Genomic DNA, 576,716 nt, shown 5'->3' with positions numbered 1-576,716 from the left:
GGCCCCGTCCGCTCCCTTCACCACTGTGTAAACGTGCCCAGTGGCCGTTCTAAGTTGAGAGATTAAGTCCCCTTGAGTCCTAAGGGTCCCTAGGGTCAAACTAGCCCACTAGGTACCTCCAGTAAGCGCCAGAGAGCTGCGCTGCATAGAGGTGTCATGGCCTTTTTTTAATTTAAATTCTTTAAGAGGGTGCTGCGTTGCCCCCCTCCTCAGGCCACTTATGGCTCCAGGGACCCCATCCCCCGGGGCCGGCCTTTGTTTTTTATTATTTAAAAAAAATATACATTTATAGAAACACCTAGGACATGCTGGACAAACCGTATGTACCTATCACCATGACGATTTGCGTGATATTCATTAAAAGGCGACTATGCATAGAATGAATCCACATGGAATGTAGTTACACCGCTAGTGAAGCTCTGACGTGTCTGACGCCCTACCGTGCCTAATCCCGGCACCCCCGCCGGTGGGTACTCTCCAAGTAGACACCCTTGTCGTTTATTTAAACAAACATGCGTAGATATTGACGGGCACATTTAATATACACGCACACCAAGCCATTCAAAGGGGATTCGACAAAAATTCGACCAAACTATGCAAGAAACCCCCCTCACGGTTAATAAAAAACACATCCACCGCTGGATGTGTAATACTTTTTATTTTACTCTCTGGAAAGGAGACGAACCTCACTTGAGAGTCACAGCGTGCTCCTGGCTGAGCCCAATGCTGTGTTACACCCACCAGTACCCGCTGATTGCCTCACACCTCTGTGTTGTATTCCACCAGCTAGTGCGTATGCTATGACACTCTCAAGCCCATGTCCACTGTAACACCACCCCGTAAATATGTCATGCCACACTTGCCTTTGCACGGGTTATATTGCCCCATCTAACGTGCCTTCCTCGATGTGTATGTTGTAACGCACAGCGCTATGCCATACATATTACAATCTGGGATCCATATCTTTGTCACAGTGCATATGCAATGTTACAGTACCCAGCACATATTTTATATTACAACTTTAGAGACTACTTAGGTTACACAACACTTTTTTTTTAATGAAATAGAAGAGGTTTCGAGAAGTCACTCAAAATTTGCCCTAATTTTTCTTTCTGCAGCACTGATCATACTTTCTATGGCAAAATGAACCCCCTCATTTTGTTCCTTTTTAAATCAAATGTTTTAAGAGTTAACACTTTATTCCAATCAAGATGGCTTCAGTTGTGCCATACGTTTGTCATAAGTAAGACTGTTAGCACTCTAGTTGTTCTTTAGAACACTCTGGGAAGCTGCAGTAGAACACAAAGGAATCAACTGACAGTCTCTGCCCTTGTTGGATGTACATGTTTTACTGAGAATGTCAGACTTCATTCTCACATGACTGAGAAAGATAATGTGAATTTACAGAAAATATGCTCTCAGTTTAGCTTATAGATCACCTTCCAAACCTCTGTGGGAAAAGCATGTGAAAATAGTTTTCTCTCAAACATGATTCATGATATCCCAGCAGAAGGCTTTTTCACATGGTGAAATCACCTTAGAACATACCATAATTCCTAAAATGAGTATGGTACCATCAACAAATGATTTATAATGTAACTAAAGTCTTAAAACCTTCTATTAACTGCAATGCTTTTTAATGAGGTGCTATCATGTATATTGTTCCCAAGATGGCTGCCAACACTTCTTGGATGAAGTGCTGACAGCCAATCAGATCTCAGGATGAGATGTGTGGTTAGGCTACGCCCACATATGTATATGGTTTTACTTTTGATTCTCTCAGGAACTACTCAACAGATTGACACCAGACCTGCAAAAGGCACTTCCCTGACCTGAGGACTACCTCTCTGCCAAATTTCAAGTAAGTCTGTTCAGCCGTTCGGGCTGTACCTTGGACTAAAGGTCCCTATGGAAAATTGCATGGGGAAAACACCCACCTTTTTTCTCAGCCCCCGCTTGACGAATCCCCCCGAGACTTTCAGGGTAGGAGCGGAGCGGAGCGCCCCACCTATTTTTAAAATTTCGCGAGGATTCGTCAACCGGCGCCAAAGTGATTCCAAATAGGATGTTGCGGATTTCCTATGGAAACACGGTCCTAACTATAACTGTCTACTGGCGACCGCCAGTAGATAATATATATATATATATATATATATATATATATATATATATATATATATATATATATATATATATATATATATATATATATATATATATATATATATATATATATGTCACAGCGTTGACTCAATTTTACGGCATCCCGGTGCTCTAGGCGGTGCGATCGGCGTGGAGACGGCGGAGTCAGCCGTTACAATATCAAACCAGTTCCTTTGACAGGAAAAATCCACACGCACTCCCTGGAGTGATTATCCATTCATTTTAATCAATTTCATAACATGGCATGGCACATCAAGCAGGTTAACCCAACGCGTTTCAGTCTTCTCAGACCTTGTTCACGGGTAACGGACATTTTTTTCTTTACCTTTTTGTATATGTCTTAGTCACATGATATTACATCATATCCTGCTTAGCATTGTGGGCCTTGTAGTGCACATAATTCTGTTACGGTTGATTAACTAAAAATCATTTTCATGAGTGTTGTTTGCAACTATGCATCACAATATGATAGTCTTTGGGGAGACTAGGTTAGCCGGTAATAATGTATTCATTAAATTTGGCATAACGCTCGATCGCCCGCTAGTGGGCATAGGTGAAGATGACAAATAGGTTAATTTGTAAATATGACCCTCCAGTGGGTATTTTTGTATTGGCCAATACTAGTTCCCCAAACTGCTATAATATGGATGTAGTGTGGTTAAAAATCATAAACTATACAGATAATTTACAATATACATTGTCCTATCTTGATATTTGAGAGGCAGCATTGTAAATAAGACTCGGTTTCATTATCATGTATCTACTAATTGTCCTGTTTCACAGATGTGAGTGCATCTCTTCATCCTTATTCAAACCATACGGGATTAATGTTCTGAAAGCAAGAATGTGTCGCGATTCTTTCTGTCTGAGAGATCTTTCCCGGTTGCCACCTCTCACATGGCAACCCACCATTTCCACCGCATAAAAGCTTAATTTTTTCCAGTCACTTTCATGGTATTTTTCCATGTGTTCCGCAACAGCATAGCTGCGGTCTTTATTAATTGTAGCTCTTACGTGTTCTAAAATGCGCTTCTTGAGTTCACAGATCGTACTTCCCACGTATTTCAGTTTGCATGGGCATTCGATAATGTAAATTACATATTGGCTTTTACAGTTGATCATTTGGTTGATTTTCCATTTTTTTCGGTTAGCCATTGTGATCTCTTTTGTATTTCGTGCAATTTGACATACTTTGCATTTGGAACATTTGAAAAATCCCCTGGGTTGTAACCAGGATCGTTGTTGTTTTTTCATCTCAAAGTGGCTGTGGACCAATTCGTCCTTCAAGTTCTTTGCTCTTCTGTATGTTATTTTGGGGTGGTTGCCCACTATTTTGGTCATCGTGGGATCTAATGTCAATATTTTCCAATGTTTCCGAAATATTTGTTCAATTTGTTTGGATTGTGTGGACAGTGTTGTAATCAGCCGAATTGTGTTTTCTTCTAGTTCGGCACTTGGATTCTTGTCTTTAATGATATCCACTCTTCTTTGTTTTTCTGTTCTTTGTAGACAATCTGTCAATATTCTTGTACTGTATTTTCGTTTTTTGAATCTCCGTATGGTTTGTTCACTGTGTTTTTTCCATTCCTCCTCTTCTGAGCAGATGCGTCGTATTCTTAACAACTCCCCATAGGGAATGGTTTTTATTAGGGATGGTTGATGGAAACTTTCAGCATGTAACGTTGCATTGCTTGCTGTACTTTTCCGGTGTAGTGTTGTATGTATTTTTTCCTCCTTGATGTAAATCTCTGTGTCCAGGAACACAACTTTGTTGTTGCTGATGTTGTACGTGAAGTGTAAGTTAGTATCCGTGTTATTGAGAATGTTGAAGTATGAATCGAAATCTTCCTCTGATCCATTCCAGATTATTAATAGATCGTCTATGTATCTTATCCAAGATACTATTTTTTCCACATAGTGATCATTCTCTGTTTTCCACGCCACTTTTTGTTCCCACCAGCCCATTGTTAAACATGCGTAACTTGGACTAAAGGAAAATCCCATAGCGGTGCCATCTTTTTGTTGATATATTTCTTCTCCAAACATGAAGACAAGATAAGTTGGACCTAGTAACAAACATGTCTAGCAGTGGATCATCTCTCACTTCAACTGATGTAAGTGAAAACGAAGGAGAAGTAGGTGGTGCACGCCCCAAATGCAATTTTTTAGGGGAAATGAGACTGGCACTCCAACAGCGAAACTGGGAGAAAAACATGGGGGTACAACCAGGAATTACCAGAGGAAGAGGTCGGGGAAGAGGTCGTCCAAAGTCAAACAAACCAGAAGAGGGAAGCGCGCCAACAGACCCCAAAAAAACAGGAACATGGACAAGAAGCATGAGACAGAAAAAGAACTAGAGACGGATCAAATACAGGAAGATTCTCAGGAACTTGAGGTAATAAATCTGTCAAAAACAACAATAACAGAAACGGAATGTCAGATTCTGAAAAGAGGTCTCTCCTTCTGTCCTACAAATGAAATAGACATACCCCAAACAAGAATCGATATATATAAATATATCAGAAAACTCAAACTGGCCAAAACCTTTGAGGAAAATCCAAAAATAATGGAAAATAAACAACAACCAGAACTACCTACCATGGAATTAAGGGCAGCAGATGCCCAGCACTTCATCACACTGATGGAACTAGACAAGGACAACAGTGAACCACCAAGCAATTTGGACTCATACTGCGCTCAACTGGGCGAAGGGAGCAGCGGAAAGAAATCTAAATCTAAATACAATCCACAATTCCCTGCTGGAAACAAAATAGATATCTTTCACGAAGCAGTAGTCAAAGATCTATACCAACCAAATATCAAGAAACACAAATATAATATAACGCTGGAAGAACGCAAGGCCCTGGAAAAACTGAAATCAAATGAGGAAATTGTGATTAAGATGGCCGACAAAGGCGGAAATATTATAATACAAGATAAAAATCTTTATGTGGAGGAAGCCCATGCACAACTTAACAACACGAAACATTATGAAAGACTAAAGGAGAACCCTACGACTCAAATCAAACATGAATTGGACAAAAAATTGAAGGAATGGAGAGAGAAAAACTTAATAGATCAAGACGAATTGAAATATCTTACAAATGAAAATCCTATAATGGCAACGATCTACTTCCTCCCCAAAATTCATAAAAATCCCACTAAACCACCAGGGAGACCAATCGTATCTGCTAAGGGATCTCTCTTAGAACCAGTTGCAAACTTTGTGGATAAATTTCTATTCCCATATGTCAAAGAACTAACATCATACTTACGCGATACAAAAGACCTCTTGAGAATACTACAGGATATCACATGGGAACCCACTTATAAATTGATAACAATGGATGTTATCTCTTTATACACCAATATCAACAATAAAATTGGATTGACAGCATGTAAATACTTCCTCAAAGAACGGAATATTCATTTTACACATCACAACAACATGATCACAGATATGATTGAGTTATGTCTCACAAAAAATGTCTTCATGTTTGGAGAAGAAATATATCAACAAAAAGATGGCACCGCTATGGGATTTTCCTTTAGTCCAAGTTACGCATGTTTAACAATGGGCTGGTGGGAACAAAAAGTGGCGTGGAAAACAGAGAATGATCACTATGTGGAAAAAATAGTATCTTGGATAAGATACATAGACGATCTATTAATAATCTGGAATGGATCAGAGGAAGATTTCGATTCATACTTCAACATTCTCAATAACACGGATACTAACTTACACTTCACGTACAACATCAGCAACAACAAAGTTGTGTTCCTGGACACAGAGATTTACATCAAGGAGGAAAAAATACATACAACACTACACCGGAAAAGTACAGCAAGCAATGCAACGTTACATGCTGAAAGTTTCCATCAACCATCCCTAATAAAAAACATTCCCTATGGGGAGTTGTTAAGAATACGACGCATCTGCTCAGAAGAGGAGGAATGGAAAAAACACAGTGAACAAACCATACGGAGATTCAAAAAACGAAAATACAGTACAAGAATATTGACAGATTGTCTACAAAGAACAGAAAAACAAAGAAGAGTGGATATCATTAAAGACAAGAATCCAAGTGCCGAACTAGAAGAAAACACAATTCGGCTGATTACAACACTGTCCACACAATCCAAACAAATTGAACAAATATTTCGGAAACATTGGAAAATATTGACATTAGATCCCACGATGACCAAAATAGTGGGCAACCACCCCAAAATAACATACAGAAGAGCAAAGAACTTGAAGGACGAATTGGTCCACAGCCACTTTGAGATGAAAAAACAACAACGATCCTGGTTACAACCCAGGGGATTTTTCAAATGTTCCAAATGCAAAGTATGTCAAATTGCACGAAATACAAAAGAGATCACAATGGCTAACCGAAAAAAATGGAAAATCAACCAAATGATCAACTGTAAAAGCCAATATGTAATTTACATTATCGAATGCCCATGCAAACTGAAATACGTGGGAAGTACGATCTGTGAACTCAAGAAGCGCATTTTAGAACACGTAAGAGCTACAATTAATAAAGACCGCAGCTATGCTGTTGCGGAACACATGGAAAAATACCATGAAAGTGACTGGAAAAAATTAAGCTTTTATGCGGTGGAAATGGTGGGTTGCCATGTGAGAGGTGGCAACCGGGAAAGATCTCTCAGACAGAAAGAATCGCGACACATTCTTGCTTTCAGAACATTAATCCCGTATGGTTTGAATAAGGATGAAGAGATGCACTCACATCTGTGAAACAGGACAATTAGTAGATACATGATAATGAACCCGAGTCTTATTTACAATGCTGCCTCTCAAATATCAAGATAGGACAATGTATATTGTAAATTATCTGTATAGTTTATGATTTTTAACCACACTACATCCATATTATAGCAGTTTGGGGAACTAGTATTGGCCAATACAAAAATACCCACTGGAGGGTCATATTTACAAATTAACCTATTTGTCATCTTCACCTATGCCCACTAGCGGGCGATCGAGCGTTATGCCAAATTTAATGAATACATTATTACCGGCTAACCTAGTCTCCCCAAAGACTATCATATTGTGATGCATAGTTGCAAACAACACTCATGAAAATGATTTTTAGTTAATCAACCGTAACAGAATTATGTGCACTACAAGGCCCACAATGCTAAGCAGGATATGATGTAATATCATGTGACTAAGACATATACAAAAAGGTAAAGAAAAAAATGTCCGTTACCCGTGAACAAGGTCTGAGAAGACTGAAACGCGTTGGGTTAACCTGCTTGATGTGCCATGCCATGTTATGAAATTGATTAAAATGAATGGATAATCACTCCAGGGAGTGCGTGTGGATTTTTCCTGTCAAAGGAACTGGTTTGATATTGTAACGGCTGACTCCGCCGTCTCCACGCCGATCGCACCGCCTAGAGCACCGGGATGCCGTAAAATTGAGTCAACGCTGTGACATTGTTAATCAACTCGGCAGAGGTGAACGCCGGCGTTACCGAACATAATAGAGAGAAACACGCGGAAACCGAAAAGAAAAAACGTCCCGAACTGAAAGCCGGAGGGCAGCAGGAAAGGCGGAATCTTCTGAGTAGGTGAGTGCGTGGTACAAATCTGTTGATGGTAAAGAAAACAAACTTTTAAGCCGGTTGAGTTTCCCATTGGTAACGCACGAATGGATTTGAAAAGGCATTAATCTTTATGCTGCAGACTTTCTGTCACAAAATCAAAGAACGTGGTTACAAACAGGGAACCTGGGGGTCCATCAGTATAACAGAAACATATAAAGGCAACAACAGAATGGCAACATCGGCAGGTTTAACGATGGAAAAGAGAGAGGCAAAACGCAATGAGATAATGGGCTCCTTCTTTGAGGAACAAACAACCACAAGCGGTGGCGACGGAGCCCAAGTGACACCAAGAAACATCGATATCAAAACAAAAATAAGATTATGGGAGAGATTATCAAAAAAAGAAATCAACAAATGGTGGGAGGTAACCTCATTAAAAAAGTACCTGGAGGTCAAAAGAGTACCAAGGGGGCTCAGGATTAATCTTATGCCAAACCACCAAGACACAAGTAATGACCTACTTCACGAATGGGGTGAACACATCCTCGGTTCATCTATGGGTTTGATGGAAATCTTAATAAAACATATAACGATAGCATTGGAACGAACAACAGCGCAATTAAAGGAATTAGAAACAGAATTAGAAAAAATTGAACTAAACACAGAACTGCTCAAATTCAAACAAGATCTAGAACGTGAAATTGAAAGGCACGAAGAAACAGTACAATTGCGCAAACAGAGTAAATTTCAAAGGGACAAGGAAGACTACGCAGAAGGACGGATCTTTACGTATGCAAGAAAATACGATGTCCTAAAACAACAAGATAAGTTGGACCTAGTAACAAACATGTCTAGCAGTGGATCATCTCTCACTTCAACTGATGTAAGTGAAAACGAAGGAGAAGTAGGTGGTGCACGCCCCAAATGCAATTTTTTAGGGGAAATGAGACTGGCACTCCAACAGCGAAACTGGGAGAAAAACATGGGGGTACAACCAGGAATTACCAGAGGAAGAGGTCGGGGAAGAGGTCGTCCAAAGTCAAACAAACCAGAAGAGGGAAGCGCGCCAACAGACCCCAAAAAAACAGGAACATGGACAAGAAGCATGAGACAGAAAAAGAACTAGAGACGGATCAAATACAGGAAGATTCTCAGGAACTTGAGGTAATAAATCTGTCAAAAACAACAATAACAGAAACGGAATGTCAGATTCTGAAAAGAGGTCTCTCCTTCTGTCCTACAAATGAAATAGACATACCCCAAACAAGAATCGATATATATAAATATATCAGAAAACTCAAACTGGCCAAAACCTTTGAGGAAAATCCAAAAATAATGGAAAATAAACAACAACCAGAACTACCTACCATGGAATTAAGGGCAGCAGATGCCCAGCACTTCATCACACTGATGGAACTAGACAAGTACAACAGTGAACCACCAAGCAATTTGGACTCATACTGCGCTCAACTGGGCGAAGGGAGCAGCGGAAAGAAATCTAAATCTAAATACAATCCACAATTCCCTGCTGGAAACAAAATAGATATCTTTCACGAAGCAGTAGTCAAAGATCTATACCAACTAAATATCAAGAAACACAAATATAATATAACGCTGGAAGAACGCAAGGCCCTGGAAAAACTGAAATCAAATGAGGAAATTGTGATTAAGATGGCCGACAAAGGCGGAAATATTATAATACAAGATAAGAATCTTTATGTGGAGGAAGCCCATGCACAACTTAACAACACGAAACATTATGAAAGACTAAAGGAGAACCCTACGACTCAAATCAAACATGAATTGGACAAAAAATTGAAGGAATGGAGAGAGAAAAACTTAATAGATCAAGACGAATTGAAATATCTTACAAATGAAAATCCTATAATGGCAACGATCTACTTCCTCCCCAAAATTCATAAAAATCCCACTAAACCACCAGGGAGACCAATCGTATCTGCTAAGGGATCTCTCTTAGAACCAGTTGCAAACTTTGTGGATAAATTTCTATTCCCATATGTCAAAGAACTAACATCATACTTACGCGATACAAAAGACCTCTTGAGAATACTACAGGATATCACATGGGAACCCACTTATAAATTGATAACAATGGATGTTATCTCTTTATACACCAATATCAACAATAAAATTGGATTGACAGCATGTAAATACTTCCTCAAAGAACGGAATATTCATTTTACACATCACAACAACATGATCACAGATATGATTGAGTTATGTCTCACAAAAAATGTCTTCATGTTTGGAGAAGAAATATATCAACAAAAAGATGGCACCGCTATGGGATTTTCCTTTAGTCCAAGTTACGCATGTTTAACAATGGGCTGGTGGGAACAAAAAGTGGCGTGGAAAACAGAGAATGATCACTATGTGGAAAAAATAGTATCTTGGATAAGATACATAGACGATCTATTAATAATCTGGAATGGATCAGAGGAAGATTTCGATTCATACTTCAACATTCTCAATAACACGGATACTAACTTACACTTCACGTACAACATCAGCAACAACAAAGTTGTGTTCCTGGACACAGAGATTTACATCAAGGAGGAAAAAATACATACAACACTACACCGGAAAAGTACAGCAAGCAATGCAACGTTACATGCTGAAAGTTTCCATCAACCATCCCTAATAAAAAACATTCCCTATGGGGAGTTGTTAAGAATACGACGCATCTGCTCAGAAGAGGAGGAATGGAAAAAACACAGTGAACAAACCATACGGAGATTCAAAAAACGAAAATACAGTACAAGAATATTGACAGATTGTCTACAAAGAACAGAAAAACAAAGAAGAGTGGATATCATTAAAGACAAGAATCCAAGTGCCGAACTAGAAGAAAACACAATTCGGCTGATTACAACACTGTCCACACAATCCAAACAAATTGAACAAATATTTCGGAAACATTGGAAAATATTGACATTAGATCCCACGATGACCAAAATAGTGGGCAACCACCCCAAAATAACATACAGAAGAGCAAAGAACTTGAAGGACGAATTGGTCCACAGCCACTTTGAGATGAAAAAACAACAACGATCCTGGTTACAACCCAGGGGATTTTTCAAATGTTCCAAATGCAAAGTATGTCAAATTGCACGAAATACAAAAGAGATCACAATGGCTAACCGAAAAAAATGGAAAATCAACCAAATGATCAACTGTAAAAGCCAATATGTAATTTACATTATCGAATGCCCATGCAAACTGAAATACGTGGGAAGTACGATCTGTGAACTCAAGAAGCGCATTTTAGAACACGTAAGAGCTACAATTAATAAAGACCGCAGCTATGCTGTTGCGGAACACATGGAAAAATACCATGAAAGTGACTGGAAAAAATTAAGCTTTTATGCGGTGGAAATGGTGGGTTGCCATGTGAGAGGTGGCAACCGGGAAAGATCTCTCAGACAGAAAGAATCGCGACACATTCTTGCTTTCAGAACATTAATCCCGTATGGTTTGAATAAGGATGAAGAGATGCACTCACATCTGTGAAACAGGACAATTAGTAGATACATGATAATGAACCCGAGTCTTATTTACAATGCTGCCTCTCAAATATCAAGATAGGACAATGTATATTGTAAATTATCTGTATAGTTTATGATTTTTAACCACACTACATCCATATTATAGCAGTTTGGGGAACTAGTATTGGCCAATACAAAAATACCCACTGGAGGGTCATATTTACAAATTAACCTATTTGTCATCTTCACCTATGCCCACTAGCGGGCGATCGAGCGTTATGCCAAATTTAATGAATACATTATTACCGGCTAACCTAGTCTCCCCAACGACTATCATATTGTGATGCATAGTTGCAAACAACACTCATGAAAATGATTTTTAGTTAATCAACCGTAACAGAATTATGTGCACTACAAGGCCCACAATGCTAAGCAGGATATGATGTAATATCATGTGACTAAGACATATACAAAAAGGTAAAGAAAAAAATGTCCGTTACCCGTGAACAAGGTCTGAGAAGACTGAAACGCGTTGGGTTAACCTGCTTGATGTGCCATGCCATGTTATGAAATTGATTAAAATGAATGGATAATCACTCCAGGGAGTGCGTGTGGATTTTTCCTGTCAAAGGAACTGGTTTGATATATATATATATATATATATATATATATATATATTAGCCACAATCCTGGAGCGATTCTTATCTAGATCCAATGCAGGTACGGAAAAGTTTATTTTTATTATTGCAGATTTAAATGTGCAAGTGCATATTTCGTTGTAAGCAAGTGCCCAGCCTGACGCGTTTCGACTGCCCAACGGCAGTCTTGATCACATAACGCGCTGGACCAATCAGTGCATATATATAGTGTCAAATCAAAAGGGCGCAAAATACCATTTAAATTAACTTAAAACGGAGTGCAAACATAGAAACAGGACTGTTTGTTCAACATACAAACATGCCTATCAAAATAGATCCTGCATATTACTGATCGCATTTTATTTGTTGTTGTTCGTGAACCCAAATATAATTATAATAGCCTGATGCTCCGTAATTCATGCTTCCCGAACACAAGTTATCAAATACGCAAAATCAGATTTTAGGGTGTCTCAAAATACAATTTTAAGCAAGTGCTAATGTTCGAGATAAACTGACTAAAATATGCATTAAATACATGCCTAATAACAACAACATTTTAGCACTCCTATTTTTCGGCCGTTAATAACGCCAAATGGTATTTCTGAACATTGTGCAAATAGTGCAATAAAGTGCTAACATTAAAGTGCTTAGTTACATTAAAAACATATATATACAATAGAATTCATAGCAGCTTCTAGTAGACGTCTCATCTATTTTCTTATATTCCAATCTCTTGGTATGTTTAATAGTTGTATATACACATGTCCCAATCTCCAGATTACTCTGTTTGTAGCATCTATTGAGACAAAAAGTATCTGTGTTTTTTTGGTATTTTGGCTAATCGTTGGTGTTACATTAGCAGCAAAACTTTATTTTAAAAAATATCAAATTATCATGATGTAAAGAAAGCTGTGGACCATTGTCCAACAGTTTATTGTATACAGAACTAGTGCTGTAGCGTTTAAAAAACGGCAAGAGCCCCGTAATACCCAGTAAAATCGAGGAAAACACCCAATAAAACCCAGTAAAACCAAAACCTCACCAGATATAAAAACGCAACCATCAGCTCATGCAAATTGTTAAGCCACAATAAAAACCAAACATTTTAGCAGCCATTAGATTAAAGTGCATATATTTTCATAAATTAGTGATGATGAAATATATAAAATCCCAGAGCTCATGAACCGGCAATGTACTCCACTAAAACCAGATAAAACCTAGGAAAAACCCAGACTAAAACCCGGCTGAAGCAGGAATAAAAACCAATTACAGCGCAAAACTGAGACTTCATCACCATTACCATCCCTTTCAACAGTATTCATAAAAAGTTGTGCAAATCATCACTGTTGTTAAGGCCATTCGGCATTTTGGTATCGAGTAACATGATAAATTCTGATTCCACCTGTCTTAATCTTTTTTCTCTGTTACCACCTCTTATGTTTTTAGGTACTGAGCTGATAACATAGTATCTGAGGTCATTAAGGTTATTGTTGTGTGCTAATTTTAGATGTCGCCCCACAGGATAGTTGGGGTCTGAATTGACCACCGCTCTCAGATGTTGTAAAATCCTGTTGAAAACTTGCAATTTAGTGCTGCCGACATATAATAACTGGCAAGTGCACTCTAGGATATATATTGCATAATCAGTTCTGCAAGTATAGTGTCCTTGTATTTTGACAGGATTTTTTTTTCCAAATTTACAAGCGCGACATGAGCTACACTTGAAAAAACCTGGTCTAGCTGATAGCCAGGTATTAGAAGTATTAACCTCAGGACTATTTCGTACAAGTGCATCCCTCATCGAGGGTGCCCTTCTAAATGTTAACGTGGGAAGTTCTGGCAAGATTCATGACATGGTGATATCTGACCGAATTATCGGCCAGTTTTTGTATAGAATGTTGCGTATCTGTCTCTCCTGTTTGCAATAGTTAGTTATCAATCTAATGTTATCAACTGATTCAACAATATTGGTATCAGTATCATCATTAATCTGCCTTACTGGTGTTTGAATCTCAGGTGTTACAAGCAGCTGAATATCACTGTTAACACTCTTTGCCTTGTCTTGAGCTATTTTAAGATCTGCGGCCGTATATCCTCTGTTCAAAAATCTTTCAAGAGCTTCAGCCTGGCACATTTCAAGATCATCTTCATTGCTACAAATACGTTTAATTCTAAGAAATTCACCAAAGGGGATACTACGAATAAGATGGTGAGGATGTGAACTTTTGCATGAAGCACAGAATTCCCAGCTGTTGACTTTCTGCGCAGTCTAGTATGTATAGTATCCTCCCTTATATAGATTTCAACATCCAAGAATTGTACCTTCACATTACTTATGTCAGATGTGAACTTAAGATTCAATGTATTCTCATTGATTGCATCTACAAAGTTATTGGCTGATTCAATAGAGCCCTTCCATATCAGACAAATATCATCAATAAATCTCCACCAGTGTAGAACATGCTGATCAAAAATAACTTTGTGAGTGACCGTTAGGACATGCTCCTCCCATCAGCCCACGTGTAAACACGTGTAGCTGGGGGAGAAGCATGCTCCCATAGCCACTCCGCGCAACTGTTGGAAAACTTCCTTGTTAAATAGGAAGTAATTGTGGGTCAAACAAATATTTATCATTTTTACAAGCATTTTGTTGTGTTCATACATATGTATACTCCTTTTGTCCAGATAGTATCGAACTGCATTTGTACCATCACTGTGATTAATACTGGTATAGAATGAACTAATGCCCATCACTATTAAATGACAGTCATTCTCCCATTTAACTTTCTTCAATATACTCAAAATGTGTTCAGTATCCCTAATGTAAGAAGGCAGACTTTCCACAAATTCATGTAGAAAGTGGTCAACATACTTTGACATAGCTTCCAATAGGCTTTTTTGTGCCGATATGATTGGTCTGCCTGGGACTGGTATTACATTTTTGTGCACCTTAGTAATAAAGTATAAGATGGGAGTCATAGGATGGTAATTTTTTTTAAACTGTATTAGTTTTTAGTTTAATAGACCCACACGTTTCCATTGTGCCAATTCAGCAAATACATTTTCTTTATTCTGTCGTAGTTCTTGGAAGCTAGCTTTTCTGTAGCAACTGATATCATTGAGATGATGCCAGGCTTCTTCCATATATAGTGTTCTTGGCCACAATACAATATTACCGCCTTTATCAGCCTTGTTAATAATAACTTCCATATGTTTTTGCAATTTCTGGATGAGCTTAGTGTATTGGATTTCTGAATAATTACGATGACTATTATGTTTCATAGCAGTACAGTTCAGCTTTTTTAGATCCTCAATCATACAATCACTAAACACATCTATAGCATCCCTTGGCATCATTGGAATAAAGGTAGAGGGAGGCTTAAATGGGCTGATGGCTGGAGTGTTTCAGATAATGCCTGCTTCATGTAGGTCTTCCTGCGTAGAGTTTCCTACTAAGTCATTGTCATTTGCCAAAGAATGTGCTGCTAACAAGGTACCTACATCTGAAGCTTGTAGATTTAAACAAAGTCCTTGAGTAGATCTAGTTTGCGAAGCAATACTCGCTGCATTTTTTAGTTGAAAATGCTTTCTTAATTTCATTTTGCGAATAAATTTAAAAACATCCACTCTCGTTTGTGTGTATTTAAATCAATTGGTGGGACAGTACGATAAACCCAGAGCCAACAATTGTTTTTCTGCAGTCGATAAAGTTATTTCAGATAGATTAATCACAGTATTATCAACAACATCCTTTGATACCTCTTTCATTTCTTGTTGTTGAAATTGTTCTTGCCTCTTCCTCTGTAGTTTGAGTTTCCGCCTCCGTTTTCTCCGTTGGTTCTTTCTGCTCCATGTTTCTGCGCTTGATTGCGCGGTCTTAGAGTTTGCCGGCGGTCCTCTACTAAAAAAGTAAGCTCTTCTCCTGGTGCAAAATTGGTGGGTATTTGAGGTGTCTTGCGTCCCATATTATCATCAGATTCAATGCTACTGTCAACACTACTTGTTTCAACAGAGGAAAGATTATCATCCGCTTGCATGGTAGATGTTGATGCACTGTTTATATTACTACCATCATTTGCTAGCGCTCGGCGCTTTATATTATCAAATTTCTTGGAAAATGTAAACACGCGTCCTGTCTCATAGTCGCGTGACATGCAGACTGAAACATGCACTTCTAATACCAGCAGCAGACTTCCGTGGTGAGCAGTAGCTTTACTACAGTGATCTAATGAGCAACTAGATTGCTAACATTCAGAATTTATGGCAAATGTGTGACATATCTGAATACCTTCTTGATGGAATCAAAGTAAAAAACTGAAAGCATTTCCTACTGAGGAGACTGTAGTAAATGAGGAAATTAGGAAACTTCATAACAAATACATCTCCCAAGATGGCCACCAGAGACAAAAGAGCCCAAATGCAGCATAAATATCACCCAGATGTAGCCCACATGTAACCCAATGACAGAAGTGTGCAAAACACTTTTTATTTTTTGTGTTTTTGCAGTTTTATATAGTGCAGACTTGTCAGGTACTGGAGTGCTTTACATGAGCATTGGTTACATCACACAAGAACAAATTCATTTTGGTTGTAGACATGGGGAGATTAAGTGATTTGACCAGAATCACAGAATGTCGAGCTGAAGCAGAAACTCCAACCTGGTTCCCCAGTTGCAAAGTCTGCAGCTCTGGAAGTAACACCACATCCTCTCCCCTAAGTGCAACATTTAATCAAGTGGTCAACTGGATTTAACCCCTTCTGTGCCCATGACGTGCTGGACTCGTCATGGAGCACAGTCACGCTGTGCCCATGACGAGTCCAGCTCGTCATGAGGCATTCCCTGGGGAATCCCTCTGGTGCGGGCACCAGAGGGATTCCCTTTTACTGAAAATAGCCTCGGGAGCTGGGGAAGAGCTTCCCCAGCTCCCGAGGCCCCACCCCCTGCTTTCAGTGTAATGACGATCGGCGCGCAAGAGGCTCATTTCAATTTCACTTTGCACGTGCTCAGGGGGCTATCTCAGCCCCCTGAGTAAGTAGAAAGACGGGAGAGGTATCGTTGGAAAGGGGAGAATCTCCCCTTTTCAATGGTCACCCTCCCCAGTGGATCCCTGCTTGGTTATTGCCACAGGAGGGCAATCCCCAAGCAGGGATCCACCCACTAGCCTTTGCTCCCCCCAAAAGATTTTGGCATAATTTAGTCTTTTTGCCCACCCTGGGGGGCGTATGGGGGCAGTAGCCCCCAATCTGCCCCCCGGGAGGGCAAAAAGCCCACTAGACACTAGGGAATATTTAAAAAAATAAAAATATGGGTGGGGGCTGCCCAAAATGGGCAGGCCCATGCCCCCACCCCACCCCCCAATTATCACAGTCTTTCTGCCCCCCCCGGGGGCACATGGGGCATCGGCCCCTAATCTGCCCCTTCGGGGGGCAGAAAGCCCACTATACACCAGGGATTTCTTTTTAGTTTTTTTTTAGGGTGGGGGCTGCCCGAAACGGGCACGCCAATGCCCCCACCCACCCACCACCATTACATTATTTCTACCCCCTGGGGGCAGATGGGGCATTGGCCCCCAATCTGCCCCTCCAGGGGGCAAAACGACCACTAGACACCAGGGAATAAAAAAAAAAAAATAGGGGTGGGGGCTGCCCAAAATGGGCAGGCCCATTCCCCCACCCACCCACCAATTATCACAGTCTTTCTGTTCCCCCGGGGGGCAGATGGGGCATTGGCCCCTAATCTGCTCCTTCCGGGGGGGCAGAAAGCCCACTATACACAAGGGATTTGTTTTCAGTTTTTGTTTAGGGTGGGGGCTGCCTGAAATGGGCACGCCAATGCCCCCACCCACCCGCCACCATTACAGCCTTTCTGCCCCCCTGGGGGCAGATGGGGCATTGGCCCCCAATCTGCCCCCCTGGGGGGGCAAAAAGACCACTAGACACCAGGGAATTAAAAAAAAAAAATAGGGGTGGGGGCTGCCCAGAACGGGCAGGCCCATGCCCCCACCCCCCAATTATTACAGTCTTTCTGCACCCCCGGGGGGCAGATGGGGCATTGGCCCCTAATCTGCCCCTTCGGTGGGGCAGAAAACCCACTAAACACCAGGGATTTTTTTGCGCAATTGTTTTTAGGGTGTGGGCTGCCCGAAACGGGCACGCTAATGCCCCCACCCTCACCCCCACAAAAATGACAGTCTTTCTGCCCCCCAGGAGGCAGATGGGAGCTGTAGCCCCCAATCTGGCCCCCCCTGGGGGCACAGAAGGCCCACTAGAAACCATGGATTTTTTTTTTTATTAGTGTAGGGGTAGGGGCTCCCCAAAATGGGCATGACAATACCCCACCCCACCCCCAGAGAAATTCCAGTCTTTCTGCCCCCCCGGGAGGGCAGATGGTGGCAGTGGCCCCTTATCTGCCCCCTGGGGGGGGCAGAAAGCCCACTAGGCGCCGACGAGTACGCAGGCTTTTTTATGCGTGGGGGCTGCCCAAAATGGTCATACCAATGCCCCTACCCCCACAAAAAATAGCCACAGTCTTTCTGCCCCTTTTAGGGCATATCAGGACGAAACCCCCTTCCCCGATTCCCCCCCAGGGCGGCAGAAAGCCCACTGGGCTCCGAATTTTTTTTAAGCAATGTGCATACCTGTGGATTTTGGGCCCTAGCGCAGCTGGCACGTAGGCAAACCTAGCAAACCTGTACATTTTTTAAAACTAGACACCGAGGGGAATCCAGGATGGGGTGACTTCACTGGCTCTCACCAGGTTCTGTTACCCAGAATCCATTACAAACCTAAAAATGTGTCCAAAATAATACATTTTCCTCACATTTCTGTGGTGGAAAAGTCTGGAATCTGCGTGGGTCCACAAAATTCCACCCACCCTGCATTCCCCAAGTCTTCAGAGAAAAATGGTACCTCACTTGCGTGGGTAGGCCTAGTGCCCGCGTCAGGCAAGGGCCCAAAACCTATTGAGGAGACATTGCCTCAGGAGGTTTGCAGGGCATTCTGGGTAAGGAAACGTTGGGGGATCCACGCAAGCCATACCTCCCTGGAATCCCCCGGGTGTCTAGTTTGCAGAAATGTGTGGGATTGGTAGGTTTCCCTAGGTGCCGTCAGAGCTAGGGTTCAAAAACTACAGCTAGGCACTTTGCCAAAAAAGGTTCATTTTTCACTGCGAAATTGAGGTGTGTCCACGATGCGTTTTGCGCCGTTTCCTATCGTGGGCACTAGGCCGACCCACACAAGTGAGGTACCATTTTTTTTGCAAGACTTTGGGGAACACAGGGTGGGTGGAAATTTGTGGATCCACGCAGATTCCAGAACTTTCCACCATAGAAATGTGTTTTTTTTGGCAATTTTTTTGGTTTGCAAGGGATTCTGGGTAGCAGAACCTGGTGGGAGGCAGTCAAGTCACCCCATCCTGGATTCCCCCGGGTGTCTAGTTTTCAAAAATGTATAGGTTTGCTAGGTTTCCCTAGGTGCCGGCAGAGCTATGGTTCAAAAACTACAGCTAGGCACTTTGCCAAAAAAGGGTCATTTTTCGCTTAAAAATTGAGGTGTGTCCACGTTACGTTTTGCGCCGTTTCCTGTCGCTGGCACTAGGCTGACCCACACAAGTGAGGTACCATTTTTCTTGGAAGACCTTGGGGAACGCGGGGTGGGTGGAAATTTGTGGATCCACGCAGATTCCAGAACTTTCCACCAGAGAAATTTGGGGAAAAAGTGTTTTTTTGGCAATTCTTAAGGTCTGCAAGGGATTCTGGGTAACAGAACCTGGTGGGAGGCAGTCAAGTCACCCCATCCTTGCTAGGTTTCCCTAGGTGCCGGCAGAGCTAGGGTTAAAAAACTACAGCTAGGCACTTTGCTAAAAAAGGGTAATTTTGCATTGTGAAAATGTGGTGTGTTCATGTTGGGTTTTGAGCCATTTCCTGTCGTGGGCACTATGCCTACCCCTACAAGTGAGGTACCATTTTTATCGGGAGACTTAGGGTAATTCAGATTTGTAAAGGAACTGTTATTACCTATTGACTTTCGATGCATTTCTGCCTTCCAAATGAAAGACATTTTGTAAAAAAGAAGTCATTCTAAAAAATGACTGATAATTCTCATGGTAGTATGAGTATTCCCAATTTCGGAAATGTGCAAATATCTACTGTTTCTAAACTCTATATTTTGTTCCCATTTCAGAAATACATAGGTGTCTTTCATACCGATTTTTCCATGTACACATTTTTACAGAATACTTACTATATACCCGGTACATAATAAAAAACCATTGCAAGTTGCTGCTCAGTTTTTGGCTCCGGGTTCATCGGGTTCTTGGTGAACCTACAAGTCCTATATATCCCCACAACCAGTAATGTCCAGAGGATGTAACGGTATATTGCTTTCAAAGAACTGTCAAAATTAGAAGAAGTTACAGGTGAAAACGTTGACACAAAAGACGCTTTTTTTCAACAATTTTTCAATTTATCCTATATTTAACTGTTAGTTTCTATAAAGAAACCTTGATGGATCTACACAAATGACCCCTTGCTGAATTCAGAATTTTGTCTACTTCTCTAAAATGTATAGCTTTCCAGGATCCATTATTGCTTTTGTACCCATTCTACCATTAACTGGAAGGAGGTTGAAAGCACAAAAATTGCAAAAATAGGCTATGTCCCAGAAAAATGCCAAAACTGTGTAAAAAATGTTGGGTTTCTGACAAAAGTCTGGTATCCCCTAAAAGCTGGGAAAATGGTGATTTCAGCCCCACAAACCCTTTTTTGATAACATTTGCAGGGAAAAACCCAGATGCTTTCATTTGCAGCCCGTTTTTCCCATTTCCCCCCCAAAAAACAACATTTTGCTGTATTTTGGCTCATTTCTGTGACCCCTCCAGGGGAATCCACAAACCCTGAGCACCTACAGAATCCCCATGATGTTGGAAGAAAAGGACACAAATTTGGCGTGGATACCTTATGTGGTCAAAAAGTTATAGGGGCCTCAGCGCGCACTACCCCAAAGAGCCAAAAAAGTGTGTGGCACAGGAGGGGGAAAAGGCCTGGCAGCGAAGGGGTTAAAAAAAAAATGATAACAAATAATTTAAAAGTGCTTTGTCGCTATTTGAAAACTCAGAAAATCTATCCTCATTTTAGTTTTTTAGAGCACTAACCATAATTTTGATGCAAATAAGACCCTCTCATATATGTAGTTCCTAAAGGAAATGCTCTAGGTATTACAGTTTTGATTACATCAAGATGACGTCAGGCGTTCGACACTTTTGTAATAAATATAGAATATTAGCATTCTAGTTGTTCATTAGGATACTGTTGATAGGCAGAGGCCAGGGGCACGGACTCTGAAAATTGCACATGGAAACGGAGGGCTGGGGGCAAATGGGCAGGGCAGGAGCAGCAAGATGACCATGGAGGTCAGGCAGGATGGGCACTAGAAGCAAGACACACCATGGAGAGCAACAGTGAGACTATGATGGCATACACACAGACCATGGAGGAAAGGTGGGAGGGGATCAGGGGCAGCTAGCTGACCACACAGGGAAGGTGGGAGGGGCCGTGGCAGCACAGAAGACCATGCATGGCAAGCGGGAGGGTTAGTGGCAGCACAATGGCTATGATGGGCAAGAAGGAGGGTGCAGGGGCATGTACAAAGGACCATGGAGGATAGAAGGGAGGGTCAGGACCTGGGCACAGACAAGATAGTTTAGGGGAAGGGGCCTCACAACAGACCACGCGGGGCAGGCAGGAGGAGCAGTTGCAGCACAGCAGACCAGTGAGGGCAGAAGGGTGTGGCAGTACAATGGACCATGGAGGACAGGAGGAAGGGGATAGGGGCATGGAATTTGGACAGGCAGGGCGGAGGTGGCAGGGACAGGTTACAGTCATCTGACAATGCTAGGCAGGTGGGAGGGGAGTGGCAGCTCAACAGAACACTCAGAGTAAATAAGAGTGGCAGGTCCATGGAACATGGTGGGCAAAAAGGATGGAGCAGGGGCATGTAAAAAGACATCGGAGGGCAGGGGGAAGGAGAATAGGGGCAGCAAGCTAAGCACAGAGGCTAAGCAGGAGGTCAATGATGGAGCATAGAATTGGGCAATGGAGGGCAGGAGGAGTGGACTGGTACATCATGCTAAATGGAGGGCAGTGGCAGCACATCAGACCATGCATGGCAGGAGGGAGGAGGCTAGTCCATGGATTCAGACAACAGAGGATAGGAAGGAGGTGGATTGGGCAGCAAGCTAACTGTTCAGAGAAGGCGGGAAGGCCAGTGGCAGAACAACGGCCACACACGGCTGTGATAAGGGAGCAGGCACATGGACTTGGTCATTGGATGGCTAGGAGGAGGGAAGGCAGGAGCAGCAAGCGTGGGTGGGGGCAGCACAATGCCAGGCCCTGCTTCCACCCCCCACCATCCATTGTGATATGCATCTTATTTATCGTTAAAAAAAACTAGAAATTTGCTGAAAAAAACAAAGATTACAGGGACGGTATAGCTAGACTCATACACAACCACCAAAAATTCAGCAGTTATAGTTACCGGAGCTAACTATAACTTACGCTCCTGCAATGGACTGCTAATGACCTCAGACATTACATCATTCATGACATGGTCAGTTACATCACTCATGACATCTCAAATGAGCTGTGAATGGAATGGAACTATAATTGCTAGAACTTTATTTAGGGATAGTGTGTGTATATTAACACCCCTTCTTTTCCTTTTCTTTCATGTAAGAACCATTATAATACGAACGTCCCAGATTAATATGGCCAATAGCCTTTTACTTTAAAGTAATGTGTAGTCCATTGTTTATGTTGATGTTTGTAATTCGAAGTATGTTTATTATGAATAAGTCACGTTGACGAACATACAGGTATGGCGGTCACGGGGCAAGATATGCTGAAATGACATTGGGCCCGATTCACAGAACTAACTTAAGACAAAATCCTAAACTTACTACCATTTTGGTATTCACAGAAGGCACTTACTCATTTCGGTATTCACAGAAGTTAGGAGTCCTAACTTTAGGACTCCTAAATGCCTTCTGTGAATACCGAAAGTCTTAAAATTAGGATTTTTCGCAGTTTAGTAGTAGTATAGTTAGGACTCCTAACTTTAGGACTCCTAAATGCCTTCTGTGAATACCGAAATTCTTAAAATTAGGATTTTTCTCAATTTAGTAGTCCTAAGTTTAGGACTCCTAACTTTAGGACTCCTAAATGCCTTCTGTGACTACCGAAAGTCTTAAAATTAGGATTTTTCGCAGTTTAGTAGTAGTATAGTTAGGACTCCTAACTTTAGGACTCCTAAATGCCTTCTGTGAATACCGAAATTCTTAAAATTAGGATTTTTCTCAATTTAGTAGTCCTAAATCTAAACTTAGGACTACTAAATTGAGAAAAATCCTCATTTTAAGACTTTCGGTATTCACAGAAGGCATTTAGGAGTCCTAAAGTTAGGAGTCCTAACTATACTACTACTAAACTGCGAAAAATCCTAATTTTAAGACTTTCGGTATTCACAGAAGGCATTTAGGAGTCCTAAACTTAGGACTACTAACTTCTGTGAATACCGAAATGAGTAAGTGCCTTCTGTGAATTCCAAAATGAGTAAGTGCCTTCTGTGAATACCAAAATGGTAGTAAGTTCAGGATTTTGTCTTAAATTAGTTCTGTGAATCGGGCCCAATGTGTGCATATTAACACTTGTTTTCTTTTCTTTATTGTACCAATTCCTGAATTTTCACATCGTGACCAGGCCAATACGGCCGCCAGCTTTTTGGATTAAAGTAATGCACTGCTGATGATGTCACATATTACATCACTCATGACATGGTCAGTGACATCACTGATGACATCTCAAATGACATCACTGAAGACATCATCTATGTGATCATCTGATGCACCTCCTCACACCCTAAAATACAGACTACCATTCTCGAAACCATAGACACACCAATACTAGTACAGCTACAATATTCTGTGCACTATGCATGCAGACCTCTAATCAGCTACATAGCTTTGATACAGTCTTTTAAATACTCAGTTAGTACCTATGCAGTCTAGGAATCCTTCTGTCTGTCCCATGCACTTCTTCATTCACCCATCCAGCACTATCTACGTATCATATCACTCCACCAATACCGAAGCACTTACACATTTAGCATTCACTTTCTTTGCAACACTGAAATTACTCCAGTTATTAGTCACATACTTAAGGAATGGCGAATACCACACTGGCTACCTCTAAACAATCTGATACGACGCGAGGGGTGGCTATTTTAGCACGACCCTCTCTAGTCTTCTCAGGGCGTTCTTTGGTAGATATCCATGGCCGGTGGGCAATTCTTGAATGTTTAGTGGGGGAGACAAGATTTACCCTATGCACTATATACGGCTCCAATTCAGACGAACCGGATATTTTTAATTATCTAAATGGGGAACTTGCTCTTTGGCCCACTCCACTAATACTCTGTGGAGATCTGAATATTCATTTATCTGGTGATTGGGCTTGCTCTTCCTCGTATGTCTATAAGGGTCGTAAACCCAAAGTTTTTCAAGCTCTTCACAACTTAATGGACGATCATGGGTTGGCGGATGTCTGGAACATGATTCATCCGCAAGATCCTGGGTATACTTTTTTTTCTCCACCTCATAGTAAACAATTTCGCTTAGACTATTTTTTTGTACCTGTTGCTTGGGCTCCTAGCACTCAAATTCAAATCTTCTCGAGATTATTGTCTGACCATGCCCCCTTAGTCATTTCCCTTCATAATGTTGCTATCTCAAGAGGTGTTAAGGCCTTCTCCTTCGACAGGAAACTGCTATATGATCCTCTTTTCTTGGGTCATATGAAAAAATGGATTCAGAACTTTTTTCTGTGCAATCGTGGCTCTGCCTCCCTCGCGGGTGTATGGGATGCTTTTAAGGCCTGTTTTCGGGGTGAGGTTCTTAGCTATGGAATATCTGTTCAAAAGTCACTTAAACAAAAAATGCTAGAGCTTTTTTCTCATCTACGGAACGCTGAATTGGACCTCGCTACCCAGCTATGGGCAGCAGTGGATCCTAAGGAAAGCCTAGCAAAGCTTGCCCAGTGCAAGGCTAATATTAATCTTGTATGGGCCCAGGAAATCGCACTTAAACATCATCTTTACCGGAGATGGCTCTATGAATTCGGTGAATCCTCGGGGAGATTCTTAGCCCAAAGAATACGTGCCAAAAGTCAGGCTTCAAAGATTAATGCTATCTATGATGCTCAAGGTGCATTAGTTTACGATCCCAAGACTATTATGAAGGTGTTTCACCACTTTTATTCTGAGTTATATAGCCAACCGAATATCGGTGACCTTCCTCTGGATCTGGGGCTACCTGCATTGACTTGGGAACAGCTGGATCCTGTAGATGTAGAGAAAATGGATATGCCGTTCACTTCTGAGGAAATTGATCAGGCATTACTGAAAATGCCTTCGGGCAAGGCTGCTGGGCCAGATACCCTCCCTATGGAGGTTTATAGGGTATTTTTCCATGAACTGCGAAGGGATATGTTGAATGCTTTTGAGGCGGCTAGACAGGGATCCCCACATCATTCTTGGGACGAAGCGCATATCGTTATATTTCCTAAAAAGGGGAAGCCTCCTGACCAGCCGGGATCCTACCGTCCCATCTCTCTGGTTAATTGCGACGGTAAATTGTATGCCAAACTCCTTGCCAATCGAATGGCCCCGCTCGTCGCTGGATTGGTTTCATCGCAGCAGCATGGGTTTGTTCCTGGTCGGCGTACAGTTGACCATGTTGGCCGGGTTGTTGCTCTTCTCGACATCGCGCAGGTCGAGTCCAGGTCTTTGGGTCTTGTCCTGCTCGACGCCGAGAAGGCTTTTGACCGGGTTGAATGGAGTTTTCTCTGGGAGATAATGGTGCGTATGGGGTTTGGGGGTGGTTTCATCCGTGCTCTTCAGGTCTTCTATCAGGCTCCTACTGCGAAGATGTGTGCAATGGGAATTAAATGCCCCTCTTTACGTCCTCTTTTTAACCAAATTGAAAGTTTTTTGTTTGACATCTTAGGCAAACCTATCTCTGTTTCCTCAAGTATGATTTTATTAGGGATCGATGGGGTTTTATCTGTGGGACAACCTCTTTGTACATTTCGATATTTTTGGTTCATTATTGCGGCTGTAACGCGACTTTCTATTTCTACTGCTGGTTACAACCCGAGGATCCGAGTTTTGATCTATGGCGGCCAAATTATTTAATCTTTATAATCTAGAAATCAGTATGTATTTGCTGAAAAAAAGCGTAAAAAGAAATTTGGTATGGCTATTTGGCAACCATTAATTGATTATCTTTCTGATTAGTTTTTTTCCCTTCTTTCTCCTTTAGTTGTTGTTGGAAAAGTCAACTGTATTCTATGTTCTTTTTGTTTTTGTATATATGTACATGTGGAACATCAAATAATTTCTGGAAAAAAAAAAAGGAATGGCTTAGTCAAAAACACAAGTGCAGGTACAATATTTTGTACACTATGCATGCACACCTCTAACCAGCTACAAACTATTGATACGCTCTTCTAAATACCCAGTTAGTACATATGCAGTGTAGCAATACTCCTGTCTGTCCCATGCATTTCTCCAATCACCCATCCAGCCCTATCTACATATTCTATTACTCCGCCAATACCTAAGCACTTATACATTCACTATACACTCTGTTTGTAATACTGTAATTATTCTAGTTAGTAGTCATTAACTTATGGAATGGCCTAGCTACTAACACAAGTACATCTATAATATTTTGTGCACTATCCAAGCAGACCTCTAACTAGCTGCATACTATTGATACACTCTTCTAAATACCCAGTTAGTACATATGCAGTGTAGGAATCTCCCAGTCTGTCCCATGCACTTCTTTAATCACTTATCTACCACTATCTACTTATCCTATCACTCCACCAATACGTAAGCACTTATAAATTAAGTGTTCACTCTGTTTGCAGCACTGTCATCAATCCAGTTACTAGTGGTATTCTTATAAAAGGACCTTGGCACCAACACAAGTACACATAAAATATTCTGTGCATAATCCCTACAAATCTCTAAGCAGATACATACTATTGGTCCACTCCATTAAATACTGAAGTAGTACCAATGCAGCGTAGGATATCTCCTGTCAGTCTCATGCAATTCTTCAATCACCCATCCAGCACTATGTTCTTATTGTATCAGTCTGCCAATACCTAAGCACTTATGGGGCAGATTTACAAGCACCCTGCTCCACCAGTACGTCACTTTTTGTAACGTAGTGATCAATCAATCAATCAATCACGACATTTGTAAAGCGCGCTACTCACCCGGAAGGGTCTCAAGGTGCTGGGGGGAGGGGTACGTTACTGCTCGAACAGCCAGGTCTTGAGCTGCTTCCTGAAGGAGAGATGGTCTTGGGTTAGCCAAAGGTGGATGGGGAGGGAGTTCCAAGTCTTGGCTGCCAGGTAGGAGAAGGATCTTCCTCCGGCGGTGGCTCTGCGGATGCGTGGTACGGTGGCGAGGGCGTGGCTGGTCGATCGTAGCTGGCGGGTGGGCGTGTAGAAGGTCATGCGGTCGTTGAGGTACTTGGGGCCCCGTCGTGGAGAACCTTGTGTGCATGGGTGAGGAGTCTGAACGTGATTCTCTTGCTGACGGGGAGCCAGTGCAGGTCTCTCAGGTGTCCGGTGATGTGGCTTTGTCGGGGGATGTCTAGGATGAGTCGTGCGGAGGCGTTCTGGATGCGTTGGAGTCTTTTTTGAAGTTTGGCTGTGGTTCCGGCGTAGAGGGTGTTCCCGTAGTCCAGTCGGCTGGTGACGAGTGCCTGGGTAACGGTCTTCCTGGTTTCTGTGGGGATCCATCTGAAGATCTTGCGGACCATGCACAGGGTGTTGAAGCATGATGAGGAGACGGCGTTGACTTGTCTGGTCATCGAGAGGGAGGAGTCCAGGATGAAGCCCAGTTTGCGCGTGTGGTCCGTTGGTTTGGGAGTGGTGCCCAGGGCAGGGGGCCACCAGGAATCATCCCAGGTGGAGGGGGATGATCCCAGGATGAGGACTTCCGTCTTGTCTGAGTTCAGTTTCAGGCGGCTGTTCTTCATCCACTCGGTGACGTCTTTCATCCCTTCGTGTAGGCTGGCTCTGGCGGTAGCGGGGTCGTTGGTGAGGGAGAGGATCAGTTGGGTGTCGTCGGCGTAGGAGATGATGTTGAGGTTGTGTTGGAGTGCGATGGCTGCGAGGGGGCTCATGTAGACGTTGAAGAGGGTTGGGCTGAGTGATGATCCTTGTGGTACGCCGCAGATGACTTCGGTGGCCTCGGATCTGAACGGGGGGAGGTGGACTCTCTGGGTTCTTTCGGCGAGGAACGAGATGATCCACTCCAGTGCCTTCTCTTGGATTCCGATGTTGCTGAGGCGCTGCACTAGGGTGCGGTGGCAGACAGTGTTGAACGCAGCAGAGAGGTCCAGGAGGATGAGGGCCGCTGTTTCCCTGTTGTCGATCAGGGATCTGATGTCGTCGGTTGCTGCGATCAGGGTGGTCTCGGTGCTGTGGTTGGCCCAAAACCCGGACTGCGAGGGGTCGAGGGATCCGTTCGTCTCGAGGAAGGCGGCGAGCTGTCTGTTGACGGTCTTCTCGATGACTTTGGCAGGAAAAGGAAAGAGCGAGATGGGACGGTAGTTCTTGAGGTCAGTGGGGTCCGCCGTTAGTTTCTTCAGGAGGGCGCTAAGCTCGGTGTGCTTACAGCTCTCCGGGAAGGTGGCGGTGTGGAAGGAGGTGTTGATGATGTCCCGGAGGTGGGGTGCGATGATGGCGTCAGCCTTGTTGAAGACGTGGTGGGGGCAGGGGTCGGTGGGGGATCCGGAGTGGATGGTGTTCATCGTGTGGGTGGTGTCTTCGGTGCTGATCCGGGTCCAGTTGCCGAGGGTGGTGGTGGCGGGCGTTGGTTCGGTGGTAGGGTGCGTGGTCTGTGCATTGAAGCTGTTGTGTATGTCGGCGATCTTGCGGTGGAAGAACGAGGCGAGTGAGTTGCAGAGGTCTTGCGAGGGAGTGATGTCGTTGTTTCCAGCGCTGGGGTTGGAGAACTCTTTGACGATGCTGAAGAGTTCCTTGCTGTCGTGGGCGTTGTTGTCCAGTCGTTCTTTGAGTGCTGACTTCTTGGTGGCGTGGATCAGCTGATGGTTTTGCGGGTGGCGTGCATGAGGGCGGTCCTGTTGTCTGTGGTCTGGTCGAGCCGCCAGGCTTTCTCGAGGGTGCGGCAGTTCTTCTTGGAGTCCTTGAGTTCGTCAGTGAACCAGGGGGTTTTCTTGCTGCCGGGTCTGCTGGGAGGGTTCGTTAGTGGTGCGAGGTCATTGGCGCAGGCGGTCAGCCACTTGGTGAGGTTGCTGGCGGCTTCGTTGGGGTCCGTTGTGCTGGTGGGAGGGTTCTGGCTGAGGGAGGCAGTGAGCTGCTCGGCGGTGATCTTGCTCCAGCTCCGGCGAGGAACCTGTTGTGGGTGGTGGTGGTTCGTGGTTCTTCTGAAGCTGAAGTGGACGCAGCTGTGGTCAGTCCAGTGGAGTCCGGTGGAGTGGCTGAAGGATATATGCTTGCTGGATGAGAAGACGGGGTCAAGCGTGTGGCCGGCGTAGTGGGTGGGGGAGTTCACCAGTTGCTTGAGTCCGAGGTTGGCAAGGTTGTCCAGAAGGGTGGTGGTGTTTCTGTCATTGTTGTTTTCCAGGTGGAAGTTGAGGTCCCCTAGGAGGATGTAGTCAACGGAGGGAAGGGCGTGCGGGCTGATGAAGTCTGCGAAGTCTTCGCTGAATTGTGTGTGTGGTCCAGGGGGTCTGTAGATGAGGGTGCCTCTGAGGGTGGTCTTGGGGTCGGTGTGTATCTGGAAGTGGAGGTGTTCGGCGGCGGTGAAGGTTTCGTCGGAGTTGGTCGAGATGCGGATGGTGTTCTTGTGTACGATGGCGATGCTTCCTCCCGTCTGGCTGACGCGGTCCCTCCGGGTGATCTTGCATCCGTCCGGGATGGCTATGGCGATGTCGGGCGCTGAGGAGGCGTTCATCCAGGTTTCAGTGAGGAAGGCGACGTCTGGTGCTGTTGCGTCGAGCAGGTTCCAGAGTTTGACGGCGTGCCTGTGGACGGAGCGGGTGTTGAGCAGGATGCACTTGAGGTGGTTGTTGCTGGTGTCTGACTTGGCGGGAGCGGTGCAGGTCCGGAGGCAGGTGAATTTGCAGTCTTGGCAGGTGAAGGGCCCGTGGGTGCGTCTCGGGGTGGCTCGGTAGCAGGCGGGGTTCCGGCCAGTGTTGAGTGCATTGAGGGTGGTGGGGTCGTAAGTCCGTCGTGTTGGCTGGCGTTCTCGGGGGCCAGGGGTCCTGGCGCTGGGCGCAGTCCAGGTGCGGACGGGCGCAGACAGGCTTGCCTTTGGCACGCCTTTGGCGCGCCGGCGGCGCGGCCGCTGCGCGGCCTCCATATAAGTGTGAGTGGGAGGGAGGGGCAGCTGGGAGGCGGGAGCGGGGTGGCGAATGGGGCAGCGGGGGGCGTGGCCGCAGGGTTCTGTGGCGGGAAAGGTGGACGCTCGGGGGGTGGGCGTGGGCTGGAGCGGGGTACAGAATGAAGAGCGGGACAGTGGGGCACAAAGTAGGGCACAACAGAGCGGGGGAGCAAAAAAAAATGGGTTACAGAACAAGCAGGTCACTGGGGCACAGAGTAGGGCACAACAGAGCGGGGGGGCAAAAAAACAGGTTACAGAGCAAAGCAGGTCACTGGGGCACAGAGTAGGGCACAACAGAGCGGGGGGAGCAAAAAAACGGGTTACAGAACAAAGCAGGTCACTGGGGCACAGAGTAGGGCACAACAGAGCGGGGGGAGCAAAAAAACGGGTTGCAGAGCAAAGCAGGTCACTGGGGCACAGAGCAGGGCACAACGAGCGGGGACTCACTTGGCAGCGGCGGCGGCGAGAACAGGCAGCAGCAGGGCACAAGGAGGACCGTGTGGCGGGTGGGGGGGCGACCTACCTGCAGGCAGGGTCAAAGGTAGCTCCCTTCAGTGCTGCGTGGCCTCCATATAAGTGTGAGTGGGAGGGAGGGGCAGCTGGGAGGTGGGAGTGGGGTGGCGAATGGGGCAGCGGGGGGCGTGGCCGCAGGGTTCTGTGGCGGGAAAGGTGGACGCTCGGGGGGGGCACGGGCTGGAGCGGGGTACAGAACGAAGAGCGGGACAGTGGGGCACAGAGTAGGGCACAACAGAGCGGGGGAGCAAAAAAAAAATGGGTTACAGAACAAGCAGGTCACTGGGGCACAGAGTAGGGCACAACAGAGCGGGGGGAGCAAAAAAAATCGGTTACAGAACAAGCGGGTCACTGGGGCACAGAGCAGGGCACAACAGAGCGGGGGGAGCAAAAAAACGGGTTACAGAGCAAAGCAGGTCACTGGGGCACAGAGTAGGGCACAACAGAGCGGGGGGGGCAAAAAAACGGTTTACAGAACAAAGCAGGTCACTGGGGCACAGAGTAGGGCACAACAGAGCGGGGGGAGCAAAAAAACGGGTTGCAGAGCAAAGCAGGTCACTGGGGCACAGAGCAGGGCACAACGAGCGGGGACTCACTTGGCAGCGGCGGTGGCGAGAACAGGCAGCAGCAGGGCACAAGGAGGACCATGTGGCGGCTGGGGAGGCGACCTACCTGCAGGCAGGGTCAAAGGTCTGATGGCGCCAGGCACTCCTTCATATTTACAAGGAGAGGAAAAGCCACCCTGCGTGGTTTTTCCTTTCCTTGTAAATACGACCCCTTCATACACAGAACTTTGTGTTGAAGGGGCATCCCATAGGTGTTGCTGTGGGTGTTACCATGCAACACCCATAGAACAAGACACATCTCCAGATTTATTAGAAATCGTAAACCTGGAGATGTGTGTGAATGCTGTGCCATCCTAGAGTTGGTGTAGCAAGGCGCATATAAGTTTCTTACACTTCACACAGTGTTGCTCAAGAAAGGCGAATTCTGGCCTAATGTCCATTGCAGGTGTTCCTGAGGACACTCCAGATGTACTTACCACAGCAGGTGAGGGGTTCAAAGCAGATTGCCTCATTTCCTCCCAAGCAAGATTGAGAGGATGTGTGGTCCGGAGATGCTTGTACATAGAAGCAGTGCCACAAGAGTATTTTTTCACTGCCTCTTGACAGGACTCGGTCACAAATTTTGCACGTCACCTTTCTCACATTTACTTTCTTCTCTCCAGGTGGAAAAGGTGTCCCTTCCTGCACAAAAACAATCTCCAAACGACACAGACATCCTTGCACCATGGTGCAAGGCTGCCTGTGTCACCCCATGGCTGCAGTTTGTGCAGCAGTGCAGAGGGAAGCACAGAGTTGCAACATATTCATGTACATATGTCACATCCTTGTGCTTCGGAAGTGCCACAGTGCAGTGCAGCTAAAGAGCTTGCAGTGTCACGCTGCAGTACTTCCTCATAAATGTTCACCTATAAATTCACCATACACTACTAATTCATTCTTTCAGTCAATCATGCTGTATACATATATTCAACCAAACTTTCACACATTACCTTGCAATTATAGTTCTTTCTTTAACCAGATAAGGTAGTTCTGATAAGAACTTTTCTTTTTTCTTCTTTTTACTTTTGTATTTTTTTTATTTTTTTGAACAATTTTGTATTTTTGGGGTTTTTTAAAAAAATGAACAAGAAAAAGAATGAATAAAACAGGAAACATTTGGAATTACTTATCATTCCTAAAACAAAAAAACAAAAAAATTAACAACGATGGTTGCGTTGCACAGCACAAACTGCATCCACTGACTGCTCACCGAAGCATATAAGTTTCTTACACTTCACGCAGTGTTGCTCGAGAAAGGCGAATTCTGGCCTAATGTCCATTGCAGGTTTTCCTGAGGACACTCCAGATGTACTTGCCACAGCAGGTGAGGCGTTCAAAGCAGCTTGCCTCATTTCCTCCCGAGCAAGATTGAGAGGATGTGTGGTCCGGAGATGCTTGTACATAGAAGCAGTGCCACAAGAGTATTTTTTCACTGCCTCTTGACAGGACTCGGTCACAAATTTTGCATGTCACCTTTCTCACATTTACTTTCTTCTCTCCAGGTGGAAAAGTGAAGAATTTCCACACGACAGATTACGGCCTCTGTGGACGTGGTGCCTCCTGCAAGAATTCTTCTTCAGATGATACTTCCTCCTGCTGCTGTCCAGATGCCATTTTGTTTGATATTTTTTGAAAAACACCAAAAAAAAAACAAGCAAAAAGGGTTCTTGTAAGGAAAAGAAATGTCTCTCTAAAGATGCTTCAACAAGAATGATTAAAATGGGTGGGGTCCTTCAATAGTTACAGTGGGAAATGTTATGAACCAATGAAATCTTTTTTTTTAGGTCACATGGGATCCCCTCACTCTGCGCTCATGAAGCACGCACCCGACGCGACTTCGAAAAAATATATTTAAAAATAATATAAGCTTAAAAATAATATAAGTTTATTATAAGTACAACTATATTATGTTTATGAATATCTTAGATAGTCTCTTGCCCTAATATGTATATTAAACACACATACATATCATTTTAGAACATAAAAGAATTTCGCGGCAGTCGCGCACCCAGCGCCCCCCAGCACATATATGACGTCACGTGGGACGCGCCACCGCGCAAGCGCCGCGTACCGTAATGCGAATGTGTCGCAAATGTGCGGGAGCAGGAGTCGCGGACTAGTCGCTTACCAATCGCGCACATCATGTAATATTAAATGTATATGATGTAACTGAAAAACACGCAGCCGTCACCCACCGTACGCGGATCCTTCATGACATTTCTAAAATGGCGGCTAGAATCCACGCACCCACCGTGATGTGTACGCTTTGGGTGCGCAACTCCGAAAAAATTTGGGAAAAGAAAAATTAAAAAATAAAATAATATAAATATATTAAAATTTAAAAGAAATAATAATTAAACAATATTTCAGTTTTACTTTTTTTTATTTTCTTGTAAGTTTCTGAAAAATATATAATGTTATTTAATGAATAAAATATTTAGAAATAAACAGTTAAAAAACTGTAGAAAATCAGTACAAAAAATAGGTATAACTACTATTACACTTAAAAATTAGCATTTAAAAAATCTTTGAAATTCACTGAAAAAACCATAGGTTTCAGAGACGTTATAGTTAGAAATTAGCATTTAAAAAAGCTTTGAAATTCACTAAATAAACCATAGGTTTCAGAAACATTATAGTAAGAAATTAGCATTTAAAAAACCTTACAAATTCACAGAAAAAAACCATAGGTTTCAGGGGTGTTACTGTTAGCTGGACATTTCACTTGTACAAAACCATAGAAATTCCTCCGTTATAGTTAGTTCTGCTAACTATAACTTGCGCGCCCGCAATGCACTGCTGATGATGTCACATATTACATCATTCATGACATGGTCAGTGACATCACTGATGACATCTCAAATGACATCACTGATGACATCACTGATTACATCCGCCACGTGACAATCTGATACACCTCATCATACACTAGTATAACCTTTCATCACTCACTGTAAAATACAGAGTACCATATTTGAAACCATTGACACACCAATACAAGTTACTACGTACCCACTCACTGATTTCTAAGTTTACACACACAACTACCCATTCAACAACAGAATCACTTATACATGCAGTCACTAATTAATAGAACACTATCAAATGTACTTATACACATATATAGACATTGACACATCAGCAGTCATCTTAGTCGGTTATGCAGTTATCCTGCTCACTCATGAAAAAAAATAATCACACTTACATTTACTCACTTACACAATTATACACACAACACCTCATTTATTCAAACACATAGTAACTCATAGTTAATATGTTAAATAATCATCATTACAATTATACACTCATTCATATAGTTACTCTCACAATCACTGACTCTTATATATACTTATTTATATACACCAACTCTCACATACAATGCCTTTTATTTTTTTACTTTGTTGAAGATGTACAACTAAAACATATATTCGCTCACCAACACACAAATAAATATACTCAGTCACCCAAACAACTGTTTCCACATGCACTCTTAAACCTATATACCTAGTCAATCAACCATTCACACATCTATGCATAGAGTTACACACACCCCATCCAACCACACAAAAACTCAGTTTCCCATACAAATACTCACCCAAATAATCAATAACTAATATACACACTCATGTATTTAGTGACCTACTGATGCAGCATGTTGTACAACAACAGAGAAAGTGATGCACACATTCACATAGTTTAGTTACTAATCCATGTATTAAGTGAGACACTTTTAATTACTCACTTAAACAGACAGTCAGACAGCTACTAAATCCTCCATCCAGACAGTTATATATCCACTCAATCCTCAATACAGATTGGTATATATATAATACATATTTAAATTTCAAACTAAACCACATTCACAGGATGATGTCATCAGTGATGTAATTTGAGATGTCATCAGTGATGTCACTGACCATGTCATGAATGATGTAATATGTAACATCAGCAGCAGTGCACTGCGGGTGCGCGAGTTATAGTTAGCAGAACTAACTATAACGGAGGAATTCCTATGGTTTTGTACGAGTGAAAAGTCCAGCTAACTATAACACCCCTGAAACCTATGGTTTTTTATGTGAATATATATATATATATATATATATATATATATATATATATATATATATGTATATATTATCTACTGGCGGTCGCCAGTAGATAGTTATAGTTAGGACCGTGTTTCCATAGGAAATCCGCAACATTCTATTTGGAATAACTTTGGCGCCGGTTGACGAATCCTCGCAAAAGTTTCAAAATAGGTGGGGCGCTCCGCTCCGCTCCTACCCTGAAAGTCTCGGGGGGATTCGTCAAGCGGGGGCTGAGAAAAAAGGGGGGTCCCAAAACGCGTTTTCCCCATGCAATTTTCCATAGGGACCTTTAGTCCAAGGTACAGCCCGAACGTCTGAACAGAATTACTTGAAATTTGGCAGAGAGGTAGTCCTCAGGTCAGGGATGTGCCTTTTACAGGTCTGGTGTCAATCTGTTCAGTAGTTCCTGAGAAAATCAGAAGTAAAATCATATATATATGTGGGCGGAGCCTAACCACACATCTCATCCTGAGATCTGATTGGGTGTCAGCACTTCATCCAAGAAGTGTTGGCAGCCATTTTGGGACCAATATACATGATAGCACCTCATTAAAAAGCATTGCAGTTAATAGAAGGTTTTAAGACTTTAGTTACATTATAAATCATTTGTTGATGGTACCATACTCATTTTAGGAATTGTGGTATGTTCTAAGGTGATTTCACCATGTGAAAAAGCCTTCTGCTGGGATATCATGATTGAGAGAAAAATATTTTCTCATGCTTTTCCCACAGAGGTTTGGAAGGTGATCTATAAGCTAAACTGAGAGCTTATTTTCTGTAAATTCACATTATCTTTCTCAGTCATGTGAGAATGAAGTCTGACATTCTCAGTAAAACATGTACATCCAACAAGGGCAGAGACTGTCAGTTGATTCCTTTGTGTTCTACTGCAGCTTCCCAGAGTGTTCCAAAGAACAACTAGAGCACTAACAGTCCTACTTACGATAAACGTATGGCACACCTGAAGCCATCTTGCTTGGATTAAAGTGGTAACTCTTAAAACATTTAATTTAAAAAGGAACAAAATGAGGGGGTTCATTTTTCCATAAAAAGTATGATTAGTGCTGCAGAAAGAAAAATTAGGGCACATTTTGAGTGCCTTCTCAAATCCTCTTCTATTTCATTAAAAAATTCTGACATGCAGACTGAAACATGCACTTTCAATACCAGCAGCAGTTTTCCCTGGTGAGCAGTAGCTTTACTACAGTGATCTAATGAGCAAAAAGAGTGCTAACATTCTGAATTTATGGCAAATGTGTGACACATCTGAATGCCTTTTAAATCAAAGTAAAAAACTGAAAGTATTTCCTACTGAGGAGACTGCAGTAAATGAGGAAATTAGGAAACTTCATAACAAATAAGTCTGCCAAGATAGCCACCAGAGACAAAAGAGCCCAAATGTAGCCCAAATATCACCCAGATGTAGCCCAAGTATAGCCCAATGACAGAATGTCCCAGAGTGTTCTTAAAAACAACTAGAGCGCTTACTGTCTTCATTATGACAAAAGTATGGCACACCTGAAGCCATCTTTATTGGAATAAACTGGTAACACTTAAAACATTTAATTTAAAAAGGAACACAATGAGGGGGTTCATTTTGCCATAGAAATTATGATTAATGCTGAAGAAAGAAAATGAGGGCACATTTTGAGTGACTTCTCAAATCCTCTTCTATTTTATTAAAAAATTCTGACATGCAGACTGAAACATGCACTTTTAATACCAGGAGCAGACTTCCATGGTGAACAGTAGTTTTACTACAGTGATCTAATGAGCAACTAGAGTGCTAACATTTAGAATTTATGGCAAATGTGTGACATATCTGAATACCTTCATGATGGAATCAAAGTAAAAAACTGAAAGCATTTCCTACTGAGGAGACTGCAGTACATGAGGAAATTAGGAAACTTCATAACAAATAAATCTCCCAAGATGGCCACCGGAGACAAAAGAGCCCAAATGTAGCCCAAAATCACCCAGATGTAGCCCAAATATAGCCCAATGACAGAAGTGTGCAAAACAGTTATTATTTTGTGTTTTTGCAGTGTTATATAGTGCAGACTTGTCAGGTATTGGAGTGCTTTACATGAGCATTGGTTACATCACACAAGAACAAATTCATTTTGGTTGTAGACATGGGGAGACTAAGTGATTTGACCAGAATCACAGAATGTCGAGCTGAAGCAGAAACTCCAACCTGGTTCCCCAGCTGCAAAGTCTGCAGTTCTGGAAGTAACACCACATTCTCTCCCCTAAGTGCAACATTTAATCAAGTGGTCAACTGGATAAAAAAACATAAAGGTAACAAATAATTTAAAAGTGCTTTCTCGCTATTTGAAAACTCAGAAAATATGTCCTTATTTTAGTCTTTTAGAGCACTAACCATAATTTCGATGCCAATAAGACCCTCTCATATATGTAATTTCTAAAGGAAATGCTCTAGGTATTACAGTTTTGATTACATCAAGATGACGTCAGGCGTTCCACACTTTTGTAGTAAATATAGAATGTTAGCAATCTAGTTGTTCATTAGGATACTGTTGAGAGGCAGAGGCCAGGGGCACGGACTCTGAAAATTGAAGGCAGGTAGGAGGGTGCAAAGGCAACAATTTAACCACACTGAGCAGGCAGGAAGGGCCGTGGCAGCACAACAGACTATGGAGGGCAGTGGAAAGGGGGGCAGGGGCAACAAACCAACAATACAGGACTTGCAAGAGAGGCTGTGTCAATGTAATAGACCATTGTGGGCAGAAGGAAGAGGCAATGGTAGTACAACCATACATGCCAACAGATCCGATTCAGCCAGGAAACGTCCAATGTTTTTAAGCTCAAATGGGCTTTATTTTATCTGTCTCCTGTCTACAATCTCCACATTTTCAATGTAACTCAAAGAGGAAGATCAATACCCCAGTTTTTTTTCAAAATCTCCCTCTTACCAAGTTCAAAATGTTCGCAAGTATGGTACATTGGATCATGGAAGGAAATGGGGTAGGGACATGGACTTGGATAACAGAGGACAGGAGGGACATGGAGAGGTGCACCAAACTGACCCTGCAGGGCAGGCATCAGGGTTTGCAGCAGCACAATACATCACACAGGGCATGCGGGACGGGAGTGCAGCACAACAATCCATAGAAAGCAAGAGGGAGGGGACAGGACCATGCACATGGACAACAGAGAACAGAGGGGCAAGAGGCAGGACCATAATGGACAGACAGGAGAGAAAGCTGCAGCATAACAGACCATAAAGGGCAGGAGGGATGGATCAGGGGCATTACAATGGAACAGACAAGCCAGGAGGGAGGGAGTAGGGGTCTGCACATGTAAACAGAGGGCTGGGGGCAAGGGGGCAGGGCAGGAGCAGCAAGATAGCCATGGAGGTCAGGCAGGATGGGCACTAGAAGCAAGACACACCATGAAGAGCAACCGTGAGACTGTGATGGCATACACACAGACCATGGAGGGAAGGTGGGAGGGGTTCAGGGGCAGCTAACTGACCACACAGGGAAGGTGGGAGGGGCCATGGCAGCACAGAAGACCATGCATGGCAAGTGGGAGGGTTAGTGGTAGCACAATGGCTATGATGGGCAAGAAGGAGGGTGCAGGGGCATGCACAAAGGACGATGGAGGATAGAAGGGAGGGTCAGGACCTGTGCACAGACAAGAAAGTTCTGGGGAAGGGGCCTCACAACAGACCGCACGGGGCAGGCAGGAGGAGCAGTTGCAGCACAACAGACCAGGGAGGGCAGAAGTGTGTGGCAGTACAATGGACCATGTAGGACAGGAGGAAGAGGATAGGGGCATGGCATGTGGACAGGCAGGGTGGAGGTGGCAGGGACAGGTTACAGTCATCTGACAATGCTAGGCAGGTGGGAGGGGAGTGGCAGCTCAACAGAACACTCAGAGTAGATAGGAGTGGCAGGTCCATGGAACATGGTGGGCAAAAAGGATGGAGCAGGGGCATACACAAAGACATCGGAGGGCAGGGGGAAGGAGAATAGGGGCAGCAAGCTAAGCACAGAGTTTAAGCAGGAGGTCAATGATGGGGCATAGAATTGGGCAATGGAGGGCAGGAGGAGTGGACTGGTACATCATACCAAATTGAGGGCAGTGGCAGCACATTAGACCATGCATGGCAGGAGGGTGGAGGCTAGTCCATGGATTCACACAACAGAGGATAGGGAGGAGGGGGATGGGGCAGCAAGCTAACTGTTCAGAGAAGGCGGGTATTAGGAACTTTATTGTTTTTAAAACGTGTGTCTGTGCGAACTACTTAAAATATGAACAAGTATGCAGCATAATCTCACTTTTATTCAGGAAGAAGAGGACGTTTGTGACTCCGGGCTCACTTGGCAGAAACACCCCCTGACCCTCCACCCCCTATCGCAAAATGTAATGCCCGTGAAAAGGGTAGGTGAACACAGTGTTATATAGAACATAGTCCTGAGAGCACGATTGAAAATGAAAACTAGATATAGTGTATGGTATAAACTATGCACCAAAAAGTGTGATATAAGATGAACCGGGCGTGAAATATAATATGCAATACATTGTGCGCAATGACAGATTTATTGGAGAGCGCGAGATAGCACAGGCACTAGCACGTGCTATGCGATATGCGCCTTGGAGTGTAATATGCACAGGGCAGTGTTGTGTAACCTAACTAATCTCTAAAGTTGTAATATAAAATATGTGCTGGGGAGTGTAACGTTGCATATGCACTGTGACAAAGATATGGATCCCAGATTGTAATATGTATGGCATAGCACTGTGCGTTATAACATAGGCATCGAGGAAGGCACGTTAGATGGGGCAATATAACCCGTGCGAAGACAAGTGTGGCATGACATATTCACGGGGTGGTGTTACAGTGCACATGGGCTAGAGAGTGTCATAGCATATGCACTAGCTCGTGGAATAGAACACAGAGGAGTGTGGCACTCAGCAGGCAATGGTGGGTGTAACACAGCATTGGGCTCTGCCAGGAGCGCGCTGTGACTCTCAAGTGATGTTCGTCCCCTTTCCAGAGAGTAAAATTAAAAGTATTACACATCCGGCAGTGGATGTGTGTTTTATTAACCGTGAGGGGGGTTTCTTGCATAGTTTTGGTCGAATTTTTGTCGAATCCCCTTTGAATGGCTTGGTGTGCATGTGTATTAAATGTGCCCGTCAATAGCTACCCATGTTTGTATAAATAAACGACAAGGGTGTCTACCGGGATTAGGCACGGTAGGGCATCAGACATGTCAGAGCTTCACTAGTGGTGGAAATACATTCCACGTGGATTCATTGTATGCATAGTCGCCTTTTAATGAATATCACGCAAATCGTCATGGTGATAGGTACGTACGGTTTGTCCAGCATGTCCTAGGTGTGTCTATAAATATTTTTTTTTTAAAAATGATAAAAAACAGTGGCCGGCCCTGGGGATTGGGGTCAAAAAAATATAATTAGGAGACAGGCCCTGGGGGATGGGGTCATCAGGGCCAATAAATTAGAATAAGAAGGGGAACCACACAGCCCCCCTTCTTAAAAAATTAAAATAAATAAAAGACTGGCATCGTGCCGGAGGCCACGCCCCCTCCTTGCAGCACTCTGCAAACGCGCCCCCTGGCGAGTTGTAAATTGGGGAATTAATTCCTCTTCAATACTGAGGGTCCCTGAGGGTCAACTAGCCCAACAGGCATCTCCAGTATGCACCAGGGAGTTGCGCTGCAGACAGGTGTTCTGAGGCCAAGCCCCTTTTTACACCTCTCTGCAACGCAGCTCTGTGGCGCTTACTGGAGGTACCTAGTGGTCTAGTTTGACCCTAGGGACCCTAAGGATTCAAGGGGACTTAATCTCTCAACTTAGAACAGCCACAGGGCGCGTTTACACAGTGGTGAAGGGAGGGGACGGGGCCTGAGGTGACGTGTGCAAACACGCACTATGGCACGTTTTAAATTGGGGATATAATTTTCCTTCAATACTGAGGGCCCCTGGGGGCTAACTAGCCCACCAAGTGCTTCCAGTAAGCGCCACTGAGCTGCATTGCAGAGAGGTGGTCCAGGCCATGCCACTTTTTACACCTCTCTGCAACGCAGCTCTGTGTCACTTACTGGAGGTACCTAGTGGGCTAGTTGGACCCTAGGGACCCTCAGGATTCAAATCAACTTAATCTCCCAACTAAAAACGGACACAGGGCGTGTTTACACAGTGGTGAAGGGAGGGGACGGGGCCTGAGTTAACGTGTGCAAAAATGCCCTGTGGCCTGTTTTAAGAGGTAGTTTTAACCCCCCTGCCCTTTTATATACTAGGGGCTTGCAGAGGAGGTCATGCTAATCACAGGGGGACCCCAACGCATAATGTTCCCTAGTGTATGTAAGTGTTTTCACTGTATTCTAAGTGTCTTTTAACATAGCACTGGCTCTAGGACTGGTTAGCCAGACTCAGTTACCACCAGTATCCGTCTGAAAAAGTTGAGGGTACAGGATGATTTTGCAACAAGGCTTCTTTCTGCTCTTCTTTTTGTTCTTTCTGCACGTTATCCTTCTTCCTGCACTTTTCTTCGTCTTTGAGGACTTCTGTTGCTTCTTTCTGCACTTCTTTTTTTTCTTTCTGTGCATTTTTTCTTCTTTCTTCACATGTCCTATCTCTGTAGGCATAGTTAGAAATTAGCATTTAAAAAACCTTTGAAATTCACAGAAAAAAACATAGGTTTCAGGCACGTTATAGTTAGGAATTAGCATTTAAAGAACCTCAGAAATTCACTGAAAAAAACATAGGTTTCAGGGGTGTTATAGTTAGCTGGACTTTTCACTTGTACAAAACCATTGAAATTCCCCCGTTATAGTTAGTTCAGCTAACTATAACTCGCGCGCCCGCAATGCACTGCTGATGACGTCACATATTACATCACTCATGACATGGTCAGTGACATCACTCATGACATCACTGATGACATCTCAAATGACATCACTGATGACATCACTGATGACATCATCCTTGTGATAGAGTGGCAGACCTCCTCTCACCCTAATATAACCTTTGATACACACATTCAATAATAGAGACTAAAATTTTCAAAACAATGGACATACCAATACCAGTTACAACAACCTCTTCAGTAATTCTAAGATCCACATACACATCCACTCATTCACCAACAGTCCTATACAGTCACTCATACATGTACTCACTCATCATATGTACTCATACACCTATACATCCTGTTACACAATGCCACTCATCCATAGAGTTACTCACACACATAGTCACTCAGACTAATAAAGAATCAAACATACATTTACTTGCATATACAGTTATACACACACCACCACACTTACTTCTACGGAAACTTACACATACTTAGTCTTTTAAACAATCACTTATAGAAACACATACTTATTCATACAGGAACTCTTTCAATCTCTCTCTCTCACATATACTCACTTATATACACCAATAGTCACATATACTAGTTTAAAACATATGTAGTTACTCATAAAGACACTATTGAGACTGTCATTCACTCACTAACACACCCATACACACACTCATCCACCCATACAGTCCTGCACACATGCTGTCTTCAACACATACAAACAGTGAGTCACTCATTCATGCACCTATGCACTACGTAATACCCCCCACCGAACCATGCAGACACTCAGACTGATACTCAAAAAACCAACTAATAACCTATATAGACACCCATGTAGCTACTCACCAACCCATGCAGCCACTTATACACAAAGTGAGAGACTGATACAGATATTTACATATTTAAACATTACTCACTAAGCCATGTATTCACTATGATACACTTAATCAGTCAGTTACACAATCAATTTTTCAAAAACAAATCATCCATTTAGACACTTATATACCCATTTATTCTTCCATCGACCTTGAGATATACATATATAAAACATATTTAATTTTCAGAAAAACACACATTCACTGGATGATGTCATCAGTGATGTCATCAGTGATGTCATTTGAGATGTCATCAGTGATGTCATGAGTGATGTCACTGACCATGTCATGAGTGATGTAATATGTGACGTCATCAGAAGTGCATTGCGGGCGTGCGAGTTATAGTTAGCTGAACTAACTATAACGGGGGAATTTCAATGGTTTTGTACAAGTGAAAAGTCCAGCTAACTATAACACCCCTGAAACCTATGGTTTTTTCAGTGAATATATATATATATATATATATATATATATATATATATATATATATATATATATATATATATATATATATATATATATATATATATTGTCTGCTAACCTAGGTATGACATACTGCTACTCCTTTCCTTCATTTTGAAGTAAGCACCTGCACGCTTCCAAGGTTGCTTAGTGTTGTTCATTGCAAGTATGGCCTAAGTTTCAACGTGTTTTCCTATAATATAGCCTTGCTCTTGAATAAACGCGATTTTAGATCTCCCTTATATAACACACCATGTGAGTCACCACATGACAAAAGTAGGAGCAATATTGTTTTAGCCTTAACATCTTCATAACAGCTCTTCAGCAATACCACATTATCATTCTAATTGCATTGTTACCTTGTCGCAAATGGAAAAGAATCAACACAGACACCCATGTGATTGTTGTTGATTTTAACGTCCTAGTAGGCTTAAATCATCATACTGAAATATGATTATTTTTATAGGGTTTACTGCATGGGTGGATTGGCTGCAAGTCCTGGCCGCAGGTCCTGTGGGTAACCCATGCAGCATTAAAGAAACCATGGAAATTAACTGCAAAAAACAAAGGTTACAAGGAAGTTATAGTTAGGGAGTAGAATTTTAAAAACCTTAAAAATTCACACAAAAAAGCAAAGGTTACTAGGACATTATAGTTGGGTTCCGAATTTGCAGAACCAAAACTATAGAAATTCATCACTTATAGTTAAAATTATCTCAAGTAACTATAATACATATATATTGTTAGAAATTAAATTCTTGTTTGACTGAGGTATGTACCCAGGCAGGAACCACCACTCTAGTCAGGGTAAGCTAGATACACAGTAAGATAACCTGTGCTCACCCTTGGCCCAGAGCAAACTGGCGTATCTACAAAGGCAATGTCTATTTGTGCAACACACACACAGTAAGACAATGAAGACACCACAAAAAGACTCGACGCATGTTTAATAATATAGATTATATTTTTATGAATACAACAAGACCAAAATGACAAAAATCCAATTAGTAGAACCAGAGTTTTACATTTTGTAAGAATAAACCAAAACCAGTGCTTAGAAGTCAATAGCACTAAAAAGTTACTTTAGGTCGCACTGGACCGGGGTAAATCCAAAGTTCAGGCCAACTGTGATAAAGCGTGGGTCAGATACAGTTCCAAGCAGGTCCTGCTGAAGTTTTACCTTCTCACGCTGAGACAAGAGTCCCGTTCACGGGGGAGATGGTAGCCGGTAGAAAAAAGAGAATTGCCACTGATGATTCTGTGGATGCAAAGAGTCGGCTGGGTGTCACGGATGGTAGATGGGGCCTCACGGTCGTGGGCATCAATGCTTGCTGTGCAAGGAGAGAATGCTACTATGGCTCATGCTTATTCTTTGACATGCAGCGCAATCCCAGTGCGAGCGGATCCATTCACAGTTGCGAAGAGCCCAAAAGCTTCATTTCAGGGGCCCAGGAGCTATAGGTAATAAAAACAGCTGCAGAACCTATGTCTGAGGCCCCATGCTTGGAAGGGAGGCCTGAGGCAAGGGTAGGACTCACAGAAAGCAGAATCCAGCAGCACCAGCAAAATTGTAGGAAGTCTTTTGTGTTCCTGAGACTTCAGAAAACAGGAGGCAATCTGGCAAGCCCTTGGATATTGCTTGGAGGGAAGGCAGAATCCAGCTCTCATTTCAGCAGAGTCAGGGAGCAGCAGGCAGCAGGACAACAAGCAGAAAAGCAGTCCTTCCAGAAAAGCACTCCAGTTGAGTCCTTTAAGCAGCTCAGCAGTCCTTCTGAAAGAGGTTCAGTTCAAGATCCAGAAGTGTCTGATTTTAAGGGGTCAGAGACGCAGCGCTTATACCCAAAAGTGCCATTGATATAGGGTGTGGCTTCAAAGGAACTCTCTGAAGTGCACAAGGATCCCTTTCAACTGAATCCTGTCTGCCAGGCTAACCCTGGGGTGTGAATCAGTGCTGTGTGTGAGGACAGGACACATCCCATTTAGTTGTAAGTGTGAGCCACCTGTCCCGCTTCCTGCCCAGGAAGGCTATCAGAATGCAGATGAATCCTCTGTCACACCCAGCCCTTCCTGTGTTTGTGGCTGACTAGAGGGAATGCACAAAGTGCAGCTGTCACCCAGCCCAGACATGTTTGGAGACAGGCTGTCAGGCACAAAGAGCAGTAAGTACAGAGCATCGTCCACTGTCTAAAAGTGACATTTCTAAAACAGTAATGTTGAATACAACTTCATCAGTTAGGAGATTTATCTTTACTATTCTAAACATATCAAACATGAAAAAGCTATTCTCTGATCAGGAATTACAGCTTAAAAGTATATTAAGAAATTCTCAATGCTGGCCTATGAGAGGCGTAGGCCTCACAGTAGTGAAAAACAAAATAGGCTGTTTGTCACTACCAGGGCATTTAAAACATAAAGGTATATGTCCTACATTTTACTTACTTAGCACCCTGCCCTGAGGGTTACTTAGGGCCTACCTTTGGGGTGACTTATATTTAATAAACAGGGAGTTTAAGTAAACTCTACACACAGCACTGTCGTGGCAGGTCTGAGACAAGCTGGAAAGCTACTTCTGTGGGTAGCACAATGAGTGCTACAGGTCCACTAGTAGCATTTGGAGTACATCCCCTGGGTACAAATGCTATACCACTTTATAAGGGACTTACCAATACAACAAATATATACCAGTCCCACTCGGTATGACAAATCCAAAAAGAACATTCACCCCCAGTAAAGAGGTCTGGGCCTAAATCCATTGGTTTATTTGCTCACCATGCTATTCCAATCTTGACCCTGCTCCCCATGGGAACAGTCTCTCCCAAGATGCCAGGCCAGGTCCTCCCTGGACCGGAAACAGTCATCCTGGGCCCAGTTTCGAGGTATCACCCCTCATCAGCCAGGCTAGCTTGACTTCAGTGGCATGACGAGCATTGTAACCATGTCCGGGCATACCCATCCCACTTGGGATGACAAATCTAAAGAGAGCAATTGATGGACAGAATACTGAACAATGTCAAACATTCATCTCCAGTACAGAGTTATGGGCCTACATCCATTGTATTTTTTCCAGCTCCTGGGTGGGGCAGGTCCTGGGGCATAGTTTTTAAATTTATTAATTGGGTGGGTGCATGCCCCCCTGGAGGGGGAGCTTTTCCCCCGTTGACCACCACCTCTCTGGGGTAAATTTATAATAGGATGGGGGTGCGCTGCCTTCCTCCTCAGGTTTGTAAAGGCCCCAGGAACCATCACCTCCTGTGGGCTTTTGACTTAAAAAGAGGAGAGTCGCATGGACCCCCTCTTACTCTGTTATTGTCCCGGGGACTACCACCTCCCTGGGAGACAAAAGAACAGAAAACAAGAAAGGGAGGGAGGCTGCGCAGCCTCCCCTCCCTGGTCATATGCGGCCCGGTGACTACCACCTCCCCGTGGACAGCCCAGGCAGTGCGGCCTCCCTACTGGAGCCATTAATGACTCTGGGGGACTGTTACCCCCCCATGGACAGCCCTCTATGACCTGTGGTGCCCACCGCAAGGCATAGCTGTTTTCTCTCGATTGGCAGGAGATTTAACAGCTTCCCCCAAGTCAGAGCAAACAGTAATACCACTTCCACCTTTGTTGCTTCTTTCTGCATTTCTCTTGTTTATTGCTGCACCTCTCTTGCTTCTTTCTGCACTCCTCTTGAATCTTTCGGCACCCCTCTTCCCTCTTTCTGCACATCTCTTGCCTACTTATGCACCTTTCTTCCCTCTTTCTACAGTTCTCTTGCCTTTTTCTGTACCTCTGTTGTCTCTTTCAGCACCCCTCTTGCCTCTTTCTGCACCTCTGTTAGTTCTTTCTGCAGTTCTATTGCCTCTTTCTGCACCTGTCTTGCCTTTTTCTGCATATCTCTTGCCTCTTTCTGCACTTCTCATGCCTCTTTTTTGTACTTCTCTTGCCTCTTTCTGTGCTTTTCTTGCTTCTTTCTGCACTTCTCTTGCCTCTTTCTGGACTTCTCTTGCCTCTTTCTGCAACCATCTTAACTCTTTCTGCACCTCTGTTGCTTCTTTCTGTACTTCTCTTGCTTCTTTCTGCTCCTCTCTTGCTTCTTTCTGCACCCTGTTGCCTCTTTCTGTACTCGTCTTCCCTCTTTCTGCACCTCTCTTGTCTCTTTGTACACCTCTGTTGTCTCTTTCTGCACCTATTTGCCTCTTTCTGTACTTCTCTTGCCTCTTTCTGCACCTCTGTTGCTTCTTTCTTCACTTCTCTTCCCTCTTTCTGCATTTCTGTTCCTTCTTTCAGCACTTCTCTTGCCTCTTTCAGCTCCTCTGTTACTTATTTCCGCACTTCTCTTGCATGTTTATGCAACTCTCTTGCCTCTTTTTGCAGTTCTCTTTCCTGTTTCTGCACCTCTCCTGCCTCTTTCTGCTACTCTCACTTCTCTTCACTCTTTCTGTACCTCTGTTACTTATTTCTGCGCTTCTCTTCCCTCTTACTGCATTTCTGTTCCTTCTTTCAGCACTTCTCCTGCCTCTTTCCTCACCCCTGTTCCTTCTTTCTGCATCTCTCTTGCCTGTTTCTGTAACTCTCTTGCCTCTTTCTGTACTTCTCTTTCCTGTTTCTGTACCTCTCTAGTCTCTTATTACTCCTCTCACTTCTCTTGCCTCTTTCTGCACCTCTGTTACTTCTTTCTGCACTTCTCTTCCCTCTTTCTGTACCTCTGTTACTCCTTTCAGCGCTTCTTTTGCCTCTTTCTGCACCCCTGTTCCCTCTTTTGGTACCTCTCTTGCCTGTTTCTGTACCTTTTGCCTCTTTCTGCACCCCTGTTCCCTCTTTCTGCACCTTTCTTGCCTGTTTCTGCAACTCTCTTGCCTCTTTCTGCAGTTTTCTTTCCTGTTTCTGCACCTCTCTTGCCTCTTTCTGCTCCTCTCTTGTCTCTTTCTGCACTTCTCTTGCCTGTTTCTGCACATTTCTTACTCTTTCTGCATCTCTCTTGTTTTTTCTACACTTCACTTGCTGCTTCCTGTACTTCTCTTGCCTGTTTCTATATTGAAATGGGAAGTGCAAGCTGTTAAGTTTAAAGGTCTGCATGCTCTCTTGACTGAGGTATATGTCTACTTGTACATGTATTCTCACATGTGTTATGGATCTGATGATGGTAGGTTAAAAAGTCGGTATCTTCTCTTATAGGTGGTCAAATCTTGTTTTCTGCTTTGTCATTCGGTTGCACACGCAGACATGTGTTATGTATATAGGTGTTATAGCGCCCCTAAAATGTACAATTGAATATGCATGTGCCCTGTATTAGGAGCAGAAAGAAATACATGCACCTTCTTGTACACAAATTTACAGAGTATGTTGTTTGAAACACGAATATTCAAGTTTTTGTATGTTTATTTTTATGTAACATTTCACCAGGTAAAAGCAGAGACACACATGCATACCTTCACAAACTTGTTCAGACTTACAACAGTGATATTGTTAGGATTGCTGTTTTACATTTGGTAGGCCAACAAATTCTGAAGAGTCGATGAATAGTGGACCTTCAAGAGAAAAGTGAGGTTTAAGACATCTTGGGAGAAGAATTAGTGATTATGCTACTTTGTATGAGTCTGTGGAAAGGTACGGTCGAAGTAGGCCTCTTTCTGTACCACTGTTACTTCTTTCTGCACTTCTCTTGCTTCTTTTTGCAACTTTCTTCCTCTTTCTGGACTTCTGTTGCCTCTTTCTACGCTTCTCTTGCTTCTTTCTGCACATTTCTTCCTCTTTCTGCACATGTCCTACTTATGTAGGCATATTTAGAAATTAGCATTTGAAAAACCATTGAAATTCACTGAAAAAAACAGAGGTTTCAAGGACGTTATAGTTAGGAATTAACAGTTAAAAAACCTTTCAAATTCACTGAATAAAACATAGGTTTCAGGGATGTTATAGTTAGAAATTAGCATTTAAAAAAACTTCAAAATTCACTAAAAACCACAGGTTTCAGAGATGTTATAGCTAGTTGGAGATTTCACTCGTAAAAAAATAGAGAAATTCTGCCATTATAGTTAGTTGAGCTAACTATAACTCGCGCCCCTGCAATGCACTGCTGATGACGTCATATATTACATAACTCATGACATGGTCAGTGACATCACTGATGACATCACTGATGACATCTCAAATTACATCCCCTTTATCTTGGGCCAATGAGAATAATATTATCTCTGACTACCAAGCAGGCTTTAGGGTCGGAACAGGCACCATAGAGCAGGCCTTTAGGCTGTTTCTTCTTTACTGGAAGGTCGTACTTCTTGGAAAGGGCAGTCTCTATCTTGCCTTTATCGACCTGAAAACAGCTTTCGACCTTGTCCCTCGCAATACTTTGTGGCGTGTTTTGGCCAACATGAATATTCCTTCTTACTTGTTGGCTTTACTAATGAAATTACACGAGGGAAATTATGCCCAAGTGCGATGGGGGCCCCAGGGTCAGAAAACGGAGAGAATCCCAGTGAACAGGGGCGTCCGCCAGGGATGTGTCCTCGCCCCTACCCTATTCTCACTATATGTGAATGGTGTAGTGGAGCATCTGAAAAAAGTTCCTTCTGATGCCCCATCCCTGGCGGGCGATCGTATCCCAACTCTCCTGTTCGCGGATGACACTCTCCTGTTATCCAAATCCCCAAAGGGTTTACAAATCCTGCTTGATAGTTTCCAGGCCTTCTGTAGTGCTAGAGGCCTCATTATAAATACCTCTAAAACTAAGTACCTAATCTTAAATCCACCCAGAAAGTTAGGGCAGCCACCAGTCTTGAATTCGGTCACTCTTGAGCGGGTGAAAGAATTCGATTACTTGGGTATTCGCATTTCAGATACGATGTCCTGGTCATCCCATTTACAAAAAATGCTACTAACCCACAAGAGGGTTACTGGCGCCCTCCTCAGGGAGCACCGATCCTCCATGTCCCGGCCGATAGCTCCAGCTTTGGATATATATAAAGCAAAAGGTGTGAGTTCGGCACTTTATGGTGCTGAACTATGGGGCTTAACTAATATTGATGAGCTTGCCAAGTCTGAATCTAGCTTCCTTAAAGAATTACTGGCACTTCCACAGAGCACCCCTTTAGTTCCGTTATTAATGGACCTAGGGTGCCACACAATCAAAGACTTGGCAAAAGTACGCCCCTTACTCCTATGGGCCCGGATTTGGCGGACCCCCGAGTTAGCCAAATACGCAGAGGGTCAATCCGATATATTATCCATCCCTTCTTGGCATAAAATTAAATGGTTGAAAGAAGTCAAAGCTTTACTTACGGATCTTGGCCTTAAAGAAGCATGGGACAATAAAACTTCTCCCCCAAAAGCAGAACTCAAGAAGCTTTATTGGAGATGGGTGATTGCAAAAAGAAATTCTAATTCTTTTGGCGGCAGTAGAATTACTGAATTCCTCACGTTTAAAGATGTAGTGTGTTACGAGCCCTATTTTGACATAATCCAAAAGCCGTATGACCGATCCCTTTATTTTAAGTTTAGGATTGGCACTCTCCCGGTTCGTGAGTTGACTGCACGTTGGAAACCGCCCTCCCAGACATCTCCATATTGCCCTTTTTGCGAGTCCTTAATTGAGTCGATCGCGCATGTCTTATTTGCATGCCCGAAATACAGAACCCCAAGATCCTATTGGCTTACTCCCTTATGTAAAACTTTGGGAACATGCGACCACCGCATAGCCTTGCGTATCCTGAAATCAGATGCTCGACCTCTTTATGCCTGCGCTTTGGCAAAATTCTTGAGGTGGTCCTGGCTGTTGAGAACTAAAGCCCTTGCAGCCTCTAGCTAAGCTGCATGACTGATCCCCCTCTCTGTATATATTCCCTTTTTTAAATTGTCTTATTTATTGTGTCTATATGTATTTTTTTAAACTCTTGCTGCATAACTTGGGATGTATGGATGTTATTGTATTTTTCCGGTCTGTGCTTATTTTGTATGTTACATTTGTATGTGCTTTTTAAGATATGTTTTATCGAAATAAAGCTTATTTCAGACTTCTACATCCCTAATGACATGACTGATGACATTATCCACATGATCATCTGATGCACCTCCTCACACACTAATATAACCTGTGATACACCCACTCTTAAATACAGACTACCATTCTCAAAACCCTAGACAAACCAATACCAGTTAGTACATACCCACTCATTGATTTCTAGGTCTATACACACATCCACTCACTCACCCAAACAGTCACTTATACATGCAGTCACTCATCAATACAACTACTATAATATTCACTCCTACACCCATACAGACACTCACACACCACCACTTGCCCATAGAGTTACTCACACACCTAATCAGTGATGCAAAGAATCAATCACACTCCCATTTACTGACCTATACCGTTATACACACATCACCTCACTTATTCATATAGATACTAACACATACTTATTCTCTCATACAATCACTGACAAAGGCCCACCCTCATCCATACAGCCACTCCCACAATCACTCACTCTCACATACAGTCACTTATATACTCCGAAACTCACATATGCTGCCTTTCACATATGTAGTTGCTCACACATGTACCACTGAGACATTCATTCACTCACTAACACAGCCATACACATACTCACCCACCCATAACATCCCTCACAGTTACGCTCTTGAACCTATACACCCAGTGAATCACCCACTCACACATTCATTCAGGGAGTCACACACCCCCCTACCCACCCACACAGACACTCAAGGACCCATACAAGTACTCAGACAACCAATCAATAACCTGTATAGACACTCATGTAGCTACTTGCCAACCCATGCAGCCGCTTACACACCAACTGACAGACTGATACAGACCTTCACACAGATTAGTCACTAACCCATACATTCAGTAAAACACATTTAATCGCTCACTTATACAGTCCGTCACGCACCTACTAAATCATCCATTTAGACACTCATACACTCATTCTTTATTACACCTTAGTGTGTGTGTGTGTGTGTGTGTGTGTGTGTGTGTGTGTGTGTGTGTATATATATATATATATATATATATATATATATATATATATATATATTCAGCTCCAGAAAACTCCACTCTATGAATGAAGGGGACCGCACACAGCAAGATTTCTCGATGCATATAATTTATTCCATAATTCGAGAAAAAAACAGCAGTAACAGCAGGACGCGTTTCGGCGTTCGCGCCTTTTTCGACTGAGTTACAAAGTGCAGCTTGTTCGAGCAGTACTATATCCGGTTCATGAATACTAGTTCCGGTTCACTAAATCATAAACAGAGTAAAGAGACTTCACATTAATTCTCGATCTATACTTACATTGAAACATATGTTTTTTACTCTGTTTTATAAAGTTCATCAATAGAAATGAAAACATAATAATTGATAATAAATGAATTTATCGACAGGCCGGCATAATCAGAGAAATTCTTACTCTATATGAGCCAAGTCACCCAACAATGATTTTTAATTAAATTAAAGCAGAATTGAGCCCTGTATGGGCAGGCAACATTCATTTGATTAGAGATTATCTCTAGTAAATATTAGAAACTATGTTCAATTAGAGCCCTATATGAGCAGTTTCAAACATTAGCATCATAATAGCAATATATAATAATATTAGCAGCAATAAAAGTTAACCTATTCATCACAGTATGGCGAAACTCATGGTTGTACCTAAGTCCCCAGATACCTAGAGGGTCTCAACGCTGTCCTAGATGACATGACAATTCCTCTTCTGTATTTAGACCAAAAGGTGTAGTGGTTTGCAGGTCAATGATAAAACGAGATTCTAATCTTCTCAGTCTAAGTTCCCTGTTTCCCATACGGTCACTAATTGGGACATGGTCCAAACAAAAGAATGACAATAAGTTTCTGTCACAATTGTGATATTCGGCGAAATGTCTCGCCACCGGATATGAAGGATCTTGTTTTTCGATAGCTCTTGCATGCTCTAGGATACGTTTTTTTGTGGGGTGGATCGTGCTACCAAAATATTGCTTGGGGCAGGGACATGTAAGGCAATAGACGCAAAATGGCGTATTACAAGTTAACAGTTTGTTAATAAGTGATTGATTGATTGAGATTGTACTTGTAGAGCGCTACTATCACTCCGCGAGGAGTATCTTGGCGCTAGCGTCATACAGTGAAGAGAATAACAGAGAGTGAGTTTCCTGAGAATAACTAAATTAGTGCAAGACAACAATCCTCCGGTGTACTATAAATCCAGGTTTTAAGGTCTTTCCTGAATGAAAGTTCGGTGTTGCACAGTTTGATCTGAGCTGGGAGTTTGTTCCAAGCTTTGGCACCCAAGAAAGCTAGGGTTCTTGCGCCTTTTAGTTTATATCTAAAGTTGGGAAGTTTAAGAAGATTAGCCGAGGAGGATCTGAGCACTCTGGTGGTGGTATATGGAGTGAAGCGTGCTGACAGAAATTTGGGGCCGACCCTCATCTTTGCCCTAAACGTAATAAGAAGAATCTTGAAGAGGATTCTTTTAGGGACCGAGAGCCAATGCAGTTTGTTCAGAGCTGCGGAGGCTGAGGACTTTCTGGGAAGTTTAAGAACCAGGCGGGCTGCGGCATGCTGTACCACCTGAAGCTTCTTAAGGACTGACTTATTGGCTCCAGCCAAGAGTGCATTACAATAGTCAATACGAGAAAGTATCAGGGCCACAGCAACAGACTTTCTTGCAGACAAAGGAAGAAACCGGAAGAATTTTTTTAGAGTTTTGATTAAACTAAAACACATCCCTGCAACAGCTTTGGTGTGGGGGAGAAAAGAGAGGGAGTTATCAAATTGGACCCCCAGATTCCTAACAACTTTCACAACCTCTGGTGGAGGGGTTGCTCCGTCGGGCCACCAATTGGACGGTTGGAAGAGAGTATCCGCCCCAATAGGGAGGATCTCTGTTTTGTCTGTATTACACTTTAAATGGTTGATCGACATCCATTGAAGAACCGCAGTCAAACAGAATTTAAAGTTCATCTCGGCTTGCGTAGAATCATTCTCCAAAGAAATAATCATTTGAGTGTCATCCGCGTATGACATAATCTCAATCCCAAAAGAATTAATCAGGGTAATAAGGGGAGCCATATAGACATTAAAGAGTAATGGGCTCAAGGAAGATCCCTGAGGGACTCCTGCAGAAATGGATCGTTCAGAGGAGAGAAAGGGGCCTAAAGTGACCGCCTGTCTCCGGGAGGTCAGGAAGGATTTGATCCATCTCAGCACCATACCAGAGATACCGCTGCATTCGAGACGTCTCAGAAGAATGTCATGAGAGATCGTGTCGAATGCAGCTGATAAATCCAAGAGAATCAAAACGGCCCTCCTGCCCCTATCCGCAATCATTTTCAAGGATTCGGAGACCTCAATAAGGGCTGACTCTGTGGAGTGTTTGGGCCGAAAACCAGCTTGACATGGATGGAGGGTATGTTGCTCCTCAAAAAATTTAGTTAACTCCTTTAAGACAAAGGTTTCCGTAATTTTGCCCAGAATTGGAAGCAGTGAAATAGGGCGCAAGTTTGAGAGTACTGCCGAGTCAATATGTTGTTTCTTTTTTAAGGGTTTAACCAGAGCCAACTTCCAATCAGTTGGTACAATGCCCGTCCTAAGAGACGAGTTGACAATCTGGTTTATTATCGGATTAACTACCTCCAATAATTGATGTAGAATTGACGGGGGCATGCATCCAATGGAGACCCTGATTTACATTTTTCGATGGCTATGAGAGTCATATCCAACGAGACCGGTTCAAAAGTAGAGATGGAGGCAGAGGTATCCATCAGCGGAGTTTCAGAGATGGAATTACAATCTGGGAAATCTTTCTGAATTTTGAGGATTTTTTCCTCAAAGAACAGGGAGATCTGATCACAGAGTGACTGAGACGCTAAAAGATCCCTTTGTTCCGCCCTAGGCTTAGTGAAAGACTCCACGATTTTGAAAATCAATTTTTGGTTATCTTTGGTAGTCTAGGTTTCTTTGTTCCAGGAACGTTGTACGATAATACCTTTTTACTATGCCTGCACGCCTTACATTTCAGACAAGGAAAGAAGCCAGTAACTTCACTGATACGTTGTACAAAGGGAATGGGTTCATAGTGACTTTGTACCAATTTATCTTTTAAGGATCTAGACCTCCTGAAAGTTATTTGTGGGTAAGATGGTAACAAGTCACCAATTACTGCATCTGTTTTCAAAATATGCCAATTCCGACATAAAATCTTTCTCAAGCTGTTCGTCTCATTAGAAAAGGTTGTGATGAATCTACAGGTATCGAGTTCTGTTTTAGCACTTGCACGATTAGTAGCCAGTAGAGATTGCCCGGTGATTTTATTAACCTTGCTTAAAGTTTTGATGAGTAGGTTAGGGCAATACCCACGTGCTCTGAATCTTTCAATAGCAGTAGACGCTTCATATTGAAAGTCAATCTCACGGGAACAATTTCTTTTTAAGCGTAGTAGTTCGCCGTAGGGAATGCTATTTTTTAAAGATTTTTGGTGGCTACTATGCGCTTCCAGTACTGAATTCCCTGCGGTCTCTTTTCTAAAGAGGGTTGTGCAAATTCTCCCATCTTGGACAAACACTTTGAGATCCAAGAAAGGGACTTGTTGTGTACTGAATTGTCCAGTTAAGTGAAGATTTAAGGTGTTGGTGTTTAGTGCTGCAATGTATTTTTCAGCTTCACTCTCAGGTCCCTTCCACAAGATAAACAGGTCGTCTATGTACCTATACCATAAGATGACATTTTTGGTCCAGTGTTCATGTATATCAGCCCAGGCCACCTGCGTCTCCCACCAGCCCACGAATAAATTTGCGTAGCTGGGGGCGAAGCAGGTGCCCATGGCTGTTCATTGGATCTGTCGGTAATGTTGTTTATCAAACAGGAAAATATTGTTGTTGAGACAAAACATGATGAATTCAATCAGCATAGCATTGTGCTCAGCAAACTGTAGGGACCTCTCCTTCAAAAAGTAATCTACTGCCTGGACACCATGCTCATGTTTGATAATTGTGTAAAGACTTGTGATGTCAAGGACAATCATGAGCATGTCAGATTCCCAATATATATATATATATATATATATATATATATATATATATATATATATATATATATACAGTAAAAGAAAGAGCTAGCGGTATCCCTCTAGGACAGCACTGGATTTTTAGTTAACCCATCATGTTAGTTGGTGATATTTTAAGTTCACCCCACGTGTGCACTCTTGAATAGCACCCGCCAGCACAATGCTTCCCCGGGTTCTGGAGCATATGTAAACAAACAGCAAAAGGTGCACCACTTCAACAGATGTAATATGTATTAAATCAGTCCATGTACTTGATGTCTTTTCTTTTCAAAAATTCTTCTTTATTTTTCATTTGTTATATAAGTATTAAAAACAGCCAAAGCAGCCGACGCATTACGTCCGACTTGGGACTTCTTCAGGGCTGCAAAAGTGCATATGAAAAAAATATATATAAATAACACATATAACGACATTTAACAAACAATTTCTAAAATACAAGATAACAAAGTCAAGGTACACGTAACAAAAATGGTTATAAATTGATTCAATTCCTATGGATATTATAAAAAGACATCACTTGACAGTTCTGGGAAGGCATAAAAAGGTTGAAATAGCCATCATACCAGCGATTATTGTAAGCTATTTGTAAAAAGGTTTGTATACATCATTTACACATAGGCTAGTTGGAATTGTGAGTCAACTAGGCATACAAGCATGGCTCAATCGCATATCAACTGACAGAATAAATGTGTATAATCTCATTCTAAAGTTTCAGCGATAGACTCGTTCCTATGTTATATCCACATTAATTATAGTGGTGTTTGCCAGAGATGCCAACAAAGCACGACAGAAAAGAAGCACATTGTTTAGAGGTGTGATCATCATCTTAATGTATCAAAAAGGGCTAAGTTTAATTAAAGGGAAGGGGACTGAAAATGTACCCACCGTAGACAGTAATGTATCGGTGTATATTTACAATCGTAGCAATTTCAAGAACACCATTCAATGACACTAGAGAGATCCAAAAATAGAGAGATGTGTGAAACAATATACATTCTCAGGGGAATTGTTTTTAAAACAGAAATTTAATAATAAAATAATGTGATTAAGTCATCTATTATGGTGACCTTAAGGTATAAAAAACATTTATCCAAAGAAGACGACGGCAACACTATTGTCATTCCTCCTATTGTTAGTCATTAGAGTCAACATATAATATATGAAACTCCAGTGATATACTATAATGCAAAAAGGCACTCTTCAAGGGAATGTCTATACTTACATTCACAAAATAAGACTGCCGGTTGAAGGGTAAAGAGATATCTACTAAGTAACGCCAGTAAGGTCACATCCTTTCAGTACTATTCAAATTCAGACTTCGTCCAGTAATACGGACAAGAATCAAAGTCTTCAAAATGCCTAAAAATAAATCATATCAGTCTAATCAAACAAAATGAATCACAAAGCAAGATAATGCGTAATTGTAAAAGAACCAAAAAATAAAAAAATAAGATAGGAGTGACTGCATAACAATATATAGAAATAAATGCTCCTTCACTTTGTGGGAGTGAATCAATAACACCGACCAATCCCATTTTCTTCAAATGAACATTACAATTCGATTGGATAAAAAAACAGCCTAATCGGCCGTGTGATTTGAAAGGTTAAGGTGGGGGCAGAGTCAAAGTTTTAAACATAGAGTGAAACTCTATTCACACAAACCCTTTAGAATCATCCTAGGAAGGGGAGTGAGAACTTTTTTGAGAATCCTGATACAGCAACAAGCGAAAGAATAAGGGAAGAGTGGCAGTATCATGATAAGTAAATCAATAAGTAAAACCAAGCTTTCCATCACATTATATGAGTGAATCAATAACACCGGCCAATCCCGATTACTTCCAATGAAATATTGAGCTCAGTTAAACCCAATACAGGCTGGACAGCCGTGTGGTTTAAGAGGTTAAGATGGGAACAGGATGAAGCTTATTGTAAAATAAAACTCTATTCACACGGTCCCCTTAGTGTCAACCTAGGACAGGGGGGTTTAAGTTTACAGGGAATCCCGACTGTACTACACCTAATTATACGAAGGGAAAACTCAATATATAACCTACCCGATTCCGCATATTCCGTGTACGAGACAGGACCAGATCCGTCGGAAATCTGTACAAATTGGCGGTTTTACTCGCATGTTTAAATAGTATTGGTCAAGGCTTGAAATTCAAAACAGCTGAATTTCCCATTTTCGAAACTACGGAAGTGGCGTCAAAACGCTGTCACTGTGGATCGGAAAGAAAACACAGTCGCCATATTGGAAAGGTAATGTTCACAACGCAAAGTCAGGGACATCTAATAATGCATCTTAATGTCACAGGATTAACATAGGTAAAAGACCAGTAAATCGGAAGTAATATTCACAACGAAAGAAAGTACATATAGTGGCTCATCTTAGTGCCGCGAAACCGACATGGGTGAGGAAACGGTAATAGCCAACGTCAACCCATCAAAGTAGTGTCGCGAACAGTCGCCATCTTGGAAAGGTAATGTACTCAGCAGTAAGTCCAGTGCATAAACTAAGTCGTCTTAATATCTCAGAACTGGCATAAATGAAGGGCCGATAATAGAGAATACACCATAATTAAATGTCCTCTTAAAAAGCAATGTTAGCCATAAGGTCACAGTGGCAACAAATGTGGTTGTCTGTGTAGCAATCCAAAATATACTCAGTAAAGAAATGTTTAATGTTATAATTGAGATAGCGAGTCTATACCCTACAATGGGGCATACATTACTCAAAAGTTGAGCTACTAGATCCACGTCAATGGAATAGGGTTCGTTAGTTGAGATATGTCAATTGCATGTTAAAGATGTTTAAAAAGGTGTGAATTCAATTACAAAGCGTTTTTCATTTCAAATGAATCATCCGAATATTACAAGGGTTAGAGAGAATGACAGTTAATGACAGACCTTCATCAGAGTATATGAGAAGGGGAGTTGGTAACTTTAACAAATAGTCAAAAAGAGGGGGGGGGGGAAAGTTTTAGTTCCAATCTGTCATTTGAGTACTATAGAGTCTTGCAGGGTAACAATTCGTAACAAATAGATATCAGTTCAAGAATGACAATCGGGGGGTAACGAAGTTAACAAGATGACAGTTAGATATAGGAGATTCACAGGGTAGTATATAGTATACCTGAATCAATATTCATAGGGCATCAGTATATTTTAGAGAAAATAGTGCATTTCAGATTCAGTGGTATGCTCCATTTCCACGCATCGAAGTCTGCATATCCAGCCAGCCTCATTTCTTCTTAATTCCAGCTCTCTATTTCCTCCCCTGGGGGATGTTGGTATATGATCTATCCCAAAGAACCACAATTCATTAGGCTTATGTTGTTTGGTCTGGATATGCGTTGTAAGGGGGTATTTGGAGTCCCCATTCTCTGCTGCTCTCAAATGTTCCTGTATTCTAACCTTAAGTTCCCTTTTAGTACTGCCCACATATATGATATTACACGGGCAGCCTAATATATATGTTACAAACTTGGTTTTGCATGTAATGGTATGTTTGATCTTATATGTTTTACCGGTGTTATATTGGAACGTGCATGTCCTATTTCTTCCCATTTTGCACACACTGCATTTCATGCACGTAAAGAAACCACCCTGTCCCGCATCAACCAATTGGGTGTTTTAGGAGATGTTACAAAACTGGGACATAACAAATTTCTCAAGTTCTGGCCACGTCTATAGGTGACCCTGGGTGTCCTGGTTATTTCATCCTTTAAACCCGGTATTTCACAGAGTAATCTCCAATGTTTTCTAAGGATATTGAAGATCTTACCACTATCCTTGTTGAAAGTAGTCACAAAGGCAGTGGCTGGACACTCCTTGCTCCTTATTCGTGGCGTTTTCTCCTCAAGTGTGCTATCTCTCTTCACTTTTAAGGCCCTTCTCTCAATTTTATCCATAAGGGGCACGGGATAACCCCTAGCAATGAATCTCTTTTTGGTTTCCGTCACATTTTGAATGAATCCATCCTGAGTGCTACAGATCCCTCTCATTCTTACCATCTCCCCGAAGGGGATATTGTTAACTACATGTCGAGGATGGGCACTATCATAGCGCAATACACTGTTACAGGCGGTACTTTTCCGATGGACTATACTCTGTACTGAGTTGTTATGTACGAAAAACTGGATATCCAGGAAGTCAATCTTCTCCCTGCTCCAGTTTATCGTAAATCTTGTGTTGTACGGGTTGTCATTAAGAAAATGGTAGTAACTCATTAGTTCAGGGACAGGTCCATTCCAGATGATGATGACATCATCGATGTACCTGCTCCAAAAAAGTATATGCTCCATCCACGCAGAGGCATGTCGGCCCCAGGCATGCACCCGCTCAAACCAGCCCATGAAAAGGCCGGCGTAAGCGGGCGCAAACCTGGAGCCCATAGCCGTGCCCTGCGTTTGTTGGAACCATTCATTATCATGGAGGAAATAATTTTTGGACAAAATGATGTCCGTCATCTCCATTAGCATCTCATTGTGGGACAAATGGTCAGCCGACCTTTGTCCCAAAAAAAATTCCATTGCTCTAACACCAAACTCCTTTTTGATGCTAGTGTAAAGACTGGACACATCGAGGGTAGTAAACACCAACGTTTCCGACCATTCTAAGCCTTCAAGTTTGGATAAGATATCCTTACTATCCCTCACATACGCAGGCAAATTCTGTACCAATGGTTGCAGAAAACCATCCACGTATTCAGATAATCTTTCTGTGGGGGAGTTAATGCCAGAGATGATAGGTCGGCCAGGAGGAAAAGGGGCTCCCTTATGGACTTTAGGTAAAATGTAAATACACGGGAAAGTGGGTTCTCCGACAAACAGATATCCATATTCCTTATTATCCAGAAGCCCAATTTCCCGCCATTCAATCAGTTTACCATTGATATATTTGCAAAGTGGTTTAATGGGGTTGTGAGTCAGCTTCATATAGCAGGTGGTATCAGCTAATTGTCTTTCAATCTCCCCCATATAGTCCACTTTGTCCATAACAACAACATTACCTCCTTTATCCGCTTCACGGATAACCAGTGTAGGATTAGATCTTAACTCCCTCAGGGCCTGGTTTTCGGCTATGGAGAGGTTAAATGTCGCATTGTGGATTCTAGTATGTGAAGCCTGTAGTCTATATAGCTCTCGACTGACCTTCTCCCAAAAGCTGTCAATATTTGGGTGCGTACCTGTTGGTATGAACTTAGATTTTTCCTTTAGACCACTATTTATGTTCAGATCCTCTTTAATATCCAATTCCATACGTAGAGAGCCTGTATCCATTTCAGTCTCTAATTGTATAGATAGCATGGATTTCAGGGCATTAAATTCTGCAACAGTTTGTTGTGAATGGGCATGGTCAGATTGTCTATCAATACATATAGGCAAGACACTTGAGAAATGATCCTTCAATTTTATTTGCCGCACAAACCTAAACAGATCAACAAAGATATCAACATCATTGCTCGATTGAGTTGGGCAGAAACCTAAGCCCTTACTTAGGACAGATATTTCACAGTCTGACAGATCCTTCTGGGATAAGTTAACAATTCTCAATTCTTCCATCGTATTCTCCTCATTTATATTTAACTCCTGTTCCCTCCCTTCCTGGATCTTGTTGTTCTGTCTGAGGTCACGTTCGTCGTATTTATGTTTTTCTCGCTGTTTCTGCCATCTCCTACCGCCCCTTCTTGTCTTTGGACCTTTGGTACCGTTATTCCACCCACTTTTACCTTCTCCATTTCCAATAAAAAAGACGAGGGTTGAGTATTATTAACCTGTATGGGAATTATATCTTCCGGGGGTGCAGAGCTGACTGAGGAGGAAATCGAGGACACACTACCCGCAAGTGATGAACCCAGTGTGTCTTCGCGTTGTCTCTTTGACTCACCCGTAACTTTGATGTTATCATATTTGCGGGCAAAAGTATATACCCTGCCATCCCTGTAATCTTTATCATCCCTACGTATTTTCTTTACCTTTTTTTCTTTAAGATAGATTTGGTAGTGGTCAAGAATTTTATCAAGAATCTCATAATTTTTTCTAATTGCCTCCTTTAAATCCATTGATGCTATGTCAGCCTCTAAGTCACTAATCTCTTGTTGTAACTTTTTCCCTTTTCCTTCAGCATTTTTAATAAGAATTTGCATCATCACAAAAGATGCATCATGTAGGTTCTTCTCCCAATCCTTAAGATCATCAGTCTCCAGATTTTCAAAGATGGGGAAAATGAGGATTCTCAGTCCTCTGGGAATCTTATCATTCTCCATATATTTCTCGAGAGTGGTTCCATCCCACCATCGTGCCATTTCAGCTTTTTTGAGTCTCTCCAACTTTTGGAACTTGCTTTTAAGACCCTCAGAACTGGAGGTTGCTGTTACCAAACCTCCTGTCCTTGAGCTAGTCACGAAAAGATCCTGAGCCAACTCATGTCTTCTGTCTTTGAATTGAGCCATCTTGGTCCAGAAAATCAATTGGGATCAAATATGTTCCAATCTTGATCTAGTATTAATTCAATATATTTCAGGGGTAAATCCGTGCTAACTGGGGTGAGAACATAAACAGTAAAGGAAAGAGCTATATGATACTTAAACTTTTCCGAAACACACAGTCACTGGATGATGTCATCAGTGATGTCACTGACCATGTCATGAGTGATGTAATATGTGACGTCATCAGCAGTGCATTGCAGGGGCTGGTTTTGAATGAGTGAAATCTTCAACTAACTAACTACCTATAACGTCCCTGAAACTTGTGGCTTTTTCAGTGATTTATATATATATATATATTCACTGAAAAAAACATAGGTTTCAGGCACCTTATAGTTAGGAATTAGCATTTAAAAAACCTTAGAAATTCACTGAAAAAACCATAGGTTTCAGGGTCGTTATAGTTAGCTTGACTTTTCACTCGTACAAAACCATTGAAATTCCCCCGTTATAGTTAGTTCTGCTAACTATAACTCGCGTGCCCGCAATGCACTGCTGATGACGTCACATATTACATCACTCATGACATGGTCAGTGACATCACTCATGACATCACTGATGACATCTCAAATGACATCACTGATGACATCACTGATGACATCATCCAGTAAATGTGTGTTTTTCTGAAAATTACATATGTTTTATATATGTATATCTCAAGGTCGATGGAAGAATAAATGGGTATATAAGTGTCTAAATGGATGATTTGTTTTTGAAAAATTGATTGTATAACTGACTGATTAAGTGTATCTTAGTGAATACATGGCTTAGTGAGTAATGTTTAAATATGTAAATATCTGTATCAGTCTCTCACTTTGTGTATAAGTGGCTGCATGGGTTGGTGAGTAGCTACATGAGTGTCTATATAGGTTATTAGTTGATTTTTTGAGTATCAGTATGAGTGTCTGAGTGTCTGTATGGTTCGGTGGGGGGTATTACGTAGTGCATAGGTGCATGAATGAGGGACTCACTGTATGTATGTGTTGAAGACAGCATGTGTGCGGCACTGTATTGGTGGATGAGTGTGTGCATGGGTGTGTTAGTGAGTGAATGACTATCTCAGTAGTGTCTTTATGAGTAACTACATATGTTTTAAACTAGTATATGTGACTATTGGTGTATATAAGTGAGTATATGTGAGAGTAAGAGATTGGAAGAGTTCCTGTATCAATAAGTATGTGTATCTATAAGTGATTGTTTAAAAGACTAAGTATGTGTAGGTTTCTGTAGAAGTAAGTGTGGTTGTGTGTGTATAACTGTATATGCAAGTAAATGGATGTTTGATTCTTTATTAGCATGAGTGACTATGTGTGTGAGTAACTCTTTGGATGAGTGGCGTTGTGTAACAGGATGTATAGGTGTATGAGTACATATGATGAGTGAGTACATGTATGAGTGACTGTATAGGATTGTTGGTGAATTAGTGGATGTGTATGTGGATCTTATAATTACTGAATAGGTTGTTGTAACTGGTATTGGTATGTCCATTGTTTTGAAAATTTTAGTTTCTATTTTTGAATGTGTGTCTCAAAGGTTATATTAGGGGGAGAGCAGGTCTGCCACCCTATCACAAGGATGATGACATCAGTGATGTCATCAGTGATGCCATTTGAGATGTCATCAGTGATGTCATGAGTGATGTCACTGACCATACATGAGTGATGTAATATGTGACGTCATTAGTAGTGCATTGCGGACGCGCGAGTTATAGTTAGCTGAACTAACTATAACGGGGGAATTTCAATGGTTTTGTACGAGTGAAAAGTCCAGCTAACTATAACGCCCCTGAAACCTATGGTTTTTTCAGTGAATTTCTAAGGTTTTTTAAATGCTAATTCCTAACTATAACGTGCCGGAAACCTATGGTTTTTCAGTGAATTTCAAAGTTTTTTTAAATGCTAATTTCTAACTATGCCTACAGAGATAGGACATGTGAAGAAAGAAGAAAAAACGCACAGAAAGAAAAAAAAGAAATGCAGAAAGAAGCAACAGAAGTCCTCAAAGACGAAGAAAAGTGCAGGAAGAAGGATAACATGCAGAAATAACAAACAGAAGAGCAGAAAGAAGCCTTGTTGCAAAATCATCTTGTATTCTCAATTTTTTGAGACGGATACTGGTGGTAACTGAGTCTGACTAACCAGTCCTAGAGCCAGTGCTATGTTAAATGACACTCAGAATACAGTGAAAGCACCTACATACACTATGGAACACTATGCGTTGGGGTCCCCCTGTGATTAGCATGACCTCCTCTGTAAGCCCCTAGTATGTAATAGAGCAGGGGATTAAAACTACCTCTTAAAATGTGCCACAGGGCGTGTTTGCACACGTCACCTCAGGCCCCGTCCCCTCCCTTAACCACTGTGTAAACATGCCCTGTGGCCGTTTTAAGTTGGGAGATTAAGTCCCCTTGAATCCTGAGGGTCCCTAGGGTCCAACTAGACCACTAGGTACCTCCAGTAAGTGCCACAGAGCTGCGCTGCAGAGAGATGTAAAAAGGGACACGGCCTAGACCACCTATCTGCAACACAGCGCAGTGGCGTTTACCGGAAGCACCTGGTGGGCTAGTTGGCACCCAGGGTCCCTCAGGATTGAAGGGGAATTATTTCCCCAACTTAAAACGCGCCACAGGGCTTGTTTGCACACGTTAACTCAGGCCCCCTCCCCTCCCTTCACCACTGTGTAAACACGCCCTGTGGCCGTTTTTAGTTGGGAGATTAAGTCCATTTGAATCCTGAGGGTCCCTAGGGTCCAACTAGCTCACTAGGTACCTCCAGTAAGCGCCACAGAGCTGCGTTGCAGAAAGGTGTAAAAAGTGGCACGGCCTGAACCACCTCTCTGCAACGCAGCTCAGTGGCGCTTACTGGAAGCATCTGGTGAGTTAGTTAGCCCCCAGGGGCCCTCAGGATTGAAGGGGAATTATTTCCCCAACTTAAAACGTGCCATAGGGCGTGTTTGCACACGTCACCTCAGGCCCCGTCCCCTCCTTTCCGTACTGTGTAAACACGCCCTATGGCCGTTTTTTAAGTTGGGAGATTAAGTCCCCTTGAATCCTGAGGGTCCCTAGGGGCAAAATAGCTCACTAGGTACGTCCAGTAAGGGCCATTGCAGAGAGGTGTAAAAAGGGGCAGGGCCTGCACCACCTCTCTGCAACGCAGAGCGGTGGCGCTTACTGGAAGCACCTGGTGGGCTAGTTGGCCCCCAGGGTCCCTCAGGATTGAAAGGGAATTATTTCCCCAACTTAAAACGCGCCACAGGGCGTGTTTGCACATGTCACCTCAGGCCCCGTCCCCTCCCTTCACCACTGTGTAAACGCGCCCTGTGGCCGCTCTAAGTTGAGAGATTAAGTCCCCTTGAATCCTAAGGGTCCCTCGGGTCAAACTAGCCCACTAGGTACCTTCAGTAAGCGCAACAGAGCTGCGTTGCATAGAGGTGTAAAAAGGGACGTGGCCTCAGAACACCTGTCTGCAACGCAGCTCCCTGGCGCATATTGGAGATGCCTGTTGGGCTAGTTGGCCCTCAGGGACCCTCAGTATTGAAGGGGAATTAATTCCCCGACTTACAACTGTCCAGGGGGCGCATTTGCAGAGTGCTGCAAGGAGGGGGCGTGGCCTCCGGCACGATGCCGGTCTTTTACTTATTTTATTTTTTTAAGAAGGGCTGTGTGGCCCCCCCTTCTTTTTCTAATTTATTGGCCCTGGGGACCCCATCCCCCAGGGCCTGCACCCTAATTTTTTTGTTGAAAAAAATAATTTTGGCCCTCCCAAGGCCTTAATTGGCCTTGGGGACCCCAACCCCCGGGTCATGGACTTTTTTAATAAAAAATCTTTAGGAGGGGGGCTGCGTTGCCCCCCTCCTCAGGCCACTTATGGGCCCGGGGACCCCATCCCCGGGGCCGGACTTTGTTTTTTAATATTTGTTTTAAAAATATATTTATAGAAACACCTAGGACATGCTGGACAAACCGTATGTACCTATCACCATGACGATTTGCGTGATATTAATTAAACGGCGACTATGCATACAATGAATCCACGTGGAATGTATTTACACCGCTAGTGAAGCTCTGACGTGTCTGACGCCCTACCGTGCCTAATCCCGGCACCCCGCCGGTGGGTACTCTCCAAGTAGACACCCTTGTCGTTTATTTATACAAACATGGGTAGCTATTGACGGGCACATTTAATACACACGCACACCAAGCCATTCAAAGGGAATTCGACAAAAATTTGACCAAACTATGCAAGAAACCCCCCTCACGGTTATTAAAACACACATCCACCGCCGGATGTGTAATACTTTTTATTTTACTCTCTGGAAAGGAGACGAACCTCACTTGAGAGTCACAGCGTGCTCCTGGCTCAGCCCAATGCTGTGGTACACCCACCAGTGCCCACCGAGTGCCACACACCTCTGTGTTGTATTTCACCAGCTAGTGCGTATGCTATGACACTCTCTAGCCCATGTCCACTGTAACACCACCCCGTGAATATGTCATGCCACACTTGCCTTCGCACGGGTTATATTGCCCCATCTAACGTGCCTTCCTCGATGCCTATGTTATAACGCACAGCGCTATGCCATACATATTACAATCTGGGATCCATATCGTTGTCACAGTGCATATGCAACGTTACATCCCCAGCACATATTTTATATTACAACTTTAGAGACTAGTTAGGTTACACAACACTGCCCTGTGCATATTACACTCCAAGGCGCATATCGCATAGCACGCGCTAGTGCCTGTGCTATCTCGCGCTCTCCAATGAATCTGTCATTGTGCTACAATGTATTGCAAAAATATATTTCACGCCCGGTTAATCTTAAATCACACTTTTGGTGCATAGTTTATACCATATACTATATCTAGTTTTCATTTTCAATCGTGCTCTCAGGACTATGTTCTATATAACACTGCGTCCACCTACCCTTTTCACGGGCATTACATTTTGCGATGGGGGGTGGAGGGTCAGGGGGTGTTTCTGCCAAGTGAGCCCGGAGTCACAGTCACAAACGTCCTCTTCTTCCTGAATAAAAGTGAGATTATGCTGCATACTTGTTCATATTTTAAGAAGTTCGCACAGACACACATTTTAAAAACAATAAAGTTCCTAATACCCACCTTCTCAGTACAGATAGCTTGCTGCCCCAGCCACCTCCTCCCTATCCTCTGTTGTCTGAATCCATGGACTAGCCTCCTCCCTCCTGCCATGCATGGTCTGATGTGCTGCCCCTGCCATCCATTCAGCATGATGTACCAGTCCACTCTTCCTGCCCTCCATTGCCCAATTCTATAGCCCATCATTGACCTCCTGCTTAGCCTCTGTGCTTAGCTTGCTGCCCCTATTCTCCTTCCCCCTGCCCTCCGATGTCTTTGTGCATGCCCCTGCTCCATCCTTTTTGCCCACCATGTTCCATGGATCTGCCACTCCTATCTACTCTGAGTGTTCTGTTGAGCTGCCACTCCCCTCCCACCTGCCTAGCATTGTCAGATGACTGTAACCTGTCCCTGCCACCTCCACCCTGCCTGTCCACATGCCATGCCCCTATCCCCTTCCTCCTGTTCTCCATGGTCCATTTTACTGCCACACTCTTCTGCCCTCCCTGGTCTGTTGTGCTGCAACTGCTCCTCCTGCCTGCCCCGCACGGTCTGTTGTGAGGCCCCTTCCCCTGAACTTTCTTGTCTTTGCCCAGATCCTGACCCTCCCTTCTATCCTCCATGGTCCTTTGTGCATGCCCCTGCACCCTCCTTCTTGCCCATCATAGCCATTGTGCTGCCACTAACCCTCCTGGTTGCCATGCATGGTCTTCTGTGCTGCCATGGCCCCTCCCACCTTCCCTGTGTGGTCAGCTAGCTGCCCCTGACCCCCTTCCACCTACCCTCCATGGTCTGTGTGTATGCCATCATAGTCTCATTGTTGCTCTCCATGGTGTGTCTTGTTTCTAGTGCCCATCCTGCCTGACCTCCATGGTCATCTTGCTGCTCCTGCCCTGCCCCCTTGCCCCCAGCCCTCTGTTTCCATATGCAGACCCCTATTCCCTCCCTCCTGGCTTGTCTGTTCCATTGTAATGCCCCTGATCCGTCCCTCCTGCCCTTTATGGTCTGTTATGCTGCAGCTTTCTCTCCTGTCTGTCCATTATGGTCAGCTAGCTACCATTGCCTCTTTCCCCTCTGTTCTCTGTTGTCCATGTGCATGGTCCTGTCCCCTCCCTATTGCTTTCTATGGATTGTTGTGCTGCACTCCTGTCCCGCATGCCCTGAGTGGTGTATTGTGCTGCTGCAAACCCTGATGCCTGCCCTGTAGGGTCAGTTTGGTGCACCTCTACATGTCCCTCCTGTCCTCTGTTATCCGAGTCCATGTCCCTACCCCAATTCCTCCTGCCTACCATGATCCAATGTACCATACTTGCGAACATTTTGACCTTGGTAAGAGGGAGATTCTGAAAAAAAACTGGGGTATTGATGTTCCCCTTTGAGTTACATTGAAAAAGAGGAGATTGTAGACAGGAGACAGATCAAATAAAGCCCATTTGAGCTTAAAAACATTGGACGTTTCCTGGCTGAAACTGGTCTGTTGGCATATATGGTTGTACTACCACTGCCTCTTCCTTCTGCCCACAATGGTCTATTATATTGCCACAGCCTCTCTTGCCAGTCCTGTATTGTTGGTTTGTTGCCCCTGCCCCCCTTTCCACTGCCCTCCATAGTCTGTTGTGCTGCCACTGCCTGCCCAGTGTGGTCAAATTGTTGCCTCTGCACTCTCCTACCTGCCTTCAATTTTCAGAGTCTGTGCCCCTGGCCTCTGCCTCTGAACAGTATCCCAATGAACAACTAGATTGCTAACATTCTATATTTATTACAAAAGTGTGGAACGCCTGACATCATCTTGATGTAATCAAAACTGTAATACCTAGAGCATTTCCTTTAGAAATTACATATATGAGAGGGTGTTATTTGCATCAAAATTATGGTTAGTGCTCTAAAAAACTAAAATGAGGACATATTTTCTGAGTTTTCATATAGCGACAAAGAACTTTTAAATTATTTGTAATCTTTATGTTTTTTTATCCAGTTGACCACTTGATTAAATGTTGCACCTAGGGGAGAGGATGTGGTGTTACTTACAGAGCTGCAGACTTTGCAACTGGGGAACCAGGTTGGAGTTTCTGCTTCAGCTCAACATTCTGTGATTCTGGTCAAATCACTTAATCTCCCCATGTCTGCAACCAAAATGAATTTGATCTTGTGTGATGTAACCAATGCTCATGTAAAGCACTCCAATACCTTTCAAGTCTGCACTATATAAAACTGCAAATAACACAAAATATAAGTGTTTTGCACACTTCTGTCATTGGGCTACATGTGGGCTACATCTGGGTGATATTTGTGCTGCATTTGGGCTCTTTTGTCTCTGGTGGCCATCTTGGGAGATTTATGTGTTATGAAGTTTCCTATTTTCCTCATTTACTGCAGTCTCCTCAGTAGGAAATACTTTCAGTTTTTTATTTTGGTTCCATCAAGAAGGCATTCAGATGTGTCTCACATTTGCCATAAATTCTGAATGTTAGCACTCTAGTTGCTCATTAGATCACTGTAGTAAAGCTACTGCTCACCAGGGAAGTCTGCTGCTGGTATTCAAAGTGCATGTCTCAGTCTGCATGTCAGAATTTTTTTATGAAATAGAAGAGGATTTGAGAAGTCAAAATGTGCCCTAATTTTTCTTTCTGCAGCACTAATCATAATTTCTATGGCAAAATGAACCCCCTCATTTTGTTCCTTTGTAAATTAAATGTTTTAAGTGTTACCACTTTATTCCAATCAAGATGGCTTCAGGTGTGCCATACTTTTGTTATAAGTAAGACTGTTAGCGCTCTAGTTGTTCGTTAGAACACTCTGGGACATTCTGTCATTGGGCTATACTTGGGCTACATCTGGGTGATATTTGGGCTACATTTGGGCTCTTTTGTCTCTGGGGGCCATCTTGGGAGATTTATTTGTTATGAAGTTTCCTAATTTCCTCATTTACTGCAGTCTTCTCAGTAGGAAATACTTTCAGTTTTTTACTTTGATTCCATCAAGAAGGCATTCAGATGTGTCACACATTTGCCATAAATTCAGAATGTTAGCACTCTAGTTGCTTATTAGATCACTGTAGTAAAGCTACTGCTCACCAGGGAAGTCTGCTGCTGGTATTGAAAGTGCATGTTTCAGTATGCATGTCAGAATTTGTTAAGGAACTAGAAGAGGATTTGAGAAGTCACTTAAAATGTGCCCTAATTTTTTTTCTGCAGCACTAATCATACTTTCTATGGCAAAATGAACCCCCTCATTTTGTTCCTATTTAAATTAAATGTTTTAAGAGTTACCACTTTAATCCAAGCAAGATGGCTTCAGGTGTGCCATACGTTTATCATAAGTAGGACTGTTAGCGCTCTAGTTGTTCTTTAGAACACTCTGGGAAGCTGCAGTAGAACACAAAGGAATCAACTGACAGTCTCTCCCCTTGTTGGATGTACATGTTTTACTGACAATGTCAGACTATATTCTCACATGACTGAGAAAGATAATGTGAATTTACAGAAAATATGCTCGCAGTTTAGCTTATAGATCACCTTCCAAACTTATGTGGGAAAAGCATGAGAAAATAATTTTCTCTCAAACATGATTCATGATATCACAGCAGAAGGCTTTTTCACATGGTAAAATCACCTTAGAACACACCACAATTCCGAAAATGAGTATGGTACCATCAACAAATGATTTATAATGTAACTAAAGTCTTAAAACCTTCTATTAACTGCAATGCTTTTTAATGAGGTGCTATCATGTATATTGGTCCCAAGATGGCTGCCAACACTTCTTGGATGAAGTACTGACAGCCAATCAGATCTCACGATGAGATGTGTGGTTAGACTCCGCCCAGATATATCTATCTTTTTAACTCTAATTTTCTTAGGAACTACTGAACGGATTTACACCATTTACGCAAAAGGCACGAGTCTGAACTGACGACTACCTCTTTGCCAAATGTGGTGTAATTCCGTTCAGCAGTTCGGGCTGTAGCTGCGTCAACAGGTCCTATGGGAAAATGCATAGGGAAAATGCGTTTTGGGACCCCCCTTTTTTCTCGGCCCCCGCTTGATGAATCACCGTGAAATTTTCAGTATAGGAGCGGACCGGAGCTGGCCTAAAGTTTGGAAAATTTCGCAAAGATTCGTCAATTGGCACCAGCGTTATTCAAAACAGAATGTTGTGGATTTCCTATGGAAAATAGGTCCTAACTATAACTACCTACTGGCGACTGCCAGTAGGTAATATATATATGTATTCATAAAGTATTACAGTGATTCTAGTTGTGTATGGAAAGTTTCGGCGAGATCCATGGGGTGGGCAAGAAAAAAGGGGGGTTCCAAAAAAATTGTGTGTTTACCATGTTAATTCCCATAGGGTCTTTAGACACACCTACAGCCCAAACCGCAGGGCGTAATTCCACCAGATTTAGCAAACAGGTAGCTTTTGGTTCAGAAAGCACACTTTTTGTTATTTGTTGTAAATCCGTTCAACAGAAATGTCAAGAACTGGCATAAGGGGTTAGGTTGGATGCACCCTGGCCCCATGGGTGGGATATAGGGGTGTTTTTGGGACACAGTAGTGGTAGAAAATATTGAAGAAAAGGGTTTTCTGCCCCACATGCGATATTTGCAGTGATGCTCTGCGCACCCCCATGGAACATCACAATGAATTCACTGAAAAAAATGTGTACACTCTAAGACACTAATGCACTCACTCACAGACTCACAGACCCACTCAGACATTCTCAAAGGCCATTCACTGATATACTCAGACACTCATGCACCCAGTCACAGACTCACTCAGAAAGCCAGGCACCCACTCATACACCCACTCACAGACCCACTCAGACACTCATGTACCTAGTCACAGACCCACTCAGATCACTGATGCACCCACTTAGATACCCACTCAGACACTCATGCACCCACACAGAGGCCCACTCAGACACTCATGCATGTGCTTACAGATGCACTCAGAAACTGATGCACAGACTGACAGACCTACTCAGAGAGACATGCACCCACTCACTGACCCACACAGAGAGTCATGCATCCACTCACAGACCCTCTCAGAGACTCATACACTCAGTCACTGACCCACTCAGAGACTCATGCACCCACTCACAGACCTACTCAGAGACACACACACCCACTCACAGATCCACTCAGACACTCATACACCCACTCCCAGACCCACTCATAGACTCACATACCCACTCATAGACCCATTCAGAAACTGTCACAGCCACTCATAGACCTACCCAGAAACTAACGCACCCACTCATAGACCCACACAGACTAATGCACCCAGTCACAGACTCTCTTAGCGATTCATGCACCCATTCACAGACCCACTCTGACACTCATGTACTAACTCACAGACCCACTCAGGCATTCACCAACCCACTCACAGACTCACTCAGACTTGTGCACCCAGTAAAAGACTCACTCAGCAATACTTGTATTCACTCAGACACTCACACACCCACTCAGACACTTATGCACTCACTCACAGAACCACTGAGGTATTCATGCACCCACTTTCAAAGCTACTCAGATACTCATACAGCCAGTCACACACCCATACAGACACTCTTTCACCCACTTTTAGACATACTCAAAGACTCATGCATCCACTCACAGGCCCTCTCAGACACTCATGCACTTACTAACAGACCCACTAAGACACTGATGCAGCCACTTATAGTTCTAGTCAGACTATCATGCACCCACTCACAGACCAACACAGCACTTACGCAGCCATGCACAGGTCTACTTAGATAGTGACACACCCACTCATAGAGCCACTCGAATACTCATGCAGCCACTGACAGACTCACTCAGACACTTGCATACCCATTCATAGACCCATGCAGACACACATACACACCCACTGACAGACCCACTCAGAGACTCATACAAGTACTCACAGCCCCACTTAGAGACTCATAAATGTATTTATGTTTTTATTTAGATAGTGATGTACCCAGTTTGATGCACAGAATCAGTTATATAGTTATACATTTTTATTATGGTGATGGCTATTGACTGTCTGCTTTTGTTTTGAGTATTCATGAATTTTGAAAAAAAAGATATTTTAAAAGAAAATGGAGAACATTTTGGGAAATAGAGTGGCTCTGAGAAGAGCCTTTGTGTTGAATGTGTGTATATGACAACTACACATAAGATAGGTTGCAGAGTTTGAAGTTGCTGAAATACACCCTGTTGCGTTCGTCATTGAAGTAAACTCCATCACTTCTATAGATTACATGCATGCCAAAACACAAGTTATTGTTGTAGATAGAGTCCATATTATGGTCTCTGAGAAATGCAGAAAAAGAGGGCCCGATTCACAGAACTAACTTAAGACAAAATGTTAATGTTAATGTTAAAAAATATTTGTAACGCGCACTTTCACCATCGGTTTCTTGGCGCTCAATGACAAATGACGATGAGCCAGGATGAGAGAGTTAGTCATATGCGGAGTGAAAGAGCAGGGTTTTTAGAAGTCTGCGGAAACAGTCGTACTTTGGGCACAGACGAAGTGCAGGTGGCAGAGAGTTCCAGGTAGAAGGAGCCAGGACAGAAAAGGACAGGCCACCGTGTTTTTTCCTTTTAAACTTAGGGGTCTCAAGGAGATTAAGAGATGCTGATCGAAGAACTCTAGAAGGGATGTGACGGGACAGGCTCGAAGAAATAAAGGCGGGGGCTGCATCCGAGAGGGCCTTAAAGGTAGAGCATGCCAGCTTGAAGATGCAGCGTTTGGAAATAGGGAGCCAATGCAGACTGTGGAGGAGGGGAGTGACGTGCCGATATTTGAAATGGTGGAAGATCAGGCGGGCAGCTTGATTCTGCACCAGCTGTAATCGATGAAGGTGGCAGGCAGGAATGCCCGCGTACAGCATGTTAGCGTAGTCGAGCCTGGAGGTGATGAGTGCAATGACAACTAGGGTCAGGGCTTCTTTAGTGAGAAACCTACTGATCTTGCGAATCCGCCTGAGATGGAAAAAACAGGCTGAGGTGACCGAGTTGATTTGCGGTTTCATCGAAAGGTCATCAGAAATGATCACCCCCAGGCTTTTGACTGAGCGCACAGGAGTGGGTGCAGTCCCCAGAGCTGGAGGCCAGAAGGTGGAGTTCCATGGGTGATTGGGGCCACCTACCAAGACAAGCTCATTTTTTGTAGGGTTCAACTTTGGGTGGCTGTGATACATCCATTCCGCAATGGACATCATAGTGGACTGAAAATTAAAACGGGAGGAAGGGAAGGAATCTATGGAAAAGATTAACTGAAGGTCGTCCGCATAATTAAAGATTGTGACCGGGGAGTTGCGGAGGGAGACTAGGAGGGGTTGGAGATACAAATTGAAAAGAAGAGGGGATAATGCAGAGCCCTGTGGGACGCCGCAGGGAAGGGATGTGTAGGGTGCGGACAAGGTGGAGAGATGGACGGACTGTGACCGCTGGTGAAGGAAGGATCTAAGCCAGTCAAGGGCCACTCCCTGGATGCCGGCGTTGTGGACTCGGTCGATCAAGGTGGTGTGATCGACCGTGTCGAAAGCCGCCGAGAGATCCAGAAGGACAAGGGCCTGAGAGATGTTATTATCGGCGCCCTTCCTGAGGGTGACCATGACTGCTACTATGACCGCCTCGGTGGAGTGGAGGGGTCTGAAACCCGCTTGTTGAGAGTCCAAAAAGGACGATTCCTCTATGAAAGAGCTCAGGCAGCGGGTGACGTGGGTCTCCAGAATTTTTCCTAGGTAAGGGAGGAGGGAAATGGGTCTGTAGTTACTCAGTGTAGTGGGATCGGTGTTGGGTTTCTTTAAAATAGGTACAATGGCTGCTTGCTTGAAAGAGAGAGGGACCTCCCCCGTAGCAAGAGAGTTGTTAAGTAATGCAAGGGGGGGGCCTGGACATGCGAGGAAGGCTTCTCTCAGGATCTGCGGGGGGCAGCAGTCATTTGGGGAACCCGACCTGACTTTGTGAAGGAGTGAGGTGAATTCTTGTAGAGAGATGGGAGGAAACACCGACAAGGTGCTGGTGTTTTTAGGGGGAAGAGGAGGGGGGATAGGAGAAGCCGGGGTCGGGATGTTGTTTTTTATTGTAGTAATTTTCTCAATGAAGTAAGAGTTGAGTGAATCACAGAGGGGTTGAGTCGGCTGGGGCTGGGGGGTAACCCTATCCGGCAGGGAGAGCTCATTAACAATAGAAAAGATGTCTTTTGATTTGTTATTTGAGTCCAAAATTATTTTGGAGAAATAAGCCGTTTTAGCTGCCAGGATCGATTGTTTGTAGGATTTCAGAGCCTCACTGTAAACTAGTTTGAGTTGAGGGTCATAGTGGCAACGCCAGCGGCGTTCAGTTTGCCGCAGGGCAAGTTTATCCGCTTTAAGTTGGTCTGTAAACCAGCGTTGTGCGTCGTGGGGGCGCTTAGCTTTAATCTTTTTAAAAGGGGCTACTTTGTCACTAGCCTGACGTAACCATTTATCAAGATTGTCAGCCTGAACCTCAAGTGAGGTCAGAGTGGTGGGTACGGTAGAAGCTAGTGAAGCATGAAATTCAGACAGATTGGCTCTTTTCCAATTGCGAGCCATAAGATTCTTAAGACGGGGAGGAGGACACAGAGTGTGCAAGTGAAGGTAAAAAGAGATGAAATAATGGTCAGACCAGGAACAGGGGCAAACTGAAGGAGGTGAGATGTCGAGGTCGGACGTCCAGACTTGGTCGAGAATGTGACCTTTCTGGTGGGTGGGGATGTGAATGTGTTGGGAGAGATTCATGCCTTTTAAAAGGTCTGTGAATTCCAGCGACAGTTGGCTTTCGTGGATATTAGAAGGCCAATAGTTAAAATCGCCAATTACCATGATGTTAGCATGGTTAATTGCTAATTGGGCGATAGTGTCGCTGAAAAGTTTAGGAAAGAGAGGCATATAGTCGGGGGGTCTATAGACAAGAATGCAAATGAAAGACGACTTAGGGGAGGTAAATTTTAGAACTAGGTAGTCAGTTTTGGGGATCGAGGTCGCCGTAACCTCGGAGAAGATGTGAACCAAGCGGATAATAGCCGCCACTCCGCCGCCGGTCTTCCCCGCGGGCCGGTTGGCGTGTATAATGTAGTATCCCGTAGGGATTGCTGCAAGAATGTCAGGGGCCGAGTCTTCCGAAATCCAGGTTTCTGCTAGGAGAAGGATATCAATAGAACTCTGATGCAGTAACTGGAAGATCTCGAGCTGATTGCGGATAAGAGACCGGGTGTAAAGGTAATAAATCAGTAAGGAGGCGGTGATCTGCTGTATTGGGGGTGAAGGGTCGTGGGGGGAATCATGTGCCGAGCAACCGGATGGAACAAATATATCACACGCCTGAGCCGCTCTTGCAGCACGTGCGGGAATAGGTCCTGAGGATTTAAGTCTCAGGAGATCAGAGGAGGAATAAGTATATTGGGCATTACGACAGGGCCCTGGGCCTGGTCGGCCGCGGACGGGCGCAGACGGGCTTGACTTGTGCGCGACTTCGGCGCGAAGTCGGCGCTCCCGCTGCGCTCGTCCGCTGCGCTTCCTCCATACTGCCATTTTATACTAGGGGGTGAGGGAGCACTAGACCGCTTACCTGCGAAGGTTTCGTGCAGGGCGGAAGTGGTGTCACGAGCAGGAAGTGACGCTCCTCGAGCTGACCCTCCGCACAAATGGCACAAAATCCTAAACTTACTACCATTTTGGTATTTACAGAAGGAACTTACCCATTTTGCTATTCACAGCAGGCACTTACTCATTTTGGTATTCACAGAAGGCTCTTACTCATTGATGAGTAATGAGTAAGTGCCTTCTGTGAATACCAAAATTGTGGCGGGCAGTGCAGTGAGCACCGCCTGCCACAATGCTGGGAATAGAGGCTGAGAATTTTCAGGTATGTGAATTAGAATGAACTTTAAAAAAAATATGTTGATTGAAAAGGTAGATGTGTATATGAGGTTGGTAAAAATGAGTATGATAAACAGAAAAGTATTCTAACTGTATGAGGTGATCTATGAGTGGTTGTGTGAATGTATATATTTATTAATTGGTGGGTAAGTCTCTTTCTAGGCGTGTAAGTATGATACCATTTGTCTAAGGTTCAGACCAGCTGCTAAGCTTTAAACAAATACTTAACAATGTACTAGAAGCTCTGCAAAGTGTTACAAGTCCATACATGATGTGCTGCTCAAAAATAATCGAGTCATAAAGGTCCATAGTCAATTTACACAACCAGTCACACACCCAGAGAGGGACTGAGACACTTATTTAGATATGTGTTCAGTACTGACACTCCTAAACACCCATGCAGACAAATAGCCCTTTAAACATGGTTTGGGCCTGCTACTGCAGAGCCTGGGTGTGCAGGCTAACTGGTAGCTCGAGTTGTATATATAACTCATTTCCAAGCCTTAAACTTTATTTCTTCTACATATAAGTCACCCCTAAGGTAGGGTGTATGTCGGCCATAGTTTGAATGCTAGCACCTGGAGACATCTCTATTCCATTATAAATCAACACTACAAGTCCTGGAATTCATAGTAAAACACTATAGTAGAACTGTATATCACGCATTAACATGTGAAACCTGCTAGCTATGTACTAGATACTCTTTAGGTAGGGTGTAGGTATGTCATATGGAGGGTTGAAAGTGCTTACATGGTAAGACATGGCGTTATAAGTCATACTGAGTCACATGTGTGCTTAGATAACCGTACATATAGGTAAATATGCACTGTTTCTCCTATATTACAAGTTATAAACAGAAGTAGAAAACCTTTGTTTTTCACCTAGTCTGTGAGAAACAGATAAAGCTATGTAGATATTCAGTGTCATGACTATACAACACTTAAGTATGCAGCAGTAAGATGTATATGCACCAGGTGGACTCCTACACTCACTCAGATGTGTAGAGAAGTACTATCACAATATAGTCACACATCTAGACAAGTAGTCCTTTAAACATGGGCCAGGCCTACTACTGCAGAGCCTGTCTGTGCACTTTTATGGCCAACTCAACTTGGCATGAAAAAGCCTTTTGCCATGTCTTAAACCCACTTTTTAGTACACGTAACTCACATCTGAGATAGGTTGTAGGTAAGTTATAAAGCACGGTGCTTTGTGCTTAAAAGGTAAGAGATGCCCTTTCAAGTTTCACTAGGTTACTTGTGTACTTGCAGACTCCTATGCCAAGTACTACATATAGTATACCCCCCTAATGTAAGTGAATACATGTTTTGAAAAGCATGGAGCCTCTCTCTCACCCAGTCACACAGTGACAGTGGCACTTGTACAGTCTCTCACATACTCAGAAACTAGTTATGTATCCAGCAATATCAAAGGCACTTGCCGACACACTTACATATCCCTGTATTTACCAACACAGGCACTGAGCTATTCATTCAGCCACTTACATACATATTTAGAGAGCCATAGAGTTACTAAAAGAGACAGCCATAAACTGACATACTTACCTAAACATCTGATGGCACTCCTACATGTGGACTCCTACACTCGCTCAGATATGTAGTCAAGTGCTGACAGAACATAGTCACCCATCCACACAAGTAGTGCTTTAAACATGGGTAGATACACAGGAGCACAGTAATTGAGATGGTATTATACCCAGGGAGAGACTAATGCATTCACTGAGACACACAGAGACACAGAAACATGAACATGAAAATTAATAAAGTGAGGTTAGCTATAATATAATAACACAACTGTTTATGTAGTTAAATTCTTAAAATATCGAAAATCGAATGTACTTATTTTTTTTTCTTTTCAGGTATCTTATTGGTGATACAATTGATCTCTTTCAGATAAAACAAGCACAAGGAGCTCCCTTGAGTGTGTGGGAGAATTGTTTAAAAGCTCAGTTTTCCACATCTGTTTCCTACTGGAGCAGGTGGTAGGTATGATGACCGGCCTGTACAAACACAAGTAGCCAAGTACAGATCAACTAGACTGTATTCAGAGGAACCTAGATTTGGCCAGTATATTCCCTATATATTCCACCTATTATTTAAGAGTGACTTGTCTGTTACTTTCCTCATGCAAACATCCACATTCTAAAGACGGGAGAGAATCTGCAAAATCTATCAGCAAGGGAATTTGTTGAGAAAGTTCAAGGAAAATAAGAAAACCTGAAATGCAAGTTGATTAATTTGATGGCATGCCAATGTGGCACCAACGAGCATTTGTATAATTTTCATGGTGAGCTGAAATGCATGTTTAGAAACCTAGGTGAAGCTACTTGGTTTCTAACGCTCAGTTGTGCTGGGTATTCGTGAGATGACCTGCTTGAATTTTTGCGAGAAGAAAACTCAAACATAAAGGACATCAAAGTGAAGACTGCTGGAGAACTTGCTCCTTGGATCATGCACATGTTTGCAGATATTGTAACCACAGGTTTCAAGCATGATGTCTTTTATCTTTAACAAAACAAATCTTCCTCTTGGTGAAGTAACTCATTTCTTTTGGCATACAGAGTCATACGCAAGAGGTGCTCCACATATTCACATGGTGTTATTTCTTTTCTTTTTTAAAACATTTATTTATAAAGTTTTGTTTAGAGCGAACATGTCCCAGATGGGTATCAGAGCGTTTCACACTTGGAGGGTAGGAAATAATAAAGGGAAAAACAGGCGTCAACTAAGTATGCAAGCAAGAACAATGACAAAGATGGTATCAAAGAACATCACATTTAACTAGTACAATAGCGAACTGAGAGAGGAACAAACAATTATGATAGGATTATAGCAGCCGACTCGGGGCTTCAAAGGTGTAAGTCCAATACAGTAAAACAGACGATCCATGGCTATTTAAGGCAAGAACTTGTTCATTAGGATTATTTTTACTTCCATTTTGAAAGCAATTGTGGAGGACATTTTGCAGACTACCAGTGGGAGAGAGTTCCAGATCTTCAGGGCAGAGCCTGAGAAAGCTCTGTGACTCGTTCTCTTTTTGCGAAAAAATCTTCTGTGGTTTCAAGAGGAAAGAGTTTGCACTTCTTCATGGTCTACCACCTCCAGATAATTCTAGCTTTTGAGCCAGGTAACAGGGGGTTTTGAAATGGAGGCCTTTGTGAGTCATGCAAGCAATATTTAGCTGTATTCTTGCTTCATAGGGCAACCAATTTAGGGATTTTAGGGCTGAAGATATGTAAGCATTTCTTTTTGTGCTTGTAATCAGTCTGGCAGCGGCATACAAGGAAGCCCTTAGTGGGGCCAAGGTATATTTGGGGAGGCCAGAGAGCGTAGCACTGCCGTAGTCTAGCCTTGGCAAAACAAACGCTTGGACTACCTGCTTGAAGTCAACCTGTGAAAGGAATGGTTTAAGATTCCTAAGTATCTTCATCTGGTGATTAGCACCCGTGCACACCTTTAGAATATGATTCTTCATGTTGAAGTGCATGTCCAGGGTGATTCTGAGAGATTTGGCTGAATCAATAATGTGAGGAGAGCAGTTGAAGGCTGTGAGGTGTTCCATCCAGAGGTCTATCTTGGGGGTGTTATTAAGAGGAAATATGAGAAGGAATTCCGTTTTGGAAGTGTTGAGCAGGAGGATGTTCTCAGTTAGCCAGTTTTGAGTATTCGTCAGGGTAGTGTTGAGTGATGTAAAGTTTTCATGAGACGTGAGTTTCAGGTAAAGTTGCATGTCATTCACAAACATATGAAAAAGAATGTTTGTGGAGGTTAGTGCATAAGCTAACGGTTCCGAGAACATGTTGAAGAGTATGGGACATAAGGCAGGCCCTTGTGGGACCCCTATGGAGACTGTCGAGAGCTGGGATAGAGATTGATTCACCAGACCAGAAAGGCCCACCCTGTGCTCAAGAATGGATAAGAAGTTGTCATGGTTAACAGTGTCACACACAGAAGAAAGGTCAAGGAGGATTAGGAGGCAAGATTTGTTTTGGTCTAGCATTTTTAAAATATCATCAATGACATGAGAGAGTGCCGATTCTGTGCTGTGACCACTCCGAAAGCCAGATTGATGTTGATCTAGAAGTTGGAAATTCTCAATGTGAGCATAGAGTTGCAATTGGAGGCATTATTCCACCAGGAGTTTAGCCAGAGTGGGGATGTTGGAGATAGGGCGGAAGTTGTTAGGATCAGCTCTATCTGCATTGGGTGAAACCTGAGCTGCTTTTAGGCAATCAGGGATCGTGCCTTGTGACAATGAAGCATGGATAATCTTTGTCCAAAGGGGGATGAAGGCATCCTTGATTTCTTTGAAGACAGGTGGTGGCAGTGGGTCACTGAAGTGATTAGAAGGGTTGATACTAAGAAGAATCTTGTGAATGTCTCTTTCGCTAAGAGGAGTAAAGGTACACCATGGTGCATTGTTCTTGGTGTTAAGACTAAGTTGCTCAAGCCTATCCCAGTGGGCTGGAGGAGGCGCAGTCCTGTAGGATGGAAGAAGAGCATTCTTGGATTCCAGATCAATACTGATGAGTCTTGTTTTCTCTATAAAGAAAGCAGCCAGTTTGTCGCATGAGGGTGGGCCGTCTCCTGGGTCGAGGTGGTTGGGTGCATCCACCGATTGTTGTTTAACAATTTCAAAAAGTTTCTTGGGGCGATTTGAGGCTTGATTAAGTTGGGATCTGAAGTAGTCGGCCTTAGCACTCTTGATTTTCTTGTTATAGGTGCTCATTTCTGATCAAAGATCTTTTAGATGATCCAAAGATGGTTTGGACCTCCAGGATCGTTCAACTGCCCTTAAGGTGCGGCGTTCCGAATTTAGGTTGTCGTTGAACCAAGGTTTGGAGATATGGAGTCCACAATACTAGAGATAGTAGAGTTATAGAAGTCAGTGATACATGAACCTCCATCATGTCAACTTGTGAAGACTAGGCATATTTACAGTGGGTAGCTAGATCGAACGCATTGATATTTGCGAGGTCCTTTTTCCATAGCTTCATTTTCTTCAGTTAATCCCTCCTCAGGGACACCTCCCTGTTAATAAAGAAGATGATGCTGTAATGGTCTGACCAATCGCAAGGGGTAATGGCATCCAGTGTGATGAAGTTTCCTTTTGAGATGATGAGGTCCAGAATTTATCTTTTGTAATGAGTTGGCCAGTCACAGAATTGGGTCAGCTCATGATCCAATAAGAATGATTTAAGGCAGATCACAGCTTGGTCATTAGGGTTAGACCAGTGAAGGTTGAAATCACTTGAGGAAGATTTGGGGCACTGACGAGTCGTCATTGCGAGAGATGATTTCCATTATTCGTTTGATGAAGGAGAGATTGTCCCCCGATGGGTGATAGAATGTATGTAGTTTGCAAACCGGGAGGTGCTTACATGAAATGTTGAGGAAAAGGTATTCACTGGAGGATGGCGTGGTGGTCTCTGTGGGAAATTAAGAGTGTATTCCGGTGTATACAAGCTAGACCACCGCCCTGCTTCTAAGATTTGTCTAGACGATTTATGTCATGGCTAGGAGAAACTAGGAGGTCTAGGATAGGGGTGGAAGACGGATTAAGCCAGGTTTCCATGAGGATGATGATATCTAGCTAATTTTTTGGGATAAGGTCGAAGATATCGGAGGTGTGTTTACGGGCTGATCTGCCATTGAGTAGAATGCATTTTAGCCGTACTAGCATGTGGGAGGTATGAATCTGAATGATGTACACTTGCTTGAGGTTGTCACTATTTACGACTCTGAGGTTGTGTGACGGTTTCCTGTGTGGGTTGACGTGAATGGCTTGAATGTGACCCAGAGGAGTCTTGTTGGTGTCTAGGGTGAGTAAGTAAGAGATGAGTAGATAATCAATATCATTGGCTGCAAGATCGACCTTTGTTCTTCTCGGACGGGAGGGGGCATTTGGGAGGGGTAAGGTTTTAGAGATAGGGTGAGGGGAGTGCTGTTCAAAGCCAGAGATTGCAAGATCAGCTATGGAGGGAGTATAGTTATTAGAAAATGGAGTACTCCAGGAAGTGGTTGGAGGTGATCTGGTTAAATCATGTGTACTAGTAGGGTATGGATAGGGATCAGTGGATTTAGCGGTCACCAACTTTTTTGAGTGTAGGGAAACTATTGTCCATTTTAGCTAGATTGACATTAGAGGCTTGGATTAGGATGATACCATTGCTGTAAAGGGGGATGGTGGCCGTTATTTGAAGCATTGATTAGAGAACATTCTGCCAACATGCCGGTTTTCAGGTATAGGAGATGAGCTTATTAACTAGAATACTCTTGCTAGCGCAGAGGTAGACGTCTGAGATTAATGTTTCAGGTCTGGATTTGAGTAGCCGATGTTTGTGCTTTTTGGCCGCATCTTTGGAGAGGTTAGGCGGGTAATTGATAATGAAGGCATTGGATCCTGTGGGGTCAGGACTTATATCCATTCTGAGAGTGGCCAGAGCAAGTCCTAGTGAGGAAGGGGGCCCAATTAGATGTTCATGGAGGAGAAATTAACTTTATCTCTAAAATAAAGGCATATATAAATAGACAATAGTCCTAATGGGCAAACAGAACAAACTAACAGCAGATAATTATGATGAACTTATTTTAAATTTCCGAGTAGATCAATTGGCAGTGAGCCTGAGCATAGAAAAACAACATGTGGAAAATGAGGGGACGGGAAAAACAAAAAAATACACATAAAAAACAGACAGTCCAACAGATGGCGAAGAAAGAAGAACCTTAAAGTATGGCCAATCCTTGGTTTGATCCAAGTAACGCAGACAACATATAAAATCAGGATGGAGATAGTGGATTATTATATAAATGTAACATATATAAATTAGCAATGTATCTAATGACCGAGCACAGCAGCAAGGAGACTGTGGGTAATGACGACGTTAAATTAATAGTGGATGAGTTGGCTGTGTGCCTGAGATACGAGAAACTTCATGTGGCCTATAGAGAGACTGGGAAAACATATATTCATGTTGAATGCACTGAGAGTAGACCCATTAAAAGATGTCCGAATTATTAGAATGATCCAAAATGGAAGTCCTACCCTTGTCTTTACTACGTTGTTTGAAAGTACCAAGAGTAGTCCTACTATATTTTTCAAGCTATTGAAAGCTCAATGCAGTGATCGAGTTGTAGAGATGCTAGCCCTACCTCCCTTTTGAAAGATGCCTACACTCTGGTAGATTCACTGTAGGACTTGGCCTGTGTTTCTGTGCCTGGAAACAGGTGCCATCCTGCAGAGGGGATTCCTGGCAAAGAAGAGTTGATGCACCGTTTCCATTTACCCGGATCGGACGCAGGAACCTTTCGACGTTCAGAAACTGGCGCCATCTTGAAGCGGTGATTCCTTGTAGAAAAATGCACAGTTTCCAGTTGCTAGAAAATTAAACAGTAGCTCCTGGAATCACGGCCATACTATGATTGCCTACTTGCGGATCAGTGGGCGGAGCGTCATCAGTACTGTTGGTGAGGAGTGGAAGTATCGGGCAATTCCAACCAGAAGAACATTTCATTGAATGCCCGTGATACCTCCTGGTAATCCCATTTCCGATGGATAAATGATGCACCGAATTTTGGAACAGACATTGATGACTCTGTCCTGTGTTTCATAGAACAGGGTGAAAAATGTGTCATCCAACAAGACAGTGTTGAGAAAGCCCTGAGACAACACATTTTGTGGTTTCAAACTCATAGATTTGGCAAGTACTGTAGTCGAAAATATAGATGCAAAGAAATGTTTTACACATTGTGCCATTTTGAATTCCCTTAACCCCACATTTCAGAAGGAAGAGTAAACAGCTTATAATCTGCAGTCAGACATACGCTCACACAAAAATCACCCAAAACGCATACAACCTCAGAAGAACAGAGGCCTCAAAGTTTATTAATGACAGGTCATTCTAAAAATGTAGAATGCGAACATGGATATACAGTTTGTTGCAGACAACTCCATCACTGTTGCTCGCTACGTGACTTCATGTAGAACAAAATCAGAGAAGACAAAGATGAAAGTGATGTGTGAGGAGATTTCTGCAGAAAAGAGTCTTACGAAGAAATTGTGCAGCTTTAGCTTGAAAATGCTTTCCCACAGAGAGATAGGGTCCTCCGAGTCCTCGGATCAGTTGAGTCTGGCTAGTTTGTTCTTGAAGTCAAGGCAAATTGTTTGGGTAAGTCTAGGACTTCCAAGCATGTGATTTAGAGTGTTGAAGTCTTTTACGGAAATTTAGTATCTAGCAGAGTTTGATCCGGAAAGCACAGATATTGTGTTATCAAATGTTTTGGATATGTATTATCCAAGAAGGAGTCCACACCTAGAAAACCTGTGCCTTTATGAAGCACTTTAACATTACAGATACAAAAGCAATGTAACTGAAAACATAGAAGAAGGGGAATATGCAGTAGTTGGATGTGACGCAAAAATAAATTTTATTATAGAAAACTGAGTTGCCAAACTGTAGACAAAAGAGAGGTTTTCTATTTGGCACTTCTGCAACTGTTCCAGCCTTGGTGTGCTGAATCAGAACTTCTTGCAGACCATGACTTCTATGAAGACTCTTTCAATGCTGTAAAAGACAGCATTCAGTCTCCAGTTTTTTCAAACTACTTGCAAATGTTAAAAGATGAGATTGAACAGGAAGAAACATTGGTGCTGAGGTAGCTAAGGAGACTTAATAAAACACCTAAAGGTCTGGATCACTGAGTCAAGGCAACCAGTTATTCAAAATGAAGCAACTATAGCCATGAATGAGGTGGAGACTACAATGCAACAAGCAAAACAGCAAAGGGTTGATTTCGAAAACTTAAACTTAAAGAAATTTATGTTGAAGTAAAAGATAAAATAGAGCATGGATTTCTGCATGAGAAGAAAGAATGTGAATGTTGTTCATTTATATCAATAATACTATACATCAGTGGTCAAGTTGGCAATGGGAAATGCTTTTTATTTAAAGTTCTCAATGCTTATCTACACTACTGAATCAAATTTATTATGCGTAGTAACAATACTAACTGGATTAGCTGAACACAACATTAAAGGAATTACTTTGCAATGACTACTTATGCTACCTATTGAACGTGACAATAAACTGGAATACTAGAAGTTATCTGGTGAAGCTTGTCATGGGGTGTCAAGAGTATTGAAGAAACAGAAGCTTTCAATCATCGATGAGGTGAGCATGGTTTCAAACTTAATGCTTACATTTGTACACTTAAGAAAGCAGCAGATTTCAAAAACAAAGTATCAAGTGCTGTTTGGAGGAAAGCATTTAATTGTCTTTGGTAACCTACTGCAACATACCCCGTGAAAGGACAGCCTGTTTTCAAGACACTTCTCCATAATGAAACAAGAGATTATTTGCAAAGTGTTGGCAATGTACATATTTGGTTAAACTTTGAATACAAAGAACTAGTGAAGAATTGTCAAGCATATGATTTGGAATATGGATATATTCTGAAAGACATTGGAGTAGGAGTTCTGACAAAAGTGGGGAGACGTGCTCTGGAAAGTTGAGTTCTTAAGAAACTATGTTCATCTGAGAGTACAGCAGCACAACTAATGTACAATGTTATTGAAAAAGAAAAGCGTAAAGTGATACACACATTTAATCTTTGTGTTTAGTTTGGCAATTGCATTCACCTGAGTAACCTATTGGTTACATTATTGACTATGCAAACACAAGAAGATGATGGACGGAGATGATGGACAGAGATGATAGACGGAGCGCTGAAACTTTTCAGACACTCACCCCCAGTCACAGATCTGGGTTGAATCCATCATCGTTCTTTAACTCAATTTGCCACCTCAGTTCAGACCCTACTATATGCAAATCAGTCTTGACCCTGTGCCTCATGGGAACAGTCCAGCACGAACTGCCAAGCCAGGTCTTCCCTGAACTGGAAACAAGCATCCTGGGACCGGTTGTCGGGTAACACCCCATATCAGTCAGGCTAGCTTGAATCCAGTGGCAAAGTGAGCATGGGACCCACGTCTGGGCAAACCCTGCCAACTTAGGGCAAACAAAGCAAACACAAGGAGATGATGGACAGAGCGCGATGACTATATCAAGCCATGAATTGGTGGGAGACTTAGTTATGTTTTTTTAACTTGCTTTGGTATGAATGTAATAGAGTGTATGTAGTAATGCAGACAACAGTACGAGTGTGATATTTTAACCGGAGTGGAGTGATGGGGTCACTGTCATAAACTGTCTGTAATTGAAACACTGTGAGTAACTATATCTCCCTTTGGCAGATTTAATTTGGGAGAGATTATGGCATCTCTGTGATAATATATTTTGTTATACTAGGAATCTTTGTTAAATAGTATATGAAAAAATGGAGAGATTATCACAATAAAATGACTTTTTGAGAATGTCTGACTCATGGAACTATATTCTTTAAATAAATAAGTGGAATTTTCCCTAACATAATAGTTAGAGGTATACCCAAGTACATTTCTGTGGAGTAGGCACTTTTGTTTGTGTTGATGCATCTATTAATGCCTGCACCTTCAGTCAAGTCCATTGCCATCTCTTGGATTTACTTAACCCCTTTGTGAGATTGCATTGAATCAGCGCTTTTCTAGTCTGAGGGAGAAAGACACGACCCTGCTGGGAGTTAATTTGGGCCCTGATAAACAGTTTGCCCAGTCTTCAATGCAACTGGGAGTTTTGGAAGTTCAAGATGAATCTCTGCTCCTGCAGCACCTTCATCACCATTTCCACATTTTTTAGTGCCCTCAAAAGATGGGAAGCTGACAAAAACCAATCATCAAGGTATAGAAAAATTGTAACACCTTTCAACTGAAGATATAAAATGACACATGCCAATAGATTCTTAAAAAGCTCTGGGTTTACGTTTCCAATCCAAAGGGCAGGCTTGAGACTGGAAATTTCTTTCGCCTCTGGCAAAATGCAGAACACGTTGGTTGTCTGCATGGATGGGAGCATGGAAGCAGGTATCCTGTGAATCGACTGTTGCTAGGAAATCACCTTCCAAGATGAACTGAATGATGATCTGAAGTGAAATTATCCTGAATGGGCCCACCAAGATTAATTTGTAGAGTGCTTTTAGGTTCAAGACAGAGCAGAATCTTCTGTCTGACTTCAGCATAAGAAAGAGGATGAAGTACAACTGCTTCCTTTTCTCTAACGGAAATGGCTTCCCTCTTTTCTATAAGGGCTTGGACACCCATCTTTACTCTTCTCTTGGCAATGGAGTAGGAATGAATTGACTGTGTAAAGTGCTCTGCCTGAAAGGAATGATAAAATAGTGTTGACTTTTGGTATCTGCGGGATATTATCTTCAAAGCCCTTAATCTACATAGTGTTTGTTTAGGAATTGTTGAATCCTTGCCATATCTGGATCTTTCCTTTAATGTCATCATGCATTGGTAAATCATCCACCTCTATACCACTGTACTGGAAGTAAAACCCATCTTCCTCCTAGGCTTCCTTCTCAAACCCCAAGACTTCCCTAGCATCTTTCAAGATGTCATACAGCTGGGAGCCCTAGACAGATTTCTGTCTGCTTTATGTCTTGCTTGTCGTCCTGCTCCCCTCCCTGCTTCTTTGCATGGGGCTCAGCCAAGGCAGAGTTTACGGCCTCTTTAATTAAGGTTTATAAATCAGACCTCAATATCTGGAGGAGCTCCTCCTACTCTTGCTCCTGGGGGTCAATGGTATGCTGCTTAGCTGCAGCCTTCTTGCCTTCCATTGTGACCACCATCACAGAAATGTGCTAGAGCAGCATTTTCCCTCTTTAAATTGTGTTGCCTAATGACAAAATCTCATAGTTATGAGATTCTGGCCACTAGACATATACCGCTGCCTCTCCTTTGACGGACATGTGTTGAATATCGCACCGACAAAGGCCCAGGACACTGCCCTTGTGGCTCCCGAAATAGTTCGACCACGGGTATGATGTTTGCCCCCTTGCTTCAGCCAAATACATGAGAGGGGAGCGCGACCGAGATAGGTGCACCAATAACCCATGCGCCCAATGGCACGGGTGATTAACCTCTGCAATTTAATGTGTGAGTCCCATACAAAATACAAATAAATGCATGTGTGGCTTTCTTCTCTTTTCAGAGACGGAGAGGATACTGGGGGAAGGGTGCGGGGAGGGACACATTGTAGCATGTCTTTTGAAGAGGCAGTATACATAAGATGAATTAAGAGTAGTTTATTCAGATATCAGGAACGACCCCTGGAAACACCAGCCACTCTCCACAGCAACTGCTATCTCTCTGCTGTCTACATTCCAGAACAGCATCAGAGAGGACAGGTTGCTAGGGAGCAGAAAGCATTCCAAGGCAATACATAGAAATATTAAAACACACTAGCCCTAGTTGCTGACTAGGGATGGGAACTAGAAGCACAGGGCCTAGGGACTAGCCAGCCGCCGACATGGAATGTAAACACAAATGGGGCTGTCTAGAGATATGTATCCAATGAGGGCATCTCACAAAAAATGAGGGACTGGCCTCACAAACCACCTGGTGTGATGCTTCATCATAGGCCATCCTCGCGCTCTAAAATCTTTGTTTGATAGAGGGCGGGCATACACCTGGAGACAGGGATGCACTTCTAAACTAAGTGGTGGACCATGAGTAGTGAAAAGGTGATCTAAAAACCTTTGCAGTTGTCGGGAAACTAATTTAATTAAAGAGGCAACTGCATGGTATTAAAAGAAGTGAGCGGTGATTCGGGAAATAATTATCCCCTCACCATGCTAGATGTGGTCAACATGTTTCTGCTTCAAGGTCCCCAAAGGGTACATAGCATTCGTATAGAGCGTTTCGATATCCATGGTAATGAATAAGTCCTCTTCGATGTTGACTTCCAGGTCATTGACCTGTTTTATCACCACCAGGCTATGATTCTATGACTTTCTTTCCAGAATGTCACAGTAGGCCCTTCCACCCTCGACCTTCCATGGAGTAAGTAGGAAAGTGACCTAGGGTAAGTGGCGAGAGACATGTTTTCTCTCCTCAAATTAAGTATTGATACGTATAAATGACACGTGTCTCACTTAGTGACCACCACGAGTGCTTTTAAGTGTGGTGTTGTTTGTAATGTAAATACTACAAACAGGAAACTTTCATATTTGATATGCATTTGTTTCCCTTTCTTCCTTCTTTTTCTGCAGGTATTTCTTGTGAGTACTAGACTAGTGGGAATATTGAAACTCACATAAACTGCCACTCTTATAGTAGTTGATCTATCATACATCTTGTGCAAAAAGACTGAGTCCTTTGCACACATTGGTCCTGACGAATGCTATGTACCCTTCGGGGACCTTGAAGGTTGACCACATCTAGCACGGTGAGGGGATAAATATTTCCCGAATCACCGCTCACTTCTTTTTAATACCATGCAGTTGCCTATTTAATTAAATTAGTTTCCTGACAATTGCAATGGATTTTAGATCACCTTTTCACTACTCACGGGCCACCACTTAGTTTAGAAGTGCATCCCTGTCTCCAGGTGTATGCCTGCCCTCTATCAAACGAAGTTTTTAGAGGGCGAGGACGGCCTATGACACCAGGTAAGGTGTGAGGCCAGTCCCTCATTTTTTGTGAGATGCCCTCATTGGATACGCATCTCTAGAAATCCTGTAGAAATCCCAACTAGGGACAGCCCCATTTATGTTTACAATATATAGAAATACACAGAAAACATGTTAATGCATGAGAAGAATATAACACATCTCCCCTCTTAAGAAATTCCCAAAAAGATAAGGTTAACTTTATGAGCATATGAAATCATCATATTTTTTTGGCATTACCCTGATACGTCCAGAATCAATTCTGATTCCAGATGAGGACACATCCCCTGAACCAGAAACAGGAACATGTGCATCAGCATCCAGGTGGACTTTTGATGACACCGCCACTTCAGTACCAGAGCATGGCGCTACTTTTCTGGTGTTCCACCATTTTCCATCTGATACCTTCACACAATTAACCTTCTTATGGCACTACCATTTCGAACAACCCTTTCTTATTTTGTCACCCCAAAACACTCTCACAAACATGCCCTCAGTGAACAAACGCTTGGGTTTCACAATCTTTTTATTGTGCCTTTGACAATAAACTGTCTGGTACTTGTCCACTCTACATTGTACACCCTTTAAATCAACATCGCATTTCCCTGCTCTGTTCATCCAAGCTGGTACCGCTACAGGGCATGGTATTCTGCCCTTGAGTAAAGAAAAAGGTGTCTCCTTGGTCACCGAATGAGGAGTAGTGCGATATGACCATAACATATCCTTGACCTGTCGCTTCCAGCACTCACTGATGCCCCATAGATGATAAACAGGCATTCTAGTATGTTTGATAACCCATCTGACTAAAAATCTTTCAAATTCCTCTGAAATAAATTGAGGACCATTATCCGTGACAATCTCAGCAGGACAACTCTCTCTCCTGAAAATGTCCTCACAAAACGAAATGACTCCACTGGATTTAACTTCTCTAACAAAAGCTACCTCCGGCCACTTACAAAAATAATCGACCATGACTATGGCAAATTATTCACTCACATTCAAGGTATCAAATGGTCCACAAATATCAATAGCAAGTTTATCCCAAGGACCCTTAGGTATGGGCGATGAAACAATGGTAGTTTCCTGGGAAGAATGAGTCTTGTCACTACATGCATGCGCTATGCGGTCACGAACATATCTCTCGATTTGGATATCCATCCCAGGCCACCAAAAATCGTCCCTAATCCTCCTTTTCATAGCAGATGTACCATTCCCCTCACGCATGACGATTCCCTCAATGTCTCAGGCACGACTAACCTACACCCTCTCCTCAGCAAACCATCTACAACATTCAAATCAGACCAAATTAATTTAAATGACCCCAATTCATTGTGCAGTCTCCACCCATGTTCACATCCTAAAACACCCTTGATTTTGGTGAACACAACATCATCAGTAACTGCTTTTCTCCAATCCTCTTCACTGATGGCACTACATACATCTTTCACCTCCGCCACCATCCAGTCGTCCTCATCTTCATCTTGTATATCATCCAATGGTAATTTGGATACACAATTTACATTTTTGGCACCTGGAATATATTTTACCTCAAAGATATACTCCTGAAGACGGTACAACCACTTAGCAATCCTAGGTGTTTCTTTGCCCACTCCTATAGTGGAGAAAAGATCTACTAAGGGCTTGTGGTCGATATGCAACTGGAATCTTGTTCCCCATACAAAAGTACGAAAATGTTGCACACCCCACCAGCATGCCAAAGCCTCCTTCTCAATAGTGGAATAGGTATGCTCTACACCCTTTAATGTGCGGGAAGAGAAGGCTACTACTCGCTCATTCCCTTTGTGTACCTGAATGAGCACCGCACCAAGGCCATGATTGCTTGCATCAGTGGAAATGATGGTTTCATCTTTGGGATCAAATGGCTTCAAAGTGACTGCACTGACAATGTTTTTCTTTTTCGCCTCAAAAGTTGATCCATATCACATGGAGCAGGTGCTTTTTCTATGGCTTCAACCAAGCTCCGTTTGGGTTTAACCCCATCACATGTTAAAGTGTGACCTAAATATTCGACTTCACCCAAACCAAACTTACATTTTTCCAAAGCTATGGTGAGACCTGCATCCAAAAGCTTCTTTAATACCTCTTCCAACATTTCATCATGCTTGATCTTATTGCACCACCACACCAGAACATCATCTTGGAACACTAAAACATTTTTCAAACCTTATAAAATAGCTTGCTTAACTCTTTTATATACAGCCAAAGCCGATGCCAGACCAAATGGCATTCGAACAAATTGAAAAGCACCCTCAGGAGTGATGAAAGATGTAACATGTCTCGAATCCTCATGCAACAACACTTGGTGATAAGCGTTGGATAAATCCAACATGGTGAAATGTGTACCCCCTTTTACACTTGCTAGCATTTCACTAATGCGAGGAAGGGGATGTCAGTCAATCCAGATGTTGTTATTTAAGTCTCTCAAGTCGATGCACATTCTAATGTTACCATTAGGTTTTCTGGCTAAAACTATTGGACTTAACCCTTCTGATGCCTCAATGGGCTCGATCACTCCCTCATTGCAAAGTCTCTGCAACTCATCTTTGAGTTTGTCCCTTAACATAAATGGAACATTTCTAACTTTGTGTACCTTGGGTACCGCATCCTTCTTCAAAATAATGCTGTGTTTGAACTTCTTTAACCATTCTTGTTTTTTTCTAAACAAACCAGGAAACTTGGTAACCCAATCTACAGTGTTCCCAGATGATGTCAACAGAACTTGTTGTGGACGATTTGGGTTTAACACAATATCAAGGGCCCTTTGTTCTTTCCAACCCAAGAGAGATCTACCTTTGCGCACAATATATAATTTGGCTGTAGTTTTTCTATTAAAAAAACACATTTCTGTTTCCACATATCCCAGAACAGGTAATTTCTGACCGCAATATCCTTCAGGAATGACATCAGTAGGTTGCAAATCATCTAACTTGCCACCTAAACCTTCCCAAATGGATTTATTGATGATGGTGAATGGGGAACAAGAATCCACCCAGACTTGTACATCCTTGCCCTTGATTTTAATTACACATTTGGGAGGGCGATAACTATCATGCTTCCCTCTTCACATTTAAAGACTTCATTAGTCTCTATCACCATCACCTCCACATTGTCATTGGCATCATCACTATCACATGAAACCTCTTCATTTTCTGACGGTTCAATCTGCTTTACCAGATTAATTGATTTAGGAGAAACAAAAGATTCAGAACTTTTACACAATCTCGCAAAATGCCCAAACTTTCTACATTTATAACATCTACTTTTAAGGGGAGGACAGTGATTGGCATCCGCAGTGTGTCTTGAACTACCACACCTAAACAAGATTTAGGCCTGAATTTTACACCTGCTGGTTTCTTTTCAGATGTTACTTTTTCATCAACTGTTTGAACACCTTTCTTGATGTTGTGAACTGTTTCATCTTGACCCACTTTCTTAGAAACTATGCTTAACTCCTTCACATATCTGGAGGCATTCTCCATTCTTTGAGCCACTGATAGAGTTTTTTCTAAAGAAGGATGGCAAGTAATTTTTCTTGAATTTTAAGATTGGACATTCTATTGATTAGTTGATCTCTAATTATTTCATCTCTCATGTCACTAAACTTACAATTGACAGCCAATATCCTTAAATTGGCCACATACTGCTCAATGGTTTCCCCTGGTGAATGTGTGCGTGAAAAGAATTTATGTCTTTCTACCACCACACTGACTTTTTTTCCAAAGTTTTCTTCCAAGACCTTCAGAGCAATTTCATACACAGCGATATTACTGTCACCTGGACCCTCAGCCTCACCTTCAGTATTTTGCACAATACTGATAGCTTTCACCATGGGTAAGGTTTTTGGACATTCCTGCCTTCTGATCCTAAAAATTGTTTAACAATTGCTAATTTTCTTTTTGAAACATATACCACATATGGCTTCTAAATACATTTTGAATGCCTCCTTCCAGTTTTCCCACGCCATACGAGGTTGACCTGGACTTTGTAAAAAAATAGGGTGGCGCAGTAATGACTTTAGTTGTCATAATTGAAATGAGAAATACCTTTACTTGCAATTGAGATTTCTCTTTAAAATTACTACAAATTCCCAAATAGATTATGACTTAGTCCACAGTACTGTAAAAAGATAATGCTATTAAAATATCAATATCTGGTGTTTTATATATGTATATCTAGATACAGTACCCTTGAGAACATGCAGGACAGACTGTTCAACATGATGGATAATGTCTTGGGGACTATGCAAGATAACGAAAGGAGTGCGTGTCACCGACAACCTTAAAACAAAACTGGATTGTCTTTAATATGCAGGATCCTCAATATGGTGGAAGTAATGTGAAATACCAAAGGTGTGCGTTTTTTACCTATGCAAAAACGTTTTGATCTGAGTATTTTTACTCCCAATGTGGCAGCACGCAAGATTTAATGAAATTGATGCGAAACTCCGGAAGTATTAACTGAACACGCAGGATCATGGTGTGCGTGTCACGAAGTTTCCTTTTTCACATCTAAGATGGTGGAACGTTTTCTACGCACGTAACGTGCGTGATGTGTGCACATTGGGACGTCCGCCTGACTCCAAAATGGCGGAACGTCAGCAGGATTACGTCGGCAAAGGAATTCTCCGGTCTGCAGGAGAAGGAGATGAAGGCGCGCAGGCCACTCTCCACAGCAACTGCTATCTTTCTGCTATCTACATTCCAGAACAGCATCAGAGAGGACAGGTTGCTAGGGAGCAGAAAGCATTCCAAGGCAATACATAGAAATACACAGAAAACATGTTAATGCATGAGAAGAATATAACAGTGTACTACACTAGAATTAGAAACAGACAATGGGGAGGGATCTCAGATCCCTGGGCGTGGTGAACTGTCTGTATGAGGCGGGGACAATCCTAAGACAAGACTGGGAAAGAGGAGGAGAAGATGAGGGTGAAATGCACGAACTTTGGGCAACACAAGTTGGGAATCGAGAGAGGCAATCTCTTTTCACAGTTTCCAAATTGTGCTGTCTGTATTTCATGCATCAATTCTGAGAAAACCCAAGTTAGACACCTCAGATTAAAAAACAACAGGTACTTGGCTCTGCGTTGAGTCCCGGGTCAAAATTATCAATAGGAAAAACCACCCAGGGCAGTGGGAGCAGTGCAACAGAAAAGCATAGGAACTGTGATGCTGCGTGCAAATAGGGGCGGGTGAGTGAGTGTGGGGGCTGGTTCAAAGGCTTGGCTAAAAAAACAAAAAATTCTGTAATTTGTTTCAGTTTTTCACCTTTAGGTAACTACATATAATATAACGCACAGCTTAAATGAATAAAATAAAGCAAGTTAGGTTGATTAGTGGGAAATGCAATATCATACGTTATGAAACTTCTATCATTCCAGATGTCTGTATCTGCAACCAGAAAGGCATAGACTTGAACCCTGGTTGGTGCAGTGGAGAATAGTGACTCGTGTAAGTTAAATGCTACGAGATCCACGACTGTGATATAAAGCAGCATAAGATAGGCTGCTATAAAAATGTGCAAAAAGGTTTAGATAAAAAAATGGCTTCCAAAATACAGATTTTAGTAATACTGCAATTATTTTTATAACTGTTGTTTAAAACATGAAAAATTGTTCAGAATTGATAAGCTTACTAACGCTCATTGTGAAGCACTACTCTTCTTGATATCCCTATCGAAGAAGTTCACCTTGTCTGGAGCCTTAATCCATCGCACACCTGGTCCTCCTTGCAATTGTGCCAGTATCACTGAAAGTCTTTCCCCGGCAATTCTTAAGCATGCCAATGTTATAATTCTGGGAGATCTCAATATTCACTTTGATGACAAAACATGTAAAACCACTACCTCTTTTATAGAGGACTTCATAGCTTTGGATATCCAGCTTATCAAGAACTCTCCCACTTATGAAGCTGAACTCCTACTGGATCCTATATTTACTAACTTGAGGAACCTGCAATCAGGCCCATCCTTATCTCTGCCATGGGCGATCACTTGGCAGTCCCTTTTACACTCTCAAAAGACATAAGGCCCCAGACTCGAGAGAATCATCCAGTCTCCTCTAGTAGAAGTTGGTCAAAATTGAGCATCCCCACCTGGAATGCCATTTTAGAAGCCACTCCCCCTCTGCTATGCAACTCAGTTGTATCAGGTACATTAACAATAGACTCCTGGCTCATGTCCTCATTAGATATTCCCCTGGCCCCATGGTAAAATGACTCCCTGTACGAAAACAACTAGCAAGAATGTGGCATAAAACCTACAGCAACGAGGATACACAAATCAGTGCTTAAACCTAACAAACAAAATGGGGCTTGAGCTGCGTTCTATGAGAACAAAATAGCCTCTGCTCGAAACTGCATTACTACACTCTTTCAGGTAGTTTAAAACTCTTGCTGAACCGACTAACATCACACCAGTTACCCCCCTATCACAACTTCAGTTTAATGAAGTAGCTGACTTTTTCCTAAACAAAAGTGGCAGACATCCAGTCTGCTCTTCCAACCACTGGTGAGACTAGTAGTCAAGTAATCCTCCCTAACGCACGGCTTGTGAAATTTAAGGCTTAGTTATATGCACAAATGCCTATCAAATACCGGGCTGCTATATCTTAGATCCTTGATGTCACTGTCCTTACCTACACGTTCACTGCACTCAAGTCATCTTATGTTGGCCGTGATCCCCAGAATCAGAAAATCCTGGCAAGGGGGCTGAGCATTCTCTTTTCTTGGACCAAAGCTCTGGAATGCTCTGCCACAAACATTGAGAGTGTCATTCACTCTCTTCATTCTGCAAATTGTTTAGAACCTGGCTGTTCCAGTCCCCGGATATTTCTTACTATTCCTTCTCCTTAGACAGTGCTCTGGATGGACCCACTATTTGCAATGAGCCTAGTGCTGGGAAACATTTTTTAGGGAGCCATGCGCTTTATAAAACATGCATGATAATAATAATAATTATAATAATAATAATAATAATAGCACACACTTCACAGAGCAGCTGTCAACTCCCATGCTATCACACTCAAAAATAATAAATCTGTGCTATCAGGAAGCTTCATGTGATTCCATCAATGAAAGCCAAAACCGGCTTTTTTTCAATTTCAGATTAACAAGTTGCAAACATTTACCTTTCTTTCAGGCAAGCGGGCACCCTGGTAAGACGGCTTGTTTAGCTATCTGCTCCTCCTTCGTTTTTACAGCAAAGGTGATTCCCTGCCTTACACTTCAGTTGAAGCATTTCAACTCTTGAAATTAACCTCCCTGGATGGTTGCCTTTATAAAAAGGTAGGTGGACTGTTTTTCTTAAATTAATAAAGTACGGGCACTTCGTGCCCCTCAGATCCCACCAACTTCAACCACTGGCCCAGGAGCACTGCTGTTTCTGCACCCTGCGGTTTTGCCAGTGGGCATTTTTTTAATATCTTTTTATTAAACATAAACATTGATAGTCGGCAAAGCAGCGTGCACTTACATGGTATGGATTCATATGGCGAGTACATTTAGGCATGTTAGCTAGCTGGGATACATATCTAGCGCCGGGATGGGCTTCAAGGAGACAGATGTTCATCCTCTGAGGGGACCACAGGGGCCGCACATCCCCGTCACACGTAGCCCGTTTGGCAGGTTTTATTTGGCTCCCGAATCCTAGTTTATTATGTTAGAAAGAGGGTTAACTTCAGGGATTGGTTTTACAGTCCAATAAAACAGCATGATTTGACACCTTCTGCTTTGTTTTCGGAGACACTCCTTGCACAGGAAAAAAGACCCAGGTCTCGGCTAAATATCCATTCGCCCCGCAATGTCAAATTAAGAGCAAACATAATGGGGCCAAGTCAGAAAGCCATTTTGGAGTACATAAAGTGGTACTCTGCATACTCATACATACCTTAGTGAATTGTCCTTAAAATATCTTAAAAAGGAACAAAATGGGAATATTTAAAGACTACATATGCATTTAGGGCCTTATTTATGAGGCCTTGCAATAGTTTTACACTGCGTTGCATCACTTTTTGTGACGCTTCAGCGGTGTAAAAATTGCGCCATATTGCGACCTATTTACAAAGTGACGCATCTAGGCAGATACGTCACTTTGTGAACCCCGGCGCCACATTATACCTGTGCCATGTATAATGTATGCAGGGTGGGCATTACCCCGCAAAAATCCTATAAGATTTCAGTGTACCATTTCTTGAACGCTACTGTATCAATATATTACCCCTGCCTCACAACAGGCGTAAGACTGACACAGACTCTTTCACACGGGGCTTGCCCCATGTGAATGGACACATTGCTGCAGATGCGTCTGTTTTCAGACACCCCTGGCAATGCGCCACTTTTGCACCTCCAGATACATCAGAAATACTGACGCATCTGTAACTCCTTGCGACATAGAGCGCCGTTCATTAAATACGGCACATCCATCCTGCCGCAAGGAGGGCACAGTGAAAACTGTTGCATCACTGTTTTCACACAGCGATTCAACAGTTTTCATAAATGAGGTCCTTAGTATGAATAGAAAGGATTGTGACCTCTGTGCGCTTTCATTAAAAGGGAGTTGAAGGTATCTGGGCCCTATTCAGAAGGGCATATAAGATGGTCCTCTTGTAGTACGACTTTGTGTACTCATAAATACTTCAGTTATTTGGCCTTATTGACACTTAACAAGGCAGTGAAAACGAGGCGTACTTTGCCACTCAAAGCCATGAAATACTCAGAAACTTTGTAAAGATCACAGTGGAGAAGAATTTGTTTTTTGCAAAACTTAGCAGATGCAGAAAAAGCCACACCCTTAAAATTTACTTAAGCAGATCCACAGCTAATAAAGATTGCTTTCTTTCACAGTGTAATCTTTACTCTAAAGATATACAGTGCAAAACATTTTATGAATTACTGTTTGTCTTTGACCTTGGATGCAGTTTATGCTTGTTCTTTGCTGGAGATGAGCGAGAGAATTAGCAAGAACAGGCTGGGACTATGTACTCCCCAAATGTCTTTGTCAGCACTCCAGGAACGTCTGGGCTTTAGGATTAGCACAGAAGACAAGCAGCAAAACTGATACCGCTTAGGCAGAAAATACCAAAATAGAACTTCATTTGGTTCCCTTTTTCAATTTTAATAATTAACACGTTTGTACAAGCAGATATCTCTGTTGGACAGCTGCTGAAGCCAGGAAAAATATGTTGCACTATGGAAAAGGAAACCGCCTATCCTGCAGAGCGGATTCAAATATTTCACCATCAAAAGCCGCTGATGAAACGTTCTGTAAAAAAGAAAGAGGAAACAGTATTCTAAAACGTTATTTTTTCTACAGTTAATCCATACATTGTTTTTATTATTTAAATGCCTTAAGGAAAGGAGATCAAAGATTTTAGATGAGGTCTATAATTAGGGCCTTATTTAGATTTTGGCTGATGAGATACCCCACCAAAATGTGGCGGATATCACGTCTGCCATATTACAATTGCCGGAAGTTGTATTGCACTAGTAAAACAGGGACATCAGATGCATTTGTGATGTAGTATCCTGCCTGCTAAACTCGAAATATAGTAGCAATTACACCCTGTGATACAGTTTGATCATGGGTTCTCAATCACAAGCTTGATGGGTATCGCCTCCACCTAATTAGAAGTGTAGTGGAATGTAATAAACTTGTAGGACAGGACATCCGCCTCGTTTGTGATGGAGAATCCTATCTGCCAAACCCTCAATAAGCCCCTCAGGGCCTAATTTATGAGCACTTTTGTGCCGCTGGAACATTACTTTTTTGACGTTCCGGTAGCGCAATGCTCCCCGGCATATTTACATAGCCACTTAAAGCCACTTTACGTGGCTTTTCATGGCCTTCTAAATATGTACCTCTTTCATGCAGAACACTGCGTGAAAGTGGCGTTCCATGGGTGTTGCTGTGGGTGTTCTCAAGCAATACCCCTGGAATCTGAAGCATTCCCAGATTTACGAGAAATCATAAACCTGGGAATGCATCAGAATCTAACGCCACCCCATGGGGTGGTGTTATGGAGGCGCAACGAGGAAAAATGTTTTCATTGCTCCTCGTTTTTTCCTTTTCCTGAAGCACACTTAGAAAGAGGAAATCACCTGAATCGACTGATTTTTGTGCAGGAAGGTGATCCTTCCTGCACAAAATTAAATTAGACCCGCAACGCAGGCACCCTTGCACCAAGAATGCCTGCGTTGGCGCACGGCAGCCTAATGTGCACCAGCGCAGGGTAAAAAGACGGGAATGCACCCTGTCTCATAGATTCGGCTCATTCCTGCCCTTTTGTTTTGAAGTAGGGCAGCGCAGCAAGATTCCTTGTGGTGTTGCCCTACGTCAAAATCTTATAAATGAGGCCCTTAATTTCTTACTAGTACACTGGACTTTGGTAAAGGGGATATCAAGCCTTCTATAGCACAACATAGTGAAGTCATATCAGTAAATAAATAATCAGATATACTAGAACATTAAGCATGTAAAGTATAGAAATACAGAAATTTGCATTAACAAATGCACATTGTTAGAAATGGGGGTCTCTAGTTGGCAAGGGCTTTCACCTTTGTCCAAATAGGGACCCTTCTTCCTAGTCAGGGTAAGGGAGTTACAATCCTAAAATAACCCCTGCTCACCCCCTTGGTAGCTTGGCACGAGCAGTCAGGCTTATCTTAGAGGCAATGTGTAAAGCATTTGCACATAACCAACAGTAATACAGTGTAAGCACTACAACAGGACACCACACCAGTTGCACGCGTTGCAGATCGAACTCCTCTTTGTTAAAGTCAGGAGTGTTGGTGTCGGCCGGCGTCGGGTGCTGCGGGGCAAAGTGCAGCGGTGCGGCGTGAGGTGCCCTCAGGTCACGGTGTGAGCAGCAGCTCTGTGGCAGCGTCAAATGGCGTCGTCAGGGAGACCAGGGTCGTGGTGTGAGATGAAGGCGGTGCTCATCACGGTGCTGGCACGTCACGGTGCAAGCAGCGGCGTCATCGTCGCTGAAGCGCTGTCGTCAGCTGACGAACGGGAGTCGATGGCACCGGCGTTGGTAGGCCAAGGCTGGAGTGCGGGATGAGGGCGGTGCATCGTGTAACTTTACGAGCGGTGCCCTCAAACCATGGTGCCAGCAGCAGCATTGATTCCGGTGTGGAGAGGTGTCGACGGGGCTACCACGGCGTCGTCATGAAGCGAGGTGGTGCGGAGTGCGGTGCCTACAGGTCGCGTGCGAGCAGCGACTCGGTGGAGGCATCTGCAGGCGTCGTCGGTGAGACCAGGGTCACGGTGCCGCGTTACGGCGGTGTCCTCTGCGGTGCTTCCAGGACACGGAGTCGGCAGCGGCGTCGTAGACGGCATCGAGCTTCAAGTCTTTGCTGTTCCTGAGACTTCTTGAACAACGGGCAAACTCTACCTTAAGCCCTTGGAGAAACTCACAAAAGTAGATTGCAGAAAGTTCAGCCCAGTCCATTCACTGCCCAAGACAGAATCAGCCACTGCAGGCCAACACAGCAAAACACACAGCAAAGTGGTAGTTCTTCCTCACAGCTTCTCCAGCTCTTCTTCTTGGCAGTCTTCTTGATCCAAAAGAGTTCTAAAGTCTTGGGGTTTGGGTCCCAATATTTATACTAGCAAATTATTTGTCCTCTGCAGGCAGAGGGGCCTTTACCTGGGCAACCCAGTTCTGAGTGCATTCTGCCAGTGTGCACCTTCTTTCTTTGTCAATGTGTGCCAGGGTCATCAGACACACCACAGGAGGTGGAGCCAGCATTGTGGAAGGCAGGCACAGACCCATATTCAGACCCAGGTGCTACTCCTCCCACCCATCTATGTGCAGATAGGTCTATTAAGCCCTGTGCTGACTCACCCTGTCTCCTGGAATCTCCCCCAGCCCCTGTCACCCACAAACCAGACAGACAATACACAAGCTAGCAGAGGCAGGCTGGATGGTTAGGTCAGAAAATACCTACTTTCTAAAAGTGGTATTTTCAAACACAGAATGTTAAAACCATCTTCACTAAAAGATGTATTTTATCATTCTGAGTTCAGGCATACTAAACTTGACTTCCTACCATGTTCCCTGGGTCAGTTAGGATTATAAGGTGTTATAATCAAACTGCCCACTCTGGCCTATGGGGAACAGGTAGCCTTGCAATAGTGACAAACGAAGTAGGCTGTAATTCACTATCAGGACATGCCACACATACCAGGGCATGTCCTACCTTTCACATATAGTGCACCCTGCCCAGGGGGGTACCTTGGTCCTACCTTAGGGGCGACTCAAATGTAGAAAAGGGAAGGTTTAGGGACTGGCAAGTGTGTGCACTTGCCAAGTCAACCTGGCAGCCCCAGGATGCGCCCAGGCTCTGCAATGGCAGGCCATAGTTACACTTTACGGGCTGTTTGCGTGGGTGGCACAATCCAGTGCATATAAGTCAAATAGGCCAATCATGGAAACACTAATCCATACCACATTTTACAACAGGAGCTCTTGCACTTTACCACTGGACAGCAGTGAGAAAGGTGCGCAGAATCATTACACCAGCAAAAACAGAGTCAAAACCGGGAGGTCAGAAAGCAAAAACTCAGGGGAAACATGTCAAAAGATGCCAAGTCTAACACACACAATAAATATGAAACAGTGCATGTATTATTTTTCGAAAAATACAATGTGGTCCCTACAGTTTCTGGATGGTAGCATCAGGATATAAAGGAAAATTGGAGAGTTCCCAAAGTCTTGCCGTTTGGTGTACTTTAATAGAGGTAGCCTCATTGATATACATGAACAAGCGCCAAGAGACCAAAGCTGCTGGACTGGGCGGTAGGGGCAACCCTTCAAGGGGCTCCCATCCCTTTAGGGGGCTCACAAGCAGGCTAAAGCTAAGCCAAATGAATAGCTGTGCTATATGAGAGACTCGGAGGCCCCTCATCATATTCTGCAAGGGGACCTATCATTCTAAAGTACGCCTCCGTACAAGTGTCATGGCTCCCACATCTTGTTGCATGCTGGTGGATGTTGGCTAATGAAACAAGAAAGATCATTGCATGCAACTTTTTGTATAATGTAGGAATAGTGACTTATATAGACATCTTCTACTGCTGCTCCTTCTGTCCTGTGCAAGGTAAGCACCAACATAATGTGTGCTTCCTCACTGTTATTTGTCCCACAAAAAGGTACTATTACTTGGAGCACTAAAACTTTACGTAGCATGCAAGGTTTTATAATTGTACACAATGACACAGAGGTAGTGAAAAATTACCTCTGGACACAAAATACACAAGGGACCAGATGTGTGACACCACAAGAAGAAGAAATCCAAATGGTAGGAAGGTGAAAGGAGAAGGAGGCCCTTTTACCATGAGGACAGTAAGAAAGGATGCTTCATGCTCATAGAAATAGAGGTCTCAAATGGCATGAGACAGAAGAAGACAGACAAGAAACAGTGCAAATGTGGAAGCAGAGAAAACAAATAAGGGAAAAATCACAGATAACAAAATGGTATATATATCTACACACATATATGTATTACCTACTGGTAGTCACCAATGGGTAGTTATAGTTAGAACCATGTTATTTAGGACCAGTAATATATATAGAATACCGTTCAGCAGTTCATTTTGTAGTCTTGTTCGAAATCCCTATGGGAAATTGCATAGGGTAAAATCGTTTTGGGCCCCCCACTTGAATAATCCCTCCAAAATGTTCACCACAGCAACTGAACTTAGCGACATACTAATTTTGAAAATTTTGTGAAGATTTGTCAAATGGCACCAAAGTTATTGGCAAAACAAAAAATTGTGCGGGCCCAGGGGAATGACAGTAGGGAATATATAAGTATAGTTATAGTTTCAATAGGAAACAAGTTTTTTGATTTGCCAAAATATTTGGCACCGTTTGACGTATCTTCGAAAAAATTTCAAAACTAATGGGGCACTCTGATCAGCTCCTGTCTTGAAAGTTTGGGGGTGATTCGTCAAGTGGGGTCGAGAAGAAAGGGGGTCCCAAAACGCATTTTCCCATGTTCATTTCCATAGGAACTTTAGACACGGCTACCACCCGAACTGCTGAACGGAATTACAACAAATTTGGCAAAAAGGTAGCTCTTGGTTCAGAAAGCAACCTTTTTCTAAAATGGTGTAAATACATTCAGTAGTTCCTGTGAAATTCAAAAAATAAAACTTTATATATCTGAGCACCGAAGAGGAGTCTCGACTCCCGAGCACGAGCTGACTTCTGATTGGTGGCCAACACTCCAAACCAGGAAGTGTTGGTAGCCATCTTGTGTCTCGGTAACCAAGTCACAAGAAAAAGGTTAAAAAAAGGTAAAAATCAATAAAAGGTGGCATGGTAGAAACACCCTGACCCCCTAGGCCTGCCCAGGGGGTCCCACAAAGACCCCAGGCCCCAAAAAAGCATTTTTTTAAAAATAGTTTCGGCCGAATTCGCGCTGGGTGCGGGAATCCAGCCGAGATTATAAAAAGAAATGAAGCGCGGTCTCCCAGGTGGGCCAGGTCCCAGGGGCAATTCTAAATTAAGGGGGGGCCCCCACAGCCCCAGGGACTGCCACCTCCCAGGGCTTTATAATTTATGCGTGGGGCAAGTGCCCCCCCTGCAGCCCAGGGGACTGCCACTTCCCCGGGGCTTTAATTAAATAAGGGCGGGGGGCCTTGCGGGCCTTCCAAGTCCTGGGGACCTCCACCTCCCCAGGGCTTTGTCAAAATTGGGTGGGGGGGCCTCACGGGCACCCCCAAGCCCCAGGGACCGCCCCCTCCCCAGAGCTATAAGTAATAATTAGTGTGGGGGGCTCGAGCCCCCCCACTGCCCTGGGGACCACCACCTACACGTGGCCCCCCTCCAGGAGCCCTTGATAGTCCTGGGGACCGCCACCCCCCAGGACCGGCTCCTGCAATGTCCCAGGGTGCCGGCCACCCGGGACATTGCCGTTTGCTATGGCAGGGCGGGAGCATGGCTCTCGCCCTGTCATGCCAAACTCTGCTTTGGTGTTTGGACTCGTGAGCAGGAAACCTGCTCTCGCTTATAAAAACCAAAGCAGATTGCTTTTGCACAATGGGAGCTGCATGTCAGCAGATCCATCTTTGCAAAAGCAATGCTGGCTCCCGCAGGAGGTGGGGAGTCAGCTGGGACTGTGGGGGCATTGGTGCTCCTCCCACAGTCCCCAACAGTGAGGCCAGGCACAGAGGGATGTGGTCCCCGGGGCCAGAAGAAGCCCAGGAGGGGGTCCACGCAAGCCCCCTTCCAAAAAAATCCATTAAAAAAGAAGGCTGGCCAGGCCCCGGGGGATGGGGTCGCCGGGGCTATAATTGGCCTCTGGGAGAAGCCACGCAGCCCCCTCCCCCATTTTTTTTTAAAGCCGCCAGGTCCCTGGGGATGGGGTCCCCTGGCCCAAAGTGGCACATTGAAGCCACGCGGCTCATCTCCCATAAAATAAGAAATTTAAGAAAAAGAAAAAAGAAACCGGCAAGTCGCTGAAGGCCCCGCCCCCTCCCCCTCCCTGCATGACTCTGCAAACGTGCCCCCTGGTGCGTTCTAAGTTGGGGAATTAAGTCCCCTTGAATACTGAGGGTCCCTGGGGGCCAAGTAGCCCACCAGGTACCTCCAGTAAGCGCCGCACAGCTGGATTGCAGAGAGGTGGTCTGAGGCCACACCCCTTTTTAACACCACTCTGCAAACGCGCCTCTGGGTGCACTGCTGGTGGAGTGATGAGGTCCTCTTGTGTCCTGAGGACAAATGGACTTCATCCCTCGAGGTCACCTGTTACTTATTGCTAAATGTGGGTGTTAAATTGGTACTAATGGTGTGCACACCACTCTTGCTTCCTTCTGCACCTCACTTGCTTCTTTCTGCACCTCTCTTGCCTCTGTCGGTACCTCTGTTAATTCTTTCTGCACCCCTCCTGCCTCATTCTGCACCCCTCTTCCCTATTTGTACAACTCTCTTGCCTCTTTCTGCACCTCTCTTCCCTCTTTCTGCACCGTTCGTGCCTCTTTCAGCACCTCTCTTGCTTCTTTCTGCACTCCTCTTCCTTCTTTCTGCATCTCTCATGCTTCCTTCTGCACCTCTGTTGCCTCTTTCAGCACCTCTGTTGTTTCTTTCTGCATTGCTCTTGCTTCTTCCTACATATCATTTGCCTTTTTCTGCACTTCTCTTGCTTCTTTCTAAATCTCTGTTGCTTCTTTCACCAATTCTCTTTCCTCTTTCTGCACTTCTCTTGCTTGTTTCTGCACCTCTCATGTGTCTTTCTGCACCTCTGTTGCCTTTTTTGCACTTCACTTGCTTCTTTCTGCACCACTCTTGACTCTTTCGGCATCTCTGTTGCTTTTTTCTGCACCTCTCCTGCCTTTTTCTGCACCCCTCTTCCCTATTTGTGCAACTCTCTTGCCTTTTTTATACATCTCATCCCTCTTTCTGCAGCACTTGTGCCTCCTTTTGCACCTCTGTTGCTTCTTTCAGCACCTCTGTGCTTCTTTCTGCACTTCTCTTCCTTCTTTCTGCAACCCTCGTGTCTCATTTTGCACCTCTGTTGCTTCTTTCTGCACTTTTCTTGGTTCTTTCTGCACTTCTCTTGCCTCTTTCTGTATCCCTCTTGCCTCTTTGAGCACTTCTCTTGCTTCTTTCTGCACCTCACGTGCCTCTTTCAGCACATTTGTTGCTTTTTTCTGCATGTGTCTTGCTTCTTTCTGCAGCTCACTTGCCTCTTTCAGCACCTCTGTTGCTTTTTTCTGCAGACCTCTTGCCTCTTTCTTTACCCCTCTTTTCTCTTTCTGCAACTCTATTGCCTCTTTCTGCACCTCTGTTCCCTGTTTCTGCACCATTCCTGCCTGTTTCTGTAACTCTCATGCCTCTTTCTGTACCTCTGTTGCCTCTTTCTGTACTTCTATTGCTCTTTCTGCACCCTTCACATCTGTTTCAGCACCTCTGTTGGTTCTTTCTGCACTACTCTTGCTTTTTGCTGCACCTCACTTGCCTCCTTCTGCAATTCTCTTGCTTCTTTCTACACCTCTGTTGCTTCTTTCAGCAATTCTATTGCCTCTTTCTGCACTTCTCTTCCTTCTTTCAGCACCCCTCCTGACTCTTTCTGTAACACTCTTGCCTCTTTCTGCACCCCTCCTACCTTTTTCTGTACCCCTCTTGCCTCTTTTTGCACCTCTGTTGGTTCTTTCTGTATTGCTCTTACTTCTTTCTGCACCTCACGTGGCTCTTTCTGCACCCTTGTTCCCTGTTCCTGCTCTTACTTCTTTCTGCACCTCACTTACCTCTTTCTGCACCTCTCAGTTAGAGGTACTTTTAATCCCCCTGCCCTATTATGTACTATGACCTTACAGGGGAGGTCATGCCAATCACAGGGATTCCCCAACCCATAGTGTACCCTAGTGTATGTAGGTGCTTTCACTGTATTCTAAGTGTTTTCAGCATAGCATTGGCTCCGGGTCTGGTTAGTCAGAGTCAGTTACCACCTGTACCAGTCAGCAAAAAGTTGGGGGCACAGGATGACTTTGAATCAAGGCCTCTGTCTGCACCTCTTTAGGTTCTTTCTGCATATCTCTTGCTTGTTGCTGCACTTTTTTTGTCTATCTGGACTTCTGTTGCCTCTTTCTGCATTTCGCTTGCTTCTTTCTGCGCCTTTCTTCCTCTTTCTGCACATGCCCTACCTCTGTAGGCATAGTTAGAATTTAGCATTTGAAAAACCTTTGAAATTCACTGAAAAAACCATAGGTTTCAGGGAAGTTATAGTTAGAAGTTAGCATTTAAAAAACCTTTGAAATTCACTGAAAAAAACATAGGTTTCAGGGACGTTAAAGTTAGAAATTAGCAATCAAAAAACCATAGAAATTCACTGTAAAAACCATAGGTTTCAAGGACGCTATAGTTAGTTGGGCATTTTAATCATACAAAACCTGAGAAATTTGGCTGTTATAGTTAGTTGAGGTAACTATAACTCGTGCCTCCGCAATGCACTGCTGATGCGGTCACATATTACATCATTCATGGCATGGTCAGTGACATCACTGATGACATCACTGATGACATATCAAATGACATCACTGATGACATCACTGATTACATCATCCACGTGATAATCTTATGCACCTACTCACACCCTAATATACCCTTTGATACACCCACTCTAAAATGCAGACTACCATTTTCAAAACCATAGACACACCAATACCAGTTACTACATACCCACTCACTGATTCATAGGTCTACACACATGTCCACTCATTCACCCATACAGTTACTCATACATGCAGTCACTCATCAATACAGCACTATCATATGCACTCATACACATATACAGACACTCACACACCACCACTCACCCATAGAGTTACTTGCACACCTAGTCAGTCATGCAAATAATTGATTACACTCCCATTTACTCACTATACAGTTATACAGGACCCACTTGACTTATTCATACAGATACTAACACATACTTACTCTCTTCTACAATCACTGACACAAGCACACACTCATCCATACAACCACTCTCACAATCACTCACTCTCACATATAGTCATTTATATACTCCAACACTCACATATACTGCCTTTCACATATATAGTTACTCACACATGTACCACTGAGACATCAATTTACTCACCAACACAGCCATACAAACACTCACCCACCCATACAGCCCTTCACAGATATATGCACTCTTGAACCCATACACCCAGTGAATCACCTACTCACACATCTATGCACAGATTCACCCCCCCACCCACCCACAGAGACACTCAGACACCCATACAGATACTCGGACAACCAATCAATAACCCCTATAGACACTTCATGTAGCTACTCACTAACCCATGCAGCCGCTTACACACCTACTGAAAGACTAATACAGACATTCACACAGTTTAGTCACTAACCCAGGCATTCAGTAAGACATGATTAATCACTCACTTATACAGTCAGTCACGCACCTACTAAATCATCCATTCAGACACGTATACACCCACTCATTCTTCAATACACATTGGCATATATATATATATATATATATATATATTCACTGAAAAAAACATAGGTTTCACACATGTTATAGTTAGCGGAAATTTTACTGATAAAAAACCAGTGAAATTCCCCCGTTATAGTTAGTGCAGGCAACTATAACTCACGCGACCGCAATCTTCTGCTGATGCTAATACTGTATTTAGACACTTATTTGCCCATGTCTTCTTCCATACATTTTTAGCTATACATATATTACAAATATTTTTTTTTCATAAAGACACATATGTCATCAGCAGAAGATTGCGGTCGCGTGAGTTATAGTTGCCTGCACTAACTATAACGGGGGAATTTCACTGGTTTTTTATCAGTAAAATTTCCGCTAACTATAACATGTGTGAAACCTATGGTTTTTTCAGTGAATTTGCAAGGTTTTTTAAATGCTAATTCCTAACTATAACGTGTGTGAAACCTATGGTTTTTTCTGTGAATTTGTACGGTTTTTTAAATGCTAAGTTACTTTACGCCATTCGTGGCGTGCGCGCCCACTTAACGCAGTTCGTTCCGTGCGCGCACGGTGCGCTTCGCGCACCGTGCGTGCTCAGTAAGCACGCGGTGCTTACTGTGCTTACGGTGCTTATAAGCCATGCACAAATGGTGCGCTTCGGGCACCATTTGCACACGGGGTGGAGAGAGTGTGGATAATTTTTTCTTTGATTATTTTTGTTGAAAATATTGTGGTTTTTTACACCTCTGATAAGCACTGCACATTTGGTGGCCTGCGGCCACCAAAAGCACAGGGGGTGGGGAGAGTGTGGATAGTGTTTTTTTTTTTAGATTTTTTACCGTACGCGTACGGTAAGCGTAATCGGCGAAATTAGCGAAAAAAAAAAAATGGCTTTTTTGGCCTTGGGGGGTCTTGGGGGACTCCCTCATCATGGGTATGTGTGTGTGAGCTGTCAAAACAGCTCCTTTACATGTGTATTGGTTTTAATTAAACAACCTAACTCTCAGTGCGAGAGAGAAAATGGCGTCCGCCGCTTCCTGGTTTCGGCCGATTCGAATGTTTACTAAGATCTAAGAGCCAATCAGAATCGCGCTCGCGCACGCCACCGTACGCGTACGGTAAGCTTACGGTAAGCGTACCGTAAGCTGGCTCAGATATATATATTGATTTAAAGGCTATTTTCTCAGAATCTACTGAACAGATTTACACCAAACCTACAAAAAGGCTCTTCCTTGACCTAGGGACTACCTCTCTGCCAAATTTCTAGTAATTCTGTTCAGCCGTTCGGGCTGTAGCCCTGTCTAAAGGTCCTATGGAAAAATGCATGGGAAAAACGTGTTTTGGGACCCCCCTTTTATCTCAGCCCCCGCTTGACGAATCCCCCCGAGACTTTCAGGGTAGGAGCGGAGCGTAGCGCCCCACCTATTTTGAGAAATTCGCAAGGATTCGTCGACCGGCGCCAAAGTTATTCAAAATAGAATGTTGCGGATTTCCTATGGAAAAGGGGTCCTAACTATAACTACCTACTGGCGACCGCCAGTAGGTAATATAGATATATGACAACCCGTTTAAAGGAAGAAGAATATGTGATAAAGGAGAGAAAGGAGTACAAGTTCCATAGAGATAGAATGGACTACGAACAAGGTCAGATCTTCACATTTGCCAAGAAGTATGAGGCTATACGCCCGTCCAAGAACAAACAGGCAGTCCAGCCCAGGGGAGTTGCTCTACGTGGGGGTGCCACAGGATCTGACTCAACACTTTCAGACCTAAGCTCTGCAGTGGATAGTGGATCCGAAAAGGATATCAGTGGCCCCGAGGAATCAGTACAGGCGAAGACGAATACATTGGTTCAAGAATTATCTTTTTTATATTACGACCGACGCCAGACACTGCGCCCCAGAAAACCGAGGCACAACGAAGAAAGTACAACAACTTCAGGAGGCGACAGAGGAGAAAAGCAAACAGAAGAAAGAACAAGAATAAAGAAACAAAGAGGGGCACAATGGCAGAACAAGAGAACAACACTACCATTGATGAAATCAATAAAACCATTATAGATCTGGCTAATGTCAACTTGAATCCAGATGAAAAACGTATTTTGAGCCTGGGACTATCATTCTGCCCTAAAGCAGATTTTAATTATTCAAATACCAGATTGGACATTTATAGGGCGGTGAGAAAATTGAAACTACAAAAATTTCACAAACTAACAAAGAAGACCAAGGAGCCAACGGAGCTTGCCATCACATCAGAGACGATGGGTGTTTTGACACAAACAGATTAGCCATTGATAGATACATTGCAAGAACTATGGATGCAGCCACAAGATACAATGGAAACCATGATTGATGGTCAGACAGAGGACAAAACAGTGAGCACAGTGACCTCTCACAACAGTAACAGTAAACACAAAACCAACTTTAAACCTAAGTCCACATTTAATCCAGTGACCTTAAGAGATTCCATCGATATCTTCCATGAAACTGTGACGGAGCAAATCAAAAAATTGAACTTTGCAACGCAAGGGAAAAACCACAAATATTGATGGCAGGATCGTAAATATCACTAACTTATCAGCAAACTGAAAAACAATAAGGCTATTGTTATACGAAATTCAGATAAAGGTGGCAACATTGTGATCTGGAGTAAGACCGATTACAACAAGGAGGCATACACACAATTAAATGACAGGACCTGCTACGTGAGAATGAGCAGTACAAATCGTTTGGCAGAGGAATGATTTGATCACCTCAAAAGGAATTGAAGTTTTTGAAAAATGAACATCCTATTATTCCAACTATCTACTTTATTCCTAAAACACATAAAGACGAAGACTAACTAGCCCACCAGGTGCTTCCAGTAAGTGCTACTGCGCTGCGTTGCAGAGAGGTGGTCCAGGCTGTGCCACTTTTTACACCTCTCTGCAACGCAGCTCTGTGGCGCTTACTGGAGGTACCTAGTGGGCTAGTTGGACCCTAGGGACCCTCAGAATTCAAATGAACTTAATCTCCCAACTTAAAAAGGCCACAGGGCGTGTTTACACAGTGGTAAAGGGAGGGGATCGGGCCTGAGGTGACGTGTGCAAACACACCCTGTGGCGTGTTTTAAGTTGGGGAAATAATTCCCCTTCAATCCTGAGGGCTCCGGGGGGCCAACTAGCCCACCAGGTGCTTCCAGTAAGCACCACTGCACTGCGTTGTAGAGAGGTGTCTAGGCCATGCCCCTTTTTACACCTCTCTGCAACGCAGCTATGTGGCGCTTACTGGAGGTACCTAGTGGGCTAGTTGGATTCTAGGGACCCTCAGGATTCAAGGGGACTTAATCTCCCAACTTAAAACGGCCACAGGGCGCGATTACACAGTGGTGAAGGGAGGGGACGGGGCCTGAGGTGACGTGTGCAAACACGCCCTGTGGCGCGTTTCAAGTTGGGGAAATAATTCCTCTTCAATACTGAGGGACCCTGGGGGCCAAATAGCCCACCAGGTGCTTCCAGTAAGCGCCACTGCACTGCGTTGCAGAGAGGTGGTCCAGGCTGTACCCCTTTTTACACCTCTCTGCAACGGCGCTTACTGGAGGTACCTAGTGGGCTAATTTGACCCTAGGGACCTTCAGGACTCAAGGGGACTTAATTTCCCAACTTAAAACGGCCACAGGGCGTGTTTACACAGTGGTAAAGGGAGGGGATCGGGCCTGAGGTGACGTGTGCAAACACACCCTGTGGCGTGTTTTAAGTTGGGGAAATAATTCCCCTTCAATCCTGAGGGCCCCTGAGGGCTAACTAACTCACCAGGTGCTTCCAGTAAGCGCCACTGAGCTGCGTTGCAGAGAGGTTGTTCAGGCCGTGCCACTTTTTACACCTTTCTGCAACGCAGCTCTGTGGCGCTTACGGGAGGTACCTAGTGGGTTAGTTGGACCCTAGGGACCCTCAGGATTCAAATGGACTTAATCTCCCAACTAAAAACGGCCACAGGGCGTGTTTACACAGTAGTGAAGGGAGGGGACGGGGCCTGAGTTAACATGTGCAAACAAGCCCTGTGGCGCGTTTTAAGTTGGGGAAATAATTCCCCTTCAATCCTGAGAGACCCTGGGTGCCAACTAGCCCACCAGGTGCTTCCGGTAAACGCCACTGCACTGCGTTGCAGATAGGGGGTCTAGGCCGTGTCCCTTTTTACATATCTCTGCAGCGCAGCTCTGTGGCACTTACTGGAGGTACCTAGTGGTCTAGTTGGACCCTAGGGACCCTCAGGAGTCAAGGGGACTTAATCTCCCAACTTAAAACGGCCACAGGGCGTGTTTACACAGTGGGGAAGGGAGGGGACGGGGCCTGAGGTGACGTGTGCAAACACGCCCTGTGGCACGTTTTAAGAGGTAGTTTTAATCCCCTGCCCTATTACATTCTAGGGGCTTACAGAGGAGGTCATGCTAATCACAGGGGGACCCCAACGCATAGTGTTCCATAGTGTATGTAGGTGTTTTCACTGTATTCTGAGTGTCTTTTAACATAGCACTGGCTCTAGGACTGGTTAGTCAGACTCAGTTACCACCAGTATCCGTCTCAAAAAATTGAGAGTACAAGATGATTTTGCAACAAGGCTTCTTTCTGCTCTTCTGTTTGTTATTTCTGCACATTATCCTTCTTCCTGCACTTTTCTTCGTCTTTGAGGACTTCTGTTGCTTCTTTCTGCGTTTCTTTTTTTTCTTTCTGTGCGTTTTTTCTTCGCGTTTCAAGTTGGGGAAATAATTCCTCTTCAATACTGAGGGACCCTGGGGGCCAACTAGCCCACCAGGTGCTTCCAGTAAGCGCCACTGCACTGCGTTGCAGAGAGGTGGTCCAGGCTGTACCCCTTTTTACACCTCTCTGCAACGGCGCTTACTGGAGGTACCTAGTGGGCTAGTTTGACCCTAGGGACCTTCAGGACTCAAGGGGACTTAATTTCCCAACTTAAAACGGCCACAGGGCGTGTTTACACAGTGGTAAAGGGAGGGGATCGGGCCTGAGGTGACGTGTGCAAACACACCCGGTGGCGTGTTTTAAGTTGGGGAAATAATTCCCCTTCAATCCTGAGGGCTCCGGGGGGCCAACTAGCCCACCAGGTGCTTCCAGTAAGCACCACTGCACTGCGTTGTGGAGAGGTGGTCCAGGCCATACCTTTTTTTACACCTCTCTGCAACGCAGCTCTGTGGTGCTTACTGGAGGTACCTAGTGGGCTAGTTCGACCCTAGGAACCCTCAGGATTCATGGGGACTTAATCTTCCAAATTAAAATGGCCACTGGGCGCGTTTACACAGTGGTGAAGGGAGGGGAGGGGGCCTGAGGTGACATGTGCAAACACGCCCTGGGGTGCGTTTTAAGTTGGGAAAATAATTCCCCTTCAATCCAGAGGGCCCCTGGGGGCCAATTATCCCACCAGGTGCTTCCAGTGAGCGCCACTGCGCTGTGTTGCAGAGAGGTGGTCCAAGGGCGTGACCCTTTCTACACTCTCTGCAACGCAGCTCATAGTGGACATACCTGGTGGGTTAGTTGGCCCCCAGGGACCCTCAGGATTCAAGGGGACTTTATCCACCAACTTAAAATGCCCACAGGGCGTGTTTGCACACATATCACCTGAGGCTCCCCCCTCCCTTCATCAGTGTGCAAACACACCCTGTGGTGCGTTTTAAGAGGTGGTTTTAATCCCCCTGCCCTATTATATACTAGGGGCTTAAAGAGGAGGTCATGCTAATCACAACGATACCCCAACGCATAGTGTTCCCTAGTCTATGTAGGTGTTTTCACTGTATTCTAAGTGTCTGTCTTTTAGCATAGCACTGGCTCTAGGACTGGTTAGTCAGAGTCAGTTACCACCAGTACCCGTCTGAAAAGGTTGAGGGTACAGGACGATTTTGCAACAAGGCTTCTTTCTGCTCCTCTGTTTGTTCTTTCTGCACGTCTTCCTTCTTCCTGCACATTTCTTCGTCTTTAAGGACTTCTGTTGCTTCTTTCTGCATTTCTTTTCTCCTAGAAACTAGCATTTAAAACACCTTAGAAATTAACTGAAAAAACCATAGGTTTCAGGCACGCTAAAGTTAGAAATTCGCATTTAAAAGACCATTGAAATTCACTGAAAAAACCATAGGTTTCAGGCACATTATAGTTAGGAACTAGCATTTAAAAAACCTTAGAAATTCCCTGAAAAAACCATAGGTTTCAGGGGCGTTATAGTTAGCCGGAAATTTCGCTCGTACAAAACCATTGAAATTCCCCAGTTATAGTTAGTTCAGCTAATTATAACTCACGAGCCTGCAATGCACTGCTTATGACGTCACATATTACATCACGCATGACATCACTCATGACATCTCAAATGACATCACTCATGACATCACTGATGACATCATCCAGTGAATGTGTGTTTTTCTGAAAATTAAATAAGTTTTATATATGTATACGACCGCCAGTAGGTAATGTCTATATATATATTCACTGAAAAAAACATAGGTTTCAGGGGCGTTATAGTTAGCTGGACTTTTCACTCGTACAAAACCATTGAAATTCCCCCGTTATAGTTTGTTCAGCTAACTATAACTCGTGCGCCCGCAATGCACTGCTGATGACGTCACATATTACATCACTCATGACATGGTCAGTGACATCACTCATGACATCACTGATGACATCTCAAATGACATCACTGATGACATCATCCAGTGAATGTGTGTTTTTCTGAAAATTACATATGTTTTATATATGTATATCTCAAGGTCGATGGAAGAATAAATGGGTATATAAGTGTCTAAATGGATGACTTGTTTTTGAAAAATTGATTGTATAACTGACTGATTAAGTGTATCTTAGTGAATACATGGCTTAGTGAGTAATGTTTAAATGTGTAAATATCTGTATCAGTCTCTCACTTTGTGTATAAGTGGCTGCATGGGTTGGTGAGTAGCTACATGAGTGTCTATATAGGTTATTAGTTTGTTTTTTGAGTATCAGTATGAGTGTCTGAGTGTCTGTATGGTTCGGTGGGGGGTATTACGTAGTGCATAGGTGCATGAAAGAGTGACTCACTGTTTGTATGTGTTGAAGACAGCATGTGTGCAGGACTGTATGGGTGGATGAGTGTGTGCATGGGTGTGTTAGTGAGTGAATGGCTGTCTCAATAGTGTCTTTATGAGTAACTACATATGTTTTAAACTAGTATATGTGACTATTGGTGTATATAAGTGAGTATATGTGAGAGTGAGAGATTGAAAGAGTTCCTGTATGAATAAGTATGTGTTTCTATAAGTGATTGTTTAAAAGACTAAGTATGTGTAAGTTTCTGTAGAAGTAAGTGTGGTGGTGTGTGTATAACTGTATATGCAAGTAAATGGATGTTTGATTCTTTATTAGCATGAGTGACTATGTGTGTGAGTAACTCTATGGATGAATGGCGTTGTGTAACAGGATGTATAGGTGTATGAGTACATATGATGAGTGAGTACATGTATGAGTGACTGTATAGGACTGTTGGTGAATGAGTGGATGTGTATGTGGATCTTAGAATTACTGAATAGGTTGTTGTAACTGATATTGGTATGTCCATTGTTTTGAAAATTTTAGTTTCTATTTTTGAATGTGTGTATCAAAGGTTATATTAGGGGGAGAGGAGGTCTGCCACTCTATCACAAGGATGATGTCATCAGTGATGTCATTTGAGATGTCATCAGTGATGTCATGAGTGATGTCACTGACCATGTCATGAGTGATGTAATATGTGACGTCATCAGCAGTGCATTGCGGGCGTGCGAGTTATAGTTAGCTGAACTAACTATAACGGGGGAATTTCAATGGTTTTGTACGAGTGAAAAGTCCAGCTAACTATAACGCCCCTGAAATGTATGGTTTTTTCAGTGAATTTCTAAGGTTTTTTAAATGCTAATTCCTAACTATAACGTGCCTGGAACCTATGGTTTTTTCAGTGAATATATATATATATATATATATATTATCTACTGGCGGTCGCCAGTAGATAGTTATAGTTAGGACCACGTTTCCATAGGAAATCCGCAACATTCTATTTTGAATAACTTTGGCGCCGGTCGATGAATCCTCGCGAATTTCTCAAAATAGGTGGGGCGCTACGCTCCGCTCCTACCCTGAAAGTCTCGGGGGGATTCGTCAAGCGGGGGCTGAGATAAAAGGGGGGTCCCAAAATGCGTTTTTCCCATGCATTTTTCCATAGGACCTTTAGACAGAGCTACAGCCCGAACGGCTGAACAGAATTACTAGAAATTTGGCAGAGAGGTAGTCCCTAGGTCAAGGAAGTGCCTTTTGTAGGTTTGGTGTAAATCTGTTCAGTAGATCCTGAGAAAATAGCATTTAAAAGCATATATATATGTGGGCGGAGCCTAACCACACATCTCATCCTGAGATCTGATTGGCTGTCAGCACTTCATCCAAGAAGTGTTGGCAGCCATCTTGGGACCAATATACATGATAGCACCTCATTAAAAAGCATTGCAGTTAATAGAAGGTTTTAAGACTTTAGTTACATTATAAATCATTTGTTGATGGTACCATACTCATTTTAGGAATTGTGGTATGTTCTAAGGTGATTTCACCATGTGAAAAAGCCTTCTGCTGGGATATCATGATTGAGAGAAAAATATTTTCTCATGCTTTTACCACAGAGGTTTGGAAGGTGATCTATAGGCTAAACTGAGAGCTTATTTTCTGTAAATTCACATTATCTTTCTCAGTCATGTGAGAATGAAGTCTGACATTCTCAGTAAAACATGTACATCCAACAAGGGCAGAGACTGTCAGTTGATTCCTTTGTGTTCTACTGCAGCTTCCCAGAGTGTTCCAAAGAACTACTAGAGCGCTAACAGTCCTACTTATGATAAACGTATGGCACACCTGAAGCCATCTTGCTTGGATTAAAGTGGTAACTCTTAAAACATTTAATTTAAAAAGGAACAAAATGAGGGGGTTCATTTTTCAATAAAAAGTATGATTAGTGCTGCAGAAAGAAAAATTAGGGCACATTTTGAGTGACTTCTCAAATCCTCTTCTATTTCATTAAAAAATTCTGACATGCAGACTGAAACATGCACTTTCAATACCAGCAGCAGTTTTCCCTGGTGAGCAGTAGCTTTACTACAGTGATCTAATGAGCAAAAAGAGTGCTAACATTCTGAATTTATGGCAAATGTGTGACACATCTGAATGCCTTCTTGATGGAATCAAAGTAAAAAACTGAAAGTATTTCCTACTGAGGAGACTGCAGTAAATGAGGAAATTAGGAAACTTCATAACAAATAAGTCTCCCAAGATGGCCACCAGAGACAAAAGAGCCCAAATGTAGCCCAAATATCACCCAGATGTAGCCCAAGTATAGCCCAATGACAGAATGTCCCAGAATGTTCTTAAAAACAACTAGAGCGCTTACTGTCTTCATTATGACAAAAGTATGGCACACCTGAAGCCATCTTGATTGGAATAAACTGGTAACACTTAAAACATTTAATTTAAAAAGGAACACAATGAGGAGGTTCATTTTGCCATAGAAATTATGATTAATGCTGAAGAAAGAAAATGAGGGCACATTTTGAGTGACTTCTCAAATCCTCTTCTATTTCATTAAAGAAATTCTGACATGCAGACTGAAACATGCACTTTTAATACCAGGAGCAGACTTCCATGGTGCAGTAGTTTTACTACAATGATCTAATGAGCAACTAGAGTGCTAACATTCAGAATTTATGGCAAATGTGTGACATATCTGAATACCTTCATGATGGAATCAAAGTAAAAAACTGAAAGCATTTCCTACTGAGGAGACTGCAGTACATGAGGAAATTAGGAAACTTCATAACAAATAAATCTCCCAAGATGGCCACCGGAGACAAAAGAGCCCAAATGTAGCCCAAAATCACCCAGATGTAGCCCAAATATAGCCCAATGACAGAAGTGTGCAAAACACTTATTATTTTGTGTTTTTGCAGTGTTATATAGTGCAGACTTGTCAGGTATTGGAGTGCTTTACATGAGCATTGGTTACATCACACAAGAACACATTCATTTTGGTTGTAGACATGGGGAAACTAAGTGATTTGACCAGAATCACAGAATGTCGAGCTGAAGCAGAAACTTCAACCTGGTTCCCCAGTTGCAAAGTCTGCAGTTCTGGAAGTAACACCACATCATCTCCCCTAAGTGCAACATTTAATCAAGTGGTCAACTGGATAAAAAAACATAAAGATAACAAATAATTTAAAAGTGCTTTGTCGCTATTTGAAAACTCAGAAAATATGTCCTTATTTTAGCCTTTTAGAGCACTAACCATAATTTTGATGCCAATAAGACCCTCTCATATATGTAATTTCTAAAGGAAATGCTCTAGGTATTACAGTTTTGATTACATCAAGATGATGTCAGGCGTTCCACACTTTTGTGATAAATATAGAATGTTAGCAATCTAGTTGTTCATTAGGATACTGTTGAGAGGCAGAGGCCAGGGGCACGGACTCTGAAAATTGAAGGCAGGTAGGAGGGTGCAAAGGCAACAATTTAACCACACTGAGCAGGCAGGAAGGGCCGTGGAAGCACAACAGACTATGGAGGGCAGTGGAAAGGGGGGCAGGGGCAACAAACCAACAATACAGGACTTGCAAGAGAGGCTGTTGGAGGCAAGATCTATTACGGGTCAAGGAAGCTAGGGGCGGTCCCCAGATCCCCGGGAGCCACCACAGAACTGAGCAGGAGAGTGAGTCAGGGACAAAAGGGGCACCTTAATTTGAGCCGGGGTGCCTAGGAACGCTTGCTCCAAAAATGAAGAAAACAGACATATGAGACATGGAATTGGAGGCAGAATACAATGGCAGTTTAATGAGAAGATGCAACTTCAAAGAAACCGCAGAATAGAGACATAAAGTACAAAATACAGAATCCAGATAATCATACAGCTGTCATGATATTCTCTGTATCTCAATTAATGTACTGACAGAGAGAGAGAGAAAACACATCTATAAATGCATCATGAGAAACAAGTTACACCAAGGAAAATGTTACCTAGGAACACTCATGTTTACTCTTAGAGCAAGCATTCCTGCAATTACAATACAAAATCTTTTAAATGCAAAAGTAAAGAGAACAATGGTTAAACATAACATGACATTTCATATAGGTAAAATAGAATAAGATACTTCAAGCAAAGCAGAGCAAGACATTTTAAGCAAAGGAAGACAAGAGCTCCCAGCTCTTGGGGAAAACCTGCACTGCCTGTTAACCTACATACAGACGGCGAGGTAGTCCGTCGATATCTGTGGGTGCTCCCTTTTTATATCATTTTGTGGGCTCCTTTGCACGCTACATCTACCTACGTATGCTACCCAAAAGCTTCGTCTGCAGATTTTACCAGACATTTCGTCATTTACCCACTTAATGCTGACAATGGACTGGGTGAAAAGGTCAGTCTCTCAGGCCAATCGCTTATCGTAAGTTCCATAGAGCAAGCAGAAAATAATGGGTATTGTACGGGAATTCAATATATTCATGTATAAAATCTCCTCAGTTCTTGACGCTCTGCGGTTGCCACTTCCTTAAAAGCGGGAAACCTGCCCAGGAAGCAAGTACCAGTCCAGGATGCAGCCTACTGTATGTCGACAGCTTCAGGGGGATGTTGAACTTTGATACCGAGCACGGAGCACTCGGGTAGGGTGGGGGCTACTGATTTGGAGCAGAAGGCCTCGCAGACCTGCCTTCAGACTGCTATACACTAAAATTGCAGAGCTATGGTCAATTTAACAAAGAGGCCTACATATTGAACAGAAGGGCCTACACAGGGGTTTTATACTGGCTGAGTGGTAAGGATGTCTCAGGATAATTATATAGCAACACAGGACCCGCTGGTCAATTTAATACGGCCTACAAATGCAGCTGGCAGGGCAAGGACAAGGGTCTCATACTTCAGGCGTGGACAGAACGGGCCAGGGGCCCCCTGTGATACAAAATCTACCCTCCTTCAAGCCTGTGGCAATGTAATAGACCATTGTGGGCAGAAGGAAGAGGCAATGGTAGTACAACCATACATGCCAACAGACCCGATTCAGCCAGGAAACGTCCAATGTTTTTAAGCTCAAATGGGCTTTATTTGATCTGTCTCCTGTCTACAATATCCTCTTTTTCAATGTAACTCAAAGGGGAAAATCAATACCCCAGTTTTTTTTCAAAATCTCCCTCTTACCAAGTTCAAAATGTTCGCAAGTATGGTACATTGGATCATGGAAGGAAATGGGATAGGGACATGGACTTGGATAACAGAGGACAGGAGGGACATGGAGAGGTGCACCAAACTGACCCTGCAGGGCAGGCATCAGGGTTTGCAGCAGCACAATACACCACACGGGAGTGCAGCACAACAATCCATAGAAAGCAAGAGGGAGGGGACAGGACTATGCACATGGACAACAGAGAACAGAGGGGCAAGAGGCAATGGTAGCTAGCTGACCATAATGGACAGACAGGAGAGAAAGCTGCAGCATAACAGACCATAAAGGGCAGGAGGGACGGATCAGGGGCATTACAATGGAACAGACAAGCCAGGAGGGAGGGAGTAGGGCTGGGGGCAAGGGGGCAGGGCAGGAGCAGCAAGATAGCCATGGAGGTCAGGCAGGATGGGCACTAGAAGCAAGACACACCATGAAGAGCAACAGTGAGACTGTGATGGCATACACACAGACCATGGAGGGAAGGTGGGAGGGGGTCAGGGGCAGCTAACTGACCACACAGGGAAGGTGGGAGGGGCCATGGCAGCACAGAAGACCATGCATGGCAAGTGGGAGGGTTAGTGGCAGCACAATGGCTATGATGGGCAAGAAGGAGGGTGGAGGGGCATGCACAAAGGACGATGGAGGATAGAAGGGAGGGTCAGGACCTGTGCACAGACAAGAAAGTTCAGGGGAAGGGACCTCACAACAGACCACACGGGGCAGGCAGGAGGAGCAGCTGCAGCACAACAGACCAGGGAGGGCAGAAGGATGTGGCAGTACAATGGACCATGTAGGACAGGAGGAAGAGGATAGGGGCATGGCATGTGGACAGGCAGGGTGGAGGTGACAGGGACAGGTTACAGTCATCTGACAATGCTAGGCAGGTGGGAGGGGAGTGGCAGCTCAACAGAACACTCAGAGTAGATAGGAGTGGCAGGTCCATGGGACATGGTGGGCAAAAAGGATGGAGCAGGGGCATGCACAAAGACATCGGAGGGCAGGGGGAAGGAGAATAGGGGCAGCAAGCTAAGCACAGAGTTTAAGCAGGAGGTCAATGATGGGGCATAGAATTGGGCAATGGAGGGCAGGAGGAGTGGACTGGTGCATCATACTGAGGGCAGTGGCAGCACATCAGACCATGCATGGCAGGAGGGAGGAGGCTAGTCCATGGATTCACACAACAGAGGATAGGGAGGAAGGGGATGGGGCAGCAAGCTAACTGTTCAGAGAAGGCGGGTATTAGGAACTTTATTGTTTTTAAAACATTGTGTCTGTGCGAACTACTTAAAATATGAACAAGTATGCAGCATAATCTCACTTTTATTCAGGAAGAAGAGGACGTTTGTGACTGTGACTCCGGGCTCACTTGGCAGAAACACCCCCTGACCCTCCACCCCCTATCGCAAAATGTAATGCCCGTGAAAAGGGTAGGTGAACACAGTGTTATATAGAACATAGTCCTGAGAGCACGATTGAAAATGAAAACTAGATATAGTGTATGGTATAAACTATGCACCAAAAAGTGTGATATAAGATGAACCGGGCGTGAAATATAATATGCAATACATTGTGCGCAATGACAGATTCATTGGAGAGCGCGAGATAGCACAGGCACTAGCGCGTGCTATGCGATATGCGCCTTGGAGTGTAATATGCACAGGGCAGTGTTGTGTAACCTAACTAGTCTCTAAAGTTGTAATATAAAATATGTGCTGGGGAGTGTAAGGTTGCATATGCACTGTGACAAAGATATGGATCCCAGATTGTAATATGTATGGCATAGCACTGTGCGTTATAACATAGGCATCGAGAAAGGCACGTTAGATGGGGCAATATAACCCGTGCGAAGACAAGTGTGGCATGACATATTCACGGGGTGGTGTTACAGTGCACATGGGCTAGAGAGTGTCATAGCATATGCACTAGCTAGTGGAATACAACACAGAGGTGTGTGGCACACGGCAGGCAATGGTGGGTGTAACACAGCATTGGGCTCTGTCAGGAGCGCGCTGTGACTCTCAAGTGATGTTCGTCCCCTTTCCAGAGAGTAAAATAAAAAGTATTACACATCCGGCAGTGGATGTGTGTTTTATTAACCGTGAGGGGGGTTTCTTGCATAGTTTTGGTCGAATTTTTGTCGAATCCCCTTTGAATGGCTTGGTGTGCATGTGTATTAAATGTGCCCGTCAATAGCTACCCAAGTTTGTATAAATAAACGACAAGGGTGTCTACCGGGATTAGGCACGGTAGGGCATCAGACATGTCAGAGCTTCACTAGTGGTGTAAATACATTCCACGTGGATTCATTGCATGCATAGTCGCCTTTTAATGAATATCACGCAAATCGTCATGGTGATAGGTACGTACGGTTTGTCCAGCATGTCCTAGGTGTGTCTATAAATATATATTTTTTAAAAATAATAAAAAACAGTGGCCGGCCCTGGGGATTGGGGTCAAAAAAATATAATTAGGAGACTGGCCCTGGGGGATGGGGTCATCAGGGCCAATAAATTAGAATAAGAAGGGGAACCAAACAGCCCCCCTTCTTAAAAAACTAAAATAAATAAAAGACTGGCATCGTGCAGGAGGCCATGCCCCCTCCGTGCAGCACTCTGCAAACGCGCCCCCAACAGGTATCTCCAGTATGCGCCAGGGAGCTGCGCTGCAGCCAGGTGTTCTAAGGCCAAGCCCCTTTTTACACCTCTCTGCAACGCAGCTCTGTGGCGCTTACTGGAGGTACCTAGTGGTCTAGTTTGACCCTAGGGACCCTTAGGATTCAAGGGGACTTAATCTCTCAACTTAGAACAGCCACAGGGCGCGTTTACACAGTGGTGAAGGGAGGGGACGGGGCCTGAGGTGACGTGTGCAAACACGCACTATGGCACGTTTTAAATTGGGGATATAATTTCCCTTCAATACTGAGGGCCCCTGGGGGCTAACTAGCCCACCAAGTGCTTCCAGTAAGCGCCACTGAGCTGCATTGCAGAGAGCTGGTCCAGGCCGTGCCACTTTTTACACCTCTCTGCAACGCAGCTCTGTGGCACTTACTGGAGGTACCTAGTGGGCTAGTTGGACCCCAGGGACCCTCAGGATTCAAATGAACTTAATCTCCCAACTAAAAATGGACACAGGGCGTGTTTAGACAGTGGTGAAGGGAGGGGACGGGGCCTGAGTTAACGTGTGCAAAAACGCCCTGTGGCCTGTTTTAAGAGGTAGTTTTAATCCCCATGCCCTCTTATATACTAGGGGCTTACAGAGGAGGTCATGCTAATCACAGGGGGACCCCAACGCATAATGTTCCCTAGTGTATGTAGGTGTTTTCACTGTATTCTAAGTGTCTTTTAACATAGCACTGGCTCTAGGACTGGTTAGTCAGGCTCAGTTACCACCAGTATCCGTCTGAAAAAGTTGAGGGTACAGGATGATTTTGCAACAAGGCTTCTCTCTGCTCTTCTTTTTGTTCTTTCTGCACGTTATCCTTCTTCCTGCACTTATCTTCGTATTTGAGGACTTCTGTTGCTTCTTTCTGCACTTCTTTTGTTTCTTTCTGTGCATTTTTTCTTCTTTCTTCACATGTCCTATCTCTGAAGGCATAGTTAGAAATTAGCATTTAAAAAACCTTTGAAATTCACAGAAAAAACCATAGGTTTCAGGCACGTTATAGTTAGGAATTAGCATTTAAAAAACCTCAGAAATTCACTGAAAAAACCATAGGTTTCAGGGGTGTTATAGTTAGCTGGACTTTTCACTTGTACAAAACCATTGAAATTCCCCCGTTATAGTTAGTTCAGCTAACTATAACTCGGGCGCCCGCAATGCACTGCTGATGACGTCACATATTACATCACTCATGACATGGTCAGTGACATCACTCATGACATCACTGATGACATCTCAAATGACATCACTGATGACATCACTGATGACATCATCCTTGTGATAGAGTGGCAGACCTCCTCTCACCCTAATATAACCTTTGATACACACATTCAAAAATAGAGACTAAAATTTTCAAAACAATGGACATACCAATACCAGTTACAACAACCTCTTCAGTAATTCTAAGATCCACATACACATCCACTCATTCACCAACAGTCCTATACAGTCACTCATACATGTACTCACTCATCATATGTACTCATACACCTATACATCCTGTTACAGAATGCCACTCATCCATAGAGTTACTCACACACATAGTCACTCATGCTAATAAAGAATCAAACATACATTTACTTGCATATACAGTTATACACACACCACCATACTTACTTCTACGGAAACTTACACATACTTAGTCTTTTAAACAATCACTTATAGAAACACATACTTATTCATACAGGAACTCTTTCAATCTCTCACTCTCACATATACTCACATATATACACCAATAGTCACATATACTAGTTTAAAACATATGTAGTTACTCATAAAGACACTACTGAGACAGTCATTCACTCACTAACACACCCATACACACACTCATCCACCCATACAGTCCTGCACACATGCTGTGTTCAACACATACAAACAGTGAGTCACTCATTCATGCACCTATGCACTACGTAATACCCCCCACCGAACCATGCAGACACTCAGACTGATACTCAAAAAACCAACTAATAACCTATATAGACACCCATGTAGCTACTCACCAACCCATGCAGCCACTTATACACAAAGTGAGAGACTGATACAGATATTTACATATTTAAACATTACTCACTAAGCCATGTATTCACTATGATACACTTAATCAGTCAGTTACACAATCAATTTTTCAAAAACAAATCATCCATTTAGACACTTATATACCCATTTATTCTTCCATCGACCTTGAGATATACATATATAAAACATATTTAATTTTCAGAAAAACACACATTCACTGGATGGGCTTGTTTTAAAAGATTACCTTGTGGATGGCACAATAGGTGCTGCAGTTCCCACATGGCATTTGATTTCCAACCCCGGGTGCATTTTCTACTGTGTGGAAATTTAGCTTGCAAACTGAACATTATCTGCGCCATCTTGTCTCTCCCCAGCGTGACACACAGGAAAGCGCACGGCAGCCATTTTAGGCACCCTGGTCTCTCCCTGCTTAATGCCGATCGCCAGCGCGTCCCCCTGGCGCTGCAAGCATCCCCCGCGCGCCGGCCACCCCCGCTCTCTCATACACGGGCCATAAACCCTCTCCTTCTGCGCGACCCTGCCATGGAACCACATCCCACGCCTGACCGACATCCCATACATGGTCATGCATCTCTTTGATAACCCCCTTCCTCTGCGCCCCATTGTCCGAACCGATCCCAGGCCATCACCTAGCCCTGCGGATGCAGTTTATTGCCCCTACTGTAAGGGAAACACCCCACATCAAAGGGATTACAGTAGATCAAAGCCCCTACCCCCTGAGACCAGGCCGGTCGCACACACCCCCGGGAATTGGCGGAATGTCCAGCTGTGTGATAGCCATCTCCTACTGTGGATGGGGTGGGGACTTCCACTGTAGATATGTGTGGGAACGAGCTTGAAGTGGGGATTCCGAGGATGTTCTTTCATGTTCCAAGACAATCTCAAGAATGTGCCATGTATGATAACTCTGCAATAAAGTCATAAACCTGTGTATAAGAGGCCAGGCCTCAGAGATGCAGTTAGAGCACCTCGTGAAGATACCTTGCTGTCTGATCTGATGTGTTCTGCTCCGACGGAATAAAACTTTTGTTTCCTGCCTTCCAGTCTCCGGCGCCTGCCTCTTTATTGGTTTAACATCGAATGGTATAAGAGGCGATTACCGCCGGGCAATACTTGAAGGGTTATTGACTGAAATTGCCGCTACCGTTTAACAACTGCATATGTAAGGGATTTATGAGCAAGTCAAATATGTGAATCTGGTGTAAGCCAATTTAGCCATGTTCAAAGGGACAGAGCACACACCCTGGTGTCTGGACAGAAGTGCCCTAGCGGCAGAGTTCGTAAACCTGCAAAAATAGGATCCAGAAAAAGGCAAAAAATGTGGCGAGGTACATCAAACACACAAAAGATGATGGGAGGATGGATTGCAATTTTTTTAACCACTGGCACAGCCTGGGGTAGCAGTCTAACCCACCATGCCACCTCATTTTGGACACAACCAGTGGTTAATTTGTAAAAGAAAGAAGTGCTGGGGCTCTCGTCAGGAGGCAGCTTCGACCAGCCCATTTCTCCTGTTAGCGCTGCCTAACACAGAGCCAACAAACCCTACAAGTGGGGAGGAGATGTGGTGTAATGGCCAGGGCTGATGACTTTGAGGCTGAAGAACCAAGTTAGAGTCTCTGCGTAAGCTCAACATCCTGTGATTCGGGGCAAATCCCTTAATGTCCTTGTGCCTCCCAAAAATGAATGTGTCCTTAATTGGTGCTCAAGTGCCGGTGTTGATCATTAAGTGCTGGTGCTGAGCACCGGAAACCACAGTCTCAAATTAAGCACTGGACCCGGCCATATGCAAGTGAGGCTTGACTCTTCTCCAATAGGAACACTACAGTCCGAACTGTCACGCCAGGTCCTCCCTGAACTGGAACACAAGCAACCCAAGACCGGCGACACCCTCTTATGTCTGATTCTATTTCCTCCTGACTCACTGTTACTCCTTGGTCCCAGTCTCATACCTCCTTCTTGTGCATTTACCTAGCTGAGCGCTATCATGCTACCTCCCTCTTGACTACCTCTTCCTGCTTTTACTTCGAATGTTGCTTTTATCCCTTCAGTTTCTCTCAATTACTTTCTTTCCTAAATCTCCTCTGCGCCTCTACCTCTTCCATCCCAAATTGACTCCCTCGTGAGTTTTCAATGGACTGTTGCCTTATATGTGTTTTCTGAAATTTTTATTTATCTTATACCTCTCTTTTAGATACTTAACCACATTTTGTTTATGTTGAACTTTTTTGTGTGGTCGTTTTACTTTATTTTGTACCTTTCACCTCGTGCCTTTGTAAAATGCTCTCATCCCTTGGGTCCATCGTTGTGCCACATAAAATTACACAAATATATAAACAGCTCTATAGACGGCGTTCAATGAAAGTATAAAACAGAGGCAATGCATTCTATTTATGCAGCGGTGTAAACTACTTTTCGTAATCTGATTCCAAAATTGGGCACTTTGGTGCCTGGCTCTATTGGTTGTTTTTTGAAGTTAACTGTGCCCACGGCTTATCAGTGGTTAGTTAATACATTTAAAAAGAGTGGCCCTCAAATGAACCTCGGTTGATCGAAATTATGGATTTTCATTATTACTAGCATTACGATATTTTTTTGCTTGAACTCCCTTTTTTGACGCCTCTGGACATTTGTAATCTCTCCTAGGCAAGCTTGTTTCCAGCACAGTGCAAAAACCGCCATTTCCTGGTTGAATCGCGGTGGCCGGTATGAGAAGCCATAGGCAGACGGTGAGTGGGCTGAGTAAAATGAGTGACAGAACGAGAACTCGAACATCTGCTCGAACAGAAAGTAGCTCTTCGTATAGGCAGGAAACAGGCCTCTAAACAAGTGCGACACATTTGTGCCTTGCCAACAAAGAGCTGCCCGACTCCTTCAAAGATGGATTCCCTGGCTATTCTTTTTACAGTCTTCCACCTGTACAACGGTAAGCTTTTGTTTATGAATTTCTTCTGAGTGCCTCGTCTTTTCTTGCAACAGATGTCGTACCTCTGTGTACCTATTTGCCTTCTATTGAAAGACTTTACAATTACTTCAGAAACAAATGGCATATGGGGTTTTAGAGCTACGATGAAACTTTATTTGTTGTTTGCCTTTTTGCTGACGCCGTTTCAACGGTTCAGCTTGTGACACACAATACTTTTGATTTGCAGAAAAAAATACAGGTGGCATGGGTTGGAAGAGAAGAAACAGACAGATTAATATTTGATAAAAAATGTTTTTCAGAGCCTTCTTATAAGTATTTGTGTATCTTTCAGGCGCAGTTGAAGGGGCTGTCGTGGATGAAACCGTAAAACGCACCGAGAGGATGACTCTGAACTGCACCTTCCGGGGGACCTCAACAATAACGCACGTAATCTGGGCTAAAAATAATGGCTCGGCCAAAGAGTCCATCGCTGTTTTCAACACAGACCATGGCACACACGTGCCTGAAACTTACAAAGACAGAATTGGCTTCGCAAAAACAGGCAAAGGCTCCAAGGACATGTCCCTACTGTTCAGTGAGACTTTGTCGTCGGATTTAGGAATTTACACTTGCTCAGTCCACGTTTTTCCGGAAGGAATTTGGAAAAAAACGATACAGGTTATACAAGCAGGTACTGTACATACTCTGATATTTGTGTTTACTAGTTGTAGGTGGAGTTTTCCCCTAAGAAATTCAATTCCATTCAATCCAAATATGTTGAAACAACGTAGTTATGAAACAGGATGCTTGTTTCCGGTCCAGGGAGAATATGGCTTGGCAGTTCGGGCTGGACTGTTCCCATGAGGCACAGGGTCAAGACTGATTTGCATATGTCTGGGTCTGAACTGGGGTGGCGAGGTGAGCTAAAGAACTATGGGGCATAGCATCAAGGTGCGGCGATGATATTATCGCCGCTTTAGCGCCCGTTTTCGGACGAAAAGCAGCAATAATATTATTGCATTATTTACAAGGACACGCTGGCGCGTGTTTCCTTGATTCTGCTCCCGTTTTGTGAACGCCTCGCTTTGCATCTCTAATGAGATGCAAAGTAGGCATTCCCTGGGAAAACAGATGGGAAATTATCGCTAACTGTCCTTCGACCGTATTTACAATACGGCCCAGGACATCCTTAGCGATATTTAAAGACGCTCTAACAACGGTTATCGCCGTTATTGTACGTCTGCTTTTTTCCTGACTAAAATATATTTTAGATGGGAGGTGGATTGAGTGGCTAAATCCACTTCTCCCTATTATCAAGTATTCCTCTATCGCTGCAGGATTATCGCTGGATTCCCAGCGATAATCCTGCATTTAGTGGCCATCGCCGGATTTCACATCGCCATGGAGATAAGCATTGTAAATTACACAATATCTTGGCGATCTGATCCGGCGATAGCCGGTGTTAGGCAAATCCTCGCTAAGCCCGCCCAGCGCTATTTAACGCTGTTCTTTGATAATATGCCCCAAGGTGGATTCAACTCAGATCTGTCACTGGGGGTGAGTTTTTGAAAAGTTTCAGAGCTCCATCCATCATCTCCTTGTGTTTGCTTTACAATGTAATTATGTGTCAGAAAGTCCTACCACCCTGGAAGAGAGATTGCCTGGTCATCCTTGCTTATTTTATGTCATTTTTATGGGACTTTATTGCATTTAATGAAAGAGGGCCATGTTCTCGTGTTGCAACATTATTATCACATTAGTAGGTACAGGGGCACAATTACACTAAAGCTTCGGGGAGATGGGGGTCTAATGCTTCGAACAATGGGACGGAGCCAATGTTCAGAACCTGGGTCAGAATATATTTTTTGAGGCTCCATTCACTGTTGTATGCCGCATAATATGGGGAACATTTTTCTGGAGAATATGTAGCCATTGATACATTTTAAAGCATGCTGTGTAAAAATAAATAAATAAGCCCCAATTTAATATCTTTAGTGAGTTTTTTGAGGGTTCTAAATCAAGGAATTTTAGCAGAATGAATGGTGAATGCAACATTTATTACACATTGGGTCAGTAGACCGAGTAGGACGTGGGATTTCAGGAACAATAAGCGGCAAAATAGCGCATTCCAAAATGCCCCGGTTAATTTGAATAGATCTCAACCTTTTGGGACTTAAAAAATACAAAATATTTAGGCATACTTCCACAAAGGAACATTTTCAAAATTAGCAGCAACTGGAGCAGTTTAAACACATTTGTATTGTCATTGTTCTGTTTATAGTGAATTTCTCAGCACACACTAGATTTTTGTAAGGATACAAGCTTATTAGAAGCGACAACTCTTGCTGTCCATTGGAAGGACGCCACAAGCCCAGGGATGTTACACACAAGTTGTTGAAGCTATATTCAGCAGTACTGCATGGTAACCCTGAGTTCCAGCTCCCATCATATATTCATCGTTTTGAAACACTTGACTAATGCCACAGCCTGAAATGGAAGTCTCATTTTGAAAGATTTTTCTGTTACCAACACATGAAGCAGAGAATCTGAGCATAAAGTGTGATTATCTATGGTGCCTCTAACTACACAATTTAGAGTTAACCAGGGTATCAATGGGTAAAATGTGTTAGGCCATTTGCAAACACTATATACTGCTAATTTTAGGTGTTAATCAGTACATCGGTAGGATCAGAAATTAAACTTAGTTCAAAAGTCCTTTGCTTCACACTTCTATGCTCGAGCTGGACTGCGAGCAGTCAATAGGAGGCTGGTTAACCGAGGGTTGGTTGAGGGGTGAACCCTGAATTGCCATTTGTGGTGAAAAGGTGGTTGATGCCACTTCCACTTTAGTATTCTCATGTAAAGTTCATGGCAGCACAGAACTAATTCCCAAGTTATTATCATCAGAAGAGTATTGAATAATAATTTGTTTTTGAAATTTGCTGCAACAGAAAAAATGCTACAGCTTAAAAACGTAAGGGCCTGATTCACAGAACTAACTTAAGACAAAATCCTAAACTTACTACCATTTTGGTATTCAAAGAAGGCACTTACTCATTTCGGTATTCACAGAAGTTAGGAGTCCTAACTTTAGGACTCATAAATGCCTTCTGTGAATACCGAAAGTCTTAAAGTTAGGATTTTTCTCAGTTTAGGAGTAGTAAAGTTAGGAGTCCTAACTTTAGGACTCCTAAACTGAGAAAAATCCTAACTTTAAGACTTTCGGTATTCACAGAAGGCATTTAGGAGTCCTAAAGTTAGGACTCCTAACTTTAGGACTCCTAAACTGAGACTGTAGGCCCATAGGAGATTTGGATAGCAGAAAAGTGTCATTTGCAAACAGCTGGTCTGGGACCTTCACCCTGGTAAGAGATGGAGCATGATCCTCACACTTCTCCAGATGCGAGACTAAGCTATTAATGTAAAGGAGGAAGAGGGTTGGGGCTAGCACGCACCCCTCCCTCATCCCCCAATCTACAGGTATAGAATCAGTCAGCTCACCCTTGGGTCCACATCAGACCTGTGCAAAAGTATTGGTATGTAGCTTGAAGCCAACTTCTAAAAGATAGGCAGGCACCCCCATCTACGCCATAGTTCTCCATAGTGACTTTCTTGGGACTAGATCAAAGGCAGATCGGAGATCTACAAAAATTATGTACAGTCGACCTCCCCTCAAAGACACATCTTTCAATATAATAGCTGTAGTTGAAACACCTGGTCTATGGTGCTAATACCTTCTCTGAATCCAGCCTGCAGTGGAGTCAAGACCTCTGTGTCCACCATTCACTCACTTAGTCTATCCAGGATGAAACGGGAGAACAATTTTTGGACACTATCGATAAGGCTTATAGTTCTGTAATTGGCAGGGTATGATCTGCAACCTTTTTTGAAAATTGTGGATGATCTCTGCCTCAGCCTACGTTGAGGGTATGGGAGCTCCGGACAGCAGGGCTTTAAAATGGGCACCATATAGCTTTAAACATTTTAAACAGGTCACCAGGCACTTTGTCCAAGCCTGGTGCCTTGTTGGGTGTAATCAAGTCCAGGTCATTAGAAACTTCTACCTCTGTTATGCTGGGGATATCTAAGTGTAGTAGATCAATAACAAGGCTAGTGGCCACAGCACCAACAAGATTGACACTGTTCCTCATAACCTTTAAATTGTCAGCTGTAGCCTCGGATTCTACTACTCCTGCAGCTGAGTTATGGAGGCTACCTGACAGATTTTGAGTGGAGGCACCCTGAATTTTGACTCGAACATACAAATTGGAAAAATACTCGAGCCAAGCACTCACCGTAATTTTGTTGTCAAGTGGAGCCTGTATGCCAGGGTCACCCCCTGCAACTAAAGGCAAAAAGATACAGAAATCTTTCCTTTAAATGGCATCTAACATCATAGACCATTTGTCACACTCTCACTCTCTTTTAGCTTTTAGTATGGTGGTTTTATAATGTAACCTGACTGCCCATATGACATCTCTATATCCTACTCTTATGGACCTTGGCAAGGCACGCATGGCTTCCCGGCAAGGCTTAGTATACCATGAGGCATCCTTTTTTTCTTTTCTTTGCCCCCTTGTGTCCTTTGTAAGTAGTGTCCCAAGCAAGGTGAATATAGAATTATGCATTGCATGTAAATTCTGCAACGGGTCTAGGTTATTACAGTCCGCAATCATACTTGTCGCAGACTCCAGCCCTACAGTTTCAACCTCTAGCACCTTCTTGAGAGTTTCTTCGGACTCAGCCACCAAACACCGCTTGAGCCTCCACCGGTTATTGGTGGGCACTAATCTTCTATCTAGGGTCCTGTTTGGTGCTGCAGGGAGGGAATCACCCAGGGCTACCAGTGATAGGTTCAGAGCATTATGATCGTTATCCTGCCTTTGAATTACCCCCATATTTACCAAGGCTGGCCACAGTCTTATGTCCGGGAGAATATAATTGATATGGTTGGAGTGGTGCAGATGATTATACGTAACTCTCCCAATCCTATCTGATTCGGATCTTCCATTGCATGCCCGAAGGCCATTTCTGAGAGTAAATTCATTCAGTTGCAATACTGCAGGAGACCACCACTATGCAAGGAGGGAGTGTAATTTCCAGAATACCTTAAACTTGGTCTTCTTCATTACAGAGGTCTTCTTGCGGGACTGCCAAAGGTTTTTATCTACAAATAAGATCCCCCACAACTATTATAATATAATTTGTCTGCTGGTCAATTAAATGGCAAGCCAGCAGATCAATTAACTGGGATTCATCTCCACTACTGCCGGTCCTACAATAAACATATAAATAGTACACTTGACCAGAAGGGAATGATAAAACATCAAAGGAACAACCTGAGACTTACAATATAGTCCTGACTCATACTGAAAGACCCCCTGATGGTCTACTCTTCCCTGAGGTGGTAGCAGGCACAGAAAAATTCACATACTCTGCACAGAATTGCAGGCTCAGTGCCAATGTTTCCCAGAAAGCACAAATATCAAATGTGTCTAATACAAACACCCCATATGGGACAAGAGAGCTTTGTCCAGGAAACTAAGAGCGTAATGCTGCGATATGGGAGAGAAGAAACACTTGGTTCAACATGGTCCGATGCATTCAGCTAGGTTATGGTTATGCCTAGATGGCAATGGATACAAGCCAGAAGACGCATGCACCGAGCCGGGAAGAGTTGTCAGCAAAGAATTAGCACCAACTAATGGCCAGCAACTATCAACCTTAACCTCCCTCCCCACCCTGTCAGGCTCAATAACTAAAAGAGTGCTGTAACTATTGGCTGAGACTAAGAGTCAATCTGGTTCATCCACATTGGTAAAGAGAGCAGATCTGTTGGAAGTCGGGACCATGAGTGTTTTTCCACTGTTGACCCTTAGAGATGGGGCACCTGAATTTCGCTACTCCTCCAACTGGGAAGGCTGATAAACAAAATACAAAGGGAGACCAATTTAATACTATCTTTCTTCAAGGGAGTATCTCTCGTATCAACTTAAAACTTCTCTTGGTCTTTGTCACTTTCTCTAGGTCTCTATTTTTATGATTCCTGCAGTCTCTCTGTTTCTCTCTCTCTCCCAATCTCTCTTTCTGTGCCTCTTTCTCCAGATTTCTCTGTTATGTAACCCACGTTGGCCTATGCAATGCGACGGTAAGGAAAACAAGAGTCATTTAGGAGACTTTGACCATGTACATGAATTTCTACTGCCCTTTTATCTATCACCCCCCAAGCAGTCCTGTATTCTATGCCACAAAGTGCATCACCCCCTTATCATTAAGCAGCAAGCCCATCCTCATCTTTCTGAGTCCCTTCTCTGCTCACCAGCCTCCAACCACGTAGCACTTCTCTCCCCTGATGCATCTCCCCTTAGTGTTTAGCCTTTTCCATAATTCCTTCTTCAGATCTACCACATAGAGTATCCCCCTTCTTCTCTGCTTAACCTTGCTCATCCTTTTGCTGTCCACATCCTTTACCCTGACATCACATTAATATCTACCACCACAGTCCCTTATACTAGTGTCTCTTCTGACCATCCTCCACACTTATTCTCCTCTGTAAAGTGTTTTGCTGTCTTTGTCAATCTCCCATCTGCCTTCTCCCCAGTACTCAACCGCACTGCCGTGCCAGGTCTGCTACAAAAACCTTGTAAAGGGGATCTCTCAGGTGAGCTAGTAGGTCACCATGTTCCCTGCCGCCAGTCTATTTACAGCTTTATGGGATTTTGGCTGGTGGAACCCATGAGCCAAACACGGTCAATGCCTAGCTACCTCTTTGGTAATAATGGTCCAAAAGCATGTGATTTAGAATGTTTTTAAAGTGGCCCAGGGCAGGCATTTTGATGCATTGGTTTTCAAATGTTTTTATGTCAAACCACCATTGAGATAAAATAAAAATAAAAATGGTACTCCTATCTCCCTCATGATGTAAGCTGCTAAATGTTTAACAGTGAACAGTGAATAATGAAGAGGTTTCACATTAGAAGTTTAGGGCACTTAACTGGACTAAAATAAACATAGGAGAACAAACATTATATTGTCTGGTACATTACCCTACTCTGTTCTTCAAACATGTTATGTTACTTCAAAGGCAACAACAGAAACACAACCTTGACACACACACACACACATACATGTCTTACCATCCTTCACGCACACACACACTCTCTCTCTCTCTCTTGCTCTCTCTCTCTCTCTCTCTCTCTTTCTCTCTCTCTCTCTCTCTCTCTCTCTCTCTCTAAACTCCCAGAGCATAGGTAGCAAATGTGCCTGCTTTCTTCCCATAGAAAGCAAGTACATAATTGGAGACAGCATTACACACTTACCTCACAGACAGAAATTGTTTAGCCTATGCAGCCGGGAGCCAAGCCTGGGTGTCACCCTGTCCCCAACAGTGCATGCAGGCTGGTGTGAGGTGAATGGTTAACTAGGGGGTGCGCTTCCTGGCACTGAAGTGTGTGAGTCTGGATGTAGAGTAAGTACAGAAGTATGCTTCGAAGTCCCCGCATTATATGCACAAAGGAGGGCCAGGTAGAAGCCACCCCAGATTTTTGAGTCAGTGACCTACTCACACCTCTGTCATCCGTAAGAACTCACCGGTCTATCCTCACCGGTCTTCCATCACTGCTGATCTGCAAGCCATCCAGTCCATTAAACCTTCTCTCCCTTAGGAGACCTTCAGGCAGCTGTTAACTGAGCTCCAAGTCTATCATCACAAATTGCTTGCTGGCTTTCAAGCACCATGAGTTGCCTCTTGCATTACTTTGTCACCCAACTCTCACATACCATAGTTCACAACCACGGTCAGAGACCCACTGCTGGTCATGAGACACCCTGAGCCAGACCATGGACCAACAAATTAACAACCAAAACCTTCAGCTGGCATTCAAACTTCACAGGCCCTATATCACCTTCATGTCACATTCAGGCTGACTCTATCAGTGCGCAGACACCCTTTTTGGAGTTCAATGTATCATAGTTCCCTGTACTCAGTTTCCACCATTCTACTGACACCCTCAATCTGCTACATGCACACTATTTATCAGCCTTGCCCTCAAAAGACTCTTACCTAGCTTCTTCCTCCATTTCCTTCTGTTCTTTTTTCCTATTGGTGTCTTGTTTTTCTACTTATCTTTCTCTCCTCGGCCCTGGCATTTTCACCACTCTCCTCTTTCCTTCTATCTTTTACACACATTCTGATTTCTTCTTTTAATGTATTTACAATATCACTTTATCCAAGCAGGCAGTACATTAGTAATTAATGCCAAAATGATGGATAAAAAGTATGCATAAAGCCATAGGGAAACATACAATGACTACAATAAACCAGTTTACTATAAATAGAAATGAATCAGTTGGAAATAATCAATTTACAAGGAGTGTGTCTCTATCTCTACTCCTCAAAGGGCAGGGTAGGAGGCAAATCCCAGCAGAAGAAAACAAAGAAAGACTGTCTGATGGTACTTAGACAATGTGGTAAATACAGTCAGGGCGTGAAGGTTGTAAAACTCAAGGAAATCAGCACAGTGAGAGTTAAAACACCCAGGCAATAGATGAAATCAGCACAAGTTTCTCACTGTTTGTGAGGAGTGGAATGGATGCTAAACATGTAAAAGTTGGGATGTCACCGCATTTCCAAAAGCACCAGCCTGGCCAGGATTCAAACTACAGTGAGATTCATAGAACCTTTTCTTCATTTAACAAATATGTATGGTTGTGTTCTACATATTGCTTGCTAAAGCAGATTTTTCAGAAAACAAAAAAGTGATGGGTGGAATGCTTTAATTGTATCAATCGCTCGTAATTACCTGGGACCATATTTCAGCCATTGTTATTTCCTACCATCCCTTCTCCGACAGGAATGAGAAATATGCAATTCCGCTTTGGTCCTGCTGAAATAGGAATAGTCTAGCCCAAACTACCTGACCAGGAACCCTATGAATGGTAACACAAGTAACTCTATTCCAATTTTTGGCCTATTTAGGCATAGTCAGGAGGGAGTAGCTTGAGTGTTAAAGCACAGTGACCACAGGACCTAGGAATTGGCACAACTGTCAATCGTTGGGCATCGCACTGGAGAAAGGAAAAAATGGAATTGGGATAGAATGCTTCAGTTAATCTCAGCCATGTGTAATTATTCAAAGCCACATTCTAGCCTTCGGCTCGGGCCTTTAATGCTGGAGCTGGACTTTAATAGCTGGTAGAGCCTGCCACAGCGGGCTCTAAGGCTATATTATAGCCTTTTAGCCTCCTGCAGAGAGCCATACCAGTTGTTAAAGGCCCTGAACACAGGTTATAGGCCTGAGCGGCAGAGGGCCTTCAACATCAGGTATAGCTTGAGGCTTAAGGGATATAAGGCAATTCGAAAATTCCACCCACTAAGGGTAGAATGTTCTCAATTAAAAATGGAGAAACATGAAGACAAACATTGGAATGTTGGAACTCTAGGCTTATACCAGATGTTATAAACCAAGAGCTACTCCATTATCTTCAATGGAGCTCTCAACATTCCAATGTTCTAAAAAGCCTTATAGCCCACCAGAGCAGGCTGTACCGGCCATTAAAGGCCTGCTCCAGCATTAAAGGCCCAAGCCGAAGGCGAGGGCTTTAACAAGGTAGCGGGCCTTTAATGGCTGGTGGAGCCCAGCTATGGAGGGCTATAATACTATTAGATCATTCCACCACTAGAGGTCAGAATGTTCTAACAAAGAAAACAAAGGCCTCAGTGAGTACGAAATCCCCTTGGGCTCCATGAGGCCTTTGTTCACAGCAACGCCTGTCAACGACAAACATTGAAAGGTTGTAGCTCCGGGCTTTTTCCAGCCATTAGAAGCGAAGAGCACTCCATTGTCTTCAATGGAGCTCCCAACCTTCTAATGTTCTAATACAGCCTTAGAGTCCGCAGTAGCGGCTCTACGGACCATTAAAGGCCAAATCCACCGTTAAAGGCCTGACCCGAAGGCGATGGCCTTTAACAAGCGAGCGGGCCCTTAACGGTTGGTAGAGCCTACTCCAGAGGGCTCTAAGGCTATTAGGACATTCAGCCCCAGAGGGCAGAATGTTCTAATTTGTAAAACAAAGGCCTTGCGGAGCCCGAGGGAATTGAAATCCTTTGGAATGTTGGAGCTTCGAGCTTCTTCTGGACATTAGAAGCCCGGAGCACGCCATTGTTTTCAATAGACCTCCCAACATTCTAATGTTCTAACATACTTTAATACAATAGGATCATTTTATAGATTTTTTTCGAAGGCACAATCCTTTTGGCAAAACATTGTCTATCTTTTAACTGCCATTTGATGGATACTTATTCTAGCTCTTTGGTTGGGGTAAAGGTGTTTGTGGGCATCCCTGCTGTTTTTTTGTAGGTCTGTGTGGGATGCGATAATTGCATCATTGACTCATTTCACCTGTTCACATTAAATAGCAGAGTCACAAATCTTTATTATGAATATGAAACAATTGTGTTAAATAATGAGAACTTGGATTAGTGTTTGCTGAGAAAGGAAGGCAGAGGTGGTTGTGGAAAGTAATAAAGACTCTCAGAGGACTGCCTGGGCTGCAACTGTCCTTGCAAGAATGCTGTTGTTGTGTCTGAAGGTCAAGCCAGCAGCCTCATCCCAGCCCAAGGAACCTGAGTGGTTTGAGGGTGAGGGGGTAAAGCCCTCTGAGCTCAACGGTAGTTGTGCACCTGAATATGTAACAATATACGGGACGTAGGCCAGGCCACCGTGAATCACTCAAAGTTTATGGAAAAATGTGGGTATGTATGGCCTGCTGGACTTTTAACACTGCCATGAAGAGTCCAGTCTACCATGTATCACACACAATGTAAAACAATCCTATGTCTGTGAAAAGGCACATAAATTCCAACACAATGTTTTGTGTTCCTGGGACTTCATATTTTACCTGGAAAACCTGTTAACGGTTGCGGGCCTCATGGCGAGGATTTTACCACAGCCTAAAGGAAAATTGCTATTAAAGACTGAGATATAGAATTGGAAGCCAGATATGAGCACTCATGGCCCGTGCAGGTAAGAGCGGTCAGGTGGTGGGGCTGGGTGGAAGGGGATTTTGACAGACGATGAAGAGGGAAAATTCATTATTTATTTCATTTTCCTTCGTGGTCATCAGTAGAATCCCCCCCAACCCGGCCCCACCTTCCCACTGCTCTTACCTGCGCAGGATGTGGATCAATACAAGATCAGGTTTACAAAAAAGGGTTCTCACCAGATTGCTTTTTTACCCTACCAATATACTCTTGATTTTGTTATCACTAGATGTGGAAATCCAAAGTCTACTATCATTGTACACTGTGGGTTGTGAGTCCTAAGCATTTTTAAAAGTAGGTATTAGGCGTGTTGTGGTTGCATACTATATTCTACGGTGTCCTGAAAGTGTCATCAGGAGTCCACAGGAGTAAGGGCCAGATGTACGACCCACCAATTTGCGAATCGCAAATTGTGTCGCATTTGCGACTCGCAATTTGCGACTCCCAATTTGGGATGTATAACAGTGTCTCAGAAACTGTTTGCGATTCCTAATGGGGTCGCAAAATGCATGCCTCATGAATATTAATGAGGCAGGCACAATTTGTGACCCCATTAGGAATGGACAGCATTCCCAGGGATGGTTGCCTGCTGGGGTCAGCAGACCACCATGTCTGGGACTGCTTTTAAATAAAGCAGTCTTTCATTTAAAATGCAGCCCGTTTTCCGTAAAGGAAAACAGGATGAATTGAAAAAAGAAAAATGAAACTTTTCCCAGTTTCATTTTTTAAAGGGCAGGCAGTGGTCCCTGGGACCACTGCCTGCTCTTAAAAATACATTCACACAAAATACATTCACACAAGGGGGAGGGGGTCCCCTGGGGACCCCTCACCTTTTGTGAGTGGTTTACCACCTACTTGAAGTAGCTGGTAAACTGGGTGTGTTTTGCGGCCACAAATGTGGTCGCAAAACAATTGTACATGGCATGGTGACTCCCTATTAGGAAGGGATGCCCCTTTCAAATAGCGGGAGTCGCAAATGCTATTTTGCGAGTCAGTGACTCACAAAATAGTATTTGAGCATGCCATTGCCCTTCTTTGCGGTTGCAAACAGGAGGATCTCCCGTTTGCGGCCACAAAAAACAGTCGTACATCTGGCACAAAATGTCATACCGGGTGGCTGCTTTTGTGCTTTCTCAACTTTAAAGGGATTGAAGGTCAAAACCGTGTACCGCAGCACTTGTAGAACATGTGCTTAACTCAGGTCTCTGCAGCCCTTTGACACTGCGAAATCTTCACTCCTATAGAACCTCCATATGAGCTGAGACATTTGCATAATTGAAGGTAGCTTGCCTATATGAAGATTTAGAGTTTCTCACTATAGGTTGTGGGGGGAGGTCATCAGTTTGTATTATACCACTGCAGGTCTGCAGTAAAACTGCGACACAGAGGTATTTGATTGCAGGGCATCAGTGTATAGTGAACCCCTCCCTCCCCCCTCAACTTCTCAGCTACAGAGGGTATTGCCACTGGACTCCATGGCTCAACAGGCTGGGCAACAATAAAAGTCTGATTAGTGATTTATGGTCCACTTCTATCTGAAGGTCAACGAACAAGGCAGGGGAGGACTTGCAAAATAGTTAAGTAGAGCAATGGTGAAAGTGAACCAGAAATTATGAACATTTGCAAGAAAGGACTGAGATCTAGAGAAAGACAGAAAAACAGGTAGGGATAGAACTGAAAGAAAAAAGTGTGGAAGAAAGAACGCAGAAAGCATAGAATGGAAAAAGGGGAGCTGGGAAGAGTGAAGAAAAAGAAAGAAAGACAAAGAAGGAATGAATGCTGAAAAGAAAGAACAAAGGGAAAGGAACAAAAAATGTGTAACAAAAGAGAAATAGAAAAAAGAAACATTGCGGCAAGGAAAAATGTATGAAATGGCGTTGAGGAAATGAACCCCAGCACCCCAGGGAAGATCAGCCTGAGCCCCCAATTTCAGAAACGCCTGGGGCAATATTACACCAAGTGGTCCAGGGGCACTATGGGCATTTGCACCTGCTTCTTTTGGCCATGAGGTACTTTGATAGTATAGGAAGGGTCGCCATTGCTTGTGTGGTTCCTTCTATAATGAATTTTGCTCTGGAACATATTTTGCACTGGACTTCCTTTATTTGCATGGGGGCATGGCCCCATGCAAATAAGGCAACACTATGCCTTTGTGCATGCACAGTATTACATGGCAACCAGTAAGTAGCACCTCATTGATTGTAAATAGCAGAGAATTGCTTAGGAATATTGGAAACACAGTTTGCTCTAGGCCTGCAATGGGCATAGTTGTATATTTTGCTATAGATTTCAAAGACATATCTCTTATACATATTTAGCACCAACACTGTAGTATAGAATTGAATTGACTAAATATTTGGAATTGTGAACAAACATGTAGAGGTACATCACACTCCATCACCAATATTTCCACGTGTAAATAGTATTGGAAATTAAGGCATTAAATGAAATCCATTTAGTTCAAGATGGGACTCAGTCATCCATGTAAAGTTACAAAGCCTAGTGGGAAGACAATCATTTACATTTCAGGGCTTATGTCGCTGTTACAGTCAAAAATTCAGTTAATCTGTGGGAGCAACTAGGGACTAGATGTTTGAAGCATGTTACCACTCGCAAACCGGTAAAATGCTTTTTGGCAAGTACCAACCCTATTTTGCGAGTCAGTAACCTATTACCTACTCGCAAAATAGGGTTTTCGAGTCACTATTAGGAAGGGGCATGTTAAGGGCGTCCCTTCCTAATAGCGAGTTGCACTGGTATGTAGGAATGTTTTGCGACCGGGAATGGAGTCGCAAAACATTCACAGTTACTACCAGCTTCAAGTTGGTTGTAACCCACTCGCAAATGTTTTATTTTTTTATATAAAGGGTTTTATATAGCGCTAGCCAGACCCGAAGGTATTGGAGCTCTTCACAGCCTCAAGTCATGTAGCAGTCAAGTACAGAGTAAAATACTATGGAACAATAGTAAACATATTGATTCGTGACAAATCCTATTCAGGGAGGGGGGACAAAGGTAGCAATCTAATACAGAGAAAAGCAGTAGAAAACACATTGGTACATGACGAATAATGATCAGGAAGAGGGGACAGAGGGGCGAGTCAAGAGGACTGTGATGTAAGAATCTTCATTAGCGACGTGATTATATACTCCAATGGGTAGGCTTGTGCGGCAGCTATCCTTTCGGAGGAGTTCCGTTGAGGTAGAGGTCTTTGAGCTGGCTTTTGAATTTTATGAAGGAGGGGTTTGTCCTGATGTGGACTGGGATGGCATTCCAGATTTTCTGTGCATTTCCAGAGAAGGAGCGTGATAATATTTTTTGTTTGCTAGTTTTTGGCTGGATGAGAGGTAGAGTGTCCGTACTTCTGAGATTCCTTTTCTGACCAGCCTTGTTGAGTTTGGATGCCATGTAGGCAGGTTTGCCGGTGTGCTGATCTTTGTGTGTGAGAGAGGCAGTTCTGAAGCATTTCTATTGCGAGCCATTTTAACTCCTTGAGAGCGGGAGAGATGTGTTCGTATTTCTTTACTCCCGTGACCATCCTGGCTGCTGCATTTATAGTTGATCGGAGGGGAGCTAAGTGGGCTTTTGCCGTGCCTGTGAGGGTTGCATTTCCGTGGTCCAATATGGACAGAACTAGGGATTGTGTGTCCTGTTCGAGGTCATTGGGAGGGATGAAGGACTTTATTTTGTTGAGAAGTTTTAGGTTGAGGAAAGCGCTCTTTGTGGTGTTCTTGATATGTTTGATCATGTCCAAGTTAGGGTCCAGAGTGATTCCCAGTGATTTTACTGAGTCGGCCGGGATGAGATTGCAGTTTAGGGCATCAATGGTTTTAATCCAATCTGTTATTAGGGGGGTCTGCTCTTTGTTGGAAATGAGAAGGATTTCCATCTTGTCTTGGTTGAGTTTCAGGTGGTTGTTGTGAGAAAGTGCCATCTTTCTTGCATGGTATGCCCCCACTTTTTGCTAAATTGCTGAATGTACTTCGATTGAGTGTACCCTGGGTTCCTGCCAATCAGGTGCCCAGGGCCTATGTTCCTTCCTTAAACCACACAAACTCCAAATTGGCAAACCCTAGCCACATGTCAGCCCCTAGTAAATGGTACCCTAGGTACCCAGGGCCTTGTGACCAGGGAAGGCCTCTAAGGGCTGCAGCACTCATTGTGCCACCCTCAGAGACCCTGTACCCTTACACACACACACTGCCCTTGCAGGCTGAGTGTCTGGGTGCAGGACAAAACAAAGAGTCGACATGGCACACATCACTGTGTACCATGCCCATCACCTACACTGCCAAGGCATATGTCAGCCACCCCTCTAGCTGGGTGCATTACGCCTATGGTGTGGGCACAGGAGCAGGAGCCCTGTGCCCCTACAGTACCCGGGTCCATTCCTGGGCACTGTAAGTGCAGTGCTGTCATTTAAGAATACATGGTGCTGAGAGCTTGTCAAACACGAGCTCCACAGCACCATATTGGCAACACTGAAGTCTGGGAAGTTTGGTATCAAACTTCTCAGCACATTGAACCCACACTGATGCCAGTGTAGGATTTAATGTACTAAGCACCCCAGAGGGCATCTTAGAAGATGCCCCCTTCTGCTCTGAGGCTGCCCAGGCTGCCACGTCTGCTCTGAGGCTGCCCAGGCTGCCACACAGCAGACACGTTGCTGGACCCCTGGGTGGGAGAGCCCCTGCTCTCCCGGGCCTGCAACAATGCACATCCTGGGTGAGGTGAGAAATCTCCTCCCCCAGGATGAGCAAAGGGAAGCTTCAAAGGCATGCCGCCAGTTGGAGTTTCCCCAGGCCACTGCAACCCCCCACTCTGGCGGGAAGCTTGGCCGGAAACCCCATACAAGGACAGGGGATGTGCCAGCCTGCCCACCCCACCCCTCAGGTGGGGGAGGCGAGGTGAAGCACATCTCCGGGCTCTCGCCATCTTGGAGATGGGAGGCCCTACCCTATCAGGATTAGGCTACTGCCCCCCTCCCACAGGAGAGAGGCAGGATAGGGGGTGTACCCACCCCAGGACAAGGACCCATTGGTCCCTGGCCTTCACCTACCTGTAACGCCCCTAAATCTAGTATTTAGGGGCCCCCTGAACCTTCCTTCCTGAGATTCCAGATAGAAAAACGACAAGAAGAGCAAGAAGAACAAAGACCTGCCCTGCAGCTGCTAAAAAGAGAAGAAGACACCAACTGCTTTGGCCCCAGCCCTACCGGCCTGTCGACTCTCGAACCTGCACCAGCGCGGCATCCCACGTGGCCAGCAACCTCACCAACCCCGGAGGACCTGGCTACCTTTTAGCTCTAAGCCCCTGGGACTCCCACGAGTAGAGGCTCTACTCAAGAAACCTACTTGCTATCCCTGGCACCAGCCCGGGACCGCGGACCCAACACACTCTGCACCAGCCAAGCCTGGCCAGTGCCGGAGTGGACAAAGACCCAGAGGGCGACCCCACGGCGACTGTGACCCAGAGTCCGGCACCCCAGGACCCCCCTCGACATCCCGGAAGAAGCCTGCAGCCTCAGAACCAAGTGCCACCCCAGCCGCGATCAACTAGAGGGTAAGATTCCCGACGTCAAAAGGCACCCCTGCACCCGGCGCCCTGCGACCCCCTGTGCCCAATCCCGGGGTACCCACCTAACCTACAACTACCCAACTTACCTCTCGAAGTGGTGGGGGCACCTGAAACATCCTCGTCCCCGAGCCTGCAGCCTCTTTCCAAACCGGAACATTCCCATTGATTTCCATTGAGCGCCCTAAGGCTCAAAAGCACCCTGCACCCAGCCGCCCGAGTGGCCCTGGCAGTGCCCTCTCTACACTAACCTACTTCCCCACTTGCCCTGAGTGAGTGACCAGGAGCCCAGCTCCCACAGCCGCGTGGCTTGCCAGACAGCAGCCACCAACCAAGGCCCCCCTATCCCTCATAGGATAACATTGGGCCCAACTCTCTCTGCACCCGGCCGTCCTGAAACCGCTGAGGGTGAACCAACTGTACCTACCTGACACTGGGGGACCCCTGAGTCCATGCCCGGAATTTCAACACTACCAGTCGAGTACTTACCCTTAAACCGCTAACTTCATTTTCCTCATAGGGTAACATTGACTGGCTTTTTCTTCAAAAATCTTCTAAGTGTGAACTTTTCAAAACTGCAAAAATTCACCAAAAATCAGCCAAGTGACAAAAACGAATTTACTCACCTGCTCCTAGGTGAGCTCCCAGTGCTGGATCTTGGTGCCCAGCCCTGACTCTGAAAAGTGTTCACAACTATACTTACTTCTAACTCATTTTCCTCCCATAGGAAACCATTGTCTGCTTTTCTGTGAAATTTCTTCTAAGTGTCTACTTTTGCAAATTTGAAATATTCTTTTAAAATCGTACCATTTCTGCAAACGAAATTACTTACCTGCTTTTGATAAGGACCCCAGTCCTGGGTCTAGGCACCCAGTCCTGGATTACTAAAGTAACGATAAAGTACTCTACCTGCAATTTGAATTTCTTGCCATAGAGATCCATTGAATGTTTTCTGTGAAAAATTTTCTAAGTGCTAACTTTTGAAATAGCTAAATATTATTTAAAAATCATTACAGTTATTAAGTCGACTTTCATCACTTGATTCTGAATACTGACCCCAGGCTGGTTCTAGGATCCAGACCTGGAATTCCAAAAGTAATCTGAAAAGTAATTTATTACAAATATCCTGAATTTACCATTGAGCTCAATGCATTGTTATGTTTAGGAAATAGGATTGTTTATTGCAACCAACTGACTGTTTACACAAATTTATTGCTTGAAACAAAAGTATTTATATTCAACCTCTCATTCTGAGAAAGTATATTTTTATCCCCTTTGTGGTTCTAAAAATAAAACAAGCATATATTTTATATATACAAATCATTGGCCTAGAGTTCAGTTATTGAGTGTGTGAAACCATTTGCTGACTGAGTGTGTACAATAAATGCTTTACACTGTCCTCTGGTACTGCCTTACTGCTCGACCAAGCTACCACTTTTGAGAGTAAGGTCATACCTAACTTTGACCTCTATCAGCCTCTGGGGGACTGTGGACTCTGTACACCCTGTACCTATTAGGGAACAGTATATATACAGAGCCACTTTCTCACATTGGTGGATCAGCGGTGGGATACAAACTTGCATTTGTTGGACTACTTGGTTACCATCTGATCACACGACAGAACTCTTAAAAATTGCCTTTAGAATTCTGATTGGTTTTTCCAAAATTACTAAAAGTCTTGCTAGGGCCTTGCTTAAGTCCCATTAGAATTTTAGAAAAATAAAAGTCACTATAGTCAGGGTAGAGGGTTAGAACTGTCAGGTTAGAATGTCTCAAACAAACCCAGCTATTAGTGATAATAATAACATGGACCTGGTGGAGGAGCTCGACCTCACACCTTACTTACACTTGTCTTTCAAGGAATTGAGGTCCTTATGTAAACTCAAAAATTTACAAATGGTTCAGCATTCAACCAAACAAGGGCTCCAGGAGCTCCTGGCTGAGTATGCTAAAGACCACCCATCTGAACATGGTGATGGCCAGTCAGATGGGGAAAGGGAATCAGGGGAGGAGGACAGCAACCTCCCCATACTATTCCCTAGGGAGGAGATGGCACCCATACCCTCCAACTCAAGACATAGCATCTGGGCACCTAGAGACCACACAGGTGGCTCTGATCCCAGAGACAACACTGGGGGACCCCCCCGTGAAGAGGACAGCCTTGTGAGGCTGGCCAAAAGAATAGATCTAGAGTCCAGGCTCCTGGCTCTAGAAAAGGAAAGGAGAGAGATGGGTTTAGCACCCATCAATGGTGGCAGCAATAATAAAAACAAGGATAGGGAGGAAACTTCTGACCTTAAAATCCCCAAAGGGATTGTCCCTAAATTTGAGGAAGGTGATGATATCACCAAATGGTTCACAGCCTTTGAGAGGGCTTGTGATATCAGGAAAGTAAAGAAACCTCTCTGGGGGGCACTCCTGTGGGAACTGTTCTCTGGTAACTGCAGGGACAGGCTTCTGACTCTCTCTGGGCCAGAAGCAGGATCCTATGACCTCATGAAGAAAGCTCTGATTGAGGGATTTGGATTCACCACTGAGGAGTATAGAATTAGATTCAGGGGGGCTCACAAAACCCAGACCCAGTCCTGGATTGATTTTGTAGATTTCTCAGTGAAGACACTGGATGGTTGGTTAGCTGGACATGGTGTGCAGGATTTTACTGGATTGTACAATTTATTCATGAAGGAACATATTTTGAGTAACTGCACAAATGAAAAGTTGCATCAGCATTTGGTAGACCTAGGTCTAATTTCTCCCCAAGAATTGGGAAAGAAGGCAGACCACTGGGTCAAGACTAGGGTGACCAAGACAACCACTGGGGGTGACCAAAAGAAGGTGGTCACAAAACCTCCCCAGGGGAAAGGTGGTGAGAATCCCCAAGATAAAAAGTCTGAGTCTTCCAAAGGGCCCCAAAAACCTGTTCAGGTGGGTGGGACCCAAACTACTCCCTATGTGCCCCAACCATATAGGGGGAAGAACTTTGATCCCTTAAAGGCCTGGTGTAATACCTGTAAGAAGCAGGGACACCTAACTGTATCTTGCCCCCAAAACAAAGCCCCTAAGGCACCCAGTACAGCCACTCCTGGGGCAGCAAGTATACAAATGGGATCAGAGGTGTACCCTGAGCAAATCTGGGAACACACTGAAGCAAGTTTAGTCTCCTTGGGAGAAGTGGAGTTTGCCACTGTGGCTGTGTGGCCCCCCAACTTAAAGAAATACTTACAGTACCCCTGGGTAAATGGAACTAGGGTAGAAGCTCTGAGGGATACAGGTGCCAGTGTCACTATGGTGAAAGACACACTGGTTTCCCCTGAGCAATACTTGATTGGGAAGTCTTACCCAGTCACCAACGCTGACAGTGTCACCACTAGTCATCCCATGGCCATGGTAACATTAGGCTGGGGGGGGGGGGTTACTGGCCTGAAACAGGTAGTGGTCTCTCCAAAGTTGCCAGCTGCATGCCTGCTTGGAAATGATCTGGAAACCTCAGCCTGGGCTGAAGTTGAGTTAAAGGCCCATGCAGCCATGCTGGGCATCCCTGAATTGGTGTGTGTGCAAACCAGAGCACAGAGGAAGGGTGAAAAAGTAGGTTTGGAGCCTGGAATAATGGCCCAACCAACCAAGAGGAAGGGCAAGGAGACTGGGGGACCAGCTTCTGTACAGCCAAACACTCAGAACCCCTCTCCCCCTGGAGAGGATGTAGATACCCCTGAGGGAACTGAGTCCATGGAGCTTGACCCTTACCAGGTTGAACTCTTGGGCCCAGGGGGACCCTCTAGGGAAGAGCTGTGCCAGGGCCAGCGAGACTGTCCCACTCTTGAAAGCCTGAGACAACAAGCTGCTTCAGAAGCCAGGGGAGATGTCAGTGGTACCCACAGAGCTTATTGGGAAGAGGGATTACTGTATGCTGAGGCAAGAGACCCCACTCCTGGAGCCACCAGGAGGGTGGTAGTGCCACAGAAGTACAGGGAGTTCCTCCTAACTTTGGCTCATGACATCCCCCTAGCTGGCCATCTGGGGCAATCCAAAACTTGGGAAAGGTTAGTGAGTCACTTTTACTGGCCCCAGATGCACCAAAAGGTGAAGGAGTTTGTCAGCTCCTGTGTTACCTGTCAGGCCAGTGGCAAGACAGGTGGCCACCCAAAGGCCCCCCTCATTCCACTACCAGTGGTGGGGGTCCCCTTTGAAAGGGTAGGTGTGGACATTGTGGGTCCACTTGAACCTCCCACAGCCTCAGGGAACAAATTCATTCTAGTAGTAGTGGATCATGCTACTAGGTACCCTGAAGCAATTCCACTTAGGACTACTACAGCTCCTGCAGTAGCCAAGGCCCTCCTGGGTGTCTTCACCAGGGTGGGTTTTCCTAAGGAGGTGGTTTCAGACAGAGGTTCCAACTTCATGTCTGCTTACCTAACACACATGTGGAAAGAGTGTGGAGTGCAGTACAAGTTTACTACACCCTACCACCCACAAACCAATGGCCTTGTTGAGAGGTTCAACAAGACATTGAAAGGTATGATCATGGGACTCCCTGAGAAACTCAAAAGGAGGTGGGATGTCCTGTTACCATGCTTGCTTTTCGCTTACAGGGAAGTGCCACAGAAGGGAGTAGGTTTCTCACCCTTTGAACTTCTGTTTGGTCATCCTGTAAGGGGACCACTATGTCTTGTAAAAGAGGGCTGGGAGAGGCCTCTTCAGGAACCCAAACAAGACATAGTGGACTATGTGCTTGGCCTAAGGTCCAGAATGGCTGAGTATATGGAAAAGGCATCCAAGAACCTTGAGGCCAGCCAGGAGCTCCAGAAGCACTGGTATGACCAAAAAGCTGCACTGGTTGAATTTCAACCAGGGCAGCAGGTGTGGGTTTTGGAGCCAGTGGCACCAAGGGCTCTCCAAGACAAATGGAGTGGCCCTTACCCTATCCTAGAGAGAAAGAGTGAGGTCACCTATCTAGTTGACCTGGGCACTAGCAGGACACCCAAAAGGGTCATCCATGTGAACCGCCTTAAACTCTACAATGATAGGGCTGACATCACCATGCTGATGGTGACTGATGAAGAGCAGGAAGCAGAGAGTGAGCCACTCCCTGACCTCCTATCCTACAGCCCAAAAGATGGGTCAGTAGATGGTGTGATTTTCTCAGACACCCTCTCTGCCCAACAGCAGACTGACTGCAAGCAAGTCTTGCAACAATATGCTAGCCTCTTTTCCCTGACCCCTGGTCTGACAAGCTGGTGTACCCATGATGTGGACACTGGGGACAGTGCACCTGTCAAGAACAAAATCTATCGACAGTCAGATCAAGTCAAGGAAAGCATCAAAGCTGAGGTCAGCAAGATGCTGGAGTTAGGGGTCATTGAGCCTTCAGAGAGCCCCTGGGCTAGCCCAGTGGTTCTGGTCCCCAAACCTCATCAACAGGGTGAAAAGAGAGAGATGAGGTTCTGTGTGGACTATAGAGGGCTCAACTCTGTCACCAAGACAGATGCTCACCCTATCCCAAGAGCAGATGAACTGATAGACAAATTGGGGGCTGCCAAATTTCTCAGTACCTTTGACTTAACTGCAGGGTACTGGCAGATTGGCATGGCCCCAGGAGCAAAAGAAAAGACAGCATTCTCCACCCCTGATGGGCATTATCAGTTTACTGTGATGCCCTTTGGGTTAAAGAATGCCCCTGCCACCTTCCAGAGGTTGGTGAACCATGTCCTGGCTGGGTTGGAGTCCTTTAGTGCAGCTTATCTTGATGATATTGCTGTCTTTAGCTCCACCTGGCAGGATCACCTGATCCACCTTGGGAAGGTTTTAGAGGCTCTGCAGAGTGCAGGTCTCACTATCAAGGCATCCAAATGCCAGATAGGGCAGGGCACTGTGGTGTACTTGGGCCACCTTGTAGGTGGAGGCCAGGTACAGCCCTTACAACCCAAAATCCAGGCCATCATGGACTGGATAGCTCCAACAACCCAGACCCAAGTCAGGGCATTCCTTGGCTTGACTGGGTACTACAGGAGGTTTGTGAAGGGGTATGGGTCCATTGTGACCCCCCTCACAGAACTCACCTCCAAGAAAATGCCCAAGAAAGTTAACTGGACAGTTAGTTGTCAAAAGGCTTTTGACACCCTAAAAGAAGCAATGTGCTCAGCACCAATTCTAAAAGCTCCAGATTATGCCAAGCAGTTCATAGTGCAGACTGATGCCTCTGAGCTAGGGATAGGAGCGGTCCTATCCCAGACCAATGATGAAGGCCAAGACCAACCTGTTGCTTTTATAAGCAGAAGACTACTCCCTAGAGAGCAGCGTTGGAGTGCCATTGAGAGGGAGGCCTTTGCTGTGGTTTGGTCCCTGAAGAAGCTGAGGCCATACTTGTTTGGCACTCACTTCCTAGTTCAAATTGACCACAGACCTCTCAGATGGCTAATGCAGATGAAAGGGGAAAATCCAAAACTACTGAGGTGGTCCATCTCCCTACAGGGAATGGACTTTGAAGTGGAACACAGACCAGGGACTGCCCATGCCAATGCAGATGGACTTTCCAGGTTCTTCCACTTAGACAATGAAGACTCCATAGGACAAGGTTAGTCTCATCACCTTTCGTTTGGGGGGGGGTTGTGTGAGAAAGTGCCATCTTTCTTGCATGGTATGCCCCCACTTTTTGCTAAATTGCTGAATGTACTTCGATTGAGTGTACCCTGGGTTCCTGCCAATCAGGTGCCCAGGGCCTATGTTCCTTCCTTAAACCACACAAACTCCAAATTGGCAAACCCTAGCCACATGTCAGCCCCTAGTAAATGGTACCCTAGGTACCCAGGGCCTTGTGACCAGGGAAGGCCTCTAAGGGCTGCAGCACTCATTGTGCCACCCTCAGAGACCCTGTACCCTTACACACACACACTGCCCTTGCAGGCTGAGTGTCTGGGTGCAGGACAAAACAAAGAGTCGACATGGCACACATCACTGTGTACCATGCCCATCACCTACACTGCCAAGGCATATGTCAGCCACCCCTCTAGCTGGGTGCATTACGCCTATGGTGTGGGCACAGGAGCAGGAGCCCTGTGCCCCTACAGTACCCGGGTCCATTCCTGGGCACTGTAAGTGCAGTGCTGTCATTTAAGAATACATGGTGCTGAGAGCTTGTCAAACACGGGCTCCACAGCACCATATTGGCAACACTGAAGTCTGGGAAGTTTGGTATCAAACTTCTCAGCACATTGAACCCACACTGATGCCAGTGTAGGATTTAATGTACTAAGCACCCCAGAGGGCATCTTAGAAGATGCCCCCTTACAGCTAACTTGCAATCCACGTCTGCTCTGAGGCTGCCCAGGCTGCCACACAGCAGACACGTTGCTGGACCCCTGGGTGGGAGAGCCCCTGCTCTCCCGGGCCTGCAACAATGCACATCCTGGGTGAGGTGAGAAATCTCCTCCCCCAGGATGAGCAAAGGGAAGCTTCAAAGGCATGCCGCCAGTTGGAGTTTCCCCAGGCCACTGCAACCCCCCACTCTGGCGGGAAGCTTGGCCGGAAACCCCATACAAGGACAGGGGATGTGCCAGCCTGCCCACCCCACCCCTCAGGTGGGGGAGGCGAGGTGAAGCACATCTCCGGGCTCTCGCCATCTTGGAGATGGGAGGCCCTACCCTATCAGGATTAGGCTACTGCCCCCCTCCCACAGGAGAGAGGCAGGATAGGGGGTGTACCCACCCCAGGACAAGGACCCATTGGTCCCTGGCCTTCACCTACCTGTAACGCCCCTAAATCTAGTATTTAGGGGCCCCCTGAACCTTCCTTCCTGAGATTCCAGATAGAAAAACGACAAGAAGAGCAAGAAGAACAAAGACCTGCCCTGCAGCTGCTAAAAAGAGAAGAAGACACCAACTGCTTTGGCCCCAGCCCTACCGGCCTGTCGACTCTCGAACCTGCACCAGCGCGGCATCCAACGTGGCCAGCAACCTCACCAACCCCGGAGGACCTGGCTACCTTTTAGCTCTAAGCCCCTGGGACTCCCACGAGTAGAGGCTCTACTCAAGAAACCTACTTGCTATCCCTGGCACCAGCCCGGGACCGCGGACCCAACACACTCTGCACCAGCCAAGCCTGGCCAGTGCCGGAGTGGACAAAGACCCAGAGGGCGACCCCACGGCGACTGTGACCCAGAGTCCGGCACCCCAGGACCCCCCTCGACATCCCGGAAGAAGCCTGCAGCCTCAGAACCAAGTGCCACCCCAGCCGCGATCAACTAGAGGGTAAGATTCCCGACGTCAAAAGGCACCCCTGCACCCGGCGCCCTGCGACCCCCTGTGCCCAATCCCGGGGTACCCACCTAACCTACAACTACCCAACTTACCTCTCGAAGTGGTGGGGGCACCTGAAACATACTCGTCCCCGAGCCTGCAGCCTCTTTCCAAACCGGAACATTCCCATTGATTTCCATTGAGCGCCCTAAGGCTCAAAAGCACCCTGCACCCAGCCGCCCGAGTGGCCCTGGCAGTGCCCTCTCTACACTAACCTACTTCCCCACTTGCCCTGAGTGAGTGACCAGGAGCCCAGCTCCCACAGCCGCGTGGCTTGCCAGACAGCAGCCACCAACCAAGGCCCCCCTATCCCTCATAGGATAACATTGGGCCCAACTCTCTCTGCACCCGGCCGTCCTGAAACCGCTGAGGGTGAACCAACTGTACCTACCTGACACTGGGGGGCCCCTGAGTCCATGCCCGGAATTTCAACACTACCAGTCGAGTACTTACCCTTAAACCGCTAACTTCATTTTCCTCATAGGGTAACATTGACTGGCTTTTTCTTCAAAAATCTTCTAAGTGTGAACTTTTCAAAACTGCAAAAATTCACCAAAAATCAGCCAAGTGACAAAAACGAATTTACTCACCTGCTCCTAGGTGAGCTCCCAGTGCTGGATCTTGGTGCCCAGCCCTGACTCTGAAAAGTGTTCACAACTATACTTACTTCTAACTCATTTTCCTCCCATAGGAAACCATTGTCTGCTTTTCTGTGAAATTTCTTCTAAGTGTCTACTTTTGCAAATTTGAAATATTCTTTTAAAATCGTACCATTTCTGCAAACGAAATTACTTACCTGCTTTTGATAAGGACCCCAGTCCTGGGTCTAGGCACCCAGTCCTGGATTACTAAAGTAACGATAAAGTACTCTACCTGCAATTTGAATTTCTTGCCATAGAGATCCATTGAATGTTTTCTGTGAAATATTTTCTAAGTGCTAACTTTTGAAATAGCTAAATATTATTTAAAAATCATTACAGTTATTAAGTTGACTTTCATCACTTGATTCTGAATACTGACCCCAGGCTGGTTCTAGGATCCAGACCTGGAATTCCAAAAGTAATCTGAAAAGTAATTTATTACAAATATCCTGAATTTACCATTGAGCTCAATGCATTGTTATGTTTAGGAAATAGGATTGTTTATTGCAACCAACTGACTGTTTACACAAATTTATTGCTTGAAACAAAAGTATTTATATTCAACCTCTCATTCTGAGAAAGTATATTTTTATCCCCTTTGTGGTTCTAAAAATAAAACAAGCATATATTTTATATATACAAATCATTGGCCTAGAGTTCAGTTATTGAGTGTGTGAAACCATTTGCTGACTGAGTGTGTACAATAAATGCTTTACACTGTCCTCTGGTACTGCCTTACTGCTCGACCAAGCTACCACTTTTGAGAGTAAGGTCATACCTAACTTTGACCTCTATCAGCCTCTGGGGGACTGTGGACTCTGTACACCCTGTACCTATTAGGGAACAGTATATACAGAGCCACTTTCTCACAGTTGTGTGATAGCCATTGTTGGACTTCTCTTAGCGTATTGTTTAGTCTTTGAATGTCACCAATTGAGGAAGTTTCTAGGTAGATCTGTGTATCGTCTGCATATAGGTGGAAGGGGATGCTGTCTTTTTTGAGTATGGTGGTGAGTGGCTCCATATAGATGTTGAACAGTGATGGGGAGAGAAATGAGCCTTGGGGGACACCTCTGCTTATGTGGAGAAGGTCAGACGTGAAGTTTTTAATTTTTATTCTTTGGAAGCGGTTCTGTAGAAAGGAGGTAAACCACTGTAAGACCACTTCTTCCGCTCCAACCCTATCTCGGAGTACATTAATGAGCAATTTGTGGTCTACCGAGTCGACAGCATCGATCTGTATCGAGTGATTTGTGGACATCTTCTATAACATTCAGGATCATTGTCTCTGTGCTGCAACCTTTTCTGAAGCCTGATTGGTGGGAGTCTAGAAGGGTGTTGCTTTCCAAGTGTTGGGTAAGTTGGAGGAGAACACATCTTTCTAGGATTTTGGCTAGGAATGGGCGATTGGATATGGGTAGGAAGTTGTTGAGAACAATTGGGTCAGAGCCAGGTTTTTTTTAGAAGTGGCGTGACTTGGCCAATTTTGAGACACTCTGGTATAGTTCCGGTTGTCAAGGAGCTATTTATGATCTTGGTCCAGATAGGGGCTAGGGTCTGTTTGAGCTTTTTAGCCAGTTGGGCCGGGATGGGGTCCTCGAAGTGTGACAAAGGGTTAGATCTGGTAATAATTTCGATGATTTCTGTTTCAGAGATGGGTTTGAACGATTTCCAGTTGGTAGGGGGGTGCCTGGCTGGGTAGTTTCCTTCTTTGCCGTGGACGGGCTTTCGATGGGTGGACGGAGATGGTCATCCAGAGAGTGCTTAATCTTGGTGATTTTATTGTTAAAGAAGTTGGCAAAGTTATCACATAGGTCTTTGGAAGCCTGCACTGATGTTGAGGGGGCTTGGTAGTTGTTGCCTAATGAGATTAAAGAGCTCTTTGGGGCGGTTATTGGCATTGTCTAGTGCCCCCTGGAAGAAGGAAGTTTTTTCATTTTTGATGTGTTTTCTGTAATTCCTGCATTCCGTTTTGAGTTGGTCGAGGTGGGTTGTGAACGGGTTGTTTCTCCAGAGTCTTTCTGCAGCTCTTAGTCTTCTTCTTTCTGAGTTTAGGTCTGAGTTGAACCAGGATCTTGATGGAATGCTCCTGATTCTTTTTTGTTCTAAGGGGGCTATTTGGTCAAGTATGTGGGTCATAGTTGCATTGTAGTGTGAAGTAAGTTCCGTTATAGATAGGACGCATGTGGTGGTGGAAAGGATTGAACTTATCTTTTCTTCCAGGTCGATAAGGGGAATCTGTCTAAGATTTCTCGCCCAGTGGAGGGGTTCCTGTTTGCGGGGTAGGCAATGGATCTTTTCGTTGATGTGAAATAGAATGATGTGGTGGTCTGACCAGTCAACAGGAAGGATGTGGTCAATTGTAACTGTGTCTTCGTGAGCTATGATGGCTTCTAGTATTGAGCCTTTGTTGTGTGTTTGCTCTGTGCAGTGTTGGCTAAGATTGTTGTTGCGTAAAAGTTCCTTCATGGATTGGATCAGGGAGCTATTATCATCATTCCAATGAAGGTTGAGGTCGCCTAGTATTTTGTTGTTAGAGTCCGATAGTGAGCAGTGTGTTATCAGGTCAGAGAGGTGTTCTCCAAATGCAGGGGTGTTTCCTGGCGGATGGTAAAGAAGATGGCAGTATAACATTTTGTGGTCGGTCGTTTTAATGGTGGATGTTAGATATTCAAATGAGTTATATTTGAAGGAGTCTGTTTCCGTTACGGAGATGTTGTTCTCGTGAATGATTGCAATCCCCTCGCCTCACTGCCTCTTTCTGTTTTTATTGATGACTGAGAACCCCCGGGGCATAAGCATGTCCATGATAGGTAATGAGGATTCATTCAGCCAGGTTTCTGTGATGAACGTGATGTCTATGTCGTGGGTGAGGATGGTTTCTGCCAGCTCTGTTGCATGTTTGGTAGCAGATCTACAGTTTATGAGCATGAAGTAGGTCGACCCCTTATTGTTGCTTTTCTTCGTTAGGGGAGCCAAGGGGATATTAGTGAGGAGGGCTGGAGGCCTCAACGTTCTCAGTGCAATGCAGTCTCTTCCAAATCCAGTGATAACCTGGATCTCGGAGCTGCGGTTGACCGCTGAAGTTGGGTCATAGGATTTGGCAAGATCAAGCGCCTCTCTCATGGACATTCCAGTGCTTGCTCTTTTGGGTCTCTGTGGCTGGTTTAAGCTGTGCCGTTGGACCTTGGGAGGACTTTTTAGATTATTGTTGGTAGCTCTGGGTGAGGGGTGTGGGCGATGGGCAGACACTGGAAGTATGTTTAGGTTCGCTAAGATTTTTTGGAATCCCTCTATTACGATCTCTAGCTGTTTTTCCACCAGATCTAGTCTCTGAGTCACATTCATAGGGGAGGGGGTAGGGGAGTTTCAGTTTGTGATGTCCTGTGTGGGGCAGTCAGGGGAAGGGGAGAGCTTGTCAGTGTTGCTCACAGTGGTAATATTGCCTATGTTATGCCTGACGATAGCCGTGGGCCAGTGGTCTGGAGAGTCTGGAGAAGGAGAGAGCTTGTCAGTGGTAGTGTTGCTCACAGTGTCCATGTTGCCTATGTTATCCTTGATGATAGCCGTGGACCAGAGGTGTGAAAAGTCACGTCGTAAATCAGGCGGTAGCTTCTGGTGTGCCTGTGGAAAGAGAGGGATTGGAGCTGTTGGTTGCAGGTCTGTTTTGCTCATTGTTTGAGGGTAATAGTTTTGTGTCGAGGGGGGAGCGGTGGAGGTCAATGAGGGATTGTAGAGCTGTGTTTATTGTGCGTGTCTGGGTACGTGGAGGAGGCGGAGAGGGTGTGGTCGGAGGTGGCTAAGTTGTAGGAGTGTGCCTTTGGGTTGATATGCGGATTCTCCAGGGGGGTCGGACGGTTGGGGAAAATGGGGTTGTTGGAATGGGAGTGGTATAAATGAATGAAGGCATTGCGTAGTGTGGGGAACAGGGAGTCAAATGAGTCAAGGTTGTCATTGTTGGCTTGGATCAGGACTGTACCATTGCTGTAGATGGTCGCAAAGGTATTGCCATTGCCCATAGGGCAGTTTGGGATTGAGCATGTCAGTTTGCAGCTAAGGGGGGGTGCTAATTGTTTTAGTTATGTGAAGGTGGGTTCTCAGAATGGTAAGGCAATTCTTCGGGCTCAGGGAGTGGAAGATAAGATCCATTTTCTGCTATCCTTTGGAGGAGCAGTGGTATGTGTCGGCGATTAGTGTTTCAGGGTGTGGTCTTATCAGCCTGTGTTTGAAATTTCTTTTTGCTTTGAGTGAGAGATTAGGGGGGAAGATGATGGAGAAAGAGTTAGGTCCATGGGGTTTCAGGCAAATGGGAAGGGGTCCTTTGTGAATGTGGGCGCCAACATTTTTTAAGAGCAGGCAGTGGTCCCAAGGACCACTGCCTGCTCTTAAAAATGAAAAGGAAACTTTTCATTGTTCTTTTTGAAATGCATCCCATTTTCCTTTAAGGAAAACGTGCTTCATTTCAAAATAAAAAATTGCTTTCTGTAAAAAGCAGTCACAGACATGGTGGTCTGCTGACCCCAGCAGGCCGCCATCCCTCCCTGTGAGTGCTTGCGATTCCCAATGGGTTGCAAATTGCGACCTGCCTCATGAATATTAATGGGGCAGGTCTATTGTGACCCATTGGGAATCCATAAAACAGTGTGTTTTATGTTGTGCATAGCTGTTTCCAATTTCTCAATAGCAAATCGCAAAAATGTGCTAATAGGTAATCGCAAACGGAAGACTATGTACATTTGGCCCTGACTACAGAATATTACAAGAAACTGAAAATATCAGGGGTTTTACAGACAAGGGCACAAAGGCAAAAATGCTGTCGGAAGGTGCAATGACTGTGGACCACATGGGGGGTAGCACTATTAGTGAGCCCCACCAAAAGTGCCTCCTGGTAGGGGGTCATAGGAGTCCCAGGGACACACCAGGCATCACCCTGCAGGTAAGTGAAGTCACTCACTGCATCAACCTGCAGGGGGGGTTCTCTAACGCATTTTAGGGCTCACCTAGGCAGCGCTTGCGCTGTCTCTTTGAGACATGCAGTATTCAGTACATGGGCATTAAGCTCCTCCCTTGTTCCGACCATCTTTACAAGTGGCTCCTCTTCCTGTGCTTTGTAAATTGTAGGTTTTGATTCATCAGTAGGCTTAATAGTCCCTTGTTAGTACCTCCCTCTCTCCTGTTGGTACCTCCTATCAGGACAACCCCTGTTACATGTGTTGTTACTCGGTATTTTTTATTTACACTCTGTGAGCACGATTTTCTTACCTGGCTTTCTCCTAGCTGCTGTTGCAGGCAGGACACCCTCTCCGCTTCCCAACCCGACTCAGTGCTTTTCTTTGAAATACCTCTCTCATTCCGTCCCACTTCATGGCCGGCCACTGCGCTTTATGCTTGGCAACATTTTCAATTTTTTTGCTTTATCTTTGAGCTACTGCGCACTGACTTGCGGCACTCATGCAAGCGCGGCACACCATGCATTATGTTTTATCTTCATCCTTGTTTTCATTTTCATTTAGTACATTTTAGCATGATCAGGAGAAACATTATGTGATTTGCCCCCATTCACAGGATGTTCAGCCGACGCCGAGGCTCGAACACGGATCCCCAGCTCCCAGTTTGCAGCTCTAATTGCTGCACCACATCTTGTCACTCTGAGGATCCGTGTTGGAGGCTCCCTTTGTTCATATGAGGGTGCTGCTTATGTTAGGGATATAGAGCGTTAGCAACACGTGGCTCAAGCAAAGCAACTGCAGGTGCCAAACTGACAACACACAAGTGTGCTCCGCCAGTGGAACTTAGAACACAGCAGGCGCGCAGCGCCGATGGGCTCAAAGGGCTTCAGCCCCCCCTCCATTGTGTGTGGCAGCCCGGGCTGAGACAGCTTTCCGGGCACACACACAGCCGCACCTGAGTATTTCACAGGTATTTAAAATACCATTTGCTTGTTAATGAGGCTTTGTTGTTTTTCACCCCTTCTTAGAGGCCCTGCATCTCAACTCTGACTATTGGTGGAAGAATTAGCCCCCCAAACTTTTTCTTAGCCCTCCCCGAAATTTGGCTATAGTTGCGCCTCTGGAACACTGCACACACTCAAAGCCAAAATTATTACCACTGTTGTGGATAACGGTTGTTGTCACCATGCTTGCTTTCCAGGACAAAAGTGTTGCACGTGTACCAAATGGCAAATAACACTTTTTTTTCAAAGGAGGTACCTTTCCAATGCATATTGTCGAAGCTGAGAAAATACACAAGATGGCAACATAAATGAACAGTTTAAACACGTGAGCCTGCTAGCTCGTCTCTGGTGCATAAAACAGACTTCAGCCAACCGGACTGTACTTTAGCTTTAAATACATCACTGCTCTGATGCCATCAAGGAAGTGACGCCTCAGCTTCAGAGGACTATTGTTTTCTTTTCAACTGGTGCATGTATGCTTTCATCTATAGCACAGTAGTGACCAACTATTTGGAAATATAACCATATTTTATTTAGCGGACAGTTTTGTTTATTACAGAGCATGTGCATGTCTTTTTTAGGTCTTTTATGAAAACTCCTGTTGTTAAGGAGTTGCTGATGAGTGTTCTGACAGGGCTGGCTTCGGAATGTGATAGTAGAATGTTTTTGAAGATTTGAGGTGGACAAGGGGGAGCGGGGCAGCTTTCAGGCTTTGACAAGATGCAGAGAATCAGTTGATGATAGTTCTTTGGGGGAGCGTAGAGTCCATATTCCATTTCACTGGCAGGTTTTGAAGGAAATAGGTTGTGCCTGTTGTTATTTTTCTCATTTAAATAAGAATCCAACATGTTTGCTTTAGCTGTGTAATGATTTGCCCATTTGTTACAAAATTCTTAAGAAATGGGGAATGTGTAGTTTACATGTTGTAATTTGGCAGTTTATTAATAAGACAGTTCCAAATCTTGCACCATGCAAACAAACAAAAACCTTAGGACAAAAGAAGAATATATTGCCTTGGGCTCGAGAACTCAGAATGGAGCTATTCTCTCTTACAGTGTCTGACCCTGAAATTGTAAACCCCTTGACTGGTGGTTGAGTAGAATGAGGTGAAGAAGTCTCTACAATTTGTTGATGATGGGCAGGTAGGTAGTGTGCAGAACTGCACTGCCTGAGGTGAAAACAGACTATTGCAGCTGATGATTCCATAGCAGTACACGAGACATTAATCTAAAATTCAAACATTAGTCTTTAACAAATACTAAAAGTACTGTGGCATGCCTACTGGTATGCAGACCCACTGCACCAATAAAAAAAAACTAAAGAAAGAAAAAGAAACCCATGAAAGTTCCAATTCTTAGCTCTAAAGTTGCTTCAAACAAACCAGAATCTTCAAAGTTGGTCAGCCAATATACATTTTTTATGAATAATAAACTGAGATATATATGTACACTTGTGTGTACACCCAACAAAATGATGATTGGGGTGTATCCAAGGTGAATCAACCTTCATAATACATCCAACCTTTTTTAATAGAATGTCTGCATGGTGTTTGATAGAATTCCATACTCTAATGTATACCCCAATGCATTCTGGAAAACATTTGCTTTTCGTCAGGGAGAAGGACTATAAAAGAAATATAAACATATTTCCAGAACAGTAAGTGAAAACTGGTGGTGGAACCTGAGATTATAAAGTTTCAAGAACAGATCAGGTCCACATCATAATGCATTGCAATATTCTTATTGCAACCTGGGTATTGGATAAATACAAAACACGCCACCAATGCAGTGCAATTAGAACACTGTAAGAGGACAGAAAACAAAAATCCAACCACCAGTGACAAATGCCAGTGCGTAAACACAATACTTAATTCTGGATACTCAGGAGTGTAACTGAAAAAGAAATAAAAGTAGGTGCAAACCCAGTTAAATCATCACCTACAGCAGAGTCACAAGACCGTTCTGAAGAAAAAAATAAAACAACTCCAAGACAAATATAACCTCCACCTCCAATGGAGTTCCGACATGCCAGTACAATTCTTCTACCACAGTCTGCACAGCACTCGCCAGGCCCATGCTGCTGTTAACGCAGCTCCTCTATGGTGGTCGCGATCATTCACATTGTCTCCCTCATAGTCAGGTGGTGTCCAGTGGCGGCTGTTGAAATTTGAAAGTGTTGTGGCGTAAAGCAATCTGGCTACATATTTATCTAAAAAATCTTAGCTGATACTGGCCCCTGATCGATCTAATATGAAAAACAGATCTGTTCCAAAAGAGTTGTTTTGGAACTAAGGGGCAGATTTATGATAACTGGCGCATCCCTGCATATCAGCAGGGATGCGCCAGTTATTATGCGCCACAGCTGCGCCACCATGGATGCGCCGCATTTATAATGCGGCGCACCATGGGGCAAAAACGGCACAGATGCGTGACGCATCTGTGCTGTAAAAGTGGCGCATTGCTGGAGTTGCGTCGCAAGCGCGACGCAGCTCCAGCAATGTTCTGGGGGGCCCTATCTGTACAATGCTGCGTCAATCCTTACGCCTGCTTCAAGCAGGCGCAGGGTTTTGACGCAGCATGGGCCTAAAAGTGACTGAGTGAAATCTTGTAGATTTCACTCAGCCACTTTTAGGAGGCGTTCCTGCGCCGGAACGCCCCCACCTGCCCTGGAACGCCTACATGTGGCGCAGGGCTTTACAACGTGACGCATCTCCCAGATGCGTCACGTTGTAAATACCCCGCACCATGGCGCAGGATTTGCGCCGCTGCTGCGTCACAAAAGTGACGCAACGGCGGCGCAAAAGTGGCGCAAGTGCAACATAAATCTGCCCCAAAATTATTAAAAACGTGTTTGTTGAAAAGGCAATTCCTCTCTTAACTCCTTGCATGCTTATGACGAGCCCAGCTCATCGTGAGGCACACTGGAGCTGTGCTCATGACGAGCTGGGCTCGTCATAACGGCTGCGCTCCGCTCACGCGCGACTGATTCCCCGCCTGTGCGGGAGAATCAATCAGTGGGCGGGGTTGTGACGAGCTCAGCTCGTCATGAGCACAGCTCCACTGTGCCTCATGACGAGCTGGGCTCACCACGAGCACCGCGGCACTCCGTGCCCCCCCCGCGCCGTGGGGGAATTACCCCCGCAGCGAAGGGGTTAAGAGGCATTTAAATACGCTTCCTGCTTGGAAGACAGGCCAAAGCCTAGTGCTTATTTCATTTTGTGTGGCTTGCTCATTCAACATAAGCCATCCACGACAGCAGCAGCACCATACAAGCAGTTATTTGCTGCTTGGATGTTGTTCCATTCACATACTTTAAAAGGAAAAAATTTACATCTTTACATTATTCTGTGCTTGTTACTTCCATCTGAGCTGAGATTTCCCATTAATGACAAAAAACGCATGCAGCTGCACTTTCGGTTTCACGTTTCCATAACCATTCAATATGGTTATCAAAACAGTTTCACATTATTTTTCAATAAATAATGTGGGCCTCATTAACGAGGTTTTGGCGCAGGGCAGCTCCTCAAGAAATCTTGCTGCTCTGCCCTGCAGCAAAAGAAAAAGGGCAGGATTGCACTGTATCTGAGATACAGTGCATTCCTGTCCTTTTCCCCTGTGCTGGTGCACAATGAATGGGCTGCTATGTGCCAAAGCAGGCACCCTTGTGCCATGGTGCTAGGGTGATTGTTTTTGTGCAGGAATCGACATCTTCCTGCACACAAAAAAACACGAGAGGTGTTTTCCTCTTTCTATGTATGCTGCAGAATGCAGCACATATAGAAAGAGGGAAAAGCGAGGAGGAATAAGGATATTTCTCCTTGTTGCGCCTCCCTATTGCCACCGCTGGGGTTGCGTTAGCATCTGACACACTCCAAGGTTTACAATCCCTCATAAATCTGGGAATGCTTGAGATTCCCTGGGTGCTGTGTGGGAACACTCAGAGCAACACCCATGGGACGCCCCTTTCACGCAGATTTCTGTGTGATAGGGCCACATATTTACAATGTCATGAAAGGCAATGCAAAGTGGTTCTGCGTGTCTTTGTAAATATGCTGCAACACGTTGTGCTAGTGGAGCTTCAAAAACGTGACTCTCCTGTGGTGCAAAAGTGCTGCTAGGGGCCTTGTAAATGATGCCCTGTGTGTTCTCAAAATGACGGAATGCAGAACAAATCAAAACATTCAACCCCAGTCAAGAGATCTGGGTTAAATCCATCATTCTTTTGCTCACCATGCCACCCCAGTTTAGACCTGGCCATATGCAAATCAGTCTTGACCCTGTGCTTCATGGGAACAGTCCAGCCCGAACTGCCAAGCCAGGTCTTCCATGGACCGGATACAAGCATCCTAGGACAGGTTTTGGGGTTCCACCCCTCATCAGCCAGGATAGCTTGAATCCAGTGGCACAGTGAGCCCGGGACTCACGTCTGGGCATACCCGGCTCACTTAGGGCGAGGAAGCTAATGACACACAATTGATAGACGGAATACAGAACAAATCAAAATATTCACTCCCAGTCAAGAGATCTGGGTTAAATCCATCATTCTTTTGCTCAGCATGCCACCCCAGTTTAGACCTGGCCATATGCAAATCAGTCTTGATCCTGTGCCTCATGGGAACAGTCCAGCCCGAACTCCAAGCCAGGTCTTCCCTGGACCGGAAACAAGCATCCTAGGACAGGTTTCAGGGTTCCACTCCTCATCAGCCAGGATAGCTTGAATCCAGTGGTACAGTGAGCCCGGGACCCACGTCTGGGCATACCCGGCGCACTTAGGGCGAGGAAGCTAACGACACACAATTGATGGACGGAATGCAGAATAAATCAAAATATTCACTCCCAGTCAAGAGATCTGGGTTAAATCCATCATTCTTTTGCTCACCATGCCACCCCAGTTTAGACGTGGCCATATGCAAATCAGTCTTGACCCTGTGCCTCATGGGAACAGTCCAGCCCGAACTGCCAAGCCAGGTCATCCCTGGACCGGAAACGAGCATCCTAGGACCAGTTTCGGCTTCTCAACACAGATGGAAAGGAAAACTGAAAGAAATTGTAATGAAAAGTCAAACAGCACGTTTCCACCCTCTCTCATCAATTCAGTTCTCATACTGGGACAGAGAGGGAAAGACCTATTTCTTTCTCTCCAAACATATCTGGATGTTTATCTCTGCTTGTCCTCCCTCCAAGGAGAAAAACGTTTGCCTCAAAGAACGTAACAACTTGCAGCATGAGAGTCAATGGGAAAACCTCATTTTATGATACCATGAACGCATTGGAGTATAAAAAAACACTGGGTGAAAATACGAGCTTTTTCCATTTTTCATGGAAAGTTAGGATAAATAGAAACACTCAACAATGATTCGACTGAGCTGATTAAGACAAAGAGTACTTCTGCGCAACTACATTCTAACACTCCTCTAACTAACAAAAATTGAAAGCTAGGCTCAAGCGATTCTGGACTCGTCATCCAGCCTCCTCATTAGCTTTGAAAAGTAAGCCAGCAGTGAGTGACAGTGGAGGAGGGGGAGTGCACGGTTAGCTGGTTACCACCCACTCCTTCCTTGTCCTCATCTGCTTGCTCAACCCCAACCTATTACTTGAATGGAGTTCTTCTGACTCTACCTTGGACCAGAGCTATGAACGCCCAAATGCAAACAGATTTAGCTCTGTTCAACCTTCCGACGCCCACCTAAGATGTAACTGCCCTGATTTGTGCCTGCTGAATAGGTTTTCCTCACTCCACATCTACTCACGGGCTCTCTGGTTTTTGCACCAATCCCTCACCAAAGAAAACAAAATCGAAACTGTTTTATTTAACACAAGCTTCTTGAATTTCCTTCTCCTGCTTCCCATTGATGATAGGGCAAAGCCCCTTTTACCTTTGAACACCGGTCGTCCTTGGTGGTGTCAAGGCACTAAAAATGCATGACTAATGCATGTTAGTGCAGTGATGCAGACCACCACACTAAAAAGCGTTAGTCTAATGCCTGAAGTGTGGTACTTGGCAGGACTGAAATTCTTGCCTCGGCTGAAGCTTACATCCTCTGTAAACCAACTTGTGGGGCCGTCATCACAGCCAATACCACAGTCACCAGTAAATAAATAATCGGGTCATGTGACCAAAGACCTGGTGAACTCAACTTGAGGCAGAAAAACCACATAAATGTCAGCACCATCTTGGAACATGTTATGTGATGCTCTCCAATAACATCCAGTTCTAACCATGGTGCTAACAGTGCACTGAAAATATTGTGGAAAATAAAAAACCCAAGCCTTGTGTGCATGTGTGTAAATGGATGTGAAACAAACCTCCGTGCTCATACAAACAAAAAAATACTGGCAACATTTGTATACAAAATAGCACTAAGCTCCAAATACATCCCACAACATCGAGGTTGAAATTGTGGTATACCTAAGGCGCAATTCGCAGCAACCACTTAATACAGAGGTAAAGTGATTATTTTTACCATTATTGGTTGTTGTTCCTTATGTTAGCGAAAAGTCTCTTGGGCCTCCTAGATGTATGCATCTATTGGTCTGTGTGCTAACTAGTCATAGGGACTTAAGTGTGATAGGGAGTGTATCCTAAACACTGAAAGTGTACAAAAAGAGGGACACTTCCAACAACACACATACTGTGCATAGACTAAAGATAAAACATTACCCATGACCTTGTGCATTCTTCTATTTCTATGTGAATATAATGAAACTTCAAAATGTGAACCAACCCTAGTTTGAACATAAACGATTGGAACAATGTGTGTCGTAAAACAAAAATAACACACTTAAATGTGTGACAGGATGGCACTACTGTCTACATAGGGTAAACAACAAACAAAATATGTAATGTACTGACACTAATGTCTGCATAGCGGCAAAAGCAAGCAAATGTTAAAGCATGTAAATATCGCACCCATTACCAATGATGAAGCACAACCTGATACACATTTCTAAGAAAGCATATTAAGCCAAACAAGAAGCAATGCACAGAGATCATGCAAATGAAGAACCTCTTAACAGGTGTAACCCATTAAACAAAACAGGGCATTTCTAATCTGTCATTCATCTCAATTGGTTACATAGTGCTCAACAATGTTATCCAGTAGGTTTCCCTTTCTAAATGTTTTAGTTGTTGTTTGTCTCAAGATTAAGTGTTACAATTTCCAAAACTTGAAAGCATAACTGTCTGATGCTGTGATTTGAAACATGCCAATGGTGGTAATACTGGATGTTGTGAGCTCATTCCGAATGTCGATTTTATGCTAGGTGATTCCGACTTTGATTTTTCATTCAGTTTTGCATATGCTTAATAATCCACATGGAGCTTTAAAGCATATATGCAGTTCTTGCTATCACAGTTTGCTGTGTGTCTCAATGTAATTTTGTGGCCATGATGAGGATGGGTTCCATGGTTGATCAGAATCATGTTATTACAGTGAAAGCAAATCTCACGCGTTAGTGTGCCTTTCCAGTTCTTTTTCGAGTAGTACTACTTTACTTAGACAAAATCTCTTTAAGTTTCTGGAATGTTGAAATGCAAATAATGGTCCCTTCTAAATGTTAACGAAATTTGTTTCAATTTGCAAAAGTTTCCAACGCTTCAAAGTAATCCCTTTTATTTTATCTGAAAAAGTAGAAAATTTAGGTACAAACATAAATATTGTCTGTTTGTGTTTCTTTTGTTGTTAAAGAAATGTCTCTTATTTTAAGTTTCAACTGGTTGACTGAATCTTGTGATTCCGGGATCTGATAAAGGAGACGGACCCCTGCACAAAAGTTTGGACCTAGGCTTAATCTGAGCAATACCGCATTAAGATAGGGCTATTCAGTGCTATCAAAGGCCATTCGGGCATCCAGTGACATAAGAGCTGCAGGTACATACGGATTCACCGCTGTGGCGTGCATTACACCGTATAAGCATCTAAGATTCAGTCTGGTGCTTCTGTAGGGTATGAATCCTGACTGATCTGAGGGTATTATGGTAGAGATTATGGGGATGAGCCAATTTGCTAATGACTTCGTCAGAAACTTGTTTTCAAAGTTAAGTAGGGAGATAGGCCAATAGGAGCTGCACAGCTTGGTGGGCTTGCCTTTCTTTGGGATGACTATGATTGTGGTTAATTTCAGATCCTCGGGAGGCACACCTCCTGCTGTGCGGTTTGTAACATATCAAGCAACAGTTGTGCCACCCCTGTTGCTATGTATATAAAGAGTTCTGTGGGTAGCCCTTCACAGACTGTAGGTCACGGATGGTCCCCTCCACTTCCTCCTTCACTAGGTCCCAATCTGGGGTGTCTCTGTCTTGGCAGGGAAATGTCTCTGAGCAGCTCCTCACTCTTGCCTTCTGATCTAGCTGTTGCTGACTGATAGAGTGACTCGCAGTAGGACGCAAAGGCCTCTGCTATGTCTGCTCCAGACCTTCGCATTGTGCCATCTTCCATACGGATTTCTGCAACCCAGTTGCGCTCTCTATCTTTCTTTGCTAGCCATGCGATGAGCTTAATGGCCTTGTCCCCTAGGTCGTACAGCTGCCTCTGTATGGCTATTGCATGGTGGTGGGCTGCCTCTTCCTCCAAATCCCTAAACTTCCTTTTTTTAAGGTCTACTGTGTGTCTCAGCCTGCAGGCATCTGATTCATTGCCCTTTATCATTCGTTCTAGAATATCAGTCTTGTGTTTTGGATTTTCACACCTGGAGCGCCTCTCCTTCTTGAGTGCCCCTATCGGTGGTTGTATGTATCCCCTGGCCACAAGTTTATGTGCCTCCCATAGGGTGCAATGCGAGTTGACCGACCCAGGGTTTTCATCAAAATATTGCTGCATTTGCTTTCTGAACTTGGCTTGAAACTCTCTATTCTGGAAGTGCCAGGGTGCTATAAGTGGCGGCATGGTGTGGTCCTCAGTTGGCCCTGGAGCATAGCCTCCACCGATGAGTGATCGGATATGCCTCTAGCTCTGTGCTGTGCCTCGTGGAAGTGTCCCACATGTGTGCATTTGATGAAAAGGTAATCCAAACGTGACCCGCTGCCGTGTGCAGCAGACATATGTGTGTACTGTCTACTGGTCGGGTTGTGCAATCTTCATAGGTCTGACGAGCCCATCGGGAATGCTCACAGGGGATCTGTCCCCCCCTACACGGGCAGGCACTGTCATCCTGTCCAAATCGTGCTACCTTACCGCGATCATGTCCCCTCCTAGTACGAGCACTCCGGGAGGCATGCCTAGCAGTGTTTTGCTTAACTCAGGGAAGATTTCTGCGTTTACCTGTGGTGGGATGTATGTTGAACATAAATTTAGATTTCGCCCTTACCATGTCCCAGTCAGAGCCACGAATCGGCCTAGTGGCTCCTGCCAGATGCAGCCCCATAGCAGGGGTACTGAGTTTTTTACCAAGATCGCCACTCCCCGGGTACCTGACGTGAAGCCCGCGTGAGACACAAGAGTTTAACCTTATCTATTTAGTGCTAGGTATTGGTTGTCTCACAGATGTATCTCCTGGAGAAGGACCCGGTCGGGGGAGGCCTACATAAGTATTGCAGGACCATAGTCCGCATAATTTTGTACCCCAGGCCATTCACGTCCCATGTGAGGACTTTCAGTGTGGTTGTGTTGCGGGGAGTCTGCTCATGCACAGAACTATGCACAGGAAACCAGGACCTCAGTGAACTGTGGTGTACCAAAAAACTCACCTCAGTACCCAGAACCCCTGTCTGACTTGCATCAGTGTCTCATTCGTTCTCCGTATCATCTCGCACCTACCAATGATTAGACAACCCAGAACAAGCGACTTAGAGTACTCTCAGGAATGGTGGGAATCAGAAACACCTGTCCGTTATTATTCTCATATCAGTCCACAACAAGAGTAATCAGAGACACAGAAAAGTTAAAAATGTTTATTTTTAACTACGTGCTCTAAGGTGCAGTACTTTGGCTAACATAAGCAGACAAATGATTAAAAATAAAACCATCAGCATTGTTACAATACCATAGAAAATTAAGGGAGAAATCATATTAAAAATGATAGTGGAAAACAAGTCCTATAATACTTTGTGAACCACCCTCCCTTGGCTAGTAAACTGTTTTTATAAACTAATAGAAGGTCTCTAGGTTTGAATGGGGAACCCCATACCTCAAAGATCAGCTTAGGTGAATCACATCACAGGATCAGCTCTGCTCTCTGTGTCTGGAAAGGTGTTCTCCAAGTGTCTGAATCATGCATGCAAATGCAATATTAAAGGCACCCGAGTTTCAGATATTTGCAGCTGTGTGCTTGTTGTGTGGCATGGGCCGATCAACCTGAATTCAACAGCATACATTGTTATTTGATCTTGACGGCTTCTGCACACAGTGTTCAGACTAAGGTCGCGGTGCACGTCTAGGGATGTGAACAACAGACCGTTCTCATGTGAATAAAAAGCAAGCAAGCAGTTTTTCTTGTAATAACAGCTGCCTATAGTGTTGTGTGCAAAAGCAGCAAAGTGGCAAAATGGCATTTAACTTCTAAAGCTCTTATGCTAACATAGCAATGGGTGCACATAAAACCCTGTCTCCACTACAGCTGTAGACTGTGGTGCCTTAGCTGTGGTCAGGTGTTTGGTATCTGGATTCCCGTTCCCTTTGCCCTCCCCAACCCTCTGCCCCCTGGCTGCCACCCAGTGCATCTTGCCTGTGAGATGGGTCAGTATGTAAACCATAATCAACATATAACAAACATAACCTGCAATTTGCGAACTAGTCCCCCTTGTAGTTATCACCCTCCCTGCTACCCTGCACCGTAGGTTTAGAACTACCCACTTCCCCAATTTGCAGAGCGCCTGTTGTCCAAATAGAACCATGTTTACAACTTGGGGTTGGCTGGCTCTGCCACTTGTGTATATGCAGCAGCCCTCCCGCCCTCATTGCATCAGTTAGTTAAACAGGCATATTGAGTGTTGTCTAAGTTGTGGACCCTACTTTAATGTCTTGCTCTGGACATCAGAGCAGTCCCCGTTACGTGTTGAGTCCCTGGGCGCCCCACTCACCTCTCAAGTCGGATGAGGTTAGCATTTTTCCCATCACTGTATGGGACTCCTCCGTGCCCCCTCCTCATTTGCTCGATACCCGGGTGCAAGTTCCTGGGAGAGTGGTCTTTTCTGTCGCTTCATTTTGCATTCTCCAAGTGGAGGTATATTTCCGGTCCTCACGCTGCTGATTAGGTTCCTGCCGCTGTTGCTGCTTGGTCTTTTGCCCTTCTTCGAACCTTTCCCATACCTCATCAGGTGATGTAAAGTACCAGGATTTGCCATTGACCAGGACTCTGAGCTTGGCTGGGAACAGCATCATGTATTTGAGGTTTTCAGTTCGCAAAGTTCTCTTAACCTCATCAAAGGTGCGTAGTTGCCGCTGGACCATGAGGATGTAGTCTGGGATGAACTGAATTGATGCATTTTCATTGGGTAGATCACCCCTCATTTGGGCCATTTGCAGGATTACGTCACGGTCCCAGAAGTTAAGGATCCACGCGATAATGGTCCACGGTGGGGCTCCCGGTTTCGGCTATGGTATCGGTGCTCTGTGCGCACTTTCCTCAGAATGACTGGAGTTTCCCGAGTCCACCTACCATGTCCAGAGCACCCCTCCCTTCGGGTCACCCGAGCTTCTGCCACCGCCATGGGGTTGGTCAGGAATAACCCCCGTGCGACTTACCAGGCTCTGTGCATCGTGGGTTCTGGCCTCTGAGATCGTGTGTTGCACTCGCTTGGAGGTCTGCAGGTACAGGAGCTGCCACTGTCACACACCTCAGGGATGTTCCGCCTGGTCTTTTTTGCTCCACCAGGTGTCCTCATTTGTCACATCAGAGGGGGGCAGCGCGAAGAGCAGGTGTCTATTTTGGGTGCACCCCCAGTGGACCTCACAGAGCCGAGAGAGCTTCCTGCGGCCTTCGCCGCTGCGCCTGGTCCTCTGTCGCAGCCCAGCCCCAATCTCTGCTGCAGGCCTCGTCGTTCGGCCCAGCGATTTCTGGCTCCTGAGGGTCCGATGGTGTGTTTTCTTCCACTGTGGGGACAGCTGCCACCGCAGTCCTCAGCTGGCCGCCAGGATGCTCTGCCTGCTGGCACTTTCCCCGATGCAGCCGGTCTGGAGCCTCCGGACAATCACAGCGGGGCTCCTCTCCCTGTGCATGCTTACGGCCGCACCTTGATCTTTCATGCCCACTGTGGGTAGCCCTCCTGGGTCACTGATCGCGGCCCCCACTTCAGTCCGGGGTGATGCCCCCTGTCAGCATGGGTACCCTGATGATCTCTCCCGTGTAGGGTCGAGTAGACGGTGGCAGATTTTGTCAAGGATAAGAGGGCCGCTGCGTAGCTCTCTCACCATGCTGCCATATTGGCTGGCACCAAGCCATGCCCCTGCAAATAGACCTTCTTAATAAGGATGTTCCCTCTTTCAAAATGGGTGTGGCAACCACCGTAATGCTGCAAAAGCTTCTAAACATGTTTATTTCTTCCATGTTTGTGTTTGTTATGTTCAAAATAAGCAGTTTGTTCTGCCCTCATATCCCAGCATTCTGACAGACAACCCAGTTGTTGCAGCCTCAACAGACTGATCCTTCTTCCCTTACCAACCCACTGTTTCAATTTGCTCTCCCAACTGCAGCAGCCCGCACATGACTAGCTGCCTCAGCCATAGGAGCCAGATTCACAGAGTTTTTGGGATAGCCCGGACCACATGGCCTAATTTTGACTATAAATCAGGAAGTAATACAGGTAGGAGAAGAGAGCGACAAACTTAGCCACTTTTGGATGTAAGCAAATATATCCATTTTACAATTAGACATTGCTTTTATTTCATTGCAAATCCCTGCTGCTGTCCTTTTGGCAGACACGGTGTGCACTCTACTCTTAAACTGCCCCATCTGCACCCTACCAATTCTGCTCACTAGTGTTTGCTAAATATCTTTGTATGTGGTAGGGGTTGATACTTCCCACGAATTCCAGCGAGCAAAACGAGTAAAGAGACTTCTTGTAGGTGGTTTCAGAGAGAGTGAGCTTCTCCTAAGAGAATAAAAAAAAATGGGGTCAAAATTGCTAAAAAATCATAGAGCCTGAAAGGGCATTCATTAGATATTCCAGTACTTTCAAAATATTTGAGAGAAGCCTGGTCTTTCCTAGGAGTAGATCCCATTTCTTCAAATGTCATAAGTCAGAAATTACTTCCACTGTGCCATGGTCTGCCTTTTTTCGTAGGTGGGCCCCTTATGCCTGGTATATAGGGTGCAGTATTTCTCTCACGGACACTCATTCATTCACACACTCAGTTTCACAGACTCACACTCATTCTCATTATATCTCTTGCACTCTTTCATATATTTGTACTCTGTCATACTTACACACAGACACACATACATGCTGCTGCTCACAGTCCCGTTAGTCAAATCTGCTTGTATTGCATTAGAAAGGCTTGCACTGTTGCTGCCCTTGCTATACCTATCTTGCGTTTTAGTGAAGCTTACTAAAAACATTTTCTCCATACACTATTAAGAAATCACAACATATGACCTTGTCAATGCTTGTTACAATTATGATGTGAATGAAAAAGTGCACTTCTTTGTAAAGGGCTTATATTCAGTGTCACATGTGAATCAAGCAGCAACATTATTAACAAATCCACTTTAAACAAAAAAAAATCACAGCATTCAACCGATCTTATGAAATGCTTGACTCCTTTGGCAAACATGTTTTTTTTATCCAGTAACACTTTGAATGTTGGGATTTTCAGTTGCAACTTACAATGTAAAAGAAGAGTGACTAGTGTGCCTGTGTGAGTGCAGGGTGAGCAGCGAAAGTAAAGGGTGACAGGTGAGCACTTGTTGAGAGGAGTTAGTGCACAGTGAGTGGTGTGTCCCAGTGAGTCCTGGCAGACTATTATGCCTGTGTGCAAGCAGGGTGAGCTGCATGAGTGAGGAGTGAATGAAGTGCCTGTGTGAGTATAGGCTGAGTAGTGTACCCGTGTGAGTCGTGGGTGAAAGGAGGGATTGTAGTTTGACTGATGTGAGTCCAGGGTAAGTGTTGTGCCTGCTTGAGTGGTGTGAGTACAGGGTGAGTAATGTGGGCATGTGAGTGAAGGGTGAGCTGTCTGATTGACCAGAATGCCTATGTGAGTGCAGGATAAGCGAAGTGCCAGTGTGAGAGTAGAGTTAGAGGGGTGAGTGCAGGGTGAGTGATGCGCCCATTTGAGTTTGGGTGCGGGTGAAAGTGCAAAGTGTGAAGAATGAATGTATGGTGAGTGATGTGGTTGTTTAAGATTGAGTGCAGGGTGAGCAGTGAGACTGCAGGGTGAGTAGTTAGAATGAGGTGAGTGGAGTGTCATGTGAATGCAGGGTGAGTGGTGTGCTCGTATGAGTGTGTGAATGACATGAGTGCAGGGCGAACAGCGTGAGTACATGGTGAGCGGTGTAAGAATAGTGTGATCGCTGGGGGTGCAGGTTAATCAATGAGATTGCAGGATGAGCGGTGAGAGTGACAGATGAGTAGAGGGTCATGTTTGTGCAGAGTGAGTGGCGTGCTTATGTGAGTGCAGGGTAAAAGGAGGGTGAACGTCATGAGTGCAGAGTGAACTGCTTAAGTGCATGGTGAGAGGTGTAAGTACAGTATGATCCCTGTTAGTGCAGGGTGAGTGATGGGACTGCTGGGCGAGCGGTGAGAGTGACAACTGAGCGGAGTGCTGTGTGAGTGCAAGGTGAGCATTGTAATCATGTGAGTGAAGCAAAAGGGGAGGGTGAATGGTGTGAGTGCATGTTGAGTAGTGTCAGTGCTGTGTGAATACTGTGAGTGCAGCTTGAGCTTGAAAGCAAAGGGTAAGTGGTGAGAATAATGGTTGAGTTGTCTAATTGCAGGATTCATTCCCAGATAGTAACTCAACATGTTATCCACGGTTGTCAAGAAAGGTTTCAGATAGAATTTAAACTTGCTATTATGGCATCAAGTAGGAATAGAGGGTTTAGGAAATAAATGATTTGCAGATCCTGTAACAAACTTTCAGCTTCTTGATGGCCATTTGTTGTTGTTTTAAGAATCTACAAGGCCCTCAACTAAATGTAAATTGGAACAAAATCGTATGTATTAATTTGTAAGATGACTTTCCTGACCATGTTTAATTATTAGTCAAAGATCATCAACATAGCTCTAGAACACATTCAAAAGTGCTTTCGTTTTATACTTGCTGCTTGAAGTATGTACATATAAGGGCTAAAAATAGAGTGTTCCCCGCTCTTGCCCTGTTCTGGGACGGGGTGGAGTGCGAACCTACGCAAGCTCTTGGGTGGGAGGTCCCTCATGACCCGCTGCGCCTGATCCTGCGAGTGTCTGATGGCCTTGATGGATCACAAGCCGATAAGCGTCTTTTAGGCACGGCAGTGGCGGTGGCAAAGCGTGATATCATTGCGCTTTGATCCCAGGTCAGGCCGCCCACCGTGAGCGCCTGAAGGCAGGGGGTGGACTGGTCTGGTACCCAAGAGGAGCCCCTCTTTGAGGCCCGAGGCTGCCCAGAACTCTTTGGTAAAATATGGGGCAAATGATTTAATTTATCGCCAGTGTGAAAGGTCCAAATGGTAGTGTATGTGCTGAGCAACGGGCGCGGGCAGGGTTTCGCCCACAAGTGTCGTTTGAGTCAAATTGTATCCCACTTAATACAATGTGCCTGTATAATGTGTATGTGTGCTACCAAGGTGTTTTTTATTCTGAAAAATTCAATAAACTTGATTATCAAAAATACAATGTTAGGGGATTTCGCTTTGTTTTGTACCAACTGGGATAGCAGAATACCGGGTTGCTGGTAGAAAAACAGCCAGATGACAACCGTATATGCCTAATGTTACCCTTTAGGAAATTCATTCTCCCTCTGTGGCAGCATATGTATTGAACAAATTAAAGAAATAGGCAGGGTGGAGACGCAGGGGTACTGGGACCAGTGAAACAAACTGAAAGCCTTGTTAGCATGTAAATAGTTTTTACGTCCTGTGAAATAATCAGGAAGTTAAGTAAGGCACCAGCCACTGCCCATGAAGCCCACAGCAGGTCAGGTTCTGTGTGTGTGTGTCCTGAAGCTGCATTATCAGCCCAGGCTAAAACATGCAATGGGGGTGGGGTGCAAGAGTGGTGCTAAAGCCCTTTTAGCACTATAGGTGTCGCGCACCTAGTTGATACTCACAGAGCAGCACAGACCAGCACCGTCCTGTGGCTCCAAAACTGCCATGCCCGTTCGGTGCACCATGCTGTTTTCAAAAGAAGTGATTGCCTGCAGCACCAACAAGATGATAAGTACATTAGTTTACAAAGAAAAGGTCTGCCAACATTTCAACAGGAAAGTGGGGCGGGAATATATGAAGCAACATGGACACCAGCATGGACCAGAGCAGCTATACAGAGAGCGACAGGGATAAAGCAAACATGGGCTAGAGAGTGCAATACAGGCACTTGGAGGCAAAACCATTCAAAAGGCCTTCCTTCTCCTCGTTATTAATTTATTTTTGGAATCAAAAATTGCACTAATCCCAAAAACATGTTGGCATGTGCGCCAGAGGTGCAACTAGAGACAAATTTCTTGGTCTAATGAAAATTTCGGGGTGGGGGGGGCTAATTCTTCCAGCAATAGGCAGAGTGGAGATGCAGGGGCTCTAAGAAGGGGTGAAAAACAACAAAGCCTCGTTAACATGTAAATGGTCTTTTAATGACTTGTGAATTACTCGGGTGCCGCTACAATAAAATGGACGCCACACCAGTCATCCGACAGCATCTCAGAAACGGTCTGTGTGTGTCTCCGGGAAGCTGTCTCAGCCCAGGCTGACACAAACTACGTCTGGTTGGGGGGGGCTACATCCCTTTGAGTCCTATGGGCATTGCACGCCTGATGTGCGCCATGTAAGGTAAAGCTTTTTGCAGCCAGTGCAAGAATGCTATGAAAAGCAACTGCAATACAAGAAAAGAGTGGGTCAGTAAATTAAAACACACATACAGTTGTGCGCTATCTGGCAAGCAGTCACGTCCATGGTGGCATCGGATCTTGGGAAGCAGTGATGTATACCATGACAGAGTACAGGCTGGGTGGCTCAATTCAGTTCAATGCAACCAACGCTATAAAACGCATCAGCCTACATCCTGTGGTTCTGAGCAAATCACCTAATCGTCTTGTGCTTAAACAAAAAATAAAAAAACACGAATGTAACGTTGTTTAAAGTGCCTAAATACCAAATTTAAAAAAACATTAATGTAACATAACTGGAGCTCATGTAAAGTGCTCCAATACCTTTAGGTCAAGTTTCCGCTAGAGGGGAAAGAAGCACCAAGTACAAGGGGGAGTGATAGTGGGTAAAAAAAATAGTTTCTTAATCATTGCGCAAACAGCGGACGGCCACTAACTTAAGTGGAATCAATCTGTGCTTGGTCTGTGCTCCAAGAAGGGAACGGAAGTGATAGCTTAGCCTGCACTGGCCAATAAAGAGGCACCAAAGAAGAGTGACAAAGGAGACCAAGAATGTTAAGCAATGGGAGTGCTGAAAGCCCTTGTTATACACAGCCGCGGCTGGTGACATTTCAAAGTGGTGAGGCAAAAACATTGGGGTGAGCTATCACGATCTGTACTTCTGCTAGGCGAATTCCTTAGCAGATTCCTGACTGGACAGCAGCGCTTCCGACTGCTCTACAAGTTTCCCTTTGCAGGCTTCTTACCGCTTAATCTTTCACTATAAAATTACTAATTGTAATTCACCATGTCTGCCTGGCGAGCTTTCTTCACCCGCTACACTAGACCATTGCAAGGACTAAAATCATCAAGATGGCTGATGGCTTCACTTGCCCTCGCTACTCTCCGGGGCCGCAGCCTAAAGCAATAAACACTGTTATAGGAGATCGGTTATCATCACCCATCTGTCGCGCCCATTGCCGCATTCTGTACGTTTGCCAGTTACAAAGCGCGTGCCTATAACTTGTAACACTTCAGCAACCGTGCAGATGTTCTCCTAAAACGGTCTGAAAGGGAGCACAAGAGGGCGTTTCCCTTACTGCACAACTTTTGGCTCTTTCTCTTTTTCCAAGCATGCCAGCTATCATGACCACATGCTACGCTCCCGAATCAATAAGTCTCCCCTAGTACACGCAGTATGCGGTTAGCATTCTGCTTAAGTCTCTCCTCAACCTGTTCACAGTGCGAGTTCTGCGGCAATTATCTCGGTGGCCTAATATCACGGCCAACCGGCTTCTATTTTTTAGAGCCTCAATTGTTCTTAGGCTTCGGCTTCAATGGTCGTGGTAGTAGTCCTCTTGAGACCTGGAAGAGATCACTTCTGTCCTTCGTGGGTGCACAACACCAGTCGCGGCTCGCATGCATCGCAATACTCACGGGAGGGTTGTTGCGTGGGGGCCGGGGTATTCAATATAAAACTTACCTCACAGCCGGTCCGCGCCACCTCTGCTCCCCTTGGCGCCTTCATGAACGGCACTGGAGTGGACTGGCGACCCCTCTCAGCCAATACTGGTGCTGCTCCAGCAGCGCCAGGATTGGCTTAGGGCACGGTTACTAGTCGCTGGCCTGCCCATTAGAAGACCGAGGTTTGAGCCTTTGCTCAACCCTCGCTCTCCTAATGGGCATGCGCCAGCCAGAGCAGACACTAGTGCGCATGACTGGGCACGGCGGAAAAATTTGCCGACCTTCCCCACTCATGCGCACTTGTGCTGCTGCCTGTTGCCCCTGGACTGACAATCATGTCAGTCAACATGACGCCGAACCGCCCACCCCCTTCAGACTCTGAAGGGGGTGGGCGGTCCGACGTCATGCTGACTGACATGATTGTCAGTTCTCCCTCGGCGTCTTTGAAATTAAGTAAACTGATTCAGTTTACTTAAGTTCAGAGACGCCGAGGGAGCTGCGGGCGGGGGGAGTGCAAAGCCCCAACGCCCTAATGGACGCACCGCCCCTGGGTATACACAATGTTCTCATAGGTAGGAGCACATGCACAAACAGCACATGCGCCGTCGCAGGTTCAACCTAAAAAAGATGCAGCCAATGGGGATGGACCTGCCCTCCATTGTTCTGAATATGACAGGTGAAGATAGGTCAGCCCTTGCCCTGGGCTTTGCCAAGGCACAGTCCCCGTGCATCACACTCAGTGTGGCAGGTGTTGGCCCTTCATAGAGCTCAGCAAGGGACCAGCCTCCTACTCATCTCCCTCCTGTCCTCAGCGTCCCACGCCACGGGTGGCAGGTGTTTTCCACTTTATATATTGGGCAAGGGGCCGCCTTCCTCTTCCTATCTCTCCTTTCTTGCAGCTGGTTATCCTAGAACTTAGAGTCCCTTTGTAAACAATGGCTTGCTTATTATTTTAGCTTCTCAATATTCTGTTTTGTTTTCAGATGGTGGCCAGCGACATGATGCCCTCGAGTGGATGTGCACTCCATAAATAATACATTAAAGAATTATTCATTGGAATATCAGGAATATCAAAAAAATTGCAAGAACTCCTTATGTTGTCCATTATTTCAAAAACATTTGTTCCTATTCCAGTCATTTAAACAGTTCTAAATGAAGGTATACTTTCTTTTTCCTTAGATCACTTTGAAGGGTTTACTCCATCCTCGTTTACCTATGAAACAATGTTGGGTCAAAATGCCACTTTCTCGTGCGCAGATACTTCGGGAGACAGAGTCAAGGAAATCACCTGGGAAAAACTAAGAGAAGAAGGGAAAACCACAGTAGGTCTGTGCAACTTGTCCAATGGCCAGGTCTTGCAGCACTATGGGGCAGATCACAAGCGCCGCAGCCTCATCGTTTGCAATGGCCTTCAGAACAGTACCCTCACCATTTGGAACGTCATCGCATCTGACGAAGGAATTTACCGCTGCCACTTTGCGACAACCAAAGGAAACCAAAGTATCCTGATAAGCCTGAATATAGCTAGTGGTGAGTAATAGATACTTTTAGTGAGCTGGGAATGACATGCTTGTGGTATCGTAACATATTTGACTGCATAAAAAACGAACAGCATACATAATTCATTATTTTTAAACCCAGGACACTGCTTGAGGAGGAAGGGATGGGTACCCTTAAGTTTCTACTTGCAAACTAATGATATGCTAAAAGTATGGATGGCTTTAACATTTAAAGTTTTAGTAGACGGTTTTTGTCACTGTTTATTATCGCGATGCAGCCTTCAGTTTTCGTTAAGGGTGTTGTCTTGCTCGTGGCAGTGCATGTAACTTCCTGTGATATCATAGGCAGATGATGTAATTTCCCCAACCACTTGCTATAGGATTTTGGTGAAACTGAATGTTTGCGTAGATACATGCAGTTACAAATATGTCAGTAAAATGTTCAAGGTTCAAGTTGTTGATATTCTTTCCCTCTGTAGACACATTTATTTCAACTAATTTCCATTTGAGCTAGGTATTTTTTTTTTTTTTTAGAAAGAACAAGTGTAAACAGTATCAGATCAGAAAACAAAATGTGGGGAATCATACAGGCGTAGGATTGTGGGGAATCAAAAAAGAACAGGAATACTCCAGTGAGCTCAACCTGACTCCAAGGGGTCTATTAGGATGGCGGTCGGAAAATCTCCCCGACCGCTATGGTAGCAGGAAAAGACCGCCTGCCAGGACCGCGGCATAACTGCTGGTCCAATTAGTATGCTCCGCAGTCGAAATCCGACCACGGCAGTATGATCGGGCCTTTAACATTGCGGCGGTTGCTGCTGCCAGCAGCACCACCGCGATGTCAAAAGCAGCATGTCCTGCATATCCCTCCACTGCGTGGCAGGCACTGCACAGTGCCTGACACCTGGTACAGGGATATGATAGGGGGTACCATGGGTACCCCCCAGTGCACCAACACCACCCAACACATTGGGAGCCCGCAATGGGCCCCCGGAGACATTCTCCACATGCTTTTCCATCGCTGTTCCACCGCAGCGGAAAGGCTGGCTACCGCTGGCATCATAATCATGCAGGCGGAGCCTGACCCTGCACCGGCTCAATTTTAGCGGTTCAGCTCCGCCCGCCAGGCATGCGTGCGTGCGGACTGCTACCGGCGGAAAAGTGGCGGGCTGAATTTCTCACCGCCGCGGTCATCACCGTCATGCTAATGTGACCAGCGGTTATCCGGGTTCCAATTGTGGACAGATGTCCGCCGCCGACCCGGCGGTTGACATTGCCGGCCCGGCGGTGGCATTCTATCCACCATCCTAATAGACCCCCAGGTGTTCATTCTCTTAACTTACGTGGGGGGTCTTATGCTGTTTATCTCCCCTCGTCTTGGGTTTACATAGGGGTAGGGTGCCATTGTGGCTTTGGAACATCATGAGGATTTTGGGCCACTGGGCCAAACGTATTTTGGGGGGCCCTTTTCAGAACAGCTTTGAATGTATCCAATTTCAGTTCTTTCATGCCGTCTTTAGCCAGGTCATCGACAGTGCACAGGCACGCTCCACATTCTTAAGGTGTTTACATCCAAAATTCAGGGATTTTGATGTGTTTTTAAATATTGTAACACAGCAGCAGCTCACTAATATTACTGCAAATAATCTATGTGACACCCTCCCAGGCATAAACTCAGTGGCAGTGAAACTGACACTGCAATGAAACAAAATGTTACCACCATTCCTGAACTTGGGGCCCTTTTATGAGCAGCCTTTGCTGCCGGTTGTGAAGGGGCATCCTTAAACTGAAAATAGCATTTGCAACATAATTGCGGCAAGAAAGGACTCTAAATAGCTCTTACTCTTGCGTTGTCAGATGAGAGGGAGGGAAAAGGAAGAGTTAATAGGTGACGTAGTAGAGAGACTAGAAGAGAGGAAGAGAAGACACCACACAGACAGGTGAGAAATAACAGCAAAAGGCAAAAACAGAGACTACAGAAGGCAGAGAGGAAAACACAAGTGAAAGATGTAACAAGCGGAAAAATGTGAAAGGTGCAGCTAAGAGAGAGAGAATTAGAGGAAGAGACAGGTGTGACAAAGAGAAAGTCTACAAAGTGATCAGAGAGGGAGGACACATGCAAAAGAGACATCTGAGAGAAGGGGGTGATAGGTGAGAGAGAGGTGGGACATAAAGTTCAAAGAAAGTGAAAGATAAGGAGACGTTAGTAAGAGAAGTAATAAAGAGAGAGTGTTGTGAGAGAAGTCAAAAAGAGACATAGCGGGAGCGAGAGGGAAACATTCTAGAAAGAGAGTGCAATCAGTAATTTTCCTCATGGGTAACAGGCTCCACCTCCTTGATTTCTGCCCATTTTTCGTATACTAATAGTTAATAGCCTTTTATTTTCTGTTAGTATAATAAAAGAAAATGTAGTGCAAAGAGCTGGAACAAGATACTCAATGATAGCTGAGGTAAGGTAAATGCCTTTAAATGTATGTTGTGTCCATGTGTGCCTGTGAGTGTGCATTTGTGTGAGATAGAGTATATGTGAGCATGTGTGTGTTGAAGTGAGAGAGAGAGAATGACTGCTAATGAGTGAGGCCGAGTCTTTAACTGAGTTAGTGAGTGAGCATTAGTGAATGAGAAAAGTAGTGGAAGTGAGTGTGAGTTGGTGAGAATGAATAAGAATGAGTGTGCAGATGTTAGAGAGTGTGAGGCAGTGTCAATGGCCATTAATATGTGAGTGAGTTACAGTGAGTGAATGTAAGTGAGAATTAATTCTTCATAGTGAGTGGGAATAAGTTTGAATAAATGAATGAGAGTAAGATTGCGTGCACATGAGTTTGAGGGGGTGAGAAAGAATGATTAAGACTAAATGTGAGTGAGAATGAGTGCAAAAGAATGAGAATAAGAGAGTCAATGTGAAAAAACATTGGACTGAGTGAGAAAGAATGAGCGAGTCCAAGTGAGTGTGTGATAATTTATGAATGTATCTGAGTGAATAATTGAGTTTATGTAAATGAGTACGAGAGAGAATGTGGTGTTATGCTTGCAAGTCTGCAGTTAGCTCTGGCATTCTGAAGGTAATTCTTGGTTTATGTAACCCCTCTTTCACAATGTTTGTGCTAGCATGTTAGAGACAATTCTTAGCACAATACTGAGACTAATATATGCTAGAATTATACCTGGTATATTGGGATAACCATGGAAAAAAGCTGTCGCTTGAGTACTGGAGGACATTCTTGGCATGGGGTACACATTGCAAAATGCTAGCACTGGCTAATGGTAATTCCTTACCTTGGCATTCTGTGGGTTGAAGAGCCATGCCCAAATGTTAATCCTAACATAAAAGAGGTAATACTTGACAAAGGATCACCCATGGTATATGGACAGCACCAATGGAAAATGGTGGCACTTGCCTATTGTATGGTGTTTTTTGCCTAAGAGTGCACTCATGGCAAATGGGGAGCATGGGGCATCTTAACGAGCCCTGTTTACTTTCTGCAGCTTTCTCTGGGACCAGGGCTTTACATGTAGGTTTTGTAAAATAAATAATTTCAGCAGTGTAATGCATATACTTCTAATTAAGCAAAAATTAACTACAAAGCAAACACATTTCTGTACAAGTTACTGCTTTGTTTCATTATTGTTAATGCATGAAAAATTGTGTGTGTGAAAAAACCCTAACCTCTGTGAGTTGCACAAGTGAAAAAGCCATGAAAATGACCAGCAGTCAAATTGTATTGGCAATCTGGAATACTATATTAATATTCACTATAAGGTGTATATCAATGTATACATGTAAACTTAAATACTTCCTACAATCTATTTATCGATATCCCATTGTGCTTTACACTGGGGGGAACCATTAAGCTATGGCTGTTTGTGGTGTGAATAAGTTAGGCTACCAGTAGTGTCAGTGTTCTGTAGCACTATATTCTCTTCAGACAAACACATCATTTTTTATATAATAAAAAGAGAAAGGAGTAGCGTTCCCAAGGATGACCAAATAAGTACCCTAAAGGTTGTAGACTCAATTCCTTAATGATATAAGGATGGTGGCACTTCCTGTGATGTTATTAAGGTCAAAGGTGTGTGATGTCACTTCCGCTACCCCAGGTGTTTTGGTGAATCAATGTCTATGCTCTGGATCCTATAAGAACAAGTAGCCACGAGGAAGTGAGACTTGAAAACCCCGAGTGCGAGTCAGGTGGACCGGTATCTCCATGACAGATATGGCCACCCCAGATTCAGTGTTCATCGAGGGAGGTGCACGTTTTTATACCCGCTTTGTTTCCACGTACACATTCTTCCTGCTAAAGGCAGGAAACATTTGTGTTTTGGAAACCGGGCGAGGACTGGCTAAAAATGCAGAAAGGGTCCGGTAGTTCTGAAACTTGCATTTGTGATTGTATGATGCCATGGTGGAATTACCACTCAGGTCCATAGTTCCTTCTCAGGTAATTTCGGGGCCCCTGCCCAGGTAACTTCGGGACCCCTGCACTATGCACACTGCAACCTGTAATCAGGGCCCATGAATGGCTGAGCATCCAGGGATAGGTCAGCCCTTACATTCAGAGTCTTTCACAATTTTCTTCAGTGTGAGTTTGGGAAAAGGACGTATAGCGCTTTTATCCGAATTGGGCACAAACATATTGTATCTGGTGGCCAGACTTGAATCTCAGGCAGCAAACCACTATGATTCTTAATGAAATGGTGGAGAAAGGATTCCTTTTGCCATTCCAGTTTGGACCCAGCCATATGCAAATCAGTCTTGATCCAGCGCCCAATGCGAACAGTCCAGCCTGAACTGCCCAGCCAGGTCCTCCCTGGACTGGAAACAAGCATCCTAGGACCGGGAAGGGTATGCCCAGACGTGGGTCCTGTGCTCACTACACCACTGGATTCAAACTAGCCAGGCTGATGAAGGGTGTTACCCTAAAACCGGTCCCAGGATGCTTGTTTCCGGTCCAGGGAGGATCTGGCTTGGCAGTTCGGGCTGGACAGTTCCCACAAGGAACAGAGTCAAGACTGATTTGCATATGGCTGGGTCCAAACTGGGGTGGTGTGGTGAGCAAAAGAATGATGGATTTAACCCAGATCCTTGTGTGACTGGGGGTGAGTGTTTGCATTGTCCAGCATTCCGTCCATCAATCGTTTTTTTTGCATCTGTATTAGCCCTACATATTTCCAGACCTCCATAACTGCAGCACTTTGGTCAGATCGATAGCAGGTTGAGAGCACATTACAGTTGCCTCCATAGTAAAAAGAGGCTGTTTGGGTGCTCTATGGAGGCAAGTCCAAACAGCGGTTGAGAGTCATTGGCTAGAACCTCCAGATTACAGAGGTTGTGCCAGAGAGTATCAATCAGGACCGCCGCAATGGTGCTTCACTTTCGAAAACAGATGAAGCTTTACCTCTTTAAAGAACACTGCATCACAAAGCATTAACCATCCACAAGTCAACTTTTTCTTCTATTACTCGCTGACTTTAAGCTTGTCTTTGACCATGTACAGCGCTTTGCTGCATTTTTGCTAGGTTTGACAATAGAAATACCATATTCGGATATACATAACTTCGTTATCCAGCCCTGCCCTAGCATTCTCCTCCAGCAGGACGATGAGCTTCTTGCCTGCATGAAAAAAAGCCAGTATGAACCAAACAACTGTTTAGTGCTACACAGATGTCATCAGTTCCAGTGGCAATCCAACTTTGGCTTCTAAGGTGGGGCGTTCATGATACTACTGAGGCAGCAAGAGTAGAGCTTTGGGGACATCAGTGTCTATGCCCAAATGGCAGCCTCAGTACAGCTGGTGAGATTTGTTGAAAAAGGAAATAGAATTATCTTAAGGAGGTTTTCAGTAGAAGATAACTTTATCTCAGCAAAGAGGGAAACTGGCCTAGTTATTCCAGCAAAGCACACCACCATCCATTGTCCCAACTAAAGTCATGCTCTCTTTCATTTCTGTTTCTGCTTGGTTAGGATCACCAAGTCCGGCTTTGTCGCAAGGGCAAAAACTGAGAGCGCTATAGATCAACAAACCATAGGTTTCAGGCACGCTAAAGTTAGAAATTCGCATTTAAAAGACCATTGAAATTCACTGAAAAAACCATAGGTTTCAGGCACATTATAGTTAGGAACTAGCATTTAAAAAACCTTAGAAATTCCCTGAAAAAACCATAGGTTTCAGGGGCGTTATAGTTAGCCGGAAATTTCGCTCGTACAAAACCATTGAAATTCCCCAGTTATAGTTAGTTCAGCTAATTATAACTCACGAGCCTGCAATGCACTGCTTATGACGTCACATATTACATCACGCATGACATCACTCATGACATCTCAAATGACATCACTCATGACATCACTGATGACATCATCCAGTGAATGTGTGTTTTTCTGAAAATTAAATAAGTTTTATATATGTATACGACCGCCAGTAGGTAATGTCTATATATATATTCACTGAAAAAAACATAGGTTTCAGGGGCGTTATAGTTAGCTGGACTTTTCACTCGTACAAAACCATTGAAATTCCCCCGTTATAGTTTGTTCAGCTAACTATAACTCGTGCGCCCGCAATGCACTGCTGATGACGTCACATATTACATCACTCATGACATGGTCAGTGACATCACTCATGACATCACTGATGACATCTCAAATGACATCACTGATGACATCATCCAGTGAATGTGTGTTTTTCTGAAAATTACATATGTTTTATATATGTATATCTCAAGGTCGATGGAAGAATAAATGGGTATATAAGTGTCTAAATGGATGACTTGTTTTTGAAAAATTGATTGTATAACTGACTGATTAAGTGTATCTTAGTGAATACATGGCTTAGTGAGTAATGTTTAAATGTGTAAATATCTGTATCAGTCTCTCACTTTGTGTATAAGTGGCTGCATGGGTTGGTGAGTAGCTACATGAGTGTCTATATAGGTTATTAGTTTGTTTTTTGAGTATCAGTATGAGTGTCTGAGTGTCTGTATGGTTCGGTGGGGGGTATTACGTAGTGCATAGGTGCATGAAAGAGTGACTCACTGTTTGTATGTGTTGAAGACAGCATGTGTGCAGGACTGTATGGGTGGATGAGTGTGTGCATGGGTGTGTTAGTGAGTGAATGGCTGTCTCAATAGTGTCTTTATGAGTAACTACATATGTTTTAAACTAGTATATGTGACTATTGGTGTATATAAGTGAGTATATGTGAGAGTGAGAGATTGAAAGAGTTCCTGTATGAATAAGTATGTGTTTCTATAAGTGATTGTTTAAAAGACTAAGTATGTGTAAGTTTCTGTAGAAGTAAGTGTGGTGGTGTGTGTATAACTGTATATGCAAGTAAATGGATGTTTGATTCTTTATTAGCATGAGTGACTATGTGTGTGAGTAACTCTATGGATGAATGGCGTTGTGTAACAGGATGTATAGGTGTATGAGTACATATGATGAGTGAGTACATGTATGAGTGACTGTATAGGACTGTTGGTGAATGAGTGGATGTGTATGTGGATCTTAGAATTACTGAATAGGTTGTTGTAACTGATATTGGTATGTCCATTGTTTTGAAAATTTTAGTTTCTATTTTTGAATGTGTGTATCAAAGGTTATATTAGGGGGAGAGGAGGTCTGCCACTCTATCACAAGGATGATGTCATCAGTGATGTCATTTGAGATGTCATCAGTGATGTCATGAGTGATGTCACTGACCATGTCATGAGTGATGTAATATGTGACGTCATCAGCAGTGCATTGCGGGCGTGCGAGTTATAGTTAGCTGAACTAACTATAACGGGGGAATTTCAATGGTTTTGTACGAGTGAAAAGTCCAGCTAACTATAACGCCCCTGAAATGTATGGTTTTTTCAGTGAATTTCTAAGGTTTTTTAAATGCTAATTCCTAACTATAACGTGCCTGGAACCTATGGTTTTTTCAGTGAATATATATATATATATATATATATTATCTACTGGCGGTCGCCAGTAGATAGTTATAGTTAGGACCACGTTTCCATAGGAAATCCGCAACATTCTATTTTGAATAACTTTGGCGCCGGTCGATGAATCCTCGCGAATTTCTCAAAATAGGTGGGGCGCTACGCTCCGCTCCTACCCTGAAAGTCTCGGGGGGATTCGTCAAGCGGGGGCTGAGATAAAAGGGGGGTCCCAAAATGCGTTTTTCCCATGCATTTTTCCATAGGACCTTTAGACAGAGCTACAGCCCGAACGGCTGAACAGAATTACTAGAAATTTGGCAGAGAGGTAGTCCCTAGGTCAAGGAAGTGCCTTTTGTAGGTTTGGTGTAAATCTGTTCAGTAGATCCTGAGAAAATAGCATTTAAAAGCATATATATATGTGGGCGGAGCCTAACCACACATCTCATCCTGAGATCTGATTGGCTGTCAGCACTTCATCCAAGAAGTGTTGGCAGCCATCTTGGGACCAATATACATGATAGCACCTCATTAAAAAGCATTGCAGTTAATAGAAGGTTTTAAGACTTTAGTTACATTATAAATCATTTGTTGATGGTACCATACTCATTTTAGGAATTGTGGTATGTTCTAAGGTGATTTCACCATGTGAAAAAGCCTTCTGCTGGGATATCATGATTGAGAGAAAAATATTTTCTCATGCTTTTACCACAGAGGTTTGGAAGGTGATCTATAGGCTAAACTGAGAGCTTATTTTCTGTAAATTCACATTATCTTTCTCAGTCATGTGAGAATGAAGTCTGACATTCTCAGTAAAACATGTACATCCAACAAGGGCAGAGACTGTCAGTTGATTCCTTTGTGTTCTACTGCAGCTTCCCAGAGTGTTCCAAAGAACTACTAGAGCGCTAACAGTCCTACTTATGATAAACGTATGGCACACCTGAAGCCATCTTGCTTGGATTAAAGTGGTAACTCTTAAAACATTTAATTTAAAAAGGAACAAAATGAGGGGGTTCATTTTTCAATAAAAAGTATGATTAGTGCTGCAGAAAGAAAAATTAGGGCACATTTTGAGTGACTTCTCAAATCCTCTTCTATTTCATTAAAAAATTCTGACATGCAGACTGAAACATGCACTTTCAATACCAGCAGCAGTTTTCCCTGGTGAGCAGTAGCTTTACTACAGTGATCTAATGAGCAAAAAGAGTGCTAACATTCTGAATTTATGGCAAATGTGTGACACATCTGAATGCCTTCTTGATGGAATCAAAGTAAAAAACTGAAAGTATTTCCTACTGAGGAGACTGCAGTAAATGAGGAAATTAGGAAACTTCATAACAAATAAGTCTCCCAAGATGGCCACCAGAGACAAAAGAGCCCAAATGTAGCCCAAATATCACCCAGATGTAGCCCAAGTATAGCCCAATGACAGAATGTCCCAGAATGTTCTTAAAAACAACTAGAGCGCTTACTGTCTTCATTATGACAAAAGTATGGCACACCTGAAGCCATCTTGATTGGAATAAACTGGTAACACTTAAAACATTTAATTTAAAAAGGAACACAATGAGGAGGTTCATTTTGCCATAGAAATTATGATTAATGCTGAAGAAAGAAAATGAGGGCACATTTTGAGTGACTTCTCAAATCCTCTTCTATTTCATTAAAGAAATTCTGACATGCAGACTGAAACATGCACTTTTAATACCAGGAGCAGACTTCCATGGTGCAGTAGTTTTACTACAATGATCTAATGAGCAACTAGAGTGCTAACATTCAGAATTTATGGCAAATGTGTGACATATCTGAATACCTTCATGATGGAATCAAAGTAAAAAACTGAAAGCATTTCCTACTGAGGAGACTGCAGTACATGAGGAAATTAGGAAACTTCATAACAAATAAATCTCCCAAGATGGCCACCGGAGACAAAAGAGCCCAAATGTAGCCCAAAATCACCCAGATGTAGCCCAAATATAGCCCAATGACAGAAGTGTGCAAAACACTTATTATTTTGTGTTTTTGCAGTGTTATATAGTGCAGACTTGTCAGGTATTGGAGTGCTTTACATGAGCATTGGTTACATCACACAAGAACACATTCATTTTGGTTGTAGACATGGGGAAACTAAGTGATTTGACCAGAATCACAGAATGTCGAGCTGAAGCAGAAACTTCAACCTGGTTCCCCAGTTGCAAAGTCTGCAGTTCTGGAAGTAACACCACATCATCTCCCCTAAGTGCAACATTTAATCAAGTGGTCAACTGGATAAAAAAACATAAAGATAACAAATAATTTAAAAGTGCTTTGTCGCTATTTGAAAACTCAGAAAATATGTCCTTATTTTAGCCTTTTAGAGCACTAACCATAATTTTGATGCCAATAAGACCCTCTCATATATGTAATTTCTAAAGGAAATGCTCTAGGTATTACAGTTTTGATTACATCAAGATGATGTCAGGCGTTCCACACTTTTGTGATAAATATAGAATGTTAGCAATCTAGTTGTTCATTAGGATACTGTTGAGAGGCAGAGGCCAGGGGCACGGACTCTGAAAATTGAAGGCAGGTAGGAGGGTGCAAAGGCAACAATTTAACCACACTGAGCAGGCAGGAAGGGCCGTGGAAGCACAACAGACTATGGAGGGCAGTGGAAAGGGGGGCAGGGGCAACAAACCAACAATACAGGACTTGCAAGAGAGGCTGTTGGAGGCAAGATCTATTACGGGTCAAGGAAGCTAGGGGCGGTCCCCAGATCCCCGGGAGCCACCACAGAACTGAGCAGGAGAGTGAGTCAGGGACAAAAGGGGCACCTTAATTTGAGCCGGGGTGCCTAGGAACGCTTGCTCCAAAAATGAAGAAAACAGACATATGAGACATGGAATTGGAGGCAGAATACAATGGCAGTTTAATGAGAAGATGCAACTTCAAAGAAACCGCAGAATAGAGACATAAAGTACAAAATACAGAATCCAGATAATCATACAGCTGTCATGATATTCTCTGTATCTCAATTAATGTACTGACAGAGAGAGAGAGAAAACACATCTATAAATGCATCATGAGAAACAAGTTACACCAAGGAAAATGTTACCTAGGAACACTCATGTTTACTCTTAGAGCAAGCATTCCTGCAATTACAATACAAAATCTTTTAAATGCAAAAGTAAAGAGAACAATGGTTAAACATAACATGACATTTCATATAGGTAAAATAGAATAAGATACTTCAAGCAAAGCAGAGCAAGACATTTTAAGCAAAGGAAGACAAGAGCTCCCAGCTCTTGGGGAAAACCTGCACTGCCTGTTAACCTACATACAGACGGCGAGGTAGTCCGTCGATATCTGTGGGTGCTCCCTTTTTATATCATTTTGTGGGCTCCTTTGCACGCTACATCTACCTACGTATGCTACCCAAAAGCTTCGTCTGCAGATTTTACCAGACATTTCGTCATTTACCCACTTAATGCTGACAATGGACTGGGTGAAAAGGTCAGTCTCTCAGGCCAATCGCTTATCGTAAGTTCCATAGAGCAAGCAGAAAATAATGGGTATTGTACGGGAATTCAATATATTCATGTATAAAATCTCCTCAGTTCTTGACGCTCTGCGGTTGCCACTTCCTTAAAAGCGGGAAACCTGCCCAGGAAGCAAGTACCAGTCCAGGATGCAGCCTACTGTATGTCGACAGCTTCAGGGGGATGTTGAACTTTGATACCGAGCACGGAGCACTCGGGTAGGGTGGGGGCTACTGATTTGGAGCAGAAGGCCTCGCAGACCTGCCTTCAGACTGCTATACACTAAAATTGCAGAGCTATGGTCAATTTAACAAAGAGGCCTACATATTGAACAGAAGGGCCTACACAGGGGTTTTATACTGGCTGAGTGGTAAGGATGTCTCAGGATAATTATATAGCAACACAGGACCCGCTGGTCAATTTAATACGGCCTACAAATGCAGCTGGCAGGGCAAGGACAAGGGTCTCATACTTCAGGCGTGGACAGAACGGGCCAGGGGCCCCCTGTGATACAAAATCTACCCTCCTTCAAGCCTGTGGCAATGTAATAGACCATTGTGGGCAGAAGGAAGAGGCAATGGTAGTACAACCATACATGCCAACAGACCCGATTCAGCCAGGAAACGTCCAATGTTTTTAAGCTCAAATGGGCTTTATTTGATCTGTCTCCTGTCTACAATATCCTCTTTTTCAATGTAACTCAAAGGGGAAAATCAATACCCCAGTTTTTTTTCAAAATCTCCCTCTTACCAAGTTCAAAATGTTCGCAAGTATGGTACATTGGATCATGGAAGGAAATGGGATAGGGACATGGACTTGGATAACAGAGGACAGGAGGGACATGGAGAGGTGCACCAAACTGACCCTGCAGGGCAGGCATCAGGGTTTGCAGCAGCACAATACACCACACGGGAGTGCAGCACAACAATCCATAGAAAGCAAGAGGGAGGGGACAGGACTATGCACATGGACAACAGAGAACAGAGGGGCAAGAGGCAATGGTAGCTAGCTGACCATAATGGACAGACAGGAGAGAAAGCTGCAGCATAACAGACCATAAAGGGCAGGAGGGACGGATCAGGGGCATTACAATGGAACAGACAAGCCAGGAGGGAGGGAGTAGGGCTGGGGGCAAGGGGGCAGGGCAGGAGCAGCAAGATAGCCATGGAGGTCAGGCAGGATGGGCACTAGAAGCAAGACACACCATGAAGAGCAACAGTGAGACTGTGATGGCATACACACAGACCATGGAGGGAAGGTGGGAGGGGGTCAGGGGCAGCTAACTGACCACACAGGGAAGGTGGGAGGGGCCATGGCAGCACAGAAGACCATGCATGGCAAGTGGGAGGGTTAGTGGCAGCACAATGGCTATGATGGGCAAGAAGGAGGGTGGAGGGGCATGCACAAAGGACGATGGAGGATAGAAGGGAGGGTCAGGACCTGTGCACAGACAAGAAAGTTCAGGGGAAGGGACCTCACAACAGACCACACGGGGCAGGCAGGAGGAGCAGCTGCAGCACAACAGACCAGGGAGGGCAGAAGGATGTGGCAGTACAATGGACCATGTAGGACAGGAGGAAGAGGATAGGGGCATGGCATGTGGACAGGCAGGGTGGAGGTGACAGGGACAGGTTACAGTCATCTGACAATGCTAGGCAGGTGGGAGGGGAGTGGCAGCTCAACAGAACACTCAGAGTAGATAGGAGTGGCAGGTCCATGGGACATGGTGGGCAAAAAGGATGGAGCAGGGGCATGCACAAAGACATCGGAGGGCAGGGGGAAGGAGAATAGGGGCAGCAAGCTAAGCACAGAGTTTAAGCAGGAGGTCAATGATGGGGCATAGAATTGGGCAATGGAGGGCAGGAGGAGTGGACTGGTGCATCATACTGAGGGCAGTGGCAGCACATCAGACCATGCATGGCAGGAGGGAGGAGGCTAGTCCATGGATTCACACAACAGAGGATAGGGAGGAAGGGGATGGGGCAGCAAGCTAACTGTTCAGAGAAGGCGGGTATTAGGAACTTTATTGTTTTTAAAACATTGTGTCTGTGCGAACTACTTAAAATATGAACAAGTATGCAGCATAATCTCACTTTTATTCAGGAAGAAGAGGACGTTTGTGACTGTGACTCCGGGCTCACTTGGCAGAAACACCCCCTGACCCTCCACCCCCTATCGCAAAATGTAATGCCCGTGAAAAGGGTAGGTGAACACAGTGTTATATAGAACATAGTCCTGAGAGCACGATTGAAAATGAAAACTAGATATAGTGTATGGTATAAACTATGCACCAAAAAGTGTGATATAAGATGAACCGGGCGTGAAATATAATATGCAATACATTGTGCGCAATGACAGATTCATTGGAGAGCGCGAGATAGCACAGGCACTAGCGCGTGCTATGCGATATGCGCCTTGGAGTGTAATATGCACAGGGCAGTGTTGTGTAACCTAACTAGTCTCTAAAGTTGTAATATAAAATATGTGCTGGGGAGTGTAAGGTTGCATATGCACTGTGACAAAGATATGGATCCCAGATTGTAATATGTATGGCATAGCACTGTGCGTTATAACATAGGCATCGAGAAAGGCACGTTAGATGGGGCAATATAACCCGTGCGAAGACAAGTGTGGCATGACATATTCACGGGGTGGTGTTACAGTGCACATGGGCTAGAGAGTGTCATAGCATATGCACTAGCTAGTGGAATACAACACAGAGGTGTGTGGCACACGGCAGGCAATGGTGGGTGTAACACAGCATTGGGCTCTGTCAGGAGCGCGCTGTGACTCTCAAGTGATGTTCGTCCCCTTTCCAGAGAGTAAAATAAAAAGTATTACACATCCGGCAGTGGATGTGTGTTTTATTAACCGTGAGGGGGGTTTCTTGCATAGTTTTGGTCGAATTTTTGTCGAATCCCCTTTGAATGGCTTGGTGTGCATGTGTATTAAATGTGCCCGTCAATAGCTACCCAAGTTTGTATAAATAAACGACAAGGGTGTCTACCGGGATTAGGCACGGTAGGGCATCAGACATGTCAGAGCTTCACTAGTGGTGTAAATACATTCCACGTGGATTCATTGCATGCATAGTCGCCTTTTAATGAATATCACGCAAATCGTCATGGTGATAGGTACGTACGGTTTGTCCAGCATGTCCTAGGTGTGTCTATAAATATATATTTTTTAAAAATAATAAAAAACAGTGGCCGGCCCTGGGGATTGGGGTCAAAAAAATATAATTAGGAGACTGGCCCTGGGGGATGGGGTCATCAGGGCCAATAAATTAGAATAAGAAGGGGAACCAAACAGCCCCCCTTCTTAAAAAACTAAAATAAATAAAAGACTGGCATCGTGCAGGAGGCCATGCCCCCTCCGTGCAGCACTCTGCAAACGCGCCCCCAACAGGTATCTCCAGTATGCGCCAGGGAGCTGCGCTGCAGCCAGGTGTTCTGAGGCCAAGCCCCTTTTTACACCTCTCTGCAACGCAGCTCTGTGGCGCTTACTGGAGGTACCTAGTGGTCTAGTTTGACCCTAGGGACCCTTAGGATTCAAGGGGACTTAATCTCTCAACTTAGAACAGCCACAGGGCGCGTTTACACAGTGGTGAAGGGAGGGGACGGGGCCTGAGGTGACGTGTGCAAACACGCACTATGGCACGTTTTAAATTGGGGATATAATTTCCCTTCAATACTGAGGGCCCCTGGGGGCTAACTAGCCCACCAAGTGCTTCCAGTAAGCGCCACTGAGCTGCATTGCAGAGAGCTGGTCCAGGCCGTGCCACTTTTTACACCTCTCTGCAACGCAGCTCTGTGGCACTTACTGGAGGTACCTAGTGGGCTAGTTGGACCCCAGGGACCCTCAGGATTCAAATGAACTTAATCTCCCAACTAAAAATGGACACAGGGCGTGTTTAGACAGTGGTGAAGGGAGGGGACGGGGCCTGAGTTAACGTGTGCAAAAACGCCCTGTGGCCTGTTTTAAGAGGTAGTTTTAATCCCCATGCCCTCTTATATACTAGGGGCTTACAGAGGAGGTCATGCTAATCACAGGGGGACCCCAACGCATAATGTTCCCTAGTGTATGTAGGTGTTTTCACTGTATTCTAAGTGTCTTTTAACATAGCACTGGCTCTAGGACTGGTTAGTCAGGCTCAGTTACCACCAGTATCCGTCTGAAAAAGTTGAGGGTACAGGATGATTTTGCAACAAGGCTTCTCTCTGCTCTTCTTTTTGTTCTTTCTGCACGTTATCCTTCTTCCTGCACTTATCTTCGTATTTGAGGACTTCTGTTGCTTCTTTCTGCACTTCTTTTGTTTCTTTCTGTGCATTTTTTCTTCTTTCTTCACATGTCCTATCTCTGAAGGCATAGTTAGAAATTAGCATTTAAAAAACCTTTGAAATTCACAGAAAAAACCATAGGTTTCAGGCACGTTATAGTTAGGAATTAGCATTTAAAAAACCTCAGAAATTCACTGAAAAAACCATAGGTTTCAGGGGTGTTATAGTTAGCTGGACTTTTCACTTGTACAAAACCATTGAAATTCCCCCGTTATAGTTAGTTCAGCTAACTATAACTCGGGCGCCCGCAATGCACTGCTGATGACGTCACATATTACATCACTCATGACATGGTCAGTGACATCACTCATGACATCACTGATGACATCTCAAATGACATCACTGATGACATCACTGATGACATCATCCTTGTGATAGAGTGGCAGACCTCCTCTCACCCTAATATAACCTTTGATACACACATTCAAAAATAGAGACTAAAATTTTCAAAACAATGGACATACCAATACCAGTTACAACAACCTCTTCAGTAATTCTAAGATCCACATACACATCCACTCATTCACCAACAGTCCTATACAGTCACTCATACATGTACTCACTCATCATATGTACTCATACACCTATACATCCTGTTACAGAATGCCACTCATCCATAGAGTTACTCACACACATAGTCACTCATGCTAATAAAGAATCAAACATACATTTACTTGCATATACAGTTATACACACACCACCATACTTACTTCTACGGAAACTTACACATACTTAGTCTTTTAAACAATCACTTATAGAAACACATACTTATTCATACAGGAACTCTTTCAATCTCTCACTCTCACATATACTCACATATATACACCAATAGTCACATATACTAGTTTAAAACATATGTAGTTACTCATAAAGACACTACTGAGACAGTCATTCACTCACTAACACACCCATACACACACTCATCCACCCATACAGTCCTGCACACATGCTGTGTTCAACACATACAAACAGTGAGTCACTCATTCATGCACCTATGCACTACGTAATACCCCCCACCGAACCATGCAGACACTCAGACTGATACTCAAAAAACCAACTAATAACCTATATAGACACCCATGTAGCTACTCACCAACCCATGCAGCCACTTATACACAAAGTGAGAGACTGATACAGATATTTACATATTTAAACATTACTCACTAAGCCATGTATTCACTATGATACACTTAATCAGTCAGTTACACAATCAATTTTTCAAAAACAAATCATCCATTTAGACACTTATATACCCATTTATTCTTCCATCGACCTTGAGATATACATATATAAAACATATTTAATTTTCAGAAAAACACACATTCACTGGATGATGTCATCAGTGATGTCATCAGTGATGTCATTTGAGATGTCATCAGTGATGTCATGAGTGATGTCACTGACCATGTCATGAGTGATGTAATATGTGACGTCATCAGCAGTGCATTGCGGGCGCCCGAGTTATAGTTAGCTGAACGAACTATAACGGGGGAATTTCAATGGTTTTGTACAAGTGAAAAGTCCAGCTAACTATAACACCCCTGAAACCTATGGTTTTTTCAGTGAATATATATATATATATATATATATATATATATATATATATATATATATAAGCGGTTCTGATTCTGCTAATGTGACTTTTGCCAGGATATGGAACTTGTCCGGGAACATGCGATTATGTCACAGAGTGGAAAATAATGCTATATTTAAATTGGGAACTAACTATGACTGACTATGTACGAACAGCAGAAATGGAGCATCATGGTAGTTGTGGTCTAGATGACCACCAAACAAAGATATCGGAGGCATTTATTGATGGCAGATTGAAAATACTAAATGTATACAAGATCATTTACTAACCAAATTGAAAAGAATACCTTACATCATAGCCCAAGTTAATTTATCTAAGATCTGAGAAATGCTTTTTACTGCTGTAAATCGTAATATGTGAGTAACCAGTCCGTTCTCAGTGTTGATGGCTTTGAATGGTTGAAAAGAACCAATGAGCCTGCCCGACGATTGTAAGCATTTGACAAAGACTCGTTAGAGTTGAAACGCGTTATGCATTCTGTTTGCCTTGAGATTAAAAACTTTGCGAAGCACTGATGGTGTGGCCTGTATTGCGTTACTAAACAGTACGCGTTTTTCGTTTGGAATATTGAAGGTGTCTGGCGCACCTTGTAGGGCCCCGACCCGAGAGGCTGTGGCGCTCCTCACGTCAGAATTTCGTTTGGAGTTTATGTTAAAGGAGCGCCCGCCGGCTGTAGAATTGGACATTAACAGAGTATTGATGGCAGGGCCATCGTTGAGAGGCCCGCTTTTTATTCTGTGAAATGGACTTCGAATCAGCCAGGGTTTGCAGTTGGATTTTTGGGCATATCTGCTTCCTTAAATGTAAATACATCGCTGGCTGGAGATTGGACATTAATGGAATATTGATGGCAGGGCCACTGTGAGGAGGCCCGCTTCTATTTTTGAAAATGGACTTTTAAATCAGCCAGTGTTGGAAGTTTGCAATTCATCTGCACGCAGTGCCTCCATGAACGTTATCTCGGAGGCAAGTATGAATTTATTAAGAACAGAGTTGGAGCGGTTCTGATTCTGCTAATGTGACTTTTGCCAGGATATGGAACTTGTCCGGGAACATGCGATTATGTCACAGAGTGGAAAATATTGCTATATTTAAATTGGGAACTAACTATGACTGACTATGTATGAACAGCAGAAATGGAGCATCATGGTAGTTGTGGTCTAGATGACCACCAAACAAAGATATCGGAGGCATTTATTGATGGCAGATTGAAAATACTAAATGTATACAAGATCATTTACTAACCAAATTAAAAAGAATACCTTACATCATAGCCCAAGTTAATTTATCTAAAATCTGATAAATGCTTTTTACTGCTGTAAATCGTAATATGTGAGTAACCAGTCCGTTCTCAGTGTTGATGGCTTTGAATGTTTGAAAAGAACCAATGAGCCTGCCCGACGATTGTAAGCATTTGCCAAGACTCGTTAGAGTTGCAACGCGTTATGCATTCTGTTTGCCTTGAGATTAAAAACTTTGCGAAGCACTGATGGTGTGGCCTGTATTGAGTTACTAAACAGTACGCGTTTTTCGTTTAGAATATATATATATGTATATATATATATATAGAGAGAGAGAGAGAGAGAGAGAGGACGAGAGAGAGATAGACAGAGATATAGATAGAGAGATAGAGAGAGATATAGATAGAGAGACAGAGATAGAGAGAGGGAGAGAGAGATAGAGATAGATAGAAAGAGAGATAGATAGAGAGATATATATTCACTTTATATATATACATATATATATATGTAAAAAAGAAGCAGAGAACTCTGGGTAGTTCTCAAGTTTAGGTGAAAAGCAGCTCCTGTATAGAGCACTCTCAACACCAGCAACACTCTAGATCTGCTCACCTCAAATGTCTACTTTTCTATCAAAGTCTTTAACCATAGGACTCGCACAGTGCGATCCACGCCGAGATAGAAAAGGATAAAGTCTTTTGCCATTTCTACAGCAAAGTCTTTATGCATAGGACTAGCACAGTGCTGTCCTTGCCGAGCTGTAAAATGACAAAAGCCATTTACCACTCCCGGCACAATATTACAGCTTTGAATTGGTAAAATGCCAACCAAGCCAACCTGAAATGAGTAAAAGCAACCCCTGACACAGTGTTTCACTCTAATTAGAGCGCTTCAGAGGTATAGCTTTGTCCAGACACAAGGGAGCACTCAGTATAAGTCAAACAAATACCTTTTCAGGCATAGAGTGACGAATAAATTATGCAAAAAAGAAGCAGAGAAGTCTGGGTAGTTCTCATGTTTAGGTGGAAAGCAGCTCCTGTATAGAGCACTCTCAACACCAGAGACACTCTAGACCTGCTCACCTCAAATGACAGCTTTTTATCAAAGTCTTTAAGTATAGGACTAGCACAGTGCCATCCATGACGAGATAGAAAAGGACAAAGTCTTTTGCCATTTGAATTGGTAAAATACCAACCAAGCCAACCTGAAATGAAGAGCTCTAATTAGACAAGACGTTTGAGGAACAATAACATTGCTGAAATTACAGACACACAAGGTCACTGGAGACATTTCCTCATGGTCCATTATGCAGCTGTAGTGTAGAATATGCACTAGGTATTACCCAACGAGGTAGCACTTACTAATTAACCAGCAGAAAGTACTCTAGTTGGGTACACTTTTACTGCAAAACTGTGGCCTCTTGTTGGATAAAGGGGCAAGTGAAGCTCTATTCTGGCCCAGTCACTCACACAGCTACTGTCACACCCACACAGACACTCAGACACCCCCTCACACACCCATTCAGCCACTCTCACATATACGCACAGACCCACACTGCCACTCACACACCCACTCACACACCCAAAGAGCCACTCACACACCCACAAAATCACTAACACGCCCACTTACAGACTCATATAGCCACTCACTTACACACCCACTTACACACTCAAACAACTACACACACCCACTCACAGAGCAGTTTCTAGAGTACTGTGTACAAAAGAAGAATGATGATGCCATCAGTGATGTCATCAATTATGTCAGTTGAGTTGTCATCAGTGATGTCATGAGTGATGTCATAGAACATGTCATGAGTGTTGTCATATTTGAGATCATTAGCAGTGCATGGCGAGGGCGTAAGTTATAGTTGTTTTTAAAAACCTTTATTTTTCAGTTCTTTAGAAAACATAGCACAGCAGTTAGTGAAGCGGCCGGTAGGAGGAGGGATTGGTCTTATTGCCGCCCAGTTTAAGGAACATACAAATCTCTCCCTCTCTCATGATAGGCGGTAACACCACTCTGTCACGTGCTCCTAGGAAGACTTTAAAAAAAAACTAAATAGTGCATATTGAGCCGAGATTATGCCGTGGTCTGCAATTTATACGCACTGAAAGTGCTGCTGAAATACGCCTACTATTCCAGCCCTAGTGTCAATCCTTGTTCGGTCAGTCGACGTCGGCGCCATGAAACCTTTGGGTGTACGCGCGCTATAGAAATAAATTTAACATAACAACATAACATAACAGATGTGTTGTAAGTGGTGGAAGGTATTTGCTAGCAGGATCCATGTGAGGTGCCTAACTGATTTGTCTCCTTCCCTGTGCAGTCTCTGAGCGTGTATTCATCCAGTCTGTCCCATATATCTGCTATGCATCTAAGCGCTGTCAGCTCCCTACAACGTGTGTCAGGGTGGGACTGCTCCCCAGCTTGTAACAAAGCGAGCGCTGCTTCCTCCCTGCCGAGTTCCACCTGAAACTGTTGACGCACTCTGCTGGTCAAACCCATGCATGTGCCCCTCAGTACCACTTTGAGGGCCTCCCACTCCATAGGTCTGCTGGTTGTGGGACCCCAGTTGGCCTCCATGTAATCTGACAATGCTTGTGATAATGCTTTCCTCCATAATGGATCCATCAGAATGTCAACTAACATCCTCCAGATTCTTTCCATCTGCGTGGGGTCGCCCCACTTTATGGTGCAACTAAACGGGTAATAATCAGACAGGAAACATGCTATGTGTGTGACCTCAATGTCTTCCGCATGTGGGAATCCTGCCACCAGAATTCTATTCAGTCTGCTGTATGTGTTGTGTGTGGCTTAGTAATAAGTATATACCTGCTGCATAGCAGGACCTAGTCACCAGACATCTTCTATACCCATGTTTTGAATAATCCCATTAAGCGATGCTGTCATTAGTGGCTTGGTTTCCATCCTGAGAGGTGTCCTATCCAGGCTGGGGTCTAATATGCAGTTGAAGTCGCCCAGCCATATCAGAGGCAAATCGACCTCTCGTTAACAAATCCTGAATTTTGTAAAAAAGGAGGGGTCATCAATGTTTGGCACGTATGTGTTCAGTATGCTCAAGTCACATCCGTCCAGGGTCCCCTGTATCAGAACAAACTGTCATTTTAGGAAGTTGAGTACCCTGTGCCTCTTAGTTTACATCACCAATCCCCTGACATTCCACGTCAGGATTCTGAGATCAGCGCCATCATGGTTCATGGTTATGGGTGATAGCCTCCTTTCTCCCTGCCATGTCTGAGCCCCTGCCACCTGCTATAAACACTGCCATACTATGCATAACAAACCCTCTCACCCACGGCCAAACATAGTTCAACCACTTGGCTATTTATGCCCACCCCATGAGTGTGCCAAGACTTGCACAACATCCCCACCGATCCAACAGGGATCAACAAACGTACACGTCCAGCTAGCTTCCCTGCCAGTCATTTTCATTTAGTGGATTTATAACAATTTCCTTGCGTCTGATCACACACTCATCTATTGTTCTTTCATGACCCAGATTTACTCTAGTCTGCACATTCCCAGGTCCCAGTGTTCAGCACAATGGAGCTGAATATCATACCTATACATGGCACGGTCATCCCTAGCAACATACAAGCCACTCAGGCACTCACCAAGCAAACCATTGTTGTGCTACCTAAGAAGTACCAACATCTGCTCTCCGAATCAGTCATCTCCAATCCCTGCCTCTGGTGGACCATGGTGTCAGGCACAAAGTCCATTGTGGAGTTCGAGGCCCCAGTCTCAGTTCCATCGGCCGAAGGTTGCAGGTCAGCGTTCTGCTTTGTGCCTTGTGCTTCCATGGTGCTGAGCTGCTTGTTACTGTCCTTTTAACTGTGACCCTCCAGATGTCCAGTGGTGTAGCTTGGGGTCATCCCCAGCTGAGTTGCGTCGATGTGACCTCCCTTTGGAGCGGGTACCCCAGTTTTGCTTTTGGATGTGTCCCAAGTGGGGTGGTATTACCTCACCCCTGGGTTCCAACCATTTCCACACCTCATCGGGCTGGTCTAAGAAATGTGCCTTCCCCTCTTAGAGAATTTTCAATTTTTTTTTATTTTTTTTTAAACCGTTTATTACAAAATTAAAAAAATATACAAAGATGGGCCTACAACCTTCAGGCCGGCCGCTAGCAAGCAAGAGGAGCATGTGATACGAACAATAGCGCGCATGCCGCGGCAAAGGGAGATGCACAGGAGTTAGGAGCGGTGGTAGCCACACCATCCGGACCCCACATTACGGTTTCATTTTTATATAAATAACAACAAAAAAAACAAATCCACAAGGCAACCCACAATCGGAAACAGCAGGACGGGGACTAGGTGGACTCAGTGCCCGGAACCGGGGAGATAAACTGGCTAAGGGGGCGGGGCCGGTGACGGATCGGGCAATAACGGCGGGGTACAGATTCCCCCGCGGTAGGCGTTCCAGGGGCCCCATACTTTCACCCATGTCCCAGGCTTACTTCTCGCAACATACACTACCTTTTCCCGAAACATGCACCAATCCATGTTATCCTTCCATGCCGAGACAGTCGGCGACCTCTGGGAACCCCACAGTTGAGCAATGTCGCGTTTGGCCACCATATACCCCAGAGTCACCCACCACGTCTGCGGCACCGAGTAGTCGGTTGGCTCCCATACATTCAGAAGGCATCTCCTCGCTTCGGGCAGCAGCGACACACGCGTAACCACCCGCAGGACATCATGCACACCACGCCAGAATCGCTCCACCTCCGGGCATTCCCACAAAATATGGAGAAAGGTCCCTAAAGAACCACACCCACGCTTACACAACCCGTCCACAGCATAGCCCATACGCAGTAGCCTTGGCCCCGTAACATAGACCCTATGGAGTATCTTGAGCTGGACGAAGCGAAGGCGGGCCGGTATGGCCACCTCTTTCGGGGAGGCCACCGCAGATACAGGGGCGTAGCTAGAGTCCGTGGCGCCCGGGGCCATCCCACAGACTGCCGCCCATGGCATCCGCAGCCCCGTGATCGTGCGAGGCCAAATCTCGACTCTAATTTCGAATCTCACCCCACTGTCAAACCTCGGGCACAAATATTTCTCACATGTATCACCGGAATGCCAGCTCCACACCGGTCCACCAACCAGTGCAAGCAAATGCCAACCATCTAAACTCGCAGCCGCAGAGGGCCACGCGCAGCACCCCGGGGCCACTCGCCCAACCATACCGGTGTGATTCTTCCAAATACCTCCAACCATATCCGTCAGTCTGCCTGACTGTGATCTGCACGAGCGTCCCACTGGCTCTCCCAAGGTCCGCCCATCCACCATGCCATCACCCACATGCTCACCGCGGCAGCCGGAGTCCGCCAGTCAGCTCACTCCAATGAATCCACGTTATAGGCCCAAGTCAATCGAGATCCGTGCCAGGGACTCCCACACCCCGCCACAGTCTGGGCCCATCTCTCACCGCCCGACCCATGTGCCGAACGGCCTGTGTCCCACTCCACCACCAGCACAGAACAATTCCACAGGTCGGCGCAGCCACCCTCAAATCCTGCTCACCACAGCATTCAACACACCCAATGCAATGTGTCCCCTTCCCACACATCGGTCCGAGTCTCAACTGCTCCCCTAGCCCAGCAATTGTGCCACTGCGTGGCAGCCACATCCATCCACTGGCTCCAATTCACCCAGTCACACAAATCCAAACATGTACATCATGGAACTGTTGTGAAGCATGGGCTATTATGCAGCTGTGACATAGGGTTGTTTCTGAAAGGTCTTTAGCAGGAGGTACAATCCTCTCAAATGTTTCTTGGCCTTGAAGTTCAGTAATACATATTATATAGGGCATAGCTGCCAAGGTTTGAGATTGCTTATGTGTGGCGTTTTCATAGTTTCAGTGTGACTATGAGTGACATTCAATGGCCAAATGTGTGACACTTAGGAGTGGAACTGTCTTGCGAGTAAAATAAAGTAATGCAGTCCACAGAGAAAGATAAATATCAGAAGTTACACCCATATGAGCAACGAGAAACTAAGGTCTTGAAACTACTGCAAAGCGTCTGAAATAGAAGGGTACTAACCTCTCTCTTTCATGTGTTCCATTGTTTTTAATGAGCTCCTCATACCAGTGTAGGGTGTCAGAGCACTTTACATCATACATACATTATGCAGAGACAACGAATTGTATGTGTGTAAATCAGTCTACGGAAAATGATCCATATGACAGTGAGGATTACAAGTTGTAGGAATCTCATGCCATCCATACAAGTAGGCAGTATATTTTTAAAGTGTTTGATCCGGGGAAGTACAGGCTCAGGATTTAAAAAATACCTTAGTGGTTGGCTGTACTATAAAAAGAATGTATTTCCACCCCAAAAAAAACCTTTAACAACATTAGGATAATTAAAGACTGGAGGTAAAAATAACGTTTTAACATGCTATGCAGTTTGAATGCAGCTCCTTGATGGGAGTTCATATGTAATTGTGCTATTATGATTGTAACTTATGAACTGCAAGTAACCCAAGGAGCTCTGTGACTAAATGCAGGAACTCACTCAGATAGACACATAAAATGCAGTTTAGTGAACTGCATGGTACACGTTCTTTGCAGCAGGCACATTAACCCTATGCGCTACTTCATGATCAGTGAGATTCATGAACAGTGATATCTGCAAGTAGACAATATGCTGATCTTCCTTCAGCAGGAACAATTTTTACTTGTGTTATGACATTTTTACCATTTCCTGAAAACATCTGGACACACAAGGAAACTTAACTTCAGTGTGGCTGGTGAAACAAAACTGCCAGTAGATAAAACTTGGCCCTGTCAGCAGGAGCATCAATAGCAGCAAGTTATTTGGCTTACCTGCGCACCTCAGAATCTTACAACTCTGTGCTGCAGCAGCCTGCTGCCTTAAGTGCCCATGAGCCACACTGACTACAGACAGTTGCTGTGGTCCTGGACATCACGATTAAGTCTATGGCGAGATGCTCTGAGTGGTGGCACCACTGTCTTAATTTTAGAGATCTGCAGTGTATGCACTTTTTAAAGACACTCAGCAGCTCTGCTCTCAGCATCACCAGACACCTCCATTCAAACGTTAGGGCAGCAGGAAGCAGCATGTATGTTGAGGTCACGGAGAACAGCCAAACTACGGTGGGCGGCAGCAATTCCAGGGGGCCCCCATATCCACTATAGCATTCGCTTAATTTCCACTTCCAGTCTTGCACAGTTGAATCGATCCTCCCGCGCGTGGCAAGAAGTGAAAGTCCCTCGAGGCCCTGCCCAGACCACAGCCGGGCTAATCAAAAAAGCAAAAATTTACTACCGAGCCTGCCCCTTGTGACCACATTGGACCAGTAGTCACTCCGGGGGCGGGACAGCAGGATGAAGCAGGGCCGTCACACTACCAATGATTGACGGCCCTGTCAAACTTACTGCATAAGCTATGCAGCGTGCTTTCACCTCATTCAGCCAGCCAATCCCCGCTGCCAGTGTGCCACTTAGTAATGATTGTCTGCGCCGGCCCAACCTTAAATTTGCACACAATGGGACAAATATCTGCCCAAAATAAAGCCACCCGCCAAGTATGGGTTTTTCCCGCACAAATGGGAAAAATGTCACCCATTTGTGCAGGAAATAGCCCAAACTGGGAACACTGGCTGCCGCCCCCAAAATAGAGCCGACAGGGACGGACTGCCCCCACTGCCCCCCCTAGCTACGCCACTGGAACAGGATAAGCAACGTATACCCCGCTTTTGGTGTTCTGCTAATTTCTACAAGTTTGGTCTGAAATCGTGGAGTCATGTGTGACAGATTTCTCCTTCACCACACAGGTCAACAATATGACCTAGAGTGGGTTCTTTCACCTCTCTTGCCTGCATGGAAACTGTTTAGTCATCAGTATTGTCCTCATGATGGCCTTTTAAAGCATTCATTAAATTAATGATTTATGAATGAACGGGCATTTGTAAAGCGCACTGTTACTTCATGAGTGTCCTGGAGCTCTGCACCATTTGGCGGTCTGTCTTGACATACGGCGAGAAAATCTCAAAGACCTGAAAACTTTGCTGTCTGGCTGCTTTTGAAAGCATGTCTCGCTTGTAGGATCAAAGTGTTGCCTGCATTGATACCACTTCACTGGTTGCCAATCGAATGAAGGACTGGATTAAAAACTCTCTGTCTGGTTCATAGGAAATAACATAAGAATTAGCCTGACAACCTTTCTACACTATGCCTCCCATACAATCCAACCAGAGGCCTAACATTGTCTTGCCAACGACCTTTGTCACTGATGCAAACAGCTGTTAGAAAGTCCCCCATTTTGTATAACCACCTTGAGAACCTATTGTCCAAGCTCCTACGTGTGGGGTTAGCTTCGGGATATTGTGCAAACATCGGACAACCCACCTATTCCAAAAAACCCTGACACTTCAATTAGCCAAAGTTCTCTTTCTAATGTTTCTCCTATTTTAACTCCGCAGTCTCGACGAGCACTTTGAAGCATGTTGTGGGTGCATCTGCACTTTACAAAACGTATGCATAAATGAATTAATTATATTCTACCAAATCAACAAAAACGAGTTAAATAATGCATTGATTCTACCTCTCTCAATGTTGTCTACGTTTCATTATTTGGCCAAGTACTCTTGTCAATTTAGTGATTAGGTAGAAATCCTGTTCACGAGTTTACCTTGCTTCTTTCCCCATCACACATCCTCTGCGATGATGCATGGTGTACAGCGCGACATGCAGTGCTCGATTAAACACCTGCACTGTCCGTGGGCTGCGCTGCCGCCTCTGATGCAGGATCCAGGGTTCAAGGCAAGCCTCGAGGTCGCGTCCACATCCTGTGATTCTGGGCAAATCACTTAATCTCCCCGTGCGTGCCTGAATGTGTAATGTAAATAGGGTGCTATGTAAAGCGCTCCAATACCTTCGAGTCGAGTTCACGCTATATAAATATGCGGGGAAAAAAAATTAAAGCTGAGAGGCAAATGGCACTATGGCGGGAACCAGCGTTAGAAGAAAACAAAGTGAGTCTCTCACATTAACGTACTGTTAGAGCAGGTGATAGCGGGTGTAAGGTCTCATTCCCAGAACAAATGCATGATTACATGCGATGAATAGCAGAACGGATTTACATCGCCACCCGGCATGCTGAGGGCAGTATTTCTTCGACTGAATATCATCCTTTCCTCCACAGGGCGATGCAGCCCCGCTGCGCAGCGTCAAACACGCACGCTTCTCCAGGCAGACGTAGAGCGGAGGGAGGGAACGACGCAATTTGTCATGCACCGTTAGGTGAGAAATGGGTTTACCGCAGCCTCGTCTCTATAAATCTCTGCCACATGAGCAGATTTCGGAACTCGTGCAAAAGTACAATTTTTTTTTTAAGGAAATAGCCAAAACTGGCCGCCGCCCACAAAATAGTGCCGCCTGGGGCGGACCGCCCCCACCGCCCCCCCCTAGCTACGCCACTGCGCAGATACCCAGTCCTCGTCATCCAGCTCCAATCCATCGGCAACCCATGCCTCACGAAGGTTAGTCAGCAGTCCCGAGCGGTCATTAATACGTTTTTTATAGATTAATGAAATCGTGCTGTCCGGTACATGTCCATCTAGCACTCTATCCTCCAGAGGGGAAGACTCCGGGATGGAGGCAATGTCCGGGAATACGGAGCATAGCGCGTGACGGATCTGCATATACCGAAAGTACTCCCTGTCCTGCAACTGGAATTCTGTCTGCAGCATCTCGAACGTTTTGAATCCCCCCCTCGTCCAGAGATCACCCACCCTGCTGATGCCTATTATGTCCCACTTCTCAAAGCCCTTCGAGGTCCACAGGGAGCCCAACTGCTCAGATGCGTATAGTGGCGACGCCCGGGTCAAACGATCTTTCCACCCCATCGCCACGTTAGCCGCGTGCCACACTCGTACCATGACACGCGTGGGGCCCGTCAGACGTGCGTCAAGCGAGCTGGAGTAAAGCGCTCGGTTATAATCACCACCCGGCAGTAACATCTTATCCATTTCAAAGGCCGGGTTTAGAGCGGGCCCGTACAGGCCGTGATTAATCGCAGCCAGCTGGGAGGCCCAATAATACCGTTTGATATCCGGGAGGGCAATCCCCCGGTCATACCACGGGAGCGTCAGCTTCGCCAGGGTGATACGCGGTCTACCTTCCCAGAACAGTCGGCGCTGCAAACTCTCCACCTCGCGAAAGTAGCGCGCCGGGACGACGTCCATTGTGTTCTGCAGAGCGTACAGGAAACGCGGCAGCGACATCATCTTAAACAATGCCGCCCGGCCGAGCGGCGAGAGCGGCAAGCGCCTCCAACGCGCGACATCCTCCTTCAGGCGCTGGAGGGGGGGAAGCAAGTTCTGACTATATCGGGCCTCCGGGTCCAGGGTAATGAAGACACCCAGGTACCTGAATCCCCGCGGGGCAATCTGGATAGGACAGCCCCGCGGAAGGATAGGATCCTCCCCAGAGAGAACATACACGCACGATTTAGCCCAGTTGATGACAAGGCCGGAGTTAAGGCCAAATGAATGCAATACATCGACCAGTACTATCAGTGATTTACGTGGGGAAGCCAGGTACAGAAGAATATCATCAGCGTATAGAGATACGCGGTCCTCATACTCGGGGGACCAGCGGAGACCACGAATAGAAGGTTCCCACTGCAGCCACTCCGCGAGGGGCTCCAGGGCAAGCGCGAAGAGGAGCGGTGATAATGGGCAGCCCTGTCGCGTGCCCCTGCCCAGCTCAAACGGAGCCGACACTCTACCGTTCACAACCACCTGCGCCAGCGGGCCAGAGTACAACAATTTTACCCAACCGATGAATCCTGGGCCAAACCCAAACTTTGCGAGCGTCGCCCAAATATATGGCCATTCAAGTGTGTCAAACGCCATAGTGGCGTCCAAGGACGCCAAAATGGCCGGCTCCCGTATGAACGGGACACGTGCGAGCACCCCATGCAAGCACCGCAGGTTAAGCGCTGTGTTGCGATGAGGGATAAAGCCGGACTGATCCTGGTGAATCAAGTCACACACTACGCCGACCAGCCGATTGGCCAACACCTTGGCGAGAATTTTGGGCTCCGCATTCAATAGCGAAATAGGCCGATAGGATGTGACCCGGTCCCGTGGCCTCCCCTCCTTATGGATAACCACGATAGTAGCTAGACGCTGGTCTAGCGGGAGGGAACCCGCCGAGTGGGCCGCGAGGAACATAGCACGGAGATGCGGCACCAGCGTATCCGGTCGCAGTTTATACAACTCGATGGGAAGACCATTAGGACCCATGGCCTTGCCGGAAGCGACCGAGCGTATGGCGAGGGCAATTTCATTGGAAGTTGGAGCGGCGTCCAACGACACTCTGTCCTCCTCCGAAAGGGAAGGCAGCGCGATATCCCTGAGCAGGGCATGGGAATCCTCTTCAGAGCGGGAGGACGCCGGGGAATACACCCCACGGAAATAATCTGCAAAGCAGGAGACAATTTCTTCTGGTTCAGTGACACACACACCATTCTGTTTCTCAATCAACGGGACAACTCGACTCGCTCTCTCCTTTTTGTCCAGCCACGCAATCAATTTACCAGCCTTATCACCCACATCATACAGTCTCCCCTGTTGCTCTCTACTGAGGCCCCTGGCCGCCTCCGTGACGAGGGCCTTATAGGCCGCTTGCTTGAGTCGGAGAACATGTAATTTGTCATCCGTCACCCTACATTCTAGATCACCCTCCAACTCGGTTATCTCAGCTTCAACACGGGTCACCTCCTCCCGCTCGCGCCTCCGGGAATGGGAAATAAGGGACAAGGCCTCTCCCCGGAGTACCGTCTTGAACGCCTCCCACAGTGAGACCGCTGATGACACAGACCCCACATTCTCGTCAAAGTAGCGCTTAAGGGATTTAACCAGCTCTGCGCGAATGGTGGGGTCACGCAGGTACCAGGGATTAATCGGGACCACCCTACCCTCTCCCCTCGGAAGAATATCAAAGTGCAACAAGAGCGGGGAGTGGTCCGAAATACCCCGTGCCAAATAGCGCAACTCCCCTATCCTCCCCACATGCGCCGCCGGAACCAGGACATAATCTAGCCGTGAGAGACTACCATGAGCCCCTGAATGGAAGGTGTACTGTAGCTGCGTGGGATGTTTCAGACGCCAACAATCCACCAGCCCCAAGGTGTCCAAGAGGCCAGACAACCACGCCTGGGCACGGGGGAGGTCCCTAGGGGGGTGACGATCCACAGTTCCGGAAACCACAGCATTAAAATCCCCCCCCACCACTAGAATCCCCTCCGGAAGGCCAAGGAGGAGGCGCCCCAGATCCGCAAAGGTGGTCGTCTGCAGCCCCGGCGGGACATAGACAGACACGAAAACGACCACTCTGCCCTCCATTCTACCCACCAAAACCGTGTAACGTCCCCTGTCGTCATGGAGCACCTCATCAATCTCCAACGGGAGCGAGTTCTTAACCATAATGCCCACACCCCTTGAACCAGACGTGAAGCCCGAATGGGCCACAAGGCGGTAGCCCCGTCGATTCATAGCACAAAAGGAGTTGCCAATGAGGTGTGTCTCCTGCAGAAAAACTATATCGGGCGAAATTCGCTTCAAGAACTGCAGGACCACACCTCGTTTTATCCTGTCCCCCAATCCATTAACATTCCAGGACAACAGACTCAGTCCCCTACCCCCCATCATAAACAGAAGCCATCACTCGTCCCCCAGAGAGCACTTTAGAAATAACACAACGATACTTTTGCCTTGTGGTGTAAACGAACAACACCCCACCCCAACCCACCCGCCCCAACAAAACTCCCCCCTCCCTGCACCCCTGCATGAGCCCAGACAGCCCCCCCAACTTGCAGTGTGCCTGTCGCCCCTATATAATGAAACTAGCTAGACCCCCTAGAGGAGGAAAGAGTACCCCTTCTAGACCCCACACAACCTCCAAGGGAGGGGAAAGAACAAAGACAGAAGCTTGGTCGAACGTGGCATCATAGTCGTACAGAGTGAGGCCCAATATCAACCCCTCAGTCCCGAGCCAGTGGGCCGTCTCCTCCCGCCGCCCCCCTCCCACCATCTCGATCACTACCCCCAGACAGAGTGTCCAGCCAGTCCCCGGCCGCTTCGGGACGATCAAAAAAGTGCGTGCGACCATCCACCTCTACCCGCAGCTTGGCCGGGAAGAGCATGGCGTATTTTAAGTTCATGTCCCGGAGCCGGCGCTTGACGCCCAGGAAACTCAGTCTCTGCTTCTGGACCGCTTGGGTAAAATCAGGATAAAAGTTCACCTCCATATTTTCCAGCTTAATCGGCCCTTGCAGTCTGGAGGCTTACAAGATCGCGTCCCTGTCCCGAAAGTTAAAAATCCGGGCAATGAGAGGCCGCGGAGGGGCTCCAACCTTCGGCCTTCCCCCGGGAACTCTGTGGGCCCTCTCCACGGCAAAGAATTTACTCAGTCCCCGAGGCTGGAGATGGGTAGCGATCAGGTCCTCTACAAAAAGATCCGCCGCCACCTCCTCCCGTCCCTCGGGTACTCCGATGATGCGGATGTTATTCCTCCAGGCCCGACTCTCGGAATCCTCCAGGCGCCGATCCATAAGCGCACTCGCCTGACGAAGTCGGTGCACCTCCGTTTGGAGGGCCGCCACCTCAGTCGTGAGGCCCGATGCGGTTTGGGCCAAAGAATCAACCGGGTCATTAGTCTTGGAGAGATCAGCCCTCACCAGGCCGACATCCACGAGGACCGCGTCGATCTTATGCGCCAAGGTGTCGAACCGCTGGCCCACCGAGGCCTTCATCTCAGCAATGGCGCCCATGACGTCTTGCAGAGTCAGATCCGTGGGCAAATCCGGGGCATCAGGGGGGCCCTCAGAGGACTTGTGCGGTCCGCCGGGAGATCCCTTCTGGAGGGTATAGCGGTCCATGATGTTGGCCTGATGTACGGCGCCACGCCGGGTCGACTTGGTCTTCGACCGATCTCCATCTTGTTTCGTGGCCATCGCCACGGGTCTCACACCCACACCAGCTACGCCGTAGAGGACAAGCAGTCAAGGCCACGAGCTTCGGGGGGCCACCCCAGGTCGGCGGGGTGGGTCACAGCCGGCAGGCAGGCAGGGTCTCCCAGCGAGGCCACACCAACACAAAGAGTTCCGCGATCTCACTTGCAGAGACGGCAAGGGGGTGCGAAAGTGAAAGCGAAAGTGCGGGGTACGCGACTCGCCAGGCCCAGCCCGCCGTTGTTGTTCACTTTGCCACTGGGTCACCCCCCAGCGCAAATCCGGGGTCCGGCGAGAAGTAGGCCACAAACTTCAATCGGTGCTCACTCCGGTACCCGAAGTCCGATTCGAGAACGGGTACCACCTCGGCTCAGGCTCACCGACACAGTCCCCTCAACCGAGGCAGGATGAAGACAGGATAAACGTAGGAGGTTGCGGAGGTCCTCGGGAGCCTCGCACCTACGCGGCCATCTTAGTTGCGCGCTAGGCTCCTCCTCCAGAATTTTCAATTTTGAAGGATACAAGAGCATATATATTGGATCTATAGCGCTCTCAGTTTTTGCTTAATGCATAGAATGGATTTGCGCTTGTCCTGCATCTTCTTGGTTTAATGTCGCAACATGGCTATTCTGCTGCTGCCAAGGAGGGGGGTTGACTGTTCTCTGACTGCTCTGAGGTTGCTGTCACTGTCGCAATAATTCATCTTTTTTGCTACAATGACCCTAAGGCTGTGCTGGTGGCATGAGGGCTCTGTGTTCTCCTTCCATTACGAAAAATTCAGATAAGCCTAGCGGCTTGATCTCAGTCCACACTCAGTCCTCCAGGAACTTTTCAGTGCAGCCCCCCTCGGCTCCCTTTGGGAACCCTAGGATACGAATAATGCTGTGCTGAGAGCAGCCGTCAGCATCCTCCCCTCGTTGTTTCAGCTCCTTCATGGTGGTGGCCATCTGGGCCATTTGACATTTGAGGGCAACCACTTCCACCTGCAGTTCAAAGATGTTGCTTTCAATGGTTGTGACTTTGTCCTCAACTTTCCTCAGGACTGCCCACAAGAGAATAACATAAGTTGCCACTGTCTCTATCTTGTGTTCGAGCGTGGTCCGAGAGCCTTAAATCGCTGCCAACAGTTCAGCCCTGGAGGGCTCAGCTTCACCCTCTGTGTCCCCTGCATCATTCGTCCCAGATTGCCTTGTAATTCTTTGTGTAGGGAGGCGTCACGTGGTGTATAGGGTTATGCTATTCACAGGGTTCTAGTGGGCAGGCTTATCCTTACCTATGTTGTGCTGTGGGAGACGGTTTCATGCTCTTTCGGGGCACAGATGATTGGGACCCCTCTTGCCACCGGGATCTCCAAGGGTGCCGGACGATTATCACCACACCGTCGGTGTCACCAAACCAGTGACATATACAGGCCTCACCGATCAGGCCCATTAAGGATTGGGGATCTAGCACCAATAATGGAAGGGCCCCCCGGCGCAGTTCACGCCTATACCACTCCTAGTGTACGTCCGTTGGGGGAACGGCACGGCAGCTTTGCTGTTTCAGTCATTGTAGTGACTCCACTCCGATCAGGGTGTGGATTAATGAGCAAGTATAGACCAGAGCACGCCCTTGAATGTTCCAGATGTGCACCCTGGTTTTACTGTTCCTTGCCCAGGAAGATCAGGTTGTTGCAGCTCCTAAAAAAGATTTCATCCTGTTGTATTGTCTCTGGAGGGAGCTGGTCCCTGGAGTACCACCTAGTCCCCCAGGTGGGCCTCCTAAGAACACAGGCAGGGCATGGGGTGAGCCAGTTCCCAGCAGTCTGCAGCAATGGCCAGGTGGGCCCCCTATCCCTCAGGCTTTCAGGTCAATCACTGATGTCAAGGGCCCCCGCTAGGAGTTGGCAGACCAGTGTGGCAGAAACTCATGCTACAGCCTGGGGACCCATTTACCACCAATTCCCTGGGTACCTCTGGTGCCATATACTAGCGAATTATAAGGGGGTAAACCTTATTCAAATTTGAGATTAGCAAGTCTAGCATAACATTTTTAGGAGAGAGCATAGGGACTGGCATATGGGCAGCAGACTCCAGTGCACTATAAGAGTCATAACCATCAGCATTTAGAACAAAAAGGGGGGTGACAATACAAAAAAGGTGCACTTTCCTACACCAGGGCCATTTTCCCTCCTGCTGAGCATCATTAAGCCCTGGGGACCCCATCCTCCATGACCCTCGTTCGGCCCTGAGCAGCCCATTCTGCGGGGCACGGTGTCAGGCTAATATCAGCCCCAGGGACCCCTGGGCCCGGCATTCTTCTTTGAAGAGGAGCACATGCAGCCCTTCCCTGGGCCGCTTTTGGCCCTGGGGACCCCATATACTGGGTCCTGGTGCATTTTTAAGGGGGAGGGGGCTTGCAGCCCCCATCCCTTTGCTACTTTTGGGCCTGGGGACCCCCTCCCCTGGGATCTACCACTATAAATGGGCGGTACCCTGGTGCCCACCCAAGGCACCTGCGGCCCCAACTGGTTCTCCGCATTCAGCGAAGTAGAGCAGCTGCAATGCAAATTGCCATACAGGAGCTTCAGGGAGGGAAAAAAATAACTTTTAAAAAGTTACTTTTCCTAAATATTTTATAAAAATCTAACATATCTAATAAATTAGGGGCCAGATTTATCATGGTATTGCGTTGCCCTTGTGTAATGCATAGTGTCGCAAGGGCAAAGCAATACGTAAGTCATATTTAACAAACACCGCAAGGCCACCTTTCATGTCCCTGCATTGATTGGTAAATCTGCAGTAACAAAAGACAATGCAAGTCTCTGCCTTGCATTACTCTGCCGTGGGAAGGCGTTCCTTGAGAAGAGTGTTGGTGTTCCCATGCATCCACCCTAGTATCTTGAGGCAGTCCCAGATTTACCAAGACTGGTAAGCTTTGGAATGCATCAAAATGATAGAACTTCCCAGGGAGGCGCAATGAGTAGAAATATCTTTATTTCTCCTCGTTGTTTCCTCTTTCAGTGTGTAATGCATTCTGCAGCACACTTAGAAAGAGGAAAAATCATCTAAAGATTGTTTCTGTGCAGGTAAGTGTTCCTTTCCGCAAAAAAGAATATTGTCTGCAATGCAGGCACCCTTACACCATGGTGCAAGAGTGCTTGCGGTGCGGCATAGGCAGAGAGCAAGAATGCACCTTATTTTGGTATTTATAGTGCGTTCTTGCCCTATCCCTATCATTATCTAAAAGCAGAGTTTCTCACGTGTCAAAACTGGTTATTTTAACAGGTTTGACAGCAGGGTTTTAGCCTGCTGCAGTCAGACTACTCGTAGTAGGCCTGAAGGCTTGTTTTAAAAGATTACCTTGTGGATGGCACAATAGGTGCTGCAGTTCCCACATGGCATTTGATTTCCAACCCCGGGTGCATTTTCTACTGTGTGGAAATTTAGCTTGCAAACTGAACATTATCTGCGCCATCTTGTCTCTCCCCAGCGTGACACACAGGAAAGCGCACGGCAGCCATTTTAGGCACCCTGGTCTCTCCCTGCTTAATGCCGATCGCCAGCGCGTCCCCCTGGCGCTGCAAGCATCCCCCGCGCGCCGGCCACCCCCGCTCTCTCATACACGGGCCATAAACCCTCTCCTTCTGCGCGACCCTGCCATGGAACCACATCCCACGCCTGACCGACATCCCATACATGGTCATGCATCTCTTTGATAACCCCCTTCCTCTGCGCCCCATTGTCCGAACCGATCCCAGGCCATCACCTAGCCCTGCGGATGCAGTTTATTGCCCCTACTGTAAGGGAAACACCCCACATCAAAGGGATTACAGTAGATCAAAGCCCCTACCCCCTGAGACCAGGCCGGTCGCACACACCCCCGGGAATTGGCGGAATGTCCAGCTGTGTGATAGCCATCTCCTACTGTGGATGGGGTGGGGACTTCCACTGTAGATATGTGTGGGAACGAGCTTGAAGTGGGGATTCCGAGGATGTTCTTTCATGTTCCAAGACAATCTCAAGAATGTGCCATGTATGATAACTCTGCAATAAAGTCATAAACCTGTGTATAAGAGGCCAGGCCTCAGAGATGCAGTTAGAGCACCTCGTGAAGATACCTTGCTGTCTGATCTGATGTGTTCTGCTCCGACGGAATAAAACTTTTGTTTCCTGCCTTCCAGTCTCCGGCGCCTGCCTCTTTATTGGTTTAACATCGAATGGTATAAGAGGCGATTACCGCCGGGCAATACTTGAAGGGTTATTGACTGAAATTGCCGCTACCGTTTAACAACTGCATATGTAAGGGATTTATGAGCAAGTCAAATATGTGAATCTGGTGTAAGCCAATTTAGCCATGTTCAAAGGGACAGAGCACACACCCTGGTGTCTGGACAGAAGTGCCCTAGCGGCAGAGTTCGTAAACCTGCAAAAATAGGATCCAGAAAAAGGCAAAAAATGTGGCGAGGTACATCAAACACACAAAAGATGATGGGAGGATGGATTGCAATTTTTTTAACCACTGGCACAGCCTGGGGTAGCAGTCTAACCCACCATGCCACCTCATTTTGGACACAACCAGTGGTTAATTTGTAAAAGAAAGAAGTGCTGGGGCTCTCGTCAGGAGGCAGCTTCGACCAGCCCATTTCTCCTGTTAGCGCTGCCTAACACAGAGCCAACAAACCCTACAAGTGGGGAGGAGATGTGGTGTAATGGCCAGGGCTGATGACTTTGAGGCTGAAGAACCAAGTTAGAGTCTCTGCGTAAGCTCAACATCCTGTGATTCGGGGCAAATCCCTTAATGTCCTTGTGCCTCCCAAAAATGAATGTGTCCTTAATTGGTGCTCAAGTGCCGGTGTTGATCATTAAGTGCTGGTGCTGAGCACCGGAAACCACAGTCTCAAATTAAGCACTGGACCCGGCCATATGCAAGTGAGGCTTGACTCTTCTCCAATAGGAACACTACAGTCCGAACTGTCACGCCAGGTCCTCCCTGAACTGGAACACAAGCAACCCAAGACCGGCGACACCCTCTTATGTCTGATTCTATTTCCTCCTGACTCACTGTTACTCCTTGGTCCCAGTCTCATACCTCCTTCTTGTGCATTTACCTAGCTGAGCGCTATCATGCTACCTCCCTCTTGACTACCTCTTCCTGCTTTTACTTCGAATGTTGCTTTTATCCCTTCAGTTTCTCTCAATTACTTTCTTTCCTAAATCTCCTCTGCGCCTCTACCTCTTCCATCCCAAATTGACTCCCTCGTGAGTTTTCAATGGACTGTTGCCTTATATGTGTTTTCTGAAATTTTTATTTATCTTATACCTCTCTTTTAGATACTTAACCACATTTTGTTTATGTTGAACTTTTTTGTGTGGTCGTTTTACTTTATTTTGTACCTTTCACCTCGTGCCTTTGTAAAATGCTCTCATCCCTTGGGTCCATCGTTGTGCCACATAAAATTACACAAATATATAAACAGCTCTATAGACGGCGTTCAATGAAAGTATAAAACAGAGGCAATGCATTCTATTTATGCAGCGGTGTAAACTACTTTTCGTAATCTGATTCCAAAATTGGGCACTTTGGTGCCTGGCTCTATTGGTTGTTTTTTGAAGTTAACTGTGCCCACGGCTTATCAGTGGTTAGTTAATACATTTAAAAAGAGTGGCCCTCAAATGAACCTCGGTTGATCGAAATTATGGATTTTCATTATTACTAGCATTACGATATTTTTTTGCTTGAACTCCCTTTTTTGACGCCTCTGGACATTTGTAATCTCTCCTAGGCAAGCTTGTTTCCAGCACAGTGCAAAAACCGCCATTTCCTGGTTGAATCGCGGTGGCCGGTATGAGAAGCCATAGGCAGACGGTGAGTGGGCTGAGTAAAATGAGTGACAGAACGAGAACTCGAACATCTGCTCGAACAGAAAGTAGCTCTTCGTATAGGCAGGAAACAGGCCTCTAAACAAGTGCGACACATTTGTGCCTTGCCAACAAAGAGCTGCCCGACTCCTTCAAAGATGGATTCCCTGGCTATTCTTTTTACAGTCTTCCACCTGTACAACGGTAAGCTTTTGTTTATGAATTTCTTCTGAGTGCCTCGTCTTTTCTTGCAACAGATGTCGTACCTCTGTGTACCTATTTGCCTTCTATTGAAAGACTTTACAATTACTTCAGAAACAAATGGCATATGGGGTTTTAGAGCTACGATGAAACTTTATTTGTTGTTTGCCTTTTTGCTGACGCCGTTTCAACGGTTCAGCTTGTGACACACAATACTTTTGATTTGCAGAAAAAAATACAGGTGGCATGGGTTGGAAGAGAAGAAACAGACAGATTAATATTTGATAAAAAATGTTTTTCAGAGCCTTCTTATAAGTATTTGTGTATCTTTCAGGCGCAGTTGAAGGGGCTGTCGTGGATGAAACCGTAAAACGCACCGAGAGGATGACTCTGAACTGCACCTTCCGGGGGACCTCAACAATAACGCACGTAATCTGGGCTAAAAATAATGGCTCGGCCAAAGAGTCCATCGCTGTTTTCAACACAGACCATGGCACACACGTGCCTGAAACTTACAAAGACAGAATTGGCTTCGCAAAAACAGGCAAAGGCTCCAAGGACATGTCCCTACTGTTCAGTGAGACTTTGTCGTCGGATTTAGGAATTTACACTTGCTCAGTCCACGTTTTTCCGGAAGGAATTTGGAAAAAAACGATACAGGTTATACAAGCAGGTACTGTACATACTCTGATATTTGTGTTTACTAGTTGTAGGTGGAGTTTTCCCCTAAGAAATTCAATTCCATTCAATCCAAATATGTTGAAACAACGTAGTTATGAAACAGGATGCTTGTTTCCGGTCCAGGGAGAATATGGCTTGGCAGTTCGGGCTGGACTGTTCCCATGAGGCACAGGGTCAAGACTGATTTGCATATGTCTGGGTCTGAACTGGGGTGGCGAGGTGAGCTAAAGAACTATGGGGCATAGCATCAAGGTGCGGCGATGATATTATCGCCGCTTTAGCGCCCGTTTTCGGACGAAAAGCAGCAATAATATTATTGCATTATTTACAAGGACACGCTGGCGCGTGTTTCCTTGATTCTGCTCCCGTTTTGTGAACGCCTCGCTTTGCATCTCTAATGAGATGCAAAGTAGGCATTCCCTGGGAAAACAGATGGGAAATTATCGCTAACTGTCCTTCGACCGTATTTACAATACGGCCCAGGACATCCTTAGCGATATTTAAAGACGCTCTAACAACGGTTATCGCCGTTATTGTACGTCTGCTTTTTTCCTGACTAAAATATATTTTAGATGGGAGGTGGATTGAGTGGCTAAATCCACTTCTCCCTATTATCAAGTATTCCTCTATCGCTGCAGGATTATCGCTGGATTCCCAGCGATAATCCTGCATTTAGTGGCCATCGCCGGATTTCACATCGCCATGGAGATAAGCATTGTAAATTACACAATATCTTGGCGATCTGATCCGGCGATAGCCGGTGTTAGGCAAATCCTCGCTAAGCCCGCCCAGCGCTATTTAACGCTGTTCTTTGATAATATGCCCCAAGGTGGATTCAACTCAGATCTGTCACTGGGGGTGAGTTTTTGAAAAGTTTCAGAGCTCCATCCATCATCTCCTTGTGTTTGCTTTACAATGTAATTATGTGTCAGAAAGTCCTACCACCCTGGAAGAGAGATTGCCTGGTCATCCTTGCTTATTTTATGTCATTTTTATGGGACTTTATTGCATTTAATGAAAGAGGGCCATGTTCTCGTGTTGCAACATTATTATCACATTAGTAGGTACAGGGGCACAATTACACTAAAGCTTCGGGGAGATGGGGGTCTAATGCTTCGAACAATGGGACGGAGCCAATGTTCAGAACCTGGGTCAGAATATATTTTTTGAGGCTCCATTCACTGTTGTATGCCGCATAATATGGGGAACATTTTTCTGGAGAATATGTAGCCATTGATACATTTTAAAGCATGCTGTGTAAAAATAAATAAATAAGCCCCAATTTAATATCTTTAGTGAGTTTTTTGAGGGTTCTAAATCAAGGAATTTTAGCAGAATGAATGGTGAATGCAACATTTATTACACATTGGGTCAGTAGACCGAGTAGGACGTGGGATTTCAGGAACAATAAGCGGCAAAATAGCGCATTCCAAAATGCCCCGGTTAATTTGAATAGATCTCAACCTTTTGGGACTTAAAAAATACAAAATATTTAGGCATACTTCCACAAAGGAACATTTTCAAAATTAGCAGCAACTGGAGCAGTTTAAACACATTTGTATTGTCATTGTTCTGTTTATAGTGAATTTCTCAGCACACACTAGATTTTTGTAAGGATACAAGCTTATTAGAAGCGACAACTCTTGCTGTCCATTGGAAGGACGCCACAAGCCCAGGGATGTTACACACAAGTTGTTGAAGCTATATTCAGCAGTACTGCATGGTAACCCTGAGTTCCAGCTCCCATCATATATTCATCGTTTTGAAACACTTGACTAATGCCACAGCCTGAAATGGAAGTCTCATTTTGAAAGATTTTTCTGTTACCAACACATGAAGCAGAGAATCTGAGCATAAAGTGTGATTATCTATGGTGCCTCTAACTACACAATTTAGAGTTAACCAGGGTATCAATGGGTAAAATGTGTTAGGCCATTTGCAAACACTATATACTGCTAATTTTAGGTGTTAATCAGTACATCGGTAGGATCAGAAATTAAACTTAGTTCAAAAGTCCTTTGCTTCACACTTCTATGCTCGAGCTGGACTGCGAGCAGTCAATAGGAGGCTGGTTAACCGAGGGTTGGTTGAGGGGTGAACCCTGAATTGCCATTTGTGGTGAAAAGGTGGTTGATGCCACTTCCACTTTAGTATTCTCATGTAAAGTTCATGGCAGCACAGAACTAATTCCCAAGTTATTATCATCAGAAGAGTATTGAATAATAATTTGTTTTTGAAATTTGCTGCAACAGAAAAAATGCTACAGCTTAAAAACGTAAGGGCCTGATTCACAGAACTAACTTAAGACAAAATCCTAAACTTACTACCATTTTGGTATTCAAAGAAGGCACTTACTCATTTCGGTATTCACAGAAGTTAGGAGTCCTAACTTTAGGACTCATAAATGCCTTCTGTGAATACCGAAAGTCTTAAAGTTAGGATTTTTCTCAGTTTAGGAGTAGTAAAGTTAGGAGTCCTAACTTTAGGACTCCTAAACTGAGAAAAATCCTAACTTTAAGACTTTCGGTATTCACAGAAGGCATTTAGGAGTCCTAAAGTTAGGACTCCTAACTTTAGGACTCCTAAACTGAGACTGTAGGCCCATAGGAGATTTGGATAGCAGAAAAGTGTCATTTGCAAACAGCTGGTCTGGGACCTTCACCCTGGTAAGAGATGGAGCATGATCCTCACACTTCTCCAGATGCGAGACTAAGCTATTAATGTAAAGGAGGAAGAGGGTTGGGGCTAGCACGCACCCCTCCCTCATCCCCCAATCTACAGGTATAGAATCAGTCAGCTCACCCTTGGGTCCACATCAGACCTGTGCAAAAGTATTGGTATGTAGCTTGAAGCCAACTTCTAAAAGATAGGCAGGCACCCCCATCTACGCCATAGTTCTCCATAGTGACTTTCTTGGGACTAGATCAAAGGCAGATCGGAGATCTACAAAAATTATGTACAGTCGACCTCCCCTCAAAGACACATCTTTCAATATAATAGCTGTAGTTGAAACACCTGGTCTATGGTGCTAATACCTTCTCTGAATCCAGCCTGCAGTGGAGTCAAGACCTCTGTGTCCACCATTCACTCACTTAGTCTATCCAGGATGAAACGGGAGAACAATTTTTGGACACTATCGATAAGGCTTATAGTTCTGTAATTGGCAGGGTATGATCTGCAACCTTTTTTGAAAATTGTGGATGATCTCTGCCTCAGCCTACGTTGAGGGTATGGGAGCTCCGGACAGCAGGGCTTTAAAATGGGCACCATATAGCTTTAAACATTTTAAACAGGTCACCAGGCACTTTGTCCAAGCCTGGTGCCTTGTTGGGTGTAATCAAGTCCAGGTCATTAGAAACTTCTACCTCTGTTATGCTGGGGATATCTAAGTGTAGTAGATCAATAACAAGGCTAGTGGCCACAGCACCAACAAGATTGACACTGTTCCTCATAACCTTTAAATTGTCAGCTGTAGCCTCGGATTCTACTACTCCTGCAGCTGAGTTATGGAGGCTACCTGACAGATTTTGAGTGGAGGCACCCTGAATTTTGACTCGAACATACAAATTGGAAAAATACTCGAGCCAAGCACTCACCGTAATTTTGTTGTCAAGTGGAGCCTGTATGCCAGGGTCACCCCCTGCAACTAAAGGCAAAAAGATACAGAAATCTTTCCTTTAAATGGCATCTAACATCATAGACCATTTGTCACACTCTCACTCTCTTTTAGCTTTTAGTATGGTGGTTTTATAATGTAACCTGACTGCCCATATGACATCTCTATATCCTACTCTTATGGACCTTGGCAAGGCACGCATGGCTTCCCGGCAAGGCTTAGTATACCATGAGGCATCCTTTTTTTCTTTTCTTTGCCCCCTTGTGTCCTTTGTAAGTAGTGTCCCAAGCAAGGTGAATATAGAATTATGCATTGCATGTAAATTCTGCAACGGGTCTAGGTTATTACAGTCCGCAATCATACTTGTCGCAGACTCCAGCCCTACAGTTTCAACCTCTAGCACCTTCTTGAGAGTTTCTTCGGACTCAGCCACCAAACACCGCTTGAGCCTCCACCGGTTATTGGTGGGCACTAATCTTCTATCTAGGGTCCTGTTTGGTGCTGCAGGGAGGGAATCACCCAGGGCTACCAGTGATAGGTTCAGAGCATTATGATCGTTATCCTGCCTTTGAATTACCCCCATATTTACCAAGGCTGGCCACAGTCTTATGTCCGGGAGAATATAATTGATATGGTTGGAGTGGTGCAGATGATTATACGTAACTCTCCCAATCCTATCTGATTCGGATCTTCCATTGCATGCCCGAAGGCCATTTCTGAGAGTAAATTCATTCAGTTGCAATACTGCAGGAGACCACCACTATGCAAGGAGGGAGTGTAATTTCCAGAATACCTTAAACTTGGTCTTCTTCATTACAGAGGTCTTCTTGCGGGACTGCCAAAGGTTTTTATCTACAAATAAGATCCCCCACAACTATTATAATATAATTTGTCTGCTGGTCAATTAAATGGCAAGCCAGCAGATCAATTAACTGGGATTCATCTCCACTACTGCCGGTCCTACAATAAACATATAAATAGTACACTTGACCAGAAGGGAATGATAAAACATCAAAGGAACAACCTGAGACTTACAATATAGTCCTGACTCATACTGAAAGACCCCCTGATGGTCTACTCTTCCCTGAGGTGGTAGCAGGCACAGAAAAATTCACATACTCTGCACAGAATTGCAGGCTCAGTGCCAATGTTTCCCAGAAAGCACAAATATCAAATGTGTCTAATACAAACACACCATATGGGACAAGAGAGCTTTGTCCAGGAAACTAAGAGCGTAATGCTGCGATATGGGAGAGAAGAAACACTTGGTTCAACATGGTCCGATGCATTCAGCTAGGTTATGGTTATGCCTAGATGGCAATGGATACAAGCCAGAAGACGCATGCACCGAGCCGGGAAGAGTTGTCAGCAAAGAATTAGCACCAACTAATGGCCAGCAACTATCAACCTTAACCTCCCTCCCCACCCTGTCAGGCTCAATAACTAAAAGAGTGCTGTAACTATTGGCTGAGACTAAGAGTCAATCTGGTTCATCCACATTGGTAAAGAGAGCAGATCTGTTGGAAGTCGGGACCATGAGTGTTTTTCCACTGTTGACCCTTAGAGATGGGGCACCTGAATTTCGCTACTCCTCCAACTGGGAAGGCTGATAAACAAAATACAAAGGGAGACCAATTTAATACTATCTTTCTTCAAGGGAGTATCTCTCGTATCAACTTAAAACTTCTCTTGGTCTTTGTCACTTTCTCTAGGTCTCTATTTTTATGATTCCTGCAGTCTCTCTGTTTCTCTCTCTCTCCCAATCTCTCTTTCTGTGCCTCTTTCTCCAGATTTCTCTGTTATGTAACCCACGTTGGCCTATGCAATGCGACGGTAAGGAAAACAAGAGTCATTTAGGAGACTTTGACCATGTACATGAATTTCTACTGCCCTTTTATCTATCACCCCCCAAGCAGTCCTGTATTCTATGCCACAAAGTGCATCACCCCCTTATCATTAAGCAGCAAGCCCATCCTCATCTTTCTGAGTCCCTTCTCTGCTCACCAGCCTCCAACCACGTAGCACTTCTCTCCCCTGATGCATCTCCCCTTAGTGTTTAGCCTTTTCCATAATTCCTTCTTCAGATCTACCACATAGAGTATCCCCCTTCTTCTCTGCTTAACCTTGCTCATCCTTTTGCTGTCCACATCCTTTACCCTGACATCACATTAATATCTACCACCACAGTCCCTTATACTAGTGTCTCTTCTGACCATCCTCCACACTTATTCTCCTCTGTAAAGTGTTTTGCTGTCTTTGTCAATCTCCCATCTGCCTTCTCCCCAGTACTCAACCGCACTGCCGTGCCAGGTCTGCTACAAAAACCTTGTAAAGGGGATCTCTCAGGTGAGCTAGTAGGTCACCATGTTCCCTGCCGCCAGTCTATTTACAGCTTTATGGGATTTTGGCTGGTGGAACCCATGAGCCAAACACGGTCAATGCCTAGCTACCTCTTTGGTAATAATGGTCCAAAAGCATGTGATTTAGAATGTTTTTAAAGTGGCCCAGGGCAGGCATTTTGATGCATTGGTTTTCAAATGTTTTTATGTCAAACCACCATTGAGATAAAATAAAAATAAAAATGGTACTCCTATCTCCCTCATGATGTAAGCTGCTAAATGTTTAACAGTGAACAGTGAATAATGAAGAGGTTTCACATTAGAAGTTTAGGGCACTTAACTGGACTAAAATAAACATAGGAGAACAAACATTATATTGTCTGGTACATTACCCTACTCTGTTCTTCAAACATGTTATGTTACTTCAAAGGCAACAACAGAAACACAACCTTGACACACACACACACACATACATGTCTTACCATCCTTCACGCACACACACACTCTCTCTCTCTCTCTTGCTCTCTCTCTCTCTCTCTCTCTCTTTCTCTCTCTCTCTCTCTCTCTCTCTCTCTCTCTCTCTAAACTCCCAGAGCATAGGTAGCAAATGTGCCTGCTTTCTTCCCATAGAAAGCAAGTACATAATTGGAGACAGCATTACACACTTACCTCACAGACAGAAATTGTTTAGCCTATGCAGCCGGGAGCCAAGCCTGGGTGTCACCCTGTCCCCAACAGTGCATGCAGGCTGGTGTGAGGTGAATGGTTAACTAGGGGGTGCGCTTCCTGGCACTGAAGTGTGTGAGTCTGGATGTAGAGTAAGTACAGAAGTATGCTTCGAAGTCCCCGCATTATATGCACAAAGGAGGGCCAGGTAGAAGCCACCCCAGATTTTTGAGTCAGTGACCTACTCACACCTCTGTCATCCGTAAGAACTCACCGGTCTATCCTCACCGGTCTTCCATCACTGCTGATCTGCAAGCCATCCAGTCCATTAAACCTTCTCTCCCTTAGGAGACCTTCAGGCAGCTGTTAACTGAGCTCCAAGTCTATCATCACAAATTGCTTGCTGGCTTTCAAGCACCATGAGTTGCCTCTTGCATTACTTTGTCACCCAACTCTCACATACCATAGTTCACAACCACGGTCAGAGACCCACTGCTGGTCATGAGACACCCTGAGCCAGACCATGGACCAACAAATTAACAACCAAAACCTTCAGCTGGCATTCAAACTTCACAGGCCCTATATCACCTTCATGTCACATTCAGGCTGACTCTATCAGTGCGCAGACACCCTTTTTGGAGTTCAATGTATCATAGTTCCCTGTACTCAGTTTCCACCATTCTACTGACACCCTCAATCTGCTACATGCACACTATTTATCAGCCTTGCCCTCAAAAGACTCTTACCTAGCTTCTTCCTCCATTTCCTTCTGTTCTTTTTTCCTATTGGTGTCTTGTTTTTCTACTTATCTTTCTCTCCTCGGCCCTGGCATTTTCACCACTCTCCTCTTTCCTTCTATCTTTTACACACATTCTGATTTCTTCTTTTAATGTATTTACAATATCACTTTATCCAAGCAGGCAGTACATTAGTAATTAATGCCAAAATGATGGATAAAAAGTATGCATAAAGCCATAGGGAAACATACAATGACTACAATAAACCAGTTTACTATAAATAGAAATGAATCAGTTGGAAATAATCAATTTACAAGGAGTGTGTCTCTATCTCTACTCCTCAAAGGGCAGGGTAGGAGGCAAATCCCAGCAGAAGAAAACAAAGAAAGACTGTCTGATGGTACTTAGACAATGTGGTAAATACAGTCAGGGCGTGAAGGTTGTAAAACTCAAGGAAATCAGCACAGTGAGAGTTAAAACACCCAGGCAATAGATGAAATCAGCACAAGTTTCTCACTGTTTGTGAGGAGTGGAATGGATGCTAAACATGTAAAAGTTGGGATGTCACCGCATTTCCAAAAGCACCAGCCTGGCCAGGATTCAAACTACAGTGAGATTCATAGAACCTTTTCTTCATTTAACAAATATGTATGGTTGTGTTCTACATATTGCTTGCTAAAGCAGATTTTTCAGAAAACAAAAAAGTGATGGGTGGAATGCTTTAATTGTATCAATCGCTCGTAATTACCTGGGACCATATTTCAGCCATTGTTATTTCCTACCATCCCTTCTCCGACAGGAATGAGAAATATGCAATTCCGCTTTGGTCCTGCTGAAATAGGAATAGTCTAGCCCAAACTACCTGACCAGGAACCCTATGAATGGTAACACAAGTAACTCTATTCCAATTTTTGGCCTATTTAGGCATAGTCAGGAGGGAGTAGCTTGAGTGTTAAAGCACAGTGACCACAGGACCTAGGAATTGGCACAACTGTCAATCGTTGGGCATCGCACTGGAGAAAGGAAAAAATGGAATTGGGATAGAATGCTTCAGTTAATCTCAGCCATGTGTAATTATTCAAAGCCACATTCTAGCCTTCGGCTCGGGCCTTTAATGCTGGAGCTGGACTTTAATAGCTGGTAGAGCCTGCCACAGCGGGCTCTAAGGCTATATTATAGCCTTTTAGCCTCCTGCAGAGAGCCATACCAGTTGTTAAAGGCCCTGAACACAGGTTATAGGCCTGAGCGGCAGAGGGCCTTCAACATCAGGTATAGCTTGAGGCTTAAGGGATATAAGGCAATTCGAAAATTCCACCCACTAAGGGTAGAATGTTCTCAATTAAAAATGGAGAAACATGAAGACAAACATTGGAATGTTGGAACTCTAGGCTTATACCAGATGTTATAAACCAAGAGCTACTCCATTATCTTCAATGGAGCTCTCAACATTCCAATGTTCTAAAAAGCCTTATAGCCCACCAGAGCAGGCTGTACCGGCCATTAAAGGCCTGCTCCAGCATTAAAGGCCCAAGCCGAAGGCGAGGGCTTTAACAAGGTAGCGGGCCTTTAATGGCTGGTGGAGCCCAGCTATGGAGGGCTATAATACTATTAGATCATTCCACCACTAGAGGTCAGAATGTTCTAACAAAGAAAACAAAGGCCTCAGTGAGTACGAAATCCCCTTGGGCTCCATGAGGCCTTTGTTCACAGCAACGCCTGTCAACGACAAACATTGAAAGGTTGTAGCTCCGGGCTTTTTCCAGCCATTAGAAGCGAAGAGCACTCCATTGTCTTCAATGGAGCTCCCAACCTTCTAATGTTCTAATACAGCCTTAGAGTCCGCAGTAGCGGCTCTACGGACCATTAAAGGCCAAATCCACCGTTAAAGGCCTGACCCGAAGGCGATGGCCTTTAACAAGCGAGCGGGCCCTTAACGGTTGGTAGAGCCTACTCCAGAGGGCTCTAAGGCTATTAGGACATTCAGCCCCAGAGGGCAGAATGTTCTAATTTGTAAAACAAAGGCCTTGCGGAGCCCGAGGGAATTGAAATCCTTTGGAATGTTGGAGCTTCGAGCTTCTTCTGGACATTAGAAGCCCGGAGCACGCCATTGTTTTCAATAGACCTCCCAACATTCTAATGTTCTAACATACTTTAATACAATAGGATCATTTTATAGATTTTTTTCGAAGGCACAATCCTTTTGGCAAAACATTGTCTATCTTTTAACTGCCATTTGATGGATACTTATTCTAGCTCTTTGGTTGGGGTAAAGGTGTTTGTGGGCATCCCTGCTGTTTTTTTGTAGGTCTGTGTGGGATGCGATAATTGCATCATTGACTCATTTCACCTGTTCACATTAAATAGCAGAGTCACAAATCTTTATTATGAATATGAAACAATTGTGTTAAATAATGAGAACTTGGATTAGTGTTTGCTGAGAAAGGAAGGCAGAGGTGGTTGTGGAAAGTAATAAAGACTCTCAGAGGACTGCCTGGGCTGCAACTGTCCTTGCAAGAATGCTGTTGTTGTGTCTGAAGGTCAAGCCAGCAGCCTCATCCCAGCCCAAGGAACCTGAGTGGTTTGAGGGTGAGGGGGTAAAGCCCTCTGAGCTCAACGGTAGTTGTGCACCTGAATATGTAACAATATACGGGACGTAGGCCAGGCCACCGTGAATCACTCAAAGTTTATGGAAAAATGTGGGTATGTATGGCCTGCTGGACTTTTAACACTGCCATGAAGAGTCCAGTCTACCATGTATCACACACAATGTAAAACAATCCTATGTCTGTGAAAAGGCACATAAATTCCAACACAATGTTTTGTGTTCCTGGGACTTCATATTTTACCTGGAAAACCTGTTAACGGTTGCGGGCCTCATGGCGAGGATTTTACCACAGCCTAAAGGAAAATTGCTATTAAAGACTGAGATATAGAATTGGAAGCCAGATATGAGCACTCATGGCCCGTGCAGGTAAGAGCGGTCAGGTGGTGGGGCTGGGTGGAAGGGGATTTTGACAGACGATGAAGAGGGAAAATTCATTATTTATTTCATTTTCCTTCGTGGTCATCAGTAGAATCCCCCCCAACCCGGCCCCACCTTCCCACTGCTCTTACCTGCGCAGGATGTGGATCAATACAAGATCAGGTTTACAAAAAAGGGTTCTCACCAGATTGCTTTTTTACCCTACCAATATACTCTTGATTTTGTTATCACTAGATGTGGAAATCCAAAGTCTACTATCATTGTACACTGTGGGTTGTGAGTCCTAAGCATTTTTAAAAGTAGGTATTAGGCGTGTTGTGGTTGCATACTATATTCTACGGTGTCCTGAAAGTGTCATCAGGAGTCCACAGGAGTAAGGGCCAGATGTACGACCCACCAATTTGCGAATCGCAAATTGTGTCGCATTTGCGACTCGCAATTTGCGACTCCCAATTTGGGATGTATAACAGTGTCTCAGAAACTGTTTGCGATTCCTAATGGGGTCGCAAAATGCATGCCTCATGAATATTAATGAGGCAGGCACAATTTGTGACCCCATTAGGAATGGACAGCATTCCCAGGGATGGTTGCCTGCTGGGGTCAGCAGACCACCATGTCTGGGACTGCTTTTAAATAAAGCAGTCTTTCATTTAAAATGCAGCCCGTTTTCCGTAAAGGAAAACAGGATGAATTGAAAAAAGAAAAATGAAACTTTTCCCAGTTTCATTTTTTAAAGGGCAGGCAGTGGTCCCTGGGACCACTGCCTGCTCTTAAAAATACATTCACACAAAATACATTCACACAAGGGGGAGGGGGTCCCCTGGGGACCCCTCACCTTTTGTGAGTGGTTTACCACCTACTTGAAGTAGCTGGTAAACTGGGTGTGTTTTGCGGCCACAAATGTGGTCGCAAAACAATTGTACATGGCATGGTGACTCCCTATTAGGAAGGGATGCCCCTTTCAAATAGCGGGAGTCGCAAATGCTATTTTGCGAGTCAGTGACTCACAAAATAGTATTTGAGCATGCCATTGCCCTTCTTTGCGGTTGCAAACAGGAGGATCTCCCGTTTGCGGCCACAAAAAACAGTCGTACATCTGGCACAAAATGTCATACCGGGTGGCTGCTTTTGTGCTTTCTCAACTTTAAAGGGATTGAAGGTCAAAACCGTGTACCGCAGCACTTGTAGAACATGTGCTTAACTCAGGTCTCTGCAGCCCTTTGACACTGCGAAATCTTCACTCCTATAGAACCTCCATATGAGCTGAGACATTTGCATAATTGAAGGTAGCTTGCCTATATGAAGATTTAGAGTTTCTCACTATAGGTAGTGGGGGGAGGTCATCAGTTTGTATTATACCACTGCAGGTCTGCAGTAAAACTGCGACACAGAGGTATTTGATTGCAGGGCATCAGTGTATAGTGAACCCCTCCCTCCCCCCTCAACTTCTCAGCTACAGAGGGTATTGCCACTGGACTCCATGGCTCAACAGGCTGGGCAACAATAAAAGTCTGATTAGTGATTTATGGTCCACTTCTATCTGAAGGTCAACGAACAAGGCAGGGGAGGACTTGCAAAATAGTTAAGTAGAGCAATGGTGAAAGTGAACCAGAAATTATGAACATTTGCAAGAAAGGACTGAGATCTAGAGAAAGACAGAAAAACAGGTAGGGATAGAACTGAAAGAAAAAAGTGTGGAAGAAAGAACGCAGAAAGCATAGAATGGAAAAAGGGGAGCTGGGAAGAGTGAAGAAAAAGAAAGAAAGACAAAGAAGGAATGAATGCTGAAAAGAAAGAACAAAGGGAAAGGAACAAAAAATGTGTAACAAAAGAGAAATAGAAAAAAGAAACATTGCGGCAAGGAAAAATGTATGAAATGGCGTTGAGGAAATGAACCCCAGCACCCCAGGGAAGATCAGCCTGAGCCCCCAATTTCAGAAACGCCTGGGGCAATATTACACCAAGTGGTCCAGGGGCACTATGGGCATTTGCACCTGCTTCTTTTGGCCATGAGGTACTTTGATAGTATAGGAAGGGTCGCCATTGCTTGTGTGGTTCCTTCTATAATGAATTTTGCTCTGGAACATATTTTGCACTGGACTTCCTTTATTTGCATGGGGGCATGGCCCCATGCAAATAAGGCAACACTATGCCTTTGTGCATGCACAGTATTACATGGCAACCAGTAAGTAGCACCTCATTGATTGTAAATAGCAGAGAATTGCTTAGGAATATTGGAAACACAGTTTGCTCTAGGCCTGCAATGGGCATAGTTGTATATTTTGCTATAGATTTCAAAGACATATCTCTTATACATATTTAGCACCAACACTGTAGTATAGAATTGAATTGACTAAATATTTGGAATTGTGAACAAACATGTAGAGGTACATCACACTCCATCACCAATATTTCCACGTGTAAATAGTATTGGAAATTAAGGCATTAAATGAAATCCATTTAGTTCAAGATGGGACTCAGTCATCCATGTAAAGTTACAAAGCCTAGTGGGAAGACAATCATTTACATTTCAGGGCTTATGTCGCTGTTACAGTCAAAAATTCAGTTAATCTGTGGGAGCAACTAGGGACTAGATGTTTGAAGCATGTTACCACTCGCAAACCGGTAAAATGCTTTTTGGCAAGTACCAACCCTATTTTGCGAGTCAGTAACCTATTACCTACTCGCAAAATAGGGTTTTCGAGTCACTATTAGGAAGGGGCATGTTAAGGGCGTCCCTTCCTAATAGCGAGTTGCACTGGTATGTAGGAATGTTTTGCGACCGGGAATGGAGTCGCAAAACATTCACAGTTACTACCAGCTTCAAGTTGGTTGTAACCCACTCGCAAATGTTTTATTTTTTTATATAAAGGGTTTTATATAGCGCTAGCCAGACCCGAAGGTATTGGAGCTCTTCACAGCCTCAAGTCATGTAGCAGTCAAGTACAGAGTAAAATACTATGGAACAATAGTAAACATATTGATTCGTGACAAATCCTATTCAGGGAGGGGGGACAAAGGTAGCAATCTAATACAGAGAAAAGCAGTAGAAAACACATTGGTACATGACGAATAATGATCAGGAAGAGGGGACAGAGGGGCGAGTCAAGAGGACTGTGATGTAAGAATCTTCATTAGCGACGTGATTATATACTCCAATGGGTAGGCTTGTGCGGCAGCTATCCTTTCGGAGGAGTTCCGTTGAGGTAGAGGTCTTTGAGCTGGCTTTTGAATTTTATGAAGGAGGGGTTTGTCCTGATGTGGACTGGGATGGCATTCCAGATTTTCTGTGCATTTCCAGAGAAGGAGCGTGATAATATTTTTTGTTTGCTAGTTTTTGGCTGGATGAGAGGTAGAGTGTCCGTACTTCTGAGATTCCTTTTCTGACCAGCCTTGTTGAGTTTGGATGCCATGTAGGCAGGTTTGCCGGTGTGCTGATCTTTGTGTGTGAGAGAGGCAGTTCTGAAGCATTTCTATTGCGAGCCATTTTAACTCCTTGAGAGCGGGAGAGATGTGTTCGTATTTCTTTACTCCCGTGACCATCCTGGCTGCTGCATTTATAGTTGATCGGAGGGGAGCTAAGTGGGCTTTTGCCGTGCCTGTGAGGGTTGCATTTCCGTGGTCCAATATGGACAGAACTAGGGATTGTGTGTCCTGTTCGAGGTCATTGGGAGGGATGAAGGACTTTATTTTGTTGAGAAGTTTTAGGTTGAGGAAAGCGCTCTTTGTGGTGTTCTTGATATGTTTGATCATGTCCAAGTTAGGGTCCAGAGTGATTCCCAGTGATTTTACTGAGTCGGCCGGGATGAGATTGCAGTTTAGGGCATCAATGGTTTTAATCCAATCTGTTATTAGGGGGGTCTGCTCTTTGTTGGAAATGAGAAGGATTTCCATCTTGTCTTGGTTGAGTTTCAGGTGGTTGTTGTGAGAAAGTGCCATCTTTCTTGCATGGTATGCCCCCACTTTTTGCTAAATTGCTGAATGTACTTCGATTGAGTGTACCCTGGGTTCCTGCCAATCAGGTGCCCAGGGCCTATGTTCCTTCCTTAAACCACACAAACTCCAAATTGGCAAACCCTAGCCACATGTCAGCCCCTAGTAAATGGTACCCTAGGTACCCAGGGCCTTGTGACCAGGGAAGGCCTCTAAGGGCTGCAGCACTCATTGTGCCACCCTCAGAGACCCTGTACCCTTACACACACACACTGCCCTTGCAGGCTGAGTGTCTGGGTGCAGGACAAAACAAAGAGTCGACATGGCACACATCACTGTGTACCATGCCCATCACCTACACTGCCAAGGCATATGTCAGCCACCCCTCTAGCTGGGTGCATTACGCCTATGGTGTGGGCACAGGAGCAGGAGCCCTGTGCCCCTACAGTACCCGGGTCCATTCCTGGGCACTGTAAGTGCAGTGCTGTCATTTAAGAATACATGGTGCTGAGAGCTTGTCAAACACGAGCTCCACAGCACCATATTGGCAACACTGAAGTCTGGGAAGTTTGGTATCAAACTTCTCAGCACATTGAACCCACACTGATGCCAGTGTAGGATTTAATGTACTAAGCACCCCAGAGGGCATCTTAGAAGATGCCCCCTTCTGCTCTGAGGCTGCCCAGGCTGCCACGTCTGCTCTGAGGCTGCCCAGGCTGCCACACAGCAGACACGTTGCTGGACCCCTGGGTGGGAGAGCCCCTGCTCTCCCGGGCCTGCAACAATGCACATCCTGGGTGAGGTGAGAAATCTCCTCCCCCAGGATGAGCAAAGGGAAGCTTCAAAGGCATGCCGCCAGTTGGAGTTTCCCCAGGCCACTGCAACCCCCCACTCTGGCGGGAAGCTTGGCCGGAAACCCCATACAAGGACAGGGGATGTGCCAGCCTGCCCACCCCACCCCTCAGGTGGGGGAGGCGAGGTGAAGCACATCTCCGGGCTCTCGCCATCTTGGAGATGGGAGGCCCTACCCTATCAGGATTAGGCTACTGCCCCCCTCCCACAGGAGAGAGGCAGGATAGGGGGTGTACCCACCCCAGGACAAGGACCCATTGGTCCCTGGCCTTCACCTACCTGTAACGCCCCTAAATCTAGTATTTAGGGGCCCCCTGAACCTTCCTTCCTGAGATTCCAGATAGAAAAACGACAAGAAGAGCAAGAAGAACAAAGACCTGCCCTGCAGCTGCTAAAAAGAGAAGAAGACACCAACTGCTTTGGCCCCAGCCCTACCGGCCTGTCGACTCTCGAACCTGCACCAGCGCGGCATCCCACGTGGCCAGCAACCTCACCAACCCCGGAGGACCTGGCTACCTTTTAGCTCTAAGCCCCTGGGACTCCCACGAGTAGAGGCTCTACTCAAGAAACCTACTTGCTATCCCTGGCACCAGCCCGGGACCGCGGACCCAACACACTCTGCACCAGCCAAGCCTGGCCAGTGCCGGAGTGGACAAAGACCCAGAGGGCGACCCCACGGCGACTGTGACCCAGAGTCCGGCACCCCAGGACCCCCCTCGACATCCCGGAAGAAGCCTGCAGCCTCAGAACCAAGTGCCACCCCAGCCGCGATCAACTAGAGGGTAAGATTCCCGACGTCAAAAGGCACCCCTGCACCCGGCGCCCTGCGACCCCCTGTGCCCAATCCCGGGGTACCCACCTAACCTACAACTACCCAACTTACCTCTCGAAGTGGTGGGGGCACCTGAAACATCCTCGTCCCCGAGCCTGCAGCCTCTTTCCAAACCGGAACATTCCCATTGATTTCCATTGAGCGCCCTAAGGCTCAAAAGCACCCTGCACCCAGCCGCCCGAGTGGCCCTGGCAGTGCCCTCTCTACACTAACCTACTTCCCCACTTGCCCTGAGTGAGTGACCAGGAGCCCAGCTCCCACAGCCGCGTGGCTTGCCAGACAGCAGCCACCAACCAAGGCCCCCCTATCCCTCATAGGATAACATTGGGCCCAACTCTCTCTGCACCCGGCCGTCCTGAAACCGCTGAGGGTGAACCAACTGTACCTACCTGACACTGGGGGACCCCTGAGTCCATGCCCGGAATTTCAACACTACCAGTCGAGTACTTACCCTTAAACCGCTAACTTCATTTTCCTCATAGGGTAACATTGACTGGCTTTTTCTTCAAAAATCTTCTAAGTGTGAACTTTTCAAAACTGCAAAAATTCACCAAAAATCAGCCAAGTGACAAAAACGAATTTACTCACCTGCTCCTAGGTGAGCTCCCAGTGCTGGATCTTGGTGCCCAGCCCTGACTCTGAAAAGTGTTCACAACTATACTTACTTCTAACTCATTTTCCTCCCATAGGAAACCATTGTCTGCTTTTCTGTGAAATTTCTTCTAAGTGTCTACTTTTGCAAATTTGAAATATTCTTTTAAAATCGTACCATTTCTGCAAACGAAATTACTTACCTGCTTTTGATAAGGACCCCAGTCCTGGGTCTAGGCACCCAGTCCTGGATTACTAAAGTAACGATAAAGTACTCTACCTGCAATTTGAATTTCTTGCCATAGAGATCCATTGAATGTTTTCTGTGAAAAATTTTCTAAGTGCTAACTTTTGAAATAGCTAAATATTATTTAAAAATCATTACAGTTATTAAGTCGACTTTCATCACTTGATTCTGAATACTGACCCCAGGCTGGTTCTAGGATCCAGACCTGGAATTCCAAAAGTAATCTGAAAAGTAATTTATTACAAAGATCCTGAATTTACCATTGAGCTCAATGCATTGTTATGTTTAGGAAATAGGATTGTTTATTGCAACCAACTGACTGTTTACACAAATTTATTGCTTGAAACAAAAGTATTTATATTCAACCTCTCATTCTGAGAAAGTATATTTTTATCCCCTTTGTGGTTCTAAAAATAAAACAAGCATATATTTTATATATACAAATCATTGGCCTAGAGTTCAGTTATTGAGTGTGTGAAACCATTTGCTGACTGAGTGTGTACAATAAATGCTTTACACTGTCCTCTGGTACTGCCTTACTGCTCGACCAAGCTACCACTTTTGAGAGTAAGGTCATACCTAACTTTGACCTCTATCAGCCTCTGGGGGACTGTGGACTCTGTACACCCTGTACCTATTAGGGAACAGTATATATACAGAGCCACTTTCTCACATTGGTGGATCAGCGGTGGGATACAAACTTGCATTTGTTGGACTACTTGGTTACCATCTGATCACACGACAGAACTCTTAAAAATTGCCTTTAGAATTCTGATTGGTTTTTCCAAAATTACTAAAAGTCTTGCTAGGGCCTTGCTTAAGTCCCATTAGAATTTTAGAAAAATAAAAGTCACTATAGTCAGGGTAGAGGGTTAGAACTGTCAGGTTAGAATGTCTCAAACAAACCCAGCTATTAGTGATAATAATAACATGGACCTGGTGGAGGAGCTCGACCTCACACCTTACTTACACTTGTCTTTCAAGGAATTGAGGTCCTTATGTAAACTCAAAAATTTACAAATGGTTCAGCATCCAACCAAACAAGGGCTCCAGGAGCTCCTGGCTGAGTATGCTAAAGACCACCCATCTGAACATGGTGATGGCCAGTCAGATGGGGAAAGGGAATCAGGGGAGGAGGACAGCAACCTCCCCATACTATTCCCTAGGGAGGAGATGGCACCCATACCCTCCAACTCAAGACATAGCATCTGGGCACCTAGAGACCACACAGGTGGCTCTGATCCCAGAGACAACACTGGGGGACCCCCCCGTGAAGAGGACAGCCTTGTGAGGCTGGCCAAAAGAATAGATCTAGAGTCCAGGCTCCTGGCTCTAGAAAAGGAAAGGAGAGAGATGGGTTTAGCACCCATCAATGGTGGCAGCAATAATAAAAACAAGGATAGGGAGGAAACTTCTGACCTTAAAATCCCCAAAGGGATTGTCCCTAAATTTGAGGAAGGTGATGATATCACCAAATGGTTCACAGCCTTTGAGAGGGCTTGTGATATCAGGAAAGTAAAGAAACCTCTCTGGGGGGCACTCCTGTGGGAACTGTTCTCTGGTAACTGCAGGGACAGGCTTCTGACTCTCTCTGGGCCAGAAGCAGGATCCTATGACCTCATGAAGAAAGCTCTGATTGAGGGATTTGGATTCACCACTGAGGAGTATAGAATTAGATTCAGGGGGGCTCACAAAACCCAGACCCAGTCCTGGATTGATTTTGTAGATTTCTCAGTGAAGACACTGGATGGTTGGTTAGCTGGACATGGTGTGCAGGATTTTACTGGATTGTACAATTTATTCATGAAGGAACATATTTTGAGTAACTGCACAAATGAAAAGTTGCATCAGCATTTGGTAGACCTAGGTCTAATTTCTCCCCAAGAATTGGGAAAGAAGGCAGACCACTGGGTCAAGACTAGGGTGACCAAGACAACCACTGGGGGTGACCAAAAGAAGGTGGTCACAAAACCTCCCCAGGGGAAAGGTGGTGAGAATCCCCAAGATAAAAAGTCTGAGTCTTCCAAAGGGCCCCAAAAACCTGTTCAGGTGGGTGGGACCCAAACTACTCCCTATGTGCCCCAACCATATAGGGGGAAGAACTTTGATCCCTTAAAGGCCTGGTGTAATACCTGTAAGAAGCAGGGACACCTAACTGTATCTTGCCCCCAAAACAAAGCCCCTAAGGCACCCAGTACAGCCACTCCTGGGGCAGCAAGTATACAAATGGGATCAGAGGTGTACCCTGAGCAAATCTGGGAACACACTGAAGCAAGTTTAGTCTCCTTGGGAGAAGTGGAGTTTGCCACTGTGGCTGTGTGGCCCCCCAACTTAAAGAAATACTTACAGTACCCCTGGGTAAATGGAACTAGGGTAGAAGCTCTGAGGGATACAGGTGCCAGTGTCACTATGGTGAAAGACACACTGGTTTCCCCTGAGCAATACTTGATTGGGAAGTCTTACCCAGCCACCAACGCTGACAGTGTCACCACTAGTCATCCCATGGCCATGGTAACATTAGGCTGGGGGGGGGGGTTACTGGCCTGAAACAGGTAGTGGTCTCTCCAAAGTTGCCAGCTGCATGCCTGCTTGGAAATGATCTGGAAACCTCAGCCTGGGCTGAAGTTGAGTTAAAGGCCCATGCAGCCATGCTGGGCATCCCTGAATTGGTGTGTGTGCAAACCAGAGCACAGAGGAAGGGTGAAAAAGTAGGTTTGGAGCCTGGAATAATGGCCCAACCAACCAAGAGGAAGGGCAAGGAGACTGGGGGACCAGCTTCTGTACAGCCAAACACTCAGAACCCCTCTCCCCCTGGAGAGGATGTAGATACCCCTGAGGGAACTGAGTCCATGGAGCTTGACCCTTACCAGGTTGAACTCTTGGGCCCAGGGGGACCCTCTAGGGAAGAGCTGTGCCAGGGCCAGCGAGACTGTCCCACTCTTGAAAGCCTGAGACAACAAGCTGCTTCAGAAGCCAGGGGAGATGTCAGTGGTACCCACAGAGCTTATTGGGAAGAGGGATTACTGTATGCTGAGGCAAGAGACCCCACTCCTGGAGCCACCAGGAGGGTGGTAGTGCCACAGAAGTACAGGGAGTTCCTCCTAACTTTGGCTCATGACATCCCCCTAGCTGGCCATCTGGGGCAATCCAAAACTTGGGAAAGGTTAGTGAGTCACTTTTACTGGCCCCAGATGCACCAAAAGGTGAAGGAGTTTGTCAGCTCCTGTGTTACCTGTCAGGCCAGTGGCAAGACAGGTGGCCACCCAAAGGCCCCCCTCATTCCACTACCAGTGGTGGGGGTCCCCTTTGAAAGGGTAGGTGTGGACATTGTGGGTCCACTTGAACCTCCCACAGCCTCAGGGAACAAATTCATTCTAGTAGTAGTGGATCATGCTACTAGGTACCCTGAAGCAATTCCACTTAGGACTACTACAGCTCCTGCAGTAGCCAAGGCCCTCCTGGGTGTCTTCACCAGGGTGGGTTTTCCTAAGGAGGTGGTTTCAGACAGAGGTTCCAACTTCATGTCTGCTTACCTAACACACATGTGGAAAGAGTGTGGAGTGCAGTACAAGTTTACTACACCCTACCACCCACAAACCAATGGCCTTGTTGAGAGGTTCAACAAGACATTGAAAGGTATGATCATGGGACTCCCTGAGAAACTCAAAAGGAGGTGGGATGTCCTGTTACCATGCTTGCTTTTCGCTTACAGGGAAGTGCCACAGAAGGGAGTAGGTTTCTCACCCTTTGAACTTCTGTTTGGTCATCCTGTAAGGGGACCACTATGTCTTGTAAAAGAGGGCTGGGAGAGGCCTCTTCAGGAACCCAAACAAGACATAGTGGACTATGTGCTTGGCCTAAGGTCCAGAATGGCTGAGTATATGGAAAAGGCATCCAAGAACCTTGAGGCCAGCCAGGAGCTCCAGAAGCACTGGTATGACCAAAAAGCTGCACTGGTTGAATTTCAACCAGGGCAGCAGGTGTGGGTTTTGGAGCCAGTGGCACCAAGGGCTCTCCAAGACAAATGGAGTGGCCCTTACCCTATCCTAGAGAGAAAGAGTGAGGTCACCTATCTAGTTGACCTGGGCACTAGCAGGACACCCAAAAGGGTCATCCATGTGAACCGCCTTAAACTCTACAATGATAGGGCTGACATCACCATGCTGATGGTGACTGATGAAGAGCAGGAAGCAGAGAGTGAGCCACTCCCTGACCTCCTATCCTACAGCCCAAAAGATGGGTCAGTAGATGGTGTGATTTTCTCAGACACCCTCTCTGCCCAACAGCAGACTGACTGCAAGCAAGTCTTGCAACAATATGCTAGCCTCTTTTCCCTGACCCCTGGTCTGACAAGCTGGTGTACCCATGATGTGGACACTGGGGACAGTGCACCTGTCAAGAACAAAATCTATCGACAGTCAGATCAAGTCAAGGAAAGCATCAAAGCTGAGGTCAGCAAGATGCTGGAGTTAGGGGTCATTGAGCCTTCAGAGAGCCCCTGGGCTAGCCCAGTGGTTCTGGTCCCCAAACCTCATCAACAGGGTGAAAAGAGAGAGATGAGGTTCTGTGTGGACTATAGAGGGCTCAACTCTGTCACCAAGACAGATGCTCACCCTATCCCAAGAGCAGATGAACTGATAGACAAATTGGGGGCTGCCAAATTTCTCAGTACCTTTGACTTAACTGCAGGGTACTGGCAGATTGGCATGGCCCCAGGAGCAAAAGAAAAGACAGCATTCTCCACCCCTGATGGGCATTATCAGTTTACTGTGATGCCCTTTGGGTTAAAGAATGCCCCTGCCACCTTCCAGAGGTTGGTGAACCATGTCCTGGCTGGGTTGGAGTCCTTTAGTGCAGCTTATCTTGATGATATTGCTGTCTTTAGCTCCACCTGGCAGGATCACCTGATCCACCTTGGGAAGGTTTTAGAGGCTCTGCAGAGTGCAGGTCTCACTATCAAGGCATCCAGATGCCAGATAGGGCAGGGCACTGTGGTGTACTTGGGCCACCTTGTAGGTGGAGGCCAGGTACAGCCCTTACAACCCAAAATCCAGGCCATCATGGACTGGATAGCTCCAACAACCCAGACCCAAGTCAGGGCATTCCTTGGCTTGACTGGGTACTACAGGAGGTTTGTGAAGGGGTATGGGTCCATTGTGACCCCCCTCACAGAACTCACCTCCAAGAAAATGCCCAAGAAAGTTAACTGGACAGTTAGTTGTCAAAAGGCTTTTGACACCCTAAAAGAAGCAATGTGCTCAGCACCAATTCTAAAAGCTCCAGATTATGCCAAGCAGTTCATAGTGCAGACTGATGCCTCTGAGCTAGGGATAGGAGCGGTCCTATCCCAGACCAATGATGAAGGCCAAGACCAACCTGTTGCTTTTATAAGCAGAAGACTACTCCCTAGAGAGCAGCGTTGGAGTGCCATTGAGAGGGAGGCCTTTGCTGTGGTTTGGTCCCTGAAGAAGCTGAGGCCATACTTGTTTGGCACTCACTTCCTAGTTCAAATTGACCACAGACCTCTCAGATGGCTAATGCAGATGAAAGGGGAAAATCCAAAACTACTGAGGTGGTCCATCTCCCTACAGGGAATGGACTTTGAAGTGGAACACAGACCAGGGACTGCCCATGCCAATGCAGATGGACTTTCCAGGTTCTTCCACTTAGACAATGAAGACTCCATAGGACAAGGTTAGTCTCATCACCTTTCGTTTGGGGGGGGGTTGTGTGAGAAAGTGCCATCTTTCTTGCATGGTATGCCCCCACTTTTTGCTAAATTGCTGAATGTACTTCGATTGAGTGTACCCTGGGTTCCTGCCAATCAGGTGCCCAGGGCCTATGTTCCTTCCTTAAACCACACAAACTCCAAATTGGCAAACCCTAGCCACATGTCAGCCCCTAGTAAATGGTACCCTAGGTACCCAGGGCCTTGTGACCAGGGAAGGCCTCTAAGGGCTGCAGCACTCATTGTGCCACCCTCAGAGACCCTGTACCCTTACACACACACACTGCCCTTGCAGGCTGAGTGTCTGGGTGCAGGACAAAACAAAGAGTCGACATGGCACACATCACTGTGTACCATGCCCATCACCTACACTGCCAAGGCATATGTCAGCCACCCCTCTAGCTGGGTGCATTACGCCTATGGTGTGGGCACAGGAGCAGGAGCCCTGTGCCCCTACAGTACCCGGGTCCATTCCTGGGCACTGTAAGTGCAGTGCTGTCATTTAAGAATACATGGTGCTGAGAGCTTGTCAAACACGGGCTCCACAGCACCATATTGGCAACACTGAAGTCTGGGAAGTTTGGTATCAAACTTCTCAGCACATTGAACCCACACTGATGCCAGTGTAGGATTTAATGTACTAAGCACCCCAGAGGGCATCTTAGAAGATGCCCCCTTACAGCTAACTTGCAATCCACGTCTGCTCTGAGGCTGCCCAGGCTGCCACACAGCAGACACGTTGCTGGACCCCTGGGTGGGAGAGCCCCTGCTCTCCCGGGCCTGCAACAATGCACATCCTGGGTGAGGTGAGAAATCTCCTCCCCCAGGATGAGCAAAGGGAAGCTTCAAAGGCATGCCGCCAGTTGGAGTTTCCCCAGGCCACTGCAACCCCCCACTCTGGCGGGAAGCTTGGCCGGAAACCCCATACAAGGACAGGGGATGTGCCAGCCTGCCCACCCCACCCCTCAGGTGGGGGAGGCGAGGTGAAGCACATCTCCGGGCTCTCGCCATCTTGGAGATGGGAGGCCCTACCCTATCAGGATTAGGCTACTGCCCCCCTCCCACAGGAGAGAGGCAGGATAGGGGGTGTACCCACCCCAGGACAAGGACCCATTGGTCCCTGGCCTTCACCTACCTGTAACGCCCCTAAATCTAGTATTTAGGGGCCCCCTGAACCTTCCTTCCTGAGATTCCAGATAGAAAAACGACAAGAAGAGCAAGAAGAACAAAGACCTGCCCTGCAGCTGCTAAAAAGAGAAGAAGACACCAACTGCTTTGGCCCCAGCCCTACCGGCCTGTCGACTCTCGAACCTGCACCAGCGCGGCATCCCACGTGGCCAGCAACCTCACCAACCCCGGAGGACCTGGCTACCTTTTAGCTCTAAGCCCCTGGGACTCCCACGAGTAGAGGCTCTACTCAAGAAACCTACTTGCTATCCCTGGCACCAGCCCGGGACCGCGGACCCAACACACTCTGCACCAGCCAAGCCTGGCCAGTGCCGGAGTGGACAAAGACCCAGAGGGCGACCCCACGGCGACTGTGACCCAGAGTCCGGCACCCCAGGACCCCCCTCGACATCCCGGAAGAAGCCTGCAGCCTCAGAACCAAGTGCCACCCCAGCCGCGATCAACTAGAGGGTAAGATTCCCGACGTCAAAAGGCACCCCTGCACCCGGCGCCCTGCGACCCCCTGTGCCCAATCCCGGGGTACCCACCTAACCTACAACTACCCAACTTACCTCTCGAAGTGGTGGGGGCACCTGAAACATACTCGTCCCCGAGCCTGCAGCCTCTTTCCAAACCGGAACATTCCCATTGATTTCCATTGAGCGCCCTAAGGCTCAAAAGCACCCTGCACCCAGCCGCCCGAGTGGCCCTGGCAGTGCCCTCTCTACACTAACCTACTTCCCCACTTGCCCTGAGTGAGTGACCAGGAGCCCAGCTCCCACAGCCGCGTGGCTTGCCAGACAGCAGCCACCAACCAAGGCCCCCCTATCCCTCATAGGATAACATTGGGCCCAACTCTCTCTGCACCCGGCCGTCCTGAAACCGCTGAGGGTGAACCAACTGTACCTACCTGACACTGGGGGGCCCCTGAGTCCATGCCCGGAATTTCAACACTACCAGTCGAGTACTTACCCTTAAACCGCTAACTTCATTTTCCTCATAGGGTAACATTGACTGGCTTTTTCTTCAAAAATCTTCTAAGTGTGAACTTTTCAAAACTGCAAAAATTCACCAAAAATCAGCCAAGTGACAAAAACGAATTTACTCACCTGCTCCTAGGTGAGCTCCCAGTGCTGGATCTTGGTGCCCAGCCCTGACTCTGAAAAGTGTTCACAACTATACTTACTTCTAACTCATTTTCCTCCCATAGGAAACCATTGTCTGCTTTTCTGTGAAATTTCTTCTAAGTGTCTACTTTTGCAAATTTGAAATATTCTTTTAAAATCGTACCATTTCTGCAAACGAAATTACTTACCTGCTTTTGATAAGGACCCCAGTCCTGGGTCTAGGCACCCAGTCCTGGATTACTAAAGTAACGATAAAGTACTCTACCTGCAATTTGAATTTCTTGCCATAGAGATCCATTGAATGTTTTCTGTGAAATATTTTCTAAGTGCTAACTTTTGAAATAGCTAAATATTATTTAAAAATCATTACAGTTATTAAGTTGACTTTCATCACTTGATTCTGAATACTGACCCCAGGCTGGTTCTAGGATCCAGACCTGGAATTCCAAAAGTAATCTGAAAAGTAATTTATTACAAATATCCTGAATTTACCATTGAGCTCAATGCATTGTTATGTTTAGGAAATAGGATTGTTTATTGCAACCAACTGACTGTTTACACAAATTTATTGCTTGAAACAAAAGTATTTATATTCAACCTCTCATTCTGAGAAAGTATATTTTTATCCCCTTTGTGGTTCTAAAAATAAAACAAGCATATATTTTATATATACAAATCATTGGCCTAGAGTTCAGTTATTGAGTGTGTGAAACCATTTGCTGACTGAGTGTGTACAATAAATGCTTTACACTGTCCTCTGGTACTGCCTTACTGCTCGACCAAGCTACCACTTTTGAGAGTAAGGTCATACCTAACTTTGACCTCTATCAGCCTCTGGGGGACTGTGGACTCTGTACACCCTGTACCTATTAGGGAACAGTATATACAGAGCCACTTTCTCACAGTTGTGTGATAGCCATTGTTGGACTTCTCTTAGCGTATTGTTTAGTCTTTGAATGTCACCAATTGAGGAAGTTTCTAGGTAGATCTGTGTATCGTCTGCATATAGGTGGAAGGGGATGCTGTCTTTTTTGAGTATGGTGGTGAGTGGCTCCATATAGATGTTGAACAGTGATGGGGAGAGAAATGAGCCTTGGGGGACACCTCTGCTTATGTGGAGAAGGTCAGACGTGAAGTTTTTAATTTTTATTCTTTGGAAGCGGTTCTGTAGAAAGGAGGTAAACCACTGTAAGACCACTTCTTCCGCTCCAACCCTATCTCGGAGTACATTAATGAGCAATTTGTGGTCTACCGAGTCGACAGCATCGATCTGTATCGAGTGATTTGTGGACATCTTCTATAACATTCAGGATCATTGTCTCTGTGCTGCAACCTTTTCTGAAGCCTGATTGGTGGGAGTCTAGAAGGGTGTTGCTTTCCAAGTGTTGGGTAAGTTGGAGGAGAACACATCTTTCTAGGATTTTGGCTAGGAATGGGCGATTGGATATGGGTAGGAAGTTGTTGAGAACAATTGGGTCAGAGCCAGGTTTTTTTTAGAAGTGGCGTGACTTGGCCAATTTTGAGACACTCTGGTATAGTTCCGGTTGTCAAGGAGCTATTTATGATCTTGGTCCAGATAGGGGCTAGGGTCTGTTTGAGCTTTTTAGCCAGTTGGGCCGGGATGGGGTCCTCGAAGTGTGACAAAGGGTTAGATCTGGTAATAATTTCGATGATTTCTGTTTCAGAGATGGGTTTGAACGATTTCCAGTTGGTAGGGGGGTGCCTGGCTGGGTAGTTTCCTTCTTTGCCGTGGACGGGCTTTCGATGGGTGGACGGAGATGGTCATCCAGAGAGTGCTTAATCTTGGTGATTTTATTGTTAAAGAAGTTGGCAAAGTTATCACATAGGTCTTTGGAAGCCTGCACTGATGTTGAGGGGGCTTGGTAGTTGTTGCCTAATGAGATTAAAGAGCTCTTTGGGGCGGTTATTGGCATTGTCTAGTGCCCCCTGGAAGAAGGAAGTTTTTTCATTTTTGATGTGTTTTCTGTAATTCCTGCATTCCGTTTTGAGTTGGTCGAGGTGGGTTGTGAACGGGTTGTTTCTCCAGAGTCTTTCTGCAGCTCTTAGTCTTCTTCTTTCTGAGTTTAGGTCTGAGTTGAACCAGGATCTTGATGGAATGCTCCTGATTCTTTTTTGTTCTAAGGGGGCTATTTGGTCAAGTATGTGGGTCATAGTTGCATTGTAGTGTGAAGTAAGTTCCGTTATAGATAGGACGCATGTGGTGGTGGAAAGGATTGAACTTATCTTTTCTTCCAGGTCGATAAGGGGAATCTGTCTAAGATTTCTCGCCCAGTGGAGGGGTTCCTGTTTGCGGGGTAGGCAATGGATCTTTTCGTTGATGTGAAATAGAATGATGTGGTGGTCTGACCAGTCAACAGGAAGGATGTGGTCAATTGTAACTGTGTCTTCGTGAGCTATGATGGCTTCTAGTATTGAGCCTTTGTTGTGTGTTTGCTCTGTGCAGTGTTGGCTAAGATTGTTGTTGCGTAAAAGTTCCTTCATGGATTGGATCAGGGAGCTATTATCATCATTCCAATGAAGGTTGAGGTCGCCTAGTATTTTGTTGTTAGAGTCCGATAGTGAGCAGTGTGTTATCAGGTCAGAGAGGTGTTCTCCAAATGCAGGGGTGTTTCCTGGCGGATGGTAAAGAAGATGGCAGTATAACATTTTGTGGTCGGTCGTTTTAATGGTGGATGTTAGATATTCAAATGAGTTATATTTGAAGGAGTCTGTTTCCGTTACGGAGATGTTGTTCTCGTGAATGATTGCAATCCCCTCGCCTCACTGCCTCTTTCTGTTTTTATTGATGACTGAGAACCCCCGGGGCATAAGCATGTCCATGATAGGTAATGAGGATTCATTCAGCCAGGTTTCTGTGATGAACGTGATGTCTATGTCGTGGGTGAGGATGGTTTCTGCCAGCTCTGTTGCATGTTTGGTAGCAGATCTACAGTTTATGAGCATGAAGTAGGTCGACCCCTTATTGTTGCTTTTCTTCGTTAGGGGAGCCAAGGGGATATTAGTGAGGAGGGCTGGAGGCCTCAACGTTCTCAGTGCAATGCAGTCTCTTCCAAATCCAGTGATAACCTGGATCTCGGAGCTGCGGTTGACCGCTGAAGTTGGGTCATAGGATTTGGCAAGATCAAGCGCCTCTCTCATGGACATTCCAGTGCTTGCTCTTTTGGGTCTCTGTGGCTGGTTTAAGCTGTGCCGTTGGACCTTGGGAGGACTTTTTAGATTATTGTTGGTAGCTCTGGGTGAGGGGTGTGGGCGATGGGCAGACACTGGAAGTATGTTTAGGTTCGCTAAGATTTTTTGGAATCCCTCTATTACGATCTCTAGCTGTTTTTCCACCAGATCTAGTCTCTGAGTCACATTCATAGGGGAGGGGGTAGGGGAGTTTCAGTTTGTGATGTCCTGTGTGGGGCAGTCAGGGGAAGGGGAGAGCTTGTCAGTGTTGCTCACAGTGGTAATATTGCCTATGTTATGCCTGACGATAGCCGTGGGCCAGTGGTCTGGAGAGTCTGGAGAAGGAGAGAGCTTGTCAGTGGTAGTGTTGCTCACAGTGTCCATGTTGCCTATGTTATCCTTGATGATAGCCGTGGACCAGAGGTGTGAAAAGTCACGTCGTAAATCAGGCGGTAGCTTCTGGTGTGCCTGTGGAAAGAGAGGGATTGGAGCTGTTGGTTGCAGGTCTGTTTTGCTCATTGTTTGAGGGTAATAGTTTTGTGTCGAGGGGGGAGCGGTGGAGGTCAATGAGGGATTGTAGAGCTGTGTTTATTGTGCGTGTCTGGGTACGTGGAGGAGGCGGAGAGGGTGTGGTCGGAGGTGGCTAAGTTGTAGGAGTGTGCCTTTGGGTTGATATGCGGATTCTCCAGGGGGGTCGGACGGTTGGGGAAAATGGGGTTGTTGGAATGGGAGTGGTATAAATGAATGAAGGCATTGCGTAGTGTGGGGAACAGGGAGTCAAATGAGTCAAGGTTGTCATTGTTGGCTTGGATCAGGACTGTACCATTGCTGTAGATGGTCGCAAAGGTATTGCCATTGCCCATAGGGCAGTTTGGGATTGAGCATGTCAGTTTGCAGCTAAGGGGGGGTGCTAATTGTTTTAGTTATGTGAAGGTGGGTTCTCAGAATGGTAAGGCAATTCTTCGGGCTCAGGGAGTGGAAGATAAGATCCATTTTCTGCTATCCTTTGGAGGAGCAGTGGTATGTGTCGGCGATTAGTGTTTCAGGGTGTGGTCTTATCAGCCTGTGTTTGAAATTTCTTTTTGCTTTGAGTGAGAGATTAGGGGGGAAGATGATGGAGAAAGAGTTAGGTCCATGGGGTTTCAGGCAAATGGGAAGGGGTCCTTTGTGAATGTGGGCGCCAACATTTTTTAAGAGCAGGCAGTGGTCCCAAGGACCACTGCCTGCTCTTAAAAATGAAAAGGAAACTTTTCATTGTTCTTTTTGAAATGCATCCCATTTTCCTTTAAGGAAAACGTGCTTCATTTCAAAATAAAAAATTGCTTTCTGTAAAAAGCAGTCACAGACATGGTGGTCTGCTGACCCCAGCAGGCCGCCATCCCTCCCTGTGAGTGCTTGCGATTCCCAATGGGTTGCAAATTGCGACCTGCCTCATGAATATTAATGGGGCAGGTCTATTGTGACCCATTGGGAATCCATAAAACAGTGTGTTTTATGTTGTGCATAGCTGTTTCCAATTTCTCAATAGCAAATCACAAAAATGTGCTAATAGGTAATCGCAAACGGAAGACTATGTACATTTGGCCCTGACTACAGAATATTACAAGAAACTGAAAATATCAGGGGTTTTACAGACAAGGGCACAAAGGCAAAAATGCTGTCGGAAGGTGCAATGACTGTGGACCACATGGGGGGTAGCACTATTAGTGAGCCCCACCAAAAGTGCCTCCTGGTAGGGGGTCATAGGAGTCCCAGGGACACACCAGGCATCACCCTGCAGGTAAGTGAAGTCACTCACTGCATCAACCTGCAGGGGGGGTTCTCTAACGCATTTTAGGGCTCACCTAGGCAGCGCTTGCGCTGTCTCTTTGAGACATGCAGTATTCAGTACATGGGCATTAAGCTCCTCCCTTGTTCCGACCATCTTTACAAGTGGCTCCTCTTCCTGTGCTTTGTAAATTGTAGGTTTTGATTCATCAGTAGGCTTAATAGTCCCTTGTTAGTACCTCCCTCTCTCCTGTTGGTACCTCCTATCAGGACAACCCCTGTTACATGTGTTGTTACTCTGTATTTTTTATTTACACTCTGTGAGCACGATTTTCTTACCTGGCTTTCTCCTAGCTGCTGTTGCAGGCAGGACACCCTCTCCGCTTCCCAACCCGACTCAGTGCTTTTCTTTGAAATACCTCTCTCATTCCGTCCCACTTCATGGCCGGCCACTGCGCTTTATGCTTGGCAACATTTTCAATTTTTTTGCTTTATCTTTGAGCTACTGCGCACTGACTTGCGGCACTCATGCAAGCGCGGCACACCATGCATTATGTTTTATCTTCATCCTTGTTTTCATTTTCATTTAGTACATTTTAGCATGATCAGGAGAAACATTATGTGATTTGCCCCCATTCACAGGATGTTCAGCCGACGCCGAGGCTCGAACACGGATCCCCAGCTCCCAGTTTGCAGCTCTAATTGCTGCACCACATCTTGTCACTCTGAGGATCCGTGTTGGAGGCTCCCTTTGTTCATATGAGGGTGCTGCTTATGTTAGGGATATAGAGCGTTAGCAACACGTGGCTCAAGCAAAGCAACTGCAGGTGCCAAACTGACAACACACAAGTGTGCTCCGCCAGTGGAACTTAGAACACAGCAGGCGCGCAGCGCCGATGGGCTCAAAGGGCTTCAGCCCCCCCTCCATTGTGTGTGGCAGCCCGGGCTGAGACAGCTTTCCGGGCACACACACAGCCGCACCTGAGTATTTCACAGGTATTTAAAATACCATTTGCTTGTTAATGAGGCTTTGTTGTTTTTCACCCCTTCTTAGAGGCCCTGCATCTCAACTCTGACTATTGGTGGAAGAATTAGCCCCCCAAACTTTTTCTTAGCCCTCCCCGAAATTTGGCTATAGTTGCGCCTCTGGAACACTGCACACACTCAAAGCCAAAATTATTACCACTGTTGTGGATAACGGTTGTTGTCACCATGCTTGCTTTCCAGGACAAAAGTGTTGCACGTGTACCAAATGGCAAATAACACTTTTTTTTCAAAGGAGGTACCTTTCCAATGCATATTGTCGAAGCTGAGAAAATACACAAGATGGCAACATAAATGAACAGTTTAAACACGTGAGCCTGCTAGCTCGTCTCTGGTGCATAAAACAGACTTCAGCCAACCGGACTGTACTTTAGCTTTAAATACATCACTGCTCTGATGCCATCAAGGAAGTGACGCCTCAGCTTCAGAGGACTATTGTTTTCTTTTCAACTGGTGCATGTATGCTTTCATCTATAGCACAGTAGTGACCAACTATTTGGAAATATAACCATATTTTATTTAGCGGACAGTTTTGTTTATTACAGAGCATGTGCATGTCTTTTTTAGGTCTTTTATGAAAACTCCTGTTGTTAAGGAGTTGCTGATGAGTGTTCTGACAGGGCTGGCTTCGGAATGTGATAGTAGAATGTTTTTGAAGATTTGAGGTGGACAAGGGGGAGCGGGGCAGCTTTCAGGCTTTGACAAGATGCAGAGAATCAGTTGATGATAGTTCTTTGGGGGAGCGTAGAGTCCATATTCCATTTCACTGGCAGGTTTTGAAGGAAATAGGTTGTGCCTGTTGTTATTTTTCTCATTTAAATAAGAATCCAACATGTTTGCTTTAGCTGTGTAATGATTTGCCCATTTGTTACAAAATTCTTAAGAAATGGGGAATGTGTAGTTTACATGTTGTAATTTGGCAGTTTATTAATAAGACAGTTCCAAATCTTGCACCATGCAAACAAACAAAAACCTTAGGACAAAAGAAGAATATATTGCCTTGGGCTCGAGAACTCAGAATGGAGCTATTCTCTCTTACAGTGTCTGACCCTGAAATTGTAAACCCCTTGACTGGTGGTTGAGTAGAATGAGGTGAAGAAGTCTCTACAATTTGTTGATGATGGGCAGGTAGGTAGTGTGCAGAACTGCACTGCCTGAGGTGAAAACAGACTATTGCAGCTGATGATTCCATAGCAGTACACGAGACATTAATCTAAAATTCAAACATTAGTCTTTAACAAATACTAAAAGTACTGTGGCATGCCTACTGGTATGCAGACCCACTGCACCAATAAAAAAAAACTAAAGAAAGAAAAAGAAACCCATGAAAGTTCCAATTCTTAGCTCTAAAGTTGCTTCAAACAAACCAGAATCTTCAAAGTTGGTCAGCCAATATACATTTTTTATGAATAATAAACTGAGATATATATGTACACTTGTGTGTACACCCAACAAAATGATGATTGGGGTGTATCCAAGGTGAATCAACCTTCATAATACATCCAACCTTTTTTAATAGAATGTCTGCATGGTGTTTGATAGAATTCCATACTCTAATGTATACCCCAATGCATTCTGGAAAACATTTGCTTTTCGTCAGGGAGAAGGACTATAAAAGAAATATAAACATATTTCCAGAACAGTAAGTGAAAACTGGTGGTGGAACCTGAGATTATAAAGTTTCAAGAACAGATCAGGTCCACATCATAATGCATTGCAATATTCTTATTGCAACCTGGGTATTGGATAAATACAAAACACGCCACCAATGCAGTGCAATTAGAACACTGTAAGAGGACAGAAAACAAAAATCCAACCACCAGTGACAAATGCCAGTGCGTAAACACAATACTTAATTCTGGATACTCAGGAGTGTAACTGAAAAAGAAATAAAAGTAGGTGCAAACCCAGTTAAATCATCACCTACAGCAGAGTCACAAGACCGTTCTGAAGAAAAAAATAAAACAACTCCAAGACAAATATAACCTCCACCTCCAATGGAGTTCCGACATGCCAGTACAATTCTTCTACCACAGTCTGCACAGCACTCGCCAGGCCCATGCTGCTGTTAACGCAGCTCCTCTATGGTGGTCGCGATCATTCACATTGTCTCCCTCATAGTCAGGTGGTGTCCAGTGGCGGCTGTTGAAATTTGAAAGTGTTGTGGCGTAAAGCAATCTGGCTACATATTTATCTAAAAAATCTTAGCTGATACTGGCCCCTGATCGATCTAATATGAAAAACAGATCTGTTCCAAAAGAGTTGTTTTGGAACTAAGGGGCAGATTTATGATAACTGGCGCATCCCTGCATATCAGCAGGGATGCGCCAGTTATTATGCGCCACAGCTGCGCCACCATGGATGCGCCGCATTTATAATGCGGCGCACCATGGGGCAAAAACGGCACAGATGCGTGACGCATCTGTGCTGTAAAAGTGGCGCATTGCTGGAGTTGCGTCGCAAGCGCGACGCAGCTCCAGCAATGTTCTGGGGGGCCCTATCTGTACAATGCTGCGTCAATCCTTACGCCTGCTTCAAGCAGGCGCAGGGTTTTGACGCAGCATGGGCCTAAAAGTGACTGAGTGAAATCTTGTAGATTTCACTCAGCCACTTTTAGGAGGCGTTCCTGCGCCGGAACGCCCCCACCTGCCCTGGAACGCCTACATGTGGCGCAGGGCTTTACAACGTGACGCATCTCCCAGATGCGTCACGTTGTAAATACCCCGCACCATGGCGCAGGATTTGCGCCGCTGCTGCGTCACAAAAGTGACGCAACGGCGGCGCAAAAGTGGCGCAAGTGCAACATAAATCTGCCCCAAAATTATTAAAAACGTGTTTGTTGAAAAGGCAATTCCTCTCTTAACTCCTTGCATGCTTATGACGAGCCCAGCTCATCGTGAGGCACACTGGAGCTGTGCTCATGACGAGCTGGGCTCGTCATAACGGCTGCGCTCCGCTCACGCGCGACTGATTCCCCGCCTGTGCGGGAGAATCAATCAGTGGGCGGGGTTGTGACGAGCTCAGCTCGTCATGAGCACAGCTCCACTGTGCCTCATGACGAGCTGGGCTCACCACGAGCACCGCGGCACTCCGTGCCCCCCCCGCGCCGTGGGGGAATTACCCCCGCAGCGAAGGGGTTAAGAGGCATTTAAATACGCTTCCTGCTTGGAAGACAGGCCAAAGCCTAGTGCTTATTTCATTTTGTGTGGCTTGCTCATTCAACATAAGCCATCCACGACAGCAGCAGCACCATACAAGCAGTTATTTGCTGCTTGGATGTTGTTCCATTCACATACTTTAAAAGGAAAAAATTTACATCTTTACATTATTCTGTGCTTGTTACTTCCATCTGAGCTGAGATTTCCCATTAATGACAAAAAACGCATGCAGCTGCACTTTCGGTTTCACGTTTCCATAACCATTCAATATGGTTATCAAAACAGTTTCACATTATTTTTCAATAAATAATGTGGGCCTCATTAACGAGGTTTTGGCGCAGGGCAGCTCCTCAAGAAATCTTGCTGCTCTGCCCTGCAGCAAAAGAAAAAGGGCAGGATTGCACTGTATCTGAGATACAGTGCATTCCTGTCCTTTTCCCCTGTGCTGGTGCACAATGAATGGGCTGCTATTTGCCAAAGCAGGCACCCTTGTGCCATGGTGCTAGGGTGATTGTTTTTGTGCAGGAATCGACATCTTCCTGCACACAAAAAAACACGAGAGGTGTTTTCCTCTTTCTATGTATGCTGCAGAATGCAGCACATATAGAAAGAGGGAAAAGCGAGGAGAAATAAGGATATTTCTCCTTGTTGCGCCTCCCTATTGCCACCGCTGGGGTTGCGTTAGCATCTGACACACTCCAAGGTTTACAATCCCTCATAAATCTGGGAATGCTTGAGATTCCCTGGGTGCTGTGTGGGAACACTCAGAGCAACACCCATGGGACGCCCCTTTCACGCAGATTTCTGTGTGATAGGGCCACATATTTACAATGTCATGAAAGGCAATGCAAAGTGGTTCTGCGTGTCTTTGTAAATATGCTGCAACACGTTGTGCTAGTGGAGCTTCAAAAACGTGACTCTCCTGTGGTGCAAAAGTGCTGCTAGGGGCCTTGTAAATGATGCCCTGTGTGTTCTCAAAATGACGGAATGCAGAACAAATCAAAACATTCAACCCCAGTCAAGAGATCTGGGTTAAATCCATCATTCTTTTGCTCACCATGCCACCCCAGTTTAGACCTGGCCATATGCAAATCAGTCTTGACCCTGTGCTTCATGGGAACAGTCCAGCCCGAACTGCCAAGCCAGGTCTTCCATGGACCGGATACAAGCATCCTAGGACAGGTTTTGGGGTTCCACCCCTCATCAGCCAGGATAGCTTGAATCCAGTGGCACAGTGAGCCCGGGACTCACGTCTGGGCATACCCGGCTCACTTAGGGCGAGGAAGCTAATGACACACAATTGATAGACGGAATACAGAACAAATCAAAATATTCACTCCCAGTCAAGAGATCTGGGTTAAATCCATCATTCTTTTGCTCAGCATGCCACCCCAGTTTAGACCTGGCCATATGCAAATCAGTCTTGATCCTGTGCCTCATGGGAACAGTCCAGCCCGAACTCCAAGCCAGGTCTTCCCTGGACCGGAAACAAGCATCCTAGGACAGGTTTCAGGGTTCCACTCCTCATCAGCCAGGATAGCTTGAATCCAGTGGTACAGTGAGCCCGGGACCCACGTCTGGGCATACCCGGCGCACTTAGGGCGAGGAAGCTAACGACACACAATTGATGGACGGAATGCAGAATAAATCAAAATATTCACTCCCAGTCAAGAGATCTGGGTTAAATCCATCATTCTTTTGCTCACCATGCCACCCCAGTTTAGACGTGGCCATATGCAAATCAGTCTTGACCCTGTGCCTCATGGGAACAGTCCAGCCCGAACTGCCAAGCCAGGTCATCCCTGGACCGGAAACGAGCATCCTAGGACCAGTTTCGGCTTCTCAACACAGATGGAAAGGAAAACTGAAAGAAATTGTAATGAAAAGTCAAACAGCACGTTTCCACCCTCTCTCATCAATTCAGTTCTCATACTGGGACAGAGAGGGAAAGACCTATTTCTTTCTCTCCAAACATATCTGGATGTTTATCTCTGCTTGTCCTCCCTCCAAGGAGAAAAACGTTTGCCTCAAAGAACGTAACAACTTGCAGCATGAGAGTCAATGGGAAAACCTCATTTTATGATACCATGAACGCATTGGAGTATAAAAAAACACTGGGTGAAAATACGAGCTTTTTCCATTTTTCATGGAAAGTTAGGATAAATAGAAACACTCAACAATGATTCGACTGAGCTGATTAAGACAAAGAGTACTTCTGCGCAACTACATTCTAACACTCCTCTAACTAACAAAAATTGAAAGCTAGGCTCAAGCGATTCTGGACTCGTCATCCAGCCTCCTCATTAGCTTTGAAAAGTAAGCCAGCAGTGAGTGACAGTGGAGGAGGGGGAGTGCACGGTTAGCTGGTTACCACCCACTCCTTCCTTGTCCTCATCTGCTTGCTCAACCCCAACCTATTACTTGAATGGAGTTCTTCTGACTCTACCTTGGACCAGAGCTATGAACGCCCAAATGCAAACAGATTTAGCTCTGTTCAACCTTCCGACGCCCACCTAAGATGTAACTGCCCTGATTTGTGCCTGCTGAATAGGTTTTCCTCACTCCACATCTACTCACGGGCTCTCTGGTTTTTGCACCAATCCCTCACCAAAGAAAACAAAATCGAAACTGTTTTATTTAACACAAGCTTCTTGAATTTCCTTCTCCTGCTTCCCATTGATGATAGGGCAAAGCCCCTTTTACCTTTGAACACCGGTCGTCCTTGGTGGTGTCAAGGCACTAAAAATGCATGACTAATGCATGTTAGTGCAGTGATGCAGACCACCACACTAAAAAGCGTTAGTCTAATGCCTGAAGTGTGGTACTTGGCAGGACTGAAATTCTTGCCTCGGCTGAAGCTTACATCCTCTGTAAACCAACTTGTGGGGCCGTCATCACAGCCAATACCACAGTCACCAGTAAATAAATAATCGGGTCATGTGACCAAAGACCTGGTGAACTCAACTTGAGGCAGAAAAACCACATAAATGTCAGCACCATCTTGGAACATGTTATGTGATGCTCTCCAATAACATCCAGTTCTAACCATGGTGCTAACAGTGCACTGAAAATATTGTGGAAAATAAAAAACCCAAGCCTTGTGTGCATGTGTGTAAATGGATGTGAAACAAACCTCCGTGCTCATACAAACAAAAAAATACTGGCAACATTTGTATACAAAATAGCACTAAGCTCCAAATACATCCCACAACATCGAGGTTGAAATTGTGGTATACCTAAGGCGCAATTCGCAGCAACCACTTAATACAGAGGTAAAGTGATTATTTTTACCATTATTGGTTGTTGTTCCTTATGTTAGCGAAAAGTCTCTTGGGCCTCCTAGATGTATGCATCTATTGGTCTGTGTGCTAACTAGTCATAGGGACTTAAGTGTGATAGGGAGTGTATCCTAAACACTGAAAGTGTACAAAAAGAGGGACACTTCCAACAACACACATACTGTGCATAGACTAAAGATAAAACATTACCCATGACCTTGTGCATTCTTCTATTTCTATGTGAATATAATGAAACTTCAAAATGTGAACCAACCCTAGTTTGAACATAAACGATTGGAACAATGTGTGTCGTAAAACAAAAATAACACACTTAAATGTGTGACAGGATGGCACTACTGTCTACATAGGGTAAACAACAAACAAAATATGTAATGTACTGACACTAATGTCTGCATAGCGGCAAAAGCAAGCAAATGTTAAAGCATGTAAATATCGCACCCATTACCAATGATGAAGCACAACCTGATACACATTTCTAAGAAAGCATATTAAGCCAAACAAGAAGCAATGCACAGAGATCATGCAAATGAAGAACCTCTTAACAGGTGTAACCCATTAAACAAAACAGGGCATTTCTAATCTGTCATTCATCTCAATTGGTTACATAGTGCTCAACAATGTTATCCAGTAGGTTTCCCTTTCTAAATGTTTTAGTTGTTGTTTGTCTCAAGATTAAGTGTTACAATTTCCAAAACTTGAAAGCATAACTGTCTGATGCTGTGATTTGAAACATGCCAATGGTGGTAATACTGGATGTTGTGAGCTCATTCCGAATGTCGATTTTATGCTAGGTGATTCCGACTTTGATTTTTCATTCAGTTTTGCATATGCTTAATAATCCACATGGAGCTTTAAAGCATATATGCAGTTCTTGCTATCACAGTTTGCTGTGTGTCTCAATGTAATTTTGTGGCCATGATGAGGATGGGTTCCATGGTTGATCAGAATCATGTTATTACAGTGAAAGCAAATCTCACGCGTTAGTGTGCCTTTCCAGTTCTTTTTCGAGTAGTACTACTTTACTTAGACAAAATCTCTTTAAGTTTCTGGAATGTTGAAATGCAAATAATGGTCCCTTCTAAATGTTAACGAAATTTGTTTCAATTTGCAAAAGTTTCCAACGCTTCAAAGTAATCCCTTTTATTTTATCTGAAAAAGTAGAAAATTTAGGTACAAACATAAATATTGTCTGTTTGTGTTTCTTTTGTTGTTAAAGAAATGTCTCTTATTTTAAGTTTCAACTGGTTGACTGAATCTTGTGATTCCGGGATCTGATAAAGGAGACGGACCCCTGCACAAAAGTTTGGACCTAGGCTTAATCTGAGCAATACCGCATTAAGATAGGGCTATTCAGTGCTATCAAAGGCCATTCGGGCATCCAGTGAGATAAGAGCTGCAGGTACATACGGATTCACCGCTGTGGCGTGCATTACACCGTATAAGCATCTAAGATTCAGTCTGGTGCTTCTGTAGGGTATGAATCCTGACTGATCTGAGGGTATTATGGTAGAGATTATGGGGATGAGCCAATTTGCTAATGACTTCGTCAGAAACTTGTTTTCAAAGTTAAGTAGGGAGATAGGCCAATAGGAGCTGCACAGCTTGGTGGGCTTGCCTTTCTTTGGGATGACTATGATTGTGGTTAATTTCAGATCCTCGGGAGGCACACCTCCTGCTGTGCGGTTTGTAACATATCAAGCAACAGTTGTGCCACCCCTGTTGCTATGTATATAAAGAGTTCTGTGGGTAGCCCTTCACAGACTGTAGGTCACGGATGGTCCCCTCCACTTCCTCCTTCACTAGGTCCCAATCTGGGGTGTCTCTGTCTTGGCAGGGAAATGTCTCTGAGCAGCTCCTCACTCTTGCCTTCTGATCTAGCTGTTGCTGACTGATAGAGTGACTCGCAGTAGGACGCAAAGGCCTCTGCTATGTCTGCTCCAGACCTTCGCATTGTGCCATCTTCCATACGGATTTCTGCAACCCAGTTGCGCTCTCTATCTTTCTTTGCTAGCCATGCGATGAGCTTAATGGCCTTGTCCCCTAGGTCGTACAGCTGCCTCTGTATGGCTATTGCATGGTGGTGGGCTGCCTCTTCCTCCAAATCCCTAAACTTCCTTTTTTTAAGGTCTACTGTGTGTCTCAGCCTGCAGGCATCTGATTCATTGCCCTTTATCATTCGTTCTAGAATATCAGTCTTGTGTTTTGGATTTTCACACCTGGAGCGCCTCTCCTTCTTGAGTGCCCCTATCGGTGGTTGTATGTATCCCCTGGCCACAAGTTTATGTGCCTCCCATAGGGTGCAATGCGAGTTGACCGACCCAGGGTTTTCATCAAAATATTGCTGCATTTGCTTTCTGAACTTGGCTTGAAACTCTCTATTCTGGAAGTGCCAGGGTGCTATAAGTGGCGGCATGGTGTGGTCCTCAGTTGGCCCTGGAGCATAGCCTCCACCGATGAGTGATCGGATATGCCTCTAGCTCTGTGCTGTGCCTCGTGGAAGTGTCCCACATGTGTGCATTTGATGAAAAGGTAATCCAAACGTGACCCGCTGCCGTGTGCAGCAGACATATGTGTGTACTGTCTACTGGTCGGGTTGTGCAATCTTCATAGGTCTGACGAGCCCATCGGGAATGCTCACAGGGGATCTGTCCCCCCCTACACGGGCAGGCACTGTCATCCTGTCCAAATCGTGCTACCTTACCGCGATCATGTCCCCTCCTAGTACGAGCACTCCGGGAGGCATGCCTAGCAGTGTTTTGCTTAACTCAGGGAAGATTTCTGCGTTTACCTGTGGTGGGATGTATGTTGAACATAAATTTAGATTTCGCCCTTACCATGTCCCAGTCAGAGCCACGAATCGGCCTAGTGGCTCCTGCCAGATGCAGCCCCATAGCAGGGGTACTGAGTTTTTTACCAAGATCGCCACTCCCCGGGTACCTGACGTGAAGCCCGCGTGAGACACAAGAGTTTAACCTTATCTATTTAGTGCTAGGTATTGGTTGTCTCACAGATGTATCTCCTGGAGAAGGACCCGGTCGGGGGAGGCCTACATAAGTATTGCAGGACCATAGTCCGCATAATTTTGTACCCCAGGCCATTCACGTCCCATGTGAGGACTTTCAGTGTGGTTGTGTTGCGGGGAGTCTGCTCATGCACAGAACTATGCACAGGAAACCAGGACCTCAGTGAACTGTGGTGTACCAAAAAACTCACCTCAGTACCCAGAACCCCTGTCTGACTTGCATCAGTGTCTCATTCGTTCTCCGTATCATCTCGCACCTACCAATGATTAGACAACCCAGAACAAGCGACTTAGAGTACTCTCAGGAATGGTGGGAATCAGAAACACCTGTCCGTTATTATTCTCATATCAGTCCACAACAAGAGTAATCAGAGACACAGAAAAGTTAAAAATGTTTATTTTTAACTACGTGCTCTAAGGTGCAGTACTTTGGCTAACATAAGCAGACAAATGATTAAAAATAAAACCATCAGCATTGTTACAATACCATAGAAAATTAAGGGAGAAATCATATTAAAAATGATAGTGGAAAACAAGTCCTATAATACTTTGTGAACCACCCTCCCTTGGCTAGTAAACTGTTTTTATAAACTAATAGAAGGTCTCTAGGTTTGAATGGGGAACCCCATACCTCAAAGATCAGCTTAGGTGAATCACATCACAGGATCAGCTCTGCTCTCTGTGTCTGGAAAGGTGTTCTCCAAGTGTCTGAATCATGCATGCAAATGCAATATTAAAGGCACCCGAGTTTCAGATATTTGCAGCTGTGTGCTTGTTGTGTGGCATGGGCCGATCAACCTGAATTCAACAGCATACATTGTTATTTGATCTTGACGGCTTCTGCACACAGTGTTCAGACTAAGGTCGCGGTGCACGTCTAGGGATGTGAACAACAGACCGTTCTCATGTGAATAAAAAGCAAGCAAGCAGTTTTTCTTGTAATAACAGCTGCCTATAGTGTTGTGTGCAAAAGCAGCAAAGTGGCAAAATGGCATTTAACTTCTAAAGCTCTTATGCTAACATAGCAATGGGTGCACATAAAACCCTGTCTCCACTACAGCTGTAGACTGTGGTGCCTTAGCTGTGGTCAGGTGTTTGGTATCTGGATTCCCGTTCCCTTTGCCCTCCCCAACCCTCTGCCCCCTGGCTGCCACCCAGTGCATCTTGCCTGTGAGATGGGTCAGTATGTAAACCATAATCAACATATAACAAACATAACCTGCAATTTGCGAACTAGTCCCCCTTGTAGTTATCACCCTCCCTGCTACCCTGCACCGTAGGTTTAGAACTACCCACTTCCCCAATTTGCAGAGCGCCTGTTGTCCAAATAGAACCATGTTTACAACTTGGGGTTGGCTGGCTCTGCCACTTGTGTATATGCAGCAGCCCTCCCGCCCTCATTGCATCAGTTAGTTAAACAGGCATATTGAGTGTTGTCTAAGTTGTGGACCCTACTTTAATGTCTTGCTCTGGACATCAGAGCAGTCCCCGTTACGTGTTGAGTCCCTGGGCGCCCCACTCACCTCTCAAGTCGGATGAGGTTAGCATTTTTCCCATCACTGTATGGGACTCCTCCGTGCCCCCTCCTCATTTGCTCGATACCCGGGTGCAAGTTCCTGGGAGAGTGGTCTTTTCTGTCGCTTCATTTTGCATTCTCCAAGTGGAGGTATATTTCCGGTCCTCACGCTGCTGATTAGGTTCCTGCCGCTGTTGCTGCTTGGTCTTTTGCCCTTCTTCGAACCTTTCCCATACCTCATCAGGTGATGTAAAGTACCAGGATTTGCCATTGACCAGGACTCTGAGCTTGGCTGGGAACAGCATCATGTATTTGAGGTTTTCAGTTCGCAAAGTTCTCTTAACCTCATCAAAGGTGCGTAGTTGCCGCTGGACCATGAGGATGTAGTCTGGGATGAACTGAATTGATGCATTTTCATTGGGTAGATCACCCCTCATTTGGGCCATTTGCAGGATTACGTCACGGTCCCAGAAGTTAAGGATCCACGCGATAATGGTCCACGGTGGGGCTCCCGGTTTCGGCTATGGTATCGGTGCTCTGTGCGCACTTTCCTCAGAATGACTGGAGTTTCCCGAGTCCACCTACCATGTCCAGAGCACCCCTCCCTTCGGGTCACCCGAGCTTCTGCCACCGCCATGGGGTTGGTCAGGAATAACCCCCGTGCGACTTACCAGGCTCTGTGCATCGTGGGTTCTGGCCTCTGAGATCGTGTGTTGCACTCGCTTGGAGGTCTGCAGGTACAGGAGCTGCCACTGTCACACACCTCAGGGATGTTCCGCCTGGTCTTTTTTGCTCCACCAGGTGTCCTCATTTGTCACATCAGAGGGGGGCAGCGCGAAGAGCAGGTGTCTATTTTGGGTGCACCCCCAGTGGACCTCACAGAGCCGAGAGAGCTTCCTGCGGCCTTCGCCGCTGCGCCTGGTCCTCTGTCGCAGCCCAGCCCCAATCTCTGCTGCAGGCCTCGTCGTTCGGCCCAGCGATTTCTGGCTCCTGAGGGTCCGATGGTGTGTTTTCTTCCACTGTGGGGACAGCTGCCACCGCAGTCCTCAGCTGGCCGCCAGGATGCTCTGCCTGCTGGCACTTTCCCCGATGCAGCCGGTCTGGAGCCTCCGGACAATCACAGCGGGGCTCCTCTCCCTGTGCATGCTTACGGCCGCACCTTGATCTTTCATGCCCACTGTGGGTAGCCCTCCTGGGTCACTGATCGCGGCCCCCACTTCAGTCCGGGGTGATGCCCCCTGTCAGCATGGGTACCCTGATGATCTCTCCCGTGTAGGGTCGAGTAGACGGTGGCAGATTTTGTCAAGGATAAGAGGGCCGCTGCGTAGCTCTCTCACCATGCTGCCATATTGGCTGGCACCAAGCCATGCCCCTGCAAATAGACCTTCTTAATAAGGATGTTCCCTCTTTCAAAATGGGTGTGGCAACCACCGTAATGCTGCAAAAGCTTCTAAACATGTTTATTTCTTCCATGTTTGTGTTTGTTATGTTCAAAATAAGCAGTTTGTTCTGCCCTCATATCCCAGCATTCTGACAGACAACCCAGTTGTTGCAGCCTCAACAGACTGATCCTTCTTCCCTTACCAACCCACTGTTTCAATTTGCTCTCCCAACTGCAGCAGCCCGCACATGACTAGCTGCCTCAGCCATAGGAGCCAGATTCACAGAGTTTTTGGGATAGCCCGGACCACATGGCCTAATTTTGACTATAAATCAGGAAGTAATACAGGTAGGAGAAGAGAGCGACAAACTTAGCCACTTTTGGATGTAAGCAAATATATCCATTTTACAATTAGACATTGCTTTTATTTCATTGCAAATCCCTGCTGCTGTCCTTTTGGCAGACACGGTGTGCACTCTACTCTTAAACTGCCCCATCTGCACCCTACCAATTCTGCTCACTAGTGTTTGCTAAATATCTTTGTATGTGGTAGGGGTTGATACTTCCCACGAATTCCAGCGAGCAAAACGAGTAAAGAGACTTCTTGTAGGTGGTTTCAGAGAGAGTGAGCTTCTCCTAAGAGAATAAAAAAAAATGGGGTCAAAATTGCTAAAAAATCATAGAGCCTGAAAGGGCATTCATTAGATATTCCAGTACTTTCAAAATATTTGAGAGAAGCCTGGTCTTTCCTAGGAGTAGATCCCATTTCTTCAAATGTCATAAGTCAGAAATTACTTCCACTGTGCCATGGTCTGCCTTTTTTCGTAGGTGGGCCCCTTATGCCTGGTATATAGGGTGCAGTATTTCTCTCACGGACACTCATTCATTCACACACTCAGTTTCACAGACTCACACTCATTCTCATTATATCTCTTGCACTCTTTCATATATTTGTACTCTGTCATACTTACACACAGACACACATACATGCTGCTGCTCACAGTCCCGTTAGTCAAATCTGCTTGTATTGCATTAGAAAGGCTTGCACTGTTGCTGCCCTTGCTATACCTATCTTGCGTTTTAGTGAAGCTTACTAAAAACATTTTCTCCATACACTATTAAGAAATCACAACATATGACCTTGTCAATGCTTGTTACAATTATGATGTGAATGAAAAAGTGCACTTCTTTGTAAAGGGCTTATATTCAGTGTCACATGTGAATCAAGCAGCAACATTATTAACAAATCCACTTTAAACAAAAAAAAATCACAGCATTCAACCGATCTTATGAAATGCTTGACTCCTTTGGCAAACATGTTTTTTTTATCCAGTAACACTTTGAATGTTGGGATTTTCAGTTGCAACTTACAATGTAAAAGAAGAGTGACTAGTGTGCCTGTGTGAGTGCAGGGTGAGCAGCGAAAGTAAAGGGTGACAGGTGAGCACTTGTTGAGAGGAGTTAGTGCACAGTGAGTGGTGTGTCCCAGTGAGTCCTGGCAGACTATTATGCCTGTGTGCAAGCAGGGTGAGCTGCATGAGTGAGGAGTGAATGAAGTGCCTGTGTGAGTATAGGCTGAGTAGTGTACCCGTGTGAGTCGTGGGTGAAAGGAGGGATTGTAGTTTGACTGATGTGAGTCCAGGGTAAGTGTTGTGCCTGCTTGAGTGGTGTGAGTACAGGGTGAGTAATGTGGGCATGTGAGTGAAGGGTGAGCTGTCTGATTGACCAGAATGCCTATGTGAGTGCAGGATAAGCGAAGTGCCAGTGTGAGAGTAGAGTTAGAGGGGTGAGTGCAGGGTGAGTGATGCGCCCATTTGAGTTTGGGTGCGGGTGAAAGTGCAAAGTGTGAAGAATGAATGTATGGTGAGTGATGTGGTTGTTTAAGATTGAGTGCAGGGTGAGCAGTGAGACTGCAGGGTGAGTAGTTAGAATGAGGTGAGTGGAGTGTCATGTGAATGCAGGGTGAGTGGTGTGCTCGTATGAGTGTGTGAATGACATGAGTGCAGGGCGAACAGCGTGAGTACATGGTGAGCGGTGTAAGAATAGTGTGATCGCTGGGGGTGCAGGTTAATCAATGAGATTGCAGGATGAGCGGTGAGAGTGACAGATGAGTAGAGGGTCATGTTTGTGCAGAGTGAGTGGCGTGCTTATGTGAGTGCAGGGTAAAAGGAGGGTGAACGTCATGAGTGCAGAGTGAACTGCTTAAGTGCATGGTGAGAGGTGTAAGTACAGTATGATCCCTGTTAGTGCAGGGTGAGTGATGGGACTGCTGGGCGAGCGGTGAGAGTGACAACTGAGCGGAGTGCTGTGTGAGTGCAAGGTGAGCATTGTAATCATGTGAGTGAAGCAAAAGGGGAGGGTGAATGGTGTGAGTGCATGTTGAGTAGTGTCAGTGCTGTGTGAATACTGTGAGTGCAGCTTGAGCTTGAAAGCAAAGGGTAAGTGGTGAGAATAATGGTTGAGTTGTCTAATTGCAGGATTCATTCCCAGATAGTAACTCAACATGTTATCCACGGTTGTCAAGAAAGGTTTCAGATAGAATTTAAACTTGCTATTATGGCATCAAGTAGGAATAGAGGGTTTAGGAAATAAATGATTTGCAGATCCTGTAACAAACTTTCAGCTTCTTGATGGCCATTTGTTGTTGTTTTAAGAATCTACAAGGCCCTCAACTAAATGTAAATTGGAACAAAATCGTATGTATTAATTTGTAAGATGACTTTCCTGACCATGTTTAATTATTAGTCAAAGATCATCAACATAGCTCTAGAACACATTCAAAAGTGCTTTCGTTTTATACTTGCTGCTTGAAGTATGTACATATAAGGGCTAAAAATAGAGTGTTCCCCGCTCTTGCCCTGTTCTGGGACGGGGTGGAGTGCGAACCTACGCAAGCTCTTGGGTGGGAGGTCCCTCATGACCCGCTGCGCCTGATCCTGCGAGTGTCTGATGGCCTTGATGGATCACAAGCCGATAAGCGTCTTTTAGGCACGGCAGTGGCGGTGGCAAAGCGTGATATCATTGCGCTTTGATCCCAGGTCAGGCCGCCCACCGTGAGCGCCTGAAGGCAGGGGGTGGACTGGTCTGGTACCCAAGAGGAGCCCCTCTTTGAGGCCCGAGGCTGCCCAGAACTCTTTGGTAAAATATGGGGCAAATGATTTAATTTATCGCCAGTGTGAAAGGTCCAAATGGTAGTGTATGTGCTGAGCAACGGGCGCGGGCAGGGTTTCGCCCACAAGTGTCGTTTGAGTCAAATTGTATCCCACTTAATACAATGTGCCTGTATAATGTGTATGTGTGCTACCAAGGTGTTTTTTATTCTGAAAAATTCAATAAACTTGATTATCAAAAATACAATGTTAGGGGATTTCGCTTTGTTTTGTACCAACTGGGATAGCAGAATACCGGGTTGCTGGTAGAAAAACAGCCAGATGACAACCGTATATGCCTAATGTTACCCTTTAGGAAATTCATTCTCCCTCTGTGGCAGCATATGTATTGAACAAATTAAAGAAATAGGCAGGGTGGAGACGCAGGGGTACTGGGACCAGTGAAACAAACTGAAAGCCTTGTTAGCATGTAAATAGTTTTTACGTCCTGTGAAATAATCAGGAAGTTAAGTAAGGCACCAGCCACTGCCCATGAAGCCCACAGCAGGTCAGGTTCTGTGTGTGTGTGTCCTGAAGCTGCATTATCAGCCCAGGCTAAAACATGCAATGGGGGTGGGGTGCAAGAGTGGTGCTAAAGCCCTTTTAGCACTATAGGTGTCGCGCACCTAGTTGATACTCACAGAGCAGCACAGACCAGCACCGTCCTGTGGCTCCAAAACTGCCATGCCCGTTCGGTGCACCATGCTGTTTTCAAAAGAAGTGATTGCCTGCAGCACCAACAAGATGATAAGTACATTAGTTTACAAAGAAAAGGTCTGCCAACATTTCAACAGGAAAGTGGGGCGGGAATATATGAAGCAACATGGACACCAGCATGGACCAGAGCAGCTATACAGAGAGCGACAGGGATAAAGCAAACATGGGCTAGAGAGTGCAATACAGGCACTTGGAGGCAAAACCATTCAAAAGGCCTTCCTTCTCCTCGTTATTAATTTATTTTTGGAATCAAAAATTGCACTAATCCCAAAAACATGTTGGCATGTGCGCCAGAGGTGCAACTAGAGACAAATTTCTTGGTCTAATGAAAATTTCGGGGTGGGGGGGGCTAATTCTTCCAGCAATAGGCAGAGTGGAGATGCAGGGGCTCTAAGAAGGGGTGAAAAACAACAAAGCCTCGTTAACATGTAAATGGTCTTTTAATGACTTGTGAATTACTCGGGTGCCGCTACAATAAAATGGACGCCACACCAGTCATCCGACAGCATCTCAGAAACGGTCTGTGTGTGTCTCCGGGAAGCTGTCTCAGCCCAGGCTGACACAAACTACGTCTGGTTGGGGGGGGCTACATCCCTTTGAGTCCTATGGGCATTGCACGCCTGATGTGCGCCATGTAAGGTAAAGCTTTTTGCAGCCAGTGCAAGAATGCTATGAAAAGCAACTGCAATACAAGAAAAGAGTGGGTCAGTAAATTAAAACACACATACAGTTGTGCGCTATCTGGCAAGCAGTCACGTCCATGGTGGCATCGGATCTTGGGAAGCAGTGATGTATACCATGACAGAGTACAGGCTGGGTGGCTCAATTCAGTTCAATGCAACCAACGCTATAAAACGCATCAGCCTACATCCTGTGGTTCTGAGCAAATCACCTAATCGTCTTGTGCTTAAACAAAAAATAAAAAAACACGAATGTAACGTTGTTTAAAGTGCCTAAATACCAAATTTAAAAAAACATTAATGTAACATAACTGGAGCTCATGTAAAGTGCTCCAATACCTTTAGGTCAAGTTTCCGCTAGAGGGGAAAGAAGCACCAAGTACAAGGGGGAGTGATAGTGGGTAAAAAAAATAGTTTCTTAATCATTGCGCAAACAGCGGACGGCCACTAACTTAAGTGGAATCAATCTGTGCTTGGTCTGTGCTCCAAGAAGGGAACGGAAGTGATAGCTTAGCCTGCACTGGCCAATAAAGAGGCACCAAAGAAGAGTGACAAAGGAGACCAAGAATGTTAAGCAATGGGAGTGCTGAAAGCCCTTGTTATACACAGCCGCGGCTGGTGACATTTCAAAGTGGTGAGGCAAAAACATTGGGGTGAGCTATCACGATCTGTACTTCTGCTAGGCGAATTCCTTAGCAGATTCCTGACTGGACAGCAGCGCTTCCGACTGCTCTACAAGTTTCCCTTTGCAGGCTTCTTACCGCTTAATCTTTCACTATAAAATTACTAATTGTAATTCACCATGTCTGCCTGGCGAGCTTTCTTCACCCGCTACACTAGACCATTGCAAGGACTAAAATCATCAAGATGGCTGATGGCTTCACTTGCCCTCGCTACTCTCCGGGGCCGCAGCCTAAAGCAATAAACACTGTTATAGGAGATCGGTTATCATCACCCATCTGTCGCGCCCATTGCCGCATTCTGTACGTTTGCCAGTTACAAAGCGCGTGCCTATAACTTGTAACACTTCAGCAACCGTGCAGATGTTCTCCTAAAACGGTCTGAAAGGGAGCACAAGAGGGCGTTTCCCTTACTGCACAACTTTTGGCTCTTTCTCTTTTTCCAAGCATGCCAGCTATCATGACCACATGCTACGCTCCCGAATCAATAAGTCTCCCCTAGTACACGCAGTATGCGGTTAGCATTCTGCTTAAGTCTCTCCTCAACCTGTTCACAGTGCGAGTTCTGCGGCAATTATCTCGGTGGCCTAATATCACGGCCAACCGGCTTCTATTTTTTAGAGCCTCAATTGTTCTTAGGCTTCGGCTTCAATGGTCGTGGTAGTAGTCCTCTTGAGACCTGGAAGAGATCACTTCTGTCCTTCGTGGGTGCACAACACCAGTCGCGGCTCGCATGCATCGCAATACTCACGGGAGGGTTGTTGCGTGGGGGCCGGGGTATTCAATATAAAACTTACCTCACAGCCGGTCCGCGCCACCTCTGCTCCCCTTGGCGCCTTCATGAACGGCACTGGAGTGGACTGGCGACCCCTCTCAGCCAATACTGGTGCTGCTCCAGCAGCGCCAGGATTGGCTTAGGGCACGGTTACTAGTCGCTGGCCTGCCCATTAGAAGACCGAGGTTTGAGCCTTTGCTCAACCCTCGCTCTCCTAATGGGCATGCGCCAGCCAGAGCAGACACTAGTGCGCATGACTGGGCACGGCGGAAAAATTTGCCGACCTTCCCCACTCATGCGCACTTGTGCTGCTGCCTGTTGCCCCTGGACTGACAATCATGTCAGTCAACATGACGCCGAACCGCCCACCCCCTTCAGACTCTGAAGGGGGTGGGCGGTCCGACGTCATGCTGACTGACATGATTGTCAGTTCTCCCTCGGCGTCTTTGAAATTAAGTAAACTGATTCAGTTTACTTAAGTTCAGAGACGCCGAGGGAGCTGCGGGCGGGGGGAGTGCAAAGCCCCAACGCCCTAATGGACGCACCGCCCCTGGGTATACACAATGTTCTCATAGGTAGGAGCACATGCACAAACAGCACATGCGCCGTCGCAGGTTCAACCTAAAAAAGATGCAGCCAAGGGGGATGGACCTGCCCTCCATTGTTCTGAATATGACAGGTGAAGATAGGTCAGCCCTTGCCCTGGGCTTTGCCAAGGCACAGTCCCCGTGCATCACACTCAGTGTGGCAGGTGTTGGCCCTTCATAGAGCTCAGCAAGGGACCAGCCTCCTACTCATCTCCCTCCTGTCCTCAGCGTCCCACGCCACGGGTGGCAGGTGTTTTCCACTTTATATATTGGGCAAGGGGCCGCCTTCCTCTTCCTATCTCTCCTTTCTTGCAGCTGGTTATCCTAGAACTTAGAGTCCCTTTGTAAACAATGGCTTGCTTATTATTTTAGCTTCTCAATATTCTGTTTTGTTTTCAGATGGTGGCCAGCGACATGATGCCCTCGAGTGGATGTGCACTCCATAAATAATACATTAAAGAATTATTCATTGGAATATCAGGAATATCAAAAAAATTGCAAGAACTCCTTATGTTGTCCATTATTTCAAAAACATTTGTTCCTATTCCAGTCATTTAAACAGTTCTAAATGAAGGTATACTTTCTTTTTCCTTAGATCACTTTGAAGGGTTTACTCCATCCTCGTTTACCTATGAAACAATGTTGGGTCAAAATGCCACTTTCTCGTGCGCAGATACTTCGGGAGACAGAGTCAAGGAAATCACCTGGGAAAAACTAAGAGAAGAAGGGAAAACCACAGTAGGTCTGTGCAACTTGTCCAATGGCCAGGTCTTGCAGCACTATGGGGCAGATCACAAGCGCCGCAGCCTCATCGTTTGCAATGGCCTTCAGAACAGTACCCTCACCATTTGGAACGTCATCGCATCTGACGAAGGAATTTACCGCTGCCACTTTGCGACAACCAAAGGAAACCAAAGTATCCTGATAAGCCTGAATATAGCTAGTGGTGAGTAATAGATACTTTTAGTGAGCTGGGAATGACATGCTTGTGGTATCGTAACATATTTGACTGCATAAAAAACGAACAGCATACATAATTCATTATTTTTAAACCCAGGACACTGCTTGAGGAGGAAGGGATGGGTACCCTTAAGTTTCTACTTGCAAACTAATGATATGCTAAAAGTATGGATGGCTTTAACATTTAAAGTTTTAGTAGACGGTTTTTGTCACTGTTTATTATCGCGATGCAGCCTTCAGTTTTCGTTAAGGGTGTTGTCTTGCTCGTGGCAGTGCATGTAACTTCCTGTGATATCATAGGCAGATGATGTAATTTCCCCAACCACTTGCTATAGGATTTTGGTGAAACTGAATGTTTGCGTAGATACATGCAGTTACAAATATGTCAGTAAAATGTTCAAGGTTCAAGTTGTTGATATTCTTTCCCTCTGTAGACACATTTATTTCAACTAATTTCCATTTGAGCTAGGTATTTTTTTTTTTTTTTAGAAAGAACAAGTGTAAACAGTATCAGATCAGAAAACAAAATGTGGGGAATCATACAGGCGTAGGATTGTGGGGAATCAAAAAAGAACAGAAATACTCCAGTGAGCTCAACCTGACTCCAAGGGGTCTATTAGGATGGCGGTCGGAAAATCTCCCCGACCGCTATGGTAGCAGGAAAAGACCGCCTGCCAGGACCGCGGCATAACTGCTGGTCCAATTAGTATGCTCCGCAGTCGAAATCCGACCACGGCAGTATGATCGGGCCTTTAACATTGCGGCGGTTGCTGCTGCCAGCAGCACCACCGCGATGTCAAAAGCAGCATGTCCTGCATATCCCTCCACTGCGTGGCAGGCACTGCACAGTGCCTGACACCTGGTACAGGGATATGATAGGGGGTACCATGGGTACCCCCCAGTGCACCAACACCACCCAACACATTGGGAGCCCGCAATGGGCCCCCGGAGACATTCTCCACATGCTTTTCCATCGCTGTTCCACCGCAGCGGAAAGGCTGGCTACCGCTGGCATCATAATCATGCAGGCGGAGCCTGACCCTGCACCGGCTCAATTTTAGCGGTTCAGCTCCGCCCGCCAGGCATGCGTGCGTGCGGACTGCTACCGGCGGAAAAGTGGCGGGCTGAATTTCTCACCGCCGCGGTCATCACCGTCATGCTAATGTGACCAGCGGTTATCCGGGTTCCAATTGTGGACAGATGTCCGCCGCCGACCCGGCGGTTGACATTGCCGGCCCGGCGGTGGCATTCTATCCACCATCCTAATAGACCCCCAGGTGTTCATTCTCTTAACTTACGTGGGGGGTCTTATGCTGTTTATCTCCCCTCGTCTTGGGTTTACATAGGGGTAGGGTGCCATTGTGGCTTTGGAACATCATGAGGATTTTGGGCCACTGGGCCAAACGTATTTTGGGGGGCCCTTTTCAGAACAGCTTTGAATGTATCCAATTTCAGTTCTTTCATGCCGTCTTTAGCCAGGTCATCGACAGTGCACAGGCACGCTCCACATTCTTAAGGTGTTTACATCCAAAATTCAGGGATTTTGATGTGTTTTTAAATATTGTAACACAGCAGCAGCTCACTAATATTACTGCAAATAATCTATGTGACACCCTCCCAGGCATAAACTCAGTGGCAGTGAAACTGACACTGCAATGAAACAAAATGTTACCACCATTCCTGAACTTGGGGCCCTTTTATGAGCAGCCTTTGCTGCCGGTTGTGAAGGGGCATCCTTAAACTGAAAATAGCATTTGCAACATAATTGCGGCAAGAAAGGACTCTAAATAGCTCTTACTCTTGCGTTGTCAGATGAGAGGGAGGGAAAAGGAAGAGTTAATAGGTGACGTAGTAGAGAGACTAGAAGAGAGGAAGAGAAGACACCACACAGACAGGTGAGAAATAACAGCAAAAGGCAAAAACAGAGACTACAGAAGGCAGAGAGGAAAACACAAGTGAAAGATGTAACAAGCGGAAAAATGTGAAAGGTGCAGCTAAGAGAGAGAGAATTAGAGGAAGAGACAGGTGTGACAAAGAGAAAGTCTACAAAGTGATCAGAGAGGGAGGACACATGCAAAAGAGACATCTGAGAGAAGGGGGTGATAGGTGAGAGAGAGGTGGGACATAAAGTTCAAAGAAAGTGAAAGATAAGGAGACGTTAGTAAGAGAAGTAATAAAGAGAGAGTGTTGTGAGAGAAGTCAAAAAGAGACATAGCGGGAGCGAGAGGGAAACATTCTAGAAAGAGAGTGCAATCAGTAATTTTCCTCATGGGTAACAGGCTCCACCTCCTTGATTTCTGCCCATTTTTCGTATACTAATAGTTAATAGCCTTTTATTTTCTGTTAGTATAATAAAAGAAAATGTAGTGCAAAGAGCTGGAACAAGATACTCAATGATAGCTGAGGTAAGGTAAATGCCTTTAAATGTATGTTGTGTCCATGTGTGCCTGTGAGTGTGCATTTGTGTGAGATAGAGTATATGTGAGCATGTGTGTGTTGAAGTGAGAGAGAGAGAATGACTGCTAATGAGTGAGGCCGAGTCTTTAACTGAGTTAGTGAGTGAGCATTAGTGAATGAGAAAAGTAGTGGAAGTGAGTGTGAGTTGGTGAGAATGAATAAGAATGAGTGTGCAGATGTTAGAGAGTGTGAGGCAGTGTCAATGGCCATTAATATGTGAGTGAGTTACAGTGAGTGAATGTAAGTGAGAATTAATTCTTCATAGTGAGTGGGAATAAGTTTGAATAAATGAATGAGAGTAAGATTGCGTGCACATGAGTTTGAGGGGGTGAGAAAGAATGATTAAGACTAAATGTGAGTGAGAATGAGTGCAAAAGAATGAGAATAAGAGAGTCAATGTGAAAAAACATTGGACTGAGTGAGAAAGAATGAGCGAGTCCAAGTGAGTGTGTGATAATTTATGAATGTATCTGAGTGAATAATTGAGTTTATGTAAATGAGTACGAGAGAGAATGTGGTGTTATGCTTGCAAGTCTGCAGTTAGCTCTGGCATTCTGAAGGTAATTCTTGGTTTATGTAACCCCTCTTTCACAATGTTTGTGCTAGCATGTTAGAGACAATTCTTAGCACAATACTGAGACTAATATATGCTAGAATTATACCTGGTATATTGGGATAACCATGGAAAAAAGCTGTCGCTTGAGTACTGGAGGACATTCTTGGCATGGGGTACACATTGCAAAATGCTAGCACTGGCTAATGGTAATTCCTTACCTTGGCATTCTGTGGGTTGAAGAGCCATGCCCAAATGTTAATCCTAACATAAAAGAGGTAATACTTGACAAAGGATCACCCATGGTATATGGACAGCACCAATGGAAAATGGTGGCACTTGCCTATTGTATGGTGTTTTTTGCCTAAGAGTGCACTCATGGCAAATGGGGAGCATGGGGCATCTTAACGAGCCCTGTTTACTTTCTGCAGCTTTCTCTGGGATCAGGGCTTTACATGTAGGTTTTGTAAAATAAATAATTTCAGCAGTGTAATGCATATACTTCTAATTAAGCAAAAATTAACTACAAAGCAAACACATTTCTGTACAAGTTACTGCTTTGTTTCATTATTGTTAATGCATGAAAAATTGTGTGTGTGAAAAAACCCTAACCTCTGTGAGTTGCACAAGTGAAAAAGCCATGAAAATGACCAGCAGTCAAATTGTATTGGCAATCTGGAATACTATATTAATATTCACTATAAGGTGTATATCAATGTATACATGTAAACTTAAATACTTCCTACAATCTATTTATCGATATCCCATTGTGCTTTACACTGGGGGGAACCATTAAGCTATGGCTGTTTGTGGTGTGAATAAGTTAGGCTACCAGTAGTGTCAGTGTTCTGTAGCACTATATTCTCTTCAGACAAACACATCATTTTTTATATAATAAAAAGAGAAAGGAGTAGCGTTCCCAAGGATGACCAAATAAGTACCCTAAAGGTTGTAGACTCAATTCCTTAATGATATAAGGATGGTGGCACTTCCTGTGATGTTATTAAGGTCAAAGGTGTGTGATGTCACTTCCGCTACCCCAGGTGTTTTGGTGAATCAATGTCTATGCTCTGGATCCTATAAGAACAAGTAGCCACGAGGAAGTGAGACTTGAAAACCCCGAGTGCGAGTCAGGTGGACCGGTATCTCCATGACAGATATGGCCACCCCAGATTCAGTGTTCATCGAGGGAGGTGCACGTTTTTATACCCGCTTTGTTTCCACGTACACATTCTTCCTGCTAAAGGCAGGAAACATTTGTGTTTTGGAAACCGGGCGAGGACTGGCTAAAAATGCAGAAAGGGTCCGGTAGTTCTGAAACTTGCATTTGTGATTGTATGATGCCATGGTGGAATTACCACTCAGGTCCATAGTTCCTTCTCAGGTAATTTCGGGGCCCCTGCCCAGGTAACTTCGGGACCCCTGCACTATGCACACTGCAACCTGTAATCAGGGCCCATGAATGGCTGAGCATCCAGGGATAGGTCAGCCCTTACATTCAGAGTCTTTCACAATTTTCTTCAGTGTGAGTTTGGGAAAAGGACGTATAGCGCTTTTATCCGAATTGGGCACAAACATATTGTATCTGGTGGCCAGACTTGAATCTCAGGCAGCAAACCACTATGATTCTTAATGAAATGGTGGAGAAAGGATTCCTTTTGCCATTCCAGTTTGGACCCAGCCATATGCAAATCAGTCTTGATCCAGCGCCCAATGCGAACAGTCCAGCCTGAACTGCCCAGCCAGGTCCTCCCTGGACTGGAAACAAGCATCCTAGGACCGGGAAGGGTATGCCCAGACGTGGGTCCTGTGCTCACTACACCACTGGATTCAAACTAGCCAGGCTGATGAAGGGTGTTACCCTAAAACCGGTCCCAGGATGCTTGTTTCCGGTCCAGGGAGGATCTGGCTTGGCAGTTCGGGCTGGACAGTTCCCACAAGGAACAGAGTCAAGACTGATTTGCATATGGCTGGGTCCAAACTGGGGTGGTGTGGTGAGCAAAAGAATGATGGATTTAACCCAGATCCTTGTGTGACTGGGGGTGAGTGTTTGCATTGTCCAGCATTCCGTCCATCAATCGTTTTTTTTGCATCTGTATTAGCCCTACATATTTCCAGACCTCCATAACTGCAGCACTTTGGTCAGATCGATAGCAGGTTGAGAGCACATTACAGTTGCCTCCATAGTAAAAAGAGGCTGTTTGGGTGCTCTATGGAGGCAAGTCCAAACAGCGGTTGAGAGTCATTGGCTAGAACCTCCAGATTACAGAGGTTGTGCCAGAGAGTATCAATCAGGACCGCCGCAATGGTGCTTCACTTTCGAAAACAGATGAAGCTTTACCTCTTTAAAGAACACTGCATCACAAAGCATTAACCATCCACAAGTCAACTTTTTCTTCTATTACTCGCTGACTTTAAGCTTGTCTTTGACCATGTACAGCGCTTTGCTGCATTTTTGCTAGGTTTGACAATAGAAATACCATATTCGGATATACATAACTTCGTTATCCAGCCCTGCCCTAGCATTCTCCTCCAGCAGGACGATGAGCTTCTTGCCTGCATGAAAAAAAGCCAGTATGAACCAAACAACTGTTTAGTGCTACACAGATGTCATCAGTTCCAGTGGCAATCCAACTTTGGCTTCTAAGGTGGGGCGTTCATGATACTACTGAGGCAGCAAGAGTAGAGCTTTGGGGACATCAGTGTCTATGCCCAAATGGCAGCCTCAGTACAGCTGGTGAGATTTGTTGAAAAAGGAAATAGAATTATCTTAAGGAGGTTTTCAGTAGAAGATAACTTTATCTCAGCAAAGAGGGAAACTGGCCTAGTTATTCCAGCAAAGCACACCACCATCCATTGTCCCAACTAAAGTCATGCTCTCTTTCATTTCTGTTTCTGCTTGGTTAGGATCACCATTGACTGGCGTTTCTGTATCCACCCTTGTTGTTGCCTCCCCCTAACTTATTATACTCTCATTCAGCCATTCATTCTCTATTCAATGTGCTCACTCTGTATGCTTTTATCTATCCACTGACTTATTCTCATTCATCCACTTGCCCAGCCACACAACCACACACATATTTTCACCAAACTGCCAATCAATGATGCACACTGTTATACAAAAGGCCAAACTTATTGACTTTGTCAACATGAATTTTAATTTGTGTTTTATATGGCATTTTAAATGACCATGGTGTGATTGGGCTGGGCACAGTGGTAACTCATTTCATACAGTGTAGTAGTTCATTGGAAAATTCAAAGGTCTTCGTTCAGCGGCGGTTTGTGCAGTTAACAGCGGTGTGGCTGTGTGGGGGCATTTCGAGAGACGATGCAGACGGAAAATTAAATAAATAATTAATTTTCCCTCTGCATCGACCCTCGAAATACACCCCACGCAGCCCCACCACCCCACCACTGTTAACTGCACGGACCGCGGCTGGCTTCGTTAATGTAAGCTAGTATCATGAAATGGGGCACTAACTCTGCATGTCAACAGCAATAAATCCTCTTATAGAACTACTACTGCTACTGCTGCACTATTATTATCTTTTTGCAGTTTTATATGGCACAAAGTAGGAGCGCTTTACATGAACACCAGTTAAATTACACATGGTTACACTTTTTTTTTGGCAGGGAGAGATTAAGAGGGCCTGATTTACAATCATGCGTTCAGTAAAAGGGAGGCATAAAAAATATTTTTATGTATTTTTTTTTTATGTATATCTTTATTTTTTATAAAGATAAGTCGCATTTCTGCTGCCACCTTACGCTGGCACGCTGTGTGCTGCCTAGCACGATTGCAGGTACCTACCGTGCAAGGGTGTCTGCATTACAGGCAGGATTGTTTTGTGCAGGAAGGGACACCTTCCTGCACAGAAACAATCCTTTTAGGCATTTTCCATTTTCAATGTGTGATGTGGAATGCATCACACATAGATAAGCAAGGAGAAATAAAGATATTTCTCCTCGTTATTCCTGGGTCTGAGAAGCATACCATTTAGATGCATACCCAGGTTTGCAACTCTTCGTAAATCTGGAAATGCACCAAAATCCATGGGTGGATGCAAGGGAACCCCCATACTCCACCCACAAACGCCTCCCTACCGCAAGGTAACGCATGGCAGCAATATATGCTGATTATCGTTACGTTCTACTTACTAAACCGTGCAAAGTCAGGCAAGGTGGCTTAGTAAATCCCACTAAAGTACTTGCATTGCCTTGCGACATGTAAGGGCAATGCAGGCCCTTAGTAAATCTGTCCCTAAGTGATTCGCCCAGATGCTGAGCCAATGCCTAAACTCAAACCCAGTTCCCTGATTCCAAAGTCCGCAGCTGTTGCAGTAATACCACAAACTCTCCCTTTTGTTTTTTCCCTGTTTTTGTACGCTAGTGGTAATAAATCAATAGGCCTTGTATTTTGATAGATGTAGGTACTCGTGAATGAGTAAAAGAATGTACCAGCACATTACGTTTTTGCAAAGTTATCAAGGTCAGAATATCGTTTACATAAATGTTGTATCCTAAATGTCAAGTTTTGTTTAGATTCTATTAGCCCAAAGGAGTTTATTTTGTAGCTGATGTTTAACCCCTTCTGTGCCCATGACGAGCTGGACTCGTCATGGAGCACAGTCGCGCTGTGCCCATGACGAGTCCAGCTCGTCATGGCACCCACCCACGGGGGAAGCGCTGGCGCTCCCCCCGTGAGTAATCGATCTTTTTTTTTTTACTGGGAAGGCAGTGGAAGGCCTCCCCCCGCGTCATCAATGACGTCAGCGTGCGAGCCACGCTGACGTCATTGGAGGTTTCCCGTTTGCTCTCCGTGGCGCAGGAAGCTATTTGCTTCCTGCGCGTCGGAGAGTAAAGGTGAGTTTTGGGGCTGGGGAGGGGGGATTTTTGCATTGGTGGGTTTGGGTTAGGGTGGGGGCACTTTGGAAGGCCCAGGCATGCCAGAGGCTCGGCTTCGTTCGTGTGTGCCTGTTGTTGCTTCCCTGTGAAATGGATTCAAATTTGAAAAACGCTTGTCTTTCTAGTTGCTTCCCTGTGAAATGGATCCAAAAATGGCGAGAAATGCCCTTCTTTGTAATTTTTCAAATCCAAAGTGCAGCAGCATGAAGTGGGTTTGGGTTAGGGTGGGGGCACTTTGGTATGCCCAGGCATGTCACGAGGCTCGGCTTCGTTCGTGTGTGCCTGTTGTTGCTTCCCTGTGAAATGGATCCAAATTTGAAAAACGCTCGTCTTTCTAGTTGCTTCCCTGTGAAATGGATCCAAAAATGCCGAGAAATGCCCTTCTTTTTAATTTTTCAAATCCAAAGTGCAGCAGCATGTAGAGAAATAGAATTTCTTATATGAGAATAATAGCAAGACAGAGGGGTTGCAAAGTGGCCACATTGTTTTTTTTTACATCCAAATACACCAGCATCACTTTACAGAGTTTGCCAGTGAAGTGCTACTTTAATTTTCTCGTCTTTCTTTGAAGAGCATTGTTGTTTCCAGGTTGAGAGAGTGTACCATTCCTGGAGGTACTGCAATACCTGGTTGGGAGGCCCAAGTACCCGCGACAGGCAAGGGCCCAAACATTTTTTTGGATAGGCAATGTTGATGTCGCATCACTATGTTTTGGGCCCTTGCCTGTCGCGGGTACTTGGGCCTCCCACACAAGTGAGGCACCATTTTTACCGGGAGACCCAGGGGAACGCTGGGAGGTGGGAAATTTGAGTGAGCCCGGTGATGCCACAACTTTCCCACACAAAAATGTGTGAAAAAAGTGATTTTTTCAGCTAAAATTGAGGTTTGCAGGGGATTCTGGGTAAGGAAACGTTGGGGTTCCATGCAAGCCTTACCTCCCTGGAAGCCCCCGGGTGTCTAGTTTTCAGAAATGTATGGGTTTGGTAGATTGCCCTAGATGGCCGCCGAGCACCGGGCCAAAAACCCAGGTGACCCCCCTTGCAAAACCAGGTGGTTTTGAGATAGGCAATTTTGATGTCACCTCACTACGTTTTGGGCCCTTGCCTGTTGCGGGTACTTGGGCCTCCCACACAAGTGAGGCACCATTTTTACCGGGAGACCCAGGGGAACGCTGAGAGGTGGGAAATTTGAGTGAGCCCGGTGATGCCACAACTTTCCCATACAAAAATGTGTGAAAAAAGTGATTTTTTCAGCTAAAATTGAGGTTTGCGGAAACGTTGGGGGATCCACGAAAGCCATACCTCCCTGGAAGCCCCCGGGTGTCTAGTTTTCAGAAATGTATGGGTTTGGTAGGTTTCCCTAGATGGCCGCCGAGCACCGGGCCAAAAACCCAAGTGACCCCCCTTGCAAAACCAGGTGGTTTTGAGATAGGCAATTTTGATGTTACCTCACTATGTTTTGCGCCGTTTCCTGTCGCGGGCACTAGGCCAACCCACACAAGTGAGGTACAGTTTTTCTCGTAAGACTTTGGGGAACGCGGGGTGGGTGGAAATTTGTGGATCCACCTAGATTCCGGAACTTTCCACTACAGAAATGTGGGGAAAATGTGTTTTTCTGGACAATTTTTTAAGTTTGCAAGGGATTCTGGGTAACAGACCCTGGTGGGAGGCAGTCAAGTCACCCCATCCTGGATTCCCCTGGGTGTCTAGTTTTCAAACATGTATAGGTTTGCTAGGATTCCCAAGGTGCCCGCAGAGCTAGGTTTAAAAAACTACAGCTAGTCATTTTGCCAAAAAAGGGTCATTTTTCACTGCGAAATTGAGATGTTGCCACGTTGCGTTTTGTGCAGTTTCCTGTTGCGGGCACTAGGCTGACCCACACAAGTGAGGTACCGTTTTTCTCGTAAGACTTTGGGGAACGCGGGGTGGGTGGAAATTTGTGGATCCACGCAGATTCCGGAACTTTCCAACACAGAAATGTGGTGAAAATGTGTTTTTTTGGACAATTTTTTAGGTTTGCAAGGGATTCTGGGTAACAGACCCTGGTGGGAGGCAGTCAAGTCACCCCATCCTGGATTCCCCTGGGTGTCTACTTTTCAAAAATGTATAGGTTTGCTAGGTTTTCTAAGGTGCCCGCAGAGCTAGGGTTCAAAATCTACAGCTAGACATTTTGCCAAAAAAGGGTAATTTTTCACTGCGAAATTGAGGTGTGACCACGTTGCGTTTTACGCCGTTTCCTGTCGCGGGCACCAGGCCGACCCACACAAGTGAGGTACCGTTTTTCTCATAAGACTTTGGGGAATGTGGGGTGGGTGGAAATTTGTGGATCCACGCAGATTCCGGAACTTTCCACGACAGAAATGTAGGGAAAATGTGTTTTTTTGGACAATTTTTTAGGTTTGCAAGGGATTCTGGTTAACAGACCCTGGTGGGAGGCAGTCAAGTCACCCCATCCTGGATTCCCCTGGGTGTCTACTTTTTCAAAAATGTATAGGTTTGCTAGGTTTACTAAGGTGCCCGCAGAGCTAGGGTTCAAAAACTACAGCTAGTCATTTTGCCAAAAAAGGGTCATTTTTCACTGCGAAATTGAGATGTGACCACGTTGTGTTTTGCGCCGTTTCCTGTCGCGGGCACTAGGCCGACCCCCACAAGTGAGGTACCGTTTTTCTCGTAAGACTTTGGGGAACGCGGGGTGGGTGGAAATTAGTGGATCCACGCAGATTCCGGAACTTTCCACCACAGAAATGTGGGGAAAATTTGTTTTTTTGGACAATTTTTTAGGTTTGCAAGGGATTCTGGGTAACAGACCCTGGTGGGAGGCAGTCAAGTCACCCAATCCTGGATTCCCCTGGGTGTCTAGTTTTCAAAAATTGATAGGTTTGCTAGGTTTCCCAAGGTGCCTGCAGAGCTAGGGTTAAAAAACTAGAGCTAGGCACTTTGCCAAAAAAGGGTAAATTTTCACTGCGATATTGAGGTGTGACCACGTTGCGTTTTGCGCCGTTTCCTGTCGCGGGCACTAGGCCGACCCACACAAGTGAGGTACCATTTTTATCGGGAGACTTAGGGTAATTCAGGTTTGTAAAGGAACTGTTATTATCTATTGACTTTCGATGCATTTCTGCCTTCCAAATGAAAGACAGTGTGTAAAAAATAAGTCATTCTAAAAAATGACTGATAATTCTCATGCTAGTATGAGTATTCCCAATTTCAGAAATGTGCAAATATCTACTGTTTCTAAACTCTATATTATGTTCCCATTTCAGAAATACATAGGTGTCTTTCATACCGATTTTTCCATGTACACATTTTTACAGAATAATTACTATATACCCGGTACATAATAAAAAACCATTGCAAGTTGCTGCTCAGTTTTTGGCTCTGGGCTCGTCGTGTTCTTGGTGAACCTACAAGTCCTATATATCCCCACAACCAGTAATGTCCAGCGGATGCAACGGTATATTGCTTTCAAAGAGCAGTCATAATTAGAAGAAGTTGCAGGTGAAAACGTTGACACAAAAGGCTGTTTTTTTCAACTAATTTTCAATTTATCCTATATTTAACTGTTTGTTTCTATAAAAAAGCCTTGATGGATCTACACAAATGACCCCTTGCTGAATTCAGAATTTTGTCTTCTTCTCGAAAATGTATAGCTTTCCAGGATCCATTATTGCTTTTGTACCCATTTCTGCCATTAACTGGAAGGAGGTCAAAAGCACAAAAAATAGCAAAAATAGGCTATGTCCCAGAAAAATGCCAAAACTGTGTAAAAAATGTTGGGTTTCTGACAAAAGTCTGGTATCCCCGAAAAGCTGGGAAAATGGTGATTTCAACCCTACAAACCCTTTTTTGATAACATTTGCAGGGGGTTACCCAGATGCTTTCATTTGCAGCCCGTTTTTCCAATTTTTCCAAAAAAAAACAACATTTTGCTGTATTTTGGCTCATTTCTGTGACCCCTCCAGGGGAATCCACAAACCCTGAGTACCTTTAGAATCCCCATGATGTTGGAAGAAAAGGATGCAAATTTGGCGTGGATACCTAATGTGGTCAAAAAGTTACAGGGGCCTAAGCACGCACTACCCCAAATAGCCAAAAAAAGGCTTGGCACAGGAGGAGGAAAAGGCCTGGCAGCGAAGGGGTTAAGATACAACACTTAGGGCCATATGTAGGTAGCATCACATTTACCGACTCATAAATACCGAATTTCACCGATTCGGTATTTATGAATCGGTAAATGTGATGTAGGTAATAATTCGGTAAAATGTACCGAATCGGAAAAATTCGGTAATTTAGAATCGGTATTTACCGATTCGGTAATGAGGCATACCTTCCCATTGATTCCTATGGGCCTGGAGGCCCATAGGAATCAATGGGAAGCCAGTTACCATTACCGATTTGGTAAATACCGAATCGGTAATGGGGGAGGCATTATCATGGGCGGCAGGGTGTCACATTGACACCCTGTTGCACCCCTGATTCGTCCATGTGTGCACATGTGGCGCACATACATGCCCTAAGGGCATGTATGTCTGCCACATGGCACAATTACATCTGCAAAATATCACGTTTTGCAAGGTATTCGGTAGTTATCACCAACCTATATTTGGTGGTAAATACCGAATTCTAATTCCTACTCATCACTCATTAGAGTGTTTCCTACATATCATTTCAGGATTCGGTATTTACCGAATCGGTAATTTTACCGAATCGGTAATTTTACCGATTCGGTAAATTACCGAATCCTGAAATATGCCTCCTACATCTCAAATAGCTAAATACCGGTCGGTAACGGGATATTTACCGAATTTCGGCCGTTACCGACCGGTATTTAGCTACCTACATGAGGCCCTTAATGTCAGAAGGTATTCTGACAACAATATTGTAGTATTGCACCAATTGTCAACCCTTTTCTTTTAAAAAGAATTTTCTAGAAAAATCGCCAACATATCCATTTTCATAACTGGAGTGACAGAAATTCTCACAAGTATTCTACTTCACTACTCCAAACATGGTCTTCAGTGGCACAAGTGACACCCTTGCACTCTTTTTTACAGCCAACCTTGAACTTTCCATCTGGCAGTTAGGGTGACCACCTCACTCCATGTCATCATGGGCAGTGGTTCAAGCCCTGAACTTCTCAACTACAAATGATTTGCTCCCAGATGTCCATCATGTTAGTTAAGTGGAAGAAACAACACCCATAATGAATTAGGCTGACACACAAAAACGCAGGACTGAAAATTGCCCCCAAACTGACTTGGAGTTAGGTGGTCCCCCAACTGGTCAACCAACTGGCCGTATGACAATGCCAGAAGGGCAGGACCTGAAGACCACTGTGGCCTCTTTTGTTTGTGCCAAGTTGGTTTGTTAATGACCAGCAAAGGCTGGTTTTGTTATCAATTGTCTTCACTACTATAAGAGCTGCAGCAGATATGTCTGATTTCGAGAGCTTACATGTGTGCCTGAAATGCATTTGTTTCTCTAATTTTACCTTACATTTCTTTGGCAGATATTAATCCTGATATCATCTGAACAACCTATCCATATGTACAATGTTTTGTGCCAGAGTATTTTTCAGAATGAACAACTTTCTACAATTTAAAATGGAAGTATGTCCCCCAGGAATTGCAAAACAGGGTACCTACTTGCCGACCCTACTGGTGTAGTTGGTAGGATACCGCTTTAGTGGAAAGTCTACTGTCAACAGATTTAGAGCTGTCAGCCTACTTTATTTTTACAGCTCCTGACTGGTCTGACAATATTATTTTCCTTTTGGACTAGATTTACTGATGCCTTGTGCAAGCGCAAAACAACGCACAGTGGTGCATGATATTTAATTTCCAGCGCAAAAGGTGTTTTTCATAAGGGTGTGGTTAATTGTCCCACTCATTCAGTGCACGCCTTCCACTAGGTCTATGTGGAGAATGACCTGTGACTTTTACTGGGAGGAGCAAGTGCATTCATCCCATCATGATTCGAAGACATCCTGTCATGGGGCTCAGCCAGACAAGAGTTTGGAGTTAGTGATTTATTAGAAAGTGTGGTGATGGTGAGTTTCACACTCACTGACATCATTGGTGGACCTGTTGCAACTTTGTTGGTATATTTTGGAATGAACATGTGCGATGCTCTCTCTGCAGGGGAGAGAGGTCAAAGGTGTAGGGAGGAACCCCTGTTGGATTAGTCACAAGTTCACAGATAATGGGGATTTAAAGCAGACTACTAAAACTCCCTAGCCCTGGTTTGCTTTGTAAAGAGAGCAGAGGTGTTGCTAGAACTATCTCTTCCCTTTGCCCATGCCTCTAAATCTGTAATTAGGTACTAGTGGATGGTGGCACTTTTCAACTGCAGGAGGGTTGAGAACCTAGAGGACTGCAAGCTGAATCCTGCTCTCAGTAAGAGAAAGGAGTACTGAGTAGCAAAATATCATCATTAGGAGGCTGAGAAAGTAATGAATGGGGTCAATCAGCTAAGTAGAGTGTGAAGAATTTATTATCAAATAAAAGGAGCACACGACCAGCTGGCATCTTTCCTCCTTAGTGCCCAAGGTCAACTGCCATAACAGTCAACAAGGATTCCATGAGAAAAATTCCGCTGAAGCATGGTATGCAAGTCATCACAAAGCCTACAGAGTCGCCAAACAAGTCTTGCGCGTAGCATGATGATGGTGAGATAAAGTGTAAAGTGCATGGTACATCACTTCCCTCCTTATAACAAAACAATCAAAAGCAAGTAGGGCGAGAGAAGGAAAAAAAATATAACAGTTACTCAACTTAAATTAAAATCCCTAAATCGGCTAGGCATAGACACTTTACATGGATTCCTAACAGGGTGTGAGCGTGTAGCAGGTGGAATATTATTCCCAAGAGGAGACGCAGACCCAGCAGAACTGGCTCCTAATTCAACACTATTAGGTGATGCATTGATGGCAACACCCATTGATTATTTAGGAAGGAAGAAGAGAGGCTAACTTAGGGGGGTGATCTGGAGGTGTATGATAAGGTACTAGAACTTGATGGTATAGGATCCTGTTACTGTAGCCACCACGAGCTGTCAAAAGTAGTGTCATCAGCAACAAAATAACAAACATTACCTTTCTTGCTGCAAAAGGTTTCTTTGCTTACACTGGGTGAGTTCGGCCAAGCATTTCCGGCTCCACCAACCCTTCCCAGAAATTAATGTAGACCATTTGGATAATTTCACCACCTGTACTGGGCCTGTACATTTGTTTTCTCCCGTTCTTACCCTTTTGGATTTTTTGATAGGAACCCACTCCCCCACACAAAGATTGACTTCTTTGACATGATGCTTCTCACCAAATCGGACCTTTGCATGAGATTGTTGCACAGTCCCTGTGCTGGTAGTGGCATCTAATGAACACTGTAAGGTGTTGGTGGATTTTCTATTTAACTCTAAGATCCAATCGGGGCACACCCTGGATATTGGGTTGTGTAGCAGCTTAAATGGGAACAAAGCAGTGATAGTGTGTGGTGACAGTAGATAAGACCACATTTTTTGCCCCAAAAATAATTCAACATCCTGACCAGTTGCTAGGGCAGTTTGAACATCCTCTTTGAAGAATCTATTCATCCTCTCAGCTAGGCCATTAGTGGTGGGAGAATATAGTGCAACTTGTGGGTGTTTGATGCGATGTGAGTTGAGGAAACTCTTCATCTGCATTGAGGTGAAAGGGGTGCCGTTCTTTAGGTGCACCCTCAACTTCAGAAATCCGCTGCAAGAATTTGTTGACAGCTTCAGAGCTGCATACTGATGTCAAATCAAAATACAATTATTTTGATAAATAATCCAATAACGTCAGCATGGATTTCTTGCACATGGGAAGTGTTAGATTTGGGGGTCTCTAGTTGGCATAGGTAGGTACCTGTAACAAATAGGGACCCTTGCGTCTAGTTATAGTAAAGGGGTACACTCCTAAAATAACCCCTGCTCCCCCCCTTGGTACCATGGCACGAGCAGACAGACTTATCTCAGAGGCAGTGTGTGAAGCATTTGTGAACACATACAGTAATCAAGTGACAACACTACAGATGGACACCACACAAGTTTTATATCAGAAATAAGTATTCTTTATATAGATTTATCACAAGACCATAAATGACAAAAATCCACAATACTGTTACTTTAAATGGGTAGAATTTAGCTTAGTTATCTTAAGATGGTAAATGCGGCACTCAGAGTTCAATGTACCTTAGATGCGACACGCAGGGCACAAAAGTGTTGCAAAGACAGTGATGCGTTGAAGATCCGGTGCAAATGGATGGCGCTTTCTTCTTGATGCGACACGCTTCCTGGTGATGCGGCGGCGTCTGCTTCGACGTCGATCCTCTTCTCCGGTGATGTGAGATGCTTTACACGATGCGAGCCGCGACAGGCCCTGCGTACACTTCCCAGTGATGTGGCGGTGTCTGCTGCGACGTCGATCCTCTCCCGTAGCGATGCGAGTTGCTTCTACAACGATGCGAGCTGCGACAGGCCCTGCGACACTCTTCCAGGTGATGCGGCGGCATCTGCTGCGCCGTCGATCCTTTTCTCCGGTGATGAGCCGTGACAGGCCCTGCGACACGCTTCTCGGAGATGTGGTGGCGTCTGATGCGACGTCGATCCTCGTCTCCTGCGATGAGCCGCGACAGGCCCTGTGACACGCTTCCCAGTGATGCGGCGGCGTCTGCTGCAACGTCGATCCTCTTCTGGCGATGCGAGGCACTTCGGTGGACCTGCGTTGACTCAACGATTCTTCTGCGACGCGCTTCCCGGTGGTGCGGCGGCGTCTCTAGCGACGTCGCCTTTTCCCCGGCGATGCGAGGCGCTTCGTATTATGAAGCGGCAGCGGCAGTTCTGCGACACGCTTCTTGTTCTTGAGTCGCGCTTCCAGCTCCTTGCGACACGCAAGTCCTCAAAAAGTCCAGCACAACTGCAGGCACTTCAAGAGAGCTTTTAGGGAGCTAGTGGGTGAAGTCTGTTGTCCCTGAGACTTCAGCAAGAGGCAAGCTCTTTTCCAAGCCCTTGGAGATCCTTCACAAGTTGAATGAAAATGCACACAAAGTCCTTTCTCCTTTCTTTGGCAGTCAGGCAACCACTGCAGGCCAATCCCCCAAGCAGCACTTCAGCTTAGGGATAGTCTCTCCTCAGTTTCTTCTGGTTCCACTCCTCAGCAAAGGTTTCTTCTTGTTCCCAAAGTGATCTAAAATTCTTGGGTTTGGGTCCCAATATTTATACTAAGATTCTCTTTGTTCTCTGAAGGCAGAGAGGCCTTTGCCTAGTCCAAACCAGTTCTGGTCAGTCCTGGAGCACTTTGTTTACATGACTCCTTCTTTCCTTTCAGAGTGCAGGGCAGAGACATCAGACGCACCACAGGAGGTGGAGCCAGCATTGTGGAGGGAAGGCACAGCCCTATTCAGGTCCTAGGTGCAACTCCTTCCTCCCATCTAGATGCAGATCTCTCTATTCACCACTGGGCTGCCTCACCCTGTCTCCTGGAATTCCCCAGCCCTGTCACTCAAACTCCAGACAAGGAATACACAGCCTAGCATAGGCAGGTTTGAATGGTTAGACAAGAAAATACCTACTTTCTAAAAGTGGTATTTTCAAACACAGAATGTTAAAACCAACTTCACTAAAAGATGTATTTTATCATTCTGAGTTCAGGCATACTAAATTCATATTTCTACCATGTTCCCTGAGTCAGTTTAGGATTATAAAATGTAATAATCAAACTGCCAATTCTGGCCTATGGAGAACAGATAGCCTTGCAATAGTGAAAAACGAAAATGGCTGTAATTCACTATTAGAACATGCCACACACACCAGGGCATGTTCTACCTTACACTTACAAACAATGCACACTGCCCTTGGGCCTACCATAGCGGTGTCTGATATGAAGAAAAGGGAAGGTTTAGGGACTGGCAAGTGGGTGCACTTACCCAGTCAGCATGACAGTACCAGACAGCACATAGGCTCTGCAATGGCAGGCCTTAGAAAGACTTTTATAGGCTGCGTCTGTGGGTGGCACAACCAGTGCTGCAAGCCCACCAGCAGTATTTGGATTGCCAGCCCTGGGCACTCCTGGTGCACTGTACTAGGGTCTGACAGGTAAACCAAACCAACCAATCATGGAATCACTAATTCACACATTAATTTACAATAGGGAGCACTTGCACTGTGGCACTGGACAGCAGTGGCACAGTGCCCAAAGCATCTAACACCAGCAAAAACACGAGGCAACAGCAAAAAAGGAAGGGAGACCCACGCCAAGGTGCCAGATCTAACAGGAAGACACTCAAAAAGGCATACACAATCCAGTGCAAGCTTTGTCCAAACATCAGAAGGCAAAGGAAGCATGTGAACGGGTGTCTCCTTAATTTTCCAATGCTTGTCCGATAATAAACAGGTGGTATGTCAATATATCTGGAAACTTGGGATTCTTCAGGAGGCCAGCAATAAAACAGTTTTAACATTTTACAAGTGGCTTTAACACCTGAATGTTTACAATGAACATTTTGAATTCATGCCTCTCTAATGGAAGCAGGAGGTACACAAACATCATGCTGTAATAAAAAAAAAAACTTTTGAACTCATAACTTTCAGGCTACTTGAATGAAAGACCTTAATGAAGGTTCCACACTTCTTTCTGTAGGCCAGCCCCGGTTCATACATTTATAAAGTGGATGATGGTGTTTCAAGCCACTGGAGTTATCGAACAATACCTTTGTCTTGAAAAATATCACTCACAGAAGCCACAACACATTCTATGTCATCAGCATGGGGGTTAGAACATTCATCAACAGGCATTCTAGGCAGCAGTCAGCCCTGAGATTCTTGCCACCAGGTGTGTTTTTCACTGTGAAGTAGAATTCTTGTAGCCATGAAAGCAATCTTACCAATCTTACAGAAGCTTTACTAGTGCAATTGCCATTAAATAGATGTAATAGTGGTTTATGATCAGTATAGAGGTATGAACCCCACAGGAAAGTTTTACATTGGTCTACCACCAAACAGCATGCAAGGGCTTCGCGCTTAATGGTGCTGTAGGTAGATTTGGGTTGTTTAAGAGAGCGTGGAGCTAAAGAGATGGTGCAGTCTTTAATGTCTACATATTTGGACAAAAGAGCTTGAGTGGTATCTGGAGTCAGAGAGCACTTGCTGCCGGTAGTAAAAGGCATAAGGGCAGGGGCATAAATAATGAGCTGCTTGTTGGAAATGGCCTTTTCTGCAGGTTCCACCCAAACATTTTGCCTTCCTCCTCCCCTTATTGCTGAATTCATTTTTGTTGGCCTTATAACTCTGGGCACTTTACAACTGCTAACCAGTGCTAAAAGGCATCTGCTCTCTCCCTAAAACACGGTAACATTGGTGTATCCACAATTGCCATATTTAGTTTACTTATAAGTCCATAGTAAAGTGCACTATATGTGCCCAGGGCCTATAAAGTAAATGCTACTAGTGGGCCTGCAGCACTGATTGTGCCACCCACTTAAGGAATCCTTTAAACATGTCTCAGGCCTGCCACTGCAGAGCCTGTGTCTGCACATTTAACCTAGAGAGCAAATGGAGGGACAAGAGAGGCCGTTTTCCACTCACAAAGGAATGGGAGGTCCAGTAGGAACAGGGGCCCCTGTTACAATAATAGCAAAAGATGTTCCTACAGTTCCTCAGAGAAAAAAGAGAAGGAGTAGTGTCAACGCTAAGGCTTTAGGCGGATAGAAAACACTGTAGAGTCAATGTGGAAAATCCTTGTGTCGGATTTAAATGCTCTCACACACCCTTGCAGGTGTCATGCTTCATCATTTGGGCTGCTCCTCGTCGGGCCGGCGGTGCAATGCCCGACGGGCTCCCTAAAAAGGGGCTCTTTGGCGGAGATCTTCAATCCAACTGCCGTATAGATGAGGTGCGGGTGTGGGGCCTAGTAAATGTAGATAAAGATCAGTGATATTAAAATAGGGTGAGGAGTGCCTTGTGGAAGTAAATTTTATTCAGATGGCCTCCTACCTTAGTTTAAAAACGTGTATACATAGCACTTATGTGAGTGTAATGTCTCCTATTAAAGTGGTATGTATATTGCAGTAGTGGGTCAACATGTTTCTCGCTATGAGTAATTTATACTCGCGATTCTTCAGGACCTATGGGGGGGTTTTAACTATCTACATTACACAACCTGGTCGGTTGGGATTGTTGATCAATCTATGTATTGAATACCTGTTGGTACCGGGAGCTACCTGAAAAGAAAAGAAAGTATCATCAAACAGGTTTGATCAGACAATTTTGCAGGTGCTGATGGTAAAAGCAATTCGTGAAGCCTAGAAGGTGACACACTCTCTATAACTTAGATGGTGCAGTGTCGCAACACTCGTCAACATTAGTGAATTAACGTCGACCATATTTAAAAAGCCGAGGTGGTAAGTCCCTAGGTGAGCTAGAGTGACTAATCACCGGTGTGTAACATCTATAAAAACTATAAAAACACATATCTGCGTATACACAACTCACCCTAGTCAGTCAATATCCTGGTATCAACAGTACTCGGTGGGTTGTACACGAATATGACTTCCTCAAAATATTGGGACTGTAAGGAACGAAATAACAGGGAAAGCACGCATTCACAAGATTTTCCTGGAATTCAACTAGGGAACGTGATTTAAAGATGGAACTTATATCATAAATAAAAGCATCCATTAGAGCAGTGTAAGCTGTTGATGTCACCTCATTGTGTGTTCGTTGGTATTGCGCTGTCTCTTGAGAGAATAGGTCATTGCTTATGCAACAAAGTGAGCTCATAGTGTCATGAAATGAGGAGCTCAAGAGCATGGTTGTGGAGTATATGCAAAGTAGAACAGTAACATGGTTTTAGTTAACCACCAAACACCCTCGTGAAATCAAAGTCCAATCGTTTTAGTGTATACACGGAGTCAAGTGCACTAAATTATGCGTGTAGGGGAGAGAGAAGACTGGTCTAGCCAGTCCCTACGTTGCCCACTGTGTAGTTAGCCATATTGTTCGTGGGGGTGAATGAAACCTATCCTCGACGGGGCTCGGGACTCGCCATGCTTCGTCGAAAGTGGCCATTGGAAATAAATAAACCAGGGCTAGGCAGGACTCCGATATATGTGGACCGCGGTTAAGGCATTTAAAATCAACGCGTTAATCACATGGGTGGGTGTACAGCGAGCATGAAACTGGCAGCATACGGAGTGGTACTTTATTATTAGTTTAGCAAAACATTCAAACAAGCGGTTGTCGATGCTAAGTTATTTTACTAAATTAAGCAAAGTTTGGGTAAAAACAAGGAATAGTCGGGGTCGATTTACTCACATGTCTTCTTTTCGAGTACCGTGTTACGACCTACCCTCTCCACCGAGTCCGGAAGGTAATGTTGTGGAGAGGGAGGTAGGACTTAAAGTGTTCCGAAAGGTCATGTGACTAGTGGCTCGGTCATGTGATAACAAGATAGGGCTAACAAGAGGTTTAGCTTTGGTGGCCATGTTGGATTGGGGCTTAAATTAGTTTTGGAAAACACGATATGGAGAAAAGTAAACCAAGTAGTGCGTGCGCTTGTATTAAAATATTTGCATATTGGTAAAACCGGGATTCGGGACACTAGCGCGTGGCTCGTTCACGTAGTATATTTTAGCACTGGGAGTTGACTCTGGGTGCCATGTTGGAAAAGAGTATCAGAGAACACATACAGTAGGATGTGGGCTTAAAAACAGTATTCGGGAGCGCGAAATGGAAGGATGTCAACCAAAGATGCGTGCACTTATATTAGATCAACTGCATATAGGAAAAGCAGGGACACGGGCCACTAACGCGTGGCTTGGTCACGTGGTATATGGTAATGCTAGAAGTTGGATCTGGTGGCCATGTTGGATGGGGATTCAAACCATATAATGTGATATGGAAGAGTGTTATATCAAATCATTCTTTTTGATCGGAGTGCAGAGACTAGGTCAAATGAAGGCTATTGGTGAAAGGTATTGTAGAAACCAAAATGTATGTTGATGTCAAGCGTGACCATGCGTGATGAACCTGTGGTTAAAAACCAGGAGCACACTGGGAAAGATGTGTGTTGGGCTCATAAAGCAGGTCTCATTCCCTGACAGGAAAGTGGAGGATATGCTAGTCAGGTCTCAAAGGATTATGTCAGGTAGGTGTGGAAGCATGTTTGGAAATTATTTGGAAAATATTCACAGAATAACAGAAGAATATCTCTCAACCTTAAAGGGTTCTGCTATACAAGGAGTCAAGTGATGTTCATGAAATTATTAGATCTTAATTGTCCCCCAGGGTAGATCATCATTGAGTCCATTGGTGCTGGTAGATAAGCAGTGTATCCATCGCTGTTCCTTTGCATAAAGGTTCTGTTTGGTGATATTGGTGAAAGCTTCCAAAATCAGCCACCTCACGGAGTCTGGTGAGTGATTATTTTCAAGAAAATTAGTGCTTATTTTGGTATTGCTCTTCAAACAGCGAAAATTGCTGCGGTGTTCCGTGATGCGTAGTTTGATAGGACGGGTTGTCATCCCTATGTAGTTGAGATCACAAGGGCACGTGAGAAGATAAATACAATTAGCGGTATTGCAATTGCTATGTGTTCTCATTTCCCAAATAAAGGTATTATTAAGGGTTACTGTCTTATGTGTAGTTGTGAAAGCACAAGCACTGCATCCGCCACATGGATAGTGTCCTGTGACCCTTGGAAGGTGCCACAGTGTCTGTTGTGAGTTATTAGTTGTTTTTGCTTTGGGTCTGGTTCTAATGAGCATATCCTTGATGTTTCTTGATCGTCTAAAAGCAAATCTGGGCGGAGCGATGTTCATGGAGCCTGTGTTAAGTATACCCCAATGTTTTTTCAACACCTTAGTCACCTGATTAGATATCGGTGTAAAGGTGGTGACGCACGTCAGAACCTCAGGTTTGTCTTTGATTTTGTGTTCCAGTAAGGCCTCGCGATGGTTGTTACGTGCACGTTTTTTTGACAATGTAATACTCCTGTGTGGGTATGATCTTTCAGTCAAGTTATCTTCTAGAATCTTTGCCTCACTCTTGTAGTCATCAAGTGTACTACAATTCCTCCTAATTCTCAGGAATTGACCAAAGGGTAGGTTTTCCTTGAGAGATTTGGGGTGGTGGCTACTGTAATGGAGAAGACTGTTACGGTCAGTGGGTTTTCTGAACATGGAGGTGCTAAGAATACCCTGTGTAATCTGGATGGTGAGGTCTAGAAATGCTATCCGTGACGAGGATGCTGTGATGGTGAAGGAAAGGTAGGGGTTGAGATTGTTGATCCAACCAAAGAAGTCACCATAACTGTCCTGATCTCCTGTCCAGAAGATCAGGATATCGTCAATGAAACGCTTCCAAAGGAGAATGTGATTGCGGTAGGGATTAGTTTAATTGTGGATGTGGGTGGCTTCAAACGCTGCCATATAGAGACAAGCCACACTAGGAGCAAAGGTACTCCCCATAGAGGTACCTTGTGTCTGATGGTACAGCTGGCCCTTGAATTCAAAATAATTCTCAGTTAATGCCAGGGTGGCACACTCCATAATGAATGATGGTGGTGTGGTTAGTCCCTCAGATGTTGAATTCAGAATGTCCTCAATCACTTCTAGGGTGGCCCTCTGGGGAATGTTGGTATAGAGGGCCACGACATCTAGAGTGATGAGGAAATTGATGTCTTTGGTGTCCTGAAATTGATCCAGTAAACGTAATACATCCGTGGTATCCTGGATGTAGGATGGTGTTAGTTTCACTACGGGTTGAAGAAAATGATCACAGAATTGTGACAACGGTTCAAGAACCGAGTCTATCCCCGATACTATCGGGGATAGTGTCCTTGTGAATCTTGGGCAAGATATAGAAATATGGAGTCTTGGGTTCTCTCTTGATCAGGAAACTTGCCTCTTTTTTACTTATCCACCCCTGGCTTTCTGCTGAATCTACTAAGCCCATGATGGTTTTCTTCAGACGTTCAACAGGGTTTTGGGACAAAGGCGTATAGTATTTAATATCACCAAGTTGTCTTAGGCACTCTGTGTCATAATCTATTGTTGACATTATGACAGTAGCACCACCCTTGTCTGCCTGTTTGATGGTAATAGTCGTGTCATTGGCGAGTGTTTCAACCGCCCGTATCTCTTCTGTGGAGATGTTTTTGAATTTCTTGTTGCTAGTCAGAGCCCTGACATCTTTCAAAACAGCTTGTTCGTATGTCAATACCTCATTCGTTATCATCCCACTCTGGGGAGTAAAGGAGGAAGGGTTATGTAGACCTGAGTCTTCGTCAGAGATGTATTCCTTCCCCTCAAAGAAAAATTTAAGGCGGATCTTACGGAAAAACTGGTGTAATTCGCAAGTCTGTGAAAATAGATCCACCCGAGGTGTTGGAACAAAGCCAAGTCCTTTTTGCAGGACATCGTCTTCTGACTTAGTTAGTAGTCTCCTTGACAAGTTTACTACTAAGTTTGTTTTCGGTTGCTCTGGCTCCTGGTTTCTACTCCTGGTTGAACAGGGTCCTCCCATTGTACTCTTTTTTCTTGTTGAGTACCTCTTTTGCGCCCTCGCCCTCTGCCCCAACCTCTGCCTAAAAAAGGCTGGCGTATACCTTGGGGTACGAATTGTGGCGGATATTGTGGGCCAAATTGGGGAGGGCCCGGGGGAAACATTGGATATTGCCAGAAAGGTTGAAGATTGTGGTGTGGGCCCTGAAAAGTCGGCAGTGGGTAGGTGTTGTAACCCCGCCTGCCTCTCCTGCCTCTGTATTGGTTAGGTCCTGAATTTTCTGTGCTAGAATCACTGCCAATTGATGAACTTCTATTGGAGGAGTTGGAACTAGCATCAGAGGTGTAATTGGTATTAACCGGGACATAGTCAGCTTTGAGGTAGGGGTAGGCCTTTTCTTTATCAAATCTTTTGATATCCTCTTGTAACTTGGTCACTTTTTGTTTCAAGAGATACTCCTTATGTTCTGCGATCTCATTATTAAGTTCCATCAGTTTAACTTTAAAAGTAGGGCCCGTGTTGTTTTGTTTTAGAGCACTTTCGGCAGCTTGTATGCGGATTAGCAGTTCGTCAGCCATAATTTTGGCCGTGTTCACAATAAGGATAAGGAGATCTCTGGTGCACTTCCAGGAAATTTGTGACCATTCGATTTTAAATTGGCCATCTTCCCAGAAAATCCTGGGGAAGTTCTTTACTAGAAGGCCATTGGGTGAAATATTTGCCCTGAAATATTCCGTCATGAGTGCTCCGTGTAGGGTAATTCACTAATGTTGACGAGTGTTGCGACACTGCACCATCTAAGTTATAGAGAGTGTGTCACCTTCTAGGCTTCACGAATTGCTTTTACCATCAGCACCTGCAAAAATGTCTGATCAAACCTGTTTGATGATACTTTCTTTTCTTTTCAGGTAGCTCCCGGTACCAACAGGTATTCAATACATAGATTGATCAACAATCCCAACCGACCAGGTTGTGTAATGTAGATAGGTAAAACCCCCCCATAGGTCCTGAAGAATCGCGAGTATAAATTACTCATAGCGAGAAACATGTTGACCCACTACTGCAATATACATGCCACTTTAATAGGAGACATTACACTCACATAAGTGCTATGTATACATGTTTTTAAACTAAGGTAGGAGGCCATCTGAATAAAATTTACTTCCACAAGGCACTCCTCACCCTATTTTAATATCACTGATCTTTATCTACATTTACTAGGCCCCACACCCGCACCTCATCTATACGGCAGTCGGATTGAAGATCTCCGCCAAAGAGCCCCTTTTTAGGGAGCCCGTCGGGCACTGCACCGCCGGCCCGACGAGGAGCAGCCCAAATGATGAAGCATGACACCTGCAAGGGTGTGTGAGGGCATTTAAATCCGACACAAGGATTTTCCACATTGACTCTACGGTGTTTTTTATCCGCCTAAAGCCTTAGCGTTGACACTACTCCTTCTCTTTTTTCTCTGAGGAACTGTAGGAACATCTTTTGCTATTATTGCACATTTAACCTGCCATGTTAACCTGGTAAGTTAACCCTCTTGCCAGGACCAAACCTTCCTTTTTGTTGCATATAAGTAACCCCTAAGGTGGGCCCTGGACAGCTCCAAGGGCAGGCTGCAGTGTATTTAAAAAGTTTGACATATACTTTTAAGTTTTACATGTCCTGGTAGCAAAAAACTCTTAAATTAGTTTTTTACTACTGCAAGGCATATCTCTTCCATAGATTAACATTGGGACCACCTTATTACACTTTATAAGTGTAATTTCCAATTGGGAAAAGATAGAAATTTCGAGTTTGGTGTCTCAGAACTCACAATTTTAAATCTCTACTAATAGGAAAGTTGAATTTTAAGTTGTAAGTCTGAAAAAGCCACTTTTAGAAAGTCAGCATTTTCTTACTTTAACCATTCTGTGCCTCTGCCTGTCTCTGAATACATGTCTAGGGTGGGTGACAGCTGGGCTTTGTGCATTCCTCTATACAGTTACACACAAAGGGAGCATAGGTGTGCCTTTAACATGCTGATGGATCATCCTGGGCAGGATGGGAGGAAGGAGCAGACACTTGCACCTGAATGGGCTGTGCCTTTTCCAACACAGAGAGCTGCATACCCCCTTGTAGTGAGTCTGGAGCCAAGGCAGTAAGGGCAGGGACTGTGTGCACTTCCAAGGCCTCTCTTTGAATTCTCCCCCACTTCAAAGGCACAACTGTATATAAGTACTGCACCTCTGACAACCCTACTCACTACACTTCTGCACCTGAGGACATTATGCCAGGAAGAAGGATTGTTGCGCTGCTGAAAGACCTGCATTTGAACATTCCCTGAGCCAAAGTGACTTCATGGACACCAAAGATGTTTGCTACAGCCTCTGAACTCTGCCAACTGTGAGTTCTGCCCTGCCAAGTGGTGCCAAGCCAGTCCTGAGCCCTTGAAAGTAGGTTTTCTTGCTGTCTTCTGCTAAAATTAATGCAACGCCATTGTTGTGCCAGTGGGGCAGACTCATCTCACCTTGTCTCTGATGTATCACTGCTGCCGCCGAGGACAAGGACATCGTATTGCCGGCTGCGCGGCTTGACGGTGATGCATCACCTTTATTGAGAAGTGTTCAATGATGACACATCTTCGACTGCACGACAAACGCAATGCCTGCATCTGAAGGGATCAACGTTGATGCATTGCTTCCTCTGCTCCTTGCACCGGGTGTTTGACATCATCGCATTTCTCCATTCAAGGTACTTTTTCAGCGGGACAAGGTTGGTCCCTGTATCTAACCTGAACTCCATCGTGGTCAGCCTAAACTTTCAGATTTGACCTGGTTAAGATAGCCCCAGTTGGCACTTTATGTTTTTAGGCACTATATTGTAAGATTTGCTTTAAAAATACATAACTCTGGTCCTACTTGTTGGAGTTGTGTCATTTTGGTCTTGTTCTGTTGTTGCAGGGATTCTGCTCATGCACGGAACTATGCGCAGGAAACCAGGACCTCGCTGTATTGTTGTGTACCAAAAAAGCCACATCAGTGCCCAGAACCCCAATCCGACTAGCATTTGTGTCTCATTTGTTCTCCGTACTACAGTGAAGCTACCAATGATTAGACAACCTAGAACAAGCAACTTAGTAAACTCTCAGGAATAGTGGGAAACAAGAACACTCTTTCGTTTTCACTCATACTTGTCCACTTCGTGAGTAATCAGAGACACTGTATAGTTTAAAATGTTTATTTTTAACTAACGTGCTCTAAGATGCAGTACTCTAGCCAATACGAGCAGCATAATGCATAAAAACAATATAATTAGCATTGTTACAATTCTATAAATCACAAAAGAGGAAATCATATTATAATGACAGTGGAAACAGCACTATAGCTCCTTTTACCACTCTCCCCGGGATCATGAGCTAGTTTACAATAATTATAGAAGCCCTCTGGCCTTTGTCAGCGAGACCCCATACCTACGAGATCAGATGCAGTGAATTACATCTCAGGATCAGCACAGCTCTTCTATGTTGGAAAGGTTTTCTCCAAGTGCCTTCTCATGCATGTAATGCCATATTAAAAGCACCCGAGGTGGGCCATTGTGCTTCATGTTATGTCTATGTGCGTGAGACCGGCCAAAGTGAATCAACAGCATACATTGTTATTCGACCTTGAACAGGCTGTACAGACAGAGATCGCGGTGCCCCACTGGATATTTGAAAGGTAGACGGTTATCATGTGAGGCAGCTTCAGCAAAGTATTTCACGAGAACAGAGCCCTGTAGTGTCATGTGCAAAAACAGCAGAATGGCAACCAAGCTTATACTACTAATGCTAGCTTAACAATGTCTGCTGTTAACCCCATTTCCTCACTACACCCTCCCCTTGGTCGGACCAACGGATAGTGGACTTAATAGAAGCACAGAGTTCAAGTCAGAGTGAGCAAGAATTAAGAGCAGCAGTCAAATTTGGACAAAGAGTCAAATGGTGTACTAATTTGTGTATAAAAAACTCAATTTGAGAGAAAAAAGTCAACAAGAAAAACCATTACAGAAATATCCGGTAGAAGTCATCCAGGTTAATCCTTTAAAGTGTATGAGCAGTAAGTTGCAACAGCCACCAAGAGGAAGTCATTGATTTCGTCAGAAAAGAGAGTAGCCATCCATTCCAGAAAAGCGAATGAACATACATGTCCATCAACAATGGGAGCTTCTAGCACCATCAGTGGATAACTTGCGTGTTCCTCAAGAAATCTTAGTTGTAGGAAATCATGTGCAGCTGCAAAGACATCCCATTCCGCTAAAACTGCAAGCGCAGCTGCGCATGCCATAATCCCAACACCAGAACATTCCAGCTCATGCGCCACTAGAGGACTCATTAGCAGGTCATAATCCGGGGCAGGAGATACCATATTGGAGAGGCAAAGATCCAATGCCCATTCAAACGAACATTCCAGGCAGTGGAAGACTGGTTGCACGCAAGTGAAATAACCAAAACGGAAGGACAATCCATAAACCACGCTCAGAGTGGCCAGTGGCAAAGTACCGTAGCATTCAAGCATTCGACTACGAAGCAGCAGAAGCCGGTCCCGGCTGTTTGGTGCCACAGGAAGAGCATCCATTCCGGAGCAAGCAAACTAACAGTAGGACTACAGCGGCTAGTGCAAGTAACAGCGGCAAGCCACCGAAGATGCTGGAAAAAATGGAATGAATAAATGATGGTATTACACCAAATATAGTTTGAAAAGAGGTCACAAGGCCAGAGCACACAGCTTTAAAAAACATGGGCAATGCCTGTTGTGTTAGAAGTATTGAAGATAGTGTGAATCAACGCCCCAAAATGTAGAGGGAGATCGGTATTAAGAAGCGCATGTACTTCTGTACGGGTGTTAGCCACGTGAAGGACGAAGGTCTCATTGGCAGATGTGAGAGCAACTTCTTTTTGGGACAACGATGCTCTTATTCTGCTCATTTTGTTGAACTCTGCCTTAAAGGTCGGAATGGTAGGCCAAATTGAGATGTCAAGCCTCCCATGCGGGGGTGGAAAAAGCACATTTTTACAACAAACCACACGCTGTGAGACTTACAATGTAAGGGATGCCAGCAAGCATGCCGCAGCAATCTTCATTATTTAAAAGCAAATAGCTATTGTTTGCTAGCAGGGTAAACGTAGATGTGATAGCTGGTACTAGAGGACCCTTCAAAATACACGTCAGATTAGGCGCCGATAAATTACATGCACCGTGCAATTGTATATTCTTACACACAAGAGAATGATCAGGCGAGGAATCACATGATTCCCCAGTGAGATACACCTCTTTGTCATCCCGCAAGCATCTGTATGTGAATGGTAAAGACCGCACCTCGTGAAAAAATGCAGTACCTAAACGTTCATAGCGGCCCAAGGGATAATGTTTCATACATGAACTAAATTTAAACAAGGAAAATGGCAGAGTTATTACCCCATGGATGAGACACACTGCAGAATTAGTCTCAGCAACTGAAAAAGGCAAAGGTTCTAATTTTTTAATATGTAATATAGTGTGTTTGGAATCCTCACTACACTGTTCATTAAATTAGGATCTATTATTCTAACCTGGTGTGGATTATTTTTGTGTGGTGTTTTCACAGTTTTAATGTTTTAAGTACCAGGCTACCAGAGTGTGAGCGCAGGTTAATTTATGGAGTATATATGACTTACTCCGACTAGCATTGTGGCTCCTACTTGGACAGGGTGAATATCTCTGACAACTAGAGACCCCATTTCTAACACTGCTTATTTGTTTTGAAGGCTTTATCAGCATGGTCGGGCCAGATACATGCAGAGGCTGTACTATAATGGCATACCCTTGCACAAAATGCAAATAGTATTAGCTGGGGCCATAAAATGAACAAAAAGTATTCTTGTTCCTGAGTGCATCTGCATCCTTGATGGCTTTAATTAAAGAATATTTAGGGCTTATACTTTTTGCACCCTAGTGCAAGGGGGCCTGCATTGTGGGGAATGATAGTTTATGTGCAGGAAGGTGTACCTCACTGCACATAAACAATCTTAAATGGCGATTTGTAACTTCTATGTGTACTGCTTTGTGTAGCACACATAGAAGTTGCAACTCATCATTTTTAAAATGATTGTTTATGTGCAGGAAAGGACACCTTCCTGCACATAAACAATCATGCATGAAGGTTTGCTGTTTTTATGTGTGCTGCACAATGCAGCACATATGAAAACAGCACAAACGAGGAAAAATAAAGCATTTCTCCTCAATGAGCCCTGTTAAGACCAGTTTTTCCCTGGTCTTAATTTTAGAACTACCCCATATTTATGCCACTCTTGTAAATATGAGGCTGCGGCAAAATCGATGGGTGTTGTAACGGAACGCCCAACGCAACACCCATTGACCACCCATTTCACGCTAAGTGTAGCATGAAAGCGTGCCTTATTTACAAAGCAGTGTTAAGCCTTGTAAATAAGGCAACGCCCGTATTGCCACCACAACGTAAAAAGTGTGATGGTCTGGTGGCGATAGGGGCTTGTAAATATGCCCCTAAATATCTTGTTAAGGATTGTATTGTGCTTGTGCATGCTGGTGGTGAAAATCATGACATTATCCTGAAAGGCCTGTAATCCTGTTATGTCCCTTACAATAGTGTCCATCAGTTTCTGAAAGACACTAGTGGCCGAAGCTAAACCAAAAGGTAGGCTCCAGGACTTGTAGGCACCAAACAGTGTGATGAATGTGGTCAATTCTTGAGAATCCAGAGCATAGGGAATTTGTTGGTATGCAGACCTAAGATTGAGTAGGTAGAAACATTTGGCTTGCCTAGGTTGGCTAGAAGTTTGTTTATTTTTAGTTACAGGTGATAATCAATGAGAATATTTTTGTTAAGTGTGTGAAGGTTTACAAAGAGGTGAATCTTACCTCATTTCTAGTGCACAATACCAACTAGGCTGACCCATTCAGCGGAGTCAATTTGTTGGAGGATTCCATCAACTACCTGGCTATCTAGAAATTTCTTAAGTTCCTCCATGACAGTTAGTGGAACTGGTCTAATTTTATGTACTATTGATATGGGACTTTTCTTGAAACTGATTGGTGCAAACATTTGCTGATAGAACAAATGTTCTAATTGAAAATATCGGGAACTTGTCAATTATGAAATAGAATTGGGAGTGATGTTGTCAGCAATTGATATAGAAACATCACGCATAGCATGGGACTCAACTTGAAGAGAACTTGCCAGCCAGCTATATGTCTACCCTTTATGTCTATGTATATTCTGGTGGTGGTAGTATGACCAAGGAACATTGGGGTGTCAATACAATAGCAGAGCATGTCAATATCATGTTTCCGGGTGCCTTGGAATGAACATCAGGAGCCTGAAGTGAGTGATTTGGACCCTACTGTTGAAAGAACAAAGTTTTAAATAAAATAGTTGAGGGCAGAACCAAGGGTGACCTGACATAAAGTTTTTTTTAAACTTTACTGGCATCGGAAACAATGTCCAAGGTAAGAACCAAATCAGGCAAACAATATTCTAAAAAAGCATCCAAACTACTGACCTTTAAAGATGTTTTGGCACTTCTGCAGACTGTGTGAAAGTGACCAACCTTTTGCACTTCACACAGCGCCTGCCCTGAGCAGGGTAATTAGGACTGTTTCTGAAGTGATATTTGAACTGTATCTATAACACACAGTATCAGATTTGCATAATGCATTTTTATCACCTCTGTTTTTCACAAAAGTAGCTTCAATGGTATCAACAGAATTAGCAACTGGTGCAGAAGACATTGTTCTTAAATGATGAGCCGACTAGAGATAATGGAGTGTTTAATGCCCATAGCAATGCCTATAACTTGTGCAAGATTGAGATCTGCACAAGATGAAAGCCTTTATTGATTTTTTTGTGAAAACAACTATAAACAAACTGATCTCTAATGTACACATGAAAAGAAACTCCAAAATGGCATAGAGACTAAATGCCACAGTGCTGAGACATATCTACAGTTTCCTCTGGGCTCTGCTTCCTTTGTAAAAAGTGAAATGTTCTAAAAGAACAATGGGTTCTTTAGAGAATTTCTTTTAACATCTGGCAATAGACATCAGCATACTTGTGCCAATTACCTGATATACCTCAAGCAGCATTCACAATAGGAAGTTTGTCAAAATGTGTTGCCTTTCTTGACCAAGGTAATACTGTGAAACAAGAGCCGCTCTTAAACCAATGCAGCCAAGGTCTATTCAGCTCAGCTCAGAGTCATCCAGGAAGAACCAGGCACACCTCAACCCCCCCCGTGACTGTCTACAGTGAATATACATCCCCAGCCCCTGTCACTCCAATACCAGACAGTCAATCAACAAACAGGCAGAGGCACACAGAATGGTTAGACAAGAAAAGGCTTTCTTTCTAAAAGTGGCATTTTCAAATACACAATTTAAAAACCATCTTTACTAAAAGATATGTTAATAAATTCTGAATTCGGAAAGCCTAAACTTTATTTCTCTATCTTGTGCCAGTGGGAAGTTATACTTGTAAGATGTTACAAAGTATCTCACATGTTATCCTATGGGGCAGATAGCCTTACAATAGTGAAAAACAAAATCGGCAGTATTTCACTATTAGGACATGTCACACACACCAGTACATGTCCTACCTTTCACATACAGTGCACCCTGCCCATAGGGGTACCTTGTGCCTACCTGAGGGGTGTTTTATATGTAGAAAAGGGAAGGTTAGGGCCTGGCAAGTGGGTGCACTTGCCAGGTCGACATGGCAGTTTATAACTGCGTACAGACACTGCAGTGGCAGGTATAAGATACCTTTTCAGGGCTTGCCATGGGGGGGAGGCACAATCAGTGCTGCAGGCCAACTAGTAGCATTTGATTTACAGGCCCTGGCACACTCAGTGTCCTTTAGTAGGGACTTACCAGTAAATCAAATCTGCCCATCAGGGAGAACCAATCGTAATAACAATTTACACAGGGAACACTTGCCCTTTGACACTGATCAGCAGTGGCAAAGTGCCCAAAGCATCTAAGTCACCAAAAACGAAATCCAGCATAGCATCAAAAATACAGGAGGTAGAGGCAAAAAGTCAGGGAAAACCACACCAAAGATGCTAAGTCTAACATGTCCCTTCCAGCAGAAAAGTGGGGAGAACTACCCACGCTCTTGCAAGTTCTCATCAATAAGGTGGAAAAATCTGGACAGACCATCAGAATTGGCGTGTTCCATACCAGGGCAGTGTAACACCGTAAAGTCTATTCCCTGTAGAAAGATGGACCACTTCAACAGTTTTGGGTTCTCACCCCTCATTTGCATCAGCCATCAGAGGGGACTGTGGGCTGTCTGGCCCCATAATTGAGTCCCAAACAAGTAGGGTCTTAGCTTCTTCAGTGCCCAGACCACAGCAAAAGCTTCTCTTTCAATTGCACTCCATCTCTGTTCCCTGCGAAGTAGTCTCCTACTAATGAAAGCTGCGGGTTGGTCAACGCCCTCGTTGTTCAACTGTTCAAGTACTGCTCCCACACCATGCTCTGAAGCATATGTCGAACAAAGCAGTACAAAAGGGGGTGGTGATGGACGGAGCATCAGAACCAATCAAACACTCACACCCAGTCAACAGATCTGGGTTTTATCCATCACCGTTCTTTAGCCCACTCTGCCACCCCAGTTCAGACATGGCCATATGCAAATCAGTCTGACCCTGTGCCTCATGGGAACAGTCCAGCCCGAACTGCCAAGCGATGCCTTCCCTGGACCGGAAACAAGCTTCTTAGGACCGGTTTCTGGCATTTCAGCCGTCTTCAGCCAGGCTTGCTTGAATCCAGTGGCAAAGTGAGCAAGGGACTCACGTCTGAGCATACCCTGCCAACTTATGGCGAACAAAGCAGTACAAAAGGGGGTGGTGATGGACGGAGCATCAGAACCAATCAAACACTCACACCCAGTCAACAGATCTGGGTTTGATCCATCACCGTTCTTTAGCCCACTCTGCCACCCCAGTGCAGACATGGCCATATGCAAATCAGTCTGACCCTGTGCCTCATGGGAACAGTCCAGCCCGAACTGCCAAGCGATGCCTTCCCTGGACCGGAAACAAGCTTCTAAGGACTGGTTTCTGGCATTTCAGCCGTCTTCAGCCAGGCTTGCTTGAATCCAGTGGCAAAGTGAGCAAGGGACTCACGTCTGAGCATACCCTGCCAACTTATGGCGAACAAAGCAGTACAAAAGGGGGTGGTGATGGACGGAGCATCAGAACCAATCAAACACTCACACCCAGTCAACAGATCTGGGTTTGATCCATCACCGTTCTTTAGCCCACTCTGCCACCCCAGTTCAGACATGGCCATATGCAAATCAGTCTGACCCTGTGCCTCATGGGAACAGTCCAGCCCGAACTGCCAAGCGATGCCTTCCCTGGACCGGGCAAAAAAACGATGGATTTAACCGAGATCTCTTGACTGGGGGAGAATGACTGCATTGTCAGCATTCCATCCATCATTTGTTTGTTGTAACGCTTTTCGCCCTAAGTGGGATGGGTATTCCCAGACGTGGGACCCGTGCTCACTACGCCACTGGAGTCAAGCTATCCTGGCTGATGACGGCTGATAGCCAGAAACCGGTCCTAGGATGCTTGATTCCGGTCCAGGGAAGACATGGCTTGGCAGTTCGGGCTGGACTGTTCCCATGAGGCACAGGGTCAAGGCTGATTTGCATATGGCCATGTCTAAACTGGGGTGGCGTAGTGGGCAAAAAAACGATGGATTTAACCCAGATCTCTTGACTGGGGGAGAATGACTGCATTGTCAGCATTCCATCCATCATTTGTTTGTTGTAACGCTTTTCGCCCTAAGTGGGATGGGTATTCCCAGACGTGGGACCCGTGCTCACTACGCCACTGGAGTCAAGCTATCCTGGCTGATGACGGCTGATAGCCAGAAACCGGTCCTAGGATGCTTGATTCCGGTCCAGGGAAGACATGGCTTGGCAGTTCGGGCTGGACTGTTCCCATGAGGCACAGGGTCAAGACTGATTTGCATATGGCCATGTCTAAACTGGGGTGGCGTAGTGGGCAAAAAAACGATGGATTTAACCCAGATCTCTTGACTGGGGGAGAATGACTGCATTGTCAGCATTCCATCCATCATTTGTTTGTTGTAACGCTGAAGCATATGTCTGCACAACAAATTCTTGGGAGGAGTTGGGTGGCTTGAGCATGGGTGCTAAGCACATTGCAAATTTGAGGACATCAAAAGCGGTCTGAGAGGCATCAGTCCAGATCACTTTCCTTGGCTGCTTCCTTGAAGTCAGCTCCCTCAAGGGGGCAGCAATAGTGCCATATGCCTTGACAAACCGTCTGTAGTACCCAGTGAGACCCAAAAAGGCTCTCATTTCTGTCTGGGACTTGGGGGGCTCCCAAGCCAGAATGGTGTTGATCTTAGGTTTTAAGGGCGCCACCTGGCTGCTTCCTACCTGGTGCCCTAAGTACACCACCTATTCCTGCCCTATCTGGCACTCACTGGCCTTGATTTTGAGGCCTGCCTTCTGGAGAGCCATCAACACTTAGCAGCGGTGTTGCAAGTGTACCTCCCATCTTGAGGTGAACACAGCAATGTCATCCAGTTAGGCGGCGCTGAATTCCTCCAGCCAGGACAGTACCTGGTTGAACAGTCTCTGGAATGTAGCAGGAGCGTTCTTCAACCCAAAAGGCATGACACGGAACTGGTAGTGCCCCTCTGGCGTTGAGAACGCAAACCTCCCTTTTGCCCCATCAGTTAAGGCAATCTGCCAGTATCTAGACGTTCAATCAAAAGTACTAAGGTACATGGCAGTTCCCAACCGATCAATGAGCTCATCAGCTCTGGGGATGCGGTGCGCGTCAGTCCTGGCGACGGCACTGAGCCCACGGTAGTCCACACAATATACTGCTACTCTGGCTCACCTAAGCATCCTTCTGCTAGGTTAAGTTGTCACGGTTCACTGATCTGATTGTCTAGCTTCTGGTTGGTTTTCTTTGGATTCTTGGTTGCATGGTACACTTATGCGAAGTGGTTAGGCTTGCAGAATGCGGTGCAGATCTTCCCCCATGCTGGGCATTCTGTAGGGTGATGGGCGACTCCTCCGCAGTACCCACAAGGGTTCTTGGGGTGTGCCAGGATTTTCCCTTTGCTCTCCTGGCGTCTTGGCCGTACAATGTTGATGGGTTCTACTTTGACGGACTTGTGCAGCACTCCTCAATGTGGAACACTCATGCCTTGGACAGCTCCTCTGACTGCCTAAGTGCCAGTATATTATTTAAAGGCAGGCGCTGTACTTGGAGAATGTGTTCTCATAGTTTGGGCTTGTAGTTCCTTCCCTTCATCAGCAAACATGCACATGCATGCAAGATCTTTGAGACGGGTGTAGAATGTGTTGATTAACTCATCTGGTTCTTGCCTTGCTTGTTGGAACCAGTGGCGTAGCAAGGGGGTGGCGGGGGTGGTCCGCCCTAGGCAGCGTGGGTTTTGGAGGCGGTGGCCTCCCCCCCAGCTTTTACATGCATTTGCCTTAGGGCGGAAAACGCAGAAAGCACCAGCACCCCCCACCCCGCTCTTCCATGTGGCTGCAGCAAAGACCACCATAGGCGGCAAAGTGTCTAGCTACGCCACTGGTTAGAACACAAACCTCTCGTAGTCGGGGTTCATAGTGGGTTCACAATACTCTGTGACTGCAGCTACTAGGGTGCTGTAGGTGTGGGATATGTCTGCTTCTCTGACCGTGCGAGATAGCTTGTATATGTCTGTCCCAGCCAGGTGCAGGAACATGGCTCTTTGTTGTGCTCTTCCACCACTGGTGTGGTGGTGAAATACAGATTGAGTCATCCAACCTACGTTTTCCATTTTGATGCTTGTGGTGCTGTGGTACATGTTATCAGGAAGGGTTCCTGTTGCCCATCCCTCTTGCGTTGCCTTGTCTTGCCTGGGTTGCTGTATGGCAGGGTGTGGTGTTTAGAGCCCCCTTCTGGGCTCAATTAATGGCTAGATCTGCTAGCCGTCTGTGCTCTGCAGCTCTTCACCTGCCCAGTTTATGCGTATCGCCTTTATGGCTTTCTTCTACTTTTGCATCTGCACCGTCTGGTGTGGGGGCCTCTTTTGGCAGTGAGCGAGCTCTCCTCGGTGTCTTTAGCTGGTGGTGGCCGGAGGTGTCTGACTGCCTTGTGGTAGCAAGGTCTGGGTGTCAGTGCTCCCTCTCACCTCCAAAGGGTGGACATCCTCCAGAGACTTCTGGGTCCCATCCATGATAAGTCTCTCATGTCGTTCTGGCCAAGCCGCTAGTCGTTGCACCCTGTGCATTGAGCAAGAGGTGAATGCAGGACTGTGGCTAACCCCTCTGGTGGGGGGGTGGGATCGGCTACAGCCTCTGCAAACATGGTGAGGGCTGCCCCAGGAGTGCAGTCTCTCGTGTGGGTGGAGGGTCCGACGATGACAGCCGTAAGCAGATGTGAGCGGCGCAGGGAGTGGATTACAGGAGCACTGCCGAGTGCAGCGGCCCCCTCAGTGGCAGGCAGGTCCTGGAGAGGTGCAGTTTGGTAGAGGCAGATTGGCAGCCCGCCTCGCCACCAATGTTGTGCTGGGGCAGGTGCTACAATGACCACAACCACAGTCACTGGGTAACTGCTCAAAGGCTGGGCCCCAGGCTGATTATTGTGGTCTCAACATCATATCCGGGACCAACCAACATAACCACGTGCGGTAGGGGTTCACCAAAATCACCCCTGCCTCGTGGATCTTTCCCTTCACTCCAGGAGTAGGAGTCAATGAAGGCAAGGCAGTTATACAAATCGGAAGAGGGCTGCCACGTAGTTTCCAAAAGCCATGTCAGATAGAGGGATATTCTGGAAAGATGTTATGTTAATAGAATGTCAATGAGATGACGAACTAGCCGCTCTTAAAAACACCCATACATTAAGATAACATCAGCTTCTACCTTTGATGAAAAACAAAGACGGCATTAGGCAATCTCTTCCTGCACAGCTAGGTATGCTATTTCCGCTTGAAACATTGCATCTTATTTTAGGGCATTTTGATTTTTTTATGGAAATATATACACAAACATCAGATGAATTATTCTCTGAGACAAGGGAAAATTACAAGTTGGCGTTTTTGCCACATCCGAAGAAACTGTGTATGCAGTTTTTTAAATTGTGTGAGCCGGCAGGGATTCATAACGAGGAAGACTCAAAAAAGAAAATGTAATGCTTATGAATAATCTCCACATGTGCTTTCCTGTTATTGTGACTTGCGATTTGTATCACTGTATATGTCAAGGCAGTTACGGAATAACAATGAAATAGCAGCTTTAAACATCGAGTAGTTATTTAAATGAACTATTGGAAAATGTTATTTTATGTTATAGAGATTTGTTTAGTGCACGTTTTGTCATTAGTATGACCTTGTGCTGCACTTATAGTTTAGATAATTACCCTAATTTTTTCGATAAGTTCACAGATCGGAGCCTGATTTTTGGTTGGTTGTTTGAGTTGGGTCATGAGAAATGTGGGTGTGGTCAACTTTTTGATTTTGTGTAAATGTTTGGTTGTATGGCAATTAAAGTCCACAAGAGCATATTTACAAGAGCTTATCAACACCAGAACATCACTTTTTGTTTCATTCTGGTGCCGATAACCCCTTCGCCTCATAAATAATGCCCCTTTCACACAGCACTTAGAGTGAAACGAGCAGACAATGGGTGTTGCAGTGGGCATTTTGCAGCTACACCCATTGCTTTTGATGCTGCCCCCTATTTACAAGGGTGGCATAAATATGAGGCAGGGGCAAATATATGACCAGGGAAAACCTGGTCTTACCCTGGCGAAATGAGGAGAAATTATTATTTCTTCTTGTTTTTGCTGTTTCTATGTGAGAGAAAATCGCCACTAGTGATTGTTCATGTGCAGAAATGTGTCCCTTCCTGCACATACAATCATTAGAAAATTACGAATTGCAACTTCTATATGTGCTTCATTCTTCACTAAACATAGAAGTTACACATCTCAATTATTCATTGTAAATGTGCAGGAAGGAACACCTTTCTGCACATGAACAATCATTCCATGCAATGCAGGCAGCCTTGCACTATGGTGCAAGGGAGCCTATGTTGGCGCTAGGCAGTATATTTTAACACCAGTGCTACGGGTAATGCAGGGGTGTGCCGTATTATTGTAAATACAGCGCATCCCTGTGCTACCAGAATGTCAGAGCGCAGCATTACCAATTGTGGTGTAACACCGCGATCCACCATTCTTTTACATATGCCCTTAGTATGAATAAATTGTGGTAGTCCCAGCCCACATACGGTTTTTGTGTAGCTTACACCTTCTAGCTTTCAGAAGCTACCAATCCACAGTAACAGTTGGAATGGATATCACAGAGACCGATATTATCAAAACTGTCACACAGCACAGCATCCAAAGTTGCTGTGCTGCGTTGTGTGACAAGGAGATAGCAGGAAAGCACTATATCTAAAGAGATATGGCAATGTGGCATTATCCTGCTCTGTCCCTAGAGCTGGTGCTCCATTATGTTGCCTAGCACCACACACACACTTTTCTCACTTCGTATGTGTGCTGTAAAGTGCATAAGACATGTAAAGTGGGAAAAGTTTGGGAAAAAATAAAAGCATTTTTCCTTTTTAACGCCTCCATTCAAGTGCCATTATATTTTGGTGCAAACCCCTGTCTACTATTGTTAGTAGATAGAATTTTGCACCAAAAACCATGGGTGGTTGCTTTGGAATGCCCATGTACCACCCACGTAATACTCTCTTGACGAAGAGTAACGCAAAGCAGTGTTGCACTGCTTTGTTTTACTTTCAGAAAACTTTCCATCACAAAACAGATTTTGCGCTGGAAAGTAAATGAAAAAACATTTTGTGCAGATTTGTGTCACTTTTGTGATGCAAACCCAGCGCAAAATGTTTGATAATCTTTGCCAGAGTATCTTATCAAGAGTTTTGAAGAATTTCCTTGATCCCATGGTGGGAGACTTTCATACACTTATCACCTTCCCAAGTGCCCCTCTTAAGTTAACAGGCTACAAAGGTTCAATTCTATACTATAACTCAATTCCCACAAGTAACTTGATGTGTGGATAGAATCAATGACCCCATATGCCCATCTTCAGCGAGTGAGTACATATATCAAAATAAGAAGAGCCAACACTTCCTCAGGTTTTGTGCAATGCCTTACTCTTAATTACTGACCTCCTTGAGCAAATATGACTCCTATATATTTCATCACTGCACTAAAAGACCTGCTGTGGAGAGAGGAGATCTGGGTGATGGTTGGTTGCTAGGTGATGTAATACTGCCAACTCTAGATCAGTGGTCTTCAAACTTTGTTCTGTCAAGCCCCCCCTGAGCAAAATGTTTGGGCATCGGCCCCCACCCTCAAACATACGAAAGTGCAGATTGAAACAAGTGTAAGAAGGCAAAATAAATCAGCCGTATATTGGGAATTCCACAGGGCAAACGCCTCATCCAAGTCCTCTTACCAAAGCCACATGCAGATGTTCTCTGCAAAGCACCATCCTGACCTATGCTTACAACGTCCTATCCTGAAAGCCCTGCAAATTTGCACCCAGACTATAGTTGCCAAGTTTTCAGAATGCTTATGTCACATTCCAATGGTTTCAGTGTTCTTAGGAGTGACATTTAAAGACCAAATGCACAATAGCTAGAGTAAGACTTTCCCATGACCAAAAACAAGCAATGAAGTTCATGGAAATAGCTAGATATCAGAAATTGCACTATTCTAAGCAATGAAAAGCATTAAAAGTTCTTGAAACATGTAAAAAACAATATGCAATGGAGGGTCACTAACCTACTACCCCTTAATGACCCGGCCAATACAAAAATTAGCAGAACTGCCAGACACCAGTACTTTTTCCTCTTATGTGTACATACTGTAAACAGTAATTTAAAGAGGAAGGCTTATGTTCTGGCGCTATCTTAATAATACCTGACTGTTAATAAAAGTAAACAAAGACAAAAAAGCCATGGTAAAAATGTATACGGATGAGTATATGTAAAGTTCTATTTAAGTATCCTGTTCAGGCCTTTGCAGAATTTTGAAACCTGAAAATATCACCAGTATTTCTCCCTGGGAAAGGTGGCAACCCTATTGTCTGCTTAAAAGTACAACGCACCAGATAGTAATGAAGCCCACTGTAGGACCCACGAGTGGCCGCTTTTTAAAGACAGATGCCTGGGGCCTGAAAGACCCTCCAAAACATGGTCCTCAGAGTCATTTAGAGTGCCCTCCTCCGATGGTTGCATATGGTCGAATGTGGCATATCAAAAAAATGCCACCTACCACATGCTGGCTAATGAAACTGAAATACTAAACATGTATGTATTACTAAAATACAACAGAAACCCCTGCTGGAATTGTAAAACATCGACATGCCATGTGCCACCTCCAAATCAAAGTGAGGGGCAGTTGCACTGTGACCTTCGGTAGGTCTTCACTGCCTTATGAATTTTGGAGGCTGTTCCTGCTCTTCCTTGCACGAGTCCAAGCCATTCTCAAGAAAAGCGCACCTGCTTTTACAAATAAGGCCAAAAATGCCCAATGACAGAAACAGGTTACAAAATGCACTAATCAAAACCACTAGTGAGTGTGTTCTGGGGCTTTTTATTGCCACTGGAGTGACGTGGACTGGCGTCCCCCTTGAGATGAAGCCGCGCTCCCAGGAGGCGCGCCCCACAGTTTGAAGACCACTACTCTAGATATATTTGTGCATATATAACTATTACAAATAATAAACTTCCCATTTCAGGTGACAGTGCATACGGCCTTCATCTAAGGATAATCACACCTAAATTCAATCCACTGAGTCCTAGATAAAGACGGGACATTGCTGCTCAGAAGTGATCTAAAAAATCAAAAAAGATAAGAGAAACTCCTCGTACCAAGGGGGCAGGGTGACTATATGGCTGGAGTATCTGCCACCAGGCACTAGACTGAATTTTCCAACAACTCTATGTTGGTCAAGGGCTCAATGTATTAAATCCTTCTAAACAAAGGGCCACCACAATTATGTAGTGCCCCAAATCTTAAAACCATAGTCCACACTTCATAGCATTCAAAAAGATTCTGCACTCCAATTGCCCACTCGTGTCAGATGCTACACCTTCAAACCACTTTTGTGAAATAGCAAAGGCGGCCACCAATCAGTCCTTTTTTTCATCCAAGGTGCATGCATAAGTCCTTAAGAAGGTGGTTTTTATAAGTTGGTGCCACCAAAGCGCATCTACTAGATTTTGAAAGCACAATCTACAATGCACTGGCCATTTCAAAATATGTTAAATGTATTCATGGATACCCAGTGACACAACAAGTAGGAGTGTATCTGTTAAAAAGACTAAAGGCCTCATTTATGAGGTCTTGACGTAGGCCAGCGCTGCAAGGAATCCTGGTATGTGGCAAGGGATCACACCAAAATTGCTCATACCCTTCACTCTTTCACTGAAGTGTCCTGTGTCAGTGTCAATTGGCAGAAATTATGCCTTTTCCCTCAATGGCCTGGAACCAGAGAGTTCAAACTTGATACCGGCGTGGGCGCATTTTCGTGGCTGGCTGCACGTTTTGATACCCACGGGTCAGGATTTACTATAACTATGGTGACCTACTTCAGGGCAATATTACTAGAACAGTGATGGCACTCCGCAGTCAGGTTACTTTCTTGAGGACCCTCCAGCTTTCTGTAATGGACAGAATACCCCTTTCTAAAATAGTTGTTACTTTTGCTGTACCACTTTACCAATTTCCCCCTACGGCAGCTGATCACATTCTGTCAATCACTGGATTCCCTGGTATATAAGCTAATATAGCAGAACAGATGCTGCGGAGTTGCAGTGGCCAAGCTGCACGTGGCCAGGGATTGGGGAGTGTTAAGCGCTCCAAATTATGAACACTAATTTTTGGTAGCACAGCTATGGTGGGTAAGTCAAAGGTTCACTGAATGCCATCTGGATGACACTGCCTCAACTCAGCACACCTGACACAAAAGGAGATCCTATGGCTCTTTCACCCCAGCAAGACTACAACTTCCTCCTTCCCATGCCTAGTTCGAACAGCACATTATAGAATCCAAAGAAGCAGGCGCATACCAGCTTCAACCCTTTCCTACACCAATGTCAAACCTTGATGGGCTCCCCACAAACTAGAAGCTCACTAAAATGCATTGCATTGCAGCGCTAGCATGATGCAGGCATAACAACTTTGGGTGATCTGTTTTACGGTGGCACTCTACTGACTTTCAATGAGATAGTTGATCACTACAACATACAGAGGGGTCGAATTCTAACATATCACTTGCTCATTTGTATTCTGCATGCTACCTGGCATGTGGTGGCGATAGAGCCACCAACTCATGCTGTTGTAAAAAAAAACTGTGGGTAATAGGCAGAGACTAATCAGTTGACTAGCCAAAGCTTTCAGAATGCATATTCAGGTCTCCGTCATCCGTCTTCATGACAAATGAGTGACAGAGCTCGAGATGGCCTTTACCGATAAAGGGGCATATTAATTAGAGGTTTGCATCACATTTGCACCATGCAAAGAGGTACATGAGTGACGCAAGCGTTTAAATTAGATTTATGAAGCCCCGCAAAGCCCCATTACCTGACTTTGAATGGCTTCATATATCTTGAGTAAGATGATACAGCACAAAGATCTGCGTTGCCTTACTCTGCATTCCATGGGAATTGCGGTGGGTGTTCCCACGCAGTTCATATGGTTTTTGATGCATTCCCAGGTTTACCAAACCTACTTAACCTGAGAATACACCAAAAAGAAACGTCTCTCCAGGTGAGGCGTAGCGAGGAGAAATATCTTTATTTCGCTTTGTTTTTCCCTCTTTCTATGTGTGCTACATTTTGCAGCACACATAAAAAGAGGAAAACAACTCTATGGATTGTTTTTGTGCAGGAAGGTGCCCCTTCCTACACAAAAACAATAATGCCTACACCACAGGCACCTTTGCACCATGGTGCAAGGGATCCTGCATCATTGCTAGGCTACCAAAAGGGCGCCAGTTCAGGGGAAAAGGACAGCAATGCAATTTATTGGATAAATACCGTTCTTTCCAGCCCTTTCCGTCTGGCGCGGCGTGGCAAGGTGACTTGCTGCACAGCATTGTCCTAGAATCTTGTAAATATGCCCCAAGAGTGGAGCAGAGCACTGGCTTATCTGGCTATCATCTCCAGGAATGCAAGGTTTAAACGTATTCAGTTCTTTGTGCTGCATAGGGCGTATTTATCCCCTGCCAAGATTAATTTGTTTTTCCCAAGGGCAAACACCTGCTAATCTCATTGTTACCTCCCTGATACTGATCTCCGCAACATGTTATGGTCATTCCCTCCTTTTCACAGAAGTGGACAGTGATCAATGCGAAGCTTGCACAGACAACAGAACTGATTTCCCAACAATGGTGGGAGGCCTCTGTCCTGGGTTCCTTCCAGTGCACGAAGAGCAAAAAAAGTTAGTCTGTTTTGTAGATTTGGCTCTGCTTTTGGCCAAGGACATTTTCACATGCCGCTGGAAGGCTCTCCTTCCCCCTACTCTGGCAGCATGGCAGCATTCTCTGGTGGCTTGGGCTACTGTAGAGGGTACCACCCTGAGAAGGAAAGAGACCAGAAGTCTCCAGCAACATTCTATCTCTACGCAATGGGATGATCTATTGCTCCGCTTTTAAGTGGCCTCCAAAGATGACTCCCTCTGTAAGTAGGATCCTACCTGCCTTGAGCCATGGGTCAGCTAATCGTTGTGCTATGGCACTTTTGCACCACTTAGACCTCCCTTAGCAAGATACTAAGGGGCATATTTACAATTAATTAATGCCACCAGAATGTCACTTTTTCCAAAGTTCTAGTGGTGTTAACTCATTCGCCTTATTTTCAAGGTGGAGCTAAGCCACTTAAAGTAGTTTAACGCTGCCTTGTAAGTAATGCCCCTATTCATGCAGCACTTAGCGTGAAAAAATTGCCCCTGCAGCGCAGACACCCTATTAAAATGGCGCTAGGTGCCGGTGCTGGTGCTAGGCAGCTTTTTTAGCTCCGGTGCTAGGGGTTACGCAGGGCTGCACCACATTCTTGTAAATACGGCGCATCCCTGCATTTTGAAACTGTTGGAGCGCGGCGTTACCAATTTTGGCATACCACAGCGCTTCGCCAGTTTCCTGTAAATATGACCCCAAGTGCCCATATCCTTTCTTACATAGATCTGATGCTCTTCCCCTTTGACCAGCATTCAGCGGCCTCCCTTTTCCCCCTATCGATGTTATGTGCAATATAATAGGTGCACTTATTGTGTATTATTAATTTTCCTAATACAGCCAATGCTTTTGTCCAGAATGCATTAGTCCTGAACAGCCTACTGTTGTTTTTACTACAGTTATTCCCCTGTTCTTTCCCTCCCTAACTGCTGCTCTTGAAGAATGTCCAGAGAGCAACTAATGAATGCTTCTCTCATATTCTCTCGGATTAGCGAGCACTCGGGCAGTGTGTTACCTTACTGCTCAATCATTGTGCTAGAGGACAATTGAAAGCCGATTTTAATCGAACAAAAACGTTTTGTGTTAATTTGTAATACTTGTGTTTTTAAACTTAGTAATTTGCAGTCAGCACACTTGTTACTTACCCGCATTTTCTCCAGCACACACGCGCTCGATACCTGCCGATTCAGGGCAAGGCACCGAGCACCAGGGATTTAGTGGCGGCCATCTTAGGGCGGGACAGAGCGGTGAGAGCGCTCTAGGCTCAGTGATAAAAAGAAACAGTCTTCTCCGCGATAGCGGACGCGTTTTAGCGGACGCGCCTCGTCTTCGCCGGAGTCCAGCCAGAGTCAGCCCGTCTGTGCCCGTCCGAGCCAAGCCGGGACATAGGGCACAATACTCTGCCCCTTCACTATCCGGTATGTTAACAGGTGCCAAACTTAGGGCGTTACGCCCCAATAACCATGATAACTGCATAACCCTGAACCCGTTATTAGCTGGCTTACAAACATGCCCTGAATGTACCCTTTCTTTGACTAACTATCAGCCCTATTCTGAAACCCCCCAGGGTACTGTTACCAAACCTTACCAGCAGGGAGAGAGTCCTAACAATTTCATATTCTACTTGGTAAACTGTCGTTCACTACCACAACACAATTTAGATATTTTTCATCTTTTAGTGGAAAAAAAGCCCATCGCCATATTCTTAACCGAGACTTGGCTTCATGACGGATCAGTTCCAGACGTTGCAAATGCCCTCCCCCCGAGCTATGCTATTGTAAGGAGGGATCGGGTAGGCCAAACAGGAGGGGGTATTGCCATTATTCACAGTAGAGATTTTGTGTGCAACTTTGAACCTGCAGACATTCCTAACTGCGAAGCGGCATCATTTAAAATTACCCTCAGTCCCAATTTTACCTTCACTGGCGTACTGATCTATCGACCGCCAGTAATTAATCCCTCTTGGTCAGATAATTTGGTAAACTTTATCCTACCCCAACATCTAAATGCTCAAAACTTTACTGTACTTGGAGATTTGAATCTTCATTTAGAAGATGACAACAACAAGACCTGCAAAAACTTAATAGACGACTTTATGGTTTTAGATATGACTTTACGTAATAGGGGTCCAACTCACAAAGCTAGACACTTGTTAGACCCTATTATATCAAATATGAAAGAACTCTCATGGCTTAACACTACTCCTGTTCTCTGGTCAGATCATTTCCTATTACGTTTCGCTATCTCACTTAAACCTACCAAATGTCCTGTTACAACTCCTTCAGAATCTTTTAGGAGAAATTGGAAATCTCTAAATTTGGAGGATCTCAACAATGCTTTGAGGAAAGATCACCCATGCTTAGATGGAGATATGGAAAGCATAGCAGAGGCTACACAAACATGGTTAAATGGTGCAGCGGATACCTGCCTGCCCCTATCCCGTTGCAAAGGAAAAACACATCGCCCTCCCGCCCCCTGGTACACAGAAGCTCTTAAGAAAGAAAAATCCACATGTAAGACCCTGGAGAGGCAGTGGCGTAAAAACTATGAACTCCATCAAAAAGAAGTTTACCGAAAGGCCAGAAATAGCTATCATTCAGCATGCGTGAAAGCTAAAGCATGCTATGTTACTACTAGCATTAACATGGCCGTAAATAAATCCCAGACTCTCTTCAATACTGTAAAAGAGCTGGCTGGTGAGAATTCAAGAGCGGAACCTACCCCTCTCAATACCCAGCAGTGCCAGGACTTGGCTTCGTTTTTCACCGATAAGATTGAGAACATTGTCTCTAATATCAAAAGGGACAGCACGATCACACATAAACAATATAACATCCCCCATGTCCCCAGAGGAAATTGTCATCTTGAAGCCTGGCCTCCCATTAATCTGGATACACTGAAGGAATTATTAAAATCGATCAAATCGGGTTCCCCACTTGACCCTATTCCTATCAGTATCTTAAGTAAATTAGAGGACTCTGCCATGATCTCCATAGCTGAGATACTGAACGCCTCCATTGAGCAGGCCACAGTTCCTGCTCTATGGAAACATGCTATGGTCAGTCCTCTACTTAAAAAGCCGGCCGCAGACCCTATGATATTGGCCAATTATCGTCCAATTTCATTACTGCCTGCCTTTTCAAAAATTTTGGAGAGGCACATCCATAAGGCACTTTCAACCTATGTGGAAAATAACGAGCTTCTTCATTCGTCCCAATCTGGGTTTAGGAGTGGTTATTCCACCGAGACGGCCCTGCTCGGGGTCACAGAAAAGATCAGGGAGCTCATGGATGACGGCCAAACGGTAGCATTGGTCTTGTTGGATCTAAGTGCGGCCTTCGACACCATTTCTCACCCCATACTGCTTGACAGGTTGGGGGAGAATGGTGTCGAAGGCAAAGCACTGGAGTGGATTAGATCATACTTATCCCTCCGCACTTTCCAGATCTCCTCTTCGGAGGCATGCTCTGAGGTATTCCACTCTCCTCATGGTGTGCCACAGGGATCGATCCTGAGCCCTTTGTTTTTTAATTTGTACCTACGACCATTGGCCAATCTTGCAGAAAATTTTGGTCTTATTTTAATGACTTATGCCGATGATTCTCAAATCCTGTTTTCACTTTCCAAATCTGACTCATCTGCTCCATCTGCATTAAAAATAGGCCTTCAGGAAATATTTAGTTGGATGTCAGCTAATCAACTTAAATTAAATGGGGAGAAAACAGAGGTCCTCCTCTTAGGGAATAGTAAAGATCTCTGGAGTGATCCCCATTGGCCATCGTCATTAGGTAAACTTCCACCTCCAGCCTCTCAGGTCAGAAACCTTGGGGTCATCATAGATGACAGTTTATCTATGACTCAGCAAGCCAACAAAGTGGCAGGCATATGTTTTACCATTCTTAAATGGCTTCGCAAAATTGTCTGGATGTTACCACCTACTACCCAGAAGACCGTAGTCAATGCCTTAGTGACATCTCGGCTTGATTACGGTAACATCTTGTACCTGGGCTCAAACAAAGCAGTAATAAGACGTCTGCAACTGGTGCAAAACGCTGCTGCCAGACTGCTTTGCAGAATCCCTAGATCCGCTAGGATCACCAAACATCTTAGGGACCTGCATTGGCTCAGGGTTGAAAACCAGATTCGTTTCAAAACCCTGACCTACCTATTTAAAATCAAAGCTGGCACTGCCCCCAAATACCTACAGGACCTTGCTAAGCCCTACCTCCCCAATCGCAGTCTTCGTTCTTGCACTGCTGCGAACTTTGCGGTACCGAGGTTCAAACGGGCTAGAATAGGCGGGAGATCATTTTCCTATTTGGGCCCAACTCTGTGGAACACATTACCCATTCATATACGCAAGGAGGAAAGTTATATGAATTTTAGAAAAAGTGTAAAAACCTGGTTGTTTCGACAAATAAGTGCTTTAAATGCTCTCTATCCAGTTGTGTTTTGTGTTTTGCTGGTCCGGCGCCGGGAAACCCTTTGTGGGTAGCTGTGCGCCTTACAAGTGTTATAAAATAAATAAATAAAAAATATGCTATAGAGCATAATGTTTTAGCTGCACAAATCTTTTAACCAAACTAGTTGATGATGTGCTGCTCTCTACTGAGCATATATTATAAAGCCAAATACAAATAAAGAATAAAAAAGACATTTAAGGCCTGATTTAGATCTCGGCGGACAGGTTACTCCTTCACAACAGTGACGGATATCCCGTTGGCTGAAATATAAATCCCATAAGATATAATGGAATTTAGATTTCGGCAGTCAGGATATCCGTCACCATTGTGATGGAGTAGCTCGTCCGCGGATATCTAAATCAGGCCCTTGGATTTCTGAAAGGCAGATGTATGTAGAAGAGTGGGGGGTCCTTGAATATATTCCTGGTATGTATTGCAAAATCATAGCCACATGCACTATGTTGCACAATGTTGCTATCAGAAAGGGCCAGCCAATGGATATTTTTAGGTGATGGCTCTGATGATAGAGGTGATCCCTGTTAGACCTGTTACCATTACCGTGAGTCTCCCTTCCATTTTTTGATTGCCTCCTCTGTTTTTGATATGTTTTGCTGGTTTAGATGCTTTAGGCACTGTGCCACTGCCATTCAGTGCCACAGTGCAAGTGCTCCCTATGTTAAATTTATGTATTGATTAGTGACTCCATGATTGGGTTATTTGATTTACTTGTCAGACCCTAGTACAGTGCACCATGTGTGCCTAGGGCTTGTAAATCAAATGCTGCTGGTGGGCTTGTAGCACTGGTTGTGCCACCCACAGAAGCAGCGTGTAAAGTGTGTCTCAGGTCTGCCAATGCAGAGGCTATGTGCAGTTTGGTACTGCCATGCTGACTGACCAACTGCACCCACTTGCCAATCCCTAAACCTTCCCTTATCTTCGTATCAGACACCCCTATGGTAGGCCCAAGGGCAGGGTGCATTGTAAATTACAGCCATTTTTGTTGTTCACTATTGCAAGGCTACCTGTTCCCTATAGGCCAGAATGAGCAGTTTGATTATTACATCTTATAATCCTAACTGACTCAGGGAACATGGTAGAAATTCAAATTTAGTATGCCTGAACTCAGAATAATAAAATACATCTTTTAGTAAAGAGGGTTTTAACATTCTGTGTTTGAAAATACCACTTTTAGAAAGTAGCTATTTTCTTGCTTAACTGTCCAAGCTTGCCTCTGCTAGGTTGTGTATTGTGTGTCTGGTTCTGTGAGTGACAGGGGCTGGGGATTCCAGGGGAGAGGGTGAGTCAGCACAGGGCTGAATAGGAAGATCTGCCTGTAGATGGGTGGGAGGAATTGCACCTGGGACCTGAATAGGGCTGTGCCTTCCCTCCACAATGCTGGCTCCACCTCCTGTGGTGTGTCTGATGTATCTGCCCTGCACTCTGAAAGGAAAGGAGGAGTCAGGTAAACAAAGTGCTCCAGGACTGACCAGAACTGGTTTGGACTAGGCAAAGGCCTCTCTGCCTCTCTGCCTTCAGAGAACAAAGAGAAAAGTAGTATAAATATGGGGACCCAAACCCCAAGACTTTAGATCACTTCTGGAACAACAAGAAGAAACCTCTGCCAAGGAGAAGAACCAAAGGAAGCTATAGGAGTTGGACTGCCCCCCTGCCAGTGTGCTGTGTTGCTGGGTTGGCCTGCAGTGGTGTCTTCATTGCCAAGGAGAGGAGAAGGAACTTTGTGTGTACTTCATCATCTTGCAGAATATTTCTCCAAGGGCTTGAACGTGTGCTTGCCTCCTGCTGAAGTCTCAGGGACAACAGACTTCACCACCAGCTCCCCTCAGAATTTCCTTGCTGGAAATTCTATCTGCAGAAGCCTGCGTGTCCCTGGGAGCTGGAAGCGCGACGCAACGAAAAGAAGCGGGTCGCCACCGCAGCTGTAGTTATCGCATCGCCAGAGAAGCATGCCGCCTCCGCATCTCCCAGAAGTATGCCTTCGTTGCAGCTGTCTGCTGTTTCATTACCGGAGAAGCGCGTCGCAACCGTGAGGGTCGCCATCGCATTAACGAAGAAGCGTTTCCCAGGGCCTGTCGCGGCTCCAAAGTACACAGTCGCCGCAAGGCTGCCAGGGCGTGTTGCATTGTCTCAACGTCGTCGCATCAAGGGCGCATCTTATCACATCGCACCGGATTGCTGCATCGCGGCGCCATCTTGCCGCATCGCAACCGGGCTGCAGCACGAGAATCTACGCATCACCTCCTCCCCGGTGAGGATCAAGACGCATCCCCTAGTCTGCGCAAGTATTGAGGCGCGACGCATCGTCTCCCCCGAAGCAAGTAACGGACGCATCTCCAACGCTGCGATCCTTTTGTTTATTTTGCGTTACATATCCAGGTACTTTTGTGAGAACTGTGTCGCATTTGCCAACAACTTGAACTAAGCTAATTCTACCATCTTGAAACCAATTTAAAGTACAGTATTTTGGATTTTTGCCGTTTGTGGTCTTGTGTTAAGTCTATATAAAGAATACTTATTTTTATAAAACCTGTGTGGTGTCCATCTGTAGTGTTTTCACTGTATTACTGTATGTGTTCACAAATGCTTAACACACTGCCTCTGAGATAAGCATGTCTGCTCGTGCCAAGCTACCAAGGGGGTGAGCAGGGGTTATCCAGTAGTGTGATCCCCTTTCCCTGACTTAGAAACAAGGGTCCCTATTTGGTCAAAGGTATCTACCTCTGTCAACTAGAGACCCCCAGTTCTAACAATCCCCCTCTATGTCCAGGACAACACGTCACAGGAGCTGCAGAGGGATATGCACACAGGGATGATGTCACCAGCAACTACACCTGAGGTAAATGTTATTTACAAAATGTCTAAGAATTAGCAATGACAACATGTGCACTTCCAAAATAAATTTCATGTTTATTCACAGTATAAAATGATGAAGATTACTGGACATTATCAAAAATATGCCTACTGACTGTGATATGAACTCACACATTACTGTACATCAGGCTTTTTTAATTAAATTAAAATGAATAGAGCAATGAGTGTCTACCTCAGATGAAGGCCGCCATAGGCAGGAGAAGACAAAGCTGAGGGCTAAAGGCAGGGCTGGCAGATCGAGGCGGGGGCAGGGCAGTGGACTGGGAGCAGACACGCTGACTCGCAAGCCGCACTGGCCTAACACAGGCCACCTCCACGAGGTCAGGCGGAGCTGCGACTCTGGCCTCAGATGCTGCAGTCCGAAACTTTTATATCTACCCTCCCTTGCTGCCTTCCAGAGATGGAGAGATGCGAGGATGGCAGGATGACCCCGCACCTTGAGGCAGCGAGTGGGAGGGAGGATGGAGGCTACGTGTTTACCAGCTACACCTGCAGCACCCACAGCTGCTTCCACACTCAGTCGACAGCTTCCTCTTAGAGAAAATCAGCAACGCACCTTTTTGGGAAAACAGCGCTAAAGTTATAGGCAAGCAAAAAAAGCATTTCCTATAGAAACTAGGACCTGACTATAACCACCTACTGGCAGCTGCCAGTAGGTTTTATATATATATATTCACTGAAAAAACCATAGGTTTCAGGCATGTTATAGTTAGAAATTAGCATTTAAAAAACCTTAGAAATTCACAGAAAAAAACATAGGTTTCAGGGGCGTTATAGTTACTTGGACATTTCACTCTTACAAAACCATAGAAATTCCCCTGTTATAGTTAGTTCAGCTAACTATAACTCGTGCCCCCGCAACGCACTGCTGATGACATCACATATTACATCACTCATGACATGGTCAGTGACATCACTGATGACATCACTGATGACATATCAAATGACATCACTGATGACATCACTGATGACATCATCCAGTGAATGTGTGTTTCTGTGAAATTTAAATATGTTTTATATATGTATATGTCGAGGTCGATGGAAGAATAAGTGGGTATATAAGTGTGTAAATGGATGATTTTGTTTGTGTGAAACTGATTGTATAACTGACTGATTAAGTGTATCTTAGTGAATACATGGGTTAGTGAATAATCTTTAAATGTGTAAACATCTGTATCAGTCTTTCACTTTGTAAAAAGGGGCATGGCCTCTGAACACCTCTCTGCAATGCAGCTCCCTGGTGCATAATGGAGGTACCTGGTGGGATAGTTGGCCCCCAGGGACCCTCAGTATTCAAGGGGAATTAATCCCCCAACTTAAAACGTGCCACGGGGCGCGTTTGCACAGTGGTGAAGTGAGGGGGCGGGGCCTGAGGTGAAATGTGTGGAAACACGCCCTGTGGCGCGTTTTAAGTTGGGGAATGAATTCCTCTTCAATCCTGAGGGTCCCTGGGGGCCATCTAGCCCACCAGGTACCTCCAGTAAGCGCCATAGAGCTGCATCGGAGAGAGGTGGCCCAGGCCACGCCCCTTTTTACACCTCTCTGCAATGCAGCTCTGTGGCGCTTACTGGAGGTACCTGGTGGGATAGTTGGACCCCACGGACAATGAAGATTCAAGGGGACTTAATCCCCCAACTTAAAATGCGCCACAGGGCGTGTTTGCACAGTGGTGAAGGAAGGGTGCGGGGCCTGAAGTGATGTATGTGCAAACACGCCCTCTGGCGCATTTTAAGTTGGGGAATTCATTCCCCTTCAATCCTGGGGGCCCTGGGGCCAACTAGCCCACCAGGTACCTCTAGTGAGTGTCAGAGGCCTGCATTGCAGAGATGTGGTCCAGAGCACGCCCCTTTTTACACCTCTCTGCAAAACAGCTCTGTGGCGCTTACTGGAGGTACATGGTTGGCTAGTTGGACACCAGGTACCGTCACAATTCAAGGGGACTTAATCTCCTAACTTAAAATGGCCACAGGGCGTGTTTGCACACATGTGACCTCAGGCCCCCACTCCCTTCACCACTGAGCAAACGCGCCCCGTTGCGCGTTTTAAGAGGTAGTTTTAATCCCCCTGCCCTATTATGTACTAGGGCCTTACAGAGGAGGTCATGCTAATCACAGGGGTACCCCAACGCATAGTGTTCCCTAGTGTATGTAGGTATTTTCACTGTATGCTACATGTCTTTTAGCATAGCACTGGCTCTAGGCCTGGTTAGTCAACGTCAGTTACCACCAGTACCCGTCTGAAAAAGATGTGGACACAGGATGATTTTGCAACAAGGTCCCTTTCTGCTCCTCTGGTGGTTCTTTCTGCACATGTCTTGCTTCTTCCTGCACTTTTCTTAGTCTTTGTGAACTTCTGTTGGTTCTCTCTGCATTTCTTTTGCTTCTTTCTGTGAGTTTTTTCTTCTTTCTTCACGTCCTACTTCTGTAGGCATAGTTAGAAACTAGCATTTGAAAAACCTTTGAAATTCACTGAAAAAACCATAGGTTTCAGGCACGTTATAGTTAGAAATTAGCATTTAAAAAACCTTTGAAATTCACTGAAAAAACCATAGGTTTCAGGCACGTTATAGTTAGAAATTAGCATTTAAAAAACCTTTGAAATTCACTGGACAAACCATAGGTTTTAGGGAAAGTTATAGTTAGTTGGACATTGCACTGATACAAAACCCGTGAAATTCCCCCGTTATAGTTAGTTCAGCTAAGTATAACTCGCGCACCCGCAATGCACTGCTGATGACGTCACATATTACATCACTCATGACATGGTCAGTGACATCACTGATGACATCTCAAATGACATCACTGATGACATCACTGATGACATTATTCATTTGATAATTTCATGCATCTTCTCACACCCTAATATAACTCTGGATACACCCACTCTAAATTACAGACTGCCATTCTCAAAACCATAGACACTCCTACACCAATAACTACATACCCAGTCACTGATCCTTAGGTCTACACACACATCCACTCACTCACCCATACAGTCACTCATACGTATGGTCACTCAGTACAGGACTATCATATGCACTCATACACCTATATAGGCACTTACACACTGCCTCTTATCCATACACAATCACACACTCTTACTTATAGCCAGTTATATATTCCAACACACATATATACTGCCTTTCACATATGAAGATACTCACACATGTACCACTGAGATATACATTCACCCACCAACACACCTATACACACACTCATCCACCCATACAGTCCATCACAGATGCACTCTTGAAACCATGCACCCAGTGAATCACCCACTCACACATCTATGCACAGAGTCACACACACCCCACCCACACAAACATTCAGGTACCCATGCAGATACTCAGATAACCAATCAATAACCCATATAGACACTCATGTGGCTATTCGCAAACCCATGCAGCTGCTTACACACCAACAGACATACGGATATAGACATTCATACATTTTAGTCACTAACCCATGAATTCAGTAAGATACATTTAATCACTCACTTATAGAGTCAGTCGCGCACCTAGTAAATCATCCATTCAGACACGTATACACCCACTCATTCTTCAATTTGCCTTTCCCTATATATATTAAACATTATTTAAGCTTTACAGAAACACCCAGTCACTGGATGATGTCATCAGTAATGTCATCAGAGATGTCATTTGAGATGTCATCAGTGATGTCATCATTGATGTCACTGACCATGTCATGAGTGATGTAATATGTGACATCATCAGCAGTGCATTGCGGGGGCACGAGTTATAGTTAGCTGAGCTAACTATAAAGGGTTTTGTACGAGTGCAATGTCCAACTAACTATAACTTTCCCTAAAACCTATGGTTTTTTCAGTGAATTTCTAAGGTTTTTTAAATGCTAATTTCTAACTATAACGTGCCTGAAACCTACAGTTTTTTCAGTGAAAATATATATATATATATACATTTTACCTACTGGTAGTTATAGTTAGGACCTAGTTTCCACAGGAAAAACGTTTTTTGTTTTCCCAATAACTTTGGCGCCGGATGACCAATCATCACGAAATTCTCAAAACTAGTGGGGCGCTCTGGTCAGCTCTTAAAAGTTTCAGGGTGATTCGGGAAGCGGGGGCATAGAATAAAAACATGTTTTCTTCATGTTAATTCCCATAAGAAACTTTAGACACAGCTACAGCCCGAACTGCTGAACGGAATTACACCAAATTTGGCAAAAAGGCAGTGCTTGGTTCAGAAAGTGCCTTTATTTTAAATGGTGTAAATCCGTTCAGTAGTTGCGGAGAAAATAAAAAAATAGAGGTAAAAAAATCCATTTCCCATAGGAAACTTTAGACACGGTTACAGCCAAAACTGATGAATGGAATTACACCAAATTTAGCGAAAATGTAGTGCTTGGTTCAGAAAGCGCCCTTTTTTAAAATGGTATAAATCCGTTCAGTAGTTGCTGAGAAAATCAAAAAATAAAACTTTCAATATCTATGGCTGCGGTGGATCCGCGCACCCTGCCGATTACGAGCTGCATTCTAACTGGCTGTCAACACTTCAAACCAGGAAGTGTTGGCAGCCATCTTGAGAACCGAGGCATAGGAAAACAGTAAAACAAATGCGCAAAACAAGAAAAGGGGGCAGGGTAGAAATACCCTGACCCCCTAGGCCTGCTCAGAGGGTTCCACAAGGACCCAAAGGGCCAAAAAAAGCATTTTATTTTAAAAAAAATCGGCGAGATGCACGGAGGGTCTGCGGATCTAGCCGTGAAAAAAAAAAAAAATTAAGCACAGGCTCCCGTGCCTCGTTATTATTTAGCCCCCGGGTGGGCCAAGTCCCGGGGGCAGTGAAAAATCAAAATTGCGGGGGCGCAGGTAGGCCACCACAGCCCTGGGGACCGCCAAACCCTGGGGATTTTATTAAATATTTGCGGGGGGGCTCATGGACCCCCCCCGCAGCCCAGGTGCCGCAACCCCCCGGGGCTTTGCTTTTTTAATCTGTGGCACTGGCACCTCAGGACCCGCCCCCTCCCTTCACCACTGTGAAAACTCGCCCAGTGGCGCATTTTAAGTTGGGGGATTAAGTCCCCTTGAATCCTGAGGGTCCCTGGGGTCCAACTAGCCCACCAGGTACCTCCAGTAAGTGCCACAGAGCTGCGTTGCAGAGAGGTGTAAAAAGGGGCATGACCTAGACCACCTCTCTGCAACGCAGCGCAGTGGCGCTTACTGGAAGCACCTGGTGGGCTAATTGGCCCCCAGGGGCCCTCTGGATTGAAAGGGAATTAATTCCCCAACATTAAACGTGCCACAGGGTGTGTTTGCACACATGGCACCTCAGGCCCCGTCCCCTTCCTTCACCATTGTGCAAACGCGCCCTGTGGTGCGTTTTAAGTTGAGGAATTAATTCCTCTTCAATCTTGAGGGTCCCTGGGGGCCAACTAGCCCATCAGGTACCTCCAGTATGCGCCAGGGAGCTGTGTTGCAGAGAGGTGTTCAAAGGCTAAGCCCCTTTTACAACTCTCTGCAACGCAGCTCTGTGGCGCTTACTGGAGGTACCTCATGGGCTAGTTGGACCCCAGGGACCCTCAGGATTCAAGGGGACTTAATCTCCCAACTTAAAACGCGCCTCGGGGTGCTTTATCACAGTGGTGAAGGGAGGGTGCGGAGCCTGAAGTGACATGTGTGCAAACATGCCCTGTGGCGCGTTTAACGTTGGGGAATTAATTCCCTTTCAATCCTGAGGGCCCCTGGGGAAACTAGCCCACCAGGTGCTTCCAATAAGTGCCACTGTGCTGCGTTGCAGAGAGGTGGTCCAGGCCATGCCCCTTTTTACACCTCTCTGCAACGCAGCTCTGTGGCTCTTATTGGAGGCTAGTTGGCCCCCAGGGGCCCTCAGGATTGAAGGGGACTTTATCCCTCAACTTAAAATGTGCCATGGGGGTGTTTGCACACATGTCACCTCAGGCCCCCCTCCCTTCACCACTGTGCACGCCCCGTAGCACGTTTTAAGAGGTGGTTTTAATCCCTCTGCCCTATTATGTACTAGGGCCTTACAGAGGAGGTCATGCTAATCAAAGGGATACCCCAACACATAGTGTTCCCTAGTGTATGTAGGTGTTTTCACTGTATTCTACGTGTCTTTTAGCATAGCACTGGCTCTAGGCCTGGTTAGTCAGAGTCAGTTACCACCAGTACCCGTCTGAAAAAGTTGTGGGCACAGGATGATTTTGCAACAAGGCCTCTTTCTGCTCCTCTGTTGGTTCTTTCTGCACATGTCTTGCTTCTTCCTGCACTTTTCTTCGTCTTTGTGGACTTCTGTTGCTTCTTTCTGCATCTCTTTTGCTTCTTTCTGTGTGTTTTTTCTTCTTACTTCACATGTCCTACCTCTGTAGGCATAGTTAGAAACTAGCATTTAGAAAACCTTTGAAATTCACTGAAAAAAACCATAGGTTTCAGGCATGTTATAGTTAGAAATTAGCGTTTAAAAAACCTTAGAAATTCACTGAAAAACCATAGGTTTTAGGGAAAGTTGTAGTTAGTTGGACATTTCACTGGTACAAAACCATAGAAATTCCCTTGTTATAGTTAGTACAGCTAACTATAACTCGCGCCCCCTCAATGCACTGCTGATGATGTCACATATTACATCACTCATTACATGGTCAGTGACATCACTGATGACATCACTCATGACATCATCCTGTGACTGTGTGTTTCTGTAAAGTTTAAATATGTTTAATATATAGGGAAAGGCGTATTGAAGAATGAGTGGGTTATAAGTGTCTGAATGGATGATTTAGTAGGTGTGTGAATGACTCTATAAGTGAGTGGTTAAACGTATCTTACTGAATGCATGGGTTAGTGACTAAACTGTGTGAATGTCTGTATCCGTCTGTCTGTTGGTGTGTAAGCAGCTGCATGGGTTTGCAAATAGCTACATGAGTGTCTATATGGGTTATTGATTGGTTGTCTGAGTATCTGTATGGGTGCCTGAGTGTTTGTGTGGGTGGGTGTGTGTGTCTCTGTGCATAGATGTGTGAGTGGGTGATTCACTGGGTGCATGGTTTCAAGAGTGCATCTGTGATGGACTGTATGTGTGGATGAGTGTGTGTATAGGTGGGTTGGTGAGTGAATGTATATCTCAGTGGTACATGTGTGAGTAACTACATATGTGAAAGGCAGTATATATGTGTGTTTTAGTATACAAATGGCTATAAGTGAGATTGTGGGATTGTGAGAGTGGCTGTATGGATGAGTGTGTGCTTGTATCAGTGATTGTATAAGAGTGTAAGAGTGTGCTAATATTTGTATGAGTAATTGAGCTGGTTTGTGTATAACTGTGTAGGTGAGTAAATGACAGTGTGATTAATTATTTTCATGACTGACTAGGTGTGTGAGTACCTCTATGGATGAGTGGCGGTGTGTGAGTGTCTATATAGGTGTATGAGTGCATATGATAGTCCTGTACTGAGTGACCAAAAGTATGAGTGACTGTATGGGTGAGTGAGTCGATGTGTGTGTAAACCTAAGAATCAGTGAGTGGGTATGCAGTTATTGGTGATGGAGTGTCTATGGTTTTGAGAATGGCAGTCTGGAATTTAGAGTGTGTGTATGAAAGGTTATATTAGGGTTTGAGAAGATGCATCTAATTATCACAAGGATGATGTAATCAGTGATGTCATTTGAGATGTCATCAGTGATGTGATCAGTGATGTCATCTGAGATGTCATCAGTGATGTCATGAGTGATGTCACTGAACATGTCATGAGTGATGTAATATGTGACGTCATCAGCAGTGCATTGCCGGGGCGCAAGTTATAGTTAGCTGTACTAACTATAACAGGGTCATTTCTACGGTTTTGTACGAGTGAAATGTCCAACTAACTATATTTTTCCTTAAAACCTATGGTTTTTTCAGTGAATTTCTTAGGTTTTTTTAAATGCTAATTTCTAACTATAACGTGCCTGAAACCTATGGTTATTTCAGTGAATTTCAAAGGTTTTTTAAATGCTAATTTCTAACTATAACGTGCCTTAAATGTATGTTTTTTTAAGCGAATATATATATATATATTCACTGAAAAAACCATGGGTTTCAGACATGTTATAGTTAGGAATTAGCATTTAAAAAAACCTTAGAAATTCACTGAAAAAAAACATAGGTTTCAGGGCTGTTATAGTTAGCTGAACAGTTCACTCGTGCAAAACCATTGAAATTCCTCCGTCATAGTGAGTTCTGCTAACTACAACTCGCACGCCCACAATCCACTGATGATGATGTCACATATTACATCATTCATGACATGGTCAGTGACATCACTGGTGACATCACTGATGATATCTCAAATGACATCACTGATGACATCACTGATGACATCATCCAGTGAATGTGGTTTGGTTCGTTATTTAAATATGTATTATATATATAGCAATCTGCATTGTCAGTTGATGTGTAAACTGCTGCACCAGTTTGGTTACTAGCTACGTGAAAGTCTGTATTAGTTATTGATTAGTTAACTGAGTATTTGTATGGGAGAGTGAATGTGTGTGTGGTTCTGTGGGGGGTGTTTGACTGCCCAAAGATGTTTGAATAGTTGATTCAGTAGGTATATGAGGTTAAGACTGCATGTTATAACAGTTGTTTGGGTGAGTGAATATCTTTATGGGTGTGGTGATGAGCAAATATATCTCTCAATGGTACATGTCCAATAAACTAGAAAACTAAAAGGCAGTGTATGTGACAGTTGTATATAAATACGTATACATAAGACTCAGAGATTGTATGAGTGACTGTATGGATAACTATATACTTGTAATAGTGATTTTATAACACACTAAGTATGAGTTACTATCTATATGAATAAATGAAGTGGTGTTTGTATAAGTGTGTAGCTGACTAAATGTAAGTATGATCCCTTGTTTGCATAAGTGAGTAGGATGACTGCATAAGTGAATAGGATGTGTGCTGGTGCGTAATGTCCATATAGGTGTATATGTATATCTGATAGTGTTCTATTGATCATTGACAGGATGTATGAGTGAATCTAAAGGTATGTGATTAGATGTGTGTGTAGATCTAGGAATCACTGAGAGGGTTTTTAGAAACTTGTATTGGTGGGTCAATGGATTCAAATATGGTACTCTGTATTTTACAGTGAGTGATGAAAGGTTATACTAGTGTATGATGAGGTGTATCTGATTGTCACGTGGATGATGTCATCAGTGATGTCATTTGAGATGTCATCAGTGATGTCATCAGTGATGTCACTGACCATGTCATGAATGATGTAATATGTGACATCATCAGCAGTGGATTGCGGGCGCGCGAGTTATAGTTAGCAGAACTAACTATAACGGAGGAATTTCAATGGTTTTGTACTAGTGAAATGTCCAGCTAACTATAACAGCCCTGAAACCTATGGTTCTTTCAGTGAATTTCTAAGGTTTTGTGAATGCTAATTCCTAACTATAACATGTCTGAAACCTATGTTTTTTTCAGTGAATTTCAAAGTTTTTTTTCAATGATAATTTTTAAATGTAATAATAGTTATATGTATTTTTTTATACTGATTTTCTACAGTTTTTTAACTGTTTGTTTTTACATATTTTATTTTTTAAATTACAATATATATTTTTAATATAAATGGAAATAAAAATGTTTTTTAAAATATTGAAACTGAAATTTGATTTTTTGTCAGGGTCACTGGATAAGTACTTGGGTACTGACTGAATGATTAGAGTACTGCAAGGAGAGTGCCTGGGTGAATTTATAATTGTTTGGGTTTTGGCGCAGTGAATGGATTAGTACATGGTGCTGAATTGGTCACTAGAGGAGTGTAAGGGGAGTGACAAGGTGTTTGCTAGAGTGTATGGGTACTGACTGGGGAATTGAAGGTGTGAAAGACAAGTGTGTAGGTGGTTAGAGGACTGCATGCATGGTGGATAGGTGTTTGAAGCAGTCCATGTGCTAAGGCCTAGCTTGCTGCATGAGCACTTGGGTACTGACAGAATGATTAGAGTACTGCAAGGAGAGTGCCTGGGTGAATTTATAAGTGGTTGAGTTTTGGCACAGTGAATGGATTAGTACATGGTGCTGAATGGGTCACTGGAGGAGTGCAAGGGGAGTGACAGGGTGTTTGCTGGAGTGTATGGATACTGACTGGGGAATTGAAGGTGTGAAAGACAAGTGTGTAGGTGGTTAGAGAACTGCATGCATAGTGGATAGGCATTTGAAGCAGTCCATGTGCTAAGGCCTGGCTCAGTGCATGAGTACTTGGGTACTGGCTGAATGATTAGAGTACTGCAAGGAGAGTGCCTGGGTGAATGTATAAGTGGTTGGGTTTTGGTGCAGTTTTTACTATTTTTTCAGATGGGTACTGGTGGTAACTGACTCTGACTAACCAGTCCTAGAGCAAGTGCTATGCTAAAAGACACTTAGAATACAGTTAAAACACCTAATACACTAGGGAACACTATGCGTTGGGGTACCCCTGTGATTAGAATGACCTCCTCAGTAAGCCCCTAGTACATAATAGGGCAGGGGAATTAAAACTACCTCTTAAAATGCACCACAGGGCACGTTTGCACACTGGTGAAGGGAGGGGGGATAAGCTGACGTGTGCAAACATGCCCTGTGGCCGTTTTAATTTGGGGGATAAAGTCCCCTTGAATCCTGAGTGTCCCTTGGGTCCAACTAGCCCACCAGGTATCTCCAGTTAGCGCCACAGAGCTGCGTTGCAGAGAGGTGTAAAAAGTGGCACGGCCTGGACCAGCTCTCTGCAACGCAGCGCAGTGGCTCTTACTGGAAGCACCTGGTGGACTAGTTGGACCCCAGGGGCCCTCAGGATTGAAGGAGAATAATTTCCCCATCTTAAAACACAACACAGGGCATGTTTGCACACGTCACCTCAGGCCCCATCCCCTCCCTTCACCTCTTTGCAAACGCGCTCTGTGGCCATTTTAAGTTGGGAGATTAAGTCCCCTAGAATCCTGAGGGTCCCTAGGGTCCAACTAGCCCACTAGGTACCTCCAGTAAGCGCCACAGAGCTGCGTTGCAGAGAGGTGTAAAAAGGGTCACGGACTAGTCCACCTCTCTGCAAGGCAGTGCAGTGGTGCTTACAGAAAGCACCTGGTGGGCTAGTTAGCCAGTGCGCTGCAGAGAGGTGGTGCAGGCCGTGCCCCTTTTTACACCTCTCTGCAATGGCGCTTACTGGACGTACCTAGTGGGCTAATTTGCCCCTAGGGACCCAGTCTGGTACAGTGTGGAGGGTCCGTGCTCTCTGGGGGCTCTGCAGTCTGTTACAGGGTGCAGGAATCATGCTCTCTCGGGGCTCTGTGCAGTGCTCACTGGTGCAGTCTGTTACAGGGTTGAGGGACTGTGCTCTCACGGGGCTCTGGGCTATGCTCCCCTCTGCAGTCTGGTACATTTCAAAAATGCGATATGGTTTGCAATTACCAGTGAGCATTTATAATATGCTTAAAAAATAAGAAAAGACGCGATTATTACTGGCATCGGATACAATGAAAGTGGGAAGAAGATATTTTACACGAAAACTCCAAAGTTTCAGCATGTTTTCCGCTCAATCTAAGTCAAATCGCATGCAGCTTTCAGTCAGGTGCCCTTGTTGAATTACTGGTCCAGCCTGCCAAAAGGTCTCTGGTGAGGAATTCTTTAGCCAAAGAAGAGTCCGATATTTCCACGCAAACTTCAGATGCCAACATTGCATGTTGGGACATCTGTCTGTCAAACCTCTCCTTACAGTTTTTAATCTCTACTCCGAGCATACTTCTGGGAAAAATACTTTGCATTTTCCCATATTCATAGAGTTGTGGGTGTTCTTTTTTACACTTTAGCATTATAGCGTGAACTCGAAGGTGTTGGAGCGCCTTGGAGTTACTTTACCAAAGCCCCCTTCATTTTTATTTTTTTAGGCAGGGGTTATTAAGTGGTTTGCCCAGAATTACAAGCTGTTGAGTAGACGCCGAGACTCGAACCTGATTCCCCAGTCCGGAAGTCGGAGGCTCTGGCCCTGACTTCACATCGTCACTCCCGGAAGCTGTTGTGAATACACTGCCTGCTTGTCACAGGCACACAGAAAGCACTATACTGGTTGAACTGGGTATATGAATGCAGTCAGGTTGTTAAAAACTCGTGTTTTGCTATGAAACGTTAATTGTTTGCACATGCTTCCATACACATAATGAGCATATACACAAACATATGATATGAATGTACATGTGTGTCTAGGCAAATGCTTCACGTCTGAAACCTCCAAACCACGGGCTTGCCTCGCTGCTCCCCCTCGCAGGCCACCCTTTGACATGGCGCCATTGAAGTTAGGCTAGACATTTCGGGAGGTCCCCGCCTGTGACAGTACTTAGAATAGCGGCTAGATGGCACAATTTTCTTATATTTAGAAAGAGGGCCTCACGCTGCGAGCAATGAGCCCGTTTAAAAAGCGCTTTCTCTGGGGTGAACAAAGATAACTGACAGGCGAGCCACAGAGATATCTCAATGAGGATCTGTGCAAAAGATTACACACTCGGGCTGCACGAAAATACAAAACTAGGGTTTCCTTCGGCATCACACAAAACACTGCGTGTGACGTGCTCCAGATGGGCGAGTGAGAAGGTCTGAGCACCACCACAGGGCTCATGTGAAGCAGCAAAATTATGCACAGTGCTGTGTTTGCGTGCGTTTTTAGAGGGGGGGAGTGGAGGGTTGGAGAGAGGGGGCGGTGTCTTCCCTTGTTATATTTTGTAATTTTATTTAAAGTGCACTCTCTATCTATCTATATATATATATATATATATACAAAAAGAATGCACAAAATGTTTTTAATCGATAACTGTGTCAAATAAATATATGAGGGGGTCTACGTTCAGAGCTGCGAATACACTATATTGCAACTTGACTGCCTGGCACGTCCTTCGCGCCTGACCCTTTATTTGTACATTCGCTCCCGTGTCAGCAAACTGAGAACACGTCAGAGGAGGAAAAGCGGGCTTAAAAGAGTAGTGGAAGAGATAAAGTGCGCTGTGCCCGCCTGACCCGGTCCTTCTCTGCAGGCCTGGCCCCCGAAATAACCAATGTGAAAAACACAACTATTGCTAATAATAAAGGGTTTTGGGGGTGATGATGCAGCGACCTTTACTTCTCTCGCACCCCGAGACCCGCCAGCTTCACACAGCGCCACACAACCATGTAACAGACACATGGAAGTGCCCGAAGACGGTTTGCGAATAATGAGAGTGTTTTGTCACTCTATGAAACAGCTAACAGTATTGCCCCTGGGATTTGGCCCCCCTGGGGCTAATTTGCAACGAAGCACAGGAGGCCACGCATAGTTTTTTTTTCGGCAGCAGGATGCGCGGATCCTAAGCGCATCCCGTGATTTAAAAAAACAAATAAAAAAATGTGGGCCTTGGGGTCCTTGTGGGACCCCTTGAGCAGGCCTAGGGGGTCAGGGTGTTTCTACCCTGTCCCCTTTTTGCATTTTTCAATTTTTCTTCTTAGGTTTCTTGTGCCTGGGTTCTACCGAGGCACAAGATGGCTGCCAACACTTCCTGGTTTGGAGTGTTGACAGCCAAGTAGCATACAGCTAGTGATCGGGAGGGTACACGGACCCTCCGAGGCCATAGATATATATGATATTTTACTTTTCATTGCTCAGGAACTACTGAATGGATTTACACCAAAAGGCATGAGTGTGAACCAAGGGCTACCTCTTTGCCAAATTTGGTGTAATTCCGTTCAGCCGTTCGGGCTGTAACTGCGATTAAAGGTTCCTATGGAAAATTGCATGGGGAAAACACGTTTTGGGACCCCCCTTTTTTCTGGGCCCCCACTTGACGAATCACCCCGAGACTTTCAGGATAGGAGCGGACCGGAGTGCCCCACCAGTTTTGAACATTTCGAGAAGATTCGTCAACCGGCGCCAAAGTTATTCCAAATAGAATGTTGCGAATTTCCTATGGATAATAGGTCCTAACTATAACTACCTACTGGCGACCGCCAGTAGGTAATATTTATTTATATATATCTATATATCTATATATATATATATATATATATGACATTTCACTCTTACAAAACCAGAGAAATTCAGCAGTTATAGTTAGCTGAGCTAACTATAACTTGCTCCCCCACAGTGCACTGGTTATTACCTCACATATTACGTCACTCATGACATGGTCAATGACATCACTGATGACATCACTAATGGCATCTCAAATGCCATCACTGATGACAATATCCAGTGAATGTTTTCAAAACGTTCATGAGTGTTAAATATACATACCAAGGTGTATTGGTAAATCAGTGAGCGTTGGAGTATATGAGTGACTGTGCGAGTGAGGGATTGTGATAGTGGCTGTATGGGTGAGTGTGTGCTTGTGTCAGTGACTGTATAGGTGAGTGAGTATGTGTTAGTATCTGCATGAATGTATGTATAACTGGAGTGAGTGAGTATGTATAACTGTAAAGGTCAGTAAATAGCTGTGTGAGTGACTCTCTAGGAGAGTGAGTAGGTGAGGGAGTACCTCTGAGAGATACTGACAGTGTGTGAGTGGCTATATGGGTGTATGAGTGGATATATCAGTAGCTGTATTAGTGAGCGAGTTGGTGTATGAGTGGATGTGTGTGTAGATGTAAGAATCACAGAGTGGGTGTGTAAGTAGTGGCATAGATGTGTCAATGTTTTTGAGAATGGTAGTGTGGAAGTTGGAGTGAGTGTATGAAAGGTTATATGGGGTTGTGAGTGAGTAGATCAGAGATTGAGTGGATGATGCCATCAGGTGTCCCTTCCTACACAAAAACAATCCTGCCTGCAATGCAGGCACCATTGCACTATGGTGCAAGGGTTCCTGCATTGACACTATGCTGCCAAAACAGCACAAGTGCAGGGGTAGAGGCAGGAATGTGCTGTATGCCTTTATTAGGGTGCATTCCTGCCCTTTCCCAGTAACACAGTGCAGCACAACAAGGTGACTTACTGCGCTGCACTGCACCACTATTTCATAAGTATGCCCCATGGTACCCACCATACATGGAGAAACTCAGCTCGAAATGCACATTTTTTTCATATTCCTGATTTCAAAGTAAATGCATCTTGATATTTTACAAGATGTGCCACTGCTCAAAAATACTCCACACTTGAGTTCCTTTACTGTGCTAAACATACCAGCTCATGTCATCCTGTTTTAGTAGTCCTTGTTTTACGTGAGGTAATGTGTTTTCCCTTTACACCACCTCATAAGTTATTCTGAATGCTTCTGCCATGCCCAGTTACTGGCTTGTTTCTTTTAATTTTTGGCAGTTGTTGTCATGGAATCAATCACTTTAGCAAAGCTCTAATTTGAAAACATGTTATCAGCCACCTACACACACTAGCTTAAGAAAATCTGAAGGAAAGTGCTTTCTGTACTAAAACACTATTTTTCTACAAAAATGAAAATCTCACACAATGAATTAACATGTACATTTTTTCAAAGCCATTCCAGAGCCATAACATTTGCATACCTCGCAAAGCAAATTTACAAATGAGCTCCTGGTTTTTCTTTGCATTTTGCACACAACAGCTTGCCGTGAATGGCATAAGCGCCATCATGTCAAACCTAAAGACAGATGCAAAGAAATGGTTACAAATTGCATATAATAGTTTAAACTGCAGTGCTAGCAAATGGAGTCATAACATTATGTCCAGGGCATAGAACAACAGAAGGCCCAGACCACTTTCATAAAACTCCTGTTGGCATACTTTAAAAGGTTTCTGCATTTGTGATGAAATATGCATGCTTTGCAAATTTCCAAAATGTGTCTATTATGCACACCTTAGAAATGCCCATTAGTATAGTTATATTTTTTCTATAAAGCTCAATTTAGCATGCACTAAAAGTTTCCATCAAATGTTTCCAATCTGTGCAGCATTGTCCCTCACCATGCAACTCTCTTCTGATGCATGAGAATGCTGCATTTCCAGTGAGCGCATCCTCTGGATTCTCATACTGGATATTCAGAGGCATGGTGTGGTCACATTTTCACAGCAAGTCAGAGAGTAAGGATTCGCAAGAAGAGGCTCCAACTACACCTGCACAACAGCCTGATGCTTGCAGCCAAATCCCATATTCTGCTGTTTGTTTTTATGCTTTATTGACATGCAATCAGGGCAGCTCCTCCACTAAGGGGGAGGAGCGTCCCCCACTGCTTTCAGAGCAGTGAAAAAAGGACAAACAAAATGATAATAACGTTATTATCACTTTATTTTTCATAGCTAACAGGCTATGTTACGGCGGGCGGGGATGGGCTCACAGGGAGAGAAGTGGTAGAGACACTCTTAGTGTGCATGGAGGTTTAGTTTGGCCGTCTTGGGCCGGCCAAACTGTCATGCACACTTTGCATGTTCCCCTGAGCGCTGAACCACTCCACTCAGATCAATCACTGTAGTGTATTGCAGCATTGTGATTGGCTTAGTGGAGCCTGTGTGCTTCCTGCTTCTGGTATTCGCCAGGAAGAGAATCAACAACAGAGGTGAGATAACTGGCATGAAAAAGTAAGTGTTTTTTAAATAGTTTTTGTCACTCTCCTCCCCTGCCTCACCACCCCTGTTCCCTGCCAGCTGCCACTGCATGCAATACATATGTTTGCATGCTACCCAGAGCGATTGCTGGAGGTTCAGATCATTTGCATACGTTCCTCCCGTCACCATTTGTGTGTTTCAAGTAACGCCCATGAGTGCCATGTGACTCCCAGATGCTGATCCATTGCTCGCTGTGCTACAGGACCCAGCTGTAACTCACCGAAAAGGCCTAACAAAGCTAAAACTTGTCTGGGTTTTATCATGTTCCTTTCCGGAGGGAGGCCTCACCTGGCTGTTCAGATGTACTGTTCTGAGGAGCAGCAGCTTCAGTACTGATTTGTGTAATGCGGGCCTTTGTCTAGAAATTGCACAGTGGGCAAAAAACGTGGAGTTGGAAAGCTATAATGCGTTATGAAGAAGGCTCACTTACTAGCTCTAATTAAGTAATATCATTAACGCTACCCATTAGAACCCCACATTGGCTTCATTGCCAGTCTCATCCAAACTCAGTGCTGGAGAAACTGCAACAGTTACAGTGGTGGAAGGGAGCTGAAAGGTTTTGGGGCAGATAGAGGGCAAGCTGGCTTGTCTTCTATGCATGTGTGTATGTATATGGGTATTTATACAGTGCAAACCAAGTCTCAGAGCAATGTAGTGCTACACAGGGCCATTGGCTAAGAATACCATGAAGCTGGTTTACAACGAGGTTGGTAAATCTACTTTGGGCATGAGGAACAGAACTTCCTATGGTGTTCGGGCACAGTATTCTTTGAACACATGACATCTTCAGCTCTCTAAAGAATTTGAGAAAGGTCGGAGGAGTTTGGATGGATGCTGATTGTTGTTCTAGGTCCTGGGTGGGTACTTGGAGAAAGTATGTTTGCTGTTACCAGAACCCCTTTCAGAGGGCCACGGGGCAAGCAGGCGCTTCTGGGCCCAGCCTTAGTGGTTGTGGCCATTTCCTCCTGATGTCAGGGGATCTCACCTACTTTGGACTCTGATTAACGCGGCCAATCACTACCCCTTTAGCACTTGACTCTTCATGGTAGAAAATTCACAAATTCACAACTTAAAGCATGCTAATCAACCACAGTAAATGAATGTCCAGCAAGGTACTTGCGTTGTTGGAAAAAAGTAGTATTTATATACAAACACAAAGTGATATACGATACAGATAAATAATACACACAGCCTCTGTAAGGTTGGCACACTAGCATTGTCCAGGTAAGTCGCTGAGTCCAACTCCACTGTCTTTGACAGTGGTTATACCCCATTCATGTGGGCAACATTCAGGTAGGCACTTCCAGTAAGGTCATGTGCTAAAAGTTCCACATAATAACTTCTTAAATGTCAAAATGCCCTAGTGTCGTAGTCCTTTTAGTCAGAGCAAGTTCCCCCAGAGGCTCAGTGGCCCAGCAATCTGACTTACCCATTCTTGATGAAGGTGCAGCTCAGCATGACTCAGGCGTGTCATAAGTCTGGCAGTGAACAGAAGTCTGGATGCTGTGGAGGCATCCTTTATGCTCTTCTGATTGTGTGATAATTCTTTCCAAGTCTGGCAGCCGGTTTTGGGTGTGTCTGGGTTCAGGTGGATGACTTGATGCTCTGCATCCATGGGTCTCATCCCACAATGCTTCACTGTCACACATTGTTCCAAGACAACAGCCCTCTCTGTTCTTCACGGCCCACACTTGGCATATGGGGGTCACAGACGGCTCACACAGTGCAATGGCTCCTCTGGGTCACAACACTGCATGGGGCGACGGCCCACTTGTTGTTCCAGTGATACATTAGGGCAATGGCACATAATCTTCATCAGAGCCTCCACCTGGTATACAGGGAGTGTGAGCAGCAGCACTTGGGCAGAAGGCCTGATCAGGCAGCAGTCCTCAACGTAGACCCAATCACACGTTCTGCTTCAGGGATCTCCTCTATAGTATCTCTATTGGATGTCACTCTCTCCAGGAACTATTCTCCTCCTAACAAGGTCCCCTGCTCTCAGCAGCATGCAGACGCTGGTGCTCCAGGTAGAGTGGTCTTGATTCTCCTGGGTGATGTTGATCTTATAACAGATCAAGATCTTTGTTTTGGAGATGTTTATTTTCAGTGGACTTCTGCATACTTCGTCAAGGAGAAGAGGTAATGTTGCAATCCAATTGGGGTTAAGTCCATTTTAGCCACATCATCCGCATACAGTGGGGAACAAAGAGAGATTGGTCGGACCGTCAGAGGATCCCCCTGGGCCTGAATTCGATAATAAGCCTTAACAAGTCGTGCGGGACATCCAAATGTAAAAGTTTTCTCCACAGCGTTTTGACGGTCGACTTTATCAAACACTGTGGAGAAATCAATGAAAGCCATATACACTGGCCTGCCCCGGGAAAGGGAATATTTCTCAATTATTGCTTGGAACACTGCAGTACTGTCAATGGTACTATGATTTCTTTTAAGTCTGCTTGTTCTCTGGGCACAATGTTTTTTTCTTCCACCCATTGTAAATGGGAGAGCACTCTCTTGGAAAACGTTTGCTGGTTGCATCCAATAGTGCTCTCTGTCTTAAGTGTGTGGGAGAATATTTAGGACCCTTTTTGTGCAACTGAGCAATGACACTACTCTTCCAAGATGAAGGGATGTTACCATAGCAAAAACACTGGATGTTCTAGATTTTTTTCTAAAGCCAACAATCTCAACTACAGAGGGGGCAACATACGCTGCAATCATCTCATCATTCACATGTAGCACCACTGGGTCAACTGCCTCGAAGTTGCTAGAATACTACTTTGAGATGTAACTCACCCAAATGTTTTCGGGAATAGGAATAGCATGAACAGTCACCCTAGCATCACATTATTCAGCAACGAAGCGCCAGAATTTCCGAGAATCCCTAGAATTTGCAATCTCCTTACATTAATCCACTTAGCCTCCCATCCCTTCCTGTGCTCTTGACCTTTAAATCTACATCTTCGGCGCTTAAGGCAACTTATTTCCTGATTGAACGCCTTCAACCTAGGTTTCCATTATTTTGGTGGCCGAGGTCCTTTATGAGATAAGCCAAGTTTACGAAACCCCTCCATGTGGGATTAATAAATTGATATAAGTTCATCCCCTTCAGACTCATTCAAAATAGCGCACACATTTTTCATCTTCAGGCTTAAGGACGCAACATTTTTAGCTGTCCAAAAGGTACAACCATTCAATTTGTTCAAGCAAATCCTACACAAGGAGTGATTCCCGGGGTTAAAAGCTATAGTTGGGCTTCTTAGACAGTGATCACTCATAGCAGAATCACAAACAATAAAATCCCCAAACATCTGAAAGGAACCTTTAACATGACGAAGTAAACTCTGCAAAGAATTAGAATGAAAAGTAAAGGCAGCAGGAACACCTGTGGAAGTTCTTCCATTTAAGATACCCAGATTTTACTTCTCCAAAGCTTCAAGTAACAAAAAACAACACTTGTCAGTTCTTGACTTTTCTTGTAAGGAGATCTCCAGTATAGACCACACTTCCTCTTTCTTGAAGTTTGCAAAGGTTGCAGAGGCTGCGTTATAGACCTTTGGATTTAAATCACCCAGAATTACTACCAGGGGACAATCTTCGGTCGTACTAATATGAGGAAAGGCAAAAAGTGAGTTCACCAAATTGTCAAAAGAGTTTCCTGGAGAAATTTATTATATTTGCTAATATGAAAACAGAAGGTCCAACCCCCTGAGGAATAGGCCCAACCCCCTGAGGAATAATTTTGAACATAGTCTACAATTGAAGGGACAGATGCAGTTGTTTAAATTATGGGAAAATCCAGAGAATAAACATATGGAAGTTCCAGTCACTACTGACAATGAGACAATAACTACGACGGAACCACAGTTAGAAGCAGCCTTCGACACTAACTCTAGGTCAGCTACGGAAAAAGTTTCTCCCACCTTACTCCTGACTAAAGATGTAGACATCCTAGCATGTCCTCCTAAAGGAGATAATTCAGTCTTACTGAAGACAGATTTGAAAGGTTTTCAGTATAATACTCCTAAGGTCACAGAAGAGAAGGTGGAGGATATAAAAGAAATCTCTATTCCGTTTAGTATTGATCTAGAATTGTGTGGTCGCTATATGGGTGAGAGGGTTGTGAAACAGCCTGATCCTTGTATTTCCTTAAACGGAGCAACGCCTTCAGGATTACGGCTATATAGTAGCACCCCCTCTATGACATCTAATGATATTTTTTCACTGCAGAGCGATTTGAAATCTCCTCAACTTAACCTATCAGGTATCTGCTCTCTTACTGCACCTGAATATATAAAAAATGAAAAACCAATTTCTGATTCTCTGATAGCACTTGAGCATCTGCTGACCTCCATATTAGGTTTATTGAATAAATTTGTTGGGAGCACTGACTGTATTATGGATTCAGTTACTGAAATATTGAAAGTATTAACTGCCAAAAATGCTGTGAACAGGTCTATTTTTCCTATCGAACCTGTTGTCCAGAACGTTATTGATAGTAACATTGCATTAAGAAAAATTTTTCCTGCGGGGTTGGTATTAAAAGTAGATATTCATGAGCCCTCAACCTCTTCTCTACCAATCTCTGCATCTTTGAGGAAAGAATTAGAACCGATTTTGAAGGAAGAACAATCGGCAGTGGTTAACCCAACCGCTGGAAGCGCATTTTTTCCTATTTTTATCCAGGATAAAAAAGAACCTGAAGGTACTGTGGTGACTACTGGGACAGTAATAGAAAAAAGCAGAAAGATTAAAGGGAAAAATAGGAAACCAGTTCGCAAACATAAGAAGAAAAGACAGAGGAAAATTATTTTTCAAAAGCATGTAAATACAGAAGTAACTGATGTTATAGAAACTTCAGATAGTTTAATACAGGAGACTTCATCTATAGAGGTTGCTGGTGGCCTCACCGTTCCTTTAGCTGAAGGCCCCCCTGGTGTCAGCACTTTGGATGGAGGACCACTTTGTTCTGAGGCTGGTGGGATAGAACCTCTTGAACCAAGGGATGAAGTTACAAGTAATATGCCTATTGAAAAAATAGCACTTAACCCATCGGCATCTACTTTTTGGCCTTTAGCGCATGTGACCACTAATTCATCTACTGTAACACTAAAAACTTCCAACCCATGTGTGGATACTTTGTTACTGGATTTTCTCCCCTTATTCGATTTAGACCTTAATATGAACAGATCATGGTTGCTGAATTCCTTCAAGGACATTGAATGTTTAAAACTTATTTTGTCAAGTGACATTGATTTGGTTTCAATAATGGGGTTTGATAATGGTCCGCGCGTAAAGGTAAAATTTTGTTCAAAAATAATTGCGAATCTTGTCCTCCAACAAGCGGAATCATTTCAACGTAGAGGGATTGATGTGCTGCCCTTTATTAATAATGGAAATCATATGCTCTTTAGAAAAGGAGCTTCTGAGCTGGGATTTGGGCAAGAAGACCCAACCATTCAAAATAAAGATCTAAAGATACGGGTTTCTAGAGGAAAGCGTATGGTCTCTCAGGTACCTTCTCCCCCTGAAAATCTACTTATTTCCATGACAGAAGATAATCAACACTGGAATTGGCTTCCTGGAGTTTTATCCAGTAACACATCGAACAACTTAAGACCGCTTTTACATCTTTAACAGTCAATTAAAAATTATATCCTGGAATGCTGCAGGATTACATAATTGTCCCCAGAAGTTTGATTATCTGTTCTCTGTGAATGCAGATGTGCTATGTATTCAGGAAACATGGTGCAAAGATTCTCTTTATGGGGGGAATAATTATTTTGTATTTGAGGCCCCTGCCACACCCTCAAAAAAAGGGCACGCGAAAGGAGGAATAGCCTGTTTTTTATCAAACACATTACAATGGCAATTTTCCCATTATAAGGACACTAGTAATCTTTTTCAATCAATTACTATTAATAATCTAGTGTTCACAGGTAGACGGTCCTCTCTTGTAATTCTTAATGCATATATACCACCTGAAGAGATTTTTAATACCGTTCTGAAGCGAATGTTTTCTTATGTCAAACAACTACTAGAGCTCGATCACCCCCCATATATTTTACTTATGGGTGACCTAAATAGTAAAGTGTCCACTTCGAGTATAGACATGTTTAGAAGTAAATTTAAGGAAGAAGCATACAATATACCCCAAGCAATCTTTCCTAGTAAAATGAAAACTAACAAAAGAGGAAAGATATTACTTGAAGAACTTACCTATGTAGAGGGGTTAATTGTAAATGGTAGGATGCCCTCTGACACTCCGGCTAAGTTTACACATAATTCCTTTAGGGGTGAATCTATCTTGGACTATGTAATTACGGATTATGATTCATTTTCTTATGTTCAGGACATGGTGGTCTCTCAATCTTGTTTGAGCGATCATAATGTGATTAATATAATAGTTTCAATACAAATCCCAGATACTGAATCATGGTCTATAATTAATAAAGGTGTTTCTATTCATTGCAAGTCTGGAAGGTGTTTCTGGGACCCTTCCACTATGAAAGATGTACAAAATATTCTCGCCCAAACCTTACTTGAACTAGATGATTGGCAGGGTAGGGAATTTTCATGTTTTGAAACTCTTAAGGAAGCCCTTACCATGAGAGCTAGGAAATTAAGTAAACCTAAAAAGCCATATCTCCCTCCTAGTTTATTATTACCCCTAAATAAGGAAATAAATAAACTCGTAAGGCAACAGTTCATTAGTAGAACTAAGGAAAATGAGTATAAGATAGCCTTATTAAGAAGAAGGAGAGCTAAACTTAGAATCAAATTAAAATGAGAAAAAGAAGATTCTCTCTGGATCAGGTTAAGAGAGGCATCGGCCTTTAATAAATCTAGAGAATTCTGGACCCTAATAGGGAAAGGATGCGGGGTAAGAACTTCCCCTATCCCTATCTCTATTGCTGAAAATGTCTGGATATCATTTATATCCAGTTTGTATGCTTCTAATAATGTAGAGGGGGACAGCTGGGATTCAGCCCTAAATAGTTAGCCTAATATAGAGCTCCCATCTGAGAAAACGATCGCTTCGGTGATAAAGAGTATGAGTGCGTCCGGAGCTATGGGCCCGGATGAGCTGCCCATGTCTATAATAAAGCAAGACGTTATATCCTGGAGTAGGATTCTCCTTCCAGTATTCCGTGCATGCTTTTTACAGAGATCAGTCCCTAATTCTTGGAGGGGAAGTATATTAATCCCGATATTCAAAAAAGGAGAGAGGGATAGCCCTGGGAACTATCGTTTAATTGCTCTTTTAGATTCGATAGGGAAAATTTTTGCAAAATGTCTTTTGATTTTAATCTCTGAATGGATGGAAGCGAATGACATCCTACCTTTGGAACAAACTGGATTTCGTAAAGAGCATGGTACACTTGATAACGTAACAGCATTACAGGTGATTGTCGATAAATATGTACGTGTTCGCGGTGGTGGAATATATGCGGCATTCATTGATTTCTCCACAGCGTTTGATAAGGTCGACCGACCAACCCTGTGGAGAAAACTCGCTATTCTAGGGATGCCGTTATATTTACTCGAACTTGTAAAAGCCCTTCACTCGAACACGTGGTGTAAGGTATTACAAGGTGGAGAAAGAGGTTTGTCTCAATCTATTCCCTCACCTAATGGGCTGAAACAAGGGTGCATATTGGCCCCTATATTGTTTTCTCTCTATACGGCAGACCTTCCTTCTTCCATTTCAGTGTGCGGTGGGATAGCCCCGATAATTGGAGGATCTCCTGTATCAATTTTAATGTATGCAGATGATATCCTCATATTAGATTTAACTCCGAAGGGCTTGTCTAACCGCTTATGTGCATTAAATCAATTTGCAGAAGCAAATTTCATGAAGATTAATGCTTCGAAAAGTAAAATCATGTGTATTTTTGGAAAGAAAAAATGTAGGTCTGTAAATTATGGATGGGCCATAGGTGGACATAAGTTAGAGGTGGTAAAAACCTACACCTTTTTGGGTAAAATAATCTTGGCAAACTTAAGTGAGAAACTCCATACAGATCATAACTCGCGTAAAGCATTAGCCCATGGTATGGGATTATGCTCCTTGTACAAGGCTACAGGGAAGAGACACCTTACACAATTTATGGAGGTATTTAGGGCAAAGATCCCTGCAACTTTATTGTGTGGGTTAGAATTAGTAGAGTTAAAACAGTGGGGATTTTTACATAGAATGGAAGGAAAGATATTAAGAAGAATTACTTCCATTAATACAGCTTGTTCTGTATCCTCATGTAGATTGGAGTTCGGACTCCGAAGTTGTTGGGTACAGGGGCTGATAGCTCTGGTAAGGTGGGTAGCTTGCATAGCTAGAGGTAAAAAGGATTCCTTACGGGAAGCCATAAAAAATGAGCTTCTGGGCAATTTCAATGAGTTTTCCCTGTTAGTAAAAAACTTTAGAGAAGCAGTAATTCTGTTAGAGTTGGATGTAAGAACTCTGTCCCTACTTACTCCCTCTGAACTAAAGTCTAAATTAAAAAATGCATCTTGGGAGCTCAGTTATAAATTGGATATGATTGCCCAACAAGGAAAATCGAAAAGGCAACTTCTTTTAAACACATATACATTAAAGCTGCCACAACAATACCTCACATGGAATATCCCCCACAGAGTCCGTAGGTTATGGTACCTGTTAAGACAAGATTTGCTTCCACTAAATCAACTTTTAGCTAAATGGTTTGGTGTATCTCCTATATGTAATCTTTGTCATAATGCTGTACAGGATCGTAATCACGTTCTGTTTATCTGTCCTGCTTTACGCCCATTGCGTTATAAATGGTTGAAACCTATTTGTTTACAATTAGGAATTTTAAATGTAAACACTTTTTTTCATGCACTTTACTGTCCTCCAAATGAAATGTTCTGTTTTAAAGTTTTTAACTTTCTTAAAGGTTTTTTAAATATTTATTGAATGAAATATTGAGAAATATCTGTCAACTGTCTGACCAGTGTATATGATGTATCTTCTTCTCAACTGTTTGTCTGTGATTTTATTGTAAGTATTGTTGTATAATTGTGTCTTTATTTTATGTGGCCCTCTTTGAGAGCCAAAACATAATAAACTTAAATTTGAAAATTTGAAAACAGAAGGACAACCCCTCTTCTCACAAATATCCAACTTCAAACAAAGGCACAAATTCGAGAGATGAAGAAAAATCATTTGTTCACCATATTCAAAAGACTGCCACCCTCCCCATTAGCATCGCCCCTATCAGAACGCCTTGCATTGCATGAAAATACCAAATAATCTGCAAATGAAAACTCAGAACATGACCAGGTTTCTTGCAAACATATGATTAGGGGATTAGGAGACTTCAGAGAATTTAGGGGCATATCTACAAGGACGGCGATAAATAAACGCAAAGCGCGCTTAGCGCTTTGTTATTTATCGCCATCTATCTCTGGAATTTCTCGCCTGGGTAACGCGTTATTAACAACGCGTTACTCCAGGGCGATAAAAATTCCAGAGATAGCGAGGTTATCGCCCTTTTGCAGGGAACATCGCTGGTTTTCCAGCGATGTTCCCTGCAAAACGGCGATAACCTTGCTGACACGACCCACAGGGTCGTATCAGCACAATCCACCCCCTATGTTAGGGGTGGCTAAGTCAGGATTTTAGCAGACGTTAGATTTTGGCGAAAACGGCTGTTTTCGCCAAAATCTAACGTGTGCTAAAATCATGTGGACTGCCTTGTAAATATTGTGATGTAAACATCAGCGATATTTGCAAGGTAGTCCATCAGGGTTACGCCCAGTACGCCCACTTTGCATCTCATTGGAGATGCAAAGGGAGGCATTGTGGAAAAGGGTGCTAACATGCGATTATGCATGTTAGCACCCTCTTGTAAATAGGGCGCTGGTTTTATCTCCGCTTTTTTGGCTTTGTAAGCCAAAAAAGTGGAGATAAAGCCCTTGTAAATATGCCCCTTAGTACCTCGTCATGACCCAGCCCGACTGTGGAGCATATTAACAAGGGCTTTATCTCCCTATTTACAAGAAGGTGCTAACATGCATAATCGCATGTTAGCACCCTTTTTCCCGACGCCTCCTTTTGCATCTCTAATGAGATGCAAAGTGGGTGTCAGTGGGCAGTACAGCCTTGCAAATATGGCTGATGTGCACATCGCGATATTTACAAGGCTGCCCCAGCATTTTAGCAGACGTTCGTTTTTGGAGAAATCCATTGTTTTCTCCAAAAACTAACGTCTGCTAAAATCCTGATTTACCCATCCCTAACATAGGGGGTGGATTATGCTGCTACGACCAAAGGGTCGTATCAGCAAGGTTATCGCCCTTTTGCAGGGAACATCGCTGGAAAACCAGCGATGTTCCCTGCAAAACGGCGATTTCCCCGCTATCTCTGGAATTTTTATCGCCCTGGAGCAACGCGTTGTTGATAACGCGCTACCAGGGCGATAAATACCAGAGATAGACGGCGATAACTAACAAAGCGCTAAGCGCGCTTTGCGTTATTCATCACCGTTCCTTGCTGACATGCCCCTAAATTCCTGGACAAAAGCAGCCTAGCCGAGCTACCTCAGAAGGTCACCCTGTTTTGCAGAGGTGGGGGGCATTGTTCAGCACTCCCGCCACCTAGCTCCACTTAAGGAGCTCATTATAGGAATCAATAACTTGTTGATTAGCCACATGATCCTCCAAGATTTTAACCATTCGTCCACTTTGCCCAAGTCAAATAACTAAGTCCCTAGGCGACCCCTTTCAGAGAACTTTAGAAGGCCCAGTTGTAGCAACCATCATAGCCTATTTTCTTTTTCTATATTCAAGTGATGAGATGAGGTTTCAAGATGCTTCGCCACACGCACAACATCAATCCCCCTTTTTTTAAAATAAGCACAGGTTTGCACAACCATGTTTGTGATAACAAGTGAGCGAAAAGTGATTCTAACAAGGGTCAGCGCACAGAAGTAAATGACCAACTTTTGATGTCACTGCTTTATATCAGCCTTAATGCATCCATTTCTAAAATTTTATTTAGGATAGAGCTTCTGTTCACCAGGAGAGACTCTTTGTCAAATAACAATATAAGGTCCAGGGTACTTAACACATTGTTCTGCTCTAAACCTTTCTCAGTGAAAGAACCAGACCCATGTGCTGCTACAAGCTCTTTAAAACTTGGAACAAAAACTGTAGCCCTATGAATTAGCACAGGGCAAGATTTAATGTCAGGAGCTATTTGAGGAGCAGGTTCATCAACACTTCAGGGATTCAAAGAGCGAATTACTTGGTTACCCATGTTACCCTTTCCCGAGGAAGTACTGTCAACTTTATGACAGCCAACAGTGTTTCAAAGGGCCATAGTGCACTTCTCCCCTCTACTGCGTGCAGCAGTTGGGAAGCCACACCTTTGAGCCCCTCAATGAAACCAAAGCGGAAGTTAAGGCCAAATGGCAACTCCTGAATGGCTGAGGGGAGCCACAATAGGAGTAAGGGGATCAGCTAAGATTACCCCTTCTCTCTTCCCCCATGGAAATCAGGACATTCGGACATGACTTGATTGGCAAAAGGGGTGGGACACTGCCTCCCAATAACGTTGGCATCACCACACCAGGACAAGTAGGAAACAAGATTTTTTCTGTTTTACGTTTCATGATTCCTTTGATTATTTTATATTTACGTTTCTCTGTAACCACCACCTGACTTGTCAATGAGGGCCCTGCCTTGGATTCCAGCACTGAGCAACTAGGTACAGGGACAGGATTTTGCAATTCCAAAGGAGTAGAATCAACCTTGCACCCAACACCAACCTCTGCTCCTGCCTGAGACTAAATCTGAACTCCTTCCTAGATTTATTAACTTCTTTTTTTAGAACCTTTTTGGAACATCAGGAAAATCCCAACCTTGTCAGCTACTGAGGGGGTGTCCCAACTATGGTCCCCAAACAACCAGCTTAAGCTAAGGTCCTCAATGCCATGTGAACAGATCTTTTTAGGGGACACCACATTTTGCATTGGTTCACTCACTTGGTCGAAGGCATCCTTTATCCTTCTGAGCAGCCGCAAGGACTTTACATTATCATTAGCATTATTTGCAATACTATTTACATTCAAGCAGCCTAAGTTGTTTGCACTCTGAATTTCCAGTAGAATTACTGACAACATATCTAATGCAAAAAGAGTAGATGATGGACTGAATGCTGAACAAATCAAACATTCACCCCCAGTCACAGATCTGGGTTAAATCCATTGTTTTTTTCATGTAATTCCAGTTTAGACCCAGCTAAGTGCAAATCAGTCTTGACACTGCTCTCCATGGGAACAGTCCAGCTTGAACTGCCATGCCAGGTCCTCCTTGGACCAGAAACAAGCATCCTGGGACCGGTTTCGGGGTATCACCCCTCATCAGCCAGGCTAGCTTGAATCTAGTGAAATAGTGAGCTATGTTCGGGCTGTACTGTTCCCATGGGGAGCAGGGTCAAGACTTATTTGCATATGGCTGGGTCTAAACTGGTGTGGCATAGTGAGCAAAAGAATGATGGATTCAACCCAGATCTCTTGACTGAGAGTGAGTGGTTGAAAGGTTCCAGCACTCCATCAATCACCTTGTTGTGTTTGCTATGTTTGCCCCAAGTGGCCAAGGGAATGCCTAGATGTGGGTCCCGTGCTTGCTCTGCACTTCTGCTGCACCCTCTACGTTCATGAAATGTGACCAATAGTGGCTAGGACTGGACTGGAGAACCAAAAGCCATTCTAGCTTCCTTCATGCAATCTCTTTTTCTCCTTTGATCCATTCTCTCTCTCTCTCTTCTCTACTCTCACTGTTTTCCCTCTATGATTGCTTTGGCTCTGCCTTCCTCACCTCTCACTCTATTTCTCTCTCTCTTTTTTGAAGCCTCCCTATGCCTACTGCAATTAACCTCAAGGAGCTGCGGAAAGTGACAGAGGAACCAGTACCCTTGAAACCGGCCTCCAGGGGGCTACGGTCCACGGGGAAATGTCTGGAGAAATAAAAGCATATGAGGCCCTGATAAGGATGATTCCAAAAGGACGTCCACACTGTTCTGTAGATGCTCAATTAATTGTCTTACTAGTCCAATTACATCCTATAACCAATAGGAATACTGTGTTCTCTCTAACTCTTGCTTAACATCTTGGCTGTTACCAATACCACCTGTAATTTATTATACTTCTGTACACTGATCCAACTCTCTCATACCCATATACATGTCTGAAAAATGTAAATATTATTGCACAAACTAATTATGTTATCTTCTTTTTTAGGAACCAATCATTTTAGCAACATTCTTTTCGTTATTGGAGGTGCAACTGTACTCACTGTAGTTGTGATAATAGCTCTCATCAGCATCATCGTCACTTGTCTGCAAAAGTAAGTGATGTACTTGTTCATTTGAAGTGTTACTTAAACACTTATTCCAAATATTCAGTGTTCTTAATTCTTTTGTTCCTATTGTTTTTGCTGAGCATTATTTGCCATGATCTGATGGAGAATGTTATGGAACCGCAGTATTGTTGTTAGCTTATCTTTGACATAAACATTGAGTTTTAAACACCGTTGCCCCAATAGAGTTAATAATTTAACTTCTGTACCAAATAGAACAATACTTTTATATACTATAACAGACAATCCTTATGTATAAAATATTGTAACAAAAACCTGTATGATATCAGAAACCAAATTTAAGTATTCAAGAAAGATATTGATAAGGGTCTATGCACCCCTTCCTTTCAAGTATAAACCTCTGCTTAATATAAGCAGTATCTTTTTACGTACGGGTCGGTAAAACGTGGTGTTAAGGAAAAAGCAGGATTTTTTTTATTTTTTCCTATATTTGGAGTACATTTCCTAATGTGAGGGATTCAAAAAGAATTACATGTGTACTTCTGAAAACATTTGTTAGCGGTAGTTTTTCAGGAATATTCTCATGGTAAAATCGATTTATGCAGATTTTCAACCAGGTGGAGAGTTCCTCATTGAGAAATCTATCACTGATTTATTTACAGAACTGCACAAACATTGCTGTATTGTAAAGGATAAACTGACTTTTTTAGAAGAATGCAGGGGTCTTAAAGGAACACTATTATTTACAATAGGCGAGAACGCCTCAGCCACACTTTTGTGGCATGCTGCAATAGTCTGACTGTCCCATTCTGATAAAGTAATACTAACAGGGTTGCATCAACCTCAATGTGAAGGAGTTGAAGATAAATGCTACTGGATAAGCAAGGGAGCCACGATGCTGCTAAAACTGCCTCTGTGTACACCGAAAGGAAGTGTGGGTGAGGCTTGCTTGTTCATTTTAAATAATAGTGTTCCTCTAGGGCCCCTGCCATAGGTGAGATAGTGATAATAAAACTCTGTGCTCCCTTATTGTGGTACACTAATTTGAATATACCCATTCATTGTTTTCCTTCTCTACAGGTAAAATATTTTTCCCTGCATTAAAACTGGTTCCTGGCTCACACCTTTCCTTGACTGGAGTAAATTTGTGAGGGTTTCCAGGGTAAAAGGCAACCTGTAAAAGTTAACTTGATTCTCTCAATCCTACATGGTCATGGGTGTTCACACATTTCTGAAGCCAAGTTCTCCCTGGAATGGCACAGAAGTCCGACACTAACATTAGATTTGTGATTTTGAGATTTCAGCAATTCTAGTGAATTTCCCTATTTTCGGATCCTATTTGCAAGGATCAGATTTGCCAAACATAATCCAATCGTGATTGGGATTTTGTCCTCACAGATGGATTTACTTGCAGACCTAAGATGAACTTAGACGTTCAAATACCATTGTGAATAGAACCCTAAGTCTCTGGTTCACATGCAAATTACGTAGAGTGATAGTAATTAAAAAAACCCTTTCATTGGTACTTTCTGGTAGCTGGTGGACATTGTGGGGCCCATTAGGATGACGGGCGGTTTCCCCCCGCCGGGCCGGCGGTAGTCACCGCTGACCTGGCGGGGGCGATCCGCCCGCCATCCACACCTCAAAGACCCCCCGCCATATTAGGATGGCTGGGGGGTCCGCGGCGGTTTTCCGCCGGTCGAATTGTCTGGGTGGAAAGCATGGTTCATATGGTGGCGGTGTCTGCAAGACACCGCCATCCATATTATGATCAGGGCAGAGATCAGCCTGTCCATGGCATTGTTGCCACCATGGACAGACATGTGGTATTTGCTAGTAGGAGCCTGTAGCGGGCCCCCAGGAGGTTGGGGGGTGCACATGGCCTGTCACCTTGTGCATGCCAATGCACAACGTGCATTCCCAGCATTGTGGCTCACAGCACCGCCTGCCACAATGCTGGGAATAGGGGATGCCACCGCCACGGTGGCAGTGGCATCCTAATTGCAGGTGCAGGACCGCCGCACCCCTGGCGGACGGTCCCGCATTCCATTACGGTGGCTGTGTCTGGATTGAATCCAGGTCACACTGGATAGCTGTTCACTAAACAAGAAACATTTTCACCATGGAAATGATGCAACATTTTTCTAGTTTTGGTAAGCAAAACAAATATATAAATAAGAACCCATGATGGAATATTTATACATTGCAAATTGCACTCACCATGCTTTTGGGGCAGGACCAGGGCCAGACACACCTTTTATTCGATCCGGTGGGCTGGAGCCTTTGAAGGCATTTTTTTAGGCAGGGGCCACTGATGGCGCCACCGTCAATTTCCCCAGCTCCCTATTGTTAATTGCAGCGGGCAAAGGGAGGGAGGGAAAGGCAGAGAGAGAGTGACCAGAGAGGGAGAAGAGAGAGAGAGGAGAGAAGGAGAGAGAGAATGGATGGATGGAAAAAGACAGATTGCACGAGAAGCCAAAGGGAGTGGGGCTGATTTGAGCATTTTTGGCAGACCTGCTTTTGGTTCACTAGTCGGCCCTGGCAGTGACAGTGATGGGACAAGAACATTGCTGGTTCAGTTTCCAGGGTTTGTAACTCTTCGACTTTCAGGAGGATAGCAATCATGTGGTAATCTGTCTGAGTTTTCTCACTAAGAGACACTCATTGTTCTACGTAATTTACTTTTCATGCTAGAGCAGTCTTCAGCGTTCCTTGCTTTCCTTTTCTCGTCCAGCACAGATGTTTCAGTTTGTCTGTCTACAATAACATTCTGTGTAAATATGAAATACCTTCCCTACCATCCCCACAAGGAAGGTGGGCTTTTTAAAAAACCTGAGATTCAAAACAAATGTGTATAGGAGCAAACATATTGAGGGAGAATACATACAAGATCCCAAAACATCTCTAGATTGTACAGGACACAGCTTTTACATCAATGCTTTTACTAGGCATGCCTGTGCCATGTATTATAATAATTGGAATATATATAATATATATATATATATATATCCATATATATATATATATATATATATATATATATATATATATATATATATATATATATTCACTGAAAAAACCATAGGTTTCAGGGGCGTTATAGTTAGGAATTGGCATTTAAAAAACCTTAGAAATTCACTGAAAAAACCAAAGGTTTCAGGGGCGTTATAGTTAGCTGGACATTTCCCTCATACAAAACCCTAGAAATTCCCCTGTTATAGTTAGCTCAGCTAACTATAACTCGCGCCCCCGCAATGCACTGCTGATGACGTCACATATTACATCACTCATGACATGGTCAGTGACATCACTGATGACATCACTGATGACATCTCAAATGACATCACTGATGACATCACTGATGACATCATCCAGTAGGTATGTGTTTCTGTACAGTTTTAATATGTTTAATATATATTGGGAAAGGTCTGTTGAAGAATGAGTGGGTGTACAAGTGTGTGAATGGATGATTTTGTAGGTGCGTAACTGACTCTTTAAGTGAGTCATTAAATGTATCTTACTGCAGACTAGTGACTAAACTGTGTGAATGTGTGTATGTGTCTGTGTGTAGGTGTATAAGTGGCTGCATGGTTTTGTGAATAGTTATATGAGTGTCTATATGGGTTATTGATTGGTTGTCTGAGTATCTGTATGGGTGCCTGAGTGTTTGTGTGGGTAGGGTGTGTGTTACTCTATGCATAGATGTGTGAGTGGGTGATTCTATGGGTGCATGGTTTTAAGAGTGCATCTGTGATGGACTGTATGGTTGGGTGAGTGTATGTATGGGTGTGTTAGGGATTGAATGTATATCTCAGTGGTACATGTGTGACTAACTACATATGTGAAAGGCAGCATATATGTGTGTAAGAGTATATAAGTGGGTATATGTGAGAGTGTGTGATTGTGAGAGTGGCTGTATGGATGAGTGTGTGCTTGTATCAATGATTCTATTAGAGCGTAAGAATGTGGTACTATTTTTATGAGTAAGTGAACTTGAGTGTGTTTAACGGCATAGGTGAGTAAATTGGACTGTGTTTAATTACTTGCACGACTCACCAGGTGTGTCAGTACCTCAATGGATGATTGGCGGTGTGTGGGTGTCTATCTAGGTGTATAAATGCATATGATAGTCTTGTGCGGAGTGACTGTAAGTATGAGTGACTGTACAGGTGAGTGAGTGGAGGTGTATGTAGACCTAAGAGTTAATGAGTGGGTATGTAGTTAGTGGTATTGGAGTATCTATGATTTTCAAAATGGCCGTCTGAAATTTTGAGTCGGTGTATCAAAGGTTATATTAGGGTGTGAGAAGATGCACTAATTTATCACATGGATGATGTCATCAGTGATGTCATGAGTGATGTCATTTGAGATGTCATCAGTGATGTCATCAGTGATGTCACTGACCATGTCATGAGTGATGTAATATGTGACGTCATCAGCAGTGCATTGCGGGGGCGCGAGTTATAGTTAGCTGAACTAACTATAACAGGGGATTTTCTAGGGCTTTGTACGAGGGAAATGTCCAGCTAACTATAACGCCCCTGAAACCTTTGGTTTTTTCAGTGAATTTCTAAGATTTTTTAAATGCCAATTCCTAACTATAACGCCCCTGAAACCTATGTTTTTTTCAGTGAATTTCAAAGGTTTTTTAAATGCTAATTCCTATCTATAACTTATCTCTGAAGATATCATGAAAAGCATTCTTTTTTAGAAGTAGGGTGCACATTAGTTTTGTGGAAAAGCATCTTTGTGATTGGTTAAGAAAAAACAGTTTCAACGTGGAGTACATATCAAAGGATAACATTTGCTCAGATCAACCACACCTGCTACTTGCATTTGAAAGGCATTGTTCGAACTTAAAACAATCGTCAACTTTTAACCTGCACGTGTCGTTAAATATTCAAGAAAATGTTACAAAAAAATATCGTTAAGTTTTAAAAAATTGATGAACTTTTAACCTGCACGTGTTGTAGAATGTTCTAGAAAGTGTGTTGATAGAATACGTTGCACTTCTGAATTCTATGTGTTGTTCAATATTTAAAAAACAGTTCATATGGAAAATTAAAAAGAAACCAATAGAGAAGTTTTGAAGCCTAAAAGAATCAAGGAACTATTCTAATTTATTCTTTACATGTATTTATGTGTGCAGCAACAAAATTATAGACACAACAGCAGTAGGAAGAGGAAGAAGCAGGGAGTGGGGGAGGGGGGAGATGGGCAGAATGGCACACATGCACAATTAAGTACAACATACATATAGACTAACAATGGCCAAAATGAAACACACCAACAAGCAGCACAAGTCACACAACCCGCCAACATCACACCACTGAACGAGCATAGAAGTGAAAACCATGCTGCATTCATACAGGATGTGTACAAAGGCCAGTCGTTGGTGTTGTGGGATGTCTGCGACCGTGGTCATCATGGATGAGATGCCCAGCAAGTGGCACATGGTCGAGTTCACTGTGTGTTTTGTTGCCAAATGGCTGCACCTCCCTCCCACGAGCCCCCACACTTTTGTACGGTACGCTGTTGTATCTCGTGCACTCGTACAGCACACCATTGTAATGCCTATTTGCGCATGTCCTGCTACATTCCAACAACAACATCACAGTGCCGTTTGGAGGTGGTGCATGCCAGTGTACAACATCAACTGCTGCGGCTCTTGTAGCAGGCCACACCAGAACACAGAGACACACTTAACGCACTTCCTGTACACGGACATGTCCGAGACACCCCGTTCCCCTTGCCGGATAGGCACACCCCTGCACTGACCTGTGAACCCCAGACCATCATACGCCAGTTGTGCATGCAGGAGGATGCGTGCGTAGCTACACATCCAGGCTCACTGCCAACGCTGAGGTGACAGCACACTGTGATGTTGCAGGGCTCGTGCCTATCATGCTAAGACAATGACCACAGGGACACACTTACTAAGATGTGGGTTTGGGGGGCATTGGCGGTCCTGGAGTTGTTGAGATGAGTCTCTGTCCCTCATGGGTATCCCTGTATCATGCTCATTGACTCTATGGTACCTGTGGGTGTTCTGGTGTGGCTCTTGACTGTGTTCCCTTTCATGGTGCAGGTAGTTGTCCTGCTTAACACCAGCAGAAAGCAGGTGTAAAATCCCTGGTGCTAACGTGTCTTATCGCCGAAATTTGTTTCGCATTGCAATTGGTGTGAAAGTTGTGATGGGATTTTTTTCGTGTGCAGAACAAGATACGAACTGAGCAGTGTATCTCATCAAGATCCAGCACCTGACGCGCTATTCCCAATCAATATAAATACAATGAGATTTCTTAATAGATTTTGTGTGTACACTGTAACTACAGCCAATACCTCAGTGCAATTCAATACAGGATTTTAGTATTTAGAATAAATCGGAAAGGTGCACCTCGTGTCTTTTTGCACGGGAACGGCTACTCTCCATTTCATTATCAGCACTTTAACGGAAGTAAAGTTGAGATAAATCTAACACACTATTCAGAAGTTAGTGCAAACTGCAGATATCACCAGTATTCCAGCAATAAGTCCCCCAAAATTTAACACCATGGTGGACTCCATCAAATAACAGTAATAATAACAAGAAATAGTCACACACCAGTTAAGAGAACAACCAAAAACGTTATTAATTTTTTTTTCAAACTTTATTTTTTATAATAATAAATATATAAACGAAAAACTATTTTAAAACTTTCTTTTTTTATTAACATATATATGAACAATAAACTAATAAACAAAATGTAACAACAACAATAATAAAAAACAACAAGGCGGAACACTACTGTGGGGACAATGGATGTCGACGACAGACCTGGAAAATAAGAAAGATTGTTAAAAAAACAACAACATGGTATTCTCAACAAAATACCACAAGAAACAAATCACAGATATATAAAATGCATACAGCTAACAAAATTTTATAAGTTTAACTTACAAAAACTGTAAATGTTGCCGCTTTAAAATATTTACCGAAAATGTTTTGCAGAAGGCACCACACAAACAACGTTTTTCTTCAGTGGTGAGGACATTTTTTACTTTTTCCAAGGAGCAAACGAAGACCAATGCCACCTTCATCACTCGCAAGATTTGCGAAAGAGTTCTGTTACGAGGAGATCCTAACAAAAAATACTCGTGCTGCACAGCAAGTATGATGAAACACCTAAGGACCCTTCATCCAAACAATCTTGCACGAGAAGAGTGCAAACAGATGAGAAACACTCCTGTTCTGTATCTGTAAAAAAGAATCACAAATAAATGTAATTAATAACTTTCAAATTTATACTATTCCATTACTGTACAAACACATTTTATATAAAAACTGACTATGAAACTATAGCCCTGAACCACAAGTGTGACGATCATTAAAACACTACATGCATGGTGCATACTACTTTGAAGCAGTTCATGCCCTAAAGCCTACCTCACTAAAACACTACATGCTAACTGACTAAATGATTACAGTAGTATAAGGAGACACACTTGGTGACTCACAGGGTGTTTGCTAGAAGAGTATGAATACTAACTAGGGAATAGAAGTGTGAAACACAACTGTGTAGGTGATTAGAGGACTGCATCCATACTGCATAGGCATTTAAAGCAGTCCATGTGCTAAGGCCTGGCTCACTGCATGACTACTTGGGTACTGACTGAATGATGATCGTACAGCAAGGAGAGTGCCTAGGTGAATTTATAAGTGCTAGGCTTTTCGCACAGAGAATAGATTAGTACTTGGTACTGAATGGGTCACTAGAGGAGTGCAAAGGCAGTGACAAGTGCTGGACTGTATGGATACTGACTAGGAAATTGAAAGTGTGAAAGACAAGTGTCTAGGTGGTTAGAAGACTGCATGCATAGTGCATAGGGGTTTGAAGCAGTCCATGTGCTAAGGCCTGGCTCAGTGTATGAATACTTAGGCACTGACTGAATGATTAGAGTACTGCAAAGATACTATCTTGGTGAATTTATAAGTGTTTGGGTTTTAGCACAGTGAATGGATTAGTACATGGTGCTGAATGGGTCACTAGAGGACTGCAAAGAGAGTCACAGGGTATTTCCTGGAAGTGTATGGATACTGACTAGGGAATTGAAGGTGTGAAAGACAATTGTGTAGGTGGTTAGAGGACTGCATACATAGAGGATAAGGGTTTGAAGCAGTCCATATACTAAGGCCTGGGTCACTGGATGAGTACTTGGGTACTGACTGAATGATTAGAGTACTGCAAGGAGACTGCCTGGGTGAATTTATTAGGATTTGGCGCTGTGAATGGATTGGTACATGATGCTGAATGGGTCACTAGAGGAGTGCAACGGCAGTGACAGGGTGTTTGCTGCAAGTGAACGGATACTGACTGGTGAATTGAAGGTGTGAAAGACAAGTGTGTAGGTGGTTAGAGGACTGCGTGCATAGTGGATATGGGTTTGACGTAGTCCATGTGCTAAGAACTGGCTCAGTGCATGAATACTTAGGCAGTGACTGAATCATTAGAGTACTGGAAAGAGAGTGTCTAGGTGAATTTATAAGTGTTTGAGTTTTGGCACAGTCAATGGATTAGTACATGCTGTTCAATGGGTCTCTAGAGGACTGCAAAGGAAGTGACAGGATGTTTCCTGGAAGTGTATGGATACTGACTAGGGAATTGAAGGTGTAAAAGACAAGTGTATAGTATGTCAGAACTCTTTTATTTGAAGCAATCTATTTGGTACTTAGAAACTGACTAAATAATCAGACTACTTCTAGAACAGTGCTTAGGTAGAACTTTTAAATTTTCAGTTCTGCCACAGTGAACAGAATAGTACATGGTACTGCACCTTAGTGTCAAATTTTATCAATGCATAAGCAAAGACTTGCTTCTAATGCTACTAAAACTTGACAACATGAGAGGTTTTAAATTAGTTATCTGTCAGCAAATACACGATGTTACCAAATGCTTCTCTCACAGTGGTTCTCAAATGCACACAGACTCACAGTGTAATTCTAGACAACAACCACTATACCTAGGAGTTTAACAAAAATCATTCACTACTGTGGAAATAGTAAGCGAACTGCACACAATCTTCATATTTCATGACTGCACGTTTGTGTCAATGCCTTACTCATTTAATCAACACTTAAGCAAAGACTGGCTTCTAACGCTACTAAAACTTGACAACCTGACTGGTTTTAAAACACTTATCTGTCAGCAAATACACAATATTACCAAAAGCTTCTCTCACAATCCTTACCCAAATGCACACAGACTCACAGTGTAATTTTAGACAAGCAACACTATCCTAGGAGTTTACCAAAACTCATTCACTAGTCTGGAAGAGTTAATGGTACTGCACACAATCTACATATTTAAGTACAGCACATCAGTGTCAAAGCATGACTCATTTAATCAACATATAATTAAAGACTGGATTCTAATGCTACTAAAACTTCTCAACATGACAGATTTTAAAACAGTTATCTGTCAGCAAATACATGATGTTACCAAATGATTCTCTCACAGTGATCCCAAATACACACTAACTCACAGTATGATTCTAGACAAGCACCACTATCCCTATGAGCTTACCAAAACTCATTCACTACAGTGCAAGTGATAAGGGAACTGCACACAATCTATATATTTCACAACTGCAATTTACTGTCAATGCCTGACTCATATAATGAAAGCATAAGCCATAACTGTCTTCTAATGCTACTAAAACTTGACAACATGACATGTTTTACAACACTTATCTGTCAGCAAATACACGATGTTACCAAACACTTCTCTCACAGTGGTTCCCAAATACACACAGACTCACAGTGTGATTCTAGACAAACAACACTATCCCTAGCAGCTTACCAAAACTCATTCACTACAGTGGAAGTGGTAAGGGAACTGCACACAATCTACATATTTCACGACTGCACTTTAGTGTCAATGCCTGACTCATTTAATCAACGCATAAGCAATGACTGGCTTCTAATGCTACTAAAATTTGACAACATGACAAGTTTTAAAACAGTTTTCTGTCACCAAATACACAATGTTACCAAACGCTTCTTTCACAGTGGTTCCTAAATGCACACAAACTCACAGTGTGATTCTAGACAGGCACCAGTATCCCTAGGAGTTTACCAAAACTCATTCACAACAGTGGAAGTGATAAGGGAACTGCACACAATCTACATATTTCACGACTGCTCTTTAGTGTCAATGCCTGACTCATTTAATCAACACATAAGCAAAGACTGGCTTCTGATGCTACTAAAACTTGACAACATGACAGGTTTTAAAACAGTTTTCTCTCAGCAAATACACAATGTTACCAAACGCTTCTCTCACAGTGGTTCCCAAATGCACAAAGACTCACAGTGTGATTCTAGAGAAGCACCAGTATTCCTAGGAGTTTACCAAAACTCATTCACTACACTGGAAGTGATAAGGGAACTGCACACAATCTACATATTTCACGACTGCACTTTAGTGTCAATACCGGACTCATTTAATCAACACATAATCAACGCATAAGCAATGACTGGCTTCTAATGCTACTAAAACTTGACAACATGACAGGTTTTAAAACAGTTTTCTCTCAGCAAATACACGATGTTACCAAACGCTTCTCTCACAGTGGTTCCCAAATGCACAAAGACTCACAGTGTGATTCTAGACAAACACCAGTATCCCTAGGAGTTTACCAAATACATATTTCGCGACTGCTCTTTAGTGTCAATGCCTGACTCATTTAATCAACACATAAGCAAAGACTGGCTTCTAATGCTACTAAAACTTGACAACCTGACTGGTTTTAAAACAATTATCTGTCAGCAAATACACAATATTACCAAATGCTTCTCTCACAGTGGTTCCCAAATGCACACAGACTCACTGTGTGATTCTAGACAAACAACACTATCCCTTGCACTATATGAAAACACATTTCTTTTTCTAGAAGTAGTACTACATTTTAGTATAGAAACATAACATAACTCATTTCACAAATTCATAAACAATGACTGGTTTCTAATTCTACCAAAATATAAAAACTGCACAGTTATCTCTCTACAAACACATGAAAAACACAAATGCCAATCACAGAATGGTTTCTACATGCACACACATTGTAGAGAAAAAAAATACTCCCTAAACTTTAGCAGGAAAAATACATTAGTCTGATTAAAATCAAAATAGTCCACATACATCCCCTCACAATTAATTAACTCATCTTTCAAGTTCTTTTGTAGATTAAGGAGTATATCAATCACTCACCATATTTTCTTTTACATAATCTCTGCACTGTGCACCTCTCAGCAAAAGCAAAGAATGGAAAAGTTTCCCTTTCATTTTCCACACATATACATGTAAACATCAAATCACAATCCTTCGCACATAAACTCAAAAGCAAACACACATTTCTATTGGTTAAACATTTCAACCCTTCCCCCAATCTGCCTTCTGCCTGTTACCATAGAAACAGGTCATGGAACACTGCACTGAGCTCACAGGTCACAAGTTCAGCACACAATGATCCTACACAAGACAGGAAGTGTGCTTGACTTTTCAACATATCAGCTTATCATATATAATGTTCCTTACAATCTGTTTTTGTTAACCAATAACAATCATACCTTTAAAAAACAGAAATATACACCCTACCTTTCAGTGTAGAAAGTTGTTATACAACCAATGATTTCTTGTCGTTTTTCAAAAAACGTTGCCGTGGATCCGCGCACCCACCGCGAGAGAATCCATGCATCCAACGCGATAGGATGCGCGCACCGTGCGCACATTTCGCCGCTTTTTTTTTTATAAAAAGGGGGGCCCCAGGGGGTCCTTCTGGGATACCCTAAGCACCTCTAGAGGGTCAGAGTATTCCCACTCTGCCCCCTTTAGATGTTTTACGCACTTATTCCCCTTGCTTCTTCAGCCTAGCTTCTATCGAGGCAGAAAATGGCCGCCAACAGTTCCTGGTTTCGAATGTAGAGAGATGCTCGACAGCCAATTAGCATTCAGCGCGCGATCGGGAGGGTGCGCGCTCGGTTCGGGGAGGGTTCGCGTACGGTGCTGAATGCTAATTGGCTGTCGAGCGTCTCTCTACATTCGAAACCAGGAACTGTTGGCGGCCATTTTCTGCCTCGGTAGAAGCGAGGCTGAAGAAGCAAGGGGAATAAGTGCGTCTTCTCACACACTAAAATAACCTTTGATACACCGACTCAAAATTTCAGACGGCCATTTTGACAACCATAGATACTCCAATACCAATAACTACTCACCCACTCATTGACTTTTAGGTCTACATACATCTCCACTCACTCACCTGTACAGTCACTCATACTTACAGTCACTCTGTGCATTTATACACCTATAGAGACACTCACACACCGCCAATCATCCATTGAGGTACTGATACATCTAGTCAGTCATGTAAATAATTAATCACAGTAAAGTTTACTCACCTATACAGTTAAAAACACTCAAGTTCACTTACTCATAAAAATTCTAACAAATTCTGTGTCTTCCTGCAGAAAAACAAACAGCACATGACACAGATATCCTTGCACTATGGCGCATACAGCCACTCCCAAAATCACACACTCTCACATATAGATAGTTATATACTCTTACACACATATACACTGTGTTTCACATATGTAGTTACTGACACATGTACAACTGAGATATACATTCAATCACTAACACACCCATACATACACTCACCCAACCATACAGTCCATCACAGATGCACTCTTAAAAACATGCACCCACTGAATCACCCACTCACACATCTAGTCACAGAGTCACACACACCCTACCCACACGAACACTTAGGCAATCATACAGATACTCAGACAACCAATCAATAGCCCATATAGACACTCATATAGCTATTCACAAAACCATGCAGCCACTTATACACCAATACACAGACACATACAGACATTCACACAGTTTAGTCACTAGTCTGCACTAAGATACATTTAATGACTCACTTATAGACTCAGTTACGCACCTAGAAAATCATCCATTCACACACTTGTACACCCACTTATTTTTCAACAGGCCTTTCCCTATATATATTAAACATAATAAAACTGTTCAGAAACACATACTCAATGGATGACGTCATCAGTGATGTCATTTGAGATGTCATCAGTGATGTCATCAGTGATGTCACTGACCATGTCATGAGTGATGTAATATGTGACGTCATCAGCAGTGCATTGTGGGGGCGCGAGTTATAGTTAGCTGAACTAACTATAACAGGGGAATTTCTAGGGTTTTGTACGAGGGAAATGTCCAGCTAACTATAACACCCCTGAAACCAATGTTTTTTCAGTGAATATATATATATATATATATAATATATATATATAGGGTTTAGGGGTGGGTAGTACTGGTATGTATGTATATGTATAGGGTTTAGGGGTGGGTAGTGGTAAATGGTGGTAAGGATAGTTTTAGGGTTTGGGGTGGGTAGTGGTAAAGAGTTGTAAGGAGAATCTTAGGGCTTATGGGTGGGTAGTTGTAAAGAAAGATTAAGAGTAAATGGAAAAAGGCTGGGGACTTGTCCTCCCAAAAAATAAAATAAAAGAATCCAATATTAAGGGCCTGATTCACAAAGGTAAATTTACACTTATGAGCAAGTTTACAATTTTTGGAGTATTCACAAACTATAAATTTCATTTTGCTAATAGTAATTTTGCGCAGTTGGGGCAAAGAACTCCGCACATAAAAATATGAGACAGGCCTATCTTTTTATGTGTGGAGTCTCCACCATGAGTGCGGAGTCTCCGCAACCATAAAATTACTATTAGTAGAATTAAACTTGAAGTTTGTGAACACCCAAAAAATAATAAACTTACAAAAAAGTGTATGTTTTCCTTTGTGAATCAAGTCCTCTTTGTATGGTTTAGGGCTAAGTATTGGTAAAGGGAGATAGGGGTTATTTTAGCATTTAGGGGTGGGGAATGTTAAAGCAGGGCACAACTAAAATATAAAAAAGGTAGGGGTTTGGGGTTTCACCTTCAAAAAAGAAAAAAGATAAATGTCATATTAATGCATATTATACTTACCATGAATGGTAAACGCATGTGTGATAAAAGTATCTGTGTGGTAAAGGCATGCATTGTATTTTCATACAACCGATTGTACGATGCTCTTGGCTTGATAATCTAAGCAAGATCACCGAATACGATGGCGGATACTTTTCTAACATTAAACTTTGCCAGATATTGTCTAGTAGGCCACAGATTCTGCTCATTATCTACCAATACAATAATGATGCCACTATTCAATCATTGATATTGCTACCTCTTGCCCAAGATTCCGTTGTCCCCCACTTTATTATAATTTAGTTGCTTTGATTATTCCCCTTTTAGCTTCAAACTGTGGGCACTTTATTAACAAGGGCCCAATTATGAGTTTTGGTGGTGCAGGGGTGGGTAGTACATCACCGCCGCACCCGCACCGCCAGGACTCTCCGCTGCCTGCCTGCCAGATTACGATTTTAAAGTAGTTTGGCTGGCAGGCTGCGTGGCGGTCCAATGACAGTGCCTCCTTCAAAGGTGGCGGTGCTTTTGAAAAAGCCATCACAATAGGAACGTCTCACAAGGTTCCTGCACGGTATGGATTCGAAAGTCCATGCTGTGCAGGAACTGTTGTGTATGCACACAGGGTGACACATGGTATACCCCCCTGTGTGCATCCACAAGCGTAGGAGGGACAGGGGGCACATTAGGGCTCCCTCTATTTCCTCTCCTACAGTGTACACAGCTGGCAGAGAGGAAACTTGCAATATGCTTGGCGAGGCTGACACGGTTCCGCCAAACATAGTACAGCATCCTGACTGCCACGCCACTTCCCGGGAATGAGGGTTCCCTGGTGGCGGTACCAGGGTGGTCCAACCTCCCAACTTGTAAGGGTGCAGTTGGACCACCGGTGCCTCGGTGGCTGGACTGCCACCGCTGCACCACTGCCAGTCTGGCAGTCCTCAGACCGCCAGACTCGTAATTAGGGCCTAAGTATTTTTCACTCGTGTATCATGTTAGAGAAATTCGATCATTTTTAAAATTCGGAATGTCTCCAAATTATGGGAGTATAATTTTAATTGAAGGTATCACTTTTTTAGACACCTAAATGTACTACATGGATTTATTTTGTACCTGATTGGAAAACATGAAATTGTGGAATGCCCCATACAAGTATCTGATTTAAAAATATATTTTACTTTCAGTCAGATGTATGTTTTGGTGATTTGTGTATTGTATGGTAAGGTAAACACATTCTGAAAGATGCTCAATAAACTGTTTGCTGCTACTACCAATACCCAATACTGTTATAGTGTTCTGCATGTTACCTAAAAGTTAATAAAAACATTTATTTAATAGAAAAATTGAGATTCCTGGAACCATGAATAAATAAGCAGTAAATAAGTGTTTGCTTATTCCAGCGCGTTTCTGATGAAAATCTCGATTAGAAACAATTGAACGCTTTGATGACGAAGTCTGTTCATAATGGTTGCATACTTTGAAGTTATTTTGAAATGCCGGAAAATATGAACAAGTGATAATTAGCGGAGAAAATCAATTCCATAAAAAAAAAACTACCTGAATAATTGAGATTTCTGAAAACTCAATGGCATTTCTAGACAAGCATTTGACATTTTAGGTACTTTGGTACTCAGTGACAATTCAGTGTGAAATATTGGTTATTGAGTTGCACTAATGACCCAACATCACAGAACTCCTTGAATCATGCATACTCTTCCAGGGGAAACAAAGCACTAGCTCACCTATGTTACCCAATTAATGGCTTATTTACAACCTCTAATTCACCATATATTGTTCCTCCCATTTATTTCGCAAAATTAATAAAGTTTATAATATTCATTTTTTTTTATCCACACACACCTGCCCTCCTACTGGGGCAATATCACTAACTCATTTGCTACGCTTAGGTACCAAGCGTTCTGTTACAAAAATAATACAATTCTTGCTATCCACAGGCAGTGCATGAGTTACATAGTTTTTTAAGCATTCCTCTTTCTGTAAGAAATCATTTCATGAATTTAGGCCCAGGTTTACTAATCTTTCCCGCAACGCAATGCAGCTCAAATCAATGTTTGAAAGTTTCTGCACTGTGTTGCGTATTGGGTAGGGAGCTGATTTGAGCCATATTTACCAAGATATTATGTTGTTCAGCTTTTTTTCTGTGCTGGTGCGCCTGTGGCTGCCTATCACTAAAGCAGGCACACTTTTGCATATGCACTTTAGCACTGATCAGCAGTGGTAAAGTGCCCAGAATCCTATAGCCAACAAAAACAGGGTAAAAAAACATAGGAGGCAAAAGGCATAACGTTTGGGGAGACTCCTGCATAAAGGGCCAATTCGAACACTGGCCACGTATACTGCAACGTCTTTTGTAGCAAAGAGAGATTTGTCGAACTGGGAAGTTTCTATTTGTGGAATTCTCCAATGTCTCTTTTTGATAGTTTTCAATTTGTTAGACAACGTGGAGAACGTTGTTACACTAGTCATTTTCTTGTCTTGTTTCTTTGCTTTGGTTGTGTCTCAATAGAGCCTCACAGCTGTTGATTTTGCTCTTTCTCTTGTTTCTTAATTAAGGGCACAAGATACTGTCTTTGTTTCACTTTGGATTCAAGTATGTATGTTTTTTCTGCAAAGATGCTAACCACCAAAATTCTACACACTCCTCACAACAAAAAGTCAGTTTCTTCTTCTGAAATGCAGTCCACCTCAAAGGCTTCTTCTGCAATGTATATGAAGGTATCGTGAATTTAAATATTAGGATCACCAGAAACTTTCTGGTAACTTTCCGCATTCGACAGGAGCCATTGGCACGTAGTTCTATAATCTATTGTGTCTTGTATCACCAGTACATCTCTGTCGGTTTTATTGTGATATCTTTAACAAGTTCATTTAGGACTAGGCATTCTGTTCATGGAAGATTGTAAAAAGGAGTCTGCGATTTCTTTCTGCCTCCCGAGCGTGGGTGTTCCCCTGTCCACCCATGGATTTTGGTGCATTCCCAGAGTTATCAGTACTGGTAGACCTGGGAATGCGTCAACATGCTATGCCTTCTCAAGTGAAGCATAGTGAGCAGAAATATCCTTATTTCTCCTCGTTCTATGTGTGCTGCATCCTACAGCTCACTTATAAAGAGGAAAATACCTCAGAGGATTGTTTTTGTGCAGGAAGGTTCCCCTTCCGGCTCAAAAACAATTCTGCTTACAATGCAGGCACCCTTGCCCCATGTTGCTAGGGTGCCTGCGTTGGTGCTGGGCAGCACATTGTGCACCAGCGCAGGGAAAAGACAGGAATGTGCAGTTTAATGTTAAATATGGCTCATTCTTGCCTTTTCCCTATCATGCAGCGCAGCAAGGTAGCTTGCTGCACTGCATGTTTTTTTGATAAATATTCTCCTAAAAGTCCAAATATTTGAATTAGATAAATAGGCACAGTTTTGAACTGGTAAGGACATGACCTATAGGTATTTTGCATGGTATCGCTCACTGCGATGCCTTTGTGCTTACTGCAGTCAATGTTTGCAGAAATATCAGGGAAATCAGCAGTAAAGACATGACTACCAGACCATAAAACAGGCCCACAAGCAACCCGAAAAAACCGGCCCACATACTGATCGGTAAAATCAGCCCTTCTGGCTCTGCCAGATTGCCCTGTAGGCCAGTCCAGCCATGGGTTTAAGTAATAGTCATCCTTCTTACACGACTTCACGGATATCACTGTGAGGGGGGCATGGATAAAGTTATGTGTCTTCTTATATTGTTATGGATACAAAGAAGGAAATGGAAATAGTGTTTTTCAACAAAACAAGGTACGTTCTATATACTTTATAAGAAAAAATATATATTTTCTGTGTTCCCAATCATTCAATCATTGAAGCGAGGTACCATACCTCCTTATTGAAACGTGAAATTGTTTGAAAACTGAAGATTTTAAATTTGGAAATATCTATGAAAATTACAAGTAGGAAATTCTCTGAATAACTTGTTCTCTTGGTTACCACTAAACCATGGACTGGTGTGAATCGTATGTTAAAAAAATAAAAATAAAATGTCTCTGCTTCCAAGAATTGACCTGTTCCGAATTTAGCGAATGTGCGCAAGATATAAGCAATGAAATAAGACAGGACATTTCAAGAGTGCTCATATATTTATATATGGATTTATGAACAACAGTTTTTTTTTTGTCAGTGTTATGTGTTACAAAAGCTGGAATGTAGGCATGTTGAGAAAAACAAAAACAATGCCATGTCTGAGGAAAAACGATCTGACTGTGAGCAAAAATTACATAAAAGCATCTCAAACAATTCCAAGAATATGCAGCAAAAAATAGGTGCTATTTTAAAGTCATTGAATAATCCAGTTTAGCTGTATTTTGAAGGCGCAAGAAAATGAAGGCAAGTCGGCACTTATGGTTTAACAGAAAAATGAGTGGTAAGAGGGAGAGAGAATGATTGATGTCGAAACAAGCCTTGGTACACCACACTGATCGATGGCTTCCTGCCTGGTTTATAATAATATGGCGTTAGCTCTGAACCTTCAGTGTCAAACGAGTATTCGCATCCAGACAAGAGATAGTTCCTTACCTGTAAAAACTTGAAGAAAAAGTGCTCGTAAGTATCTTGTATTCAGGGCCGGGCTGGGAACGCAAACTGGTCCTGGCAATTGAGTTGGAATGGCCTGCGGTGGTGGGGGGGCAGCTGGGGGGGTGCACGTGGAAAACAGTGCAGCTGCTTTTGTTACAGGGGGCCGATAAAACTGGCCCCAGTAACAAAAACAGCCACCAGGAGTCCAATAAACTGCCCCCCCAACTTGGCGGCTCAACGGGGAAATGCCCAGTGCCCGCTACAGCCAATCCGACCCTGCTTGTAACCCTGAAAAGGAACAGAGGCCATTCAGATCATATAGCTGACCCAGCGTCCGAACCCCATTCGAAAGGCATGCGGAGTTCAGTTTGGGTCCCGTTGTGGGCCCCCAGGGGGTTGGTGGGCTGCACTTGGGGGGTACCCATGGTACCCTAAACATTGGCATACACAAGGTGGCAGGCACCGCGCGGTGCATGTCACGTTGTGCATGCCAATGCACAACATACATATATTGCATTGTAGCGGGTGCTGCTTACAGCACCGCCCGCCGCAATGCAATATATGTGGGATGCCACCGGCACTGTGGCGGTGGTGGTGGCATCCTAATTGCCATGGCGGGACTGCCGCACCTCTGGTGGTCGGTCCCTTGTACCGTTACAGTGGCGGGCGGACAAAGTCCACCCACCATCGTAATGGACCCCTTAGTCTACTTATTTCCAACCCTATAACTCCACACAACTCACAACCTACATTGAAAATTAAAAACAAGTCTTTGCATAATTAACATCATTAATTTCCAATTAAACAAATATTAATTAAAAAAACTAATAAAAATACATAAAATGTAATTAATTTCCCAGCCTTTACACCTATAATACCCACAACCCACACCTAAAATTAAACTGTAAAAAAATTTAATTACACAATAAAAAAGAAATTAAATTTAATAACCTATAGTATTTAACAACTAATTATAAAGTAACTTAAATTAGTTTACTCCCCACCCTTCACCCCTATAAACCTAAAGCCCACACACAAAACAAATTAAACAATTACCCTAATTAATTATCAACTAATTATTTAATATTAATTATCACTAATTATTAATTAATAAAAAAATAAATTACTTCCAATCCTTTACCCCTAAAAACCCCCAAACCTGCAACTAAAATAATTGCACAATTTTCATATTTTATTGCCAGTTAGTTACTATTAATTAACAGTTAATTAATAATTAATGAAAAATAAATTACTTCCCACCCTTTACCCCTATAAACCCCACAACCCGCACCTAAAATTAATTACGCAATTACCATAATTAATTGTCAATTGATTAATTATTGTTAATTAACAGCTAACTATTAATTAATTAAAAATAAATTACTTCCCACCCTTCATCTGTATAAACCTCACAACCCGCACCTAAAATAATTAAAAACCCAATTAACATTATAACATCGCAATTAAATAAATATTAATAAATACAAAATATTAATTTATTTATTATAACTAAATTACTTCCCACCCTATTCCCTTATAAACCCACCACCCACTATGGAACTAAAAAATGCAAAACTTAACTAAAATAAAATTAATAACTGCTAAAAATGTAACACATATATTAAAAAAATAATAAACAATATTTATACAACAAAATACATCATATACATTTAAAATATATACTAAAATACAAAACACCAAATAAAAAATCGATATTTTAAACAACTATATTTTTGCAAATGATATTAATAACTTTTATATTTTTAAAATCGATATTACCTACCTTCAAATCGATATTCTTGACAACGATATTCTTGCACTCGATATTTCCATTGCACAATATTTTAAACTCGATATTATGGTAGTTTGTAGTTTTTTACCCTCAATATTCTGTCTCATTACCGGTTTAGTTAGCCTCCATTCTAGAATGTAGAAAAACAACCTATTGCAACTGGATATTTCTTAGCAAGTACAATATTGTTATTCACACCTACTACAATGATAGAATGAAGTTAGTATAAAATGTTTTTGTGATTACTAAAACAATTTCCTCTATGAAGTTATTGGAAATAAGCAAGTGAAGTCAAATCATTGTAGATAATAAAGAATAAATGGGTGTTATATGAAATTATATAAAATGAAATCGCAATTTGTAGAGCGCTCTACTTCCCGAAGGTGTCTAAGCGCTAAGAATTTCTGGCATGTGGGAAGGAGAGACCTAATGGAAAGACCTAGGAAGAAAATCACATGCAAATGGATGTAGAATATCCATCTGGCAATACCTATTTATTAAAGAGACATGTCTTTAGGGCCTCGCAGAATGCCAATAGTTTTTTTTTTTTTCAATTCCAGGGGCATAGAGTTCTATAGTTTGCCTGTTCCCACAGCAAAGCTTCTACCAGTCCAGGTGGTTTTCTTATTTTTGGGAATGATCACATTGGCCAGGGAAGCAGACCTTAGAGATCTTAATGCACATACCACTGAGAGTATTGCCTCAAGGAATCAGGGCTGTCGTGGTGCAGGGCATTGAAGGCAATGCAAAGATATTTGAATTCCACCTGCTTTTTCACTGGTAGCCAGTGGAGTGCCAGGGGAGTGTGGGAGACTGATTGATATTTAGAAACCCAAGAAGTAACATAACTACCACATTTTAAACCATCTGTAACTTGTGTAGGGATTATTTATGCACATTGAGGAGTAGTCCACTACAGTAATCAATTTAAAAAAACAAGTGCAGCAATCACTTTCTATTATGTTTACTTAAATAACATAATAGAAAAAAGAGTTAATTTCTGTTGGGGTTTCAATATAATTCTTCTTTATCCTCTCTGAGACGTTTACAAAGATTTTACTTTCCCCCCGCACTTTTACACTTACTGGTAAGACTAGAGTTACATAGACCCTATACTGCTTGAACAGAATCACTTATCTTCCCAATTTTCAACATCTTATCCTTTTCTTTGATTTCCTATTATATCCTTCAGAGTCTTCTCAACTATCATTATGGATGCATGATTGTAGCCATGAACAATTTCTTTTTGTAACAAATCACATATCAGGTGATCTTAAAATATCTATGTACCTCCAGATGGCAACAAGGATTTTGCATCTGTGCTCATTTTTCTGACCTAAAAGTAATTGATTCGATGCCCTAGACACAATTGCCTCACCGTTGCAAAATAGCACACTGCTTAAATTCCTGCTTTAATAGGTTTTTATTTGTGGAAATGCACCGCTGCAGATTTCATGCCCTGGTGTGATGTGTGGGAATGTTAGTAATCTAGGCCATATGTATATATCTATAGTTACAAGTACACTGATAGACTACCGAGCATATATACTATATACGTCTTTAAGGTTTGTGGGTATGGAGATAACAATAGTAAATCCATACTTACCTTTATGTACTTACCGTGACAATATTTTGGTTGTTAATATTTAGACCACAATATTTTTGAGAGACGATATGTCTGCTCTCGACTTTCTGATATACAACTGCTGCCATTCTAGAAAATGTCATACAGCTGGGACGATTCAGTTCAGTATGAACATTATAAACATAAAATGTGCTTGAGTGGTCCTTGTTGCCTTTGTTGTAACCTGTCATGCTCTATGAATGTAGGAAATGTCTTGAATCCCTAGGTGCTTTTGTACCTTTGAAGCCAACAGGTTAGAAGAAGTATCTATGATGCTATCAGTAGCATTTTAAATGCTCTTTAATTTGGATACAAGTGTATGAAGGACTGTACTCGAATATGCCCTTTTCTAGTATAGTGTAGCCATAGGGATTGTTCACATGGATACCCAAACAAATAATCCCTTGTTCTGTTTTGTTCATTGAAAACAATCATTATGTGTTAGACCTTCAGTCAAGTGTACATAAACAAAATGAGTCATATTAAATATTTGCTTCCAGAAAGAAGAAAGAGAGAGAAACAAGAAGGAGAATGGCAAAATCGAAGCCCCGGCCCCCTAATCAGTCTCGGGTAAGAAGACTTTTTTAAGCTATTGCAAGAGCTAATGGAGGCAGGGTATGGTTTATGGAACGTAATGGGCACTGATCCACTCGTATATAAGCCAAATTACATTACGCAAAGTTTTATTGCTTTTCTTTAGAAGGTTTAATCAGTTATCTAATGGAGACGATATTTAATTAGTGCAGATTGAAGCAGTTGACTTGATAGGCACGGGAGCAAACTGTACACATTGGGGCTTCACTCTCAAAATTTTTTTAAACCTTAGTTTCAAAATAAATACAAATGAATAAAGTTTATTGTACTTTCCACAGTTTCAAATACCTCAATACTGATTTGCATGATAATTTTTACTTCTCCTTGGTTTTTATGCCTTGAATAGATTCCATAAAAAGTTTTTGTTAAGGGAAGAAGTTCATTCTGTTCCATTGGGGAAAAAATGGAGCACCTCTATATTTTTCAGTGGTGATGAGGAAAGGGTTTTTCTACAGGAAGAAGCTGTTCCCACAGGGATAAAACAGATCCAAAGTAAAGTTCTGGAAACCAATTTGAGTCATAGGGGCCGATTAGGATGGCGGGCGGTACCCCCCCATGTGCACCCCCAATACTTTGGGGGCCCACAATGGGACCCCGTAAGCACAATCCGCACGGAAAGGCTGCTTCCTGCTGCCTTCCTAATATGGATGGCGGTGTCTAGCAGACACCGCCACCATATCAGGCCCTTTTTCCGCCCATTCACCTTTGTGACCAGCGGAAAACCGGCGGACGGTCTTTCCATCCGCCGGGGTCCCCCCGCCATACTAATAATGGCAGGGGGGAAATGGGTGGCGGGCGGGGTACGTTGTAGGGCGGATCGCCACGTCCATGCGGGCGGTGGCGATCCGCCCTACATTCTAATCGACCCCTTAATTATTAGTGTTGGGTGTTAGGGGCTTATACCTGGAAATGAATGTGATTGATTTCTATGTGTATCTCTCAGGGATTCTGTAAATTCCAGCAAAATTAGGAAATCTAGGATAAACAGAGATTGCGTTAAATCCACTAGTTTTTTGACACTTCAAAGATTAGTTACTTTAATGAGCAAAACGATTCATGTACATTTTCTTCACCAAAGGAATTAAATAGAAACCTGTATTGAAAGAACCGAGGGACATATTTACAAGCCCCTATAGCCACAGGAACTGCACTTTTTACGTCGTTCCTGGGGAGATAGGGGCCTCACCTTTTTTAAAAGGTGACATTAAATAAGGCACCCTTTCACGCTACACTTAGCGTGAAAGGGGTGCACAATGGGTGCTGCGGTGGGCGTTCCGCCGCAACACCCATTGATTTTGACGCTGCCTCACATTTTCACGAGTGGCATAAATATGGGGCAGACCAGGGGAAACCTGGTGTTAACATGGCAAAACGAGGAGAAATGCTTTATTTCTCGTTGTTTATGCTGTTACACACATAGAAACAGCAAAACACCATGAATGTCCCTTCTTGCACATAAACAATAATTAAAAGAAGGAATATTTGAAACTTGGATTTGTGCTGCACAATGCAGCACACATAGGAGTTACAAATCACATTTGTGATTGTTTATGTGCAGGAAGGGACACCTTCTTGCACAGAAACAATCATTTGCCCCAGGGGTCATCCAGGCACCCTTGGATTATGGTGCAAGGGTGCCTGCAGTGGTGCTAGGCAGCTTAATTTACCATCAGCGCTAGGGAAAACGCAGAGGTGCTCAGTATCTTTGTAAATATGGTGCATTCCTGCGATTTCAGAATGGCGGGGCATGGCGTTAGCAAGTTTTGCTTAACGTCACGCTCTGTCATTCTGTTGTACATATTCCCCCAAATTCCTTGACTCATAGAACATATATGCAATTTGAGTACTACTTAATTCTCACAAAAACCTAACATGGTGTATACCAGCCTGACAACAATTTGTTCATGACTACAAATTTGCATCCTCAAATCTAAAAATTAAATTACCGTACAGCCAGTTGTTGAGACTGTAACAAATTAGTTCTGAAGAAGAGGTATTCAAAACACAAAATGATGTATTGAACTTAAAATTCCATATGAGCGGCTTTAAGGAGGAGTCCTTAAGATAGTAGAACAATAGATGGAACATTCATCAAGAGGAGAAATTACAGAAAAAAGGGACTGGTTGCTGTAAGTGGAAGTAATTGAAGGAGGAATGTAAGTGGAGGCATGCCCCAAAAGGAGGACACAATATGCATATGCACAACACCACACAACAGGTGTGTTTTTTAGAGGGAAAATGGAATTTAAATGCACTTTCCAGATTTGAAGGAGAAACCGAACATATAATACTATGATTAATGGTGCATATAATCTTGTAAAGAAATGTACTGTGGACATATATTATTTTATTTCAGAAAATGAATAGCGATCATATCTGAGGAAGGAGGATTGTTCTCAAAACGTATAGGAGAAGAAAAACATTAAATACTACCAAAACATGAAAAAGTGTTAAATGAATGAATAACGAGATGAAGTGAGAAATAAATACAATAACGTGAACAGAGAAAGATGAAGTGAAATTATGATACATAAAGAGTGTGCAAGTCTATTGAGAGAGTGAGGAAGCCAAGACCTCTTGAAGAATAGTTTGTGAGACGGGTGGTTGTGATCCTCACACCACTGCACCAAGAACATTTTGTAAGAAAAACATACTGTATGAAAGACAGAGTGAAATGAAGGTATGCATACTTAAATACCGAGTTAACATCTGGGTTTAATTCATCATCATTCTTTAGCTCATTCTGCCACCCAGTTTAGTTCAGATATGCAAATCAGTCTGACCCTGTGCCTCATGGGAACAGTCCAGCCCGAACTTTCAAGCCATGTCTTCCCTGGACCGGAAACCAGCATCCTGGGACTGGTTTTGGGTTCATAACCCTCATCAGCCAGGCTATCTTGAATCCAGTGGTAAAGTGAGCAGGGGACCCACGTCTGGGCATTCCCAGCCAACTTAGGGCGAACAAAGCAAAACCAAAGGGGATGATGGACGGAGTGTTGAACATTGCAAGCACTCACCCCCAGTCAACTGATCTGAGTTTAATCCATCATCATTCTTTAGCCCACTCCGCCACCCGAGTTCAGACATGGCCAAATGCAAATCAGTATGACCCTGTGCCTCATGGGAACAGTCCAGCCCAAACTGCCAAGCCATATCTTCCCTGGACCGAAACAAGCATCCTGGGACCGGTTTCGGGTTCATAACCCTCATCAGCCAGGCTATCATGAATCCAGTGGCTAAGTGAGAAAGGGACCCACGTCTGGGCATACCCTGCCAACTGTGGGCCAACAAAGCAAAACCAAAGGGGATGATGGACGGATTGTTGAACATTGCATGCACTCACCCCCAGTCAACTGATCTGGGTTTAATCCATCATCATTCTTTTGCTCACTCCGCCACCCCAGTTCAGACATGGCCATATGCAAATCAGTCTGACCCTGTGCCTCATGGGAACAGTCCAGCCCGAACTGCCAAGCCATGTCTTCCCTGGACCGGAAACAAGCATCCCGGGACCGGTTTCGGGTTCATAACCCTCCTCAGCCAGGCTATCTTCAATACAGTGGCATAGTGAACAAGGGTCCCACGTCTGGGCATACCGTGCCAACTTAGGTCGAACAAAGCAAATCCAAAGGGGATGATGGACGGAGTGTTGAACATTGCAAGCACTCACCCCCTGTCAACTGATCTGGGTTTAATCCATCATCATTCTTTATCCCACTCGACCACCCGAGTTCAGACATGGCCATATGCAAATCAGTATGATCCTGTGCCTCATGGGAACAGTCCAGCCCAAACTGCCAAGCCATGTCTTCCCTGGACCGGAAACAAGCATCCTGGGACTGGTTTCGGGTTCATAACCCTCATCAGCCAGGCTATCATGAATCCAGTAGCAAAGTGAGCAAGGGACCCACGTCTGGGCATACCCTGCCAACTGTGGGCGAACACAGCAAAAGCAAAGGGGATGATGGATGGATTGTTGAACATTGAAAGCACTCACCCCCAGTCAACTGATCTGGGTTTAATCCATCATCATTCTTTAGCTCGCTCCGCCACCCCAGTTCAGACACGGCCATATGCAAATCAGTATGACCCTGTGCCTCATGGGAACAGTCCAGCCCAAACTGCCAAGCCATGTCTTCCCTGGACCGGAAACAAGCATCCTGGGACCGGTTTCGGGTTCATAACCCTCATCAGCCAGGCTATCATGAATCCAGTGGCATAGTGAACAAGGGTCCCACGTCTGGGCATACCGTGCCAACTTAGGTCAAACAAAGCAAATCCAAAGGGGATGATGGACGGAGTGTTGAACATTGCAAGCACTCACCCCCAGTCAACTGATCTGGGTTTAATCCATCATCATTCTTTATCCCACTCGACCACCCGAGTTCAGACATGGCCATATGCAAATCAGTATGATCCTGTGCCTCATGGGAACAGTCCAGCCCAAACTGCCAAGCCATGTCTTCCCTGGACCGGAAACAAGCATCCTGGGACTGGTTTCGGGTTCATAACCCTCATCAGCCAGGCTATCATGAATCCAGTAGCAAAGTGAGCAAGGGACCCACATCTGGGCATACCCTGCCAACTGTGGGCGAACACAGCAAAAGCAAAGGGGATGATGGATGGATTGTTGAACATTGAAAGCACTCACCCCCAGTCAACTGATCTGGGTTTAATCCATCATCATTCTTTAGCTCGCTCCGCCACCCCAGTTCAGACACGGCCATATGCAAATCAGTATGACCCTGTGCCTCATGGGAACAGTCCAGCCCAAACTGCCAAGCCATGTCTTCCCTGGACCGGAAACAAGCATCCTGGGACCGGTTTCGGGTTCATAACCCTCATCAGCCAGGCTATCATGAATCCAGTGGCTAAGTGAAAAAGGGACCCACGTCTGCGCATACCCTGCCAACTGTGGGCGAACACAGCAAAAGCAAAGGGGATGATGGATGGATTGTTGAACATTGAAAGCACTCACCCCCAATCAACTGATCTGGGTTTAATCCATCATTATTCTTTAGCTCGCTCCACCACCCCAGTTCAGACATGGCCATATGCAAATCAGTATAACCCTGTGCCTCATGGGAACAGTCCAGCCCAAACTGCCAAGCCATGTCTTCCCTGGACCGGAAACAAGCATCCTGGGACCGGTTTCGGGTTCATAACCCTCATCAGCCAGGCTATCATGAATCCAGTGGCTAAGTGAGAAAGGGACCCACGTCTGGGCATACCCTGCCAACTGTGGGCGGACACAGCAAAAGCAAAGGGGATGATGGATGGATTGTTGAACATTGAAAGCACTCACCCCCAGTCAACTGATCTGGGTTTAATCCATCCTCATTCTTTAGCTCGCTCCGCCACCCCAGTTCAGACACGGCCATATGCAAATCAGTCTGACCCTGTGCCTCATGGGAACAGTCCAGCCCGAACTGCCAAGCCATGTCTTCCCTGGACTGGAAACAAGCATCCTGGAACCGGTTTCGGTTTCATAACCCTCATCAGCCAGGCTATCTTGAATCCAGTGGCAAAGTGAGCAAGGGTCCCACGTCTGGGCATACCCTGCCAACTTAGTTCGAACAAAGCAAAACCAAAGGGGATGATGGACGGAGTGTTGAACATTGCAAGCACACACCCCCAGTCAACTGATCTGGGTTTAATCCATCATCATTCTTTAGCTCACTCCGCCACCCCAGTTCAGATGATGGATTCAACCCAGATATGTGACTGGGGGTGAGTGTCTGAAAAGTTTCAGCGCTCCGTCCATCATCTCCTTGCGTTTGCTTCTTTGCCCTAAGTTGGCAGGGTATGACCAGACTTGGGTCCCTTGCTCACTTTGGCACTGGATTCAAGCTAGCCTGGCTGATGAAGGGTGTTACCCAGAAACCGGTACCAGGATGCTTGTTTCCGGTTCAGGGAAGACCTGGCTGGGCAGTTCGGGCTGGACAGTTCCCATGAGGTACAGGGTCAAGACTGATTTGCATATAGCTGGGTCTGAACTGAGGTGGCGAAGTGAGCTAAAGAATGATGATGGATTCAACCCAAATCTGTGACTGGGGGTGAGTGTCTGAAAACTTTCAGAGCTCCATCCATCATCTGCTTGTGTTTGCATGTAGTACAAAACCTTCTCTTGTGTTCGGATTTTTAAAATAAATACTACTGAATGAACTGCTGTAATGTGATTTCTACAGTGAAATGGCTCTGCAGGTTAATGAAATGCACTTTATGCATGTTAAAGAGACTATCACATTTTTACACATTTGCTGTGTTGCAATGAAGGCGTTCCTAAAGTTAGAGGTTGCAGTGCATCCTAGTTACTTCCTTTCTTTAACTGCAATTAACCTTTAAATAAATAATTGCTGTTTATTTAACACTTTTTAAATGTTAGTGCTGAGTCAAGTAAACAGTAGCCCAGTGCTGCTGTTACCCAGGGGGCCACATGTAAAGGTCAGGAGGGCTGCATGCGAGCCCCCGGGCTGTACTTTGAGTGTCACTGATAATGCATGTCAAGATTTAAATTGGATGGGTTCCCAAAGTATTGGGAAATTGCGCTATGCACTGTTTTGCATTAGTTTGTGCTAAAGGGGGAGTTGAATGGATGGTATATGGGGATTCCTATGCAACCATTTATGGATTTTGCTGCAATTCCAATCAACAAACATTCATAGAGCAAACAAATGATGGACGGAATGCTGATAATTCAAACATTCTCCCCCAGTCAAAAGATCTGGGTTAAATCCATCATTATTTTGCCCACTACGCCACCCCAGTTTGGACCCAGCCATATGCAAATCAGTCTTGACCCTGTGCCCCAAGGGAACAGTCCAGACCGAACTGCCAGGCCAGGTCCTCCCTGGATCGGAAACAAGCATCCTAGGACCTGTTTCAGGGTATGTCACCCTTCTTCAGCCAGGCTAGCTTGAATCCAGTGGCGCAGTGAGCAAGGGACCCACGTCTGGGCATACCCACCCCACCCAGGGCGAAAAGTGTTACAGCAAACAAATGATGGATGGGGTCTAAACTGGGGTGGCATGATGAGCAAAAGAATGATGGATTTAACTCAGATCTCTTGTCTGGGGGTGAATGTTTTGATTTGTTCTGCATTCCGTCCATCAATTGTGTGTCTTTTGCTTTCTCGCTCTAAGTGTGCCAGGTATGCCAAGATGTGGGTCCTGGGCTCACTATGACACTGGAGTCAAGCTATCCTGGCTGAAGAGGAGTGAAACCCTGAAACCGGTCCTAGGATGCTTGTTTTCAGTCCAGGAAGGACCTGGCTTGGCAGTTCGGGCTGGACAGTTCCCATGAGGCACAGGGTCAAGACTGATTTGCATATGGCCAGGTCTAAACTGGGGTGGCATGGTGAGCAAAAGAATGATGGGTTTAACCCAGATCTCTTGACTGGGGGTGAATGCTTTGATTTATTCTGCATTCTCTCCATCAATTGTGTGTCTTTTGCTTTCTCGCCCTAAATGCACCAGGTATGCCCAGACATGGGTTCTGGGCTTACTGTGCCACTGGAATCAAGCTACCCTGGCTCAAGAGGGGTGAAAGCCCGAAACCGGTCCTAGGATGCTTGTTTCCGGTCCAGGGAGGACCTGGCTTGGCAGTTTGGGCTGGACTGTTCCTTTGAGGCACAGGGTCAAGACTGATTTGCACATGGCCAGGTCTAAACTGGGATGCCATAGTGAGAAAAAGATTTATGGATTTAACCCAGATCTCTTGACTGGGGGTGACAGTTTCGATTTGTTCTGCATTCAATCCATCAATTGTGTGTCTTTTGCTTTCTCGCCCTAAGTGCACCAGGTATGCCCAGACGTGGGTCCTGGGCTCACGATGCCACTGAAGCTATCCTGGCTGAAGAGGGGTGAGACCCCGAAACCGGTCCTAGGATGCTTGTTTCTGGTCCAGAGAGGACCTGGCTTGGTAGTTCGGGCTGGACTGTTCCTATGAGGCACAGGGTCAACACTGATTTGCATATGGCCAGGTCTAAACTGGGGTGGCATGGTGAGCAAAAGAATGATGGATTTAACCCAGATCTCTTGACTGGGGCGGAATGTTTTGATTTGTTCTGCATTCCATCCACCAATTGTGTGTCATTTACAAACATTCATAGGCATGGATTTGCACTAAAATATTATGCCGCTTCGAGGCTGGCATCAAGGATAAATGTTTTAATTTCTTCCTGTTTTTCCTACTTTGCTTGCATGCTGTAATGTATAGCACACATACAAAGCACGAAACGTGTTAAAGGATTTTATTTGTAACGAAGGGCCCCCTTCCAGTACAAAAACTATTCCTCACAGAATGCAAACCTGTGCACAATGGCACAGAGATGTGTGTTGGGCACCTGTCAGTCTAAAGTGCGCCAGGACAGGAAGAGAGGGAAACAGTACTTTATCTTAGTAGATATGGCACTGTTCCGCTTTCTCCCTTTCACTCAACACAGCAGAACAATTTTAGATGCTGCCTTGCGTTGCTTAACTGTTTTCTAAATCTGGGCCCCAATATTTATCGAAGAGCCTGAAATCCAGAAAATGTCCCACAGGATTGACACTACATTGTGAACCTACTACTTAGTCTAGGAGGAGTTGTTAAGTGATGTTTGCTTTACTGATTGCACTGATAGACACAACAAAGAAATAGTGTAAAATAGAAAATGTGCCTTTGTACCATACTTTGATGATTACAGTGCAGGTTTAGTGCTAAAATGGTATAGGATAATGCACGATGTCAGCAGCCTAACAGGGAGACAAGGACTGAAGGATCTCTGATTGTCTGTATTGACATGTGTTCCCCTGGGTCATTATAACAACAAGCAGGGGCATATTCACAAGAAAATGTCGGAGTGCGGATCTGTGCCAAATTTGGCTGTGCAGCGCTCCGACATTTTCAAAATGCAGGGATGCGCTGTATTCACAAGAATACAGTGCAACCCTATGGTTCTCTAGCGCTAGCACAAAAAAAGCTGCTTAACGCCTGTGCAGGCACCCTGCCGCCATGTTACAAGGGTGCCTGTGCTGCAAGGACGATTGTTTATGTGCAGGAAGGGACACCTTCCTGCACATAAACAATCAAATATGGCGATTTGCACCTTCTATGTGTGCTGTGCAGCACACATGGAAAAAGCAAAAAATGTGGAGAAATTTATAATTTTTCCTCGATCAACGCCCTCCTCAAAAAACCATGGCGGACCCAAAAGACCTCAAGAACTTCTGGTCCATCTCCCTGCTTCCGTTCCAAGTAAAGGTAATCAAGAAGATCGTCAACAGACAACTCACCCGATACCTCGAAGAAAACCCTGGAATGGACCACCTCCTTCCTCTCTGGCAGAACCCAGAGCGTCCGCTTCCACCCATTCCGATCCAAAGCCACCGAGATCATCTGCGGCATACCCCAGGGATCATCCCTCCGCCCAACACTGTTCAACATATACATGGCCCCACTCGCACGCATAGCCCGACAGCACGACCTCAACATAATCTCCTACGCCGACGACACGCAACTGATCCTCTCCCTCACCAAGGACCCCCTCACTGCCAAATCCAACCTCCATGAAGGAATGAAGGCCGTCGCCGACTGGATGAAGTGCAGCCGACTGAAGCTGAACACGGACAAGGCGGAGATTCACATCCTCGGCTCCAACCCATCAGCCTGGGATCACTCCTGGTGGCCCTCGACCCTGGGGGCACCCCCGACACCTACTGACCATGCACGCAACCTGGGAGTCATCCTCAACTCAACGCTCTCCATGACCAAGCAAGTCAACGGAGTCTCCTCCTCCTGCTTCAACACCCTCCGCATGCTCCGCAAGATCTACAGGTGGATCCCCACAGACACGCGAAGAACAGTCACCCAGGCCCTAGTTAGCAGCAGACTCGACTACAGAAATGCCCTCTACGCTGGAGCCCCGGCCAAGCTCATCAAACGACTACAAAGACCCAAGACCTGCTGACCTTCAGGAGGCAACTCAAGACCTGGCTGTTCGACCAGTAGCAGCAAACCCCCCTCTTCCTCCACTGTGCCTTGAGACTCTCGCGGGTGAGTGGTGCGCTTTACATATTCTGTGATTGATTGATTGATTGGTTGTGCCATTCTAACGCCTAGTATTCCATGGCATTGGTATTTTGCACTGCCTCAGCTTTGTAAATCTGGGACAGCATAAAAAAGCAAAGGGTGTTGCGGTGGAATGCCCACAACAACACCCATTGCACTCCCTTTTGCCACAGAATAATGCGGCGGAAAAGGGCATACTTAGAAGGTGGTGTTAAGCCACACAAAGTGGCTTAGTGACACCTTGTAAATATGCTCCACTGAAGCTCCGGTAGCGCTGAGGGCTTGTAAATAAGCCCTGCCGTTCATACGAACAATCACTAATTGAACAATACGACAATGAGAAATCCCTCCTTGATTTTTATTCTGATGATCAACTCTTCCTATTACAGTAGACTGACATTTTCTCATGGGTTACTGGGGCTGGGAGGTGGAGCAGGAAAGTGGCAGTGCTTATAGCTTCAGAAAAGCCTAAAAGGACTGGATTGCTTACTAACTGGGACAGAGTTAGTAGCTGAGAAGGTTGGTGAATTGGAAATCCGGGTGGTGGCGGCAACAGTAGAGAGAATTTGGCACATCAGAAGTAATTGAAAATGTTTTACTAAGTAAGCTACGGAAATACTGAGTGGAGTAAGGCAAAGTAAGCAAAGCAAGTATTGAAAAGTGCTCTGGGAGGGGTGCAGGAGAAAGGTGTAGTACCTCAGTGAGGATGGCACCTGGTACAACCAAAATTTGAAAAGGGCACGCTACAACGAATAATGATCTCCCAGATAAGAGTGAAGCAGTTTTGAGAGAAAAAGTTAACATGCCAGCCCAATTGCAGGAAACTCCACGAAAGCCACCTGGAAGATGAAAAGGGAGGAGCGTCGGTCACTAAATCCATTAAGGGGTTCATGGCAAACATTTTAAAAGGAAAGATCTACTGCTGAACCCTGGCGCAAGTGATGAAGGGCAACAAATAAATACCCAAATTGATGTGGGTCCGACAGTCCGAATCCATTGGACCTAAACATACACATCCTAAGCAATCAAATATTACCAAATCAAAGTATATTTCCTTTCGACCCAAAGTTGTCTTCTTCATCACCACTGTTTACCCCCCAGACGAGTGCAAATTTACATCAACAGAGAGAGAAGGCTGAAATTATAGAACATTGCAACACAGAGCGGGGAGGTAATGAGATCAAGCAAGGGGGGCAGGTTAAGAGCATGGGGCTATACCCGAAAGCAGCAAATGCGGAAACCTGAAGCTCAGTTAATAACTCAACCCCCAACTTAGAGATTTCAGCATCCCCTTCATCAATCATGCTAGATATAATGGTGATTTTACCAAAGACACTGCAAGAACTGCTGGAAGTATCCATGATGAACAATTATATATTGAAATCTCAAAAAGATCAGTTACAGATTATTGTGGGTGAGCTTAAACAAATTTGAGAGCATATGCCATCTATAGTCAGACCGGTGGGGAGTGAAAATGTAATTGTAAACAGGAAGTCTGAATAGTCAGCTGTACACATAGCAGGGGGACAGAGCGTATAAATCTCTAGGTGTCCTATGCTCATATTGAAGACCAAAGAGCTAACCGGATATAGACAACATATACAAGGAGGGTGGTGAAGAGAATAAAGGGGATAGTGAGGGTGAAATTATTGGAAAAAAAGAAAATTGCCAGTGTCAGTGTCCGTAGAAAGAAGAAACTTGAAAAAAGACATTTAAAATACAATCCTTGAAAATCCATAAAGAGCTTGAAAGTAGGATGAGGGATGAAGATGAAGGAAAGGAACTTTGTTTAAGATCAAAAAAGTATGGAAGCAGTAAAAAATTGAGTGGTGGCTCAAGTAGATTAAGAAGGAAGGATAATCAGATGAAACAAAGAGAGATTAGAAGTAATCCTATAATATGAGGGGTGGAAGATATGAGTAAGAACAGAGAAAGAACCCCAAATGAGGAAAAATAGGAGAGAAGAGGTTTGTGGCTGTACCTCAAAACATCACATCATAGGGATCGGGGTAAAAGATTAAGAAAGCTATACCCCTTAAATCAATCCCAGCTATTGTTAACCTTCTCTGAATGTTCCAGCCTAAAAGAAATAGGGACAAGTAGCATTAGACAAGTAGGGTTCATACAAAATAAAAAGGGGAAAAAAGTCACCAAAGTTCTTATGTATTCTGGTTTAGTAAAATCTACATTAATAAAAACTGAAAATGAGTTGCAGAAGGAAGGAATAAGGTTAGTCCCAGACTCAGAACTATCTATATCGGGTAACCATGGATTAGTATTCCTGAGTCAACATGCGGGTCTAGATCAAAGAGAAATGAGACTAATTTATCAGGACCTGAAAGGAAAGAATGGCATAGAAATCACAGTATCAGGGGTGAAGACTGCAAAGGGTTGGAGTGATGTAAACGGTGCGGATAGCTACATGAACCATACTATACCAGCCCAGATAGAAGAGGGGTGCTTCAGTGAAATAGATTAGGATATTAGGCCATCGCACAGCCTTGAGATTCTTTCATGGAATATAAATGGCTTCGGCAAGATATCAAAATCAGAAACCTTTAAAAAGCTAATAGATACTTATAGAATTGTGTGTCTGCAAGAAACATGGCTGTGCGATGAAACCCCCACTATAGGATATGTGGTGGTTAATAGGTTTGCACCAAAAAGCCAGCAAGGATGTCTTGCAGGGGGATATCCACCCTGATATCCACCAGAAGAGCTAGGAAGCTGACAACACTATCAGTAAGTTGCAAATTGCTGGTAGCATGCAAAGTGGAGCTCCTGGACCCATACCCCATGAAAGAAAAGTTGATAATAGTTAACTTATATTTACAGTGGGGCTGCTCTGACGAGTACAGGTGTGAAATGGGTAAGAGGAAGGAGGATGTTGACTGGTTGTGTGAAAATTTTCAGAAAGATAACTTTATACTGAGGAGGGATCTGAACCATAAATTAAACCCAAATAACATGCATATATGCTCTAAAGAAATCTTGAAATCATACAATATAAAGGTGGCATGTTTTCCTAAAATGAAATGGGTGTAAGTGGGAAATGGGTCTGGGAAAATATCTGGCATCAACATTCCTACTTTGTTTAAATGGTAGTGTGTGGGAGGTTTGCCCAGCACAACAGACCTTTAAGGTTGGGCAGCAATTATGTCCAATTGATTTTATATATATATTCACTGAAAAAACCATAGGTTTCAGGGGCGTTATAGTTAGCTGGACATTTCCCTCGTACAAAACCCTAGAAATTCCCCTGTTATAGTTAGTTCAACTAACTATAACTCGCGCCCCCGCAATGCACTGCTGATGACGTTACATCTTACATCACTCATGACATGGTCAGTGACATCACTCATGACATCACTGATGACATCTCAAATGACATCACTGATGACATCACTGATGACGTCATCCAGTGACTGTGTGTTTCTGTAAAGTTGAAATATATTTTATATATTTATAGTGAAAGGCCGGTGGAAGAATGAGTGGGTGTACAAGTGTGTGAATGGATGATTTTCTAGGTGCGTAACTGACTCTATAAGTGAGTCATTAAATGTATCTTACTGCGGACTAGTGACTAAACTGTGTGAATGTCTGTATGTGTCTGTGTGTAGGTGTATAAGTGGCTGCATGGTTTTGTGAATAGCTATATGAGTGTCTATAAGGGTTATTGATTGGTTGTCTGACTATCTGTATGGGTGCCTGAGTGTTTGTGTGGGTAGGGTGTGTGTGACTCTATGCATAGATGTGTAAGTGGGTGATTCTATGGGTGCATGGTTTTAAGAGTGCATCTGTGATCAACTGTATGGTTGGGTGAGTATATGTATGGGTGTGTTAGGGATTGAATGTATATCTCAGTGGTACATGTGTGCCTAACTACATATGTGAAAGGCAGTATATATGTGTGTAAGAGTATATAAGTGGGTATATGTGAGAGTGTGTGATTGTGAGAGTGGCTGTATGGATGAGTGTGTGCTTGTATCAATGATTCTATTAGAGCGTAAGAATGTGGTACTATTTTTATGAGTAAAGTGAACTTGAGTGTGTTTAACTGCATAGGTGAGTAAATTGGACTGTGTTTAATTACTTGCATGACTGACTAGGTGTGTCAGTACCTCAATGGATGATTGGCGGTCTGTGAGTGTCTATATAGGTGTATAAATGCATATGATAGTCTTGTACGGAGTGACTGTATGAGTGAATGTACAGGTGAGTGAGTGGAGGTGTATGTAGACCTAAGAGTTAATGAGTGGGTATATAGCTATTGGTATTGGAGTATCTATGGTTTTGAGAATGGACGTCTGAAATTTTGAGTTGGTGTATCAAAGGTTAAATTAGGGTGTGAGAAGATGCAGTAATTTATCACATGGATGATGTCATCAGTGATGTCATCAGTGATGTTATTTGAGATGTCATCAGTGATGTCATGAGTGATGTCACTGACCATGTCATGAGTGATGTAATATGTGACGTCATCAGCAGTGCATTGCGGGGGCGCAAGTTATAGTTAGCTGAACTAACTATAACAGGGGAATTTCTAGGGTTTTGTACGAGGGAAATGTCCAGCTAACTATCACGCCCCTGAAACCTATGTTTTTTTCAGTGAATGTCTAAGGTTTTTTAAATGCCAATTCCTAACTATAACATGCATGAAACCTATGGTTTTTTCAGTGAATTGCAAAGGTTTTTTAAATGGCAATTCCTAACTATAACGCCCCTGAAACCTTTGGTTTTTTTCAGTGAATTTCAAAGGTTTTTTAAATGCCAATTCCTAACTATAACGTGCATGAAACCTATGGTTTTTTCAGTGAATTTCAAAGGTTTTTTAAATGCTAATTCCTGTCTATAACTTATCTCTAAAGATATCATGTTCAATGATTTTGATTGGATTTCTACATTTTTCAAATTCAGTGTGTCAATTTCATTAATTATTTAAATACTTTTTTATCACCATTTTTTAAACGTATTTCTTCAATTAATTCTTTTAAAAATTAAAAAATATTATTTGAACTTAATGGGTTTTTCAAACATATTTTTTTATATTTTTCAAAATATTTTTTTAACTATAAGTGCAAAACTTTATTTTAGATATATATTTTTTCAATGTTTTTGGATCCGCGCACCCTAAGCGCACTGTTCACGATCCGTACGCGATAGCATCCACGCATGATATGCGTTGGGTATGTGTTTAGTGCGCGATCGCTATGCGACCGGTACGCGACTCCCAGCCTATACGCGATATGTTCAATGTACGTAACGCGACGTCTACGCGCTTCTGCGATGCGTCATATGCATCCGTGAGGCGGTAGGTCCGCGGATCCCGCGAAGTATTTAACATTTAAAAAAACATATTTATGTATTGCATGTGAATATTAATTGAAGACAAACTCTAAACTAGTCTTAAAACTAATTTATTTTGACATTTAATCCTATATTTCTTTTTAATTCAATTTCGCGGATGCATGCTGGGTGCGTGCTGCATAAGCGCACGGTGCGCGGATCCCATGTGACCTGCAAAAAAAGAGATTTGATTGGTTCATTACACTTCCTCTTCTAACTATTGAAAGACCCCACCCATTTTAATCATTCTTCTTTGAGCTTCTTTGGAGAACCATCTCTTTGGAGAGAAGAAGATTTTTTTAGACTAAGTATACACTTAGTTCTAACTTTTTGCAACCAAAAATGGCTTCAGGGCAGCAGGCATCACCTGCATCACCTCAAACCTCTGAGGATGAGTTTTTGCCGGAGTAACCACAGAAAAAACGCTTTGCTTCAGTGGTGTGGAAATTTTTTACTTTTCCCGAAGGACAGAATAAGACCAATGCCACCTTAGTCACATGTAAGATTTGCAAAAGAGTCTTATCGAGAGGGGATCCTACCAAGAAATACTCTTGCGGCACGGCAAGTATGATGAAGCACATGAGGAGCCTTCATCCAAACAATCTTGCATGTGAAGAGTGCCGACGGATGAGAGACACTTCTGCTCCTGTGCCATGCACGTCATCGCAGCCGAGCACGTCAAGAGTGCATCCCTCAGACCAAACCTTGGACATCCGTCCTCAATTTCAATTTTTAAAAGTGCTCTGCACTAAGTGCAATAAGACTTTGTGCTATGGCGAGCAGTCAATCGACCTGTCAATCGACCTCATCTGCCGCCGGCAGGAAAGTCATATTTGCTAGGTTTTTTTTTTTTTTACTGTTCCCTGAAGTTCATTGTTTGGTTTCTCCTATTTTGTTTTTTTTCAGAAAAACCAAAAAAATCACAAAATTGTTCAGAAAACCCCAAAAAAAACATAAGAAGAAAGAAGAAAAAAAAAAAGTTCTTGTAAGAACTAACTTTTCTGGTTTAAAAAAGGAGCTAAATTTCTTTGTTAGTGTGTGAAAGTTTAGATGAATGTATGTGTAGTACGTAATTGACTGAATGAATGCATTAGTAGCGAATGGTGAATGTATAAGTGCAGAACTATAAGGAAGTGCTGCAGCATCACACAGTAACCTCTTTAATTGTAGTGTGCTGTAGTACTTCCGAAGCACAGGGATGCAACATATGTACATAAATATGTTGCAAATCTATGCTTCTCTCTGCATGGCTGCTTAAACTGCAGCCAAGTGGTGACACAGCCACCCTTGCACAATAGTGCAAGGATATCTGTGTCATGTGCTGTTTGTTTTTCTACAGGAAGACACACCTTCCTGTACAAAAACCATGAGAAAATGCATTTTTCTCCTTCAATGTATGCTGAACATTTCAGCATGCATTGAAGGTATAAAAATGTGGAGAAATTAAAACAACTCTCTTTGTTGTGCTTTCCTACACCAATTGTAGAATGGTGCACCATCCACACACATATCGAGATTTACAATTTCTAATACATCTAGACATGTGTCTTGTTCTATGAGTATTAAGTGCAATCATGCACAACAACACTTATAGAACACCCTTTCAACCGAAAGTGGTCTGCCTGATGAGGTTATATTTTCATGGAGTATAAAAAGTGCACAGAGTGCCTTTTCCTCTCTTTGAAAATATGAAAGAGTATCTTACACAATAACTAGGTTACAAAAAGTGACATATTTCCATTTTTAAATTTCCTTGCGAATGATAGAAGGTAAGCACAGAATTGTGACCGCAAAGATGTTCAAAGAAGAATGATTGAAATGATTGCGGTCCTTCAACAGCTAAAAAGATGAAATATTATAAACCCCTCAAATCTCTTTTTTTGCAGGTCACTTGATATCTGATTATGGTCAGATTTCAAAACTACCTAAACAAAGTGTTTTAAGAAACGTGTTTCAACTTTGTAGATTCTTGCAGGCCTCTTCATTCTGCATATTGAGACTTAGTTAAACTTACCTTCACAGTAATAGGAATAAAAAATGTTATTCATTTTTGCCTATTTTTCATTAAAATATAAATTCTTAAAAATTGCTCATTTCAAAATTTAGATCTGTGAAAGAAAATAAAATAAAAATTATAGCATATAATAATATATTTGTTACAACCCAACATAATTTCCACAAAGTAATTTTTTTGCCTTTTTTGCTGTTCTCAGAATATATTGAATTTCACTCGAAATAGTGATTTCAATGGTACTCATCACTTAACAGCGGGCAAAATAAAACAATCAGAAAGATTGTTAAAAAAAAAACAACATACTATTCTCAGTAAAATACCAGAAAATACAAATCATGCATATATGGAATGCTTACAGATTACAAAATGTTATAACTTTAACTTATAAAAACTGTAAATGTTGCCACATTAAAATAATCACCGAATAAATGACCACCAAAAAGTCCATAATTCAAAAATATACCATTCCTTGAGGCCAAATGGTACTTTTGCACTTCTTCTTTATGTAAACTGTCCAATGGTAGTTCTGTTAAATTATAATAATACATTCCTCAGAGAGTGAATTAGCTTCCTAAAACTTTGGCTTCAAAAATATTAGGTTGGAATTTTGTAATTCCCTAGGCAAACATTGTTTGAAAACCAACTGGGCATCATTACAAAGTGTCCAGCCTTTGTCACATTTTAGATAGGCAGTGTAATGTCCAGATGTGGTGGAAGGACCATTATGGACAATTATTGCAATTGCTACAAAAGTCCTTCCTGATATTGATATTTGTGCTGCTACAAATTGTTTTATTAAAGTATCCAATTTTCTTCCATCAGCTGTACAACGTTGCATCATTAAAATTATGTATTTTCCATATTTTGTTAACAATAATGTGGATAACATTTCTGATTTACATTGGCTACACTCCATGTTTTGAATTGCACCTTTCACTAATTTATTGATAGCCACTGATTTACAGTATGGTAATGTTAAATACAGAAATCTCTCAGTGTCTACATTGGTGCTACATCTATACGTGCAATTTTCACAATGATGTTCCCATTTGTAAGAAAGGCCAAAAATATTTTCTATTTCTACACCTTCATTTTCAAAAATGGTAAGCATATACATTAAAAATTCCTGAGCATCTTGTTGGATATTTTGTGTAAATTGTGTAGAACCAGAACACACATCCAAAAGACTACGAACATCTGAAACAGATTGTATTTTACTTCTATCTGTTGTCAATTTTTCATAAACAGAGTGCAACAGAGAACAAAATCTTTTTTGACGATTCTCCATAATTTGCTCTTGCAAATCTTCAAGATAAAAAACAGCATTGACCACTACATTAGCATAGCAGTTGACACCAGAACTATTTTCAAACTGATAACCAACAATCTCTTCAACAGTGTCCAATTTCTTTTTACCTGCAATCACAACATTATCTTGTTCTTTTCTTTTCTTGATACCTTCAGAACAGATATTCTCTAACCTTCTTTTTCAACCAACCACACGCTTTTCAAATACAGGATATTGACCTAAATTTGGAGCATACACCCTTCTTAACCTATTATACTCTTTTACACAGTTTGCATCTGCAGTAACCATTGTCTCATCAAAATCAATCAAAAACAAACCAGATAATGTTCTGACTTGCGACATAGCAACATATGCCATACCCTCTTTAAATACAGTAGATCCAATGTTCACCAACGCACTGTCTACACTTAATCCTTGAGATTTATGAATAGTCACTGCATATGCCAGAGAAAATGGAAATTGTTTCCTACGGACATATAAATCTTTAACAAGCAAAAAACTAACTGAACAACGACCAATTTCTTTAACTTCATCAATCTGATCAAATTTAATTTTTAAAAATTCGATTCCTTCTTTTTTCTGATAATTCACAAAATCCACCACTTTGCCCATTGCACCATTAACTAAACTTTTCTCTACATCCAAATTACGCCTTAAAATTACCCAACAGTTTACACACACATACAGTGTCTTTTCCAAACCAGCAGTATTAGATATTTTTTTTCTAAACAATCTAGTTTTGATCTCAACTTACCCGTTAAAATAATAGTGATTCCTTCATGTAGTATTTTATCGATGGCTTCCATTTTGACAATTTCTTCATTTTCCAATTTTAATAATTCTTCGTTGAATATTGAACACTCACGCAGTGTTGGCATTAAGCAAATCACTGACTTATTTTTAGCAATTTCCACGTACACTTTTGCAGCAACTGCATTTTCATTTGGAAAGACATTGCAAAGTAATCGACTCTCCAAAGCTTCTTTCCCTTTTTTTGAAAGAATTCCAATTCTTATATCTTGAAGAATACTTCCATATTCAGCATCATTTGCCTGTCGCATATTTGTTGTCAGTTCTTTGTATTCAAAATTACTCCAAATGTTCACATTACCAACACTGCCAAGAGACTTTCTAGTATCTTCATGGGCAAGTGTTTTAAATACCGGTTGTCCTTTTACCGGTGTCAGTTGCAGTAGATCTCCAAAAACTATGACGTGTTTTCTTCCAAATAACACGTCATACTCTGTTTTAAGAATTTGCTGCATTCTTAAATGCACAAAGGCAAGTATCAAGTTTGAAACCATGCTCACCTCATCAATAATGAGAAGTTTCATTTTCTTCAGCACTCTTGAAACTTCACAACAAGCTTCTCCAGATAGCTTGTGGTATTCCAATTTGTTCTCATGCTCTACTGGCAGCATTAGTAAACGATGTAAAGTAATTCCTTTAATGTTATGTGCTGCCAACCCAGTTGGAGCAGTGACAACACAAGACAAATGCGACTCAGTTGTTGTCTGCAGATAGCTTGTAATTACTTTAATTAAGAAACTCTTTCCTGTTCCAGCTTGACCACTCACATACATTCAGATAGGTTGAAATGATGTACATGAGCAGTCTTTCTTTTCATGAAGTAATCCATGGTCAATCTGCTCTTTCACTTGCTGATATATTTGTTTCTGTTCAACATTTAGTTGCTCTTCCAAGTTTCCTAACTGTAGTGCATCTTCTTGTGCTTGATACATTGCTGTTTCCACCTCATTCATGGCAATCGCTGCTTCATTTTCATTTGACTCAGTGCAGCAGAACTTTGACTGTCTTGAGGACTGTCTCTAGCAATCTCAGCTAAAATTGTAGCTTCTTTTTTGGAAAACTTTATTGTGCAAAACAACATCATTACAAATATGGGCCTACAACCACAAGGGCCGGCCGCTAGTATATGCAAATCAATTGCTTAAGGTCCCAAAGTAGCGACTGATCCCCAGAGGTCCAGCAGAATTACAGGATATATATTCGGCAACTCAGAAGATAGGCAGAATACCAATATTTTAAAGTTTAAGAGAAGGAACAAACAAAAAAAACCAACAAAACAACACTCAAGGCGAGAAACATTCTAAACGGTGTCGAACTTCGATGGGGGGGACCTATCATACCAGGTAGAGAATCAGGAGGACAATAGAGATGACCAGGGGGGGGAGGCAGTGGGGAAGGCAGGACAATCAGCAAAAGAAGTACAGTATTCTAGGAACCTCAAGATTAGGGGGACAGAGAAATGTCCGGAGTGTCCTCAAAGGGGGGCGTACAGATGTTACCTCGGTAGGTGTTCCACTGGCCCCAAATTTTATTCCACGCCCTAGGCTTGCCCCTAGCCAGATAGACCGTCTTCTCTCTAAACATGCACCAGTCCATGTTCTCCTTCCATACTGACACGGTGGGAGGCCGTCGGGAACCCCAAAGCTGCGCAATATCCCTTTTTGCAATCATGTTCCCAAGTGCTGCCCACCGGGCCCGGGCAACATCGTAATCATTCGGCTCCCACACATTCAACATACACCTACGAGCCTCAGGCAACAGAGCGACCCCAGTGACACACTCCATTACAGCATGCACACGGTGCCAATATGCCGCAACCTCACGGTACTCCCAAAGGATATGAAGGAAGGTGGCGCTCATTCCACATCCGCGCCTACACAACCCATCCGAAGAAAAACCCATAGCAACCAAACGAGGACCCGTCACATAAACTCGGTGAAGAATTTTGAGCTGGACGAGACGGAGACGGGCGGGAATGGCGACCTCTTTCGGGGAGGACAGTGCGGACTGCCAGTCTTCGTCATCCAACTCCAACCCGTCTCCGGTCCAGGCCTCCCTAAGACGCACAAGGAGATCCGCCCGATTGTTGATTAATTTCTTATAAATCAAGGAAATCGTACTATCGGGCAGATGACCATCAAGTATACGGTCCTCGAGTGGGGAAGACACAGGGACAGTGGTACCGGCCGTGAAGACCGACAGCAAAGCGTGGCGAACCTGTGCATATCTGAAGAACTCCCTCTCACTCAACTCATACTCGCTCTGAAGCACCGCAAAGGACTTGACCGCACCTTTCACCCAAAGATCACCCACTCTGCTAATGCCAATCGTATCCCAGTTCTCAAAACCTTTCGTTGTCCAGAGGCATCCCAATCGTTCAGAAGCAAACAAAGGGGTCGCTCGTGTCAATCGATAATTCCATCCCATGGCCACATTGGCATCCTTCCACACATGTACCGCAATCTTAGTGGGTCCCGGTAGATTCCTCACCACTGTCCGGGAGTAGAGCGCTCTGTTGAAGTTGCCACCAGGCAACTGATATTTGTCCATCTCGAAAGCCGGATTTGGACCGGGTGCATACGTAGCATGGTTGATGGCGGACAACTGGGAGGCCCAATAATACCTCCTGATGTCCGGGAGCGCAATGCCCCCATCATACCAGGGGAGAGTCCGTTTTGCGAGAGCGATGCGTGCGCGACCGTCCCAAACAAGTCTCCTCTGTAAACCCTCCACCTCCCGGAAGTAGGCCGCTGGAATAATATCAAAGGAGTTCTGGAGTGCGTAGAGAAATCGGGGCAGGGACATCATTTTAAAAAGGGCCGCTCGACCGAGTGGCGACAACGGCAATCTACGCCACCGAGCCACGTCCAACTTCAATCGCCGGAGAGGAGGAAGGAGATTATGCTCGTGGCGGACCGCCGGGTCCAACGATACGTAGACCCCCAAGTACTTGAAACCGGATTTCGAAATGTGAATGGGAAACCTATTCGGTAAGGGGGGAAGGCCATCAGAGATAACATACACACACGATTTAGACCAATTAATGATCAAACCGGAGTTTTTACCGAAAGAAGTGAGGACGTCGAACAGGACGTTAAGGGATTCACGCGGGGAGGTGAGGTACAAGAGAATATCGTCGGCGTACAATGAAACCCGATCCTCAAAGTCAGGGGCCCACTGAATGCCCTTTATCGATGGTTCCCATCGGAGCCAGGCTGCAAGCGGTTCTAAAGCAAGAGCAAAGAGCAAGGGGGACAACGGACATCCCTGCCTAGTACCCCTCCCGAGAGCGAAGGGCTGGGACACCCTACCATTGACAACAACCTGAGCCAGCGGATCCATATATAGAAGTCTCACCCAACTAATAAATCCCGCACCGAATCCAAACTTCGCCAGAGTGGCCCAAAGATATGGCCATTCTATCGTTTCAAAGGCCATCGTGGCGTCCAAGGAAGCCAAGATGGCCGGCTCGGAGAGAAACTCCGCCCTGGTGAGAACGCCATGTAAGCGCCACAAGTTAAGAGCAGTGTTCCGGTGCGGAATGAAACCCGACTGATCCGGATGGATCAGGTCACAGATGACAGCAAGTAAGCGATTAGCAAGGACCTTGGCAAGAATCTTAGGTTCAGCATTCAATAGGGAAATAGGCCTGTAAGAGGCACAACGATCACGAGGCTTGCCCTCCTTAGGAATCACAACTATAGTGGCCAGACGCTGATCACAAGGGAGGGAACCAAGCTCACGCGACTCCAGAAACATATCACGGAGAAACGGTGCGACTTTATCCGGGCGCAACTTGTACAATTCAATAGGCAATCCATTGGGGCCCATAGCTTTGCCAGAACGAAGGGAACGAATCGCGGCAGCACTCTCGTCGGCCGACAACGATGCCTCCATGCACCCTCGATCCTCTTCGGACAGGCAGGGCAGCGCAATGTCCCTCAACAGGAGACGAGTGTCATCCTCATCTCTATCAGACACCGGGGAGTAGACCACACGAAAATAGTCAGCGAAACACTCCACAATCTCGCCAGGGTCAGTCACATGCACACCATCAGAATTCTGAAGCACGGGGACCACACGGTTCGCTCTCTCCTTCTTATCAAGCCATGCAATCAATTTATCCGCCTTATCCCCGACATCATACAGTCTACCTTGCTGTTCCCTGTACATTGTCTTGGCAGCATCCGTAACAAGGGATTTATATTCAAACTGTTTCAAGCTAAGGGCATGGAGCCTATCCTGGGTAACACCTAAGTCTAGATCAGCCTCCAACTCCAGTATTTCGGCCTCCAGCTTCACGACCTCCCCATTCCTAGCTTTCTTGGTCTCGACTATTAATGATAGGGCCTGTCCACGAATAACAGTTTGGAAGGCTTCCCAAAGGGACACTGAGGACAAAACAGACCCCTCGTTCTCCAGGAAGTAGTGGTCGAGCGACTTAATGAGGCTGTTGTGAGTCTTGGGGTTGCGCAGATGCCAGGGGCTAATAGGGGCGATCCGTCCCGCGGCTTGCGTCCCAGTGTCGAAAAGAAGCCACACAGGGGAGTGATCTGAGATGCCCCGGGCCAGGTGTCTCACCTCCTCAACGTGGGGGGACTGGGCCGCGGGCATGAGGAAGTAATCAAGCCTGGAGAGACTCCCATGAGCCCCGGAGTGGAAGGTGTATTGACATTGCGTCGGATGCATTAACCTCCAGCAATCCACCAAACCAAAGGTGGCCAAAAACCCACCAAGCCATGATTGGGAAACGGGAAGTGCCCTGGGGGGGTGGCGATCCAGATCGCCGGATAGCATGGAGTTGAAGTCCCCACCCACGAGGAGAAGACTATCGGGGAGTTCCAGCAACATCCGACCAACATCAGAGAAAGTGGAGGTCTGGAGGCCTGGTGGAACATATATCGTGACTAAGGAGAGAGTCTTACCCTCCCACCTACCAGTTAGGGCGGCATAACGCCCTCTGTCGTCAAGGATGACATTATCAATCTCGAGTGGGAGGGAAGACCGGACCAGAATACCAACCCCTCTGGAACTAGTGGTGAACCCAGAGTGTTCCACAAATCGGTACCCCCACCTATTCATAGCATGACATACGTTGCCAACCAAGTGCGTCTCCTGCTGGAGTACCACATCCGGCGTCAAACGACGCAAATATTGCAGTACAACACCCCGTTTAATACGATCCCCCAATCCATTGACGTTCCAAGATATCAACCTCAACCCACTACCCCCATCCCCACAAGAGTTGCATGAGTCCCCCCACAGAGAGCAGGACACCTAAAACAGAGAAAGAACCAATATGCCACCTTGAGAAAAGAAAACACAAACACAAACACCCCCTCCCACCCCCCAACCAAAACCCGTTACAACTCCCCCCTCCCTGCACCCCTGCAGACTAAAAAGCCACCCCAAAATGCAGTGTGCCTGTCGCCCTAACAATCCCATTCTACAAAAAGACCCCGGAGGAGGAGAGAGGCCCGTCTCCACCCGCCACCCGGACACGAACTACTATAAGGCAAAATATACAGGAGAAGTAGAACCCAACTGAGCAATGTCCGATTGTCAAGGTTAGGGACCAAAGGGTCACTTCTGTGTAGGCTCACCACCCTCGGCACCGCCAGGGTGCCCCGTGCGATCGCCCCGACCAGGTAGAGAATCCAACCAGTCACTCACACTGTCCGGTCGCTCGAAAAAGAAGGTCCGTTCCTCGTGTTCCACTCGAAGCCTGGTAGGAAAAAGCATAGCATACTTCAATCCCAGGTCCCGGAGACGTCGCTTAACTCCCTGAAAGCCCATCCTCTGTCTCTGGACAAGTTGAGTGAAGTCCGGGAAAAAGTTGACAGAGGAGTTTTCAAATTTCACCGGGCCGTGCACTCTCGAAGCTTGCAAAATCGCATCACGGTCTCTGAAATGAAAAAGTTTTGCGATGATAGGCCTCAGAGGAGCGCCAGGCTTGGGCTTACCGCCCGGGACACGATGTGCACGCTCCACCGTGAAAAACTTGCTCAGTCCAGAAGGGGCAAGATGGGTGAGGATTAGATCTTCGACCAGGAGGTCAACCGAACGAGTCTCGGGATTCTCTGGAACACCTATGACGCGAATGTTGTTGCATCTTGCCCTGTTCTCAAATTCCTCCAGACGATGGGACATCAAGTCGTTGGCCGATTTCAGATTGCCATGGTCTTTTTGAAGTTCCGACACATCGGCCGTGAGGCTGGAAGTCTTCAAGTCCAATGACTTCACCTTCTCGTTAGTCTTAGACAGGTCGGCCCTGATTAGAGTGACATCAATGGCGACCGTGTCAATTTTACGAGCCAGAGCCTCATACTGCTGGCCGATGGTCTCCTTCATGCCGGTGATGGCGCCCATAATGTCCTGCAGGGACAAGTCAACAGGGGCAGAAGGGTCGTCTCTGGCGTCCTCCGGGGTACTGCTGGAGAGCCCGGGGGATCCTTTGGCTTGAGTGTAACGGTCCATAACATTTATCTGGAACGGTCCCCCACGAAGAGGCGTCTTGGTCTTCCGCTTCTCGGGTTCAGCCCTGCCCGTCATGTTGGAAGATGCACCCCGGAGGGGCCCGCGAGACCTGGTGAAAATGGCCGCCGGCAGGTCGGGCACCAACAGGTCAAGAAGCTGGCTCGTACGATCTGAAGAAAGTCACGACTTGACCCAAGAGGCTATAATAAGGAGGCAGCGATGACACTGAGTGGAGGCTGGATTGGTCCCCGGCCGAGCAAAACGGTCTCTCAATCAGACCATGTCAGGATCCGGAAACGAAACCGAAAGTGGGGGTAGGGCCACAGATGAGGCCCCACTGCTGTTGTTGTTCAACTACGTCCCGGCTCCACAAATCACCAAGTCCCCGGCACGGCCTCCAGGTGGGCCCCAAAAGTTCAAAGTGCTGTAATTCTGGTCGCCCAGGTCCGATTCAAATTCTGGAAAGAGTTATGGACTCAGTTGAGGTTCACCTTCGAGGGTCCGTCCAAGAAATCAGGATATCATCAGGATAAATTGCGAGGAGTGGCGAGGGTCCAGGGAGCCCTGTGCTCACGCGACCATCTTGGATGCGCGCTAAGCTCCTCCTAGCAATTGTAGCTTCTTAATCAATTTCATCATTCAACATTTTCACATAATTTGCGAAAGCACTGCATTGTATGCTATCTTTACAAGCATTAAATGAATCTTCATAGCTGGGATAATCTCCAAGTAATTCCAGTTCAGAACGCCATGGTTTGAACATTTGCAAAAGGGCTAATTAGTACAATTCCCTTTTGTCAGCAGTGTCGCAACTTAGTTTTCTCTGATTAATTAAATTTCCTTTCCTTTGTTTCACGAGACATCCTTCAGAACCAATCACTCCATATTTTCCATTGTTGATGTTCTCTGTAATATTCCGTTTAAAAGTGTAGTTTTGCAACACTTCATAGAGACACATATTCTCAAGATGATGACTTCTCTTTGGATAGTATGTGTCCAACATATTGGTTCTCAAAATATCTGTACTTTCAGGCTCATTTTCTGCTAAATATTCAATTTCTTGAACAGATTTCAGTACCCGATTTCGCATTCCTGCAAGATCTAGACTCACCCAAATGATTCTTCTACTTTTGGAATATAGACTTGCAGATGATAACCGATCTGAACATTCATATGCTCCAATTTCACGATGCAATAACATTTTCAAACTGAAACTGTATAATTTCTTACTTAGACTCTTCTCGTGAGAAATCTCTTCCCACATTTCTTTCAATTCAGTCTTTTCTGATTTAGTAATGTAAGACGTTACATATCGAGCAACAGCAATAGAATTGTCCGCAACATATTGAATATCCATATTAGCGTTCCACATGGATAAAATAACTGGGTTGTAGTCATTTATGTATTTTGATTCTTCACTTCTTCTTAAGTTGTAGGTGTTTTTCGGAGACTTTCTTGTGACGGTATGTCGTACAGCTGACATGAAACTGTTCACTCTTCCTTTGGCTAATACAGGACGTGGAAATCCAAAACGACATTTGATATAGAACTTATCCTTTGACTTGTACTTTTGTCGACAGTATTTTCCACACCTATGGCTTTGAAATCGTAAGACTTGTTCTTTTAAGTTTTTGTCTTCTCTGCTATTTGGTACAGCACATGTAGCATAATCTTCAATGAAAAACAAAACACTTTCATCTGAATATGTTCCAAATTTAGGGGCATCCTTGACCCATAACAACATATGTATGTGAGGAGCACCTCTTGCTTGATACTCCTTTCTCCAAAAGAAATCCACAACTTCTCCAAGAGGAGGATTCTTTTTATTGCAGATGAAAGACATCATAGCTTCAAATCTATGATTGAAATATCTGCATACATTGACAGGATCCAAAGAGCACAATTCTCCAGGTGTCTTGTATTCAATATTATTTATATTGGAATTTGCCTCTCGAAGAAATTCAAGTAAATCATCCCAAGCATACTCAGCACAGCTTAGTGTAACAAACCATGTAGGAGTTCCCAAGTTCCGTAGCATGCATTTCAGTTCTCCATGTCGACGGTACCAATATTCATTAGTCCCACGCTGACATGCCATCAGATTAATCAACTGAGATTCTAAATGATCATCTCTCTGATGCACTTTATCCATAAAATCCTTTGCAGTTACATTTTGCAGATGCATTCCAGTTTTTAAAATGTGATTTACTGCATATGAAAGTCCAGACAAGTCACTTTCAAACAGAAGATGAAACATATAAGGGATACATTGTCGAAATCTTGGATCTTCTGCATATAATCTTGTTGTCCGATATTCAGATGCAGGAATCTGCACAGGACGTTCATCATATCGTCCACCTTTTCCTGTTGGAAACAACTGCGGGAAACAACGAGCTTCCAAACTCTCTTCCCATACACTCATGGGACTTCCTGTTGCTTTTTTCATTGGAAACAACTCAATTGTATTCCCCATCACCTCTTTGGAATGAAGTGGATGTACACTGTAATGTTCATAGATCTCTTCACATCTGGACATGTCCACTTTTTCAATTTGTCCACTTAATGTTTCACTATCTTCTGCTAAATCTATTTCTTCTTCTCCAACAAACACATTTCTATAGTACTCATTATTTTTTATCAGATACAATGATGCCTTTTGCACTTTTCTAACATCCACTAACTCTTGCCAGATTTTCTTATTCTTAGTAGGAACACCATTAACTAGAATGACTAGTGGCTCATTTTCTGCATGATCTACACCAATAGTTTCAACATTTTTCATTAAATCTAATGGTAAATACACAACTCTTCCTTTCAATCCTCTTTGCAACTCTGATGGAGGTAATTTACTTGTTTTGGGCTCCATACGAACAATAGCCTGAAATGGGTGAACACATTGTATCAGAATAGACTCATACGTATTTAAATCTATCAGCTCTGGAGAAATAGCAACCAACTCTAGATTATTATGAACAGCTCTAGCAGGCATTTTATTCTCATCTCATTTATTATAACAATATTTGCAAATACGCTGCTCACATCCCAAATCAAAACAATCCTCTACCAACAAATAAGTCGCAAATTCCATCCACTTATCATTATCTTCTATTTCACTTTTTAAATACAGATTGACACCACTAGTCTGATTTTTATAGTGACTTTGCCGACAACAAATACAAGAAACATTTGGTCTTTCACCTGAAATTACCTTAAACTTTGTCATTTCATCCTAAAATTTTTCTGTAATTACAGGTTCTACATTGTCTTCAACATTTTGTTCTACTAATGTGTCAGTTTCTTCACTCTCTTGCTGAGTAACAAAACTCTATATCCTCACAGAACTGCTTCACATCTGAAACTGACCCACGCAAAAGAGCACTGTTCAACTCACTTAACTTTAGTGCTGGACTTTTTGCATAATACAACCTTCTCACTAACTTCCGCATTTGAGTATGATGTACTGCCAGCATTCTGAAATGGTGAAAAACACTTTCACAAACTTTCCTAGAAAGACAAGCCAGAGAGTTACCTTGCAAACCAGTATGTTTTCTCACTCTGCAAGGGTCTAGTCCTTGCAACAGCTTAATCTTTTGTTTTACACTTTTTTTAGTATAGACTCGTAAAAAACTACATAATTTTTCAATAGATTCCTTTCGTACACTACAAACACTACTGCAATCCCAAGTGTACACAGGGTTTTTAGCACGTCTCCCTAAAACTTCATCAGCTATCACTTCTTCTGCATTTCTTTCAACCATTTTCTCTTTCTCCATTGGACAACCATCCCTAACCTCATAACCTCTACCACTGGTGTCAACTGCATACAATAATTTATCACTTAGTGAATAACTCTCTTCATTAAAAAAAGGCTCTGAACTAGAACTGTGTTTCCATTCTCCCAAAAAAAAATCACATTTTTTTTTTTATTAATAACTCTTTTCCTCCTACTTTTGGCCTTCATTACATATATTGATTTATCTAGTGATCGCATTCTGTTTAACACTAAAATAAACAGTTTCCTTTTTACTTCAAAAGCCTTTTCCACAATGCTTTCAATACGCTTCTTCTTTTTATAAAATAAAGCTCTCTTTTTATATTTCTTTACATCTTTCAGCAAATTATGCACTACTCTCTTGTAAAATATTTTGTTGCGTAATTCCTTATACAGATTTTGTCTTCTTTTACCATACTTTATCTCCTTTGACTGAACATTTGCTTTTTTACTTTTCCTCTTATTTTGATTTTTTCTTACTTAAAAAATTATTTGAAGTTGCAGCATTCTCTACATTCTGTTTGCTCCTACAAACATTTTTAATAAATTGCTTCGTGATCTTACCAGAATATTTTTTCCTATTAGCCACATTATCTTTCTCATTCAATACTTGTGGTTGATGTTTCTTCAAATAATCCTCCCGTCTCTGTTCTTTTCTTTTTCTTTTTTTTCTGGCATACTTTCTCGATTTTAACGTTGAAAAACAGTATCTGCAAAAAAGAGTCACAAATAAATGTATATTAATAAGTTTCAAATTTACAATATTCCATTACTGTACAAACACATTTTATATAAAAACAGACTAAAAAACTATAGCCCTGAACCACAAGTGTGACGATGATTAAAACACTACATACATAATGCATACTACTTTGAAGCAGTTCATGCCCTAAAGCCTACCTCACTAAAAGACATCATGCTAACTAACTGAATGATAACAGTACTAAAAAGAGACACACTGGCTGAGTAACAGGGTGTTTGCTAGAAGTGTATGAATACTAACTGGGGAATTGAAGCTGCGAAAGACAACTGTGTAGCTCATTAGAGAACTGAATGCATACTGAATAGGCATTTAAAGCAGTCCATGTGCTAAGGCCCGGCTCACTGCATGAGTACTTGGGTACTGACTAAATGATTAGACTACAGCAAGGAGACTGCCTGGATGAATTTATAACTGGCAGACTTTTCGCACGGGGAATGAATTAGTACTTGGTACTAAAAAGGTCACTAAAAGACTGCAAAGGGAGTGACAAGATGTTTGCTGGACTATATGGATATTGACTAGGGAATTGAAAGTATAAAAGACAAATCTCTAGGTGGTTAAAAGACTGCATGCATAATGCATAGGTGTTTGAAGCAGTCCATGTGCTAAGTCCTGGCTCAGTGCATGAATACTTAGACAGTAACTGAATCATTAGAGTACTGGAAAGAGAGTGTCTTGGTGAATTTATAAATGTTTGGGTTTTGGCACAGTGAATGAATTACTACATGGTGCTGAATGGATCACTAGAAGACTACAAAGAGAGTGATAGGGTGTTTCCTGGAAGTGTATGGAAACTGTCTAGAGAATTGAAGGTGTGAAAAACAACTGTGTAGGTGGTCAGAGAACTACATGCATACTGCATGGACTTTTGAAGCAGTCTATTTGGTAATGAATGGTTCACAACATAAGTACTTAGACCTGACTAAATCATCAGACTACTTCTAGGACAGTGCCTGGGTAAAAATATTAAATTTTCAGTTCTGGGGCAGTAAAGACAATACTACATGGTACTGTACTTTAGTGTCAAAGCATGACTCATTTAATCAACGCATAAGCAAAGACTGACTTCTAATGGTACTAAAACTTGACAACATGACAGGTTTTAAAACAGTTATCTGTCAGCAAATACACGATGTTACCAAATGCTTCTCTCACAGTGGTTCCCAAATGCACACAGACTCACAGAGTGATTCTAGACAACAACCACTATCCCTAGGAGTTTACCAAAACTCATTCACTACTGTGGAAGTGGTAAGGGAACTGCACACAAGCTACATATTTCAGGACTGCACTTTTGTGTCAAAGCCTAACTCATTTAATCAACGCATAAGCAAAGACTGGCTTCTAATGCTACTAAAACTTGACAACATGACAAGTTTTAAAACAGTTTTCTGTCAGCAAATACACGATGTTACCAAAAGCTTCTTTCACAGTGGTTCCCAAATGCACAAAGACTCACAGTGTGATTCTAGACAAGCACCACTATCCCTAGGAGTTTACCAAAACTTATTCACTACAGTGGAAGAGGTAAGAGAACTGCACACAATCTACATATTTCACGACTGCACTTTAATGTCAACGCCTGACTAATTTAATCAACACATAAGCAAACACTGGATTCTAATGGTACTAAAACTTGGCAACATGACAGATTTTAAAACAGTTTTCTCTCAGCAAATACACAATGTTACCAAACGCTTCTCTCACAGTGGTTCCCAAATGCACACAGACTCACAGTGTGATTCTAGACAAGCACCAGTATTCCTAGGAGTTTACCAAAACTCATTCACTACATTGGAAGTGATAAGGGAACTGCACACAATCTACATATTTCACGACTGCACTTTAGTGTCAATGCCTGACTCATTTAATCAACACATAAGCAAAGACTGGCTTCTAATGCTACTAAAACTTGACAACATGACATGTTTTAAAACAGTTATCTGCCAGAAAATGCACGATGTTACCAAACGCTTCTCTCACAGTGGTTCCCAAATGTACACAGACTCACAGTGTGATTCTAGACAAGCACCAGTATTCCTAGGAGTTTACCAAAACTCATTCACTACACTGGAAGTGATAAGGGAACTGCACACAATCTACATATTTCACGACTGCTCTTTAGTGTCAATGCCTGACTCCTTTAATCAACACATAAGCAAAGACTGGCTTCTAATGCTACTAAAACTTGACAACATGACAAGTTTCAAAACAGTTATCTGTCAGCAAATGCACGATGTTACTAAATGCTTCTCCACAGTGGTTCCCAAATGCACACAGGCTCTCTGTGTGATTCTAGACAAACAACACTATCCCTTGCACTATACCAAAACACATTTCTTCATCTACAAGGAGTACTACATTTTACTGCAGAAGCATAACTCATTTCACAAATTCATAACAATAAGTGGTTTCTAAATCTACCAAAATATAAGAACTGCATAGTTATCTGTGTACAAACACATGAAAAAACACAAATCCTTATCACAAAATGGTTTCCACATGCACACACACTGTCAATAAGATTGTAGAGAAAAAAAAATACTCCCTACACTTTAGCAGAAAAAATACATTAGTCTGATTAAAATAAAAATAGTCTACATACATCCCCTCACAATTAAATAACTCACCTTTCAAGATGTTTTTTAGATTAAGAAGTATATCAGTCACACACCAGATATCAGTCACACACCAGATTTTCTTATACAGAATCTGTGCACTGTGCACCTGTCAGCAGAACCAAAAAATGGCAAAGTTTCCCTCTCATTTTCCACACATATACATGTAAACATCTAATCACATTCCTTCCCACATAAATTCAAAAGCAAACTCACATTTCTATTGGTTAAACATTTCAACCCTTTTCAAATGACATAAACTTCAACCCTTCCCCCAATCTGCCTTCTGCCCGTTACCATAGAAACAGGTCATGGAACACTGTACCGAGCACACAGGTCACAAGTTCACCACACACAATGTTGCTAATCAAAACAGCAAGTGTGCTTGACTTCTCAACATATCAGCGTATCATATGTAATGTTCCTTTCACGCACTTTTTGTTAACCAATAAGAATCATGCGTTTAAAAAACAGAAACATGCACCCTATCTTTCAGTGTAGAAGGTTGTTAAACAACCAATGATTTCTTGTCTTTTTTCAAAATTGCATCTTAGCCACCATTTTAGAAACATCTTACTTTCCAAACTGCCATTTCATTTACAGAGACCATCTGAGTGCATCCAGACCTCCTTACAAGATGCTTACCGTGTGGATTGTGAGACACAGCTACATTTTCTGGAGCCAAAGGTATGCAGAAAACAAAGGCATTCACAAAGACCTAGGTTTGCCAAATGTAGACATTAAATGGATTGGACAGAGAGGGTTAAAGTGGCACCAATTGATGCCATTGGTGAAATCCTTCATGCAAATCCAACACCCTGACCTCATAATAGTGCACTGTGGTGGCAATGACCTAGGCACTTTGACTGGGGTAGGTCTGGAAATGCTTATGAAGGACACCTTTGCACAACTGATTTCACTTTTCTCTAAAACTGCCTTTGTGTATTCTAACATATGCCAAAGGCAGAAATGGAACTGGTCCGATCATTTTTGTCCACAGATTGAGAAAGATAGGAAACATGTGAATAAATCTGTTTCTGCTTTTCTCCGAGACTACAGAATGGGGTCCATTTATAATAACAATCTGCGCTTTCATATGCAAGAGATGTATAGGAGAGATGGAGTACACTTTACTGATGAAGGAAACAGAGTCTTCCTCAACAACTGTATAGGTACTTACTTATAAGTACCAAAAACTCTCAATGAACACAACAGCTCTTTTTAGAGCCACTCAAGAACAAAACACTTAAGCTTAATCTTTATCTCCCAACAATTTCATTTTTTTTTCCTTGGATCCGTGAACCCACCGCGAGAGAATCCATGCATCCAACGTGATAGAATGCGCGCACCGTGCGCGCATTTCGCCGCTTTTTTTTTTAAAAAGGGGGGCCACAGGGGCCTCTTCTGGGACCCCCGAAGCAGATCTAGAGGGTCAGAGTATTTCCACTCTGCCCCCTTTATATCTTTTACACACTTATTCCCCTTCCATCTTCAGCCTCGCTTCTACCGAGGCAGAAAATGGCCGCCAACAGTTCCTGGTTTCGAATGTAGAGAGACACTCGACAGCCAATTAGCATTCAGCGTGCGATCGGGAGGGTGCGCGCTCCGTTCGGGGAGGGTGGGCGTACGGTGCGGGTATGGTCCGCGGATCCTCCGCGGCCATAGATATCACTAACTTTTTTACCCTAATTTTCTCAGGAACTACTGAACAGATTCACACCAAATATGCAAAAGGCACGAGTCTGAACTGAGGACTACCTCTTTGCCAAATTTGGTGTCCTTCCGTTCAGCGCTTCGGGCTGTAGCTGCGACAACAGCTCCTATGGGAAATTACGTGGGGAAAAAGCGTTTTGGGACCCCCCTTTTTTCTCGGCCCCCGCTTCACGGATCACCGCAAAACGTTCAGGGTAGGAGCGGAGCAGAGCTGGCCAAAAGTTTGGAAAATTCGCGAAGATTCATCAATCGGCGCCAAAGATATTCCCAATAGAATGTTGCGGATTTCCTATGGAAAATAGGTCCTAACTATAACTATCTACTGGCGACAGCAAAACTTTCAGGGTAGGAGCGGAGCGGAGCTGGCCAAAAGTTTGGAGAATTTCGCGAAGATTTGTCAATCTATTAGAGAGTGAGTAGTAGAGTGAGTAGTAGAGTGAGTAGTAGAGAGTGAGTAGTAGAGAGTAGTAGAGAGTAGTAGAGAGAGAGTAGTAGAGAGTGAGTAGTAGAGAGTAGTAGAGAGTGAGTAGTAGAGAGAGAGTAGTAGAGAGTGAGTAGTAGGGGGTAGTGGAGAGTGAGTCGTAGGGAGAGAGTAGTAGAGAGTGAGTAGTAGAGAGTGAGTAGTAGAGAGTAGTGGAGTAGTAGAGAGTGAGTAGTAGAGAGTAGTAAAGAGTGAGTAGTAGAGTGAGTAGTAGAGAGTAGTAGAGAGCGAATAGTAAAGAGCAAATAGTAGAGAGTGTGTAGTAGAGAGTGTGTAGTAGAGAGTGAGTAGTAGAGAGTAGTAGAGAGTGAGTAGTAGAGAGTAGTTGAGAGCGAGTAGTAGAGAGTGAGTAGTGGAGAGTGAGCAGTAGAGAGTGAGTAGTGGAGAGTGAGCAGTAGAGAGTAGTAGAGAGTGAGTAGTAGAGAGTGAGTAGTAGAGATATGTAGTATAGAGTAGTAGAGAGTGAGTAATAGAAAGAGAGTAGTAGAGAGTAGTAGAGTGAGTAGTAGAGAGTGAGTAGTAGAGAGAGAGTAGTAGAGAGTGAGTAGTAGAGTAGTAGAGAGTGAGTAGTAGAGAGAGTATTATAGAGTAGTAGAGTAGTAGAGAGTGAGTAGTAGAGAGTGAGTAGTAGAGAGAGTAGTAGAGAGAGTAGTAGAATAGTAGAGAGTGAGTAGTAGAGAGTAGTAGAGAGCGAGTAGTAGAGAGTGAGTAGTGGAGAGCGAGTAGTAGAGAGTAAGTAGTAGAGAGTGAGTAGTAGAGAGTGAGTAGTAGAGAGTAGTAGAGTGAGTAGTAAAGTAGTAGAGAGTGAGTGGTAGAGAGTAGTAGAGAGTAGTAGAGTGAGTAGTAGATAGTAGTAGAGAGTGAGTAGTGGAGAGTGAGTAGTAGAGAGTAGTAGTAGAGAGTAGTAGAGAGTGAGTAGTAGAGAGAGTATTAGAGAGTAGTAGAGTAGTAGAGAGTGAGTAGTAGAGAGTGAGTAGTAGAGAGAGTAGTAGAGAGAGTAGTAGAATAGTAGAGAGTGAGTAGTAGAGAGTAGTAGAGAGCGAGTAGTAGAGAGTGAGTATTGGAGAGCGAGTAGTAGAGAGTAAGTAGTAGAGAGTGAGTAGTAGAGAGTGAGTAGTAGAGAGTAGTAGAGTGAGTAGTAAAGTAGTAGAGAGTGAGTGGTAGAGAGTAGTAGAGAGTGGTAGAGTGAGTAGTAGATAGTAGTAGAGAGTGAGTAGTGGAGAGTGAGTAGTAGAGAGTAGTAGTAGAGAGTAGTAGAGAGTAGTAGAGAGTGAGTAGTAGAGAGTAGTAGAGAGAGAGTAGTAGAGATTAGTAGAGTAGTAGAGAGTGAGTAGTAGAGGAGTAGAGAGTAGCAGTCAGTGTCAGTCAGTGTCAGTCAGTCAGTGTCAGTCAGTCAGTATCAGTTTCAGTCAGTCAGTGTCAGTCAGTCAGTCACTGTCAGTCAATCAGTGTCAGTCAATCAGTGTCAGGCAGTGTCAGTCAGTCAGTGTCAATCAGTGTCAGTCAGTGTAAGTCAGTCAGTCAGTGTCAGTCATTGTAAGTCAGTTAGTGTCAGTCAATCAGTGTCAGTCATTGTCAGTGTGTGTCAATCAGTGTGTGTCAGTCAGTGTTAATCAGTCAGTGTCAGTCGGTCAGTGTCAGTCAGTCAGTGTCAGTTAGAGCAGCTCTGCTGGCCTGGTTCTCTGGCTCTAGAGCAGCTCTGCTGACCTGGTTCTCTCCCTCTAAATCAGCTCTGCTGACCTGGTTCTCTGCCTCTAGAGCAGCTCTGCTGACCTGGTTCTATGGCTCTAAAGCAGCTCTGCTGACCTGGTTCTCTGGCTCTAGAGCAGCTCTGCTAACCTGGGGGGATATTATCAAGAGAATTATCGCCGCTTTAGCGGCCGTTTTCTGACGAAAAGCGGCGATAATTCTATCACAGTATCAACAAGGGCACGCTAACGCGTGTTTCCTTGTTTATGCTGCCCTTTAAACGCCTCTTTGCATGTGAGCGATGAATATCGCTAATGACAGGCAAAGTAGGCGTTTCTTTCCATTGCTCAATGGAAATCCGCACTGACACTGCAGCGCAAGATTATCAAGCCTCGTGCATACCCGCGATGCAATAAAATAAACTGCGCTAACCGCGGTTATCGCAGGTTTGTAATGCCTGGTCCGAAACTGATCTAGCCATACTTTTAATGGCAGGTGGATTGTACGGCTGAGGCAACGGGGCATATTATCAAGGAAATGCGATAAATATCGCATTTCCCGCTTTGCGCAATTCTGTTTCAAGCCGTTATCGCTGGATTTAATCGCCGTGGAGATATGCATTGATAATAATGCGATATCTCTGCGATTAAATCTGGCGATATGCGGCGTTAAACAGAATTGCGCAAAGCGGGAAATGCAATATTTATCGCGTTTCCTTGATAATATGCCCCCTGGTTCTCTGGCTCTAAAGCAGCTCTGCTGACCTGGTTCTCTCCCTCTAAAGCAGCTCTGCTGACCTGGTTTATCTGGCTCTAAAACAGCTCTGCTGACCTGGTTCTCTGGCTCTAAAGCAGCACTGCTGACCTGGTAAAGAGGTAGAGGTAGAGACGTAGAGAGTAGTAGAGAGAGAGGTAGAGAGGTAGAGAGTAGAGAATGAGTAATAGAGAATAGAGAGTGAGTACTAGAGAGTAGTAGAGAGAGTAGCAGAGAATGAGTAGAAGAGAGTAGTAGAGTGAGTAATAGAGAGTGAGTAGTAGAGAGTGAGCAGTAGAGAGTAGTAGAGAGTGAGTAGTAGAAAGTAGTAGAGAGTGAGTAGTAGACAGTGAGTAGTAGAGAGTAGTAGAGAGTGAGTAGCAGAGAGAGAATAGTAGAGAGTAGTCCAGAGTGAGTAGTAGAGAGTAGTAGAGAGAGAGTAGTAGAGAGTGAGTAGTAGAGAGTAGTAGAGAGTGAGTAGTAGAGAGTGAGTAGTAGAGTACTAGAGAGTGAGTTGTAGCGAGTAGTAGTAGAGAGTAGTAGAGAGTGGGTAGTAGAGAGAGTATTAGACAATAGTAGAGTAGTAGAGAGTGAGTAGTAGAGAGTGAGTAGTAGAGAGAGTAGTAGAATAGTAGAGAGTGAGTAGTAGAGAGTAGTAGAGAGCCAGTAGTAGAGAGTGAGTAGTAGACAGCGAGTAGTAGAGAGTAAGTAGTAAAGAGTGAGTAGTAGAGAGCGAGTAGTGGAGAGTGAGCATTAGAGAGTAGTAGAGAGCGAGTAGTAGAGAATGAGTAGTAGAGAGTGAGTAGTAGAGATGAGTAGTATAGAGTAGTAGAGAGTGAGTAATAGAGAGAGAGTAGTAGAGAATGAGTAGTAGAGAATAGTAGAGTGAGTAGTAGAGAGTGAGTAGTAGAGAGAGAGTAGTAGAGAGTGAGTAGTAGAGTAGTAGAGAGTGAGTAGTAGAGAGTAGTATTAGAGAGTAGTAGAGAGTGAGTAGTAGAGAGAGTATTAGAGAGTAGTAGAGTAGTGGAGAGTGAGCACTTGAGAGTGAGTAGTGGAGAGTGAGCAGTAAACAGTAGTAGAGAGCAAGTAGTAGAGAGTGAGTAGTAGAGAGTGAGTAGTAGAGATGAGTAGTAGAGAGTGAGTAATAGAGAGAGAGTAGTAGAGAATGAGTAGTAGAGAGTAGTAGAGTAGTAGAAAGAGAGTAGTAGAGAGTGAGTAGTAGAGTAGTAGAGAGTGAGTAGTAGAGAGTAGTAGTAGAGAGTAGTAGAGAGTGAGTAGTAGAGAGAGTAGTAGAATAGTAGAGAGTGAGTAGTAGAGAGTAGTAGAGAGCGAGTAGTAGAGTAGTGGAGAGCGAGTAGTAAAGAGTAAGTAGTAGAGAGTGAGTAGTAGAGAGTGAGTAGTAGAGAGTAGTAGAGTGAGTAGTAGAGTAGTAGAGAGTGAGTGGTAGAGAGTTGTAGAGAGTAGTAGAGTGAGTAGTAGAGAGTGAGTAGTGGAGAGTGAGTGGTAGAGAGTAGTAGTAGAGAGTAGTAGAGAGTGAGTAGTAGAGAGTAGTAGTGAGTGAGTAGTAGAGCGTGAGTAGTACATAGTGAGTAGTAGAGAGAGAGTAGTAGAGAGTGAGAAGCAGAGAGTGAATAGTAGAGTAGTAGAGAGTGAGTAGGTGAGAGAGAGTAGTAGAGAGTAGTAGAGAGTGAGTAGTAGAGAGTAGTAGAGAGTGTGTAGTAGAGAGTGAGTAGTAGAGAGTAGTAGCGAGTGAGTAGGAGTGAGTAGTAGAGAGTGAGTAGTAGAGAGAGAGTAGTAGAGAGTGAGTAGTAGAGGAGTAGAGAGTAGCAGTCAGTGTCAGTCAGTGTCAGTCAGTCAGTGTCAGTCAGTGTCAGTCAGTCAGTCACTGTCAGTCAATCAGTGTCAGTCAGTGTCAGTCAATCAGTGTCATTCAGTGGCAGTCAGTGTCAGTCAGTCAGTGTCAATCAGTGTCAGTCAGTGTAAGTCAGTCAGTCAGTGTCAGTCATTGTCAGTCAGTCAGTGTCAGTGTCAGTCAGTGTCAGTGTCAAGTCAGTCAGTGTCAGCTAGAGCAGCTCTGCTGACCTGGTTCTCTCGGTCTAAAGCAGCTCTGCTGACCTGATTTCTCTGGCTCTACAGCAGGTCTGCTGACCTGGTTCTCTGGCTCTAGAGCAGCTCTGCTGACCTGGTTCTTAGGCTCTAGAGCAACTCTGCTGACCTGGTTCTCTGGCTCTAAAGCAGCTCTGCTGACCTGGTGCTATGGCTCTAAAGCAGCTCTGCTGACCTGGTTCTCTCCCTCTAAAGCAGCTCTGCTGACCTGATTTCTCTGGCTCTACATCAGCTCTGCTGACCTGGTACTTAGGCTCTAGAGCAATTCTGCTGACCTGGTTCTCTGGCTCTAAAGCAGCTCTGCTGACCTGGTGCTATGGCTCTAAAGCAGCTCTGCTGACCTGGTTCTCTGGCTCTAGAGCAGCTCTGCTAACCTGGTTCTCTAGCTCTAAAGCAGCTCTGCTGACCTGATTCTCTCCCTCTAAAGAAGCTCTGCTGACCTGGTTTCTCTGGCTCTAAAGCAGCTCTGCTGACCTGGTTCTCTGGCTCTAAAGCAGCTCTGCTGACCTGGTTCTCTCCCTCTAAAGCAGCTCTGCTGACCTGGTTCTCTGCCTCTAGAGCAGCTCTGCTGACCTGGTTTTCTGGCTCTAAAGCAGCTCTGCTGACCTGGTTCTCTGGCTCTAAAGCAGCTCTGCTGTCCTGGTTCTCTGGCTCTAGAGCAGCTCTACTGACCTGGTTCTCTGGCTCTAAAGCAGCTCTGCTGACCTGGTTCTCTCCCTCTAAAGAGCTCCGCTGACCTGGTTCTCTGGCTCTAAAGCAGTTCTGCTGACCTGGTTCTCTGCCTCTAGAGCAGCTCTGCTGACCTGGTTCTATGGCTCTAAAGCAGCTCTGCTGACCTGGTTCTCTGGCACTAGAGCAGCTCTGCTTACCTGGTTCTCTGGCTCTAGAGGAGCTCTGCTGACCTGGTTCTTAGGCTTTACAGCAGCTCTGCTGACCTGGTTCTCTGGCTCTAAAGCAGCTCTGCTGAACTGGTTCTCTCCCTCTAAAGCAGCTCTGCTGACCTAGTTTGTCTGGCTCTAGAGCAGCTCTGCTGACCTGGTTCTCTGGCTCTAAAGCAGCTCTGCTGACCTGGTTCCCGCCCTCTAAAGCTCCTCTGCTGACCTGGTTCTCTGCCTCTAGAGGAGCTCTGCTGACCTAGTTCTCTGGCTCTAAAGCAGCTCTGCAGACCTGTTTCTATGGCTCTAAAGCAGCTCTGCTGACCTGGTTCTCTGGCTCTAGAGCAGCTCTGCTGACCTGGTTCTCTGGCTCTAAAGCAGCTCTGCTGACCTGGTTCTCTCCCTCTAAAGAGCTCTGCTGACCTGGTTCTCTGGCTCTAAAGCAGTTCTGCTGACCTGCTTCTCTCCCTATAAAGCAGCTCTACTGACCTGGTTTCTCTGGCTCTACAGCATCTCTGCTGACCTGGTGCTCTGGCTCTAGAGCAGCTCTGCTGACCTAGTTCTTAGGGTCTAGAGCAGCTCTGCTGACCTGGTTCTCTGGCTCTAAAGCAGCTCTGCTGACCTGGTTCTATGGCTCTAAAGCAGCTCTGCTGGCCTGGTTCTATGGCTCTAGAGCAGCTCTGCTGACCTGGTTCTCTGGCTCTAAAGCAGCTCTGCTGACCTGGTTTTCTCCCTCTATATCAGCTCTGCTGACCTGTTTCTCTGCCTCTAGAGCAGCTCTGCTGACCTGGTTCTATGGCTCTAAAGCAGCTCTGCTGACCTGGTTCTCACCCTCTAAATCAGTTCTGCTGACCTGGTTCTCTGCCTCTAGAGCAGCTCTTCTGACCTGGTTCTATGGCTCTAAATCAGCTCTGCTAACCTGGGGGCATATCATCAAGAGAATTATCGCCGCTTTAGCGGCCGTTTTCTGCCGAAAAGCGGTGATAATTCTATCGCAGTATCAACAAGGGCACGCTAACGTGTGTTTCTTTGTTTAAGCAGCCTTTTAAACGCCACTTTGAATGTCAGCGATGAATAGCGCGAATGACAAGTAAAGTAGGCGTTCCTTTCCATTGTTCAATGGAAATCCGCACTGACACTGCAGCGCAAGATTATCAAGCCTCGTGCATACCCGCGATGCAATAAAATAAACCGCGCTAACCACAGTTATCGCAGGTTTGTAACGCCTGGTCAGAAACTGACCTTGCCATACTTTTAATGGCAGGTGGATTGTACGGATGAGGCAACGGGGCATATTATCAAGGAAATGCGATAAATATCGCATTTCCCGCTTTGCACAATTCTGTTTCAAGCCGCTATCCCTGGATTTAATCGCCGTGGAGATATGCATTGATAATAATGCGATATCTCGGCGATTAAATCCGGCGATACGCGCCGTTAAACAGAATCGCGCAAAGCGGGAAATGTGATATTTATCGCGTTTCCTTGATAATTTGCCCCCTGGTTCTCTGGCTCTAAAGCAGCTCTGCTGACCTGGTTCTCGCCCTCTAAATCAGCTCTCCTGACCTGGTTTCTCTGTCTCTAAAGGAGCTCTGCTGACCTGGTCTCTGGCTCTAAAGCAGCTCTGCTGACCTGGTAGAGAGGTAGAGGTAGAGAGGTAGAGAGTAGTAGAGAGAGAGGTAGAGAGAGGTAGAGAGGTAGAGAGTAGAGAGTGAGTAATAGAGAATAGAGAGTGAGTACTAGAGAGTAGTAGAGAGAGTAGAAGAGAATGAGTAGAAGAGAGTAGTAGAGTGAGTAATAGGGAGTGAGTAGTAGAGAGTGAGTAGTAGAGAGTGAGTAGTAGAGAGAGTATTAGAGAATAGTAGAGTAGTAGAGAGTGAGTAGTAGAGAGGGAGTAGTAGAGAGAGTAGTAGAGAGAGTAGTAGAATAGTAGAGAGTGAGTAGTAGAGAGTAGTAGAGAGCCAGTAGTAGAGAGTGAGTAGTAGAGATCGAGTAGAAGAGAGTAAGTAGTAAAGAGTGAGTAGTAGAGAGTGAGTAGTGGAGAGTGAGCATTAGAGAGTAGTAGAGAGCGAGTAGTAGAGAATGGGTAGTAGAGAGTGAGTAGTAGAGATGAGTAGTATAGAGTAGTAGAGAGTGAGTAATAGAGAGAGAGTAGTAGAGAATGAGTAGTAGAGAATAGTAAAATGAGTAGTAGAGAGTGAGTAGTAGAGAGAGAGTAGTAGAGAGTGAGTAGTAGTGTAGTAGAGAGTGAGTAGTAGAGAGTAGTATTAGAGAGTAGTAGAGAGTGAGTAGTAGAGAGAGTATTAGAGAGTAGTAGAGTAGTGGAGAGTGAGCACTTGAGAGTGAGTAGTGGAGAGTGAGCAGTAGAGAGTAGTAGAGAGCAAGTAGTAGAGAGTGAGTAGTAGAGAGTGAGTAGTAGAGAGTAGTAGAGAGTGAGTAATAGAGAGAGAGTAGTAGAGAATGAGTAGTAGAGAGTAGTAGAGTAGTAGAGAGAGTAGTAGAGAGTGAGTAGTAGAGGAGTAGAGAGTGAGTAGTAGAGAGTAGTAGTAGAGAGTAGTAGAGAGTGAGTAGTAGAGAGAGTAGTAGAATAGTAGAGAGTGAGTAGTAGAGAGTAGTAGAGAGCGAGTAGTAGAGTAGTGGAGAGCGAGTAGTAGAGAGTAAGTAGTAGAGAGTAGTAGAGTAGTAGAGAGAGAGTAGTAGAGAGTGAGTAGTAGAGAGTAGTAGTAGAGAGAAGTAGAGAGTGAGTAGTAGAGAGAGTAGTAGAATAGTAGAGAGTGAGTAGTAGAGAGTAGTAGCGAGCGAGTAGTAGAGTAGTGGAGAGCGAGTAGTAGAGAGTAAGTAGTAAAGAGTGAGTAGTAGAGAGTGAGTAGTAGAGAGTAGTAGAGTGAGTAGTAGAGTAGTAGAGAGTGAGTGGTAGAGAGTTGTAGAGAGTAGTAGAGTGAGTAGTAGAGAGTGAGTAGTGGAGAGTGAGTGGTGGAGAGTAGTAGTTGAGAGTAGTAGAGAGTGAGTAGTAGAGAGTAGTAGTGAGTGAGTAGTAGAGCGTGAGTAGTACATAGTGAGTAGTAGAGAGAGAGTAGTAGAGAGTGAGAAGCAGAGAGTGAATAGTAGAGTAATAGAGAGTGAGTAGGTGAGAGAGAGTAGTAGAGAGTAGTAGAGAGTGAGTAGTAGAGAGTGAGTAGTAAAGAGTAGTAGAGTAGTAGAGAGTGAGTAGGAGTGATTAGTAGAGAGTGAGTAGTAGAGAGAGAGTAGTAGAGAGTGAGTAGTAGAGGAGTAGAGAGTAGCAGTCAGTGTCAGTCAGTGTCAGTCAATCAGTGTCATTCAGTGTCAGTCAGTGTCAGTCAGTCAGTGTCAATCAGTGTCAGTCAGTGTAAGTCAGTCAGTCAGTGTCAGTCATTGTCAGTCAGTCAGTGTCAGTGTCAGTCAGTGTCAGTGTCAGTCAGTCAGTGTCAGCTAGAGCAGCTCTGCTGACCTGGTTCTCTCGGTCTAAAGCAGCTCTGCTGACCTAATTTCTCTGGCTCTAAAGCAGCTCTGCTGACCTGGTTCTCTCCCTCTAAAGCAGCTCTGCTGACCTGATTTCTCTGGCTCTACAGCAGGTCTGCTGACCTGGTTCTCTGGCTCTAGAGCAGCTCTGCTGACCTGGTTCTTAGGCTCTAGAGCAACTCTGCTGTTCTGGTTCTCTGGCTCTAAATCAGCTCTGCTGACCTGGTGCTATGGCTCTAAAGCAGCTCTGCTGACCTGGTTCTCTGCCTCTAGAGCAGCTCTGCTGACCTGGTTCTATGGCTCTAAAGCAGCTCTGCTGACCTGGTTCTCTGGCTTTAGAGCAGCTTTGCTGACCTGGTTCTCTGGCTCTAGAGGGGCTCTGCTGACCTGGTTCTTAGGCTCTAAAGCAGCTCTGCTGACCTGGTTCTCTGGCTTTAGAGCAGCTCTGCTGACCTGGTTCTCTGGCTCTAGAGGGGCTCTGCTGACCTGGTTCTCTGGCTCTAAAGCAGCTCTGCTGAACTGGTTCTCTCCCTCTAAAGCAGCTCTGCTGACCTAGTTTGTCTGGCTCTAGAGCAGCTTTGCTGACCTGGTTCTCTGGCTCTAAAGCAGCTCTGCTGACCTGGTTCCCGCCCTCTAAAGCTGCTCTGCTGACCTGGTTCTCTGCCTCTAGAGGAGCTCTGCTGACCTAGTTCTCTGGCTCTAAAGCAGCTCTGCTGACCTGGTTCTATGGCTCTAAAGCAGCTCTGCTGACCTGGTTCTCTGGCTCTAGAGCAGCTCTGCTGACCTGGTTCTCTGGCTCTAAAGCAGTTCTGCTGACCTGCTTCTCTCCCTATAAAGCAGCTCTACTGACCTGGTTTCTCTGGCTCTACAGCAGCTCTGCTGACCTGGTGCTCTGGCTCTAGAGCAGCTCTGCTGACCTAGTTCTTAGGGTCTACAGCAGCTCTGCTGACCTGGTTCTCTGGCTCTAAAGCAGCTCTGCTGACCTGGTTCTATGGCTCTAAAGCAGCTCTGCTGGCCTGGTTCTATGGCTCTAGAGCAGCTCTGCTGACCTGGTTCTCTGGCTCTAAAGCAGCTCTGCTGACCTGGTTTTCTCCCTCTATATCAGCTCTGCTGACCTGTTTCTCTGCCTCTAGAGCAGCTCTGCTGACCTGGTTCTATGGCTCTAAAGCAGCTCTGCTGACCTGGTTCTCTCTCTCTAAATCAGTTCTGCTGACCTGGTTCTCTGCCTCTAGAGCAGCTCTTCTGACCTGGTTCTATGGCTCTAAATCAGCTCTGCTAACCTGGGGGCATATCATCAAGAGAATTATCGCCGCTTTAGCGGCCGTTTTCTGCCGAAAAGCGGTGATAATTCTATCGCAGTATCAACAAGTGCACGCTAACGCATGTTTCTTTGTTTAAGCAGCCTTTTAAACGCCACTTTGAATGTCAGCGATGAATATCGCTAATGACAAGTAAAGTAGGGGTTCCTTTCCATTGTTCAATGGAAATCCGCACTGACACTGCAGCGCAAGATTATCAAGCCTCGTGCATACCCGCGATGCAATAAAATAAACCGCGCTAACCACAGTTATCGCAGGTTTGTAACGCCTGGTCAGAAACTGACCTTGCCATACTTTTAATGGCAGGTGGATTGTACGGATGAGGCAACGGGGCATATTATCAAGGAAATGCGATAAATATCGCATTTCCCGCTTTGCACAATTCTGTTTCAAGCCGCTATCGCTGGATTTAATCGCCGTGGAGATATGCATTGATAATAATGCGATATCTCGGCGATTAAATCCGGCGATACGCGGCGTTAAACAGAATCGCGCAAAGCAGGAAATGTGATATTTATCGCGTTTCCTTGATAATTTGCCCCCTGGTTCGCTGGCTCTAAAGCAGCTCTGCTGACCTGGTTCTCGCCCTCTAAATCAGCTCTGCTGACCTGGTTTCTCTGTCTCTAAAGGAGCTCTGCTGACCTGGTTCTCTGGCTCTAAAGCAGCTCTGCTGACCTGGTAGAGAGGTAGAGGTAGAGAGGTAGAGAGTAGTAGAGAGAGAGGTAGAGAGAGGTAGAGAGGTAGAGAGTGAGTAATAGAGAATAGAGAGTGAGTACTAGAGAGTAGTAGAGAGAGTAGCAGAGAATGAGTAGAAGAGAGTAGTAGAGTGAGTAATAGAGAGTGAGTAGTAGAGAGTGAGTAGTAGAGAGTGAGTAGTAGAGAGAGTATTAGAGAATAGTAGAGTAGTAGAGAGTGAGTAGTAGAGAGTGAGTAGTAGAGAGAGTAGTAGAGAGAGTAGTAGAATAGTAGAGAGTGAGTAGTAGAGAGTAGTAGAGAGCCAGTAGTAGAGAGTGAGTAGTAGAGAGCGAGTAGTAGAAAGTAAGTAGTAAAGAGTGAGTAGTAGAGAGTGAGTAGTGGAGAGTGAGCGTTAGAGAGTAGTAGAGAGCGAGTAGTAGAGAATGAGTAGTAGAGAGTGAGTAGTAGAGATGAGTAGTATAGAGTAGTAGAGTGAGTAATAGAGAGAGAGTAGTAGAGAATGAGTAGTAGAGAATAGTAGAGTGAGTAGTAGAGAGTGAGTAGTAGAGAGAGAGTAGTAGAGAGTGAGTAGTAGAGTAGTAGAGAGTGAGTAGTAGAGAGTAGTATTAGAGAGTAGTAGAGAGTGAGTAGTAGAGAGAGTATTAGAGAGTAGTAGAGTAGTGGAGAGGGAGCACTTGAGAGTGAGTAGTGGAGAGTGAGCAGTAGAGAGTAATAGAGAGCAAGTAGTAGAGAGTGAGTAGTAGAGAGTGAGTAGTAGAGATGAGTAGTATAGAGTAGTAGAGAGTGAGTAATAAAGAGAGAGTAGTAGAGAATGAGTAGTAGAAAGTAGTAGAGTAGTAGAGAGAGAGTAGTAGAGAGTGAGTAGTAGAGTAGTAGAGAGTGAGTAGTAGAGAGTAGTAGTAGAGAGTAGTAGAGAGTGAGTAGTAGAGAGAGTAGTAGAATAGTAGAGAGTGAGTAGTAGAGAGTAGTAGAGAGTAGTAGAGAGAGAGTAGTAGAGAGTGAGTAGTAGAGAGTAGTAGAGAGTGAGTAGTAGAGAGAGAGTAGTAGAGAGTGAGTAGTAGGGGGTAGTAGAGAGTGAGTAGTAGGGAGAGAGTAGTAGAGAGTGAGTAGTAGAGAGTGAGTAGTAGAGAGTAGTGGAGTAGTAGAGAGTGAGTAGTAGAGAGTAGTAAAGAGTGAGTAGTAGAGTGAGTAGTAGAGAGTAGTAGAGAGCGAATAGTAGAGAGCAAATAGTAGAGAGTGTGTAGTAGAGAGTGTGTAGTAGAGAGTGAGTAGTAGAGAGTAGTAGAGAGTGAGTAGTAGAGAGTAGTTGAGAGCGAGTAGTAGAGAGTGAGTAGTGGAGAGTGAGCAGTAGAGAGTGAGTAGTGGAGAGTGAGCAGTAGAGAGTAGTAGAGAGTGAGTAGTAGAGAGTGAGTAGTAGAGATATGTAGTATAGAGTAGTAGAGAGTGAGTAATAGAAAGAGAGTAGTAGAGAGTAGTAGAGTGAGTAGTAGAGAGTGAGTAGTAGAGAGAGAGTAGTAGAGAGTGAGTAGTAGAGTAGTAGAGAGTGAGTAGTAGAGAGAGTATTATAGAGTAGTAGAGTAGTAGAGAGTGAGTAGTAGAGAGTGAGTAGTAGAGAGAGTAGTAGAGAGAGTAGTAGAATAGTAGAGAGTGAGTAGTAGAGAGTAGTAGAGAGCGAGTAGTAGTGAGTGAGTAGTGGAGAGCGAGTAGTAGAGAGTAAGTAGTAGAGAGTGAGTAGTAGAGAGTGAGTAGTAGAGAGTAGTAGAGTGAGTAGTAAAGTAGTAGAGAGTGAGTGGTAGAGAGTAGTAGAGAGTAGTAGAGTGAGTAGTAGATAGTAGTAGAGAGTGAGTAGTGGAGAGTGAGTAGTAGAGAGTAGTAGTAGAGAGTAGTAGAGAGTGAGTAGTAGAGAGAGTATTAGAGAGTAGTAGAGTAGTAGAGAGTGAGTAGTAGAGAGTGAGTAGTAGAGAGAGTAGTAGAGAGAGTAGTAGAATAGTAGAGAGTGAGTAGTAGAGAGTAGTAGAGAGCGAGTAGTAGAGAGTGAGTATTGGAGAGCGAGTAGTAGAGAGTAAGTAGTAGAGAGTGAGTAGTAGAGAGTGAGTAGTAGAGAGTAGTAGAGTGAGTAGTAAAGTAGTAGAGAGTGAGTGGTAGAGAGTAGTAGAGAGTGGTAGAGTGAGTAGTAGATAGTAGTAGAGAGTGAGTAGTGGAGAGTGAGTAGTAGAGAGTAGTAGTAGAGAGTAGTAGAGAGTAGTAGAGAGTGAGTAGTAGAGAGTAGTAGAGAGAGAGTAGTAGAGATTAGTAGAGTAGTAGAGAGTGAGTAGTAGAGGAGTAGAGAGTAGCAGTCAGTGTCAGTCAGTGTCAGTCAGTCAGTGTCAGTCAGTCAGTATCAGTTTCAGTCAGTCAGTGTCAGTCAGTCAGTCACTGTCAGTCAATCAGTGTCAGTCAATCAGTGTCAGGCAGTGTCAGTCAGTCAGTGTCAATCAGTGTCAGTCAGTGTAAGTCAGTCAGTCAGTGTCAGTCATTGTAAGTCAGTTAGTGTCAGTCAATCAGTGTCAGTCAGTGTCAGTGTGTGTCAATCAGTGTGTGTCAGTCAGTGTTAATCAGTCAGTGTCAGTCGGTCAGTGTCAGTCAGTCAGTGTCAGTTAGAGCAGCTCTGCTGGCCTGGTTCTCTGGCTCTAGAGCAGCTCTGCTGACCTGGTTCTCTCCATCTAAATCAGCTCTGCTGACCTGGTTCTCTGCCTCTAGAGCAGCTCTGCTGACCTGGTTCTATGGCTCTAAAGCAGCTCTGCTGACCTGGTTCTCTGCCTCTAGAGCAGCTCTGCTGACCTGGTTCTATGGCTCTAAAGCAGCTCTGCTGACCTGGTTCTCTGGCTCTAGAGCAGCTCTGCTAACCTGGGGGGATATTATCAAGAGAATTATCGCCGCTTTAGCGGCCGTTTTCTGACGAAAAGCGGCGATAATTCTATCACAGTATCAACAAGGGCACGCTAACGCGTGTTTCCTTGTTTATGCTGCCCTTTAAACGCCTCTTTGCATGTGAGCGATGAATATCGCTAATGACAGGCAAAGTAGGCGTTTCTTTCCATTGCTCAATGGAAATCCGCACTGACACTGCAGCGCAAGATTATCAAGCCTCGTGCATACCCGCGATGCAATAAAATAAACTGCGCTAACCGCGGTTATCGCAGGTTTGTAATGCCTGGTCCGAAACTGATCTAGCCATACTTTTAATGGCAGGTGGATTGTACGGCTGAGGCAACGGGGCATATTATCAAGGAAATGCGATAAATATCGCATTTCCCGCTTTGCACAATTCTGTTTCAAGCCGTTATCGCTGGATTTAATCGCCGTGGAGATATGCATTGATAATAATGCGATATCTCTGCGATTAAATCTGGCGATATGCGGCGTTAAACAGAATTGCGCAAAGCGGGAAATGCAATATTTATCGCGTTTCCTTGATAATATGCCCCCTGGTTCTCTGGCTCTAAAGCAGCTCTGCTGACCTGGTTCTCTCCCTCTAAAGCAGCTCTGCTGACCTGGTTTATCTGGCTCTAAAACAGCTCTGCTGACCTGGTTCTCTGGCTGTAAAGCAGCACTGCTGACCTGGTAAAGAGGTAGAGGAAGAGACGTAGAGAGTAGTAGAGAGAGAGGTAGAGAGGTAGAGAGTAGAGAATGAGTAATAGAGAATAGAGAGTGAGTACTAGAGAGTAGTAGAGAGAGTAGCAGAGAATGAGTAGAAGAGAGTAGTAGAGTGAGTAATAGAGAGTGAGTAGTAGAGAGTGAGCAGTAGAGAGTAGTAGAGAGTGAGTAGTAGAAAGTAGTAGAGAGTGAGTAGTAGACAGTGAGTAGTAGAGAGTAGTAGAGAGTGAGTAGCAGAGAGAGAATAGTAGAGAGTAGTCCAGAGTGAGTAGTAGAGAGTAGTAGAGAGAGAGTAGTAGAGAGTGAGTAGTAGAGAGTAGTAGAGAGTGAGTAGTAGAGAGTGAGTAGTAGAGTACTAGAGAGTGAGTTGTAGCTAGTAGTAGTAGAGAGTAGTAGAGAGTGGGTAGTAGAGAGAGTATTAGACAATAGTAGAGTAGTAGAGAGTGAGTAGTAGAGAGTGAGTAGTAGAGAGAGTAGTAGAGAGAGTAGTAGAATAGTAGAGAGTGAGTAGTAGAGAGTAGTAGAGAGCCAGTAGTAGAGAGTGAGTAGTAGACAGCGAGTAGTAGAGAGTAAGTAGTAAAGAGTGAGTAGTAGAGAGTGAGTAGTGGAGAGTGAGCATTAGAGAGTAGTAGAGAGCGAGTAGTAGAGAATGAGTAGTAGAGAGTGAGTAGTAGAGATGAGTAGTATAGAGTAGTAGAGAGTGAGTAATAGAGAGAGAGTAGTAGAGAATGAGTAGTAGAGAATAGTAGAGTGAGTAGTAGAGAGTGAGTAGTAGAGAGAGAGTAGTAGAGAGTGAGTAGTAGAGTAGTAGAGAGTGAGTAGTAGAGAGTAGTATTAGAGAGTAGTAGAGAGTGAGTAGTAGAGAGAGTATTAGAGAGTAGTAGAGTAGTGGAGAGTGAGCACTTGAGAGTGAGTAGTGGAGAGTGAGCAGTAAACAGTAGTAGAGAGCAAGTAGTAGAGAGTGAGTAGTAGAGAGTGAGTAGTAGAGATGAGTAGTAGAGAGTGAGTAATAGAGAGAGAGTAGTAGAGAATGAGTAGTAGAGAGTAGTAGAGTAGTAGAAAGAGAGTAGTAGAGAGTGAGTAGTAGAGTAGTAGAGAGTGAGTAGTAGAGAGTAGTAGTAGAGAGTAGTAGAGAGTGAGTAGTAGAGAGAGTAGTAGAATAGTAGAGAGTGAGTAGTAGAGAGTAGTAGAGAGCGAGTAGTAGAGTAGTGGAGAGCGAGTAGTAAAGAGTAAGTAGTAGAGAGTGAGTAGTAGAGAGTGAGTAGTAGAGAGTAGTAGAGTGAGTAGTAGAGTAGTAGAGAGTGAGTGGTATAGAGTTGTAGAGAGTAGTAGAGTGAGTAGTAGAGAGTGAGTAGTGGAGAGTGAGTGGTAGAGAGTAGTAGTAGAGAGTAGTAGAGAGTGAGTAGTAGAGAGTAGTAGTGAGTGAGTAGTAGAGCGTGAGTAGTACATAGTGAGTAGTAGAGAGAGAGTAGTAGAGAGTGAGAAGCAGAGAGTGAATAGTAGAGTAGTAGAGAGTGAGTAGGTGAGAGAGAGTAGTAGAGAGTAGTAGAGAGTGAGTAGTAGAGAGTAGTAGAGAGTGTGTAGTAGAGAGTGAGTAGTAGAGAGTAGTAGCGAGTGAGTAGGAGTGAGTAGTAGAGAGTGAGTAGTAGAGAGAGAGTAGTAGAGAGTGAGTAGTAGAGGAGTAGAGAGTAGCAGTCAGTGTCAGTCAGTGTCAGTCAGTCAGTGTCAGTCAGTGTCAGTCAGTCAGTCACTGTCAGTCAATCAGTGTCAGTCAGTGTCAGTCAATCAGTGTCATTCAGTGTCAGTCAGTGTCAGTCAGTCAGTGTCAATCAGTGTCAGTCAGTGTAAGTCAGTCAGTCAGTGTCAGTCATTGTCAGTCAGTCAGTGTCAGTGTCAGTCAGTGTCAGTGTCAAGTCAGTCAGTGTCAGCTAGAGCAGCTCTGCTGACCTGGTTCTCTCGGTCTAAAGCAGCTCTGCTGACCTGATTTCTCTGGCTCTACAGCAGGTCTGCTGACCTGGTTCTCTGGCTCTAGAGCAGCTCTGCTGACCTGGTTCTTAGGCTCTAGAGCAACTCTGCTGACCTGGTTCTCTGGCTCTAAAGCAGCTCTGCTGACCTGGTGCTATGGCTCTAAAGCAGCTCTGCTGACCTGGTTCTCTCCCTCTAAAGCAGCTCTGCTGACCTGATTTCTCTGGCTCTACATCAGCTCTGCTGACCTGGTACTTAGGCTCTAGAGCAATTCTGCTGACCTGGTTCTCTGGCTCTAAAGCAGCTCTGCTGACCTGGTGCTATGGCTCTAAAGCAGCTCTGCTGACCTGGTTCTCTGGCTCTAGAGCAGCTCTGCTAACCTGGTTCTCTAGCTCTAAAGCAGCTCTGCTGACCTGATTCTCTCCCTCTAAAGAAGCTCTGCTGACCTGGTTTCTCTGGCTCTAAAGCAGCTCTGCTGACCTGGTTCTCTGGCTCTAAAGCAGCTCTGCTGACCTGGTTCTCTCCCTCTAAAGCAGCTCTGCTGACCTGGTTCTCTGCCTCTAGAGCAGCTCTGCTGACCTGGTTTTCTGGCTCTAAAGCAGCTCTGCTGACCTGGTTCTCTGGCTCTAAAGCAGCTCTGCTGTCCTGGTTCTCTGGCTCTAGAGCAGCTCTACTGACCTGGTTCTCTGGCTCTAAAGCAGCTCTGCTGACCTGGTTCTCTCCCTCTAAAGAGCTCCGCTGACCTGGTTCTCTGGCTCTAAAGCAGTTCTGCTGACCTGGTTCTCTGCCTCTAGAGCAGCTCTGCTGACCTGGTTCTATGGCTCTAAAGCAGCTCTGCTGACCTGGTTCTCTGGCACTAGAGCAGCTCTGCTTACCTGGTTCTCTGGCTCTAGAGGAGCTCTGCTGACCTGGTTCTTAGGCTTTACAGCAGCTCTGCTGACCTGGTTCTCTGGCTCTAAAGCAGCTCTGCTGAACTGGTTCTCTCCCTCTAAAGCAGCTCTGCTGACCTAGTTTGTCTGGCTCTAGAGCAGCTCTGCTGACCTGGTTCTCTGGCTCTAAAGCAGCTCTGCTGGCCTGGTTCTATGGCTCTAGAGCAGCTCTGCTGACCTGGTTTTCTCCCTCTATATCAGCTCTGCTGACCTGTTTCTCTGCCTCTAGAGCAGCTCTGCTGACCTGGTTCTATGGCTCTAAAGCAGCTCTGCTGACCTGGTTCTCACCCTCTAAATCAGTTCTGCTGACCTGGTTCTCTGCCTCTAGAGCAGCTCTTCTGACCTGGTTCTATGGCTCTAAATCAGCTCTGCTAACCTGGGGGCATATCATCAAGAGAATTATCGCCGCTTTAGCGGCCGTTTTCTGCCGAAAAGCGGTGATAATTCTATCGCAGTATCAACAAGGGCACGCTAACGTGTGTTTCTTTGTTTAAGCAGCCTTTTAAACGCCACTTTGAATGTCAGCGATGAATAGCGCGAATGACAAGTAAAGTAGGCGTTCCTTTCCATTGTTCAATGGAAATCCGCACTGACACTGCAGCGCAAGATTATCAAGCCTCGTGCATACCCGCGATGCAATAAAATAAACCGCGCTAACCACAGTTATCGCAGGTTTGTAACGCCTGGTCAGAAACTGACCTTGCCATACTTTTAATGGCAGGTGGATTGTACGGATGAGGCAACGGGGCATATTATCAAGGAAATGCGATAAATATCGCATTTCCCACTTTGCACAATTCTGTTTCAAGCCGCTATCCCTGGATTTAATCGCCGTGGAGATATGCATTGATAATAATGCGATATCTCGGCGATTAAATCCGGCGATACGCGCCGTTAAACAGAATCGCGCAAAGCGGGAAATGTGATATTTATCGCGTTTCCTTGATAATTTGCCCCCTGGTTCTCTGGCTCTAAAGCAGCTCTGCTGACCTGGTTCTCGCCCTCTAAATCAGCTCTGCTGACCTGGTTTCTCTGTCTCTAAAGGAGCTCTGCTGACCTGGTCTCTGGCTCTAAAGCAGCTCTGCTGACCTGGTAGAGAGGTAGAGGTAGAGAGGTAGAGAGTAGTAGAGAGAGAGGTAGAGAGAGGTAGAGAGGTAGAGAGTAGAGAGTGAGTAATAGAGAATAGAGAGTGAGTACTAGAGAGTAGTAGAGAGAGTAGAAGAGAATGAGTAGAAGAGAGTAGTAGAGTGAGTAATAGGGAGTGAGTAGTAGAGAGTGAGTAGTAGAGAGTGAGTAGTAGAGAGAGTATTAGAGAATAGTAGAGTAGTAGAGAGTGAGTAGTAGAGAGGGAGTAGTAGAGAGAGTAGTAGAGAGAGTAGTAGAATAGTAGAGAGTGAGTAGTAGAGAGTAGTAGAGAGCCAGTAGTAGAGAGTGAGTAGTAGAGATCGAGTAGAAGAGAGTAAGTAGTAAAGAGTGAGTAGTAGAGAGTGAGTAGTGGAGAGTGAGCATTAGAGAGTAGTAGAGAGCGAGTAGTAGAGAATGGGTAGTAGAGAGTGAGTAGTAGAGATGAGTAGTATAGAGTAGTAGAGAGTGAGTAATAGAGAGAGAGTAGTAGAGAATGAGTAGTAGAGAATAGTAAAATGAGTAGTAGAGAGTGAGTAGTAGAGAGAGAGTAGTAGAGAGTGAGTAGTAGTGTAGTAGAGAGTGAGTAGTAGAGAGTAGTATTAGAGAGTAGTAGAGAGTGAGTAGTAGAGAGAGTATTAGAGAGTAGTAGAGTAGTGGAGAGTGAGCACTTGAGAGTGAGTAGTGGAGAGTGAGCAGTAGAGAGTAGTAGAGAGCAAGTAGTAGAGAGTGAGTAGTAGAGAGTGAGTAGTAGAGAGTAGTAGAGAGTGAGTAATAGAGAGAGAGTAGTAGAGAATGAGTAGTAGAGAGTAGTAGAGTAGTAGAGAGAGTAGTAGAGAGTGAGTAGTAGAGGAGTAGAGAGTGAGTAGTAGAGAGTAGTAGTAGAGAGTAGTAGAGAGTGAGTAGTAGAGAGAGTAGTAGAATAGTAGAGAGTGAGTAGTAGAGAGTAGTAGAGAGCGAGTAGTAGAGTAGTGGAGAGCGAGTAGTAGAGAGTAAGTAGTAGAGAGTAGTAGAGTAGTAGAGAGAGAGTAGTAGAGAGTGAGTAGTAGAGAGTAGTAGTAGAGAGAAGTAGAGAGTGAGTAGTAGAGAGAGTAATAGAATAGTAGAGAGTGAGTAGTAGAGAGTAGTAGCGAGCGAGTAGTAGAGTAGTGGAGAGCGAGTAGTAGAGAGTAAGTAGTAAAGAGTGAGTAGTAGAGAGTGAGTAGTAGAGAGTAGTAGAGTGAGTAGTAGAGTAGTAGAGAGTGAGTGGTAGAGAGTTGTAGAGAGTAGTAGAGTGAGTAGTAGAGAGTGAGTAGTGGAGAGTGAGTGGTAGAGAGTAGTAGTTGAGAGTAGTAGAGAGTGAGTAGTAGAGAGTAGTAGTGAGTGAGTAGTAGAGCGTGAGTAGTACATAGTGAGTAGTAGAGAGAGAGTAGTAGAGAGTGAGAAGCAGAGAGTGAATAGTAGAGTAGTAGAGAGTGAGTAGGTGAGAGAGAGTAGTAGAGAGTAGTAGAGAGTGAGTAGTAGAGAGTAGTAGAGAGTGTGTAGTAGAGAGTGAGTAGTAAAGAGTAGTAGAGTAGTAGAGAGTGAGTAGGAGTGATTAGTAGAGAGTGAGTAGTAGAGAGAGAGTAGTAGAGAGTGAGTAGTAGAGGAGTAGAGAGTAGCAGTCGGTGTCAGTCAGTGTCAGTCAATCAGTGTCATTCAGTGTCAGTCAGTGTCAGTCAGTCAGTGTCAATCAGTGTCAGTCAGTGTAAGTCAGTCAGTCAGTGTCAGTCATTGTCAGTCAGTCAGTGTCAGTGTCAGTCAGTGTCAGTGTCAGTCAGTCAGTGTCAGCTAGAGCAGCTCTGGTGACCTGGTTCTCTCGGTCTAAAGCAGCTCTGCTGACCTAATTTCTCTGGCTCTAAAGCAGCTCTGCTGACCTGGTTCTCTCCCTCTAAAGCAGCTCTGCTGACCTGATTTCTCTGGCTCTACAGCAGGTCTGCTGACCTGGTTCTCTGGCTCTAGAGCAGCTCTGCTGACCTGGTTCTTAGGCTCTAGAGCAACTCTGCTGATCTGGTTCTCTGGCTCTAAAGCAGCTCTGCTGACCTGGTGCTATGGCTCTAAAGCAGCTCTGCTGACCTGGTTCTCTGCCTCTAGAGCAGCTCTGCTGACCTGGTTCTATGGCTCTAAAGCAGCTCTGCTGACCTGGTTCTCTGGCTTTAGAGCAGCTTTGCTGACCTGGTTCTCTGGCTCTAGAGGGGCTCTGCTGACCTGGTTCTTAGGCTCTAAAGCAGCTCTGCTGACCTGGTTCTCTGGCTTTAGAGCAGCTCTGCTGACCTGGTTCTCTGGCTCTAGAGGGGCTCTGCTGACCTGGTTCTCTGGCTCTAAAGCAGCTCTGCTGAACTGGTTCTCTCCCTCTAAAGCAGCTCTGCTGACCTAGATTGTCTGGCTCTAGAGCAGCTTTGCTGACCTGGTTCTCTGGCTCTAAAGCAGCTCTGCTGACCTGGTTCCCGCCCTCTAAAGCTGCTCTGCTGACCTGGTTCTCTGCCTCTAGAGGAGCTCTGCTGACCTAGTTCTCTGGCTCTAAAGCAGCTCTGCTGACCTGGTTCTATGGCTCTAAAGCAGCTCTGCTGACCTGGTTCTCTGGCTCTAGAGCAGCTCTGCTGACCTGGTTCTCTGGCTCTAAAGCAGCTCTGCTGACCTGGTTCTCTCCCTCTAAAGAGCTCTGCTGACCTGGTTCTCTGGCTCTAAAGCAGTTCTGCTGACCTGCTTCTCTCCCTATAAAGCAGCTCTACTGACCTGGTTTCTCTGGCTCTACAGCAGCTCTGCTGACCTGGTGCTCTGGCTCTAGAGCAGCTCTGCTGACCTAGTTCCTAGGGTCTACAGCAGCTCTGCTGACCTGGTTCTCTGGCTCTAAAGCAGCTCTGCTGACCTGGTTCTATGGCTCTAAAGCAGCTCTGCTGGCCTGGTTCTATGGCTCTAGAGCAGCTCTGCTGACCTGGTTCTCTGGCTCTAAAGCAGCTCTGCTGACCTGGTTTTCTCCCTCTATATCAGCTCTGCTGACCTGTTTCTCTGCCTCTAGAGCAGCTCTGCTGACCTGGTTCTATGGCTCTAAAGCAGCTCTGCTGACCTGGTTCTCTCTCTCTAAATCAGTTCCGCTGACCTGGTTCTCTGCCTCTAGAGCAGCTCTTCTGACCTGGTTCTATGGCTCTAAATCAGCTCTGCTAACCTGGGGGCATATCATCAAGAGAATTATCGCCGCTTTAGCGGCCGTTTTCTGCCGAAAAGCGGTGATAATTCTATCGCAGTATCAACAAGTGCACGCTAACGCGTGTTTCTTTGTTTAAGCAGCCTTTTAAATGCCACTTTGAATGTCAGCGATGAATATCGCTAATGACAAGTAAAGTAGGCGTTCCTTTCCATTGTTCAATGGAAATCCGCACTGACACTGCAGCGCAAGATTATCAAGCCTCGTGCATACCCGCGATGCAATAAAATAAACCGCGCTAACCACAGTTATCGCAGGTTTGTAACGCCTGGTCAGAAACTGACCTTGCCATACTTTTAATGGCAGGTGGATTGTACGGATGAGGCAACGGGGCATATTATCAAGGAAATGCGATAAATATCGCATTTCCCGCTTTGCACAATTCTGTTTCAAGCCGCTATCGCTGGATTTAATCGCCGTGGAGATATGCATTGATAATAATGCGATATCTCGGCGATTAAATCCGGCGATACGCGGCGTTAAACAGAATCGCGCAAAGCGGGAAATGTGATATTTATCGCGTTTCCTTGATAATTTGCCCCCTGGTTCGCTGGCTCTAAAGCAGCTCTGCTGACCTGGTTCTCGCCCTCTAAATCAGCTCTGCTGACCTGGTTTCTCTGTCTCTAAAGGAGCTCTGCTGACCTGGTTCTCTGGCTCTAAAGCAGCTCTGTTGACCTGGTAGAGAGGTAGAGGTAGAGAGGTAGAGAGTAGTAGAGAGAGAGGTAGAGAGAGGTAGAAAGGTAGAGAGTGAGTAATAGAGAATAGAGAGTGAGTACTAGAGAGTAGTAGAGAGAGTAGCAGAGAATGAGTAGAAGAGAGTAGTAGAGTGAGTAATAGAGAGTGAGTAGTAGAGAGTGAGTAGTAGAGAGTGAGTAGTAGAGAGAGTATTAGAGAATAGTAGAGTAGTAGAGAGTGAGTAGTAGAGAGTGAGTAGTAGAGAGAGTAGTAGAGAGAGTAGTAGAATAGTAGAGAGTGAGTAGTAGAGAGTAGTAGAGAGCCAGTAGTAGAGAGTGAGTAGTAGAGAGCGAGTAGTAGAAAGTAAGTAGTAAAGAGTGAGTAGTAGAGAGTGAGTAGTGGAGAGTGAGCATTAGAGAGTAGTAGAGAGCGAGTAGTAGAGAATGAGTAGTAGAGAGTGAGTAGTAGAGATGAGTAGTATAGAGTAGTAGAGTGAGTAATAGAGAGAGAGTAGTAGAGAATGAGTAGTAGAGAATAGTAGAGTGAGTAGTAGAGAGTGAGTAGTAGAGAGAGAGTAGTAGAGAGTGAGTAGTAGAGTAGTAGAGAGTGAGTAGTAGAGAGTAGTATTAGAGAGTAGTAGAGAGTGAGTAGTAGAGAGAGTATTAGAGAGTAGTAGAGTAGTGGAGAGTGAGCACTTGAGAGTGAGTAGTGGAGAGTGAGCAGTAGAGAGTAGTAGAGAGCAAGTAGTAGAGAGTGAGTAGTAGAGAGTGAGTAGTAGAGATGAGTAGTATAGAGTAGTAGAGAGTGAGTAATAGAGAGAGAGTAGTAGAGAATGAGTAGTAGAAAGTAGTAGAGTAGTAGAGAGAGAGTAGTAGAGAGTGAGTAGTAGAGTAGTAGAGAGTGAGTAGTAGAGAGTAGTAGTAGAGAGTAGTAGAGAGTGAGTAGTATAGAGAGTAGTAGAATAGTAGAGAGTGAGTAGTAGAGAGTAGTAGAGAGCGAGTAGTAGAGTAGTGGAGAGCGAGTAGTAGAGAGTAAGTAGTAGAGAGTGAGTAGTAGAGAGTGAGTAGTAGAGAGTAGTAGAGTGAGTAGTAGAGTAGTAGAGAGTGAGTGGTAGAGAGTTGTAGAGAGTAGTAGAGTGAGTAGTAGAGAGTGAGTAGTGGAGAGTGAGTGGTAGAGAGTAGTAGTAGAGAGTAGTAGAGAGTGAGTAGTAGAGAGTAGTAGTGAGTGAGTAGTAGAGCGTGAGTAGTACATAGTGAGTAGTAGAGAGAGAGTAGTAGAGAGTGAGAAGCAGAGAGTGAATAGTAGAGTAGTAGAGAGTGAGTAGGTGAGAGAGAGTAGTAGAGAGTAGTAGAGAGTGAGTAGTAGAGAGTAGTAGAGAGTGTGTAGTAGAGAGTGAGTAGTAGAGAGTAGTAGAGTAGTAGAGAGTGAGTAGGAGTGAGTAGTAGAGAGTGAGTAGTAGAGAGAGAGTAGTAGAGAGTGAGTAGTAGAGGAGTAGAGAGTAGCAGTCAGTGTCAGTCAGTGTCATTCAGTCAGTGTCAGTCAGTGTCAGTCAGTCAGTGTCAGTTTCAGTCAGTCAGTGCCAGTTTCAGTCAGTCAGTGTCAGTCAGTCAGTCACTGTCAGTCAATCAGTGTCAGTCAGTGTCAGTCAATCAGTGTCATTCAGTGTCAGTCAGTGTCAGTCAGTCAGTGTCAATCAGTGTCAATCAGTGTAAGTCAGTCAGTCAGTGTCAGTCATTGTCAGTCAGTCAGTGTCAGTGTCAGTCAGTGTCAGTGTCAGTCAGTCAGTGTCAGCTAGAGCAGCTCTGCTGACCTGGTTCTCTCGGTCTAAAGCAGCTCTGCTGACCTGATTTCTCTGGCTCTAAAGCAGCTCTGCTGACCTGGTTCTCTCCCTCTAAAGCAGCTCTGCTGACCTGATTTCTCTGGCTCTACAGCAGGTCTGCTGACCTGGTTCTCTGGCTCTAGAGCAGCTCTGCTGACCTGGTTCTTAGGCTCTAGAGCAACTCTGCTGACCTGGTTCTCTGGCTCTAAAGCAGCTCTGCTGACCTGGTGCTATGGCTCTAAAGCAGCTCTGCTGACCTGGTTCTCTGGCTCTAGAGCAGCTCTGCTAACCTGGTTCTCTAGCTCTAAAGCAGCTCTGCTGACCTGATTCTCTCCCTCTAAAGAAGCTCTGCTGACCTTGTTTCTCTGGCTCTAAAGCAGCTCTGCTGACCTGGTTCTCTGGCTCTAAAGCAGCTCTGCTAACCTGGTTCTCTCCCTCTAAAGCAGCTCTGCTGACCTGGTTCTCTGCCTCTAGAGCAGCTCTGCTGACCTGGTTCTCTGGCTCTAACGCAGCTCTGCTGACCTGGTTCTCTGGCTCTAAAGCAGCTCTGCTGTCCTGGTTCTCTGGCTCTAGAGCAGCTCTGCTGACCTGGTTCTCTGGCTCTAAAGCAGCTCTGTTGACCTGGTTCTCTCCCTCTAAAGAGCTCTGCTGACCTGGTTCTCTGGCTCTAAAGCAGTTCTGCTGACCTGGTTCTCTGCCTCTAGAGCAGCTCTGCTGACCTGGTTCTATGGCTCTAAAGCAGCTCTGCTAACCTGGTTCTCTGGCTCTAGAGCAGCTCTGCTGACCTGGTTCTCTGGCTCTAGAGGAGCTCTGCTGACCTGGTTCTTAGGCTTTAGAGCAGCTCTGCTGACCTGGTTCTCTGGCTCTAAAGCAGCTCTGCTGAACTGGTTCTCTCCCTCTAAAGCAGCTCTGCTGACCTAGTTTGTCTGGCTCTAGAGCAGCTCTGCTGACCTGGTTCTCTGGCTCTAAAGCAGATCTGCTGACCTGGTTCCCACCCTCTAAAGCTGCTCTGCTGACCTGGTTCTCTGCCTCTAGAGGAGCTCTGCTGACCTAGTTCTCTGGCTCTAAAGCAGCTCTGCTGACCTGGTTCTATGGCTCTAAAGCAGCTCTGCTGACCTGGTTCTCTGGCTCTAGAGCAGCTCTGCTGACCTGGTTCTCTGGCTCTAAAGCAGGTCTGCTGACCTGGTTCTCTCCCTCTAAAGAGCTCTGCTGACCTGGTTCTCTGGCTCTAAAGCAGTTCTGCTGACCTGCTTCTCTCCCTATAAAGCAGCTCTACTGACCTGGTTTCTCTGGCTCTACAGCAGTTCTGCTGACCTGGTGCTCTGGCTCTAGAGCAGCTCTGCTGACCTAGTTCTTTGGGTCTATAGCAGCTCTGCTGACCTGGTTCTCTGGCTCTAAAGCAGCTCTGCTGACCTGGTTCTATGGCTCTAAAGCAGCTCTGCTGGCCTGGTTCTATGGCTCTAGAGCAGCTCTGCTGACCTGGTTCTCTGGCTCTAAAGCAGCTCTGCTGACCTGGTTTTCTCCCTCTATATCAGCTCTGCTGACCTGTTTCTCTGCCTCTAGAGCAGCTCTGCTGACCTGGTTCTATGGCTCTAAAGCAGCTCTGCTGACCCGGTTCTCTCCCTCTAAATCAGTTCTGCTGACCTGGTTCTCTGCCTCTAGAGCAGCTCTTCTGACCTGGTTCTATGGCTCTAAATCAGCTCTGCTAACCTGGGGGCATATCATCAAGAGAATTATCGCCGCTTTAGCGGCCGTTTTCTGCCGAAAAGCGGTGATAATTCTATCGCAGTATCAACAAGGGCACGCTAACGCGTGTTTCTTTGTTTAAGCAGCCTTTTAAACGCCACTTTGAATGTCAGCGATGAATATCGCTAATGACAAGTAAAGTAGGCGTTCCTTTCCATTGTTCAATGGAAATCCGCACTGACACTGCAGCGCAAGATTATCAAGCCTCGTGCATACCTGCGATGCAATAAAATAAACCGCGCTAACCACAGTTATCGCAGGTTTTTAACGCCTGGTCAGAAACTGACCTTGCCATACTTTTAATGGCAGGTGGATTGTACGGATGAGGCAACGGGCATATTATCAAGGAAATGCGATAAATATCGCATTTCCCGCTTTGCACAATTCTGTTTCAAGCCGCTATCACTGAATTTAATCTACTATCACACTTAAAAATTAGCATTTAGGTTATACCACCACTTTTGAGGGCAAAGATGGCGGCTGAGTGAGGAGTGAGGAGCGACAGCCGTTTGTACTCTCCCGAAGCGATGTAGCCGTACTTTGAGAAATGTTGATACCCTTAACCCAAGGATGTGGAATCCCTCTGAACTCTATCGGATAAATAACGGTTGTGCGGTAGCAGAATTCAGCAGCGATACATGTAACTTACTCAATTGGGCTTCAGCGTTAGCCCGATATACGGAACAGTTGTTTTTCCGTGTTGAGCGTGTCGAGAGGCTCTGTTCTTTCCTCTTGCCGGCCGCAGCTTCAACCTCTGCCTGTGCCATGGGGCCAAAATCCACCGCAAAAAAACAGAAGCACATCGGAACGTCTTGTCCCCCCAGTACCACCCCCGGAGACTGAGATCGCCCCCCCGGCTCGCAGGCGCAGGCTGAAGCCCAGCGCTCACACAGAGATCTCAGCTGACAGGAAGGGGAGGGGTGGGGGCGCTCAGCCCCAGCCACACCGGACCTCTGTTTCGGTTATCGAGTTACTCATAGGTCAGGCTGCTGGCGCTCCCGGTGCCCTGGAGGGGCCTCCTAACGGAAAGAGCAACGGTGAAGACGGAGGTGGTGGTGCCCTAGAATTGCCGGGTAAGGAGCGGAGCAGGGGAAAAGAGGGGCGGAATGTGCCGGCGTCCAATATGTTGCTGCATACGGCTTTAGGTACGGATGGTCATGTTAATGAAGTACCTTTGCTCTCTGTTGGAGGGAACAGCCTACTGGAAGAAATTTCACCCTTAGACTCTCGGAGCAGGGTAATCCCCCCTGGGGATAGTCCAGAACATGAACATGTTTCAGTGGCTGGCAAGCAGAATTTTTTTCCCGACCAGGCTCAGGAATTCAGTCGGAGGTATCTGGTTGATTCATCAGAAGCTGGGGAAAATCTTAATTTTAAACCCCCTGATCGGAAAACAGGGCTCCAGGGGGGCCCAGACCGAATTAATTTTGGATAAGGCTCAGAGTACTCCCCCTCAGTTGTCTGACGTTGGGTTAAAATATAAAGGGAGCTCTAGGGGTCGTCGGACCCCACGTCGGGATTGGGATAAAGATTTAGACTCAGAGGCTAATGACTTTTTTTCATTATCAGACACAACTTGGTCAGGACTTGGCTCAGACTCAGGCGGGGAAACCATGTCCAGTGACGAGCAGGCATCACAACATAAGGATAAGCCAGCCTCCGCCTCAGGCTCTGCGGCAACGGTTCGATCTCTGGATCTCTGTTCTAAGAGACTCGAGGGCCAAAAACAGGCGACCCTGAAATGGGATTATGCACTCTGGGACCAACTGATGGGTGCTACTAAACCTAATTCCAATAATGGATCTGAAGCTGGGCTTATTCCGGCTCCTCCAAATTTAGAGTCAATTATGCAGTGCGTGGTTGCACACCGTGAGGAATCCCGGATGGAAAGTAAGAGGTCACAGAATGCCTATCGTAAACTTCAAGGGGCAATCAGGAAAGTCGCAAGGACTTGTAAGGACATAAGTGATCGAATGACTGATATTGAGTCTCGGACAGAAGTCCTGGAATTAGAGATCGCCGGCTCTAAAGGTCAAGTGGACGCTCATGAGGCACGAATTGTGGACATTCAGGGGAAGCTGGACGAGGGGGAGAATTACCAGCGAAGGAATAACCTGAGATTTTTGGGTATTCCGGAGGGAAGGGAAGGGTCCGATCCACGTACCTATATGGCTCAGTTATTACAGGCCTCCCTGCCGGATTTGGTCGGATGGGACTGGCATAAGGAGGTACAAAGGGCACACCGGGTCCCTTTCACCATTCGTCAACCCGCTCGACCTGATGCCAAGCCTAGTGCGTTGCTGGCCTATTTCGGAAATTTTCTGCTGAGACAGAATGTTTTCGAAAGAGTAAGACCAGATGCCCAATTAAAAGCTGAGGGGTTTTCTTTTTTTACTAGACCTGACTTCTGTCATGTCACTGTAGAGCGCCGGTGGCATCTACGTCAGATGATCAAGCTCTTTCAAGAAAAGGGGGCTCAGGCCTTCCTCTTAAACCCCGCTCGATTAAAAGTAATTTGGAAGGATACTACAAGTTTTTTCACATCTGAGATAAAGGCAAAGGAGTTTTTGGAAGCAGGAGGGAAAGTTAAATCTTAGGTGTAATTAAACTATTGTTATATTTAGTTTTTTCCCTCCTCCTTCCTTCTTCTTTCCTCTCTTGAGGGTGGTTAGAATGGAGATAGGTAGGGCTATCTGGCCATGGGAGGCGTTATTTTGGATAAATAGGGGGTGTTAGTTAAGTTAAGCTTATGTTTCACTTTCGGGAGAGCACATTATTCATCCACTACAGACCAGCCAGGTCTGTTGTTTTCATTTACAGGGTGGGGGGAATGGGGGGGTGTCTGGGGAGGGGAGGGGTAGGGAGTGGGGTGGGTAGGGAAGGGCGGGGACTAAAAATTTCAGGGAAACCAGAAGTGAGGCAAAATCTGTTTGACATTGAGATGTTGGAATGCTTTAAGTCACTGCATTGGAATAAAAATTATTGGGATGGGTAGGTTGAGAATTTGTTCGTTGAATATAGGGGGGGTTGAACGATGCTGGCAAACGATATAGATCGGCAGAAGCTATTCGATCATGGGGGGCTGATGTTATCTGCCAACAAGAGACCCATATACCTTTCCAGTAGAGAGGGATAAATATTATTCCCGGGTATATGCAGGCGATCTGTTCATGGCAGACTACCACTACAAGAGGTGTAGCTATTCACACTTCCAATCGGATGCCTGTGGCTGAGCGAATCTTAGCGGATAAATGGGGGAGATGGGCAATAGCCTTATTACCTTGTAGGATAACTCTATGCGCAATTTATGGCTCCAATCTGGATGACTCTGATCTATGGGCCAATTTAGAGCTTGAGTTAGCAGCCTGGCCTTCTCCACTTAAAAATTGTGGAGATTTCAATATCCACCTAGGTACATCGGATATCTCTGTGGGAAAGTATGAGGGGAGGAAGCCACGAGTATTTAAGGCCCTTAAAGCTTTAGTAGGGAGTCATGGATTAATCGATGTGTGGACTCGAAAAGAAGTTCGAGATGCTGGGTATACTTACTTTTCCTGTCCCCATCGGAAATATGTTAGGCTTGATTATTTTTTCATATCTGCTTCCCTTATAGAGCGAGATAACATACGGAAACTGCCCAAGTTGTTATCAGATCATAACTCATTGATACTGGAGATAGAGCTTCAGGAACATCTGAATCGTCCCTAAAAATGGTCCTTCGATAGGAAACTTTTGGTAACCGATGGATTTATGGACCATCTCCGGAGTTGGACCAAGCAATTTTTTGAGGCAAACCGGTATAGTGCATCAAGGGAAATTGTTTGGGATACATTAAAAGCTTGCCTAAGGGGGGAGATTATTAGTTGTGCTGGGCATCTTAGGAAAGAGCAGAGGGTGGCTTTGCAACAACTTATGGCCGAACTCTCTAAGAACGAGGAATTACATTTGCGAACTATTGAAAATAAACAGACGGATGCATCAAGTCTAATTGAATTAAAAGTGATAAGTGTTAAAGCTGAAATAAACGGAATATACAACAACAGGAATGCTAAATTATATCAAACACGGGCTAGGGATAATTACAAATATGGGGAGATGACCGGGAGACACCTCGCATTAAAATTGAAACAGAGGACGGCAGCAAACAATATCTTGAAGGTTAAGCGGCGGGATGGGAGTATGGTAACTAATCCTCAGGACATCCTTCAAGTTTTTGCTGAATTTTATGGTGATGTTTACAAATCTGAGACTGATCCTCAAACAGTAGTTGGGTTGGGTTTAATTATCCCCCCTTCAATTATACAGGAATTGGAAAAAGATATATCACTAGTTGAAGTTATTGAGGCACTACAAATCATGGCATCCGGCAAGGCTGCTGGCCCAGATGGAATTCCGATGGAAGTCTATAAAGCCTTGCAGCCTGAGCTAGCTCATATGTTACTGGATTTGTTTTTAGCAGTACAGTATCATGGCAGCCCACCTCAGTCTTGGAAGGACACCAATATAATTATTTTTTTGAAAAAAGGCAAATCACCTGAAGACCCCGCTTCGTATAGACCAATCTCCCCGATAAATGCATATGAGAAACTATATTCTAAAATTATAGCCCCTAGACTTGCTAAAATAATAGCCTCCCTGGTTAGTCCATGGCAGCATGGATTTATTCCTGTTCGGGGAACAACTGATCATGTTCGCCGGGTGATCTCTTTATTTGATATCATCGAACAGACTGGGGGTCAAATGTCCCTGATCTTATTGGATGCTCAGAAAGCTTTTGATCAGGTTGAGTGGGCTTTTTTATGGCAGATCTTAAGAACTAATGGTTTTGGTCCCCGTATTCAGACAGCTATAAAGGCCATGTACATACAACCCTACGCAAAAATACAACTGATGGGGATGGAATCCGGGAGAATTAAGATTTCACGTGGTACTAGACAGGGATGCCCATGCTCCCCGATTCTTTTTGCTCTGTATATAGACCCATTAATTAGAGCGATGCTCAACGATCAGGCTATTAAACCCATAGTGGTTAGGGGATATAACACCAAAGTTTTAGCTTATGCGGATGACATCGCTATAGTTACCCCTGACCCTCAGGCAGCTTTGGACCGAATTGAGGTTTTGGCATTAGAATTCGGTAGTCAATCTGGCTATAGGCTGAATACAGGAAAAACCAAGATTGTCTGCTCCAATAATACCCAGTTCTATGATGTTCGGAGGTCCTCTGAGGCTATATACTTAGGGACAAATATAAATGCGGCGGTAGGAACTATTTGGGACATTAACTTGGCACAGTTGATAAATAAGATTAGTATTGACTTAAAGCGAATGGACAATTTATATATTTCCATTATAGGATGAGCTAATGTCATAAAAATGACTATGTTCCCTAAAATGTTTAGCTTATTTAGATGTATCCCGATCGAACCCTCCAAAGAGTTTTTTATAAAAATTGAAGGAATATTTTCACAGTTTATTTGGGGCTATAAAAAGACCAGAAGATTAATAAAGTTGATGACTTTGCCACAAAATCGGGGGGGGGGGGTTTGGCAATCCCCCATATGCAATATTATTTTTGGGCTGTAACTTTGCAGCAAATGATTAGTCTTTTTCGGCCTAAAACTGGTACAGGTACAATATCGGCGGTCCATAGTAGGGAGTTTCCTCCCTCTATTTATGAGCTGGCTCTAGGGGATCTCGCTTCAGGTGTCTTATTAAGGCAACTTGAGGGGAGTTATTATAAATGAAACGCGGTTCAAAATTGTTAGAACTGCTTGGAATGTATGGAATAAAACAAGTAAACTTCTGAGAATCCCTAAGGTGCATAGGTATCATTTTATATGGCGCTCGTCTATGTTCCCATCTTTATTTTACGATAAACTAGGGAAAACTTGGGAGCAGGCAGGAATTAATGTAGTAGGGGATTTATTTGAGCAATCTGAGTTAAAATCTTTTGAAGAGCTTCAAACCCAATTTGGTGTAGAAACCAAGACCTTTCTTAAATATTTACAACTCAGGGAGATAATTAAATTAGCAATGGCCCAAATAACTGAACAGGATAATATTCCAATACTTGACTGGCTGTGGCATAGGCAGCCACGGGTAAAAGATCTATATTTAATTATGTTGAATGCCAACCAAGATGATATTGCCAGCTCAGAAAGTGTTTGGGCAGGGATGCTGGGGGATCCAGACGTGGACATTTGTAGGTCCCTTTATTTGTCCCCAAAAATTTTCATGGCAGCTAATCTTAAAGCTCAACACTTTAAAACTCTGTTTAGGCTTTATTACACCCCTGCCAAATTGTTTAGATGGGGGAAAAGGGACTCCGATCGGTGTCCTAGATGTGATCAGGGCCCTGCAGATATGATTCACATGTTTAGTGGTTGTAATCAGCTTGATACTTTGAAACTAAAAATAGAGAATTTTCTCAATCAAGTCACAGGTGGTTTAGCACGATTAACTCCTACTATGATTTTAATTGGGATTGATGATAGCTTACAGATGCACTCATCATGTTTTTAACTTAGAGAAGGCACTCTATAAATGTAAAGGGAAAAGAGCTAAAAAAAGAGGTCTTCGTGTTTGGGGTCCGATATGGGAAACTAATGAGATTTAAAGTAGAAGCTGTAATTCTCCTTGTTTTCTACCCTTTCCTATGGGATATATAGTTGTCATTAGTAATTTGCGGAATTTGTAGTGATTATTTGACGTTATAGATTCGGTCTTTTTTTTCTCTTTTTCTCTTTTTCTTTGCAACAATGTATGTGTTGGTTTTCCTGATTGAAATAATAAAAAATATAATTAAAAAAAAAAAAAAACATTTGCATTTAAAAAACTTTGAAATTCACTGAAAAAAGACGTTATAGTTAGAAATTAGAATTTAAAAAAGCTTTGAAATTTACAGAAAAAACATAGGTTTTAGAGACGTTATAGTTAGAAATTAGCATTTAAAAAAGCTTTGAAATTCACAGAAAAAACCATAGGTTTTGAGGGTGTTATAGTTAGCTGACCATTTCACTCGTACAAAACCATAGAAATTCCTCTGTTATAGTTAGTTCTGCTAACTATAACTCGCGGGCCCGCAATGCACTGCTGATGATGTCACATATTGCATCATTCATGACATGCTCAGTGACATCACTGATGACATCACTGATGACATCTCAAATGACATCACTGATGACATCATCCACGTGACAATCTGATACACCTCATCATACACTAGTATAACCTTTCATCACTCACTGTAAAATACAGAGTACCATATTTGAAACCATTGACACACCAATACCAGTTACTACATACCCACTCACTACATACCCACTCACTGATTCCTAAGTCTACACACACAACTACCCATTCAACAACAGAATCATTTATGCATGCAGTCACTTATTAATAGAACACTATCAAATGTACTCACTCATGAAAAAAATTAATCACAGTTACATTTACTCACTTACACAATTATCCAACAACACCTCATTTATTCAAACACATAGTAACTCATAGTTAATATGTTAAAAAATCACCATTACAATTATACACTCATTCATATAGTTACTCTCACAATCACTGACTCTTACACATACTTATGTATATACACCAACTCTCACATACAATGCCTTTTATTTTTTTACTTTGTTGAAGATGTACAACTAAAACATATATTCGCTCACCAACACACAAATAAATACACTCAGTCACCCAAACAACTGTTTCCACATGCACTCTTAAACCTATACACCTAGTCAATCAACCATTCACACATCTATGCATAGAGTTACACACACCCCATTCAACCACCCACAAACTCAGTGTCCCACACAAATACTCACCCAAATAATCAATAACTAATATACACACTCATGTAGTTAGTGACCAACTGATGCAGCATGTTATATAACAACAGAGACAGTGATGCACACATTCACATAGTTTAGTTACTAATCCATGTATTAAGTGAGACACTTTTAATTACTCACTTAAACAGACAGTCAGACAGCTACTAAATCCTCCATCCAGACAGTTATGTATCCACTCAATCTTCAATACAGATTGGTATATATATATATAATATATATTTAAATTTCAAACTAAACCACATTCATTGGATGATGTCATCATTGATGTCATCAGTGATGTCATTTGAGATGTCATCAGTGATGTCACTGACCATATCATGAATGATGCAATATGTGACATCAGCAGTGCATTGCGAGCGCGCGAGTTATAGTTAGCAGAACTAACTATAACGGAGGAATTTCTATGGTTTTGAGCGAGTGAAATGGCCAGCTAACTATATCACCCCTGAAACCTATGTTTTTTTCTGTGAATTTCTAAGGTTTTTTAAATGCTAATGTCTAATTATAACGTCTCTGAAACCTATTTTTTTTTCAGTGAATATATATATATATATATATTTAGTATACAATGTATACATGTGAAAATGTGTCAGTCCACCTTTTTACCATGGTGGCACGGAAAAAATGGGTAGAACTGACGTCAGCATGCCAACGAGGTCCTCTTATGGCTCCTTTGTCGTCATACAGTGTCGCGAGCAGAGCCGTGCTATTCTGACATCGTCGTCAACGTGGGAGAGCTAGGAAAGAATTTCTGCAGAATGCTGGTGCAGGGGATATTCACCGAAATATTCATGCTAGTCCTTTGGGAGCAACTGTTTATGTTGCCACTCCAGAAACCGAAACCAGTGATCCGAGTGCAGAGGCCTGCAGATGGCACACGAGGTGGGGAGCCCAGTCATGTGCACCTGCAGGGTAGTGCAGTTACAAGCGCCACTACCCACAGAAAAGGTAACGAAGGCACTGAATAACACAGGATCTTCTCTTTGTATCCAGCAGGAACAACAAGGTTAAAATGCCCTAGTTCTAAAATGTAGAATTAGTGCTACAATGGTCTTCAAGAGGACCTGCGATGGATGCCGCTTCTGCCTTCCGTACACTTGGGGCGGCACATGGGTCATGCGGTACGGTCATACTGCGGTGGAACGCACACTCGTTGACCTCTCATTGCACTGCTCCACACTTCAGGGACAACCCTTTCCATTAGCTGTGTTTTCTGATGACGTGTCGCGCTGGCCCCGTCCAACAGCGGAACCCCTTTAGATCCAAACAGACTCTTCCACTCTCTCACCGGAAGTGAAACCAGGCCATGCGGACACTTTCACAATACAACAGCCGGGAATGCACTTTTTGGAGAAAACACATTCCTTCCTCCTAATTTATCAAATAAACGACTCACTGAAGAACAGGGGCCAGCTTTGATCGATAAACAGCTGTTACAACGACTTTTTTACTTCACGATACCATTACAACGCATGCATTACCACTCATGCGTTGTACATCGCGAAGTCATTACTACGCATTTTTTTAGAACGCATAGTCATTTACCATGCATGCCCTTACAACGATTTTTGTTTTAAAGGTATGTATGGTAAATGACCATGAGTTCTAAAAAAATGAAGATGATCAACGTCGTTGTAAGGAAACAGAGGCTGTTCCGTTTCCTCACAACGACGTGCACCGCCCCTCAGAGACGACATGAAGCAGGAACCACGAGGAGAGAGGAACCACGAGGAGTGAGAGGTAAGGGGGATTGGGCATGGGTTGGTGATTTTTTATCTATGGTTTAGGGTAGTGCAATGGTGTTTGGGTAGTGTACGGGGTTGTGCTGAGGGTAGTGTTTTAGGGTTTAGGGTAGTGCAGTGGTGTTTGGGTAGTGTAGGGGGTCATGCTGGGGGTAGTGTTTTAGGGTTTAGGGTAGTGCAGTTGTGTTTGGGTAGTGTAGGGGGTTGTGCTGGGGTAGTGTTTTAGGGTTTAGGGTAGTGCATTGGTGTTTGGGTAGTGTAGGGGGTCGTGCTGGGGGTAGTTCTTTAGGGTTTAGGGCAGTGCATTTGTTTGTGGGTAGTGTAGGGGGTCGTGCTGGGGGTAGTGTTTCAGGGTTTAAGGCAGTGCAGTGGTGTTCAGGCAGTGTAGGATGTCTTGCTGGGGGTGGTGTTTCAGGGTTTAGGGCAGTGCAGTAGTGTTCAAGCAGTGTAGGGGATCGTACTGGGGGTGGTGTTTCAGGGCTTAGGGCAGTGCAGTGGTGTACGGGCACTGTAGGGGGTCATGCTGGGGGGTGGTGATTCAGGGTTTAGGGCAGTGCAGTGGTGTTCGGGCAGTGTAGGAGGTTGTGCGGAGGGTGGTGTTTCAGGGTTTAGGGCATTTCAGTGGTGTTTGGGCAGTGTAGGGGGTCATGCAGGGGGGTGGTGTTTCGGGGTTTAGGGCAGTGCAGTGGTGTTCGGGCAGTGTAGGGGGTCATGCAGGGGGGTGGTGTTTCAGGGTTTAGGGCAGGGGGTCATGCAGGGGGGTGGTGTTTCAGGGTTTAGGGCAGTGCAGTGGTGTTCGGGCAGTGTTGGGGGTCGTGCGGGGGGTGGTGTTTCAGGGTTTAGGGCAGTGCAGTGGTGTTCGGGCAGTGTAGGGGGTAGTGCAGGGGGTGGTGTTTCAGGGTATAGGGCAGTGCATTGGTGTTCGGGTAGTTTAGGGGGTCGTGCTGGAGGTGGTGTTTCAGGGTATAGGGCAGCGCATTGGTGTTCGGGTAGTTTAGGGGGTCGTGCTGGGGGTGGTGTTTCAGGGTTTAGGGCAGTGCAGTGGTGTTCGGGCAGTATAGTGGGTCGTGCTGGGGCTGGTATTTCAGGGTTTAGTGCAGTGGTGTTCGGGCAGGTTAGGGGATCTTGCTGGGGGTTCTATTTAAGGGTTTAGGGCACTGCAGTGGTGTTCGGGCAGTGTATGGGGTAGTGCTGGGGGTGGTGTTTTAGGGTTTAGGGTAGTGCAGTGGTGTTTGGGTAGTGTAGGGGGTCATGCTAGGGGTAGTGTTTTAGGTTTTAGGGTAGTGCAGTGGTGTTTGGGTAGTGTAGGGTGTCGTGCTGGGGTAGTGTTTTAGGGTTTAGGGTAGGGCATTGGTGTTTGGGTAGTGTAGGGGTCGTGCTGGGGGTAGTGCTTTAGGGTTTAGGGCAGTGCATTGGTGTGTGGGTAGTGTAGGGGGTCATGCTGGGGATAGTGTTTCAGGGTTTAGGGCAGTGCAGTGGTGTTCAGGCAGTGTAGGGGGTCTTGCTGGTGGTGGTGTTTCAGGGTTTAGGGCAGTGCAGTGGTGTTCAAGCAGTGTAGGGGGTTGTACTGAGGGTGGTGTTTCAGGGTTCGGGCAGTGCAGTGGTTTTCGGGCAGTGTAGGGGGTCGTGCAGGGGGTGGTGATTCAGGGTTTAGGGTAGGGCAGTGGTGTTTGGGCAGTGTAGGCGGTCGTGCAGGGGGTGGTGTTTCAGGGTTTAGGGCAGTGCAGTAGTGTTTGGGCAGTGTAGGGTGTCATGCAGGGGGTGGTATTTCAGGGTTTAGGGCAGTGCAGTGGTGTTCAGGCAGTGTAGGGGTCATACAGGGGGGTGGGGTTTCAGGTTTTAGGGCAGTGCAGTGGTGTTCGGGCAGTGTAGGGGGTTGTGCGGGGGGGTGTTTCAGCGTTTAGGGCAGTGCAGTGATGTTCGGGCAGTGTAGGGGTCGTGCAGGGAGTGGTGTTTCAGGGTTTAGGGCAGTGTATTGGTGTTTGGGCAGTGTAGGGAGACGTGCAGTGGGTGGTGTTTCAGGGTACAGGGCAGTGCATTGGTGTTCGGGCAGTTTAGGGGGTCGTGCTTGGGGTGGTGTTTCAGGGTTTAGGGCAGTGCAGTGGTGTTCGGGCAGTGTAGGGGATCGTGCTGGGGTTGGTGTTTCAGGGTTTAGTGCAGTGGTGTACGGACAGTGTAGGGGGTCTTGCTGGGGGTTGTATTCAGGGTTTAAGGCACTGCAGTGGTGTTCGGCCAGTGTAGGGGGTAGTGCTGGGGGTGGTGTTTCAGGCTTTAGGGCAGTGCAGTGGTGTTCGGGCAGTGTTGGGGGTCGTGCTGGGGTTGGTGTTTCAGGGTTTAGGGCAGTGCAGTGGTGTTCAGGCAGTGTAGGGGGTCGTGCTGAGGTTGGTGTTTCAGGGATTAGGGCAGTGGTGTTTGGGCAGTGTAGGGGGTCATGGTGGGGCTGGTGTTTCAGGGTTTAGGCAGTGCAGTGTTGTTCGTGCAGTGTAGGGAGTCGGGCTCGGGTGGTGTTTCAGGGTTTAGGGAAGTGCAGTGGTGTTCGGGCAGTGTAGGGGGCTGTGCTGGGGGTGGTGTTTCAGGGTTAGGGCAGTGCAGTGGTGTTCGGGCAGTGTAGGGGGTACTGCTCGGGGTAGTGTTTTAGGATTTAGGGTAGTGCAGTGGTGTTTGGGTAGTGTAGGTGGTACTGTTGGGTGTAGTGTTTTAGGATTTAGGGTAGTGCAGTGGTGTTTGGGTATTTTAGGGGGTACTGCTGGGGGTAGTGTTCTAGGGTTTAGGGTAGTGCAGAGGTGTTTGTGTAGTATAGTGGGTAGTGTTATAGGGTTTAGGGTAGTGCAGTGGTGTTTGTGTATTGTGGGGGTTGTGCTGGGGGTAGTGTTTTAGGGTTTAGGGTAGTGGAGCAGTGTTTGTGTAGTGTAGGGGGTCGTGTTTTAGGGTTTAGGGTAGTGCAGTGGTCTTTGGGTAGTGTAGGGGCTCGTGTGAGGGGTAGTGTTTTAGGGTTTCGGGTAGTGCAGTGGTGTTGGTTTAGTGTAGGGGTTGTGCTGGGGGTAGTGTTTTAGGGTTTAGGGTAGTGCAGTGGTGTTTGGGCAGTGTAGGGGGTCATGCTGGGGGTAGTGTTTTAGGGTTTAGGGTAGTGCAGTGGTTGGGTAGTGTAGGGGGTTGTGCTGGGGTAGTGTTTTAGGATTTAGGGTGGTGCATTGGTGTTTGGGTAGTGTAGGGGTCGTGCTGGGGGTTGTGCTTTAGGGTTTAGGGCAGTGCATTGGTGTGTGGGTAATGCAGGGGTCATGCTGGGGGTAGTGTTTCAGGGTTTAGGGCAGTGCAGTGGTGTTCAGGCAGTGTAGGGGGTCTTGCTGGGGGTGGTGTTTCAGGGTTTAGGGCAGTGCAGTGGTGTTCGAGCAGTGTAGGGGGTCATACTGGGGGTGGTGTTTCAGGGTTTAGGGCAGTGCAGTGGTGTTCGGGCAGTGTAGGGGGTTGTGCTGGGGGTGGTGATTCAGGGTTTAGGGCAGTGCAGTGGTGTCCGGTCAGTGTAAGGGGGTTGTGCTGGGGTGCTGTTTCAGTGTTTAGGGCAGTGCAGTGGTGTGCGGGCAGTGTAGGGTGTTGTGCTCGGGGTGGTGTTTCCTGGTTTAGGGCAGTGCAGTGTTGTTCGGGCAGTTTAGGGGGTCGTGCTGGGGGTAGTGTTTTAGGGTTTAGGGCAGTGCAGTGGTGTTCGGGCAGTGTAGGGGGTCGTGCTGGGGTTGGTGTTTCAGGGTTTAGTGCAGTGGTGTACGGACAGTGTAGAGGTCTTGCTGGGGGTTGTATTTCAGGGTTTAGGGCACTGCAGTGGTGTTCGGCCAGTGTAGGGGGTAGTGCTGGGGGTGGTGTTTCAGGGTTTAGGGCAGTGCAGTGGTGTTCGGGCAGTGTAGGGGGTCGTGCTGGGGCTGGTGTTTCAGGGTTTAGGGCAGTGCAGTGGTGTTCAGGCAGTGTAGGGGGTCGGGCTGGGGTTGGTGTTTCAGGGTTTAGGGCAGTGGTGTTCGGGCAGTGTAGGGGGTCATGGTGGGGCTGGTGTTTCAGGGTTTAGGCAGTGCAGTGTTGTTCGTGCAGTGTAGGGGGTCGGGCTGGAGTGGTGTTTCAGGGTTTAGGGAAGTGCAGTGGTGTTCGGGCAGTATAGGGGGCCATGCTGGGGGTGGTGTTTCAGGGTTGGGGCAGTGCAGTGGTGTTCTGGCAGTGTAGGGGGTACTGCTCGGGGTAGTGTTTTAGGATTTAGGGTAGTGCAGTGGTGTTTGGGTAGTGTAGGGGTACTGCTGGGGGTAGTGTTCTAGGGTTTAGGGTAGTGCAATGGTGTTTGGGTAGTGCAGGGGGTACTGTTGGGGTAGTGTTTTATGATTTAGGGTAGTGCAATGGTGTTTGGGGAGTGTAGGGGGAACTGTTGGGGGTAGTGTTCTAGGGTTTAGGGTAGTGCAGAGGTGTTTGTGTAGTATAGTGGGTAGTGTTTTAGGGTAGTGCAGTGGTGTTTGTGTAGTGTGGGGGGTTGTGCTGGGGGTAGTGTTTTAGGGTTTAGGGTAGTGCAGCAGTGTTTGTGTAGTGTAGGGGGTCGTGTTTTAGGGTTTAGGGTAGTGCAGTGGTCTTTGGGTAGTGTAGGGGCTTGTGTGGGGGGTAGTGTTTTAGGGTTTCGGGTAGTGCAGTGGTGTTGGTTTAGTGTAGGGGGTTGTGCTAGGGGTAGTGTTTTAGGGTTTAGGGTAGTGCAGTGGTGTTTGGGCAGTGTAGGGGGTCATGCTGGGGGTAGTGTTTTAGGGTTTAGGGTAGTGCAGTGGTTGGGTAGTGTAGGGGGTTGTGCTGGGGTAGTGTTTTAGGGTTTAGGGTGGTGCATTGGTGTTTGGGTAGTGTAGGGGTCGTGCTGGGGGTTGTGCTTTAGGGTTTAGGGCAGTGCATTGGTGTGTGGGTAGTGCAGGGGTCGTGCTGGGGGTAGTGTTTCAGGGTTTAGGGCAGTGCAGTGGTGCTCAGGCAGTGTAGGGGGTCTTGCTGGGGGTGGTGGTTCAGGGTTTAGGGCAGTGCAGTGGTGTTCGAGCAGTGTAGGGGGTCATACTGGGGGTGGTGTTTCAGGGTTTAGGGCAGTGCAGTGGTGTTCGGGCAGTGTAGGGGGTCGTGCTGGGGGTGGTGATTCAGGGTTTAGGGCAGTTCAGTGGTGTCTGGGCAGTGTAGGGGGTTGTGCTGGGATGCTGTTTCAGTGTTTAGGGCAGTGCAGTGGTGTGCGGGCAGTGTAGGGTGTCGTGCTCGGGGTGGTGTTTCCTGGTTTAGGGCAGTGCAGTGGTGTTCGGGCAGTTTAGGGGGTCGGGCTGGGGGTAGTGTTTTAGGGTTTAGGGCAGTGCAGTGGTGTTCGGGCAGTTTAGGTGGTCGTGCTGGGGTTAGTGTTTCAGGGTTTAGGGCAGTGCAGTGGTGTTAGGGCAGTGTAGGGGTCGTGCTGGGGCTGGTGTTTCAGGGTTTAGTGCAGTGGTGTTCGGGCAGTGTAGGGGGTCTTGCTGGGGGTTTTATTTCAGGGTTTTGGGCACTGCAGTGGTGTTCGGGCAGTGTAGGGGATAGTGCTGGGGGTGGTGTTTTAGGGTTTAGGGTAGTGCAGTGGTGTTTGGGTAGTATAGGGGGTCATGCTGGGGGTAGTGTTTTAGGGTTTAGGGTAGTGCAGTGGTGTTTGGGTAGTGTAGGGGGTCATGCTGGGGTAGTGTTTTAGGGTTTAGGGTAGTGCATTGGTGTTTGGGTAGTGTAGGGGGTTGTGTTGGGGGTAGTGTTTCAGGGTTTAGGGCAATGCAGTGGTGTTCAGGCAGTGTAGGGGGTCTTGCTAGGGGTGGTGTTTCAGGGTCTAGGGCAGTGCAGTGGTGTTCGAGCAGTGTAGGGGGTCGTACTGGGGGTGGTGTTTCAGGGTTTAGGGCAGTGCAGTAGTGTTTGGGCAGTGTGCGGGTCGTGCTTGGGGTGGTGATTCAGGGTTTAGGGCAGTGCAGTGCAGTGGTGTTTGGGCAATGTAGGGGGCTGTGCAGGGGGGTGGTGTTTCAGGGTTCAGGGCAGTGCAGTGGTGTTCGGGCAGTGTAGGGGGTCATGCAGGGGGTGGTGTTTCAGGGTTTAGTGCAGTGATGTACGGGCAGTGTAGGGGGTCTTGCTGGGGTTGGTGTTTCAGGATTTAGGGCAGTGTATTGATGTTTGGGCAGTTTAGGGGGTTGTGCTGGGGTTGGTGTTTCAGGATTTAGGGCAGTGCAGTGGTGTTCGGGCAGTGTAGGGGGTTGTGCTGGGGTTGGTGTTTCAGGGTTTAGTGCAGTGATGTACGGGCAGTGTAGGGGGTCTTGCTGGGGATTGTATTTCAGGGTTTAGGGCACTGCAGTGGTGTTCGGGCAGTGTAGGTGTAGTGCTGGGGGTAGTGTTTCAGGGTTTAGGGCAGTGCAGTGGTGTTCGGGCAGTGTAGGGGGTCGTGCTGGGGCTGGTGTTTCAGGGTTTAGGGCAGTGCAGTGGTGTTTGGGCAGTGTAGGGGGTCGTGCTGGGGTTGGTGTTTCAGGGTTTAGGGCAGTGGTGTTCGGGCAGTGTAGGGGGTCGTGGTGGGGCTGGTGCTTCAGGGTTTAGGCAGTGCAGTGGTGTTTGTGCAGTGTAGGGGGTCGGGCTGGGGTGGTGTTTCAGGGTTTAGGGCAGTGCAGTGATGTTCGGGCAGTGTAGGGGGTCGTGCTGGGGGGTGGTGATTCAGGGTTTAGGGCAGTGCAGTGGTGTTCGGGCAGTGTAGGAGGACGTGCGGGGGTGGTGTTTCAGGTTTTAGGGCATTGCAGGGTTGTTTGGGCAGTGTAGGGGTCATGCAGGGGGGTGGTGTTTCAGGGTTTACGGCAGTGCAGTGGTGTTCGGGCAGTGTAGAGGGTCGTGCATGGGGTGGTGTTTCAGGGTTTAGGGCAGTGCATTGGTGTTCGGGCAGTTTAGGGGGTCGTGCTGGGGGTGGTGTTTTAGGGTTTAGGGCAGTGCAGTGGTGTTCGGGCAGTGTAGGAGGTCATGCAGGGGGTGGTGTTTTAGGGTTTAGGGCAGTGCAGTGGTGTTTGGGCAGTGTAGGGGGTCTTGCTGGGGGTAGTGTTTCAGGGTTTAGGGCAGTGGTGTTCGGGCAGTGTAGGGGGTCGTGGTGGGGCTGGTGTTTCAGGGTTTAGGCAGTACAGTGGTGTTCGGGCAGTGTGGGGGGTCATGCAGGGGGGTAATGTTTCAGGGTTTAGGGTAGTGCAGTGGTGTTCGGGCAGTGTAGGGGGTCGTGCTGGGGCTGGTGTTTCAGGGTTTAGGGCAGTGGTGTTCGGGCTGTGTAGGGGGTCGTGGTGGGGCTGGTGTTTCAGTTTTTAGGCAGGACAGTGGTGTTCGGGCAGTGTAGGGGGCTGTGCTGGGGGTGGTGTGTCAGGGTTAGGGAAGTGCAGTGGTGTTCGGGCAGTGTAGGGGGTCATACTGGGGGGTGGTGATTCAGGGTTTTATTGTAGTGCAGTAGTGTTCAGGCAGTGTAGGAGGTCGTGCGAGGGGTGGTGTTGCAGGGTTTAGAACAGTGCAGTGGTGTTCGGGCAGTGTAGTGGGTCATGCAGGGGGTGGTGTTTCAGGGTTTAGGGCAGTGAAGTGGTGTTCAGTCAGTGTAGGGGGTCGTGCTGGGGTTGGTGTTTCAGGGTTTAGTGCAGTGATGTACGGGCAGTGTAGGGGGTGTTGCTGGGGGTTGTTTTTCAGGGTTTAGGGCACTGCAGTGGTGTTCGGGCAGTGTAGGGGTAGTGCTGGGGTTGGTGTTTCAGGGTTTAGGGCAGTGCAGTGGTGTTTGGGCAGTGTAAGGGGTCGTGCAGGGGGGTGGTGTTTCAGGGTTCAGGGCAGTGCAGTGGTGTTCGGGCAGTGTAGGGGGTCGTGCAGGGGGGTGGTGTTTCAGGGTTTAGGGCAGTGTATTGATGTTGGGCAGTGTAGGGGGTCGTGCAGGGGGTGGTGTTTCAGGGTATAGGACAGTGCATTGGTGTTCAGGCAGTTTAGGGGGTTGTGCTGGGGTTGGTGTTTCAGGACTTAGGGCAGTGCAGTGGTGTTCGGGCAGTGTAGGGGGTCGTGATGGGGTTGGTGTTTCAGGGTTTAGTGCAGTGATCTACGGGCAGTGTAGGGGGTCTTGCTGGGGGTTGTATTTCAGGGTTTAGGGCATTGCAGTGGTGTTCGGGCAGTGTAGGGGTAGTGCTGGTGGTGGTGTTTCAAGGTTTAGGGCAGTGCAGTGGTGTTCGGGCAGTGTAGGGGGTTGTGCTGGGGCTGGTGTTTCAGGGTTTAGGGCAGTGCAGTGGTGTTTGGGCAGTGTAGGGGGTCGTGGTGGGGCTGGTGTTTCAGGGTTTAGGGCAGTGGTGTTCGGGCAGTGTAGTGGGTCGTGGTGGGGCTGGTGCTTCAGGGTTTAGGCAGTGCAGTGGTGTTTGTGCAGTGTAGGGGGTCGTGCTGGGGTGGTGTTTCAGGGTTTAGGGCAGTGCAGTGATGTTCGGGCAGTGTAGGGGGTCGTGCTGGGGGGTGGTGATTCAGGGTTTAGGGCAGTGCAGTGGAGTTCGGGCAGTGTAGGGGGTCGTGGTGGGGCTGGTGTTTCAGGGTTTAGGCAGTACAGTGGTGTTCGGGCAGTGTGGGGGGTCATGCAGGGGTTAGTGTTTCAGGGTTTAGGGTAGTGCAGTGGTGTTCGGGCAGTGTAGGGGGTCGTGCTGGGGCTGGTGTTTCAGGGTTTTGGGCAGTGGTATTCGGGCTGTGTAGGGGGTCGTGGTGGGGCTGGTGTTTGCGTTTTTAGGCAGGACAGTGGTGTTCGGGCAGTGTAGGGGGCTGTGCTGGGGGTGGTGTGTCAGGGTTAGGGCAGTGCAGTGGTGTTCGGGCAGTGTACGGGGTCATACTGGGGGGTGGTGATTCAGGGTTTTATTGTAGTGCAGTAGTGTTCAGGCAGTGTAGGAGGTCGTGCGAGGGGTGGTGTTGCAGGGTTTAGGGCAGTGCAGTGGTGTTCGGGCAGTGTAGTGGGTCATGCAGGGGGTGGTGTTTCAGGGTTTAGGGAAGTGAAGTGGTGTTCAGTCAGTGTAGGGGGTCGTGCTGGGGTTGGTGTTTCAGGGTTTAGTGCAGTGATGTACGGGCAGTGTAGGGGGTGTTGCTGGGGGTTGTTTTTCAGGGTTTAGGGCACTGCAGTGGTGTTCGGGCAGTGTAGGGGTAGTGCTGGGGGTGGTGTTTCAGGGTTTAGGGCAGTGCAGTGGTGTTTGGGCAGTGTAGGGGGTCGTGCAGGGGGGTGGTGTTTCAGGGTTCAGGGCAGTGCAGTGGTGTTCGGGCAGTGTAGGGGGTCGTGCAGGGGGGTGGTGTTTCAGGGTTTAGGGCAGTGTATTGATGTTGGGCAGTGTAGGGGGTCGTGCAGGGGGTGGTGTTTCAGGGTATAGGACAGTGCATTGGTGTTCAGGCAGTTTAGGGGGTTGTGCTGGGGTTGGTGTTTCAGGATTTAGGGCAGTGCAGTGGTGTTCGGGCAGTGTAGGGGGTCGTGCTGGGGTTGGTGTTTCAGGGTTTAGTGCAGTGATCTACGGGCAGTGTAGGGGGTCTTGCTGGGGGTTGTATTTCAGGGTTTAGGGCACTGCAGTGGTGTTCGGGCAGTGTAGGGGTAGTGCTGGTGGTGGTGTTTCAAGGTTTAGGGCAGTGCAGTGGTGTTCGGGCAGTGTAGGGGGTTGTGCTGGGGCTGGTGTTTCAGGGTTTAGGGCAGTGCAGTGGTGTTTGGGCAGTGTAGGGGGTCGTGGTGGGGCTGGTGTTTCAGGGTTTAGGGCAGTGGTGTTCGGGCAGTGTAGGGGGTCGTGGTGGGGCTGGTGCTTCAGGGTTTAGGCAGTGCAGTGGTGTTTGTGCAGTGTAGGTGGTCGTGCTGGGGTGGTGTTTCAGGGTTTAGTGCAGTGATCTACGGGCAGTGTAGGGGGTCTTGCTGGGGGTTGTATTTCAGGGTTTAGGGCACTGCAGTGGTGTTCGGGCAGTGTAGGGGTAGTGCTGGTGGTGGTGTTTCAAGGTTTAGGGCAGTGCAGTGGTGTTCGGGCAGTGTAGTGGGTCATGCAGGGGGTGGTGTTTCAGGGTTTAGGGAAGTGAAGTGGTGTTCAGTCAGTGTAGGGGGTCGTGCTGGGGTTGGTGTTTCAGGGTTTAGTGCAGTGATGTACGGGCAGTGTAGGGGGTGTTGCTGGGGGTTGTTTTTCAGGGTTTAGGGCACTGCAGTGGTGTTCGGGCAGTGTAGGGGTAGTGCTGGGGGTGGTGTTTCAGTGTTTAGGGCAGTGCAGTGGTGTTTGGGCAGTGTAGGGGGTCGTGCAGGGGGGTGGTGTTTCAGGGTTCAGGGCAGTGCAGTGGTGTTCGGGCAGTGTAGGGGGTCGTGCAGGGGGGTGGTGTTTCAGGGTTTAGGGCAGTGTATTGATGTTGGGCAGTGTAGGGGGTCGTGCAGGGGGTGGTGTTTCAGGGTATAGGACAGTGCATTGGTGTTCAGGCAGTTTAGGGGGTTGTGCTGGGGTTGGTGTTTCAGGATTTAGGGCAGTGCAGTGGTGTTCGGGCAGTGTAGGGGGTCGTGCTGGGGTTGGTGTTTCAGGGTTTAGTGCAGTGATCTACGGGCAGTGTAGGGGGTCTTGCTGGGGGTTGTATTTCAGGGTTTAGGGCACTGCAGTGGTGTTCGGGCAGTGTAGGGGTAGTGCTGGTGGTGGTGTTTCAAGGTTTAGGGCAGTGCAGTGGTGTTCGGGCAGTGTAGGGGGTTGTGCTGGGGCTGGTGTTTCAGGGTTTAGGGCAGTGCAGTGGTGTTTGGGCAGTGTAGGGGGTCGTGGTGGGGCTGGTGTTTCAGGGTTTAGGGCAGTGGTGTTCGGGCAGTGTAGGGGGTCGTGGTGGGGCTGGTGCTTCAGGGTTTAGGCAGTGCAGTGGTGTTTGTGCAGTGTAGGGGGTCGTGCTGGGGTGGTGTTTCAGGGTTTAGGGCAGTGCAGTGATGTTCGTGCAGTGTAGGGGGTCGTGCTGGGGGGTGGTGTTTCAGGGTATAGGGCATTGCAGTGTTGTTTGGGCAGTGTAGGGGTCATGCAGGGGGGTGGTGTTTCAGGGTTTACGGCAGTGCAGTGGTGTTCGGGCAGTGTAGAGGGTCGTGCATGGGGTGGTGTTTCAGGGTTTAGGGCAGTGCATTGGTGTTCGGGCAGTTTAGGGGGTCATGCTGGGGGTGGTGTTTCAGGGTTTAGGGCAGTGCAGTGGTGTTCGGGCAGTGTAGGAGGTCGTGCTGGGGTGGTGTTTCAGGGTTTAGGGCAGTGCAGTGATGTTCGGGCAGTGTAGGGGGTTGTGCTGGGGGGTGGTGATTCAGGGTTTAGGGCAGTGCAGTGGTGTTCGGGCAGTGTAGGAGGACGTGCGGGGGTGGTGTTTCAGGGTTTAGGGCATTGCAGTGTTGTTTGGGCAGTGTAGGGGTCATGCAGGGGGGTGGTGTTTCAGGGTTTACGGCAGTGCAGTGGTGTTCGGGCAGTGTAGAGGGTCGTGCATGGGGTGGTGTTTCAGGGTTTAGGGCAGTGCATTGGTGTTCGGGCAGTGTAGGGGGTCTTGCTGGGGGTGGTGTTTCAGGGTTTAGGGCAGTGGTATTCGGGCAGTGTAGGGGGTCGTGGTGGGGCTGGTGTTTCAGTGTTTAGGCAGTACAGTGGTGTTCGGGCAGTCTGGGGGGTCATGCAGGGGGGTAGTGTTTCAGGGTTTAGGGTAGTGCAGTGGTGTTCGGGCAGTGTAGGGGGTCGTGGTGGGGCTGGTGTTTCAGTTTTTAGGCAGTACAGTGGTGTTCGGGCAGTGTAGGGGGCTGTGCTGGGGGTGGTGTGTCAGGGTTAGGGCAGTGCAGTGCTGTTCGGGCAGTGTAGGGGGTCATACTGGGGGGTGGTGATTCAGGGTTTTATTGCAGTGCAGTAGTGTTCAGGCAGTGTAGGAGGTCGTGCGAGGGGTGGTGTTGCAGGGTTTAGGGCAGTGCAGTGGTGTTCGGGCAGTGTAGTGGGTCATGCAGGGGGTGGTGTTTCAGGGTTTAGGGCAGTGAAGTGGTGTTCGGTCAGTGTAGGGGGTCGTGCTGGGGTTGGTGTTTCAGGGTTTAGTGCAGTGATGTACGGGCAGTGTAGGGGGTGTTGCTGGGGGTTGTATTTCAGGGTTTAGGGCACTGCAGTGGTGTTTGGGCAGTTTAGGGGTAGTGCTGGGGGTGGTGTTTCAGGGTTTAGGGCAGTGCAGTGGTGTTCGGGCAGTGTAGGGGGTCGTGCTGGGGCTGGTGTTTCAGGGTTTAGGGCAGTGCAGTGGTGTTTGGGCAGTGTAGGGGGTCGTGCTGGGGTTGGTGTTTCAGGGTTTAGGGCAGTGGTGTTCGGGCAGTGTAGGGGGTCGTGGTGGGGCTGGTGCTTCAGGGTTTAGGCAGTGCAGTGGTGTTCGTGCAGTGTAGGGGGTCGGGCTGGGGTGGTGTTTCAGGGTTTAGGGCAGTGCAGTGATGTTCGGGCAGTGTAGGGGGCCGTGCTGGGGGTGGTGTTTCAGGGTTAGGGCAGTGCAGTGGTGTTTGGGCAGTGTAGGGGGTACTGCTGGGGGTAGTGTTTAAGGATTTAGGGTAGTGCAGTGGTGTTTGGGTAGTGTAGGGGATACTGCTGGAGGTAGTTTTCTAGGGTTTAGGGTAGTGCAATGATGTTTATGCCGTGTAGGGGATCGGGCTGGGGTGGTGTTTCAGGGTTTAGGGCAGTGCAGTGATGTTCGGGCAGTGTAGGGGGTCGTGCTGGGGGGTGGTGATTCAGGGTTTAGGGCAGTGCAGTGGTGTTCGGGCAGTGTAGGAGGACGTGCGGGGTGGTGTTTCAGGGTTTAGGGCATTGCAGTGTTGTTTGGGCAGTGTAGGGGTCATGCAAGGGGGGGTGTTTCAGGGTTTACGGCAGTGCAGTGGTGTTCGGGCCGTGTAGAGGGTCGTGCATGGGGTGGTGTTTCAGGGTTTAGGGCAGTGCATTGGTGTTCGGGCAGTTTAGGGGGTCGTGATGGGGGTGGTGTTCCAGGGTTTAGGGCAGTGCAGTGGTGTTCGGGCAGTGTAGGAGGTCATGCAGGGGGTGGTGTTTCAGGGTTTAGGGCAGTGCAGTGGTGTTCGGGCAGTGTAGGGGGTCTTGCTGGGGGTGGTGTTTCAGGGTTTAGGGCAGTGGTGTTCGGGCAGTGTAGGGGGTCGTGGTGGGGCTGGTGTTTCAGGGTTTAGGCAGTACAGTGGTGTTCGGGCAGTGTGGGGGGTCATGCAGGGGGGTAGTGTTTCAGGGTTTAGGGTAGTGCAGTGGTGTTCGGGCAGTGTAGAGGGTCGTGCATGGGGTGGTGTTTCAGGGTTTAGGGCAGTGCATTGGTGTTCGGGCAGTTTAGGGGGTCGTGATGGGGGTGGTGTTTCAGGGTTTAGGGCAGTGCAGTGGTGTTCGGGCAGTGTAGGAGGTCATGCAGGGGGTGGTGTTTCAGGGTTTAGGGCAGTGCAGTGGTGTTCGGGCAGTGTAGGGGGTCTTGCTGGGGGTGGTGTTTCAGGGTTTAGGGCAGTGGTGTTCGGGCAGTGTAGGGGGTCGTGGTGGGGCTGGTGTTTCAGGGTTTAGGCAGTACAGTGGTGTTCGGGCAGTGTGGGGGGTCATGCAGGGGGGTAGTGTTTCAGGGTTTAGGGTAGTGCAGTGGTGTTCGGGCAGTGTAGGGGTCGTGCTGGGGCTGGTGTTTCAGGGTTTAGGGCAGTGGTGTTCGGGCTGTGTAGGGGGTCGTGGTGGGGCTGGTGTTTCAGTTTTTAGGCAGTACAGTGGTGTTCGAGCAGTGTAGGGGGCTGTGCTGGGGGTGGTGTGTCAGGGTTAGGGCAGTGCAGTGCAGTTCGGGCAGTGTAGGGGGTCATACTGGGGGGTGGTGAATCAGGGTTTTATTGCAGTGCAGTAGTGTTCAGGCAGTGTAGGAGGTCGTGTGAGGGGTGGTGTTGCAGGGTTTAGGGCAGTGCAGTGGTGTTTGGGCAGTGTAGTGGGTCATGCAGGGGGTGGTGTTTCAGGGTTTAGGGCAGTGAAGTGGTGTTCGGTCAGTGTAGGGGGTCGTGCTGGGGTTGGTGTTTCAGGGTTTAGTGCAGTGATGTACGGGCAGTGTAGGTGGTGTTGCTGGGGGTTGTATTTCAGGGTTTAGGGCACTGCAGTGGTGTTTGGGCAGTTTAGGGGTATTGCTGGGGGTGGTGTTTCAGGGTTTTGGGCAGTGCAGTGGTGTTCGGGCAGTGTAGGGGGTCGTGCTGGGGCTGGTGTTTCAGGGTTTAGGGCAGTGCAGTGGTGTTTGGGCAGTGTAGGGGGTCGTGCTGGGGTTGGTGTTTCAGGGTTTAGGGCAGTGGTGTTCGGGCAGTGTAGGGGGTCGTGGTGGGGCTGGTGCTTCAGGGTTTAGGCAGTGCAGTGGTGTTCGTGCAGTGTAGGGGGTCGGGCTGGGGTGGTGTTTCAGGGTTTAGGGCAGTGCAGTGATGTTCGGGCAGTGTAGGGGGCCGTGCTGGGGGTGGTGTTTCAGGGTTAGGGCAGTGCAGTGGTGATGGGCAGTGTAGGGGGTACTGCTGGGGGTAGTGTTTAAGGATTTAGGGTAGTGCAGTGGTGTTTGTGCAGTGTAGGGGATCGGGCTGGGGTGGTGTTTCAGGGTTTAGGGCAGTGCAGTGATGTTCGGGCAGTGTAGGGGGTCGTGCTGGGGGGTGGTGATTCAGGGTTTAGGGCAGTGCAGTGGTGTTCGGGCAGTGTAGGAGGACGTGCGGGGGTGGTGTTTCAGGGTTTAGGGCATTGCAGTGTTGTTTGGGCAGTGTAGGGGTCATGCAGGGGGGTGGTGTTTCAGGGTTTACGGCAGTGCAGTGGTGTTCGGGCAGTGTAGAGGGCCGTGCATGGGGTGGTGTTTCAGGGTTTAGGGCAGTGCATTGGTGTTCGGGCAGTTTAGGGGGTCGTGCTGGGGGTGGTGTTTCAGGGTTTAGGGCAGTGCAGTGGTGTTCGGGCAGTGTAGGAGGTCATGCAGGGGGTGGTGTTTCAGGGTTTAGGGCAGTGCAGTGGTGTTCGGGCAGTGTAGGGGGTCTTGCTGGGGGTGGTGTTTCAGGGTTTAGGGCAGTGGTGTTCGGGCAGTGTAGGGGGTCGTGGTGGGGCTGGTGTTTCAGGGTTTCGGCAGTACAGTGGTGTTCGGGCAGTGTGGGGGGTCATTCAGGGGGGTAGTGTTTCAGGGTTTAGGGTAGTGCAGTGGTGTTCGGGCAGTGTAGGGGGTCATGCTGGGGCTGGTGTTTCAGGGTTTAGGGCAGTGGTGTTCGGGCTGTATAGGGGGTAGTGGTAGGGCTGGTGTTTCAGTTTTTAGGCAGTACAGTGGTGTTCGGGCAGTGTAGGGGGCTGTGCTGGGGGTGGTGTGTCAGGGTTAGGGCAGTGCAGTGGTGTTCGGGCAGTGTAGAGGGTCATACTGGGGGGTGGTGATTCAGGGTTTTATTGCAGTGCAGTAGTGTTCAGGCAGTGTAGGAGGTCGTGCGAGGGGTGGTGTTGCAGGGTTTAGGGCAGTGCAGTGGTGTTCGGACAGTGTAGTGGGTCATGCAGGGGGTGGTGTTTCAGGGTTTAGGGCAGTGAAGTGGTGTTCGGTCAGTGTAGGGGGTCGTGCTGGGGTTGGTGTTTCAGGGTTTAGTGCAGTGATGTACGGGCAGTTTAGGGGGTGTTGCTGGGGGTTGTATTTCAGGGTTTAGGGCACTGCAGTGGTGTTCGGGCAGTGTAGGGGTATTGCTGGGGGTGGTGTTTCAGGGTTTAGGGCAGTGCAGTGGTGTTCGGGCAGTGTAGGGGGTCGTGCTGGGGCTGGTGTTTCAGGGTTTAGGGCAGTGCAGTGGTGTTTGGGCAGTGTAGGGGGTCGTGCTGGGGTTGGTGCTTCAGGGTTTAGGCAGTGCAGTGGTGTTCGGGCAGTGTAGGGGGTCGTGGTGGGGCTGGTGCTTCAGGGTTTAGGCAGTGCAGTGGTGTTCGTGCAGTGTAGGGGGTCGGGCTGGGGTGGTGTTTCAGGGTTTAGGGCAGTGCAGTGATGTTCGGGCAGTGTAGGGGCCGTGCTGGGGGTGGTGTTTCAGGGTTAGGGCAGTGCAGTGGTGTTTGGGCATTGTAGGGGGTACTGCTGGGGGTAGTGTTTAAGGAATTAGGGTAGTGCAGTGGTGTTTGGGTAGTGTAGGGGATACTGCTGGGGCTAGTGTTCTAGGGTTTAGGGTAGTGCAATGGTGTTTGGGTAGTGTATGGGGTTCTGTTGGGGGTAGTGTTTTAGGATTTAGGGTAGTACAATTGTGTTTTGGTAGTGTTGGGGGTACTGTTTTAGGATTTAGGGTAGTGCAGTGGTGTTTGGGTAGTGTAGGGGGTACTGCTGGGGGTAGTGTTCTAGGGTTTAGGGTGGTGCAGAGGTGTTTGTGTAGTGTAGTGGGTAGTGTTTTAGGGTTTAGGGTAGTGTAGTGGTGTTTGTGTAGTGTAGGGGGTTGTGCTGGGGGTAGTGTTTTAGGGTTTAGGGGAGTGCAGCAGTTTATGTGTAGTGTAGGGGGTCATGTTTTAGGGTTTAGGGTAGTGCAGTGGTCTTTGGGTAGTGTAGGGGCTTGTGCAGGAGGTAGTGTTTTAGGGTTTAGGGTAGTGTAGTGGTGTTGGTGTAGTGTAGGGGGTCGTGCTGGGTTAGTGTTTTAGGGTTTAGGATAGTGCAGTGGTGTTTGGGTATTGTAGGGGTCATGCTGGGGGTATTGTTTTAGGCTATAGGGTAGTGCAGTGGTGTTTGGGTAGTATAGGGGGTCGTGCTGGGGGTGGTGTTTCTGAGTTTAGGGTAGTGCATTGGTATTTGGGTAGTGTAGGGGGTCGTGCTGGGGGTTGTGCTTTAGGGTTTAGGGCAGTGCATTGGTGTGTGGGTAGTGTAGGGGTCGTGCTGGGGGTAGTGATTCTGGGTTTAGGGCAGAGCAGTGGTGTTCAGGCAGTGTAGGGGTCTTGCTGGGGTGGTGTTTCAGGGTTTAGGGCAGTGCACTGTAGGGGGTCGTACTGGGGGTGGTGTTTCAGGGCTTAGGGCAGTGCAGTAGTGTTCGGGCAGTGTAGGGGGTCATGCTGGGGGGTGGTGATTCAGGGTTTAGGGCAGTGCAGTGGTGTTTGGGCAGTGTAGGAGGACGTGCGGGGGTGGTGTTTCAAGGTTTAGGGAATTGCAGTGTTGTTTGGGCAGTGTAGGGGTCATTCAGGGGGGTGGTGTTTCAGTGTTTACGGCAGTGCAGTGGTGTTCGGGCAGTGTAGAAGGTCGTGCATGGGGTGGTGTTTCAGGGTTTAGGGCAGTGCATTGGTGTTTGGGCAGTTTAGGGGGTCGTGCTGGGGGTGGTGTTTCAGGGTTTAGGGCAGTGCAGTGGTGTTTGGGCAGTGTAGGAGGTCATGCAGGGGGTGGTGTTTCAGGGTTTAGGGCAGTGCAGTGGTGTTCGGGCAGTGTAGGGGGTCTTGCTGGGGGTGGTGTTTCAGGGCTTAGGGCACTGGTGTTCGGGCAGTGTAGGGGGTCGTGGTGGGGCTGGTGTTTCAGGGTTTAGGCAGTACAGTGGTGTTCGGGCAGTGTGGGGGGGTCATGCAAGGGGTAGTGTTTCAGGGTTTAGGGTAGTGCAGTGGTGTTCGGGCAGTGTAGGGGGTCGTGCTGGGGTTGGTGTTTCAGGGTTTAGGGCAGTGGTGTTCGGGCTGTGTAGGGGGTCGTGGTGGGGCTGGTGTTTCAGGGTTAGGGCAGTGCAGTGGTGTTCGGGCAGTGTAGGGGGTCATACTGGGGGGTGGTGATTCAGGGTTTTATTGCAGTGCAGTAGTGTTCAGGCAGTGTAGGAGGTCGTGCGAGGGGTGGTGTTGCAGGGTTTAGGGCAGTGCAGTGGTGTTCGGGCAGTGTAGGGGCCATGCTTCGGTTGGTGCTTCAGGGGTTAGGGCAGTGCAGTGGTGTTCGGGCAGTGTAGGGGGTTGTGCTGGGGCTGGTGTTTCAGGGTTTAGGGCAGTGCAGTGGTGTTCGAGCAGTGTAGGGGTCGTGCTGGGGTGGTGTTTCAGGGTTTTGGGCAGAGCAATGGTGTTCGGGCAGTGTAGGGGGTCGTGCTGGGGGTGGTGTTTCAGGGTTTAGGGCAGTGCAGTGGTGTTCAAGCAGTGTAGGGGGTTGTGCAGGGGGTTGTGTTTCAGGGTTTAGGGCAGTGCAGTGGTGTTAGGTGTTTCTATAAATATATATTTTTTTAAATAATAAAAAACAAAGGCCGGCCCTGAGGGATGGGGTCCCCGGGGCCATAAGTGGCCTGAGGAGGGGGGCAACGCAGCCCCCTCCTAAATAATTTTTTTTTAAAAAGGCCATGACCTGGGGGTTGGGGTCCCCGGGCCGATTAAGGCCTTGTGAGGGCCAAATTTATTTTTTTTCAACAAAAAAAATTAGGGTGCAGGCCCTGGGGCATGGGGTCTCTAGGGCCAGTAAATTAGAAAAAGAAGGGGGGCCATACAGCCCTCCTGCTTAAAAAAATAAAATAAATAAAAGACCGGCATCGCGCCGGAGGCCACGCCCCCTCCTTGCAGCACTCTGCAAACGCGCCCCCTGGCCAGTTGTAAGTTGGGGAATTAATTCCCCTTCAATACTAAGGGTCTCTGAGGGCCAACTAGCCCAACAGGTATCTCCAGTATGTGCCAGGGAGCTGCGTTGCAGACAGGTGTTCTGAGGCCACGCCCATTTTTACACCTCTATGCAACACAGCTCTGTGGTGCTTACTGGAGGTACCTAGTGGGCTAGTTTGACCCTAGGGACCCTTAGGATTCAAGGGGACTTAATCTCTCAACTTAGAGTGGCCACAGGGCGCGTTTACACAGTGGTGAAGGGAGGGGACGGGGCCTGAAGTGACGTGTGCAAACACGCCCTGTGGCACGTTTTAAGTTGGGGAAATAATTCCCTTTAAATTCTGAGGGACCCTGGGGGCCAACTAGCCCACCAGGTGCTTCCAGTAAGCGCCATTGCTCTGCGTTGCAGAGAGGTGGTGCAGGCCGTGCCCCTTTTTACACCTCTCTGCAATGGCGCTTACTGGACGAACCTAGTGGGCTATTTTGCCCCTAGGGATCCTCAGGATTTTAAGGGGACTTAATCGCCCAACTTAATAAAACGGCCACAGGGCGTGTTTACACAGTGGGGAATTGAGGGGACGGGGCCTGAGGTGACGTGTGCAAACACACCCTATGGCGCGTTTTAAGTTGGGGAAATAATTCCCCTTCAATCCTGAGGGCCCCTGGGGGCCAATTAGCCCACCAGGTGCTTGCAATAAGCGCCACTGAGCTGCGTTGCAGAGAGGTGGTCTAGGCTGTGCCCCTTTTTACATCTCTCTGCAACGCAGCTCTGTGGCACTTACTGGAGGTACCTAGTGGGCTAGTTGGACCCTAGGGACCCTCAGGATTCAAATAAACTTAATCTCACAACTAAAAATGGCCACAGGGTGTGTTTACACGGTGGTGAAGGGAGGGGACGGGCCTGAGTTAACGTGTGCAAACAAGCCCTCTGGCGCGCTTTAAGTTGGGGAAATAATTCCCCTTCAATCCTGAGGGACCCTGTGGGCCAACTAGCCCTCCAGGTGCTTCCAGTAAGCGCCACTCCGCTGCGTTGCAGAGAGGTGGTCTAGGCCGTGCCCCTTTTTACATCTCTCTGCAACGCAGCTCTGTGGCACTTACTGGAGGTACCTAGTGGTCTAGTTGGACCCTAGGGACCCTCAGGATTCAAGGGGACTTAATCTCCCAACTTAAAACGGCCACAGGGCGTGTTTACACAGTGGAGAAGTGAGGGGACGGGGCCTGAGGTGACGTGTGCAAACACGCCCTGTGGCGCTTTTTAAGAGGTAGTTTTAATCCCCTGCCCTATTATATACTAGGGGTTTACAGAGGAGGTCATGCTGATCACAGGGGGACCCCAACGCATAGTGTTCCCTAGTGCATGTAGGTGTTTTCACTGTATCCTGAGTGTCTTTTAACATAGCACTGGCTCTAGGACTGGTTAGTCAGACTCAGTTAACACCAGTATCCGTCTGAAAAAGTTGAGAGTACAGGATGATTTTGCAACAAGGCTTCTTTCTGCTCTTCTGTTTGTTCTTTCTGCACGTTATCCTTCTTCCTGCACTTTTCTTCATCTTTGAGGACTTCTGTTGCTTCTTTCTGCATTTCTTTTTTTTCTTCATGAGATGTCATCAGTGATGTCATGAGTGATGTCACTGACCATGTCATGAGTGATGTAATATGTGATGTCATCAGCAGTGCATTGCGGGCGCGTGAGTTATAGTTAGCTGAACTAACTATAACGGGGGAATTTCAATGGTTTTGTACGAGTGAAAAGTCCAGCTAACTATAACGCCCCTGAAACCTATGTTTTTTTCAGTCATTCTAAGGTTTTTTAAATGCTAATTCCTAACTATAACGTGCCTGAAACCTATGGTTTTTTCAGTGAATATATATATATATATATTCCCCCGTTATAGTTAGTGCAGGCAACTATAACTCACGCGACCGCAATCCTCTGCTGATGACGTCAGATATTACATCACTGTATTTAGACACTTATTTACCCATGTCTTCTTCCATTAATCTTTAGCTATACATATATTACAAATATTTATTTTTCATAAAGACACATATGTCATCAGTGATGTAATATCTGACGTCATCAGCAGAGGATTGCGGTCGCGTGAGTTATAGTTGCCTGCACTAACTATAACGGGGAAATTTCATTGGTTTTTTACGAGTGAAATGTCCAGCTAACTATAACATGTGTGAAACCTATGGTTTTTTAAGTGAATTTGCAAGGTTTTTTAAATGCTAATTCATAACTATAACGTGTGTGAAACCTATGGTTTTTTCAGTGAATTTGTACAGTTTTTTAAATGCTAAGTTATGTATTTATAAAAAACAATTTTTTTCAGGTTTTTCACCATGCGCGCACCGTGAATTATTATTATTTTTTTTTAAATCACGAGGTGCGCGCACCGTGCGCGCCTTGTGGGCACTCGGTGCGCATTGCGCACCGAGCACCCACGGTTCGCAGTGCGTGCCGTGCGCGCGCGGTGCCCGCACCTCGCGATTTTTCAAATAAATTATTATTTTTTTTCTCCCTTGGGGGTCCATCTGTGACCCCCTGACCAAGGCTAGGGGGTCAGGAACTGTCCACTCTGCCCCCTTTTCACATTCTCCCCCTTTTATTTTAACCCCCTCAGACTGCGAGAGACAAAATGGCGGCCGACACTTCCTGGTTTCGACCGATTCGAATGTTTACCGACATCTAACAACCAATCAGAATTGCGCTCGCGCACGGCAGGTTGCGCGCACAGTGCGCGCACAGCAGGTTGCGCGCACTGTGCGCGCACGGTGCGCGCGTATAGATATTGATATGCTTTTAAATGCTATTTTCTCAGGAAATACAGAACAGATTTACACCAGACCTGCAAAAGGCACTTCCTTGACCTTATGGCTACCTCTCTGCCAAATTGCACGTAATTCTGTTTAGCCGTTCGGGCTGTAGCTGCGACTAAAGGTCCTATGGAAAAATGCATGGGGAAAACGCGTTTTGGGACCCCCCTTTTTCTCGGCCCCCGCTTGACGAATCACCCCGAGACTTTCAGGGTAGGAGCTGAGCGGAGCGCCCCATTAGTTTTGAAAATTTCGCGAGGATTCGTCAACCGGCGCCAAAGTTATTCAAAATAGAATTTTTAGATTTCCTATGGAAACTAGGTTGTAACTATAACTATCTAATGGCGACCGCCAGTAGATAATATATATATATATTACCTACTGGCGGTCGCCAGTAGGTAGTTATAGTTAGGACCCCTTTTCCATAGGAAAACCTCAACATTCTATTTTGAATAACTTTGGCGCCGGTCGATGAATCCTCGCGAATTTCTCAAAATAGGTGGGGCGCTACGCTCCGCTCCTACCCTGAAAGTCTCGGGGGGATTCGTCAAGCGGGGGCTGAGATAAAAGGGGGGTCCCAAAACGCGTTTTTCCCATGCATTTTTCCATAGGACCTTTAGAACGAGCTACAGCCCGAACGGCTGAACAGAATTACTAGAAATTTGGCAGAGAGGTAGTCCCTAGGTCAAGGAAGTGCCTTTTGTAGGTTTGGTGTAAATCTGTTCAGTAGATTCTGAGAAAATAGCCTTTAAATCAATATATATATCTGAGCCCGCTTACGGTACGCTTACCGTACGCTTACCGTAAGCGTACGGTGGCGTGCGCGAGCGCGATTCTGATTGGCTCTTAGATCTTAGTAAACATTCGAATCGGCCGAAACCAGGAAGCGGCGTCCGCCATTTTGTCTCTCGCACTGAGTGTTGTTTATCAAACATGTTGCCCAAAAACATGTTACGGGGCTGTTTTGACAACTCCCTCCCACATAGTCATGTTGAGGGAGTCCCCAAACATCCCCCAAGAGCAAAAACGGTTTTATTTTTTTTTCGGCAATTTCGCCGAGTACGCTTACCGTATGCTTACCGTAAGCGTACGTTAAAAAAAAAAAAAAAAAAAAACACTATCCACACTTACCACACCCCCTGTGCTTTTGGTGGCCGTAGGCCACCAAATGTACAGGGCTTATTAATAGGTAAAAAAAACTAAATTTTGGCAACATGAAATTATAAAATCGAAATAAAAAAAACACTATCCACATTGACCCCACCCCCTGTGCTTTTGGTGGCCGAAGGCCACCAAATGTACAGGGCTTATTAAAGTTGATAAAAACCGTGCACGGAACGAACTGCGTTAAGTGGGCGCGCACGCCTCGAATGGCGTAAAGTAACTTAGCATTTAAAAAACCGTACAAATTCACTGAAAAAGCCATAGGTCTCACACACGTTATAGTTAAGAATTAGCATTTAAAAAACCTTGCAAATTCACTGAAAAAACCATAGGTTTCACACATGTTATAGTTAGCGGAAATTTTACTGATAAAAAACCAGTGAAATTGCCCCGTTATAGTTAGTGCTGGCAACTATAACTCACGCGACCGCAATCTTCTGCTGATGACATATGTGTCTTTATGAAAAAAAAATATTTGTAATATATGTATAGCTAAAAATGTATGGAAGAAGACATGGGCAAATAAGTGTCTAAATACAGTATTAGCATCAGCAGAGGATTGCGGTCGCGTGAGTTATAGTTGCCAGCACTAACTATAACGGGGCAATTTCACTGGTTTTTTATCAGTAAAATTTCCGCTAACTATAACATGTGTGAAACCTATGGTTTTTTCAGTGAATATATATATATATCGCTGCTCCGTTGGTCTTGCCTGTTACCGCACTCGTGAGCGGGTGCCCGGTCCAGCGGTGGCAGACCGCTATATCTCCAGCTCCTTACTTGCACAGTAAATTAGGGCCAGCACTCACGTTAGGTATAATCCGTTATAGATTTATTCACGAGAATCAATAGTAACAACAAACGCGTTTCGGCGTAAGCCTTCGTCGGTGTCGACGAGCGCCGTTGTCGTGGCAACTTAAATTCCAAAACAAATGCATGCAACAAACAAAGGACTTATGCTCGACTTTGAGCGCCATCTTAGAGTATGTTATTATTCGCATATCATGCCTTACAAAGTAATTCAACTTATAATACATTCATCTGGTCACGTTATCCAGAAATTAAATCATAGCCACAATTAATTAGCGGGCTGTTTTGCAGAACTAATCGTATTAGCGCCTGAATGAAATTGTATAATTCAATTACATTCTTTAAATAACATGATGTTTTTTGAGCCAAATTCAAGGAATCAATTGGGAATCGGACTTTATGATGATAACCTTGGACATATCCTATATACAAGTATTAGACATACGGATGGAGTAACAGCGGTGGAATACTTTTTGAAAGGACGATCACTCAAATTCTTGGACCATAATGAAATGATCATTGAGTTTATACTGTTCTGCCTGAACAATAATATTTTTTTGTTTCAGGAACAGAGATACAGGCAGATACAGGGGACGGCGATGGGCACCTGCTTCGCCCCCAGTTACGCGAATTTATTCATGGGCTGGTGGGAGAAGCAGGTGGCCTGGGCCGAAACCAACGAAGGTGTTGTCGACAACATAATCTGTTGGAGAAGGTACATTGATGACCTCTTCATTATATGGAGAGGGTCCAGGGAATCAGCGGAGAAGTATGTCTCCTCACTGAATACCAATGAATTAAATCTTCAATTCACTGGAGAGATGAGCACCACGGAAGTGTCATTTTTAGACTTGCGAATATTTGTAGAGAACGACATGTTACACACTGCACTCTATAGAAAGAAAACAGCAGGGAATTCCATATTACACAGAAAGAGCAGTCACCCCGCCAGTTTGATCCGGAGTATCCCCTATGGGGAATTACTTCGAATTAAACGGAATAGCTCTAGGGATGAGGACTACAAGATGGCAGCGTCAGAGAGCCTTCAACATTTTAGAGCAAGAGGATATCCCAATGATATTCTGAGAATAGCAGAAACCAAGGTAGCACAGATAGACAGGTCCGAACTCTTGGGTCAGGAAAGTGTACGTACGAGAAGAACAGATGTTGAGAGTAAATTTCGCATGATCACCAGTTACTCAAATGCTGCATTTGATATTAAACGTATCTTACAGAGCAATTGGAAAATTCTTAGATCTGACACTATCATTGGCAGAGATCTGCCTATGAAACCGAATATCAGCTTCAGGAGAGCTAGATCTCTAAAAGACGAGTTGGTGGAGAGCCATTTGGAAACCAATAAACCTGAAGCAGGTCTACAGAGATTACGTGGTTCTTTTCCCTGTGGCAAGTGCAGAGCATGTGCCACGAGCAAACGAGTCACGACATACAAAATTTGGAATGAATTGAGACAGCGACATATTAACAAATTTATGACATGTAGTACCCCATATGTGGTTTACTGCTTGGAATGTCCGTGCAGTTTAAGATATATCGGGAGCACCATAAATCCTGTGAAGATGAGAATGTTGGAACACCAAAGGGCAATAACTAGTAGAGACACGAATTATCCGGTTGCACGCCACTTTGCGAGTAAGCACAACAGCAACAGATCTCTGTTACAATTTTTCTGCTTAGATCATGTCCCGAAGAGCATCAGGGGAGGTGACAGAGAGAGGAGCCTGAGGAGATTGGAATCTCGCTATATTATTGACCTACAAACAAAATATCCAGGTGGTCTGAACAGTGGAGAGGAACTTGCAGTTCATTTATGATGAGTATAGGAATAGAAATTGGTAACCCTCATTTGGTATAATCTTGCATGCGATCATCAAACTGGAAATGATCTGGTCATACCGTATAGTAATTTTAAAGACATCTAATAGGACTTGGACATATCCGAAAACACTAATATAGAAAGCCCATACAGGGCGATATGTAGACATTAGTTGACTAGGAAATATGAGTGATACCATATGCTGTGTGCTATATTTATCACATATTGAAATATGTATGTAAACATGTTCAAAGATGGCGCTTTAGTTCATGTCCATATAGCGCAAACCCATCCAGGGCGACATCATGTTATTTAAAGAATGTAATTGAATTATACAATTTCATTCAGGCGCTAATACGATTAGTTCTGCAAAACAGCCCGCTAATTAATTATGGCTATGATTTAATTTCTGGATAACGTGACCAGATGAATGTATTATAAGTTGAATTACTTTGTAAGGCACGATATGCGAATAACAACATACTCTAAGATGGCGCTCAAAGTCGAGCATAAGTCCTTTGTTTGTTGCATGCATTTGTTTTGGAATTTAAGTTGCCACGACAACGGCGCTCGTCGACACCGACGAAGGCTTACGCCGAAACGCGTTTGTTGTTACTATTGATTCTCGGGAATAAATCTATAACAGATTATACCTAACGTGAGTGCTGGCCCTAATTTACTGTGCAAGTAAGGAGCTGGATATATATATATATATATATATATATATATATATATATATATATATATATATATATATATATATATATATATATATTACCTACTGGCGGTCGCCAGTAGGTAGTTATAGTTAGGACCACGTTTCCATAGGAAATCCGCAACATTCTATTTTGAATAACTTTGGCGCCGGTCGACAAATCCTCGCGAATTTTTCAAAATAGGTGGGGCGCTACGCTCCGCTCCTACCCTGAAAGTCTCGGGGGGATTCGTGAAGCGGGGGCTGAGATAAAAGGGGGGTCCCAAAACGCGTTTTTCCCATGCATTTTTCAATAGGACCTTTAGACACAGCTACAGCCCGAACGGCTGAACAGAATTACTTGAAATTTGGCAGAGAGGTAGTCCTCAGGTCAAGGAAGTGCCTTTTGTAGGTTTGGTGTAAATCTGTTCAGTAGATTCTGAGAAAATATCCTTTAAATCAATATATATATCTGAGCCAGCTTACGGTGCGCTTACGGTACGCTTACCGTACGCGTACGGTGGCGTGCGCGAGTGCGATTCTGATTGGCTCTTAGATCTTAGTAAACATTCGAATCGGTCGAAACCAGGAAGCGGCGGCCGCCATTTCGTGTGTTTCACTCAGAAAAAAAAAGAGTGATATCTTGAAAAGGGGGCAAGGAGGAGAGTTACAGACCCCCTAACATTTGTAAGGGGGTCAAAGAAGGACAGAAAAGTACAAAGACAACATTTATTGATTTTAAAAAAAATCGCGGGGTACGCGTACGGTAAGCTTACCGTAAGCGTACGGTAGAAAAAAAAAATAAAAAAAGAAATGAAATTCAGATTTAAGTGTTTAGATATTAGGGGGCTCTAAAAAGAGCCGTTGTGTTTATGAAATGATTTTTTAGTGGTACCTACAAGTAAGTACCGATGCAGAGTCTAAGGTTCAAGAGGAAGACTCTGTTCCCTTCATCATTGAAGTGCACACCATCTCCTCTATAAATGTCTTGCATGTCGTAACGCAAGTTGTTGTGGTAAATGGAACCCATACCATAGTCACGGAGGAAAGCAGAAACAGATTTGTTGACGTGCTTTCTTGCTTTGTCAATCTGCGGACAGAAATGATTGGACCAGTTCCATTTTTGCCTTTGGCATATGTTAGAAAACACAAAGGCAGTTTTAGGGAAAAGTGAAAACAGTTGTGCAAAGGTGTCCTTCATAAGCATTTCCAGACCTACCCCAGTCAAAGTGCCTAGGTCATTGCCACCACAGTGCACTATTATGAGGTCAGGGTGTTGGATGTGCATGAAGGATTTCACCAATGGCATCAATTGGTGCCACTTTAACCCTCTCTGACCAATCCATTTAATGTCTACATTTGGCAAAGCAAGGTCTCTCACCATATCTGTTTTCTCTGCATACTTTTCACTCCAGAAGACATAGCTGTGCCCTACAATCCACACTGTGAACATCTTCAAAGGAGAACTGGATGCACTCAGCAGGTGTCTTTCAGTAGAATGGCAATATGAAAAGAAAGACAGTTTGGAAATGGAGGCATACATATTTTTTTCATAAAAAAAAGGACTGATTGGCTGTTTCATACCATTCTAGAATAAAAACTAGGCTGTATGTGTAAAATAATAGAAGCATGTTTTGTATTGGTACAGAAAAATGTATTACCAAAGAACAGTACTATGGATTTGCTGTTAGGTTTGAAAAGTCAAGCACTCTTGCTCTGTGGAATTGAAACATTGTTTGGTGAACTTCTGACCTAACTCCACACAGCAGTGTTCCATGAGCTGTTGCTATGGTAGCAGGCAGAAGTCAAGTTGGGGGAAGGGTACTAGGCAGAAGTCAAGTTGGGGGAAGGGTACTTTTGGAAAAGGGTTGGTTTTCAACCAATAGAAATGTGTGATTACATTTGAAAAAAAGGGGGAAGCACTGAGATTTGAAACTAACATGTATATGTGTGGAAAAAGAGAGGGAAAGTTTGCCATTATCTGGTTCTGCTGAGAGGAGAGAGGTGTAAAGAACAGAGATTCTGGCTCTGATAATCTGCTGTTTGAGTGCCACATTTCTTTCACAACTAACTAATTTTAAAGGTGAGTTTAGAGTTTGAGAGGGGATGTATATGGTAAATTAAGAAATGAATAATAGAAATGGGATTCCTTTTGTTGAAGTTGTGTTTATTATTTTCTGTTTTGGGAGAAATTTAAATGTGAAGAACATGTAAAATAATATGGACTATGTTTTCACCATAAATTAAGGTGTACTGGTAAAAATAAAGAATACTTTAAGGGTTTGAGGTTTCAGTCAGTAATGCAAATACATTCAGCATCACTAAGGCTGGTTGCCCTTGCTGGAGTGTAGGCAGACAACCAGGTTACACATGGTGCTGGTCTGAAAAAGCAGTTTGGACATGTGCTTTTTTAAGAATCTGAAAAGTGGATTCATAATGTGTCAGTCTGTAAAAGTGTTTATCACTTGCCAAAAAAAAGAGTAGTAAGTGTGCTTTCAAATTGGCAAAGAAATTTCGTTTTGTGACTAATGTGAAAACATGACTCTGTGTGCATATAGGAATTACAGGCAGAGATTTATTGCGTATTGCTCTGGTGATTTCACAGTTGCATTAGATGGAAAGGGGGAGCCATTTTTTGGTGCAGAAGCAGACTCTTAGCACACACCCAGCTGCTTACCCTGTGGAATCATGCACAGTATTCACAAGCGAGTGGGGTTTGAGGTTTCAGTCAGTAATGCAAATACATTCAGCATCACTAAGGCTGGTTGCCCTTGCTGGAGTGTAGGCAGTCAACCAGGTTACACATGGTGCTGGTCTGAAAAAGCAGTTTGGACATGTGCTTTTTTAAGAATCTGAAAAGTGGATTCATAATGTGTCAGTCTGTAAAAGTGTTTATCACTTGCCAAAAAAAAGAGTAGTAAGTGTGCTTTCAAATTGGCAAAGAAATTTCATTTTGTGACTAATGTGAAAACATGACTCTGTGTGCATATAGGAATTACAGGCAGAGATTTATTGCGTATTGCTCTGGTGATTTCACAGTTGCATTAGATGGAAAGGGGGAGCCATTTTTTGGTGCAGAAGCAGACTCTTAGCCCACACCCAGCTGCTTACCCTGTGGAATCATGCACAGTATTCACAAGCGAGTGGGGTTTGAGGTTTCAGTCAGTAATGCAAATACATTCAGCATCACTAAGGCTGGTTGCCCTTGCTGGAGTGTAGGCAGTCACCCAGGTTACACATGGTGCTGGTCTGAAAAAGCAGTTTGGACATGTGCTTTTTTAAGAATCTGAAAAGTGGATTCATAATGTGTCAGACTGTAAAAGTGTTTATCACTTGCCAAAAAAAAGAGTAGTAAGTGTGCTTTCAAATTGGTAAAGAAATTTCGTTTTGTGACTAATGTGAAAACATGACTCTGTGTGCAAATAGGAATTACAGGCAGAGATTTATTGCGTATTGCTCTGGTGATTTCACAGTTGCATTAGATGGAAAGGGGGAGCCATTTTTTGGTGCAGAAGCAGACTCTTAGCACACACCCAGCTGCTTACCCTGTGGAATCATGCACAGTATTCACAAGCGAGTGGGATTTGAGGTTTCAGTCAGTAATGCAAATACATTCAGCATCACTAAGGCTGGTTGCCCTTGCTGGAGTGTAGGCAGTTAACCAGGTTACACATGGTGCTGGTCTGAAAAAGCAGTTTGGACATGTGCTTTTTTAAGAATCTGAAAAGTGGATTCATAATGTGTCAGTCTGTAAAAGTACTTATCACTTGCCAAAAAAAAGAGTAGTAAGTGTGCTTTCAAAATGGCAAAGAAATTTTGTTTTGTGACTAATGTGAAAACATGACTCTGTGTGCATATAGGAATTACAGGCAGAGATTTATTGCGTATTGCTCTGGTGATTTCACAGTTGCATTAGATGGAAAGGGGGAGCCATTTTTTGGTGGAGAAGCAGACTCTTAGCACACACCTAGCTGCTTACCCTGTGGAATCATGCACAGTATTCACAAGCGAGTGGGGTTTGAGGTTTCAGTCAGTAATGCAAATACATTCAGCATCACTAAGGCTGGTTGCCCTTGCTGGAGTGTAGGCAGTCAACCAGGTTACACATGGTGCTGGTCTGAAAAAGCAGTTAGGACATGTGCTTTTTTAACCCCTTCGGTGCTCATGACGGAACTGTTCCGTCATGAGCCACGGTTGAGCTGTGCTCATGACGGAACCGTTCCGTCATGACCACGCCCGCGCAAGATTCCGTCAGCACAGCGGCGGAATTTGCGCAGCATGGAAGGGGTTAAGAATCTGAAAAGTGGATTCATAATGTGTCAGTCTGTAAAAGTGTTTATCACTTGCCAAAAAAAGGAGTAGTAAGTGTGCTTTCAAATTGGCAAAGAAATTTCGTTTTGTGACTAATGTGAAAACATGACTCTGTGTGCAAATAGGAATTACAGGCAGAGATTTATTGCGTATTGCTCTGGTGATTTCACAGTTGCATTGGATGGAAAGGGGGAGCCATTTTTTGGTGCAGAAGCAGACTCTTAGCACACACCCAGCTGCTTACCCTGTGGAATCATGCACAGTATTCACAAGCGAGTGGGGTTTGAGGTTTCAGTCAGTAATGCAAATACATTCAGCATCACTAAGGCTGGTTGCCCTTGCTGGAGTGTAGGCAGTCAACCAGGTTACACATGGTGCTGGTCTGAAAAAGCAGTTTGGACATGTGCTTTTTTAAGAATCTGAAAAGTGGATTCATAATGTGTCAGTCTGTAAAAGTGTTTATCACTTGCCAAAAAAAAGAGTAGTAAGTGTGCTTTCAAAATGGCAAAGAAATTTCGTTTTGTGACTAATGTGAAAACATGACTCTGTGTGCATATAGGAATTACAGGCAGAGATTTATTGCGTATTGCTCTGGTGATTTCACAGTTGCATTAGATGGAAAGGGGGAGCCATTTTTTGGTGCAGAAGCAGACTCTTAGCACACACCCAGCTGCTTACCCTGTGGAATCATGCACAGTATTCACAAGCGAGTGGGGTTTGAGGTTTCAGTCAGTAATGCAAATACATTCAGCATCACTAAGGCTGGTTGCCCTTGCTGGAGTGTAGGCAGTCAACCAGGTTACACATGGTGCTGGTCTGAAAAAGCAGTTTGGACATGTGCTTTTTTAAGAATCTGAAAAGTGGATTCATAATGTGTCAGTCTGTAAAAGTGTTTATCACTTGCCAAAAAAAAGAGTAGTAAGTGTGCTTTCAAATTGGCAAAGAAATTTCGTTTTGTGACTAATGTGAAAACATGACTCTGTGTGCATATAGGAATTACAGGCAGAGATTTATTGCGTATTGCTCTGGTGATTTCACAGTTGCATTAGATGGAAAGGGGGAGCCATTTTTTGGTGCAGAAGCAGACTCTTAGCACACACCCAGCTGCTTACCCTGTGGAATCATGCACAGTATTCACAAGCAAGTGGGGTTTGAGGTTTTAGTCAGTGATGCAAATACATTCAGCATCACTAAGGCTGGTTGCCCTTGCTGGAGTGTAGGCAGTCAACCAGGTTACACATGGTGCTGGTCTGAAAAAGCAGTTTTCTGCCTAATTTCAAAGCATGACTTTGTGTGCACACAGGAATTATTTTTAGAAATTTAATTTGTGAAGGTGTTATTGTGATTTTCATTTATAGGAAAGGGGTTTATAGTATTTTAAGATTTCTAAAGAACATAAAAAATGTAGTAATATATTTAAATAAAATAAAGGAATTTTTTTTTAGTTTTTTTCAGGTATTGCTGAAGAGCAGTGAACAAAATTTAAGATGCCTACAAAATCCAGAGTAAAGAAAGACCACAAAAAAAACCTATATTTGAAGACAACTGGAGGACCTAAGTTAGTTGGAGATGCTCATGTTGGGAAAAAGAAAAAATCTTCTGGTAAGCAAACAAAAGATTTTTTAAAGAACATATTCAAAAAAAGGAAAAATGTACAAAATGTCTGTACTGGAAAAAATGTTTTCAATAGAAAAGGAGAGGAAAAAATTGAGCATTTAGTTAATGCAAATATACCTTCTGCAACTAAAAAGATAAACTTAAACAGAAAAACAGCGTTTAAAGAGATACGTAGAAAAATGTTTCAGTGAAGAGTTATGTCCAATTTGATAAAGGATGTGAAGAAATATAAGCAAAAGGCTAAGTTTTATAAGAGAAAAAAAGAAATTGAAGCCATTGCAGCAAAGGCATTAGAATTAAAAAGGAAACTATTCATTTTAATTTTGAATAGGATGCGTACATTAGATAAAATGGTTAATGTACTGAAATCACAAAGCAAAAGGAAAAGAGTAGTGAACAGAACAAACATTTGTAAAGTGTTTTTAGGAAAATGGATGCATAGTTCAAGTAGTGAACCTTTTTTTAATGAAGAGAGCTATTTTCAAAGTAATAGTTTGCTGCATGCAGTTGACACCAGAGGTCGTGCTTACGAAGTGAAAAATGGTTGCATAATGGAGAAGGAGATAATGGTTCCAAGAGATGAGGTACAAGTGATGGCAGATGAGGCTATGGGGAGACGTCCTAAAGCCCCAGTGTACACTTGGAATTGTAGTAGTATTTGCACTGTGCGTCAGGAATCTATTGATAAATTTCGTGAGTTTCTAAGAGAATATAGTAAAAAAAGTGTAAAACAGAAGATTAAGGTGCTTCAAAGTCTGGATCCATGCAGAGTGAGAGAGAATACTGGTTTGCAGGGTCATTCTCTGGCTTGTCTATCTAGAAAAGTGTGTAATCGTGTTTTCCATCATTTTAGGATGCTGGCTGTTCATCATACTGAAATGAGAAAGTTTGTGAGACGGTTGTATTTTGCTAAAAGTCCAGCAATAAAGTTAGATGAATTGAATAGGGCTCTGTTCCGTGGATCGGTATCAGATGTAGAGAAGGTTGTTGATGAAATTCAGTTTTGTTACTTTGGTCCTGAACAAAACAGTGCAGAAAAGGACACAGTAAATGAGGAAGAAGTGGAAGAGAATGTAGAACCCTCTGTAAGTAAGACATTTAATGATCACATAACAAAATTTGCAATAATCTCTAATGAAAGACCAAATATTACTTGTATTTGTTGCCGCAGAACTCATTATAGAAAACAAACCAGGTATGTTGATCTCTATAGAAAAAGTGAAAATGAAGATAATTATAAGTGGAAGGATTTTGCCACATATATATTTCTTGAAAATTGTTTTGAATTGGGTGAAGTTCAGCGTATTTGTAAATACTGTTATAATAAGTTAGAAGAAAATAGAATGCCGACCAGAGCTGTACATAATAATTTAGAATTGGATGCAATTCCTGCTGAACTTTCTGAATTAAATACATATGAGTCTATACTCATTCAATGTGTTCATCCGTTCCAGACCATAGTACGTATGGAGCCCAAAACTGGTAAATTACCTCCTTCAGATTTACTGAGAGGTTTAAAAGGTAGAGTGGTGTATTTGCCCTTGGATTTGAAAAAAAATATGGAAACTATTGATGCGGATACTTTGGAAACTGAACCATTAATTATTCTGGTTAATGGTGTACCTACAAAGAATAAGAAGATTTGGCAGGAGCTGGTAGATGTACGGAAAGTACAAAGAGCAAATTTGTATTTGAAAAGGAATAACAAATGGTATGAATCAATTTATATAGAAGAAGAAGAAGAAGAAGATTTACAAGAAGACACAGAAACACCAACTGGACAAATTGAAAAAGTGGACAAGTCAAAGGAAGAAGAAATTTATGAACATTTTAGCATACATCCTCTTCATTCAAAAGAAGTTATGGGAGACAATATTGATCTGTTTCAGATGAAGAAAGCAAAAGGAACTCCCGTGAGTGTATGGGAGGAGAGCTTGGAAGCTCGATGTTTTCCCCAGCTGTTTCCTACAGGAAAAGGAGGACGATACGATGAACGTCCGGAACAGATTCCAGCTTCTGAGTATCGGACTACAAGACTATATGCCGAAGATCCCAGATTTCGACAAAGTATTCCTTATTTGTTCCATCTTTTATTTGAAAGCGACTTGTCTGCACTGTCTTATGCAGTAAATCACATTTTAAAAAGTGGAGTACATTTACAAAATGTGTCTGCTAAGGATTTTATGGAGAAAGTGCAGCACCGAGATGATCATTTGGAAACACAACTGATCAATCTGATGGCTTGTCAGCGTGGGACAAATGAATATTGGTACCGACGTCATGGTGAATTAAAATGCATGTTACGGAATTTAGGAACACCAACATGGTTCGTTACTCTAAGCTGTGCTGAGTACGCTTGGGATGATTTACTGGATTTTCTACGAGAGGCAAATTCAAACATTAAAAACATCGAATACAAGACAGCAGGAGAACTGTGCTCATTGGATCCGGTTAATGTTTGCAGATATTTCAATCATAGATTTGAGGCTATGATGTCGTTCATCTGCAATAAAAAAAATCCACCTCTAGGAGAAGTAGTGGATTTCTTTTGGAGAAAAGAGTACCAGGCAAGAGGTGCTCCTCATATTCATATGCTGTTGTGGATCAAGGATGCCCCAAAGTTTGGAACAGATGCTGATGAAGCAGTGTTATCTTACATTGAAGAATATGCAACATGTGCTATACCAAAAAGCACAGAAGATAAAAAGTTAAAGGAGCAAGTTTTACGTTTCCAAAGTCATCGGTGTGGAAAATACTGTCGACGGAAATACAAGAGCAAAGATAAATACTACACTAAATGTCGATTTGGATTTCCTAGACCTGTTCTTTAAAATGGAAGAGTAAACAGTTTTATGTCATCTGTGAGACATACTATCACAAGAAAATCACCTAAGAATACCTACAACCTTAAAAGAAAAGAAGAATCAAAAAATATAAATGACTACAACCCAGTCATTTTATCCATGTGGAATGCTAACATGGATATACAGTATGTAGCTGACAATTCCATTGCTGTTGCTCGATATGTAACGTCTTACATTACGAAATCAGAAAAAACAGAATTGAAGGAAATGTGGGAAGAGATTTCTCACGAGAAGATTGTCAGTAAGAAGCTGTACAGTTTCAGTTTGAAGATGTTATCGCATCGAGAAATTGGATCCTACGAATGTTCAGATAGGTTATCTTCTGCAAGTCTCTACTCGAAATCAAGAAGAATAATTTGGGCAAGTTTAGGCCTTGCAGCAATGAGAAATCGGGTACTGAAATCTGTTGGAGAAATTGAATATTTGGCCGAGAATGACCCAGAAAGTACAGATATTTTGAAATCAAACATGTTGGACACATATTATCCCAAGAGAAGTCATCATCTGGAGAACATGTGTCTCTATGAAGTGCTGCAGAACTACATTTATTCACGGAAAGCCGCAGAAGACATCAACAATGGAAAATATAAAGTCATTGGTGAGGAAGGATGTTTGGTGAAGCAAACAAAAGGAAGTTTGATAAATCACAGGAAGCTGAGTTGCGACACTACTGACAAAAAGGAATTTTACTACTTGGCTCTTTTACAGCTGTTTAAACCATGGCGTACAGAGGATGAACTACTGGGAGAATTTCAAAGCTATGAAGATTCTTTTAATGCTTGCAAAGACAGCATACAATGCAGTACATTCTCAACTTATCTGCAAATGTTAAATGAAGAAATTGAACAGGAAACTACAATTGCAGCAGAAATAGCTAGAGACAGTTCTCAGGACAGCCAAAGTTCAGGAACACTCAGTCAAGATCCCCTAGGACAACCAATCGTTGAAAATGAAGCATCAATAGCCATGAATGAAGTGGAAACAGCTATGAATCAAGCTCAAGAAGAATTTATAGACTTACAAAATTTGGAAAGACAACTGAACGAAGAGCAGCAACAAATTTATGAAGAGATCAGAAACAAAATTGATCACGGATTTCTACATGAAAAAAAAGAGTGCTCATGCACATCATTTCATCCAATCAGGATGTATGTAAGCGGACAAGCTGGAACTGGAAAAAGTTTCCTTATAAAAGTCATCAGAAGCTACCTACAGCAAAAAACGGATTCTACTTTGTCTTGTGTGGTTACTGCTCCAACTGGGTTAGCAGCATATAACATAAAAGGAATCACTTTACATCGTTTGCTAATGTTACCAGTGGAGCATGAGAACAAAATACAATACAACAAGCTAACTGGAGAAGCATGCTTGGAAGTTTCAAGAGTATTGAAGAAGATGCAAGTTCTCATTATTGATGAGGTGAGCATGGTATCAAACTTAATGCTTGCCTTTGTGCATTTAAGAATGCAGCAAATTCTGAAGACAGACTATGACGTGTTATTTGGAGGAAAACACGTCATAGTTTTTGGAGATCTTTTGCAACTTACTCCAGTTAAAGGACAACCAGTGTTTAATACTGTGACACATGAAGACACAAAGAAGTCATTGGGAAGCATCGGTAATGCAAATATTTGGTCCTTCTTTGAGTACAAGGAACTAACTACTAATATGAGGCAAGCAAACGATGAAGAATATGGAAGTATTCTGAAAGATATCAGAATTGGACTACTCACTGAAGCTGGCAAAAAAGCATTACAGAGTCGGCTGCTACATAATTTATTTCCAAAGGAAGAAATAGCTGCAGAGAAGATATACAAGAACATTGCAGAAAAGAAAAGTGTCATCTGCTTAATGCCAACTCTACGTGAATGCTCAATATTCAATGAGGAGCTTTTGAAATTGGAAAAGGAAGATATCAGGAAATTGGAAGCAGTGGACAAAATTGAGGATGGAAGAATTACTGTCACATTAACAGGCACACTGAAAAATAAATTGGATTCACTAGAGAAGAACATTTCCAAAACAGCTGGATTAGAAAAAAATCTATATGTTTGCATGAACTGTAGAGTATTTTTAAGGAGAAATTTGGATGTTGAAAAAGGTTTAGTTAATGGAGCTATGGGAAGAGTTGTGGGTTTTATTAATTATCAGAAAAAAGATGGAATTGAATGTTTAAAAATAAAATTTGATCAGATAGAAGAAGTTAAAGACATTTGTCGTTGTTCAGTTCGTTTCATGCTTGTGAAAGATTTATATGTACGTAGGAAGCAGTTTCCGTTTTCTCTAGCATATGCTGTAACTATTCACAAGTCTCAAGGATTGACTGTAGATTGTGCATTTGTGAACATTGGTTCAACTGTGTTCAAAGAAGGTATGGCATATGTTGCTTTGTCACGAGTGAAAACATTATCAGGTTTATTCATGATAGACTTTGATGACTCAAAAGTTAGTGCTGATGCAAATTGTGTAAAGGAGTATAATAGATTAAGAAGAAGCTATGCTCCTCATTTAGGTCAGTATCCTGTGTTGGAGAAACGTGTAGTTTCTCGTAAAAGGAGAAATGAGAATATCTGTAATGAAGATGTAGAGAGGAGGAAAAAAAAGAGGAGTGATGTAATTGCAAGCAAAAAGAAAAAGGAAAATGAAGAACAGGTTGTAGGATGTCATTTTGAAAATAGCTCTGGTGTCAACTGCTACGCTAATGTAGTGCTGAATGTTGCATTTTATCTGGAAAGTTTGCAAGAGCAGATAATAGTAAATCAGGGAAAAAGATTCTGTTCTGAGTTGAGTCTCCTTTTTCAAAAGCTGAGTAATGATAAAACTCAAATAGAAAGTGCCACTGAAATTAGAAAACTTTTAGATGTATGTTCAGGACGAACACAGTTTTCTCAAAATGTACAGCAAGACGCACAGGAATTCTTGATGTTTTTTCTTCAGGTACTGGAAGAAGAAGGGGTTCCCATTAAAAATTTATTTGGTCTCTCTTATAAATGGGAACATAGTTGTGAAAACTGTTATAATATATGTGGCTCTAATGTTGATTCTGAAAGGTTTATTTATTTAACATTGCCAGAAAGTAAAACAGTCACTTTTGCTAAATTAGTTAAAGATGCTAATCATAGCATGGAATGCAGTGAGTGTCAATCTGACATGTTTTCAACGTTAATTTTAAAGGAATACGGACAGTATGTAATTTTAATGATGCAACCCTGTAAAGCTGATGGTTCAAAATTAGATACTTTAATAAAGAAGTTTACAGGACAGCAATTATCAATTTCAGGAAAAACTTTTGTAACAGTTGCAATAATTTTCCATGATGGACCTACTGTAACTTCTGGACATTACACAGTTTATCTTAAATGTGAAAAAGGCTGGACACTGTGTAATGATTCCCAATTGATTTTTAAGCAACGTTTGCCTTTTGATTTAGCAAATTCCTATCTAATCTTCCTGAAACCTAAGTTTTAGAGAGATTTGGCAACATCTGGACAAAACAATTTTACAATTTTATTGGATTACCAGTGGAATTTTCAAAAAAAATGATTTTACAAATTACCATTTGGCCTAATGGAAAGGTAACCAATTGTAATGTGGACTTTTTTAATTTTTAATGAAACTTTGGAAAAACAAAAATTTAGAGAAAATCGGTAACATCTGCACAATTTAAATTTTGGAATGTTATTGGATTGCCATTGGAAATTTATTCAAAAAAGATTTTTAAAATTACTATTTGGCCATGCGGAAAGGTAAACAATTCTATTGTGGACTTATTTAATTATTAATAAATCTTTCGGAAACCAAAATGTTACAGAGAATCGGTGAGATCTGTACAATTTAAACTTTAGTTTTTTATTGGATTAACATTGGAAATGTAATCAAAAAAGAATTTTAAAATTACTATTTGGCCTAAAGGAAATGGAACCAGATGTATTGTGGAGTTATTTGAGATATATTTTTGGGATTATACTTCTGAAACAAAAATATCAGACGGTATTTTAAAGAAATAAGTATTGATATTAGTTGATATTTTTTTAGAATATTATGCATTTCTATAATGTTATGTTTAAGTTAAAAGAGATTCTGGGCTTTTTTTATACAATCTTTGAGATTGTTATTTTTTTTTTGCCCGCTGTTAAATGATGAATGCAATTGCTTTCTCAATTTATAGTGAAATGCAATATATTCTGAAAACAGCAAAAAAAAGGCAAATTTTTTTTGAAAAATATGTAAATATGTGTACTGTATTATAAAATGTTTTATTAAATATTAATACTTTTTTCTTTTTTTTCAGATTGAGATAGATAATTTTCGAAAACTAGAACCATTTTTAAAGCAATTAAAAAAAATTTCAATGAATAAATATTTTTTTGAGTGGGTATGGTAAGTCAAAAATATCATGGTCCCTTTTTTCCACTTCTCCACAATCATATTTTCAGTTTTTCATTGTAGTCTCTCAAGGACCTTGTAATGTGATAATTGATTTTTAGTGTTTTTTTAAAAAAAAAAATAATAATTACGCGTACCGTACGCGTACGGTAAAAAAAAAAAAAAAAAAGTTTTAAAAACATATATAAAAAATAGATGAAAGGTAAGGTTGGCGCTTAAAAGAGCCGTTGTATTCATGCAGGGACAGAGGAAAGAAAGAATGGGAATATTAGACGGTACGACAAGTGTGCTGATCTATTTTATTGTTCACTAGGGAAATACTGGTCTCCCCATAACAAATTAGATCATGACAAGTGGCGCACCGTATTTCAACCCTCAGAAACCGAGGGTTAATTTCCTGAGGAGAAGAAAAAGGAGATGCTCCCCCCACAGATGAAGGGCTCACCTGACCTGCAGAAGAAGGACTCGGCACTGCAGATGATGGTCCAGGCTGAGCTGCTGTGGATGTGCTTGGTTGATTTACTGAAGGGTTACCTTCAGTAAGTCGAGCATGTGTCCTTCTGTGTACATCCTTAAGGTGTCTCAACATGGTGTGATTCCCGAAGGAATACTTCCTGTCGGGATTCCCTCTTGAAAGTACACGGCCACACAGCTTACAAGTCACTAAGGGTGCATTTACCTTTTGCTGGCCCTCTGGAAAAGAAAAATACTCCCATATGAAAGAGGTCTTTTGTTTCCTCGCTCTCTGCCTCAAGGTAGTGCTGCTAGCCTCACTCTCAGAAGGGCTCTGCTGTTCTGCCATCGTATCACAAAGACAACCCAGCTCCTTCTCCTAAGGGATCACAAGCAGAAATGAGGGGAATGGGTGTGGTGTAGGAGAGTTCTAGAACTGAAAGTAGTTTCAACCAATCAAAAGTTGTGTTTCATGATCACATGACCAACCGTACGCTTACGGTGCGCTTACGGTGCGCTTACGGCAAAAGTACGCATGCGCGTAAAAAAGACACGCGCTCGCGCGCATGCGCATAACAGTCACTCCCCAACACTTCCGCGTAACGTGCGCGTGTAGCGTACACGCGTACACGTCCCACGCGCAGTACGCGCGGCTACGCAAATTGCGTAACTATACGCAAACAGCGTAGATAAATTACAGACATTGCGTAAACCGTACGCTTACCGTAAGCTTACCGTACGCGCACTAAAAAAAAAAAAAAAAAAAAAAAAATATTTTCAAAGTTATACTAATATATCTTACCTGTTTGGTAAAAAACAAAAAAAAAATCTTGAAATATTGCAGATTTTAAAGAAAAAAAACATAGTGTTTTAAGAGAATAAAAAGTTTTAAAAAAAACTTGTTTTTTTAAAAAAAAAACACGTTTAATATAAGAATTTATAAAAAAAAAAATCAATAAAAAAAAATATGGGAATCACATATGTTATAGCTAAGAATTAGCATTTAAAAAACCATACAAATTCACTGAAAAAACCATGGGTTTCACACACGTTATAGTTAGAAATTAGCATTTAAAAAACCTTGCAAATTCACTGAAAAAACCATGGGTTTCACACACGTTATAGTTAGGAATTAGCATTTAAAAAACCTTGCAAATTCAATGAAAAAACCAAAGGTTTCACACATGTTATAGTTAGCTGGACATTTCACTCGTAAAAAACCATTGAAATTCCCCCGTTATAGTTAGTTCAGCTAACTATAACTCGCGCGCCCGCAATGCACTGCTGATGACGTCACATATTACATCACTCATGACATGGTCACTGACATCACTCATGACATCACTGATGACATCTCAAATGACATCACTGATGATATCATCCAGTGAATGTGTGTTTTTCTGAAAATTAAATATGTTTTATATATGTATATCTCAAGGTCAATGGAAGAATAAATGGGTATATAAGTGTCTAAATGGATGCTTTGTTTTTGAAAAATTTATTGTGTAACTGACTGATTAAGTGTATCTTAGTGAATACATGGGTTAGTGAGTAATGTTTAAATATGTAAATATCTGTATCAGTCTCTCACTTTGTGTATAAGTGGCTGCGTGGGTTGGTGAGTAGCTACATGAGTGTTTATATGGGTTATTAGTTGTTTTTTTGAGTATCAGTCTGAGTGTCTGTATGGTTCGGTGGGGGGTATTACGTAGTGCATAGATGCATGAATGAGTGACTCACTGTTTGTATGTGTTGAAGACAGCATGTGTGCAGGACTGTATGGGTAGATGAGTGTGTGCATGGGTGTGTTAGTGAGTGAATGACTGTCTCAATAGTGTCTTCATAAGTAACTACATATGTTTTAAACTAGTATATGTGACTATTGGTGTTTATAAGTGAGTATATGTGAGAGTGAGAGATTGGAAGAGTTCCTGTATGAATAAGTATGTGTTTCTATAAGTGATTGTTTAAAAGACTAAGTATGTGTAAGTTTCTGTAAAAGTAAGTGTGGTGGTGTGTGTTTAACTGTATATGCAAGTAAATGGATGTTTGATTCTTTATTAGCATGAGTGACTATGTGTGAGTAACTCTATGGATGAGTGGCATTGTGTTACAGGATGTTTAGGTGCATGAGTACATATGATGTGTGAGTACATGTATGAGTGACTGTATAGGACTGTTGGTGGATGAGTGGATGTGTATGTGGATCTTAGAATTACTGAATAGGTTGTTGTAACTGGTATTGGTATGTCCATTTTTTTGAAAATTTCAGTCTCTTTTTTTGAATGTTTGTATCAAAGGTTATATTAGGGTGAGAGGAGGTCTACCACTCTGTCACAAGGATGATGTCATCAGTGATGTCATTTGAGATGTCATCAGTGATGTCATGAGTGATGTCAGTGACCATGTCATGAGTGATGTAATATGTGACATCATCAGCAGTGCATTGCGGGCGCGCGAGTTATAGTTAGCTGAACTAACTATAACGGGAGAATTTCAATGGTTTTTTACGAGTGAAATGTCCAGCTAACTATAACATGTGTGAAACCTTTGGTTTTTTCATTGAATATATATATATATATATATATATATATATATATATATATATATATATATACATATATATACATATACATATACATATATATATATATTCACTGAAAAAAACATAGGTTTCAAGCACGTTATAGTTAGAAATTAACATTTAAAAAACCTTAGAAATTCACTGAAAAAACAACAGGTTTCAGGGATGTTATAGTTAGTTGGATATTTCACTCATACAAAACCAGTAAAATTCAGCCATTATAGTTAGTTCAGCTAACTATAACTCGCGCTCCCGCAATGCAATGCTGATGACGTTACATATTACATTATTCATGACATGTCATCAGTGATGTCACTGACCATGTCATGAATGATGTAATATGTGATGTCATCAGCAGTGCATTGCGGAGGCGTGAGTTATAGTTAGCCAAACTAACTATAACGCCCCTGAAACCTGTGATTTTTTCAGTGAATATATATATATATATATATATATATATAGATAAATGCATGCTTGGAAGGTTGACAAATTAAGCGACTTTCAAGTGGGTTCTAAAGAGGGAAGTAATCACCATCCTCTGAAATTAAATTTGCTAAGAGGAAAAATGATGCAGAGGGAAAAGGTGATCCCTCCTCAGATTGATTATTAAAAAAGACTGACCACTAGACTAACAGAAAAATATATGGAAGAGTTATCAAATCTTCAGCAAAACATATCACTAAAGGATGTCTTGATGAGTACATCCTGAGTGGAATGAGAATATAATTGGACAGGTGGTACAGTGCCTTAGAGTAGTTCTAAACGGAAAGGGAATAAGAAATGTGAAAGCTTTGAATAACCAAAGAAAGAAAAACAAATGGTTTACTGAGGAATGTAGGAATCTAAAGGCACTGATCAAGAAAGGGGAAATAAACCTCAAAATAATATACAACACATAAAGCCATAATGTGCTGAAGAAGTAAATGCAAAGGTATAAAACATTTATCAGAGACCAGAAAAGACATCATCAAGCCAGGTGTTGGGGGCATATGACAGAGGCAATAGAAACTAAAAACATAAAACTCTTCTGGAAACTGGTACAATAAGGAGCAGGAAAAATGCAGGGTACGATGACCTGTTTGGTAGAAGAAGAAGCTTGGGTGGACTATCTAGAGGAGATTATTGGCAAAAAAGAAGAACGAGTGGGGGAACAAGTAACGTCTTGGGAGAAAGTGGGTGAGGACTTCAGGTCCAAATTCTCATTTAATAACCTCAGAACTATCATCTCAAGATTAACCCTGACTTGTGCGTCTGGACCTGATAATATGCCTTCAATAATTGTAAGAACCTGCCCAGATTGGTGGGCCAAGATACTGTATAGGCTGTTTGATAAGATTTTGAATTCAGGGAATTTACCTGAAAATGGAGGGGCACAATCATCAGGCCGACACACAAAAAAGGGACCTATAAAATGCCAACAAAATTATAGGGTGATCAACCTTCTCGATGTGGCAGAAAAGGTATTTGCTAAAATAATCTTGGGAATGTTAAAGGAGTGGGCTGACTTGAATTGCATAGTGCTGCCAGAACAGTCCACAGTTGACCATTGCTTTGTGCTCTGGTCCATTGCATATATGTCTGTTGAGCAGAGGGGGAACTTATTCTGCTGCTTTGTAGACTTCTGTGCAGCTTTTGATCTGGTAGACATAAACTGCCTATGGGCGGCATTGAACTAAAAAAAAGACACCCCAAAGACCTTCTAAGACTAATGCAGGAGCTGCATAGAAGCAACTGGGCCCAGGTCATTATGGACACGGAGAGGACTCTAAAACAAAAAATATAAATTAATAACAAGTTGAGACAGGGGTGTTTATTAGCCCCCTTATTTGTTGCCGATTTGCCAGTGATTCTAGCTGCTGCAAATGTATTTAGCCCTATAATGAATTGTAAACATGTGACATGCCTCCTGTATGCAGATGATCTTGTGATTGTAGACCAAACAGAAATAGGCCTGCAAGCAAAATTAGACAGTTTTAGACATTACTGTAGGTGTAATAAATTAGTGTTAAACATGGATAAAACTAAGTTGCTTTGCTTTGGGAAGACAAAAAAGAAGATTTAATTGGCACCTAGGTGCTGAGACACTTGAATTAGTTAAAAAATATAAGTATCTTGGAGTCTGGTTTGAGAGGTCCTTGAAATGGAAAACACATTTAGAGGCACTGAAGACCAGGACTATGGCCTCAGTGAGTGGTCTGAAAAATTCAATAGGGACTTTTGAGAAATGTCTTACAGACCGGTCCTGAAAGCTTCTGTATCAATGATCCCTGCCACAATTGTAATACAGAACCGAGCTGCTATATATTAGTGGGAAAAATAGGTGGGATGATGAGGATGGGAAGTGTTTAAAGAGCTTATTGTCACTCCCCAGCTCCGCCATGATCCAAGCAATAAGATTAGAAACTGGTGTGATTTCATGGAATGTATTGGCTGCAAAAGCGTTAATAAGATTCTGGAGAAAACTGAGTGGGGAGGAAGTCCAGAAAGTTTCTCAGTGGTGCAAGAATAAAATTCTGCAAAGTGAATTAAAATGACAGTAATGCTGCTCCCACAGAACCTTCAAATTGAAATCTCAAATAATGAGTTAAAAGTGCTAGGTACAGACCTGTCCCATAAACGTGATTATCACTATCTAAGTGGGAAAAATTGGTACAATTTATGCTAAACTCTTTCCGTATGTGGATACCTTACCAAACTAGCTGTTAAGAAGTGAATAATTGAGAGTAAGGATTGACTCAACCCCTGTAAGATATATGAAATGGTAAAATCAGAAATGATTTATGTAGGATGAAACTGTACTCGTGACTTGAACATTTAGGGGGTCATTAGCATGGCGGGGTCAGGCGGTGGCTATCTGCCTGCCAAAACACCCCACCAGACGACCTGTTACCCCCATTACATTAGCATGGCGGGGGTACCGCAGTGGACGGAAAGACCGTCCGCCGCTTTTCCGCCAGTAGGCAATCGTCACAATTGCCTACCGGGCGGAAAAGTCCCACAATATGGTGGAGGTGCCTTGCAGTTACCGCCATCCATATTAAGATGTTGGCGGTTTTATGCCTTTCAAAGGCGGAGACTCCACCATGGAAAGGCATGCGGGAATCGCTTTGGGGGCCAGTTGTGGGCCCCTGGGTGGGTGGGGGCTTCTGCACTTGGGGTACCCCTTTACATTGGCGTACACAAGGTGGCACAACATGCATTTGCAACATTGTGGCGGGTGCTGCTCACAGCACCGCCTGTCACAATGCTGTATATGCGGGATGCGACCGCCACGGTGGCAGTCGCATCCTAATTGGCGGTGCAGGACCGCCACACCACTGGCGACCATTCTCAGCACCGCTAGGGTGACGGGCGGACTCCAGTTCGCCCGCCATCCTAATGGACCCCTAAATCTTATATGCTGCACATTCTATTGGACTGTTTAAAGGTTAAACAACAGCAGAGCACAATATTTTTGGAATATGGGATTTAGACCTGTGGGCACTCTGCACAGCTTTTAACTGATATGCGTTTTTTGGATGTAGCATGTGCCATTTGGGAGATTCATGAGGGCAGTGAGAACTGAGATTACTGAGTTTTAGTAATCATGACGTTTAATGTATTTTATTGGACCACATTAGATATTTCACTTGAAAGTAGATTAATGGGTAGATTTCTATATGTTTTTACTGGATGAATTTGAATGTAATTTATCTACTTGTTTTAAAAAAATGTTTTAAAAGGAATTAGAAATTGTATATAGTGCACTGGACATACATTGGTGTACTGTTTGAAGGCCAATGGTCTAAATAAACATATATTTTTGACTGATTGATTGATCACGGTGTACTGTTCTCTATAGGATAAAGCACCCAAAACTTCATAATCAGTATATTGTAACTTACAAAGGATTTCCATGATCATACAGAGGTACGAGGTCACAGGATTAGTGCATGGTGGGGTCATGGAACATCAAGGGGGCTTGTGATTGACTTATTGCTTACATTAGGATGTTTTACATTCTTTCTGAAACAAGATTCCTTAAATACAAAAATAAACCATTAGCACACTTAACTTGCACACTTTTTAGATGCATGGTTTTCTTATAATATAAATCAATATAAAATGCTACAGCAGTTACAGAGCTTTTGAGTCCATTGTTAGGAGACACTATTTTCTACTGGTTTTTAATAGTCTTTCCTTTTCCATGTTTATGCTACAGAGGCAAGGAAGTCATTTTGAGGTGGATTCAGATGGATGATAGAGGTATCTCATAGAAACAAATGACTTTGGGGAACAAATGAAAGGCAATGGGCTTATTCTGCTATGCAGTTTTCAACCAACAGTCCCTCGCTTAAGAAAATGAATTATGCTGCCAGCATTTTTATCAGCAATTTTTCCACATGCAGTGCAATGGCCCGCACAACCAGGCACTATAAAAGGTGAGAGAGCTGGTGAACACCAAGGATGCAAGGTGCCAGGTCTGTGAAAGTTATCTACCTAAGCTTTCTCGACTCTCCAAGGAGATGTGGACCAGTAGCCAAGCCTATCTCAGCATAGCCAGTTTAGGGTGAGTCTAGGTAAAATATAGCACACTTTTTTATTGCTGTAACAAAAATGTGAATGTTGATCCAGAAATTGTGAGTAAACAACAATTTAATACTTTAAAATATAGACAAATAATTAGAGTAAAAATGAAAACTTAAAGTACACGAAAATCAATCCACAAATGTGACACAATGCACTGGTAGAACCAGTGACCCTGGCCACCAACACTGTATACTGATCTCAGTCGTTACTGATAGCAATTGTTGGTTGATAGCGATCAATTACAAAATAGAGGCTTTCAAACCTCCAACTAAAAGTGAGGTACTTTGTGATGAGTCTGTTACCGTTATAGTTTGTGATGCTTATATTCACAAGCACATCGGGACAATAAGAAACAAAGCAAAAAGGAGTACACATGATTATGCAATTTACCTTATAACCTTCAAGCAAAGTCAAAGTGTTATGGCTTTCAAGAGCTCCTGAGTCCAGTGTGGTAAGCATGCCCCCATGGCTTAGGGTTAGTGATGTAAGTCACCTAAAATAGTGTTATTTAACTACATGGATGCCCAAAATGTTCCAAGTGAGTGGCTCCTCACCAAAGGGAGCGAACCTTGACGATGAAGGTGGGCAGACTGGACTCCAACTTATAGGAATGGTTGTGACCCCATAGGCAGAAAGGGTGTGCATGAGACCATGCAAGTCTCTCTCGGCCTCCCTAGCTGCCAAGCCATCCAGGAGGTAGCTACAAACTACAAATTCAACAAGGTCAATTAAAGAGCAAAAAAGGAATAAAATAAGAAAGGTTGGCATAGAGCTGGGATGTGCTTGTGAAGCAGAGTCACATACACTTGTAGCAGTAGTTTCAATGCCAGTCCTCCACTAGTCCTGGTGAGGGTTCAAGAGGACTTCAAAGGTTATTTGTATGCTTTGGATTTGTAGGGGGCCTCCACACATGCAAGGTCAGCAGTATAGTAAAACACTAAAGTGTTAGAAGGTGCCTTCAGGCTTATTTCTAGCCAGGAGGAAATTGGCAGTACTTCAGACCACGTTCCCGAAGTGCAAGCAGCAGAAGGATCCACTCTGTATCCAGGAGGTGTTCAACAAGTTGCAAGAAATTTCCAGCTTATGTGTTCAGCTTTCGATACTTGGATAATGACTCAGGGCCTTGAGTCAGAGCATCCTCCAAGTTCAAAATAACCAATCATTCAAGCTGGGGAAGAACTTCCATCCTCAGAGAGACCCTGGGTATGTCTTCCCCCAAGAGTGCTCTGAAGTCATCACTGCCTTTTAATGTGTAAAGACCATTTTGTTTGGCTGAAGCTGGTACGACACATAAGTATCAAACTTTCTTCTAACCACTAGAAAATATGATTTTTAAAAAGTAGCAACTTTGTTCTTTGCAATGATATAAAAGTTGATAAAAACGTTTTCAATCTACTTGACGTCTTAGCACCACATCACCACATACATGCAACACCGAAAATGTTCTTTATTGGGTACGATCATATCTGGATATGACCAAAAGTAAACTAAACATCTGAAAGTTGGAACATAAATGCAAAATGAAAATAGCGTAATTGATTACCTAATTCACAATTTTATTGTATGTCTTAGTTAGGCTATTGCAACTGAAAATATTATTGCACAGACTCTACTACACAAGAGTTTGCCTATAGAAAATGGGAATATCTGGCAGTGATATTTATGTTGGGGGGTATGTCTGAAATAAGTGGACTCTCTGTCGGTGTAGAGGGAAAACCTATAATCCTGGGCATAAGGCTGAGTAAACACTGACAAAGTATTCTGGGATTTGGGTCTCATCACATATCGCCCAAATATGGCTAGACTGTGAGGGTGCTTGAACATGGACTAGTGCAATACCATTATAAAAAAAATATGCTTGTTAATTAAGGAGGTACCTTAATACATTTCTAAAGATATGGAGATTGTGGATAGATGATCATACACTGAGATAGTGGTTGCCAAGGAAAGTGAACAGGGGAACTTGGGTAGGATTTACCTGGTATGAAACATCCAAAATTGTAGATTATGACCCCTGGATGTGATTTATATTATGTGTGTTGTAGAAGCATTCTAGTGTAGAATGTTAAATGTATTATTGCCACTGAATAAACTCCCTCAGAGCAGTTTCTTTTGATCATATTTGTTGTTAAGATTTTCAGTTGAAAATCAGAAAACAAACTTTTTGAAAAGATATTATATTTAGTTGGAAGCCAAGACATATTTCTGGCCTCACATTTCCACTGTGGTGGGCACCAACCAATAGATACCTGAGGTTTGGACTGGAACTCAAGACTATCCAACTTTTCAGCTTTTTGGATCACAAATCTAGACACTATGAAACCTGGGGCCCTCAATGATGATAGCAAGTTTTACTTGCCTCTGATTGGAGTGTCATAGCGAATGACTACAAATTTACTATGGTTTATGTTCTTTTTCTTGTTCTATGAAACCATACTCCCTGTATCTTGATGTCAGTAGCTTTTTTTGGCAACAATCTCTTTCATGACATTGTGGAAATCACTGGTAGAAGGAATATATCTTCTCTTTCAGTCTGAGCGATAATGACGATTGGGATGATGGAATTCTTCCTTAGAATGAATTCTAGATAGCTCTGATGAACAAAAAAGATAATGGAACGTGGAGTTGCAGAGACTTGTTGCCCCTAGTACATCAAGTTATCCTATCATTACACCTGGAGAGCCGTTCAATTGCCATTTGAAGTGTACCTTAAATTCGAAAGGACTCTTATCCATGCCTGGTTTGAGTGTGTGCCATTGGTACATTTATAACTGTTCTGGAAGATTTATAAATATGTGTACTTTTGGAACATTTGTGGAAGTGATGTGCCATTATCAATTGATGGTAAGAAAAGGTTTCATGGGCAATGGGGCACCTAACTTTGGGAGTTGCAATATCAACAGCTAGTCATTGAACAGTCTGTGGCTTGGGTGAAACCATTTAATGAGGATAAAACAATGATGATCTATGTAGTGCAGTGAACAGAATGTTAAAACAAAAAGAGTAAAATGTGAGAAAAATGAGAATAACTTAACAGGGCCATTTAGTGAATTATATCAAAATACATTAAAAACCCAAAGTGGCATCCTCAAACAAAGAATTTTCTAGAATATTTATTGTTGTTGGTTGTTAGAGATGCAGGACCGGGTAAACAGATTTTTTTTTCTCTCTACACCGGATGGACTCTTCAACATGTTATAGGTGCAGAAGCACATTATGTGTTGCTTTTTTCTCAGAATGTCCAACCACAGACAAAAACTGTGAAATTGTGGTTTTTCACCTAGTTTTGCATATGTATGTATGATTAATCAAATGGGTACGAAAAATGGTGTTATAAGTTGAATTAGTCTTAGAGATGAGTAGAATGTTTTAATTAAGGAGCTTAGCATGCCGATGGCTATCGAAGATATTAAAGTATTAAGTGCCAACCATTAGTGACTGGCCATGTGTGATTTGAAGTTGTTGTGGTATGAATTAAAAAAAATCATAGTGGAGTCTGGTTTGCTGCATGCCACCATCACAGAGAAACTCTAAGAAAACTTTAGTGAACCAGGTAAAGTACCTACAAGAGCCAGATGTAAATGTTGTCAATGCTTTTAACTAATAAAATAAAAGAGTTGAGACTTAGGATTGGGGACTTGTGAGTCTCAATAGACGGTGAACCTTTGCTATTAAAGAAAAATTTCAGAGGGCAAAATCTGAAATCAAAACTATAAAGGTGTATTCAAATTTAAGAGTCATTACAGCAGGCAAATAGTAGTTACTGTAATTCAAATCAGCATCTATAATGCATAAATTAATATAAATTGCAAGAGGTAACATGAGGTCTCCCTCCAAAGAAAGTAAATAGCCAGAACCAAAATATAGTTCAGTAAGCAGATTAGCATAAACCTGCACAGGTCAAAAGTCAAGGAGAGGTTAAGTATAAATAATTTGTCATACTATAGTACAGAGTCTGCATAGTTCAAAAGGGGAGAACATTTTAAGTATGAATAAAATAATCAGACTAATTTGGAGTGTTCCCGTTAAGAAAGAAAGATAAGTCTGGCATATCTCACTAAATGTACATTTTTCATAGGTTTCAGACAGTAAAAGGAACACTATTGACACAGTGAGATCTGACAACACAAGGCTGTACTAATAATGGTTCATTCACCTAAACCAATAGGAAAACAAGAAAATGTGATACATCTAATAAAATTATAATAAGGCATACATAGAAAATGAAAAAAATAATGTGACTTAAATGCAACAAGTGAAACCTATACATGGTAAAGTACTTATAGTAGACCAGGGCAAGGGCCTTGGATATGTTGCAACTTCAGGAACATTCAACACATAGCTTCACTGTTGAGGAACACAAATTAATAAATGTCAGCTCAGTTAATAAACATCACCACCAAATTAATTCTATTTCATTTATTTTCTGAAAAGGAAAAAACCTAGATGAGAAACAGGCAATTAAGAAACTCAGTCATGAAATTTGAAAAATCTATTTTTTTCTATTGCTGACAAACAAATGCTAAGGCAAGCTGACTTTAGCTTTGTCTTTGACTGAGGCCTAGTTATGCTAACTAGAACACATTTAACCCGAGCATTATTTTCTATGTATTAAACACGCTCTAATGATCTTCAAACACTAGAGCGACATACTTGTTTTTTTATATATTACTTATGTCTGAACTGTGCCTTGCAGGCTCACCATCCTGTGATTTTGGGCAAATCACCAAGGGCCTCATTAAGACTCCAGTAGGACGAGCGTTCGACTGGCATCGTGTCAGATATGGGACCCCCCGACAAGGAGTCAGTAGTCATGCTACCCTAATTAGGATGCGACCACCTTCACTGCGGTCAGAAAGTGTATATTTCCTATTGCGACTTGAGCTGCGGGCTGCAGCACAAACCACTATATGAAAATTACCCTTTTTAAACAGCCATGCACCGTGTGGCAGGCAACATATGTTGCCTGCCACACGATGCATGGATGTTTGGCGGCACCACAGATGTCCCCCAAGCTTCATTGCGGAGGCCGCGGGGGACAGGGCCTTGCTAGATGTGGGCAGAAAACCACAGACGAACTGTCGGATGGCCTTCTTCCCGACATTGTAATGGGGCCTCAATTTTCACATGCCTAAAAATAATCTGACCATGTTTAAGGTAATCTGCTGCTCAAGCAAACAACTTGAATGCCCTTTGAACTATCTAAAAACTGCAAAAAATACACCTTGCACTGCTGAAACTTTTGACTTCACAGGGAGATCTAGTAGCACCTTGCAGTACCACAGCGGTATGAAATACTTTTCAAGCGGTTGCATCTGACTAGAGAGAGACATCTAGTAATGACAGTGCTCCTTGAGCTAATATGGAACATGGCACATGAAGTTGCCTAAAAGTTTAAATTGATGACCGATATGTTCAGAATAAACGGCGGGCTGAGCTGCTTCAGGGTACTGAAAGATATCAGAACATATGAATGTCTTAAAGACCAAAGGTGAAATTCCTGGCACAGCTTTTTTAGATATGTAAATTAGAGGATAGCCCTCTAGAATTAGAAAAGCCCGAGGACATCAAGAATGCACCTTGCATAAAGTATTAGGGCTGGAAAATGCATGGCATTTTTTAGGGAAATTAAAAAATAATACTCAACACTCTCTTCAGACTCAAGTGTCTAGGTCCAGAATTGTAATTCCATTACTGACAGGCAATCCACATCAGTCCAATTTTACAATAAGAAAAAACCCTTATAGTTTAAATGTTTGCATTAGTCGTATTGCTCGTAGTGAACAGATTTTGTTCAACATGATCTTCAGAGCACAATTGTGGTAGCAGTCAGTGGTTCTAGTGTACTGAATGCACCAATAATTATCACTCCAGAATGTTTCCCTTAATGTTTCACTCATTCACCATTAGTTTGGTTCCTCCCATTTGTACAATTCCTTTACGTGTCCAGTTTCACCATACTCATTGCTCACTCGTGTGATGACACCTGGTTTGACCCATGCACTCTCAGTGTGGAGAACAAAATATGCACATTGCTGGTTGATATACAAATACAATGTCAGTGCTATATGATAATTTGCAAGTGCTTTGAGTTAAAGTGTTAGGACACTGTTATTGATTTAGTTTCTCCCAAGAGTTTGGGTTGAGTGTTGTTGGTGCAGTTTGATTGGTTTGCCAAGCTGTGCAAGTAATCTCATGTAACACTGAATGCTGCTGGAGATTCTAGCTTAAGGGCATTGTGAGAAATATAGGGTCTAAATAGTTGGGGAACTGCACAGCTTCTGAAAGGTGCAGTTTGGATGCTAGGAGGGACAGTTTGTTTGCAGTTGCCAGTTTTAAAAGCATCATGTGTGCTTAGGTTTGTAATATTAATAGTTGGGTGCAATATGTGTATGGCAGGGTGCATAATTAGTACTATGTGATGAAGTGTGAATGTTTCTAGAGTGAGTACTGATTGGGCTGCATAATATGTGTTTGTTGATTCAAGAATGTTCAATGATTTTCTATAGGAAGACATGTATGTGACACATTGGCACTCTCTTCTTCATAGGTCTGTTAAAATATCAAACCACATGGATATATGACAGGGGAGCTTGCACAGCCTAAGATGGCGGGCACAATGTAAGCTCCATCCTTATCTGCTTTTTCAATGATTTCAGAAGCCAAATTGAGGTGATTTGGCAACCTCTTGCTGTGCTTGCAGTGATGTGAAGCACATTGCTGCAGATGTTTGTAGTTTTCATTAGACTTTCATCCAGTGGGCGCTGATAATTTTCAGTAGCAACTTTTGCCAAGTAAGTGTGGGAGGAGGACTGAAATGAGGGGAGGAGAAGTGTTCTGCATCTTCCCATTTCTTAGAGGTGCTGCAATAATATTTTCTGCTCTTTTTTTAAAAAGGCGCAACTTATTATTTCATCTCTGGCAAACCTATAGTCATGCTCTTTTTGTATTAGAATTTTGAGAGATTGCTCTCATTCTAAATGCAATGTGGTGCTCCTGCCTTAATTAAAAAATCTGACAGTGTGCTTTATGACTGTGCCCTCAAAAAAGTTAAATAACCTGTATTGTTATTTAAAAATAAAACTGCAAATATGTTTAGTTCTAATTTAAACATAATGTCTATGAAGCACCTCTCTAATAAAAGGAAGCAATCCAATTCACCACCACCTGCTAAATCTAAAGTGGATGATTCACGTTTAGAGTCAATGGCAAACACTTTTAAAGAAATTCATGCAATCATAAAAATACTGATGTTATCTGTTCTAACATTAAACACATTCAAGAGATTTGGATGGGCTAACATGAAAGTGTCCGATAATGAAATTAAAATAAGAAATATTTGAACCACAATAGATTATCAAACACCTCAAGTAAGTCACATAGTGCCTATGAAGAAGATGCTGTTAAATTATGTGTAAATCACTGATATAACATGCATATCTGCAACTAACCAGATAATATTGGGGGTCATAATTGGAGAGCCTTCCTGGAAAATCTACTGCCAACATTACCGAAAATAAACATTTCTGAGAAATTTGAAATTGATCAGGCTCATCACATACCTCCATACATTATAAACATATTCAGTCCAATCAATCTAAACCTGACAAGCCATATTTAAAGTGCGGCATCATCAGCACCTCATATTGATAGATAATGCTCTCAGACAAATTCTGTCTTTAATGGTGGAATGGAATAAAACATATTTACATCAACACTTTAGAAAGGAAACCGTTGCATTACATAAACAGTTCTCTGGTTTATTCCCTAGACTCAGAGAAGCTCGTCACAAATATGCCCTTTTTGACCCATCAGTCATAACAATATAGAAAAATCATAAATCTAAATTCTTCTCCTCACTTTCAGATTTGTCACTTCTTCTTTATGCTCCAGTTGCTGTGGTTTCTTAAGCTTCGATAAATAGCACCTGATGCCTATTTCCACATACCTGTTGAAATCTTTTTTCCTTTGTAGCCAGTACCTTAGCACCCTATTTCCATCTTGGATTGTACCTTTGTTGTCTCAATGTTCCAATTAGTGTGTTCTTCCCTTAGGGGTTATAGTTATCTTGTTTTGTTTTTGTTTGTTGTTCTAAATGGGCTACTTATTTGTTCATTCACTACATGTATATGTTGCTTAATATGTTATTGTTCTATACCAATACCTATACCTATAGTATGCTTAATGGATATCATTTAAAAATTGCTTCTTTAAGTGTTAAAGGTTTGTGCCATCCAGTAAAAAGAGGGGAAATATTGGATAAATGCAATGCGGATATATATTTTCTACAGGAAACAGACACAGATTAAAACCCTTTAGCGTATATGACAAAAACATAGGGTGGAACTATAATTTCATCAAAAGCACCGGGGGTCAAAAATGGTTTGGCTATATTTTTTCTCCTAATCTTCAATTTTAAATCACAAAAATCACAAAATGATTATGAGAGATGTTATGTGAATGTCCAAATACAAACTGATAAATGCTCTCTTTTTGTTTAACATTTATGATCCTGCACAAAACAATCTCAATTTTTGGAAATCAATATCTTAAGATATACCTAATATTGGGAATGCACCTCTTATTCCAGGTGGAGACTTAAACATGATCTGAGACCCACTTTTATATACAATGTATACAGTTATATTTCATCCTACAAATCCATATGCTCTACATAAAGCATTCTTAGTCAACACTAAATTAAATGATCATTAGAGACTCAGTTACCCACTAATGAATATTTTGCTTTCTTTTCAAGTGTTCATTCTTTATATTTATGCATTGATTAGTTACATTCGTCTAGGAATTTATGTGATATATTTCCAAATCTCAAAATAGAACCAATTACTGTTTCAGACCATGCCTTCATTTCATTTTCTTTAACTCTTGATTATACTCTCAAACGTACACCCAGATGGAGAATGAATACTGATGTACTATCTGAAGCAAATCAACTCAAGTTATTGTCTGCCATTTCTGACCATTTACATAGCAATAAAACAGATGATGCCTCCAACAATATTTATTAGGATGATTTCCAATTTTATACTAGAGGTATACTATTTCATGGCACATGAGAATACATTATTCAAACTAATATATTGGAACAAAAAATCTAAAAACTGAAAAGCTTTTTCTGTCATCATCAGACATTCAATTTAAAACAATTGCAAAATTGTGATTATGAATACAATACCTTAAAAAGAGCAGGTCTTTTTATTTGCACACAAAAAAATTACTTTTGATTTAATGCAATTAAATCTTCCTGCATTCTTGCTAATTGTTTCGGAATTAAAAAATATAAAATAAGAATATGCTAGAAAAGGTTCAGAAGATATATTACTTCTGAATAATACTGAAATAGTTTAAGAATTTCAGAAAATTTACTTAAATCTTTATAGTTAACCTCAAGATGCTTAAAATAGCATTATTGATAAATTCCTACTAAAATGCAAAATACCATCCTTATCACAGTCTGACCGAGACATTCTTGAACCTTCCCCCACTACAGCAGAGCTTTGTAGCGCAATTAGGGGTATATTCTCAAGAACGTACGATAATCATTGCCAAAATAGGTTAACACAATTTTACATATTGCCATCAATCGCGGGAAAATAACTTAGGGGCATATTATCAAGCCAGGCGATACAATTATCGCCGCTTTAGCCGCAGAAAACTGCCGCTAAAACGGCGATAATGGGCTTGATAATATGCTCTATGGAATTCCAATTGAAGCCCATGTAAAGTGTGAAGGACGTCTAACATGGGCTTCAATTGGAATTCCATAGAGCATATTATCAAGCCCATTATCGCCGTTTTAGCAGCAATTTTCTGCCGCTAAAGCGGCGATAATTTTATCGCCTGGCTTGATAATATGCCCCAAAGTGTCAACGTCACATTCTCAACACGGCGGTAACATGCGATAGTGTCCCGATAACGCATCAAGGGCCATATGTAGGTAATTTCTATTCACCGATTCCTAAATACCGAATTTTACCGATTCGGTATTTAAGAATCGGTAAATAGAATGTAGGTAAAAAATCTGCAAATTTTACCGATTCGGTAATATTCGTTATTACCGATTCGGTATTTACCGAATCGGTAATAGTGAATGGCTTCCCATTCATTCCTATGGGCCTCCAGGCCCATAGGAATGAATGGGAAGGTATGCCTTATTACCGATTCGGTAAATACCGAATCAGTAATAGGGGGAGCATTTTCAAGGGTGTCACATTGACACCCTGTTGCACCCCTGAATCGTGCATGTGTGCACATGTGGCGCACATACATGCCCTAAGGGCATGTATGTCTGCCACATGGCACTTTTAAAAAAGCACAAAATTGCTTTTGAAAAGGTATTCGGTATTTACCATCAACTTGTAGTTGGTGGTAAAAAACGAATCCTTAAACCAAAAATGCACTCACTTGAGTGCTCCCTACATAGGATTTAAGGATTCTGTAATTTACCGATTCGGTATTTTACCTATTTCTTAAAATACCGATTCAGTAACCTTAAAACCTGCCTCCTACATTAGAAAGGGCTAAATACCGATCGGTAACGGGAAAATTACCGATTTTCGGCCGTTACCGACCGGTATTTAGCTATCTACATATGGCTCCAAATGTCCACGAAAACATTATTGGGACGGTGATAAAAATCAAAACCCCAACGCGAAAAAAGTGGTGATGGGCCCAACCGTAATGACAAAATCAGCGATAAGGTGTGGCAGGCCTGCAATTCACACACGTCAGGAGGGAAAAATCACTATAAGAGCAGAAAAAAAACACAAACAAAAACAAAACAACTGCAAAGCACAATGGAGGTAGTTGGAGCAGGAACAGAGGATGACCAGAACCCCACAAGCCCCCGGAGGACCAGGCTGGGACCTCGGGGTCAGGGAAGGGCAAGGATAAGAAGAAGAGGAAGACGCGATTCAGTCCGCAGGAAACAGGATCCTGATAACGGAGGTGATAAAATACCATACTGTTTGTTACCTCCAATGTTTAATTGGCGACAAAAAATGGACTATGGCAGTCCATCGTGGCCAAGGTGAATGCAATCAGAGTACTGAGGAGGACAATGGAAGAGGTCAAGAGGCGCTGGAATGATGTGAAGCGCAAAACCAAGCAGAAACTCAGCAACAACCAGAAGGCAGCAATGCAGACTGGAGGTGGGAGTCCAGCCCACAGGAGGAGCTGGACGAGATGGAGGAAATGGTGCCCACAGTCATCAGTGTGGAGACGGTGGCAGAATTTGGGGGACCGGACACTGCTCGACAGGAGCCGACACAACAGCAAGAGGGTGAGTATCTACCAGGGACTAGGTGGACGGGGGAGATGGGCACAATGGCACACATGCACAGTTAAGCATAGCACAGTGCACACCCACAATGACTCTGGAGCATGTCTCTGATCCCCTTGGCACACTGCAGCACACCTAGAAACTGCAAGTAGGCCCGTGTCGACTATGTGCCCAGAGTGGGCCCTCCCCACACATCACTAATCTCACAACAAACCCATGCACATGTGCCAAACCCAGCAAAGCTGCCGGTCCGTGGCCCACACTGACAATGCAAGTGACACTGCATGACGATTAGCATGGCGATTAGCATGGCTGCAGTCCAATTATCATGACATGGTGCACGCCACAACACTGAGGTGTCTGAGTGTGGACCACATCCGTAAAGGAGCAGGTCACACTCCAACACATCCATGTGCACAAACAACCTCTGACGTCAACAAGACATCAGCGGACAAACCATGCCCAAGAGTCCCAACTCCCACCAAGCGCCCAATTTACCCAAGCCTGCAACATCTCAGCACTGTATAAGCACAGAATTGAAAGGCACACTGTTTGAAAGGGATAAGGACCAGCATAATCAAAGCTGCAAGGGCAACTTTTCCACAATGCAGCACACACACATAAGAAGCAGAGCACATCAACATTGAGAACAATGTGGTACAAACTGCAATACGTTCACAACAGAACAGAGGACGCAACTGCTGCCGCTTGTGTGTAGAAACTGGCCAATCACATTTGGCATAGCAGGGAAATGTGAGATGATGATGTACAAGTACAAACACACATCCCGCATCAAATAGGCAGTTCCTCCCAAACAGTCACAATGTACATTGTCATGCAGTCTGTATGTAAACTTGTACAATGTGTCAACATACATCTGAACATAATGTTAAACTGCATCTCCCCTTCACATTGCAGAGGGAGAATCAACACCTCCTGCAGAGGAGACCCAACAACTCTTCACTGAGGACGAAGAGTACTCCCCCACCTTCGGCACCGATGCCCCCCAGCAGCACATGGACAGCCTCGGCACCTCACCTCCAGGAGTAGGGCAGCCCAGCTGCATCCAGGAGACCTCACCCCCTGCACAGACCACACAGCAGGAAGCACCAACCACCAAGACTGTCTCCCAGCACCCACACGAACAACACATCACCTTCCAATGATGTGTGTTAGGGTGCCAGGAGAAGATGGCTGATCAAGTGCGGGTGGGGTTCGACCTCATGGCAGCCAAACTAGATGCCATACGTGGGTGTCTAAGTCCCATCAGGGACCACTTGCAGTCCCTAACAGACACGCATAGTCTACTCCATGCTCTCCAACAATCCATGGATAACATCGCTGGAGTCCCGACTCTGAGACAAGGACAACTGTCTAGTCAGAGTGGTTCCAGTGGTGTCATCCGGGAGATGGGACATATGCAGAGGACCATGGAGAACATGGAGCAGGTGCAGGTGGAAAGAATGGCTGCCATGGCTGCACTAGGTCAACAGCAAAAAGAGAGAGGGACCAGGAGCCTGTTAAGGTCCCGTGTCCGTGCTCCTCAAATGACAATTTAAATCATAGGGGACACTGTTCCAAGTTTAGGGTGCAATATGTCACTCAGTCAATGTGAGGAAAGACAAAGGGTAGAACAGAGGATCAGAGGAGAAGAAAAAGAGAGAGGCAAAGGTACATCCCCAGTTTCAAGGATCCAATCCCGAAGGGGAGGGCCAAGTCTTGCCTCTTAGTGGCCCTCACACACCCCGAACGATGTCATGCTTCATCATTGGGCTTTTTTTGCTCCTCGTTGGGCCGGTGTTGCAATGCCCGACGGTCCCCCGAAGGGTCACTTTTACGGAGGTCTTTTAAGAGAAAAGCCGTCTGGTGAGTGCGGGTGTGTGGGGTGGATCCAGTGGAAGTGGTGTTAAAGTGCGTGCAGTGGTGAGTGGATAAAAATACCAAGGGGTATCCACAGAGAAGTCCTTTAATAGCATGGTGCCCCTGGTAGATTAAAAAACCAGAAGGTTGGTGAGTTACTTAAACGCCTGATGTGCCCGTGTAACTTAGCATGAGGTCACACCAGCGTGATATAGCTGAGGTCACACCAGCATGATATAGCTGGGATCTACCATGCCCCGCAGATCCTCGTCATGGCATTGCTGTCACAAGGCCTGGCGCAGATGAATGGTGCTGCTGATTTGACATACACATACACATCTCCGCCCCTGATGTGTCAGTGCCACACAGTGCTGAAGACAGAACACCACCACCCACATGTGAGGCACATGAAACATCAGAAGATGCAGATGATTCTGCCATACTGGTAAGAAGGAAGCAGTAGCATTCATCTCTGCCCTATGGCCTGTTTCTGCTTGCTTCTGCCCTCTGCATCACCACCTTCCACTGTCCCCTGATGCACTCTGCAACACTCATCTTAGACCTCGACATGGACTGCCATATTCTGTTTGGTCACCAATGGCACAGCTATCAGACTGCAGACTGAACTCTTCCTCTTCCGATGTACTTGTCATTCCCTGAAGGACTCTGGCTGGCCCTCCATGGGCCAACAATGTAAAGTGGGGTTTGCATGGCCCTGTACTGTTCCAGCTTCAACACTCCACTGAATGTGCATTAAACATTCAAATTCACTCAGATGTGTCATGTTTATGATCATTCAAGTGTGAAAGTATGGATGAATGTAGGGTCAGTGATTCCCCCTTACGTCCATGTTGCTCATGTTGTGGGACTTGAGTCACAGGGTGCAACATTACCGATTGCAGTACAGGTGGCACCGACACTACAACAGAGACACACGCAATAGTTACTTTCTTGTCCAGCCCAGAACGGAACCACGCTCAGAGCCCCAGGTTCATTCACACCCCTACCGTGGTCTGGCATATGCCAGGCCAGCCTACTCCACTTGCGCTTACAGGAGGGGACAACAGCGCTACATGTCCCTGTAGTGATCTGCTGAGCACAGGTCTAGTTGTCAGCATGCCACAGCCACTCCCTGAGGGCTGGTTTACACCCACACCACACTCATCCAGCACAGGCATCACAGGACATGTGACCCTGCCAATAAAACCGGCCAGGTGCACATGCTCGAGGCCATTTCCACTATCTATCTGAGTGTGTCCGTGTGGTCATTATTTATGCATGAGGGCCTAGGGCCCTACCACATCACATTCCCCATTGCCGGAGGTGACATGATGGCATCTGCACCACAAGACTCAATCATAAAGGGCCCATGACTTGCGGTGCACAGAGTTGGTGGCAGCCGAGGCACTTTGGCCGGCACGGCCCTCCCGCCTCGTGGCTATGACTTGCGGTGCACCAAAGCTAAGCGGGTGTGCAGCCTGCGATGATGCGTAGGCCTCGATACGCCGTCCTGCCAATCAAGATTCAATTTGAATTGTGAGCCCAGCTGGACCGCAGTGTACGCCGAAGGCAGCAGGCTGCACAGAAATTACTCCACGGCGCGGTGCAGCAGGGTGCGCTTGGGGCATGTGGCGCGAAATCCAGCGATTTTACGACCACACGTACTTTTGTTATGGTCTTTTTGAGCAGGATTTGTCTTTCCTGTAAGCATTCCGGTTTGTCCAAGTGCTATACACTGTACCAGATTAGGCTTGTGACTATACGGATGCATGACCATTGTCACCATTAGTTAAACAGGTTTCTGAATACTGACTTCCGGAGTATGGAATTGTATTGGGGAGTTCCCGCAGCATATGCAGCTACTTGAATCCAGATGTTGCCCTGATGAAGTTCCCCGTTGGGCGTTGGCTGTGCTTTTCGTATTGTTTATTTGTGAATTTGTAATAAAGGACTGTTTTTGCACTACTGTTGACTACTGGACTTCATGACCGTGCGCACCCCCATTTAAGTTAGTACAATCTTGGATCTGGGGCACAGAGGCGTCTGGCAACGGATGGTGTTGGGGTTGGTTGCGCAGGAACACTAAAAATTGGAACTGCTGTGTGGTGCGGATACAGGGGCCCACCATTGCTATTGTGGACTCTGCTTGGGTAATCTTCCATATTTTATTATATTATAAGCAGCATAGATACCCGCAAATATAAAAAGTTTTTGATGCGGATTTTCTTGGTCCTAGCAAGAATTCCCTAAGGTCTGCGCCTTCTTTAAGTAAAGATAAGTGTCATTTTACATCCTGCAGTGTAGCTTTCTGTAGCCAATCAAGGCAGAGTTTTCCTACACTGTATGTTGTTACTACCCCTGGATGCTGTCTTTGATCATAGCGTGGGTCTGGCCTATTGATAGTGAAACCCTGTGTTTTGTTCAGGAATCAATCTTGACAGTTGTTTGTGTCTAGTTGTTTGTGTCTTTGGGCTAGAGCAACCATTTTTTCCATTCTGGAACTGATCTGTTGTGATGCAAAATATTATGTACGTCGACCTCCCTCCGTGTAGTGCTATTACTTGCAAGTATCGGTATGGTCGGTGTGTTCATGTCTTTGATCTTAGCTAACCCAAGGCAAGACGTTTGTTGGACAGTGTCATTCAAAAACATAATTTGCTCAGGGATGATACAGGCTCTAAACAAAGCTTCTACCCCCTGCACTTGCCAATCTTTTGTACCTCAGACAGATTTTGGCTCATTGTTGTTTTTCCAAAAGTCGAACCCCTGTCTAGACAGTTGGGCAATAAAGGCTGCAGAATAAATCTGTTTCGTATTGGTTAACATATTTTTCGTTCCTGTCTTGTTCATATTCTTACAATAAAACGATTCTGGATTTGATAAGTTGAACCCTGAAAAATATGGAAATTTCATTGCAAAAGTTTTTGAGCGACCCTTTGGAGGTGTAGGACAATGTTCCCATTGGTTATACATAAATACATTTCTAGGTGATGCAGTTTTATGCAAAAAATGATGACCATAGTGGGTATAGCAATACATTTGTTCATAGTCTGATGAACCCTCTAAATATTCATGATTTGTGAATACTGCAGACATTTCTAGATTAGACATCATGTTATTAACAGTCTCGAAGTCCCAATTATCAGAAAAGGTACTAGAGGTAATAAAGTCACTTAATGGAATTTTAAATAAGTGTGGAATCTTCAAATGTTCCAACGGGCCAAAAATGTCATATTCAGTTCTGTCCCAAACTATACCATCTGGTATAGGAAAGGCTGTGATGTTTACTGCTGACAAGTCTCTTGCTTCACGACGGGATGATTTGTGTGGCTGGAGAAGTAAGTTCACTCTTTCACTTGCTGTGTCCATTTGAATATATATTCCATTTATCAGCATACCCAGAGTTATTACCAGAGCTAACCAACGTAGAAAGAAAAATATTCCCAAAACAATCCATAGTTCAATCCATGGTGAAACCAGATAAGTCTTTTTCAGGAGTCTGTTGCTTGTTCTTTGAAAGTTCTTTGTGCTGGCGTCATTTCAGGTTCACTGGGATCCTCAGAAAACGTATCAAAGTTAATGAAATAGACAGAGGCAGTTCTGCCAATGGTTGAAATTACAACAGGATTCGTTGAAATCGCTGGAACCAGTTGATCACTTGTTACTTCGCTGTAGACAGTTGTATCAGGACCAACTGTTATTTGGGTCTCAAGAGGGACGAGTTCCATAGCTTTGTTGCTTAGTCCTTAATTTCTCACTGTAGAATCTTCAAAGGTGATGAGTCTCTCAGTTTGAACCTCTTGGATTGTAGCTAGCGGAGTGCGTCTGCTACTTTGTCGGAGTCCACTTGGCCACTGCTTTGTATCAGCCACATAGTGTGGTTTGATCAGGTCGATGGACACAAATCTTTTCTACTTTTTACCAGAAAGCGGCGGCAGTAGTACTGTTCTCGATCGTGGATTGCTAGGACAGGTACTGGTTGTCTGTAAGAAGGCCCAAATTCCTTCTAGTCCGCGATCTTTTCTCTGACTAGATCACCAAGCTTTGGGATCCAGACAGGCCTTGCTGGGACGGTTGGTTTTTCCCCAGTAGTGGTTGGCTTCAAGAACACGTTGCTTTGTTTCGATCTTAGTTTATGTAAAACAGCCAAACGATCTTTGATATCAAACGTTTTATTTTCCACCACTGTGCCTTTCATGTCAAGGTCCGGAATCAACATTCTAGTTCCAAATAGGACTTCGTATGGAGTGACACCCCCTACAGAACTTCTTGGCAAATTGTTTAATGAGCGTTGGACCCCATAAAGATGTTTGACCCACCCATCACCCAAACCTAATACCCTAGCTGTTATAGACTGCTTTATGTCCTGGTTTTTTCTTTCCACAACAGAATTTCCCTCAGGATGGAATGGAGAAGAATACCGCAATGCTACACCCAAACTGGCCATGGCTTCTTTGTAAGCTCAAGAGGACCCTGGTCAGAATGTAGTGTGCCAATTGCGTATGTGCTGATAAAGACTCGCAAATCTTTTATAACAGTTCGAGTGTCAGCCGAGCACTGAGGCCACATCCAAAGGAACCTTGACCACGAATCCACTGTGACCATGATATAAGGACCACGATGGTCCAGGTAAACACATGCTAATGGTTTATCTGAAATTAACAGGGGCGTCTGCACGAGACGTTTCACAGTAGAGACTTTCATCTTCTGGCATATTTCGCAGTCCAAAACATAATTCCAGGTCTGTTTCCTAATGCCTGGCCACTAGTATCTCTGTTTTAATAACGATACTGTGGCGGAAACACCTGCATGGACAGAGGCGATCCCTTCATGTGCTGCTAGGATTAGTCCTAATCTATGTTCCATATTTGGTATTACCCTATCCCCCACTACAGGGATTCGAGCAAACGGAACATTGTTCGCATTAATTATATAAGAGTATTTGAGTGGAAACCTTTTAGGTAACGCTGCACCGCTGCCTTTGCTTGAAGCATTGACAGCTAGTATTATTTCACTGTCTATTTTTGTTTTTGAACGAGTGATTGCAGCTACGGAAGCTGTTTGCACAGCCCCTTTCATGGCTTTATCAGACAAAGAATTCCCTTCAACGTGAACGCCATCACGTTGATGTGTATCACGTGAGTGTTTTGTAGTCCGTTTGGCAACTGAACTACTTTTTCCCAAAGCGTGTTATGCTTGATTGTGCCACCTTTTGCATCTTTGAAACCATTTTGAAGCCAATTCTATAAATATTCATTGTATGATTGAACACAATAAAAAGAATTGCACACTATAAGTGTGGGGAATTCGCGATCCGTATTTTCAAGTGCCATTTCAAATGCTTGTAGTTCAGCTCGCTGAGCTGTACAATCTCCTAGAGATTGCGTTTTTGTGACCATTGGTCTAAATTTGCCATCGAGCATACGACCTTTAAGTGGTTTGAACTGCTGTCAGAATTTTTTCTGTCGATGTAAATTTCATTTCTGCTTGCGAATACAAATGTGATTTGTATGCAATTGGTACTTTTTCACCTTCGTTAAAAGTTAAGTAGGTGAATCCGCATTGACCCGGAATGATTCCGATCACTAAGTTGCGTACGTTTACACGTGTTTGTAAGTGGTTTGTTGCCAACATGTCAGCTTGAAGTGAACGCAGGATATCTGTGTGTTCCTGTGTCCAATGTGTGATTTTAAAATCAGGTTTGATTAATTTGTAGAGAGGTTTAACCCTTTCAGCGTATTTTAGAATGTATGTTCTTCCAAAATGTAGGAAACCTAGAATCGACTGTAAGTTTTTCATTGTGTTTGGAGGTTGGAGCAGTGCACACTTTTCTAAACAGTTGGCTGCCAGGCTTTTGCCTTCACTTGATAGTTCATATCCTAGGAAAAGGACGTTGAGATGGGCAATTCTTGATTTTTTTAAATTGAATTTATAATCTTCAGAGGTGAAGCCCAGTATAATGGTATTCACCCTGTTTAAGTGCCTGTTCAGTTCATCGTCTGTCAGATAGATATCATCGACATATGACATTGCCTCGTCATCATAAATTTGTAGTAAATCTGTTACCCTTGCTGAGAATAACCCTGGACTATTCCTGAATCCCCGAGGGAGACGACAGAATTGACGCTGGGTCCCCATTATTGAGAAAGCTGTCAAATACCTACTTTCAGGTGCTATGTTTTGACAAAAAAAACTGTTAGAAATATCTAATGTAGTTTTATATTTTGTATGCACAATGTTATTCATTAATGCTGTACTATGTGCATTTTGCACTGCAAATGTTTTACAACAAGAGTTTAAGTGTCTGTAATCCAAAACTAGATGATATGTATTGTCTGGTTTGGAAACAGGAAACAAAGGATTGTTCATCGATGAGGTGCATGTTTCAATCACCCCTTGGTATTCAAGTTGATCTAAGATCTCCTTGACCTGTTTTTTAGCTTCTTGCTTAATTGGATACTGCCTTTGTGCAGTTGGTTGATTTTTTAACTTGATCTTATGGTGAGGTGAGTCCTCATCCCATCCTATATGATTTTTGTATAATGCTGGGGCATGGGCCACTGCCCATTTCCTGGCATAAGTATATTTTAAATGTACTGGAACATGGTTAGAGAAGGCTGGCAAAATGATGTCTTCGCCATGTGGGCACTTACTGACAAATTCTGGTGGCCAGTCCTGTTCTGCTAGAAGTATATCATAACCCTTTGAAAGTCGCTCCCAAAAGAGTGCTTTTCACTTTTCTTGGTATGTCTCCCTCCATCCAGAGTGTTATTTCATATAACCTTTGTGGAGAACTAACCCTGGTGTCTGCAGTCTCAACTTGAATGTCTTCATTCAGGTCCACTGTCTCCAGAAGTCCCTTCAGGTTCTGCCGAGCTATTGATACCTCTGCTGCGCTGTCCAACACTGTCTGAGCCCATTCTCCGTTCTTGAGTTGTGTTCTCAGAATCCTCGGCATGTCTAATCTTCAGACCTGCTACTTTCTTCTTGGAGAATTGAGGTTTTGGTTTGTTTTTCTGAACGTGTTGATTGTCTTTGGACTTCATGCGTTCTTCTTTTTGATCTGACCGGCCTCTTCTTTCGGATGTCTGTGACGATATCTGAAAGGTACGAGACAAACGTGTATCAGTATCTTGATACCTGCAGGTTTTCTCAAATTATCCATATTCCTGAGGATATTCCTCCTTTCAGAGGGCTCCTTTTGAGGAGACCTACCTCGGGATTGAGAATCTTTCTCTTTTGAATGTTGTTTGTTATTTATCCACTTCTTTTTAGAAGAGGTAGGATTGTTTTTAGTAAAGGCCTTTTCAGGACTTCCAGACAGTTGTTGTTTAACTGGTTTCCTTCCCAAACTGTCTCGGCCTAATTCCTCATAATATTTCTCAATTATTCTGGATAGTTCTTGTAGTTGTTCTGTTACATAAAATTCCCTTATTTTCTGGCGGATTGCCACTGATGCTGCTTCTCCTTTAATATTAGATAATATTATTGTTGAGACCTGGTCGAAATTTTTTAGTAACGTCATACCTAAATTCAGAGCAGGCTCTGCCCCGTATTCGTTTTGAATTTGTTTCAGGACATCAGGTATTACCGCCATAGACGGAACACCATGTGTTTTAGTGTTGATAGAAGCAAAGACTGTGCCCAAAGTGGTACAGTCTTCCAAATGTGGTGTTATCCCCATTGGTAAACAGATTGTTAGAATTCTCTGTTTCTCATAAGGGCTGGTATTAGGAAATACCGCTTCGATTTGAGTAATTTTTTGAGCTATCCAGAACGGAATTTGTTCATGTTTTGTGGGAATTTTACTGATGACAGCATATAAAGTCTGTGGTGTGATTTTTGCGCAATCCCCTGGTGAGAGGTTTGTCTTGGAATGGCTATTGTTGGTTGGACTGTGAAAGTCTGCATGACATATTGTACCAATTGTCTATATATTTTGATTAACTCCCTGAGTTGAGCAAGTAATTCTTCATTTGACATTTCTTCAATGTCCGGATGAGGTGTGTAGCCGGCTAAAATCGGCCATGTTGCTCCTGGTCTACCTATTGGGCCGAGCCTGGTAATGTCATTGTAATGTTTTAGGGCGCCTTTAAACCAGAGATCATGCTCCTGGTATGTGAGTGGAATTTCAATATCCTCGAAAGGAATATATTTCTCAGGTGGTTCATCTTCTTTGTAGAAGTGAAACGTTTTAGTTACTGGACTTGATTCTGGGAATACTATCCATGAATAGAATACCTCTGTCTGGTGAGATTCATGTTCCTCTATCACAAAAACTGCTCTACCCCCTCTTGGTGTTAGGCCATGTTTTATAAGTTTTAGAGTGATGGCTCTCCTTAAATTTGGAGCGATGATTTTCGCATTTTCATCGGTTTCATTAAAACCTGTATAATCAAAAGCTGCTGCGACATCGTTGGGTACAGCTCCACCGGTTCCGGTGTTATTATCCCCGTTTAGGGACATTGTTTAATAAAAATTGAAGAGAAAGTTTGAATCGGAACAATCTCAGAATCGTGGAAACAATAGATAAAAGTTTCACTCAGTCAATCGTGCATGCTTCGTTCCTACAGAGTTACACAGAAATAGACAGACGGGCGTTTCAATAAAAAGGGTTTATTGAACAGTCTTATTTCTTGTGCAAAAAATATGAACTGCTACAATCGTAAGACAGAATGCGAAGTATAATACATACAGCCTTAGCAGTAAGATAAAATAATACTGCAATCGCATGGTTTGTAGCTTTGACAGATATTCATAAAAATACATACATAAATAACACAGGCTAAAATGTTCAATCTCATCTGATGCCTCTAGCAAGATTTGCCAAAAGTCTCTCTAGGTTCTAGTCCACTCCATACCTTTGAATGAGTGAGGTTGGAATCTCTTTCCGAGTCTTGATCTCTAACACCCCGCAAGGGAAGTAAGAAACACTGGAGCTGGATTCTCTGCGAGGAGGATGACAGCGTCTGGTCAGTGCATCAGGCGGGGACTTGACTTCCTTCTAAACTTGCCGTGGCGAGCCGCGTCGTGCAAGTAGGCAGCTGAACGGTGGTTTACCATGGTAAGTGAAGATATATTTATACCTTGGAGGTGTTTAGGAATGCCAGTATTGAAGTAAAAGTCGGGCAGAAGAACGTCATGAATGAACCCTTAAGAAATAGATGTTCATGCATAATAAATGAGTTCTTGGAGAAATCAATATCCAAGGAAGAGGAAGTCCTAAAGGCTTAAGAGTCTGGTTTTCCAAGAACTCATTGTGACGTAGATGAACGGATGTAGGTGGCCATGCCTGTATTTGGTTAGCATGGATAATGCCTAAATAAGGGTAGGATTTCTATGCCTAAATATGGGTAATGCGAATTGTGCCTATATAAGGACATAAATCGTGAAACCTATATACGGTATCTAAATCGACACACAACAATAACACTAGATTATTATATCAGGCTCTTATTTCCATGAATATGTTTAAATCCCTTCTAGGTTTATTGGCTTTGGATGATGAAAAAGCATTTGATGAGGTTAATTGGAAAATTTCCAATTCAAACCCATTCAATAACTGTATTTGGTGCTACCTTTATTTCAATTGTTAAAGCATTGTATTTATTATCATCAGCAGCAATTTATGTTATTGACAGTAATTCCTCTTCCTTTCATTTATTTAGAGGTACTAGTCAGGGTTGTCGTTTTTACTTTTATTAATCAGTGCGCCACTCTTATGTCACATTCGTAGCTCTATGGATAATACAGCTATTAATATTACTACTACAGTACGTAAAGCCTCTGCCTATTCTGATGATGTTCTGTTATATAATAATAATCCTTCTTATATTCTACCGGCTAGAGTAGGTATTATTACTGCTTATGCATTAGCGTCTGGATATACTATCAATAAAACTGAATGTTTTCCATTAAATATATTTGGTACTGTGGATATGTTACATGGCACTGTCATTTTCTGGAATATATTTGCCCTTATATGCCTTGGTATTTATTTTCTAAATACAATAAAGCATATAGTTAATTTAAATTGTAAGAAATTAATATAGAAAATTGTAGGAAAATGTAACAAATGGTCTTTACTGATCATCGTGGGGAGAAATTGAAGCAATAAAAATGGTGATATCTCCACAAATATTTTATGTCTTGTTGATGCTGCCTGTCACTATCCTACATCTTTATTTAATAACATGAATAAAATCCTTGCGAAATTCATTTGGAACAATAAAGGTCCACAGATTAACCATAAAGTTCTGTAGAGTTGTAAATTAGTTGGGAGTTCCAGTAGGGCTAATTATCAGAAATATATTTTTCTTTCTTTGCTGCACAAAGTGTTTATTGCTTATTGGTTTTCAAGTTTGGCGTCTCATCTAACACCTAAGTGGGTTTCAATCTAGAAAATATTGTAGCGCCATTTCCTTTACAAGCGATCCTTACTATGGATCTTAAAAAACACAATTGTATTCTCCAATTTTATGCTTAACCAAAAATGCTTTATAATGTCTTGATACATTATTTGGCAATAGAATTGTTTCTCCTAAAAAAAATATCCTCATTGCATAATCTCAAGATTAAATTCAATACATCGATCTCTTATTCAGAAAACTTGATTAATGTTGGTATAGTATACATCTCAAATATTTGTCAAAGTAATATGTTTCTATCTTTTCTTGATTTGCAAACTAAATTTCATATTCCCATTGTTGAATATACTTATTAACTGATGGGTTATATTGTGTGATGTGATCCTTACCACTTACAATTGTTCTATTCCACATCCCCAGTGTTCTGAGTGGAACTTTTCATTAGTATGCATGGAATATCTGGTCATATTGCCTCTAAGAGACTGTTACAAGTACATGAACTTGATGGTGCCGTGCACAATTCACTGGGTGCTGATACCCAAGTCTCACATGAGACTAACACTCAAGACATTGAAAACATTAAACCATTAATTCTCCTCAATGTTTAATTTGTATATCAGTCATTAAGTCATATTGAAAACACATGATCATAAATACAATCTGTACAATGTTCAACAAATAAATGGGAGTGTATAAACAATAATGATCTCAATCTGATGGTTGTACATGATTCAGTCCATTAAATCAAAATAAACATTGGTTCATGAATGCCCGATGCATTTCGGGACGAAGAAGTCCCTTCGTCACGGGCCAACCTAAAACAGAAAACAATCTATTATGTTCATATCAATGTATAATCATACTTTATATACATAAGAGGCGATATTACCCAACCTGCCTGAATGTTGGGGTGCATGTTTAGTTTCCTGTGCAGTAGTAATTGGCCTGTGAGACATCGTATGCACCTGCACAAATATTCTACCAAATTACCCCAGGATTACATACAAAACCCAAAATTAATGGTGAATAAAGCCAAATTAAAGTGCCAAAAGAAAACAAATTCAGTTTACCTCTAGTAATGCCATGGATCAAATACACTTTCTGGATGTCTTAATACGTTACATTAGAGCAAATACACATTTTGATACCCAAGTCTACAGTAAACCAACGGACAGGAATAACGCTTTAGCCTTCACGAGTTTTCACCCTAAATCTCTCATTAAAAACTTGCCATACTCACAATTTATCAGAATCAGACGCATATGTTCCAATCAGGATGTGAGCAACCAGAAATTGTTGGAGTACAAGGAGAGATATGTCACCCGAGGGTATCCACAAGATATTTGAGATAACTGTCTCAATCGAGCCCAAGCCCATAAACGGGAGGGGTTACTAACACCATCAGTCAAACCCCAGCACAAAAGGATTGCATTTATCTCCAAATATTCTACCATATCCACATCGGTAAAAGGATCATTAACCAACGATGGGAATTATTACAACAAGAAAAAGACTTCAATAACATCTTCAAAAACAAACCCATCTTCGCTTATACCAGAGGTAAAAATCAAAGAACTATACTAGCATCTCCCAAACCCCAAACGAACCGGTCCATAAGTCGTGGTACCATCAAGTGCAATAGCTGCATACATTGCAGCAATGTAATCACCGGCAATACATTGACCCACCCGTTAACGGGCAAGAAGATTCAACTGTATCATACCAGTGACTGTAACACTAACAACGTGGTTTACTGTATTAAATGCCCATGTGGAAAAGCATATATTGGCAAGACGGAACGAAAATGAAAAGTCCGGATAACTGAACATAAGAGCAAAATTATAACAAAAAGTACCACATCCAGTTTAGCTCTACATTGGGTTGAGACTAAGCATAATATATCTCAGCTACGATTTCAAATTTTAGAAAGGGTAACACCATGATCAGGAATGGACATACACAATAAATAAAGTCCGCGGATCTAAGCCAAACACTCATAAGAAAAGAAGCGACAAGTCAGCACATTCAACAATGAAAAAAGTCCTCATAAAGAGGGCCAAGTCCCATCACCCACCGAAGTGGCATGCTTCATCATCTGGGACCTCCCATAACTACACCTGGTGTAGTCATAGAGCTACTACTCCTTCGATTACTGTAACAAGGAGGAGCTCAGGGATGTTTTGATTACTATGGTTGGGAGGGTAGATTATCTCAGACTGAGAAAGCTGTCATGAGTGTGGTGAATCTAGATGCAGTGTGTAGAAAAAAGTGGTTTAAAATTGATCATCATTGGAAAATAAATTTTATTCTGTATCCAATGACACCAAACTAAAAACAGCAGAAATTGTAAGGGGAGCGCGTCCACAAACGTTATAGGGCCGCGCCCTCATGGGTCAACATGTTTCAGCCAACCTGTGTCTACCCAATGACCGTGGCTTTCGTCAGGACCGAAAAGGTAACACTACTGCAAAATCGTGAGTGAGTGAAAAGTGAGGTAAAAGGAACAATACAACCTACCAAAGTACCTACTAATCTGTGGATATGTGGCACCGTAGTGATGTAACTGAATCACCTAGAGGCAAAACAAAATAATAATACATGAATGTGCTGAACAAATCTACTCTATTTCCTTTAACCTAGTGCGAATGTGTCATACATAAACACTTATCAGGCGTACAAACTGCATGGTCTCCTTACCCGCAAAAAGTCGGGGATGCACCTACACTCCTGGTTACTACTCAGGGCGTGAGGCAACGCTCTGGAAGACAAAAAGAAGGGGAAAAAGAACTAGCTAATGCCATATACAACAGAAGACGATATATTCAACTGTGTAAGCACCAAGCTCTATAGCTCTAAAAACGTAAAAACCTATATACAGACACAGGTGTGTTGACTGACTACAAAAGAGACTTGTCGCTTCTTTTCTTATGAGTGTTTGGCTTAGACCCGCGGACTTTATTTATTGTGTTGATTCAAGTGATTTGGGGATTTGTCTGCGCAGGTCTTTAAACTTCCCTCAGACCCTATGACCAGTTGTTTTGTATTGTGATAGTGTGCAGCTACGGCTGCGGGTCTTTTGAACGTCATACACCCAGCAGTGCTGTCGTGTTTCTTTCTATTTTTCTGCCTTTATAGGTTGTGTTACAGCCTCTTTACAGACTAGGTGTGTTTGTTTGACTCCCCTCTAGCAACATGACAGAACTCACAGGCCTGGCCTTTGACGATGAGATGGCCCGCCTCATTTTGACCACCACTCCAAGTATCCTAGAAATTACAGACAATCCGGCAGGAGCAACCGGTGACGACTGGGCGAAACTTCTCATTTTGAAGAAATCGCACACTCGCACCAGCATTCACGGTGCGATCATGACAGAGTATTTGCGCGGGAATTGCGCACCTACTGGCCTAATCGTTACCAACACACCCCGCCTCTTCTTACAGGATAAAGTCTTTCTTAAGGATTGGGCTCTGATAGCGTGGCGATGCACTCGCGACTGGCTAATTTTGATCATTAGCACTGCCAAACGCGTCGCCGACGCTATCTTGATTGAGATCCAAATACTAGAAGGACAAATCAAGACAACTTTGTCCCATTCCATCTATAAGAAGAATCTCGATGATAACAACAAGTCTAATAAAGATTTTCGAGATGGCATTCTTTCATCTAAGATAGAAAAATTTAAGAAAGACTTAGCTAAATTTTCCTTTGAACGCGTCTATCCCTATACACAAGAGAACTATGTTCCACCTGAGTTCAATAGGAAAGGTAGACGATTTGGCTCCAACTACTCTTCCTCTGGATCAGAAGAGTGGTCAAGTGACTCTGATTCCACCACTCAAGAGTCAGCACAAAACAGAGGTAGAGGCAGTAACTCTAGGCGTAACTGGCGAGGGAATCAACAACCACAATGGTGGCAACCTCCACCGTGGCAATACCCAAATCCCCCCTTTCCGCCTAATATGATGCCTTTCAATCCCCCTCCACAGTTTTTCTACAACCAGCCTTTTTTAGGCCAGGGCCGGGGACGTTCGAGGGGACGAAGAAGAGGCCAACAAACCCCAAACCAAACGAGGGTTCATTGGAGCCCACCCCCACCAACATCACCACGGCACCTCCGCAGCTCGGCGAAGGGCCCAGTAGGGGCGGGACCCAGCAGCAGCTAGTGGTCAATCTTAGTTCTTATACTCTAACCGCCATGGAAGAGAAGGTCCTCAACAAAGGCTTGGGCTTTGTTCCGACCAATACGGGTGATCCGTTTACTCTCCAATGCGAGTTAGCTAAGTTTTTTCGAAAAATCAGACTGCATTTTTTCTTTCACGACAAGAGTCATGAAGATACAACATTGGCAGACGGTGTGACGGATAGTGGCCTCAGAAATAAATCCACATTCAATCCACCTACACATGCCTTGCCCCCTCATGTTCTTGCTTTCGAGACAGCTGTCACCAAAGAAACCTCTGTAATGATGAACAAACCAACTCATCAGTATCACAATCTACCTAACCTAGAGAAGCAGGCTCTGCTTTCTCTGTCCAGAAACTCCACGATTATCATCAAACCTGCCGATAAGGGAGGGGCGATTGTGATTTTAGATGCTCTTGACTACAAGACAGAGTGTCTAAGACAGCTCAGCAATGAGAGATTTTACAAAATCCTCAATCAAGATCCTACATTGCGTATCAAAAAAGAAATTTCGGAACTTGTTCATGAGGCTAAACTAGAGGGATGGATTTCAGCACGTGAAGCAGAATTTCTGGTGACAGAATATCCGGTCACCCCTTATTTTTACGTTCTGCCTAAAATCCACAAGACCCAACGCCCTCCCCCCGGTAGACCGATTATCTCCGGGTTGGGCTCGTTGCTCGAACCACTCTCAACATTTGTTGATGTTTTTCTTAGACCCTTGGTTAAAACCATGCCGACATATCTGCAGGATACCAAAGAAGTTTTACAACTACTTCCAGATCTAGACTTCAACACTGACACGGATTTTCTCGTCAGTTTTGACGTAGAATCTCTATATACCTGCATCCCTCAGACGGAGACTCTCGAAGCTATTAGAGGGCTCCTGGAAGCAAACAGTACTGGGTTGAGTTCGCCAGTGGGATTCATCATGGAGTGTGCCAGGTTGGCCATGACTGAAAATTTTTTCCAGTTCGAACACCAGCTGTACCTTCAAACATCAGGTACATCTATGGGCAGTGTTTTTGCTCCCAGCCTGGCCAATTTGTATGTACACCTGTTCGAACAACAGTGTGTCTTGTGTACTGACAACCCTTTCCGTGACTATATAGTCATATGGAAACGCTATATTGATGATATTTTCGTCATATGGCGAGGTGACTTTGAAATTCTAGAGACCTTTCATCTGTGGCTCAATGAGCAGAATTCCTTCCTCAATTTCACCATGGAAGCGAGTAAACTGAGTTTACCATTCCTTGACCTTCTCATCTTTCCAACTGCCAACGGACTAGGGAGTGAGCTGTATACCAAACCTATGGCAAGGAATTCTCTCTTGTCATATGAAAGTTTCCACCCTAAATCACTCAGATCCGGTTTACCATTTGGGCAATTTCTTCGTTTGAGACGTAACTGCACTGATACAGACAAGTTCAGAGAGCATGCTGACGTCCTGTCGAAGAATTTAAGGGCCAGGCAATACCCCGCGAAATTGATCAAACAATCATACAAGCGGGCCAGCAACAACAATCGTGATGCCCTATTAGAACCATCTGTACCCAAGGCCTCGCTGGACAGATTGACATGTGTGCAGACGTTCAGCACTCACTCTAACCAACTACAGAAAATCATACGGAAAAACTGGCGCATTTTAAATGTGGGACAGGTACACCTTAGCCCCCCGCTGTTTTCATTTAAGAGGAGTGCGAATCTGCGAGACACACTAGTACACACGCGCCCTAAAAACAGAGCGATCATCAAGACTAACACCCTGTGGAATTTGCCACCTGTTCAAGGACATCATGCATGTGGCAACTGTGCAGTATGCCCCAATACTAGACACACTACAGAAGTAGACATAGGGACAGACAAACCCTGGAGGCAGATCAAACATACTAACTGCAACAGTGAGAGGGTAATCTATTTGATCACCTGCCCCTGCGATTTGAGGTACGTGGGTATGACCACTAGAAAGGTTAAACTCAGGATAATGGAACACAAAAGTACCATTAGATGTCAAAGACAGGCAACCCGCATGACCAGACACTTTGTGGAATTTAAACACAGTCCTGATGACATTAGGTGGACGATTATAGAACAACCTTCCATTCCGTCCCACATAACTGATGTGTCCACTTTCCTGTTCCGAAAGGAGCAACGCTGGGTTTTCACACTCAGAAGCGACACGACAGGGTTAAACGAGTCAATTCCCTGGACTTCGTTATAACACTGTAGGGTCCAAGCACACTCTGCTAACATTGGGGTCTTTCATCCTTGGGTCCTGGCCTTGGTCGAGTTTCTAGATACAACATACTAGTGTGACAAACATAACATCTTCAGTTGTATCGTTTGGCACTTTAGCCAGAGTAGACTGGGACGTTGCTATAACCCCTTTATACTCCCTTTTTATTGTGCCACTATCCCAATTGCACAACATTTTCACAGCGAGAGAGGCACTCCTTTGCGTGTCGACCAGGAATTTACTTAGACATTTCCATAGTCACATGTCCATAATATGACTCCACGACTTGACATACATAAGAGGTTATACGTTCACTGCAATTCAACTCAGAGTGCTATTAGTATCTCCCTCTGTTGTGAATTGCCATAATTTCAGATGCGTCTATTTTGTACGCATTTGCATCCTTGCTCAAACTATAATGTCTTGTTCCCCTTGTTAATTATTTTTCAGGGGATACAAAATTGGAGGTCAGATTTATGTTAACCAGAACGAGGACATATGGGACCGTGACTGTATTCCCTAGCGATACTTCTGTTCTAGATATTACTCCACTTAGGCTATGAGCGCGCCATATCACTGCTTGAACTACATTTCCCAACAACCTTTGCACTTTACACGCACGTTCAGGGACGTTCTACGTCATCGCGCCTCTGTACGATGATTGGCCCGCTGTCCGGAGCATCATACAGTTGAAGGGCAGGCTTACGAGGCTCCTGTCACGCTCGGTACGACCAGGAAGGAAGTCCGGGGTAACGACGGACAGGTAAGCCTGCTCCCAACACATCGGCATATAATCGCTTGGTCTCTCCACTAGATTCTATCATTGAGACTGGGCCTAGAGTCACTCGTGATTGCACTTAAATGCGTGCCTCTATATTTGCTCAATGTTGGTGACTTTATTAGTTTTCGTGTTATGGACACGCTTGCCAAAAGATCTTGTTGAATCTGTTTTCCATCGCAGTAGCAGCATGTTGGTTCTCTTTTGTAGTCAGTCAACACACCTGTGTCTGTATATAGGTTTTTACGTTTTTAGAGCTATAGAACTTGGTGCTTACACAGTTGAATATATTGTCTTCTGTTGTATATGGCATTAGCTAGTTCTTTTTCCCCTTCTTTTTGTCTTCCAGAGCGTTGCCTCACGCCCTGAGTAGTAACCAGGAGTGTAGGTGCATCCCCGACTTTTTGCGGGTAAGGAGACCATGCAGTTTGTACGCCTGATAAGTGTTTATGTATGACACATTCGCACTAGGTTAAAGGAAATAGAGTAGATTTGTTCAGCACATTCATGTATTATTATTTTGTTTTGCCTCTAGGTGATTCAGTTACATCACATATCCACAGATTAGTAGGTACTTTGGTAGGTTGTATTGTTCCTTTTACCTCACTTTTCACTCACTCACGATTTTGCAGTAGTGTTACCTTTTCGGTCCTGACGAAAGCCACGGTCATTGGGTAGACACAGGTTGGCTGAAACATGTTGACCCATGAGGGCGCGGCCCTATAACGTTTGTGGACGCGCTCCCCTTACAATTTCTGCTGTTTTTAGTTTGGTGTCATTGGATACAGAATAAAATTTATTTTCCAATGATGATCAATTTTAAACCACTTTTTTCTACACACTGCATCTAGATTCACCACACTCATGACAGCTTTCTCAGTCTGAGATAATCTACCCTCCCAACCATAGTAATCAAAACATCCCTGAGCTCCTCCTTGTTACAGTAATCGAAGGAGTAGTAGCTCTATGACTACACCAGGTGTAGTTATGGGAGGTCCCAGATGATGAAGCATGCCACTTCGGTGGGTGATGGGACTTGACCCTCTTTATGAGGACTTTTTTCATTTTTGAATGTGCTGACTTGTCGCTTCTTTTCTTATGAGTGTTTGGCTTAGACCCGCGGACTTTATTTATTGTGTTGATTCAAGTGACTTGGGGATTTGTCTGCGCAGGTCTTTAAACTTCCCTCAGACCCTATGACCAGTTGTTTTGTATTGTGATAGTGTGCAGCTACGGCTGCGGGTCTTTTGAACGTCATACACCCAGCAGTGCTGTCGTGTTTCTTTCTATTTTTCTGCCTTTATAGGTTGTGTTACAGCCTCTTTACAGACTAGGTGTGTTTGTTTGACTCCCCTCTAGCAACATGACAGAACTCACAGGCCTGGCCTTTGACGATGAGATGGCCCGCCTCATTTTGACCACCACTCCAAGTATCCTAGAAATTACAGACAATCCGGCAGGAGCAACCGGTGACGACTGGGCGAAACTTCTCATTTTGAAGAAATCGCACACTCGCACCAGCATTCACGGTGCGATCATGACAGAGTATTTGCGTGGGAATTGCGCACCTACTGGCCTAATCGTTACCAACACACCCCGCCTCTTCTTACAGGATAAAGTCTTTCTTAAGGATTGGGCTCTGATAGCGTGGCGATGCACTCGCGACTGGCTAATTTTGATCATTAGCACTGCCAAACGCGTCGCCGACGCTATATTGATTGAGATCCAAATACTAGAAGGACAAATTAAGACAACTTTGTCCCATTCCATCTATAAGAAGAATCTCGATGATAACAACAAGTCTAATAAAGATTTTCGAGATGGCATTCTTTCATCTAAGATAGAAAAATTTAAGAAAGACTTAGCTAAATTTTCCTTTGAACGCGTCTATCCCTATACACAAGAGAACTATGTTCCACCTGAGTTCAATAGGAAAGGTAGACGATTTGGCTCCAACTACTCTTCATCTGGATCAGAAGAATGGTCAAGTGACTCTGATTCCACCACTCAAGAGTCAGCACGAAACAGAGGTAGAGGCAGTAACTCTAGGCGTAACTGGCGAGGGAATCAACAACCACAATGGTGGCAACCTCCACCGTGGCAATACCCAAATCCCCCCTTTCCGCCTAATATGATGCCTTTCAATCCCCCTCCACAGTTTTTCTACAACCAGCCTTTTTTAGGCCAGGGCCAGGGACGTTCGAGGGGACGAAGAAGAGGCCAACAAACCCCAAACCAAACGAGGGTTCATTGGAGCCCACCCCCACCAACATCACCACGGCACCTCCGCAGCTCGGCGAAGGGCCCAGTAGGGGCGGGACCCAGCAGCAGCTAGTGGTCAATCTTAGTTCTTATACTCTAACCGCCATGGAAGAGAAGGTCCTCAACAAAGGCTTGGGCTTTGTTCCGACCAATACGGGTGATCCGTTTACTCTCCAATGCGAGTTAGCTAAGTTTTTTCGAAAAATTAGACTGCATTTTTTCTTTCACGACAAGAGTCATGAAGATACAACATTGGCAGACGGTGTGACGGATAGTGGCCTCAGAAATAAATCCACATTCAATCCACCTACACATGCCTTGCCCCCTCATGTTCTTGCTTTCGAGACAGCTGTCACCAAAGAAACCTCTGTAATGATGAACAAACCAACTCATCAGTATCACAATCTACCTAACCTAGAGAAGCAGGCTCTGCTTTCTCTGTCCAGAAACTCCACGATTATCATCAAACCTGCCGATAAGGGAGGGGCGATTGTGATTTTAGATGCTCTTGACTACAAGACAGAGTGTCTAAGACAGCTCAGCAATGAGAGATTTTACAAAATCCTCAATCAAGATCCTACATTGCGTATCAAAAAAGAAATTTCGGAACTTGTTCATGAGGCTAAACTAGAGGGATGGATTTCAGCACGTGAAGCAGAATTTCTGGTGACAGAATATCCGGTCACCCCTTATTTTTACGTTCTGCCTAAAATCCACAAGACCCAACGCCCTCCCCCCGGTAGACCGATTATCTCCGGGTTGGGCTCGTTGCTCGAACCACTCTCAACATTTGTTGATGTTTTTCTTAGACCCTTGGTTAAAACCATGCCGACATATCTGCAGGATACCAAAGAAGTTTTACAACTACTTCCAGATCTAGACTTCAACACTGACACTGATTTTCTCGTCAGTTTTGACGTAGAATCTCTATATACCTGCATCCCTCAGACGGAGACTCTCGAAGCTATTAGAGGGCTCCTGGAAGCAAACAGTACTGGGTTGAGTTCGCCAGTGGGATTCATCATGGAGTGTGCCAGGTTGGCCATGACTGAAAAATTTTTCCAGTTCGAACACCAGCTGTACCTTCAAACATCAGGTACATCTATGGGCAGTGTTTTTGCTCCCAGCCTGGCCAATTTGTATGTACACCTGTTCGAACAACAGTGTGTCTTGTGTACTGACAACCCTTTCCGTGACTATATAGTCATATGGAAACGCTATATTGATGATATTTTCGTCATATGGCGAGGTGACTTTGAAATTCTAGAGACCTTTCATCTGTGGCTCAATGAGCAGAATTCCTTCCTCAATTTCACCATGGAAGCGAGTAAACTGAGTTTACCATTCCTTGACCTTCTCATCTTTCCAACTGCCAACGGACTAGGGAGTGAGCTGTATACCAAACCTATGGCAAGGAATTCTCTCTTGTCATATGAAAGTTTCCACCCTAAATCACTCAGATCCGGTTTACCATTTGGGCAATTTCTTCGTTTGAGACGTAACTGCACTGATACAGACAAGTTCAGAGAGCATGCTGACGTCCTGTCGAAGAATTTAAGGGCCAGGCAATACCCCGCGAAATTGATCAAACAATCATACAAGCGGGCCAGCAACAACAATCGTGATGCCCTATTAGAACCATCTGTACCCAAGGCCTCGCTGGACAGATTGACATGTGTGCAGACGTTCAGCACTCACTCTAACCAACTACAGAAAATCATACGGAAAAACTGGCGCATTTTAAATGTGGGACAGGTACACCTTAGCCCCCCGCTGTTTTCATTTAAGAGGAGTGCGAATCTGCGAGACACACTAGTACACACGCGCCCTAAAAACAGAGCGATCATCAAGACTAACACCCTGTGGAATTTGCCACCTGTTCAAGGACATCATGCATGTGGCAACTGTGCAGTATGCCCCAATACTAGACACACTACAGAAGTAGACATAGGGACAGACAAACCCTGGAGGCAGATCAAACATACTAACTGCAACAGTGAGAGGGTAATCTATTTGATCACCTGCCCCTGCGATTTGAGGTACGTGGGTATGACCACTAGAAAGGTTAAACTCAGGATAATGGAACACAAAAGTACCATTAGATGTCAAAGACAGGCAACCCGCATGACCAGACACTTTGTGGAATTTAAACACAGTCCTGATGACATTAGGTGGACGATTATAGAACAACCTTCCATTCCGTCCCACATAACTGATGTGTCCACTTTCCTGTTCCGAAAGGAGCAACGCTGGGTTTTCACACTCAGAAGCGACACGACAGGGTTAAACGAGTCAATTCCCTGGACTTCGTTATAACACTGTAGGGTCCAAGCACACTCTGCTAACATTGGGGTCTTTCATCCTTGGGTCCTGGCCTTGGTCGAGTTTCTAGATACAACATACTAGTGTGACAAACATAACATCTTCAGTTGTATCGTTTGGCACTTTAGCCAGAGTAGACTGGGACGTTGCTATAACCCCTTTATACTCCCTTTTTATTGTGCCACTATCCCAATTGCACAACATTTTCACAGCGAGAGAGGCACTCCTTTGCGTGTCGACCAGGAATTTACTTAGACATTTCCATAGTCACATGTCCATAATATGACTCCACGACTTGACATACATAAGAGGTTATACGTTCACTGCAATTCAACTCAGAGTGCTATTAGTATCTCCCTCTGTTGTGAATTGCCATAATTTCAGATGCGTCTATTTTGTACGCATTTGCATCCTTGCTCAAACTATAATGTCTTGTTCCCCTTGTTAATTATTTTTCAGGGGATACAAAATTGGAGGTCAGATTTATGTTAACCAGAACGAGGACATATGGGACCGTGACTGTATTCCCTAGCGATACTTCTGTTCTAGATATTACTCCACTTAGGCTATGAGCGCGCCATATCACTGCTTGAACTACATTTCCCAACAACCTTTGCACTTTACACGCACGTTCAGGGACGTTCTACGTCATCGCGCCTCTGTACGATGATTGGCCCGCTGTCCGGAGCATCATACAGTTGAAGGGCAGGCTTACGAGGCTCCTGTCACGCTCGGTACGACCAGGAAGGAAGTCCGGGGTAACGACGGACAGGTAAGCCTGCTCCCAACACATCGGCATATAATCGCTTGGTCTCTCCACTAGATTCTATCATTGAGACTGGGCCTAGAGTCACTCGTGATTGCACTTAAATGCGTGCCTCTATATTTGCTCAATGTTGGTGACTTTATTAGTTTTCGTGTTATGGACACGCTTGCCAAAAGATCTTGTTGAATCTGTTTTCCATCGCAGTAGCAGCATGTTGGTTCTCTTTTGTAGTCAGTCAACACACCTGTGTCTGTATATAGGTTTTTACGTTTTTAGAGCTATAGAGCTTGGTGCTTACACAGTTGAATATATTGTCTTCTGTTGTATATGGCATTAGCTAGTTCTTTTTCCCCTTCTTTTTGTCTTCCAGAGCGTTGCCTCACGCCCTGAGTAGTAACCAGGAGTGTAGGTGCATCCCCGACTTTTTGCGGGTAAGGAGACCATGCAGTTTGTACGCCTGATAAGTGTTTATGTATGACACATTCGCACTAGGTTAAAGGAAATAGAGTAGATTTGTTCAGCACATTCATGTATTATTATTTTGTTTTGCCTCTAGGTGATTCAGTTACATCACATATCCACAGATTAGTAGGTACTTTGGTAGGTTGTATTGTTCCTTTTACCTCACTTTTCACTCACTCACGATTTTTCAGTAGTGTTACCTTTTCGGTCCTGACGAAAGCCACGGTCATTGGGTAGACACAGGTTGGCTGAAACATGTTGACCCATGAGGGCGTGGCCCTATAACGTTTGTGGACGCGCTCCCCTTACAATTTCTGCTGTTTTTAGTTTGGTGTCATTGGATACAGAATAAAATTTATTTTCCAATGATGATCAATTTTAAACCACTTTTTTCTACACACTGCATCTAGATTCACCACACTCATGACAGCTTTCTCAGTCTGAGATAATCTACCCTCCCAACCATAGTAATCAAAACATCCCTGAGCTCCTCCTTGTTACAGTAATCGAAGGAGTAGTAGCTCTATGACTACACCAGGTGTAGTTATGGGAGGTCCCAGATGATGAAGCATGCCACTTCGGTGGGTGATGGGACTTGACCCTCTTTATGAGGACTTTTTTCATTTTTGAATGTGCTGACTTGTCGCTTCTTTTCTTATGAGTGTTTGGCTTAGACCCGCGGACTTTATTTATTGTGTTGATTCAAGTGATTTGGGGATTTGTCTGCGCAGGTCTTTAAACTTCCCTCAGACCCTATGACCAGTTGTTTTGTATTGTGATAGTGTGCAGCTACGGCTGCGGGTCTTTTGAACGTCATACACCCAGCAGTGCTGTCGTGTTTCTTTCTATTTTTCTGCCTTTATAGGTTGTGTTACAGCCTCTTTACAGACTAGGTGTGTTTGTTTGACTCCCCTCTAGCAACATGACAGAACTCACAGGCCTGGCCTTTGACGATGAGATGGCCCGCCTCATTTTGACCACCACTCCAAGTATCCTAGAAATTACAGACAATCCGGCAGGAGCAACCGGTGACGACTGGGCGAAACTTCTCATTTTGAAGAAATCGCACACTCGCACCAGCATTCACGGTGCGATCATGACAGAGTATTTGCGTGGGAATTGCGCACCTACTGGCCTAATCGTTACCAACACACCCCGCCTCTTCTTACAGGATAAAGTCTTTCTTAAGGATTGGGCTCTGATAGCGTGGCGATGCACTCGCGACTGGCTAATTTTGATCATTAGCACTGCCAAACGCGTCGCCAACGCTATATTGATTGAGATCCAAATACTAGAAGGACAAATTAAGACAACTTTGTCCCATTCCATCTATAAGAAGAATCTCGATGATAACAACAAGTCTAATAAAGATTTTCGAGATGGCATTCTTTCATCTAAGATAGAAAAATTTAAGAAAGACTTAGCTAAATTTTCCTTTGAACGCGTCTATCCCTATACACAAGAGAACTATGTTCCACCTGAGTTCAATAGGAAAGGTAGACGATTTGGCTCCAACTACTCTTCCTCTGGATCAGAAGAGTGGTCAAGTGACTCTGATTCCACCACTCAAGAGTCAGCACGAAACAGAGGTAGAGGCAGTAACTCTAGGCGTAACTGGCGAGGGAATCAACAACCACAATGGTGGCAACCTCCACCGTGGCAATACCCAAATCCCCCCTTTCCGCCTAATATGATGCCTTTCAATCCCCCTCCACAGTTTTTCTACAACCAGCCTTTTTTAGGCCAGGGCCGGGGACGTTCGAGGGGACGAAGAAGAGGCCAACAAACCCCAAACCAAACGAGGGTTCATTGGAGCCCACCCCCACCAACATCACCACGGCACCTCCGCAGCTCGGCGAAGGGCCCAGTAGGGGCGGGACCCAGCAGCAGCTAGTGGTCAATCTTAGTTCTTATACTCTAACCGCCATGGAAGAGAAGGTCCTCAACAAAGGCTTGGGCTTTGTTCCGACCAATACGGGTGATCCGTTTACTCTCCAATGCGAGTTAGCTAAGTTTTTTCGAAAAATCAGACTGCATTTTTTCTTTCACGACAAGAGTCATGAAGATACAACATTGGCAGACGGTGTGACGGATAGTGGCCTCAGAAATAAATCCACATTCAATCCACCTACACATGCCTTGCCCCCTCATGTTCTTGCTTTCGAGACAGCTGTCACCAAAGAAACCTCTGTAATGATGAACAAACCAACTCATCAGTATCACAATCTACCTAACCTAGAGAAGCAGGCTCTGCTTTCTCTGTCCAGAAACTCCACGATTATCATCAAACCTGCCGATAAGGGAGGGGCGATTGTGATTTTAGATGCTCTTGACTACAAGACAGAGTGTCTAAGACAGCTCAGCAATGAGAGATTTTACAAAATCCTCAATCAAGATCCTACATTGCGTATCAAAAAAGAAATTTCGGAACTTGTTCATGAGGCTAAACTAGAGGGATGGATTTCAGCACGTGAAGCAGAATTTCTGGTGACAGAATATCCGGTCACCCCTTATTTTTACGTTCTGCCTAAAATCCACAAGACCCAACGCCCTCCCCCCGGTAGACCGATTATCTCCGGGTTGGGCTCGTTGCTCGAACCACTCTCAACATTTGTTGATGTTTTTCTTAGACCCTTGGTTAAAACCATGCCGACATATCTGCAGGATACCAAAGAAGTTTTACAACTACTTCCAGATCTAGACTTCAACACTGACACGGATTTTCTCGTCAGTTTTGACGTAGAATCTCTATATACCTGCATCCCTCAGACGGAGACTCTCGAAGCTATTAGAGGGCTCCTGGAAGCAAACAGTACTGGGTTGAGTTCGCCAGTGGGATTCATCATGGAGTGTGCCAGGTTGGCCATGACTGAAAAATTTTTCCAGTTCGAACACCAGCTGTACCTTCAAACATCAGGTACATCTATGGGCAGTGTTTTTGCTCCCAGCCTGGCCAATTTGTATGTACACCTGTTCGATCAACAGTGTGTCTTGTGTACTGACAACCCTTTCCGTGACTATATAGTCATATGGAAACGCTATATTGATGATATTTTCGTCATATGGCGAGGTGACTTTGAAATTCTAGAGACCTTTCATCTGTGGCTCAATGAGCAGAATTCCTTCCTCAATTTCACCATGGAAGCGAGTAAACTGAGTTTACCATTCCTTGACCTTCTCATCTTTCCAACTGCCAACGGACTAGGGAGTGAGCTGTATACCAAACCTATGGCAAGGAATTCTCTCTTGTCATATGAAAGTTTCCACCCTAAATCACTCAGATCCGGTTTACCATTTGGGCAATTTCTTCGTTTGAGACGTAACTGCACTGATACAGACAAGTTCAGAGAGCATGCTGACGTCCTGTCGAAGAATTTAAGGGCCAGGCAATACCCCGCGAAATTGATCAAACAATCATACAAGCGGGCCAGCAACAACAATCGTGATGCCCTATTAGAACCATCTGTACCCAAGGCCTCGCTGGACAGATTGACATGTGTGCAGACGTTCAGCACTCACTCTAACCAACTACAGAAAATCATACGGAAAAACTGGCGCATTTTAAATGTGGGACAGGTACACCTTAGCCCCCCGCTGTTTTCATTTAAGAGGAGTGCGAATCTGCGAGACACACTAGTACACACGCGCCCTAAAAACAGAGCGATCATCAAGACTAACACCCTGTGGAATTTGCCACCTGTTCAAGGACATCATGCATGTGGCAACTGTGCAGTATGCCCCAATACTAGACACACTACAGAAGTAGACATAGGGACAGACAAACCCTGGAGGCAGATCAAACATACTAACTGCAACAGTGAGAGGGTAATCTATTTGATCACCTGCCCCTGCGATTTGAGGTACGTGGGTATGACCACTAGAAAGGTTAAACTCAGGATAATGGAACACAAAAGTACCATTAGATGTCAAAGACAGGCAACCCGCATGACCAGACACTTTGTGGAATTTAAACACAGTCCTGATGACATTAGGTGGACGATTATAGAACAACCTTCCATTCCGTCCCACATAACTGATGTGTCCACTTTCCTGTTCCGAAAGGAGCAACGCTGGGTTTTCACACTCAGAAGCGACACGACAGGGTTAAACGAGTCAATTCCCTGGACTTCGTTATAACACTGTAGGGTCCAAGCACACTCTGCTAACATTGGGGTCTTTCATCCTTGGGTCCTGGCCTTGGTCGAGTTTCTAGATACAACATACTAGTGTGACAAACATAACATCTTCAGTTGTATCGTTTGGCACTTTAGCCAGAGTAGACTGGGACGTTGCTATAACCCCTTTATACTCCCTTTTTATTGTGCCACTATCCCAATTGCACAACATTTTCACAGCGAGAGAGGCACTCCTTTGCGTGTCGACCAGGAATTTACTTAGACATTTCCATAGTCACATGTCCATAATATGACTCCACGACTTGACATACATAAGAGGTTATACGTTCACTGCAATTCAACTCAGAGTGCTATTAGTATCTCCCTCTGTTGTGAATTGCCATAATTTCAGATGCGTCTATTTTGTACGCATTTGCATCCTTGCTCAAACTATAATGTCTTGTTCCCCTTGTTAATTATTTTTCAGGGGATACAAAATTGGAGGTCAGATTTATGTTAACCAGAACGAGGACATATGGGACCGTGACTGTATTCCCTAGCGATACTTCTGTTCTAGATATTACTCCACTTAGGCTATGAGCGCGCCATATCACTGCTTGAACTACATTTCCCAACAACCTTTGCACTTTACACGCACGTTCAGGGACGTTCTACGTCATCGCGCCTCTGTACGATGATTGGCCCGCTGTCCGGAGCATCATACAGTTGAAGGGCAGGCTTACGAGGCTCCTGTCACGCTCGGTACGACCAGGAAGGAAGTCCGGGGTAACGACGGACAGGTAAGCCTGCTCCCAACACATCGGCATATAATCGCTTGGTCTCTCCACTAGATTCTATCATTGAGACTGGGCCTAGAGTCACTCGTGATTGCACTTAAATGCGTGCCTCTATATTTGCTCAATGTTGGTGACTTTATTAGTTTTCGTGTTATGGACATGCTTGCCAAAAGATCTTGTTGAATCTGTTTTCCATCGCAGTAGCAGCATGTTGGTTCTCTTTTGTAGTCAGTCAACACACCTGTGTCTGTATATAGGTTTTTACGTTTTTAGAGCTATAGAGCTTGGTGCTTACACAGTTGAATATATCGTCTTCTGTTGTATATGGCATTAGCTAGTTCTTTTTCCCCTTCTTTTTGTCTTCCAGAGCGTTGCCTCACGCCCTGAGTAGTAACCAGGAGTGTAGGTGCATCCCCGACTTTTTGCGGGTAAGGAGACCATGCAGTTTGTACGCCTGATAAGTGTTTATGTATGACACATTCGCACTAGGTTAAAGGAAATAGAGTAGATTTGTTCAGCACATTCATGTATTATTATTTTGTTTTGCCTCTAGGTGATTCAGTTACATCACTACGGTGCCACATATCCACAGATTAGTAGGTACTTTGGTAGGTTGTATTGTTCCTTTTACCTCACTTTTCACTCACTCACGATTTTGCAGTAGTGTTACCTTTTCGGTCCTGACGAAAGCCACGGTCATTGGGTAGACACAGGTTGGCTGAAACATGTTGACCCATGAGGGCGCGGCCCTATAACGTTTGTGGACGCGCTCCCCTTACAATTTCTGCTGTTTTTAGTTTGGTGTCATTGGATACAGAATAAAATTTATTTTCCAATGATGATCAATTTTAAACCACTTTTTTCTACACACTGCATCTAGATTCACCACACTCATGACAGCTTTCTCAGTCTGAGATAATCTACCCTCCCAACCATAGTAATCAAAACATCCTTGAGCTCCTCATGTTACAGTAATCGAAGGAGTAGTAGCTCTATGACTACACCAGGTGTAGTTATGGGAGGTCCCAGATGATGAAGCATGCCACTTCGGTGGGTGATGGGACTTGGCCCTCTTTATGAGGACTTTTTTCATTTTTGAATGTGCTGACTTGTCGCTTCTTTTCTTATGAGTGTTTGGCTTAGACCCGCGGACTTTATTTATTGTGTTGATTCAAGTGATTTGGGGATTTGTCTGCGCAGGTCTTTAAACTTCCCTCAGACCCTATGACCAGTTGTTTTGTATCAGGAATGGACATAACCAAACAGTTAATGCGTAGAGAAGTATTTTGGATTAAGCGCTTAGCCAACATGATACCATTGGGTCCTAATGACTGCCTGGATATGAATTGCTTCTTATAAATTAACCAACTGCAATAAGATACATATATTCAGGCTGACCTTACAGATCAGGCCAGCATGAATCTGGTTGACTGGCATATAACCCACAAGGGAGGGAGATTTAGGTGCTTGCACATGGTGAAGGGTTCTATTCTCTCATAAGGTTTCTTTTCTGGTGGCACTCTACCAGAGTAGTTTAGCATTCGTTCGGCAAGTTACACTGACACCTTGGACACATTCGTTTTTACCACTCATATTCATGTCTTCACATATTATTGCAATGGCTATGTGTCTTTGCATCATAGTCCATTGTATTCATTTTTTGCATCACTTTATTCTACTGGTAGTGTACCATGCATAGTAATTTTTATTTATTTACTCACAATTCGTCAGCCACCTAAGAAATAGACTCCTCAGGGGGTCTTGTTTCACAGTTTACACTTCTGTTTTACAAAGCTGTTGTAATACCTTTATTTCGGTCGGCAGACCATAAAAAGTACACACAAAAAAACACTGAAGAAGAAAACAGTAAATACAACAATTAAGTTAAAAAGTTCCGCCTACTATGCCACATATACAGCAAATAGCGGGAGACCGCAAACACAATAGGAGGATGGGTATCGTAGGTCAATATCCTACAGGCCTGTGTAAAGTGCAAGAATCTCAAATTCCTGCAAATAGTAATCAACCAGCGTTTTCTAATTGCAGAATAGGCGGGACAAAAAAACAAAACATGAGGAATATTCTCAATATTAGGGGTGCATGCGGGGCAAGCTTCAGTGGTCAATTTGGTCCATTTAGAAGTAAAGGACCTAATGGGAAGGGTACCGTTTCTTAGCTGGATATACAGCTTACGGGCAGCTGGAGGTTCAAAAGCTGTTCAGTCCAAAGCAGGGTCTTTGCTTCATTTTGACTAAACATAGTTTCAAGATGGCGTTACTTCCTGTATTTCGTTAGTCCTCTTTTCATGTCTTTTATCGCGGGTCTTTTTAAATCGTCTCGCTGCCTCGGGCACTATTCACTTGGGAACGGAGTGCACCCCAAATAGCATTGAGAAAACCAGGACGGTAAGAGCATTGACCATCCGTCAAGTAGGAACTTCGTGTGTTTATCAAGAACCGGCATTTTTGCGTCCTGTTAAAAGAGCTGACGGTCACTCTTTCTTTCCAGATCACTAACATTACGGTGAGACTATATTCGCATCTATTGGAGATTCCTCACATTAAGTGGGTGAGTGTAATTCCCCGTTGTTTTAGTGCGCATTTTGTTTACGTTTGGTATGGTATATCCTCATACCTCTTAATTCTTACAGGACCGGTCACGCCAGGCAGCACTTTAATTTTTACCGTTTGGCATTACGTTTAGGGTAAGCAAATTCATCGTCTCACAGTAATTATCACTGAGGGGCACGGAATATATGGTACTAACTCCAGTGATCTTTGCAGTTTGCAGCTGTTTAAATTGAGGCTGGTCTACACAGATTTCTTTTAGGTGAGAGTCGTATATTAGACAAACTTCAACAGCTTGGTTTTCCTTTGGTGTCATTAAGCTGTTACTATTAGGCACACGGCTCTTAGAGCACAACATTTTCTTGCTGTTATCATTTGGGTCTCACTACCTTAATTTGTTTTCTTTCGGCACTTTAATTTGGCTTTATTCACCATTAATTTTGGGTTTTGTATGTAATCCTGGGGTAATTCGGTAGGTTTTCCTTCTTTCTTCTCTTTTTTTGGTAGAATATTTGTGCAGGTGCATACGAGGTCTCACAGGGCAATTACAACTGCACAGGAAAGTAAACATGCACCCCAACATTCAGGCAGGTTGGGTAATGTCGCCTCTATGTATATAAAGTATGATTATACATTGATATGAGCATAGGTTGGCCCCTGACGAAGGGACTTCTTCGTCCCGAAATGCATTGGGCATTCATGAACCAGTGTTTATTTTGATTTAATGGACTGAATCATATACAACCATCAGATTGAGATCATTATTGTTTATATACTCCCATTTAGTTGTTGAACATTGTACATATTGTATTTATGATCATATGTTTTCATTATGATTTAATGACTGATATGTAAATTGAACATTAAGGAGAATTAATGGTTTAATGTTTTCAATGTCTTGAGTGTTAGTCTCATATGAGACTTGGGTATCAGCACCCAGTGAATTGTGCATGGCACCATCAAGTTCATGTACTTGTAACAGTCTCTTGACTCGCTCACACTTGGTTTGACAGCATGTGTAGTGCTGTAGCACCATTGTTTAGTATAGGTTTAACCAGCAACAAAGGAGTGCTCCTCCAACCCCCTAAATAATTCAGTTTCATATTGCCTCTAAAACATATATTAGATTAATATCTGAAAACTCTATCAATTTGTTAAAAATAAGTCTATTTTGGAATCCCATCTTATTTGATAATTATATTGTACAAAAGTTGAAAATAATATATGTAATCTCTCAAACTGGTTGCCATCTTCTAGATGTCAGGCAAATTCATTCATATTACATCATTGTTTTTGGACAGTAAGTTATATAATGCAAAACTGAGTGAAAAATCTGATTGTTGGCAGTGGAGTAAAGAATTTAGCATGTCAAACCATATGTTATTTGACTGTCCAATTATTTTTACATTTTGGTCTGGTGTACAATTTCACTAATTTTTTATTTCAATATTTATTTTTCATGTAAAATTGTTATTGGTAAATATTATCTTCTTACATTTCCTTTGACATATATTGCTACAAAAACTGTTGAATTACTAATTTCTTCTATTATCAAAGTTATGAATTGGAAATCCATTAATGATTTGTCCACAAATGCTTGATGGGAATGGATTATTATATATAAGAATTGTGGTTGAATTCTCCTGTCATAAGAATAATAAGCCACTTTCTATCAAATCTTTAATTTGGAAGACTGTTAGTTATTATATTACTAATAGGTGATTTAACCAACCAAATATACCTTTTTTAGTTAATATTATATAGGAATAATAATGTGTAGTATAATTTACTATTTCTTCATTATATTTTTATAAAACCTTTGTACATTTATTAGCCTCTGTTTAATATGTATGATATTATTTTAGACAGCACATTTTTTGCTGTTATTTTTGTCTGTCCTTGTTATTGTATTGTATTCAATCAAATATTTTGAACTAAACAAGCACTTGGATTAAATGACTGCCAGTCATTCCAGGGATTAAAGAACAACAAAGAAGCAATGTAGCAGCTGTAATATGAATAGAGCTTACTCATAACAGTGCCTGGCTTGTGCCTGGCCGGTGGCAGTGCACTTAATAATAGTCATTGTTACCGTTTTCAGTGGTCCTCATTTTATAAACCTTAGAAGGATAAAGCAATTTCTTCTGGACTATAATCATGCGTCCTTCAGGGTGTTCACAGATCTCCATATCAGGAATATTTACTCAGCCCGTCTTAGTTGCATGTAGCTTTTATTCAGAAATTAATCATAAAACTTAAAAACCATAAGAAAGGTGGCAGCTGATAAGTAAAGGGATAGAAATATTTAACCTTATTTACTAAAAGGTTGTCGGCAAATCAACTGTGGGCCTTTGAAATTATTAGTAGATTGAAGCTGTGTTTTATGCTGCATCAAGTGAGTACCCGTCAAAACATAAATTAGGGCCATATTTATTGGCAGTTCGGGCTGGACTGTTCCCATGAGGCACAGGGTCAAGACTGATTTGCATATGGCCATGTCTGAACTTGGGTGGCGTGGTGAGCAAAATAACAATGGATTAAACCCAGATCTGTGACTGGGGGTGAATGTTTTGCCAATGTGCAACATTCCGTGCATCATCTTGTGTGTTTTGCTGTTCGCCCTATGTGAGAAGGGTATGCCCAGACGTGGGTCCCGTGCTCACTACGCCACTTGAGTCAAGCTATCCTGGCTGAAGAGGGGTGAAACCCCGAAACCGGTCCTAGGATGCTTGATTCCTGTCCAGGGAAGACATGGTTTGGCAGTTCGGGCTGGACTGTTCCCATGAGGCACAGGGTCAAGACTGATTTGCATATGGCCATGTCTGAACTGGGGTGGCGTGGTGGGGAAAATAACGATGGATTAAACCCAGATCTGTGCCCGTGGGTGAATGTTTTGCCAATGTGCAACATTCCGTCCATCATCTTGTTTGTTTTGCTGTTCGCCCTATGTGGGAAGGGTATGCCCAGACGTGGGTCCCGTGCTTACTACGCCACTGGAGTCAAGCTATCCTGGCTGAAGAGGGGTGAAACCCCGAAACCGGTCCTAGGATGCTTGTCTCCGGTCCAGGGAAGACATGGTTTGGCAGTTCGGGCTGGACTGTTCCCATGAGGCACAAGATCAAGACTGATTTGCATATGGCCATGTCTGAACTGGAGTGGCGTGGTGAGCAAAATAACGATGGATTAAACCCAGATCTGTGACTGGGGGTGAATGTTTTGCCAATGTGCAACATTGCATCCATCATTTTGTGTGTGCATATTTATTGATTGACAGGTAGTATGAATGAGTCAAAGTGGATACATGATACTTTATCACAAGGACAGTCTTTACTTTTTTATTGTTTCCATTGAAACAGTTTTTATCAGTATTATTGATTTTTCATTCCTGGTTTTACAGTGTGTTTGTCAGAGACGGACATTCATGAGAGGAAGCGACAAACTGTGACTACCAAGGTGAGGGTCCACTTGTGGTAATGCTGTTTTAGTAGCCATTTTATTCAAAAGACCATAAATGCTCCTGAGCGCAGTTTTTAGCTAAATATCAATATAGTATAGTGCGTTGCTACCATTGCTGCAGCAGGTACAGTAGTACTGGAGGCCAGTGCCTTGAGGGGCCTGCTGAACCCTGATAATTGCTATATTTTACTCCCCCAGGGCCCATAGCATCCTTGCTATGCTACTGGTTTAGTAGTAAAAAACGTTATTTCGGCCAGGAGGCCATAAAAGTATAGGATAAACAACATGTTACACCTTTTTAGCTGCAAATGAGAGAGCAAGCAATAGGCACAATATCCAGATACCACAGATTACACATATAACGTGCATTAATGACAAGAACAAATGGCATCGGGTAAAGTGCATAATAGTATCCCATCATATGACAATAAAGTGCACACAAGGTATAAACAATCAAATAAAGTGCATAAAAGAAAGGCAATTGTTCAGTTGCGTATCTATTACTTCGTACTTAGAATAAGAGCTGATTACAAGGGTCTGATTGTTTGAAATTTAGAATCGAGTTCTAAATCTCTAATAAAGAAAGTCTGGAGCGTATAGTCCAAGCTGCAAACAAATATTTGCTAATAGTAAACACTGTAATCCCAGAGGAGTCACAGATATAAATCCTGCGGGCAATCAAAAATATGTCAAGGCCCAAGTTGAGGCACAAAGGACGAATCCATTTGTGCCTAGCACCGGTGTAATATGGAGAGAAAAAACAAAAAGTGGTCAAAAGCCTCAGATTTATACCCACACAAATTGCATTCGCTCATACTGGTAGAGTCTGAGGACCATTTGTTGGTATAAGCCCTAAGTGGGAGAATGCCAAAGCAACATTTAATGTATAGACTTTTTGCAAGGGAAGGGGTAATCTCGTGGAGGAAAGCCTCAAATTTAGGAAATGGTTTGAAGAACTAGATTTGGGTAGATAAAGATCCCAAATTGGTAGTTTGATGCCACTGGGCCACTAGAAAATCCCAATAGGTTATTTTTCGGCTATCCTTGGAGTTTAAGTTAATACACTCAGGGTAGGTGTAAAAGGACTGAAGGCCTAGACTTGTACACCAATCGTTTAGATGGATAAGCCACTTAATTGTTTTATCTGAATCTAGGTTCTTAATTTCTAAGAGGTCCCTTCTGTACGAATTCAGATCACGATTGGACCATAGTCTGATCCAATACAGGAGGGGTCTTAGGGTGGCAAGTTGTTCAATACCTTTGTGAGCAATAATGTGAGGAACTTAAACTCCTTCATCTTTAACAAATTGAGGTGACTGTTTCCACATAACCGTAAAGTGCTGCTGTTTGTGTTTTGGCCCTATACTGCATTTTTAGGATACCAGCCGAAGTGTGAGAAATAATCAGGGTGCTTTGAGGATCTGGGTGACCATGAGAGGGAGTTAGTAATCCTTACTCCAAGGTAATCAAAAGTTTGAACCAGCTGCAAGGGAGTGGTGCCTAAGGTGAATTGGAACATGAAGTTTTTATGGAGTCTAAAGGCCGTGGGTTTTGTCATTTGGGTGTTAATTTCTAGCCCTCTAGAAAGACAGAATCCTTCAAATTTAGTAAAGAGGTTTTGTAGGCCATACGGATTCCTAGAGAGGAGGAGGGGATCGTCCATTTTTGGGTCACTCCTATCGCCCTTTTTAAATATGGGAATAATGTGAGCCTCAGCCCAGGTAGGGGGTAGATCATCTCCTTTAAGAATTTCCTTTGAGAGGCAATTGATGTAAGGAGTTCAGATATCGATTTCAGATTTAAATAGATCACCAGGGATGGCGTCAGGTACAGGAGCCTTGCCATAGTGCAAATAATCGATTGCCAATTTCTATCTGTTAGAGAGAAACAGAGCTCTTTACATGGAGAAATAACAGGAAGGGGGCTGGTAGAGATGGACTTATTGTGTCGAATATTGTAATAAAGCACTGAAAAATGGTCTGTCCAAACTGATGGTGGTATGTAATGGTCAATCTGAGTACTAGCCCCATATGACCATGTGAAATAATCTGCCAAAACAGTGCCTCTTGCCTGTCCTGGGCAGCGTTCAAAAGATCCTGCCAGAGGGTTTCATTCCATTTGCGTTGTTTATCTTTAAGGATATGCTTATAGGATTGGTGAGCGACACAAACAGCAACTAGATTATGATCTTTACTCTCCATCAGGAGGCGCCCCTTGGCACTGCGGCTTTCTTGGTCATACCAAGGGGTAGATTTCAAGGGCTTATTGAGATGTGGTTTATATGGCTTTATGAACAGATCTTTAAGGGACTGAAAGACAGAGAGATGATTATTCAATATCAGCTGATTAGAAAAAGGGCAGTATTCTGCATCTTGGCCAAAAAAAGAGTGTATTTCGGCCTGCAAGTTGGAATTATTTGCTATACATGGACACTTAATGCCCCTTCTATTATTGGAAACAGATGGTAAGGTTTGGGGCTGCATTTGTGCAATACATAAGTCAGAAAAGAAATCTTCTGATAATATTCATTCCAGGGCATAGTGGTCGCTATCATCTCTGGGGAGAACCCTAAAATCACATAAATTATTCCACAGTCTACTATCGATGATGAAATAATGAATGTGTGATTCCTTAGTGCCCTTTTTAAACGCTAAGGGGCCTATTAGGATGGCGGGCGGACTTTAGTCAGTCCCGCAACTGCAATTAGGATGCCACCGCCACCGTGGTGGTGGCATCCTCAATTCCCAGCATTGTGGCGGGCGGTGCTCACAGCACCGCCCGCCATAATGCTGGGAATGCACGTTGTGCATTGTCATGCACAAGGTGACAGGCACCGCGTGGTGCCTGCCACCTTGTCCGTGACAATGTAAGGGGGTACCATAGATACTCTCCATGTGCATCCCCCACCCCCTCAATACCCTGGGGGCCCGCAACGGCCCCCGAAAGCAAAATCTGCATGCCTTTCCTTGGCGGCAACACCGCCACGGAAAGGCTGCTTCTCGCTCCCATGCTAATTTGGATGGCGGTGTCTAGCAGACATGCCACTATATCCAGACCCTTGTATGTCCGGTCGACTGGTCGTCCGGCGGAAAACCGGCAGACGGTCTTTCTGTCCGCTGGGGTCCCCCCGCCATACTAATATGGCGGGGGGAAATGGGTGGCGGGCGGGGTATGATATAGGGCAGATCGCCACTGCCATGCGGGTGGTGGCGATCCGCCCTACATCCTAATAGACCACATATCAGACTCAGTTCTTCAATTACAAGCACTGACACCAAAGGAAAGAGTTAGAGACACGAGCTGTTAAGATGCTGTAGACCAAACTTTTAAGAAGTCTGCATCCTAAAATGGAATACTAAGGGCTTCATCTTTGCTAATGATATTTGAGCAAACAATGGAGAGACCTCCTTTGGGTTTTGATTCAATGGATAACTTTATTGATGTAGGAGACGCTATCTCCGAATGGCCTGGGGCTAGGCTTGGGCACATTAATCATGAAAACCTTTGAGCCCACACAGTTTTGAGGCACACAATGATGCTTTTTATTTAGAAAAATATGATTAAAGGCATATGCTCAAGAGGGCGGCTTCAAGGCAGAGTTCCTACCTGAAAATATGCCCATATAAGATGGAAAACAAGTCTGATAGCTCTGCAAAGATGCATTGCCCTGAGGTTTAGGGTCATTAGGGAACAGGAGGCCCCACTCTTGTGCTGAGAAGTTATCAATTGGATAGTGCGGGCACGTGGTAAAGCATTATAGGCTGATGCAGGGATTATCGGCAGCGGGGAAAAGCAAGTAGCGGGGGTAGGTAGCAGGGTAAGCTGATTCAGAACCACTCTAGGAGCATGATAAGATCCTGAAGTCTTTGTGGCTCTGTGGGTTTCTTTCTGATCTATAGGTAAGAGTATTAAAAGCAGTCATTTTAGATTACCTATCTCCTCTTTCAGGTTGCTCAATGTATCAAATAATTTCTGTGTTGAAAAATGGTCCAAAATAAGGAAACCAGGATTACTACCAGACTCTGAAAGTTTAGGCTGGTCTATAGGTTATTCAACCTCTAGGTCTTAAAGTATTGCAAATGTATTACTACATACAATTGGAAAACTGGGGAGTTCAGGGCCCGAGTTGTCTATGAGAACTGGGGTAATGGAGACTAATCCGACTCAGGTATGGGATTAAGGGTAGAAGGGGACACACTTTTGGTAGAAGTTGTTGGTAGAATACTTCTGTCAGACTTATTTAAAAAACAAGTAATCTTTGAAGCACCCTTCTGTGATTTACCCTCACTAGTTAATGATTCAACCTCATCTATCAGGGAGTCAGTTTCTTTAAGGATGCAGGTCTTAGCAGCATAGTTTGGATGTTTTTTGGACTTGTGAGCCCCAAAAGAGCCCTCTTCTGCATTTCTCTTGCCCAAATACACAAAGTAAAATAAACCTGGAGGGAAACATAACCTTAATACTATACATCCCAAAATCGTAGCACAATATGTTGATTGTATGCACAATAGAATATCTGAAAGCAACTGATTCTACAACAATGTTTATACATACAAAGTATAGATTTAATTTAATTCAATTCACTGCATTGCTAGAGTGCAAAGCTCCTCCCATAGAGGTTCCTGGCACTCGCGGACAGCTCATGGAAGAAAAAAAGCCTAAAAAGGGCTAAGGACCAGGCAGGAGTCAAAAAGCAGGGCCTTAAGACTTTGTCTAAAGCAGGGTTCAGAAGGGCTGCACTGCAAACTAGGAGGTATAACCAGATATAAGAAAGAACTCCCACCTCTTCTTGCTTTGTAAATGTGAGGGGATTGGAGCAGTTCCAGCTTATTCAAGCTTAAGGATCTGATTTGAGAATAGGGCTTCAATCTTAACCTGATATAAAGAGGACTTCTATGAGCAAAGGCTCTTAAAGCAAAGGTGAGAGCTTTAAATTGAACCCTCTTGATGACAGGGATCAAATGATAATGCCAGTGTTGATGGTAAAGTGGGGAAATTTATCATCGCTTGGAGCCGTTGAATTCAGAAAGCGGGAAGGCCTATGTACAGGCTATTGACAGAGTCCAAGTTGGATGTAACCAAGGCAAGGATAATCGTTATCAGGCAATCTTCAAGAATCAGGTGGAGCATCCTCCAGAGAACCCTCAAGGTGGCAAAGCAAATGATGGATAAAGACTTAACTTGAGGATGGAATCCAGTTTTATCCCCAGGTTACTCACTACTGGAGCTAAGGAGGAAAGAACACCTAATTTCGATGGCCACCAAATGCTAGGATTTGGCAAGGACTTGGTGGCAAAAAAGATGATCTCAGTTCTGAATTAAGTTTCAGGCAGCTTCCATTCATCCATCCCACAATAGCCTTCAAGCAGGGCTTGAGAGAGCTCAAGGTTGCTGGTGTGCTTTCATGAAACGCAGAAGGAGCTGGGTGTCATCCGCATAGGAGACCACCCGCACCCTCCACCCTCCAAGACTCCGCAAGGTTAGTCAGAGGTTCCACTTAGATATTAAAAAGGGTGGGGCTAAGCGCTGGACACTCTATTCTCTAGAGGCTTAGATGAAGTGGTGCAAGGAGTGGGTCAACTGCCTGAGAACGATCTTTCAAGAAAGAGTTGAGCCAGAGCAAAGCCTGATCTCTGAATCCAGTCTTCTCGAGCCTGTCTAACAAGATAGCATGGGAAACAGTGTTAAAAGCCAAAGACAAATCCAAAAGCATGACCACAACTGGAGTACTCCGATCAAGATTTTCCTTGATGAATTTGGACCCCTTAAGTAAGGCATATTCAGTGCTGTAACCAGCCCGAAAACTTGGTTTAAAACATTACAAAGATTAAAAAGCATCATAGGTGGGACCTAGGGACCAAACTCCAAGCACCTTATGTCCATTGGCCTTACCTTTAAGTTTGAACATTTAGAATTCAAACATCTAAATTCAACCAATCGGGGAGATACAAATTTCTCAGAATAAAACAGGGGCAAAGTGCAGTTTGGATGACAATAGTGCTGGGATCCCTCACTTGCTGTTCCTCCAAGGGCTTATGGGGCTAGTAATCCTGGTGTGCACACCACAACCTTTTCTCTGGATCAAGCACACTAGGAGATGAAGTCCCACCCCAGGAAAGGACCAGAGAGAGGATGCAAGCAGAAGTTATATTAACTACTGGTTTAGTACTATGTACCTTAGGTAAGCATCGAGAGACTAATATTGTTCTCGATTCACAGGTGAACGAAAAATTATATCTCAAAGCATAGTCCTTTACACATTTAGAAATGTATGTCTTTACATATCTGTGACCAGAAATGAAACAAGATGTGCATTTACACTATATTCCTTTTTGTGTTTTTCCAAAGGGTAAATATTTTCCTTGTGGGAAAGCCCTTTCCCCTACCCTATCAATATATTCCCTTCCCATTGTTCCAGAAAAAGTGCATTCTCCTGCAGTTGACAGAAATACATTTCCAAGTCCTTTAAAGGTAGTAAACCAGCTATAAGAGGTTTAAGAGATGAGAAGATTTACTCACATGGAAATTCCACTGTACTGACTGATGTTTTGTGTGAGAAACTTTCATTTACAAGTGCCCAACTGACTGTTGAAGCAGAAACTGTAATGTATTCTTGAAAATGATGCTTCTGCACATCCAAATTGAACTAAAATGTCCAAAATATATTTTAATCTAAACACAATAAAGTATTTTCTCAATTACTGATCTGGCTTAGTGAGATCTCTAGGAAAATCCTATTGGAGCAGGACATGTTCTGCTTATCACATATGGACATTTTTAAAGATGACCATTAACATTTTAGATAGCTCTCTCATGGGCATTAAATTGTTCAGTTTTTCCTATTCAGGCAGGATTTTATGTTGCACCTCTAATATTCCTTAACATGATCAGTCTTGTCACTATTGTGATATAGTAATTTCCCTTTTCCTTCAGAATCTTGGCCTTTACAAAATGTTCTGTATTTTCTCCTTCAAACCAACTGTACTGCCCACTCTATTTCTCCTGAAACTCCTCCTTGCATCTCTGATTTGTCCCTCTTACTGAACTATTTGCTGATCAGCCGAGCTAACGATGCTTTAACAAGCTTAGGTGACATATTGACGTCTTCTGCAGTTTCCTACCATTACATTTTGTCCAACCTATGTATTATGAGAAAATCCATTATTGTTCAATACTCTGACCCTTTTTCACTCTAGAAATCTTATTTTTAAACATCTGTCTATTCAAACATTTGCTCAGATACAATACGCGTATTCATTTCAATCAGTTAAACACAGGTTTTACACCCCCCTTATATCGCCCTCCCCCTGTTCATGGTGGATCAAATGATCGCTGGTACCTTATATTGCCCTTTGTAGTCTGCCTGGTCGAGCCTCCATCATCTCTTGCATCATACTGAAGAAACTGGGGAGTCCCCACTGTGTCCCCTGTAGCCTTCCCACCCACCCCAAATCTTCATCCATTTCCCTAGACAGCCCCATCTCTGATAGATAACCTTCTCCGCCTGGCTCCACCAGTCTAGATCTTGTTCCCATGCCTCCAGCCTTGGGGAGAGAGCCCCGCCCGACTCCCTAGGTACATTTCTTTTGGCCAATGCTGCCTCTGTAATAATCCAAATTTTCTGATATTTGGGCCACGGCTCCTCCCCCGATATACATAATATCAACCATTTCGGCTCCAGCGGACTGCCCTATCTGCTACTTTCGACATAGCTTTGATGACCTCTATCCAGTAGCCCGATTAATTGGGCACTCCCACAGAATGTGGAAAAATTATCCCACATCCCCTGCCACGCTTGTGTGTTTCCCTTTATCCCAGCCTATATAAGAGTGAGCTAGAGAGGTAGGATCTATGCAATATTCTTAGCTGCAATAACCTGAAGCACGATCTTATGGCCACCTTTCTTGGTCCCTACAACGCCTCCACCCAGTCATCATCCTCTAGGATTTCGCCTTTTGATCCATGCCTCTCGCAATCACACCAGTGGGCCCGGTAAGTTATTAATGATTTTCCTATATGTCAACAAAACTGCTTTGGACATCATGGGGTCCAGCAAGAGTCTATCCTCCAATTACATGTATTCTGGTATGCTATCCTCTTTTTGGATGTGTGTCCTTAGTGCATGTTCAAATTGCAGATAATGAAATCTTTCAGTGTTCACCATGCTGTATTCCTCTTGCAGCTCTGTGAATGCAATCAGTGATCAGCCCCTCCACACATCCCCGAGTGATTCTATTTCTAATATCCTCCATTTATGAAAACCTTCCAATCTACCCACTTCCCTTAGCAAATCGCTATCCCATAGGGGCGTTCTTTAAGTCAGGGTATTTACACAATTCAGATATCTATTTACCTCATGCCACATCTGGGTCACTGTCCAAGTGTGTAATGGAAGTTGTTTCACTCCCTTTTTTTGGTATAGTACTGCCAGATAGCCTCTGCCTCCCATCGCTTATCGGTCCATCCTGTATGCGGGCTACTCCCTGTCCGCATACCACCACGCATTCACTGTGCTCAACTGTGCTGCCCAGTAGTACTTCTTAATATCTGGGACTACCAGACCCTTCATAAACCCTCCTCTGTAGCTTTGAAGGCTATTCTAGAGCTGCCCCTGTTCCAGAGGAACCCCCGTAGCTCCCCGTCTATCTTCCAAAAGAGGTCAGGAGGGACCCGGCACGGGGTGTTTTGTTGGATATAAAGAAAGTGGGGCAGGGCCATCATTTTAAAGTGCCAGTACAGATTTATATTTTTCTATTCGCACCTATTTACGACAGGACATATTGAAAGAAAACAACATGAACAGACATACTATCAACTTTCAAGAAAACATCAAATAACCACTTCTAAACATACTCTGACCTATTGTTTTTCCGGCCATAAGAATCACAAAAAATATTTGAAAAACATTGTACTTTGTTTACCTTGTTAAAAAACTTTTCTACGGCCGCGTTTAGAGTATTTTTAGAAGTGGTTATTTGATGTTTTCTTGAAAGTTGATAGTATGTCTGTTCTGGACTGTGCAGTGTGACATGGGTAATGAATGTAAGATTTGAAAGATTTGAATGAATGACGTGCGTAAAGAATGTGTTTGTAATAGCTTTTATGCGTTCACAGCTTTATTTGTGATACATGTTTTGAAGTTTTTGAGAAGTCACTAAAATCATGGTGAAATAAGAATTGTTTAAATTGATTGATTAAATTGACGGAAAAAGTAGTCAAAAGGTTCATGTTGTTTTCTTTCAATATGTCCTATCGCAAATAGGTGCGAATAGAAAAATATACATCAGTACTGGTATTTTTGATGGTATTTATGTTACAGGCTTGGCCTTACTGATATAAGCCTAAACCCAGTTTTTGCTTAATCATTTTAAAGTGGGCCGCTCTACCCTTTAAGGATATTGGGAGGCCCCTCCAGTGTGCCACGTCTGTCCTGAGCCTCTCGATCAATGGAAGAAGATTATCTCTTAGGAAGTCATTTGGATCTCTGGTGATTTGTATGCCCAGGTACTTAAAACTTGTCTGCACTAGCAGGGGTGTGTCTCTGGCCAATCTCGATGAATTATCTCCCGACCAGAAAAGTAGTAGGGCCGTAGTAGCTGCCAAAAAGCCAAAACATGTGGATCAGCCTGGCAACGAATTGTATGGTCTGGTAGGATAATATCATCCTCATACAGCGAGATTCGTTCTTCCCATTTCCCAGAGCCTTTAATGCCTCTAACCATGTGATCCGCCCATACCCATGATGTCAGTGGTTCCAGTGCCAGTGTGAAGAGCATCGGGGATAGCGGCACCCCTGTCTTGTCCCACTTCCCAACGTAAATGCCCTGGATACCACCCCGTTAAACCGTACTCCCGCCTTCGGTTCTCAATACAGTAACTTGACCCACCTGTTGAACTCTTGCCCAAATCCCAAGTTAATTGATTTCTGTTTCTTAGAACTAGAAGGGCCATATTATCAAGAACGGGCGATAACATTATTGCCGCTTTAGCGGCAGGAAACTGCAGCTAAAGCGGCGATAAGGAGCTTGATAATATGCTCTATAGAATTCCAATAGAAACCCAGGTTTGATGTCCTTCACACCAGAACCTGGGCTTCTATTGGAATTCTATAGGGCATATTATCAAGCCCCTTATCGTGGCTGTAGCAGCAGTTTCCAGCCGCTAAAGCGACAATAATGTTATCGCCCGTTCTTGATAATATGGCCCTTCTAGTTCTAAGAAACAGAAATCAATTAACTTTATTAAAAACAAACCATCTTTGAAGGTCAAGTACAAGGTGCCAAGCCCACCAAAAAAAGGCATGATTTTCCAGTTTCATCCTAAATTGATTTGAAATTTAAACTTCTTTATTGCTTAACTGTTTCGTTTTTGTTTGTTGCTGATTTCTCTGAAAAAGCCTTCAGCCAAGATACCAAGGGTGAGTCAGAAATATCCTATGGAAACCTGTTTTTGCTTGGGTCTTGTGGGATCTCCGTCACAGTTTGTATCAGGATCGTGGCCTCTCTTGCTAGTAGCTCAACAATCTAATTTCTTATATGCCCAAATCAGAGCTTTACACTACAGCATCTGACCCCTACACCCACTTTTACTAATTCATTTCTAGGTATTTCTCTTTTAAGGTATCAGAAAGTGGCATTCAGAAAACGTTCATAGTCTCTCCAAAGCATTTGCAAAATAGACTGGAGTGGAAAATATATCAGTAGAAGTGAGCTACCCTGAGTTCATTCATAGTAAACAAATGAGCATTGCAAGTTTCTGTGCATAAGCTTCTATTCCACTTTTTAACATGAAGCCTGAAATGTGTATCTGTCATTGTATTTGACATTATTTTGAGAGCCATCTTTAGAGTGTCAGCTACTTTTCTGCTGTTGTATGCAAGACCTGCACAGCATCTCTATGAGGGACATTTATAGCCCCACAATTATTGGTTTAAATGATGCTTAGTGCGTGAAAAATTATATATACTAAGTATGACGACTAGTGCAGGTTTATCTTTCATTGTATTCATTTTTTCAGAAAACATGCATGATATTATTTGGATTGCTAATACAATTACAAAGATACGAACAAAGATTTGGACATGGTAACCATGCATACCACACAGGACGCTGAAACAACGTAAGGTAAAATACTATACCAGTATCTAGAGTTAACAAGTTGAAGGTGAGGAAATGAGGATTAAGAGATCATGGGGAGGAAGGAACAGCAGAGGTAGGGGGTGTGGAGTGAATTGAATAAGATATATAACCCAGCATGTAGTCTGTTGGGTAAACCATAATCACATATTTATAATGCAGTAGAACAAATGGATGATGTACTCGAACAACTATAAATATTGAAGGGTATCTGCCAAAACAAGAAGTCACTATTCCCTGTTCCTCTGTGCTCAGAAGGTACACTACATGTGTTCTTAGAGAACCCTCACCCAAATGTTGATCAAGTGGCATGCTTTATCATTGGGCTGTTACCTGGTGAGGTACTCACCACCAGGTGAGCTCAACCTCGCAGTAGGAGGGAGCACTTTGATATTGACTATATGTTCTTACTGGGATCTTAGGACAGCAAATGTTAAAACTGTCTCCAGGGAACCCTATGTCAATTCTTTAATAAGAGGGGGCCTGTGAAGTGGTTCAAAACATAACATGACACAAAAGAGGCATTTACTGAGCGAGTGTGTCTAATTTAGGATGACACGTTTCAGCTGCTTCGCAAGTTGTGCAGATTTCATCAGCACCTCTAAAACTCTTGTACACGTAACCCATTTGTTTTAAGAGACACCCTCCACTCTTGGTTAATACATATCAGTTCAGGGAAAATGAGGACCTTATCCTTTTCCACATAACTATTCTCCTCCCTTCTCATTGGTCTTGGAACAACAAATATTGATCAAAGTTTTTTAAGACGTCAGTTCAAATACATCGCATGAGTATAACTCCATCTATGTGGGTGTCAATTGAGCGGTCAACCTGGTTACAGTAAAGGAAGCATGTTCTGAGGCCTGCTCAGGTGTACAGAACAACATTCCTATTAACAAGCACTCTGTGCAGCAATAAATAATAATAGCTGAACAGTGTTAATCAGCAGTATCCAGTGACGACATGCATTGTTCAAGAGTGAGTCAAGGCTAGAAAGCCCATGGTGAGTCAAGCTATGGGCATCACAGTTGATAAAAAACAAAGGTCATGTTGTCGTGCAGGTCAGCCTTCTCAGCCTAGTTTCCCAGCTTCTGTTGAAAGGAAGAGTAGGGGGGGCTGAGGAGGAGGCTGTGGCACGATCCAGTTACAGAGAGTTGTTTTGAATTACAACACTCTGTAGGTAGATGTCTGAATTGTGCATGTGAGAGGAGCAGTTCAATTACATTCTCCTCAAACAGGCAAAATCCATTTTATCTAGCAAATTTACTGTGCATGCCTCAGGCATATTTCTGATTAAATGTTTCTGTCAGGGTGCACATCAGTGCATCTCTAACGCCAGTGAGGAGTGTCACAGTGCAAGCACTGTCCCAGCTTCTTAATGGACTGTGCTTTCCAGTCCTACCAAGAAACTGGAAGAGGGATTGAGGTATGTCTTCCCATATTAAAACCTTGCCTTGCTGCTCTGTCTTGCTTCTCATTGTGGAGGGAATCACATTGTGCTGGTTTTAACATCCAGCAACAGATTCCTGCTCTGCTACTACCATAGAGCCTCAGAGTTGCCAGCAAAGGACGCACGGGAAGTAAAAAAATGTGTTTCTCTGTGAATGTGTTTCTGAGAGTGCTTGAGAGTGAATGAGGTTTAGTGACAGTGTGTGAGTGTGTTTGAGAGTGTCAGGAAGAGTGACAGTCAGAATATGAGCTTGAGAGTGGGTATGGGTAAGTAAAAGTGAGTGCAAGGGAGTGAGTAATAGACTGTGAGTGTGTTAGAGGAGTGAGTGTTTGGCGATTGTGAGAGGGCGTGGGAGTGTATCAGGGGTGTAGCTATCAATGGGACGGTAGGTGCTGCCGCACCACTGCTCAGAGTGAGTGTGAAAGGGTGAGTGTGTGTGTACGTTTGTAAGTAAGAGAGAGCTAGTTTGTATGATTATGTTTGTGTGTGAGTAAAAGTGAGTGGCAGTGAATGTGAGTGAGAATGACGAAGTGGGAGAGTGTCAGTTGGAGTGAGTGAGGCGGAAGAGATTATATGTGAGAGGGAGTGAGTATGGGTGAGTGAGCCAGTGTGAGAAAGTAAGAGTGTGTTTGTTTGGGTGCTTTATGATTTGAGTCTGCTGCTGGCCATGGCATACTCAATATAATCCTGGGCTTTGGTGGCACCCAGGATTAAGTGTTACTGCTGGCACATTGGAGATAATTCTTGGCATAAAGAAGGGAACCCATGGCAAGATGAAGGCTCTGACCTATGGGCCTTTGTGGAAAATGTTGGGCCTTGCGTACTGGACAAAATTCTTGATATGGGGGCACCTATGGCCAAATGCTTGCATTGGGGCATTGGAGGTAATTATTGGCATAAGGGAGAGCACCCAAGGCAAAATGCAAACCCCAAAATGCTGGAAATAATACCAGACATGAAGAGACACCTGTGGCAAAATGCTTGTGCTGGCATACAGTAGGTAATTTTTGCCCTTGAGAGGGCAGCCCTGACATATTGGGGCTGAGGGGTCTGGTTGGGGACGCAAACCATGATAAAATAAAAAGCTGGTGCTGACATATTAAAGGCAATTCTTTGCCTTAGAGAGGGCAGCCATGGCATATGGCTTAGGGGTGGATTGGAGGCATCAAACCATTATAAAATTCTGGCTCTGTAATGCTGGAAGTAATTTTTGACATACGGGCCACCCATGGTATATCTGACGTATTAATTACAAAAACCTGGTACTAGAATACTGTATGCAATTCTTGGCGTAATGGGGTACTGGTAAGAAAATGCTGGCATTGGCACAATGGAGGTAATATTTACAAATGGAGAACTCTCAAGGCATTCATTGAAAAAAATGATGTGAACTTCTTGGAACTTGTACATGTAATGTGAACTGTTTTTGTGAGGAACCTTGAATTACAAAGCTGCTTCTCCTGTGAGACCAATTGTACTGGGACTTGTTACCTGGTCTGTGCTTGTTTTGAAAGGGTCCCTCCCACAGCTGCTGCACATGCTTTTCATATTTTTTGTTAAGAAGTCTTGCACAGCTATTTTGTACACTCTTTATGGAATTCCTGTCAACAATTATGTCAATTGGGGGAGGAGCCTAGCGCGCAACCAAGATGGCCGCGTAGGTGCGAGGCTCCCGAGGACCTCCGCGACCTCCTACATAAATCCTGACAGAATCCTGTCCCAGATGAGGGGACCGTATTTGTGAGCCCGAGCAGAGGTGACGCCCGTTTTCCGTTTTTAAATCGGACCTCGGACACCGGCGGGAGCATCGATAGAGGTTTGCGGCCTTCTCCACACCGGCCCCCCGTCCTGGAGTAGTGGGGCGATCCGGACACAAAGTGAACAACAGCGGCGGGTGAGGCTGGGTGGCTCGCGTGCCCCGCACTTTCACTTTCGCTTTTTGCGCCCTCCTTGCTGCCAGGCGAGGTTGGGTTGCGGGGCGGTGTGCGGTGCTGTGGCCTCGTTGGGCTGCCCTGCCGACCCGCCGGCAGCGATCTGTCCTGAGGATCAGCGGTTGCCCCCCCCCGGAGCCCTTGAACGGGATTGTCTGCCCCCTTTCTGAGGAGTTGGCTCGACTTGGGGGATTCCGACCATGGCCACAAAACAAGATGGCGACCGGGCCAAGGTGAAGTCGACCCGTCGTGGCACGGCCCAACAATCCAATAACATGGACCGCTACACCCTCCAGAAGGGATCTCCAGAGGCGCTGCGTAAGTCCCCCACGGGCCCGACTGATGCTCCCGCTCTGCCCACGGACCTGACCCTCCGGGACGTCATGGGCGCCATCGCCGAGATGAAGGCCTCGGTGGACCAGCGCTTTGACACTCTGGCGCAGAAGATCGACTCGGTCCTCGTGGACGTGGGCCTCGTGAGAGCCGATCTGTCGAAAACAAATGACCGGGTCGATTCTTTGGCCCACTCTACCTCGGGCCTCACCACTGACGTGGCGGCCCTTCAACAGGAGGTGCGCAGGCTTGGCCAGGCGAGCGCCCTGATGAATCGTCGACTGGAGGATTCCGAGGGTCGGGCCCGGAGAAACAACGTCCGCATTATCGGGGTGCCGGAGGGACGAGAGGCGGAGGCAGCGGATCTGTTCGTGGAGGACCTGGTCCTCACCCACCTACAGCCTCGGGGGCTGAGCAAATTCTTTGCTGTGGAACGGGCCCATAGGGTCCCCGGGGGTAGACCTAAGATCGGCGCCCCTCCGAGGCCTCTCATCGCCCGGATCTTCAATTTTAGGGACAGAGACGCTATCCTGCAGACTTCTAGGCTCCAAGGGCCGGTCAGGCTGGACAACATGGATATTAATTTCTATCCTGACTTTACCCCGGCGGTCCAAAAGCAGCGATTGAGCTTTCTGGGTGTCAAACGTCGCCTACGAGACCTGAATCTCAAATATTCTATGCTTTTTCCAGCTAAGCTGAGGGTGGAGGTGGATGGCCACACACACTTTTTTGATCGTCCCGAGGCGGCCGGGGACTGGCTGGACACTTTGCCCGGAGATCGGGGCCGGGGGGGCGGGGGGGGAGCGGTTGGTGGGGAGGGCCCGCCGGATCAGGACTAAGAGACTAATGGTAGGCCTTGCTCCGGACTGTGTTATTGTCACCATTGACTGTTAGGGTAAGTTCCCCTCCTGAGGGGGTCGTGCGGGGTCTCTTGGGGGATCTCCCTCCTCCTCTGGGGGACTAGTTAGTTTTCTTCTATGGGGCGACAGGCACACTGCACTTTGGGGGGGCTGTCTGGGCTCATGCAGGGGTGCAGGGTGGGGGGAGTTTTGTTGGGATGGGTGGGTTGGGGTGGGGTGTGGTTCGTTTCTACCGCAAGGCAAACCCTTTATTGTACTGGTGTTCTTGAGTTGCTCTCCGGGGGACAAATGATGGCTTCTGTATGTGATGGGGGGTAGGGACCTGACTTTGTTGTCCTGGAACGTCAACGGGCTGGGGGATAGGATTAAGCGGGGTGTGGTCCTGCAGTATCTGAAACGGATTTCGCCTGATGTGGTCTTTCTGCAGGAGACACACCTTATTGGTAACTCCTTTTGTGCCATGAATCGACGTGGTTATCGTTTGGTGGCCCACTCGGGCTTTACGTCAGGCTCACGGGGGGTGGGCATTATGGTCAAGACCTCGCTCCCGCTAGAAATAGACGAGGTGCGCCATGATGAGAGGGGACGCTACACTGTTTTGGTGGGGAGAATGGAGGGCAAAGTGGTCGTCTTTGTCTCAGTGTACGTCCCACCGGGGTTGCAGTCCACCACCTTTGCGGACCTGGGGCGCCTCCTTCTTGACCTTCCGGGGGGGCTTCTGGTGGTTGGGGGGGATTTCAACGCAGTGGTTTCTGGGACTATGGATCGTTATCCCCCTAGGGACCTCCCCCGGGCGCAGGCGTGGCTGTCGGGCCTTTTGGATACACTGGGATTGGTGGACTGCTGGCGTTTAAAGCATCCCACTCAGCTGCAGTACACCTTCCATTCGGGTGCCCATGGTAGCCTTTCGCGGCTTGATCATATCCTTGTCCCTGCGGCCTATGCCGGGAGGGTGGGGGAGGTGCGCCATTTGGCGAGGGGCATTTCAGATCACTCCCCGCTCCTGTTGCACTTTGGTGTCTTCCCGAGGGGGGAGGGCAGGGTAGCCCCGATCAACGCTTGGTACCTGCGCGACCCCACTATTCGCGCTGACTTGATTACATCCTTGCAACGGTATTTCGAGGAGAATGTGGGGTCAGTCCTGTCGGCTATCTCCCTTTGGGAGGCTTTCAAGACAGTGCTGAGAGGGGAGGCCCTCTCCTTTATTTCCCATGCCCGGAGGCGCGCACAGGAGGAGGTGACCCGGGTGGAGGCTGAAATTACTGAATTGGAGGGTGATTTGGGGAGTGGGGTGACTGACGCTGCGCTACACGTTCTGCACCTCAAGCAGGCGGCCTATAGGGCCCTCGTCACGGAGGCGGCCAGGGGCCTCAGCAGAGAGCAACAGGGGCGATTGTATGATGTGGGTGATAAGGCGGGCAAGTTGATTGCGTGGTTGGATAAGAAGGAGAGAGCGAGTCGTGTAGTCCCGCTGATTGAGAGGGCGGATGGCGTGCGTGTCACTGAGCCGGAAGGCATTGTTTCTTGCTTCGCGGATTATTTCCGCGAGGTATATTCCCCGGTTTCTACCTGCTCGGAGGAGGATTCCCATGCCCTGCTGCGTGACATCGCGCTCCCCTCCCTTTCTGTGGAGGACAGGGAGTTGTTGGATGCCGCCCCCACCTCGGACGAAATCGCCCTCGCCATCCGCTCGGTCGCTTCTGGCAAGGCCATGGGCCCGAACGGCATTCCTATCGAGTTATACAAGCTGCGACCGGATGTACTGGCACCCCACCTCCGCGCGATGTTTCTTGCGGCCCACTCGCGGGGCTCCCTCCCGCCGGACCAGCGTCTGGCTACCATCGTGGTTATCCACAAGGAGGGGAGGCCTCGAGACCGAGTCACATCCTATCGGCCTATCTCGCTCTTGAATGCGGAGCCTAAAATCCTCGCCAAGGTGCTCGCCAACCGGCTGGTCGGCGTGGTGGGCGACCTGGTCCACCAAGACCAGTCCGGCTTTATTCCCCATCGCAATACGGCTCTTAATCTACGACGCCTGCACGGCGTGCTAGCGCGTGTTCCGTTCGTGCGGGAGCCGGCCATCTTGGCGTCTTTGGACGCCACCATGGCGTTCGACACACTCGAGTGGCCGTACATCTGGGCGATGCTGGCGAAGTTCGGCTTCGGGCCGGGTTTCGTCAGCTGGGTCAAATTGTTGTACTCGGACCCACTTGCGCAGGTGGTGGTGAATGGTCGAGTCTCGGCCCCATTCGTGCTGGGACGGGGCACGCGACAGGGTTGCCCCCTGTCGCCGCTCCTGTTCGCACTGGCCTTGGAACCTCTGGCGGAGTGGCTGCGGTGGCACCCTTCTATCCGAGGTCTCCGTTGGACCCCCGAGTATGAGGACCGCGTGTCTCTCTATGCAGACGACATCCTTTTGTATTTAGCCTCCCCGCGTAAATCACTGATTGTCCTGGTCGATGTTCTGCACTCATTTGGCCGTAATTCAGGCCTTGTCATCAACTGGGCCAAATCCTGTGTCTATGTGCTTTCCGGGGAGGCTCCTGTCCTCCCGCGGGGCTGTCCGATCCAGATTGCCTCGGAGGGATTTCGATACTTGGGTGTCTACATTACGCTTGACCCAGTGGCCCGCTACGAGCGAAATTTGCTTCCCCCCCTCCAGCGTTTGAAGGAGGATGTCGCGCGCTGGAGGCGCTTGCCACTTTCGCCGCTCGGCCGGGCGGCTTTGTTCAAGATGATGTCACTGCCGCGCTTCCTGTACGCTCTCCAGAACACCATGGACCTGGTCCCAGCGCGCTACTTCCGTGAAGTGGAGGGTCTACAGCGCCGCCTGTTCTGGGACGGGAGGCCGCGTATAGCCCTGGCAAAGTTGACGCTCCCGTGGTACGACGGAGGGATTGCCCTCCCGGATATTAAACGGTATTACTGGGCCTCCCAGTTAGCTGCAATTAATCACGGCCTCTATGGGCCCGCCCTAAACCCGGCATTTGAAATGGACAAGATGCTCCTGCCCGGTGGCGACTACAATCGAGCGCTCTACGCTAGTGTGCCCGATTCCCGCTTGACGGGACCCACGCGTGTTATGGTGCGAGTATGGCACGCGGCTAGTGCAGCTATGGGCTGGAAGGACCGTTTGACCCGGGCGTCACCGCTGTATGCGTCCGAGAGGTTGGGCTCTCTGTGGACCTCAAAGGGCTTTGCGCAGTGGGACACTATAGGCATCAGTACAGTGGGGGATCTCTGGACGAGGGGAGGATTTAAAACATTTGAGACGTTGCAGGCGGAGTTTCGGCTGCGGGGCAGTGAATACTTTCGGTACCTGCAGGTCCGTCACGCACTGGGCTCCGTCTTCCCAGACGTGGCCTCCATCCCGGAGTCCTCCCCCCTGGAGGATCGAGTGCTAGATGGCCATGTTCCGGACAGCACGATCTCCCTCATTTACAAGAAATTGATAAATGATCGCTCGGGCTTACTGACTGGCCTCCGCGAGGCCTGGGTTGCCGATGGGCTGGAGTTGGACGACGAGGACTGGATTTCCGCGGTGGCCTCTCCGAAGGAGGTGGCCATCCCGGCTCGCCTTCGTTTCGTCCAGCTTAAGATACTCCACCGGGTGTACATGACGGGGCCAAGGCTTCTGCGTATGGGCTATGCCGAGGACGGACTGTGTAAGCGTGGATGTGGTGCCTCAGCGACCTTTCTACACATTTTGTGGGAATGCCCGAGGGTGGAGCGATTCTGGCGTGGTGTGCATGAGGTCCTGCGAGCGGTTACGCATGTCGCGCTGTTGCCTGAAGCGAGGAGATGTCTGCTGAATGTGTGGGAACCGACCGATTACTCAGTTCCGCAGACGCGATGGGTGACTCTGGGCTATATGGTGGCTAAGCGGGACGTTGCACAGCTGTGGGGATCCCAGAGGTCCCCGGCGGTATCGGCCTGGAAAGAACACATGGATTGGTGCATGTTCCGAGAAAAGGTGGTGTATGTGGCGCGGGGTAAGCCTGGTGCATGGGTGAAGATATGGGGCCCCTGGAACGCCTTCCGCGGGGATATCTGCGAGCCGCCGTTGTTGCCTCCCGCCTTACCAGCTCCATCCCCTTAGTTTTCTCCCTTCCCTAGCTCCAAGCATAGTGTTCCCCCAGTCCTGGACTTGTTTCCCTTCCCCTCTTGGGGGTTTTCAGTGGATGGTTTGGGGTCCCCCATTTGAGGAGCACGTGCTGTCACTCTCGATCGTGGGTTGCCTTGCGGGTGTGTGTTTACTTATGTTGTTGTGTTGTAGAAAATGAAACCGTATTGCGGGCTCTGAGCCATATGGCCTGCGTTGTTGATACCTCCTGCCTTAGTGTCTATGCAAATCTAAGTGCCTCATTGTATGTTTCTCATTTGTTATCGTCACTTTAGCGGCCGGCCGGAAGGTTGTAGGCCCATACTTGTATATTTGAGATTGCAATAAACGGTTTAAAAAAAAAAAAAAAAAAAAAAAAAAAAACAATTATGTCAATTTATGTGATGGTATCAGGGTCATGTGATGTTGCTTCCTATTATGTCTTTGATGTCAATCGACGTCCATGGTCAGTGGTTTATGACTATTTCCGCTTGTGTCTTCCAGCCTGCAAACAGCTACGGTAGGAGACCGACGTGTGAAGGCCAGAGTCATGGAATAACTGCTCCCATGTGCCAGGAGGAGTTGTATGTCAACTGCAGGGCCTCCTCCTCCCACCCATATTGGGAAAGATGAGCAGTTTCCCTCCAGCTTAGCATAATCAAAGGGATTAAATGGGCGCCTCACAAATACTATGAAATAAATGTTGGCACCACTGCAGTCTTCCTTCAATAAAAATGATAAGGACAATAGGATAGCCAGAATTGGTTACTCCAGTCATCCACAAGAAATAAAAGAAACTGATCACCAATATTTCCTTTCAATGAAATTTACAGTGGAAGCAACAAAAACTTTTTGCTATGTTTTGTAATCTTTTTTTGCAAGAAAACTCCTGCTTGAATCTTTTACATATTGAGATGTGTTTGAACTTATGTAACCATGCCTCATTATTAAATGAATGCCGCTATTTTTAAGCTTCAGATACAATGTAAAACGAATAGAGCACACAGTTCTGTTAATAACAAAAACACAAGTATTGGTAAATGCATTAGGTTTCGCCTCTGTGATTAATAGTTTTTTGTTGTAAGTTGTAGCTTGCAGAGTATTGTACAATATAAGTTATAGAAAGTCTGTTAAAGTGTTATGACTTGTTTGTCTACAAAAAGGCAATATATTGTGCTGTTACTGGTGGTATAGTGCGGGTAAGTAATAGCACATTCTGAAAAATGAAATGAAAGAGGGTAATATGAGAATTAATTGATGTAATAGCAATGTTATGTGTTTAAAGGAGTTCTGACAACTTTTGGGTGCGATGCCACTGCACCTGCTGCACCGTTCAAATCATGACCCTATTGCCTGTAAGGTAACTGCACTTATGACTGCCTGTTTAGTAGTAAAATGCAAATGTTTGGTGTTTAGATGGGTTCTTAGAGCTTTGGGCCCATGTGTCACTGCACCTGCAGAATCATTGAATTCAGGAACTCCTTGCCAGCAACGTACTTGCACTTGTGACTGCCTGTTTAGTAGTAAAATGTAGCAATATTCTGTGTATAGTTGGGTCCCTAGAACTTTTGGCCCCATTGCTACTGCACCTGCTGCACCATTCAAATCAAGCCCATTTTAACTGCAAGATAACTGCAATTGTGTTTGCCTGTATAGTTGTAAAATAAAGCAATATTAGGTGTTTAGAGCAGTTCTGACAACGTTTGGGCCCGGTGCTACTGAACCTGCTGCACGATTCAAATTGTGACCCTGTTGTCTGCAAGGTAACTGCACTTGTGACTGCCTGTTTAATAGAAAAAAAATATAGCAATATTACGTTTTTAGTGAGGTGCCTAGAGCTTCTGGTCCTGACCGTATTGCCTGCTAGATAAATGCACTTGTGACTTTCTTGTTTAGTAGTAAAATTTAGCAATAATCTGGGTTTAGTGGGGTCCCTAAAGCTTTTGGCCCCAGTGCCACTGCACCTGCTGCACCATTCAAATCAATTCCCTTTTAACTGCAAGACAACTGCAATCGTGACTGCCTGTTTAGTACTCAAATATAGAAATATTATGGTTTTAGAGGAGTTCCGACAATTGTTGGGCCCGCAGCTGCTGCACCATTCAAATTATGACCCTGTTGTGTACAAGGTAACTGCACTTGTCGTTGCCGGTTTAGGAATAAATTATAACAATATTAGGTGGTTAGTGGGTTGCCTGGTGCCACTGCACCTACTGCCCTCATGAAATCATGACCCTAGTGCTTGCTAGATAATTGCACTAATGACTGCCTATTTAGTTGTAAAATATAGCAATATTAGGTGTTTAGAGGAGTTATAACAACTTTTGGCCCCGGTGCCACTGCGCCTGCTGCACCATTTTAATCAAGCCCCTTTCAACAGCAAGGTAACTGCAATTGTGACTGCCTGTTCACTAGTAAAATAGAGCAATATTAGGTGTTTAGAGGAGTTCTGACAACTTTTTGGTCCGATTCCACTGCACCTTCCGCACTATTCAAATCATGACCCTAGTGCCTGAAAGATAACTACGCTTGTGACTGCCTGTTAAGTTGTAAAATATAGCAATAATCAGGGTTTAGTGGGGTGCCTGGAGCTTTTGTTCCTGGTGCCACTGCACCTGCTGCAACATTGAAATATTCAACCTAGGGTTTGCTAGATAACTGCACTTGTCATTGTAATTAGCTTTGCACATCTAAGTAATAAAAAGCAAGCATTCCAGCATACTGTTATAAGCTATCTGCCTTTTCCGTGGGAAGAGATCTTATCTTGACAGTGAATTGGGCTTAAACAGTGTGAACGGCTTTAGTAGAAGTATTGTGAATGCGTACAGCCAGGGCAAGATCACAAAAAAAGTTCCACACAAAAGCAAATGAACGCAGTAATTCGGGAATAGAAACTGATAAAATCCCCCTATTAAGATATATTAAATACAAGAGATTTCAAAAGCACAGTGCAGGCAAAACGTAAAAATGTACTTGTTTGCTAAAAATCCCAAATTAAAAAAATCTCAGAACTTTTACATTAAAGGCTTTAAGCGTTGTATCTGCAGTGGAAAAATAAAACTTTTTTTTCATTGTGTGAAAACCTACATTCTTTCAATGTGTGTGCCTCAATGTATCTATAATTCAAAAAAATCTAAAAATTCTAAATCATCTGCAATGAAAAACATTCAGTTCTTTCCAGAATTGGAGTGCAAATCTCATTCTCTTCACAAAAATCAGTTGCATAGAATTGTATTGATTTTTCTTGAATGGCAGATGAATGCCCTGATTCCTTACCAGCTTTTCTAATAGTATGTAAATCAACGCAATGCTTTTCTTTTCTTTGCGCCAACCAAACTTCCGCATAACACCTTAGTAAATAACATCCAAACTTGTATTTAGGTAGTTAGACTGAACTCTGAAACCTAAACATCACTCACCCAGAAATGATAATTTATAACAAATATTGCCATGTCCCCACCTTACAAATGTATTGCGGCAATGCTTCTTGAGCATCTTCCCAAGAGTCTGCAATCCCTCTGCTAGATCTGCCAGGGATAACATTTGGGAAAGTTAATTATGCTAACTTGCAACCCTTTAAGACAGTTGTCTGATGTCACTGACTCAAGGTTTAGAAAAAATGTTTAGAAACCTGACTTGCTGATCATGAATGTATAAACAAACTATCACTCCGCTTACTTTCACTGATTCCCAATTAAAAGATAACCACAGCTCTGCATCTATAACCAGTGTGAAGGAATGCCTCTCCAAGAAAGCAGCATTAGGCAACAGGCTGCAGACAATCTCCAGATCCCTATAAAAACAGGAATGAACCTGTTGGATGAATCCCGAGGTGTCTCTAAGGATTGGTCAAATTGAAACGTTGAGAAGGCACTGAGACCTGATGGGGAGCTCAGCTGTGCCAGATGTGTAGAATTGGGCATCTCATGCAAAAATAGCACCTTAAGTGACAAGACCAGAACATCAATAGACTTAAGGGTTGAAAGAGTTGAATCTTGAACTGACAAGCCTCATCAATACCAAATGAATGTCCACTCACCAGGCCAGAGGGCCAAACTCTGGAGGTCAACACATAATAATTTTTTCTACAGCCCTCAGAAATCCTCCATGCCAAAGGTTCTCAAACTGACATAACAGTTGCTCATTGGTCTCTTAGGATGGAGGAAACTAATCTCCAGATATATATGTCTTACACAGTTGTGGTTGTCGCGGTGTAGTTACAGCTAGGTCAGACTTTCCACAGGAAGAACATTGTTTCTTTTGCTAATAACTTTGTAGCCATTTGACGAATCTTCATGAAACTCTCCAAAATAAGGCTCATTGACCTCAGCTCTTTATTGGAAGGTTTTGGGGTGATTTGTCAATATGGGCCGAAAAAAGTGTTTGCCTATACAATTTCCCATAGGAATTTTAAAAAGCGATTTAGAAAAAAAACAGTTGGAGAAAATCACACCAAATTTGATAGAAATCTTGACTCAACCCCCATGTCCTGTGTTTTGGGATGAATTGGACATACAAGTTGCCACAGTAAAGGTAACAAGACCCCCTGGCCCTTTTGAGGTGGTTCCAGAAAAGTGCCCTGGGGATGATTTAAAATACACATGGTGCAGCAGGTCCCGCGGCACTCTTGCGGGACGCCAGCAAAGCCTCCTATGTCACCGTGCAAATGTTAAAAAGTAAAGCTTGGACTGTTCCACAGTATCTTGGAGTGCGGCTTGTGCGACAGTACTCCACGAGTATTTTGATGCTACAAACAAAAAAATGGAAAATGTGGGTCCTTGCAGCCAGCACCATGTTACTCATGGACTTTGTTGGGGGAATGGCCTCCCCTAGGGGGTTGAGAGCAGGGCTTGGTCTTGGGCAAGCTCTGAGTTCAGCACCCTGTTGCACACTGTTAAAAGCTATGCTCAGTGAGGAAGTTGGGAGAATATGATAAAAAAATCTAAAAGATTTACTAAAGTAGCAAAAAGGATAAAATATTGTTATGGATAAGTATAGTAGTAAGATCTTACTTTATGTTAAAAATCCCTTGAAATTAATTGAAAAAACTAAAGGTTAAATTGACATTATAGTTAGTTTTGATAATAATATCTTACATTGCATTAAAAAAATGATAGAAATTCACAGAAAAAAACTAACGTTAACGTGATGTTATAGTTAGGTAAGTTATTAAGGTGTTAACTAACATTAAAAAATACTCTATAAATTTACTGGCAAGAACAAAGGTTATAGTAACGTTACCATTAGGCCTTGTAATAACACTGATAACACCATAGTTATCTATAGCATAGAGTTCCTGAGTCTACATGTGTGGGTCCATAGCATGAAACCAGAGTGAACACTGGAGGCAAGCATGATTGTGTCTGTTGAAAGTTTTGTGGTGCACTGTTTACAAATCACTAACATTTTGGGTGCAAGCATTGCTCCCTGTTGAACAAGATAAGGGTTGAGTGCACCTAACATAAGCTGCAGGCACATGTTTAAAAGTAGGTGAAGGCATAAATCCAAGGTCTTTTAAAAAATCTATGTGAAAGGCCAAACTTTCTTTTCACAATACATTATTCAGCAGTGGAGATGGGGCCACATGCCCATATTAAATTGTTGTAATGCAGTGCCATTGGCAAATTCTATGTAGCAAGCACTTTTATAGTGTGAATGTTTATTTCCAGAACTTTGCTGAAAATTCGGAGGCACTGCAGATTGTTGAATAATGTAGAATGACCCACTTAGAAATTATTTATCTGTGAGTTTTGTGACCTTGGCACTAAGGTTGTATGCCCATGTGCCCATCTCAGGAACCAGTGTGGTGTATCCTACTAAACAACAAGTTGTGGGCCATAGAGCCTAGAATAAAGTGTCTTTACAGTTGCAAATATATAGCTTTGAATCTCAACTTAAAATTGCAGGCCATGTGAAGTATTTAACTGGGTAATCTAATTAAGATAAATAGAAAATTGTCCCCACCTGTGGTGTGTTGAATTATTTCAAGGCCACAAACCCTATACAATGTTGTCAAAATGAGTCTATGATGTCATCACTGATGTCATCAATGATGACATTTGAGATGTCTTCAATGATGTCATATAACATGTCATGAGTGATGTAATATGTGAGGTGATAAGCAGTGCATGGCAGGGGTGCAAGTGGTAGTTAGCTCAGTAAACTATCCCTAGTGAATTAAAATGATTTTGATTTAAAACAATAGTTTTTATATCATTATAAGGACTAACTACTACAACATCGCTATAGATATATATATATATATATATATATATATATATATATATATATATATATATATATATATATATATATATATATATATATATATATATATATATATATATATATATTCACTGAAAAAACCATAGGTTTCAGGGGCGTTATAGTTAGCTGGACTTTTCACTCGTTCAAAACCATAGAAATTCCCCCGTTATAGTTAGTTAGTTCAGCTAACTATAACTCGCGCACCCGCAATGCACTGCTGATGACGTCACATATTACATCACTCATGACATGGTCAATGACATCACTCATGACATCACTGATGACATCTCAAATGACATCACTTATTACATCACTGATGACATCATCCAGTGAATGTGTGTTTTTCTGAAAACTACATATGTTTTATATATGTATATCTCAAGGTCGATGGAAGAATAAATGGGTATATAAGTGTCTAAATGGATGATTTGTTTTTGAAAAATTGATTGTATAACTGACTGATTAAGTGTATCTTAGTGAATACATGGCTTAGTGAATAATGTTTAAATATGTAAATATCTGTATCAGTCTCACACTTTGTGTATAAGTGGCTGCATGGGTTGGTGAGTAGCTACATGAGTGTCTATATAGGTTATTAGTTGGTTTTTTGAGGGACCCTCAGGATTCAAGGGGACTTAATCTCCCAACTTAAAACGGCTACAGGGCATGTTTACACAGTGGGGAAGGGAGGGGACGGGGCATGAGGTGACGTGTTCAAACACACCCTGTGGTGCGTTTTAAGAGGTAGTTTTAATCCCCTGCCCTATTATATACTAGGGGCTTACAGAGGAGGTCATGCTAATCACAGGGAGACCCCAACACATAGTGTGCCCTAGTGTATGTAGGTGTTTTCACTGTATTCTGAGTGTCTTTTAACATAGCACTGGCTCTAGGACTGGTTAGTCAGACTCAGTTACCACCAGTATCCCCGTGAATATGTCATGAATATGTCATGCCACACTTGCCTACGCACGGGTTATATTGCCCTATCTAACATGCCTTTCTCGATGCCTATGTTATAAAGCACAGCGCTATGCCATACATATTACAATCTGGGATCCATATCTTTGTCACAGTGCATATGCAATGTTACACTACCCAGCACATATTTTATATTACAACTTTAGAGACTACTTAGGTTACACAACACTGCCCTGTGCATATTACACTCCCAAGGCGCATATCACATAGCAAGCGCTAGTGCCTGTGCAATCTCGCACTCTCCAATGAATCTGTCATTGCGCACAATGTATTGCATATTATATTTCACGCCCGGTTCATCTTATATCACACTTTTTGGTGCATAGTTTATAGCATATACTATATCTAGTTTTCATTTTCAATCGTGCTCTCAGGACTATGTTCTATATAACACTGCGTCCACCTACCCTTTTCACGGGCATTACATTTTGCGATGGGGGGTGGAGGGTCAGGGGATGTTTCTGCCAAGTGAGCCCGGAGTCACAGTCCCAAACGTCCTCTTCTTCCTGAATAAAAGTGAGATTATGCTGCATACTTGTTCATATTTTAAGTAGTTCGCACAGACACACATTTTAAAAACAATAAAGTTCCTAATACCCACCTTCTATGAACAGTTAGCTTGCTGCCCCATCCACCTCCTCCCTATCCTCTGTTGTCTGAATCCATGGACTAGCCTCCTCCCTCCTGCCATGCATGGTCTGATGTGCTGCCACTGCCCTGCATTTAGCATGATGTACCAGTCCACTCATCCTGCCCTCCATTACCCAATTCTATGGCCCATCATTGACCTCCTGCTTAGCCTCTGTGCTTTGCTTGCTGCCCCTATTCTCCTTCCCCCTGCCCTCCGATGTCTTTGTGCATGCCCCTGCTCCATTCTTTTTGACCACCATGTTCCATGGACCTGCCACTCCTATCTACTCTGAGTGTTCTGTTGAGCTGCCACTCCCCTACCACCTGCCTAGCATTGTCAGATGACTGTAACCTGTCCCTGCCACCTCCACCCTGCCTGTCCACATGCCATGCCCCTATCCCCTTCCTCCTGTCCTCCATGGTCCATTTTACTGCCACACCCTTCTGCCCTCCCTGGTCTGTTGTGCTGCAACTGCTCCTCCTGCCTGCCCCGCGCGGTCTGTTGTGAGGCCCCTTCCCCTGAACTCTCTTGTCTGTGCCCAGGTCCTGACCCTCCCTTCTATCCTCCATGGTCCTTTGTGCATGCCCCTGCACCCTCCTTCTTGCCCATCATAGCCATTGTGCTGCCACTAACCCTCCCGCTTGCCATGCATGGTCTTCTGTGCTGCCATGGCCCCTCCCACCTTCCCTGTGTGGTCAGCTAGCTGCTCCTGACCCCCTCCCACCTTCCCTCCATGGTCTGTGCGTATGCCGTCATAGTCTCTCTGTTGCTCTCCATGGTGTGTCTTGTTTCTAGTGCCCATCCTGCCTGACCTCCATGGTCATCTTGCTGCTCCTGCCCTGCCCCCTTGCCCCCAGCCCTCTGTTTCCATGTGCAGACCCCTATTCCCTCCCTCCTGGCTTGTCGGTTCCATTGTAATGCCCCTGATCCGTCCCTCCTGCCCTTTATGGTCTGTTATGCTGCAGCTTTCTCTCCTGCCTGTCCATTATGGTCTTTAGCTACCACTGCCTCTTTCCCCTCTGTTCTCTGATGTCCTTGTGCATGGTCCTGTCCCCTTCCTATTGCTTTCTATGGATTGTTGTGCTGCACTCCCGTCCCGCATGCCCTGTGTGGTGTATTGTGCTGCTGCAAACCCTGATGCCTCCTCTGTATGGTCAGTTTGGTGCACTTCTCAATTTCCCTCCAGTCCTCTGTTATCCGAGTCCATGTCCCTACCCCAATTCCTCCTGCCTACCATGATCCAATGTACCATACTTGCGAACATTTTGAACTTGGTAAGAGGGCGATTTTGAAATAAAACTGGGGTATTGATTTTCTCCTTTGAGTTACATTGAAAAAGAGAAGATTGTAGACAGGAAACAGATCAAGTAAAGTCCATTTGAGCTTAAAAACATTGGACATTTTCAGGCTGAAACGGGTCTGTTGGCATGTATGGTTGTATGACCACTGCCTGTTCCTTCTGCCCACAATGGTCTATTATATTGCCACAGACTCTCTTGCCAGACCTGTATTGTTGGTTTGTTGCCCCTGCCCCCATTTCCACTGCCCTCCATAGTCTGTTGTGCTGCCACTGCCCTTCCTGCCTGCCTAGTGTGGTCAAATTGTTGCCTCTGCACTCTCCTACCTGCCTTCAATTTTCAGAGTCCGTGCCTCTGGCCTCTGCCTCTCAACAGTATCCCAATGAACAACTAGATTGCTAACATTCTATCTTTATTACAAAAGTGTGTAATGCCTGACGTCATCTTGACGTAATCAAAACTGTAATGCCTAGAGCATTTCCTTTCGAAATTACATATATGAGAGGGTCTTATTTGCATCAAAATTATAGTTAGTGCTCTAAAAAACTAAAATGAGGACATATTTTCTGAATTTTCAAATAGTGACAAAGAACTTCTAAATTATTTGTAATCTTAGTTTTTTTTATCCAGTTGACCACTTGATTAAATGTTGCATCCATGGGGAGATGTTGTGGTGTTACTTCCAGAGCTGCAGACTTTGCAACTGGGGAACCAGGTTGGAGTTTCTGCTTCAGCTCAACATTCTGTGATTCTGGTCAAATCACTTAATCTCCCCATGTCTACAACCAAAATGAATTTGATCTTGTGTGATGTAACCAATGTTCATGTAAAGCACTCCAATACCTGACAAGTCTGCACTATATAAAACTGCAAATACACAAAAAATAAGTGTTTTGCACACTTCTGTCATTGGGCTACATTTGGGCTACATCTGGGTGATATTTGGGCTACATTTGGGCTCTTTTGTCTCTGGTGGCCATTTTAGGAGATTTATTTGTTATGAAGTTTCCTAATTTCCTCATTTACTGCAGTCTACTTATTTGGAAATGCTTTCAGTTTTTTACTTTGATTCCATCAAGAAGGTATTCAGATATGTCACACATTTGCCATAAATTCTGAATGTTAGCACTCTAGTTGCTCATTAGATCACTGTAGTAAAGCTACTGCTCACCACGGAAGTCTGCTGCTAGTATTAGAAGTGCATGTTTCAGTCTGCATATCAGAATTTTTTAATGAAATAGAAGAGGATTTCAGAAGTCAAAATGTGCCCTAATTTTTCTTTCTTCAGCACTAATCATAATTTCTATGGCAAAATGAACCCCCTCATTGTGTTCCTTTTTAAATTAAATGTTTTAAGTGTTACCAGTTTATTCCAATCAAGATGGCTTCAGGTGTGCCATACTTTTGTCATAAGTAAGACTGTTAGCGCTCTAGTTGTTCGTTAGAGCACTCTGGGAAGCTGCAGTAGAACACAAAGGAATCAACTGACAGTCTCTGCCCTTGTTGGATGTACATGTTTTACTGAGAATGTCAGACTTTATTCTTACATGACTGAGAAAGATAATGTGAATATACAGAAAATATGCTCTCAGTTTAGCTTATAGATCACCTTCTAAACCTCTGTGGGAAAAGTATGAGAAAATAGGTTTCTCTCAAACATGGTTCGTGATATCACAGCAGAAGGCTTTTTCACATGGTAAAATCACCTTAGAACACACCACAATTCCTAAAATGAGTATGGTACCATCAACAAATGATTTATAATGTAACTAAAGTCTTAAAACCTTCTATTAACTGCAATGCTTTTTAATGAGGTGCTATCATGTATATTGGTCCCAAGATGGCTGCCAACACTTCTTGGATGAAGTACTGACAGCCTATCAGATCTCACGATGAGATGTGTGGTTAGGCTCCGCCCAGATATGTATGTGATTTTACTTTTGATTTTCTCAGGAACTACTGAACAGATTGACACCATATATGCAAAAGGCACATGCCTGACCTGAGGACTACCTCTTTGCCAAATTTCAAGTAATTCTGTTCAGCCGTTCGGGCTGTACCTTGGACTAAAGGTCCCTATGGAAAATTGCATGGGGAAAACGCATTTTGGGACCCCGCTTTTTTCTCAGCCCCTGCTTGACGAATCCCCCCGAGACTTTCAGGGTAGGAGCAGAGCGCCCCACCTATTTTGAAAATTTCGCGAGGATTCGTCAACCGGCGCCAAAGTTATTCCAAATAGAATGTTGCGGATTTCCTATGGAAACACGGTCCTAACTATAACTATCTACTGGCGACCGCCAGTAGATAATATAAATATATATATATATATATCTATATATATATATTACCTACTGGCAGTCGCCAGTAGGTAGTTATAGTTAGGACCTATTTTCCATAGGAAATCCGCAACATTCTATTTGGAATAACGTTGGCGTCGATTGATGAATCTTCGCGAAAGTTTCCAAACTTTTGGCCAGTTCCGGTCCGCTCCTATCCAGAAAATTTCACGCTGATTCGTCCAGCGGGGGCTGAGAAAAAAGGGGGGGTCCCAAAACGCGTTTTCCCCATGCATTTTCCCATAGGACCTGTTGACGCAGCTACAGCCCGAAGTGCTGAACGGAATTACACCAAATTTGGCAAAGAGGTAGTCCTCAGTTCAGACTCGTGCCTTTTGCTTAAATGGTGTAAATCCATTGAGTAGTTCCTGAGAAAATCAAAAGTAAAATCACATATATATCTGTGGGGAGCCTAACCACACATCTCATCGTGAGATCTGATTGGCTGTCAGCACTTTATCCAAGAATTGTTGGCAGCCATCTTGGACCAATATACATGATAGCACCTCATTAAAAAGCATTGCAGTTAATAGAAGGTTTTAAGACTTTAGTTACATTATAAATCATTTGTTGATGGTACCATACTCATTTTAGGAATTGTGGTGTGTTCTAAGGTGATTTTACCATGTGAAAAAGCCGTCTGCTGTGATATAATGAATCATGTTTGAGAGAAAACTATTTTCTCATTCTTTTCCCACAGAGGTTTGGAAGGTGATCTATAAGCTAAACTGAGAGCATATTTTCTGTAAATTCACATTATCTTTCTCAGTCATGTGAGAATGAACTCTGACATTCCCAGTGAAACATGTACATCCAACAAGGGCTGAGACTGTCAGTTGATTCCTTTGTATTCGACTGCAGCTTCCCAGAGTGTTCTAAAGAACCACTAGAGCGCTAAAAGTCCTACTTATGACAAACGTATGGCACACCTGAAGCCATCTTGGTTAGAATAAAGTGGTAACTCTTAAAACATTTAATTTAAAAATGAACAAAATGAGGGGGTTCATTTTGCTATAGAAAGTAGGATTAGTGCAGCAGAAAGAAAAATTAGGGCACATTTTGAGTGACTTCTCAAATCCTTTTCTATTTCATTAAAAAACTTCTGACATGCAGACTGAAACATGCACTTTCAATATCAGCAGCAGACTTCCCTGGTGAGCAGTAGCTTTACTACAGTGATCTAATAAGCAACTAGAGTGCTAACATTCTGAATTTATGGCAAATGTGTGACACATTTGAATGCCTTCTTGATGGAATCAAAGTAAAAAACTGAAAGTATTTCCTGCTGAGGAGACTGTAGTAAATGAGGAAATTAGGAAACATCATAACAAATAAGTCTCCCAAAATGGCCACCAGAGACAAAAGGCCCAAATGTAGCCCAATTATCACCCAGATGTAGCCCAAGTATAGCCCAATAACAGAATGTCCCAGAGTGTTCTAACGAACAACTAGAGCGCTAACAGTCTTACTTATGACAAAAGTATGGCACACATGAAGCTATCTTGATTGGAATAAAGTGGTAACACTTAAAAAATTTAATTTACAAATTAACAAAATGAGGGGGTTCATTTTGCCATAGAAATTATGATTAGTGCTGCAGAAAGAAAAATTAGGGCACATTTTGACTTCTCAAATCCTCTTCTATTTCATAAAAAAATTCTGACATGCAGACTGAAACATGCACTAGGAATACCAGCAGCAGACTTCCCTGGTGAGCAGTAGCTTTACTACAGTGATCTAATGAGCAACTAGAGTGCTAACATTCAGAATTTATGGCAAATGTGTGACACATCTGAATGCCTTCTTGATGGAACCAAAGTAAAAAAATGAAAGTATTTCCTACTGAGGAACCTGCAGTAAATGAGGAAATTAGGAAACATCATAACAAATAAGTCTCCCAAAATGGCCACCAGAGACAAAAGGCCCAAATGTAGCCCAATTATCACCCAGATGTAGCCCAAGTATAGCCCAATAACAGAATGTCCCAGAGTGTTCTAACGAACAACTAGAGCGCTAACAGTCTTACTTATGCCAAAAGTATGGCACACATGAAGCTATCTTGATTGGAATAAAGTGGTAACACTTAAAAAATTTAATTTACAAATTAACAAAATGAGGGGGTTCATTTTGCCATAGAAATTATGATTAGTGCTGCAGAAAGAAAAATTAGGGCACATTTTGACTTCTCAAATCCTCTTCTATTTCATAAAAAAATTCTGACATGCAGACTGAAACATGCACTAGGAATACCAGCAGCAGACTTCCCTGGTGAGCAGTAGCTTTACTACAGTGATCTAATGAGCAACTAGAGTGCTAACATTCAGAATTTATGGCAAATGTGTGACACATCTGAATGCCTTCTTGATGGAACCAAAGTAAAAAAATGAAAGTATTTCCTACTGAGGAACCTGCAGTAAATGAGGAAATTAGGAAACATCATAACAAATAAGTCTCCCAAAATGGCCACCAGAGACAAAAGGCCCAAATGTAGCCCAATTATCACCCAGATGTAGCCCAAGTATAGCCCAATAACAGAATGTCCCAGAGTGTTCTAACGAACAACTAGAGCGCTAACAGTCTTACTTATGACAAAAGTATGGCACACATGAAGCTATCTTGATTGGAATAAAGTGGTAACACTTAAAAAATTTAATTTACAAATTAACAAAATGAGGGGGTTCATTTTGCCATAGAAATTATGATTAGTGCTGCAGAAAGAAAAATTAGGGCACATTTTGACTTCTCAAATCCTCTTCTATTTCATAAAAAAATTCTGACATGCAGACTGAAACATGCACTAGGAATACCAGCTGCAGACTTCCCTGGTGAGCAGTAGCTTTACTACAGTGATCTAATGAGCAACTAGAGTGCTAACATTCAGAATTTATGGCAAATGTGTGACACATCTGAATGCCTTCTTGATGGAACCAAAGTAAAAAAATGAAAGTATTTCCTGCTGAGGAGACTGTAGTAAATGAGGAAATTAGGAAACATCATAACAAATAAGTCTCCCAAAATGGCCACCAGAGACAAAAAGCCCAAATGTAGCCCAATTATCACCCAGATGTAGCCCAAGTATAGCCCAATAACAGAATGTCCCAGAGTGTTCTAACGAACAACTAGAGCGCTAACAGTCTTACTTATGACAAAAGTATGGCACACATGAAGCTATCTTGATTGGAATAAAGTGGTAACACTTAAAAAATTTAATTTACAAATTAACAAAATGAGGGGGTTCATTTTGCCATAGAAATTATGATTAGTGCTGCAGAAAGAAAAATTAGGGCACATTTTGACTTCTCAAATCCTCTTCT

General features: G+C 44.3%; 1 protein-coding gene across 7 annotated transcripts; it reads left to right on the top strand.

The window, feature by feature from the left end:
- The first annotated feature begins 130,501 nt into the window (after nt 1-130,501).
- Nucleotides 130,502-564,964, top strand: CD226 (CD226 molecule). Of its 7 annotated transcripts, none has more exons than XM_085605895.1 (9): nt 130,559-130,740; nt 131,072-131,410; nt 181,793-182,143; nt 221,121-221,459; nt 271,845-272,195; nt 354,319-354,424; nt 376,922-376,991; nt 553,095-553,201; nt 562,394-563,017. In XM_085605895.1, exons 1-8 carry the CDS (start codon nt 130,695-130,697, stop codon nt 553,188-553,190), a joined length of 1,698 nt encoding a protein of 565 aa, XP_085462021.1. In that variant the 5' UTR covers nt 130,559-130,694; the 3' UTR covers nt 553,191-553,201; nt 562,394-563,017. The 7 variants fall into 7 exon arrangements, with proteins under 7 accessions (XP_085462024.1, XP_085462027.1, XP_085462025.1 ...); XM_085605896.1 differs by lacking the exon at nt 553,095-553,201 and adding an exon at nt 542,020-542,075; XM_085605897.1 differs by lacking the exon at nt 553,095-553,201 and adding an exon at nt 525,681-525,741 and having other exon boundaries at nt 562,394-562,616.
- The last annotated feature ends 11,752 nt before the right edge of the window (nt 564,965-576,716 follow it).

The sequence above is a fragment of the Triturus cristatus genome, chromosome 5_1 (genome assembly GCF_964204655.1).
Source record: "Triturus cristatus chromosome 5_1, aTriCri1.1, whole genome shotgun sequence".
NCBI classification, from domain to species: Eukaryota; Metazoa; Chordata; class Amphibia; order Caudata; family Salamandridae; genus Triturus; species Triturus cristatus.
The sequence above is the reverse complement of the archived record's forward strand: the minus strand, read 5'-3'. Positions and strand labels throughout refer to the sequence as shown.

Excerpts from the sequence above, each read along its gene's own strand:
- CD226 (XM_085605894.1), top strand. The coding sequence starts at position 130,695 with ATGGATTCCCTGGCTATTCTTTTTACAGTCTTCCACCTGTACAACG. Across the intron at positions 221,460-271,844 it reads GATACAGGTTATACAAGCAG|ATCACTTTGAAGGGTTTACT; the intron begins GTACTGTACATA and ends CTTTTTCCTTAG. Across the intron at positions 272,196-354,318 it reads AAGCCTGAATATAGCTAGTG|GAACCAATCATTTTAGCAAC; the intron begins GTGAGTAATAGA and ends CTTCTTTTTTAG.